General features: G+C 46.6%; 17 protein-coding genes and 6 long non-coding RNA genes across 52 annotated transcripts; 12 read left to right on the forward strand and 11 right to left on the reverse strand.

Annotated features, from left to right (window-relative positions):
• The first annotated feature begins 2,273 nt into the window (after positions 1-2,273).
• MXRA8 (matrix remodeling associated 8) lies at positions 2,274-29,441 on the forward strand. 3 transcript variants are annotated; one of them, XM_083803201.1, is made up of 14 exons: positions 2,274-2,389; positions 5,376-5,434; positions 6,230-6,360; positions 12,010-12,149; positions 12,523-12,600; positions 17,991-18,014; positions 18,428-18,736; positions 19,283-19,384; positions 20,654-21,112; positions 25,487-25,645; positions 26,663-26,693; positions 27,348-27,424; positions 28,095-28,172; positions 29,060-29,441. In XM_083803201.1, the coding sequence occupies exons 5-14, from the start codon at positions 12,552-12,554 to the stop codon at positions 29,083-29,085; spliced, it is 1,314 nt and encodes a 437-aa protein (XP_083659327.1). In that variant the 5' UTR covers positions 2,274-2,389; positions 5,376-5,434; positions 6,230-6,360; positions 12,010-12,149; positions 12,523-12,551; the 3' UTR covers positions 29,086-29,441. The 3 variants fall into 3 exon arrangements, with proteins under 3 accessions (XP_083659327.1, XP_083659328.1, XP_083659326.1); XM_083803202.1 differs by lacking the exons at positions 12,010-12,149; positions 12,523-12,600 and having other exon boundaries at positions 2,275-2,389; XM_083803200.1 differs by lacking the exons at positions 2,274-2,389; positions 5,376-5,434; positions 6,230-6,360; positions 12,010-12,149 and having other exon boundaries at positions 12,365-12,600.
• Positions 29,442-32,583: 3,142 nt separating this feature from the next.
• On the reverse strand, positions 32,584-41,624 carry LOC310883224. Its single transcript, XR_014573379.1, has 2 exons — positions 41,319-41,624; positions 32,584-40,577 (listed from the first exon to the last, which is right to left on the reverse strand). It is a non-coding gene; the product is annotated as an uncharacterized lncRNA (long non-coding RNA).
• A 158-nt stretch (positions 41,625-41,782) lies between these two features.
• On the forward strand, positions 41,783-125,481 carry DVL1 (dishevelled segment polarity protein 1). Of its 3 annotated transcripts, none has more exons than XM_083803189.1 (15): positions 41,783-42,290; positions 77,484-77,553; positions 84,769-84,890; positions 90,292-90,404; positions 100,608-100,746; positions 106,416-106,509; positions 107,547-107,616; positions 108,461-108,600; positions 108,919-108,995; positions 109,481-109,548; positions 111,109-111,258; positions 115,847-115,978; positions 116,190-116,357; positions 116,854-117,060; positions 120,806-125,481. In XM_083803189.1, the coding sequence occupies exons 1-15, from the start codon at positions 42,121-42,123 to the stop codon at positions 121,222-121,224; spliced, it is 2,139 nt and encodes a 712-aa protein (XP_083659315.1). In that variant the 5' UTR covers positions 41,783-42,120; the 3' UTR covers positions 121,225-125,481. The 3 variants fall into 3 exon arrangements, with proteins under 3 accessions (XP_083659315.1, XP_083659316.1, XP_083659317.1); XM_083803190.1 differs by having other exon boundaries at positions 111,109-111,186; XM_083803191.1 differs by lacking the exon at positions 120,806-125,481 and adding an exon at positions 118,332-120,794.
• Positions 124,254-136,252, reverse strand: TAS1R3 (taste 1 receptor member 3). The gene is made up of 6 exons (XM_083803216.1): positions 134,113-136,252; positions 133,479-133,779; positions 131,942-132,721; positions 131,509-131,712; positions 131,102-131,222; positions 124,254-130,524 (listed from the first exon to the last, which is right to left on the reverse strand). The coding sequence occupies exons 1-6, from the start codon at positions 134,388-134,390 to the stop codon at positions 129,599-129,601; spliced, it is 2,610 nt and encodes an 869-aa protein (XP_083659342.1). The 5' UTR covers positions 134,391-136,252; the 3' UTR covers positions 124,254-129,598.
• Positions 136,253-136,397: 145 nt separating this feature from the next.
• CPTP (ceramide-1-phosphate transfer protein) lies at positions 136,398-138,066 on the reverse strand. Its single transcript, XM_083803210.1, has 2 exons — positions 137,865-138,066; positions 136,398-137,788 (listed from the first exon to the last, which is right to left on the reverse strand). Exons 1-2 carry the CDS (start codon positions 137,984-137,986, stop codon positions 137,266-137,268), a joined length of 645 nt encoding a protein of 214 aa, XP_083659336.1. The 5' UTR covers positions 137,987-138,066; the 3' UTR covers positions 136,398-137,265.
• A 40-nt stretch (positions 138,067-138,106) lies between these two features.
• On the forward strand, positions 138,107-146,956 carry INTS11 (integrator complex subunit 11). Its single transcript, XM_083803196.1, has 17 exons — positions 138,107-138,349; positions 138,696-138,793; positions 139,359-139,432; positions 139,687-139,915; positions 140,033-140,131; positions 140,230-140,264; positions 140,970-141,108; positions 142,012-142,076; positions 142,623-142,812; positions 143,114-143,197; positions 143,303-143,392; positions 143,990-144,152; positions 144,327-144,434; positions 145,088-145,149; positions 145,237-145,379; positions 146,147-146,276; positions 146,775-146,956. Exons 1-17 carry the CDS (start codon positions 138,322-138,324, stop codon positions 146,838-146,840), a joined length of 1,803 nt encoding a protein of 600 aa, XP_083659322.1. The 5' UTR covers positions 138,107-138,321; the 3' UTR covers positions 146,841-146,956.
• A 419-nt stretch (positions 146,957-147,375) lies between these two features.
• LOC310883212 (lysophosphatidic acid receptor 6-like) lies at positions 147,376-150,430 on the reverse strand (the record flags this gene model as incomplete). Of its 2 annotated transcripts, XR_014573372.1 has the most annotated exons (3): positions 147,376-147,626; positions 148,124-148,604; positions 149,359-150,430. XR_014573372.1 is itself a non-coding variant. In XM_083803203.1 (2 exons), the coding sequence occupies one exon, from the start codon at positions 150,428-150,430 to the stop codon at positions 149,369-149,371; it is 1,062 nt and encodes a 353-aa protein (XP_083659329.1). In that variant the 3' UTR covers positions 147,376-148,604; positions 149,359-149,368. The 2 variants fall into 2 exon arrangements, 1 of the variants encoding a protein (XP_083659329.1); XM_083803203.1 differs by having other exon boundaries at positions 147,376-148,604.
• Positions 150,431-155,286: 4,856 nt separating this feature from the next.
• PUSL1 (pseudouridine synthase like 1) lies at positions 155,287-180,285 on the reverse strand. Of its 4 annotated transcripts, none has more exons than XM_083803205.1 (8): positions 180,081-180,277; positions 178,733-178,790; positions 173,353-173,540; positions 165,224-165,373; positions 163,864-164,037; positions 158,821-158,875; positions 155,758-155,920; positions 155,287-155,429 (listed from the first exon to the last, which is right to left on the reverse strand). In XM_083803205.1, exons 1-8 carry the CDS (start codon positions 180,137-180,139, stop codon positions 155,398-155,400), a joined length of 879 nt encoding a protein of 292 aa, XP_083659331.1. In that variant the 5' UTR covers positions 180,140-180,277; the 3' UTR covers positions 155,287-155,397. The 4 variants fall into 4 exon arrangements, 1 of the variants encoding a protein (XP_083659331.1); XR_014573374.1 differs by lacking the exon at positions 155,287-155,429 and adding an exon at positions 157,799-158,719 and having other exon boundaries at positions 155,781-155,920; XR_014573373.1 differs by lacking the exons at positions 155,287-155,429; positions 163,864-164,037; positions 165,224-165,373 and adding an exon at positions 157,799-158,719 and having other exon boundaries at positions 155,781-155,920; positions 180,081-180,285.
• Positions 180,286-181,760: 1,475 nt separating this feature from the next.
• Positions 181,761-263,708, forward strand: ACAP3 (ArfGAP with coiled-coil, ankyrin repeat and PH domains 3). Of its 5 annotated transcripts, XM_083803184.1 has the most exons (25): positions 181,761-181,962; positions 218,936-218,993; positions 222,449-222,568; positions 223,076-223,129; positions 232,328-232,386; positions 234,077-234,260; positions 235,473-235,517; positions 235,961-236,056; positions 236,410-236,484; positions 236,954-236,965; positions 245,245-245,357; positions 248,073-248,124; positions 248,563-248,663; positions 249,074-249,185; positions 249,530-249,738; positions 250,661-250,730; positions 250,841-250,935; positions 251,508-251,722; positions 252,434-252,538; positions 252,983-253,084; positions 255,822-255,914; positions 256,080-256,300; positions 256,464-256,573; positions 256,812-256,922; positions 257,021-263,708. In XM_083803184.1, the coding sequence occupies exons 1-25, from the start codon at positions 181,901-181,903 to the stop codon at positions 257,166-257,168; spliced, it is 2,622 nt and encodes an 873-aa protein (XP_083659310.1). In that variant the 5' UTR covers positions 181,761-181,900; the 3' UTR covers positions 257,169-263,708. The 5 variants fall into 5 exon arrangements, with proteins under 5 accessions (XP_083659310.1, XP_083659311.1, XP_083659312.1 ...); XM_083803185.1 differs by lacking the exons at positions 181,761-181,962; positions 236,954-236,965 and adding an exon at positions 183,008-183,370 and having other exon boundaries at positions 236,410-236,496; XM_083803186.1 differs by lacking the exons at positions 181,761-181,962; positions 236,954-236,965 and adding an exon at positions 183,008-183,370.
• SCNN1D (sodium channel epithelial 1 subunit delta) lies at positions 260,576-284,437 on the reverse strand. 3 transcript variants are annotated; one of them, XM_083803194.1, is made up of 13 exons: positions 283,318-284,437; positions 275,329-275,663; positions 274,243-274,495; positions 272,026-272,219; positions 270,766-270,869; positions 270,195-270,358; positions 269,585-269,683; positions 268,883-269,000; positions 268,642-268,720; positions 268,257-268,314; positions 267,433-267,488; positions 267,048-267,123; positions 260,576-266,795 (listed from the first exon to the last, which is right to left on the reverse strand). In XM_083803194.1, the coding sequence occupies exons 2-13, from the start codon at positions 275,646-275,648 to the stop codon at positions 266,382-266,384; spliced, it is 1,935 nt and encodes a 644-aa protein (XP_083659320.1). In that variant the 5' UTR covers positions 275,649-275,663; positions 283,318-284,437; the 3' UTR covers positions 260,576-266,381. The 3 variants fall into 3 exon arrangements, with proteins under 3 accessions (XP_083659320.1, XP_083659319.1, XP_083659321.1); XM_083803193.1 differs by lacking the exon at positions 283,318-284,437 and adding an exon at positions 282,157-283,311; XM_083803195.1 differs by lacking the exon at positions 283,318-284,437 and adding an exon at positions 278,852-280,368.
• Positions 273,805-290,533, forward strand: LOC310883223. Of its 2 annotated transcripts, XR_014573377.1 has the most exons (5): positions 273,805-274,130; positions 276,596-276,676; positions 284,556-284,612; positions 285,717-285,762; positions 286,924-290,533. It is a non-coding gene; the product is annotated as an uncharacterized lncRNA (long non-coding RNA). The 2 variants fall into 2 exon arrangements; XR_014573378.1 differs by lacking the exons at positions 284,556-284,612; positions 285,717-285,762; positions 286,924-290,533 and adding an exon at positions 280,952-281,393 and having other exon boundaries at positions 273,889-274,130.
• Positions 290,534-294,876: 4,343 nt separating this feature from the next.
• UBE2J2 (ubiquitin conjugating enzyme E2 J2) lies at positions 294,877-303,678 on the forward strand. Its single transcript, XM_083803208.1, has 7 exons — positions 294,877-295,121; positions 296,653-296,783; positions 297,008-297,048; positions 297,916-298,018; positions 298,129-298,267; positions 298,741-298,821; positions 300,331-303,678. The coding sequence occupies exons 2-7, from the start codon at positions 296,653-296,655 to the stop codon at positions 300,613-300,615; spliced, it is 780 nt and encodes a 259-aa protein (XP_083659334.1). The 5' UTR covers positions 294,877-295,121; the 3' UTR covers positions 300,616-303,678.
• A 2,957-nt stretch (positions 303,679-306,635) lies between these two features.
• C1QTNF12 (C1q and TNF related 12) lies at positions 306,636-333,355 on the forward strand. Of its 2 annotated transcripts, none has more exons than XM_083803207.1 (9): positions 306,636-307,455; positions 307,774-308,033; positions 319,922-320,041; positions 321,174-321,285; positions 321,538-321,719; positions 325,567-325,675; positions 326,192-326,282; positions 330,279-330,357; positions 330,961-333,355. In XM_083803207.1, exons 2-9 carry the CDS (start codon positions 307,863-307,865, stop codon positions 331,057-331,059), a joined length of 963 nt encoding a protein of 320 aa, XP_083659333.1. In that variant the 5' UTR covers positions 306,636-307,455; positions 307,774-307,862; the 3' UTR covers positions 331,060-333,355. The 2 variants fall into 2 exon arrangements, with proteins under 2 accessions (XP_083659333.1, XP_083659332.1); XM_083803206.1 differs by having other exon boundaries at positions 306,636-307,078.
• LOC310883225 lies at positions 330,957-336,903 on the reverse strand. Its single transcript, XR_014573380.1, has 2 exons — positions 336,558-336,903; positions 330,957-336,458 (listed from the first exon to the last, which is right to left on the reverse strand). It is a non-coding gene; the product is annotated as an uncharacterized lncRNA (long non-coding RNA).
• Positions 336,904-387,858: 50,955 nt separating this feature from the next.
• On the forward strand, positions 387,859-412,997 carry SDF4 (stromal cell derived factor 4). Of its 3 annotated transcripts, none has more exons than XM_083803078.1 (7): positions 387,859-388,005; positions 397,894-398,260; positions 405,453-405,589; positions 406,080-406,193; positions 408,775-408,933; positions 410,044-410,219; positions 411,228-412,997. In XM_083803078.1, the coding sequence occupies exons 1-7, from the start codon at positions 387,972-387,974 to the stop codon at positions 411,402-411,404; spliced, it is 1,164 nt and encodes a 387-aa protein (XP_083659204.1). In that variant the 5' UTR covers positions 387,859-387,971; the 3' UTR covers positions 411,405-412,997. The 3 variants fall into 3 exon arrangements, with proteins under 3 accessions (XP_083659204.1, XP_083659206.1, XP_083659205.1); XM_083803080.1 differs by lacking the exon at positions 387,859-388,005 and adding an exon at positions 396,450-396,571; XM_083803079.1 differs by lacking the exon at positions 387,859-388,005 and adding an exon at positions 396,884-397,048.
• B3GALT6 (beta-1,3-galactosyltransferase 6) lies at positions 391,185-396,439 on the reverse strand. The gene has a single exon (XM_083803081.1). The coding sequence runs from the start codon at positions 396,064-396,066 to the stop codon at positions 395,020-395,022; it is 1,047 nt and encodes a 348-aa protein (XP_083659207.1). The 5' UTR covers positions 396,067-396,439; the 3' UTR covers positions 391,185-395,019.
• A 148-nt stretch (positions 412,998-413,145) lies between the features above and the next one.
• TNFRSF4 (TNF receptor superfamily member 4) lies at positions 413,146-422,890 on the forward strand. Of its 4 annotated transcripts, XM_083803085.1 has the most exons (8): positions 413,146-415,047; positions 415,376-415,459; positions 417,905-418,027; positions 418,373-418,474; positions 418,882-418,948; positions 419,476-419,705; positions 419,870-419,995; positions 420,811-422,890. In XM_083803085.1, the coding sequence occupies exons 3-8, from the start codon at positions 417,913-417,915 to the stop codon at positions 420,879-420,881; spliced, it is 711 nt and encodes a 236-aa protein (XP_083659211.1). In that variant the 5' UTR covers positions 413,146-415,047; positions 415,376-415,459; positions 417,905-417,912; the 3' UTR covers positions 420,882-422,890. The 4 variants fall into 4 exon arrangements, with proteins under 4 accessions (XP_083659211.1, XP_083659208.1, XP_083659209.1 ...); XM_083803082.1 differs by having other exon boundaries at positions 413,146-415,459; XM_083803083.1 differs by having other exon boundaries at positions 413,146-415,459; positions 420,814-422,890.
• Positions 422,891-430,469: 7,579 nt separating this feature from the next.
• TNFRSF18 (TNF receptor superfamily member 18) lies at positions 430,470-436,949 on the forward strand. Its single transcript, XM_083803086.1, has 6 exons — positions 430,470-430,765; positions 432,369-432,500; positions 432,816-432,903; positions 433,406-433,491; positions 434,433-434,561; positions 434,758-436,949. Exons 1-6 carry the CDS (start codon positions 430,591-430,593, stop codon positions 434,907-434,909), a joined length of 762 nt encoding a protein of 253 aa, XP_083659212.1. The 5' UTR covers positions 430,470-430,590; the 3' UTR covers positions 434,910-436,949.
• A 2,022-nt stretch (positions 436,950-438,971) lies between these two features.
• On the reverse strand, positions 438,972-444,246 carry LOC310883169 (rho guanine nucleotide exchange factor 7-like). The gene is made up of 6 exons (XM_083803087.1): positions 443,512-444,246; positions 442,054-442,200; positions 441,307-441,393; positions 441,085-441,160; positions 440,436-440,512; positions 438,972-439,734 (listed from the first exon to the last, which is right to left on the reverse strand). Exons 1-6 carry the CDS (start codon positions 443,641-443,643, stop codon positions 439,660-439,662), a joined length of 594 nt encoding a protein of 197 aa, XP_083659213.1. The 5' UTR covers positions 443,644-444,246; the 3' UTR covers positions 438,972-439,659.
• A 1,357-nt stretch (positions 444,247-445,603) lies between these two features.
• Positions 445,604-478,017, reverse strand: TTLL10 (tubulin tyrosine ligase like 10). Its single transcript, XM_083803077.1, has 14 exons — positions 477,858-478,017; positions 461,485-461,650; positions 460,463-460,581; positions 459,609-459,729; positions 458,876-458,961; positions 458,481-458,652; positions 457,464-457,635; positions 455,916-456,056; positions 454,928-455,044; positions 450,591-450,684; positions 448,363-449,566; positions 447,750-447,848; positions 447,085-447,163; positions 445,604-446,554 (listed from the first exon to the last, which is right to left on the reverse strand). The coding sequence occupies exons 1-11, from the start codon at positions 477,880-477,882 to the stop codon at positions 449,268-449,270; spliced, it is 1,512 nt and encodes a 503-aa protein (XP_083659203.1). The 5' UTR covers positions 477,883-478,017; the 3' UTR covers positions 445,604-446,554; positions 447,085-447,163; positions 447,750-447,848; positions 448,363-449,267.
• Positions 450,550-452,190, forward strand: LOC310883172. The gene is made up of 3 exons (XR_014573352.1): positions 450,550-450,824; positions 451,730-452,005; positions 452,082-452,190. It is a non-coding gene; the product is annotated as an uncharacterized lncRNA (long non-coding RNA).
• Positions 457,511-464,432, forward strand: LOC310883173. The gene is made up of 3 exons (XR_014573353.1): positions 457,511-457,865; positions 459,279-459,402; positions 464,005-464,432. It is a non-coding gene; the product is annotated as an uncharacterized lncRNA (long non-coding RNA).
• A 166-nt stretch (positions 478,018-478,183) lies between the features above and the next one.
• LOC310883170 lies at positions 478,184-537,962 on the reverse strand. 9 transcript variants are annotated; one of them, XR_014573347.1, is made up of 7 exons: positions 527,354-531,252; positions 517,940-518,040; positions 517,261-517,516; positions 507,006-507,229; positions 504,268-504,374; positions 503,440-503,700; positions 491,956-500,939 (listed from the first exon to the last, which is right to left on the reverse strand). It is a non-coding gene; the product is annotated as an uncharacterized lncRNA (long non-coding RNA). The 9 variants fall into 9 exon arrangements; XR_014573343.1 differs by lacking the exons at positions 517,261-517,516; positions 517,940-518,040 and adding an exon at positions 478,184-479,879 and having other exon boundaries at positions 479,914-500,939; positions 527,354-531,235; XR_014573346.1 differs by lacking the exons at positions 517,261-517,516; positions 527,354-531,252 and adding an exon at positions 534,827-537,962.
• Positions 537,963-538,536: the final 574 nt, after the last annotated feature.

The following is a 538,536-nucleotide window of genomic DNA, read 5'->3' on the forward strand; positions in this document are numbered from 1 at the left end:
GGTCTGAATTTTATTTATCCTAGCCAAAGCATCACGCTGAACATTTAAGCAGACAATGTCCTCCCTTTTGGAAAGGGCAAAACCAAAACCCAGCGACGTGATGATGATGGAGGCTTCCAACAAACGTGTGGCAGAAATACCAGCCAGGTAGCGTGAGCAAATAATGGGCACTGGAAAACTTTAGAGTTTAGTTGTCTCCTTGACTTGGATAGTGAGGTTTCTCACTAGGGTAGGAATTAGATACGTTTTAAGGAGCCTTCTCTGGAAAATGCATTGTTTAGTTGCATCAGTATGAATTCCTGACGTTTTTCAGATGTTTCTGGACATAAAATAACTGCTCTTTCATCCACGCAAATGAATTCAATATAACTTAGGAACAGCGAGCAGTGAGATTTTTATCTAGCCATACTCAGCCTTCTGAGTGCACTGGAATTACACTAATTTTCACAGCTGAGAAACAGTCAGGCTTGGTTCGTCAGGCTGGGACCTGCTAGCCTGATGTTTGTGGATATCTGACATACAAAACCCCTTTCAGGGAGTGAATAGCACTTTGCTCCTGCTGTTACCTAACCGACTGAGGTTGCCCAGTTATTGCTGAGCAGAAGCAGTGTCTTCGCTCTGGTGAGCTAACACCAGTGTTAAATGGGACGCTGTCAAAACATTACCTAGGATAAATTGATGTATGTACCTTGGCTCCAGTAACTGACCTGGTCCTTTTCAAAACACGAAGCCAACTCTGTTTTAGTGGGTGTGAACCCCAGTCCCTGTCTTCCAAAGATAATAAAACATGTGTGTTTATTCTAGCTGAAAATCTGGCTGAAGTAATCTTACTGATCTTGCAAACAGCACCTGCGGATAAGTAAAACTGCATCTTTTCTTTTCACCATTCATGCTGTTCTGCTGTTGGCATTTCTGCTCAGACTGTGAAAACATCCTGGTTTGGGTTCGCTTGGGCCGAGGCTGGTCAGTTGCCCTCCAAAAATAACAGCGCTCTGTGCTTAACCTGCGGCCTTGAGTTTTGCAGAACTGAAATGGTTCTGCAGATCAGGTTTTACCATTCCTGCTGATTTAAAAAAATAAAATAATTCAATAACTGCAGCTCTTGTAGACATCTGAGCTAGCTTTAAGCAAACGGTGTGCTGGCTTTCCTGTAGAGGCGTCCCTTCTTGCTTGTCTTTCCCTGTAAAGGAAAACTGAAACAAGGAGTTCTGTGAGTCAGAGAATTGAAGAACATCGTCTGATACGGCACTTGTGTCAATTCCCTGAAATAAGACTGAGTTTTGTAGTCTTGCTCACTGCACGGTCACTAATGCATCGTCCCTGTGCTGTGCATATTCCCACAAAACTTGTAAGAGCTATACAACGATGAGACTTGTTCCCTACTCTCAAACGTAGCCAAGGCTGGCTGTTCCAAATAACAGGAGGAAGGAGGAGGTTGAATGGACAGTGGGATCGTGGAACCGCAAGTGCCTTGTTTCCTTAGGAAATGTGGCTAACATCTTGTATAAAATAAAAACATACCGTTAAATATTGGTCAAAAATAATTAATGGTTGTTTTTTCACTTGTTCGATAAGCAAGACTCAGAGCAGATCAGTGCTGTTGAGCTGAAGGAGCGTCCTTGCCTTTGGCGTGTCTAGGTCTGGAGAGGATTTGACGCTCTGGGAGCCTCTTAGCTGCTGCCACCTCTTCCGAGTCCCATAGCTGCTTGCAGAGTGGTTGGTGTTAAGACAAGTATGTTGAGTCCTGAGCAAGGAAACGGCACATCAGGTACAAATTCCAAACTATTATATATTTTTTCAGGTTTATTTGGAGGGAATTAACAGTTGATGGCAGGATGCTTATCACCAGCCAGTGAGGAATAGGTTAAATATGAAGAATAAGCAGTTAGAGAAGAGTGTGCCAAAATAAAAAATAGTAGAAGAGGCCACAACAGTTGGAGTCAGCAGTGTGACTGTGTGTCAGCAGCGCTACGTTACTCACCAGCTCTGCTCCCTGGGTGCTTTTGAGTAAGAGCCGTTTCCTCTCCTGACAAAGGGTTTTTGCTGCTCGAGGCAGCCGGTCAGCCCTTGGTGGGGCAGCCAGCTGGAGGCCGTTCAGCAGCAGAATCACCGGGTACATCCTGAAGTCAGGATCTCTGCTCGCTCACCCAGGCTTAGTAGGCCTTGGTTTGGCTTCCCTGCCCGTTCATATTGTTTCAGTTACTGCCCAGAAGATGCTGCTGCACACGATCTTTTCTATTGTTTTTTTTTTTTTTTTTTTAGGTCTGAGTGAGCATCCTCTGGAGAAACTCTCGGTGCCTGATCCTGCTGTCTGTCTGATGCGGGAGAATGACGTGTGTTATCAGCATCCTGCCGTCTGTAAGAGATGGTGCCGTAGGCCCATCGGAAGGTAGGACAGAGCTAAATGTGGCCTACTTTCTGATAGCATCGTCCATTCCTTGGGGAGAGGAAGAGTGTTGTAGCCCTTGGAAAGACAGGAAAGCCTTTCCCTCGCGAGTGATTTATGCAGAACCCTGGGACTGTGAAAAGGATGTAAGCAGAAAAAACCAATCTCATTATCTCCGCCTTGGGTGCAACACCTTTTCTGGGTGATTTCTAATTATGAAGTGGGGCTGGGGAGTAGAAAGGAGAGCAAATAAAAATATGTTTGTAGCTTTCAGAATAAGGACGGCTGAACTGAGCCGCTCACCTCTTTACTCCCTTATTCAAGTAAAACGTTGTTTCATGGAGCCAAGCAGTATCGGAGGAGCAGCCTTCTCCGCTGTGGTTCTGTCAGGAGCACCTCGTTATCTGTGACTGTTAAAGAGCCAAATTTCTCTAAATTGTAGGATTTATGTTTTCCTCACCTAAACCATTCCCCCTGGGCCTGTCTGTGGGAGTTAATTTTGACAGAACCGTCGTGCAGGGGTATTCTTCCATGACTCCTCAAGGGCTACTTGGAGAGCAGGCAGTTTTTGCAAGAAAAACCAGGCAGAGGTACGTGCTTTTGAACCATTTGTCATAAATCATGCTTTCCAGAGGATGCACTGACTTCAGAATGCTGCTGTTAATTTCTTTGTCGATGGCTTGCTACTCCCTGTTGGTGCTCACATTTAATGAGGAGGTAAAAAAAGCACCCTAGAGCTGTTGGCTGGTCTCACGGAAGGAAGGGACAGTGATGATGTTTATTAGAGTAATTAATCCTCAGAGACTAGAGAACATTGAAAGGTTCCACGTTATACCACTAGTTTAACTGGGATTATTGCATTATTTAAGATTTAATAAGAAAGGAGGCAGGAGCTTCTGAGCTTGAACATGTTTACTCTGTGACATTTGGCAAGATACTCAGAAAATTTCATTTCTCATTTTCCTTGCTTTGTAGAAGGGGGAGTAAAGCTCTTTTTCTTCCACAAAAGGGTGGTAGAAGGTTAATTCGAGTCATGTAGTGCAATACTCAGATCACTGGATAGAAGGAGCAGCATTGGTTCAAGCAGGTAGGTCTGCGTGCAGGGATATTCCCAGAACACCTGGTTTGTGGAGCAGCACCCTGCTGTCTTTAGGGAAAGGTACGGTTGCTGGGCTCCTCTTGGATCGATTGAGAGCAAGTACACAATTCACATGGAGTACCCTAAAAGTTGGCCAAACTCCATGTTTGTGTGCCTAAATTTGGCAGCAGGATTATACTGCCTTACGGAGAGCAACCTCCTTTCAGCCTATGTATTTTTATTTAAAACGAAATGGCCTGCAGAGCTGAGGTAAATAATACAACTCTCTGGGAAGCAACCTTCCAGCACCCTTTTCGGAGCCAACCTATTAATTTTTCCACTCTTTCCCAGTCATTTCTGATCTCAAAATAGGCTGCCGTGCCTGGAATTGCACTGCTTAATTATTCTAGGCGGGCACAGCAGCTGGGCTGCAATTAGTGTGGGGAACGGAGTTCTCTTTCAGAAGCTCACGGTCCCAAAATGCTGTTCCCATGCAGAGGGACTGAAAGATGTGGTTGGAGGCACAACGCTGGTGGTCAGAAAGGGGACGCAAAGCGGCATCTCTCAGCTAAAGGGCTCTTCCCTGAGCACTTTCAGAACTTTCTGGTTCTTCGTGGAACCAAGCAGCGCTGTGGGCTCGTGTCCGAAGCTTTTCTCGTGTTGTAGAAACCTGCATTGCTGTTGCGTGTGCAGGAGATGGCTGGAGAACTGCTCTGGAACAGGCTCCGTGCTCAGTCCTCTCCTCTAGCACTGTCGGTGCTGCTTGTGAGCGATCTCTGCTTTTCATTTGGTTCTGGCAGGGAAGCCTGGCAGGTTCCTGGTCAGGAGGCCGGGCAGAAACAGGGAGGTAGGCAGTAACGATGACCGAGTCAGAGCCTGGAAGCGTATGTGAATCTTCCTCCTTGCTTCAGAGAGCTTTTTAGTTTCATCCCTGGGCCTGCTGCTTGTACCTCCTTGGTAAAGGAGAGCAGAAGCACAGGGCTTCGTGGTGGTGTCTGTCACCAGCGGAGCCCGAGAGCACTGCAAAGTGGAGGCCTCGTCTTTACACAGGAGTGCTACTGAACTGGAAAACGGGACCCAGCTCTGCCTGGTGCCTCTTTTTCCTGAAATTTAGAAACTTCAGGAGCTTTATCTAGCTCGATAATGCACAGCGATGAGTATCAGCTAGGTGGCATGGCGCTTTTCTCAGCTGCTGCCTTCTCTCACTTGTCTGCAGACAAGCACACGAGCTGAGTGAAGGCTCGCAGCGGTGACCTGATCCCTCTGCCATTTCCTCCAGACTCCCAGTGCTGCCTGCCTTCGGCCAAATTGGACCAGCGCTGAGCGTCTGTCCCCTGGAGGGGGGCTCTGTGGTTTCAGGGCAGGTTTAAAAAAGTGAAGACTCTACAGAACCGCAGCTCCCATGGCAGTGAGTCAGTCCCGTGTCATAGGTTGGATATCCTCCGTCTCAGGCACTCGGTATTAAGAAGTTGATTCCTGGTGGGGGATCCAGAATTTTTGGGGGCTCTCGGATGCGAGTGATGGTTCGTCAGGGGCCCTGAAAAACTCCCTCTGCTTCCCAGCAGCACATGGTGGCTGGCTGCTGCTGTGAACCTTAGGGGAAGACGAACAGATGCATAGACATGCACAGGGCCAGCTCCTGAAGTTATGATGGATGGTAACTCCAAGTCAGATTTGCATATTTTTCCATCCCCTCAGGAACTTCATGGTTCATGTGATTTTGAGCTAATACCTACTCTTTTTTTTTGTGTTTTTCTTTTTTTTTTTTTAATTCTGTGTGTTGAAGGCACTGCAGGCTCCGAGAATAGGTTGGAAGATAGATAGGTTCCTCATATTAAAAAAATAAAATAAATCCCACTTGTGGTGTCGTGAAAAGGCCCAGCAGGTAGTAATGACTGCTCTTCTCCCTAGGGAATTAGAGCGCTGGAAAAATCTGAGAGGCGAGAGGGATGCCACAGGCCGTTCTAAAGGTAAAAATCATGGCTTTTTCCTAGTGCATTATGTCTCAGAGTTCTGTGCATCACCGAAGCTTTCCAGAGCTGAGAGTCAAGAAATTTTGTCTGACTGCCCTTCAGTCTGCGTCCTTGTCAGCCTTCTGTGCAGTGAGTCCCGAACGGTGCCAGGGTTTTCGAGGCTCCCTGGGAGGACAGAGGCAGCACAGTTTAGGGACTTAGGTACTAATGGGCTGACGTGCAGCTGCTCTGGGCTGTATTCCTAATCCTGCCACCGATGTGCTGCGTGAGCCTGGGTGAGTCATTTCCTTCTGTGTTGTACGTCTCGCTGCTGCTCCTGTCTGTTTAGACTACAAACTTTTCCTACGAGGAGCTGCCCGTGCTGTGCACCCAGCCTGCCCTGTGGTGCAATTGAAATGTGGTGACACGGATACAAAGACCTCGCAAAGATGGAATGAGGGGGTGGAAAAACATATACAGTGTCCTTCTAGGTTGACATTTTAGTTAAGGCAATCATGGCAAGCTACTTAAAATTGCTCTTTTTTTACTCAACTAAAACTAAATTATTTTTATAGAGAGCTGATTTGCCAGATTTCCCTTTTTACACGCTATGGTGTACGCCGATGACACTAAATTTAAGATGCTAAGAAAGCAGCAATTTACACCTGCTTTGTGATGTCAGTGAAGTTCTTCTTTGCATCTCTTTCTCTTTGCATCTCATTTCTCTTCTTTGCTTCCATTCCTGATTTGCCTGCTCGCTTGTTGGCTTTGACCATCATGAGATATAATAACATTGCTACCTGATGTCTGCAGGAGTTCTGTTCCTGTGGCTGGCCTGGGTGTAACATCGCAGCCCATCGTGACTGTCATCGAATGGAACTTCTGCAGCTTTGGTTGGAGGCACTGCTGCAGCGCAGGGGGCTGCAGATTAAACCCTGATGAAGGTTTGTGAACTCAAATGAGTTGAAAAGGCAGTAACAGAGGAGATGGAGGCTAGTACTCAGGTGCTCCCTTGAGTCTTTGCCTGCTGAGTTTGAGGGAGTTGTGCTCAAATACCATTTAAAAAATACAACTCAATGAAAATGTTAATCGATTGGGATTTAATTAACTTAAATCTTAGCCTAACTGCATCTGATTCAGGTGCTTATTTGGAACAACGTGAGATCTGATGCTGATTCAAAAGAACTGTTTTTACTGTCAAAAACACGTATTTTGACAGTTTTTTGACAGTGATTTTCACAGGCTATGAGTGGCACGATACATTTTATCAATACACAAATGTCTTCTGCACCAGAAAACCCATCTGGTGAAGCAGAGCTGTGCGAGATCAACAGAAAAGGCGAAGGCAGGGAGATTCTGACTGCATCCTCTTCTAATGAGAAGGATAAATAAGTTTTGCTCTTACCTAAAGCTCACTAGTGGTAGGATTAATGATCGGATAGGTCTTGAAATGTTTGTGGAACACTTTGCAAGGTTTTATGAGGAAGACACTTGGTGTAAACTGACGTAGGTCCATGGTAGTTAATAGAAGCTTGCTGGTTTATACCTGCTTGGGTATCTGCCTCTGATGGTTTTTGGGGCACATGAATCCGTTTGGCTTTTCTCCCCACATTGAACCCAGCTTTTTGGATTTTGTGTTGTGGCAGAATTGCCAAAACACATTTTTATCTTGGAAAAATAATCTTCAGTTTTCAGTCTGGAAAAAAAAAATAAAAATCTGTTGGTTTCCTGGGCAATTTCTCTGTTTTTGTAACTGGTTCCTATTAATGGTTTTGAGATGAATCCCAGGAATCTGAAGCTGACAGCTTTCCAGCAAAAAGGAGTGTTTAAATATAGTGCCATCCAAAGATGCTAGACGACAGGAACCACTGGGCTGTGGGGCCGCCTCACAGCCAAAGGTGCAGACAGAGCTCTCGGACCTGTTACCAGGACAGTAGTGCTGGAAGAGCACAAAAACACACGGATGCACGCAGACATTCGTCTCCTCAGTAAGAGCAGCCTGCCTGGATGCTGTAGCTTCACTCCTCCTCTGGGCAGGTCTCTGCCTGGCAAAGTGCGAAGCTCGGTGCCTTAAGCAGAAGATCGACCCCCTCTTAAGATTCCCTCTAACTAAATATCTTACATACCTGGCCAGTTTTTATCGCTGATGCGTATGCACACATCACATCGATGAATTCATGCTCCAGCACGTTTGGCACGTGGGGAAGGAAGGAGAGCTTCTCAGCTGGAGAGCTGAGACGGGCAGGAGAAGAGGAATCGCCTGCAAATGGCAGTCCTCACCAGCACTGTTCCTGCACAGCTCTGATTCTGCTTCGGCAGTGCTTGGGCGTAGCACAGCAGAGACTGCAACTGTGTGGTGGTTTTGTGGGCTTCGTCTTTCTCCTTGCTGGGAATGGGTTGTTCAAGGGGTGTTATTAAGTGAAATCGTTAGCTGTTGTCGTGATATGTGTACTTAGTAAAAGGGATGTTGGAGATCTGCCGTTCTTGTGCATTTGCCTCAGCTGTTGGTTTGGTGACTGCAGCCCAGGCTGGGGATAACAGCGGTCACCAGCGCAAGGAAACAAAGCAGAAAAACATCTGGCCAGCCCCTCGACTTGTCATCCCGAACAGGCTCTTCAGAGAAAGCAGATCAGGGGCTATAGCATTTACAGCTGGGGAACAGAGGGCAAACCTTGTGCTGCTGGGTCTGTGAGTTGCTGCGGGTTACATCACTGCAATAATGACAGGCTTCGCTCGACAGCCCTGTCATTGTGGTCGGCTTTCAGTTTTGCCCTTTTAGTTCACAGCTCTTGCTGCAAGTTGGATTATTCCAGCCTTGCTTATGGGATTCATTGCAGCTGAAAGATTTATTTTAATGAGAAAAGCTTCACAACCAAACGAAGCCTCCCGGGAAGTGCATCCCCTCTGGTAATTCATGTGGCTCTGTTGTGTTGCTCTTTTCCAGCAGCAGGCAGCTCTGACGGCTCCCCTGGCCTACACCAGGCCTTTCTTAGAAAGGGGGAGCGAATATGGAGGTGTATTTATCCTTGTTTCTGTTCCTGGGCAGAGCTGTTCTCTTTTTTCTTTGCACATCAGGCTTTGTACTATAATTTGTGTCCTTGTGTCAACAGAGCGTTAATCCTGGCATCCCTTTCCAATACGTTACATGGATTTATAGCTGTAAAAATGGGGTGGAAGTGGCTGCTTCCCCTCCTGCTTCCAAGTTTACTGGTTCTCAAAATGGTGATAAAAAGACAGAGGGGACCTCTTTGCATCAGGCCTTCTTCCCAGTCTGCTCGCTGCTCAGCCTTCTACGCCGATGGTCTTCAGTCCAGGAGGTCTCTCAGTGCAGCCTGCAGCCGTGGAAAACAAAAACGGTGAAATGGAAGAGATCTGGGAGAGCAAACTGCCTGCCAGACGTGGCTTGCTCACTACTGCTTGCCACAGGCCAATTAATCTCTCTGAGTCACCAGCATTTCTGGGTGAAATAGGGGTGAGTGTGGAATCAGGAGAGCCTTTCTCCCTGCTCGCCTGACCCGCGATGAGGCCGGCAGGTGCAGAGCTGGAAGCAAAGCCCCTTGTGCCGGTGCTGGGAGGGACCTTTCCTTGCACGGACGAAGCTGCTTTCTTTGGACAGGCTTTGTGGTTGGGGTAGGCGGCTGGCTGTGCCACAGTGGGCAGCTGGGGGATGCTTCTTGTTTTGAGAATCAATACCCAAAGCACCGCTGTGGAAGGGGAAAGGCTGACCAGGGTTCTGTAGCCTGCCCTCCGTGGAGAACGGAGCTGGGCATCCAGCACCGGCCTGGGCAAAGCGTGGTGCAGCTGCCTGGCCCAGCTCCCTCTGGCGTAGCAAGGCTCTGGGGCTGAGTAGACACCGCACAGAGCGACAGCGAGGAAAGGGCCAGGATCTGTGGAATGCCCTCCTGGGTCCCTTTCTTCCCCTCGGTGTGAACCCCAGAGAAGCTGTTCCTCTTCTCTTCCACAGGGCTGTTTTCTTCAGGAGGCTTCAGTGGGCTCAGCCTGAACTTGGCTTTCTTCAGTCAGGAAATAGCCAGTCCGTGACAGCAGCAACCACAGCGATCTGCAGCTAGCCCAGGGAGCAGGCGAGAGAAGCAGCCAGTAACCTCTGCAGCGCCAGAGCTGGAGGCAGAGAGGGGGGGAAGCAACCTGGAGCTGCACCCCGAAGGGCTCTGCCTGCGCCTGGGAGGAACCGGGGCGAGGAGAGGGTGCTGGGGCTGCCGCCTGCACCGCGGGGACAGCTTCTTGTCCCCCAGCCAGACGTTTTCCAGGCTTCTCTGATGACGCAGCTGGACAAAAGGCTGTCAGATTTGAGCCTCTTGCCTAGCTCCCTGGCCGGACAGAGGCAGCAGGGGAGGCTCCTTCATCCCCTCAACTTCTCTCTGAGCTGCTGAAGATCAGCGTAGTGTTTGCTGTGATCCCTGAGGGCCTGCCAGCAAGTTTTGATTCGGGGGACATGGAGCAGCAGGAGCCTTTGCTGCATGCAGCTGGTTGTGGAATCGGACTAATGCAAATATCCGAGGCTTGCAAAGACCAACCCGTGTTTTAGGTTAGGGCTGCAATTAGGCCGGCCGTGTGAGCATAGAGGCTATTGACACAGCTCGGCTGAAGTGTGGGAACTTGCGCTGAGTGGTTGTAGGTGTCTAATTACCCACAACTTCCCACTTAATATAACTACATAAATCACAGAGCTGAAGTTTGCAGTGTAATTTCACGGGGTTCTTTCTGAAGATGGTTTTCGAACGTTTCGCTGGCAGTTATCTGGGTCTGGTTTGGACAGCGTGAAGATATCCAGGGTTAACAGCAAGCTTTGTTCATGGTCAAATTATTTAATAATAATAGCTCAAATTTCTTGGAATTCCTTGGAAGCATCTGGTTCTGTCTGCTGCTGCAGAGAGGATCCTGCCCTCGATGAAGTTCTGGGCTATTTTCGTCTGGCTGTTTCCAGGGTTTGTCTTGCTGCAGGGTATTTAGATGTTGGTCGGGGTTTTGGTTGTAATTGTAATGCCCTCCTCTTTGCTGAAGCGCAGCCCCCTCTGGGTGGAGTAAATCTCTCTCTCCTGGTACACAGAAAAATGCCAGAAGGGAAAAATTCAAGTGGGGCAATTAAGTTTGTACCCACGGAGTGCCATGGGAGGGCCCTCGCTTTTAAGTTCTCATGTATCTGGCTCTGCTCTATAGACGGACATTCAAGAATGAGAAGTTAAATGCCCTTTCCCCCAAATTTTCCACTCGACGACTAACTTGATTGTATGGTTTAATCTGCTACACACTGCTAACCACAACCAACAGCGATTTAACAACAGAGCAAGAGCAAACAGAGAACTTCACCGTGTTTTGTTCCCTGACATATACCGACAGCCCCTACGCCATTTCCTTGGTTTCTGGTCATGCGATTTTCCTTCAGGTCTTGCATTAAAAGGCTCCTGCAGGCCAGTTTAGCCACCTGCACGGATTGGGTTGTTAGTCCTGCCCAGGGGAGGTGGAAATGTTCCTGGTGTAAAGCAGCATCCGAGCCTCTCCAACCCACCTCCCCCGGCACCTCGTGGGCCAGGGTGTTGAAAACCCCAACCCGGTGGCTTTACCAGCTTACCCTGCTGGAGGGCGCGCCACATTTCTGCACTGGGGTTGGGTTATTTCTTTAAAAGCTCAGACTTGGATTGATGTGGAAGAGAAATAAATGGCTGAACGCTTACAGAGGAGGAGGGTAAAGTGAACCTGTTCCAAGTGGCTCCTCCAGCAGCCTCGTGCAGCTCTTTCCACTACCTGCGAAGGTTGCTGCCCCCTTCAGTTAGGCTGGTAAAGCTTCAATCTTTTAATGGTGGCAGGAGGGGAGGATTTCACTAAAAGCTTGGTTAGCCCAGCAGCGGGGAGCCTGTCCCCGTGAGCGTTTTGCAGCACCTGAAGCGGCGATCCGCTACGCTGGACGGCCGATGACCGGTGCAAACCGAAGCGATCTGAACCTTAACTGGTCTGTGTGAGTGTACAGCGAAGGGGTGTATGTAGCCTTTCTTTTGTGAGCACTGTGTCCAGTTTTAGAATTTACTGCAGTTTTAGAATTTAGTCTTTGCTGTTTGGCACTGGTGGTGTTCAGTAACTGACCACCTTACTGCTCCTGCTCTTTGTGGGACGCTGAAGCGGCTTATAGAAACCCAGGCCAGGCTTTAGGAGCAGGCTAACGTACCAGTCTTTCCCCTGAGAAGAACGGCTGGTGAAAATTCAGTCATCGCTTGATGCTGTTGCTGCCCTGGCAGTGCTGTCAGGGCTGGTTTTATCTCACGGGTGTGCAGCGGGGATGAGCAGCGTTACTGCAAGGTGTTGGCTGCTTGCTGTGGTGCTGAGCAGGCACAGCTTGTTCAGTTCTGGTCTGAAGGCTTCGATACAGAAATCCGAAATTTGACCGAGCTTTCTCTGACAGGGAAACCTGTTCCCCACATCGCAGCAGGGGCTTTGGTTGTGTTCTAGGCTGCTCTGCCTGCACTGCCCTGAGCTCCCTGTACTCATTCAGGTCTTTGTCATTATTAGCCTCTCGCTAAGGTAGTTGCTCTTAAGCCCTTGCTTACAAATCACAGGACAGGGTAAACATTGTTTTCTAGGTTGTCTTCTGAGACTTGAACTTAAAGTAAAACCATATGAGGAAGCAAAGATCAAAAAACCACTGAAGGCAACAGAATAAATCCAGTCTCGAGCAGACAGCTGGACGAGCGTCAAACAAAGAGAGGAACAGCTGGATCAAGTAAAGTACAAGGAAAATTAGTTCCATCCCCGGGGGAGGGAGAAGGATTGTTTCGAGAGCTGTGTGGGACCAACTGTACCCGATAAAACTTTCACATCAAAGTCGGGGCAGATCAGAAGGTCCCAGAGGGAGGGGAAAAGAGGAGAGTGGGTGTTTGTAGTGACTGCAGGCAGAGTTAGGGGAGGGAAGGAGGTGGAGTGCGAGCCGGGTGGGGGGAGAGCAGAGAGGGGAGGTGGGGAGTCAGGAGTTGGAGGTGGAGTAACTCTGCAGAATGTGAGCCGCTGTCCACAGCTTTCTGGATGTAAATTGATGAGGTCATAGTGTTTTCCAGTTGTTAAAAAAAAAAAAAAAAGTCTTTAACTTGTTTTTCAAGAGAGACGGAAACACGGAGAAGCTGAAGAAATGGAGCAACTAGCAAAACTCCTCCTGTGGCAGCTTGTGCTTCAGCAAAGTAAGCTCCTAGCTGATAACACGGTGTCGCTTGGGTTTATTTCAGCTGCAGAGGACGGGGCTGGAGGTTTTGGACTGTTATCTTTGGGAGATTTTGTTCAGATTCCTGAGTTAGCTGGGTTCTGCTCTGTGAGGGGAGGGAATTATGGATTTCTCCTACTTTTTTCCTTTTTGAGAGGAAAGGAGGGAGACTGGAGAAATGCTTGGGGTTGTTTCAGTGCTACTTCATCCAGCGTTTGTGCAATTTACTTTTTCATGTCAGTTCCCTTCAGCAGATTCAAAGGCAGTAAGCTGAAATGAGAATGCTGTCAAGCTTGGCTAGTTACAGGTTGTTGTATGCTTCTGAAGGGGCAGAAACAGCTGGTACGTGTGTATGTGTGTTCAGGATGGAAGACAAAATGAATGCTATTTTTTGCCCTGTCAGCATAAGGACAGATACGAACTCACTTTAAGGTTAAGGTGCAGGGAAGAGACAAGGACAAGTGTGATGAGCGTACAGTAACAGAATGGCTTCTGCCTTTCCCTCTGCTACAACGTGCTGTAAAGGCTGCAAGAGGACCCAGTGTCCTTAATTGCAACAGCCCAGCAAATCCACCCTTGCAGCACGCTGGTCCCTAAGGAAGGCACCTGTCTGTGGGCAAGGACCAACTGCAGCTCCAGGAACGGCGTGGGAAGGCCTCGCTCGGAGGAGATGGAGGAAGATGAAGAGTTCTCGCTTCGGTCCCTCATTAATCTAGCTCCCACATCACCAAATCCTCTCTGGCTTTGATCCTCTCTGGCTTTGCAGTGCCTAAAGGCAAGGAATGGACATCACATGGGGCCAGTCATAAGGAAAGAAGGGTTAACGTGTCTCAGAAAACTAGTGGGGCGGTGGGGTAAGGAAGGAGGGAGGCCACGCGTTGTATTTCAGAAGCACCAACCAGTCCAGCTGCTCCCCGGCGCGGTTTGGCAAAGCTTTGGGAGCGCCTGGGGCAGGAATAGCAGGTTGGGCTGCTGCACAGCACTGGAGGGCTGCGGGGAGGCAGCAGTATCCCACCTAAGGATGGTCTGGTCTCACACAGGCGTTTTTGGGTGTATTTTGGAGACAGAACTGTCCGCACGCCAGGCAGCCACCGTGCTGAGTCCTGCCGTACCCACCCAGATCAGCTTAGCGTAATGGCAGAAGATGGGGAGGGGAGAGGGGAAGAAATCTGTGCCTTTTTTTGCTGAGATGCTCCCTCTCGGAGAAGAACCACACCCTCAAGCGTTAACGTCTTGCAGGGAGGAGCAGCGCAGCGTTTGGAATGGCTCTGCGAACTGCTCCGTGGGCCCGGAGCCAGCGTGAAGTACACAAACCAGCGAAGGGCTCACAAAGCTGAGCTAACATCTGAGCTCTCCGCGAGGAAGTTCGGGCAAATCTGCGAGTGGCCAGGATGCGATCGGTTTCTTGTACAGGCAGGAGACTTTTCCCTTCGTGCTGAGGCAGCACATTCTTGCTTCGTGCCAGCTCAGGGCACGTTCCTACCTGCAGCTGATGTTGGAACTGTTGGGGCTGGGGGGCGGCTAACGGCTCTCCAGTCCCAACATCCTTCTTGCAAGCGCTGTCCTCTGCCGTTGAGAAAGCTGCCCCAGCGAGCCTTTAAAAATAAACAAGCACAGAGACTTAGGTAAAAGTCCAAAGTCCAACAGCCATCGGATGGCTTTGTAGGGGAGGCCTTGTTTAAGTGAGAAGCCTGGTCCTGCAGTCCTCGGGCAGCTGGGGCAGGTGAGCAGAAGACATCGAGGCACGAGGCTGTGTTGCTCACCATCTCCCTCCCCTGCTTGTTTGGGTTGCAGCCAGGTGGTGCGGGCTACTGGGTTAAAATATTGGCTACTAGAATAGTGCTGGGCTCACGCGTTGCTGTCTCCTTGGGGTTACTGTGCCATAAGCCGTCAGGGCCTCGCAGACACCGTGTCAGCTCCCCGCAGGGGCAGGATGGAGCCACTGCCGTTCTCCAAAAGTATTTGGAAATGGCTCGGTAGCACAAGCTTCTGTTTTTGTGATAATTGTGAAACAGCTCTACAGAGACCTTTAAATCCTCTGCATAAGCAAGGGGATTTGTGGGAAAAAGAAGGAATCTGCCGCACAGATTTCCCGAAGAACGTGTCCTTTGTCTAGGCTTAGACCATCCCTCCTCACCCCTGGTGTGAAGGCATCCTTAATGCAGAATTCTCTTTATTGAAAAATAAGAAACGGAGACCAGGAGGTGGTAGGAAGGTGTGCGAAGAGGTAATGAGCTGAGCTTAGGCAAGCAGAGCATCAGCCTCGGAGACTTGTTTCAACCCCCATTCCTGGTGGGATGTGACATTCATGTCTCCGGGGAATTTTTAGTTTTTCTTTCCTGCCCACCACTACGATCTGGGCTCCGGGGATGCTCATTGTCTTGTAAGACACCGATCCCGGCAGCTTATCCCGCCTCTGCTGGCTTTGGTGGCCCAGCTCTTCCTGCGCCCAGCAGAAGCCCTGCCTGTTTCCGTGCCCCGTGGGGCGTTTGTGCCGCTTGGCGCTCAGGCTGCCGCTCTGGGTTTGCAGTTTCTGTTCTGGTGTTCTCCAGCATGGGACAGGAATGTGGTGGTTTCCTCAGCACGTGCTCCTGCCTCTGCCAGCAGCCTCTGGGAGCAGAAGAGCAGGGGTCCTGCTCAGGCAAGGATGCTTCTCTCTTTGAGCTGCTCCAAGGACAGAGCCTGGAGAGCTCCGACATGCAGCACGTCTCTCAGCGCCTGGGGCTTCTGCTTCTAGCTTGCCTGCGCTCTCTGCAGCCTAATTCTTTGCTATAAAGATGGCTGGGATTCAAGAAGTAAGAGCTGGCCCTGCTTTTTACAAGGGATTAGAAACCTGCAGGCTGCTTTCCTCTTCCTGTATTGTGGGACCAGCAGAATACCTCTGGGATCCTGCTGAGAGGCGTGCTGAGTCCGCACAGAACATGGCAGGGGATGAGTTTCTTCGTCTCCAGTGGGTTTATCACTCGGAGAGAGGGCAGAGTGATCATCCTCCACGTGGAATTTGAAATATTTTAAAATGAAAGTACGGTGAGTCCTGCCTTGCCGTCTGTTAAGGTGTTTGGTTCTAGTGCACAACGTGACAGTAGCCCTGGGCTGTCTTTGCGTGACCCAGCAAGTCAAAACAGCCTGGCAGAAGGCAGGCAGGGCGTCAGCGGATGCTTTTCCCTTCTCCTAAAAGGAAGCAATGCCCCTGGTCACCCAGGGGCAGACCTGGAGGGACCCTGGAGTTCCCCGGGGGTGGCACGGAGAGGGGCTGGGAGGTGCAGCAGGGCACCACCAAGGCCCAAACCCGGCGCTGGCCTTGGCCTGGGGCTGGGCCTGGCCGCCGAGCAGAGCACGCTGGAAGGCTTCGGTGGATGTCCCTGTCGGATGTGAGATTTACGGCGCTATGGCTGGGCTCCGTGTTTTTCCCATTAGCTTGCAAGAGGAAGGGAGCAAAGCGAACGCATTCCTGCTGCTCAGCCAGAGGAGCCTGCTTCTGCAGCACCAAACCACGTTAACGAGCGCTGAAGCGAGATCCCAGCCACGCTTCCTTACGCGCAGGTCACCTTGTGACACCTTGTGACACCTCGTGACACCACGTTGTTCCCTTGTCGCGCTGCAGATGCATGTCAGCACTGCCGGGTCCCCCTGCCACCGATGGGTGCTGAGGGCTGGCTGCTCCCGAGCCTCCCAAGAGCGACTCTGTTCACTCTAAAACTGGCTGACCGGCTCTGGGAGGAGGCTGGATTTTTTTTTTCTTTGTGATGCTGAGGCTGTAAGTGCAGGAGGTGTCTCTGAACTGGCAGTTCAGCAGGCAGTGCCGCTCGTTTCTGTTCTCTGCTGTCGCTGCCCGGTGTTTTGTGATAGGAAAAGGCAAAGAAGCGGAGTTTATTCCCAGCCCGGGCGTTGAGGGTGTGGTTAAAATAGCCCCGGTCTGGAGTTAATTTTTTCTTTTTTCAAATGAATAAATCCCAGGGCTGAAAATAATAATAATAAAAAAAAAGCAGCCTTTGTCAGGAGGGCATTGTGCCGCTGACATTAGCAGCACAAAACATCCAACTGTCCTGCTGGAGCCTACTTGGGCTTGGCTGGTCCGGGAGATAATGTTGTCGTTGTGCTGAGAGCCTGCTTCGTGCTCCCAAAGCGTGATGCCAGGAGACCTCCAGACCCCTCCTACACACCAAGCAGGAGGCGCTGGGCCGGAGAGATGCAGAAACAAAGACGTCAGTTAATGTCTCGCAAAGCTCTTCCTGCACAGATCTGCGTCACATGAGTTGGAGAGGATCGTGGTCGCTTCCAGAGCGTTACGTGGCCGGCTGTGCAGGGCAGGAATGGGAGCAGGAGAGGCTCCGGGGAGCCAGCCCGAGGCTGCCCAGCAGAGGACGGGCAGTCTCAGCACCCCGCAGGGTTACCAGTGCCCTCTGCCTTTGGGGAAGGACAGAACACTTCTCATCTTAGGGAACTCTTGCTCCCAGGCAAGTGCGTGTGTGTGCTGGTCAACACCAGGGACGTTGGAGGGGCAGGAAGGCCACTGGAGGCACCTTCTTTCTATTTTCTTGCTGAGCAGTGATGCGAGCCCAGCAAACGTGTTCCCAGAGCTAATCACAGCTCCAAGGCGGGGGCTGCTGCTGCCCATACAGATCTGTGCCCACTGGCAGGGGGTTGTGAGTGGGACAGGGTGGAAAACACTGCTGGGACTGCCTTGGAACGAGCACACAGGAAATGCTTCAACAAAAGCTGGTGGATGTTTTATTTTCTTGCTTAGCCTAAAATAAGGTCCAGTCCAGGGTAGGCGAAAGGAACGAGAAGGCGTAGACAGCCTGTGGGAACGTGCAGCTCAGGAATGCAGCCTGCAAGGGAAACTCTTCTCGTCCTGCTGTTTCTGCTGCTTCCCATGCAAGGGCGAGTATCAGATCCTCTGGTGTCGGTGCCTCCCACCCCCCTGCCCAGTCTTGCCTCCTTGGGTTCTCATTTTTTGTCCTACACAGAGCGTGTTAAATAGCAGAAGATGCCTTTCGGGCAGTTTCGGTGGGTGATGCACTGACATACCTTTGGTGTAGTGTTTGAATAGCAGGGTGGAAAAAACTCTGTAGCTATAGACGGTATGAAATAAGGACAGGGGCTGTACAAAATTCAGTTGCAGGCCGAGCATTTCCCTTGTTGCTCTTAAGCGCGAGTTTGTTGGATCAGGCGGTTGCTGTGAGAGCACAGTGTTTGCTGCAGCATGGGCCAAGCAAGATCTGAGCTCTGGGCTTAACTGTAACACTCATTAAGTAAGTATTAACAGAGAAGGGAGGGATGGATGGGACAGCAGAGGAGACAACTGCTGCTAGGAGTGCATTTGTGTCTTTCATTGTCAGTAACGCTCTTTTTTTTCTGCTTTGACAGGTTCTGTTGTTTATTTATATTCAGGTGAGTGACATCTCTGTAATCTGCCTGTTTTTTTGTCGTTGTGAGAAGAAATGAGGTGTTATGGAATCACGCACCCCCGATGGGCATTTCGTGGCTAACCTCCATAGGCAGCAACTGTGAACGAGTGTCTCTAAACATTGATATAAGTGGGGGTTAAGACTGAAAGGTAGGTAGGACACATCAAATTCAGGATCCTGATAACAGACATTGTTTTTGCTGAATGAAACCATCAGTTTTAAGTGTCTTTCTATTGTATTTTGTTCATGAGAGAGCTCTGTGTTGTCTTGAAAATTACTTTATTTTGAGTGGAAGGTGAGCAGAGATTCTAGGGCAGGACTGGATCTTACTCTAGCCCCTTCTTCACATGCTGTTAATCCAGAAACTGTTTTTCTTTCTTTGCTCCTGGCTCTCAGTCCCAGCCGATGCCTCCAACCCCAACAGCGTCGTAGTGTCCGTGCTGAACATCAGCGCCACGCTGGGCTCGCAGGCCGTCCTGCCCTGCAAGAGCTACCGCATGGTGTGGACCCAGGATCGCCTGAACGACCGCCAGCGCGTGGTGCACTGGGACGTGTACAGCACCTACTACGGGGACAACAAGATGGAGAGGCTCTGTGACATGTACTCGGCGGGGGATCAGCGTGTGTACAGCTCCTACAACCAAGGGAGGATCTTCATGCCGCAGAACGCTTTTACAGACGGCAACTTCTCTCTGGTGATCAAAGGTACTAAGCAGCATCTTTTCTCCCCGTGCTTTCTGCACAGCGGAGGATTCATCTAAGCTGACTTTGTGCTTTCCAGTGAAAATGGCTATTTTACAAAGCACTTTTCTGAAAGTAAAGATGAGCCTAATGAGGTTACGTGAATCACTGGCAATAGTGTTTTATTCCCCTTTGAACCAATCCCATTTTAAAAGGGAATCAATAACTCACTGTCTAAAAGTCCTGTGGGCTTCTTGTGGACCTTTGACTGTTTCAGCTCCATAAACCCAAGATTGTCATTCTTCCTATGCCTGCTCTTAGCTACACTTAAATTGGCTTCCTCTTTCCATCTGGCATCCTCTTTCCACACAAGAGCAAATAAACAGAACAAATTATTATGTTAGGTGAGATGGTTCTTCTGCTTAACCCTCTCTGGTGATAGGACTTTGTTCTAAGCTGTGTAACGGCCCCTGTGTGCATCCACACAAGCATTTGGGAAATGGCATAAATGACAAAAATGTTAGCTTAGCGTGAAATATTCATCTTCCCCTCTCTTCTCCGTTGCCCTAGACGTTGCAGAGAGTGACGGAGGCATATACTCGTGTAATCTCCACCACCACTACTGCCACTTGTACGAAACTGTGAAAATCCAACTGGATATCACCAAGAAAGGTGGGTGTGACGGACAGCTTGGTGCCCCTCTCTGCAAGGGGCAGGCTTTGGCAGCTGGAGTCTGGTGGGTGCCAGGACGCTGCCGAATTCCCAGTGGGGTTTGTGTGCTGATCCACAGAAGGCATTGGATGCTGTGCTGCTCATGTCAGAGAGGAGCAGTGTGGGTGAAGGGTTTTGTGATTCCTTCTCGTTGCAGGTTCAGGGCACAGGTGCCACAAGAGTCCTGCAGCGCACCAGGAGGCGGTGGTGCTCGCTGGGCTGTTCTCTGTTAGACTCCTCAAGTTTCGTTATTTTAGCCAACGTGTGTTTTTATGAACCTCCCTTCTTTCTTGGCCTCTGCCAAGCCCTGCAGAGAGGCTGTTAACTGTTTGCATTAGGCAGCCCAGCTAGCTAACTGTCCCGTTAGTGCTCCGGCAGTAAAACATCCTTAGTAACAATCCCTCATTAGTCAGGTTAGCCACAAACATCTGCCTTGTCACACGGGTCTGGGGAGCTTAGTCCTGAGAAGCTTGGAGTTAAAAAAAAAACCTCTTTGTGCACCACGCCTTGACTCCAGCTCTAAAAGCAAGCTTCTCAGGGCTGTTGGCAACTGCAGTGTGTGCCACCTACACTGCAGAAGCATCACTAATGTGTGATTTAAATCCACCTTTATGTAATGCACAAGTGAAGCCTCTGGGACTGGCTGTGCTGGGAAGCTGTTGGAGGGCTGAGTTTTCCAAGAGGCTGATGGGATAGGAGAGAAGTGTATTCCTTCTGCTGTTCTCACGGCTTCGATGCTGTAAGAACGCCCAGCCTGCCCTGCGAGCCCCAATCTGCTCATCCGTGTTTTTGTTCTTGAAAAGGAATAACAAAAGAATCAAATGCAAAACAGTGCTCCTTGAACTTCCCCGGTAATTAGGGCACTTGTGGCTAGGAAAGCATTTCCTGCTTGGAGGAGCAAGGCACGGCACATCGAAGATGAAGCCTGCTGAGGGAACGTGCTTCCTGCTGTGTGAAGCAGGAGGTGAGCCCTGTTAGGAGGAAAGGGAGGAGGTCCTGCATCATGCACCGACCTAGGGTGTGGAAGGTGCAGGTACATTTGTTTATTGACTGCTGAGGGGAGCGTGAATAAGGCACGCCACCCCGGTGGCGCTTCGGGGTCTTTGTAGGGGATGTGTTATAGGACTGCAGGGTCTGGGAGCGACCTCAGGCACGTCTGGGTGTCCTTAGGCACAGGGTGAGCGTGTAAACGTGCACGTACCAAGGCTCTACAACTTGTCCTCTCTGCAGCCAAAGCAGCAAAGGAGTACTGGGATGGGGAGAAGGCCGTGATCGTTGCCCTGGAAGGCAGCACGGTGATGCTTCCCTGCGTGAACAGGAACCACATCTGGACGGAGCGGCACAGCGAAGAGGAGCAGCAGGTGGTCCACTGGGACAGGCAGCCCCCGGGGGTTCCCCACGACCGCGCCGACCGCCTGATTGATCTGTACGCCTCCGGCGAGCGCCGCTCCTACGGCCCGCTCTTCATTCGTCAGAAGATGAACATCACTGACACGGCCTTCGCCCTGGGGGACTTCTCCCTCCGCATTTCAGAGCTGGAAAGCGCGGACGAGGGCACCTACTCCTGCCACCTGCACCACCACTACTGCGGCCTGCACGAGAGGAGGATCTACCAAGTCTTCGTGACAGAGCCGGTGAGGGAGAAGAAGGTGGTGAACCTCACAACCCACAACACTGCCCCGGCCCTCGGTAAGTGCCTTCTGGCAGCAGCCCTGACTGCAGGAGGGAGGGAGGGAGTGTGGTCAGGGCAAACGGTGCCCTGCAGAGGTACCGCAGACACCACGGCAGCGAAGGCGCAACTCAGAGCAACCCTGAGGTTTCCTGCATGAACCTTTCTGGTGTTCCTGCCCCTAAGGTCGGAGGAGTAGGTGAGCTCTTGCCTCCCTCACTGCTAGGGTACGGCTCCGGTGTGTAGGCCGGGGTGTTCCTGAGCTGTTTCCATTACCCCGGTGCACCTGGAGCTACAGGCTTAGAGATACGTGAGGATCCCTGGAGCTGTTTAACACGGAGCTGCGCCTAACGAGGAGGGTCCCACCCAGCGAGGAGGCTCCCACCCATCGGGGCTCATTACCCTGCCTGCCGAGCGGGACTGACGACATCTCCTGCTGCTTGCTCTGCTCCCAGGCAGCCTGCGCTGCTCTGCGAGGCTCGCGTGCCCTGAGGCAAGCAGGCTGTTTTTCTAGCAGGCTCCCTGTTCTGATTGCTTTTCTGAACCAGGAGAGGGTGTGGAGTAGGGGTCAGGTCTGCGCTGCCTCTGCCGCGACAACATGCTGCTGTTCGCGCTTCTCTCCCCGTCGCGCAGGGGTTTAGGCTGCGCCAGGTGCCAGGCTGCACGGAATCAACCACCAGGAATTTTCCTCCACCCTTCAGCTTTTTTTTTTTTTTCTTAACCCAATTTTCACATTTTCCACTGCAGTGAGTTATCATTTGACAGCCCGTCCAAACCCCCAGCTGTCACGCTTAGTTCAGGCAGAAGAAAAATCCCAAGTTTAATATTTTTTTTTAATCTTCTGGGTATAGTTCCTTATTAACATTTTAACGTACTCATTGTGGTTTAATATTTATTGGCTGCTCGATACAGAATTTCGACATGCTTCATACATTTTTAAACAGGTCCGTTCTTCTCCGGCAATTAGTTTTTTTCGTGTCACAGAAACCTAAACCTTCCCACTGGGACCGAGGCTGGTGTCCAGAAAACCAGGCGGTACCGAAGAGAGGTGGCCGTTGGGGCTGAGCTGGCGCAGAGGTCAGGACACACAAATACCAGTCTCCCTGCCCCTGGCTCTTTTGCTGCCCTCGAGTCCTATTTAGATCACGTTGTGCAGATGGAAACTACATCGTGTTTCCAGAGGTGCCCACCCAGGAGCCTGTTCCCCTCTCTCCTAGATGCCGTCCTCGTTGTTGCTGAGTTTTTACCTACTCGCTCGGGCGTTAGGCAGAACCTGCAAGTAATTCAGCCTGCCGGGGCTGTCTTAGTTTGGCAGTAATGCCCCGCTGCTGAAGGAACTGGCCTTCCTGAGAAAAGCCATTCCCACCCCCAAGAAGAACAGCCTTGGAAGAGCTTTGTCCCCTAGGGGCAGCGAACGCTCAGCTGGTCGGAGAGCACCACACACAAGAATGTGCTGAGTCGGTGGGAACGGGGAAGAGCGAAGACATTCAGGGAGCCGCGCTCAGCCCCGCTGCTGGTGAGCAGCCTGCTGGTACGTGCCCGGTTTGTGAGTAGCAGGAAGGGCTGAGGTGCTGCCCTTCTCCACAAAAAGCTGTGCAGGACTTCTCCGGGCTGTGACTTAAAGGCAAACTGAAACACCAGGAGATAACAAAAGCAAAACAGGGAGGGTTTTTTTTTTTTTTCAGCAAGCAGCTATAGCTTCTGGCGTAGCTCCAAGGCTCAGAGCCATTTCCAGACAGGAAATTTCATCCTGTTTTGAACTATAAACATGAGTTCAATTCTGTTCTCAGTCCCAGCAGAACAAATGTGTTGTGTGTGTACTAATTTAGTGCATTTTTTACTCCGCGTTTGCTTTGGAACAAGTGAGTGAAGAACAGCATCTCTTGCGTCTCTTGCTTATTGCTGGCCTATTCCCAGTCTTTGGTAGCCCTGAAAACAAAACGGGCCACATACCCAGCAGCTGCGAGCTCTTGGTGGAGCCCTCTCCATTTTTTTTTCCCCAGCAGAAGGATCTGCCCCTTGGCATTTTGGTAAAGTAATGTAAAGGCACCTCCGTTCCAACTATTTTGGGGCTAAGGAGGCCCAAAGTTTCTGCATCTCTGTTTCCACAGCTTGCCGTTGTAGCCACCTCTCTGATGTTGACTGAAGTCTCAGATCAGCTCCTGCCCTGCAGTACTGGGGGAAAGCAAAAAGCCAGGAAAAAGCCTTCAGGTCTGCTGCCTTCGGGCTCGATGGCTGCTCCAGGGGCTGCAGTCTCCGTAGGGCAGCTGCTGAAGACGCCCTTCGTGATGCAGGGGTTTGTGAAAGCAGAACCGTCCCTATACTGATTGCAGCTTTGCGGTTCTTTTTGGTATGGTATTTCTTAGCTGTGGTGAAAAACACATGCTCGTTTTCAGCAGTGGAGTCAGGAAACACAAACCATCCAGCAGTGCCAGCAGACGCTGCAGCAACCAGACCGGAGCAGCTGCTAAAACCTCCCCATTTTCCAGGAGTGCTGTTAGTATTAGCAAACAACCATTGCTGGTGTCAGACCGTGCCTCCGTCCGCGATCATTTTAGTTGATTTCACAGCGGGTGGGTTGTTTTTCAACGCTGCAAACAAGGTACTCGACCAACTGGAACCAGTCGCTGTGCCAGCAGCTCCCAAAATTTCATCCAGGGTTACTTTAATTGACCTACCTGCAGTGTCTGGGGAGCAAGCGCTCATTTACCTGCTGCCTGCTTTTCTAAAGCCGGAGCTGACCCAGACACCGTGATGAGCTTCCTAAGCCTTAACTGCTCTGGACCTATTATCTGAATCCTAATTTATATTTAGGCATTTTCTGATGCCCTGTGGCCTTGGGTTGCTCAAGCGTTTGATGAAGAGGTTTGCTGGTTAGCTTAATAAGCTGTTTGCCTCCCTGCTGTCATGGAGGGTGAGGCTGGACAGAATCAGCGCTCTTGGTGCTGAGTTTTTTGTGGGGAATATTGAATTTCTGGGCTCAGCCTATTTACAGTGCCGTGCCGATGGAAATGAGCAGTCTCTAACATTCCCAAACGGCCTCAAAAGGAAAACCAGCTGTTGAAATAATGATGAACTCGCTGGCTTAGCTCAGCTGCGACATTCCTGTTCCTGCTGATCAGCTCTGACCTTAACTGGTGCTGGAGATGTCACTGCGCTTAAGGAGGAACACCAGAACGCCGCTGGGGGAATCTGGCCCTGGTGGAATACAGAGAACGAGCTGGACACCGTCCCTGTGTGATAAGGAACCAGACTGCCCGTCTGACTCTCACCCCTGTGGCTTCTCAGTGCCCCATGATGAGATCAGCGCGTATTGGTGTCCCAGTCTCTGCGTGAGACAGGCTTAAGAGGAAGCAAGGGGTTGAAGGAAGCAGGAGCTTTGCTCTGACAGTGTCCTGGAGGTGCAGAGCGGGCAGGGAAAGGTGCCACCGGAGCTCTGGCCCTCCTGGTTTTGGCCCTGCTGCGAGCATCAAACCTCGTTAGCAAAGCAGGAAATCTGCTCTCAGCCTGCTGGTGTCAGGCTGCCTTTAGCCCAGGAACAGCCCCAGGTTATCACGGAGTAACAGTGAGCAGCGTTCGACCAGTGTTTGTAATTAAACACTGATATAGGCAGAAAGGAGGAGACGGAGCCCGGGTTGTCTGCGTTGACGTGGGGTGACTTGGAGGCCTGGGCCTGGGATCCTTGCGAGCAGAGAAGTCGCTTTCCCTTTCTGTGTGCAAAGCCTTGACCTATTTATTTGAGATCTACAAAAATGTTCCACGTAAAAGTTTTGAGTTACCCTTCCCTGCGCCGAGGAACTGAAAGGCTGCTGCACCCACCACTGGAATGGAATCTTGGCTTTTCTTTGCGGGTTTTTATTTTATTTATTTTATTGATTTTTTTTTCTTATTTGAAAAGGAAACTCATTCTTTGGCATTGGAAATTCCTCCCACTCTGTAAATTATAACCCTTGGCAGGGAGTGGCTGCTTCATACTTGAGCTGTCTGGAGCCGAGGCAGCGCGGTGCGTGTGTTGCAGGGGACCCGGCGCGGGGCTGCGTTACCCCGCGGGAGGCTCCGGGCTGCCTCCTGGGGCTTCTTTCTGACTTCAACTCCGCAGTGAAGGCGAGCAGCGTGCTGAGAGCCAGGCAGCAGCGCGGGGGTGTGCAGTGGCCACAGTTAATGCTTGGTACTCCAGGAAGTGTAACAGTTTTGCGATGAGCACAGACACCTTCCATCTGACAAAGGTGCAGCATGTTGGAAATTCAGCAGCCATTTGCTCGTTACCTCATTAAGTTGAGAAGCTTCTCACTGCCCGTGCTTTTTGGGTCCACATTTGCGTCCACCTGCAGTCGTGCTGTGCTGTGAATGCCAATTGCAATTATCATCCTGTTCTCCTTTTCCTCCGCCCCCAGATCCCAATGTTGTCAGGGGCCACAACGTGATAAACGTCATCATCCCCGAGAGCCGCATCCACTTCTTCCAGCAGCTGGGCTACGTCCTGGCGACGCTGCTGCTCTTCATCGTCCTCCTCATCATCGTCGTCCTCATCACCCGCAAGCGCCGGCAGAGAGGTAGGTGCTGGAGAAGATTGTCCCTGTGGTGCTTACGGGAGCGTCCTGTGGCAGGGCAGCTGATTCTGCAAACAGTTGCTGCGCAGCACAACGCTGAAGCCAGCGATCCTCTTCTGGAAACCCAGCACAGAGGAGAGAGAGTTTCTGCAGGTGCTGATGCCGAGAGAGATTCATTAGAGTGGGGTAAAAATGTCCAGCCCTTGATTCGCTGAGTTTTATTGAAGGTGGGATTTCTTTAGAGCTTACGTGCATCCCGTGGGGACTAAGATTTTTTCAAGTCCTTGCTGAACCCCCTGTACTGGGTGACTGTGTGTAATTAGATAAACGTACTCTGAGATCTTTTGGTCCACAGAAACAGTTTTGGATGCCACAAAAAAAGCAAATACCAGGGAATGTTTGTCTTCTTATGCCCTCTTTTGCAGTACCACATCTGTCCTTATTCACACGTTAGGGGTTAGCACCAACAGACAGTGGGCTGTCCCCGCTGACTAGAGTGGAGTTGATTTGCAAAGAGGGGACAGACTCCTGGCCCTGCTTTTTCTATAAAAAAGAGGAGCCCAAAATTATCATTCCTTGCTGGCTGGAGTGAGACAGGAGTCTGTTTAAATACCTGGCAAGTGGAAGGCAGAGGGAAACCGGTGTCTGCAGTGTGTGATGGAGGCAGGCCTGAGCAATTGGCTGGGGCTGGACAGGTGCAGCACCAGCACGCAGGAGATGACAGATAGGCTAAATATTTGTGTAATAAATGGCAGGTAAGAAATGAAAAATGGGGGTGGCTGTAGTTTCTCATGGCTGGCCATCCTCAGATTTGGGAAGACCATCAGAAAGCTGGTGAGTAAAGCAAAGGGGAGCTCCCTGGGGCAGGGGGACATGCATGAATTCTTGTGTGTTAGGGGGCTTGTGAAAACACTTCCTGTAAGCATCACAACAAAGGGCACTGTGAATAACTGCTGTGTGTTATTGTTATCAGTGGTATCTGGGAGTTGGTTGTTCATTTTATTTCTTCTTCCTGTTTAGGCTATGAATACAACGTGAAGAAATATGGAGAGTAAGTATAATTACAGGATCTACTATCTGTGGCTAGAATACATACTAATGAACTTAGTGGTCCCAAGCCTCTGCTGTCATTAAGATCCTAAAACAGCTGAGGATCTGGTTAGTAAGAATGCGGCCATGTAAAGCATAGACTGATACAGTTTAGTAGTTGGACATGGGCCAAGATAGTGTATCTGGGTCCCTTTATGTTTTATTATATATACTAAAGTGGAAGAAATGGGAAAGTTCCAGTTCAAATTGGCTCACCATCATTCTAGGCTCCAGACAAACTCACGGGGAAAAAAACCAACCAACTAGCCAAAGATCTTTTGGTGTCAGTAACAAAGACAGTAAAAGCAAAAGAGAGGAGAATCAGGTTCACTAGCGAGCAGGATGGTCTGCTGAAAGCTGTTTGTCATATTTTCTTCAAGGGAATCTTGCAGAAGCTGAAAAGCATGCTACAGAGATTACTGTGAAAATCACCTGTTCTTAATAAAGAATGAAATCTATAGTTTTTTCAGCTGTCCTCCAGCTGTGTAGCAAATAAACAATGTAGATTAAATTCTTTAAAGTAGCACTAGAAAGCAATTGTGAAAAAACGTAAAAGGAGAATAAAAATATTAAAGGATGTGGCAATAACTGATTTTCACTCTCATTCCTTTTTCAGGAAGGATGTAAATCTTAAAGAATTTACAGTCGACACGACAGATCTGACTCAGTACAGAAGTGAAGACATCAGGCTGGGTATGCATCGGCTAGCAGCCCTTCTCTAGATGAGGTCAAAACTTGTTGTAACTGAGGATTTCCTAAAGGTATTTAGGTGCCCATTTTATAGCGACTTAACCTCCTGATTTTAAAGGGCAGATTTATGAGGATCTCACCCCTAGAAAAGGTACAACCTTTAAAAGAACGAGCTGGCAAACTTCAGGTCCCAAGATACAGAATTGCTGTGTGTAAACGAGGTAGATATAAAAGCTGAAGTAAAGAACAGAGGATTTGCAGGGAGTGGGCTGCAAACCAGGACAGCACAGGTATAAAATTTGTGTGTGTGTGTCTCAAGGGAACTTTCCTCTGAGCAAATTCTTTAAATAACTGCATCAGTCACCTTCACATGACCTTGACCCAGATAATCCAGAGCTTGTTGTTACATAGCCGAAGAATCAGTGGTACCTATGAGGAGCAGGAAACTGAAGTGTGTGTAACTGATTAGTGCCAGGAAAAAAAATCAAAAACAGCTAAGTCGTAGCATGTTTCCTTCTCCTGCTGAGTAACTCCATGAGGTACTCCTAGAGATCTGGAGATGCTGGGTGTCGAGTACTTCAGGGAAGGGCTGATCCCATCTCCCTTGCCTATAAAACTTTGTTTTCGTTTAATGTTCTGATAGCTGTCTGAATTACACTCCTCCCTTACACAGATTACAAAAACAACATCCTGAAGGAGAAGGCTGAGCAAGCCAGAACCTTCCCAGCAAAGAACATCGACTTAGACAAAGGTAATAATGACCTGCTTCACCCTAATTGGTGGCTGTAGGAGCCTTTTGATGGGTTGAAGGAGGGAGGAACATAGTATAGCAGTAAGCTGACCAAGCCACAGTCAAACGAGGAATGGTAAACATCATGACAAATGAGAGCAGGAATGAGAAGCCAGTTCCCTTCCTATCCTTTCATCATGGAGCCACAAGATCCAAGTGGTGATTAGGTTTTTAAAAGCTTTTGGCATGGCACAAATAGATTTTTTTTTTTCTTTATTGGAAAAAGAATGCCTAGCAGGGTTGGAATAGCACATTCTTTATTACAGCCTCAGAGAAAGATGTATCTCAAAAAAGTACTGGCATTGTGTTTGTGAAGAAAACACTGTGCAGAAGAGTGTTCTGAGCTGAATTCGTTTATGGGCAATGGGCAGCCTTTTACTTCATCCAACAAAAGCAAACAGCTCTCTCTGTAGGAGCTGAATCTCATTTTGTTTATCCAGTCTTAATTCTGCGTGTTATCCCTCAGTTTTCAGGGTTGCACTTAAAACAAACAGCACTGGTAAGAAGGTTGTTAGGTTCTGTGACTGCTTTCATATCAATTCAGAACATAGTAAGTGTGACTGAAATGAGAGCAAGAAGGAAGTGGTCTAGAGAGCCCATGAGTTGCCTTAGACCTGCAGCTCTTGGTACAGTTCTGACAATATTTTGCCTACATTCTTCAGAAACAATCTGTGCAAGAATTTATATACCATAAATCTTACTGTGGGGTTTATGAAGAGGATAATGAGAGCATAGCTGACTGCAAATGGTCACCCGTCACTGTAGAGCTAAGTGCTTACACAGTGTGTTTCTGTGGATGCTTTGAGATTGCCATCAAGGTACTGACCTCCATTTCAATTTGCTTTCAGATTTCAGGAAGGAATACTGTAAATGAAGACGTTCCCAAGCTGCTGGCTGGACCAGAAGCTTCAATCAAAGATAGATAAATGGAAAAGAGATGCCTTTTCTTGATATCATGTCCCTCCAGTTACCATACATTTTTCATGTAGAGTTTCTCCCCAGTAAGCACAAGGGTATTTGCAAATGCTTCCCAAAAGAGTTAGACCATCTGTCTTGTGTGCACTTATGATGGGTTTTGGTTTACTTTTCTTCTTTTGTTCTCCCAGTCCTCCCTTCCCTTTTTCTTTCTGATATTATTGTTGTTTTTATGCATCAATGATTTTTATGGGCTGAATCAGCAGACCTTTTGCTTTGACGTTACTGCTTAAAATAAACCAACCTGCATCACTATTCTTGAGCCATCATTATGTCAGGCATTTTTCCGTGCAGTGCATTCATTAGAAAAGCAATAGCAAAGCCTGATTGTGATCTCTCGTATGCTGGTAGAAATCAGGAGAAACAATACTGTCACTTAGCACTTTACGCGTTCCAGGTGAAATAAAGAGACTAATTCAGCCCTTCACAAACGACAATGTAAATACCTCAATTTACGAATGGGGAAATGTCAATATCCTCATTTTATAGGGGAAAGGGAGGCACACAGATGTAGTTTCTTGCCACCAGGGTAGTGTTGGTATCAGCTCCAAAGAGCTCTAGAAGCCTAATTTTGTATTTCTCACTCTAAGCTTGTTTGTTGATTTGTTTTTGTTTCAGTGCAAACCAAATCAAATTTGGCACGAGCAGACACTTTCAGCTGAAGTTGATGGAGTTACAGTGCTGTAATGCCAGTGTCAGTTAGATCAGATCCAGAAATGATATGGAGAGGGCTAAACTCCTGTGTGGAATCTGGAGTGCGATTTTCCTGCAGTCCTGGGGTGGATCCTGCCCACACAGAGCTTGTGTGCACATCAGACCGAAGGTATGATCACAGCACAGGTAGACAGACCGATAAAAAGAATGGCTTCCCACGAGCCGACCGCGAGGAACAGGAGTAACAACACATTCCACCATAGCCCGTCAGGCACGTTCATGGGCCACAGTCCCCAAAGGGGAGCTGAGGAGGGATAAGAGTCCGTTCTTGTGAGTTTTGCCATCGTTTTGGGGAGCAGATGCCTGAGATAGTGGGGCTGTGGGCTCAAAGGGGAGCCCTACGTATGAGCAGGTGGGATGTCCAAAAATTTGCGAGTGAATAATTTAGTGTTAAAATCCAAGCGAGGTAAAGCATCAGGAACACCAGAAAATATTAACCACTCTACACAGCTACTCTGACTGCTTGGGATATGCTGCAGCACCGTTCCCAAACTGGGGCACAGGTGAAAATAAGGTGTTTCCTGCCTCTGTGGGCATGGTGGCAGTGGCTTGTGTTCCTGTGTAGGGGTGTAGGTGGCCAAGGATTGCCAGCCTCCCCTTTGGTGGTCTGAAGGGAATGGCAGAGGAAGGGATTGCGTGTGGGCTCGGTGAGTGAATGGAACTGGGGTAGGGTCTCCAGGACGTTGCGAGAGGTGGAAGTGTGAAGAGGAGCTTGTGTGGAGCTGCTGTGAGGGTGAGGTGTGGTTTTGGACTCGAAGCAGTGCTCTGCTTGCAGCTGGTATCCCACCAAGGATTTCTCCCTGGGGATGGGGAACACTGAGGTCTTTCCTTGGATCACCTCATCACCAGCAGAGGAGTGTGGTGCTGCCGAGTTGCAGCTACTTACGCTGAAGCTGAGCTTAGCCCCCTAGCTCTGCCAAAAGTGTGGGCGAGGCTTCCTACATAGCAGAAGAGCTATAATGTCTGTTCAGAAGCTAGGATGTGAGTACTGCGCACACGCTTTACAGGGGTGGGAAATGGACCGTGTCAATTTTTATAGACGTTCCTGTCTATAGGACTGTCTTAAAGGGCAAATTTAAGGGGACCCTTACTTTTAATGCCTTCAAATATTACAGAATCTTAATAATATGAAAATAGTACAAGTGGAGGTGAGCCTGTGCTACAGCTGTGCAGTTCCTGGTCTTCTTCCAGTTTGCACAGCCCTCCTGCTGTTCTCTAGACAATTTCCGTGAGTTCTGCCTCTCCCTTCACTTAAGACACACCTGTACGGAGGTGCTCAGGGTGGGCAGACCCACGACTGGTGGCGAGGAGGGCACGGACTCGGCCCAGGTCCCCGTTTGCCTGCCCTTCCCCCAGAGCAGACAGCTCTTCTGAGGTTGCCTTTGGCTGGACCTGACTGAAACCCAAGCTGCATTCCTGCAGGTGCGTAAGGCTGCGCTGGTTATTCCATCAGGGTGGCACAGTCTCAAGTAATTGCCATTAATGTCTTTCTCCCTCCCTTTCATGTCTGTGAGTCAAAGGTTGGAGATCTTTACTTGCCAGTTCAAATTGCCTAGCGTAGCTCACAGAGACACCAGCTCCAAGTGGGGTTACTCATAAACTCCAGAGGCATTTAAATATTTTATTTGACTGCTAGGCTGCAAAATAGCTTAGGGGGAGAGAAATTAATATGTTCTCTGAAACAAGCGCTAGGAAGAGCTTTATGAGTTCATCCTTGCTTTGATCACAAGCTCGAATCTGGGTAATGGTCGTATGTGCCAGGATAATCCTAGACTGACCAAAATAGGAGACCAATCTGAGATTACGGCTGTTTTTTCTTCAGGAGAGGCACATGTTGTGTGATCGGGCTGAGGATCATGACAGTGGTTTTCAAAAGCAGCCTGCCACATCTAGCGTGTAATTTACTAAGTTAAAATTCTGGCTGAAAGAGATCCAGGCATGACTGCTGGATAACCACTTGTGTGTTTTCAAACTGCTGGAAAAAAAGACAGAGAAAACCGAACGCTCAACTGCAGAGTTGTTTTTTTTACATGTGCCCTTTGTATTCCGCCAGTCGTTGGCATTGGCATGAAGTTTGTGTGGCTGATCCAGTGTCAGAACCTTGTAAGGGAGGCTGTATGCAGGGGAGGTCACTGAGAGAAGAAATCAGCTGTAAAGGATGGTTCTGCCTTAGAAGTGAAGAGCTTGTAAGGTAGAGGAAGCCTCCCCGTCAGTGTGCATTTGGCATTTTATTTGACTTTCATCTTGGAGCAGCGCAGCAGCGTTGGGTAAATTCTTGTGCAAGGAAGCCCTGCGTGCGCTAAGGGACACGTTTTGGTGGTGGGACTCGGTAGGTCAGGCTGGTGGTTGAACTTGATGATCCTGGAGGTGCTCTGCAACCTAAATGATTTTGTGATCTTGCACATGAAAATTAGAAGGCTGGACTTGCAATTAACCACTAGACAAGGGACAGGGCTCTTTTCTGTTCCCACTCTGCCGGAGACGCAGTGTGATTCTAGACGGGTTGGTTTTCTCTCTCCCATCTCTCATCTCAACCTTTCCCTCTCTAATATGGGACGTTAACGTGCCTCTCATGGAGAAACAACGTTTAAATATTTGTATAGTCCTTTGAGAATGATAAAGGTGTTTTACCTGAGTTATTCAAAGTAGTGTTCCACTGTACTCGTGGAACGTTGCATCTTGATGAACACCTTTCCCTGTCCCTTTGCAGGCTCTTGGCAGGCTTTGTTAACCCCTAATATTTCTTTCTTTTTCTTCCTTTTTTTTTTTTTTTTTTTAATACCAATTACTTCTCTGGCTCAGTGAAGGCAGAGAGTCGAAAGTCTCTTGTAGGGTTTTTGAATTTTAGGCACTGTAAGCCCTTGTTGTGGAACAAGGCAAGGGTGTACAGCAGTGACCTTAGAAGGGGTTGTGCTAAATGCCAGCTGGGCTCAGTCTGACTCAGTTCTTTGAAGGAAGAAATTTCAAAAAGCTTTCTTCATAAAGAAAATGGTCCTTTATTTTAGGTTTTATTTCAGTTTTGGGAATTGATATTTTTTGAGCCTTGCATTTTTGTATTTGGAGCAATTAAATTGTTACGGTTTTCTTATGATTTCCTTTATCTAGATAGGAAAACTGCAGTGCAGGTGTTTTTTTCACACCAGCGTTCGTGTTTGTTTTGGCTTTGCTACTCAATATGTCTTCTATAAACTTTGTTCATAAGCAACAAAATATGGTTTTTAATCACTGTAAGAAAGCTATAACCTATAATAATATTCTTTCCCTCTTTTATCATTATATGGTAATTTGCAGGAGAGAGTTCATGTATGCAAATTGTAGGCTTAGCTTAGCGAAGATGACATTGCCATGATCTTAATTGGACATAAATAGAAGGGATGCTTATCTGGAGGAAGGAAAATGAGTACAGATGAAAGAGTAAAGCACCTGCATGGGACCAGTGACTTGGAAAAATGAGCAGAAGTGTGGAGAGCCCATTCTGGAGAGTCTGGGGAAAAATATTGCTTTCCATGAGCCGATGAGGTTTTAATTGAAGAGTTGGGGAGTTTAATTGGAATGGAAGCTCATGCATTCGTGTAGCTGAACAGTCACTGTACAAATGCTTAAAGAATAGGCATTGTGTAAACCATGATTTTTTTGTAAGGTAAAATTAATTATACACCTGCCTCTTGGTAATTCAAAGTGGTGGTTTAAAGGGGGAATGTTTTTGTAAGTGGGAAGCTTCTGAGTGCCATGGGGTACCCTACAGGTGGGACCGGTAGGTGCAGTGCCCAGGGTGCCCGCAGCAGCGCCATACGTGACTTCACCGAGGGAAGCAAGTGGTGTTCCCTCCACTGTGATCCCAGTCACCGCGTTAGGCTCTACGTACAGCAGCCCTGTAGGAAAAGGCCTGAGAGTAGAGCAGCAGTTCGGAGAACCTGACACCCGCACCCCGTGTGTTCCAGGTGGGGAAGGCTGCTTTTGACTTCAGCCAGTCTCATCCTCTGGACTGAAGACAGTGTAGCTGGAAAATGCTTTTTCAGTTTAATTTCCTTCGAAATAAACGCAGCTCGTGCATTTAAGGCTGGTTCATAACACAAACCAACAAGTGCTAAGCAGGGGCACTCCGCAGATTTGTTCTATACCATGTTTGTGATACAAAGTGCTGCTGCACATGAGCCCTTTGAGGTTATTTGGCTGATACAAATAGAGGAAGCTCCAGTGCAATTTTGTATTTCTGGTACTTGGTGAAGATAAAGAGCCTATGACTGAGAAGCAGGGGGGAGTAGAAGTGAGGAAACAGTCACAAAATGTGATACGGGTTTGCCAGAAGAGATACAGAAGGCCACTGGCATAACAGGGTAAATAGAGCCCCTTCCTTTCTGCTTTGTGTGCACAATGCTTTCTCTCAAGACTGAGAGGAAGACTTGGTCCATAGAATTTATTTCATTCTTTATTGCCTCAGAATTAATTTCCATTATTACTGTTACTTAACTTCTGCCATTTATCATTGTTGTGTAACTCTCCTAACATTTAAGAAATAAAGGAGAATATAATAGAGTTTCAAGTTAAGGGTGATTTTATTTCTTTATGCTCTTTTGAGATGCTGTCTAAGCTATCACCAGCATTAGCTAATTCTTCCCAATAACATGTTTAATCTCAGAGCATCCTAGTGTTTGACAAAGTGCAGATCTGATACAGTAAGTTATTCCAGTGATTTCAGTATGGTTTCCACATGGGACATCATCATTTGACTTGGTCATGGGGCCCACAGACAAATTCTAGCTCTGCAAAAGCGTATAATGAACAGTTCTGCGGCTGTACATGGAGTTTAAACCATTTATCACGGAGCCGAAGGCTGGCAGCTCCCTCGTGGTACATAATTCTGCAGGACCAGAAGGGAAGATAACATATCCTGCTGGAATAGTTAACGGCACAGTTTTATGGTTCTCTCCCAGCCCAAATTCCTCTCCCTGCAGAACTAACACCTTGCGAAGTTCCTGCTGTGCTTTCTGTTCTTGGAGGGCTGCCACCCGCTGAGTACAATCCCAGCTGGTGTGACAGAGTTCTCCCAGGGACACCGGTGGAAACAACTTGTATTGCTGCGTGGATGGACAGTGCAGGTGCAAGAATCTGAAGGATCAAAGCAGGATATGAAAGAGAAAAGTGGCAAATGGAGATTATTGACTAGATTGGCTCTAGTAAAAGTATTATTTGCTCTCATACCTCGTTGGAATCATCCTACAGCCAGTCTCACGGCGTTTCATAGCATCTCTTCGCTAATGCTCTGTGATTAGGGTGAATCACGCTGCGATGGCTCCTTGTGCTTTCTCAGATAACTGGGGGGGGGGGAGAAAGAACAAAAAAAGTAAAAAACAAACAGAACCCCTAAAAAAAACAACAAACAGGTTAAAAGGGTTGAGAGCTGAAAGCAATGAGAAGAGGAGGGGAAGTAGTTCCTTCTGCTTGGGCTATTCAGTTGCTGAGAATGAATGACGAATTCTTGAGCAGGTGCAGTCAGGGGCCACATGCAATAAAGGTCTCATCCAAACGACCCTTCCTGGGACTGTTGTGGGACTTCGGTGGTCATGGTTATAACCTGTAAGTCAGATTCTTCACTGTGAGGGGAAGACAAGTGAGAGCTCCTGAAAAAAAGATACTTTGGGCAGAGTGAGATCATCCTGGAACTGGTGCCAGTCCCACTGGGAACATCTGACTCAACAGCATTTTTCTAAGATTTAAATTTACTTTTTCTTTTTTCCTTAAACACCACAGTTGAAGTAGAGCACCATGCCACAAAAAAAATAATAAAAAAATTCAAATTATCTTATGAGTGCTGGGAGCTGGAGATGGCAGCATTCTGCTGGATTGAGGTGACACACATTGGGTTGGATTTCTCTGTTTGTTCTTTGCTGCCGGAATAGGGAGCTTGAGTGGAGTTTTTCTGAGGTCTTCAAGAACAGAGATTCAGCGTTTGCAGGCCTGTTTATTTGTGACTGACTCCATGCACATACCAATGCATCGTTTCCTCCAGCATCTACACAGATCGGGGAGAAAAAGGCAAAAAAGGCAGCTGCAATTAGTCAGTTATTATGAAGAGTGAGGGCTTAGTGCATAGCCTTGGCTGCTCCTGGGTGTCGCTGATGCTCAAAGCCCTGTTCCTTTCTGCTGGGACGCTGGGTCTCTGCTGGCTGGCTCCAGGCCAGGCACCGTTGGGCATTTTGTTGCTGGGGCATCTTTTTACTTTTCTCTCTCTGTAGGCAATGGGGCTGATTTTCCAGGAAAGCAGCTGGGAACAAGGAAAAGCTCATTTAGCGACCGCAGGGCCTGCTCTGCAGACCACTGAAATTAAATATTTTCATTGTCTTCAACTTGTCTGAAATGAAATCCAGATTGTCCCCATTTCCTTTCTGCCTCCCGGTCTGGGGAGAGCCATACCAGTGGAGAGGGACTTGCTAGGCATTAACAGAGCACATTTCTGAGGGGAAGAAGAAACACTGGGGACCTGAGAGAAATAGGATAATGGTCTGAATAGCATTCCTAAGCAAAAATCTCCATTGTTCCTTAGAGGTCAAGTTTCTAAACACATGTTGCCCTCTGCACATCAGCTGCTCTGAAGACAAAGGTTGCAGGAAAAAAATCCCTCTTTTTAATGAAATAATAATAATAAAAGGCACTGCAGCTGTTAAGAAGAGGTAGGAGAACCAGAAGATGGTCAAGGAAAGAAAACATTGAGTCATGATGAGCAGGATCTGGGGTCAACCCTTAAACACACCGATGAGATGTGCTCTGCATGAAAACGTTTGGAAGTGCTTGGGGCTGACGAAAGGGTACGTGTGCAATAGTGACCGATTCTGCAGGATTGCAACTAGGAAGGCTCCAGAGAAGGTGTGGGAGCACTGAGCTTTCTAACCCATGGTGTTTTGTGTATGTGGGTCAGCAACACCCTTGGGTCTCTCATGGAAGGCGTCACTTCTTCCCTTCGCAGTCGCAGCTTTTTGTGCAGACACCAGAGGGTCTCATGAAAATTTCCCTCTGAAGCCCCAATCCACAGCAAACGTGATGGTGAAAGAGATGCTATCAAAAGCAGCTCGCTGTCACTCAGCGCTTTGATGTGCTCAATCTGTTGCCTTTTTCAATAACCCTTCACATCTTTGTAGCCTCATCTCCACTGTTGTGATTGTCGCTTTAAAGTTGTGTTCCAAGACAGAAGCACTAATGTTTCTGTAGCAAGAGCAGGGAGAGAGTTGTAAGACAGGCTGATGCTGTTCTGTGTGAGCACCTGATTTTCACTTGAGTTTTTCCTGATCCTGGGAGACCTCGAACAGACAGGAACATAATTTCATTCGGTCTGCTAATTCTTCCACCTCTATGGTCCACCCTAAAGGAACTGAGACGCATCAGACCTTCAGTAGCCATAACTGAATAGCCATCAATGGAACCAAGCTGGATGAAAAAGAAGGACTGAAGCTGGAGGAGATGCTCTTCATTCCTGTGAATCCCCAAAGTTATGTGCATCTGCTAACAATGTTGGTTTCCATTACAATCTTGTTTCTTTTTAGCCATCCCTGTAGAGCACCAACGCAAATGTTGTCCTCTGTTCTTCCTCTCCCCTAAGTACACTGTCCCTCATTCCTACAGACCTGGAGGGCAACATCCCTCCGTAACACACACGTTCCTTAGTAGAAGGAGTTCTTGGAAATGCTGCTGAAAATACTCACTGTCATTTCACTCCCTGATGTATTTGTATTTGAATCCACTGACAAGGAAAGCCCCGGGGAACTTTGCCCAGGAGGCTAGAGCAGATGCCATACTGCAAGTCTTTTGCCTCCCTCTAGTGGTTCCTGTCTTTATTTACTTGTAAATTGCATCAGGACCAAGCCCTGCGGTGACCTGACTGTACCCAAGACCGGATCCATGAGTAAACCGACTTGCGTCGCGTCCTGCTGATGTATACCGGGTTGGGAGCCAGCCTACAGCATCTTAATTTTAAGTGCCTCGGACCTGTTTGGTTGCGGTTTTATCTTTCTGCTTCTTTTTCTCTTTGAGTAGCATTTCTGTTTAGTTCTGATTTTGCATCCATGCTAGTTTTGCCTGTGTGAGTGGGTGTAGTGAGGTGGAATGCCTACCCCAAAAATGAAGAGTAGCTGTATAACTTGCCTTTTAAAATGTGCTGAAAGTCTTCATATAAGTGCTCAGAGTTTAAACAGGGAAATTTAGGATATCTGAGAAGAAGGAATAGGTTGGTGAACAATTCTTGTCTGGTTCATTCAGACAGCAACACACCCCTTCAGTAAGTTCAAAATCCATTTCCCCTTTTATTTTCAAACAGTGGTGACTTTGGAGAAATTACGGGGGGAATATGAAGATTACTGCTACTGATGGGACTCAACACTTTGGCAACCTGTATTTTGTGTCTCCAGGTCACTACTGTGATGCCAGTCTGGCAGGAATCTTCCCTGGCTAATGGGTGTCATCGGTTTAGGTCTGGATAAATCCGTCCTGCTGGCCTCCTTGCAGGTGCCACCAGTCCCACAGGGGGCGTGGACAGCTGGCAGTAAATGACGGGAAGCTTGCAGTGGTGCTCAGCGCGCTGATCGTGCTGTATTGCTGCAACAAAACAGAAGCCTTCATTTTCCAGGGCTGGCTATCCAAATCAACGTGACATTACAAATACTGTCTTCCAGGTGGTTAAAAAATACCCACGAAATCTCAGAGTGGCTCCGAGTCACAGCTTTGGCGAGTGTCGGAGTGCTCAGAGCTTTGCTTTCCTTTCTGTCCTATCTCTTTAAACAAATGCTTATTTGCCAAGCACCCAGGGTGTGATGAGTTTTTTGAATTCACTGAGACAAGCAACCACCATCGCTATAATTCAAAGGACAGCTTTTTAAAGAGGCTTGGTTATTCTCTGTGTGGTAATGAAGTGCACTGCTATATAAATGAAGAAAAGGGCGAGCAGCTTTTATGCCTCAGGACACTATCTGCTCCCTGCAGGGGTCAGCACGACTATTTGCTCTGTCACGGAGAGCACAGCAGTAATAGCAAGAGATTTTATGCCTTATATTTATTTTCCACTGAAGTGTTAAGCACTAAACTCTGCAAGAAGCAAGATATTAGCCCTGATGGGCCGGTGGTTTGCTAAGGTGGCGTATTCTGCATTCCTATGTACACTCGTTAATTGGATTAGCTTGTGGTTTGACTGTAACATGAAAGTGGGTTATCTCTTCTGTGCTTTATGGGGACCTGGAAAGCTTTTTGTGAGTCATAGATTCAGCCTCATCATGGCTGTTCCAAGGTAGTCATCCGACAATTATCCAACTCATTATATTTTCAGTTGTCAAAAGTGAAAGCAAAGCCAACAGAGCAAGAGGAGAGCTCTTTGCAGATTTAGTCTGTGTGTGGATACCACCTGGATCTCTGAGGAATTCAGGAGGTCATTAAGTATGAACTGAAAAGACCAAAGGGTTGGATGTTAATACTTTGCCTGGGTTTTGTACAGCAAAAACTACATAAAGCTCAGTATCTCAGAAAATATAGCTTGTACCAGAGCTGTCGTCTGGTCCTGCCAAAGGGAGCCTTTCCCATTCTTGCTCAGAGACTCTCGTGTGTGGTAGAAGTTGTCCATTCTTGACTTGAGAGAGTACCAAATTACTAGTTACATGATGAAGATTAAGGCCATACCTTTACTTTGCTGTTTATCATACCTTGTTTGATGATCGTACAGGCATTTAAGTTCAGCAGGGATGAGCATGAATGTCAGCAAATAAACAAATCACTAGAGTAGAAGAAATCCAGTGACTGCAATTTTGTAATTGCTGTACCAGAAATGATGGCAGATAGTTGATGTTTTGTTTTCTAAGTATTATTAAATCTCACTGAGTTGTGGATTAGCCATGCCTTTGGTAGAGAGGCTCACAGATCTGGTTCTGCATAGGAGGGTTCGGCTCTGGAGGCAATGTAGCAGTACTCTTGTATTGGTGTGCCATATGGATGTCTTATTTCTGGTCAGTATTTCTTAAAGGATTTTTGCATTGGCAGTCAACAGTGCCACCAACCTGTTTCGTTTTTTTTTCTTCCTTTATTATTCTCGATATGGATTCTTACAGCTTCCTTAATAAATGCTTTGTTAACTCTGTTTTTTGCTTTATCCAGATAATTCCACTATCCCCCATTACTGTAGGTAACAGAGTTGACAGTATACATTACAGCAATGCTGTGTTGATTATTTGAATCCAAACACCGTGTTCATTTTTTTAATGTTCACAATACATGCATTTCCACTTAAATAACTTTATAAACAGGAACACGGGAAATCAGGATGTTTCTTTGCTGATCTCCAAACCTTTAAGAGCATCACTTTGTTTTTGACAAGCATGGTCAGGAATAATTATACATCCAGAACAACAGGTGTAATGTGAGATACAGGGGAGAATTTGCAACAGTTTAAGGCAATGGGACACATCATTCTTGCTTGAAGTTGGTGAGAGCCAGGAACTGGTAGTGAATTAAGCATTCAGAAACTTGGAAATAATAGGCAGCAATAATGTTAACAGACCTTTTGGCACCTCCGATGCAATTGGCTCCTCTATTTTGTGCTGGCAGAAAACCATTCCAGTGCCACCGGTAATTCAATCACTGAGCTGTGATTTACCCCTTCACAGAAAGCAGCTGGATATTCTGAGAAGTGGATGTCCTCTTTCTCTGAAAGGGAAAAAGAGGGAATGTAATTAGCTTGGGATTTTCCTGAAAAAGTATTCTGTGATGAGCAGATTTCTTGAAACCTGAGCCTGCTGTTCTGAAATCTTCATTCCCTGGCTGTCATTTTTGGGGATTTTTAGAAAGAAAGGTCGACTCGTCCCAAACACATCAACTGCAAAACGTGGCTCTCAAAAGATTTTTCTCTGGACCACGTGCTCCAAAGCACATATATTTCACATAGCAGCAGTGAACGGTGACTCTTCTGCCGTTCTGTGAAATTTAGGAGATGATAGGTCTAAAGCTTGCTCTGTGCCAAGCACCTCAACGGGCTCTGTGCCCAACAGGCTTCTGTTGAAGCAGCTATTAAAAGCAATTTTTTTCTGGGCCACGAATCTGTCTCTGCTTTCTTATTAGCATAAGCTCCAGAGACGCCAACTGCACTGGAAAATTTTGTGATCTGCAGAGAATCCATGAGCTCATCGCTTAAACGGAACCCAGCTCGGCTCTGACGAAATGCAAAGGGCTGCTGGGGGGAGGGAGCCCAGCGTTTGAGATACCTGAACCGGGGGAGTCTGCCTGCCGTTACACTGCTCGAGTAGTGTCAGCCGCATAAATCTTTTCCATCTCTCATAAATGCAATGGGAAGAAGCCCATCACATCTTGTAAAGAGTGCTGAGTTAGAACGTAAAGCTTTAGTACTGAATGTATGTGTGGTAACATATATATATTTATGTGGTAACATACCTGACCTTTCGTGCTGCCATGTGGGTGATGGTACTGGCCACCTTGGCTAGGGGATGTACCTGGAAAGCATTTACTAACTCCTAGAGGCAAAAAATAAGGAAAGAGGTGTTTATATAGCCCTTGGGGGGCACTTATAGGGACACTATGTGCTTTTATGAGGCCAAAGGCCTTACACAGGGGCTCTCATGTCTGTGTGTCATACTCCAACAAATCACCACCAGCATCAAAAGTCCCCAAACTGTTACGTAGGCAGTTTGTATTCGGGAAAAAAAAATAAGGAGGGGAGAATAAAAACTATAAACAAAAAACCCCGCGAGGGCTTTCGTGGCCGTTCCCCTGAGGAGGGCTGAGGGGGGCGGCGAGCTGCCGGGGGGCGGCGTGCGAGAGCCGGGCTGCCCGCGGGCAGGAGAAGGAGAAGAAGGAGAAGGAGGAGGAAGAAGAAGAGGAAGAAGAAGAAGAAGAGGAGGAGGAAGAGGAGGAGGAAGGCGGCCTGCCCGCAGCCCCTCGCCCCCCGCCGCCCCCCGGCCCTCGCTTGCCCGGCGCGGCGAGCGGCGGCCGGCGGGGAGGATGCCGGCGGGGCGGGCGGCGGAGGGCTGCCGTTCCCGGCTCGGGCAGCTAGAGAGCAGTGCAGGGAGCCAAACCCCGGCCCCGGAGCTCGCAGCTCCCTTCCTGTCCGCGGGCTGCAGGCGCTGAGCGGAGCCGAGAGGCGGCGGGGCCCCCGGCCGGCTCCCCGCAGCCCTCCTCCTCCTCCTCCTCCTCCTCCTCCTCCTCCTCCTCCTCCTCCTCCTGCCGCCCTCTCCCCATGGCGGAGACTAAAATAATCTACCACATAGACGAAGAGGAAACCCCTTATCTGGTGAAGCTGCCCGTCCCTCCGGAAAAAGTCACTTTGGCCGATTTTAAAAATGTCCTCAGCAACCGGCCGGTGCACAGCTACAAATTCTTCTTCAAATCCATGGACCAGGATTTCGGGTGAGTGGGCAGCGAGGGGAAGGCCCGTGGGGTGTGTGTGCGTGTGTCGCGGCGCGTGTCGCGTGTCGCGACAGGCGATTTCTGCTCCGCCTTTCCTCCCTTTTCTCCCCTCGCCGCTGACAGCCGGGGCTTTAAACCTCCCTCTGGCCCCCGGGCTGGGGGAGAGGGAGCGAGCACCTGCTCGGGAGGGCGCCTCCTCTGCGGGGCTTCAGCTGGGGCCGGGGGGGGAGGATCCGAGCCCCGGCCGGGTTGGGTCTGGCCCGGCCCGGCCCGGCCCGGCCGCCCCATGCCGCGCACTGCGGCGCCCGCTCGGCGCTAGGCCCCGGGGGGGGGACGCGGCGGGTGCCGCCGCTAACATGGCGGCCCGGCCGGCCCGGCGCTGGGGTCGCCTCCTTCTCCTCCTCCTCCTCCTCCTCCTCCTCCTTCTCCTCCTCCTCGCCCTTCCTCAGCCCCACCGAGGCTCCGGCTTCTCCCCGCCCTGGCAGCCCGGCGCGGTGCCACCCAGCCGGGCCCGGCCCGCGGCCTCCCGGCGGGGCGAGGAGCTGAGGAGAGCCCGGCGGTGAGGGACGGAGCCCCCTGGAAGCGGCCCCGACCCCCCGAGACTGGCCTCGGGACTGGTTTTTGGGGGGGGTCCGGGGCTCCTTCACATCACCGTGGTCCCCACACGAGTGTGGGTTTGCGTGCCACCAGGCTTATCTATGGTCGTAATAAAATAAACCAATAAAGAGCCGTTTGACAGCTTGCCAGACAGTAACTTTCAAAAATGTATTAATCCCTTTGTAGTAAATTGCTTCTCTTTGTACTCACATCTGTCACTGGCAAGACAATTTTTACATATTTAAATGCCTTGCCAGTAGAAGAGAGCAGGTCCGTGGAATACTAATACGGACCTGACCCTAAAATAATCGCTGCGATTGAGGTGCCAACGTAGCGTTTGGTCAAATACATCATCATCCCGAGCGTCCCCTTACACGCCATGTAGACTTCTTCTTATCCATGAGACCTGGAGCCTTTCTGTTGTGTTTTATCCACGATGGAATGTGGATATTGTTTGTTGACATGGATTTCTTATGTGGCAATTTGTTAGTATTGGCATGCTGCTGGAGGAATGTTCATGCGTTGACTTGTTGTTGTTCGGGATTGTGAAAACACAGTTTGGGAAACAACTATACAAACTGTTTGTTTTCAAAATAAGGTCTTTGAAAATGTCTATTCATAAATTTTTCTCCTTCACCCTCAAGTGACAGGGACGCGTACCCTACAGCAGGCTTAGAAATTCTAGCTCTATGTTTTTGTGGTGCAGCCTCAATAAAGGGTGATGGATTTGTTGAGACAGCGTATGTGCTCGTTCCCACTGCTACAGACACTTGGTACGAGGAAGAACGTAACTGTGCCGAGGCATGCTGAATGTTCCGGGGGCATCTCTAAGACGTTTGGGCTGTTCTTGATCTTTGACCAGGTAGCAGAGTTTGTAATGTAAATCCTGTGACGGATTCTCTTGTTAGCCTCTAAACTGAAGGAAAAACGATTTGTTCTTGCCTTGTCACGGAAATGGAGATGGTGGAAGATAGAGCGCTGCAAATGGGTCATTAGGTTTAGGACGTGTAAATTCTGCTTCTCTTATTTAAACGGCGGTCTCGAATATGACTCCACGAACAAGTTTCTGATTGTGAGGAGGGTGACTGTGGCCTGTGCGCAGTCCAGATCTGCAGTCGGATAACGTGGAACCGAATGTGGACTGATTGGGTCGGAAACAGAAATTTGTAACCATTAGACTGAAAAAGGGTAAATTCTGGAGAAGACCTCGTAGGATGCTGGCAGGTGAACGAGTAACCATGGGGTAGGTGAAAGTGCGAGCCTGGTGGATGCTCTGTAAATTCATGTTGAGCTTGCCTGGTCATATAGATCATACCTAATTTTTATGTCCCTCGAAAGTACTAATGGACAAGCTTTGGGCAAGGGTGCACGGGTAGCAGTAACTGCAGGATGGAAGAAATTGGTAACCCAAACCATTTTTTTTCGATAGCACTGGGGGCTGTTACGGAAGTTGTATTACTGCTGGCCTTAGAAAAGGGATCACTGGAAGGGATACAGCAGCCTGTGGTACGTGGGAGGTCTCCCTTGTCATAAAAAGCTGTAAATAGGTATATCTGGTGAAATAAGAGCTAAAGGGAGTTATGGCTCTGCCTTACGCTGAGTCCTACCTAATAGGAACGTAACTCTGGTGCTGTTTGCGTACCTCACCTGGCATGTTACCTGCTAAATGTCTACATACAAACATTTGTAAATTCCGTCTGCGAGATTTGTGCGGGGCTTCATGGCTCACCATAGGAGTACAAGCTTCAAAAGAAAATTAGCCTCAGTGTGTGACCTTATATCACTATAAGATGTTCGCTAAGCTGTAAAAGTAAATAAAGCCCTGCTTTTTCTCCCCGAGCATTTATTCTGGCTGTCAGAGCTTCGCTATTTATTTGATTGTTTTCTCTAGCTTTAATCTTCTGATAGAGCCAAGACCTCCAACTGCTGATAATAGGTGGTCACCATCTGTTTTATTTTATTATTATTTGTATTTTTTATTAGAGCTATATTGCGTGAGCGGTACTTGCAGAGGTGAAAATTCCACGCTTGTCTTTTAAACCCTTTGCTGAAAGCCTCCAAAAGTTCAGCACGAACTTTACCAGTGGCTCTTTGGTGGCAGAGGTCCAGATCTAGGCAGAGTGGGTTGTAAGACAGGGGCCTATGCGTAAACCTCACTGACATACAAGCTTCTCCGACTAGCTTTTGGCTTCCAATAAAACTTTTACAGCTGAGCTACGAGCCACAATAAAATCGGATTTATAATAAAAAAGCTGATGCACTATTTCACCGCGCTGACAACAGCACAACCACATCGCAGTTCGTTCTCCTTCCATGGCTGTTGGATGTATTCAGGGTGTTCCTGGCATCTTTTACCTTTCCAGTGTTATAAAGCATCACCTTGTGATAGGCTTGTCTCTAATTCCCATGAAAAATAGCTTCTCTGTGCTCAGACTGAAGGTGCGATTGATAACCACGGCTCTTCTGAGTGCATCTTCACAAGTATTTTGATCAACTTTCAATTTATGCCACAATCCAGGTTAGAGAGAGCATGCCTGATTTTCCAGACAAATCACATGGACTTTAACACAACCCTGTCTTGTAGGTGTTTTTTTCTGAGCTGAATTCAGAGGTGCATGTGAATTTGCCTGGAAGTTTTCTGGGCAGGTACAGTGGCCGCTGTACGCTGACGGCTTCGTGAAGAGTCTGTGCGCTTGGTGGCACGTCAGAGAATGATTCCAGTAGCCAGAAGAGGTCTTCTTGGACTGAAGCTTTAGGTAGCAATTCTGGACACGGTCTGGACACTTGAGGAAAAAATGTGGTGATATGAATTGGAACAACCTCATTTCAGCTCTGTGTTTGTCCCTGCGTGCTCTCTGTTAGCAAGGACCATCTCCTTCTTCTGGCCTCCTGTTAGCTTGGGCAGCACTGGCGTGAGGACCTGCTCTGCATCTCCTCCGATGCGCGAAGCCTCTCTCGCTCCGTCCTGTCCACAGGCTCATGGTCTTTAGCTCACATCTTGCCAACCTCGGTATTTTGTTTTTGGAGGAGTAGCTCCCTGGAGGGTGGCTCTTGCAAGCTGTCAGTCAGATTTCTGTTCCTGTTTCACTTGTCAAGCGAACTTTTGTTCCTCTGTGACAATTACTCCTGAAAATCAGGGAATTAGAAGAAATCTAATATCAATCTTGGCTGTCTCAGCAAGCGTTAGTAGTAAATATGTTTTTTTTTTTCGTAATCTTGTCTACAAACTGACTTCCTGATCGTTGCGAATAGGTAATTACAGCTGCAGTTGCCACTAACCGTAAGAGAATTGTATATCTAATTTCTGCCTTATGTGCCTGCAAACGTCCTCCAAAGCAGCTTTTTTTTTTTTTTTTCAGTGTGTTCTGTAAATGGTGCTTAGACGTGGGCTACGGTAACGCGTGGGGTTTAAATGCGGCGTTGTGCCCTCCCCTGGTTCCTCGCCTTGCTCGGTGGCTGCGCGCGGCGATAATCTGGCACGCTGGCTGCTGCTTGGCAGGGCGGCTCGCAGAGCCCAATATGGAGCGAAAAGCACTTCTCGTGTTAGGAAAGCAAATGTTTTCCTGGAGAAGCGGAGCCTCCTCGAGAAGGCAGTGGTCGGGAACCGACGCGGCAATGCTGCACATGTTGTTGTAATTAAGGCCCGGCCTTTCCTGGATCCTGAAATAATGCAGTGAATAATGGCGTTCAGAAACAGTGGATGCGTTGAATTGTTTCCAGCCTCGAAAGACGGAGCTGCTTGCCATCGGACGGAGCTGGAGGTGCACCCAGAGCCCCATCAAGCTGTGCGGTGAACGCGGAGCAGTTGTGTGCTCGTGTACCTGTGCTGGGTTCCCGGCCTGCCTTCAGCTTTCCTTCTTGGAATGGGCCTGAGAAGAAAGCTGCAGGAGTGGTGAATTTCCTTCTGCCTTCGGTTACATTTTAATTTGCCGCTGTGCCTTGCAGCGTTAATATTTCACTATCAGCAAAGCCGTAGAAAATAGCTCTAATGTGGAACTTTCACCTCGATTTTCCTGGCAGCGTCCCTTTGATAGCAGACCGTCTTTCCGTGCCATCTCATTCCCAGTGGTGATTCCTGCACTGACTCTTGCTGGGATGGACCTGTCCACGTTCTGCAAGCCCAGGCTTCCCCGTGGCCTCTGTTTTGTGTAGGAATGATGTCATCTGTAGGATGCAGCCTGCTTAACTGTGCTCCCACTTGGACTCGACCCATGGAAGTGCTTTGTAGCTCTGTTTTCATTCCCATCGCCGGGAAGTTAAGCTGGGACATTACAGGACCGGGCTTGCTAGTGCGGTAGGATCTGCCAGCGCCGAAATTTAGAGAAGGGGCTGTTTGTGTTGCGTGGTTATGGACGGGGAGCTGTGTCATCAGCTGCCTTCGTTGCTCGCAGCGACTGATTCTTTCCTCTCCGGGGAGGAGAGCGGAGCTTACTTCCTACCGCTGAAACTGCTGGTTCTAAGGTTACAGCTGCGTGTCCTCGCGATGATGTATAATGCAATTTGGTTGATTCTTTGATGATTGAAAAATGACGGATAATGAATGCGGCTAAAAATAAGGCTATGGGTTGTGACGCCCGGGCTCTCATGACTGAAACTCTGACAGCTGCATAAACTGTGTGGGATCCAAATGATTCATAATGAATCCGTGTGACACATCCCATAATAGACGAGCTTATCTGTCTGCTCGTAAATATTTAGTATTTTCAGAGCTTTTCTTTATTGCACTGCAAGGCACTATCATTAACTCAAGAAATACAGGATTCTAAATGCCTGTTGTCCAGGCATTCCCAGGAGTTTTAACTCAGTTTTTTAGCTTTGAGATTTCATTCTGTGGTCGATGCAGGGTGCCACGACTCCAGCGTGAGACTCGAAGGAAGGACAGCTCCGTCTTAAAAGCGTGCTCCGTACCAAAGGAGGATGTCTGTTCTGCCATCCTCCTGGGTGAGGTTCAGGCCCTCATTCTTTCCGTTGTGCGGACTGATATTCTGTTCGTGATGCTTCTTCAGGGAGCACTTTGAGGAGTGGCTTTTTAGGCATTCCTTTGGTATCAGCAAAAGAACTTCCTTTTACACTGTACTTTTAGGTGCAGCTGTTTCTTGCACAGGAATTACTTTTCTTGGGACTCAGTGCATTGGAAATTAGCAAGCACTTGTGATTTGAAGCAGGAGGAATCCAGTTTGGGTTTGGAATTACCCTTAAAAGAGTCCGAGCTGAGAAGCAGGAGCCTGATCGAGCTATGTCTGGTTGTGGAGATCCAGAGCAGCTTAATCATTGGGAAGGCTTTTAGAGACAAGGCATTAAAAAACCCACCCATCTCAGCATATTTTTCATGGGGAGAAGTGAGGTAAGAGTTGCCTATTTATAGATGAGGCTTAGAAGGCTGCTGCTTGAAGTGCTGTTTGGACATGGGATGTGCATCACCTAGAAAAAGTTGCCTGACACGGCACATTCGCAGACCTCTGCTCTCGTGGAATTTAACGAGGAAAGCAGCTGTAAAAATCCCCCAGGCAAAGGAACATTGGACAAAAACGTGGAAGCCTTATCCCTGCCTGTTCTCCATCCATCCGATGCTGCAGCAGTTCCAGGCTCCGCGCTAGCAAAGCCCAGCCCTTGGGGCCGAGCCGTGTGCTTGGAGAGCTGTTGGCGTGCTCCTTCAGGGACAGGGCAGCACTCGGGGCACAAGTGTCTTACAGGTAGGGTTCTGCCTTTTGGATGGACTCTGCCGTGCTGTATAATAGCCAGGGCGTAGGTTTTTTGGAGGTTTATTTTTTGGTAGTTACTGCAGCAGGGAGTTTAACGAGGTGTTTTTGCTGGTGGTTTTTCCTCTCAAGACTAAAGAGCAGCACGAGCAGATGCCCACCTCCACAGCGGGTGACAGGATGGTATCGGAGGTCGGTAGGAGGTCAGGGAGGAGATCAGCCTTCTTAAAACAGAATAAAGCGAAGGCAAGTGGTTCACATTTCCATTAGTAAATACGGAGCCAGTGGCCTAACGTGCAGGGGGGGCACGCGCTAAAAATAGCGGGTTAGGAGAATGATTTTGGCAGCTCTGTGGCAGAGGGATCGCTACCTACAGGGCGGGTGTGTGGACAAGAACCGGACAGGGGATGTCGAGGTGAACGCGACGATCCAAGCTCTGTAAGAAGTTCCACGAAGGGAGAACCAACAAAGCTGGGCTTCCTGAAGATTCGTCCTGTCAGCATTAACCCTCTCTGCCTCCCCCATCCCTTATCTCATGGCTTTGTCAGTTCGTAGATGTTCGGAGGCATCTGAGGTACAGTTAGCCTGAAAAAAAGGCAGCAGTTTACTAGGACACGAGGTTAAAAAGGACCGGGGCTTCCACGGTAATGTACCAGATACGGGTTTGCAAATGCCTATGGCATATTTACTGAAAATATCTTTTGGATGGCAAGTGTGTTTGAACAGATGGAGCAACAAATGGGATCCTTTGAAAGAGGGTTTTTTTTTTTTTCCCCTGTGCCCTTTTTGGCCACGTTTGCTGGTCTGTAGGCTAGGAGGGAAGGATTGCATAATAGTCAAAGTTGTCTTAAGGTCACGCTCGGGCAGCTGCTCCGTGCGATGGAAAGAGGCACGGCTGACCGAGAAATGAACGCAAGGCACGTTACGGCCCGTGGCTCAGCTTTGTGACCCTCCTCCCCTGCTGCTGCCCGCTCTGCTTTGGGGCCAAGGCCGCGTGGCGAGGTAGGTGGCGGCTCTGCCTGGCACCGAGCCTGCTGAAGTCACCAAGCCTCAGCGTTTCGCTGAATTTCAGCCAGTTTCCACGTGGATTATTCTGTCCCGTGAGCAATGCTGGCGTGAACGTGAAGCTTGTGATGAGTGCGGTGGTAGGAGAATAAAGCTTTTTGATAAAGGCTTTCCTAAAAAAAAAATAATGTAAAAAAACAGGCGAAGAGGTTTTGTTCAGAAGATGCTGGGATTTTTCTTAGTCCTTTGAGACAGAACCGAGAACGGTGACTCTGACTTTACCATGCGGTGATGGGTCCTGGTTCCTTCCAGCTTTCGTGGCACTCGGCGTGGTCTCTTGCAGGTTTCGGTGCTGTAAGCATTGCAGAAGTCTTTGTCTGCTGTTCGTGGAGGAGCTCGGAAATAAAGGCCAAGTTTTAGCTTGATTCAACCAGCTAAATCTGTAGCAACGCTCTGAAAATGGGGATTTCTAAGACCAGGTACCTAGGGCTGAGTATCTGCATCAGCAGCAACCACGCGGAGGCTGTCAGGAGGAAGGAGGGCGCCTAGGGCCGGCGGGGACGGCTCATCAATACCTGCAGAAAGCCGCAGAGTGCTGTTACCGGTGGGAGAAAATGGGCGGCGCTGAACTGGAACTTGGGAAATAGAAAAGGAATGGCACCGAGCCACAGCTGTCGGCTTGGACTCGGCAGAGTGCTTGGGCTTGCCGAAATGCAGCGCTGAACTGGGGCCGGTGTTAGCCGCTTGCCTAATGAGAACAGGCTTTATTCTCCGAGGTTTTTCCCTTTTTTCTCTGCTGAAATTTATAAAGCTGTTTGTTTATAAAGAGGCTGTGCTTCCTACTGCGTGTATTCGTACAGCAGCCGGTGCTGTGGTGCTGTCCTGTTTGCTGACATCAGAAAGCACTATTGTAGTGCAAATAACAAAAATATGTACGGGAACACCAGGCTAACAGCCCCCAAAGCCCAGGCTTTGTAACCACACTGGGTTAGCTTACACATATTTTGCCAGGCTGATTCTGATAGCTGTCTACAGTACAAGTCACTGCTTATTTTAAAGTCCCTACTGTAATGTAATTTAAATACTTAAAACAACCACTTTTTCTGCTGGAACCTGAGGACTGCTCTGCTCCGAGGGTGGAGCGCGTTATATTTATTAAAAGCTAATGCTATGAAAACATGCTAAAGGGATACATCAGGTTTGGTCTGCTTCCTGTGGCTAGTGATCTGCAGTGGGACAAGTTAGAAAAACAAGTTTACTACTGTTCGTTTAATGAAACCCTCCCCGTACTGTGTGCACTTTTTTTTTTTCCTCTCTTTTTTTTCCTTCCAGTGCTCAGGCTTCGGCATACACCCAGCCTGTACGGCTGCTGGGAGCATTAACCATCTCGATAGGATTCAAGTTCGGCAACTTATCTGTGAACTTGCTAATGAAAATTGGCCTGTGAAGTGGCTTGAATTAAATGGGATTTATTAATAATGTTTTTTGAAAGATTATCACCATTCTGGACTGGCACAGGAGAATGAGCAGGCAGCCAGGCACCAGGAGGAGATCCACATTCAGCTCTTAGGAATCGACCATAAATAGCAACGAAATAGATTAAAATTTTGAATTCAGGAATTCATTTACGTGCAGTATTAAAACCTGTGAAGATTTCCATGGTAGAGTTGAGCTGAGTCCAGCAGGCTCCTTCCCCTTGAATTCTGCTTGCCTTCAAGCACATGTCTGGCATTTTGGAAAACAGCCTCGTGCGTGCTTGCATGTGAGATCGCACTTGAAGTGCAGGCTGAGAGGTGTTGCCGTGACTCTGTGCAACCTGAGCAACTACCCTTCTGATTAGTACCTCCAGAGGATCCGTCGGGAGCCCCAACCATTTATTTCGACTCTTGTGCCACAGCGCTAGGTGGAACGGCTGTCCGGGGGGTGTTTAGGAAACGCAGGTTGTGATTTTTCCATGTATGGCCTCACTGCTAGAATTCTCTTTCAGGAATCACGAGGGCTGTTTCAATTTAGAAGTCTTGATAATTAAAATTACTTCCTTTTTTTTTTTTTTTTTTTCCACAGCGGTTGGGGTTCCGGTGTATTTGGCTCATTAGCTGCGTTGTTGTTGTGCTTGATACGATCAACAGTAGACTTTCAGCCTTCATCTCTTTGTGAAATTCTTCCAAACGATGATTTTTTCCCCCCTTAAGTTCTGGCTAATTCTCACATTCTCTCTGTTTTACTGTAATTCTTTCATTGCAAATAAACGTTGAGTAAGAGCATCCAGCAGTGCCTTTATGCAGCTGATATTTGCCTTGAGAACGTGCTAGACCTCAGGTAACTCACAGTATTCTGTAGTCTCCCCATTGCACTGCCTTTAACGCTACTTGGTGCAATTTTAACATGTGTGGGGCGATTATTTTCGATTTCAGCAATGAGCTGTGTTTACAGCCTGGTCACCCGCCTTTGAAATGAGGAAGGTTGAAGCTTGTATTCCGAAGGAAGCATCTCCTTTTGTGGTGCATGACTTTTTCAGCTCGTGTTTGCAGCACGGCAAGCTTTTCTGATTTGAATTTACTTGAAGCTTCTGCAGCACAGAGGCGGATGTTTTCTCTCTGTGTTTATGGTAAGCTGAAAAGGAGCAGCATTATCCTTGAGACTTTGAGCAGCATAAGAGGTGTTGGTGTCCGGTTCTATCCAAAGTCAATTAAGATCAAATATCTTAAAGCCATTAAGCCCTGATCCCCTTTCTCAGCAGGCTCCTACCTCTCTTACCGTGCCCTACGTTACTGGAAGAGAACCCACCAGAATCAGCTGACGGCTCCAAATGACGGTGCTGCCTCACCCGATGCAGCCCTTCACACAGGTTATTACGCAGAGATTTCTGGGGTCTGTTTGGGAAGAAAGTCAGAGAGAGGAAGCTAAGTGGCAAGTACGAAACTTCCTGAGTAAAGTCAGGAGCTAGAAGAGTTTCGTTCCTATTTTCTGTCTTAGTGGGAGAAGGAAGATGGCTCGATCGCGATTTGAGTGACTTGAGCACCTATTTTGCGCGGACTGGAGGTAAAGCCAGCTTTGTTCTGTCTGCACCAGATGATCCTGAGGTCAGCGAGTAAGTTTGGAGGGTTTCTTTTGCTTTGACATCTGTACAAACCGGAGCAATGCTGAGCACCTCGTGCTGAAACGCCCGAGGAGAACCTGAGAAGGCACAAACAGCGATAGCGTCCTTTCAGCAACTGATGGCTGCAGATAGACTTAATTTGTCCTTTGTTCCTTGAAATCTAGCTTTGCCCTGCTCCTGACAGGGCTCAGCCTGTTGTATATGGAGCATGTGGTGCTGTTTCCCATCCTTTGTTTGAATGTTTTGGGTGGCTTGGCTGTACTGAATAATGGAGATGAGGTGAATGGCCTCTGGTGAAACAGGACACGGCACGGAATTGAAACACATCAATATTCCTCGGTCCTATAGTATTATTTTTTAAGCTTTCTTATGCCTCACAGTTTCTCCCAATTGGCTCTGTTGTTTGCATTCTTTTTGCTTTTTTTTTTTCTGTGCGGTTTACTAAAGCTGAAGTCTGTAAACTCCTGTATTGTACTGAGCAGAAAGCTTTCCTGGTGCAGTTCATTGGACAGTTACTTACAATATCCAGGATCATATCTTTTCTTTGGCTATGTTATTTCTGAAGAAAACAGCCTCATCTTTTGCTAAATGCCTGCTTTATGTGCTCTAATTGTGATATTACAGGATACCATTGGGGTAAGTAATTAAGATACTCTTGCGAGAAGGGATTCGTCTGTAAGTGAATCCTCTGCTCTGGTAGTCTTGAGTAAATGTCAGAGTCCTGCGGCCCTCGGTAGGCAGCATTTTGAAATCCCTCTCCATGTAGCTAATGAGAAAAACATACTTAGATTTGGTTTAAGCACAGCCATTTGTGAAGGATTTTGCAAGGTTGCAGTATGTGTGACCCCGGTTCCAGAGAACTGTTTTCAGAGCAGATACACTGAGTAGGTGGATTAGGAAAATGAAAAGGGGGAGGAAAGTTTTCTTGACAATCTCTAATATCAGTTTTACTGTTTGTTTAATCTGTGTTTGCTTTTATTCACTTGGCTGGGGTGCTGAATCTGGGCAGATGATTCAACTTGTCTGTTTTTCCTGTCCCAGCAGAGTGTGTTGTTTTTTCATAATCATGCAGGGTAGGTCTGGCTGCTTCCCGGGAAGTCAGAGGAGAACCAGTCCCCAGCAGCTCACCATTAATGTTCAGAAATGCGGTCTCGCTTGCTTATTCGAGAGTTTCAAGACAGGTTGTATGCCTCGTTTTTCTTTTGTTCAAAGGTTTAGCAGTGAATGCAGGCAGTGGTGCTTTTAAACGTGTCTGCGTTGTTTGTTCAGCTCACAAAGCCATTACAGCAATTAGAAGCCGGATGGTAATTGAATCAAAATATCTGTTGAAGAGCTTGTTGCTGATAATAAATTATTTGGAGTTGTAAAAACGTCCCTTCCCTGCAGAACAACACTCAGTCTCATCTTCCCTTCTCAAACCATATCCGTACCTTTTTCACTGACCCCGTGAAAAAACAGAACCGAGAAAGCCTGCTCTTAAAGCATGCTGTGTCGGCGTGCGTGTAAGCCCAGGGCTTTACCTCTGCGTGCTACGCCACCACGATACGTAGACTTTACTTTAGGTTAGCTTCAGACGTGCCCAGATCTTCTGCATGCTGCAGAACGGTGTTAGATGTAGTTCCTAACCAGCCTGTTGAAGTATTTCGGAAGATAATTTCTCATCATGAATCAACATTTCACCATGTTAAAGACAAATTCCTAAGAGGGATTCTCAAGGAAGGAGCATCTGGTGATAGTAACATGTTTTTTTTTTTCCTCTGAGTTCATGGCAGCTCCCACTGTTCTCTGGCCCTCTTTTACTTTGAGAGTACACAAGCACAAAAATGCCTCTCCTTACACACCCTCCAAAAATTGGCAGATGGATGAACCTCCTGGAGAAAAATATGAAGAGGCTGAGACTGCTCTCCAGATAACTCGTGAATTCAACGGCTGCATCCAGGTAGCTCCTGAGAAGACCCTTTTAGATATGAATTTTTTCTTGTTCTATGATAATAACCTCAAGGTGGAAGTTACCCCTTGGGCTGAAACTTTCATCGGTTTGTGAACAGATAACTGGCTTTTCCAGTGGAAATACAGTGTCATGTAAAAATGCATAGCCCTTTTGTTAGTCATCCTTGCTTCTACAGGGAGAAAGAGGTACCTGTAACCATCTGTGTGTCTGCAGGATGTTCTGGTCCGATTCCTTTGTCCTCTACGTGCGTGTTTGTGTGAGCACATAATACAGTGAAAATACACTCCCCTCTGAGCTGCAAAATGCTGAATGAGTCTCAGGAATATCATCGCTGAGGTGGAGGGCAGGGGGGTGTGGTGTGGGCATGCAGGTCCCTGGTCTTCCTCTGCCCTTCATCTCTGTTCAGTTTTTGGGCCAAGAGAAGATTTTAAGTGTGCATGCAACATAAAAGCTTTTATATATTTATATATATATATATTTTTTTTAGGCTGTGCTTTTCCCATCCAGTCACTGCTCGCTTTTTTAGAGAAGGACGTTTGGCTTGGCCTGCCGCTAGAATGGCGTTTTCTAGATCAATTAAGCACCAACTCATGGTTTAATGAGCACGTTGGGAAAGGGGGAGGATGTGCCCGGTGATTTTGCTGATGCTGCTCTGGGGTCCCAGTTCTCAGCGCAGACTACTGGAGGCTTGTCCTCCAATTTCTGCCGGGGACTGTAATCAGTTGAGACAAGCTGCTGAGCAAACACAGAGGAATTTACAGCGCTTGAGGAAGGAATGGCCTAAATATTTGCCCATGGTTGTGTTGTGGGTTATCTCCACGTTAAATGGAAGTCACTGAGATGGGGTTTGCTTGGGGGAATAATGATGGCTTTCGGTTGTTTCTGTGGCCTTGGTGAGATGAAGCGTTGTGAAAATCTCTGGGGAGGAAATTCCACCAAGGTTACAATGTGCCGCTAAGGATGGGAAGAAATCCAGCATTTCAGCTGTTGCGGTGAAACACCTGAGGGAATAAGAGAACCCCTTCACCTTAACAATTGCTACGTATCATTTGGGTATCAGATGCACTTTTGCCTCTTCCATCATTTGTGAAGGAGATGGCAACTCCTTCTTGCACAGTGCTCTGGCTCTTTCTTACCGTGTGGGTGAAGCGAGGAGCGACATTCTTGGCTTTGACAGCAGTGCAACCGGTGAAGACCATGCCTAGTCATGGGGGGATTTCTGATTTGGGTGGGAGTGTGTCTCTGCTGCAGGCAGAGGGTGGCTGCTCAGCTGCTCACCTGAATGGGAACATGGCTTTTAAGGGTTTTAAGGAACAAGTCTTTTTAGGATGGCGCTTTCACGGTGTTTGTGTGCAGTGGCTTTGCCTGTAAGATGGCCTTTTAACTCTGGGTTTGTGCCGTTCCATGTATTTACGCAGTGCGCCTTGATTAAAGCTGTGTTTTTTTCCATTTTTTTTTTCTGTCACAGCAACCTTGGCAGCCCGGGCAGCATCTTTGTACACGAGAATTAATTGACTGAGGTTCCTGCTGCTGTTAACATCGACGGCTTTGCACGTAGAGGCTTGGCATCGCGAGACCTCACTCTGCCGTCGGTGCAGACTTGGCTTTTGTTTGAAAGCTGCGTTTTGGTGCAGTTTTTGCATGCGAAAAGAAGCTTCACGGAGGTTGAGCATATATTCCTCTTAAAAACCTCTTTCCTCCTCAGTTGAGAAGTCAAGTTTTAATTCAGCTCTGTCTGTACTGGTGCATCCACAACGATTCTGTCTGGTATGAGTTGTGTGCATGCATCTTTCTGTGGAGGCTTGGAGAGCTCGAAGTGTTGTCTCCCTTTATGCCTGTCTCGCTGTGTCTCCTGGGATATATCACGTAATCTCTCTGTCCTACAGTATATGTTTATTTGATGAGGTTAATGTATTTTGGCACCAATTTAGAGATGGAAAATTTTACTTGAGAGGTGAGAAGAGTACAGCTGTCACCTCTTCTTGTTGTCTGTTGCAAAAATTTGCTCTGTCTCCTCTGTCCTGAGGGCAAGCTGGCTGATCTTCGGCAGACATTGAGTGCTTCAGCTGGTCTCCAATAGGAGGTAATGTTGGGAATGTTACTGAACTTCTTCATGTTTAACCAAAGAATTGAGGTTAGAATTGGGGTAAATGCTTTCTGGTTGGGAACTGTGAATATCTTTGCATCCGAAACGAGGAAAAAAAATGGGTGCTGGAGTAGAGAAGTGTCACGGGCCTGGTTGGGGTAGACATAGACCTAGATCTGGCCATTTCCCACTGCAGCAAATCCGTTCAGAGGGAAAGTTTTGAAGAGCTGCTCTGTGGCTGCTATTAAATCCACTTCCTCACTGACAGATGAAAAATATTATTAAGAAAATGCTCGAAGGCAAAGCTCTTTTCCCAAGCTGGTCTAGGGAATTAAGGGATAAGTATACGTCTAGGATCCATGAGATCTTCACCCTGCACGTGCACATGGGCTCCTGAAATCTTGGCTTCTAGACCAGTGCCCGGTTCCTTAGGTTCTGGTAATCCCACTCCTTGGAAAAGAGGAAGAGAGAAGTCCTCAGAAGTGCAGGTTGTCAGCTCAGCATTTAAACGTTGGCTTTCATAGAATCGTTAGGGTTGGAAAAGACCTCCGAGGTCATCTGGTCCAACCACCCCCCTACCACCAGTGTCACCCACTAAACCATGTCCCTAAGCACCACGTCCACCCCCAGGGACGGTGACTCCACCACCCCCTGGGCTACTGACCACTCCTTCTGGGAAGAAATGTCTCCTAATTTCCAACCTGAACCTCCCTTGGTACAACTCGAGGCCATTCCCTCTTGTCCAGATTGTCTTGCTGCTATGATTCCGTGATCCCAAAGAGTGCAATTTGGGGTGTGTCTGCAGAAGTCCGTACCTTGGCTTCCTGTAAGGGGGATTTTCTGAGGACACTGGGTGTTCGTGTTTGCTGTTTGGTGTGAACTGCCTACGAAGACTCGCTGTTCGGGGTAATTCGTCATTGTGCGCATCTCGTCGTGATTACCTAGGATAACAAAATTTGGCTACAGCTAATCTTACACTGAGAGGCAATTAGCAAATGCACAGTGTAGCTAATCTAATCAAACTTCTTTCATGTGCGCACGGGGGGGAGAAGTGACATTTCTTTCCCCTTCCTCTCCCACTTTGCTTTTTCTCTTCCTGATTACGGGTTCTGGCATCCTAGCTACGTCTGCTTTGTTGCTGATTATGTATTGTTTGAACTCGAGGGAATGTTATTCCTAACGAAGGCAGAGGTTGCTATTAGATACCTTATTGAAATGACAGCGTTCCCCCACGACAGCAAAATAAACAGTCATCATCCATCCTGACAGGTGTCCGAGGGCAGTCCTCGCCCACAAAATTGTGAACTAGCACGGTGCGACCAGAGCTAGGGGCTTGAGATACGACATTAGTTATTGGGATGCCTGCAGCGGAGCACTAATGGTCACCGATTTTGTAGAGCCACAGTGCCATTTGGCTCTACAGAAAATGGAAGTGGTGGCTTTGGTTTGCTTTTCAGGTACAGAAGGCCCCTTCGGTGCTGGTAACCCCTCTGCCGTTGGCAGGAGGGGATCAGAAAGGGACGGTGCTGTTATTTCTTTTTTACAACGACACCTTGCAGCTGTAGGGAAAGCTATGTGGCACGAAGAAAAATATTTTGATTCCACGCGTCCCTTGAATATTTCCTGTTAATTTCAATAGTAATTATCCAGATGATTAGGAAAGGAGGAGACAAAGAAGACATGCTGTTCCTGCACAGAGCTGGCAGCGCTGGAACAAATGGCGTGTGAATCTCTGGGTGTCAATCAGGGGCTCGAGCTTTTCCTAGCAGAAAGCCCCGACTTCTCTGCCTGCTGAGGACTTAGAAGCTGTGCAGCCCTGTAACTATATATTATATTTCCATAAATCCGTGTGCTGAGGGGCTCCATCCCCTGTTCTGGAGAGCTGCTAGGTTTGCATAATGCTGCTTTTTAGGGTATCTCAGATTTTGGAAGAAGCGTCCTATAGAAGTTGTTCAGCAATACATGTATGTATATTTTTAGCCTGCCTCTGCGTTTCTGAGTTCTGAGGTGTAGCAGTAGATCCATTTGGGAAATCCTCAGCGAGCGACTGCACAAATACTGTTGTTAGCTGCTGTCTTACTGTGGGGAACTGAGACAACAGCTTTCATCAGCTTTTAAAACCAAACATTCATTGCATAAAGTTGGAAAGGAACAGATAGATTTGAAAATTGTCTCGAAATAAGAGTTTTGTTATTTAAATCCCACTTGAAACCCGTGGTCTTTGAATGACTTCTCCTTCCCTCTGCAATGTGAGGAAAAGAACGGCCGCATGGTTAAGGCATTGGTTTGGGATTTGAGGTCCCATTTCCATTTTTATCTCTTCCAGCTACTCTGAATGTGACCTTGAGTAAGTGATCTAGCCCCTGATATTACAACCAGTTAAACTTGTGCCTGGCTTAATTTATGTACATGAGTTGTGCCTTTGGAGCAGACGGTAAACATAGTGAAATTACATGCCTAGGAATCTCGTAAACACCAGGTTTTATCCTTTGGGTTTCAGTTCCCATTTGCGAGAGCTTCTAAATCGCAGTAAGCTCCGGCTTGCTGCGAACTAACAAACCCCAGGCGTGTGCACTCAGGGAAGCGCAGCAGGGCAAACCCCAGTACCTGATCCGATGCCTTCCCTTCTGCTCTGCTGAGAGGCAGAGGCTTTCTCCCATCCCCGCCCATTGCTTTCTGGCAGTCGTTGCAACAGGAGCTCTTCGCAAGGATCGGCTTCAGGGATCGTTCCCCTTGTACCTGGGCAGTAATCCCGCTGAAATTACTATTGCAATGCAATTCATAAAATTATATAAATAAAAATAATCTGCCAATGCAGAAAGAATGGAGCTACTGAAGGAGTGGGTTTGCAAGGCTTTTGGGGGCTGCTCTTTAAATGTTTATTTCTACTTGTAGTTCATGACCTGTTTCAACTCTAGACCCAAACTGAAGATCTCGAAGGTCTTCCCAACCTTACTGGTTCTATGAAAGACCTGAAGAAAGGAGCAGTAAGTGGAACAAAACGAAACGAGCGCCGGGATGGGAAGGCAGTAAGGATGCCTGACATTTGTCCTTATTAGGCAAGAATTTGCACAGACGTGTCCGGCACTAATTACACCTTGCTCTTTCCGAGGAAGGAAGCTGCTCAGCGGTAGCAGGTGCTGGCAGGACCCGGGTGTCGCAGAGAACGCCAGTCCTCAGGAGCCTCTGGACCAGCCGCCTTGTTTCTAACCAGAGGTGCAAAGCTGTTGAATTGGAGGGAGAGGCTGGATTTCTGATGTCATGGGGACGTGTTGTCATTGCAGATTGTTGAGCAAGTGCAATGCTCGCAGACGTGCTCGACGAGTTCCTTATTTCAGCCTATGCAGAAATCCTCGCTGGCTTTAGTGGGACTAGAAGCTAATTCCGGAATGGGACAGAACGTGCCTTCCACAGAGCTTTGAGTATTTGGAATAAAGGTAAACCAAATAATGGCCTGAAAGCTTGTGTAAATGCGTAGCTGGAGCATTGTTAAGGGCTCTTTGGTATGTTATTTGTTTCCCGGTGTCTCTTGTGCGGTGTGTCTTGATCAACTGTGAGTCAGCAGAGTAGTTTCCAGAGCGGAGTGAGTTTATTTGTTGTCCTCAGTGCTAGTTCAAGTCTGGAGCTTGTGAGAATGATCTGCAGGGTAAATGGAAGTCCTGTTCCTCATGTGATACCAGATAGATGCATCTGAAGCGGAGCAATCAAACAGTTAATGCTAAAAAGCCTGCCTCCTCTGTCTTTCAAATTGTCCCAGCAGGGGTTGCATTTCATGGTTGACATTAGCCATGCTGTTCCAGAGCCTGCTTCTTTCACATCCCGCTTTTCATCCCCCCTCCCTCCTTACGTTTTTTTTTTTAAATACATCCCTTGTTCAATGTGGTTAATAAGCAAATTTGTCATCTGCTTATTTTTGTCTTTGCTAACACTCCCCCCCCCGCCGTTCAGCCCAAATTAACAGTAAGCCAGTGAATTGAAGATAATGCTACTGTGAATTATCCTTTGCTGCAGGGCAGCTTTGCATTTTTAGTGCCAAGCTGACTTCGGTTTGTGCGACTCAAAGCAGGCAGTGCAGGAGGAACTGGGATTTTCCTCGAGGCAGGAGGGGCTCCTGGGTGCTGCGGGGTAGGGACTGGGATTTAGGAGGCATCTCCTTGATGGGAACAGCTTTTTTGGGAACACCTTTGGCTGGTCTGGCTTCTCCTCGTCCGTCGAGTTGCCGGATGAATCGCACTTGCTCTTTATGCTTGAAAAAAGGCAGCAAGGTCTGGTCCAGGTGGGCAACACGATTCGTGGGGCACGATGTCAGCTCCTAGCAAGGAGGTGGTCCTTGCTCTGGAGAGCTTCCACTGCAGCTGAGCAAAAGGAAAGGAGCAAGGACAGGAATCACCGGAGGCTGGCACATGGAAGGGATTTTGTCATGTTCACCAGGAGCTTGTTGGCAGGACTGCGAATGGACATCTCATCTCCTGGTTTCTAGGCTTAAATTTTATCTGTGGGAGAGCTTTCCCAGGTCAGGTTTTTTTTTTGATATCCTACTGTACAATGCCAGCTTTCCTTCGAAGAACGGCTTGGTTGCAGGTTCTGCAGCTCGTGCTTTGTGCAGAGGCCTCAGCAGCACGCGTCTTGCAGCAGGGTTGGTCCGTCTCTGCTTTCAGCTCTGCATCGGCCGCTCTCAGCGCTACCGGGTGGTGACGGCAGGATCGGCCCCTCTGCTGGCAGCCAGGGAGAAAGGGAAGTGTAAGGGAGAGCCTGTTCCCTCCGCCTGGTGGCTAATTGGCTCCTGTTTACTGAGAGCTTTCTCAGACTGCCGTAATTAGCGTGGTGACACTGGTGTGAGAGGTCTGAGCACGTAATGAAGCGGTCGCAGGGAGTAAACGCTGCAGGTTTTTCACCCAGCGGGTAAAGAAGTTCCATTGCGCTGTTGTTTCCGTCGATAACTTGAGTTAGTTAGGAAGCCTTTCAGCTGGGTGAGGGCAGCCTAGAGAAGCAAGACCGGAGTGCAGCCCAACGTGTTTGGGAGCACGGGTAGGGTTAGTGTATTGTTCTTGTCCTGGGTAACATCCCAGTGATCTCTCTGGAGCAGTAAGGTTTTTGTAATTAACAGAATCTTGATGCACCAAACAGGAGCACATCCTCCCCTCGCGCACACGAGACGTCAAATTGTCAGAAAGGGGAAAAATCCGTTAAGGTGGAACATCTCAGCTTATAAAGCCAAACTCCTGCTTTTTGTCTTTGACTAAAATAAAAGAAAAACTAATAGGAAATTACAGGGACAGCGCCCAGGTCTGGGACCACGGCCTGGAATAGACTGGCTCCTAGAACAAATTCATGGCGTAATTACCTAGCCCAGCCTGGCAAACTAATTAAAGGTTGCTTCCAGTGATTGCTTCTGGACGTAATTGTTTGTGACCACCCTGGGTATATCACTCCCATTCCAATAAAAGGTGTTGCCTCAAATTAAGCAAAATGAGATCTTTCTTCCTTCTTAAAGTTATCAGAAGCTCGTGGCTCTCGTTGCTCCTTTCTCCTTTTCCCCCGGTGGCTTTTTGGAGCGATGGCAGCCGTGCTTTGTCTGGATTCCAGGCTCCGCAGTACACCAGTTCGGAACTGGGGCACCGTGAGCTCTCAGCAGCAGACGGAGTGTCACAACCAGAAGCTCTGTATGTTCCATTTCTTTGGAGCAGTGTCACAGAAATCAGGACGTGGCTTTGTAAGCGTACACAGATGGGACGAACACTTGTGAACTTGCGGGGCCTTCCATGAACGTAGTTCATGATGGGTTTCCCTTTTCCCCGTAAGTGTTGCCGAAAGAAACCCTCGTCAAACATCTGTACTTTGAGGCTTGCTTTGCACGGTCCACTCTGCTGATTTTCCAGATGGATGTTTAATAACTCCACAGAGAGCTAACGCCGAGCGTAAGTAGTTAGAAAAACCTGTAAAAACGCCATTAATAGGTGTTCCTTGACACTAGGGAAGGTGCTGCGATTGTGAGCCACGGCTTTGATACTTACTGATAGCGAAAGGAGCACGCTATGCAGAGAGGAAGGATATTAAGACGTTTCAGCTACGTTGGCTTATGTAAAGCTCTGCACAATTAATTGAATTTTATTGTATTTGTACAGAATTGCCAGCCTAAAGATATTTATAGGCACAATGATGAGTTTTGACAAATTATGTGAATGACTCTATGCTGACTGGCTCCCAGAACTAATTAAATCTGCGTGCAAAATAAAGCAGAGGGTTTCAGTGGCGTGCTGCTCGAGGACACCAGCTGAGCAGTGGCTGCAGCAACTGGAGCTGGCCTGGAGCTGGAGCAGAAAACTGCGGTGTCCCGAGCATCTGAAAGTCCGGGGGGGCTGCCAGTTAGTGCGGGCAGCTCTGGCAAAGCCACTGGGTCGAGCGTTGTTGTACAATGGTGGGTGATAATGCAGCGCAAGTTTTGGGTCTGAAAATGAGAAATCCTTTGCTGAACTGCAGGTAAACTTAAGGTTAGCAATGAACAGAAGTTGTGTTTGGTGACGAGACAAGGTGTGATTCATTTGTTCTTGTAGCAATGTCCTGCGGCTTCCTAGTGACCCTACCTGAATTTTGCTTGCTTGTGCTTCTTCCAAAAGGTGCTGTACAGCCCCCACGAGTGCCAGGACATGTGGGAACATCATCAGAGGTGCCACGGGCGGGCTGTAGTTCCTTCCTGGCCGTACAGGGATTCGGGGAGAAAGGCTTTGGGGAAATCTGGCCTGCTGCACCCTGCCTGGCGTCCAGGGGTGCTCGAGTGGGCGCGCTGCGAGCTTTTGGGCTCTTTTGGGCAGCGTTTGTGCAAGGTGGCTCTGCCGCTTTGCCCTGCTGGGCTCCTAGCAAACCAGGCTCGCTTTAGGAGGAACAGTTCTGCTGCAAGTTCAATCTGTTTCTCATCCATGCCGTCTCCTTTTAATAGCTCCTTTCTTTCTCCGTAGACTCCAGGGATTGCTAAGTAGGAAATTGGCCTCTGGTTGGTGGCAAACCATTGGCAATCACAGCAGTTCGAGGGCTGCTGCTCTGCCCGAGCCTGGCAGAAAGGGAGCAGAGATAGGACCCAGCTGGACGAGAAGGGGCAGATTACAAAACCGCCGGGATCGGGTCTCTCCTTATCTGGCCCCGCCAAGCAGCAGGATACGTGTCTCAATGAAATCCGAGCGAGGAAGTGGCCAAGTGGAGCTTTACTCTTGAGAGATGCTATCTGTATCCCTCGGCAGCAAGAGGGTTGGGGAGGCTCAAGAAGCTTTTCAAGTTTTATGGTGTGGGTTGGCCGAGTCGGAGCTGTTCAGCGGCTCTTTGCTCAGTTTGTAACGAAAGCAGCAATAAAATCAAGCTTCACAGCTTACCTGTCCCAGGGTTATCGTGTTGGTTGGCGTTGAGTCAATCACGAGTCTGACCTGTGGAAAACTGCTTTGACTTATGGACAGTGCTCAGCTGCCGTGTGTGATTCGGTGCTTGGGAGCGCTGCGGTGTGAATTTGGGCTCCTCTCCTTAGTCTGAACTCACTATGGCAGGCAGCCTGTGCTTCTGTAATAGGATTTGGAAGAAATCTTGTGGTCGTGCTTTGCGTCCAGCGCTAGGTGTTAGGCTGTATGGGTGCCTGTCCTCCGGGCTGGACAAATGAACCATTGAATCCAGAAGCCAACAGAGCGGCCAAGTGCACTTCCCCAGCAGGCTTCTCGGTGAAGCTTTTAAAATTAAGACCATAAAGGCAAGAGGGCCTTCTTGTTACGAACTGCAAAGGTGAATTTCCTGTGGGTGGGTATTTCGTGCGTTTTTATTTATTCTTGTTGTTCAGTTCCTGGTGAAATTCCGTGTTCATTGACTCGTCAGTGAGCTGCTCGTGGCTGCGGTGATTACCTGGCCCTGCGAAGCCCCCGTGTTCGTTGTCAGCCCTGCTCTGCCTCGTCCTACCTCCTGCTGGAAGAGGTGCAGCGAGCCTTTCATCTTGCGGTTCAGATGATAGTTTTCCCTGCAGAAGACATCTCATCCTGTATGGTGCCAGGCTAATGAGAGTCTCCTTTCCGTTTCAGAGGGCTTTAAGTGCTGCTTAAATAAATAAATAACAATAAAAAAAGTAATTGGGCCCTGTGTTTCCCCCCTTTCTTCCACGCTAATGCTCCGAGCTTTATTTACTGGTGAATTAAGACAGAGGTTCTGCTGGATTCTGTGTTCAAACCTCCAAGGGCTCATTTAGAAGTCAAATGTACTTGGGCAGGCTGCAAGGCAGGAGCCTGGATTTGTGCTTTCCCCACACCACCACCCCCCTGTTCCTAAGGGGAGACGGGACTTTGAGGGGGTGAGGACACGGACGGCTTGGTCTGGTGATGCGGCTTCCAAAATGCTTTCTCCACAGAGACCGTGCAGGCCCGGCGCTGGGTGGCCGAAATGGCTGAAGTGGCTGAAAGGGCCACCGAGTGGATTTTTTGTGGATTTCCTGTTCCTGAGTGTGCTGGAGGTGCTGGGACCCGCGCTGAGTTGATCCCGCGGTAGGCACACGGGTCGTGGGCTCCACCTTCCCGCCCTGGGCCTGCCGAAAGCCTGCCTCTGACCTGTCAGGGCCGTGACGTACAGCTCGGGAAGCTGCAGCGGTGCAGGCCGAGAGGCCTGATTAAAATAAACTAAACGATTTTCACCACATCAGTGACCAGAATTATGCCATTTAATTAAAATATGTCTAGACAAATAACCCAGGGGGAGAGAGATGCTATCTGCACGAAGTGTTTGAGGTTTCTGCAGAGGGACCGTACCCAACAAACCCATGACTAGCTGCTCTTCCCTCCCGAGTATCTGGAGCCTGGGAGTGCTGGAGCCTCGTGTGGATACCGTGGTTGTTCCTCGTGTAACCAGCTTGGCATTCGTTTCCTTGGGAGCAATTATTGTAAGCTGCCTGTAAGTAATATTTCTGTGCGGTATTGATGAGCACTTGTGGATATTTTTTTTAACCCAGCTTTATTATTATAATGAGCTGCTTCCACGAGAGCACAAAAGGAGCATGTCACAGCTGAATAAGGATTGATTCTTATCTCAGCTGCTCTCGTGGATGGTTTGGGTTTCCTGCGTTGTGCCGTGTGACAGCTGACACCTCTCTGTCACCGCTGTGTGGCACCTTGAGTGAAAATGAATTGAAGAGCTGTAATAAGAGCTCTGGAGTTGCTAGTGCATCCCGTGGTTACTCCGAACAGTAGGCATCGACTCTATTTGTCGCTGATCAGGAAGAAAGCTTTACTTTCTAAGGCTGTGTTTAACTTGTTTTTTTCTTGTTCTGAAGGGCTGGAAGTTGTTCTGACTCGAAAGGCAGGACACGTTGCCAAGCTGCCGATTCCCCTGCTGTCTTACTTTCAGAGGGTGATGTTTCTCCACGTAGTCAGTGGCCTCATCTGAAACGATAACAACCGGTGTCACCTTTTTAAGGGCAAGCATCGTGCTTGGTTTTTACCATGTGCTGGTGCCACTGGTGCCAGGGTAATTGCAGAGGAAGGCACGTGAAAGGGAGCGCTGGGCTTGGTGTGATAATGGCAGTGTTATCAGCGACAGCAATGGGATGGTGCTGAGCCAGAAGTAACGTGTTTCTGTACATGTATGTATACATTTTTTCTCTTTAGGACAGGCAATAGATTCGTAAGGTTACAAATATACCATGGTGGTAAGGCCTTTGAACATGGACTGCTCGTGATGGTGCTGGGGTTGTCCCGTCTGCGTCTTTCAGCTGCAGAGGAGCAGTGGCTGTGCTGCTGATCCCTCCTCTCCATGGCTGCAACGTGACGTATGTGAATGTCAGCCTTTCTGCTGGAAATGCCCGGTCCCAGCAGAGTGTACAGGCTGCAGATTTGTTGTTAAGCTTGCTGTGAAACAAGCTCTTAACTCGGGGCAGAAATAACTGCGGGGGCGCCTGGCCATTGTGGAGTGCATGCAGCCACGCACGGATAAGAGACAGCTGCTGTCGGGGGGCTCGGGATTTGCTGGCGATCAATATTTTGAATAAGAATAACGGGCTGTTGCTTGGAAGTCTTTTGGGATCCTGGGGAAGGGCTTTCACCACCACGGGCTGGTTATTGCCCTTTGACAGGCGATGGGTGGGACCAGCCCTGCGCTGGAGCTGGTGCGTGCTGTGAGGTTCTGCACTTCTGGCCTGAGGTCCGAGAGTAGTGGCTGCACAGTGATGCTTCCTGCATGCTGATCAATAAAAGTTAGGTTATCCCCGGACACTCTAGGGATGTTGCGAAGTCTGGGATATTCCTGGGGCTCCTTAATGATTCCCAGGGTGCTTTGAAATGGATGGAAGCAAAGCTAGAAGGGGCAGTTTGTGCTGAGAGGAGCCAGATTACCAAAATCTGTTTCCTTTGCGCAATAGCAAAGATTTTATTGGTAGTACGAGGCAGGTGGAGCGGCCGACAACCTTACACGTTGTGCAGCCTCTTGCCGCTCGTCAGCGGGGCTAAGAGCTGCTGATGAGCTGAAGGCGTCACGAGCTGTGCCGTCCCCTCTCAGCTTCAGAGCCGGCTGGGAGAAGGACACTCGGGGCGCGTCTGGGAACTGCAGCATCTCGGCGGATTTGGATGCAGCTCCCGGCGTGCAAGGTCGCGACCTGCCTTCAGCCTGCAGAGGCTCAGGTTTTCAACAGGCTGCATCCCCTCCTTGGCGCGGCGCGAGCGTCGGCCGTAAGCGCTATTTTGAGAGTTCCCTGCTCTGCAGTTTTGAAGATAATTGTACCCTGGGGAAAGCAAAATCCAAGCCAGCTGTTTCGGATGGGCACTCCACAACCAGCTCGCTGCTGGCAGCGGGCTGTCTTTAACGGTGTTTTTCCTAGGTTGTTTTCAAGAACTATTTAATTTTATAGGGGATTGTTAATAGTCTTTTATTGGTAACTGGGGCATTGGGCTGGCACTTGGAAGTCTGGGGTCAGTTCATAATTCTGCTGACCTGTCCCTTTGTATCATGACTTCCTTGTCTTTATGGCAGAGCTGATGACGTGTGCCTGTCATTTGGGGCAGCTGCAAGAAGAGATTCATTAACGCCAGTGAGATGGTAATGTAGTCACGAAAATCATTTATCAAATAATGTGAAGGGCGAGAAGGAAAAGGGAAATTGTAGAGAAGACTGAAGGCTGTCAGGGTGGCTAAGCTGCTTTGCTCGTCGTGCAGAGTTTGGTCAGTTCTCCCTCCGCAAAGGGTTTGGACCAGATGGTGCTGCTGCGTGCAGGGCTGATCCGGCTGCTTGAGAAGAAGAATCGGTTCCCCAGGCTCAGGGCTTGCGTGCTGCAGGGAAGGTGGGAGGTGAAGGGCAGCAGCCGCTGATGGAGAGCGCTGCCTCGTTGCAGCACCACTGGTTACAGCTCTTGGAAGTGTTTCCTTGTGACACAAGGAATAAATTGAAAACTCTACCCCCAAAACACAAGTAGAGGGCTGGACCAGCTTTATGCGTGCATATACGTACAGTGTGGCTGCTTGGATGGCATCTCTCTCTTCCTGCAGGTTGGGTTTCTCTTTTTGCCCGTACTTGCAGCCACGCAGCCCTGCTACAGCCCGGGGATGCAGGAGAACCTCGGTCTCATGAAGGTGGTGCTGGTGTGTTTTGTACTGCTTCTCGTTCCGTTGTGTGCCTTCAGATCAGCGCTTTCGGTATGCAATGAGGAGTGAAAGACAGATTATGGAGTCACGTTTGATGAGGCTTAAAAGATGTTGCACTACATCACCTCCTATTTACAATCTGCCAAAACAGTTGGCTTAAGGACTCTGAGGTTGTTTTCTCCTTTTATTTACAAGCTTTTTGTGAAAACTGACTTACAATGCCCTCTGTCCAGTTTAAGGTTGTCACTGAGGTTTTGTGTTTTTTGAATAGGTGTCGACACACATTTTTCTTTATTATCTTCAAATATATCCATATATAGTTAATGTACTTGAAGGCTAACAATGTGTTATTTTTTTGGCCATACATAAAGCGATGTTTTACAACGTGTAAGGGTGCTCAAAAACTAGTGTTCCCCAAGAGATTCTCAGCCCCAGATGTAACACAGCCCTGTGCAGCATCGTGTAGCGCTGAGGCAAAGCAGAGAGAGGTGGCGCGTCCTTGTTGCATCCCTGTACGCTGGTTGGAAAGAGCGGCAGAGGGGACCGTGGATGGCCAGGTATTTTGAGACACAAAAGAGGCTGCAAAGCTAAAACTGGGAGAAAGAGATGGAAGCAGTTGGTGGGGAGTAGAGGGAGCAGTGCAAATAACGTGTGTTATTTCTGCCAGGTGACCCCGGGGGCATTTCTGGCTCAGGAAAATCAGCCATGGTCCGTCTAAGCCAGGCCTTTACACTGGGCTGTCGTCTTCGCGGCCCCAAACGGAACCCGTGCAACGTGTCATCGTCCCTCCCGTGGCTCTCTCCCGGTCTGGCACGGCCCGCAGAACACAGGGAAGGGCTGAGCCGGGGTAATAGTGCCATCTCTTTTGTTCGGGGCGCTGCCACTCGCGCTCGCACATCCTTACCGCCGCCCGCTCCCTCGCCTGGCTGCTTTGTACCTAAGCAGTGGGAGCACCACCTCCGCTGGCTGCTGTGTGATGTTGTTTTCCGTTTCAAGCGGTGCTGTCAAAATTCCCATCTCTCGCCGAGCACCTTTTATTATTCACACCGCAAGAAGTTTTTGAAACAGGACGCGTGTTCCTCGATTCGTGATGCCCATTTAATATATATTTTTTTTTTTGCCTTTGCACGGTGAAATGAAAGCGGCTGGCTTCGTTCTTCTGCCTTGTGAGAGGTGCGCTGTGATTTGCACGTGTTTGCAGCACGTTGCTCGCTGTTCCTGCAGTGCTGTGGGGGATTATTTAAAAAAGAAGATTTTTTTTTTTAAGGCTGAAGACAATGTAACATTTATGTGGAAGGCTGTACGAAAAACTTCTTGAAATGTGGATTAACTACGGCCCAGAACTTTGATGAAAAATACTCTGAAGAATGACCCGGTCCTGTGGGGAGATGTGGGAGTTGTAAGCAGCTTAGAGGAATGTTTTCCAAGCTGTGCTGATGGTTCATGGCATGTTTTTGTGCAAGTGGCTTTCTGTGCCTCCGGATTTCTGTTTTCTTTTCTGTTGCGAGATCTGTAGGTGCAAGTCCCTCCGTGTTCAGGGCTAACTTGTGTCTGCTGGCTTAGCTAATGACGGGGCGGAGGATGGCACCGTGCAATCAGGTGCTGGAATCAAAATGGATTCGTTTCTGTAGGTATCAGCCTCTAATGGCAGAAGCGCTTGCGTTTTAGTGGGACTTGAACACCCTGAACACCTCCACCATGTGCTGCAGCACGACTTCTGTCCGCGTCCCTGCCTCCCTCTCAATCTCCAACTGCTTTTTTCTGGGTGATGTGCAGGGACCTGGCTTCGGGCAGGACTCTGGATTTCTCTAACCAGCCCTTGAGGCTTCCCACCACTCGATGATTTGTCTTAAATAGTCATCAAGGAACTTCTGAACGTGAAGGACCTTAATTTGGTTGTGGTAGGAGGGAACGCAGGAGGCCAAGTGGCCTCCTCGGGGTCCCACTGTGGGTCGGTGCCGGAGCGGAGCCTGCACAAATCTTTCTGCCCTTCAGGCCCAAAGCACCGCGATAAAGAGGGCAGCTTTGTGCTTGAAATGTGTCGGGCGAAGGGCAGATTCAGGCCGACTCCTAGATCATCCAGTAGCCCTTACTTCATTCAGTGGAGACTTTCCAAAGCATCTGTGCGAGGATGCAGGCTGATGAATAAATGATGCTTTGGAAGCTGCAGTTCTAGGCCCTGTTCCCTGACCTTGATTTCAATTCTGGTGCTAAGCTGTAAGAATCGGAAACCGAGCAGTTTCCCCAAGTTGGAGGTAAAGCCTTGCCATCTTCCTGGGCGCTCGGTACTTTCACAGCTGGCCTGCCCTGCTGGGAAGGGGGCTCTCAGCCCGGGGAGTCACGCACCCCTGGATTTTGGGGGGTGCTCATCAGAGAATGCTCTCCTGTGCCCTGCTGCTGGCCTGGCCGTGGTGCGTTTCCTTACACATTATATGGTTGCAGCCTCTCCCGGTCATGCTCTTTGCTAACGGCTGAATGCAGAGTCATGAGAAATTCGTTTTTAATTTTGCCCCTGTTTTTGTAGCCCTGTTTCTGAGCTGGAGCAGTGCCCCAGAGGTACAGACATCCTTTGCAAAAAGACAAGTTTCTTTCCACAGCCACTGAATTTCGCCCTGCTGTGTGTGCCGTGAGTACATCTGCACCACGTAGCTGCGACCCAGACCCTTGCGAGGTTTTTCAGCCTTAACCCTCCTCCTCTTCTGACATGGAGACACCCTGAGCTGACGAGTCAGTGTTTGGTACAGGACCTAAGCGCCAAAGGGTTGCCAGAATCCTGCAGCTCTCCCGAGATATGATGGATCACCCCTCCAGTTTCCCTGGAACTGATAAGAAGGAGCTTCGTGCGTGGCAGAAGGACAGAAGGTTGGCCTCGAGCTGGGCAGGCAGCCACAGGACCACGAGAGCTGACTTAACCCTGGCTTCGTGCAGGAGGGACGGCGAGTGTTGTAGTGTTTGGCAGAGGGTTTTGTTCCACGGCTGGGTGTGTCGTTCGTGCTATAGTTGTGAGTAGCGTGTTCATTTTTGATAGGTTTTGTGGGAGCTGGCATACAGAAGTGCACGTGCAGGAGGCGAAGAGCTCTCAGTGCCGTTTGTGAGTAGCAACCCAAAAAGGAGAGCGCTGATCCCGCTCTGTGGCGTTGCCAGCGGCCTCAGCTGAAGTTTTAATTCTGCATTAAGGGTTCAAACTGAAATGTTAATCGGCTTGAGCGAGCCTCTATTTTTAGAGCTGCAGCCTTGGATTCCAGTGGAGTAGTTGCAGTTTCATGTGATCAGAAGGGTGAGAGGGGTTTTTTTGGGCTTTTTTCTCAGCACCAGACAAAGTGTGCACGTCCGCTGTCTGCTGCTGGGCTTGCTGTGTGCGTTCTGCACTTTGCACTGTCCTTAAAGGAACTGCAGGCCTTTATTTATTTTCCTTAAGTCTTCTTAACAATGAAACCACGTTGGAAGCTGGGAGCTTCCAAAGGAAGAGTTGCTCTTGAGTGAGTTTAGGATCCAGGTGCGCCAAAGCAGTTAGCAGAATCCTACAAGTAGCTTCCCTTAGTACTGTAGCTTCCCTTAGTATTAACCGATTGCAGATGTGGGCTTCCGATTACTTACAGTTTTACTAACCTGAACAGCTCCTTTGGAAAAATGCTGTTCCATACGTGGGATCAAGTTGCTTGGAGATACTCAGAAATGGAATAGACACGGCCCTGGGCAACCGGACCTGCTTTGGGCAGGAGGTGGGACTAGCTGACCTCTGAATTTCTCTTCCAGCCTACAAGATTCTGTGACGCTATGAATCAAAACTAATGTCTGAATCATCTCTTTAACGCTCCTTTGCGGTGGCTGGAGTCATTGAGCGTACATACGGAACAAATGGCTTAATTACTTCACCTGCTCTCCAAGGATCTCCCAGCGAGTCGTGAAAAGAAGTGAACGAAGCTGCCCTCTTCCTGTCCTCATCTGGAGAGAAAGCAGGGAGCAAAAGTCACCCAGCCAATTCTGGGGCTTGTCTCCTGTCGGCGTGCGTGATGCAAGCAAAATGCAAGTGGGTGCAATAACTACCAGCCCCAGTGCTTAATAGCCTGTTGTCTGAATGCTTGCGAAGCAGAGAATCGTTGGAGGTTTGTGGGGTTTGGTTAGTGTGCTTACGGTGGAGTCAGCATTTATTGTGAGGCAGCAAGGAGCTGGGCAGGGGGATGAGAGCAAGGTTAAGCCTGAGCAACCTTTGGTGCTAGGGCTAAAATCCTCTGAAGAGGATAAGGCAGGGGCAGGATCCTGGGAGGGCGACAGGGGTGTAAACCTGTCCCAGGGACAGGTGGGGGATCAGCAGGGGATCGAGAGTGGGTCTGGTAAAGGCACAGGCACCTATTTGTGCAGGGGAGGGTGGGAGCAGCCTTGGAGGATCCAGACACAATTCCAGGAAGCGAGAGGAAGGAGGGGCTGCTACCAGCCGTGATTGTTTCATTTAGTAATTAGGGCTTAAATCTCCTCTAAGGCAAATAAAGCAGAGGATGTGAGCTGCTGAGAACTGCTCCCTCCTCCCCTTCCCCGCACATCCCCACCCTTTTTGTGCATTCCCTTTCTCGAGTGCGGGCTGTGTCCGTGTGGGATTTGACAGCGGGGAGCTCTCTGGTGGTGCAGAGCAGGTGCCTGGGGGCTCAGGAATCACAGAAGTGTAGGGGTTGGAAGGGACCTCCAGAGACCATCGGGTCCAAGCCCCCCACCAAAGCAGGTTCCCTATAGCAGGCTGCCCAGGGAGGCGTCCAGACGGACCTTGAATATCTCCAGAGAAGGAGACCCCACAACCTCCCTGGGCAGCCTGTCCCAGCGCTCCGTCACCCTCACCGGGAAGAAGTTCTTTCGCACGTTGGTGCGGAACTTCTGGGCTCCGTTTTGTGGCCATTGCCCCTTGTCCTGGCCCCACAGAGCACTGAAAAGAGGCTGGCCAAATCCCTCTGTCTGCCACACTTCAGGAATCGAGGTATTGATCAGTGAAAGGGGCTGCCCCTTTAGGGCCGATAATAATTTATAAAACAGTGATATTTGAAATGCGTGGCTGCTGCCACATTTGATGTTCTTGGCACTGCCCGTTGCTCCCCAGAGCAAGCTGGGAATTACAGCCTGTCGTTCTCTTGCCTCATAGCCCGGGGCTATATTTAGGAATTCAAGTTGCAACAGATCTGGAGTTGTTCCCCTCCGCTGCAGCAGCAGGCTTTGCCGGGGCAGAGTGCGTCCTGCTGGAAGTGGGGGCTGCTGTTCCTTCAGGAGCCGCTCCGTGCAATCTTGTAGGGATATCCTGACCGCCACTGGATGGGTCAGACTTAAAAAGCCCCCCAGGCCTTTCCCCTGGAGAGAACCCCACAACCACCGTGTTCTCGGTCCGTGACTTTTGCTGTTTCTTGAGCTTGATGCAAAGCTTCTGCATGAGGTTCCCGGGATGCAGTAAGTGGCATCTCCTGATTTCTTTAAAAAAAGGAGGTGCTGTCATTCAAAACACGCGGCTATCAAGATAAAATCATTGCAGCATCTTCATTCTCTGATCCCGGTGTTGGATCTTTGCTGGGTGCTCTCCCCAGGACTCTGAAACACAGAAGGGAAGGTCCGAGCTCAAGGCAGGGCGCTGGGGCTGGAGATCTGTGCAGTGCTGGAGTCCCCTGTCTGCATGCGGAGCTTGCAGCTCCAGAATTACAGGTCTGAGAGCTTCGGTGCCTTCCCAGAGGTTTTTAAAGCCCTGGATATCTGCTGGTTTCAGTGAAGTTACTCTTAATTGCCTCTTTAGAGTCTAGGTATGAATGAGTAAAAAATAACACTGACATTTGTGATCTGTTCCCTGATGCAAAAAGGTGAAGGCAGGACAGATGCGTTAGGGGTTAAATGATTTTTTCCCAGTGATAGGACCAGGGTGAAGCCTGATACTGACCTGCGAGCCTTGAACACTGCAAGTACACGTGGAGAGAGACAAGAACATTCTTTCCTACTTAAAAAGAAAAAAAAAAAAGTGAGAATACACGGATTGCGGTGGTGTTGTTTATCCCTACTTTTCCAGAAGTAAGCTGAAAAGAAGCCGTCCGTTTGCTCTCCTCTCTCCTCCCTCCTATTTGTTTTTTTTTTTTTTCCTTTCTCCTAACACGACACCGTTCCGTGCGCGGTCGGTTGCTTTGTGGCTGTTGCGGTTTTCTTACACGGCAACAAGAAAGACAAAAACATAAATAAAGGAAAATGTGGTTACGGAACCACAGCTTTTTACTGAGCTTGCCTAGGCTTCAGGTTGGCTTTTCTCAAGCGGAGAGATGTCAAAACCAAGATGTCCCTGGGCAGGGACTCGAGGGCAGAGGTCTGTTTCTGCTACCAGTCTGCTGTCCGGCTCCATGTGAGCTCATCTCCTCGGCTTTTCTGCTCCGAAAACTTGTCCAAAAGCTCCCCTGGTAGCTGGAGCCCGCAGGTAAATGGGAGGTTTGGGGTGTTCGAGGCAGCAGGACAGCCTCACACCTGGAGCACGCCTGCTCTTTTTAGGTGAGTGACTTCCCGAGCCACTTCTCCCCAGCATGGGGATTCATAAATCTGGGTTTCAGCCCTCCTTGGGCCCTTGCTTGCAGGATGAGAAGAAGCCCCACGTGTCCCGCTCGAAGGCAGGCAGCAGCAGCGGCGGCTGAGATGTCCGCACAGGGCTTCAGGCTTCAGTGCTTGCTGCGGGGGGCGTGCGGGGCCCTGGGGGCGTCCTGGGGCTGGGCTTAGAGCTTGCTCCAATTTGAGAAAATTGAGAAGATCGAGAAAAAGGCTTTAGAAAAGGCTTGTCCTTCAGGGCTGCTTTCGAGGCAGAAGTGATACTGGACTGGATGAGAGGAGGGATGGGAACGGAGCCCTGTGTGACGGTGACTCTGTGCCGATATTACAAAGGGTGATGTCTGTGCCCTGCGGAAGCCAAACGGGGAGCTGACTGCCCAACAACTCATCTCTTTCTCCTTGCCAGCTACCGAAGTGTTGTAACCAGCACCGTGCACCATTCCTGGCCTGCCTCGTGGGCCGGCATCGACACAAGGGAGCGAATCGGCCGTGGCACCGACCCGGAGCTGAGTCACCCTGCGCAGCTGGCCCCGAGCTCCCGTCTGGGTTTCTCAGCTGTGAGGCAAATGCGAAACGAAACGGCTGGGCTGTGACAATGAAGCAGCCCAGCTGTTTGACCGAGTCCCGGTGTCAGAATTTCCGAATTAGCCGCCTTCAGGAGTTCGGATTTGAAATGCAATAATAAAACACGCGTCGAAAGCAGCAGGCTGGTTCCTGAAACGGTGGCGCTCTTAAAATCTCCCCTTCTCGCGGTCTCTGCAGAAGCCTCCAGCAGCGTCTGCTTTTTCTCTAAACACAAAAACCACTTTCTGAGGGCTCCTGGCCTTGTATAATTGAGGGAAGTTTGTTAAGGAAGCTGATGCAAACGCAGGGTTTTCTTAATCTTAATCTCTGCAGCTTGAAGTGGGACCTCTCCAGCCTGAAGCAGCAGTCGGAAAAACCACGGCTTGAGGAGCCGTGCTGAGAGCTGACGTTTGTGATTGTTTCAGAGGCAGAAGCTGGCTCTGGGGGGCTTGCTGCGAAGGCAGCAGCTAATCACCGCCCGTAGCACCGAGGGTTTGAACCTGCTCTTTTCATCTGGCTGCTTCCAAAGGGTCTCCGTGCCCTGCACGGGATTTGGAGCCCGTGCAGGAGAGCTGTGGGCTCCCTTGGCCTCCAGCAAGATAGAGATCTCGCAGGCTGGAAACCTGATTGCTTCCTGAGAGGATGAGCGAGCAGTGAATTGCTGGAAGAATTCAGAATATCTCATTGCGGCTATAAATAGACCGCGTGGTTCTGCCTGGCTGAGGGACTGGAGGCGAGGTTGGTAAACGCGGGCCGTGCTGGTTACGGCGCTGGTTTGGAGAACGGGAGCGTCCGACGTAGCTTCAGCTGCTGAAGTGGAAGCTCGGAATTAAGGGGAATAAGACGGGAACGTCCCTGTTCCCTTGGTGGTTGGGTCGTCTGTACCTGGGGGGTCGGCCCCGGCCGTGACCAACCTCAGACCGTGGAACACGGCCAGTCCTGAGACAGTGACCACAGCAAGCGGCCTCAGAGGTGAAACCTTTATGAAAAACCTGGTGCTAGCAAGACAAATCTCTGATTTTATTGCCCTTAATTATAAGGGGTTGAGTTCAGGATTTGGGTTTCATAAGGACTAATCTGGGCTTGACCCAGTTTGGCTGATACTATTTTTTTTGGTATTCTTATGACTTTTATTGTTACAGCTCACGCAGCTGCTTCTCTGTGCCCCGCGTTTTTGGGTGGGCTGGAGAGTGCACGTCGGCAGCTACAGAGCTCATCACGTAACCCTTTTGGCTAGCATTTGTCAAACGTTTGCTTCTGTCTCTGTGAAGTTTTCTTGTTCCACTTGAGGGAAGCCTTCGGCAGAAGACAGGTGAATGCTGTGACTGCGGCCGCTGCAAGGAGCCAACCTGGAGCCTACCCCGTAGCAGCTGAATTAACGCTCCCAGTGCCTCGTTAGTGACTGCGGGCACCTTCTGTGGTGCACAGAGATACTGGCGTCGTGTCTGTTTGAAGAGGAGTGGGTAGCAGAGGGAGCTCAGTGCTTGACTGTGCCCATGGCAGGAGCCAGCTCAACGTTTGGGACCGTTCGGGAGCAGGAGCAGGAGGGGCGCACAAGGGTGGGGAGAGAGCTCGAGTTAGCAAAGGTGTCTGAGACGTTTGTGGCTGAGATGCTGCTCTGCTGGCCAGGAGATGAGGCTTCAGCTTGACCACAACGCCTTCAGTTCCTCGGGGCTGCGGTTTGGCTCCGGAGCCGCTCGGGGCTGGAGGCTGTCCTTGCCAGCAGAGGGGCCTTAAAGCGCGGGCTCTCAGCTCCGACACAGGGGCTGCTTAGCACAGTGCCCTTTTAATCGCCATCAGAGCTTAAAAGGGTGGAGAAAATGATTGAAGTTATTTTTGTGCCTTCCGATTTGGGGTGGTTATTTGGAAAGCTACCCGTCCACCCTTTATTTTTGCTTGCTTCCTTTGCTCTAATAGTGCCTTACCTGTTAAATACAGAAGACTTGCTGACACCAATGTTTAATAAAAATTTGCGTTTTTCCTGGACCATCTAAGAAACCCTTCGGATCCGATACCATGTCAAACTCCTGACTTTCTTCCTATCTTTTTTTCAGGGTGGTGAAGGAGGAGATCTCAGACGACAATGCAAGGCTGCCTTGCTTCAACGGAAGAGTGGTGTCCTGGGTACGTTGCTTCGGGTCTCTGTGTATGTATATGTCGTCTGACACAGCGGCAGGGTAGTTGGTACGTGGATCCCGATGGTCAGAAGCATCTTGCTTTCTAATGCACGAGCTTAACTTGAGCCCTCCTGTGTACCCCAACGTGTACCGAGTGTTAAGCACTTAGATTTTGTATTCAGTTGAGATCCTAAAAACCAGGAGACTGTTCTCCCTTCAGCCTGTACTCCCTTAAAAGGCAGTTGTCGCTGAGAAATGCATTCAGAGGAACAGCTACTGTTTTTTTTGTAGCACCTGCGTACCTTGTTTTTTTGCTTCTGTGCTCCAGCGATTTGACTCAGCAGCAACAGCTGACTAATAACGAGTAGCTCGTAGATCTGACCACGTATTGCCACCCAGCTAAGTACCTCGGTTGGAAAACCGATGAGTGTTTCAAACCGATTGTCATGCTGGTGTAAATGAACACAGGGGATCTGTCTGCCCGCCCCCACAAGGGAGGGGAGATCCCCACGTGCCGTGCCCCACGGAGGAGCAAATCAGGTGTCGGGAGGAATCTTCGTTCTCTGGAATAAAATAATTGGTATTAGGGAATAAAAGCAGCGTTTAATCAAATAAAAAAACAGGTCTTGTCTTGAGACCTGATGGTGTTGGTGGAGTCCCGTGGGAGGCAGTGCAAGGTTTGTTCTCCGTGAGGTTCTTGGCTGGTGGCCGCTGTCCTGCGGCAGCAGGGCATCCCGTGGTGCTGGCTTCTTCAAGTCGTTGCTGAGCACGCGTGCTCGTGGTACCAGGCCCTTTTTTCTTTAACCGAGGGGCTGGTGAAGGTTTGAGGAGCCCAGTGCTGCAGAACGTGCTGCTTCCAGGACGTGTGTGAGCTACAAACGCTGGTGGTGCTGGTTTTGTCTTCGGTCCAAGGGCTGCTGGGTGCGGTAGCGAGGTGTTCGCACTGTGTGGGAATGGGCTTTGTGTGTAATTAATCCCGAAAGCTCCATATAGAAAAAGGCCATGAAGTTATCATTTATGTCGCCGTAGTGTGAGCGCAGCATCTGGTTTAAAAGCAAAAGGATCGAAATGAAGCAGTGGCTCTTATCGAGGAGCAAACTGATCCCGAGAAGCCCTCGCCTCCTTCTCAGCGTGCAACACTTGGGCTGTATTTACTCCTCAGTGTCGTTCCCCTCCCGTTTCTTCCCCTTTCTCCCACGCTGTGACCTGAGGGGCACCAATGCAAACATCAGGCTGGTGCTCGGATCGCCTTCTGCGTGCCCGAGCCGGGTCTCTCTTCCCCCCAGCACACTCAGAGGCACGGCTCTGTTTGTTTTCGTCGGTGCGGGCTGGTTAGAGGCTGGGTCTTTTGCACTGGTGATTCAGCCCCCTGATGATCCAGCCCGAGCTCCTCTACCCGATGGTGGCGGCTCTTCTGCGCAGCAAAACAGGCCTCAGGTTGTTCCAACAAGGGACAGCGCTTCTGGAGTTTGAGGAAAAACAAACCCTAACCCCAAACTATTCCACATGAATAAGGATGTGGATTATTTCATTCTGTTTTACATCCCAATTGTTTAACTTCTTCCTCCTTCCTCCTCCCCTTCCAACCAAAAACCCGATGGGAGCCACAGCCCGAGGGCATTTGATCTCAAGTTGAGAGATGAATTCTTTTCCCAGATTCTTAAATAACATGAAATATGAAAATATATGCCTTTTTCTCTGTTTTCCGCCTGAAAAACAGGAGAGAATAAAGAACAGTAAAATCAGAACGAGGGGAAAATGTATGCAAGCGCCAAATGTTATGTTTCAATTCTGCGGTTGTTACTGTCTTAGGTTCAGAGAAACATTACAATTTCTGGAACGCATTTAAGGGTGAATTCAATTTTCTGATTGTGATTCCCATTCCGGGATAGGTTACTGGCTGCTTGCCAAATGCAGAGAAATGTGTAATCCTTGCTCCTAGGACTTGCACCTTGTCTCATATCTTTCCCCACCCATTCTTGTGTGAAATTCGGTCTGCTGCTATCTGGTTTTTATGTCGCAGGTTTGCTTGGAGGCTGCATCCAGGGTTGATGTCTGTGTTTCTTTCTCCTTGTGCCATGTGCATGTGCGTGGTGGGAGACGCAGCTGCTGCTCCAAAGACCTCAGCCTTCCATTTTCTTTGTATTTCTTGACTGTTTGCTATTTCCACCTTATAGGTAGGAACTGAGACACACAACTTTTCTGTGGTTTTTCTTTCTTTCCATGCAAGGTCATGTAGGAAGTCTTCTGCGGCTGACAGCAGCTCTCTCAGAGGCTGATGACTTAATCTTAAAATCTTCCTCCTTGTGCACAGGTAGTATGGATGGATAAACTGCTTCAAAAGGCTTCTCTTCCCTCCTTTTCCATCAGCTTGTTTCTAAATTTAAACGCGCACCCCAGTAGCAGGGATTCAGGTTGCAGCTCCCTTCTCAGAGCTCATTTGGAGCACCTTTTGCAGATGATGTTGACAAGAGCTTCTGTTCCCTCTGCTCAGCAGTCAGCTGAAACATCTGTGTCTGACCTGCATTACCAATCGCAAATTACTTTTTCCACGCTAAAACCCATAAAATCGTGGCGCTTATTTGCCTCTGTTTGCTGCTAATTATTGGGGGAATTTTATGTAAATCTTGCTGTAAGTTAATTGTTCGCAGTTTGGATCCCTTTCATATCCTATGCAGTGGAACTTAACAGTTAATTGCGTCCGTATATTTCAGGGCAAGCAAAGTTGGTTTTTACCTCTTGGAAAAAAAACACATTTTGGGCAGGGCTGCTTCCTTGTTCGGTTTCCAGCCCGAGGGACCTGAGCTTTCCTCGTCTTCCTTGCTAGAAAATGTGCAGCCATCGTGAAAGGATCCAAGCCGGTAGCAGACAGCTTGGATTCTTTCTCAAAGCCATCTGTGATAATTGTCATCCTCGCTGCAAATTGCTGCGATGTGTGTATGTATTTCACTTCCAGACAACATATTTAAAATCGGAACATGAGGCGCACCCGCTGCAGCTCAGCTCTCTCCTCCCCCTGGCTCCTCTCTGCACTGATGCAGTGACTGCTTTGAAGTTTACAAGATGACTGACGTTTGGAAATCTGAGTTTCATCTTTTTTAATAACATTTGAATCCTTCTATTTGTCATAGCTCGCAACTTTGATCTTGGTGTCATAGGCAGGACTGATTTTCATAGGGGAAAATGTTCAAGGGAGGATCTGCAAGTCTTCAGCTGCTGCTGACTTTTGCTGCCCTGGGAACTCGACGCACGCTTAGATCAGCACTGGGTTGGAGTCGCTGCTCCCAGGGAGACATCTGGACCTCCTCCCCAGTCCCCCTGTGTCCTGCTTGTTTTTCTTACACATTGTCCTTTTGATTTTGGGGTGGTTTTTTTGGATCACTGATTTGGGGTGGAGGGCTGCTGCTTACTAGGTTTATAGTTTGCCTTTTCGGTGGTGGACCGTTAAGATTCTCCAAAATACAGAGACTGTCGTTAGTTCTATGTCCCAGTCCTTCATCCAGTAGTTATTAGTTACAGCCTTCGCTGCTTCCTGGGCAAGATTTAGCAGCCACTATGACGGTGGGGCCTCGGCTGGAAAAGCAGCCAGCACTCAGGACGATGGAATGAACTGAATCGGCCGTCGCAATGAGTTCCACGCTTCCTTATTGACTGCCTCCATGTAAGCCGCACAGAAGACGTCCACATTTCCCTCCAAAGCGCAGTCCTTTGGCGTGCAGCTGGTGCACAGCCCGCAGGCGCGCTCCTGAGCAGCACGGCGTAGGCAAAGGAGCGCAATAAAATGCTACGGCCGGTCGGGGCTGCGGGGGGAAGCTCGGTGGGGGAAATACAGTTACCAGGGCTGGCTTCTGCCCAGGAGCTGGGGATAACGCCGCTTTTCTTGGGGAAACGCGGTGAGAAGCCTGGATGTGGCAGTCCCGGAGTGCGTTATCTTCTCCGTTCAAAGCGGTGTGACCTTGGAGCTTTTTATTCCTACCATAGCTCTCCAGAGGAAAGGACACAGCTTGTCCTAAAGCTGGTAGGATGCTTAATGCTCTACGGAGCATTTAATTTGTTGTAGGAAGAGTCGAGCACATACCTAATGCCGCCAAGCAGGGACGCGCGTGCAGCCAGGGCCGTTGCAGCGAGGTGAGTTCAGGGAAGGAGGCTGCACCCCCCAAATCCCTCCCCTTCTGCAGGCACCATCAGACTCTCATCAAATCCAAGGCATTTCGCAGTGTGCCTGGAAAGGGGCAGGGCTGCTACTTCGCTACGGAGGCTCCAGCTGAGTCCAGTTTCTGCTGGGCTTGGTGCTACGCTGCCTTTCTGATTGCTGGGGTGTTTGGGGAAAATCAGCTAGATAGTGCAATCTTAAGAATTGGGCTGCATGTCCTGTCTTCTACTGCATGTTTTCTTTTCTGGCACAACAAAAGCGTTCTTAATGCTCGTCGCAGTGTTTTTGTGAACGTGGTCTGCAGCCATCCAGATGTGCGTTTTTAGCCCAGTGCTGTTGAGCACAGCTCGGTGAGTCAGGAGCGAGGGCTCTGATGAAGGGCGAGTGCTCTGGCTGTCACCTGCCGTGGATCTGGACAGCCCGTGTTTGGTTTTAACAACTTAATTGCTTCCAGATCTCTCGCTTAAGTCTCTGAAGTCAGGTCCTCCTGCAGCACCTCCCAGATCCCGTTATCACGAGCAGGATCGCGTTGGGCAACCCACCTAACCCTTACGCTCCTGTTTGTTTTGGGTTTTCTTCGTTTGTTTGTTTGCTTTCATTCCTCGGGGGCAGATTTGCACCCCAAAGGATGCGTCTAAATCGCAGGCAGCGGATTCGGGTCTGAGGTGGGGTGTTTCCAGAGCGCAGCCAAAAGATGGGTTCCCTCTTCCCTTTGTGCTGCTGCTGGCACGGGGTGAGGCTGGCCGCCCGCTAATCCCGCTGCCGGTCGGTGAGGAGGGGGCACCCAACGCCTTGTCCCTGGGGAATCGCAGCCCGGCCTGGTCTGCAGGGATGGATGCGGTTTAGATTATGTGCAGATCTTGCCTACGCTCCGTTTCTTCGCTTCTTTTTATCCCCTGGTTTGATTTTGTTGCTGAAAGCACTTGCCCGGAGATTCCACATCTATGGCGTGTGCTCGTAGGAATAACGCACCAGTCCCCTCCTGTACCCTCCCCTCTCCTCCTCCATCCCCTTCTTTAACAGCTAGCGTCTGTCTGACGACCATGCTACAATCAGTCTTTGGTAAATTAACCGATCACAACCGGAATCCCTTGCACAGGGCTGGCTCTTCACGGCTAAAAAGGGAGGGAGGCCGAGCCCTCGCTGCCTCTTAGTCAAAGGTAATGATCTACGTCGGTCCTTGAGCATTTACTTAATTAAAGGCCTTATAATCATATTGTTCAGAGCGACTCGGCAAAGGGATTAGGTGGCTCAGGGGACGGTAATTGGATGTAAACCTTTTCACCTCCAGGCCACGAGTTCAGGGCTGACTTCTGGTGGCCGTGGACAGCGAGGGGAGCGTGTGGCCAGCGGGCTGTGAATGAATGAAGGAATCGCTTTTAGCCTCCTTTCTGCTTTGCAGGGTTTGTTCCCCCATTCTTACCGAAACATTCGACATATAGTGAGGGAAGGAACTAGATGAGGATGTGCAAAGTCTGCGTGTGCTTTCAGGACTCCTCCTGTGCGAGGCGAGCAAGTTGCTTCCTTCAGCCTCGATCTGTCCCCAGCGCAGCGGTGCCAGCGGCGCTGCTTCCCTGTCCTCGCCGCCTCCTTGCCCTCCTGTTTGAAGCCTGGGCAGCCCTCGGTGGCCTTTCCTGCACAGGCTTAATGCAACACTGATATTTAAACACTGATATTTTAAACGTTTTTAAACACTGATATTTAAAATTTAGTTTTCAGGTGGTGGAGTTCTGTTTTCACTTCAGGCCAAACCCTCGTGTTGGTCATCTGCCTTCACAATTTGGGTAGGAGAGGACAGCTTGTTAGGCTTTCTAATAACAGCAAACAAGCAACATTTCTAGGAGGTGAAGCTGCATTAGAAGTGGAACAGAATTACCCCATTTTGTTTGCAGAGAGAAGTTTAAAGGAGTCTAGGAGCAGTGCGCCTTGGTTGGTTTTCTGCGTTGATGCTTTATGCAGTGTTTGGTCCTTCCGCCCCAGGATTCACGTTTCATTTATGCACGTTAATTCTTCTGATCTACATTCCGCAAAATCGATAGTGTTCTGCCTTTCTGCGTTAGGAAACTGAGGCACAGATGCTGATTTTCGTATCAGAAATTTACTGAATTATTGGCAGCAAAAGTGTACATTCAGCTAGGAATTTTTTCCAGCATTAGTAGGATTTTGAGAAAATTGATGCAGAAAGCCACTTTCACCCAGGTGTGTAACAGGATCGTTCAACACAAAGCATCTCTAGCCTTTTTTTTTCGAAAAAAATTACAGAAAAGTAATAAATTAAGTGGATGGAGTCAGGTCTTACTAAAATGTAAGAGCCATTGTCAATCAGGTTATTATTATGAGCTCCAAATGAGGAGGGTGGGGATAGGGAGACAGACTCGTTCTTCTTTCTCTCGTCTATTTATCTGCTAATTAGAGATGTCACAAGAGGCCTGCTGACTGGAGATGGCCGTGCTGTCCTGCGTTTATTGGAAGTGAGACCGAGTCTAGAAAGCCTCTCGTGTGCCATGTCCGTCCCTCGGACCCAGTACCCAGCAGCCTCCCTCGTAGTAACTGAGGATGTTTTCAGGTCGTTGTGAGTTACCAGATTTTGAATTTTCCACATTCAAGGGTCCTTGTCTAAGAAGTCGTAGTACTGGGGCATCGTGCTGTCCAGTCTCAGGTTTGGGTTTTTATTTTTGTCAGGGCTAAACCGGGCTGAAAGCGCAGCATTGCAACGTGCGTGCATTTTGCAAGGAATGCTGACGATTTGCATGCTTAGGAAACTCCGAGGGTGCTGTAACGACAAGTGACATGCACACGTGCACTCCCTGCCCCGAGTGCTCGCTTGTTCCGAGAGGAGGAAAACCTCCGTGGTGTTCCCTGCGTATCCTGGCTGATGGAGTTCCCGTGCTGAGGCTGAATGTAGCCTGATTTTGTGGAAGATTGGCAGGAATCCGTCCAAGTAGGCACTGAGCACTTCCTTTCCTCTCTTAGATAATCACAGAGTGCACAGCAAAGCAGTGGCTGACCACCGGTCGGAGCGGAGAAACTCGTACAAATGTGTGTAATTCTCTTTTTCTCTCTTGACAGCTGGTCCTGGCTGAAAGCTCCCACTCCGACACAGGCTCGCAGTGCACCGAGAGCCACGCAGACCTTCCGCCTCCCATCGAGAGAACAGGTGGCATCGGAGACTCCCGGCCTCCGTCCTTCCAGTAAGAGCAAGTTGTCTTTTTTTCCTTATTTAAACCAAAAAAACACAGTTCCCGTCTGTTTCTTGCCCACATTCCTCCTTGCTTCTGCAAGCCGACCATTTATTGGTACTGTTAGGAAAATAGTGTACTTGGTAGAACTGAGGAGTTAAAAGGGAGGTGGGAAGAAAAGAAATCTGTCACTGTTGGAATGAAATATATATCCTACGTGTCTTCTGTGTTCCTAAACCTTACACACGCCGACCCCATACATTGCTAAACTTCAAGCAGTTCAAGTTCTGAATTTCACCACTTACCGTTATTTTAAAACGTGGTGAATGCGGAGAGAGACTTTGAACCGTGAATCAAGAAGCAGAAAATAATGTGAGCTGATGCACAGTGACTAAAAGTGATGGATATTCAAGCTTCCGCAAGGGCTGGTACAGCGCTGGAGCGCCCACATCAGAGCAGAAACCAACGTTCCTGTCTCCTGTGCTAGCTGCCAGAAAGCTCTGCTTATTTTTTTCTCCACGGATAACCAGATGGTGGTATTCTCTGAGGCTTTCGTGCATCTGTTGTAAATTTGGCGTTAATGTCCAGAAGCCCTCTTTCTGTATGTATAGTAAATAAATCTGCCCCATCTTTCCTACAGCATGAAAAGTGGCATTTGCTTAGCTAAACTGAGCTTTTGGGGCCTCTCTGGTCTTCGACTTGGCAGAGTTTCTCGTGCTCGTCACATCTGTGAGTGCTGACGCTCTCTTCTGAGCCCTTTTTGCTGCAGGGATCAGAGTGTCAGGCAGCCCTAGGATGTAGGGATTAACATCTGCTGCATTTTCCAGTCTTGGCTGGCACCTTGCGTTTTGCTCTGAATCGCTGACATGAACAAATAGCCAGAAGGATGGGCTGATGCAGGGAGCACAGCCCCGGTGCTAGCGTGGCAGTGGTTTGCATGTTTTGAGAAGGAAACCCAGCCTTGATGTGCCCGTTGTGACGTGTTTCCATTGCTTTCTGAGATACCTCGCGCCTGGAAGAGCCCTGAGTGTTCTCTGCGAGTCTTTTACAGATAAATGGTTTCTATGGGGGACAAGAAATCTTGACAAGAGAGAAATACAAACCCTGCCTGACACCGGGCTTTTTGCAAGGGTTTTACTGCCCTCGTGCGTCCAGGAATTGCTTTGTGTTGGCCAGGGAAGGCTTCAGCGAGTGGAGTCACATGGCTTGCAAGCATAAGTAGTTCTTTGTCTTCCTGACCTGTACCTAAAGGTAATAACTGCAAGATCTTTCTTAAAAAATAATTATATTGTAAGTCAGGCACAAAAGTGTGCTTGCGGAACCACACTGCTCGTAATCGTGTGTTTCAGAGCGGAGAAGTTTAAGCCGTGATGTGGTGCCCCTGCTGCACTCCAGCATCCTACAGTTCCCGGCGGTGTCGTCGTGCCGTCAGTAGGCACGCAGGGCTGCAGGTGATGGTGTCTGCACGTTACAAAGCAAACGTGGGAGGCCTCGGAGAGGTGAAGTAACTTACACAGGTCATGCTGAGTCAGGAGTAGCAGCACAGGAGGTCGTGTTTCCTGGCTTGTGTTCGTGTTCCCAGATGAACCGCCTTCCTTCTTTCTCTCTCCTCCACCCCTCCGTCTCTTCTCGTTTCAAAATGCAGTACAGAATCTGGCTTGTGGGTCGGCCTTCTGGTCGGAAACTTGTTCTCCCTTAATGCTCTTTTTGATTCTTCTCTTCACACTTGAATCTCTTAACATTTTGTAGTGTTTTCTGTTCTTGGGATTTGTCTTTCAGTCCAGAAGTGGGTCTAATGATGCCCTAACCTTATTTTCCTAGCACAGGGCAGAGTATTTCACTCGGTTATTTGGCATGAAGCCACTTCATTCTGTTTAGCTATTAGCATTTCATCTAAAACGACATCTATTCAAGATGTAAAGATTCCAAGGGATAATGAATTCCCTGGATTTCGAAGCGGTTTGTTTCTCTTGGATAAACTAAGTAGAGCTGCTCACATTTTTCATTATAAAGCGTGGTTTCCAGAGCTTGCATCATGACTGTAGTTCACTCCTTACTTACAAATCTTTGGCATTCTTCTAAACGCTGTATCTTGGGATTTTGGTGTGGTGATTCTGCAATAGTGTGTTTAGAGCCATTTCTGCACTCTGTGTGCTTGGAAAGTGTTTCCTGGTAAGAGATGAGTAGTGCAACCCTGTAACCTGCACAGCCCAAACCTGAGTATCGCTGTTTGTTCACCTATCACGTTCCTTTCTGAGAGAGACTTACCTTCCTGGCTCCTAAATCCCTGAGGGGTTTTTTAATGCAATTAAAAATAACAGATCTGTCATCTCCTGTCTTCCTTCTTCACTGATGATTGGGGCCTTATTTATATAAGAAGCCCCAGCCAAGCTAGGCGTTGTGTAACTGTACAAACAAAAATGTTCCTGGTCTACAAAGCCTACAAGAAATGGATGGGGCAGGCAGGCAGGCAGGCCATACCGTCCCAGGGAATGAGCTAATTACCAGATGCGAGGAGGTAATCTCAGCTAAGCTGTCTGACAGCACTGATACTTCGCTTCAGCATTGATTCAATGCAAAGAAAATTTACTTTTTCCCTCCCTGGTGAGGGTTCTGAAGCTCAGCCTGTATTTCGTGCTCCGCCACTTCTGCTCAGTGGTTGCCAAATCTGCGTTGGTCTGAATGGGTGAGGCTGCTCCTGGGTTAGTGGTGGAGGTGCAGGAGTGAGCTGAGCAGAGTGACCTCAGAGCTGCCCTACTGCCACTGCCACACAGCACTCGGGCTTGTGCACTGGAAATTGAAGTGAACTGAATTCACTCAGCAATGAGAGAGAAACGAGCCGGCTGCAAGGTTCTTTCTGGGCCCTTTGTTAGGCTGTACACCACCTTCTGTAAGCTGCTTTAGCCTGGGGAATGGTTTAGGGCTGGATAGTAACAGCAGTAGTCACGAGATGGTGCTGCTGAGATGGCCGGGAGCCTCGCAGGCTGGCTAGCACAGCTCCCAGCTCCCTTCTTTGTGTGCGATGCTGCCTTAGGAAATGGTCAGCCCCTTTCCCTTTCAGTTTTGCTGGCAGGAGAAAAGCAAAGGTACCTGTGACAGCACTGAAATACCTGCTCACATGTCGGTAGCCTCATCAGGGCTTAAAGCGTGCATTCAAATGTTTTCTTGACTAACAGCCTCTATTTCCTAACTGCTGTGGTGGGCATGTCAGTACATCTCATTCATACAAGGAAAGCGTGTGGGTGTGCAGTTGCAGAAGGCTTTTCAACAATCCTCTTCAATGCAATGCTGTGCACGTGTGCTCCCTCTGTTCCAGCTGATGTTCGCTGCTTGGGACGATCCCTCAGTGCGTGCCCAGCCGTCAGGGTGTGCAGTAAGGAAATGTCCAAGACTAGCCTTAGAGAAAAGACTCTTTGTCAGCACAGTGGTGTTCTGGTGGAGTGGCAAGGAAAGAGGGCAGGATCAGCAGCAGAAATATGTGCTAGCAGCAAACTTCTGGACTGAGGTTCTTGGTGAGAACATCCTTGTGCGAGGTCTCAGAGGTACTGTGCTCTGCTTTCATCAGTGAAGAAAGCCGCCAAGATTCATGTGAGTTCCCCGCGTGCTTTACACTGTTCCTGTGCCTGAGTAAAGAGGGTGCAATTTGTAGATACAAGCAAATAATTTGGGGGAAAGAAAAGTCTCTTGCCTAACCTCTTCTGGTTTCATGCTTAAGAGCAAAAATGAAGTACAGAAGCTCTTAATGAATTAGCGTGCTGCCCAAATCCCTTAATCTTTCATCTCAACTGTCACTCGGTTGACACATCGCAGCCGGCAGCAGGCCAGGACCTGAACCAGGAACCTCTGTCTGGTGCCACTGTCAGGCCCTGGAGACTCACCATATCCACTTGGCTTGGGCTCACGCGCTCCAGGAGTCACTTCTCGGTTTGGTGCCAATGTTCCTGCTTTCTTAGTTTCTAGAAACCGAGTTCAGAAAGGGCTGGGTTCTCACTCCGCCTGATGGGGGGAAAAGAAGTTGCGAGTCCTCAGGGTGTATGGTAGGAAGGCTCTTTTTTTAGCTCTTCCACAAAAAACCATGGGGCCAGTTGGTTAGATCCTGGGCGTCTGCATTAAATATGTGTGGCAGGGCATGCCTGGAGTTGTAGGAGCAATGTGTCGGTGACTGGTGCTTTGGTGGAAGTGTGCTGCTGGCCAGCGGGTGTGCACAAGGAGGACCTGTCGGGTGTAAATAACAGATGCGAGGGGCAGATGTGGTCGGGGACTGCTGTTCGGTGGGTGCTGCTTGCGGGAGAGAGAGGATGAGCATTAACAGCAACTTTTTAAGAGAAATCTTTCACAGCAGGGCGTCAGCCTATGTCAGATCCCAGTGGCCCTTCCCAGGGACTTAGGGTAAGCATTCTGCGGCACTGGCAGAGCTGTGGAGCTTTCAGACGGTTGAGAACATGAGGAAAGGGCCAGGGTCTCTCTGAGTGTTTCACAGACACGCACTTAATTATTTCGAGCTTTGCCATGACTTGCAAGACTTGAGCCTTCAAGGTCAGCGCTCTGTGTTAAACGTGGCTGCAGTAAGGTATGGCTTCTGCCCCTTGGCTGACAGCAAGCCGCGGGGGTAGCTCAGGTTATGGTCAGGGAAACAAGCCCGGGTGAGGTGAAAAAGCGCTTCAGGAAGTGTGCTGAAACACAGGCTTTGGTTTTAAAATATATATACGGATGTTGCAGAAAAGGCGACAGTTCACGGTCCCAGAGAATAAGCCCCTGGTAGAGCATGTCCTCTGCTGGAGGAGTTCATGCGTGTTTCCATGTGTTTCTTGGATTGTGATCTTTGGAATGCCCATGGGAGGATTTGAGAGATGCATAGGAACATGGGGGGGTTGGAGGCTGAGATGAGTTTTAGGGTTGGCAAGTTTTCTTCTTCCAAAAAACAGCGTTGTGAGTTTGTTCTTGTGTTAGGCAGGTATGCTGCAGGTTTGTGATATTAGAGCTGTCATCGTGGGACTGTGCTGAAATCCCATGTCCTGTGAGAGTAGCAGCAGCTAAAGCTGTTTTGTTGTTGTCCTCTCAGCGCCTGCTAAAATGATCCCTTTTCTTAGCCCACCAGCAGGCTTTTTTCCTATGGAAATTCCATGCAACAGTCCCGTGGCAGCTTTTTCAATGTTACAGTGATGCTTCCTGTGCAAATAGCACTGTGTCTCAGGGCGTGGGTATGGAACTGTCTGTTGAACTGTCTTGGGGGTGAACAGAGCAGTCTGGGGACCTTGTGCTGCAGCTGCCAAGGCAGCAGCTAATCCTCATGACAGTTTTCTGGCTTCTAAACCAGTATGCTCACAAATGCAACTGTTTTTATCAAAAAGAAATGAAAAAAAAAAAAGAAAAAAGATGACTCCACTGTTTCTTCCTATGTGTTTTCTAACAGCCCAAATGCTGCCAGCAGCCGGGATGGACTGGACAATGAAACAGGAACAGAGTCGGTTATTAGCCACCGGCGAGACAGACATCGACGGAGGAATAGAGAAGGGCATGAGGATGGTGAGTCCTATATCACTTTTCCCCTTTTTCTTTATTTTTTGTATGTTAAACTTTCAGAGCAGCAACTACTTCTGCATGGATACTGCAGAAGAGAAGTGTGTATACATTCCTGCATACTTTCAGGGACCATTATTATTATCTTAATGGAAGAATTTGATAATTGCTTTGAGACACTTTGAAGTTCAGCATTTTCAAAGAGGTCTGGATAACCTGCAGTCACGTGGCAGGGAGATTCTTCTTGACAATATACAGAACTTTCTGTAGTATTGGAAGACAATTAGCCTGGAGATGAATAACAACTTAGCCAGCGTGAGCTCTGTACCATCATGGCTAGACAGCCTTATTCAAGGCTGCTCACTTAAAGGAAGAACACAGCACCTGTAGGATGTGTTGGGAGTTGGAGGGGCTTAGTCTTAGTATTTTAGCATTGCGAGGTCTGAGCCCAAATCCTCTGAAATAATTTCTGTCGATTTCTCTAGGCTTGGATCAGCAGTAGTGTTTTTTGCTGGTATAACTACAGCACATTGGCTGAAGATCCCTTTTTTAAACGTATGTGCAGCCAAAGCGCACACATAAACTACAGAACTTCATCTCTTGCCTCTAGTCTGTACATCAAAGTAAGCTTGTTTGTTCATTTGTTGCCAGACAAGAATTTCCAGGCTTAATTAAGAATTAATAGATGCCACCCATTGAGTCTAAAACGGTCCAGAATATGGAATACTTGGGCCCAAGAGATGCCATCACAGCCTTTATTCACAGCTCCACCCACTGAAGTAATTGCCTCCAGTTAGAAAAGCAGAAGTCGCCTATATGCTGTGTGCTAGGAGCAGGTGTCTTTCTGCTCCTTTAACCCTTCCAGCCTGTAAGTGACTCAGGGTGAATGAAAATTACTCAAGTAGTGGGTGGAGCAGAGAGCTGTCGGCATGGTATTGACTGCAGATTCCTGTGGGAATCACAAAAAGAGGGAGAATCTTTTAATAGTGTTGTGGCAAAAGCTTGTTACTGGAAGAATGTTAAAAGGTGATTTTTTTTAACATTGGTTTGTTGCCTGCCTCCTTTCTCGCTTCCTCCCACTCTTCTTAGAAGTGCCTTTGTGAGCCTGATAAAAGGGAAGCGTAGCCAGACAGACTTCTTGGTCTCGTTTTTTCTTCCCTCTACCCCTGGTTGTTCTACCTCATTTTGCATTCCAGAAGAAGAGAAGGAAAGTGCCGGGATCCTCCCTAGGTTGTCTGCCTCCTTTTCTTTTTTTTTTCTTTTTTTTTTCATCTGTCTGTCTAAAATGCAGGATTTCTGGATATATTCCTGTACGCTTTGATCTCTCAGGTTCTGTAGCTCATTGCGCTGAAAAGAAAGCGACTCAGCCAAATGTCCCTGTGCAAGGATGCTCTTGTCTTGACCTCCTGTGCATTATGATTCCTGCGTGTTACGCTCAGTTCAGGCCTGGAATCTTACAGGAAAAATACGTCGAAGTTTCTGCAGAACGTGATTCCATTGTAGAATCAGGTTATGTCAATCTACCTCAAGAACATTGGCCACGTTTGCTATAGGCTGTCTCAGAAGTTGTTACGGTTAATTTCTAGCTCTCTGTGCAGGGTTTCTTTTTGTCAGAGGCTTAATCCTTCAAGGTGCTGAGTTACACTTGACATTGCCGATTGCCCTTCGTTCCTGCTCCGGCTCTTCTGTGCTCATTCAGGGTATGGCAGCGCGAAGCCCCGAGGGCTGCTCACCAAAGAGCTAAAAATACCCTCGTCTTCACGTCTGCCTACCTGTCTGAAGTGCATTATCCTTCGCCTTCGTGTGTGTCCCTCCCTCCCTTGCTAGCTTGATGTGGCCAGAGCACGTGTTGAAGGCTGCCTGTGGCTTCGGTGAGTGGCTCTGTGTTACTACAGCTGAAACCGGCTTCAGCTTCGGGAGAGGCAGCTGAGAGATCGCGCACCTCTCCGCTTGGTTTTGGAAGATGCTTCTGCTTTCTTCTGCTCCAGGGAACATCCCCTGGGCTTATCGATGTCTCTTTTTAACTGTGTGGGTCTCTGAGTGGAGAGGAGCTGCAAGGATCCCAGCTGGCTGGGTTTGTGAGGCTCTGGGCAAACAGTTTCTGCTCTACCTCAGTCCACGCGTGTGCTTTTTGGTCTCACAGTGAGACCTGCACACTGGGACTTCAGCCTATGCTCTTATTTACCAAAACTCATATTTCACACTAACTTACTCTGTGATAATTCTTGGTGCTGAAATAGGGGCCTGCATCTTCAGAGGGTTTGGGAAACCTTAACTGGTTACTAAATGGTCGTTGCCAACCCCTTAGGAGACAGATGGGTTGGAAAATTTGCCAGATTTACTGACGGTATGGTGTTTATGTTAGGTTTTTATCCCGCTCAAGCTAATATATGTTCTGCCATGGACACTTATGGCAGCAGAGCTGGTTGTTGGATGGCTGGGCTAGGGCCATAATGTTGATTGCTTTCATGGCATTGCTGTGGTACAGGAGTTCGTGGCTTCCAGCAGCCTGAAACTAGTGCATGCTTTTCCCTTCAGCTACAAATGGGATAAAATTTCCTCCTTTTCCTGTCAGTCTAAGCTGTGCTCAGGCAAGAACATGTCACTCAGTTATGCAAACATTACCTGTTCTCAGAACAATTTAAGCCTCTCATCTGAAGCAAGCTATCCATATGAGCTGAGTTTTGTTGGCATGCATAAAGCAAGGACAACTGCTGTATCATTTTGGTCCCATGAAATATATTTTTTAATGTCCATAATATTTCTGTGGTTGTAATAAGATTTTATTTAAAAACCAAAGCCAACCAGTGTGTTATTTTCAGTTGAAAGCACATCTCCAGAATGCATAGTTCAGCACTTGTATCCTGACTGCCACTTACATAAAATTAGAAGTGGGATACCCTTATCACAGAGAAGGAGTTTAAGGCCTCGTTATAACAAAGGTCATATGTAAGCAGAGTTTTTCTTTTTGTGAGTCTTCACGTCTTCTTTGCATGGAGCACAGTCGGATGTAAAATGGGGAAACAGCGATAGGAAAAGGGGGACAAAGGTGGGGGGGGGCAGCGAGGTTGTGACACCTGGTTCACAGCCAGTTTCGGGGGCAGGAGCTGCGTGCATCGCTTGTCGTTATGCAATAGTGGTAAATCCTCCTTTCCCTGCAGAAAGAAGGAAATGCAGTTTGTCTGTTTGATCTCGTCCTGTAGAGGCTTGCTGAAGTAACACCGAAATTACAGCTCTAATAATTCATAGAGAGGTAGGATGAGTGATCTTCATTGGGGCACTGCATTACTCACGGGTTTGTTCCAGGGCTATTAATTATGCAGAGTAGCCAAGACGTATGGACAGTGCTGTCAGCTACAGCACCATGTCGTGTTCCTAACTGAGCTCGTTATTGGTGTAAGGGGAAGGACAAACAATTCCCCATCCACTGCACAGCTCCGTCAGGAGTAGATAGAGTTCCTTCAGTGTGTTACTGGTAGCAAACCCACTTGTTCATCCCTTTTCTGTAAATTTCAGGAAATCGTTCTCTGCTAATGGGAACACAAACGGTTAATGAGGTCATATATGCAGAGCACACACTTATTCTTGTACATGGGTATTCAGTAAGGCTGGGGAAACAGTGAAGGATCAGCAAGCAGAGGTGTAATTTTTTTTCCAGTGAGTTGCCTACATTTTAATTTGCTGTATTATTCTCATTTTTCAAGCATGAGGTTTCTCCCCAAGAGTGCAAGAGGAGAGAGTTTTAGCTCTGATCCTACTGTTCTATTCGTAACGAGGTTAATAATGCAAACTAGCTGAGAAGGATGAGCTCTGTCAGGTGAGCATGGACAAAGTTACCCTGTGTGTGTGTGTATATATATATATATTTTAAAGCATAATGGTGATTAAGCTGTGGAGGCTACATGTGCAGAGAAGTGATTTTTTTTTTTTTGAGACAGTTTGTATCCAAAGGGGCTTTTGTCCAAGCTGGGAATATGTCTTTTCCTGATCACCTTTTGCATTCATTAGTAGCAAAACAATCCTTGGCATGAGCTTCAAATAAAATTAGGCTGAAAGGGCTGAGCTGTCAATATGTCAGGGCTCCACTTTCTCTCTTAAAACAACAAGAGTCCGTGTTGCTTTGGAAAGTTGACAACGCCCTATTAAGTGAAAGGAGCGTGAGGATCTTAATTAGGAACGTGGGAGGTCTGCCTGGCACATGCTCTGGGGACCCCTCACTGACTGGAACAAAGCTCCCCCGACCATTTCCTGAGGAGGAGTGGGAAAAGGGGCCGTGGAAGTTCTAATTAGGGAGGTAATTAAGGGACAAGTTTTCTTTGGCATTGGAGAATGTTTTACAGCTACTGCTCGTTTTTTTTTTTTAACAAGTCTGCAGATGTCAAGTGTCGACACTGGTGTTTCAACACCAAGTTTGCTGTGTGGTGAACTGAACTACTGTGCAGCCAGCTGAAAGACGCTGGGCAGGGACATGCGCTTTGGGAAGCTCCTGATGCGCGGATCCCCAAACATTTGGGAGGAGGAGCGGTTCCTGGTACAGTATGTGTGTACCATACCGTGGTAAAGGACTGCACCTACCAAACAGTTGCAATGGGAACTCGAACAGTGCTAGCTCAAAATAAGGATTTCTCAGCAGTTGTTTCTCCGTGAAGACTCTGCACAGATGGGGTTGCAAGTCTTCGTTAACAAAGTGCTAACATGTTTCACGTTAATAATTGGTAAAGACTCTCTGTATTGGCGAGGATCGGAAGCTCTGTTGTTTTTTATCTTAACTGTGAGCTTGGCTATGACTTCCTCCTGAAAACACTCTCACCTTTGTTCTGTGCAGGGTTACGGAGTCCTCTTTACAGCTTCCTTGAGCAGATGCTGCTCCACTGTTTCCCGCTTTCAAAGCTTGTTTGATTTTGTACTTTGATGTGCTTTTGTCCCTCAGGCAGGACCAACTTTGCTGTTGATAAAAGTCAGGGAGGACATACTTTAACCTCCTAGGCTATGCTTTATTCTAATCTCTGTGACACACTGAAAGGCTTTTGTCAGACAGTCTCAATGGACTCTGTCATCCCCTAATGAAGAAACAGGAGCAGGGGGTCAACAGGGCAGAAAGTCCCTGGTTATTAGTGGGACAGGCATTGAACCAGAGCAGAGAATGAGTCTTGTTTAGACTAAGGACGTGGATGCCTGGGAGTACTTTGTGAGTAAAACACACAATCATGGTTCATGAAAGTAGTTATTGAAGTATAATAACTGACCCTCACACCCCGAACAGCGTTGGCTAAATTAGAAAAAAACTTAGAAAAGGGATTTTTTTATTGGCTAGACAAATTTCAGAAACTTTATGGATTTAAATATGCACCTGAGTTATGCAGGAAAACTTTTCCTGTGAATTCAAGACTATCTGGTGCTGTTTGGGAGGTGTAAAACATTGAAACTGAAGTGTTTGCATACTGGTAAAGCCACTTTCATCTATTGGAGCTTTGTATAGGAGCTTTTCTATACAAGAAATTCTAGGTCAAACAGGAAATAGGTGAAGATGAACCCTTCTGTTTTGTTTCGTTGAACATTTAACAGAGAAGATACAGCTGGAAAAAGGAAACGGAAAAATGTAAACAGTACAGTGAAATCGTCTGATATAATGTATAAGCCAGGGGTGTTTTAGTTTGAATATCTAGAAGTATGGATGTTGTTCTCAACTATCAGTGCCCCTTCAGATGCGCAGAATGAGCCTAAAAGCCCTTCTCTTTACATCGCAGCTGTTCGCCCCTTCCAGTTCCAGCTGCATCCAGCTGTGCACTGGCTTTTAGGGAGGCAAGGGAGTGAGCCTTTTAGGGTGCTCAGGGAACAATTCCCTTCTATTTCTGGTTTGTAGCAGATGATAACGAGACGAGTCATAAACTGAAGTTTTAATTTACCCAGGCAGGCCAACACATTGCTAATCAGAAGCTTTTAAAGGTGTATGTTTATATTATGAATATATTTAATAATTATAATAACATAAGACTAATATAGTAAATTTATATTTGATAAAAGAAATCACTACAGGAAATTTAAGTGTTAAAGAGGGAAAAGGGAGGGAAGCTGTGTTTAGTTACAGGCCTTTTCTTTGAATCTCTGTAATGGGACGAGGTTTGGCTGCCTGGATGTGGCATCCAGGAAAGAGTTTGCACATCCAGATACTTGGGAACTGACACCTTGCTTCCTTCAGCCAAAAATTAGGGATTGAAAGTCCTTCAACATCTCATTCTGTTAGCAGTGTTTTGGCTGTTGCTTTTGCTGTTTGGAAAGGACTTAAAGGTACCAGTGAGCTTCTGCCGATGCAGTGTTCGGGTCTGACTGCAGCACTTCAGGTGCAGCCCTGCTGCCAGCCGCAAAATCACATTTCGGATCCAGTCATGGCAGGCAGACAAAATGCTTATGTTACTGCCATCATCCATCCAGCTCAGCCTGTCTGTGCCTTTCACTGTCTTTGTACCACTGCTTATGAGGACTGTGTGAAATGGTCTCATGGCTGCCTGCAGCTCCCTCACGAGGGGAGCGGAGGGGCAGGCGCTGAGCTCTGCTCTCTGGGGACAGCGACAGGACCCGAGGGAACGGCATGGAGCTGGGACAGGGGAGGGTCAGGCTGGGTGTTAGGAAAAGGTTCTGCACCCAGAGGGTGGCTGGGTACTTCAGCAGGCTCCCCAGGGCCTGAGCCTGACAGAGTTCAAGAAGTGTTTGGTCAGCGCTCTCAGACACATGGTTTGATTTTTGCGGGGTCCTGCGTGGAGCCAGGAGCTGGACTCGATGCTCCTTGTGGCTCCCTTCCAGCTGGGGATGTTCTATCATTCCACAATTGCTTCTGCTAGATGCAATTTGTCGCAAGCTACTCCAGGAGCAGCTGCAGCCTGCCCAAGCCCCAGAGGAATTCATCCCCCGCAGGGGCGTTTTGTCTCCGCGGGTGGTTTTCCAGCAGACCTCTGAACCGGCCGCCACTTGATAAGCGCCTGCATGGCGCTGAGGTGACCCCAGGCACCACCGCAGCGGCACCCCCACGGCCTGCTCCGCCGCCAGCGGCCGCCCTGAGGGAGATCGCCCACAGGGAGGGCGAGAGGTGGCTGCCATCAGGGGGGCCGTGAGGGCTGAGTGAGGAGCTGCAGGGCAGAAACGGGGCTGCTACTGCCCGAAAGCCTGAGGAAATGCTCTGACGGTGACGGGAGGATGAGAGCGTTGCTGTGCGTCTCTGTAGACGGGTCACGGTCTGAGGGAAAAACAGGGGAAAGAAGATCGCTTCGACGTTAGATGGGGATTTTCCTCAGGAGGAGAAGGTATGCTTTCAACCATATGAGGCTTTGCTTTTCCATATGAGGCATTTAAACTTCATGGAGTCCTGTTAAAAAGCACTGCTTCGTTCTTGCCTGAGCGAGAAAGCGATCTGTGACCCTAGGAGAGTCTGATCGTGTGGCGAAAACATCCCGGGTGAAGTTAGAGAGTTCTTAATCTCTGAAGAGCTTGGATCAAAACCTTGGAATAGTTTGGTAAATATGTTTTAAATTTAGCATCTGAGGCGCTGTGTAGTAATACCACACAGGAATGTTGAGACCGTTGTAGTATTAAACCTCACTGCCATTAATGAAGCTAAAAGCAAGCACTAATACCATCACCGTACATTTGTCTGAGTTCCCTGGGCTTGTGAGGAGCACCCGGTGAGACGGGCTGGCAGAAAGAGCCCAGGGAGAGGGCAGTGAAAAAGGTGTGTGACAAAATTGCAATATCCCTTGCAAGGACCATCCTTTTAAGTGTCCTGTCTTAATGAATTCGTGACGTACTGCATTTTATCTGTGTTTGTTCTGAAAACCCAGTCAAAGAATGTGAATGTCACAAGTGGTGTCACCAGCTGATGAGGCCACTGGAACGAGTCAGATGCTATCCAAACGCACAGCCCTGCGTGTCTCGCTGTAGGTATTCACATTCAGCTCAACTGAGTTCCTAAGCAGTCAGTGCCCTTATTTTGTGTGGCGAAACTGAGGTACTCAGTATAAAAATGACCTAATGCACGCTGGATCTAAACAAAACCTGAAAGTTTGGGTGGTTATTACTACATTTAGGGAGTTTATGTCCATATTAATGTATTGCAGCATTGGTAAGATCCCCAGATGGATGCTTCCCAGTCTCTTGAATTTGGATCCTGCCATATGGAACCCACTGCGGTGGAGCCTTCCCTGGGATTCATAGGCTGCAGCACTGCCTCCGTCCTTGACCTCTTGGGCACAACCTTTGCACAGAAACCTTTGCACAGAAATGGGACCTTGCATCTCTGTTGCCTGAGGCTCTCAGGACTGATGCTGGCATTCACTGCTGAGCGAATTTTGAGGCACACTTTGCAGCATTCCAGCCATGTGAGTCCTCAGAGTTAATAGTGCGTCCCTTGGGGACAGCCAGGCATTCAGACATACCCGATACACAGGCCATGGCATTGTTTCAGACTACAATTTTGGCGTTCTTTCCCTGACACAGGAAATGTGCAGGCTGAGGGGAACATAGCCATGGATGCCATTTCCACGCCCTGGCTCTCTTGGTATTCACAATTATTCTTTTGATGCTGGAAAATCCTCCTTAAGCACTAAGCATCATTTGCCTTAAATTTTTTCTGTTGCTTTAGTTGAAAAGCAAAAGAATGAAAATTCAGTGTTTTCACTGCCAGATGTAGATTATCTAGCAGAGCAACACTGGCCTACAGAGGTACTGCTATTTCACTGGAAGGTGATGTGCTAAAGAAAACACTTCGGGTGTTTGCACAGCCTGTTTGAGGCAGCATTCAGCTGGTTAAAAATACTGTCTGGTCTTAAAATTGTCCTCTGCGTGAAAATTCCCCCTTGAGAACTAACAAGTGTGGAACGTCAATGTGGCCCATTAATTTCTTCATAGTGGTGTGAACAGATCACGTTTATGTCTGGGATAAATTATTTGCCTGGTAGTGAATGAGGAAGGTGTTTGAGACTCCATATGAGACATGGGATCAGCAGTCCCAGTCCGACTGATAGGAACACAAGTCAGAGCACCAAGAGCTCTATTCCAGCTCCTATTTCTTAAAAGAAACGCTGATTAAAACAATACAATAGAGTCAGAAAGCTTATATGTGAGCCCGATGCTAGGCAGTCAGAGCTGGGTGACGGCTGAATTACTTTATTCCTCAGTGGCATAAATATAAATTTTGAATAAAGTTTGCTTAGAGGCAGCACGAGAATAGTCTTTTTAGGATGCTAGCAGGAAATAAATTCAGGTTTGGAGTTTGGAAGCTTCTTACTCATAGTGAAACACCAGACAGCAGGTGTCCAGTGGTTTGGAACATGGAAAACAAATCTCCTGTGCAAATCATCTGACTTACAGACAGAATTTCATCTACTGGATGTATTTGGCAATGGACTCTGAATTGCAAATTCAATAAAGCAGCAATCTGCTCACGGACAGTTAAGGACAAAAATTTCCTGATAAGGTGACCCACGAGGGGTGAGATGTGACACATTGAGGATGGCCTAGTTTGGACATCTGTGATGGAGACAGCACCGGCCATTTCCAGTGGGCCCTTGAGACAACCCCCTGCTGATGAGCAGAGGTGCCCCCCCATGCCCCGCTGCTGCATAAATAGAGAATAGTTTTGTGGAAAAAAAATACAAACATGCTGGCAACTTTCTTTCTGGGTTGCATGCCTGATAATGATCAAAGACAAATATAAATAAAGTATCTGTGATGATAGAAGCATGCTGCCTAAGAAGTTGTTCTGAAGTACCTTATGCACGTGGAATGGTTTCTGTGCTGCTTGGCATACTCATACCAAGCTCAAATTTTGTTGTCTGCTGCTTTTCCAGGATCTTTGTGTGTACCTTTCTTTTGACATCAAGTGCTCAAGGCCAATCTAATTCATTTTCTAGCACTATTAGTGTACTCGTTCGTGCCTGTTACTTCTGCCTTTATCTGTTTATGGCATGCCCACGAACTGAGCTATAAGCAAAGGAAAAAGTTAGGAAAAAGGAAGGTAGACAGGCAGGCCAGGGTGCTAGGTTTTCCAGCAGTTGAATGAAATCAGGTGCTGCAAAGAGCTTGGTTTCTGCATCAGGATCCTCCTGCAGAGTTGGCTGCAACTCACAGTATGACTTCAGTGCTACTCGCAGTGCCGTTCCGTTTCTTCCTTGCTCTTCCTCTTTGCCTGGTAATACTCCATTTATTTCCTTTTCACAGTCCCTCGGATCAATGGCCATCCCAAACTGGACAGACATCGCGAGCACCCTCCTGGTTATGACAGCTCTTCTACCATGATGAGTAGTGAGCTGGAATCCAGCAGCTTCATTGACTCCGATGATGATGACAACACGAGCAGGTAGGGCATTGCCATAGTGACTGAGCTCTTAAATACTGTTTGTGTCTGTTTCCCAGCCACTAGACCGTGTATCTGGGCCTTTCTGAACATGCTGACTGGCAAGATGAAAAGAGTTACGTATTTTTTTCCATTTTTTTTTAATTTAATTTTCCTGCTAGGTATGATTTGAGGACTGGTAATTCATCAGTAACATGTTGAATATAGTCACTGCTCCAAGAAAAAAAGCTAACTTACTGGGATCCCTATCCAAGCTGACAACAGGCACAGTTCCAATTAAGAGAAATGTTCTGTTCCTGTTACTTTTCTTCCCTTTTAATAGCAAGAACGATTACATTTTAAAATCAAAGCAATATGCAACTGTCTACCTATTTGTGAAGTAATGATGTGAGTATTTTAACAAAATACCTTCATCGTGGATTCCGAATAAGTATGTACTTAACTAAAGCAGAATTGTAAAGGAATTCCTATATAATTGCATAGTCTGAGATCTGTGAGCTGTAGAGGAATTCATCAAAGCTAATGCTATTGCAAAGGCAGGCTGTGATGCCACATATTTACGACTTCTTAATTATTTTTTTCTTTTCATGCAGACAAATAGTGTGGTGAATTATTCCTTGTATTTTTTTTCAAAAAAAAATCCTCTACATTTCAAGACATCCTTGTTAATTTTTAAAGAATACTTTTGTTCTTTAAAATGTTTATGGGCCGATAAATTTCTCAGAGTCAAAATATAAATTTTTAAAAGTGCAAAATCAATCAAAACTAAGGTTGTTCATTTGGCCTCAGTGACAGCATTCTCTCAACACTCCCCGTAGAGGTATTAAAGCATCCCATACAGCCAGATGGGCTATGAAAACCCCTTACAGATCTCTATGAACTTACGAACTGGTTACAGATCTCGTGGTTTTAACTACAGATGTCTGTGAACAAAAAAGTTGCAACACGATATTCTTAAAATTTTAGGTAGAAGGGAAATAGCAAAGAGCAACTAGTCCTGGAGATATTTAACCGTTTGCCTTGTTTACAAACAGCTGAGTGGCTTATTGAACTCAGTGGATCTACTTGGTCTTGCAGTTAGTCATGGCTTAAATACCCGTTGAGGAACAGCAGTTCCTTCAACCTCTGCTCCAAGGCTGGGTGTTCCAAAGGGTTGAAAGGGTAACTAAATGAATGTTTAAGATTTGCTTCAGAATTAGGTTTCAGAACTTATTTTGTAGTTACGGTGAAGTTGCCAACACTTGAAGACGCAGAAAGTCGGTTATCTGGATGCTTTGTAGTTCACGTGGATATTTATATGCATAAAGGGTTGGCAAGAGCAGTAATTAATGGGAACGCACTCCGAGCCTTCCCAAAGCCTTTAGGGCTTTTAACTCCCCCTATTTTGAAAAAAAGAAAAAAAGCAAAACACAAAACAGCACAAACCCAACAACAACCCTGCAGGTGATTTTGCTTTTTTATCAATAAATGAATCATTTCCGTGGCAGCAAGATACGCAGTGGGGCAGGGTTAGCACAGTCAGGGTGGCCACTGAAGTGTATCGTCCTAGACCCAGCTAAATCTTTCTGTCCGTATGGATAACGAAAAGCTTCCTGCGTCTGACCCGTGAAGAAAGAGACTCTTCGAAGCTGCTGCGGAGGCCTTTTCCTTTCTAGGCTAGGGCAGAAGCTCTTGGCACCCAGAATAGCTGCCAGGCCAGCTAGTCAGGAAGAGCAGCTAAATGGAATGCTCCGAGGTATGCTGTTGTGTTGCACCGATGATGTTCCCGAGCAGATGAGAGATTGTGCTGGCAGGGAGAAGTTTTCTTTAGAGGCAAATCCAGCCAAATAGAAAACCGAGCATGCTCCAGATCTGCTGGAGACACGGAGGCCTGGGGAAAACAAGGTTGAAGGGGGTAAGTTTGTTTACTAACAGCTGATGAACTTTAGGGTCAGGACCTGCGTTGTAAAGGAGGCTGTACACAGGGGAGGTCACTGAGAAATCAGCTGTGAAGGATGTTACTGCCTTAGAAGCACCGAGCTTGAGGATGCTTTTCTAATAGTGTGTGTTTGTCACTGTTGTGTTTTATTTTTATCTTGGAGCAGTGCAGCAGAGTGGGTGAAATTCTTGTCCAAGAAGCCCTGTGTGCACTAAGGGACATGTTTTGGTGGTGGGACTCAGGGCGATGGTTGGACTTCATGATCCTGAAGGTGCTCTCCAACCTAAACAGTTCTCTCATTCATTTTCTTAGAGAGAAAGAACAATTTTTTGTTTCATTGACTCAATTTATTCTCAGATATTACAGGACAATACAGCTCTTCACATTCCTTTTGCTTCTCTATGTTAAATTTCTACTTTTAAGCTGAGTTGTTTTTAACAAGATTTGTTTGACACATTTTACCTGTATGGCATGAGACATCCTACTTATAATACAGGCAAATCTCTTGTCAGAAATCCTCTAAGTATAGTGGCGGTTTAATTGTCTTCTCTAATTGTGGGAACAGAAACTGGGTGTTTTGATTAATCTTTTCTTTTGGGATGTAGGAAAAGAAACAAAATGTTTCTTCTTGAAAGGAATCATCCAAGGAACGTGATTGCAATAATTTTATTTCCTTTGTCGTCAGAATATGCAATAATTGAATGTTAGTCTTATTTGCAGGCACTAGGTGGTATTTTGAATACAGATTGATGTACGGAGCTTAAACTTTTCAGTCTCATTTCTGTCTTCTGTTAAGCAAATAAATGTCTAGCAAATGTGAAGTGTGAGGCAGGAGGATTATTGTCAGCAACTTGCAATTAGTGTTCTCGGTTCAATGTAACTAATGGAATTAACTGTGAAAAAATTTGATTGCATTTATTTCTCATTTAAGAGATTAAAGTTAGTTCTTTTAAAGCTGTATGGATAAACTTTTTAACAAGTTATTTTTTTTACATTTTTTCCTTTCTTTGGAATTGTTTTCAATAACCATAAGCAATAACCATTATTTCTGTTTTAAATCTTTCCTGTGGGACTTATTAGCCTTTGTGCTAGAAGTGTAGTTGGGGTTTTGGCCAGCTGGAGCAGGAAATTGGTGGTTATGATTCCAGATTTTTTGCATCCTTCTTTTTCGCAAAAGCTCAAATATACCTCCTCCTTCACTCATCAGTTTGTAGAAATCATTCAGCGAACCATTTGCTGAAACTCTTCTGTTCCTATCCCTTCCTATCCCTCATTTCCACAACGTGCTATCCAGATAAAACTCATCCTCTGGAAAGCAGAGGGAGAACTTTGCCACTGGGTGAATTTCGTGATCTCCTGCTGCGGGCAGGTGTGACTTTCAGTATAGGTTTTCTCTCCCTTTTCCTTCTCTACTCTGTGGAAATTGCAAACTTAGAATTGCCTTTTACAATAGGCAGTGTTAGCCAGAGGCGTTACCCCTTTCAGGAACACAGTAATGAGAAACTGGATAAATGAAAAGATGTGTATGAATTTTGATGAATCCTCTTTATCCACAGTAACCAGGAGAGGATGCCATTTTGAAAAAGTTGGGGACAGGCAGTGCTGCACGCTCCTTAGGTGACACCGCTGGGATAAACCCCACAAAATATGATACAGCAGTAGGCAAAATACGCATGTAAGCAACAAAAGCCAACTGCCTGACTGCTGTGAGTGACTCCGAAGTGTGCTTATAGTAGCCAGAAGGACAGATAAAATTTTATGGTTTTGTCCTTTCTGTTATGAGCTAGCCCAGCTGTTCCTGAAACGAGTGACAAGTCTTGCTGTGTTAGGGGAAAGCGCAGGGCTTTCGCCCTCCTGTCTGCAGGGGGAACGGAGTCTGCGAGCGGAGGGTTTGTTTGCAGGTGGGAGCACTGAATGCGTGCTCGGATCGGTGGAGGGCTGGCACTCCCATCTCTCGTACAGCCTTTGAAGACATCTTGGTGCCTGGCTTGTGTTCAGGCAGGAAAGCTCCCCCGGTCTCGTGACTCTTTGTTTTTTGCTGCCCTTCTCAAACAGCAAGCAGGTTCACTGGGATGAGGGCAGCACGCGTTGCCTTTCTTTAGATTCTCCATAATTGTTGTGTGCTGGAAAATTGTAGCTTAATCCTCCTGGTAACGAGATGATCTGGGAGAGAAGAGGAGGATAATGAAATCAGAGAGGAGCTAGGAAGAGGGAGAATATTGGTAGTAAAATATAAGGGGGTTTTATGTCAGTCTTTGCCAGTGCTTTCAAAAACAGTGGTGAATATTGAACAAGTCCGATTTTGGGAGCCCAGCATCTGAGAGACCTCTTTATTTTCCTCATCAGAAAGGCTAGGTCTTAGAAACCAGGTGCCGTGAGCTGTTTCCATGGATGGAGAATTATCAAATCTTTGATCTCTTTTGAAAATCCCACCTCTTGGCTCCTTACATTATTTTGCCTTGCTGGGAGGGGAAAAAGGAGTGTGAGGTTAGCATGCCTGAAATACTTTTGTGAACTCAAAGAGAACGTCAAGATATTCACGCCCTCCAAGCAGTCTGTAATACTCAGCTGAGCGTGTCTGACTAAAACATACGTACTTGATGCAAGCTGGGTTTCCCTGTGTGCTGGGGTTGTCATCTCAAGACAGCAAGCTCCTTTGTGAGGTTGCTGGTATCAGGTTTTGCTTGGGGTATTGTAGAGTTCCTGCATGCAGCTAGGACTTTGAAGGCAGGGACGTGGCGAGTGGGAAGAAGACTGGCACTGTTTCCTTTGTGCCAGTGCCAGTTCAATTACTTACGTTGTATAGGGTTGGATTTTTTAAATCTTGGTTCATGGTGGAGCGTTGCTTTGTCTCTTCTGCCATTCTTAACATCATAAACAGAGGAGGGAGGGATCTGTGGTGTTGCACCTCTGAAAGCCAGGCTTTGTTCCAGGCTTCTGAAATTAATTTGGGCAAATCCATTTATCTCATTCTGTGTCTCGATCCACTACCTGTAAAATGAGAATAATTAACTTCCCTAACTCACGGGGAGAGAGAGCTTAAGGATATATGCGTGGGATGTGATACATTTGGGTTCTACACATCTGAAAAACCTTGCAGGGGGGGAAAGAAGAGGACCTGCAAAGTGAAACATTCCCTATTCCTCTGTCACTAGTTGGAAGTAGCTGTTATCAAGGGCTACTTATTTCACCAAATTCAAGCCCCGGTGCCGTGTCCCTGTTAACAGGGTAGTCGGTGGCAGACGAAAACAGCACCGTGACAAGGCCAACATGAAACAGCATTAAGAGATTCTCCAGGCTGTCTGTTGAAATTAAAATCATTATTTAATGTGCACCTGTTCTTACGGTGTGCATTTTTCTTTGGGCATGAGGTCAGGACCACCACCGAAGTAGCAGAAGATGGCCACCTCTGTCCTTTGGCTGGTCAAATCAGGGCGATAGATGCCTGTTGCAATGCAGGTTGTATTCAGTCTTGCTGCCGGAAGGAAGAAAGCTGGGAAATTACACTCTCTAATCCTTGTGTAGTTTAGCTGGTAACTTCTCTGTGCTCCTAGGAAGAGGCTAAGATACAGCATGTGCTGGGATTGAGCAGCAGTTGGGCAGCAAGCAGAGCAATGCATCGTAAGCTGGCTGTTGGTGTCTGAATTATTTCTCTCTTCTGTGTTTGTGGGAATCTGCCTGTTTTTGGCAGGGGGCAGCGAATCGCAAATGGCTCAGCTTTACAGAGTTGACATTTGCTCTGAATTTCCCTCAGGTTGAGTAGCTCCACTGAGCAAAGCACTTCGTCGCGGCTCATACGGAAGCATAAACGCAGGAGGAGGAAACAAAGGATGCGGCAGATTGACAGGGTAAGGCTGGCATCATCATTTTCCAAGAAGGTGAACCATGATTTTGAGTGTAGCGTGTGAATTAGGAAGGGATTCAGAACAGATCTGTGCCCAGCTGAAGTCATTGGAAAGAATCGCTTTGGCTCCAGTCTACCCTGGACTAAATCTCTAAGGTTTGAAGCTTTGCAGCACTAGGTTCAAATTCTTTTTCTCCTCCCCCTTCCTCCTTTTACTGTGGTGTGGTCACGTTGCTTGTTGTCTCTTTCAAGCCCATCCTCTGCAGGACAACTTCCTTATGCTTCTGGCTGGTGTGGGCGAGGGGTTAATGCGAAGGTGTCTGCGGTCCTGTCCTAGACATCTGATGCACAAAGTGCTGAGGCGGGCACCCTGCTGAAAGGAGAAACCCAAGTTTATAGGAAATTTCAAATCTTTTCTTGTCCTTTCCTGTGCTAGTCCCATGATAACAGGACAAGGGTGATTTAAATGACAGTTCGTAAAGTAGTTGCTTCATTCTCCTATAAATATCAGTCTTTACAGATTAGAGAATGAGTATGTATGTATTTTATCACTAGAACTGGAGTAGTAGTGAGGAAAAAGTATTGTAGAAGACAAGATAAACACATGTTTATTTTCTTGGGGGGAGGAGGTATTTGCTCACTTTCTGAAGGATCGTGTGTTGCTCTCTCTTTAGGGAGGAGCCTGTGGACGTAATAATTCACACTACACTGGGCACTTAATGTTTGAATGTCTGCCTGTCAGTCATGTAGTCGGGATGCAGAAATGACTCAGTGTGAATTTCAGCTGAGAAACCTCAGTATAGGAACTTGCTTCATGTGTTTTGTAAAGAACCCTTTGCAGAAAGCGTGGATTGTGTTCAGATTTTTTTTCCTTACAGATTCTAAATGAAGAATAATTTTGAGGAGTCCATAGAGGTTTCTGGATGCCTTCCAGATGGAAACCTATTAATCAGTTCCCGATGAATTAGCCCTCAGTAGTTATTTTTATTGCCTTATTTTGAGCTATTTAAAACCTTGAGAATTTTCTGTTATATTTTGCAGTCATCCTCGTTCAGCAGCATCACTGATTCTACCATGTCCCTAAATATCATCACTGTCACACTCAACATGGGTAAGAGGACGAGCAGTGTTTTTTTATGATGAATTTCAAGTGATACGGATATATTTTGTCACGGTGCAGTAGCCTTTGGAGCACATAGAAAGTTGCTTGATTTGAAAGAACTCCAGTCAAACTAAAGGGAAGGGCAGCTGAAAGTTGCTAACTCTGTTGGGTGTGCCTGGGTTCCCAGTCCAGTACTGGATAATTGGGAGCTATTTGCACAAGCAGATCAGTTTTCTTCCCAAGAAGTCCAGGGAAGGAGCTGGAAATGTAGACCCAGGATACGGAGTTCTGCTTTTATTTCTAGGAACGGTAAGGGGTCAGATATTGCCCTTCTGTTCTTGCTCCTAACACTGAAGGTTTGCATTTCTGCAGCTCACAAGTTTTGTTGTTTAGCCAGTTAGAAAAGTGCAGGACTGTCAGTTCAGCACCTTTCAGTAGCATCAAATTTTTCCTTCCTCTTCTGAGGTGTGGAAAAACATTGCCTGATGCTGATCAGCTGCCTAATTTCTAAGTGTAGACACGTCTTTTCAATGTCGCTTCTCTTGCTAATTTTTTGAATGTAACTTTTCACTTTTTGTCTTGTAAGAAAAAATGATGGGTTTAGCAACTTTTCCCTGAATGTGCAAGAAAAAATGATGGGTTTAGCAACCTTTCCCTGACCATGCCAGGCAGACTTATCCCAGTAGGGCAAACTGAGGTATTGTAAATCAAACGCAGCCCAGCTGATGTGTTGAGAGAAAGCAATGAACTGATTTTTCAGGACTGAAGTAACCTGGTGTTAGCTCTTCAATATCATTTCAGTCACCTTGTTTGCTTTTCTTCCCCCCCCATCCTCCCCTTTTTGCCTGTATAGAAAAGTATAACTTCCTGGGAATCAGCATTGTAGGACAAAGCAATGACCGGGGTGATGGTGGCATATACATTGGCTCTATTATGAAAGGAGGGGCTGTGGCAGCAGACGGCCGAATTGAACCAGGAGACATGCTTCTGCAGGTTGGTCTGTGTCCAGAAATACGTGCTGCTCTCTTGTACGTTGGTGGCTTCAGCTCTGTCATCCCACCAGATCCATGGATTCAGTTAACCAGAATTCACCCATGCTCAGAGAAATGTGTCACAAAGACTGTTCTCACTTCAATGCATAAATCTTAGCGAACTCTGTTGGATAGTTGATGTTCTCTGAGAAGCAACATTTCTGCACCTGCTCAGGGGAATGGAAACAGTTAGAAGGCAAATAAATTTGGAAACAAATAACTAGAATGTCTTTCGGGTTCCTGTTGCTAAGCCTGACCTCTGCTTTTTGCAACATTTCAGGTGAATGATGTCAATTTTGAGAACATGAGCAATGACGATGCAGTACGGGTTTTACGGGAAATAGTCTCCAAGCCAGGGTGAGCATATTACAAAATCTCTCGCTACTTATACTCCGTATACAGTTATTGGTGTTGGGCAAACCTCACAAATCAACATTTTGATCTGAATAAGCAGCCAATGTGATTGCTGATTTCAACTCTGAACTTCTTAGTGTGAGTGATGGGTAGATGAGACTGGTTTCAACGTACCAGCCAAAACCAACACAAACTGGGAGTTGTCTGGTTTCAGTAGCACCATTTGTTTGTATGATGAGAGTTTTAATATCTCAGGAGCTGATCATTTAACAGATTTCACCAGTAGCGCTCATGATATATGGAAAAACAGAAACTGATCTGATACTAGTCTGTGCTGAAAATACTTGGACAAGCATCTCAAAAGCCTTCTCAGAATGTACCTGACAACTGTTTGATAGGACTAAGTTGGTTTGAGAGAATTCACTGTGGCAGTCACAACTTCTTTGGGAAAGTTGAGAGTCACCCTTACCTGTTTTCTTTATTCCCAGACCTATCAGCCTAACGGTAGCCAAATGTTGGGACCCTACTCCCAGGAGTTATTTCACCATCCCCAGGGGTGAGTACATATTTATGCTCCTTGCTGAGTTCCTGTGGAGCCAGCAAGGTCTAGAACATTTTTCAGCAATTTTGGCATCTGATTTCCTTTCCCTACAAGTTCCATGTTTCTAATTTGAAGTTTGAACGTGTTGCTTGGTTGCTTTTTGTGTTAGGAGGCAGGGGCTTAAGATAGCGTTTCTGAGGCTGCAGTGCCTGTATCCTTCTCAACTTAACCTTTTTATTGATAGAAGTTTGGGAGGAAAAATATACTTAGGTGTTAAAAAGCCTCATTTTGTCATGTATGCACTTGTAAGAAAGAATTTAAACGGAGTATTTTTAAAATCTGAGGCAAACAACGTTGTCTAATATGCATAGACACTCTTGAAAATTATCTAATTTGAAAATTCTGATTTAATAAATAGTTCAGTAGCTATAAAAGATCTGTGCTCTTGTGACAAACACAGCTGCCTCCTGCTAGTGAGTGCTGTGCTCAAGATACTGAAGCCAGCTTGTTGCCAGTCCTAAGATGCTGTGGATAGCATCAGCTATTGAAAGAATACAATAGACTCCTGCAGACTTACAGGAACTCACTTGGTGAAGTCTTCAGGAAAACCAGCATCAACAAAAGAAAAACCCACAAATCACATATTTCAGATTTGCTACAGGGAGAGCTTGTGTATCAGTTTGCCCTTTGTTTATTGAAGATATACCCATTGTGACCCGAGGCAAATAGCTGTCGTAGGGTAAATTGGTTGCATTAACGTGTGGGATATGTTGAAGAAGCACCCGCCATAAGCAGAGCTCTTGTTTATTATTTCTGGTTTTAAGAATTATCTTACAAGGCAATGGAACAACAGCTACTGTAATTCAGAAGAAAAGTAATCCAGGATAAGGGGAAAATTCAGTTTTGTTCCCAGCTTTAAAAATGTCTTGCTTTGTGCATGTTCTTAAGGTCTGGGTGTAATTTTCATTCCTCTCTGATTCCAGTCTCTTTGAATGCTCTTTTCTGTTTGTTTTGCAAGATTATTCCAGTCCTGGAAAATTTCGTTATGGCTCTTGAAAACACTGAGAGGGGAATTCCCTGATGCCTTATTTCTGCACATACAGAGCTCTAAAGTTACCATTCTATTTCACCTACAGTAGAAGATTCACCCTTTGAGTGGTTGTTTTGGGTCTAAAGCTCTTAGAAGTAGGCAGAGACCTTCCTGTCTGCTGGGGCAGAACACTCGGTAGTATTTCACATCGTAGCAAAATGAGAATCTCTCACTGTGCAGAATAACAGTGAAATATTATGACTGGACTGATAGCTTCTTTCCTACAAGTAAAAATATTTCCTGCATGGAAAAATACGACAGTTGCAGGAGCATGGCATGGTTACGTCCTGTGAGGCTGGTGCAGCAATTCCTAGATTAAACTTATTCTGCTGTCAAGGTGTTTTCTATTCCCTTCAGCTGGGGCTGTCTCTGTTGTGAGAACAGAACGGCAAGGACTTGGGCTTTCAAAAAACATTTGCTCTTACTAGGATTGTACTGTTTAATGCAAATCTGATTCCATTCGCCTTTTTCTCCCTGTTTTGCAGCTGAACCAGTGAGGCCAATTGACCCTGCGGCGTGGATCTCTCATACCACAGCCATGACGGGAGCGTACCCCCGTTACGGTATGAGCCCCTCCATGAGCATCACCACATCTACCAGCTCCTCACTAACAAGCTCAATTCCCGATTCGGAAAGTAAGTCACACTGCGGCCAGCACAGGGCAGGCGTCTTCTGCTCGGGGCCAGCAGTGCAGAGCTGTGTGCAAAAACGACCCCAGCCACGAGCACGATGAAAACGACAGCCGTCACAGAACTCTTGAATGCTTTTTTTTTTTTACATTTGTTGTTCTTAAGGGGAGCATAAAGCCTTTTTCGAAAGGTCAGAAGTTAATGCAGTGGTGTTTTGCCAGGGTTTACGTGCAGGGAGAGGTGGCTTCTGGTCCCTTTTAAAGTTACAAGTCAGGCCCCCAACTTTACCCCCTCAGATGAATGTGAGGGCTTCCTCCTTGCATTTGGCTGCTTTTTTAGAAATTTAAATAATTTGCTTCAGGTGAATGTCACTGGATAGCAATGTTAGCGTATCGTTTAGGAAATCTTCACTGATATTTACATAGCCTTCTTTTATACTTTTTTTATACTTTTAGGATTTATTGAACTGAGAAAAAACAAATGTCCCATGTGAAATTAAGGTTAGAGTTCAGCCTTCTCTCCTGGTTTGTCTGTCTGTGACAGTCTCCAAAATAGTCATATCCATGTAACCAACAAGTTGTCATGATTCCTTATCTTGGAAACTTTTGTTTAAAGAATATAAACTCTTCCTTTCTTTTACTTTCCCCTTGCTTTCTGATGTGAATGTGGGATAAAAGGTAGCATTTGGTTTGAAATGCGTGGCACTAAGGCAAGGCAAATAGATGAGGATCACGCATCCCTGAGAAAACTGTCCACTGAAATCCTAGTTTATATTTAAGTGTATGTGTTACGTGTTCGTACTTAAAACAGCTCTTAATCTTTGTTACTTGACAGGAAAGCACTGAGGCACTTTATACCTCAATAATATGGGTTTGTTTCCTGTAATATTAATATGGAAGAGTTTGTCTAGAGATGCAGCCTTTCTATCAGATTTTTCATCTCTAGCAAGGAAATTTGTTGTATTTGTTTATATATACATGCAAATCTTGAAGTGGCTTTAAACTTCTGAGGAGATTATCTCACTTGTGGAACAAAGCTCATTCAGTATGCATTCACTGAAAACCATCTAAATACTTGTATGTTTATCAAGAAAGGGATACTGAAGTGTTTGCCAGATCTGGAGTCTAAACTAGAAGGACTGAGTATTATTTTACATTTGGTAAGATTTTTTTCCAGAGAGAAAGGGAGGGTATCATTAAAAAGAACAAAAACCAAACCAAACAAAAAAACAACAACCCTTCAAATACTTTAAAGACCAGTGTGGTATTGATGATTAGGGACAGAATCTTTCCGGGACAAAGGCATGGCTGAAGCATGAAAGTTGCATTTGCAGGGCCCATTTAAGCCCTATCGGAGTACATAGGTGTCTGCCTCTTTTTCTCTTACTCTCTCTGTTATTTTACAAGGGGATTGCTCCTGGGATTATGCCTCACCATGAACTGAAAAGGGGGTTATCCTTTCTGTAGGTGTAGTAGTAGGCAGCACCACTGGAGGGAAAATACATCTGCAGTAGAAAGCAAGTGAACCACTTAGATGATGACTGCTTTACCTTGAGATGTGTTTTCAGCCTTACAGGTACTAAAGATTCCTGGAATCAAATGTATCTACTGACTGCTGTCAAACAAGAGTCTGTTACTCTATTTACATTCCTCTTGAAATATTCCTGTACTGTGTGCCTTGGTATATAGTAATGTGATTGGGAAGTGTGGAATGTAGACACCCTCTCAATCATACTTTTAAAATAAAGGTTATTTGGGAGCAGAACCATGTTTCTGGAGACAGCTTCTCATTTCTATGTCAGTGACTTTCCCGAATGCAAGAAATCGGGGAGTACCCCTGAGCTTTATTGTGACCTGTTTAACACTGCTTGCCTCGGTTCAGTCCTGTGAACCCCGCAGAGCACGGCAGGCAACACCTCAGGGCCCTAAGCACAGGGAGCACCTGTCCCCTGAAACCTTCTTGCCAGGAAAAACAAAGCTGGGGAAGAAGGGAGGAAGAGAGAAAGAGGGGGCAGAGAGAGAGAAAGAGGCTGTGCATTTGCATCTCGGGGAGCCTTGTGAACGATGGGGCCTTCTCACTTTTCAAGTTCCAGTTGAAAATTCTCTATTTCAGTTCCTCTGAGGGTAGAGTCACTGGTATTTGAAGCGAATCTAGTGTCTGTTCTACAGAATCTGGCTGTAGAAGTGGAAGCAGTGAATTAATGGAATCATCTTAGGCAAAGCTGTTTCATGGTTCCTCGTTTTAAGTGCTGTGAATGCCTGCTGCTTTACTCTGTTTATATAGCAAGGCCAGGATTGAATAATTCTAAATGGATTGAATAACTCTGCTTTTCTTCTGATTAGCATTCCTTTGTTCTCTGGCCTCTGGATCAAAAGTGAAATTCCGATATCTGAAGCATTTGCACAGCCACCATCAATCACATCAGTGCTAGTCATTAAAGTATCCAAGATTTTGTGCCATACAAATCACCGCCACACACTAGGAATTGCTCTGTTAACTCTTTTCTCAGGCACGTTCCTTCAAAAACAGGGATATCCGAGCCAAGGCAGACTGAGTTTTTTCACAGTAATTATTGCTTTAAGAAGCATCTTGTTCTCCAGCAGTGTTCTGGCTGATGCAGGAGAATGTTGTCTCACCGTGGTTTGTGAGTGTTGGACTCGGTACGTCAGTCAAGGCAAACCCTGGTCCTCGTTTGCTCTGCTAAAGATAGAACTTTCCAGCCCCAGTTGTGCTACTGCAGGATCCCTTCCTGCAAAGAAGTGCTGTTCCTTTCCAGGAGATTAACTTCAAGTGTTGCAGGGTTCCTTGAAAGTCCCGCTGTTTTGAATGAAGCCCACTGACATTGCTGGAAAGTGCTCTGTTTCTCTCGCATGGACTTTGAAGTCTCAGTCCAAAATCCTTTAAACTATTTCTGTTTAATAGCGTTCAGCCCGAGGCACTGTGAATTTCCTGGGACCTTTTGGTTTGGGCAGATGTGTACGAATAAGGATACAAACCAGGGGTGGTGTTACACGTGGTAGGACTTCATTTTCCTGGAGCATACACCTCTTTTCTTAACAGGATCTGCCAATGGGCAAAGACGCCACTTCAAATCAATAACCAAAGCCCTGAGAGAGAGTTTTGTCGTAGATCTGGTCCCCCTGGAAAGGAGTCTGTGCTGTTCCTCAGATTTTCACATACCTGTGCAGGCGGTCAGGTAGCCAGGCCCACAGTTGACTGACAAAGTTCAGACCAAAGTGGATGCATTTTTAGATACATCACAGAAATTTTCACATTTGGACAGCAGCTAGCAGGCTAGAAAACGTTGATGATTATTTGGCTAGTGTTGTTTGTTTGCAGATCGGTCTCCAAGAAAAAAAACGATTTATTGCTCCCCACATACTTGAGTATTGATCGAATATTGATTTTTTTTTTTCCAAATGAACACATTGCTTTTTGCCACTAACCAAACTAACTTAAAGCAAAAGCAAAATGTTAGCGTTTGTTCACTTGATAAGTATTGAAACTGCATGCATGGATGGCATGGGGTATTTTCATGCATATTAGCAGTGCATGTACCGAAGGAAGCATTTTCAGTTTTCATTGTTTCATGCTTATACCTGTTATCAATATTTTGACTTGCTGGAAAAGAGCAAACTTGGTTCCCTTGTGCTTTTGAAAGGTGGGTGATACGGGGAGCTGGGAGAAGGGAGGGAAGAAGGGTCCTGGATTCCTGTTGGAGAGTTTGAACTGCAAACACAGAGCACAAATGAATTTGCTAGGACTGAGAAGATGGGAGCAGGAAGGCGGGCTGAGTGCTGTATCCAGTGATAATAGGATATCTTACTATGTATAGAAAGGGTGATTGAATTCTACGTGGTTAGCACAAGGCTGGTAGACTCCTAGAGCCAGATTCAGTCCCCTGAGCTTTCGTTATTAGATGCCAGTTTCTCTCCATGTATAGGAGAAAGGAGTTTCTAAAGGAACTAGACTCCTAAGTCTAGTTTTACTATAAAAATCAGCCAGGAAGTTACGAAGCCTCCGGTAAGTCAGCTCTGCCCGTAAGAACGTGTGAAATATGAATGGAGCTGTGACAGCTGCTGAGGCAATGGGGAGCAGCATTTTATTTATTTATTTATTTTTAAGTGTTGTGCTGAAAAAATGCAGGGCAAAGTAATGCTTCTGTTGCGTTAAGTGACTTCATAGATCACAAGGCTGCCATCATCAGAATCCTGGAAAGTTTTATTTATTTATTTATTTATTAAGGAAACCTCTAGCCTCATCTTGATGATGGAAGCTTTCTTTTCTAATGTCAGTTCTCCCCAATTGCGCTGATGTCCAAACCTTAAAAAGATGAGTGGAGGCTGATATCCATGCTGAAGACATGGTCATCATCTTTCTCCCTGCAGAAGGGTATCATTCCTGACAATTCACAGTCTCTGAAGCATTGATAAAAGCTGTAATTTATGCCATCGATAGGGGTGCATTTGGGAACCTTTGTGTTTTTGCATCTGTTGGTCAACCTGTATCTTGAAATGTTTCATCCAGATTGGGAGCTGAGAAGTTCTTTTCAAGCCGTTCATTTCAAAGAAGCATGTAACCTTTTTGCTTTTAGAATTAGAAGAATCTCCCTTAACTGTGAAGAGTGACATGGCTACTATTGTCAAGGTTATGCAGCTACCAGACTCAGGCCTTGAAATCCGGGACAGGATGTGGTTAAAAATTACCATCTCCAATGCAGTGATAGGTAAGCAGATCAAGGGAATGCTGGGGATAAAAAAAACGGCTTTTTAGAAGTCAGCTGCAGAAGCTATGCAACCTTTTTTTTTTTTTAATCCTGTTATGACCTGTTTTTTAATCCTGTTCGAGTGAATTAGATAATGTGAAGATTAAAATTCAATAAAGATTAATTTGGTTTTGGATGTTCCTGGGTCTCCTCTTCCTTTTTGTCATTTTAGGAGCAGATGTGGTTGACTGGCTTTACACACATGTGGAAGGCTTCAAAGACCGGCGGGAGGCTAGAAAATACGCCAGCAGCATGTTAAAACACGGCTACCTCAGGCACACTGTGAACAAAATCACCTTCTCGGAGCAGTGCTATTATGTCTTTGGAGACCTCTGTGGCAGTAAGTTCACCGTCTGTGAAGGGCAGAGCTGCATGTGTGTCGTCTCTTCTGTGCTCTCAGGATGCACAGAGGAGTCCTGCAGGATTTCACAAGTGAACATTTCGGAACAAGCCATTGTTCTGAAGCTGCATGACAAGTGGTTGACATTTCTTGCTAGGCCAGCAAAGAGACCAGTTGAAAAAAGATGGGCTCATTGAATAGCGTGTTGCACTGGGGCTCAGGGAAGCTGGATTTATTTCTGGCGATGCCAGACTCCTGCTTGTCAGTCACGCTCAGTTTCCGATCCATAAAATGGGGATTATTCCTCCCTGACTTACAGAAATTCTGGGTGCTCAGTGGTAAATATTAATGTCTGCTCTACCATGTGTGATATTGTAAGTGAACTCTGGAGACTGAGTCCCTCGTAGGCACCCTAAGTGCTGTGCAAGCCATTAGTAACATTCAGGAATCAGCTGCTAGGGAGGAGCACAGTTTTCACCTTTTGTTTCTTTTCCAGATATGGCTGCACTGAACCTCAACAATGGTTCCAGCGGAGCCTCGGATCAAGATACCCTCGCTCCACTTCCACATCCTGCTGCTCCCTGGCCGTTAGGCCAAGGATACCCGTATCAGTATCCTCTGCCCCCTCCGTGTTTCCCACCAGCATACCAAGACCCAGGCTTTAGCTATGGTAGTGGCAGTGCAGGGAGCCAGCAAAGCGAAGGTAAGCTGGTTAATCTGGTGTGTATTTCTGCAGCTGCCATTATCCCTGACCATTTGCTTGACTTCCTTAGTATCGTTTGTGTTCCAGTCTTGTGGTTCTGTACGCTACTTGCATGGATTTGGTGTGACTGCACCTAATCAAAAGCGTTTGTGTATGTGGTGGGGTGGGTTAGCCTTTCAGCTCTGTATTCAAACTGCCAGCCATGTTTTAAGCGAGTCAGTGCTGCATCCTGTTTGTAGTTGTGCTGTAGTTCTGGACCCCATGCAAAGTGCCAACGGGGAGCAACCAACATTAATGACTCAGTTGTCCACCCTGTTAAAACAAATTAAAAATGAAAGTTTTGACCCTATTTAGAGGTCAGAGACATTACCAGTGGTGGGGGCTGCAGTTGCTAGATATGCCTAGAAATTAGGCCACTGGATTGCTGATGGAACAGGGATTAGAACCGTGGTGCTTTTGGCTTTTTGTTAAAATTCAGTATAATCATTCCTTTTGCTTGTGTAAGACAAGTGTGAGGTGGCCAGCCAGAAGGTTTACAGGGCTGAAACACTGCTCACAGGGAGGAGAGTCTATTTTAGAATACATGATAGGGGAAAAAAGATAATACTGCATGGATTAAAAACCTGACCTCCTCCTTTCCTGCTGTAGGATCATTTTGTTATTCATTTTTAAAACTTAGTAAGTAAAAATTATGTATTTTATGGCTGTACAGACAAGGCCCTACTGCTTTCTGCTTTTATGTTTTTTTAATCGCTTCCAAAGTGAATTTTGCTTTTGGAAATGCTGCCAGTAAAGAAAAGGTGAGGATTCCCTGCATTTTTATGATAAACATCCAGTAAACTTGGATGCAGCTTCTTCCTGATAGATTTTGCAAAATTGCACGGAAGAATTTCAGAACAGGAACTTGCTCACCGGATTTTAGCACTACTGCTTCTCACTTTATCTCAAAATAAGTGTCTGTGAGGACGCTCGCAGTGGTATCCAGAGATTTTAGAGCTGCAAGCTGATTGTGCTGGAAAGAATGTGGGCATTTGTTGTATTTTGGCAGCTGGTTCTGTGGGTAGCAGGCCATTAGATCTCTGCCGCTGGAATAGGAAAGGTATGGTATTTTATCCATGCGGCACGTGTTACTGGCAGAGACCTTACGAAAGGCACCAAGAGTGTTTCATTTTGAAGAATTTCAACTCCTTCCTTGTTCTTCATTTGGAAACTACACTGCTGTGTTGTTTCTTGTTTTGTAACTGTTATTCCCTTGTTTTGTTCTGAGCAAGCATTAGACTGAAGGATTCATAGAGGAATGGCTGACTCTAGGGGATTGGTAAGCTTCAAACGCCTCCATGATAATAATGACTTCACAGCATGATCATTTAGACTCTTGTGACCCAAATGTTTAGCTGTATTTTTTTCTTTTCTTTTCTTTTGAATTGCCTTGGACGCTCAGCCTGTCTCAATGCACAGTAGTCCGGTAGTGTGACGTTAGCATATCAAGCTGTCTGCCCCCTGTGTGACTGTGCTGCAGCAGCCACAGAGAGAATGGCATCAGATAGCTCACCGTCAGCCGAAATGAGAAAATCCCATCACCGGTCTCTTCACTGCCCTTCATTAAAATAAATAAATAAATCCTAGCTCCTAATTTATTAGCCTGATGTAATCCGTCCGGATTGGACATATCTGCCAGTGTCCTTCCAGTGCTGGTTTACTCAGACATTTGAGCACTGTCCAGATGTTTCAGGCAGGGACAAAGAGCTTTGGGACACAAGATTGCACTGGTCACTCTCAATATAGAGTTAGAATTGGGTTTCGTGTGTTCTTTCTTTTACGTGCAGTGTTATTTCATAGCTGAATTCACCTGTTGAATGAGGGTGCTGCTCCAGAGCCCCCAAAATGCCATGTTTCTGATATGAATGCGATGCATTTGCTGATACTTACAGACAAAAGACAAAGATTTGAGTCAATGGATAGAACGGGATGTGTTCTGGGAAGCAGCAGGTGAGGAGGAAGATCTAGCAAAGTTTTCTGTGAAGCTGCAGCTCTGTTCAAGGTTCTGTTCTAATTTAGGTTGCTGCTTATTTCGTCTGGGCCATACCATCTGACTCTGCTCATGGTACTCAGGGCTTAGGGTATTTCGAAAGTCACGAGCAGGCTTGCTGTTGGAAAAGCACTCATGTGAGGACCGGCTCCTCTGCAAAAGGTCGTTGCTGTCACCACAGTGTTTAGGACAAGGTCACATCCCTGTTCAGGTAGGCGCTCACCATATGAAAGGACAGCGAGAGATCATCCAGTGATGGCTGGAGTTTGTATCTGGCAGTAACAGAGGGAAGGCTGATGGCAGTGTATCGTGGCAGTGCTGAGCACAACTTTTCTCAGCACCTCAAATGCAGATTTTTAAAATTCATTTTAAAGTTCGCCCTCTAAGACAGGCCAGTCCCTGGCTGCCAAGAAGGTGACGTTGTTGTTAGATTGACTTTAGAATCAAGGACTAGGAGGACTTTTTGATTGTTCTGTGACGGGCTTTAAAGGCATGTCAGGGAGAGAGTGAACCTTAGCATGACCAGATGATAACAGCTATGCTGCTGGTTCTCAGACTGTTGTATTGTAGGTGGTTTCTCTTTTCTTTCTGTTTGCCCGCTCTAAGCATCAGCTGTGGCAGACAGAAGGTCATGAACATCTGTAGTGCAAGATTGGAGCAGCTCTGAATCAGTCTGGTTTTCCTATTTCAGTGGCCCTAGAGACTCGGTGGCTCATCCAGAGTCAAAAGCTGGTCCCGTATCCCACTGGCTGGGGATCCTTGCTGGCAAGACAACCTCGCACTAGGGGCTTTGGCTTAAGTCATTACCCAGTTCCAAAGGGCAGAAACTTAATGAGATATCACGTAGGGTTCTTTGTTCTGTTTTTAAAAGAATAATTAACTTGGGAACATCTCCTGACGTCTATCCTATCTCTGATGGTAACAGAGCATGACCTTCGACATTCATGTAAAATCAGTTCCACAGTTTAGTGAAACTTGTTTGTGGCAACAACTCAGCGTACGTGCCAGCAGCAGTCCTCTGGTTTTCTGAGTTGGTTTAGTGGCCTCTGCTGGGAATATCCTGCATGGTACTGATTCGTCGTAGAGCAGTTCAATAAATAACTGGTTTTCAGGAGCTCTCCAACAACAAAACACTGTGGTGATGAATTTTAGAAGGATCTATCTACTGAGACCAACAAAAGGACATCTGTTAGCCTCAGGTGATTTAGCCTCGAGTGAGCGTCTGCCCAGTGTGACCCACGGTGGTACAGGAGAAGTCAAAAGGAGTTTCCTTTAGAAAAACGTCTGCCAACAGAAGATAGCAAAGGCGCAGACAGTTCTAATTAGCTTAAACCTCGTTTGCTTGCGAGTCAGAACCTGAATGCCCGCTCCTTCCTTCCATTTTTGCTGCTGCCCTCTCTGTGGGCAGCGAGGCGGCGGCGGAGCGGGTGCCTTCAGCCCCTAGTTGTAAGGTAGCTGCTGCTTTCACTGTGCGAGCTCTGAAGGTGTCTACGTGTACCTGTGCATGGCACAACCTCGTCAGCTTCATTCTACCATTTGTCACCGCTAAATGCCATAAGCCACCGACAGCACGTTGAGGCCTGGTTTTGTTAGCATTGTCGCCATTCCAGCGGTCGTACCTGGTAGGAGCTGATGCTGGAGGGGGCAGTTGGAGCTGAGCTAACTCTGCTTTTCTGTGTGTCCTTCCCCCCCCCCCACCACTCTTGCGGGCTTTAGGAAGCAAAAGCAGCGGCTCGAACCGAAGCAACAGCGAGAACAGCAGGAGAGCTCTTGGCAGAGAGAAGGACCGCAAGTCGGCGGGCAGCGGCAGCGAGTCTGACCACACTGCCCGCAGCGGGGGTGGCGCCAGCGTCGTGCGTCGCGAGAGGCCCGTCAGCCAGCTCAGCCACCGGAGTCACGTCTCTGCCACCCACAGCGAGAGAAGCCACCACAGCCATCATTCTTACGGGCCTCCGGGAGTGCCACCCCTCTACAACCTCCCCAAGCTGGGCTCCAAAGTCTACGGGACGAGCGGCCCCCCCGGAGGGCCCCCTGTGAGAGAACTGAGCTCCGTGCCTCCGGAGCTGACGGGGAGCCGGCAGTCCTTCCAGAAGGCTATGGGCAACCCTTGTGAATTCTTTGTCGACATCATGTGAGAGAGGAAGTGCCTTCAGACTCTGCTCGGGGGAGGGCTGGGGTGGGTTGTTTTGGGGGTGGGTGGGAAATCTGGTCATTGTCGAACAGTCACCAGAAGAAACTTGGCTGTCTTGCATGTCACGCCTTCCTGGTTTGCAATTGTGTGTTGCAGAAAAACCAACAAAACAAACAAACAAAAAAAAAAAACAACAAAAAAAAGAGACAAAAACGATGAACGAAAAAAACCTCCTGGGATTGTTAAATATCAGCAAACTGATGGCATCTTTTTTTTTTTTTTTTTAATCCTTTTATTTTTCTTTCTTCCCCTCTTGTTTTTGATTGTGGTTGGCTGGTGTATATTCACATCTTAATGAGCTTTGGTAACTGTGGCACCTACTTTCAGTGCAATTAGTGTATCTTTTTGGCTGATTCAAGGACTATTATTTCACATAACTCCTGGATTTCCAGTAATGCATAGTAGCACTTTTATTTTCCTCTGCTTTTTGCCCTACAAGGAAAAAAAAAAAAAGAGATTGTTGGCTGGTAGCTGTGATACTGCCTCGTAACGCTGTTTCTTGGATGCATCAGTCAGCGAGCTAAGCAGCCGTGGCACCTGCGAGCGTGCAGACAACCCGTGCTTGGAAAGGAGCAGGCTCAAACCAGTTCCCAGCAGAAAGCAAAGTTGTGACTACCTTCTTCTACTGACTAGGGAGTATAAATCGATCTTCGTTTTTTCTTTAGATATTATCCTGTCCAGGAAGTGGTGGAGTCTTGCTGCTGTATGTGTTCCTCGTGCAAAACGTGTAATGTTATTTTCATTTAGTATCACGGTAGTGACTTTGTAGCTGCAGTCTGTTCCTGGGCATTTCCGTCACATCCCTGCTGACAGGTGTGTCTGTTTTTTCTGGTTATGATGCGCACTTGCTTACTGGTTTTACAAGTTGTTTCCACAGAAATAGGATGATTGCTGCTATGCAATTGTTAGTGTAGCTGCAGCTTTCCCTTGCTGAAAGGGATATTTCTATCAGAGACATAGGTAAATCCTGGCTCCCACTGGGACGTGGCTATTCATCTCGATCACCTCTTTTTCCATTCCTCATTTCTGAGCAGTGTCTTCCTCTTTTTTCCCCAGCTTAATCTCTGCTTTGAAATAGAAACCCAAATATACCTAATCCCGATTGCAGTGTGGCACAAAGGAAAATGTTCTAAGCAAAGCTGGGGGCTAGTTGTCAGCAGAGAGGCCAGAGGGTGTTTGGAGAGCAGCTCATAAATGGTACAGTGAGTGCATCGTATAGCTGACACGGAGTGGGACCTGAGCTAAAACTCCTGCTGGGGAGCTTTGGCTTAACTGCTGTTGTCTATCCCCAGGATTTCATGACCGTATATTCTTCGCTCTTAGGCTGTGGACACTTCGTAAGTGTGTCCAGGAACCTTCTCTGTTGTTTAAGAAGCTTTTTTAAAAGTATCTGAACGAGATGGTAAGAGCACACCCACACTCACTTAGAGGGGCTCATGTAATGGGAAATGGGTGTTAATCTGCAGCCACTCGGTGGCATTTGACCATGGGGCCATGCCTCAGTTAAATCCTTTGCTAGCTACCTGTTTCTGGCAGGCTTTAGGACAGGTGCTTTAAAATCGGTCTTTACTGTATATAAGCATTTTCTTCACTGATAAGAAGCTTCTTTGTTACGTTCCATGCTATATGGGGAGTGTGACTACCCAATATGAATGTTAAAAGAGAACGTGGCTTTCTCACTAAATACATGTAGTTCATGTTCCTTTGTCACCTTGAAAAATTACTCTTCAAATGCCATTTTTTATATTGTTCATTCTGATAGGTTTTTTGTCACTACTTCTTTTCTTACGACAGATCTGTGTGTAAACACATCCCTTATACAGAAGTCAAGCAACATTTACAAATGTCTGTGTTAATCAGAGACTTAAGTCTCACTTTCAAAAGGGAGCTAGGCATTTAGGAAGCTGTGTCACTCAGACTAGGTACCCGAACTACTGGGCTTCTGAACTACCTGAGTGCTTTTGGACTGCTTTCTTTCCAAAAATCTCCCCAAAACCTGTATAACGTTTCTGACAGTGGTGCTTTCTTCATAATCTATCTGATGGGCTAGTGTAGATTGCAGACCTGGTGATGACTTGTTCAAAAGAATGGCACTACCTGAAGCTTGACTGTGCAAGAGAATCCTTTCCTTTCCTTTCCTCCTCCCAGCAACACAGCAAAGACACTAACTAAATGGAGTAAACCATTTTGAAAGATCGACATTGAAAGCAATGAAATAAATCAGGGTAAAAAAAAATCTTTACTTCTGCTATGTCTCCAGGAGACACTGTGAAGGAGTCTGTGACTTTCCTGACAATCACTAGTGGTTCTACTTTTAAATCAATTTTAACTTTTCTGGTCTCTTATATATTATGATTTTTCTGGCCTGCTTTGTCTTAAGGCAGAACTTGCAGGACCAGAGGAAAAGACTGTCATTTTAATAAAATACTTCCGAAAGGGATAAAAACTGGGGGCTGAGCTTTTGCCCATGGAAGAAACGTGTTTAATTTCCTCATGTTTTTTCGAGAGTTGCAGTTTACACACTTGCTGGTGTTTTCTTTTTTTTGTCTTGTTGTTGTGCTGTTGGCAGAAACTGTTCTGCGTCTTGCTGGTCTTCGCTGCGATGTTGAACTGACGGTGTTATATACTTCTGTGTTTGTGGGTAACTCTGGAACGAGGCTGACAGTCCGGAACATGGGTGTGGGGAAGCATTCGTCTGCGGAGGAAACGAGGCTGCTAAATCCGCCTGAGTTAGCTTCACCCAAGACCAGGCATCCATTTCAGGCAAATAGGAATCGCTCTGAGCGTACTGCCGGGTTTGCGAGTTGGTTAGCACCGCAGAGCGCGTAGAGCCTGCTATTGACAGAGCGGTAGGAGAATGTAAATGACCATGTTGTGAACAGTGCAATACATAGTGGCCACTGCGTGGAAAAAAACAAAAAACTCCAGTGTTTCCCCCCCGTAGCGTACAGTGGAGGGGCTGGCTTGACTTACGGGAAAGTTGGGCCTGAACCATTGCTAGCACTTAATTTTCACAAGTGAATGAAGACAGAAGATTTCCCGAATCCCACCCTTGGCTTTCGATGCATGTGCATTTATCTTTGCAATAGCGGGGGGCTGGGGCCGAACTGTGCAAGTTTCTCTTACCGGGTACAGTACAACGTGCAGAAAGAAGTGCCGCTGGTGCCAACGAAGCTGCTTGCAGCAGGAAGTACTGTGCCAGGTGGAGGAAATTGTGAAGGCTGCAGTCCCGCGGAACCGTCTTTTTCTTTTATCAGGGCCTGAAATTTCTCTCAGATTTTAATTGTCAAGTAACTGGCACTGACTGGGCTCTAGAATGTATGGCCTACCCTTCCACCTACACTGAGAAGCGGTGGGTTTGTTATACGGGGCACTGAAACAACCTCACAACAGGAGCCTTAAATAGCTGACATTTTTCTAAAATTCTGGAAATGAGACCCCCAGCATCTGCCCGTGCCCTGCAGCTGGGCTTAATGTTCACGCATACCTGCCAACGGCTTTTAGCAAGGACTGACAGGTATGTTTGGAAGATCGTAGAAAACTTTGAGAAAATAGTTTGGGATGACGTCTCCTGTCCAAAGGAGGTAGTATCTGTGGGGGTTATGTACCCACCCGATGTATTAACTCTGAGGAGTAAGGGTTTTTCGGCAAATAGTCTTAAAAGCACTGCTATTGTCTTTTACCTCCCGTTAATAAATTTCCTTTTCAAAGGTAACAGTCCCCTTGACACTTTATCCAAAGGTATATTGGATGGCAAGCAATGATGCACAGACATTGACTTTTGATATTATTTTTGTTCTGTTCAAATGGGCAGTCCCATCTTGAGACTTGACAGCTCATGAGTTGATGTAATTGTTTTTGTTTTGCATTTAACTGGATTGTAATAAGATTGACTTAAAATTATTAATTCTAATCAGTGATTAGAAATACATGTAAAGAATTTTATGTACAGTAGAGGAACAAAGTTACATGATTTTAAATAATGAAAACCCAGACTATCACCTATTCTAGAATTGGTTCTACTCAAAGAGTGACCTCTTACTAGCATGGACTGCACTGTTCCTGTTAAATGTCTATTGCATAATTGAATTCTTTTTTGTAGATATTGTATTAAAACCCAAGTGTCTGTATAGTTAATATATAGCTGCTTATGTGTAAATGCTATTTTAAACACTAAAAAGCTTTTAATTTTATGTGATAACTGCAGTGTATGTCTTCAGTTCTTTGCACTACTGCACTATCTTTAATTCAAGAATGAATTATTGGTTCAATCTTACTCCTTTGTTTTTTTTTCCCCCTGCCCTCACTGAAGTTTCGTCCTCTCTGCAGAAGAAGGTTGCTCAGGAGCTAATGATAGGGAGCAGGATTCTGTGTTTTGATGGTGCTTCAGAAGTGCTGACAGTTCAGAGTATGACAGGAGCCCTGTAAACGTTCACAGCTAAACTGGGTCACAGACGATTGAAATGCAGAGGTCTTACTTTTAATGACATCTGACTGGAAATACAAGACCCTGCCATTCATCAGAGGTGCTGTAGCTTTGAGGTAATGACTAATACATCGGTGCAAAAGTAATGCTCTCATCATTAATTCCCCTTCCTCTTAATTACCGGGCTTTTCCCTCTCTCAGTTTGGCAGGAGTAGGTATACAGGAAAGGCTGCAGAAAGTTTGTGGAAGTAAAAGCGTCCTGTTGCAAAGAGGTGAGCTGGAACAAGTTTTTCTGCCTGCAAACCCAGGAGATGAATCTGCTGGTAGAACCCATCAGTGTATGCAGCTGGTTCATGTGAATATTCCCTTTCTTCTGGACTCTGCACGCAAACCGCAGCAGAGACAAGCTAGGATCGTTAGGACACTTCTTGCAGACTAACTGGTAAAGCTGAAACCATGGTGTATTCACAGCATAAGGACACTCGGCCTCCCTGTAAGGTCAGAGGGATTCACGTACAAAGAGCCACCACAGCTTGATGTGAGGCAGATTCCCTCTTTTTAGCTGGTAGAGATCCAGCTGATGGGAGAAGGTACAAAGTAGGAGACACCTATTACAAATGGCACAATTCTGCACCGGAGGTATATAAGAGCCTATGAGATGACCTTGCAGAATTTCCCATATTCTCCTTTCCAAGCCATGTTTGTTTGCATAGGACATAAAATGATCATTTTTCCAGTCAGGTGAATATTAAACGATCAGAATTTGCACATGCGCTTGCAGCCTGTTACTGCAGGGGCCTGATGGACTCCAGCTGACCTAGTCTGAATTGTCTGCAGGTGACTGGCACTGGCTGAACACTTTAATCAGGTACTTTTCCCACTTTCTCCCACTCCCCCCAAAAAAGGAAAAGAAAAATCTGGCTATTGTGGCTCTAGCTCTGCTGCCAGAAAGAGAAGCAGTAAAGGTAAATTTGGTTTTTTCTTCTTTATCTCTGGAATGATGATCAAAAGTTACTGCTGCTCTGCTACGAAATCGCAGCACTGAATTGAGGAATACTGCTGCGATCCTCAGGTGCTACAAGATGCTTATGAAGACTTGCTGTGGTCTCCAGACACAAGGACTTCCAGTCTCCAGGTCAGATTTTTACTCTCTTTAATAATGCTGAGGAATGGTTTTGTGCAATGTTTCACGTTTTTCAGGTACACCAGGAAAAAATTATGTGCAGGTAGCCACAGAAATATAGGACAGCTGGATTTGCAATGCACCAGTTTATTTTTTAAACTGAAAATATTCTCTGGTTTAGATTCATTTGCAAATTCTTTAATTGAGCTGAATTGATGAGTTACATTCTAATAACCCTTAATGGATAGCTGGAAAACTTTATGTCTAAAATGGGAAATTAAAGAGCAGTATGGTTGCTTGTCAAAGTGGATGGGGAAAAAAATCTTAGAGAAATTTTACTCTACTGTTTGGTAATAATGTCAATTAATGATAAATTTGTTCCATTTTCACTTCTTGTGGTTCATCACCTCTACACTGATGCAATTTATTGCAAAAGGGGTGTAGAATAAAGATTGTTTAAAGGATACAAAAACCCACCATGTACAGCCTTTACTAAAATACTGCGTTTTACTTTGAGAAAGCACTTGTTCTCGACTAGTTGCTTAACTTCAGTAACGTGAAATCATTTTTTTTTAACAATTGCATTAGAGACAATTGCACTTTTGCCAGGTTTATGAACAGGTAAGTATGGTAGCATCGGTTAAAGATGTTAGATTGAGTTGTATCCTTTGCTTTTGAACTGAAGTAGAGATGCTATCATCATTCCTCCTTGATATGGCATGATTGAATATAAATGTCTCTACTACTTCGCATTGAAACTTTAGGGAAAATAGCAGTAGAGTGATAGCTGCCACTTTTCTTGACTTTTCTGAGAAAGAAACTGACTGGGTAATATTTAATAATTATTGGCTGACAGTTGATAGTGCAGCATACATAACTAGACACCTCACATTACACCAGTGCACATGGCAACCTTCATGATAGATGAATGGATATAATAACTTGGTTATTACTGTGACCCTGTGTAGTCGAAGATATTGTCTGCCTTCTCTTGCTTAGTTTCTGCCATAGGAGCCTGCAGTGGGCTGGCTGGTTTCTCAACAGCCTCTTGGAAGTGTGGAGGTGGATTCACATTTATTACAAAGAGCGTAATGTGGAACACAGGGTTAGAATAAGGACTGAAAGTGCCAGACGTGCTCATCAGCTCTGAAAACATTTAAGAGTAATCGTGCTGTTGTGATTCTGTTAGGCAGGGTTAATGATCCAGCAACCCTGAGCACCAGCAGAGCAGACCCAGTTCATCAGATTGTGCCACCTGTGCATGCAGCTGCATCAAGTTACCTCTGGTATGTCCATAGCAATTACTTTGGAAAGACCTGGAAAGTCCAGCCTTCGGTAAAGCAAAGCAACAGCAAGAATTCTCCCACTGGTAGCAGCAGCAGCATAGCCTCTTTTGTCCTGGGTTTTAGTCCTTTTGATGATGTGGTCCCAGGAGTCTCAAACAACAACAGGAGAGGTAAAATACAGCAGGCGCGCCGAGGAGAGAGCAGGCCTTCCCCTCAGCTGGGTCAGGGTCTGCAGTTCTAAGGTGCTTGGCTGGAGACTTCAAGATTTGTGGTGATCCCTGAAGCTGCCGAGTCAGCTCTGTCACGCCGTAGGTGTTGCAGTGTTGATTTTGCAACGCCTTGGAGCTGGCAGGCTGGACCTGTAGGCCAGGGGAGTTTGCACACCTACAAGAACAGACAGGAATAACACCTGTATGTGAACCAGTCCTGCTGGCCTATAAAAGGTTTCAGTACAAACGTATTCGCCTAGCAGGAGGAAGGTGAGGCTTTATGCAATTTCCCTGTATTATAAAGTTCTTTACACCCTGTGCATGGGGCAGGAGGTCTAAAAAGCTCCAGATTATGTGATACTGGCAGATCCTTCATCTATTTCTTGTGTTGGCACTTATGTTGTCTATAGCTTTGGCTCTCGTGTATTTCTGAGGAGCAAGAGAAGGGAAGTGATGGGCGAGTCCTGCTGTCTCAAGCCTCTGCTCTCACAGGTTTCATTTTCTGGCACACACACGCTTCTGCAACACCTGTCATGCCCTGCTTCTGCGTTATCTGCACTCTTACAGCAGCTTGCTTCATCAGATCTGGAAACTTGGTCCCATGCTAGGACCAGCACAGAGCAGTTTTTCCTTTATGAGTATCTCTTGTCATGCCTTCTGAAACTATCGCTATTGCCTGTTGTAAATTTGCCTCTTGTAAATTTGATACTGAATGGGGCAAGCTGCTTGCCTTTCTGGATATGAGAATTCTCCTGCTGTTCAGGGAACTGGGGGCATGCTACATATGAGATATTTCTTATTACTTAAAGTGTTTGACTTATTTTGTCCCCTTTGCAAATGTCCCCCTGGGTAAGAAATGTTTCTTCCTGGTGATGTATGGCAGGAACTTTTTGCCATGATTTTGGATACTGTGATTTGCACTTCAGTGTGTCTTGTCCTGATTTCCATGTTCTTTGCAAACACACTAATGATATACAAATGAGTGAATTGGTATTTGAATAGGTAATATACTTTCCATATCACACGTACAGCTGCTCTTACGTCTCAGAATGGTTTCTACAGATTTTGTGACAAAGTCAAGAAAAGTCCAAAAGATTTTTTTTTTCCATAGTAAACATTACTTAACAGAAATTTAAACACGGATTTTGGAAGGTTTAGCTTTTTGTTTCACAATGACATTATGATGACTTACAATATGAAATTTAAACAGAACCATCTTGTTAAAGTATAGACAGCTCCTGTTGAGGCTGCAGTGGGTCTACTTTATTGTCTGTTCATTGAGAATCTCCCTCTGGCTCCTCTTTGATGGAATTCTGGAAATAATTCACTGTGTTCAAGTCAGGCTTGAGCAAGATGATGTAGCACTTAGGGATGTAGTAGGTCCCCAGGATACCCAGGCTGATCATCAGAATGGTGCCGATCTGAGTAACAGACCTGAGAACAGTCTTCAGGGTGGCAAAAATAGCGACGAAGAAGATCCAGATGATGAAGTAGGTTAGGAAGGCAAACGTGATCCCCCTGGCGACGTTGTACTTCTTGCCAGGAGTCTCCACCATGAAGGTGCACAGGAAGCAGACGATGGCCAAGCAGCCGTTGTAGCCGTGCATCAAGGCAAAGGCAAGCCAGGACCTGGTGTCGCACACCAGCAGAACCTCAGTGCGCAGCGACGTGTAGTCGGACACCAGGTGGTCAGGGCCCAGGTGGAGGTAGCAGAAACAGAGCAAGCACTCGGTGAGGAGGCACAAGGCAACGACGAGCCAGGCCCTCCTCTGCGTCACCCAGGGCAAGAAGGTGGGGGCCCAGCGAGGGAACTCGGTCAGAAGGGAGATCTCGAGGGACTTGGTGAAGAAGGTGGAGAAGCAGGCATTGAGGCACAGGGCGTAGACAATCTGCTGTGTCGTACAGAGGCTGTTACTGGGCTTCCCGATGTAGAGGCAGGAGCTGAGACACAGCAGCACGAGCGCGAACAAGGCGAGGAGGTTTCGATCGCCTCCAGCAGCCTGCACGACGGGCGTCTCGAGGTTCTTAAAAAACAGCACCGCTGTCAGACACGTCAGGCATAGGGTGATGGACGTCAGCGTCAGCAAGGCAACGGTGAGCGGCTCGTTCCAGAAGAGGTACCTCTCACTGCGGTCGTAACATCGCGTGCTCCGCACGGGGGACCACTGATGCTGTAGGCAGGGGGTGCAGGTGGAGCTGTCTGCAAAGTGGCAGTGAGAAGGTGATGGTCGTGTTGGAGTGCTGCTGCAGGCAGTCTGGGAGGAAGGCTCAGCTTTGCAGCTGTGTCGAGTGCTGCTTTGCCTACTTCCCCCCCTTCCCAAGTGGATTGGATCTCCAAAGCTTGTAGTTTTTCGATCTCCTTTTCCCTCTACTTCTCCACCCTCCCCACAAAAGGATCCACATATTTTTTGTCTTTGTTTCCTTTCCCCAAGAAGGATCACTAGCTTCCAAAAGGCCCCAGAATTTCATCATGTACTTTTCTGCTAGCTAAGACCCCAGAATTCATCATACCCCTCTCTCCTGTACCTCTGAGATAAAACATACACGTTGTCCTTACGTATCCTCTTTGGGATCAACAGAGGAAGGTCCCACACAGAAGACCTGTGGAGCAAGAGCAGGCAATGCACAGCAGAACAGAAGGGAGACAAATTCTGCCCTGGCAGTGTTTCCTGGAGGAGGAACCCACAACCGGCCCTGTTCAGCCCTGTGAACCTGTGTGACCTCAAGTGGTAGAAAGACATAATACAGGTAAAGTCAGTGCCATTCACAGACCTCACCTTCAGAGCTGCAGAAGGTGTTTTCTGGACAGTCCCTACAGTCGTAGCAGCAGAGGTGGAACCCTTTTATTTCTCTGATTTGTCCTGGTTTACACTCTCTAAAGCATTCCGATGTAGGCTCCTAGACAAAAGGGTAAATAAGTGTCAGCCAGGCACCTTCAGAAGTACCGTATCACCAAACAAATTAAAAGACTTTGGCTCTGCTTTGCTGGTGTCACATCTGTGTTTGAGTCCTAACCGGTGCTGGGAATACCTTTCCTACTTCGGCATAATGGAGATGGATTACGTGTTTGCAGGGGAGCAAGAGTAGCATGCAGGCTAGGAGCTCCTAGTTAACAGTTCTGATGAAGTGGCAAAAAAGTTTATTTCCTCTTGTTATTGATTGTGCTTTTGCCCACCCTCTTTACCTTTTGATCTGTAGTGTGAAAATGAATCTGGGACTTGTTGACGTACAAGGACTCTTCATAGTCTCCCACTGGCAGATGTGTAAGGGTGCCATTTTTCCAGTCCCATATTATAAGCTTGTAGCCAGGGTTTGTGCCATGGGATTCATCAAAGCTGAAACTCTGGCCATTCACCGTGAACGCGAAGGTATTCATGAAGTGCAGCAGCTGAGGAGAAAATGAAAATCGACAGTAGATATCAGTACAGCTGATATTTTTGCTTGGAGTATGATAATGCAGGAACCTAATTGCTGGCTGATAGCATTGTCCCTTACAGGGGCTGAGATTGCAGCTATCAGCCTTCCGGCAAATGTTTTGCCCCCTTGTCTGGCTGCGTGCAGCTCTGATGCATAAATTGGATGAAAAATTGCTCCTTGTCCCCCTGACCTTCACTCACCTGCCAAGATCTGATGGCTGCTTTGGGACATCCTTGGTGGGTGCAACCCAGCGCTCTGTGCAGCGCGTGAGCCACGCTGTGCACTGCAACGTGCACTGGTTGGATTTGGGAGCGGCTTAGTATGGGCGAGATGTCGTGCAGAGAGATGTGGTCACACTGTTTGCAGGACGTGCCCAGCACGCCAGAGGCCATGCGGTTGTAGAAATCTCTGGACTCCTGGCAAAATGCATCCTGCTGGACTGAGGTAAAGAGGTCAGCGACGTATTCCTGGAAGCCAGGGACTGTGCTTGCTTTCATAATAAAGCCTAAAACTGTTCCGATGCTCTGGATGTTTGAGGTGGAGGAAATTATGTCAGACAACAACCAGGCTTCCGTGCCAATCCAGACTTTTTTGCTTAGTCCCATCCTGATGCTCTGTTCCAGCAGGGCTTGTGCTGGCTGTATGAAGGCAAAAAGGACAATGATGTTGACTTTGGTCTTGTTGATGAGCTCAATTGTCTCTTTCAGTTGGACTTTAGCCTTGGGGTCTGCAGTGTCTGTAGGAATTAGCCCCTCGTAAGCAACGCAGATGCTGTGATTTCCAACTATGCGCAAGAAGTGCTCTTGGGCTCCTCGGCCATATTCATCATCGCTTCCAATGGTGGCAATCCAGTTCCATCCAAACTTGTTGAGCAGCAGGACCACAGCTTCCACCAACTTCTTGTCACTGGGAACGGTTCGGTAAAACGTCGGGTACAGCTCCTTGTTGCTGAGCTTCTCGCTGCTGGCGCGGTAGCTGACCTGCAAGTTAGAAGATCAGACAGAAAGCAAAACAAAGAGTAAAGCTGAGGAAAGCGTTCACAGTCCAGATCACTCTCCACCTTGCTCATTCATTCTCAGCACACTAGATTTTCAGAAAAGGTGGGTCAGGATTGTGGGAAGGAAGAATTTACCTAAAGGGATGGGTCCGTGTTGGCTGCATTTACCAAGAGAATCTGGCCCTGTTACCTGCCTCTGGTAGTGCTGTCATGCATGGCTGTCCCCTTCCACTGCCCTTTGTGTCCATCATCACAGCACTAGTCCTCGTCTATACTGATAACAGTAATTAGCTACTTCCAACGAAGAGTGACCCCCCAAGGATTCAGTCATACCTTAGCTCAGGGCTAATTTTACCTGACTGTTATGGCTCTCTTTGTTGTGGTAGCTGAGTGCTTACAGTCACAGATGTATTTTCCGGAGATCCTCCCAATTTACACTGGGAGCTCTGCTAATTATCATTATACCTGGATCACAGAGCAGTGAGTTACCCCTCTCTTCTCTGCAAAGTGAGACACTGAAGTGTGTTCCAGGAGGGGAGTTTATTGACCTACCCAAGATCACACAGGAAATCTATGGCAAAGGCTTGAATCTGCACTTCTAATGGCCCAGGTTCAAAGACAGACATTGTTGTTGGCTTAGATGATTTTTGAAGGTATCTTCTGACTGAACTATTGTATTCTATTCAATCCCTTCCCCACCAAAAAGAAGAATTCTTGTTTTTTCCAGAGAGTCTCTTTACCTGGGGGATCGAGAAAAAGCCGAATAGTTTGGCCGTCACCAGGCAGAGATCTGACTTATGCGGTCCAATGACAGCAGTCACGCGAGGCTGGTAGTTGGTGTAGTTGCACGCTACTCCGATGCCTGTTGTGCCGTTTCGGGTCACAAATAGCAAGCTGGGCTGTAAGGCTGCCAAGGGCTCAAAGCAGGTGTCATAAATGTCATAGCCCAGCTTTACTCCCGGCAGAAGTGACGTGGAGTTGTTGATCTGATCAATAGCAAACTTCATCCCGAGGGCCCATATTAGCCCATCTACAAATAACCTGCAAGAAGAGGAGACAGGGAATTACATGATCCACCAGTGCTGTTGTCGTGGTGGTCAGCTTATTCCGCATTCTCTGGCATTTTAGCATCCTGTCTGTAGTGTTGGCTCCATCTGAAGTTTGGCTGCATCAAGAAAACACAAGAACATTTTCCATTTCAGTCATAAATTGTCACGGTGATAGCACAGCACACCTTAGAGCTAATCTTTGTTTCCATCCCGCCTCTGACATTAGCCCGTGAGACCATCGAGTGCTATCCAAAGGACTACCTTTCTCTCCCCAGCCCAAGTGACCAAATTTAACACATACTAATGAAGCTAACGTTCCTCTTACCTTTCACACACAACTAGTGTGGGCTCTGATCGTGCCGTCAGGTTTATGGTGTCCATTCCAAAAGGGAACAAGCCTCCTATGATATAATCGCCAGGCCTTCTAAACTGAGTTGAGAGGCATGTGGGTTTGAGAGCTACTGCGTAACCAAAGCTCAATCCCAGGAGCAGGTAAGGGACCATTATTTGTCTATTTCGGAGAAAATGTTTCATGGAAGTGATAAAATGTGGGAGAGGGAATAAGGGCAGGGGATCTAGTCTCAGTAGGTCCTGGGAAATCATTTTAAATAGAACCCTGAGAGATGAAAATCACATGGAGAAATTTGTTTAGCAAACTGCGTTAGATGCGTAAGTCTATGCTCAGTGGGCAATAGTCAAATAGGCAGCAGTACCCAATGTGTGTCCTTGGTTGCAAACCGTTGGCCTAATCCTGCTTTCCTTTACTCATTGAGGGCCCTGTGTGATGCTAGAAAAACATGAGATATTTTCCCTTCCTCCTTCTCATCTCATTTTTGTTAGAAGACTGATCCCTACAGTGAGAACACTTACTTAAAATACAGGCTATCTACATACACTGTTGTGCATTCTCCCATCCACCTCGTCCCTTTTGACAGTATGGATCGCCTTGGAGGTCAGTAGAAGGGAAATAGCAGCAGCAGAACTTAAAACAATTATTGCTAGAAAGACAAGGAAGACATTAAATGCTGCTATTAAATACAGCTGTTTCTCCAGGGATCTGCCGGGTGCTTCTCTCCAGTTACAAATGCTCTTTCCTGTTCTGGACTGTTCATTCTCGCTAGGACCTGCTATCCCTCTACAATGCTTCAAGTTCCTGCTGTGGTACGAAATTTTTTCTCTGGTTTCCTAATTCTTATTTGAGCCTTTTAATCCATTAATTCCCCCCAGCAAGTGACACATGCTTTAACTCTCAATGGTTTTCAACTCAGTGAGAAAGCAAGCTCTTTCTTACTTAGGCTCTTTTCCCAACTTTGAAGTGACCTGCACTGAATGAATGTCACATAGTTTATTTTTAAATTAACTCCAGAATGATAGGTTGAGTTGCCTGAACTGTAGGGTAGTGGTAACTGTCTTACACAACAGTAATTTATATATATGTATTTTTAAGTTCAAGGTCACCTCATCATGGAAATTCTCAAATCTTCCTCAGGACACCACAAGAACTTAACAGGTGTGAACCATTCCTCGGCTGCCACTTTGGTGAGCTATTACTCATAGCTATCCTGCTATTTTCAGAACATATTTTCAGAAAATAGCAGGATATATATAGCAAAATGTTGTTGGCCAATCTAATTTTTCCTCACACTGAGCTGTGATGTTAACTTCAGTTTGCTGATGTAGGTACCAGTTCCCTAGCATAGTAATTTAAGTTGGTTCATCATTTGCATTTTTTCTGTCAAGTCTGCATTTTAGAAAGCAGGATACTTCTGAATTGAAAAGTTCAACTGAATTGAGAGTTCAGTTCACTGCAGTTTGATAACTTACATTTGTACTGTATCACAGAAGCAGCTTGTACCACAAGTGGTATTACTTTTGCTGCAAAGCTAGGATTTTTTCATGTATCTTAGAGAAGCAGGCACATTATCAAAAGCTAAGTGTATGTATGCATGTTTTGAGCAAATGACAGTTGTAGATATCTGTGTCTATGCTATACAGTTACGTTTGTATCAGCATTTTTTTTAAGGACACCCTACAGGTTTCCCTAACTTCTTAATGGAGTACTTAGGTATTAGCTTTAGTTACAGAACTTCATTTAAAAAGTTTCAAATAGAAATTCAACTGCATGGAGTGAAAAAAACCAAGCTGCTTGAAGAGTGTGAGTGTTGCATATAAGCAGTTATTTACTCCCCCACATATTTTCAGGTGAAATCAACTATGCTTACTGTGGGATAGGAGATTATGACAGACTATGGATTCAAGCTCCCTCTAGTGAATCTGCATATTGTTGCAGCTTTCAAATACAGCAGTTAATGTAAGTGAAGGAAGTGAAGGTGTGGTGGTGGTTTTTTACTTCTGGATGCGGCTGCATTAACGAAAGCAGACCGACTCTGAACTTGTGCAAAGTGCAGGACCTATTTTACTGAGTGTTGACTACCAAGGGCTATTTAAAAGCCTCCTGTCATTTAGAGATGGGAATTTCCTAGAGACACTGGGAAAATAAAATTTTCATTAGGCAACACCTTGTTTAAATGTGAGCATGCAGACTGATAAAATCTATATTTTACTTGAAGCACACTTAGCGCAAAATGATTGGCAATAAATGTACAACAGTTTTTCCCTGCTAAGAAAGTTTGATTCTTTAATTTCAAGTTCATTTCAAGTTCATTTTCAGTGTTAACTTTTATCTCACAAGAGGAATAGACGAGAATGAAAGTGACAGGGAAGAAAATGGAATTTTTCCACGTGGTCATACTATCATTTCTGCATTAAACCCACAAGAGATCAAACTTTTTTTCATTTGACACATAACATTATTTGACATAATTTAAGGCGTTTAATAAACTACACAGATGAAATACCAGCTCCATCTTTATCAGAAAGCAACGAAAGCCCAGCAAGAGGTATTTTGTAGTTTACAACATGGATCTGCTTCATTTTAATACATGGATTTGTCCTATGTAAACATGTAATCATTTTAAGGTGGTTTTAGCAGAGGGGGAATTTTCACAGCATAGCAACTAAACCTCCATTTAGGATGTGAGGTCACATGTAGTGTGAATGTGTTTGGATATTCCACGAGGAAGTTACACCAATAATTGTGAGAGCACCAAAGGCTGTAACTGCTCAGAGGCTGTTGGTTTAGCTTAAAAATAAATCAAAGCCCTGCATTCCAGCCTAGCTGGAGAGCTGAAGGTGAATCCAGGGAGAAAAGGGAACTCTCTCAAGCATGTGCATAGATGTTTTTTCCCCCTCCCTACAGAGCTGAGGCAATGATATATATACTTATGTATGTATTTCTTAGTGCGTTTTTGTCTTGTTATAACATGAGGCATCCTGAATAGCTTTGTCAGCTCCCTGTGGGAAGAGGAAAGGGAGGGTGACCGAGGGGCAGAGATTCTGATGCTTCTGTGCACAGGAAAACGCAGTTTTTATGTGGTTCATCTGTCGGGACGTGGCATTGCTGCTTAACCTCCTCCTGTCAAGGGAGGTTGAGCAGCTTGTGCTGGGCATAGAGCTCCTCGGTGATCCCGTAGACGCTGGAGATGTGGGGCAAGGCATCGCCCAGCATCACGACAGCTTCCTCGGGGGTGCCCACGTTCATGATCTCGAGGAAAGCGTTCCGCGAGGGCAGCGCGCAGAAGGCCACCGTGGCGGCCTTGCGAACGACCCAGGGGTGGTAGGTGGCCAGGGAGGCGTTGTAGGAGTCCGTGCAGATGGTGGACGTCTTGGAGTCCTCCTGGGCAGTCCTCAGCCCCTCCAGAAACAGCTGCAGCCACCGCAGGGCCCTGTGCAGGCGCAGCACGGTGCGGCAGCCCGAGTCGGGATGCTCCGACCGCCTTTGGAGGTCCACCAGCCCGCTGGCCAGCTCGTAGGCCACCATGGACTGCAGCGTGCGGTACTCCTCCTGCCTCTCCCCGCCGCAGTAACTCTCCATGATCTGTATTTTAGCCACGGCGTCCTTGGAGATGAAGGAGAAGATGGCGCCCAGGCTGTTGAGGAACCTGCCGGCGGAGAAAAAGAAACACGGGGGCATCAGCGAGCGGCTCCCCCCCCGGCCCTTCCCCGCGCCGCACTCACCGGACGAGCCCCCGCCAGCCGCGCAGGTAGGGGCCGAGCAGCACCTCCCGGCGCTCCGTCACGGCCGCCTGGAAGGCGCCCAGCACCTCCCTCAGGCTGAAGGCGCCCGCAGCCGCCGCCATTTTCTCGGCCGGGCGCTGCCGGCATGGGCTGGGCTCCGCCGGGCGTGCGCCGAGGCCCGGCCCTGTCCGGCCGCCCCCTGGTGAAGGAGCCGGGGGAGCTGCCCCGGTCGGGGCGGGACGAGGCTGGGTGATCCGCCTTCAATCCGCTCGTGCTTTCCGACTCTTTTTTTTTTTTTCCCTGTAGGATGAAGCCCGGCCCCCGCTTCAGCCTCCTGCGTGAAACGCGGTTGAAATGGCGGCCGTGAGGCTCGCTGCGGCTTCTCCGGGCTGCGGGGATCCCGTCGGAGTGTCCGCAGAATAATTCGTGCGTGGTTCGGGATCTAGAGGTGGTTAAAATGCCTGAAATAAAGGTCACGCCCTTGGGTAAGTCCAAACGAAAATAGGCCTGAAGTAGAAAAACTGAGAAACGCTGGGTGCTGTGCTTTCCTTAGGGAGGGAATCGGGCAATAGCATTTATAATTAGAAGTAACACGCCCTAGGCCGCTAGAGACACGGCCCTTTCAGTGCCTCTCCTAAGCTCAGGGCTAAGTCAGTTCCCATCAGCTTACCTGCTGACAGATCTGCTTGTTTGGAAGGAAGGCTGTAGTCCTTTTCCCACATCAGAAACGGGCAAGGGCTCTTGAACACTTTGCACAGACCTTTAAATGCTTGTCCTTTGAAGTGCCTAAACATTCCCAGAGGTGTCTGATTTGTCTTTCTTTTGGTCCAGGGGCTGGCCAGGATGTGGGGCGCAGCTGCATCCTCGTGTCTATTGCAGGGAAGAATGTTATGCTTGACTGTGGGATGCACATGGGCTACAACGATGATGTGAGTATGATGGGGAAGCCTGAATATTGTACAGGGAAACCTTCAGGGTGCCTGTCCTTGCCCAGCAGGTCTCCTGGTTTGTTGTCCTGCTCTATTCATTACTATTCGAATGTGGCCTGACTCATCTTACGTGATACGTAGGTAATGTTAGCAGGGTGTACGTTATTGGGCACATACATCAGCTGTTGCTGAGAATGAACAAGTGTCACCCCTTCAGAATCTTGCTTTCTTGTGCAAGAGGTACGTCACCTCGAGTATTCCTGGTATAGGAAGTTCCCCCATCCAGCCAACCCTTTTCTTTCCATGGGTTGTGGACTCTGAAGGAAAAAAAAAAATTAAACAAGCTGTGAATGTTCCATTTCTGGTGCTTTTGGTGTTCCCTGTGGGCAGGGTATCTAGCAGGTACACTAGTGTAGTTTCCGACCTATTGCAGTTTTGCCTTGAGATGGATTATAGCATGTGTTCAGTATTGCAGATGGTTTATACTATTGTTATGGTGAATTAATAACTCAGTATTAACTGACTTTGTTTAGTAGTGGATAACCTGCTTTTCATCTCTTTGCAGAGGCGTTTTCCTGACTTTTCTTACATCACTCAGAATGGAAGGCTGACTGACTTCCTAGACTGCGTGATCATCAGGTGAGAAAGCTTCCTTACCACAACTGAAATAGGAAACAGGAAAGTGTTTGTTGTTTTTTTTTGTTTTGTTTTTTTGTTTTTGTTTTTTTAAAAAAAAAGAGGGAAGAAACCCCAACATGTTGCAGTTCCATCGTTCATATTCTGGTCAGTTCCTCTGTGTTGTGCAGTGCTTTGAAATTCTGAAGCAAGATGTGAGAACCAGGCAAGCTAAATTCCTGTGTAATATTTCTTTTGTCCTTTCTGTCTTTTTGCAGCCACTTCCATTTGGACCATTGTGGAGCTTTGCCATACTTCAGTGAAATGGTCGGATACGATGGGCCCATTTATATGACACATCCCACTAAGGCCATCTGTCCTATCCTCCTGGAGGACTACAGGAAAATAACTGTAGATAAGAAGGGGGAAACTAACTTCTTCACTTCCCAAATGATTAAAGACTGTATGAAGAAAGTGGTTGCTGTGCATCTTCACCAGACAGTTCAGGTAAATGACCATTTCTGCATAGTCTTCGATCAGACCAACCAAATTGTTGTGGAAAGCAGAGTAATTTTATTTTTTAAAAAGTTTTTGTACTACTGCAGTGTTTGCTTGCTCATGCAGGTGGATGAGGAGTTGGAGATCAAGGCGTACTATGCAGGCCATGTGCTAGGAGCAGCCATGTTCCAGATTAAGGTTGGATGCGAGTCAGTTGTATACACCGTAAGTATGCACAACAGCACTTATGGACGCTCACATCTCCTTTTAACAGCCTGCCCTCTTAACTTGAGAATATAAATGGATCTCTCTTCTTTCATTAGGGTGATTACAACATGACACCAGACAGACATTTAGGGTAAGTAGGAAGCTGGGTTTCTATGAATTGTATCTCTTTCAGGCAGGACAGTTTAGCTTCTGTTAATACGTAGGGGCTTATCAGCACTGATTCTTCGTTCTTTGGTGGCAGACTGGAACTCTTAATGGTGTCTTTGCTGGAAAGATAAATGCAATTTTGAATTCTGAGAACGAACAGATTTAAATTGATTCCTCAGGATAGACCTTAATGTAATCTTCTTCTAGGTACTCATATTAATCCATTTTTAAGGCTGTGTAATAATTGGATTTAGGTGTTTGAAATACTTTATTGCTGTGGTATTCTCTAATGTGTTTACTGTTTAAGAAAGTGCCAGTCGCAAACTTTAACATTAATTTTATTTTTACTGGCATGTATGAGAGATTTTCATATTTGTGATATTTAGAATAATAATTTAATGAATTTAAAACAAATAATAGACTGGAAAATTGTTTTTCAAAATCTGGAGTTGGTGTCTATTCTGAGCTGTATTAATTTAAAGAAAGCATGGCCTGCAAAGAGAAGAGTCCTGGTGCTGCCATGGAACTCGGAGGTGACTTTGGGCAAGCCAATGCACATTGGTGTTCCTCTTTTCCTTTCTTCACATGCAGATAGCGACATTCTGTACCCGTATTGGAGACCTGCAGATGAGAAATGAGATGCTATCCCTTAATTTGATTGGCTTTTTAAAAAATCCTTTTGTTTTAGTGCTGCCTGGATTGATAAGTGTCGCCCAGATTTATTAATAACTGAATCCACCTATGCCACAACTATCAGAGACTCCAAACGTTGCAGAGAAAGAGACTTCTTGAAGAAAGTTCACGAGACCGTAGAAAGAGGAGGAAAGGTACAGCATTTTGATATAAGTGATGTGTTTTTTCTCGGTAAAGCTTGTAATCTCTGTAGCGCTGCGTAACTGTTAACCAACTCAGGCTTCTGCACATGACCAGAGCGAAAAACTGAAGTTTTTATATTTTTCCATCAGTAATTTAAAAGAGAGGGTATTAAACACTTAAACTGTGTCAAGAAGAAAACCAAACTGCATGAATAAGGCTGTAAGGGAAATGCTCTGCTTACAGTTTCCAGATATGGAGGATGAAGGCAAAATTAACTTTATTTGCCTCTTGTATCTGAAGCATCCTCTTAGTCATATAAACTAAGTAATTGAGAATGACAGTTCAAATTACTGCTTTTAAGCTTAATCAAAACTGATTTCCCGTGTAGTCAGTCAGGTCTGTCTGTTCAGTATTCTCCTTTGTGCTGTTCAGCATTACGCTGCCTGTTACCATAAAAGTCCTCCAAGTGCAATTAGCACAGAGTAAACGATGCTTCAGTGCCTTGCGTGTGGCTTTCAGTTGCCTGGCTGTTCTGTCTGGGTAAGCCTGTTCCAGCCTCGTGTGATTTGATGTGAACAACTTTAGCTAGTCACAAAGCACATGGAATGTATAATGAAAGCATTGCAGCATGGCTATGAGTTGTATCGGTCCCATTATTGTTTTAGAATTTCAGTCAGACTTTTCTGTTTCTCAGAGCTTAGCCCCCCGTCTTTGCTAACATAAAGAAAATTTCTGGGATTCGCTTTTTCATTGCCACCACATTTAGAGCATGCCTAGTAAAGGACGTTAAAAAAGTCATTTTAATCCCTCAGAAACTGCAAACAGGAATAGAAATTTGCAACACAGGAAAATTTTACTGATTTAAGTGTAGCTAATTCACTGCTTTCACAGACTAAATCATATCTCAATTGCAGGTTCTTATCCCAGTGTTTGCCCTTGGACGTGCCCAGGAGCTTTGCATTTTACTGGAAACTTTCTGGTGAGTGCAGTCTGTTCAGTGCATGTTCCCCTTTTGTGTCCTCACGTTGTGGTCCTGACAGGTTTCAATGATTCTTTCATATCTGTTTGGTACAAATATTCCCTTTAGTTTTCCTCCTCATGTTGGTCCACGGTGGTGGTTGCAGAATTCTTTCCATGTATCACTTATTTCCCTGTGCTTCTGACTCTAAGCAGTAATCTAAACTAGGATCATTCTCTACTCTGTCCCCAAACAGTCGTTACTAAGTGTCCTTTAAATAATTTGATTGCATCTTTACCACATTGTAAAACTTTTTATGGGAGAGGGAGAAGGGATGAACAAGTAAAGTATTAAACTTTCTTATAAGCATTGTGTGGAAGTGGGCTAAAGGTGACTCCACGGTAAGTTAATGCACAACGATACAGCATTGTCGTAATACTGACTTAGTTTGTTGGGAGTATGTTCTGTGCAGAAATCTTTGGAGGCTGTGTAGGTTTATTGACTTGAAGCATGAAGAGCCAGGATTCTAATTTGGTTCTCATGTATCTGGATCTCTTCTTTCTACAGGGAAAGAATGAATTTGAAGGCTCCGATTTATTTTTCCACGGGACTGACAGAGAAGGCTAACCATTATTACAAGCTCTTCATCACGTGGACTAATCAGAAAATTCGGAAAACATTTGTGCAGAGGAACATGTTCGAGTTCAAGCACATCAAAGCGTTTGATCGGGCCTTTGCAGATAACCCAGGACCTATGGTAGGTGGGCATTAACCAGGTGGTAGAGCAGACCTGTGGTGTCAGGGAGCTTTTTTTATACTGCTCCGTTCCTGGTTTAGGCAAACCAATCTACAAAAGCTAAGCATCTTCTGCCCCATTAATACAATAAAATAGCAAAAAGCTCTGTTGGAGCCTTGTTGTAGTAAGTGTGCTATAATGGGTATTAGTGAGTTCTCTCTGCAGTTCTAGGATATTTATATAAGTAATGTGTTCTTTTTTTATTTTTTTAAAAAAAGGGCAACTTTTCTGTGGTGATCCTTGACGCATCTTTGAATTCCAGGTTGTGTTTGCAACTCCTGGTATGCTTCATGCAGGACAATCCCTTCAGATCTTCAGGAAATGGGCAGGGAACGAAAAGAATATGGTAAGAAATTCAGTTTAATGCGTGATGTTTTGCATTAATGTCATATATAAGATGGTAAGAACAGAAACTTATATCAGCGTTATGTTTTTCTGGTTTCCTTCTCAGGTCATCATGCCGGGCTACTGTGTGCAGGGAACTGTGGGCCATAAGATTCTGAGTGGGCAGCGCAAGCTGGAAATGGAGGGAAGACAAATAGTAAGTTCTGCTTTCAAAGAGGAGGATCACTGGGGGAAGCTTTTAGGAACTTTAGGTGGTAGTTAGACACCAGATACTTGTAATGGGAACATGCCGCATGCAGCACTGGAAATACCTGAGTAACATTTTGATCAGAGTGGAACTAGGCTTTCTTCTCTTTGTCCCTCCTGCCATTTTATTGCTTCAGAATTCATTGGCCTCAAAACTTTGTCATGGGAGTATTTATAGCATTGCTTAATAAGTAGGCTTGGTTAGTCAGATAGATGGCAATGATACATTTTCATGCAGAAGGGGATTTTGAAACTGATCCCAAGTGTGCTTAAGTATTGATTTCTCTTGGCAAAAGTGCAACAAGTGTTGTGCTTTAAAACTCTGCAGTTTGGCTTTGTAATTTATTGAGAACTTTCCTGTACGGTATTCAGGCTGCTGATAAGCAGGTTTCTCTCCAACATCATTTCCCAGTGCAGGTGATCTGCTTCCTTCTTTAAAATAAATATGGAGAGGTCTGGGTCTGTTCGTGTGTGGTATACAAGCTGTAACAAGCCAAAGTGGTTGCTGATTGACAAAGCTTGTGCTTTCCACCTCCTTCTCTTGCAGCTGGAGGTAAAGATGCAGGTGGAGTACATGTCCTTCAGTGCCCATGCGGATGCCAAGGGAATAATGCAGCTGATTCGCCAGGCCGAGCCACGGAATGTTCTGCTGGTCCATGGTGAAGCAAAGAAAATGGAGTTTCTGAAGCAGAAAATAGAACAGGAATTTCGTACGTACAGCGTTGGTACTGAAAAGAGTAGAAAAAAGAATAATGAAAGCTTTAAATTCACATAATTAACTCAGTGGACCTCAGCACAGTTAGGAATAGTGCAATGTCCAGGACAGTCTGGGATGGGAAATGCTGCTGCAGCAGCCCTTCTGACACTGTTTGTTTATATTGCAGATGTCAGCTGTTACATGCCTGCAAACGGAGAGACCACGACAATATTCACCAATCCAAGCATTCCAGTAGACATATCCCTGGGACTCCTGAAGAGAGAAACAGCGATAGGTAACGCATTGTCAACCAGCAATTCCAGCTTTTGTGCCCTGCCACTGCATTGCAGTTTATTTGTGTAGTACCTGTGTTAGGTGGAACTGGTGTTGCAGGGCCATTTGGAGCCGTGGTAATTAACAGCAGCACTTCTTGTGTAAGAGCATTTTACCAGTGCTTGGTGGTTGAGAAGGGCTTTCGGGGAAATGAAGTGGCTGCTATGCTGTGCATGTATGTAAAAACACCCCAAAAAACAGCACAAAACTAATGCAACTGCCTTGTTTGCTATTCGTTGTCTGTTTGCTATGACAACAAAGTCCAGGTATGCTGTTACTAGCTAGGTCTGTGAAAACTGGAATTACTTTCATAAATCCACTGTAAGAAAATTCTTAAAAACTCTCCTATCAGGAATTGATATGTGAAGAGAGAAGCAGCTGACCTGTATTACTGGATGCTGTTTCTTACCTATCTGGAGCACTGACAGTGATTTAAGCACCGTGTGCTTTGTTTTAAGGGACAGGAGAATGAAGATGTGAAATCTTAGTCTGTGAATCTCAGCAGGGACTTGGAGATCTGATCCATTAAGTCCTAGAGCAGTCATCTTAAATGTGTGAGAAGTAAGCGCAAATGATTAACCCTGTTGTCTCTCTCTTCCATTGGCCTTGGTTTAGGGCTCTTACCAGATGTCAAGAAGCCAAAGCTAATGCATGGAACATTAATTATGAAGGATAACGTAAGTAACATGAACCACAGAAGAAAAATAAAAGCACAGCATGCACAGAGAGGTATCTTACAGTGGATTTGTGCTCCTCCTCTGCAGAGCTTCCGTCTGGTTTCTCCCGAGCAGGCTCTGAAGGAGCTGGGCCTTGCAGAACATCAGCTGCGTTTCACCTGCCGCGTTCACATTCAGGATCCACGGAAAGAACATGAGACGGTGCTTCGTGTATATAACCACCTCAAAGGGTAAGGCCCTTCTTCACTGTGCTTGGCTTTTTTTTTCCCCTAGGGACGAATTATTTTATCACCCTTAATACAGGCAGAATGAGCGTGTCCTCATTTCTGCCATTCCAGCTCAGCCACATAGAGTTAGGAGAAAGTATTTTGCAGCCCAGAAGACTTAACTGCTGTAGACCTCAGTCTGTTTAACAAATATAACCAGAACAGAGGTTACCAGTCAGTAGCAGAGGCTGGTAATCAGTGTATGCACTCACGGTCTTGGCCAAACCAGTGCCGTCCCCTGGAAATGTTTGTTCCTGTTGATTTGCTGCTGTCACTGCTGCTTGTCTAGCTGAACTTAGCACTGTTTGGAGTGAGACCATCAAGCACAGGATCAAGACACCTCGTGAAGATATTCAAAAGCTAGTACCAGATGAACCTTGTAAGCAGGTGTTTTGTTTTGCTTTGCTTTTCCTGCAGGCAGCTGGTCAGTTCCTTGAATATTCCTTTGCTCAGATGAACAGGGTCTTAGACTGGCGTTCGGTGTATGATGGAAGCCAGAAGTAAATTCTGTAGGAAACATCTGACCTCCTAATGATTAACATAAGCACCAAAATAAGCACGCTATGAATTAGCCCCTTCTGTCTTGTTTGGGCAGGGGGTGCTGCTCAGAGACACAGCCAAAAGCAGTAACAACATGCTGGTTTGGGGGATTCAAGACACCGGGGTGACCCATCCTTCAGCTTGTGTGCACGTCCCCGCCAAAATAAATCGTACCCCTTCTGTCTTACCAGGGTCCTGAAGGATTACTCAGTGCAGCATCTCCCTGACGGTTCGATAACAGTCGAGTCCATTCTTATCCAAGCTACTGCACACTCTGAGGATCAAGGAACCAAAGTTCTGCTCGTATCCTGGACGTACCAGGTAGGAATACCCACGAACACACCTTTAAAGCAACTCTGATTATTCCTGATGTCTTGCAGTCCAAACCTGGCCTACAGGGTAGGTTGCTACTGTAAAGGTAGTGCCATGCAGTGCGTGGGTGTGTGTTACAATGCAGGTATAAAACCTCAAACAACAGGCACAAAGCTAGCTAGCACAAATTTGTGGTAAGATTAAACATAGTAGTGTTTTCTTCACAAGTGTAATTTCTATCTCTGAATTTTAAGCGTTTTCAATGGTTCTTTGCTTTCAAGGAAAATTTATTCAGAAAAGAGCTCTCACAGAGGTTCTTTTTGACAAGGGGAGGTTTTACACTAAGTTTGAAAGACCACCCAGAAATGCATTTCTGTTTTCAAACACTGATTTTGCTGGGTCCAAGAGTTATTTTAGTCTATTTCTAGGCAGCAGAGTCTAATTGATTTTCCCAAATAGCAAAGAGTCAACTGGAAGATTTCTTTCATTCTGTTTTTTTTTCTTTAGGATGAAGAATTAGGCAGCTATCTCACATCCCTTCTCAAAAAGGGACTGCCACAGAGTACATCTTGAGCAACAGAGCAGCAGGCACGGTGGTGCTTCAGAGAAATCTAGATTTTATTTTGTTTACATTGTCAAATGTTTTTCTGGTTTTGTTTTAATAAAAGAATTACAGTGTTTGTCCATTAGCTGCAGTGAGTGTGTACAGTGTTCAGCAGTGCTGCAGTCCTCCCCCCTCGAAACCTGTCCTGGACACCGCTGCAGCCTCTTTCTGAGTCCTGAGGAACAAGCTTCGTGCTGCTTACACAGTAAGGTAAGAGATATTCAGCATTCTTTACTCCCACAGCTCATTTTCTTTAAAACCTCAGCAATGCTGCTCCCACTTTGAGCACACAAGTAAGTGGAAACAACAGCCATGCACTGACCTCGCTCCTGCACGCAACTAAATCCTGGACCGTGGCCGTAGGACAGAACAGCTCCCTTGTCTCAGGTTTGTGGTCAGGGAGTCCCTGACGTGCCGTAGAGGGTTATTATCAGAGACAGCCCTACACCGTGCTGATAAAGGAATAATGCAAACTCAGAGCTTGAGTAGGCCTGAGAGGTCACAAATGGAGCTTTCAGAGCTTCACAGCTAAAATGCAAAGCATAAGTTTAATGTAGATGAGTAGGGAGCCCTAAATGTGCTTTTTACCCATCAGCTTAACTTTCATTGAGGGAAGTATGAATAATAACGGCTGACAGGCCTTAAAGAAAGCTGCACCTCCTAGATGTAGTCTCTCATAAATTCTCTTCCTCTGCCAATACCATGAAATTCGTGCTTAGAGAACTTCCCTTAGTGCTGGGAAGTTCTTCCATAGCCTATAAATGGGACAAAAATAGCAGTCTCACAAGAAAGAGAGAAGATAATTTGTCATAATGCTCCCTTCAGAGGAGAGCCTCATCTTCATTTTACAAGTGCAAGGCTTTACTAGCAGTCTTACCAAGGCCTTGCCAAGCAGATGAATACAAAAATCATTATGGGCAATAGTTTAAAAGTCTGAGCAGGTTTTCTTGATATTTTAAAAAGTTCTCTGAGACAAGAGCAAAATCCAGAGAGGCAGAGGACTTGCTCTAGTTCAGTTGTTGCATTTAGCACATGCTGGGCAGCAGCTGACCTGTCAGTAATGGGGGGGGATCCGTGCGACCCAGGGCTCAAACTGCACGTAGCAATAAGCACAGCAAGCCAGCCTCAGCGTACAAGGTAATACTGCACACACAAAAGCCATCTGTGACAAGGCACTAACCCTGTTATAACATTACGCCATCAGAGACCACGATCCTTGATGCCATTCCGCCACACTAACCCTACTCCCTACCTCCTTCGAGGTCCGTGCCATTTCCCGATCCGCATCCAGCAGCACAGCATAAGTTGGGCGCCCCAGCCTGCGCAGTGGGCCAGGCCCATGTGCGACTTCTCAGCTGCGTTTTGCACAGCTGAAGTGAAATCCCGCCGTGGCATCGCCGAGGTTAAGCCCACAGCTGGCTGTTAAACAAGGCCCAGAACCATTTCCATTCCACTCCTATCTGCTCAGCAGTCTTGTGTGCCTGTAGGCCAGTAATGTATACATACTATATAAATGTCTGGGCATAGCAAGAGAAGGAACAGAACGGTGAGTCTGTATCTGTTACCAAAAATCACATCCGTTCAAGTAAACCATTGGCCGTTGAGCACGTTGGGCCAGGCCTATGGCTTTCTGGTGACTCTGATAACCCCCAGATGATGAATTCTTTCCAGTCATGGTAAAGTCTCATACTTCACAGGGTGGGAAACTTGCTGTTCTCTGAAGTTGTGTGATTCTGTTAATAAACAAGAAACGGAGAAATAGGTGAGATGTATCATTTCATGATACAACACAATCACTTAAGAAAAAAAGGAAAAAAAAAAAGTTTTGGCCAGAATTGCACAGCGTAAGGAGTTTGGCCAGCTCCTGGGTTAAGTTTCCTGATGGAGTTTGGGGAGAGAGGAGCCTGCTTACCAGGGGTCCTGCACAGGCTTAACTGCTAGATACTTGTCTAGTATCTTCTAAAATTGTGTGAAGAGAGGTCCTGCCTGACTCAACAGGCACGTGATGCTAGAACCCCCGTCCTCAACCACTCAGGAAGCCAATCAACTTATTCACAAGAAGGGAAGAAGAGGCCCTTATTTGGCTGTGGAATGTGGGCATTTGTGAACACAGCTGACTGCAGTGTGCAGCCAGGGAGAAATCACAGGATCCCTCCAAAAAAGGGAAAAGCCAAGGAGGACTGCAGGGACCCGCTCAGCTTTCAGGGTTAGCACCAAGCAGGAGGCTGGTTTCTTTTAAGTAACCCTTTCCCTGTGTTCTACCACCCCCAAAGTTAAACAAAAGGAGGCCCCCAACTCCAACGTACATGAACACAGTATGTCTTACCGCATGCAGTCTAGGACTACAGGCAAATACAGCTCTTCTGAGTGCTGTCCTAGCTGGCTAATAAAAACACAGCTGCTGGGCACTTCCCTCCAGTGCTGCCTTGACAGAATGGCAGGTTTCACAGACTTCAAAACAACTGGAAAGACAAATGCTGTACTTACTTTGAGTAGGTCAGTTGACTGCATTTCTGGGGTTTTTATTTCCCTGTGTCTGGTGCAGTTTATAAACGTAGGAGTACTCCCCGAGTTTCTGGTCGTAGATGGTGTACACCATTTTAGACCTGAATCTGAGCTTGAAGTTGAAGCACCAGCGCTTGCTAGAAGAGGTGAAGTAGTACAGGAACGGGTTGAGGCAGCAGTTGAAACTCACCAGGGCTAAGGTGACCCTCCGCATTTTGTAGATCAGGCTGGTGAGTGCCTCGTTCTGGATGACCTGGATTCTCATCAAGAAGTGGAGCAAATGGGTGAGGTGATACGGGAGGAAGCACAAAGTACAAATGAACAAGATGATGTAGATGGTCCTCAGCGCCTTCCTCTTGCGAATGCTGTGCTTGATCCGGGAGATCCTCCTCGCGATGAGGGGGTAGCAGATCAGAATAGTGGAAAACGGGATCACAAACCCAAAAACTAAGGCCAGGATGTTGTAAGGCACCATGCGGTGAGTCCAGCTGCTCGTCGCAAAGTTCTCAAAGCACGCGGTCACGTTCCCCACGCCCCTGTTGTGCAGGGGCCCGCCAAGGACGAGAGGCACCATGACGCTCACAGCCACCAGCCAGAGGACTGTGACCACCACCACGTAGTGGGTGGCTTTGATCTGGATGTACGTGAAGGGGTGCAGCACCGCAACGTACCGATCAATGCAAATGCAGGTGAAAAAGGCGATGCTTAGGCAGATGTTGATGTAGTACAACGTCCCCGTTACCCTACAAGCCACATCACCAAAGATCCAGTTGTTCCGATGCAGGTGGTAATTAATTTTAAAAGGCAGCACACAAACAAACAAGGTGTCTACCAGAGCTAGGTTAATCATGTATATGTAGGAAGGAGAAGTATGCTTTACTTTGCAAGAGAGGAGGTACAGAGCTAAGACGTTTTCTGTCAGTCCCAGCACGAACACAGTGCTGTAGATGACAACAAACAAGGGATACTGGAAGTCTGCTTCCAAGCTGAATTCAGAACTGCTGTTGTCAGCTGTCTCATTGGAGATTCTTCCACTCCAGGAAATATCTGCCATGATTTCTGCTGGAGAAGGGACGTAAGAATATCCAACACCAGATAAAAGTCTTAAGCCATCCCTTACCTCACGAGGTTCTTGAGTTTGAGGCTTTATTTCATCTCACATGGTTAAGAAATAACACTAATCAAAGCAGAGCTGTTAAGCCTGGGGAAATCTTGGTTTTAAGCATCTGTGCTTGGTGAAGTCAGATAGAAAGCGGTGTTGCTGAAATAAAGAATATTTTTAAAAAACATTAGCATTTGAAGCTTACAAAGCAGCCCAATTATTTACTGACATCTAAAATCAACAGAAGTTGGCAATACTGAATTAACAGAAGGGAGCCCCTAACAGACTAGTGTGTGTGTTGCCGATAGGATGCCTCTCCTCCAGGTCACTCACATTGCAAACCCGTGACCTCTACTCCAGCAGTACAGCTTTTTTCTGTCATATATTTAAAATAATCCGAGCAACTAATCAAGAGATAGACACCTTAATAGAAGCCTTTAAAGGGAGTGGAAAAAATTAATCCCAGCTACGATACACAAGAAATGGCTAAGGGTGAGCCACTGAAGACAGAAATACAAAGGTCGTTAGGTACTTTCCAAAGGAAATGCTGAAATCGCACTTCCTCCCAATACTTGTTTATGTAGTGTAGCCGAAAGCACCTGACATTATAACTGGAAGGTTAGAAAGGCAAAAAACAGTTTCACTTCAGGTAAGCAAACCTATGTATCTTCTTACATGGTCTTTCACTGAATAGAAAGGGATTTGCATACAAAGGAAAATTAATATAAAGCCAGGCATCTGCTAAGCCACCACATTAAGCACAGAACTTGGAGCAGCTTTTTTCTCAGTGTTGCCAGAGCAAAAGCCCCCGAACATCTACCTTTTATAGGTTCAAAGTAAAGTGTTGCAACTGGGGAAAGATAAGGCAGGGGCCTGTAAAATCATTAAAGGGGCAGGATGGGCAGAGGGGATGGACTGACTGCTTCTCACAAGACAAGGACAGCCCTAGGCATTATCAGCCAACAACTCCAGAACAAATAGGACTTTTTTTCCAACCAGCACATGCTTGCATTATGGAGATACGTCCCAAGATTCTCTAGAAGCCAGGCAAACGAGTTTTTGTATGCTTCGTACTGCCCAAGTGCTGGAAGATGGCAAGATCAGATTGCTAAAGGACCGCTTAAACCCAAATCCACTCGCATCCCCTGCGGCGTGGTTACACGGCCTTACGAAGAACTTGTTTGCACCGTGATACGACACTAATACTGTTTCCTTCAGCACCTGTACTCTCACTGAATCCCCTAAATAGGATCCTGCCTTGTGTTTCATGTGCTAGTCGGCAACTCTGATACCTCAGCTGCAGGGAAGTAACAGGGAAGCTTGTATAAAAACGCCTGTACCCACCCGTACCAACCCTACCTAGGTGCAGCCCATCACATAACAAGAACCCATTTGAGCTTAACTACACCAGAAGTCAGGAAAAGGGAAAGAAAGGGGGGGGGGGGGGGAAATCACTGACAAAATATTTCACAAGCTAAACAAGTAGGCACTGCATGACACCCCCCTGCACATCCGTCTGGCTGAAAATATTTTCAATGAGAGACCGCGTCACTTCTGTTAACCTCTAAGAGTACACATGCATTTTGCAGGCGTAGAGCCAATTTAATCCCTTACAGTAACGTACCACTTCCTTACCTACAATTTAAAAAGCAAGGAGTCTGACCAAATTCTAATGCCAGCTTTGCTTCACCTGAGCTAATTTATTTTTTTTCCTGTTTTACTTCTGGTATTTCTTCTAGACAACCAGAAAGCACCTCTGCTCCTGTACAAAGTTATTTGATTTACAGAAATACAGAAAAGCATACATGGAAGTTTACACTGGATTTTGAGTGCATTGCCTTCACTATTATTTTTATGAAAACAAAGTTTTTCTTCGCTTTGAACTCTGAGTCAAGTACAGGTTTTCTGATTTTGGCTTTAAAGTGCCACTGCCAAACAAACGGAAAGACAGAACTACCCCTGTATTGTGAGGCCAAACCCAACCAACCGAAAACAATTGGTAATACAACAACAAAAGGAAAAGAATACAAAGCACCCCTGATCATAACACTCAAGTATCAGTGATGGACACTAAAGAACTGATTCAGCATTCGAGTTTGTACAGACATTACCTACTGACTGTGCATTTTATGATGTTAAAATTAAATTCAATTAAATGTCTTCTGGATCGTTTTTAACAGTTGCTCTGGGATTTAGGGGGAAAAAAAAGAAGCAAAAACCACCGCCGTTCTTTGTGCTAACTGCAGAGCCAGCCAGTGACCACCACCTGCAGACTGCTGTCTGGACAGCTGAGCCTGGGTTGCTCGGTTAACCGGCTTTGATAAATAAGCCCATAAGCACAACAGGTTTTTATTGTAACCAAAAGATGGGAAACATTTGCAGAAAACTCGATAGCAGGCACTTTTGCACTGCAGCTTAACAAAATGCCGTGATACCTGAGCCTGCAGTAGGAGGTAGCTCGCCTAACACCTGAAATGGCAGCGGGTGCTGTCTGCTTCAGTCTTCTGCCCTGTAAAGTCTCACAGTAAATTTAATTGGAAAGGCAACTTACCAGAGCTCAGCTCAGGCCATCGTCTCTCGTGCAAAAGCTGTAGACGAGTGAAGTAGCTTCGCCAGAGCTGCAGCTGCAAGGTCACCGCGCAGCTCTTCGGTGTAATTTTAACACCGGAGCAAACTGCCCTGCAAGGCGCACGGCAGAGCTCTCCCGCATCGCTCTACAGAGAGAAACCACAGGAAGTGCAGATGAAAAGCCGTCACCGACATCCCAGGCAGACTTGTCCCTCGAGCAAGCGTTCCCTCACAGAGCTGGGCTGAGGGCGCAGCACGGGGCCAGCACTAGTGCGTGCTGTGGTTCTTTCTCTCCACGTATCTGCTGTGGGGGGACTGAGGGCCCAAAGCTGCCACCCAAAGCCACCCCGGTCACCTCCTGCCCCCCCCCCCCCGCAGCCTCCCCTGGAGCAGGTACCAGTGCTGCAGCCCAAGGGAGGCCCTGACACAGGCCTGTGGCTGCGCTCTCACTTCCCCTCGCAGGGAAGAAGAACGAGAGTTAGTTGCCATTCCCTTTCGGGCAAATTGGGTTCTGAAAATGTGGGCACACGTCAGGGTTTGGAGCAGCTGGGCAAGCTCCACTGCTTGCGGTGAAAAGCCCTGCGGCACGTTACACCGCCCCGACCCCTCGGTACTTGTCTGGCAAGACCTTACCAGAACGGGGACACCAGCAGCACGGCGGCCTCAGCTCTCCTCCGTGGCAGAGACCCAGGGTTTCCCAAAGATGCCAGAACTTCGGAGGATCAGTCCCTGAGCAAATAAATCAGCGAGGAGTCAGCACGCTCCACAGGAAGGGAGAGAGCGACCAAAGTCTCCTGCCTTTCCTTTCCACGCTGTCACAGGTAGGTCTGGCGAACCTGGCAGCAGAAGGAACGGGGAGGAAACGTGTCACTGCTCATCCGTGACACCTCGAAACGGCCTGTCCTCCCGTTCCGCAGCAGGACCGAGCACTGACCTCATCCCCACTGACGTAAGAGAGGCCAGAAGGACCGCTGCCTCCTGCCCTGCCCCACGTCATGCTCTTTGCCATGCCACTGCTGCATGGAAGCTCCACAATCTTTCGGGAGGTTATCAGCTTTGCTCCTTTATTTACCCGAGTGCAGAAGCCGGCATCACCTTGAATTACCACATACAGACATGTCCTCTTACCAGTAACAGGGCTGTCCGCTCTGACAAACTGCTCGGCTTTCTCTAGTTCTCCTTCTCCTCTCATGGACGAAGCAGAGACTAATTGTGGTGGTGCCAGGCATCCGAGCTGCGCATTGCTTCCACTGCAGGACTGTTTAAATCAGGTATCGTTTCTTCTGGAAACTTCACAAGTCAAGACTTTCATCCTCTTTCCTGTAACCCACCACTCTGAGTCATTTTATAACCAAAACAGGCAGAGATTCTGGTGTCATTCACGATTTAAAAAAAACCAACACATTACCCAATGCATATTTTGTTGCTTGGGCACAAAATAAAACCAAACACAGCAAAAGCAAAGAGCAAACAGACAGAAAAAGACACAGCCCACTCACAAACCTGCTCCCTCTGCCCCTGCCCTGCACTAGGCTCCACACCCCCTCAGCACGCTCTGCACCAGCTGGGGAAGACCCGAACGTGGCAACCAGCAAACGGAGCCCAGCGGCGCTCCGGCAGCCGCCTTCTGGCTACGGGGCCTCCGCTGCCTCGTGCTGCGTTCCACGATGGGGCCGACTCACTCCTACAACCGCTCCTGGCCTTCCAGCCCCGGCTGTGACTGTTACCCTCGGTTAGACAGCTCCGTTCCTGCTAAAGACAAAACAGGTTTTAGGTGACCTCTGAAGCCCGTCACATCCGAACCGCACAGACATGACTGTGACTGTACCAGGGCACTGTAAAAGCCGCTGTGGTTTGAGGAAAGAGTGACAGCTGAGGGGAGGAAACGGCTCGTACTTTCAGAGGCGGTTTCTGTAAGTCACTGCATGAAGTAGCAGCGCTTGTCCCTTCCACCGTGCCGCTCAGAGGCAGGGTTACAGAGGTGAGGGGCAGAAAGGAAACGCTACGTCCGCCTCCATTCTAAGCCCGTGTCCTTCCCACACACTCACCACAGAAGAAAACAAAAAACCAGAAACGAGCCCTGCTCCTTTTTCCATGTTTGAGAGCTGGGCCTGCACCAGAATTACAGGGGGAAAAAAAAAAAAAGAAAAAAGCAGTTATCTGAAAGCAGAACCGAGTTGTCCTTCCTTTCCCCTTGGCAGCCTCAGAGAGCGAGAACAAACGATGGCAGATGCCTGCAGTCACAGTCAGTGATGTTTATTGAGACAAGACCATGCGCTGCGTGCCCTGCAGACCTCAGTGCCACATCCCCACCAACAGTCCTCCGGGCACTGTTGTATCCGACAGAGCTCCTACTCTCCTGGGGCCCTTGTTGTGTGTAAATCTGAGGGAAAAAATAAACAAAAACCATTGATTTAGGGAAAAAGATGGCATAGAAAGCACTTTAAATCTGCGGTCTCTTCCTGCCTGGGCTCCCTCCCCGCTGGCACAGGCAGCTCCACCACCAGCACTGGTAGGAAGAGCACCGCTGGGAGATGTTTGGGGGGATGTGCAGGGAGATGGGGGACCGCAGGAAGGATCACTGCTACGACAAAGCAAGCAGCAGAGAAATGTGATGCCAGCCCCAGGGGGGACGGGGATGTTTCTGCTCGCTTTGGTGTTAGGCCTGACTCCCAAAAAGCCTCTGCCCGCCGTTCCCTGCCGTCACCCACCTGCTTCGTCATATTCCACGGATTTTAGGAAGAGTCCAGACGGCGGAGCCATGGCGTGCGGCGGAAAAGCCCGCGCATCTTTTACCTCCAGTAACTCCTTTATATGGTGAGGTGTCAGCTTTCCCTGGCCGACTGCAACTAGAGCCCCAACCATTCTTCGGACCTGGAAAAACGGAGAACGTGGCTGAGAAGGTTCCTCTGCTGGGGTTCCTCTGCTGTCCCCCCATCAGCAGCTGTTCCCAGTGCCATTGCTTTGCTCCAGATGGATGTTAAGGACGCACGAAGGATGCTTTGGGCCTTATTTCAGATGCCACTGACGGATCCCAATCATGGCACAGGCTCGCCGCCCATCAGGGTTCAGCCAGTCCAGGCTGCCGTTCTACACGCCTGGCATCCCGTACCCCCAGGGAACACCTGCAGTGCGTATTTCTTCAGAAGCACCACGCTCCCTAGTCCCTAAGCACGCCCCAGCAGCTGCGGCCACCCCGTGGGGGCGGATTGCTTTCCACTCTGAGCACGGATCGCACGGGCAGCTCGGGTCCTGCGCCGACGGGGGCGACACGACGCACGGCTGCTAAGCCTGCCTGCAGCGGGCACTGCCACAGCACCTTCTGGAGACCAAAGCTGGTGGCAGAAAAGGGAAACAACAGGCAAAATTACTCTGCTTGTTGTAATTCTTCCCTCCCTACAGCTGTGGGCATTACGAAGAATGGGATGAGGACCTGGAACACAACCTCCAGCTCCGCTGCTCTGCCCGGGAGGGAGGCTCGCTCTCATCGCACGTCGAAGAGAGCTGAGCAGGGGCCGGCTGGTTTCAGCGCCAGCAGCAGCACCCACACGCCCGGCTGAGGCAGGAAGCTCACACGTGCCTGCCGGGTTCACAGCGGGGTTCACAGGTTCCTGACACACACGTAACTCTTTCCAGGTGGGGGGGACTACGGAGGGGCCTGTTTCTCTCTCAGAAAGCCAAAAACGTAAAAGGAAAAAAAAACCAAGCCGAGTGAGGCAGCCCACCGGACGCCCCCCAAGTCATCGCGGTGGGGTTCTGAACGCCTCCGCATGTCCCAGCTTCCCTTCCCCCCCTCCACGCTCAGCAGTTCCAAGCCTTGGGTAAGCACAAACTTCACACCCAGCGCTCACCTGCTGCCTGCACGCCCCTCTCATTTCGGCACTCTCTTGGCTAAAAACCACCCCTCGAAGAGTTTCTGTGCCGGGACTCACGCCTGCCAGTGCCACCCGCGCACCAGATGCTCGCTGCCCGTGACTGGCTCTGTCACAGCCCCGTGTGCTGTTCACCCCTTCCGTGAACCAAAGGGATTTGTCCGAGGGCAGAGTCCTGACCGCTGCTCACCTCCTCGTGCCTCCAGCAGAACACGTCCCCGCTTGTGCAGGCACGATCAGTCATCTGGCCGGAGTAAACGTTCACTCTACTTATGGCCTTTCAAGGAGGAAAGAGAAAGCACACCACCTTCTCTCTCCAAAGGCTTAAGTGCAGCGCTGTGGTGAAGCACCAGCCCAAGCGTCCTACCCATCAGCATTTACCAAAGGACAAACCAAGGTCCACTAAGCAACCTGATCAGGCTCATCCCCAGCAAAAAGGAAGGTCCAAACAGCAAGGATGTCTTACCCAAAGGCAGGCACAGTCTCTCCCTACCTGCTCCAGTCTTAAACTGCACGATGTTGTGCCAAGAGCCCACCTCCGGGCCATTCTGGCGGCACGGGGAAGCAGCAGAGATCCCTGACGTGTGTTATTTTACCTACCCCTCACTAGAGGTCATTGCAAGCCGTGCCTTTAGCTTTGATGTCTCAGTTAGCTGGTGTAAACGCAGACTAATGGCAGGCAGCTGCAATGACCACGGGCTTGGCGTATCCCTGCGAGCAGGGAAAAGCAATACGTACAGCTTCTGAGGCTCTTTAACCCTTTTCTTTTACAGAAGCATCCGGATGGCACTCCGTAAGGCAGCAGCTGTACACCCAGCCTCGTACCCGCCCTGTGACGGAGTGCAGAAGCAGATGCTCAGGTGCAAGAGGGTGAGCTCACCAAGCACAGCCTGTTCCTGCTCCCCCGACAGGCTGCCAGCTGGCACCAAGGCTGCTGCTGTGCTCACAGAGGGCATCAGGCTCCGTGTTACTGGTAGCTGTTTCCTTCTGCACAACATCGCGAAGCAGCATTTCCAGTCTCAGGCACTAAATGGGTCACCAGCATTTTCTCCTTGTCACAAGAGCATCTGATGAAGCAAATCCCTGCAGTACACCAAGCCTTCTCGAGCATGTTGTCGTTCCTCCCCTGCTCAGATCCAGACACCCACTGTCAGAGAGCCCACAGAGCATTGCTTGGCACAGGATAAAAACGAACTGGGTTTGTCAAAACAGAATAAAAAATAACTGCTCGCCGTTCCCACAAAACACCCCCTCTCTCCTCCAAAAACAAGTCCTCTCTTGCCTGCTCTGTCTCCAGAGTGTGACCGTGGCCAGGCCAGGCAGGCAGAACAGCCAGCTCCCGATCCAGGAGGCTGCGGGGAGAGCCGTCTCCCCTGAGGACAGCAGCAAAAACCCCACTGGAGCTATTTCAAAGGAAACCCAGCGGAGGCTAGTCAGCGTGACAGAGGGAAAGATCCTGCAGCCGTGCCTGCGTAGCTGCAGCAGGTCTTCCAGCTCTCCTTTGTGCAACGCCGAGAATTGCTTCATGCTCCGAAGCCAGAAAGTAAAAATTCCAGGCGGTCTTCGCTGGGCCCGGTGCCATGCGGCAGAGCAGGAACATATGGCTCTTGGTTTTACCACTCAGCCTGCAAGGACGGAGGTTGTGGAAAACAAAACTTTCCATCCTCCCACGTGGTTCTGTGACTTCGGTCGTTTCAGACACAGGCCTGAGATGTTCTGGTTCTGCTGGGTCAAACAGCGAACGCGGAGCCTCGCCTCTCTGAGGCCAGGTCCCTGTATGGCATGAAGCCCTGCGATGACACTAAACAGGGATGTGACATTAAAATCTGACCAAGGTACAGCGAGAGCGATCCTGTGGATCTTGGAGGCAAAGCGTGTGCCAAACACAGAGCTGAACAGTACCTGCCGGTAAAGAAACGATTTGCTCCTGAACTTCAACTCCCAAAACTCCAGTCCCCTAAAGGAAGAAACAAAAACAAGTGTTGAAAGTCACATCTCAAACGTGAGACCTTCTCACGGGAAAAGTACAAACCACAGCTGAATGCAAGTGAGCAGAATGAGTAAGAAGCTGAGATCTTCCAGGCCTACTTCAAAGATCAGCCAGGAACCTGCGAAACCAAGTGCGGGCAGCTTCCTTTGCAGAAGTCAACAGCAGAACCAAGCTGCAATTGCAAACAGCCAGCAACTCGATGCACAACTCTTCCAACCCAAATGCCGCTGGGCGTCTTTGCTGGGGACAACTGCGTAGGTCAGTTACGGCTGAAATGGAAAAAAAAAATCATTGTTCTGTAAGGGAGAAGTAACAATAATGAGAAATAAAGGAGACAGAAACCTTTGTCAGAGAAGGAACAGTGCAAGCGGATGAGAAAAGCAGACTTGCTGTCCCAAGAGTGAAGAGGGCCACGCGAAGCAGGCGCTGCACGGCGCCAGAGGCAGTCATTCGTTTCCTCAGGCTCACTCCTGCCCCGCTGGGACCGCCAGGAGTCAGCTGCTGCAGGCAAAGCTGCCCCCCAGGGACAGGCTGCCGCATACCCCAAGGCAGGCAGGATGACCCCAAGGCCCTACCACCCCAAAACTTCGACTCCCAACAACCCTGCACGTGGCAGAGGCCCGTCTTTGCTCAACACTGCTCCGCGTGGGAAGAGAAGCTTTGACAGAAGCACGGCGACACATTCAGGGCCCCGGATGCTTTGCCATTCGCTCTGGGCACAAATAACGCTTCCTTCACCCGAATTTCGAGCATTTAAAGGGGGAGTTTAACAGCAGCAAGTGATGGCTTAGTGCCACCACTAAGCTGCACCGAAGCTCCCCGCGATAAAAAATAATCAGTTTAAACTAACAGGATTTGGAACAAAAGGCAGTTATCAATAAGAACACCTCCAGGATGGAAAAGGAGATTAAGGAGCAACAATTCAGCTACAAATCCGAAGCCTTCAGATGGAGGAGAAACTGGGAAGCACGACTTCTGTTCCAGCATTTGAAGGCCCAGCCTGCCAGACGGGCCCTCGGGCTGCTGCAAAACACCTCCCTGCGAGGACTCTCGAGGCCAACGAGTCCAACGCCTCGCTGACGTTTGCATCCCCTGCCAAACCTGCACGAGTTGCTTTCTAAAAACGTTGTGGTTTTGCTGATGTCCCAGCACCAGCCCTAAAACTAAACCCAGCGCAACCCCATTCTCAGGAGCAGTCCTGCAGGGAAGAAGCTGTGCGCACATCCCCTTCCTTCAGACAAAAAAACCTGATACAGGCATTAGGCAGCCACGCGGGAGCATCCCCACAGGTCAGATGTACCAACAGAGCCCCGAAACGAGCAGCTTTGCATTTCAGAACCTGCACCCCCAGACTGCCACGCTAGCAGGCAATATCAGAAGTCACCTGGATCAAAGTACAATAAAATAACAACAAAAGCTAAATTAACTAACAGCTTTTAAGCACTCCTTATATCCCCCAGCATTCCTAAAACAAAAAGAGACAAGTTTACCTTGTGCGATAGAGAACAGCAACCACCTACACCCACGATCTCGCCTCTCCTCCTCGCAGTGAGCCCAGTACCTGCACCACGGGGCTACAAAGATTGGGAACAGCTGGGGGACGAGCACAGCCACAAGGCATTTGCCTGGGGGGTTCACAAGGACAGGCTGGGCTTACAAGGGACACCTGGGCACCACGGAAGGGGCTGCCCATGGCCTGGGAGGGGAGAGAGCTCTGTGAAGGTCAGGAGGAAGATGGAGTGGGGACAACAAGATTCACGGGCATCAGAGCAGGGCTGGCAGGAAGAGAAATTGTGGAATTGTCACTGCAGGGAGCGGCCACACGCCGTTTTCTCAGGATTCACAGATAAATCGCTGCTTTTCGCCCTGCCTGCTGTGTGTGTTGGCAAATGCAAAGGCAGCTTCTGCCCCCGGATCCCTCTTCATGTCGGGAAATGACAATGCTCTGTCACCTACGTGCAGTTTTCTCTCCCTCCAGCGCGATGTACGTGGCACACGGACACGTGCGGCGCGAGGCACGTGCACAAAGACCCAGTGCATGGAGGTCACGGCGCTGCTCGGCTCTAACGAGGCACAAGAGGCAGTTTTTCCAAAGAGGGGCAAAGCCCCCCCCCCAAACTGCATGCACGGCCTCTAGCCAGGATTCTCCTCGCTTGCTGGCCTTGACAGGACACACCAAGCTGTGAAAGACAGCTCGAGGTACTCAGGAAAAACACCACGTAGGCTTTGAAAGAGAACACGGGATTTTTCTTTAAGAGGGAAACTTTCTTTTCCTTGTCAATCTCGCCGATAATTCTGCTTCCCAGCCAAACTTCTGGCTGCCTTTTCCACTTGGCAGCAGAAGGCAGCACCTTGCGATGAATAATACATGCTCAGCTCGAAAACAGGTGACAGCAGTCACTGCCCAGGAACGGGGCTAAGTCTCCGAACACATCCTTAGCATTCAAAGGCATTCTGTAGGGCAGGAACACCGACTCCACTTCCACTGTTGCTGAGCAACTGCGTTTGACGGAAGGAATCATTTTAACAGTTAGCCTTTTACGCGGACAAGCGGCCAATTCAGAAGATTGGTTTAAGTTCAGAAAGGAAGGGAAGAATGGGAATGAAAAGCTGCATTATTTCGCTAGGAGACCGTGCTTTATCCTTCTGTGGATTCTTCCCTCCGAAGCAGAAAATAAAGCTCCGCAGATTAGACTTTGAAAAAAAATCTATTTATAAGCTTTTAATGCTATCAGAGCCTTTCACTGCGGGGACGGTTCGTTCTGCTCCTGCAGGGAGAAATACACGTGCGCCTCGGGCATATTTGCTGTCTTACTTGCAGAGTGGGCAGAGGCAAACTCCAAGCTCCACGGCTGCGCCCGTCCCCACAGGGAGTGTTTTACAGATCAGAAGGAACTAGGACACTGTAAAAAACCCAAAGCCAACCAAGCAAAACCACCCGCCCAGCCTGCCGCAAACCCACTAACCCCGGATCGTTTTTCTCTAGGTCAGAAAGCTGTTTTATATTATTTAATAACTCCTTTATAATGCTTTGTTAATTAAGTGCTATTTAAACACGTTGAAACGAGGCTTCTCGAAGCCACCCCCGTCAGCCTAAACATTCGTTAAATCAATCGATATCGACACTTTTATAAAAACGGCTTGTTACAAAACACAAGCGTGGCTGCGTGTGTCACCAAGCAAAAATATCCTATCAGCAACAGCTTTGCTGCTTTTCATCCGATTTTTAGGGTTGCTTTCTCTCTCGTGAGTTGTTTTTGGCCTTGTGTGGGATGGATTTATGCAGCAAGTTATGCAAGGAGTGGCAAATTCCCTTTTTTTTTACATTAAAATCGAAGACATAAAAAAGCTGATCTGTGCCAAATCTCATTGATTGGATTGACAACAGCAGGTCTGGACTGGGGAGGTAACCTGGCCCTTAGGCACTCAGAGGTGGCCTTGATGAGACTTAACGACTTAATTTACTTAATACTTACCTTGTTTTCATGTTAGCTCAGGTCTCTGCCACTCACACCGCTTCTCATCACACGGGACAAGATGAGCCTGGGGGCGAAGCCCTTGGCTGTTACTCGTGCCCCTAGGTACGACCACCCCGGAGGGAGGGAGGCCACGTTCCCCATCCGGCAGCGGCAACCCAATAACGAGCAGCAGGAGTGCAGCCAGGTGACGGCCCCCATTTTCCCCCCCCTTTTCTTGTGGGGACAGTGCTGCAAGGAGGCAGGAAGGAAGCGCTGCAGCTGGTGCTGGCTGCCCGTGTCCGTGTGCCTGCGCAGCAGGGAGCACCGGCGGGGAGCTGCACCCAACTGGGTGCCTCTTCATAACGCGGCTGTGTACTGCGAGGCACCAACAGCGAGCAGGGAAAGCAGCAATCGGACAAAATGCCTTTTTCTTCCTGACCCTGAATAGGGAGACTGGGAGGAACTGAAAGACTCAGAGCATACAGATCTCTCTGTTTTTGCAGCTCCCTTTTGGGTTTTGTCCCACGCTACTGCTGGCAAAACACGCCACTGGAAGACAAGAGCGGGCTATTTGCAAACTGCAGCGAGGCCCAGCTGAAGCTTGAAGCACGGCACTCACTGCTGCAGGCGGCTCAGGAGGTATTCAAATATAACGGAGGGAAAACTATGAAGAAAAGGGTTTTCTACTCAGAAACAAGGCAAACGTGGTTTGGAGACAAACAATAGCAACTTTTGCTCTCAAGCTGAAGCACGACAGCCACACTTCTCTGAAAGAAAGAGGCACGGGAGCAGGGGCCATGCTCGGATGCTAAGTACCCGTGATCTTCCTGGGAAAAAAACTTCAGTTTCTGCTAGAGGGAGAGAAGACATCCAGCCACTTCATTTCAATACTTGCAAGACCTGGTCCTGAAAGAACCTGACACGCAACAATCTGTTGTTTATGTATTGACTGAGGAATATCGGGTTTTCCTTCATCAACATCCCCTGGGAAGGAGGCAGGAGTTGCTGGTGTGATCTGAGTGGATCTGCAGAGCTACAGCAGTGACCTAGGTGTTAGGCGGTGGTTTTTTTTTTCCTCCTATTTGCAGCCTGTAGGCAAAGCTAGGATAGAAGCAGGAAAAAAAAAATCCCGTCCCCTGGCAGGGCTGGCCTTTAGCAACCAAAACGAGTGTAAATGCCGGAAGCACCTCCTAGGATCGCTCTGTGCCAGGCTCCGTACATCAGTTTACACCACCCTGCCTTACTGCACAAACAACCGGACCAGCTCCCCCCCCCTCAGGCCTGTTCAGCTTTCTCCATGAGGACATCGGGCAGGAGAAGGAAAGAAATGTCCTTTCCATACCGTCACCAGGCAGAGCCCTGCTGCCACCACCCAGGGCTGGGAAGGCGATGCAGGAGGAGGAGGAGGAGGTCAGTTCTCAACGCAAAGCTGGAAAGCAGCTTTTCGGACAAAGCAAGCGCTAGCTGATCAGAGCAGCTCCCCAGCTAGGCTCTCACCTGGATTCGTAGTGGTGAGCCAGGAAACCAGAAGAGGGTTGGATTTCTGCCTGGACGATGGTTCTGATCGGAGACTGAAAGGGTGTTTCAGAGTTCAGTGAGCGAAAAGTGCTGAAGTCGTGGGTTCCCAGCAGGAACCGTGCCGCATCCTGCATGGCAGGCACGTCCAGGTAGCTGAAATTAAACACGCAGAGCAAAAAGAGAGGAGCATTACGTGGGACCAAGTATGTTGTGAGCTTCAAAGTCTAATTAATTGATGAGAGGCTTAACCCTAGCATGCAGATTTAACATTGCAGAACTAGGGAAACGCATTTTGCAAGACAAGTTTCTCCTGGAACAGCCCAAACCACAAAGCAAGATGCCAAATGACCGGAGGTCTGATGGCGTTCAAAACCCCAGGCTAGGTCAGGGGTCGGCAGGCACAGTCTTCTTCACAAACCTTTATCCTGCTGTGCTGCAGGATCTTAATTAAATTCAATAACAACTGAATTAAAAATAGCTCTGTCCAAACTGTTGGTTAGAGTGGAGGACAAGAGAACCAAAATCCTTTGCAGTATCTCATAAACTCAAAAAGATGTTGCCAGGTGAGAAAATGTCAAACACTGTGATGTTTTTCCAAACCTTTGAAAAGATGAAATTAGGAAATAACAGGAATGGAATGGGTGTGCAAACTGGACATGAATGAAACTAGGATGTTGTGAAAACCTCCCGTTTTCTTGAACGTGTATTTATCTCAGTACAACCTCATCTAAAGGACAATTACAAATTTTCTTCTGGGGTTTGTTTGTTATTTCCTTACCCGCTGTTTATCATGTCCTAAGTGTTTTTAAATGGCACTGAACTTGTTTTTCTTCCCTTCCATATACAAGCACTAATTTGTTATGACTCAGTGGCTACTCCACGAGCCCAGATGAACGCTGAGCCAGACACACCGGTTTGTTATCGTAGGGCTGCTCAGAGTCATGGGCTCTCACTTACTATTCAAACACACAAGCACCCAGATTGGGAAGCAGAAAGCTGGCTTACGTGCAGCCGTCACCAGAAACAGGCCAAGAATTAGAAAAAAAACCAACAAGGACTCTCAGCTTTCATTGCTGCCTGCCTTCTGGGACTCGACCCCAGACTCCGAGCACTTCAGCAGTGCTAAGCACGGTAATGGCAGGCACAACGAAGAGCTGACAGCACGATCAAAAAGAGCTCTAAGTCCCAGGTCTCACCGCACGTAACTCAGCGCGGTTCCGCTGATTTCAACAGAGGATTCTTTCCAGTGTGAACTGGGGGGTCTGGTCTTACACATGGACATCACCTCCTCCCCAAATGCTGAGGCAGCTGCCCGGGGAGGGTTTCTGGAGACACTTACCCCCCCAGAGGAGCCCAGCACAGGTCCCTTTCGAACACGGGTATTTCAGACCAGTGAGCACAGCCCAACAGCAGCCGGTAAATGTAGGTTCTTGACAGCGCCGAGAAGCGCGCGTGGAAGTCACTGGTTACTCGATAGGCACTCAAAATGCTGGTAGAAAATAAGAGAATGGGATAGGCAGAAACGTCATGACATAGACAGAAACGTCATGCACCGATGCGCACACTTTTGCTGGTCTCCACACGTATGGAATTAAGACACGCAGTGGATGCTTTGAGAAACTGCACTTACAAGACACCAAATATCCTGCTCTCCCGCCAGTCAGTAGCTGACCGCTAACCAAGAAGTGCAAGCGTAGGCTGCCACAGGTGTCTGCCAACACCGTGCCCTTCTAACACACTTTGGCAGCTACTGAAATAAATGCTGGCATGCCGTGGTAGTCTTCTTTACAGGAGACGCTGCTGCTGTTGTAAACCCACACGCTTCCTAGCGATCTCGCTGGTGTGACTCCGAGCATCCTGGCCCGAACTTCCAGCCAATACCCAAGTTCAGCTGCCAACAGCTTTCCCTCCCCTGAATGTCACGTTCGGGTTCCTGTTCTCGGGGGTGGCAGGGCGAGGCACCGCTGAGGGGGCTGCGTTATTCCCCCCCAGGTAGGTGCTGAAGGCACACGTGTGTGTGCACGCTCTTCGAAACGTTCATACGCATGCACAAATGCGAATCGCTTGGGGGAAAGTTCTCCCAAAAACAAACAAGCAGGGCAATGTCTGAGGTTTCCCAAGATCCTCACGATGAAATGTATCTCACATACGGAGAATGTTATGCTGTGCTACACCACGACCACAGCAGGTCATGAGCTTTGCAGTGGCTGTTCCAAATGTCAAGTGTGTATTCCACAAGAACCCCTACCAATTTTTTGGTATCCCCACTATGCTAGAAGAACAGAGAAAATAGCAATTAATCCTCTTTGTACCAAAGCAGCTGTGGAAATAATTCCCTTTGGACTTTTCATCCACTACCTTCCCTACTAGGCCAACCAAAACAGAAGGAGAGGGGTCTCCTTAAAGCCCTGTAAGAAAACATCTCCGTGCCTGTGGCCCTCACCCAGCTATGCTCACAGCCTAACATTTTTCCAAAGATTTGACTGCCTTAATGCACAGCCATAAAGGGAATTTCTACGCCGAATTTGACAGGCGAAGAAATGCTTACTCTGTCCCTGCTCCAGGCTGGCAAGCTAGAAACTAATTAATGCAGCATCATTCCCAAGCTGCTGAGCTCTTCCAGACCTATTTGCTTGGCTCAGAACTGCCCTAGTGCAGCTGCGAAGCACTGACTCAAAGGACAGGCAGTGTGTTTGTGCCTGCCTTCAAAAGACTACTTACCATAACAGTAATATTTCCAAAGCCCTCTGAGTCTAGCCCTCAAGTCTCCAGGACAGCATCAACTTAGCTGGAAGAGAAGCTTTGTAGATGATAAAACCAGATGTCCCAGCCACAGCTACCACCAAGAAATGTCTCTTCCCTCTCCAAATTCACTTCCTTTCAGCTGTCTCCCTCTGACCTTCCTGCCTCTTTCTGCCCTGGCACACGGGGAGTTCCCGACAACCCTGTCCCACAGAAGAGGCATTTTAACACATGCTCCCTTGGCATTTCAGCATTTGTTGATAGTCCTCTGGCTCACAGACCATTATTCATTCAAGGAAAACTGGGGAGGGCTGAGATCACGTGAGCTGTATTCCATCCAGATGCTTCAGCATCTTCCTGGGGGCAAAAAAGCAGCGCACACTTAGAGCACATTTCAACCCCGGTTTTGCTAGAGAGAGAGGTAGAAGGGAGTCAAATAGTTTTAAGCTTTTCTTTGTGACAAGGATGTTCATGCCCTGAGAGGTGACAGAAAACAGCCACCTTCCTGTTTTGCTTGTCAAACCCACCACAAAAGCACACCAACGGACATCGGGCTGGAACCACTCCTGCTGGCAATTGATCCAGTCCTATAAGATACGTGGGTAAGAGGAAATACGAAGTCAAGCAGCCTTAACAAGCCCATAAGAGAGAACTTACAGCCCGGGTACTCTTGTGTTTCTCACTCATGAATCCCTTTCTTGGTGCAAGTGGCTGTCTGCAAACGCTAAAACACAACGGGACATCCCAGGGCTTCCTCTGCATTTCCCGTTGGCCTTGCTGCACCCAGGAGAAGGGCTGGCATCGCTCTCGGTGGTGCACAACACCTGGATTCACAGGACTTGGAAAGCACTAAAGCCCACAACACAGCCATTAGTGAGTTACCCCCTCGCAAGGATATGCCCAAGCCTTTTGCAGAGCCGTGGCCCCACACACAAGCAGGAACTTCCCAGCAGCAGACACCTGCACGCCCAAAGCAGCACACCCTGTGCTCCCTCTTAGGGCAGCCTCACAGCTCGCTGTAGCAGATGGAAATAGTTGAAACTAGGTCACTTCCCTCCTGCCTCCCCCCCACAACCTCCAAGACAAACAGGACTTTGCTGCAGCAGCGAAAAGAAAGGAGCATCTCCCCCCCCCCCCCCCAGGTCTGCAAAGAGCAGAATGCCGCAGGCAGGAGAGCTCCTGGGGACCCTCACACTTCACACGTGCAGGAGATGGCTTTGGGGAATGGTTCTGTCTGCTCGCCTTCCAGCGACTCCGGGCAGTTAATCCAAGGAGCTTGCAAGGCTGCTGGACTCCCCTTTATAAGCAACTGGGAGAAATTGCCTGGTTTCCCTAAGCCAACACCGCTATTAGCATCGAGCGGGGACAGCTCGGTAGCCAGAAGGAGGGTACAAAGGTTGTCAGAGGGGAAAACACCCTCCTGTCTGGCAAGGGAGAAAGCAGAGCTTCCCTGCACCTCCCCCAGAGTGCTACAACTGATCTGAAGATGTCAGCAGCAGGTTTTGCTGGAGTTATTTTCCCTTAGCCCAGCGTCGCGGCTCTCACCGTACTGCTGGGAGCGTACGGCGAGGAGCCTCCATCTCAACGGGATGCTCTCTCTGCAGCTGCTGCTTTAGAGGATGCCTCTCGTGAGAAGGCATCTGCTCTCCTGCCGCGTGCCCTCCTCCTTTTGGAGCTCGCTCGATGGAGAAGAAGGGATCCAAGGCAGACAAAAAAAATTGATACCATTTGGGAGCAAGCAACAGACAAACCTATTTATTTGCTTTCAAAAGGCTGGTGCTTCAGGGATTCCTGCCAGCCTAAGTGCCTCTGGCTCATACCCCTTGACTGCAGCGCCTCAGACCACAGAAGAAGAAATGAAAGCTGAGCTGCAGGCCTGCACACAGATTTGCAATAACAAGTCCACTGCCATAAACTCCCAGAAGAAATGCAAACTACATCCTCCAGGCCTGTAATGGAGTTTGAACCTAGGACCTCCAGCCCCCTCTAAACACAGTAATATAATTAAGTATTCCATTTATTTTCCTCTGTCTACATGTCTCCACAAGCGTTTCATCTCCCTTGAGCTTCTCGTGTTAACGCTTATGTGATTTTTATTAAATAAACGTCCTTTTATACCCTCTGATAGAGTGCTTCCTTCAGAAAAACCCATTTATGCTCACGATTCCTCACTGCAGGCATCCTTTCCTGACTCTCCTAGCAGACGCAGTTGCTACCATTGGCTCTTTCAAGCTGGGAGTGTTTTTCCAGTATTTATTCCACCCATTCTTCAAACATTCCACGTTTCAGGCCTTGTTAACATCTCAATTTTTGCAAGGCTGCTGGTAAATAAACACTGTTAGCATTCTTCAGCTTTTTGACAGAGCCTACATTTCAGAAGGGTCTGAAGGCAAAAAACAAAAACAAACAACCAAAGACATCTAAGGAGAAACACCAACTTGTTAAATCCAGAGGTGTCCTCCAGCAGGACATCCTTCCCTCTCCTCTGACAACAGAAAGTGTCAATTTGCAGGAGGTGGGGGGAATCCCAGCTCTGCCTTGCTGCCACCCAGACAGTTTTTAAGGTGTACTTCCAAAACTGGAACCAGAACAGAAGGTGTGAATCTGCTGTACTGCTCCCTCCTGCCTAGGTGATAGCAAAGTCCTCCTCAGGCCGCCCCACCTGCGGACGACGCTCTGATCTTTGTGGACAGGAGCCTTTCAAATACGCTACACAGATCGAAAGGCAGATCAGCTGATAGGAGAGGCCCGTCGTGCAGCGAAGCTCCAAAGCAGGTCATTATTGCTGACGATACAGCCGGCCAGCTTGGAATCTGGTTTCCCTTCCAAGCTCTATCGACACTAATGAGTTCTCACCAAGATGTCTCTCTCCATCACCCCCTGCCTGCAACCACATAAAAGTGCTGAGCTTTCTACCCGGCGTTAGGAGAGAATTCTTCCTGGCAGAGTACTACTTACAGAGGGAGGGGCTGGCTGCTGCATGCACTTAGACTCATGCCCGTCACCAAGCTCCTTAATGGAAAGCAGCTGAACCATTTTTAGGAGGTTCAGCCCAAGGGAGGAGGGAGAAGTTAGAGCCGCCTGCACCCCGATAACCTCAGACTGCCTTCCTGATAGGGACAGTCCTGGATTTATCAGAAGACACCACCTCTTGGCACGTACCTGCCAGGTGTTAGCTCTTCCCGTCTGTGAGATCCCACCGCTGCCTCCTTTTGCGGATGCTAGCTAAAAAATTCTCTTCAACAGCAGCCCTACACACGTGCCGTGGTCTGGTAGGACGAGAAGGTTCGAGGATGTGACAAGCCACAAGCTACAAGCCTAAATTCAGGGGAGAGGGGCTGAGATTCTGCAGCTGGTGACACAGAACAGACTATGGCAATGGTACCCTCTGGCTGGAAAATCAGCCAGCTTTGACTCCCAAACAACTGTTTGAGTGTTTTAAGGAAGGTAATCAAGACTGTGACCTACTTCAGGTTCCTTCTTATTGCTAGGGCATCCATAAAGCGTTCAACTCCCAGGGGGTTCAAATGCTGACCTAGTTTTCAGTCTGAGCAAAAATAATAACCAAAACCTCACGTAAGTCAAATTCTGTTTCAGAATCTTTTTTTTTTAATAGACACCGCAGTCTGAAAAGAATTCATCTCCAGCTCTCCTACACAGCAGCTGCATTAAACTCTTTGTATATGTGTCAAAGGTGAAAGCTGTCAAGGGATAGTACCTCCTAGGCATCACTTAAACATGCAGCTTGGCTAGCATGTGAGAGAGAGACTTGCTTGGCAATTCCTGCAAGTGAGAGGCCAGAACATAAATCTGTCTGTCTGAATGGATGGACAAACCATCAAAGTTGAAAAAGGCGTTTACTCATCCCAAGAAGTGTGACACCTCCAAATCGGCAGTGTAGTTCAAACACAGCCCTGTGTTTTCTTTCGTATCATTCATGTTCCTTTGTATTCTGTCAAAATTTTCCTTTTTTTTTTTTGTCCTCACAAAGCAAGGGAATCTAGCTGCTACTTCAAGAGGCCAGCGAAGTTAACTAGGCTTGTAGGTGTAGGACTGTCAAGTGGTGAGGTCCTTACGCTGCTCCCAAAACCCTTTCTGAAGGGGTTTAAGAGGAGCGGGAAGTATTTGGGGGAAAAGTTCAGTTAAAGCAAGAACAACAAAGAAACACCCAGCCATCAACAGGAATTACGTGCCTCCCGTAACAAGGCCTTTACAGCGCCTTCCTCCCCTCCTTCCTGAGCTCGGATTCCAAGGATTTTACTTACAATTCCCCTTTACCCTCCGATGGCTCCGCTGGTGCTTGTTCAGGGGTGAAGGAACGCAGCTGGCTCCGAGACAGCTGCTGCAGCTTCTGCTCCTGTCACCCTGAGCTGAGAGCCCCCAGAGAAGAGGTCCCACTTTTAAATAAATGCAAGGCACCACTGCCATACACCTCCAGAAATCCTGCAGGAACGCGGTGCAAGGCTCAGTCCTCGGCACTGCTTTGGCACAGGCAAGCAGAGGGCACCAAGGTGGGATCTTGTAATAAGTCACCGCTATCTCACGCACTCGTGACCATCAGCATACGTTGGAATTCGTTCCCTGGAGTTCAGATGCCCTCCAGACATGGCACAGCAGAAGTCTGGAGGTGGGGGATAAGCACTGCTTAGCACTGCTGATGCAGACGCAGCATTTCTGCAACCTAACTGGAGCCTGCCCGACGCGGCAGTGCCGTGGGTACCTCGGGGGATGCTGCAACGTCTCACTGCTGTCACGTCCGTGGGCCAGCTGCCTACCTCTGGCAGGCAATCCGATTCACTGCTTCCAAAAGTAGAGGCACACGCCTTGCAGAGGTGCCTGAACACCCACCTGAGCAGTCAAGGTTAGAGAAGACTGCAACCTGGGATAGCTTTCCTCAGGCTCCTACCTTAGATGAAGGTTTGAATGCTTGCCAGCCAGTCCATCTCACTCTTTACTTTACACAGAGTGGGGGACACACATGGAGGACCTCCTGGGGGAAAAGAAACGTCATCATTCATCTCTCCTTCCCTCAGATCCCAGATTGTTTGAGTGCCTGCACACCTAGAGCTGGGTTCCCTGTTCCACAGGCCATGGAGAACTGGAACCCTCCCTTGCAAAACGAAGGACAGATGCAAGTCTGATGTCAGCCCTCAAATCCCAGGCCTTGCTGTGTCGGCATTTGGGTCAGGCCCCGTTTCACAAAGAGGAGATTAGAAAATAAAGCAGGCTGGGTGAAGTGCGAAGGGGGAGGGTGCTTCGTAGTCATGCCGCTACTCTTACAACAATCCCATCACTGGGGTGGGGAGGGATTTGCTTTTTTGTCCTGGGTTCTTGCTCTGGCACGGGGAATTTGTCTCCGTAATCTTCCTTTACGTTGATGGCACCAGAGTGCAGTAACGTGAAACAGAGCAGCCAGGTCCTCTGAGTAATCACCACCTGGCATCTTGCATCAAGGTTCTGCTGCTCACCCAAATATTCCCTATAAAACACCCATTTTCTTGTACAACACACTGAAGTGCTTTGCCACGCTCCTCGTAAGGGACGGTCTATGCCTTGAACAGTTTTCAGTTCATGCAAATAAGACAAAGCAGCACAAGAAAAAGCAGAGAGCTGCAAAGCAGCTGCTGGTAAATGGCATGTTGATCCTACAGCACCAGCCCAGATTTGGTTTTTAGCCTAAAAACCCCAATATTCCATTCGATTTACACTTTAACCATAAAAACGCACCCGTGCTTGGGGAAGAACACAGCAACTGTTTGGCAGCTGACAGAGAAACTGCACAACAGCTTGGAAAGGAAAGCAAAGAAAATTAAATTCAATCCACCTTCTGAAAAAGTCACAAGGCACAGCGATTGCTTATCTAATTGATGCAAGTTCCTGGCAAAAACTGCTGATTTTCTGCCTTTGAGGGTGGGCATTTAGACCCGGGTCTCATGCAGAATAAGTCCACTCTGAGATTTTGCAAGAAGTAATAACTCCAACAGAAAGAAAGAAGAAAAGAAAATAGGAAAAAAGAACGGCAGCTGTTCTGTTCTCTGCCAATTGTTGTACCAACCCCCTTACTACATTCACACACAGCTCTCCCTCGTCATTTACAGCTGGGTACAGGGTAAGGACTGTTTATCTATCCCATTGAGCAAAACCAATCCAATTTTGTTACAAAAATATTAAACTGGAGCTTGTCATGCAACTTCTTTAAATCATGTCATGTGGTAGCTGTGGTCTAGCTGGGAAGAAAAGAAGTTGATGTCGATGGAGGAGCGGGCTGCTAACACTAAAAGCAATTTTGTCTGTTTTTCATCTTTTTGCACAGATAGGAGTCAGATGTGATACTGCAGCCAAGCTTTTGTTAGGTGCTGGTTCAATAAGCAAAGAAAATGAGGGAGTTTGGGGAATAAAGCGTCACTGAAAGTTAACGTATCTGGCTCACGGAAAATGAGAGTCATCCCCGTGGGTTCACTACTCACATGGTGACCCTGGTCTCTCACAGGATTTTTTGTTTTAGTGGTGCCAGCACAGATGATCTCCTAAGAGCAACAGTACAACAGCACTCGTCTTGAATGTACAAGGGGTCTGGCAGCAGCAGAGAGACGTGCACGGGAGTGATTTGCCAACACACAAAACAGGAAAAAATGTATCTTGTGAGTGAAGATGGGAGATGACTGCTGCATTCCCCTCTTCTCCAGCAAGGGTGAAATAAAAGGTTTTGACTTGCCACCAACTCACCGGATTGGTTCGGGCTTCAGGCAGTGATTTAGACCACGGATGAGCTCTCTCTCTCGAAAAGCTGGCTTCCCAGGCGCCCGCTGGATGTCGAGGTGAGCAGTGTTGCAGAGTGCATGAACGCCACTGTCTGTTCGGCTGGAGATGTGGAACTTGATGGGAACAACGGGTTTCAGGTTCTGTGCTGCCTTCTGCAAGTCAACGTGAGACAAACCCATGAACAGGAGAAGCAGTGCCCTCCTCCTTGCTAACCACAGTCCTTGGTATCCCCATATCCCTTGCTTTATATCATTAGGTGAGTAGAAAAGAGGGCGGAGTTACCCATTTAACACCCAGACACAACCCCTGCGATTCACTGCTGAGAACTGCACTCAAACTCCATCAGCAGCAGGCACAATCAGCTCGGTGCACGCTCCTGGAAAGCTGCAGAACTCGAGCCCTAAAGGGACAGAACCAACACACGGGGATGGCAGAGCGCCATCACAGCCAAGAGTCCTGCCGGAGCGCAGGCTGCGTCCTTTGCTTCCAGAGGAGGCCAGAAAGGTGTAATAAAACAGTGCAGCTATTGCTGCAGGCAGGATTTCTTTTCCACCCCCGACAGGAGCAGGGCTACAGGAGGCAACACGCTTCCATTAGCTGTTACGAGTGGAGGAGGAGCCAGGGACCAGACGAGAAGCAGCACAGCACTGATGTAACGCGTTTATTAGTCCCACTGAGATATATAAATGGATCTAAGAATCAAGGCACGGCTCTCATAAAACACACCAGCAGTGGAGGAGCAGACGCTGAGCCATCCCGGCAGGTGTAAATAACCACAGGACAACCACACACCACCAGCGGTCACAAGCTGGAGCTTCCTGATATTCCCTTCTTCCGCAGTCCTTAAGAGAGTGTCTTCTAATCAAGACGATCAGAAAATGCACACAAAATGGAGGGACAGATGCTAACACAGTTAATTAGATGCTAATTATTTCAGGGTCTTCCCAGACAGGTCTACGTTTAGCAAAGGCAGGGTGGGTTTTGGTGAGGGGCAAAGGCAAACTCTGGTGGGTCAGAAGCCTTGGGACTGCAGTAACTTCCTCAAACAACGTTAAAACCACAGCAGGTCTTCCACACAGCAAGGTTGGAAAGTAGGTTACCAGAGCTGCAAAATAGTTTTTGTCTTTGTGACGACAGGCCCTGAGACAGAAAACCCGATGTAATTTATTAGGGTCTATGAATGAAGCGCATCTGCAAGACTGGGGAAAAATAAATAAATAAATAAAAACACAAAGAAAAGCAGAAAAGCAGATGAATGGCTAGAAATTTCCTGCTCTCCCATCTCCCCTCCCGAGCAGTGAACCCAGCAGTGGTCTTTATTAGATTTCAATTTGGTACCAAGAGTCAATAAAGCTTGAATTGCTGACTCACAAATGCCTTCCAGATTCCTACGACTGGAGCAGACAGGATTCTGGGCTCTCAGAAACACACCATTAAAAGGCACAGGGAGGCGAGGAAAAACGTAACTGAGCGGCAGAGGAAGGCCTGGGAAACAGAACAGAAATGACCCTAGCCTCTTCCCCTTCCTAATCCTTCTATTTGGAGTTCACATGTGGTTACAATTAGCAATGAAAATCTTTATTTATCACCCTTAAGCAGAGAGAAGCAGACAGAAATCAAATAGTTTTCTGCAGCAGACCTTGGCCTGTGCCTCAGCAATTTGTCTTAAAGCAGAAGCTGCTTTTAAGAGCAAAGTTTCTGCAAAGATGTGTTTGGGTTTTGCAGACTCCTCTTCCCCCGGCCTTGCCTCCCCCTCCTTTCCTGCCAGGCGTGAAAGTGCCAGCGGGAAGAGAGCTGAGGGGAGGCAGAGGAAGAGAGAAGAGGAGAGAACATCCTCCTTTTTTCTTGCTACGGCCTCGGGGAAGTTTGGATGCAGCACTTTGGATCCCCGCACCGCATCCAATTTCAAGCACTGCATCTGGACAGAGCTGGATAACAGGAACACGGAAAGGTCTGGATCTCTTCTCTGCCTGCGAGGGTTAAGCATTTTTGGAGAGCAGACTGGGGAGGAAGAGGAGATTGCAGGCTTGGAGGTGAATCTGGTTGCCTCCCCGCCCCGGCCACGGAACCCACAGAGGCGTAGGACTGAACGGCAGCTCCAAGGTGGGGTGTTTTCACAGCCGCCCTTCTGCTGCACGCTTTTCTCCTTACAGAGAGAAATAATCTCCCTACAGAGAGAACTTCTGAACTTCTTCACAGGCAATTCACTACTGATCCCTTCGCCTATGCGTACGTCTGCTCTCTGTGCCATCCAGACGGCCTGGGCGCCTATAGGCAGCTGGTACCGTCCTCTGCTGGCTCCTACATACCCTTATCTGTTCACGTAACCCACGCTGATCTGCAAAAAGGAGATGTGTTATTTACATTTAGTAAGTGCCTGAATGGCAACCAGGTTTTCCTGCCCTTAAAAAAAAAAATAAAATGCCTAAACCAAGCAGGCCTGTCATCTGAGGAACTCGAAAATTCCTGCTGCTAATTCAGGCCCCTGCCCTGCTGGGCATCCTCTCTGGATCCCAGCGGGGGAAGCTGAAGCAGAAGTTAAGCAATTTACCCGCAGGTGCCCAGCTGAAAAGCAGCAGAGGAGATGTAGGAATCAAGGAGCTGGGTTCTCCTCTTGTGTTCTCAACATTCGCAGGTCTCTGCTCCCTTCTTTAGGCCAGACAGCACGCAAGTGTCCTCCTCTTCAGCAGGTGCTTGGTTACAGGCACTGAAATCTCGGCTGGGCACCTGCTGAGCTGGATCGCCCCCACTTCCATCCTGCCTTTACTTCCTGAGCCGTAGCTGTTCCAGACAACCATATTCCTGGGGTGGCAACAAGCGTCCCTGGGCGTCCCTCTGCACCTGTACTAGCCTGCACAGCGGTGATGCAGGGGAAAGCGTTACTTGCATTTAGCAGGTCTGTTCTGCTAGCCAGCTTCATTCACTAAGCGCTTCCACATTTTGAATCCCACTGAAATTTCCATTGTCGTGTGCCAGAACGATACGAATCCACATTCCAGATTGCTATTATTATTCACAGCTCTGTTCTCTTCTCCCCCTGTACGAATGCTGGAGAGGGGAGATGAAGAACAGGCCTGTAAACGTACACCGGCGATGGCTGGGAAGCAAAAGTTCATCCACTTCTCTCCCTGAAGGCTAAATAAAAAAATGCTCAAGATGCTCAGCCACCAAAGACCCCTGCAGAGCATCTGGGAACCACAAAAGGAACCTGACAGATCAATCGAGGATGGGCGTGCTCAAGAGAAAAAACGTGCATTAGGGGTATTTTGGAAAAATAACTGTCTATTGCTCTTTCCCGGCAGCTGGATTGCTTATTGGTTTCATCGGTGGAAGACATCCACGGTGGTTTTACTTGCACAGACACAAGGAATTACATTGCATTGCCAGGGATGCTGCACAATTTATAAGTTGCTGGGTTCTAATAAATAATAATGTGCAAGCTTCTGGTTGCAAGTCATCGCAGCCCTGCTGACTCAATGGGTGCTATGTCAACTGAAACTAATTAAGAATCTAATTCATTCTCAGAGGAAGAGAGAAACGTAGTGAAAGCCAAGAAGAAAAGGCTGAGAAAGTGGCTCCTGCTGGAAGGAAAGGTTTCCAAAGCAATCTCCCATGCTGCTGGAATTATTATACAAACAGGCAATGAAGGTAACACTTCTGAGTCAATTTTCCTTTCTTTCCTCCTCCTTTTTTCTTAACCGAGAGAGGGAAGTTGTACCGAAGCTGCTTTGCATAGCACAGAGTTCATCTGTGTTCTCTTTCTCCCCCTTTTCCTTCCATGAGGAATAATATCTGGACTTGGCACAAGGCTGCTGGCCAAAGCAGTGCTTCATGTGGGAAGATTAGTTTTGGGCAGCATTCACCAGCACAATGGGAAACAGCACGCTCAGGAGATGCTTCAAACCAAACACAAAAAGGAACTTCATTCTGTAGATCCGAGCAGGCCTCGCATACGGCGCCTGTGAGCACAAGTAGCAGCTGCCCACTTCAGCAAAAGGTGCTGCACGGGAGATTTTCCTCTCCAGGAGGGGCATCTGTAAGAACTGAGACTAGAGCATGGAGTCTTGCAGCATGTATACGTCCCTCCTTATTGCAGGGGGACAAATCACAGGTCTCAAACATCCTGATCTGGGAAAGCAAGGTCTGGAATTCTGCTTTGGACCCACCACAAGCAAGCTGGGCTTGCAAGTATTTCAAGTCAAATATATTGTCTCCAAATATATTTGTCTGCAAAGCCTGCCTCAGAGAGATATTAAAAAGCTCCTTCAGACCTCCGCATGTCCTGTATGATACAGACACGGTGACAAAGGGTTACAGACAGGCCTCCAGATCAGCCACAGCTCAGCAGCTCTACCTTGGCACTTGGAGGACTGCAGTACACCCTCACAAACCAGTCCTTTCTACTTCTAATGACACCAGCTGTTGATCCGCACAGTCTACACTTCACAGGTTATTTGCTTGCCTGTAATGGCAAACGAAACAAATGTCTGAATGTACATAGAACGGAATAAGGATCTCATTACAGATTTAATCTTGCCCTTCCCTTCAGTTGCCTTCCTGGCTTTGGAAACAAGTGTTATGAAGTTCAAGGCTGCACAGAAATGGAGGAAGGAAGATAAATTCCTGCAGGCCCCAGAAGTTTTCTATTAAACTTGCTTTAAGACATCTCATGTGGTTCTAATAGACACAGCCCTGCTCAGCAGTGCCCAGCATCAATACCACCACATGAAAGCAAAGCACATATCCCAGAACTGGCCAGCAAAACGCTGATACTGTGAAAAGACAACACCAAATAAGTTTATCTTTTTCTTCTTCTTCTTCTTTTTTTTTTTCTTCCCCTTTAATCACCCATCCTACCCATTCGCTTGTTAAAACAAAGTGACTTGGATAATGCAAAACAACTGCTGGGCTCACCCAAAGTCCGGCGCCTGGGGCTGAGACGCTGGATGGTTCAGAGGATTAGATAAATGAGATAGAAAGTCCTTTGGGGCTCTTCTTTCAAGATCTGCACAATATTTATACACTTTCTCCACAATGGTCTCAGGCAAGGAGCCATTCAAATACATCCTGAGAACTCCTCTTCAAACTATTAACTCATCACACTTTCCTTCTGTGGGCTGCTTGGCAAGGCGAAGCAAGAACAGTCACCCAGTAAACTGAGGCACAGCATGGAGCACTGCTCCAGTTTGTGACCACAGAGTCTGGCTGGTAATGAGAACAAATCATGAAAATGTTGGCTATTAATACACAGGCAGGGCCTGGCCTGCCAAACGTTGCCCCAGACTCGACCTGGGCAAAACCATTAAGTTTCATTTTAATGACAATATGATTAGCAAGGACGTACCTCCAAATAGTTCTGGACTCCAATCCCTGACTGGTTAACTGAAGTTTCCATGACCCCACTGCAGAGTAAAACAAATACAATAGTTATTGATACGTATCGCGACCCTGCATTTTCTACCCCATGTCTTAACACAGAGTCCACCAACACACCCAGAAGTTAATGCTGGGCACTCATTATCAAATTGTTTGCTGCTGAGCGACCTCGACCTTTTTACACAGCTTGCAGGGACAAAACACTTTGAAAAATGGACATGAAAACCGAAGCAATGGTGGCATTCTGGAAAGACGACTGGAAACAAAAATCATCCTTCCAATGCCACCTCCTGAACTGGTCCTTCAGACGGGCAATGTTGGGATGGGAAGATGAGGCAGCCAAATTCCACTAGAAAAGGGTTTGCAGGTAAAGATTTTTCAGGGCCTGATTTGGATGCCACTTACAGGACCCTTTCTTGCAGGCCCTGCGGATGTGAAGGCCGCGAAGACGACTTGTGATGAGCTTCCTTCGCTGTTCCAGGAGTCACAGCCACTCACAAAAAGCACCGAAGCACAGAGAGATGTCCTGAGGCCAAACTCGGCCTACCTGCAACCACGCAGGGTAATTTAGGCCAGTGCCCACAACGAGACAAACTCTGCTGTGCAAAAGAAGTGTGGGTTTTGGCTTATGGTGGTGTTATTCTGGAAAACCCTCATGCAGATAGGCACGATTCCACAAGCTGGGGCTGCAATAATTCTCCCACACACTCTTTTTTATGTAAACAAGCCTAACTACGGATGTGGGATGTTTAAGGCCTGGGGAAAGGCAGTCCCAGCTTCCTTTCCGCACCACGGCTCGTTCCACCTGCATCTCCAGGGCAGCGCGGGCAACCACCCCGTCCACAGCTACCCACACCGCCGGCCCTCCCAAACCACACTGCAGGAAATGTAATTACCTGCACTCCCACCGACTTATATCCACGTTCACCTTCCTCTCTGCCCTTTCACATTTTCCCTTTGCCCATTTTCTGCTTTTCCTGTCCAAAATACCCTCTAATATTTATCTGTAGCAGTAGTAAAGCACAGCCCAATCCCCTGCCCATGCTCACCGACTTGGCACGTGTAGCAGCTCTACTCTAAACCACTGTACCCCCCCGCAAATCTCTGCACTCCCCCAAACACCCTCTGTGCTCCCCCAAACCCGTGCACTCCTTTTACTTTTTTTTTCTTTTTCTTTTTCTTTTTCTTTTTCTTTTTCTTTTTCTTTTTCTTTTTCTTTTTTTTCCTCAGTCGCCTCCCTGCAGCCTCCCCATGCCCACCCGGGGCTCCCCCAGCACCGTCTCACGTGCAGCACACAGGGCAGCTCCCGCACCTACCTATATTTAGTGCCAAAGTATTGAAAGAACACTAAATAGCGCGTTTTGGGAGAAACCATCCTCGCTGCGCTACCGGAGAAGCTCTCCCACCGCTCCCGGCTCCGGGGGGGGGGGCCGCCGCAGCACCGAGGCGACCCCGGGGCCTCCCCGGCGCCCTGCCCGGCCTCGCTGCCCCTCCTCGGCCGGCTTCCCCCCGGCAGGCCCGCCCAGCACCGCCCGCTTCCGCCACCGGGGCCTTCGGGGAACGGCCCCGGGCCTCGCTGAGGCCCCGGAGCAGCTCGAAAGCGGCCGAGGGGCCGGGGGAAGGCGGCCGGGGCTCGGCAACGCTCCGCCGCCGGGGCCCGGCGCCGCCTCAGCGAGGCCCAGGCTGCGCCGAAAGGCGGCCGCCATCACAGGGCGCTGCAGCCCCGTGTCCCCGCTGCAGCGTTCGCCTGGAGGGAAATTCAGTCCCTGAGCGGCCTCCCCAGGAGCCCAGGCAGTGATGGTGAGGGAATAAACCCTCGGAAATCCTCCTCCTCGGCTGCTCAGCTGCTCTCCAGCTTTTACAGAGCGACTGTCTTCTCATAAGTGGCTGCATTTGCCTTAGCGTTCACTGTTAGAAACCTTCTGAGAGAACTTCTTTTATTTATTTGCTTCTTTTTTAGAATCCTTCTGAGAGAACTTCTTTTATTTATTTGCTTCTTTTTTAGAAACCTTCTGAGAGAACTTTTATTTATTTGTCTCATTTTTGTCAGCTGATGATGGAAGCTGATCCCTTGGGGCTATTCCCAAGCATAGATCGAGGGGTTTTGGTCACCCCAGGAGTCAGTAAAGCATGTCAAAAAATTAAGACTCAAAGTGCCAGAGCAGGAATAGCCCCCACAGAAAAATGAAAGGCTTATGGGGCAAGAAGCGTATAAGGTGAGGCCTGGGGTACAGGCAGCACTTAACTGTGGTGAGTGGTCCTCAATACTCTCCTTTCCTGCATTATTTTTTGTGTGGGGGATTGTTGACTCCAAGGCTCTGATGTTCTGAACCCACCCTGTGTGAAACTGTTCCCGAATCTGCCAATATCTGTGTCAAAGTCCCCATAAAAAACAGATGCAGACTTTTCGGGCAGGCCTGCGTTCGTCTTTTTCAGCGTGCCTATGAAAAGATGTGTTCAGGCTACCATCGCTGCGGGTAAATAACAGCTACAGCGACAAAAATAGGGTAAGACAGTGATAAACAGAGGCTGCAGATGTTCCTTGTGACTGTTTTTGTTATTTTAAAATCTTTATTCATCTTTATAAAATACTGAAGTGCGATATCTGTGTGTACAATAAATACCCTAGCAGTATAAACAAAGAGCAAAGCAGCGTAACAGAAAAATCCCTGGCACCTCGCACAAATCTGCGATCTGTTTTGAATGGAAAAATCCAACGAGCTTTCAGTTCGCACAATGGCATCCAGACTCCATTGTAACGAAACTGATGAATCTCAGCTTTGAAGAGGATGGCAATTTCCAATCCCCGAGCTTGTGCGTGCATACACGGGCAGAAACATCCCCATGCCTTCGTCTGTGCTGGAAGAGCCAGAGAAAATAAAAAATGTATTGACCGGACGTTTATGGAACAAGGTAAAGCAGAGGCCACAAGAGGTCACCTTGCCCATTCTGGACGGAGCTGATGGGCCGAGCTGATGCCTTCTGTGCTCCTCAGAGCCCTCCAGCTTGTGTTAAACAATGTCAGACGTTTATTCGCACACCAATACTCCGGACTGGGGCTGGCAAATCAAGCAGGTCTGGGAGCTCAGACAGGAACGAGAGCCTGGCCTAGAGGTGAATCTTAGCTGCAGTCTGTATGGAAATGGCACTGAGCATCTTCCTTCATCTGGTTTCATCATGGCTCTGCCCGTGGCTGAGGTAAGGCCTCAATGTGACATTTTGTGACAGATTCAGATGCGCCTGGCCCTAGTGTTCATTTCACTTCTGGTTTTAGTTCAGGTCCATATTACACAGAAGGCATTTTCATAAAACATGGGGATTTGCACTCTGGGGACTTCCCAGTCTTAAACTCGTGCAAGACTTGCAGTGACTGGTGCAGTTTATGCTGTTCTCTGCGCGGTGCTTGATGGGTGGAGGATCCAAACTAAGCCCATTGTAATTAGTCTCATTTATCCATGCCAAATTACATTGCCATGTCCTGCAGCAAATGTGATCTGTTCCCATGGACCCACAAGCCCAGATGTTGTGTGATTACATTGGCTTCGGCGGAGTTACTGCAGATTTCCTGCATGGCTGATGGCAGCAGCAAATCCACTGTGTGCAGAAAATTAAAAACTAGATTAAGCTGTAACAGGATTGGTGCCAATCCTTTTGACACTACTGGTACGGGATTGCTGCGTGCATCCTATACAGGTCAATCTGTTTCCTCAGCACCCACAACGTGGTGGCAAACCCTATGTGCAGGCGAGGGGCTGCACCTCCGGCTGGCTGTTAAGTTTTCTACTAGTTTTCTGCCTATTTGGTCCTTTGGAGATCCCCAGTATCCGTTTGTAGTCCCAAGCTAGGGAAAAAAAATCAAGGAAACCTTGAAAAAAATAGAAAGACTTGTACCTTGTATGGTCTTTAGCTGAGAAAACGGTCCCTTTGGTAGCTTGTATTTTAAATAGGGGGCTTTCTTGAGATTCAGCAGAATGTTTTTTTTTAAAAATCAAGATCATTCTGGCCAGAAATTATTTTTAACCACTGAATTAGCACGAGTCGGTGGCCGGCGGTAGGACCCGAGGGAGCGGGCTTGCAGCTGCCGCAGGGGAGGCTCGGGCTGGGTGTCAGGCACCGATTCTTCACCCAGAGGGTGGCCCAAGAGGGTGCCCAGGGACATGGGCAAGCCCTGAGCCTGCTGGACTTGGCGAAGGGCTCCAACCCTTTCGGGTTGGGATTCTGGGGGGGGGGGGGGCGCTTTAGAGGGGAGAAACCAAGGGTTTGGCAGCCGGGCGCTGCGCAACCCCCCCAGAACCGGGCAACCCCCCCCCCCCCCCAAAAAAACTGGGCAACCCCCCGGAGCTGGCCAAACCCCCCCCCCCCGAAGCTGACCAAACCCCCGGAGGTGAGCAAAGCCCCCCGGGAGCTTTGCAAAAGAAGCCCGGCACCGGCTGAGGAGCTTTGCCCGGAGCCCCCCGCCCGGCCCTTCCCGGTGGCGGCGGGGGGGCGGGCGCTGAGCCGCGCCTTGCTGCGCCGCCGCCGGGCGATGCGCTTCCTCCGCTGAGCTCCGAGCAGCCAGGATGACGGTGGAGTTTGAGGAGTGCATCAAGGACTCGCCCCGGTTCCGGTAAGCCCGGGGAAAAAGGGGGGGGTGGTGGAGGGGGAGAAAGCGGCGTTGCCCCAGGAATTTTTTTTTTTGGAGGGGGGGGGGGGGGGACCCCCAGCGCTCGGCGCTCCGGGATGCGGAGCCGCAGCTGGGGCCGCTTCGAGGAGTGGGTTGCTGCCGGGGGACAGCGCTGGGGAGCTCGGCTGGAGGAGTCTCCCCCCCCTGGGAGCACCCAGGGAGCACCCAGGGAGCACCCGGCGAGCACCCGGCGAGCGCCCGAGGAGCGCCCGGGGAGCCGGCGCCGAGACCCGCGGACATTTTCCGAGCGCTCCCATCCCCAGCTCTCGGAGGGCTGGGGGGGGGGGGGGGGTTAGCGGTCTTGGAGGAGGAATCCGGGCTCTGACAACACAAAGACTCGAGCTTGGCGGTGCTGCGTTTAAATCGGGTGGTTGCACCGATGCCCCCGGCTGCAGAGGAGCCTCCGCGGCCTGGGTGCAGATGCCAGGAGCATCCTGGCGAGGTGTCCTGGCATGGGGCAGGAGGATGTCCGGGTGCTAGAAAGGGGGGAGCTGGCAGCTTCCACGGCCGGCGATCTCCCGCTGCTTTCCATACCGTGCTTGGATGGGGACAGAAGGAAAGAGACAATAGCCCGCACAAGCAAGTTGCTTGGACGTGTGGGCAGGGGCGAGAGTTGCCAAGGGAGCTCCCCTCTCAGCAGACGTGTCTCGTTGCACCTTCTCTGAACGGTTTTGTTTATTAAACGGAAGGTTTTGCATTTTCCTCCCGGTGCGTTTAAAAATAATTTCCTGGAATGCGAGCTCCGTACAAAAGGCTGCGGTGGCCTGGTGCCGTGGCTGCTCCGAACAATTGCCGTTCTCTGCAGGCGTGTGCGTGGCTGCGTGCAGCTGCAGGTAACGCAAATACCTGGGCAAGTGCTGCTCGTGGGGCGAATTTACCCCGGCTATGGGGATCTGCGGGGCTGGGGGAAGGGTCCTCCCCGCATTTTGATTCTAATTGCATGGTGAGATCCTGCTCTTGCTTGCTCCAGAGCTGTTTCTGAAGGTGTAAAGGACAGTACCGTGTGAGGTGACGGGCTGGTCTTATTTAGGTGTCCTGGGAGCTTTTGATTGGGAAAAAGTTAGATGCACGGATAGGTTTGCAGGAGGTACGAAGCTCCGTCTTTAAACCTGTGCTCGCTTAGCATCAATTAAGATTTATTCCCTTTTTTTTTTTTTAACTGTCATTTTACCCCATTGTGCTGCCGAGCATGTGAACTGCTCGGTGGCATCCTTCCAGCGCGGTGACTTCACTGTCCAGATGTCTCGTTCCACATGGCAGTGACCCTTTTCCCGGTGACGTCAGGGTTGATTGATATGTTTATTTATTTATTTTGCCTTTGGTGCGTGTGGGCTCCGGGCCAAGTTTCTTAGTATGCAGGCAGCATCATTCTGCTCTGTCTGCTCCAACCATAAAAACAAAACAGCCCTCAGAGCACTCTGCTGGACCTCTATCAAAAGCCAGTTATTTAAGCACGGAATTATGAACTATTTCCCCAATGGCTAGACACAGTCTGCCTGCTAAAGGGAGAACAAGAGATTAGGCTGGAGAAGTAAGCCTGTGCGTTTCAGGAGGGCTGCAATACGTATAGCAGGGGAATTTGTAACCGCTACCACTTGAAACAGTGACAAAGTACTGACATTTGCGGGCCTATAGCAAAACCAAAACCAAAATACAGTTCTTCAGACTTTCTCAAGGGGTTTTAGGCTCCTCCAAGGAGTTTAGTCTCCTCGTGTACTTTTCTTCCTCCCAACTCTTTAATTAGTTCTTGTGTTACAATTATTCGTTGATGGTACAAGAGAGCCCTTAGCTGTGTGTCAGGGACGGGCTTTCTTCCTAGCGCGGGGCAGAGATGCCTAGTAATGCATCCCTAAAAGCTTGCAACTATCGAAAACTAAAATACCATGCAAAATGAGCGACATATAAAAGTATAGATAAAAATGAGGCGAGAGAAGGTAGCACATCGCCCACCTCCTCAGCACAGACTGACAGCAGCAGGTAATGTGACCTGCCCCTTGCCAGGGGAAGGCTCTGGGGAAGCGGCAAGAACTGACACAGGTTTCCCATCGCGGTCCTCAGCCAGGAGAGTTTGTGTCGTGGTTTGCAAGAGCCTCGTTCCCCTCAGTGCTGAGCCCTGGGGATGATCGGATTGTTGTACAGAGGAGAAAGAAAAAAACCACCAAACAATTACATAGGCATGAACACACACTGTATCAGGCATCCCATAATAAGGCTACCAAACTAGTCTACTTTAGCAATCGGATCCAGTCGCACGTCAAAATAGTGAAAGCAGCGGTCGACACGCAGCGATCCGTCCCAGCCTCCTGCTTCGGAGGGACCAGTTGCTACAAAGAAAACTTTTATTTTCCATCCCTTCCGTGCGTGCAGCTCGGCAGGCTGGCAGCGAACCTTACTTCTGTGGGGCATCTTGTAGAGACACGCAGATTCTGTTCCAGTAAACAAATGTGAGTACCTTGAAAGACCAGTTCTAGCACATTTGAATGCAACCCGTAGATGCCGTGGCTTTCATCTCCCCGACCCGCAGAGCCCTCTGGTTAGCTAGCAGTAGCCTGGGAAATCTAGGAACCCATTTCTGCCTGGCTCCAGTGGTCGGGGCGATGCAGCGACGACCCCATTGCTGCCCGGCCCCGCGTTGACCCGATTTGCCGCGCTACGATGAGCACACTTGGCTCCCCCGTGCGAAATGGATGTCCTTGGGCAACGTCCCGAGGTGTACCCCCAGCTTCGTCCCCTCCTCGCTCCGAGAAGCTGCTCGTGGTGCTCAGGGACAGGCAGGGACATCAACGCCCGACCCGGGTGTCAGCAACACTCGGGAGGATGAGGGTGGAGGAGGAACAAATCGCAGGGGTCGGGCCTGGCTGCAGCGCTCTGCGGGTAGGAAACCCCAAATGTCTCTGTGGTAATTCCCACGGGGGAGGGAAATAAGCGGTTATGTCCTTACCTAGCGCTGCTGGTGCCGTCGCCGTTGCTATTAATTAACCCTATTAATTGCTGAAAGGTCAGGGTTCCCTGCTGGACGTCCCTGAGGACGCTGTGTGTTGGGGGATCCAGCAGGCTCTGTGTGCTCTCAGCTGCTGGCGTCTTCTCGTGAGGACCTCCTGTGGCTGCCACCACCCAAGGGGACAGCCAGCAGCAGCAGCACCCCCCGTGCATCCAGCCGGGCCACCGAGGGACCCGCGTGCCTCTTGGAAGGGACAGAAAACCTGCCACTGAGGCAGAAGCTCCACCAGAGCAGGTCCTTGCCCTGTCCGAGGGCGCTGCCTGCACGACCCTGTGGCGCTCATTGGGCAAAGGGAAATTCAGGCAAGGAATTCCAGCTCCTTGAAAGGTGCAAGGCAAGAAATTGCCGCTTGCCAGAGGAAAAGAAAGTGAAAAAAGCAAGTACCTTGAGAAAATACTTTCTAACTCCCACCAGGGTGTTTCAAACAGAACGGGAAGAATTAAAAGCACTTATTCAAACTGTTCTTGCTAGGTCTGATAACAGATTGAGGTAGAGGAGTTTAAAGCTGGTGTAACCAGTTTTAACGCGTCCGTGCTGTGTGAGCATGTGTTAGTGAAGGCCTCTGCAGAAAGATCTTCATAGCTTGTGTGATTTTTGGCTGGTGTTAATTGCCTCTGCACACCACTGACGTGCCGTTTGATGTCAGCCAGACTTACTAGCTGAAGTCACCTAAAAGCAAATTGAAATCACACCCAGAGTGGCCACAGGAAGACTTCCTCTGTTTAACTAAACCAGGTTAACAAAAAGAGCACAGGCATTGATTGGGAATTGTTTTTCGTTACACAAGGCTCCTTATGTAAGCAAGATCCCTGCTGCCGATTGCAGTCGCAAGAAGATACGCCCACAGAGAGCTTCTCTTTGAATCGGAGCCTAATGAGTACAATTACCATCACTTGCTGCTTTACTTGCACGAGAGAGAAGATACTATCGCAAAAGCAGCAAGGCATTATCTGTATCAATCATGACTCCTGCCCTTATCTGTTTATTCCATTTCTCACTCTTTAGCACTGCACTTCTAAAGTCACAGGGTCTGAAGTACGCGAAGGGGAGAGTCAAAGCAGAGGTGTCGCCGTCGGGTTGCTTCCTCTTGCAGCCGTGAGATGCTCACCCTGTTTCAGCCGTCCGTCCTGTCCGTCCAGCCCCCAGATGTCTGTGCCTCAGCCTGGTGCCTTCCGCTCGCAGTGAGGCTTCGTGTCCCCTCCTGCCTTGCAGCCTCGCTTACTCAGCATCGTTCCAAAGTGAGCCCAGGCCTCAAATGGGACCATTACTGGAGTTGTACTGGGGGATGCTTTATGGCAGGGTCCGTCCCCAGTCTAGCAGGGCGGCTCGTCCCTCCACGCGTGGTTTTGTCGCCGCGTGCACTTGTTGTGCCATACTAAGGCTGTGGTTGTGGTGGCATCACCCCAAAAAGCCTGCTTGCTGAATGATTCTGCGCTGCATTTCAGCCGTGGCAGCTTCACAGCAGATCACAGCAGGGCCCTCGCATGGTGCAGGGCTTTTTTCCCCCGGAGGTGCTAACATATGGAAGCAAAAATCCCTTAATTTGAGGCTCCCTGACATCACAGCTCCCTTGGGAATCCTGAAGTGCTAAGGAAAAGCTGCAGTCCAGCCTGCGTTAGTGCGGGCAGATCTGAAGGTGGTAATTCATTTATTCAGTCATTGTCAGGGAGAATCCCCAAGTAGCAGAGAATCGCCTGGGCGAGAACTCAATTGAGATCTCTGGGTTGGCGTCCTAAATGGTATTTCATGCCAGATTTTTGGCAAGCAGTTTCCTGAGTAGCTTTGACCTGTGAACTGCACGAGCGGAGTATCCCAAAGGGCCGAGGGTCTGAAGCTAGAACCCCCCGGCTTCCTCCCAACGCTCCAAATCAGCAAGGGAATTTTTTGGTGTGGTTGCCAGGATAAAATTGGCGGAAGACAGAAGCCGGGAGTTTGCAGTGGATAGCATTAAACGCTGAAATGCGGTGTCTGAGCCTGCTCATGGGAGATGAAGCTCGCAAGTTTCGTGGTGTAGCACGTAGACAAGGGGAATTTTGGTATTCCATAGTTTGGCAAATTGTTAGCTTAATAACCCCCGTGGAGCATGCTTTGCTGTGTGACTGTGTATGTACCTAGTGAGGACGTTTGCAAACTGAAATGCTCCTGGTTGTCTGACAGATCAGCGTGGGAGCTGGAAGTCGCTTTCCTTTTCAGTAGCTGTTCCTCCCCGTGTCCTTCTGCTGGCTGGGATGCGTGTGGCTTGCGGGGAAATGAAAATCACCTCTTCAGTCACTCTTCTGACATTTTTCTCTCTCCCCGGCTCTCCTTCTGGTTGCCGTGAGATAAGTGTAAGGAGAAAGCTCTTCACTCGGAGTGATCCCAGAAGTTTTGCTGGGTGTAAGCTTCGTCTCTCACATGCTAAGTATGGTTTTGCCTCCTGGGATGGCCAAAAGCCACCAAGAAAGCCAAGGTCAGAGTTTCACCAGCTGCTAGTTGTCTAGCTGTAATAAGGAACGTAAGAGGGCTGCAAGTTGGTTGGCAAAGCTTGCTAAAGGGGGTAAAAACAAAAGAGCAATAACCCTGTGGTGGAAGAGGGTAATTAGACCCAGAGGTAATGCGGCGGAGAGATGCTGATGCTAGCTAATCTGTGCTGTTGAGATGATCTGTGGGAGAGCCATCCCTTCTTGCTCGCGGAGTGCCACATGCCTCAGTAGCTGAGCTTTGCTGGTCGCCTTGGCACCACGCAGCGCCTCCGGCTTCCAGTCCCGGTCCTCGAAGGACTGCCGCGTGGCGGCGTGAGCACACCCAGGGTAAGAGTTCAGCGAACCACTGCTTGCGGTAGCCTCGTTCACGTGGGCTCTCAGCAGGCTCCTGCTGAAACGAGTGTCACTGCACAGCCGGCGAGCTGCGCAGCCTAGGGATAGCTCCGCGGCCTTTGCCACGCACACCGATGAAACTCGGGAAGCTGGAGGTGATGGGAAGCAATGGTGTAGAGTCTGCCCACCCTCGTGCAGATACATGGAGCTGTTGACAGAGCCGGTTTCCCCGCCAGCTTGCGTCTTCCTGTAGCCTTTGTAGAGTAAGACAGTGTTAATTGCTGCACCTCGAGGTGCCTGAAATGGCTGACCACGTAACGCCTCGACGCTAAGCCTCCGAAATTGCCCTGTTCTCCAGGGGCGGTGGGAGAGCAGAGGTGGGGAAGGAAGAATGAAAATCAAGCCCAAGAGCTTTGCAATCCCAAGCTCTTCTGAGCAGGCGGCGGTCTCTTTAAAACCTAGTTTCATAACACTGAAATTTCAGCCACAGTATTAATTTTTTTGCAGCAGGAAAGCCAATGCAACCATGAGGTTTTCTGGCTTCCCAGCACTGGCTTTGCTTAAAAAAAGCAGACTGCTGCTGGCTTTGGGAGTCCAGTTAGCTGGGAGAAAGAAAAGAGCCCTAGAAACAGCCCTGCAGTCCACATTTGGTTGAATTTTGGGGACAGGTCGGATATCCCTGGAGCAAGAGTTCCTGCTTGCTTGCAGCTCTCCTGTACCTCACAGGGCTGTGTTCTGATTTCAGACATCTGTAGAGATTCTTGGCTCCTGTTCCCCAAGTGTTTGGTGCACGCACAGGTTGCTAGCTCCTCCCGTAATGAACGTGGTTCCTGTCTTCTGTAAAGCTTGTTTCAAAACGGGGTGGAGAAAAAGCAGGAAAAAAAGAAGGCAGATTCAGCTCGGTGCTGACTCCACGCCGTGCAAACTTCTCCTGTGCGGGAAGGAAGAGGAAGCACGAGCTCTTTGACCACCAACTGCAGACTTGGAGGGAGAGGGGGAAGCAGGCATCCTGGCCAGCACAGGAGGTTGGGGTTTTTACCTGCCAGTAGCTCTCTAATTGCTTCTTCCTCTTCTTTGAGGCACTGCCGAGCCTGCTCTGTTAAGATCTTGGAAGCAAGTCCAGAAGTTTGAGCTACAGCACTCCCCGTATGTTGGAGCACTGGGGAACTGTGTCTCGGTCCCAGGCCAAGGGGATGGAGGCCACGGCTTAACCACAGCCCCAGGAGATGTGTATCTGCGTGGAGGTGAATTGTGTACGCAGCAGCTGGAGCGTGAGCTGCCAGCCCCGCTCCCTGGAGGACCCCAGAGGGCTGGGAGCAGGGCTGGGATGCTGAATAATTATTCCCGTGGACTGGGAGGGCGGAGGCTGATTTCCTGCAGCCCCACCGCGTCCATTCCTAGCTGCAGGCCAGGCTGGCCCTCGGCCCAGGAGGAGCTGCCCACAACTGCAGGCACAGCTCCCATCGTGGCCGGCCCTGGGAAAAGTGTCGTGCGTAATGTTCTGCCCATTGTGCGGGCTGCTGGCAGGGAGGGAAAAGGGTTCCTGCTTCTACTACAGCGTCAGAAAAAGGGAAGGGTCTGCTGGAGCCCGTGCTCCTTCAGGAGGCCCAGCGAAGGCTCTTTTCGTGTCTGTTTTGTGCGCTTGAGGGTCACTCGGAACTGATAATCCCCGATCTATTTTGCAATGGCAGCCAGGTGGCGGGGAAACTGGCTCTGCCGCTAGTCCCGTGCGTATGAGCGGAGCCCAGGCACGCAGGCATCTGCCCTGACAAACCAGGTGAGCCAACGCCAGCGCAGGTCAAAGAAGCAGTGAGTAAGCCGCACATGTTGCTGCAGGAGCCGATCGCTCCTCTGAGCCACGGCTCCCAAACGAAGAAAACAAGGCACGGTAATTGCCCCAACCTCGTGGCAAAGCGCTCCAGCCTTGTTGCGTGGCGGGGCGCACGGCGAGGCGTACCGGGGAGGGTTTGTTTTACAGCAACCCACCTGCAGGACTTGTTATTTTTGCGTCTTGCGGTCTCCTTTGGCCTCTCAGTTTGCAGAGGAGGGAATTCAGCTCAGGGCCCTTGACGTCTAAGAAGGGAGAAAGGAAAAAAAACAGCGGGAAGGTTGGATGTGCTCTCACAGCCCATCCCAACTGGACACAAGGTTAGCCGAGCGCAGCGTGTACATCTACATCAGCGTGCCCCCAAAATTGCATTCTTGTCTTGCTTTACCCTATCTGTGAAGACGTTTGCAGGGGAAGCGTGCTTTGCTTATGTGCCAGCTCCCTGTCGGGAGGCCGAGAGCATTCTGGTGCTCCGCTGCAGCGAGCCATCACTCAATTTACTGGGGACTAACCCCCACACGTGGTCCCTGAGAGTAACTGTTGTGCTGCAGGACTTTGCCGGACGTAGCGTGGTCTGTGAGCGGGGGAGCGGCGCAGAGGCAAAGCAGCATATTCGTTACGGGGGATTAAAGGCGTGATGTCAGGGTTCATGGGTGGCACATCCCCGAGTGGAGTGCTCATTCATTCCTTAAATAAGCACAGAGTGGCACAGTCTAAACAGATTATATAACATCAGGGAGTGAGATAATCCCTCCTCTGCATACCCGCTCTGCTTCGTCACACTACAGCGAGGCTGAATAAGTTCCCTACCCTTTATTAACAGCAACAGCTCGTGCGAACACGTGTGTGAGTGCACATGTGCACGTGCAGCGTTTCCAGGGGTTGGGTGCATCGATACGAGGATATTTTACGGGGGTAAAATTTAGCTGAATGGCCGACACGTCCGTGCATTCGGATCCATGCAGAGACAAATATATAGCTTGTAGTCCTTTGTCAGCATCCGAGCAGCTGTGCCAGTCTTTATTTAACACCGCACAGAGGAGACAGACATATGGTTCTGTCTGCTGAATCGCCGAACGTCGTCGGGCCGAAAATACAGTTCCCTACATATGCAGATCTTACAGATATATATAGCGGCAGGGAAGCGCATCTCCATGGGCACAGGGAGCAGCTGAAAGGGATCTATCAGAGCTCTTAGGACAAAGAAAAGTTATGCAAGCGTACACCCTCGTGGCTTGCTTCGAGGCCCTTTTATGCCCACGCACGTGAGAAGAACACCCGCGGAACATCACCGCGGTCCTGCTGCGTTTGCAGGGCCGGGGTAAGGTAGGATCCCCCGTAACTCCTTGCAGGACGTGGCTGTCGAAGCCTGCCCGTTGCTGTTCCCTCTCCCTTCCAGCATCCCCGAAACAATGCAGTTTCCCACAGCTCGGTTTCTTTTCAGAACATCGCCCCTTTGTCCTCCCGGCTAAACCCAGATTTTGGCAGGAAATGTGGATTTGTCCCCACCCCGCGACCTCGCCCCAGGATGTAGGAAACGGCCGCAGGGACGGCGCTGACACAGCAGGAGGCCCCTTCCCCTTCCCCTTCCCTTTCCCCTTCCCCTTCCCACACCCTTCCCAGCTCCCCTCCTTGCATGGGCTGCAGGCTGCCCTTGTTTCGGAGCCCGACACCGGAGGGGAGAAGGCAGCAAGCTGAATTTGGAGAGCGACACCTGCCTGAAGTGCTCACAGGGCGTCATGAAACCAGTTCGGCCAGGCGGAGCTGGGGAGCTGGGACTCATGCTGGCTCTTGATGTCCCACTGACTCATCCGAATGCGGAGATAACGCACAAAGAAGCCACGGGACGGCGGCAGACAAGTCGACAGCACCGAGACGCTGGACGGCTCTAAGCTGATACATCGTGTATGGTGGTGGCTGGGAAAAGGCTCCTCTCAGGACCCAAGCTGCTGTAGCCTCTGGGCTCATCTTTAATCTTCGCTTGTGTTCACCGCAATTATTCCTGCTTTAATATTGCAGCCTGGGTCAGAGGCGCCAGCGCAGCCGGGACGCGTGGAGGTGGGGGCAAGCAAGCCCCTACCCTCTGCAGAAGGAGGTTAATGGCTAATGTTTTGCATTCCGTAATGTCACCGGAATTGATCGCAGAAAAGCAACCCTGGTACTTCCCCGCTCTCTGCACGGGTCGGTAACACGGACGTACCCATTTCCCCCAAGGCAGTGGGAAAAACGGGCTTTCGTGCGCTGCAGTGCACAGGCGTGCAGGTTGTGCTGAAGTGCAGACACCAGAGCGTCCCGGGGTGGAGCTGAAGAGAGCTGGCTGCACGCAGGGAGAGGGAAGCTGCTGGGAGTGAAGGTTGGCTTAAAAATAAACCGGGAAAGCGTCAGTAAAATGGCAGCTTCTGTCTCACCCAGGGGAGATGGGCGTTGGGGAAGCGCCCTTTGAAAAGGTGCCTGGCCTCTCCCCGTGCTTCTTGTGCTCCACGCTTCTCTACCTGCAGTTCTGAGCTCTGTGGGATGAGACGAGATGTGTAAGGTGAAACCAAGAAGGGTTTGAGGTTTCTAGCTAGATTTTCAGTCCCCACGGTGGGAAAGGACGGAGGACGGGTATCTGTGAGTCCTACAGGGCTGCACGCTGTTGTTCTGACCCTTGACTTCGTGCCTCAATCCTTTTTCTGCTGCTGGGGCCTGGACCCTACAATGCCAACTTTGTTCTCCCTTGCCAGGACCACATGATCCAGCACAGAGAACCTATTAATTTTTGCTCCAAGCAGCATTGGTCCCCATTTCCTGCCTGATGGTTCCCTCCACCCCCAACACTTGGGTTTTTTGTGTGGGCTGGGGAATTTCCTCCTTGTAACTGTCTTATCTCCGGGGCATGGCCCAAGACAGCATCGGGTACGCACCAGGACAACAAAATTCTCCCTGCAAGGATGATTTGTTAGCTGAAACACGATGGACGTGGGACTGTGCATGGGGAGCTGATAAGCAGTCTGCAGCTGGTGAAAGTCCTGCCGTCAGGAAACATTTGGCACTGCTGGGAGGGCGCGAGCAGCACCCAGCTCTCCAGGGGCTGAGGACCCTCCCTCGGTGCCCCCAGCACTTCTGCTGCCAGCCAGGGCGAGACCTCTGGTGCCTTTGGAGGCAGCAGCACAGGAAAAGCCTTTCAGGCAGGGACAAAGGGAGCGGAGAGGTTGGGGAGCTCCTTGGAGAGCCAAGGCCCAGGGGAGGGGGAGAGAAAAGGAACAGGGAGCGTTCGGCGCTGAAGGAGATGCCTGCTGGGGGGCTGAGCTGAGCTGCCGACCGGGGCAAGTCTCAGCAAAGCCTGCGGGACCTCGTCCAGCCCTGGTGGGAATCGGATGCCGCTGGGTTCGTTCTGGGAGAAGGCAGACTCGTTTATAGTAGTTTTTTGATAAATCCATTTTGCTTTTAAAGGAAAGCTAAGGTGCTGTCCTGGGGAGAGGCATGCCTGTGTAGTGCTTCTTTCTTCGTCTCAGGAAGAAATATTCCCGTATGCAGCCATCGCGCTGCAGTTTCCATATTGTCGCTGCAAAAGCTTAATCCATGCAGGTGGAAATGTTTCCTGATGGGCATACAAGGCACTGCTGCTCTGAAGTCACTCGGCAAGCTGAATCGAAGTGTGAGGACAGAAACCATCCCTCATGGGGAAGTGCAAATGACCGACCTGACGAAATCTTGAGGGTGGACGATGCTTGGTCATCAGCATGCCTGGTCCTGGGCACGCGTCTCACTCGGGTCCTTCTTTGTGGAGCTTGCCAGATGGATCAACTAGCTCGAGAGGCTCCAATAAGGCAAGTTACCTCTCCTGCTTCCTGCTCTTGACAAACACAGCTGGCCAGGTCAGCACAAAGCCAGAGCCAGAAATGCGTGTTGAGGAGAAGCCATCTGCCTGCACGGTCCGGTTGGCCTGCCAGGCGTGGTGTGGTGCCTGCTGCCTCAGCCTGCTTGCCCCTGAGGAGCTTCTGGATATTCCCTTCTCCAGCACTCAAAGTCCTCGCTTGCGTGCTCTATCTGGGTGACGTTCCAGGATCAGAAGTGCTCCGTGTGACGCTCTCAGAGGCCTGGAGAGCGCTGGACTGCAGGAGGGCAGCTGCCCGTGCAGATTGCAGTGCAGAGAATTGTCTCCCTTCCTGTAGTTTTCTTAAAGTGTGTTAGAGACATGGTGCTACGATCTAGTGCACGCTGAAGAAAAAGAACATTCACCAGTTTTGCAGCCGACATCTTCTGCAAAACAAATATTCAGAACAGAAAGGTAGAGATCCTTCAGTCTGCCGGCCAGAAGAATTGCTAGCTGTCAGCTGAAATGGTGCTGAGCTCTGATCAGCAAGAATAACAAAGCTTCAAAACAGAGATCCTCACGTAACTACCACAGAGCAGCTTCCACCTGTGGATTCTTCCGTGTTTGGGGTATTTCTTCTTCCATTCATGCCTGGTGAGAGCTCTTCAGTGACTAAATAAGGAGGAGGGAGGATGCTGCAGAGGGAGTTCGAAGTGGGCACTAAAAATGACCTGTGCCTCTGCTTGGCTGCCTCTTACATGGCCTCTAGTCATCCCTGGGATGTGCACCTGTCGTGCTTGGTGGAAACTGGCCAGGGAGTGCTCAGGTTCTCTGAAAATGAACAGAATTTTGTAGCATGAGCTTAATGCAGCTTCGATGCCTCGCTTCAGAGTGGAAGTTGGCAAGGTGTGCGACAGGATGTGCCAGGTCTGAGCTGGAAGTAATTCCTGTGTTTGTTTTTGTAAGAGGGGATGAGGGGAAGGTACTTACCTGTCTCGATGCAGCCACACAGCTTCCTTTGTAACCTACAGAGGCTCAGGACGGAGGTGTACGATAATAAGCCAAGTTAACTGAGCTGCCCTGGCAGCCAGATGTTCTCTCCTACTGAACACATCATCATCAGTTGCTTTGCCAATTCATCAGCACAGTGCTCGGGGCTGCTCGTTCCACGCGGCGAGTCCATCACTCGGAGGTGCTCAGCTCAGCATCAGCTGCACAACGACTTCTAACGGACCGGAGGGGACAGGGACAACGTTGAACGAGAGATGTCCCGACTGCTTTGGCAAGCAGAGAACCCCCTTCGCCTGTAGGATGGTGGCTTTTTTTTTTTTTTTATTTACTGTCAGCCTGTGGAACCCCGGAGAAGTAGCTGTTCCTCGTGGGTTTTACCAGAGGTCGCGCAGACATCTGCGTGCTGCTGGGCTGAAACCCCCAAAAGGGCAGCGTAGACAAGAGGCGCTGCCCCAGGGAGGTAGTCTGGTTCAGGGCTGTTTCCTGACCTCATCCTCACCAGGTCCGCTTTCTGATGGGGTTTTCCCTTCCATGCCCCAAACCAGCAGTATTGTGAGAAGGGTGCTGTGACGTTGCAGGGCCGCTTCCCTTTGGTTTCAACATTTCAGAAGCCGCTCAAGTGCTATGGGCAGAAGTAGGAAACGGTCTGCTGCAACGGCAGCCAGTATTGCCCCCCCGGGGTGGAACGACCAGTGGTGAGCAGTAAACTGCCGCCTGCACTGCGTTTCCTCTCTGCTTCGTGTCTGCCTTCTCATCTGCAGATCGGGCACGGCTCGACGGGGAAAATCCAGATGCTCGAGCGAGAGACCCAGATGCTCGAGGTGCTGTTGTCTCCTCGAACGTTTCGCCGTGGGTTACAAAAGAGAAGGAAGCTGAGGGGGAAACCTATTATCATGAGATACATTACATAAGGAGTGTATTAAAGGAGCTAAGGAGAGATTTCATCTTTAAGCCATTAAATCCTAGAGTAATTTAGGTTGGAAGAGACCTCTGGAGGTCATCTAATCTAATGCCCTTCTCAGAGCAGGTCCAACAGACCGTGCTGCTTAGTGCCTTGGTTCTACAGGAGCTCAGACCAGCTGCCAGAAAGCAGTGATTCAGTGAATGGAAAAGTACTCAATAAGCTCAGATACCTTCCTAAATACTGAGGCATTTTGGTAATCTGAACGTAAAGGAGAAGCAACGCTGGAAGAAGCCTGTCCTTGTGTATATGTAGCAGAGTGCATAAAAGCCACGTGTGTCTTTGTCTGGCTCTTGAAGACAGACAATGCCAGTTTTGGCTAAATATTAATGTACTAATTTCAAGTTTGCAGAGCACTGTGCAACCAAAATATGAAGTCTTATTCATCTTGCTTCAAAACTCTGTCTAAACATACACCTCCAGCCGCTCTGCAGGAGGGTAAGAGCCATAAACTGACATTTAGCATGTTTCAGATGAAGAATGGGATGCTTTTATAGTTGTGCAAAACATGTGCAAAACATTATGAGCATTGTTACCAAAGCTAGAGCTAAGCTAAGCGTAGGCACAGAACCTCGTCGCCCATGAGAAGACGTGCTGGAAACTGTTTGAAGGGATTGGATATCCACATCTAGCCTCCTTGAAAAGACAACAAAATAAAACACCGAATACCAGGAAAATGTCTTACATAAATGTAAATCAAAGGAGGGCTTCGACAACAGAGGGTTGGCAGCAGAAGTGCAGGAAAGCAGCGCATTCATCATTTCTCTGGCATATTCGCATGTCAAAGGCAAGCCACAGAAAATACTGGTGGGTTCGGTGCTGTGTGTTGGGTAATGACCCGTTGCCCTTCTTTAACACCCTGCGCTCAAGAGCATCAAACAGATCCCCAGCCGCCACCAAACGCCCAAGCTGGGAAGTAATTAAGGTACAAATTCCCCTTTGGTTTAGAAATGAAGACACAAACTGAAAGACAGTTGTACAGCGCTCGTTCAGCACGAACGATTTGTGTTACTGAGAGACGAATTGTTTATACTGGTGGGACCAAACGTGTTATCCTTGGGTCCTTTGCAACCTGCCGGAGGTCATGCAGAGCCACACTCTATCCGTCCCAAATCCCGCCTATCAGTGCTGGGAGCAGCACCTAGAAATATGGGCTGTGAGCCGCCCACCACCCCGCTTACCAGACAGAGCAAACCTTCCAAGATCGGGGAGCGAACCAAGCTCGAAATGTTCGTGAAAAATTCCGCACCGCGCTCCAAACCAGAACAGAAGTGTCACGCCCGCTTGAGATGAGACAGCACTCTTAATATCAATGCCAAGATTTTCAGGGAATACCAGATGAGTCAGAAATTAAATCCTCCCCAAATCAAAATGAACGTAATCAATGAATATTTGATCGTTTTTCCACCTGTGTATAATGCCAGCTACTCACGGGGAGGCAGAACTCACTGAGGACTGGCAGTTTTCTCACGTTAAAGCCATCCCATTCCCCACACGAGAATGAAGCCATTCTCTGCTGCAGTTGCCCTGAACATAGCAATGCGTAAAGGGTCACGACTGAGCACATGTAAATGTACATCACCATCTTCACTAGATCTTTTTTTTTACTTTGCAGGAGGTTTGTAGCAAGAAAACTGCAGAGAAGACTGTACAAAGAAGTTTAGACTAATAGCAAAAGCTTTAAGTGAGGGCTCGGCTCTGGCTCTCCGCTGTGTTTATTTGCAAGTAATATTTATGTTCACCAGCAAGCAAAATCAGGAATTTGGGATGCTGTGACTGTATGGTTTTCAAGTGCAGGGCTGAAAAATGCTTACAGTGAGCTGTTGTTGTCTGTGCTCCCCATCTGACTCTGATGGGAACTGTCTGCGTGAGCACTGCCTGCCCCGACGTCCCCCCCTACCAGCGGGTGATTTGTGCTCACATCCCAGTGAAAACCAGATCTGAGCAAGCTGTTTTTCGTGTCTTAATGCACTTTCCATGTTTTAATTGTCTGCTTGGAGGTTCTTGTAGCATTTGAAAGCTGGGCTGAGACCACCTCGGGCTGCTCTTCTCCGCGGACCAGCAGGCTGGTGGCATGTGCTGGCTGCAGGAGCTCACTCTTAGCAAAGGGGTACAACAAACCCCATCGTGCAGCAAGGAGCTCGGAGTCGAGTCGGCTTCTTGTAGTTCTTCAGCAGAAAGGAGCTGGAGTTGGTGGATTTGATGACAAGTTCAAGTGTTCGAGCAGACGTCGAGCCCAAAAAGGCAAAGAATTTTTTTCAGTGGAGCCTTTGGGTAAACCAAGTGAGAGTAAAGCAAGGAGGAGAGAGACGAGGATCCTGCATCTCGTAAGCATCTCAGTTTCACTTACATCAGCACAGCTTCTGCTGCCCTACCTCTGTTTTTTAGTGTAGAAAACTCTCTCCTGCTCCCGGGATCAAAAAGCATTGCCATGGCCTTCCACATCTGCATCATGCTTAGAGCCATCTGCAGAGAGATTTTACTCAAGATTAGAAATACAGCTTATTCCATTATCCTGGAACAAAAATAGGAGACTCAACCCGCTAAACACAGCCCTTCTCTTGCCATTTTCTCCATTAAGCAATTGGTACAGTTTATCCCGAAGACAGATGCATTTTAACGATGAACAAAATCCCCTCTGCGCTCCTCAGTTCACAAGAGTGACAGCAAACAAATTGCTATTTACAAAACATAACACGAGCCTCAGATAAGGTAATAAAAGCAATTCCGTTCGTTTAAAATGACTTAAATGTGAGTGGCTTGCATAATCTGTTTTTACCTAGGTTCCTCTCACTTGTTCAAGGCACAGCTTAAACCTCAGCCTGAGCCAGCAATTTCCACAGGAAGATCTGCAGGGCTGCAGGAAATGAACCCCTCTGGTTCACCAAAGAAGGAAGCAAGAGGAAGAACACAGCTAGCGTGTGGCAGGAGCTGGCGATCTGAGAGCAAAATAGCTGCAGGCTGCACAGAAATGGTTAAAGGAACAGGTAGCAGACAGCACCGCTGCTCCCGTGAGTACACGTGGATCAGGCTGGAGCGCGGAATTAGCATCACACTCACTATAAATAGATTTATCTGGGCCAGAGGCAGTCTCGGCCTTTTTGGCCAGAACCACGAGTCACCTTTAAACGAAGCAGATCCTGGCTGCGTTCAGCCTTCAAGGCGCATCAGCCTCGACCACAACCGAGGGCTGGTGGGAGGAGAATAGAGCGGGTCCTATCACGAAGCCGGGGACACTTCCCAGGCAATTTGCTTCCCGTGACCTGGCTGCCGACCAGGTCGCTCGGTGAGGATGCAGAGCTGTAGCAGGCTCTTTGCAAAACTAAACCGAACCAACCACAGTTTCCTGTGTCATCCAAAGTCCCACAACAAGCGAGCAAAGGACACCAGGGCTGCATTGTTTCACTGTGCTTAGCAGGGTTTTTTTTTCTCGTTTCACTGCCAGGAGAGTCTCTTCTTGCCCTGAGGGGCAAACAGCAGCAGTGTGGTCCTGCTCCCAGCAGAGCTGGGCTTCTTGGAGACCAACAACCATCGTGCTCGTGTCCCTGCAGGTCGCAGTGGCTTTGCACAGTCATTCTGGACCACCCCAGACTGCAAGCACCGGCAGATAAAGCAAGCAGTGCCTCCCAGACCGAGTGCTACCCGCTCACTGCCCTCCAAACACCGGCTCTTCTCAGCCTTTTCTCCCAGCCCACGGCTCCCCTTTAGGGTTACTCTTGGCAGGGTTTAGCCCTCTCCTGGTAAAAGGTTTTTATTTATTATTATGCAACTACAGAAGAGGCAACAGAGGGGTTGGAAAGCAATGGAGAATATAGATACGGACGTATGTATGTATTCCTTGAAGGAGGGGAAGAGCTTTAGGTGCCCTGACCCTCAATTTCCCCTCGGTCCCGTGCCTTGGAGCAGCCAAGGTGGAGACGTGGGTTAGTGCTCGCTTTGGGGCCGCTTTGACAGGTTCCCCGCTCCCTTTCCCCAGCCCCTCGGCCCATCCTAGTGTCTGGCCTTTTGCAAGTTCTCTCTGGATGTTATGCTTTCCTTCTGATTTATGGTTTCCTGTGGGCTCGGAGGAATGCGAGGCAGGAGCAGCGTTCTGCTTTGTCACTTGTGAGCAGAAAGGGAAACGGAGATTAGCAGCAACAGGTCTTGGGTTTCGTGGAGGTTTGCAGGCTGACGGCAGAGCTTCGGGAAGGAGCAGAGCTACCCCGTGGTGGTGGGCCAGAGGCTGGCTGCCTTGCTCGAGCGGAGAGGGCAGCGAGCCCCAGAGCAGGCTGAACTCATTGCAGCCATTGTCCTCATTCAGCAAGAGCACAGACCCGGGTCTGTGCCGTCAAACACAAAGAGCAGCCATCCCTTTCTCGGTCCAGATGATTTTTATTTGAGATAGTCTGAATGTGCAGAAACCCTCCGCGAAATAGAGCAAAGGCCACAGCAAAGACTTGGCAAGCAAGCAGCGCGAACCTTCCCTTCTGCAGCAGATCTGAGAATAAACGAGTCACCGCACAAAGGGAGCCTTAGAAATGCAAAGATAAAGAACACAGAAACCAGGATACCGAGTGTTATTACTGCATATCCTCCAGGAACACGTGGTGTTTTCGTAGCGCCGTTGGCTCATCCCGGTGTCTGAGGTGGAGTCAAAAGCCCCGGTGGAGCATTAGCTGGTGAGGTGAGATGGTTCGGGGTATGAAGTGCCGGGTTTGAGCCCCTTTGGTTCGGGGTTGGATGGAAGGCCGAACGAAATGCCTTTTTGGTCGGTCGGTGTGTCACAGTCACCAGGTTTGACGAGGTTTTTGTCGGTTGTTTTCCAAGTCAGGCCTGTGTGATCTCAGGGATCGAGAATTCAGGGCTGTGGCTTGGCCTTGACTCAGCCTCAAATGAAAGCCAGGCACTCCTCCCCACGTGAACTCTGTCTCCTTGGCCTGCCTCTGGCCAGGACATCTCATCCAGGACCCCACATTCTCGCCGTGATGTACCCCTGCGTGTCAGACCCGTTGGGCTCCCTGCCTTTTGAGGCAGTGTGGGGAACGCTTCCACGTGGGGATCTTCGTAGGCTCCTCCACGAGCTGTCTGTAGGTCGGGGTCTCTGACCACAGCCTGCCTGCTCTCAGAGGCCGCAGACCCCTTCCTCTCTACCACTCGCCATGCAAAGCGCGCCGTGTCTGTCTGAACAGCACCCTTGGCCTGGCAGATCCCCGTCGGACGCCCGCGAGGGTTGGGTCTGCAGGCGGATACCCAGCAGCTGCCTCCTGCCAGCAGCCCCGGGCTGCCTGGCCGAAGGGACGGCGTGCTTTCATCCCTGGTGCTCAGCGAAGTGGGAGCAGCGGTGGGTCAAGGTGTGCCACCCCTGGGTGCAGGATTAGTGCCAACACCGGCTGGAGGGGTTTGGCTCCTGCTGTTACTATATGGGCGGAGAAGAATGGTCAGCAAGGACGTGCAAGCGTCTAGTTTAATGCAATCTCCTTTCCACAGCTAGCCTAATGCATTGCTGTCCTCTGACTGTATGGAGGGGCTGACAGTTCCTCCCAGGATTTCTCCACCTTTTCTCCTGTTTCCTTATTACAGGCCCGAATCCAGATGTGGTAGGTGCAAGGTAGGCAGGGAATGGGTTTCTTCCCAGCGTTGCCTGAATCATTTTGCCACCCTGTGTGTGCAAGCTCATTGTTGGGTCCATTATGTACCAGCTGCATGCTTGAGAACATCTGGCTTCCTTCCCAAATTCCGGTCTCGTGGCAAGACATACTACTTCCAGCTTGCTTTTGTTGTTCACCTTTTGTTTCTTTACAGAGATTTTGAAGTATCTGGCAGGCAGTGCAGAGTGCTGAGGGATCAGGAGGATTCATTCTGTCGTTGGTTTGGGCATTGTGCTTTTGGTTTGACTTCCTTGGGTCACATTACTTCTCCCGTGCCTCAGTTTCCTTCTCTTTACCTGCCTTACCTACTTAAATTCACTGGAGGTATGGCAGCCTCTTTTCTGTGACACTGTATAACCTCAAATATGTAGGGGTTTCAGTATGCTTGGAGAATGCAGATGCTGCTGCAAGTAGTGCCAACTAGAGTGTCCTTCTCTTCCCTCGCTTTGCAGTGGGTGTGTCATCTGTGTGTGTTTTGTAAGCATTAACTAGTAGCCAAGATGCGTACAGAAAAACATAGCCCTTGGCTTGACTAGTCATGTAAAGATATTAATAACCACGCACACAAAGGAAATGATTAAGGAATAGGCAGGGTTCCTAATTGAATGCTTCTTCCCCATTCAGGGGAGGAAGGGTGTGAAATCTTTCTTGTGCTTGCCAGCTCCTGTTACAGGAATCAGTCGCTAGCCCCGTTTGTGCGACAGGTTCGTCTGCAATGCAGAGCCAGTTCTCGGGGCAGGGCTGGGCTTTCTTTGGAGCCCCGCGAGGAGCTAGGAGTGCAGGTCTGCAGGACTTCCTGCAATTTTTCCCCAATTTTTATTTCAGAACCGGAACGGGCTGAAAAATCGATCAAAGAAATTCCAAATGTGATATGAAATTCCAAAGTCTTTTTTTTTTTTTTCATTTGAAAACCGTCACTCCATTTCCAGCTGGGTTCAGATCGTGTTGTGGAACTTGAGAGACAAAAGAGCTGGATTGCGAAGGAGTGGAGGCAGAAAAGGTCGGTGCATCTCTTCCCTCCAGGATGGGACTATTCCTGGTCTCAACACCGGCCCACGAAATGCCTCACTCTGATAAATCAGCACTTTGTAATGCTAAGGTGTTCTTTCAGAAAAGACGTTTTTCTCCAGAAAACTCCCAGGCAGCTCTACGTTTAATGTAAGGCTTCAGGAAGGCGGCGGTGCAGCGCGTTAACTCTTGGCCCTACTGATTGCATAAGCAACGCAGCCGGCAGGCTTTGATGTGCGATCCCTCCTACGCAGCCCTGAACAGGAGAACCTGCTTCGCAGGGAAAGGAAGCGTTTGGTAACACATCAGCTATATCCAGAGCTTTTCAGACATTTCTTCAGCCTTTCCTGCTGATTATTGCCACGCCGAATGATCACACCTTGTAAATGAGGACTGACAGAGTTCTTCCTACAATCTTTCCTGGTTAGGGAATTAATTAGGGGGTGAACAGCACCGACGGACTCCAGGCTCGTGGTCACGTCTCTGTCCTCACATTGAGGTCAGGGTGTTTAAAGAATTTGAGAAGGTTGAGTTAAACCAAGTTAAGCAGCGTCGGACCAAAGGAGAGGATTTGGATTTGCCATCGGGTATCGGTGTGACTCCCAGGGGTCCTGCGGTGGTCCTTAAACTCCAGGCCAGGTTCTGGTTGTGTTTACGCTGGTGGAAGCTTGCTGAATTTATTGGGCTGGTATAAATGAGAGGGTTTGGGCAAGTGGGGGTGGAAGTGAATGTCCTAAAAGAAAGCCAGAACATTCACAAAAACAAGTCTCATTCAGCCCTGAGTTTGCTTTGTGGTTTCCTTGTGAATCAGAGAAGAAAAAGGGAGTGGGAGGAGGGGAGCGAAAAGATATTCAGAACCCAGTCCAAAAGCAACCCCACGCCCCCCGGCCAATATCTCTCGTGTAGGACATTTGTTTCTTCTGGCAATAGGAGGAAACCTTTCCAGACATTGTCCTCCGAGAACCGTTTGGTCTTTGCAGTTCAAAAGGCAGGCACACGTAAATACGTACGCACGGAGAGTGAGCAAGAAGGAGGAACAGCAGTTACCCTAGCACAAGGGGCAGGTTTCGCTTTTCGGCCCTAAGAGCTCACGCTGTGCCCCATAACAGTTTGATTTTGTGGAGCCCTTCATGCTCTGCAGGGCATTAACGGCAGCAAGCACCGGACCCCTTCAGTCCGTTCCTGCAGTTGCCCCGATTTCTCTGGCGATGGAGGCGGCGATGAGGGCTCACTTCCTAATGCTTTGGGGCCGCACGTGTATCCCCGAGTCCCAAAACTGCCGGATAAGCAGAGCAATAGTTTTCTTGCCTGTCTTCACACATCGGTACCAACATGTCTGGAAAAGCAGCTGTCGTCCAGCAGTGGTTTTAAGGCGTATGTGCTCTTAGGAGGTGGGCTGAGACCTTCGTGGCCTCTCCATCCAGCACGCTGTCGTGCATCGAGCAACGACCCATTAGTGCCGTGCGAAGGGGCAGGGGCGCAGCCCGCTTCAGCAGCCGTGGAAGGGAGCTCATCAGCCAACACAAAGGCACCTCGCAACGGCAGCCTGCCCCTCGCCCCGGGACCTGCGGCACGGCTTGTTTTAAACCGTGCTGCGTGTGCGAACCTCTCAATGGGATTATTTGGGAGGCCGCGCTAATGAAGGGATTATCCGCCGACAGCGGTCGGTGCTCTCCGAGAACGGGACACCGCTCCTGCTGCGGCTTGGGGGGGGGATTCGGGGACGGCGACCCCAGCACGAGGGTGGGTTTGGCTGGAGCCCTGCCTGCCGCGGGGCTGTGGCGCGTGCCCTTGTGGCTGTGCTGGCATCCAAGCCCCGATTTGAAATACGGGCGCTTTGGGGTGATTTGGGGCTCAGGAGGGGACGTGGCCTCGCACGAACGGCGCCGGGCGGCGCAAAGCGAGGCCTGGGCGAGGAGTAGGCCGGCGAGGCTCAGCCTCGGCGCGGGCTGGGGACATCGCGGGGAGCTGGGGGAGAATAGCTCCTGTGTGCTCCTCTGCCCCGGGCTTGGTCGGAACAAGGGCCAAAGTGTGCGTGGTGCTCGCGCTTGGGGTTCAGGGGGATATCTGTCACTGCCTCTGCAGCGAAGGGACGCCTGCCGCTGGCGGATCGTGGTGTTTGAGTTCCTCCGTGCGGCTCTCTTGCCGCAGTCCCTCTTTCTCTCTCTTATCAAGCGCTTCCGAGCCTGGTGAGGGACAAGGAGGCTGCAGAGCCAGGAGCGTGGTCCAGCAGAACGGGGAACGGGGAGCAAGACCCTGACCCTGAGAGCAGCCCAGAGCCCCTCTCTCCTGCTGCCTTGCCCTTCCCCTGGCTCGCCGGCCCTCCCCGTGGCTTTGCAGCCCCAGGTCTGAGGCGAGCAGGCTCGGCATCTCCTGCCAGGCTGCGTGTGCCTGTGCCTGTGGGTGGGAGCCTGGATATTGAGGAGCAACACCAAGTTTGCTCCGCAGCAATAGCCGTGATAGACTAAACAAAATCTTGCACACATCTGCAGGCCAGCTATTTCTGGGTCGAGGCAGAAGGCTCGTGCAGCGTAGCAGCATCCATCTAACATCTGTCAGTGGTGTTTTTTTTTTTTCCCAAAACAATTTTTCTGTGAAGTTCTAGCAAATTGTGAGCCCCGAGTCTACCTGCCACCCAGACAGTCACCAACGAGGTGCAAGGCTGCGTTATTTTGCGTAGAACAGATTTGTTTTTCTAACCAAAAACTTGTTTGATCCCTGCTGATATCAGAAGATTTTCCCCTCTGGTCTTACGAACATCACATAGATCAGTGACAAGGTGTCTGACCTTCGTTTCCAGCCTCTAATTGATCGTTTGCGCGGGCAAACATTCAACGTGTGATTCAATGTCTCAATTTACGAGGCAGACATTTAACAGTGGGTTCTGCGATTCATCACCCACCTCCGACCAGTACGTGTGCTGCTCGTACATCTGTCCGGCCCCGCCGGCTTACCGGTGAGGATGGTGGGTGTGGGTGGGGTGATGCCGCCGTGCCTTGTGCCTCGCCCAACTCATCTGCTTTCACCTGCTGCCCAAATTCACCCCTCACGCCACGGCACTCGTCCCCTTGTGTTGCTGAGAGCTGGGCGTTGGCAATTCATTTCTGATAGTCAAGTTTTAGCTTCACGCGATGGCACGGGGCTCAAGGAAACTCAAGGGCTGGTTCCAGCGAAAGCCCGGTAGCCAGGGGCAAAGGAAAAGGATTTTGTGTTTCGTATCTGAAGATACGCCGTGTGGGCGTATTTTAAAGCACGTGTGTGGACATATTATGAAGCACAGCGGACGTGTTTTTATTTAGAGGAGGTTAGCAACCTGCCCCTTGACCCGCCGTGTCTCTGGCAGCAAGCCCTTTCCTCACTTGGTCTCGGCCAGCCTGGGGTGCTCGGCTGGGACGAAGACGCTCGCTTAGTGCCTGGCGTTTGTGGTGGTTTGCAGGTGTGCACACCTCCTGTGCTCTGCACCAAACTGCTCTTTAATGCCAGCCTACAAGAAGCTGTGAGCGCTCACATGCCCAGCTTAGAGGCACCCCAGCCCTTTCATCTCCCCGTCGGGGACAGCAAGGCACCCCCGGGATCAAGCAGAGCTGCCCGGAGCATTTCCTCCCCAGTTTAACTCCTTGCCGGGCGTATCTCCGGATCTGGTTCGACCTACTGGCCGTACCAGCACAACTGGCTGCACAAAGGCATTTCTCCGCTCCTGCAAACTGCTCCAGCTGACCGAGTTGGGCAGAGCACGCGCTCAGCGCTCGGCACCCGCCTGAACTCCCATTGAGTTTGGCGGGGGTGAGAGACAGCTCTAAAACCAAGCCTCTGCCTGAGGGCTTTGCATACGCGTGACCTTTAAATCGGAGCTGGGTCACATTTGGCCTCCGAGCCCCGGTCAGTGGAGGCCCTGATGTTACCCCACCTCGGGGGCTTGCTCGTGGACAGCTATTGCCGCTTGGCTCCCTTTTGGGGCAGACCAGAGCTGCGAACCCTGGTTTCTCGGGAGCTGTGGAAGAAGACAAGCACGTAAGGGAGGCAGCGGTACCCGCAGGCCAGCACGTTAGTGAGTCCACGCACTGAATCTCGCACCTTGATGCTTGCTGTGACTCCCTCAAGCCGGTAAGATGTCCCTGGTGTGTGCTCGAGCAGGGTTTTGTACCTAGTCCGTCACAAATTGTACCTGGGAAGCTTATTGTTTGCCACTTCTGATAAATTCCCCAGACTGCAGAGGTTCAACGCAAAAGGGCGGCAGAGGAGAGTGGGCAGAGCGAAGGGGGGGAGACGCTCACGTGTGGCACCGCAGCTCCTTCCTGTCCTACACCCCTGCGGGTGTGCGGGGTGAGCAACCACAGCTCCTGCTCCGAAGGGCAGCTCTGGCCTTTTAAAGCAAAGGAGAAAGGTTTTTTTTTTAGGGCTAAAACCACAAGAAAATAAGAGTTAATTCCTGCAGAGCTTCTAGTTCTTAGTTTGGAGGGAGCAGCTCCCATCTCCGTGACCTTCCCACTCCTCCTGCGTTAGTCCCTGCGCTGCGTGGAGGCCCGCGTGCGCGTGGCGCTACCGCCAGGGCGACGAGGCTCAGGACATCTGCGTGCGTGCCTCCAAGGACCCTGGGGGGTCATTTTTTTTTTAAGAGACGATGCTTTTGTTTCGGCTTCAGCCTGGGCTGACTCTCATGCAATTTCTGGTTGCAGGGAGCACGGTGACATGCACGCACATCCCACTTCCCCTCCCGCCCTGAAAATACTGCCGGTCCGGCTTCGCGAGTCAGCAGGGTTCAGGCCCCTCAGTGACTCTGCCTGAGGCTTCCAGCTGCCTAGGGAGCACGGGAGACCCAGATTATTTTCTGTAGCCCCGTAAGGGGCAGGCAGGAGCTGTTTTTTCCTCTCCTCCACTGAGAATCGAACCGATGTGCTACGGGAGTTTCTCTTTTACCTGCGGACAGGTCTCTGTTGACACCACGAGATTGGTCTTTGCCACCCTGTGCAGTGAACCCCACGCTCACCCTATACCTTGCAAGCAACGCTGCCCTTTCCTAGGTGGAAACCGAAGTGCTGTCAGGTGTCTCAGACCTCATCCCGCATGGAGCAAACAACCTGCTTTCACTCGAGCAGCAGACCTCAGTTTGGGGTGGAATAAGAGAGAACAATCTTTGGTCTAGCCTCGCTGACACTACGAAACACAGAGTGGCAGTGGGAAGGGGCCGGCTCTGAAGCTAAAGTTAGCTATCAATTCTCGTGTGAATGCTGCTGACTTAAAAGGCAGAGAGCAAAAGCATCACATGTGCCTGTTTCCAGCGTAATTACTCAAAATCTAGGTCAGCGTTTGCACTGTAGCAAGCATTTATGCTTGGAAAGGCTATTGACTTGTCATCGCTGGGGGTGTGTTAATAAATCTCCGGCAAATGTTATCAGCGATCTGTTCACAGCATCTTTGATCTGAAGGTCTTTGAGCGCAGCTGTCATTAAGGGAAGCTCCTTGTGCAGCTTGGTGGAAGCAGCTCCATTTTCCAAACGGGGAGAGCAAGGGAGGGAGCGAGTGATTTCTGTTGAGAGGGCTGAGTCACTGCCGGAGGTAAGGATGCGACCCAGGAGCGCCGGCTCCCCGGCTCCTGCTCCCAGTCTGCAGACAGCTCTCTGCCCAGCCTCCTCACACCCACCCTCGTGCCGTGATCTTCCCAGGCATGCAGCTCCAGCTGCAGGAAGACCTCTCTGTGGCGCTGTAAGGGCAGCAGTGGTGCAGGTGGCACAGCACCAGGTCAACATTTACGTGGCCTTCGGGCGAGTGCTGCAGCCAGCAGGGCCGGCAGGAGCTCCCTCCCCGCTGCGCACAGGGGCAGGGAGGTCGCAGGGAGGGACAAGGGGATGAATAACAAGGGGACCAGGGAACAAGCTGCGTTGCCCAAGCATCTGAAGCACCCCAGGAAGCAAATGAGGCTGCTCAGAAGCTTGATAAGGATGGGTAAGAGCAGTAGCAGCAGGCTCAGAGGCTGATGGAGGAGCATTTCCCTTAATGTCACTTTCTCCGGATCCAAACCACCACCAGGAGAAACAGAAACCCCCCCAGGGATGAGAAAGATGGGATTTGCACTGCCTCCATCCTGCTGCTGAACGCAGTTTTACCGTTGATCCGCAGGACATGAACATTTTCCTTTGGAAGTTGCTGCTCTGAAATAGAAGTTAAGCGTTTCTGAAGTCACTGGTCTTCCACCCAGCAGAGTTTTGTCAAGACTTTCTCCTGATCTTGCAGAAGGAAAGAAAATAGACTCTGAGGGCCGAGGGACTGGACGTCAGCCGCGTTGGTTCCTCTCTGGAAGGAAAGAGGGACTGGTGAGACAGCTGAGGACAGCGCTGTCCGTGTGCTGAGACCGAACCGTGCACGTCAGCTCCTTTCCGCCATCTGAAACCCAGGCAGCAACCGGAGGGTAACACATTGGGTCCGACTCCCAGATGCACGCAGAGCTTTCAGTTACCCAGGCTGCTCCTCCTGGGCTCCCCCTCATCAGCGCCAGGTGTTTAGAAGAGGATGACTGCAGGTGTGGAAGAGTAAGAGCTGGGGATTGGCACGCGTGGGGTTGGTGGGAGAGGCTGGTTTGATTAGGAATTGGTATGCAACGGAGCTGGAAAGCCGTGTGGCTGCTCATTTTGAAATGCAGAGCACGACAGGGCTGTGCCTGGCCCACATGTACCCAGCTGGGGCCGAGGGCTGGTTTGGAGAGCTAACGGAGAAGAAGCAAGGAGAAGCAGATGGCAGCAGCGCTCGCCAGCCCGGCCATCAGCCGCCGAGCCTCTAAAGCCTCAGGTGCAACTTAATCCCAAATTATCGCTCCTTGGCTCCAGGCACCCCACTGCTGTGTGTGTAACTGGGGGAGGGCCGAGCCCTTTGTGCGCTGGTGCTGGGTGTAGCGGTAACCACGCTGTCCTGTAGACAAAGCTGTTTCCTCCTGTTCCTCCTGGCCCTTTTGGCTTCACTCCTATCCATCCCCGTCCCAGGTCTAGGCTGACTTCCCACAGGAGTCCGGTTTGAGACTGGGCCCGGCACTCAGCGGGCACTGTGCTCATTTGCCTTGTGGCGTTCAGCAAGATGAGCCCCCTTTCCGTGCCTCGATGTTCCCGGCTAAGCCATAAGGTGTGTGTGCAGCATCTGAGGCTCCGTTTGTGTCTGCGGAGAGCTGTTGGGTCAGGACGGGCCGGCACTGCTGGAGCACTCGATCTCACCCAGGGCAGCTCGGCAGCCCCTGCAGAGACCCCTCTGGGAGGTGCTCCGGCAGCATCGTGCTCGTCGATCCCTCACCTAGAGGAAACATCTCACCTCAAGGAAACATCTCACCTAGACGAAGCACCTCACCTAGAAGCATCATCTCACCGAGACGAAGCACCTCACCTAGACTCTCCTCCCTCTCCAGCCCCCGCTCCAGCAGAGGTAGGACGCTGCGCTGCCATTTAACGCCACTACCCACTCCCAGTGCTCCGTGCTCCTTGCCTCTCCCACATTTCCTGCATACTCCGCTCAGTTCCCTGAGAAACTTCGGCTCCTCTTAGCTATCTCGCAACCGGTCCCACGCTATTTCCAGGAGCAAATGCACAAAGCCGTGCAAATGGAGCTTGCATTTTGCGCTGGAAGCCGTGCAGTTGCAGGGTTCCTATGGATACAGTCACCGTGGAGCTGTTGCCATGGTGCTGTCTGCTCCCACTGACGGAGAGATGCAAAATATTATTCTTTTTTGGAAGCAAGGCGGAAGAGCAGTAGGTACCAGAGGGCACAGAAGCACGGAAGCTTTCCGAGAGGTATTTAAAGAGGCTAATAATAACTCGGTGTTAGAGCTTGGCCAGCTCTGCTGTCTGTCTTTGTCAGGTTCCTTATTTTTTCTTTTCTGCATCTTAAGGTAACGGCCAGCAAAGGGAAGCAAGAGCGACACACTCGCTGCAGGGTCAACCCCAGCAGCATTTCACCATGCAGCACTGCCCTTCTTGCAAAAAATAAATAAATCCAAGGAGTGCCCACCAGTAAGAAGTGCGTGGCTTTTACCTCACCTCAGTTTAAACCTCCAGAACTAAGGCTTGCAAGAAGACAAGGATGTGGAGGTGGAACTCAAAATCCCATCTTCTCCTGCAGGCCCCCTTTCCTTGGAGGCACACGCTCAGCTTATTTTAAGCTCTAGAAGAAAGTCAGTGCTCCTCTGGAGGGAAGCTTGGCAGCTGTTGGTGACCCTGCCAGGCTGCTGATGGTCCTGGAAGAAGGAGTCGAAGGAGAAGGGCTTGTGGCTGTGCCAGCCGTCCTCATCTAGGTAGGGGCAGAGCTAATCCCATCAAGGCAAACACCGCTTTCCCTGCATTTCAGGGAGAACCCAGTCAGATTTAATAAATAATAACAGCCGCTCTGCACACCTGCAGCTCCTGGCTCTGAGCATTTTGCCACCGCGATGCAATTAATCCTCCAAACGCTCCTGTGAGGGAGGGAAGGATTCGTTTCTCGGCCTCTGAATAGCGATATCGGGGCGTGGAGGCAGTGACAAGGGGCCTCCAATGATGCTGGGGCCATCGGGAAGAGCATCGAGGAGTTCCCCTTGCCTGTCCCGAGCTCTGGAGAGCCTGTGTCGAGCATCACCAGGTGACACACAGCGTAGGGCCCGCAGCAGCCTGATTTAGAACTACATTAGCTATTTTCCCTGTCTCGAGAGTCCTTTTTGTTGTGCACACACACGCAGGCGAGGTGGGTTTCTAGGAGTTACCGAGCCCTCGTGGCCCACTCAGCACGCGGATCAGACGTGATCGGGGTGTGAGAGCGCTGCTTTGGGCACAGGGCGGCTGCCTCGTGTGCGGCTCGTCGCGGGCAGGAGAGCTTTGATGCTGAAGAAGCGGTCGAGGGATGCAGCTTTGAGGGAGGGTTTTACTCAGAGCAGCACAGAGGGCTTGTAAAGGAGGGGGGACACCGTGTAGCAGGGAGATGGATCGCGTATACGAGTCACCGATTGGCCTGAGTTAGTGTTGGTATAAAAATTCAGCTTTCTACGGACAGTGAGTGAGCCAGCCTTTGTAACTCAACGTGCCTCGGGGACAAAGGAGCCCGCTGCTTAATGTAACCACCGGCAATCTGGTCACTGCCTGCGCTGTGTTTGCCTGAGCCTCCATGCTGAAAAAAAAATCTTGTCCTTATTTTCTTCTGCCTCAGTTTCCCTGCCAGCAAAGGGAGGAAAGCCAAACGCCCTTCCCAAGGGAAGAGAAGGGTTGTAATTAAGTCGACTTTGTGAGAAGCTCTGACAGCCGCAAGTAGAAGCAGTTGCTGTTATAGCAGCTAATAAGTCGCAATTACATTTTGTGTTCTTTTGGATCTCTTCTTCACGTAGTTGCCAGAGGTAACGGAGCCCTTTTAAGTCATTTTATTGCTTTTAATGCCGGCTTTGGTGCTGGGTTGCTGCTGTCCTTGCCTTCCGTTAGCACACGCGTGGTTGTGTCAGAGCTGACAAAACCCAGCAGAACCGTGGCCGAGGAAACTGTGACTGTTGTTCCACCACGAAGAAAAAGAAGTGTCAAAAACGCAGGCAGGCCTCGCCGAGAAACGCGAGCTGATCCCTTCATGCCTCCACCGCTTGGCAACGCGGGTTTATTTAATCCCGAGCTTTGTTAATCCACGGCGTGCCTGCGTGGTGCTGCAGCCAGTGCCTCACCCGAGGATCCCCCGAGCTTCCCAAACACGAGGGAGTCACTGGGTGCTCGCAGCGTCACCGCGATGCAGACGTGTATTAATTTAGCAATGGGGAAGCCAAGGGCTGGCTTAGGTGGCAGTTAATAATAAGAACAGAGTCGTCAGGCCTGCTGATTGCTCCCGTCATCACAAACCATCCCCTCTATAAGCCTATTTGTAAGCAGAGTCAGAAGCAAACGGTGAGTAACGATAACCTAACTCCAAGGGGGCCTGTGGTTCACCTGTTGGAGCCAACGTCCCTCTCTCCAGATGTCATTTCCCCTCCGCTTTTGTCCCTCATCCCCTGCCAGCCCTGTTCTAACTGCATCTGAGCACGGCTTAAAAATCCCAGCTCACTTCTTGGATGCGGGCGGTAATTCTCCTGGTGCTTGGGCTGTCTGCTGAGCGCTGGCAGGACCACAGGAGGGGAAAGGCAGATGGCTTCTTGCCACGGGCCCTGTTCTCTAGCCGTACAGGTTTATTATTACTCTTATTATTGTTATTTTGCATCCCTTTCCCCAGGGGATGTCCAAATGCTTCTGGGAAGATATTTGTCGCCTACAAATCGCGCTTCTGAACGGCTTCTCTAAAACACAAAGAAAAATTCCCAATGGAAACCCCTCAGGACGGCGGGGAATCGCTGCTTTCTCCGAGCAAGGAAACTCGAGCCTCGTCCCCGCAGCTGGAAGGGCTGCGCTTTGCGCTCAACAGCTAGCAGAGGAGGTCGCGGGTGGTTTTCTCTTCCCGCATGACGGAAATAGCCCAGGGCCTGGAAAAGCATTAGCAGGAAGAGCGCGGCATCGGGAAGCACGAAGGGCACATGGCCAAGAGATGACTGCACAGCTTTTAGCTGCCCAGTAATGGGGACGTTGCTTTTTTTTGGGGGGTGGGCGAAGGGATTCGGCTCCCTCTGTTCGAGTCACTCGGTTTCCTGGCCGCATGGCTCCGCGTGAGCGAGGGAGCCCAAATCTGAGCATCCCCGAGCGCACACAACACTCCGGCTGCTGCCGAGCCTGGGGTCCTCTGCTTGTGCGGGAAGCCAGGCGTGCTGTGGACGTGGAAGCGCGGGGTTTCAGCCACCCACCCTGCCTCTCCATCGCCCTCCCGCATTCCCTGGGACGGAGCGGTGGAGCTTGGCAGCGAGGGAGGGTGCCGGGGTGGCATTGCTCATCCCCGCGGAGTTAGTCCAGGTTCTCGGCTTGCTTGTGTGACTGAAGAGCCTTTTACCTCTGACACGCTGGTGGAAGTGGGTGAATTCAAGTCGGAAAGCAGTCGTGCTGAAACCTATTATTTCTCCAGGAAGGCGTGACCGACGGGCGCTGGCACCGTGTCTGTGGGCAGGGTGAGGACATTTGGAACCCCAGAAGCCCAGGGGCGGACTTAGGCACGTTGTGACCTCGAAGGATGGGAAATCAGGTGGCCGAGGATCTGATAGTACGTCTTTGCCCAAGCTTTGTCCTTCCACAGAGCACCATGCCAGGCCTGCCAGGAGGGCTCTGTCACCACTGCTTTAGCTCATCTCCAGCGTGCTTGCAGCGTGCTGGAATAGCACAGATCACAACGAAGGTGTCTGGCGTGAGTGCACGTGGTCCTGGGCAGGGACTGCGGTGAGTTTGTGTGCAAGGGAGCCAGACCTGTTACTTGTGAAGATTTTGCTCCCTGGTTTCTCACAAAGAAAGGTCCCCAGCCGAGGAGACGAGGCGTACCAGAGAGGACACTGCAGGGTAGGAACTGGGCTCTTGGTTGAGGACTGAGACCCCTTTGTCTTGCACGTAACAGCTTATCTAATGTGAATGTGTGGCCGCACTACGCCTAACCACAGCTCTGCCTCACAATTCATCTCTCCAAGGTCTTCGTTCCCCCCACGTAGCTGGAAGGATGGCCAACTGTTCCCCCTTGCCTCCTGTGATGCATCTGGAACTCCGTCAGAGTCCTGGAGCTGAACAGACCCTGAGATCACTGTCCTTGAAATCAACCACTCGGGACCTTTTATGTCAAGTCTGCACAGCAAACACAAAGCTCGAGTTTCATGGTCTCCCAGCCACGGCCAACTGCGTTCATACCTTAGTGGATTCCAGACCCAAAATTTCTTCCTCCTCCACACAGAGGCCAAATATATCAACTCCTTTTCTTAGGGCACGATAAAAATGGGGAGTAAATTATAGATGCTCTCTCCACCTTCTGGCAGGGAACATGCTGCTAGGCTGCCTCGCTATATTAGCTTCTCGCTGATGTCTGCAGATTGAACAATGGCTGCTGTTGCTTTCCTGGAAAGAAAAGCAACCCCAGAAAACCCGTCTCTCTCTCTCTCTTCCTCTCTTTTTTGCTGGTTATTATGTCCAGCTATAAGAAGCAAGAAGAAACCGAGTGGAAAAATTGAATCTGGCAGTAAGAGGGTGATGCATGAAGGCACACGACTTCCAAACCCAGAGAACAAAAATAGCTGAAAAAAAAAAAAAAGCCTGAAAGGAGCTCTTTAATTATTCCATTTCTTTCTAAAGCTTTGCCCCTGGCACAGCCAAGCTGCCGTTCCTATAGGGCAACCATATGTGTAGCAATAAAGCTCGGGCACCGCATTGTCAGAGAGAAGGGAGCTTCTTTTTTGGCCGTGCTTTCAAAGAGCTGGTAGCGGATCGATTGTGGCCAGAGCCCTGGGCGCGGGGAGGGCACGAGGGGGGCTGTGCTCCCGTAAGGAGCCACCAGGGTTTCATTTTCGGTCCAGCTGATGCGAGGGTGGGCGGTCAGCTCCCCGCCAGGGGTCTGGAGGCTGCTCCCGGGGAGCTGCTCGGGGAGGAGCTCGGGAGAAGTGCTGGGGAAAAGCAGAGGGTTTGGTTTTTTTCCCCGCTTACTTTTTCAGTCTGCATACACATACTAAAATACCCTTTTCTGAACCGTTAAAGGGGCTTTACATTAAGATCAGCTTCTTAATTATTTTTTTGGGGGCCGGCCCCTTGCTGCCCAGTGGCCTGGGGACCAACTGCGTACAGAACGACTGGGAAATGGAAGAGAGGGAGGCCAGATCAGGTGAGCTGCGACCCAGGAGGGGAACAGACCATGACATTTCTGTGGAGCTGAAGCGTGCTCTGAAGGCATCGATCCGTTGTCTGACCCTTCTGGTAGTTTGCAAAGTCCCTTTCGGGACTGGTCGGGCAGACAGCGGGGGCGATGCTGTGGGCTGGAGGTGGGTCTGCATTCGTGACTTTCCATAGTGTGCTTAGCACATAACTTCTTCCCTGAGCGTCCCCGGTGGAACGGAGAGGTGTGTGCAGACGGCAAAGGCTGGCATTACGGTGTCATCCCAAGACAGAGCTCGTGCTTAAAAAAATGAAGTGGAGGAAACGAAGCAGCTGCACTTTACTTGGTGTTTCTGCTGCTATCACAGAAAATTGCACTTGTAAAGCCACAGCAAGCGGTTCCCTCCCTTTGCACAAGCGCACCTGCGAGCCCTGCGGCTGCAAAGGGCCATTTTCAACCTGCAGGTTCTCGCTGTCTCACCTGCTCTGCGCTTTTTTCTTGCCAGCCTCCTCAGAGGTCCAGCAGAAGGCCAGGGGTCAGCTCCCGGACAGCCCCGCTGTATCAGTGCAGCTTCAGGGACCCGTGGCTGGGGCTGGGGAAGGTGTAACAAATGCTCCGTGAAGTGCTCAGCAGGTAGCGGGCTTTGTAAGTACGTCTCACGGCGCAGCAGGAAGCAGAGGAGCCGATCGTAGGCAGCAGCTGCATTTCTTGCATCCGGTAGTTTTGAATGAAAGCAGATCCCAAGCTGTCCTCTGTAATACGCGGCGGGGATTAATAACCTCGTGTGCTTCCGCTGGATTTGGTGCTTGGCTCGGGCTGCGACGTAGCGAGCATCACTCGGCGAGATGAATCCAGGGCTCCTGGATGCGGGGAGCGGAGCCACATCCTTTCCTCGCGCAGCTTTGGCAGGGCTTCGGCGTTCTCGCTGAGGTATCTTGCGGGTAATTTCGGAGCAGCGCACCTCCCCGCTCTCCGCTTCGGCCTCCCCTGTGGAAAGAAGGGAGGCTCTGCCCTCGTGTGTTACCACGTGCGTGCCACGCGAGGCGTGCAGGGAGCGCAGTGCCCATGGCCGTGTGACATCGGCGGGCCTTGGCTGTCACTCATCAGCGCGCGATGCGAGATGTCCCGGTCAGCTCGCTGCTCACAAGGCACATGAAGCCCTGGAGGGTGCTCGTGGGTAGAAGAGCTGCTCTCTCACGCGCCCTTTATCTGAAAATGCCGAAGATCTCATGGGTGCTAGGGAAGGAGCTGACAACACCCAGCCTTCCGCCCCCACTCCAGTCCTGCGCGGGGACAGGCTCGCTCCTCGGTCCCACCCGGATTACTCGGGACTGTAGGAAGTGTTGGCTGCCTCGGAGCCGACAGATGGGGACTGCGCTCACCTGCAGAAGGTATTAGAAACGTTTTCTATTGAGGAATGCTTGGGATGGATGTTACGGAGTGTGCCGTGCGGGTCTGGTTAGCTGTAAGCTTGGTAAGGGACGTGCAGGTACCGTGCTGCTGGCCTGAACTCTCCCTCAGCTTGGAGTTTCCACTTAGGGGTTTTTTTTTCCCCCAGCTTTGTGACCTTTGGGGCTTTCTTCTCAAATTTATTCTCCTTTCTCTTGGAAGCACATCCCTTAGTGAGGGCAGTCACTGCCTTCCTCACTCCCTTACTGACTGCAGGCACCACCAGGCACGGGGTTCCTGTGTACTCCAGCGGCTCCTCGGGACTTTTGCTGTTCCCTTTGGTGCGTGAGCATCCTGTCCTTCCGCTGCGCTGGCAGCGTCGATTCACGTGGCCCTCAATCGCCTCCCTCCCCTCTCTCTTCTTTCACCTGGCAAATGCTCGGCGCCGGATTTTTTCAAAGCCCGAGCGTGAGATTTCGGGAACCACCATTTAAAATTCCGAGCCCGCAAGCTTCAGAAGCTGCTCGCGGTGGAATTTGCCTCGTGTATCCTTGGTGCACGGGGGCGGCGCGAGGCTCACAGCGCTGCCGGCTGTGTGGTTACAGCAAGAGCTGCCCAAGCCTCGGCGCGGCTCAGCAGCGAGCGGCTCTGCGAGGGAGCGCTCCGGGGTTCGCAGCGCTGGATGCCGGCCTCAGAGAAACTCGTTCCGTACCGCACGGCTCAGGCTGGGAATGGTTTTTGGAAATGGCTGAAGTCATGTTGGCGTTTCACTCGGGGAGGGAGGCGCGGTGACCTCTGCGGCTGGATCCCACCAGCCTCTTACGGTCACATCTGTCCAGTGACGCGGAAAGAAAACCGAGCGGATAATCGCGGGGCAGATTTATCCGGACGCGACCAGAGAGCCACGTGTGGGAGAGGGACTTGGGGTGTTCAATGACAGCAGGGCCGAGAGGGGTTTCTGCTCGGGTGGCGGCTCCTGAGGCTCAAGGGACAAAACTCGCCGGGTGGCTGCACTTGAGGCACAATCGCAGCCCAGAAAATCCGTTTCGGTGGTAGGGAGGGAAGCAGTTTGGGCCTGCCAACTAACAGTGCCTGCAGGATCAGAACAAGACTATTGCAGCACACCCGAACGGCCCCGTGACGCTGGCAGAAGATAGCATCGTCTCCATCCCTTTGGTCAGCCCCGAGGAATTCATTCTCCGCCAGGTGGGATCCTGCTTCCTAGAAGTAAGTCCCGAGCTTATGGAGCGGCAGGAAAAACCGAAGTGGGACGTGTGAACCCCTCCTCCCGTCACCCACCAACACTCATACCTCAGGCCCTCGGATCTTTCCTTTTCTGGGACGCCTTGGCTTCTCTCCCAGTCGTTACAAGCAACCGATTAATTATTTCTTTTTGCTGCTCTCGTTGCAGGGCGACCATCGATGAAGTGGAAACAGATGTGGTGGAGATAGAAGCGAAGCTTGACAAGGTAAGGTGGAGCACGTTGGTTTGAAGTGGGGCTGATGGGTTCCTGCTTGGGAATATGGCCCCACCGGCCCCTGAAAAGGGAACCCAACACAGGCTGCCGGGAAACTGATGTGAAATACACTGAGCTTGCGCACAGGACCATGTCTCCCTCTACTGACTGGCACCTGTCAGGGCTCCTTCGTGATAGCCAAAGCTGTCGGGACAGGAGGTCCAGACTTGGGCTCCTGATGCTGCTTGGTGGCCTTCCCTGCTATTAACAGAGAAAAAAAAACGGCCTTGTCTTGAAGTGGGAGCTGTTACTGTAGAGCCCAACCCTTCGTTTTATTACAATATCGCTGCACCTTGCAGGGTATGATTAGACCTTAATCCTGGCCTCTGAAATCCCATCCTGGTTTCCTGGCCTCGTCGCCCTCCTTGAGAGCGTTATTACCCTCCTTTCCCTGCCTCCTTTTCTAGCCCATCGTGCCCCAGAGCTGGCTTGTTGCCGTGTAACTGTGCATCTGTAATTGTGGCTTGCAGATAACAAAAGGGCATTGCACTGAAATGTTAATTACAGATTCTCTGAAGGTGGGGTGTGCTCGGCGTTCATCTTCTGGCTGCTGGGATTGGCATTCATGGCGAGGGACGCAGTGAGGGTGGATCCTGCAGACGTTGCAGGGACCTGGGCAAAGGCTGTCCCTTGCTTCTAAGGCCTTGAGGACGAGGGGACAGCAGGGCAGGGAGTGCTGAGGTGGCGTGGATCGGAGTCGGAGGCTTTTTGGTGGCTCCTCCACCCCCGCTCGTCCTGACATCTGAGACATCGGCCAAGTTGTTTCTCAATGAGAACAGAGAAATGAAGGGGAGGAGCCAGAAGAGCTGTTGGCTTTCTCTCTGTGAGATTTCCCAAAGCTAGCAAGGGAGAAAAATCCCGTGTCTGATAGAAAAACGGGCTTTGTCGAAGTCACAAGCCCTAGGCAAACCCGTGTCCTATAAAACCTATTTACTACTTCAGCTGCTAGAAATAGGCACGAGCTAACTAGTCTCACTGATGAAGGCTGCAAAGGGATTTAGGCTGTCTGTTTTCCTCTGTGACAAGCCCGAGGCTCTAAGGACGAAGCATGGGGAAGCACAACGTGCTCTGATTGAAGCACGACTGCCGTCAGCACCCCCGAGGTCGGGCACTTGGGGTGCCAGGGGCCAGCCTGGGGCGAGGAGAGCAGGCTGCGGGCACAGGAGCTGTGCGGGGCTCTCCGCTCTGGGCTGCTCGGTGCTTTGCTGCCGATCGATTTGAGCTCCTTCGGGTGAGGGCTGCGTTAAAGCAACAGACAGGTGCGATTTTGGTCTTCCCCTGACAGCGGCTACGGTGGTATCGTGGTCGTGCAAAGCGGGTGGACGTGCCCTTCTGGTCGTTCGCATCGTTCCCCTGTCGGCTGCAGAGACGAGCAGGCGGAAGGCCTGGGAGCAGGGCGAGCGAGGCTGGAGTTTGTATCTGAAAAGCCGCTGGAGTTCAAATTCGTTTCTCTGAGAGTGACTTCAGACAAGGTTCGGTCATCCCCACTGATAATCCCTCAGCCCTGGCCGGGCCAGGTCCCCTCCTGCGCGCCCGCTGGGTGCGTGCCCGGGGCAGCCCCCGTGGGGCTTGGCGGGGATGCTGCTCGTTGGTGCCCCGGGAGAGCAGCGAACTGCGAGGACCTACCCCGCTTCTCTGCCTTCTGCTGGGCCTCTAGCACGTAGTTTATAAATGATCGGCCTTTTAGCACCTGTTTAAAATGCAGGTAAAGGGCAGCGTAACCGACTCATCAAAGGGAACACCAAGTATCTGGGCCGGGTGCTGTTTCAAAGAGATTTCCTTCATTTTCTCCCATCTGCAAAGCCGTCACTGCGCCCCTTGGGAGGCTAAGGGAATAGAATGCTGATCAGCGCAGGGAGAAATAAAAAATCCAGCTCTTAAGATTTTTTACTGCGCTTTCTGAACTTCCTGTGCTTTTTTTTTTTTTGAGATTTCACTACTTTGCAGCCACAGGCAGAAAGGGAGATTTCCAATAACGTCCAGACACGGCTGCTTTCTTCCCTCAGCTAGAGTGACTTCAGGTTTTCCTGCCACTGTCACAGACGCGCTTCCTACCAACGCTGCCCAAGCTCTCTGACGTTCCAGGAGTTTTTCGAGGGCTAGGAAATGCGATTGCAAAGTGTGCTTGTGCTGAATGGCCTTCAGCTACCAGTAACACAGCCTTGGCCACAAGTGGTTGCACAGAGGTATTGTAGAAACCGCCACGTTGCAGAATAAGCTGGATTTCCTTTCCAGAGGATCTGTCCAAACCCCTAGTGTCCATCTGGGCTCCAGATGTGACAGGAGCTGTGTCTATTCGCCCTCCTCCTCTGGGCTTGGATGGGATAGTGCGAGTCTGCTGGCTGCCAGAGCTCTTCTGTCAAACTGCGTGGACAGGGGAGCCTGCGAGTGTGAAAGAGCGAGGTCTGCACACCCTGCGTGTACGCAGCCGTACCCTGTGTGGCTTTGTGTGTGTTTATATATCCAGTTAAATCCTTGCAGAACTGCAGGGAGAGGCAAACAGGCTTGTTCTGCAATGCACGTGTATAAAATGTGACTCAGCACACACCCCAGAGCCTGGTGGCTGCACAAAAAGAGCACCGAGCCCACATCAGTTCACCCGTTGCCAGCAAGGCAAACTTGAGCGCTCCTCACTGCCAGCCCGGGGTGAGGCTGGCTGGCAGGGGGGGATTTCTAAAGCCATTGATCCCTGCTAAGATTAACATCCCTAAAAGCTCCTGGATTGTGAGAATGGAAAGCTTCAGTTCCAAGTGTTGGTCGTTGTCAGTAGCTAAAGTTTTTCACTTAGTTAAAAAGCCTGGAACCGTGATGATTTAAAAAAATGCTCTGTGGCCATCCTTAAGTTGCAAGTCTCCTGGGCCTTTGGTTTATAGATTTCTCTTGTTTCACTTAACCTTTTACAAGGAGCTTTGGGTGAATGATACGCCAAAAGCCACGATGCCGCAGCCTTTCCAGCCGGTTCCAGGCCTGCAGAGGTAGTTTGCTGTGGCCGGGATGTCTGGGAATGTTCCCGGCAGCTGTTAAATTATCGCAAGTTAATCAGGGCTCCCTGGAGATGTATGCCCGCGCTGCAGCAAACCTCTTCCAAAATGAGGAAGCTGCCCCATTTTGTTCCAGGGAGCTTCGCTGGGGTCATAACACGGGTGGCGATGGGAACCGGAGCGCGTGGCTTGCTTACTGCTGTTAACACCATGTTCCTGAGGACACGGCCCCTTCCAGGGCTGTCTGACAGCACGACGTACCCTGAGAAGTGAGGTGTGCATCCCCATTTCTGCCCCGTGCAGTCGGGGTAGCTCGTGTAGCCACAGCAGTAACCCGAGCAGCATCCTGCCCTGAAGGTCTTGCACCACGAAGCCCAGCCTGGCTGCAGTTTGTGTCATCTGCCTCTCTGCTCTCTCCTCGTGCAGCTGGTGAAGCTATGCAGTGGGATGATTGAAGCAGGCAAGGCCTACATCACCACAAACAAGCACTTTGTCAGCGGAGTCCGGGACTTGTCGCAGCAGTGCAAGAAGGATGAAATGATTTCGGTAAGTCGTCCTGCGGGACGGAGGATGGGACACAGCGAGGGCTGGGGAGCATTGAGCTTCGGGGTGCTGTGCATGGACTGTATGTCCAAGACCTTTGTACTATTTAAATAGCCATTTAGCATGAGATTTTGTATTTGGGGGAAAGCGGAGACCCTCTGTGCAGTGTTGAGGATCAGAGTGACATTCATCATCTGCAGGGAGAGCTGGACTTTTAAGAAGCCACAGTGCTGGCAAAGTAATCGCAATCTGGGTCAGTAAGCATAGGTTATTTAGGAAGCACAGGTAACCAGCCTGCGGAAGAAACAACTGGCGTGGTGGTTCGAGCACTAACCTGGAAGGGACGGGGAGCCTGTGGCTTCCATGCCAGATGTTTATTGGAACACCTTGCCAAGTGACGGAGCGGCTCTTCAGCGGCTTCATGCGAGTCCCTCACAGCCCACTGAGCCCCTGGGGATGCAGGGCAGCTGCTCCTATTCACTGCCAGTTCTCGTTACCTTTCTTTTGCAGGAGTGCCTCGACAAATTCGGAGACAGTCTGCAGGAAATGATCAACTACCACATGGTAAGTCACCGCTTCCTCTTATCTCTTTGTGTGCTGATGGCAGCCTCTCACCCCAGGCCCTGACTAGCTGTCTCCTGCGGTTGGCTTACTTGGCGCTGCACAAAGGTGGGATCCGTGAAGGCAGTGTCTGCCAGGGTCCTGTCCCTGCACGTTGGGTAGCCAAGAGAGCTGCAAAGGGCTGTGAGATGTTGTCTCTTGCAGCGGCGTTGAATGGGATGAGCTGTGAGCCTGTTAGAGCTCAGGGGTGATCAACGCTGGCGCATCCTGTGCTCTAGGAAACTGAGTTTCCACGGGCTTGCAGAGCAGGTGCCACGTAATGAGAGGACACGTGCAGCTTTGCACGGGTGCCTTTTGGTTCATTTCAGATCAAGGATGTGCAGCCAGTATATAGAGAGATGAGGCCGGAGCCCCCTTCATCGAAGGAAAGTGCAAGCTCACAAAGTCCTGCAGTGCAGATGACTTGTTCTTTGTGGATAGCACAAGGATTTGTAATGAGGCAGGGTCCTGAGGAGCTCTGGTAACTCAGGGTTTCAGCTACGAACAGCTTGCACGCACAGCCTGCTTGCTGCAGGTGTGGAACACGCCCTGGAGCCTGGCGTTCAGCTCTGTGTCACTTGGACACCGGCAAGGCTGGGAATGGGTTGGAACTGAAGGACTGCTTTGTTAGCTGATACTGTGAGCAGGCGTGGGGAGCTGGGTACAGCTCCGTGCTTAAGGACAGCACAGGACATATTAATGCCACGGTAAAATGAAAGGAAGGAAACGTCCAGACAATGGCTGAGTTACAATCTGCCCCCCCAAACATCCAGCCGTGGCATCTGTAATCCTGGTGGAAGAGGAAGGTTCTTCATCCGTGGTGGCTCCATGCCAGAACCACAGCGTTTAAGGCTGTAACTCGCTCAGAATTTAAAGCACAGGTGCTTTAAAGCAAAGGAAGCTTCAGGGTGCCAGCACTGGACTGACCCACTTGCACGCCACGATAGCCCTGTCGCAGGGCATTAGGCGCGGTGCTTGCGTTTGGGAGGCAGGCTAACCCCGCGCAGCTGGAGGAGAAGCTGCATCAAGTCCACGGAATTATTTCGTGAAGCAGGTGGGAAGACTGTCTCCTAGTGAAAAATGACGGGGAAAAAGAGGTGCTGCACACGCGGCTCTCTGAGGACTGTCAGCAGTTGGGAACAAACAGCTGCCCTGCAGTGCTGGTGGGGAGGAGAGGTCGAATAAACCAGAGTGAGCATCAGCAAAAAGGGGCGGTTATGTCCAAGCAGAGGAAGTCAAACCCTGCTTCTCTGATGCTGCTAAATTTCCCTCTGAAGAGGTAAGGCCTTTCCACCAGGGAGGACGTGAGCCCCCCAGCCTTTACCCCTCCGTTCCCGGGATCGTTTTGCGGCTGCACTGCCGGGGGCTGGCTGAGGGGTGTGCGCAGCCCAGCCTGGAGGCAGCAGCCCCAGCCGGCAGGCTCTGGATGCCGACCGCTGCCTGCAGACTCCCCTGCGCCAGCTGCACGGCTTCCCCTGGATCCCCGCTCGCTGCCAAGAGTGGCACTTTGGGGATTGCTCTTGCCTCAGCCAACTAAGAAGCAGAAGGACTCTTCCCGGGGCTGCCAAATCCCCAGCTGATGCGGCGTAAACCTTCCCGTGCACCCCACCCTGGTCCGCAGGGGTGAGCTCCCCGCTGCAAGCGAGTCAGGGGCTGTAAAAGGCGATATTTCCCTGCCACCAGCTGCAGGGATAAGGGGAAACATGCTTCAGCCCTCCCTCCCCCCGGCCTTTGGAGAGCATCCTCCTCCCCTGGCTGCGCGGCAGTGTGGGTCCCTCTCCAGGAAATGGCTTTGGAGTGACTGCTGCATCTTCCGCCCTCTCGGCCTCCGGCTGCTCAATTAGCAGGGTTATTTTTAGTGCCTTCTGCCGTCTCCTTTGTGTGTGTGCGTGCATGCGTGTGTGTGTGTGTGTCTTGGCTCATCCGTGTCTGAGGAGCTCAGCTATGAAGCAGTTGTCAGTGCTTAATCTAGGCATGTGGCCAGGGCAGTATGTACAACTGGAACAAGTTAAAAAGAAGGGAAAATGTCCCAAAAAATCGGTTGAAAAAAAAAGCTTGTTCTATAATTTTATTGCTAGAGCACTGGGCCAGGAGACATCCTGCTTCTAGTTCAGCAAAATCCAAGCATAAAACCCTCTTGAGTGCAGCAGATGAACACACAGAGCATTTCCACCTTTCTTTTAATGCACAAAGAGGAGAAACATCAAAGCAGCCTTTGGAGACAAACGACAGAAGAGCGAGTTGAGTTCAGAGGAGCTGGAGTCGGTGTCCTGTGCCTTTTTGTGCTCTTAGCCACGTCGAGGCACGTGCAGGAATTAGAAAGCTCAGCTGAGCTGTTGTACCTTTGGGCCTCAGTTTCCGTACGTGCAAAAAGCATTTCAGGTGCTTGCCTGCCCCTCAGGAGCTGCTGGGAGGACACGCAGAGGCTCTGCTAACGCGTGCCAGGGAAATATCAGGATTGTCGAAGGTGAAGCGACACCTCCGGTAGTGGGTTTTTTGCCCCAAAAATAAAAAGGCGTGAAGACAAGGAGAGCAGGCAGACGGAGGGTGAAGAGGACGGGTTTAATCCTGAGATTAGAGGAGCTGGGATTCAGGGTGTGCTCAGCCACACGACAGGAGCTGACACGGCGCAGAAACTCCCCTGCACCCGCCGCCAGGCACGGTCCTTGCAGCACGGGGCCCAGCCGAGCTGCTGAAGGATGCAGGAACACCCCCCCCCCCGCCAGGAGAGCTTCCCCACGTGGGCTGGAGGTGCACGATCCGTGACAGGGAACGCGTTCCCAGCTACCTCGGTGAGCTGTTCGAGCAGTGGGTGGCAGACCGGGGTGCCAGAGCCTCGCAGCACCGTTCCCGCACGGCTCGCCGGAGCCAGCCCTGTCCTTTTTCAGGAGCCTGAGCGGCATGAGCTGGAATTTTGCTCGAGGGCCTGAGGTCTCCCACGTGAGCCCTCCTCCTCGCTACATACCACGCCGCAGTCAATAAATTCTGACTGTGCCTTGCCAAGCTCTTCTGTGCTGGAAAAGCTTCTTGCTTGTCTACAGACAGATGCTGCGCTCGCAGCTCCAAAACCTGCGTGTTTGTGCGCTTGCCTCCTTCTTCCTTATCACCCTCCCCAAAACACAAAACGGGTTGAAAAGCTTTAGCGATCTGCCAGCCGATTACCTGTGAGAAAACAGCTTTCCCTCTTTTTACAGAGTTTGATGAACGTAATTAAGTGCCTGAGTATAACAAGATCTCCCCGTAGGTAAAGCAGCATGAAATTGCCACCAGGTCCAGAGCAATACCTTATAATTCTGGGCTACTGGGCTTCCATTTTGAGGCCAGGAGCGGGTGTTTGTATTTACAGCAGTGCAGAAACCCATGGGGGTTTTCACCCCATTGCCAAAAACGGTTAAACCATGGACTTGGAGTGGATCGGCGCTTGCTGCCCGGATTAGATCAGAGATACCCAACAAGCGGGTAGTTCGAAGCTGTCAGCACCCACCTGGAGGAGCTGAGGAAGGGGAGGCCGCGGGTTATGCACGGGCAGGAGCGTGGGGCTGCACCGAAGCGTGCCTCTGCCCGAGAGAGGGAGCTCTGCCAGCAGCCCATCACCCTGCACGTGCCTTGGAAGGAAATAGCGGGGTCCGCAGCGCAGCCTCGGCACGTTGCACATCAGGTCAGCCCTGTCGGAATGGCTTTCCCTGGGGAGGTGAGACCCGATGTGAAATGGGATGGCGTGAGGGTTCTTACTGCTAATTACTGGCTGCTGTTACGTGGGGGAAGGAGCAGGGGGCTGTGTGCTGGTGAGTCGGAGGATTTCCTACTCACGTGCTTGGGTTGAAAGCACCTCGGGGCAGAAAGGAACTGTGGCAGGTGTCCCTGGGTGTTGTTTTGCCTTCCTTCTGGGGGCACGTTTCCTTCCTGAGGGTCACCTGGCTATTTACACTGGAAAAATTCCTTTCTGTTTCGGGAACGTGGGACCCCCGCAATGCCATCGGTTTATTCTCTTTTTCTTTACTTAGGAGTTTCTGTGGAGTCTTTTGTACTCAAGGCAGCCCTCTGTAGCCTGTGGAGAAGGGAGGAGATGTTTGCTGGATTCCTCTGGACTAGCTTGTCCTAGGGAATTCCTAGGGGCAGCCCAAGCCCAGGGGAAGGGCCTGAGTCACCAGAACCAGTGAGAAAGATTTACTGAGGGAATCGCTGCCAGGGTTGCAGGCAGACATGGAAGGAGCCTCCCGAAAGGGATACTCCCGGTGACATTTCCATTCACAAGAGCAGTTTCATTCCATGAAGCCTCTTGGGCCATTTCAAGGCCTTGCAAAAGCATCTCGGGGCATTCTGTGTTAATATTCCACATTCCGAAGTAGCATTAGTATCAGAGGCATGAAATAATGCGGCTAACTGCACTTACATGGCCCGCTGCTGGATAACCAGACCGCGTAGGACACGGGAGCCGTGTTGGGGAAGGGGTTATGTCTTGCTGCTAGGGCTGGTTAAAAAAGGTGGAAAAATAGGGGAAAAAAATGAACTTTTCACTGAAAAAAAAGTCAGTAAAAATCAAAACAGAGAAAATCCTTGAGCAGCTCCCACCTACAAAGCCTCCCTCCCGTTAATCTCTCCGGCAGCAGGGCTCTGCCAGCCTGCCTCCGCGCCTGCTTGCTGACAGCCCTCCCTGTCTGCGCTTCCTTTCTGCTCCTTCCCGTGCGCTTCCCTCTCTCTGTCTGATCAGCAAGATAAGAAAAGCAAAAGGAGGTGGGTGAAAATGTTGTGAGATGGCTCCGGCTGAGCCCCTTAAGCGCAGCTTCAGCAGCACCAGGTTATTTTCTAGCTCAGAAGGTGCGATGTGAACGCTGCCCTCACCAGTACTGCTCCGGGCAGCCTCACCGAGACCTGAGCATCCCTGCCTGCCCCAAACCGCCGCAGCCACGGCACGGGGATCCTCCAGCAGGAGCAGGAGCAGCTCGCAGGGGGGATTTGGCTGTGCTGGGCGAGCCAGGAGGCGTTTCCTGGCGAGGAGAAGAAAAGCCACCCAGGCTGCGATGAGTCAGGGAGGCAGGGGTGGGTGTGGAGGGTAGCGGGGGAGTTTGGGGGAAGGAAGAGGGAAGTGAAAGCAGAGTGCTCCCGGGCTGCCCGGAGCTGGGAGAGCACCACCTGCACTTTCTGCTAACACTTGGGAAGGATCCGGGTACATCCAGGTACCCCAGCGAGGGATGTCATTTGGGGATGCAGAATCTCTGGCAAGGGGAGGTGCTTTTTGTCATCTCGGGGCTTCGCAGTAGTTGCCGTGATGTCCCCAGTGACGTTGCACTAGTCCTAAAGCCATAAGTGACCTGCAACCCCTTGAAGCTCCGTACCAGCGCTGGATCCTGGCTTTCAGAAAGAGTTAAGTTTTTGTAAGTTTCTGCAGTATCTTAGGACCTCCGCTTTCTAGCTCGGAGAAGGGAGAAGCAGCCTTGATAATATGTGAAAGGCAGAAACAAACTTCCTTTGAATTGAAGCACAAACTTGGAACTTTTAAGCTTTTTGTGAGGGAGACTCAGCTTTAGCTAGGTTCAGAAGTTGGGCTCAGGCTGTGCTGACATCCCGCAGGCGTGACGGAGGTAGTGTTGGTGGCTTGTTTTCCAGAGCACGAGTCCTCAAGTGAGCTGTGTTACAGAGGCACCACAGGTGGAAGTTATTCATGGGTGGCATTTATCTGGCGTGCCATCGCTCGGGAGGTGTACGACCAGCCAGACAGGGATAAAAGGCACTCAAGCATCCCTTGGCAGACAGAGGATGCTCAAAATCTGCCTGGCCCTCCTGCCCTGTAGGTTACTACATTCAGCTGCTAGAGCTACGATGAAAGAGAATTAAACTATGGGAATATGAAATCAGGGGAAAATGTACATGTCGTCGCTGAGCTTTATTCAGGCAGCTGCAGTGGTGTTTACATGCTTTTTCCAGAGCTCTCTCAGGCACACCCTGGACTCAGGACAGACCAAGTAAGCACCTGGGTCCTGGAAAACCTCTGTGCAGTTCTTCAGCAGGCTAGGTGGTGGAAGAGAAGAGGACGTTCCCCCAGCAGCAGAGCATGCAACCTCTTTAAGCTATTCCCACTGGAGTCAATAGGAGCAGCACCAAATCCGGATGGTTGGAGGCTGTTGTAAAGATAATGGGTGATCAGCTTCTGCGGCATGGGGTCACGTTCGTTCCCCAGGAGCTGCTCAGAGACAGACGACAACCACAGCCCCCTACACAACCTCCTGAGCTCTGCCAGCCTGGCCACGGCTGCCAGCCCTCACTTGCACACTGCAGTGCCCCCATTTTGCGGGACACTTTTGTGTCAGCATCCCTGAGACAGACAGAAGGATCAGGCTCTGATTCCCAGGCCACCAGCCAGCCAGCACCCGGTGAACTGAAACACGGATCAGGCCCCAGACTGTTTGTGGAGTGCTGGTGTCAGAAGGAGGCCTCCGGACTGGCCGCGAGGGAGAGAGATGCAGAATGTGACTCACCCGGTTCATTACCCCTGCTGCTGGGCTGGTGAATTGGTGGAGCTGGAGGAGAGAGCTGCCTTTGTCCCTAGGTCAGGCAGCTGCAAAGGAAGCTCCACACCCTCCATCTGATCACCCAGGGCCGGTTTCTGCAGGAAAATAGCCGGTTCTCTGCAGGATCCTGATCTCATCTGGGGCTGTGGCTCTTGGTGCTCTAACGGGCCTTGATGGCCCTGCCCAGCCTCACCTGGAGCCTTCCCCCACACCCTCTGCCCATAGCCCCAGCTGCTCCATATAAATTCAGCCCTGGGTTTTCACCCCCTGGTTTGAGCTCTTCTGCAGGAACACAGGTTTTCAGCGTGCCCATACCTAGCTGTGGAGCCTGGTGATCTTCATCCCAACCCGCAGCATAAATTTCTGCTGTGATGCTGCCTCGTCACCATGGAGCTGTCTGGTAACTGCTGGGCCTGATCCTGATATAGGGGCTGACTTCCCAGCTTAGCCTTGGACCTGCTGCTTATGCTTCTCTTTGGCAATTCTCACCATAAATGCATTGCTTTCTTCTCTACTGAAGCCCCATCCCCTTGTGCAGCTGTGATGTCCTGCTTCAGGGGTGTACGTGCTGAGAGAAGCAGCCCCCAGGCAGGTGCTCCTATGTTCTTTTTTTGGGGGATAAGAAATTCCTCCTCCCTCTGCAAATACGGGATTTCTCATCCCCTTGCCTCAGAAGCTCACGCTGGGGGAGTGCAATGCAAGACCCGGCCCCTCGCTGCTGGGTGAGAGCTGTGTTAACTCCCCTCTTCCGTGCTGACCCTGCCCGAGCCCAGATGTGCGTGAGTCACGGGCTGGACTTCTCGTGTCTTGGTGGAAGCTGCGAGAGAGGGTGGGGTGGTTTTTGGTCTGGAAAATCTTAACCCAAAGGATTTGTTCCAAGTGTGTCTGGGAAAGGAGAATCGGCCAAGGAACGGTTTTATATTTGAAATTCTAGGTCTTAAAGCCCCATCCATTTTGCATTGGAAATCAGATGGAGGGACCTGCTTGCAGATATTCCCCTGGTGAAATCAAGGAAGCGATAAGGGTGGTGCTGGTACCGCAGGGTGCTTCTTTCCCTGGTCACCCTGGTGGAAAGCAGTGACGGCAGCTCTCCAGCTGGAGGTGCGGTGGAGGCCAGGTGGCTTTCCTGCAGCTTGCCCGTTCCTGTGCGGTGTCACGGGTTAGAGGGAAGCGTTGCGGATGCACAAACGGCACTCGGGGAAGCTGCTCCATGGGAAACGTTGCAGGCCAAGGGCTCTTGGAGCGCTTTCTGGGAGGGCAAATGGATGCCAAGAGGAGGGAATAATTTACGCTGGCAAAAACGCAAAACTGGGTGGTCTTCGGGTTTTCTTTCTTTCCCCCCTTGCCTTGCATCTGTTCGTATTTAGAGGCCGTTCCTGGCTGTTTATGCTCAGCTAGTCCTGGCGTGTTTCTTGCTTTGTCCTTGGCTGCAGCGCTGCACGGAACGAATCTGCGTGAGGCTCCGCAGCCGCTGAGACCTCTCAGTGCCGTGCTTTCTGTTGGGGTGGTACACCTGGACAGCATCGGAAGCATGCCTTGCTCGTCTCCTGATGGGAGGTGTGAGGTGGGAGGGCATCCGTGTACGAAGGAATAAATCTGTGTGTTTTTGTAAGGTCCTGGTGTCGTGGGCAGAGCACTGCTCAGGCTGAGAGCATGGACCGTGCTCCAGTGGGTGAAGGCAGGGAAAAAAAGCCCTTCCCCAAGGAAACCATCACAGTTCCTCAAAGTACAGAATAAGGATGGACAGAACCATCCTCCTGATGCCTCCGAGGGACGGAGGGCATTAGGGCTTTGGTCAATTAAGGAGAGGAAGCGAGGCCAAATGCTGGGTCGGGAAGTGCTGTTCCTTTCAGGAGAAAGGCGCAATCGTCGCTGTGTGGCCTAGGTTCAGCTGGCTGCCCAGGACACGATGCGAAGTTGGAGCAACCGAGCCAGGGTTACTCATGCCAAGCAGCTGTAATGCCAGGACCCAGCACGGACGTTTCAGGGCTTCGTTCAGCTTTTGGCCAGTGCCCAGGTCTCGCGCTCCTGGTGGGGGAATGAAACGGGGTCCCTGTCCCCTCTTTGTGGGCCACTCTTGCTAGCTGCAGCCTGGCCAAAGGCTTCTCCGTGTAACCCTGGGTTGCTGTGCCCTCTGTGGCAGAGCTGTTGTGTGGTCTGGGAGCCTGTCCCTCTGTTCCCAATTAGCCAGAACGCCGTGCGTCCCGAGCCCTGCCTGAAATGGGGAGTTACTTGTGGCCAGCAGAGAGCTGGGTGGGAGGGAGCGGAGCAGACCCCGCTGTTGTGGCTTCTAACGGGGGAACATCCCTTGAAGGTGGGCAGGGCTGGAGATGGTATGGGCAGAGGGTGTAGAGAAATGGTCCTGTGGTTTTTTTTTGGTGAGGGGTAGACAAAGTTTAAAAGATTTGTAGGAACTAACCCTTTTTATGCTTGGACTTCTTATACTTGGACTTCTTACCCATGTTTGTCAGCATGTGGTTTGATGGACCTTCAGAGGTTGTTCCTGTCTCCTTCCCAGGGCAGCGTAGCCTTGGGGTGACAGTGCCCTCCTCTGGCAAATTCAGAAATCTGGGACTTGGGAGAGACTTCAAAACGGACTGAAGGCGGCTGCTCCTACAAACACTCAATTTTCCTGTTTTTTCTTTTTTTTTAGATCCTGTTTGACCAGGCTCAGAGGTCTGTCCGGCAGCAGCTGCACAACTTTGTGAAAGAGTGAGTATGTGTCCTATCTTGGACCTAGCTTGGTCTTCAGCTTCTTTTGCACCTCTCCTGCGTGCACTGGAGAGAACACAACCTCTGCACAGCTACCGGAGGCTCTGCTTGGGGCAAAAGAGACACGGATGGGCAGAGTAAAGGACCTGTTTGTGGGATGGTTGTTGCTGTCATCTCGCTATGTTATAATTTGGTTGCTCTGTTGTCAGCCAGATGTATTTATCCTGTTCCCAAGTCCTATTTAAAGCAGGACGTGAAGGATACTTGCAGATCAGAGCAGCATCCCAAAGTCTGGCGGAATTCATCTGCAGAGCCCACCTCTGTTTCCCCTCACTGAGCCTAGAGGTCGAACACCTCCCAGAGCTCAGATCTGTGCAGAGCAGCGCCAGCTCTGCATCTGTTATCTTAAGTTAAATGCAGAATTTTCTCTGTGGCTTAACCCAGTGCGTGCTCCCAGTTTGGATGGGGACGGTCTGGACCTTTGATCGAGCCTCAGCAGGCTTTCCTTGCTGTCGCTGCGTTAAACGCTTCCTCTGAGAGCATCTTCTCCCCAGGGCAGGTGCCACGTGCAGCGTGGGATCCCGAATCAGCTGAATGTAGGTCAGAGGCAGCCCAGGCCTCCAGCTAAGCAGGAGCTGGTTTCCATGGGAACTGGGAACTGACCGAATCCCTCACAGCTGGCTGGTTTGGTGCAGGGGGGCCCCCAGCGGACCCCCCCCATTCCCCATCCCCATCTTCTTCCCTAGCACTCACCCCACCCCCACTTTCTCTATAATCATTTGTCTGATGAGCTCAGATTTAATCTCCTTAAGGCTGGTGGTCAGAAGGGGGAATTTCACCTTCAGTTTGGGGCTGTCATCCTTTTAGCATCTTCGCAACTTACTTTTTCCCCACCTGTACCCCTGAGCGTCTGCACTTGCAGGCCCTGGTGCCTGGATCTCCGCACTGCTCCTGCCCTTGGCTGGGGAAATAATTTTGACACCTGGAATCATTTTGGTGGGAATAAAGGAACAATGGGAAATGTTTCCTTGTGGGCTGATTCGTAAATATGAAATATTGTTTAATAATATTTGCATATAATATATAACAATATATAAATATATGTATTGTTATATATAGTATGCAAATATTATTAAATGAGCCTAGTAAACAAGGGGAAAAGGAAAAGTCAAATGTCTGGAATTAGTCAGACAAGACAGAATCGGTTAGAGATGCACATGAATGGCCTGGTTGCCCTTGTTGAATGCCCTGTCCTGAATTTGAAAAGTAGCTGGGTTCATTCTCTTTCACGTCGTGAAATAGGAAGTTGCTACAGGCAGGCTCTGAAATGTTCTGCTCACTGCTTATTCCGAGGGCAGTCGTGGACTGTCTGTAGGGCTGGATGTGGTCTTGCCTGGTTTTCTGGGTGCTGTCCTTGGAGGATTTCCTTAAAGGTTTGAAGGCAGCATGGAAAGCCCAGTGTCTTTCCTTGCCAAGTTTCTCTGAAGACAGTCTAGAATTAGTCTGGAGTCAGTCCAGCTGGACGCAGTGGCACTTGGTGGGGTGGGTTAACGTGCCAATGACTCTTGAAGCAAGATCTCCGAGTGATCGCAGTGAACCTGGCCTCACCTCTCCCTGCTCTGCTGTGCCAGCAGTGTTCTGGCTGCTCTCTAACAATGATTCCCACCATCTCCACTTCTTTGGGTTCCAGTGACGTCCGGAAGTTCAAGGAAACCAAGAAGCAGTTTGACAAGGTACGAGAAGACATGGAGATTTCGCTGGTAAAGAATGCCCAGGCACCTCGGCACAAGCCCCACGAAGTAGAGGAGGCGACGGGCACCCTGACCATAACCAGAAAGTGCTTTCGGCACCTGGCCCTGGACTACGTGTTGCAGGTTGGTGTCTGCCCGTGGCTCCGTCTGCGCCTCTCAGTGCAGAACAGGACCTCACAGGCAAACTGCTAAATCAGCTGTAGGGAATGAAGAAATTGACAGGTGGTGGGGGACAAAAAGGGTCTTACATCTGCATTCAGAAGGGTTTGGGGTTGCTAATTCATTGGACATTTTGCCCTCTGTCCTCAGGGGCCAGGGAGTCTATGGGACTGGTGTGTGAGGGCGTGTGAAGCCGCCAAGGTTTGCTCCGGTTGCAGGCACTGGTGTAGTTGTCTATGAACAGGGTGCAGATCACTTCTGGAGGTCTCTTCCAACCTATATTATGCTACGAGTCAGTGCTGAAATGTGTTTATATATGTTTCTGCCTTTGCATGGCACTGACCTGACTCCACAGGTGTATGTTCTCCTTCCTAAAAATGCTACAGCATAGATGGGAAGGGAAATCTCAATCGCTTTTCAGTAAGAGAAGTTAAACATACTGCCTTAGACTGAATTCCTCTTCCCAGTGGGAGATTTGCTGCATCTGAAATGGTGAAGGATTTTCTCTGTATCATTCACAGGCTTCGTGTCAGGTCTGTCCTTCCAGGCAGTGGGTGTATTAAGCAGCCAAACTGTGTTAATATTGATCCATGTGTGTCTCCAGTAGCTGTCACTCCTGCAGCACCAACCAGAGACCATCTGCCAACATGCTCTGTCTGATCATGAGGCAGTGCCTGATGGCACATACGCTCTGACAGTCAGCCCAGGCACTTTTGTCTGAAAAATGGGTGTGGAAAGGGTGTGCACACAGAGAACGTAGGCCCACCACAATTTCATGGCTGGTTCCACGATAGTTATTGGAAAAGCCCATAGTACTACAGCGCTACCTCTCAGCCTGCTAAGGGAAATCAAAGCAGTGTTCTGGTAGATTAAACATCTCCATGAGATACCAAATTGCACTCTGGGGTCACTGGTTTCAGCCTGTGTACAGCCATGGGTCTAGCAGTAACCTCAGTCAGTAGGAGCCTCCATCAGAAAATGTCTCTGCTCTTTTATTCTTTTTATTCCACCTGGAACTTTCAAGAACTGCCTTTTCAGGAGCTAATTTTCTGTAACTGTACTGGAATAGTTGGGTTTGCTGCTAGGGGTACTGCAACAAGTTGTTCCTGCTTAAATCCCCGTGTTGGACTGCCTAATGCTGCTGATGCTGAGAGTCTTATCTTGATCCCTTCGCAGATCAACGTCCTGCAGGCCAAGAAGAAGTTTGAAATCCTGGATGCGGTAAGGACTCTGTTTTCTGTGGCTGCTTGCAGTGTCTCAGGGAAAGGCAGCCCTCTCCATTCCGGGTTGCACGGGTCAGCATCCCATCTCCTTGGTCTGCCATGGAGATGCTGTCTGGGGCAGTTTTGGGGGCTGCAGGCATGCTAACAAGAGGGGAGAGTGAAGGAGCAGAGCAGAATTCCCCAGGCCAGAACTGGAGGGGACTTTCAGGGGGGAAGGATGCTGCTTTTAGTGCTTTGTGCTCAGAACATGTGGAAGCGTGGCCTTGTGGAACGATTTCTGAGGGGAAGAAAGAGGGAGAGTCACCTAATGGGTAGGCTGCTTTAGGAAAGGAAAGTGTTAGAGCTGTGCCTTGAGGGGCTTTTTTAATGGAAAATAAAGGATAAAGACACTTCACGCTGTTCCAGAGCCTGTTCTGACCTTGCTTTTGTTCCTCTCTCCAGATGCTGTCCTTCATGCACGCCCAGTACACCTTCTTCCAGCAGGGCTACAGTCTTCTCCATGAACTGGACCCCTATATGAAGAAGCTTGCCACAGAGGTGAGAGACAGGGAACTGTGGCTGAATCAGTCTATTTCCTCCCCTCTGCCCTGAGAGGATGTCCTCATTCCCATTCAGCTACTGGACCTGGTAATTGGGGAGTGTGGTCAGAGCATCACGCGAAGCCGTGTGCCTGTCTGAGCTGCGCCCTGGGCTGAGCACTACGGTTAGCAGCCGACAGCTGCAGTTACTTGCAGCGCGCACCCAAACGAAGCCCAGCACAGTTTTCTCCTCTTGTGGGGACTTACATCATGGGGAGGGTTGGTGTAACGCTAGAGCAGGGAAGCAGAAATGGATTCATCAGCTTATAAATCTCCTTCCTGAATTCCTGGTGTTCTCCTCCCCACCTTTAGCTCGACCAGCTGGTGATTGATTCTGCGGTGGAGAAGAGGGAGATGGAGCATAAGCACGCGCTGATACAGCAGAGGGTGAGTCCTGCGGCTGAGTCCTGGCCAGAGTCCCTCCTAAATCTCCCAGGAGATGAATGCACGGCTGCATTCCTTCGGCACACACGGACAGGGCTTGCTGCAGGGCCCTTTCTTCATTCACAGCGAAGCTCACGCTGCACCGAAGTGATGTGGAGGGTTGTGGGAGAGCGGGGGCAGGACTCGGCACTGCTTCTGGGAGAGGAGCATGCTGCAGTGAACTTTTGTGCAAGTCTGCTCCTAACTGCTTGCTAGGTGATTCACCTGCTATAACTGGGGATAACCACCATGATCTGGCAAGCTGCTAGGATCTATTGTCAGACAAGTCTTAGCTTTCAGAAGAGAGGTAGCTTTGGCTAATGTGAGCTCTGATTTTCCAGACCATTCATCCATGCAATGATCCCAAATCCTTGTAGTAACATTAACTTTCTTATTTTCCTTCTCTTAATGGGTTGCTGACCTGTCCGTGCAGACCCTCCTGCAGGTGAGTACCACATATTTCCTTCTTCCGGCACCTTCATTTTTCAGAATTAGCACTTTGTCTCTCTGGATATTTACAAAGTCCTGCCTTTGAAACAAAAAAAAAAAAAAGAAACCTTGCAACAAGTTTAGTGCTGTAACATAAACACTAGAAATGTGATTTTTTTAAAGCCCAGTTTCAAGTGAATTTGGTTTCATTCTCATCAAAGTTGTTTTCAATCCTGTGCTGAAATAATATTTCAGTTTCCTCTATTCTCTGTGATGGTCAGTCTTCACTCAGAGCAGTGGCAGCAGTGCTTGGCTGGCATATTTTTGGCAATATTTTTGGTGCTTAGGAGCCTTTGAAGACCATGGGTCTGGTGGGAGGAAAATTGGCGGTATGGGCTTCTAACTGAGGTCAGTGGTGGACTTTCAACACATACACATTTGTAAAAATACAAAATTATGGCCCCCAGCCCACAGAGCACTGCGCAGGGGGCCGTTGTGTCCTGTGTGGGTGGGAAGGGTTTGACTTGTGGTGGATGGCTTACCAGTGTGCGATGCTTTCGGTGCTGTGCATTTGCTTTCTCCCACGTGTGCTCTCCGGTCCATTAGACAGCATCATGTAACATAACCTCTGCAGGGAGAGATGGGCTGCAGCAGCTTTTCCGTTCGAGTCTGTTTAAAAGCTGTCCCACAGGAGATGACAGCAGCAATGCCGGGGAAGCCAAGCCATCCTCGGGGAATACAAAAATGCTTGCCAAGGCGTTGATGGCTTGTTGTCATTTTCAGACCTGGAGCTTAAGCCCTACCAGGGTTTTAACTCTCAAAGATTCCTTTAGCAGTGAAATAAGAGCCAGAGAGCTAGAGCAAAGCCAAAGAATGGAGGAAGGATCAAGCTGCCTGTAGATAGCTGACAGGATGAATTAAAACCTGGCTTGTTACTGGGACGATGTATGTATAGGGCAGGTACTTGCGTGGATCGATACTTCTCAACAGGAGGAAAGCAACTGGCCATTTTTTTTCCTTCTAATGCTCTCTCAAAAATGTCATAACGCATGAAATGGAAACGTAACTGGATTTGAAAGTTAATGACAGGCATTCCCTGTGAATCGTCCTGCGCGTGTGCTCCCTGCGGTTAAGTGCTCCAAGGGAGGGGAAAACCCATCTGTGAACTCTCTGTTCCCCTGGGGACTCTGCAGGAGTGATGACTTCATTCGAGGGACTGCGGACGGTCCCTCTAGTGCCGTGCATTTCAGTTAAATCTCTTTCCACTGCGTGGCTTTGAATGGGCTAGCAGGGAACGAAGCAGGGGTCAGGCTCCAAGAGGGAGAAAGAGCAATTATTTTTCATCAAGATACGTATGCATAGAACTGTGGTTCCATGTGTGCATGGGCTTGCAAGCGAGCTGAACGCCCCCACTGCAGTTTAGGGTTTAAAGCTTCCTGCCTGGGCGTGTTTTGAGGCTGCTTTTTGGCTGCACTGGTGTCGCTCCTCACCGCGGAAAATGGCACTCTGCGTCTGCTGAGCATCTCGCCATCTCCAAAGGGAGCACAGCATGCGTCGGAATGCATGTCTGCCTGCTCAGCCCGTCCAAACCCAGGGATATCCTCTGGTCTTTGGGAAAAAATAAATTGGGATTTAGTAGCACTTAACTATAGAGGAGTGGGGGAAACATCTTTATTTAATCAAACCAGTGGCTTCCTGAACAGCCTGCCATGGTACAGCAGAATGGGAGGGAATCCAGTGTAAAAAATAGTTTGGAGTGTTCCTTGGGATCTGATGGCAGGGTCTTTCACATTGATTTATGTTAGGGTAGCTTTGTGAGGGCAGCCTTCTAAGAGCCAAGTTCCTAACAAAGTGGTCTCTTATTCTTTTAATAATTAAAAAAAAATGATAGGAGGGAAACTCAGCATCAATCTCGACTATTTTCTTTGATACCAGAATTCAGGTGCCTTTTCTTATGCCTCCCTCTCCCCCACCTTCCTGCATGGAGCATCTGCCTCCTTTTGTGTCAATTCCTAGGGCAGCTATCACTTCTAGCTGTCATTTTAACTGCTGCCCTCTCTGCCTTTCCAGCTCCGAAGCCTTAAAGAGCTCCATTTGCAGCTTCACACTGCATATCAAAATAACGCTCCCTTGTACAAAAAGGGTGCCAATGAAACTAGCGAAAGGATGAGTCTATTTTTATGGACTACAATAAATATTTGAGTTATCCTTCTGTTGTGCAAAGAGAAGAGAGGCTTAATGTGACGGGTAGGGGTGCCTCTCTCCTGTGTGTATGGGCTGCTTGTGTGAAAGGAGTGCTTTATGGAAGACATTTGTGCAAAAGGCTGCAGAGAGAGTCTTGTTGCTTCCCAAATTTCTTGTGCATTGAGATGAACTGTGTTAAACCACACACGTAATGCGTTTGTTTGCACGTGGGCTCAGTTGCTTCAGATGGATGCACAAAGGCACGTGGGCTGGTCCAGGTTGTACCACTTAGGCGAAACACTCACCACTGGAGCGCAAGCCTGGGAAGTTTTTTTCCAGTGGGAAATGGGGAAAGAAATGGTAACACTTAAACAAAACTGCCGGTGTCTGGAAGTGGAAGAACACAGGGCTGTGCAGAAGCTGCTTTGCTTTGGTCCAGAGGAGTGGAGAAAGCAATTGTGCTTCTGCTGCCTGTTTGCATGGCAAGGGAGGAAGGAGTGCCAAGGCAGAGCTCTCTGCCTCATTTAGCCCAGCTGGTAAATAACAACCCGGGGGCCATATGGCACTTCAACGCCCCGAGTTCATGGCTGCAGTGGAGCAGGGGTGGAATTGCTGGCCAAAGGGTGGCCTTTTCCCAGGAGCAGACCCTGCTGAAGGCAGATGAGCGCGTTAAGGTCAGGGGACAGTCGGTGAGCATCTCCCTGTCAAGCCTGCTCTGTGCTGCCTGGCTTCTCCCACTCCCTGCTGTGCCTCCCTGACAGCTGTATGGTAATTAGCCCTTGCTCTAAGCTGATTGACTGTGAATAGGAGGCATGGGGAGGGGGCAAGCAGGTGCTCCCCAGGGGCCAGCAAGCTTCCTTCGCCCGGTGCCCCTTGCTTTGACAGGAGCCAGCGGCAGAGCTTGCAGCCTCCCAAAAAGGAGTAGGAGGGGTAAAGGAGAAGGGGCTGAAAAAGAAATCCCTCCTTCCCTGCCAGCCCACAGTGCTTAGCAGAGATGCTACTCTAGAGAGCGAACAGAGAGAGAGAGAGGACAGAGCTGCTCCCTGCAGAACCTCCCTGGCAGCTGGCATCATGAAGATTTTCAGCAGGCTTGAATACCTCCTGGTAAGGAGACGGTTCCTACAGGGTCGGTTCTTGGGGAGAAAGTTTAGGGGGCGCTTTGCCTTGGGGGAGCAAGGACGGTGCCCATAGGACTGTGCTCGCTGATGCGACCCAAAAGCAAGCACAGCTTTATTACTGCAGGAGAGCAAACGTGTTTGGTTTTGTCTGTGGGATGGAAAAGGGCAGGGCACGGATCTCTGAGCATCATCTGCTGGCAAGCTGCAGAGCAGGGGGATCATTTGGCATTAGGGAGCTCAAGAAACAAAAGGTCTGTAAATGGGATTTTGCTGGAATGAACAAAAGCTGTGCAGAATGGGAATGCATGTGGGGGAGCCCTCCTTCAAATTCCATCTGCTTCGAAGGGTGCCTTGGGCTGTACAGTATATACACAGGGGTAAAAATAGCCAGATAGAGAGGCTTGAAATACAGTCACGCACCAGAAGAGAACAGAATGTGCGTGCACCAGGGTTTGTGTCGAAGGGGGTGTGTGCCTCCCTGGGGAATGTGAATTTTCCTCTGAATTATGTTCTGCTCAGAATCGGAGCCAAACTAGTCACGCAGCTTCTCGCTTACCTCGGGAGAAGCTCTTTTCTGTGCTCGGGTGTACATAACGGTAAATGGTGAGCATCACTGGTTACTTACCAAGTGAAGGAAAGCACTTTTGGGTAAAGCCTTTGAAGCCTTTGTCTTCTCTGAAGGCGAGCATTTATCACGTGTGCTGTCTGCTATCTTAAATGGTATTGATAGGAAATAAAGTCATGTGGAGTTCTGGTGGAAGCCGTGTTTCTCTGAATATCTTAAACTGTACTGGGATGATCCACTGGTCGTGATTGCCTAGTTTTGAGTGTTTCTGTATCACTAAAAGTCAAAACGTACAGAGAAGTGCAGTCACGATGTGCACGTTGAAGTGGTACAGTGACGTGCTAATGCTGCGGCTCCCCAGGGAGGGCCGCTGCCATAAGAAATATATTTTAAAGGACTGTAAGGGAGTCAGTGTTTCAAGGAAAGGTTCTCTCTGTTCTCAGCTAGGTGTTGTGCCCTTTGGGACAGGAACGAACCTGCGCCAGGTGGGCAGAAAAAAAGACCATCCTGCTTCAGCAGGTGCCTCTGAGGCAGGGCTCCTTGCCTGGCAAACGTCCCCCTACCAAAAATATCCGGGGGGATGAGGGGCATCTTCGCCCCCCGTGGTAAGGCTGCTCACTGAAGCTGTATTTAGTTTGGCCAGGCGTCTCTCTGCGTGAAGCGCTGGCTCCCCAGGAGCAAGTGGCAGAGCTTGGCTGGCCTCTGCGGTGCGGGCAGTCCCGTGCATGCTGCGTGCAGATGGACGGGGGAGTTTGTAACCGAGGGGGGCAGGAGATGCCCTCTAAATAGGGTTTTCTGTTTTTCTTTCCTGGATCCGTTTGTGTCTGTGCTTGTGTTGGGTTTTTCCTTTCGTTTGCTGGTTCGAGTGCCCCCCTTAATTCCTTTTTCACATCCCTACGGACGTGTCTCTTGGAATTTGTTACTTCATTGTCGCTTCGGCAGCAGTCGGTGTGCTCCCATGGAAACCATTGTGGCATCCTTTCTAAAAGAATATCAGGTCCCGGGCAGCCATGTGTGCAACCTCAGGGTGACGGGGCCGGCGAGGCCAGGCCGGTGCGATTTACTGGAAGTAGAAGACACGGGGAAGCAGATGATGGCAGAGATTCGGTTTCTTATTTTGGAAGACAAGGGATTTATTTAACCAATGTGTGATCCAACGTGTCGCTGCTGTTCCTAATTGTGTGCACAGTTGTAACCCAAGCCATTCAGACCCCAGTCCTAGGAAGCCTTTTCCATGTCGAGCGTTTTTCGTACAGCAGAGACAATGAGGTGCTAATTGCAGGCTGAATAAACGGGTCCAAACTCGTTGAGAGCAGACTTTCCTGTTCCATGTACACAGCAAAAATGGGGAGAAATTGGTAAAAGGTGGTCTATGAAAATCATGTGTTAGTGTCACATGTAGCAGGAAAGGGAAAGGGGGCACAAGAAAAAGCTTTTCCTGTGTGCCCTTACCCTGCTTGTTGGGCCTTTTAAAGTGAGGTTTGAATCCAGAAGGTTACTGTCTGTTGTGGAATGGGTGACACGTTCCTTCACCAGCAGCTCCCAGACACAGCTGCCTGGCTTGAGAGGTTGGGAAGTTTCTCCTTCCCAGTTCTACCTGGAGCCAGAGAGCCCCTGATGCTCTTATCCCATGCGAGGAGGGCTCACAGACTCGCTGATGGCGCGGCCGGCTGCGTGCTTGGCAGGAGTAGCGTCACTCAGCTGCGACTGACTTATTTCCCAGATCTAACGAGATTAAAATCTTTTTGTCGATGGACAGAACAGACTCGGGGACATCAATGGCAGGTCTGCCAGGATTCGTTGTCACAGCTGTCTGCGTCCAGCTGTGGCCACACCACCATGCATTTCATCGCCGTGGGCAGGATGATCTCAGGCAGCTTTCTGAGCTGGGATCTGTGTGCTCATGCTTAGCTCCTCTGCTAGAAATTTGCCCTCTTCCCAATGGCCGTGGTAGCAATGTTCTCTGTATGAACTACCTCCTAGGAATCTGTTGTGGAAGGACATAGTTTAAGCTCATTTTAGCGTGCTGAGACTTGGACAATTACGGTTGTGCAATTTGAGTGGCGGGCACCTTAAACCATCCTGAGTCCTGCCATGGTTTTACCTCGTGGCTATATGAGCCATTTCTGCACCTTTTGCTTTCAGTCTTTGCCTGGCTGAGAAAGCAAAACCAATACTGACTGGGGACAATTGCTGGATTTACTTTTCTCCTCCCCTTTTCCTTTAGTTTGTCCTTCACTACATAAGCTTGTAGCAAAGACCTCAGCAGAGTGCAATGGAGTGGAGCAAGCTGCCCCTGAGGATCGGCCCGGGGGATGCCCAGGGACAAGAGGCAGGCTGCTCCTTATTCCTCAGCTCTCCCTTGATTTGAGCCTACTTCACAAATCCAGCTTACGGGTCCGGCGGGCATCCTGCCCTCAGCTGCCCTGCAGTGGCTGTGTTGACCTCAGTGGAGTTGCTGAGGAATTACACCAGCAGAAACACGTGCAGAATTTGGCCTGGGGACGTTTCCTAACCAACGAGGAGGAGGGAGAGAAATAGCATCCAAGTAATGCAAGCACGAGTCAATCTTTCTAGCAACGTGCTGCTAGGTTTGGGCACCATCCAGATAGCTCTGGCTCCTACGAGCTGTGTATGTGCTTGGTGTTTTTGTGTTAATTCCTTCTAAAACTGGGTTTGGTGCAGGTCAGAGTTCTCTCACAGGTAAGGAACGCCTCCACGTGCCTTCGGCTCCTCTGCTTCAGCCCTTCGGTCTGTAGAGGGGTGTAACACAATGCAGGCTCCACGAGGTTAAACGCACACCTGGCTTGACTCCGCTGACTTTCAGTGGATTTACTCTGACGCATGAGGCCCATCTGTTCCTCCTGCTCTCATCAGCAAACATCCTCCTTACACCACGCAGCACCGTTACATAAGGGCAGCTGAAATCACGGGGTTGTGTTTAGACCCTTGCCCCTGGTTTTACCCCTTCCACCAGGTGTCATTTCTAAGAAGCCCTTGGCATGGCTTTTGTGCTGTGTGTTTCCCGACGAAGCCCTTATTTTGGGGTATTTGCATGATTTATCGTAGACCCGTGCAGATTCTCACCAAATTTATAAAGTCTCACTTTGGAGCAGCTCTATGGAAATCACGCACTCAAATGGCCACAGGTTAGAGGAAAATTTCCTCTAGCCTTTGTTTGCAATACGAACATGAAAGGCGTCTGTGGAAGAGACCCCCCGTGGGAATCGCCCCCTTACAGCACGAAAATTTGGGGCAGGGCAGGCTCATTTAATTGGGTGCCTTCCAGCCGCGTTCCCGGTGCTAATTGGGCATCATGCTGTCTTTCCGAGGAATGACTCAGACCTGTCCCATTACATCCCCTCCTTCTGTATCAGTGTTATTCTTCTGATGACACCTCCCGGGCGAGCTGGCATCTCCGAACGTGAAAATAACTCATCCTAATGAGGGTGAAGTGCGCGTTGCCAAGCGACACAGCATCGCCAGGGTCTTCATCTGCGGAGCTCGAAGGCACTTAGGTTAATGGGGCTGCTCTTCGCTGTGCTGTTGGGTCTTGGAACCGAGCGGCACAGGGAAAAATATTTGCACTCGAGAGAAAGGGAAGGGTGGGTGGAATGCGTCAGTAGAGGGAAATCGGTGGGTGAAGAGAAACGCGCCTTCGCTCCCCAGGTTAGGGGAAAGTCAGGTTTCATGACCTGGTTTCTCTGGGGAAGGAGGCAGCTTGCTGCCCAGGGAGAGTAATCCCGTGTTCTGCGGGAGCAGCTGCTGTGCTCTCCGCTCCGTGTCTTGCTCGCCAGCTGTCAGAGTCCGTGAGGGCTGTGGTGGATCAGTGCCAGCCCTGACAAATCGGCTCTGGCTGGTAGCATACCGGAGAGAATCGTGTGAGTGCAGGTTGGAGATGGCATATGATGATAGCTAATGAAAACGGAATCGATCAGTCTTTCTTACCCTCTGGAAACCATCGTGCTGGCTTGCCTTGTGCGAGAAGGTTGGGTTTGCTCTGTTCCTGGCCCCCTGCAGAGCAGAGGTAAGGCAGCAGCACTGCGGAGTTGCGTGGCCAGGTGAAAAGCACCTCCATCACCTTACTTCCCATTGCAGGCTGCCCCGATCGTTGGGGACTTTTAATCCTCCCAATTGTAAGCTACCTGCCTTTCTACGTGCCAGCTACCAGGGTGGGAAACACAGCAGGCATACTGCATTCTCCAAGCAATAGGGACGGATAAGCTTAGTGCAATGAGGACAATTCCTGACTGCTATTCAAGGCTGCAGCCCACTAAGGCAAAGGGATGTGCTGTGAGAGACAGCCCTGCCTGAACGTCAGGATCTTGCCATAGGTGCTTTCTTCCTCTTTATGCTTTTATTAGGCTTGTCTCCATCTTGGTCCTGCAGGGCGTAGCCACGTTAGAGTCTGTCTCTTTCTATTTGCAGGACTTCTCCTACGATGACTCAAAGGTGGAGTTTAACGTCGACGCCCCAAATGGAGTGGTAATGGAAGGCTACCTCTTCAAGAGAGCTAGCAATGCGTTCAAAACATGGAATCGGTGAGTAATAACTCATAGCCCATCTGATACCTGGGCCAAGACTCTGAAGACAGCTAATACCATAGGAAAGCTAAATTCGTAACAATTCAGAGAAATATCTAACAGCAGGACGTTTCCGGTTTTCAAGAGCCACAAGTATCAAATCTGTCAGTTGTGGGAGGGGGAGGTACGTGAGAGTGCGAACATCAGCTGCGCTGCTGGGAGCTGAGGTGGCTTTTTGTGCACTGACCCTGCTCTTAATTGCTTATAAATATTTCATTTGATAGATCACCGGGAATGCCAGTCTCATATGGCTCCTTCGGTAGTTAGGAGTCTCTACAGCTGCCAGAGACCTTGGGAAAGTGGAAGCAAAGGGTTCATGTTCTTGCCTTGTTCGATATTTGTGTGTTTAGTGTCCCTTGAGAGCGTCATTGGGTTTCATGTTTGGTTGTGCAACAGGATTTAAACCCTTCCAGTGAGTTTCTAATGCAAGAAATCAATGCCTTTTTGGCCCACATTTCCTCCTCTCACTTAACAGAGAAATGATATAATATTATGAGATCCTGTACTTGGCTGTGGGATACACTCAGAGTATATGCCACAGCAGGCTTGAAATATGCTCTCATTAGGCTTTGGAATAAATAAACACTGAGTGATTCAGTGAACAGTCTGCGGGGTGCACACAAACTGCCTGTGTTTGCACAGAGAAAAGATCTGAAATTACTGGAGATCTCAGAGTCAGCTAGATCAGTGAGTCCTCTCTGAGGCTTGCCCTAGTGCTAAGGAGAGTCCAGTCAAATTTAGCAGAATGGTTTTTGCCTCTCAGGCTCTTATCCCCTGACATTTCAGCGCTAAGCTTGCAGTTGGAAGATCCAGAAACTACAACAGCAGCTCTGGCCCAGTGCATCATCTGTTTGATTTCAGTGCTTACCTGGAAGGCATTGCGGATGAAATCTTAGCAGCCTTTTAGGATTTCCCTGTTTGCTGTTTCATAAGCAGACTACAGCCTCTGTCCCTAGACATGCATGGTTGCTTTCATGGCACGCCACGTGTCTGTGCAGAGGAGAAGGTCATTCCGGAGTGTGTCAGGTTCATGTCACGACCTGTACATCGAGAGCTTGGTTCTTGTGAAAGAGAAAAACGGTTCCAGCAGCTCTCTTCTCCACCTGGCTGTGAATTCAAGGGGCACACCATCGGGCATTTACCCTGGAGGGAACGTGATCCTCAGAGGCTTCCAAATTTTCCTGATGTCTGAAGTAAAGCTGGTGTCAAGGGCTCCAGGTTTTCCCAGGCCGCCAAATCCGAGCTATCCTCCCCCATATCCTCCTACATCCTAGTGATACACAGCCTGCATCCTCCCCACGGCCTCCTCCGTCCCACCCACTCTTAGCCACATCTTCTGGCGTCTCAGCAACTCACAGCTCCTGGCGCTTACTCATCGCCCTCCTGCTGTCACTCCACCACTTACCGGTGCTGCCTCCCCCTCGTGAGCAGGGGGCAGGCAGAAAACAACAAAATCCACAGTTCAGCTGAGGTTAGGAGGCAGCACCAGGCAGCAACGTGTGCCCGGGGGTGGCAGAACAGGAGCAGGATCAGAACCACGAGAAGCTTTCCCCTCTGCTTTGTGTGACAGCAGCATTGCTCCTGGAGCAATCGTTACAGATCGTTACTGTCACAGCAGCTCAGAGATGCAGAACCACATGAGCTCATCAAACGGGGCTCCCACGTAGGTGGGATGGCCTCCAGTTACCTGTATTTTCCCATTTCTCCGCAGACATGTCAAGTCCTTTATTGCTGTTGCCTTTTATCTCCCTCTTTAATGTTTCAGCAGTGACGAAAGAAAGAGAATCCTGTCTCATCTCATTTTCCTAGGGAACCCAGTTCCTTTGCAAAACGGGCATGATACAGGCTCAAATGACAGCCTGCTGCAAGCTCTTTGACTCTTTGTACTCAGATGTTCCTTCCTGAGGTCTGGTGGTGGTGGCCATAGTTTTCATTGTCCTCTGGGATGATGATCAGGTTGCTAAACCTTAGGCTGTATTTTGGGGTGAGGAAATGGCTTGGGGGGGGGGGGTTGGATTTAGCACTGGAGATTAAGACATCAGGGACTTACCCCTGATATCAGCATCACATGGACCTTCTCTCACTTATATTTTAGTGGAAAGCTGGCCCTAAGGAGGCAGACTCCCTCCCAACACACGTGTCCTTACTCTAGCCAGAGCAAACAGGAGCTTTGGCATTCAGTTTGGCCTCCTGTAGTCTGTTGTGGCTACTGAGAACTCAGCCTGGTGGACAGCGTATTCTGTATAAACAGCAAGGTGTGCAGCCTTTTCAATAAACACCGGGTATGCCAGGTCCATCCAGCCCCAGCAGCGGAACGTGTCCAACAGGCACAGCATTTACTGCCTGCACCAGGGCCACTGTGCACACACAGACTTCTTGCCCCAGTCATCTTAGGCAGCAGTATGGACTGCCCTATTCCTTCCCTTCCTTCCTCCTTCACATACACTGCCATATCTAGGGCACAGCATCTCGATGCCAGGAGTCATTCCCTAAGGCTGTAGATCCTTTGTTTATTCCCTGAGGGAAGGCGCTGGAGAAGCAAGAGTTTATGACGTTAGTTTTCAGCTTCTTTGAATAAATTAGACTCAAATGCAGAGATCTTGTTCTGCCGCAGAACAAACCACCTGTCTAGAGCTCTGCCGTTCATTCGCTGTGTTGTCTGTCTTCCTTCAGGAGGTGGTTCTCCATCCAAAACAGCCAGCTGGTGTACCAGAAAAAGCTAAAGGTCAGTGAGGCTTTCCCAGGTGACCCTGCTAGATTGGTCACCTTGTGTCCTGCTTCGCTGGGGACTTCTACACCGTGGTGGGGAGGGTGGGGTTGGCTTGGAGGGACCGCAAGCCCATTCAGGCACTATTACGCTCCAGAGTTAGACGGTGCTGAGAACTAAGTGGCAGCAGGTGGTGTTTGCAGCGGTCTAAATATCCCTGATCAGCGGAGGAAGGTGATGTCCCCAGTCAGCTGGCCTCTGCGTGCACTTGTTGTCCCAATCTTTGGTGCTGTGCAGCCCCTTCCTATTGCCCAGGAGTTTTCCCTTGGTGGGCTGGCTTGTTTTTTTCTGGACCCAGCATATGGTAACCAGAAGGGTTTGGGGAGGAGCTTTCTGAAAAGCCCAGTTCTGACAGATTCAGGGAGCTGACAAAGCCGCCTGTTCTCACCCTTTCAGGATGTCCTCACAGTAGTGGTGGAAGACCTGCGGCTCTGTACTGTCAAGCCGTGTGAAGACATAGAGAGGAGGTTTTGCTTTGAGGTCGTCTCACCTACCAAGTAAGTTTGGTGGATTCCCTAAGTCACCCTTATGGCAGCTGGGGTGTGCGTGGAACTGCAAGAGATTCGCTTTGAGCAGGTGCTGCCCTGCGTTATTCAGTGTTGGCTGGGATGCTCCAGAGTCCTCATGAAGCTTATCAGATACCAGCATAAGCCAGATGTAGGGCACACAGGCCTAATGTATATATACACTGTGAAACTGGCAATGCTCAGCTTTCCAAAACTGCCTGGAGATTTTGAAGTGGGAGCAACTCTGACAGTGCGAGCTTGTAGGATTAATTTTTGCCACTGTGTCTGCCAAACCAAGGTGCTTGCCCCCATTGGAAAGGTTATGCTGTGGGTGAAGCAGGACAGTTTTGACCAAAACACACGCTCTTTTTGTTCTTCCAACTCTTTTCTTTCTCTTGCAGGAGCTGCATGTTGCAGGCTGACTCGGAGAAGCTGCGTCAGGCCTGGATTCAGGCTGTTCAAGCCAGCATTGCTTCTGCATACCGGGAGAGTCCTGACAGCTACTACATTGAAGTGAGTGAGGCGTCAAGGAAGGTCCCTACTGGTGTGTCAGGGCCATAGCAGCAGGCTTTTGGGCTGTGACAGGTCCAGTGTGGGTGAGCGAACGTTTGGACCAAGGCAGCAAGCTGCTGGCTGTCCTAACTGAAAGGCGACATGATAACGAGCCACATTCCCAGAGCAGGGATGGAGTGAAGCACTGTCTTGTAGCAATAAGAGATTAATGAGGCTTTATCCTTTCGTTTCCTGGACAAGCACTAGCTCATTTCCCTTCAGATAATGCGTCCTCTCAACGCCTCTGCAATGGAAAGCTCTGATTCCTTCCTTGCAGATCCTAGACCCCTTTTTGTTCCCTGCAGAGACTGGACCGGACTGCTTCCCCATCAACCAGCAGCATTGATTCCGCTACCGACTCGCGGGAGCGCAACGTGAAAGGGGAGACCATCTTGCAGAGGGTGCAGAGCATCCCTGGGAATGACCAGTGCTGTGACTGTGGTCAGCCAGATCCCCGCTGGGCCAGCATCAACCTGGGCATCCTGCTGTGCATCGAGTGCTCTGGTATCCACAGGTACCGTGCACGTGTGTGCTCTGTGCTGCCAGCCAGGGCCGTAGATTGCAAGCTCCTAGAAAAAAGGTGGAGCATGGGTTGCAACTGAATAATGTTGGTACAGATGGATTCAAAGATAGTTGCTTGCTGCAGTACTTGTGTGCAGGTACATCTCTGTGTGTATCCAAGCTCTGTGCTTCCCACACAGCTGCTGTAGTTGAGGTTGGCAGCCCACGTAGCAAAAGTGCAGAGTCTAGCTCAAAGTACACCAGGAAACAGCCTGAATAATTTGGCTGTAGTGATATTTAGCACTTGTTTGCAAAACACTTCACAGACTTCAGCTAATTAAGTTCACACAGCTTTAGAAGGCAGAAAAAGGATTAATTTACACAGTCCAGTTTTAGCACTTGTGAAAAAATGAGCTGTTGAAACAGGAAGCCTGGCTGTTTTTTCCTGCTGTACTGGATTTATGTTATAGAGCTGAGAAATTAACTGCCGCTCTCTCTCATTCTTCACTTTCCATACGTGGCAATTCAACCTGTTTCCTGAGCGTAAAATGACAGATAGCTGCACCCGTGAGCGCACACATCCCCGAGCAATGCCTCTGCCAGCAAACTGACCTGCAGTACCTTGGCTCCTATCAGTAGCTCACACTAGTGAGCCATCAGACACACTGGTAGTGTGCACCTCAAGTAGGGAAACCCTTCTCATTAGGGATATAAAGACAAGGAGAGTGAAATAGAATGATTCAGAGATAAACGGAACAGAAGAATAGCTTTTAATGTGAATAATGTTGTGGCAGGGGATTTTTATATCAAGCTTTTGTGTTATAGTTATGTCTGTGTAGATGAATGCATAGGAATTGGATTGATTTTGCTCATCTTATGATACATAATCTGTTTTGAGGAATGTAACCATTTTGGTTTTCTTTTTGGATAAACAGGAGTCTGGGCGTTCATTGCTCCAAAGTCCGATCTCTCACGCTGGACTCCTGGGAGCCAGAGTTACTGAAAGTGAGTGTTGGCTTTTAACACCAAGAGTTGGACAAATGGTGGGCGTGGAGGGACTCTTGGTGGCAGAACTCCTCACCAGAAGATTTCATTCCCTCCCTGTTGTATTGCAGCTGATGTGTGAGCTGGGGAACAGCACCATGAATCAGATTTACGAGGCGCAGTGTGAAGAGTTGGGACTTAAGAAACCGACAGCAGGGAGCTCCAGGTGAGTCTGAGCGCATGCCCTGGTCCTTACAGCCCCGTGGGAAGGTATCCACCTACACCGACCCCTCAGCTCTGCCCTGAGCTCTCTGGAAAGCCAGACTGAGTGGGGCTGACATTCAGTGAGGGCCCAAACTCCCTTCCTCCTGGTGCAGATGGCTTGGGCAAGGCTGGACACCTCAGCCTGTTCCCTCTGCAGCTGGCCTGAGCTTGACTCTCAGAAAGGTCAGTGTGGTGTTACCAGCCAGCAGCCTGCCGAAACATCCTTCGACCAGGGTTTGCTGGGTGTACACCTGCTGAGACCTTACAAATACACGTAACTGAAGCACGTGGCGTGGGCTGGGGCTGAACATCCCTTTCCACTCAGCCACATGCTGCGTTCCGCAGTTATGCTGTGAAAATTTTGAAATATTTTTAGATTTTAGAAGACTTGCCTGCTTCATCCAGGCCTCGCTGGCTTTTAGGACTCAAATCCAGGTTGAGAAAATGACCCATAGCAGCCTTATCCCCTTGTGGCTGTTTGCTTTAGGTGAATCTTGTGACCCTGTGCACAGCTTTATGCTGTTCTTCTCTTAGGCAGGACAAGGAAGCCTGGATCAAGGTGAAGTATGTGGAGAAGAAATTCCTGAAGAAGCTGCCAAATGGGGAGGCTCTGGCAGAGAACGAGCGGAAACCTCGACGCTGGTGTGTGAAGAAGTGCCAGAGGCACAACAGCGCCACGAAAGCACCCACAGCTCGTAGGAAGTACCGCCACGAAGCAGGCAACGCATCGCCAGCCATGCTGTCGTCAGGTGGGAACTTCCCTGCCCCAGACAGAGCTGTGTTGGCCTGTTCACCACCCTGTGTAGGTATGGGCACTGCTGCCATAACACATGGCCCTGCACCTCTGGGGTCTGCAGCCTGCCGGAGGTATAAGCAAAATGCTGTTGCACAAACCTTGATGCAGATCTTCAGAGCCATTTCCTAACACTTTCCACGTGTTTGAGGAGGTTCTTCTGGCTAACAGAAGAGATCTTTCAAGGCCAGGTTGGATGGGGCTTTGGGCAACCTGAACTGATGGAAGGTACCCTGCCCATGGCAGGGGGATTGAAAATAGATGATTTTTAAGGTCCTTTCCAAAAACAAGCCATGCTATGGTTCTATGATCTTTTATATCTGGGTGATCTAGCAACTTCTAAGCTGTCTTTGCCTTCCTTTGTATTCCAACTTCCTGCTTTTTAACAAAAGAAAAAAGCAAATCCTTTTAATTTTGCCTTCCTGGTCTGTAATGGAGGCCACGTTTATGAAGGCTTCTGGCTGCTCAGAAAGCTCTGGTATGACTTGGTCTGCAGTGTTACCACCAGCTATGGTGGTTGTGTTTTGATGGTGTATGTGAGCATGGTTATGGCACTGAAAAATTCTGGGGTATGCAAGTTCAGTCCGTGTAAATACAGCTGTGGAACTCTGCATTTGTTCATCTGCATGTTATTAACTATGCACTTCAAAATCGCTCCGTAAAACAGCAGCCACGCTGGAGAGGAAGTTCCGTCGAGATTCCCTCTTCTGCCCTGATGAACTGGACTCTCTCTTCTCCTACTTCGACACTGGTGCTGGCTCTGGCCCACGCAGTAAGTACAAAGAAAGAAAAAGTGTCCCTGCTTCTGGCACACCTTACCTCCCAGCTGTTCTAGGGCGTGTGCATTGCACCAGACTTGAGGCAAGGTATCGGCCTCACTGGAGAGGCAGACGGCTGACCAAATCACACACATTGGGTAAATGTCTCAGAAGAGCGATGGGGAGTTACTTGCACCAACTCCAACCCATCACTCTTTTTATTGCACTCGTTATTTTAATATCCTGTCAGTCAGTCCCTGGTGTTTGCATTCTGGTGGATGGGATTTTTTTCCCCACATCTTTTACTCCCAGACTGTGCATTCCATCGTCTTTTTCTGGTTTGAGTTTCGGCTTTTACTTTTTTTTTTCCTTTTTTTTAGCAAGCGTTACTGCGGACAATTTTTCTTTTTGTGTTTGTGACGATGAACTCCCCTCATATTCCGTCCACCTTCCTCTAGGTGCCAGCCACATCTCTATGCAGCATCCGCTAACAGGTGGCCCATGGAGTGGCAGTGGCATTGGTCCCGGTGGGAGCGGTACGCCGTTCCTCCTGGACGGAGGTAAGGTGACGCTCTGGCAGCTAGCAGCAAAAGAGACGCCCAAATTTTACTTGTTCCAAACCAAACATCAGAGGCAGTTATGTATTTTCTTGCAGCCAAACAACTGGAGCACGTAAATGATGTGGGGAAGGCAGGCTGGCAGGCGTTTGAAAGGCTAAAAAGCATCGTGAGGTTTCCTGCAGTCAAGTTGCTGCATCTGAAAGGAACAGCTCTCTTGGATGAGATGAAGGATCCAAGCCTGCACATGTGGGCAGCACATGGCAAATAGGATTTAAGAGGTGTTTACCTCAAATGCCCTGCATTTATCACAGACCAAGAGCATGGCTTGTTGTTATACTCAGATGAGGGATAGTAACTTTTTAAAACAACTCAGCCACTTACGTTATTCAGAAGCTCATACGATAGTTTAAGGTCCTGTGTCAGCCCAGCAGAAAATCGCAGCCTTTTGTGCAAGTGAATTTTACCTCTTGAAGTCGATGAAACAGGTGCTTTAGTGCCTGTCTGAATCAGCGCCTTAAAGGCTGTCCCAGTTTCAAGGAATTCAGCATTATTAGTCAAGCAGAAACAATAGTTTGAATGTAGAACTGCAGAGTTCAGCAGCCTTATCTGGGTCCTGTGGAAGAAAATCGGAGCTTTATCACTGATTCAGTGGGAGCAGAACTGGCAATTTGACATATCAACATTCATGTGCTATGAGCCAGATCCTCCCTTCTTGCTTTGTAAATCTAGTGTAGTGCCCTGTAACTCATTGGAGTCGCTCTTCACTCGTGCTGGTATAATGGAAAGCATGGGTCTCACCAAAGATTGTTTGCTATCTACAAAAAGAAAGCAATAATTTTCCCAAGAGCAAATCCAAAAAAGACAGGCATGATATGTGCTGCTTTAAGCCTTTCCTGAGAGCTGCATTCACCAAGTCAAGAAGTTCCCAAGTCCAATCCGTACACCTAATCTGGTGATTATTCACTGCTTGTAAAAGCTGTTTCAAAACTGGACAGTCTCCAAAAATTCCTTAGTGAATGAATCTGAATTACAGAAGGCATAAGTCCAGAAAAATCCATCAAATTCATGTGACAGGAGTTTCTTTGCCGCTTGATCCGTGGCCAAGGGACTCTGTCTTGAGTCTGGTCTCTAGTTTCTTGTGTAGTTCTGCCAAGCAGCTTTGTACAGATCAGTGATGTTGAAAGCTTTTGCCCAGTAATTAACTGGGACAGGAACATGTGTTTGTCCATGGCATGAGCAAATATACTTGCAGGGTAAAGGCTGTCCGCTCGTCTGCATCCAAGCCTGGCTCTGGATGATGCTATTGCCATTAGTTTTATGAACGTTTTTTTTTAATGTCAGAAGAGAATTTGGGCTCCTTTTTGGAGGTGATTAGGACGCCTCGTGTACCCTGAGTGTGAGTGCATGATGAGATAATCAACGGTGGATTGACAGTAATTAACACACCACTCCAAACACTTGTTCGTTCTTTTAAACAAGTAGGAGATCAGAAGGCACAGCTTCCTGAGGCATGCTAAGGAAATTACTCATTGCTCTATGCAAAACATAGCAGTTACTTTGAAAAACAGCCTATAGTTAATTGTCAATCAGTGTAATAATGACACCACACAAAGAGCACTAACAAAATATTGGAGGTTGCAGATTCAGCCACCAGCCTGTTCTTGTGTGGGGGTGGATACCCAGAAGGTGGAAGTGTAGATCTGATTACAAAAGTGGATCTACACTAATGCATTGTATAAGAATCTGGCCCCAAACGTTTGTTATGAATTGACTGAGATTATTTTTCCTTCAGTGTTTTTTTCCACCAGTTTTTACCAAAAATGGCATACTTCTGAAAGGATTTTGCTTAAAGGTAGGAGCAGTGACTGGCAGCAGGATGTAGAGCCCAGCCAGTGTTCCCAAGGGACAGGGCATCCCTCACGATGAAGGTGATGTCCCAAAGCCTTCTGCAGGGGCACTGCCAACACTGCTTTTTCCTTCCCTTCTGTCATTTTCTGGATTGCTGTGGATCCAAATTGTAGAAGGTACAAAGTTGCTCAGCCGCTGACACAGTGTGTCCTTGCACAAGTTGTCTCCTGTCTTCTGACTCCACTTACATGTAATCAGCTGCCCTGTAACGTTCACCAGGGAAGGTGGGAAGCACCATAGGGTGGAGAAAGGGTGAATAAGTGAATGGATGCTTTAAGAGTTTGGCTTGAAATAAACATTGTTGATATTATTTGGCCCATTCGTGGTCAATAATCTACTACAAGGGCAATGCATTTTGCAAATGCCCCGGTGACAACTGAAAAACTTTGGAGAAAGCTCAGATGAGAGTGGAAATTAAGATTCTTAGTGGTAAAAGCAGAGGGGTGTCTCTATTTGCTAACGACACTGCGTAACCTGCTGCAAAGCTGTCTCTGCTGCTGCTCTGCTCCAGTCTACGTCACGGCGACCCTCATGGATTGCAGCAAGTGCTGTCCTCAGCAGCCCAAAGTGCCATGGCAATGTTGGAGTATCCCTGCATGAAGGGCAGCGTGGGGACACGGACACCATAAGGCTTTGCAGTTTTTCCTTGGGCAGTTTTACTGAGTGGGGCTAAGTGGGGTAGCAGTCCCCTCTCCCTTGCCAGCAGCGCCCGGTGCAATGTGTGTGTGACGTTCTGCGCAGCCCTTTTCCCCCGTGGTCTCAGCTGTGCCTGGTACCGGAGTGCCTGGGTATTAAAATGGCCTTGGTTTGTCTTCTGTTGGCCCTGCAGGTCTGAGCAGTGACAGCGGGCTTGGGGGAAGCACGGACGGCAGCACGGATATCCTGGTGTTTGGCTCCGTGGTGGACAGCGTGACGGAGGAAGGTGGGTGTCATGCAGAGGTTGGTGACGGAAGTGGTGTGGGGAGCAGCTAGACCTGAGGCAGGAGGGATGGCCAGGACTGTTTGGTGCCAAAAGCAACAGGAAACACAGCAAATTGGAAATGCCAAGCTTTTGGGTCATGTTTCTCCATCCCTTTCTCCCTCTCAGAGTGCGAGGTGTCGGAGGAGTCAAGCGGTGAAGCAGAGATTGAGCAGGAGGCATCAGATTTGGAGGACCTGCGGGAGCTGCATCCTGGCTTGTTGGTCTACAAGGCGGCACAAGCCCGAAACCTGCCACTCATGGCAGAAGCCCTGGCTCATGGTGCTGAGGTCAACTGGGTGAACGATGAAGATGAAAACAAAACTCCTCTGATTCAAGCCGTGATGGGGGTATGTTGTGCTTGTGGCTGGGGGGCTGTGTTTGGTAATGGGAGGCCTTGACTCCAGTTTGGAGTACGCTGACAGTAGGCAGCTCACAGGCTGGTACGTGCTCGTGCATCCTCTCGGTACTGCGGGCTGAATTTACAAATAAAATTCCTCTTTACTTTGCCAGGGCTCCTTGATAGCCTGTGAATTCCTGCTGCAGAACGGGGCAGATGTTAACCAAAGAGACAGCCGAGGCCGGGCTCCCTTGCACCATGCCACGTACCTGGGGCACACTGGGTAAGTCCTTTGCGTGCCGACTTGCTCCGTCACCCTGGGCTGGAGCTTCAGGGTTGCCACAAAGTCATGGGGTGGGCAGGGGAGCTGGGTTTGGGGTGGATTTCCATCCCAAACAGCAGTTCAGAGGGGGAATCTGCCCATGCAAGAGCTGTGACTGTCTGTGGGGGGACTGTGCTCTGTGCCCACTCTGGCATGGAGGTAGGATTTCTGCTGACGGCCGTTTCTTTCCTTTCTGCAGCCAGGTCTGCTTGTTCCTCAAGCGAGGGGCGAACCAGCATGCAGTGGACAGCGACGGGCAGGACCCGCTAAGTATCGCAGTCCAGGCGGCCAACGCAGACATCGTTACCTTGTAAGTGCAGCACGGCCCCTCCTGCAGGTGGGAACGCTGCCTGCAAATAGCAGAAAGTAAGCAAAACCTCTCTCCCTTTGCTTTCTGTTTTGCTCTAGGCTGCGTTTGGCTCGGATGAATGAGGAAATGCGAGAAGCAGAGGGCCCCTTTGGACAACCAGGTCAATATCCCAGCAACAGCCCTACTGAGCTCCAGTACAGGAAGTGTATACAAGAGTTCATCAGCCTTAACATAGATGAGTGTTAGTGACAACTCCCCCACCTCCCCTTTGCAGTCTTGAAGTGGGGCCGGATTTCTGGAAGCCCCGAGAGCCCCATCCTTGGTATATTGGTGTTTCTTGCAGATTGGTCTGTTTTTGATGCCTGCGCATATAGGTTGAGATGCGTGCAGGAAGGAAAAGGGATCTTTCCTGCTAGCATAAAGTTCTCATGCTTGACTACTGGATGGTTGATTTTCGTGTAGGAGATTCTTAGGGCATAACCACAGACCATGGCGTGTGAACTCGAGTGTGTGAAAAGTATGGGAGAAGAGTTTAGCATTAAACAAAACAAAACAAAAAAAAAAAAGAAAAAAAAGAAAGAAGAAAAGGAAACCCTCTATCACCAGGAGAAGCCCGCCAACAATAGGGTCAGACGAACCTCTCGTGTCTCTGTTTCGGTGCAGTCACCACGCGCTGAATTCTCGTCTGAACAGTTTGGAAGGGATTCTGACGGGGAGCCCTCTCCTGGCAGTGCGACCAGCAGCCTGCTCTCTCCTGGGACTCTGCAGCATCTGGGAGCTGCTGGGGCCAGTTTAGAAAAACTCAAATGCGACCTCTAAGTCGGGAACAGGCTGTTTCGTGGGGCAGGTGCTTCGCTGCACGGCAGAAGGGGTAGAATTGAGAGCCATGGCTACCCACCTCACTTGCTCTCAGGACTATTACCAGCCACGCTCCCCTTTTTTTTGGCCTTGGTGGTTAGCTGGTCAAAGCCATAGCTCACCTGCTTCCTGGGCCGGGGTGCACTCTGCCCATGGTATGAAGCAGCAATGCTAACTTTTTTGAGGCTGGGAGAAGCTTGTCGCTGGCGATGGGCTTTTCTGTCAGGGAAGAAAAGCCAAGTCCAACTGCCACTGCCAAGCTGGCTGGCTGCACGATGCCGTTTGGTTTGGTTTGTTTCCTGGTCACCGTATTTCTGACTCAGTGTCTCTGTGAAGGAGACTTCTACCTGCATGTGTATCCCCTGTGCTCACCCCGCATGCTGAAGCATGTGAGCAGGGCATCTCAGCAGCTGGCCCGGGGACTTCTGCGTTTCCCAGTTCCAATGACCAGCAGGACCTTCTTTTTTTTCTTTCCTTTTCCTGGTATTATTCTTTGCTGGAGTGGGGGAATGTGTTTCTACTCAGAGCACTTTGTTGCTGGTGTTTATGGTCTGTTACGGGGGTCATGCTACAGTAGCCCTGCAGAGATGGTGCAGCCAGGTGCTCCTATCTCAGGTGGTGGGCTCACCGAGCGTGCGTACCTCTGCCAGATCCTCCTCTGGCTGGGAACTTGGACGCCAAGCTGAGACGTGCTCCTGCAAGAGCCGCTTCAGAACGCTCTCAAACTGCTGTTGGCATCAGAATTTTTCAGGACTCGTGGGCGGCAGCCCACAGCTGGTATTCAGTCTGCCTGGGCACCTCGGCTGCTGGCTCTGGGGTTGGGCCACTGTGCCTTACAGATAGTGCTGGGATCCTGAAGGGGGATCCCTGAAGGGGTCAGGATCTCACGAGGAACACAAATGCCAGGCAGAGTTCCCCATCCTCCTGCATTACATCAGCAGTGATACGCAATCATACTATTTTTCATCCACTCTTTGACTTCCTTTCTTCGTAAACTGGCTGGTGTCTTGCTGCAGCCCTTGGGGGGGGTCAAACCTTTGCAGGTTTATTTCTATCCTCAGATACCAGAAGAACCCAGCTCCTCGCTTGAGATAGTGCCCTCAGGCTGGTCCAGCAGTGCTCGGAGTGCACCCGTGTGTCTGCAAGTGGAACAAAAAAGAAGCTCCCCTTAGGCTCTGGTAGTTGTCCCCTCGGTTCAAGGGAGCGTCCCTGCTGCCCTCGGGAAGTGCTGCCCCACATCCTGCTGCACACAGATCACCATTTTCTGTCTCTGCAGTCTGGGGCTTGAATTCCATCTTTCTCTTGTGGCTTTCTTGTTCCCGTTCTCTCTTGAAGCTGCGGGATGCCCGGTGCCAAGTTCTGAGCTCAGTTCCAGTTGTCTGTTGTGAGCCCGAAATAGTCCCAGTGACCGTGTTGGAACTGATGCAGCTCAGTGGCGGTGCAGAATCCGGTCCCAGGGCCTTTCTTTCTTCCCTAAGCCATAAACAATCTCCTTCCACCAATCTTTAAAGAATTAATGAGCTTGGCCCCCCTCAGCCTGTTTACCCCTGGCAACGCCTTTCGCTGCATCTTCTCCATCGTTCCACCCCTCCTGCCTCGAGGACCAGGCTCTGTACCTGTACCCAGCACACAGACTGGCTTTGTCCTTTCTCAGCTGCTCAATGCCTGGTCTGAAACTTTCATCCTTAACCAGGCAATGCTCCCTCTGCCCTCTGTGAGTTGGGGCTGTAGGATGTGCCCTTACCTGCCCTCTGCCAAGTGTTTGCGGGGTCTGGGCCGTGTTCTGATCAGCCGTGACACCCTCAGGAGTGATGCAGGACAAAGCGGCGCGGCATAAACCGCTGGGGTGTCTGTATCCTTTGTTCACGGGGGGATTTCTCTGGGAGCGGGGACCACGCTCCGATCGTGGCTGACTCGGGCATGTGCCCCTCGGGGTGATGCCAAATGCAGGTGGACGTGTGCTGTTGCTGCAGTGCCGCTACATCATCTCCCTCAGCTCGCATTTAATATGCCCAGGGTTAAATCTTTCTACCTGATACCCGTGTGAGGGTAGAGCCAGCATCGCTGCCCGTCAGTGTTCTTGCGCAGGATTACCGAACGTTACCGCTTCACATTCTCCTGGAGCTTCATCTTTCCTTTGCGCTGGTTCTCTTCCTGGTCCAAGTCACCCCAAGTTTACAGGGGCTCCCCCTCGGAGCAGTGGTGCCTTTCGCTTGTGTCACTGCCTTGTTGGACGCCCTCGTGAGCTCAGCCTGCTTGCTCTGCAGCCGGTGGCTGGCGGAGCCCTTCAGCAGGGCAGCACTGTGCTCGTGGTTAGATCACCCCGTGGCATCCAGATCAGTGCTCGAGTGCTCGGTACAGGACAGGGACCAGTATGCGGACAAGAACCGTCTTTTCTGCCTGGGTCAGGAACTGGGAGACCCTCTGTAATGAATTCTCTTGAAAATCCCAGCCCATTTTATGCTTACTGCATCTGATGAGATGTTTGTCAGAGCTGATGTGGTTCCCCTCAAGCTGTGGCCTTTTCCAGAAGGCCACGCTGAATCTTCCAGGCATCTTCCAGGGTACTTCAGAGATCGGGGAAGCGGAACAGATGTCTCACCACCACCACGGTCCTACTCCGTTAAGGAACTTCAGCATGATCGTCATCTAGCAACGTTTGCCACATGCACAGCAACTTAAAACACCCCAGTTGGTTTTCCGGCTTCTTAGGAGAAGCTAGGAATAGGCCTGATCCTTTCTGTAAGCCGAGGAGGACTTGAGACGTGGCTTCCACTTTGGGTCATTTTATTTCACAGTCGGCATGAGTGACTCATGAGAACAAAACAGGAACCGGGTACAGTTAGGTCCAGTGAAGCTCAGACTTACTGCTGAAGTACATGAAGTTAAAGCGTGTGTAAATACTGATGCAAAAAGCAGTGTCTTGCAAGACAATTTATTTAACATGTATTGGTACTTTATTTAGATTCAATGTATAAAGCAACTTTGTGCACTTTTCCTACATACAGTATTGGGGGGTTTTATGTTCTTTTGTTATGGATTTTGTGCTGTCTTTTTTAATCAGTGGAATTGTTAAGTATTTAATTTATTATTGATGTGCCCAGAGGACTAGTGCAATTTTTATTCAATACAGTTTGTCTGTATTTAATGTCAGGATTTTTTTGTAGCATTGTTAGGGAATATTTTTCAAAACCTGCCTTTTTTTTCCCCGCAGCTCTCCTCTTCCCCCTTCCTCACCCCCCTTTTCTCTTCTATTTTCATTATACAGATGACGAGGCATGAAATGCCTCTAGTTTGTAATATAATCAACCACTTTAGTACATCCTGCAGTTTCTAAACAAAAAAGGTTCTCCAGGAAAAAATGCTAAGGAGGCACTTCTCACTGGTTTGTGTTTGATTTATTAGGTCGGGGTGTGTGTGTGTGCGTGCCTAGAGCTTTGGAGGGGGGAGCGAGGAAGTTGTACATAAAGTTTGTTTTCAGCAAAATAAATGGCCAACTGGGCTACAGGGAAGGCTAGATCTGAACACTCTTTTTTTTTTTTCTCCGAGTACAGCTGTATTTGTGTTGTACAATCTTGTTTGAAATTGAGAATGCCAAAACTCCTCTTCTCATCCTTTCTTTTCAAAGCGTGCATATGTTGTAACTGTGACAGTAACTTGGCTGCAACCGCAGATAACGTGAGAGGCTTTGCCTTTGTCTCGAAAGCAACATGCCAGGCAAATGGACCCAAACCATTGCCCCAGCCCTGCAGATTCTGTCATCCTTTGAGTTTTTGAGACCTGGGTGAATATTCACATACCTGTACTCGTTTTTTGTAAGTTGACCCAAACCCTGTAACCGAGTGCCTGGACAGGTAGTCTGGGTTTGAGTCTTAGAGGCACCTGTCTCTGATTCCCCATGGGACAACTTCAAGTTGCTGGCAAGTTGAAATGATCCCCCCCGTGCCCTCAAGGGATGCCTTGGGTGTTTTTAATGTTGCGGTCTCAGAGATGCTCTCTGCGCTGTGAAACTCTGAGCAGTCTTGAGGAAAAACACGGAATTGGAAGAACTGGTGTCAAACCCTTTTGTTTAAAGACAAGCTGAGACTGTGATCAGCATAAAGTAGATCGGTAACATCTCAGATCAGCACAAATGGCCATTATTTATGCAAGAGAAAACCAGGACCTCCCAAAGAAATGCACTGATAACTGACGGTGCAGCAGCCCTAACGCAGCTGTCCTCTGCTGCTGCTGCTGGGCTGCCCCGACCCTGCTCCTCTCTTCTCACTGCCCGAGCATTATTGCTTTCAACCAAAGACAAAACAGAGTGAACGGATTCAGTGTGATATTAAACACTTGGTTTGCTGATGACAAACGTCGGTGTGAGTGTGCCTGCGTGCGAGAGCATTTGGTGCTGTTGCGTGGAGAAGGGTGGGCACGGAGGGACCGAGCAGAAGGGAGAGTGGGAGTTTGAAAGAACTTTATTATTTTTTTTTGAGATTCCAAAATATACAGTGCTGTTTCCATAGGAATGTGATTCATATCGCAGTCTGCCTGCTGGCTCCTCTGCCTTGTAGGGAAATTGGACTGGGGTACGTACCTAGCACGTGTTAGTGGGAGGAAAGGGCAGGCAAATAGTTATGGGGAGGGAAAGAGGGGCAGAGGTGGGAGCCACGACGGTTTCCAGGGCACGAGGAGGACCTTGTGTGTTCCTAGTGCGGGAGCCGAGATGGCTGGAGAGGCTGGCTGAAGCAGGAGCATCCCTCCACAAACATCCTGGCTCACGGTGACGGCCGTGGCGGAGCACATTCAGTTTGTGTGTCCTCCTGCTCCGCTCGCTGACATGCTGGAAGCGGCCAGGTGCTTGCCTTCAGCTTGTCAGTGGAGCTGTAGGCCTGTCTCAGTCACTTCCATCCATCCCGTCCCTCCATCAGCACGGGAATATTAGAGTGGATTCCCCATCCTGGGAGCCCTCGGTGTGATGCCTGGGGCTGCTGGATCACAGAGGGCGAGCGAGCCTTTCTGACGGCAGGGCGACACAGCCTGGGCTGGAAGCCTTTGGGACGAGACAGCCCAACCAGCCTCTTGCTGGCCAAGGCTCCCGTACCTTCCTATCTAAACAGCACGGAGAGAAAAGTTCTTCAGCCAAGTAAAAGCTGCTACGTGTGGTTGATAACACGGCTCCAATACACGCCGAGTGGCTGGGCTGCTGCACCAGGGGCTGGCACTTGCTGTAAATACGCTATAACCTATTAACCTCCTTCACTTGCCTGCTTTCAGTACAACTTTGTAACACGTTTTATAATTCCCCCTTTCCCTACACAGCCTGTACTGACTGTAACTATGGAACCAGATATTCTGTATGTTATTACCTTTGTACAATTTTAAAACTGTTGCTGTGGTGTCTGCCTTTTTTTCCTCGCTTCTCTTCTATTGTCTCTGGAAACACTGTTAATAAAAATCTAGATGAACTCTTTCCCTCCTCTTTCTCTGGCTTTATTTATTTATGTACAGTTTCTTGCCTTGTTGCCCGTATTAACTGGACCTAGAACACCAACTCTTTTAACCCGTTTTCTTTTTCCACTGCAACCCACAGCTTGGATCTTATGTCAGTGAAGAGAATGCCGCGTAACTGCTCTGCTTTTTGTTGGGTTTCTGCGACGCTGTCTTGTGATAATGTGATTTCAGGGTGCTTGGGAAGGAGACGGGGAAGGTGACAGGCTCACATCACCCCTCATTCATGTCTCTTCAGAGTACCTGAGTCAGTCGCTGCTCGCTGTGTTACGAGCTCTGCTGCTGACTGCCCTGTAAAAGGAGACCTTGCACTAGATGAAAAATCTCCGTGTTCTGCACGTGGACCGCTCGTTCCCCTGTATCACTGCAATCCTTCCCCCTGGGTTTCTCTCATCTCATGTGCCTGTGGCAGAAAAATAAAAAGAAAAGAAAGAGTGGCCTGGCCTCATGATTTCTATCATACTTAGCATGGAAAACAGGTACGGAATAAAGAAGCGATGTAAAAACCTCTTGTTTTCCTGTGGAGGGAGAAGCAGATCCCTATAAATAGAAATTAATGGATCACGGTAGGCTCGTGAACTCGATGAAGGACTTAAATAGGAAGGATACCTTGAATCCAGGAGCACTACAGTCATTTAAGGCACTTATGGAAGGAGAGCTGCATGGTCTTGCAGCAAAATTATAAGCACAGGGTTTCGGAAAGGCTTGGCCCACTGCCTGCCCTGTTGCTCTCTCCCTTTGCCATCCTTTTTTCTTACTGCATTTCTATTCCATGTCTAAAGTGGACGCTGTATGAGGATACAAGCCTCACAAGGATAAATACGCTGAAGACTGAAATGCAATTACAGAAGTCCAGAGCTACAAAAGACTGCCTTTCTCCTTCTTTACTGACTGTGGATTAAATGCTTAAGTATCTTCAAAAATCCAGGGCTAATACTTCACCCAGTAGCAGGATTCGTATAATTGGAGTTAGATCTTGAGTGCTGCCGTGTGCTAGGAGAGAGGAGTCTTAGTGAGCCTTTACAGCGGCAATTTTCTCCTCTTAATTCGAGCAAAAGAGCTTTCCTTCCCCAGAAAGGGGGCACGCAGGAATCTGCTTTGCTTAGGGAGGTGGCGGGGGAGCGGAAGGAATCAGAAGGCCCGGGTTGGCCAAGTTGGATGGGTGGCAGGCACAAAACTGGGCCTTTCCTGAGCATTGCTGTGTCTGAAAATCAACAGGCCCTGGTTACAGCCTGGATGGTGATAACAGCCCGCATCAGAAGCCTGAAGGGAGTTGTTCTCAAGGCCCTTTGGGCCTGCACTTTCCATATGCTGAACGAGACCGCCCTCACGTCCCGCAGTGCCCGCCCAGGAGCTGGGGGGGACACCGGCGTAGGGAAGGGGTCCCTCACCCGCAGAGGGACCCGTCCTCTCGTCCTGCAGCAAGGACACGGCTGCAGAAACGCTTTCTGCATCGCTGCGCCGATGACAGATGCCGTGCCTCGGAGCTATGTGGCTCCAAGCAGCCCTGGGCCATGCTCCCGCAGGCCGTGTCCGCTGGCAGCCAGAGGCACAGGAGATCTCTGTGAGAGCCTCCAGGCGGCCGCACCGCTGGAGCTGAATGCCTGGGATCTCTGGATCTCTCCCTTATCTTGTCCCCTGCGGCTACAGGGGTTCATCTCCAGGTAAAAATGAGCTCAGAAACTGTGGCAGAAATTGTCCTAGAACATCGGGCAGCGAATGTACGAGCACAGATGTCACTAATGGGATGCGGGTGCCAAATTATCTCTGGAATTGCAGGGTAAATCTGAAACCTTCCCTGCATCAAGGGAGGTTTGGTCACAGAGCCACGGCTGGGACACCTGAACCCTTTGCCTTCCCCGGGGCTTTGGGCTGGGCCTTGCATCAGCTGTCCACGGAGAGCTATTATTACCTGGTAGTGCCCTTCAGCGGGTGGGTGTTTTGTTCCAGGACAGCGGGACTGCTGTTGTACCGGCCCCAAACAGGAGCTGGGAGGTTTGCCTGCCAGAAGAGAAGCCGAAGACGACGAGTAAATCCCCTCACGTCAGCCCTGGCTTCTCCAGAAAGCCAGCACCAAGCCTGCTGGCCCCAGTCACAGGACACTGCGCTGTGGCACAACGGAAGACTGTCACATTTCAGAGCAGCAAAACCAAAATCAAACTAAATCTCCAGTCATGGTTTGTATTCAGAGCACTTTATTATGTAAAAAAAAAAAAAGGTTACAAAACAAAGCTCGTTGATTTCTTGTCAATTCTTGTCTTCTGCAGAAAGTCACAACAAGATTATAACAGACTAAAACGCTTCTGTGCAAATATCATCAAAAATAAATATGTTATTTTATGTACACATAAGTTACTGTCAAATATTAACATTAAAACAGCTCTGTTTATAAATTGGCTGCAGTAAAAATGCAGCATTGTTTTGATCTTCTAAATAATTCAGATGCTTCTTCTGTGACAGAAAAAAGTCATCGACCCCGTTTCTTCTAATTCCCCTCCTCTAAGACAGTGAGTCTCGCTTGAAATAATCTGGGCTCAGTCTAAAAGCATTCTGTGCATGGTGCTCAAGATGCAACAGCAGTAGGACAAGGATAGAGGCGTCTTGAACGCAAAGCTGTGATCAGAGCAGGCTCTTGTTACTGCAGCCTCTGCCATCCTCAAGGCACTGCTGGCTGATAGGAGTGCACATTCATTTGCCTCCGCTGGAAATCTCTCCATTAGAAGGCAGGCTGACTTTTCTCTTGTGTATATTTGTGAAATGCAGATGGGCCTGTCTAATGCCACAGGCTGATTTCCTCATAAGGGTTTAAAAGTTAGAAGCTATGAATAGGCTTTTACGAGGACAGGACGACTGCCCAGAGAGCAGAAGTGAAGTTCTCCCCTCCCCAGATACTCATTAAGAACAAAAGAACATCGCATGATGCCCGTCTCCAGGACACAGGGATGGTTTAATAACGAACCCGTAGCAGCTGGAGGATTCCTAAGCTCCCAGTGTGGTGTTTAGGTGCTCACAGATGGTGGATCCAGAGCATTTCTGTTTGCAGCCTTTCTGATGGCACCTGAGCACTGGGGGAGCTCCACGTCTCCCACTCCTCTGGGCACACAAGCCTTAGTGATTTAGCTCCGTTTCCAAAGAGCTGTCCTTCATATATCTAAATCCATTGAGCACCACATCTGGGTTGCTCTCTGGCATTTCCACCTTGCTGGAGAGTGGGTGAAGATGCAGGTCACTGTCGCTGTCCATGGCAATAGTCACTCCAGAAGGGTGAGTATGAGCAGGATCGGCCCCTTTTCCAGCGTCTTCTTGCACAACACGGTAGTTTTCTAGGGTCAAGCTCATGTTAGGGATGGAAGGAGTGCGAGCTACTTCTAACGTCTTCCTTGACCTGACCCTCTGGTAGCAGAAGAGGAGAGACAAGACCAGTGTATCTATGAGCAGCTCAAACATTTCCACTACAGACAACACTGAGGATCCAAACCAGAGACTCCATTGGCTTCCCATGCTGGACAGAAGCAAATTATCCTGTGGAAAGAATCAAAAGACTGCATTTACCAAACATGAAATTATTGCATGTTACCAGCAGATCCGTCAGCTATTTGTCATCTGGGGAGTTGTTTTGTGTGACTGTGTAAACTGTTAAATTTTCAAGTTTATTCCTCAAGAAGAAATCCCACCCCATCCTGGGGGCTGTAAATAATCCTCCCTCCAGCCATACACAGCACACCATAATTAATGAGAGGTAAAAATGTTTTGAGCTGATCTAGTTCAACCTACTGAGAGTAAAGGAGACTCGTTCACAGACTGGTAGTAGAGATGCTTGTAGAAGATTGTCACCTTGGCGATGTCCTTCCTGCGTTGGAGAAAAAGAGCAGTCAGCAAGGTGCCCACACCTAACTAAGTTAGTTAGTGGGCTAAGTTAATTAGTGGGCTAATTGTAAGTTTCCCCACTTGCTCAACCTTTACTTCTGAGTTTAATATGAGCTTGAAAAACTAGGTTAGAAAAAGTTTACAGAAGTGACTGTCTTACAGTATTTAGAGGAAAGATGGGACATTTATTGGAGGAACCTGTGCATTTTTCTCTTGACCTCCCTTTCCAGAGTTCTCTAAGGATGAAGATAATCCATAGTTTTAACAAGAATACCTTTTCTCAGTAACTAACCTGTTGCTAGTAGAGTTATATCCATTCTGATGCCTTAGAGCTTGGCGGACCCAGTCCTGCAACAGATATACGTATGTTATTGGCAATCCTGTCTTCTGAATTTTGGTAGGTTTAATATTTTGTAAAGGTAGATTTCATAAGCAGTAAAATGGGTATTGCTAATAACAAAAAAGGATGTAGTTAATTGGTTAATGGCATATGGTAGTAGCTGTCAAGTAATAGATATTTATATTTGCCAGACAGAACGGGGATACACACTGGTATTTTAGGTGTATATAATATTTTGATTCTTAAATTTTGCCTTTAATGGCAACCCCACTAAATCACTTCCTTTTTACAATGTATTTGTTGCACTTACATCTAATTGTAATCTATTTCACATGAATTAATTATCTGGTCATACAGCCTGAAAGCCCATTTAGCATTAGAGCATAAGAAATGGCAAGAGGTCATCTATTGACTCACAGAGTTTCCATTGCAGCCTGCAGGATCTCACAAACAGCAATGTGTGACTATACCACAACACCCACTGGAAGCAGAAAGTCCTTATCACCATTTTGGAGGTGGGAACTCGGGCAGTGAGCTGGATTGTTTCAGGTCACAGGGAAATTTGGATCAGAACTGGAGCTGAATTTGCCTCTCCAGAATTTTAGCCTGGCATCTCAACTATGGAGGCATTACACTGTGCTCGGGTTTTGGACTACTTTACTTTATTTGCCTCTTCCATTGCTGCTGCCCAGGTCTTTGTTTTCATCCTTAATGTTCCCACAAACATACTAGATACAGTTTCACCTCTAAACTCAGCCATTGTGTGCATGGATTACCTGAGACTTTGCTGATGGCCATTTAGCTGTCCCAGCAGACACCTTGTACAGTGATTCCCTGTTAAGATAAAAATGGAGTTTATAATCACTACAACTCTTGGCATTGAAAAGTGAAGGAGTTCAACAAGCCAACTGCTTGCCCAAAGCAGAACTGCTAGGGGCTGCTCTTGAGAACCTTGCAAAAAAACTTTGTAAATCAGCTCAGAAAATAAAACCAGAGGTTGGCTGAGAACTGTTTGGATTGGGAAGAAAACTAGAAACAGTTTGAAAATCCTGGAACTCCTCTTTGATGTGGTCAAAACCAAGGTATTTGATATTTTGCTTTAAAATGATCTCTTTTTGTTTTGAATGCTGGCACTTATTGTGCTCTGCTCTTGTGACCTACCGGCAAGGCTTGGGGCACTGGTCGAAACAATTCAGGTGATGATTTCTGAGCCTGTTGTAAAGCTGGTAAAAGCAGTGACCTGGTGGAAAAAATGAGAGAAACACACTCAGACACTTCCTCAGGAAATGGAAGGCATCTACAAAGTAGAAGGGCAGCAATCTAAGGAGCAGTGTAACCAGTGACTGTGCCAGAAGAGGCGTTCCCTGCTGGCAAGGACAGGACAGAAATGTTTTGCTCTTACCCCACGCAGGTTGCTTGTTGTAGTTACAGTACTCAGCACCAGGAGGCAGTGGGTAGTAGTAATAGCCACAGCCACATTTTCGAACCATTATGTGCTGAAAGCAGGAATGCAGACAAGCCTGGAAAAAAAAAAAAGACGTAAAAGCTTGGATAAGACAGAAATTCCCAAGTGCCCAAAACTTCAGACCATACTGTGCAGCTGCTAGAAGGAGACGTACAGATTTCATGATTGCAAAAAGATGCCAGCCATTACTTGAGCAAGCTGAGGCAAAAGGTCTTCATTTTTCACTCCACGACTTTCCTTCTGAGAACATCATTGAACTCAGTGAGACAGATCACTTTGTGATTATGTCCGGTAACATCTCATTTAAACAGCCCAAGCATCCAGATCCAGGAGCAACTAGTTACAAAACCAAAAACCTGATGGTAGAAGAATGTCCTACCAGGAGAGCCTTGGCTGGCTCACTGCCTCATCTCCCTTGTGCCACAAAGAGGGGAGAGCCCCAGTATCTCCTGCTCAGTGAAACACATTCCCAGTTCTAACACCAAGTTTGTGAGCTACTTTTGGATGGCATAAATCACTATTATCTCCAGCAGCGATCCTACTGATTTCTAAAAGCTCTTTGGAGAGTAAGGTATAGATTTTTTTGCTATTTATCCACTCTGAATAAGCTGGGGCCTCAGCCAGCCACTCTGACAATACCTGCAGGGTGTAGGAGTTGTTGTACAGGAGTTTAACATTCACATCACTGCCATCAGTCGTGCATTTCCCATAATTGCCACCCAGGCGATTCACCTCATCCTGTGGACACAGAAAAGAGGCCTGAGTGATTAGAAGCTTTAATTGGCCCTAGCCATTACCATATAAACTTAACTGTACGGAGCACCATATACATAAAGGACAGAAAGTATGGTTATATACACATATATATTTGGTCAGTCAGTATGGCTCAGCTGACGAGCAGTAACTCATCACATCAGCATATCCCAATCACTTTTGGATGTTTGTTCTCATCCTTATAGGCACACGCAGTCGCGTGTGGAGGTACACTGAGGTGTAGGAGCCTCAGTGTAAAAACAAATCAGACCCCAATGTACCGAGGACCAAAAGGTCACTTGTACAGTTGAAATAATTTTCTTTTACCTATGGGAACCTGAGCACAGTGAAGAGAGAAAAATGGGCTTGCATGCAGAGTCGAGAAGTGAACACCAGAGCCCCACAAGGCCATTGTGTGAGTCAGTCAGAGTTCAGCTCCTCGCAACTTTCTGCCATCGGAAGGAAAAGAAATAATGCTCTTGAGCAAGCGACTAACCTGCTGAATGCCTATGGTGGTTGCAATGCCTGGTCTGATGTCAAAGCCTTCGTGCTCAAGGAATGGTGTCTGATTGTGGTTGTGTATCATCACTTTCACACCTGCTACTGTAGACAGGAGTGGGATGTGATCCTTCTGCTCTGCTCTCAGGATAAGGGAAAGTCCTGTAAGCCACAGAAAAGGGAAGCTTACAACAACTTCTTTGGGGTTGAAATAGGAACGTCAGCATGTCTTGAATTCTCAGCACTGATGAAATTGCTCTTAGCTCACAGAAGAGGCACTGGTTTTCCCTAGAGACCTGGTGAATGGTCGGGTAGCTATTGCACCAGCCTACTCCAAAACTGCAATAATATTCTGCCTGAAACCTGGAACGGTATTCTGCTTCCTATGGTTATGTAACTAGCTGATACGGCCATCATATACATGTGGCTAGTGAAGCAAGCAAATACAGCACATAATTTGTGCTACCAGACTAGAAGAGAGGGCTATATTTTTAGAAGACAGATATTTAATCCATAGCCAAGTTACATTCACTTTACCTCTTCTTCCCACCCTTTGTCAAATAACATACCATAAGGAATTCCTGGTTTTGTTGCTGTCCAAAAGGAGTCCGTTCCCTTGCTGTTAAAAGTATAGCAGCTTCCAAAGACTGGGTGGTGAAAGTGAACATAGTCACTGAAACCAAGAGAGATTTTGATAGGTTTTAATTACAAGTGTAACAACACCTCTACTTCTACAAAGCATGTGTTTTGTGTATGGGGGGTGTGTGTAGCTACATGGGTGCCTATGGGAAAGAGTTGCTAATTCACCAGAAACAAGGAAAAAATTATCTGCTCAGAGATTCACTGCTTGCAGGTTACAGCCAGAGTGGCAAATACAGGAGTCAAATTCAGAGTTCTGACTTGTGTTTCCTTCTACCAACCACATTCAGTTGTTTCCTGCCTGTCCCAGAATCCAGGCAGGCTGAAGCATGAGACCAATTCTGTGTTCTGATCACAGAATCACAGAACGGTTTGGGTGGGAAGGGACCTTAAAGATCGTCTAATTCCAAACCCCCTGCCATGGGCAGGGACACCTCCCACCAGACCAGGTTGCTCAAAGCCCCATCCAACCTCGCCTGAAACACTCCCAGGGATGGGGCATCCAATCACTAAGAGAAAGAGCTTCCCTCTCCTTGTATACTTAAAAATTACAGCACTTAGGGTCATGATGAACTTCCCGGGCCAAGGCAACCATAGGCATGAAGGAATTAGAAACTACAACTTTGCTTTTGTGCTGGGCCGCAGGCCCACTTTGCCTCAAGGCACAAAAGGGTGCAGAAAGACCATCTGACCCTGTTGGCATTACCTGAGTCCTCCTGGCATAAAGGTTAAGAGCAATCCTTGTGCTCAAGGGCCGAGCCACATGGTAAGAGCAATGAGAGCCTTATTCTTCCCCTTCTCTCCCCACTTTTCATTGTTCCAGTAAAAACAGGCCCCGCTTTTATGCTCCTTTCCACCCATGCAGGCAATCATTCATTATTTATCATCCGATACAGTCAGCACATCCTTGCACCAGTGAAGTCTCAGTTCCTGCTGAATTTCCCTTAGGCTTTTTTGACAGCCTAATACACTCACTGCCAATCACAGAGGTAACTCATGGGGGAACGCCAGTTTCTAGGTTCCTAGCTCTGTGCTTTGATCACGAGAGGCGGCTCTGTCTTTGAGTCAGGTCTCCACCAAGAGCTGAGTCTGGCAGTTTGCCACGAGATGCGATGCCTCACCCTACAGGCTCAGTTTCAAGTCCTTGAGTTTTGCTGAAATCCCAATCAGCACCTCAGGAAGCAACATACCTGGGCCTGCAGGGCTCCCCATCATACTGGCAGGAGTAGACCATATCTTCTATTTGTTCCTCGTGATCAGAGATGTTGATTATAACCGGCAGCTGGGACATGATATTGATGTAGTGAAACCTGTACCATTCAAGAATTGCATCCATCCCAGATGAGTAGGCCTTGTAAAAGCAGTTCCCACCCGTGGCATTGCACTGGGAAAAAGAAGAGAGCAGCCACTCAGCATAACTAGGCCATGACAGCTTGAAGGTGACAGAGATCAGGGGGCAAAGGAAATACCACATACAAGGACATGGGGAACCTATATTCTTCCAGAAAATGAAGTGTCTGAGCACTTTAGCTATGTGATAAGCACCTTCTTTCCCTGAGACTAGATTAGGTGTGCTTCTTTATCTCAGTGGTATCGGTGGGGAAAAGAGACAGGAGATGAGAGCAGAGAAGCAAACTCAAGTACGTTGAAAGAAAGAAGGAGAGGGGTGGTAGGAATTCTTTACAACCCATGAATCATGGACCAAGTCCTGAGACGCTTTCTTTGTTCTTACTCAGGCCTTAGACAGGTTGTCCTGGTTCCAGTTAGGACAGAGTTAAGTAGCTCATAGTAGCTGGTAGGGTGCTATGTTTTGGATTAGGATGAGAAGAGCGCTGATAACATGCTGATGTTTTAATTGTTGCAGAGCAGTGTTTACACCAGGCCAAGGACTTTTCGGCTTCTTGCTCTGTCCTGCCAGCGAGCAGGCTGGGGGTGCAGCAGGAGCTGGGAGGGGACAGACCCAGGACAGCTGACCCAAACTGGCCAAAGGGGTATTCCATACCATCTGACGTCATGCTAAACAATATATAGGGGTGGCTGGCCGGGGTGGGGGGGCCGGCTGCTCGGGAATAGGCTGGGCATCGGTCAGCGGGTGGTGAGCAATTGCATTGTGCATCACTTGTTTTCTTACACATTATTATTGTTAATACTATTACCATTATCACTATTATTATTATTATTGTTATTATTATTATTTTCCTGTCTTAATAAACCGTCTTTATCTCAACTCACAGGCTTCACTTTCCCGTTTCTCTCCCCCCATCCCAGAGAGGGAGGGGGGAGGGTGAGCGAACGGCTGTGTGGTGTTTAGCTGCCAGCCGGGTTAAACCACAACACAGGTGAACACCCACAGGTTCTGGTGAAAGTGTGCTTGGTGAAGGACCTCAGGAGAGGGCAGGGCGATAATCATCAGGCAAAAATTGCTGGCCTTTCAAGCCACATCAATTTCTCTCTCAGAGCTGTTGCTCTTAGGTCTATGCTAATTCTGTTCATGAGTTGAAGGAGTTGAAGCACTCACATTATTCTCCAAAGTAACAAATACCCATTTGTGGTATTCATTGTCTTGATTATTTATTGTCATCTCTTGTCTTGTCTGTGACAATTCTAGTACCCCAGTACCACAGCATTTAGACGCTGAGGAAATTCTCGTTGTTTTAGATGGGCTCTTCATTCTCTGTTATTTCCGGGCTCACCTGCTAAGTGTAGATGTTTTGTATAATTTTAGAAAGGGGTACAATGATTCCCACAGCCTATTGCTGCCTTTCTCTACCAAATTCATTACTGCCAGAAGGACTTTACAGGTGGGTGAGTTGTGTAAGGCCACTGAAGTTTTTATTGCTTCACTTGACAAGAACCATGGCAATCAGCACAAAATGATGATGATATGGGGATGGACTCCTCCTCAAATATCCTCCAAGCTGTCATTACACAGCACTAAAACTACCTATTTTTTTCACTGACTTGTTGAATGTACCTGGTGAGATCTCTGTCAGGGCCCTGAGTGTCCCTATAGGCTTTAATGGCCCTGAGCAGCCTCACCTGGGGCCTCCACCTGGGGCCAGGAGCCCATTTAAGCTCAGCTTGGGGCCTTCAGCTCTTCTTTGGGGGATGCTGTAGGACTGCTGGTCTCCACTGAGGCCACAGCTACGTCCCTGCCTCACCATGGGCCCTGTTGACCCAGACCCTGGCCTGTGGACAAGCCTCCTGACCTCAAACCTGCCTCATCACTGGGATCTCAGCCATGAGCTGGATTTTGGTTGAAGCTGGCCATCATCTTTGTGCTCTCCTTGCTCAGGTAGGGTGCGATGGGGCCCTATAAGAGATATCCCTGCCCTGCTGGCCTTGGGTTCCCTCGAAATCTGCCATGTCTGGGAACAGGTTCATATCTTCAAAAGACACACGCTTACCAGCCTGAAGCCCACGTGGGACTGCCTCTTTCCTGTCTTATTGTTGAGCTCAGATGTTCTCAGTAGTGAGAAGTTTTGGCTCAGTTTGAAGCTGGATCTGCTGAGGTTGCCTGTGCTTGACAGGTCTCTCATGCGGATGTTTTTCTCGTTCATGTGGAACATGCCGGCTGTTGTGTTGATGCCGTATAGAAAAGCAATAGATTCCTCTGCCATGCGATCCAGCTGAACCAAGTGTTCACTGACCAGTTCAAACCTGTGAGGACCAGAAATATTTGCTATGTGTGAATATCTCTGCTTCTCTGAGACAAAAGCACTTTATGTACCTCATAGTAACTATAAAAGGCTATTCTCCTGGTCTCTGCAGACCTTGATGTCTGGCTGAGAAAAGGTAGCGATTGCGCTGCTGTGCTTAGCATGCCTAATTTCATTGAGTTAATTTATTAGGCACTCCAGCAGCTGCATTTCCAGTTGCTGGGTCCTCCACTGAAAACCTCAGAGTTTGCTGTCATGCAACATCAGCTGCACAAACAGGCCCTCCTGTCAGCCAATTACTTAATTGTTTCTGAGGAAATTACACAATTCCTTCACTATGTAATTTAAAACCTCTTGATAAGTTGCCACTACTGTGTGAGCCTTGTTTGACAAACATACTTGTAAAGACTTCCACGGAAGTTTCCTTAAAGTCCTTCGTCTGAACAAAAAAAGAAGCAGAGTCAGCATTAGTGTGCATCGCTCCAGTGATCTGTGACTTATCTATGAATAAATACACGCAGTAACCATGTATTTTGGGGAAGGACTATTTTTATCAGAGCACGAAATCAGTTAGCACTTGAACCAGGTGTCGAGGCAGAGTTCTCCTGATCCTGAATCAGTGCATCAGATAAACTGCTAGGTACTGTTGCCCAATTCCAAACAAGATCTGGTCTGAAAACCAGTTTGGAAATAAATCCCTCTGCATCTCATGGGGCCTTCCTACTGCCCACCCTGCTTGGATTGGCAGCAAAGCTCCTCCAGGCTTCAGTCAGTCACCTTCTAGACCCTTGTAGCTAAAGACAGGGTTATAGCCAAGGGGAAAAAACGGGTTACCTGTATGGGTCCAGATTGCAGATAGTGATTGCTGGAAACATCTGGGGCTCTGAATGCATGGACATGGTCAGGACAACCGGGTAGGCCCAGTACTGGCTGAACATAAGTGCAAATTGCCAGTACAACATGCCGAAGCTGGCGAGTAAAAGCAGAGTCCAAAAAGCTGTTTTCATCTTGTTGCTGTCCGAGCACACGAGGCGGATGGTGCCATGGATTGTGGTGTTCTTGCAGAAGAACTCAAACATGTCCTTGAAGGAATCATAAAACTCGATCAAGCCCTCTTTTCTCTCTTCCTCCTCTCTCGCCACTTCCTGCTCCATCCTTTAAGTCTGTTTCTGTTCAGTAAGAAGGAAAGAAAAAAAATCGTATTAGCTTGTGAGAAAGACCACGGTTGATCTGTGGACCCGTTCAAACAGGGTGTTGAATGAGTTTGTTATTAGCAAAAGCTGAAAATAGCTATGAGCTGGCCTCTATCCCTCTTCACAGAGTTTGAACACCAGGGAGTAGCAAAAATCAAATGTTCTGCATGCTGCTGCTTAAGTACCTTCAAGTGATTTTATCACGCACGCTATGACATCTCTGTTACTGTGGATATGCAAAGTTAATGTGACTAATACCCAAGGTGCTGAGAAGTCTTCAGCCAAAGGCGTGTGTAGCTTGCTTCTTTCTAAGAATACTGAGGAATTATTAATTCTGAAACACTGTACCACCATTTATTAATAGACATGCAACTAATTCATTAATATGAGTAAATTTCTGGTGAAACGTGCTGGGCTATGAAGCTTGAAATAGTCTCAGAATGAGCAGTATGGCTTCATCCTTATGTCAGGGTATCAAAGGATAAATCCAGCTTTCAAGTGTATGGAAGGGAGAAATTAGGATCGGTTTTGAACTATTGCATGGTCTGACATTCTGTAGAGTGGAAGTGAATGGGATTAATGTCTGTCATTCCTGAAATACAGCCACTTCCGAGATGAAATATAGTATGTATTTCATAGTTCAGATGAGTACAATCAGATCTTCAGGAAAGGAAGTGGAGGGAAACTCCTCAGTTGAAACCACAGAGGGAATTAACCAAATTGAGGTGTGGATAAAGCATTGCAGCTCCTACTTAAAATTAAATGCTCTTGGGTTGTTTCTGAAGACCACAGTAACATTAATTACTGCTATTAGAAATTTTGCCACTTATCTCTTACATAAATACTTTCTTTCAAGAATCTACAAATCTCTTTATAAAGGGGGTCTTATCCTTATCTCTGATTTACAGATGTGAAAATGAAGAACAGAAATTGAACATCATCCAGGAGTGGCATAACTGGAAATCAAAATCCACATCTGCTGCCTCACGGTAAGTAAAAAGTCTGTTATGCTACGCTAGATTATCTCAGAATTTCTGCTGATGAAAGTGAATGTTATTTATGCTCATGTGCTTTAGTCAGCACGGACTGATGGAATCTTCCCAGGTTTCAGTACCGGCTTGGACATAGGATTTATGTTGACATACTTCCACTTAGTGAACATGACATCAAGTCCTGTAATATGTGAGTTTCCAACATGACAGCGCTCTATGAATCACCCTGCCTATTATGCTATTAAGAGAAGTTTTTGCTGATTGCAACACTTCACTCCAACCTTAACTCCAAATAACAATCTGTTAAGTACACTAACAGTTTGAAGTCAAGAAATGAGCACACAAATAACTAAAGCGTTGTTCAAAGTGGGCTCTGCAATAATGAAACAAACACTCAAGACCCAAGGTCTCAGTGAAGGGTCTGAAGTGTTTGGGGTTGTCTCAGCCTGAGGAGCCAGTGAGGGTACCCCGGATCTGCTGATAAACGCTGGTGCCCTGACCTTCAGTGCCAACGGAGACTACATGTCTCCGTGTCGAAACATGGCTTTGTCTCAAAGGTTCTCGTACTAGGATGCTTCAAATGAAATACCATCTTAAGGAGACATAAGCTGTTAAGACAGTCTCTTCAGTGTACCTTCCATGTCAGAAGATTAGGAATAATTATGAAATAGTGAATAGCACTTCAGAAAGCTGTACATCAGATCAGCTTTATGACAAATAGCACACAAGCGTATTATCTGACGAGGAAACCCTGCTTATTCCCAGTTATTTTCCCCAAAGACCGTGACAGATCCGTGTTTGTATTTTCTGAGATATCATTTAACAATAATAACACGATTCACTCAAGGGCATTTGCATCTGCTGTATGTGTTAAAATTAATCATGACAAATTATTTTTCAATTTTCTTAACATATTCACTTTTGAACAAATACAGAAACCTCAAAGTGATATATATATATATATATAAGACATGAACAATTAAAAGAATGCGTTATAAAGAACTGAAGTGGGAGATGAGAAATTATAAAGAACTGAAGTGGGAGATGAGAAATTCCACTTTTGTTACAAGGAAATACTGTTGTTTTTTTTTTTTTGCATTGTGCTGATGTGGTTGATCTGCTATTCGTAGACATGTAGACTACGCAGAGCCATAGCTTTGAGCCACTGGTTACAAATTTTATCAGCCAGCCTTAGAGCTGAAGGTTTCCATCTCAGTACTTCTTTGGTCAAAAGGATTATCTGTGGCAAATTAGAAACGAATCCATGGTAGTCTTGCAACCACTAATGGCTACACATTTTTCTGTTAGATTAAATTTTTAGGCTAAATTATGCATTCAACCTTTATCTTATTCAATCTTTTCTTTCTCATTTTATTTGGATAAAAATAAATGAAAACAAGTCTACGGTGTATTTTAAGAAATATATTGGATGAGCCCTTAAATATTTACAGTGGTTTAAGATGGAAATGAAAACTCTGAGACTAAAATGGGAAAATGAAATTTGTTACTGTAAAAATCTTACTACAGCTAGCCTTGCTCTAATGAGAAAAAAATAAAGGTAGTATTTACCAAAAGTGAATGATCAAAAAGTGTTTGACAGATTCTATGTATAATTTGGAATCTAACAAAAATCTGTAAGCTTTCAAACCGTGGCTAACAGAGGCAGTCCAGTTCCTAGAAATTCTGATTTGGCTCTTGAGGCTACAGCTAGCTAGTTCATACCATTTGAAAACATTCTTAAAGTAGCTAAAATGGAAACGTATATGGCAATGCAAAATAACAGAGCGAGTCTTTCAAAATGCATGTGTACAGGCAACAGAACATCCTCTCTCCACTGGTTTCCCAGGCCAGCCTACCACTAATTCATCTACCATAGCAATTGCAGTCAAGGACTTAACAAAACAGTGAACGGTTGCCTGTCTTGTCTGTGGTAAGAGCCTGGAGAGAGGCTGCAGGTTATAGAGCCTGTGGAAGTGAGAAAGCAAGGGCAGACGGATGTATGTTCGTCTGTTATCACAGCAACGTAATGCTCAGCACATTAAACACCTACACACATCGTGTAGTCAAACATTTAACCTTGTATATATCTGCATCTACAAATCAATCATACATCTATACGGAAATACACAGTAAAACAACGAAGTCCAAATTTCAAAAACATCTGTACTGTACCTTGGCAGGAACTCTATGTTTTAGAGTAGGCACTAAGCTCGGCCTTCAGTTTTTTCCTGGACAGCAGACAAGTCTCGGTCCCAAGCTTTGGCTGCCTTTTCTAACTGAAGATATGCTGGAGCTGTCCAGCCTATATGGATCAAATTGATGACATCAAAAGGGGCAGGTCTTAAAAAACAAATCATGGGAATTATTCAAAGCATGATCCGGGGAATAATAGGAAGTGAATGAACTGGACAAACAAGTTAACATTAAGGTTACACTTGAGTTAAGGTTGGTATGACTGGGGGGGATGGGGGTGTTCCTTTTTTTCAATGGCCAGAATAGTTTTTTGGCCATAATTTCTATAAATATCTAGTGAAGTAGTCACGGGAGCTGGAAGGTTCTTCCTGCTCTGAGCTTCCCTATCAAGGAATTAGCTTTCTGCCTTCTTTCCATTGTTTCCGGAGGCTTGCATGATCACTAGTAATTGAAGCCATTAGGGTTTCTATATGTGTGCTTCAGGAATTACATACCTAGGTGTAATCTGAAATGATCGGCTACTTGGTCTGTGTAAGGCGCGTGTGGCACTGGATTTCTTCCTGCTTCTCCAAAACTATTGCTCACCTGCAGTGGGTTTTCCCATATTTGTTAAAAACTCAGCTCTTTGGATGGTGGGACTTGAATGGACTCAATTTGAGCATCAGCCATGATACTTGATTTAAACCAGAACACTTTTGTAATACTGCTTAGTTAAGACTTGTAAAAGTCTTTAGCGTAAGTAATGCAAAATTATTTGGTATTCTGAAACTGCTAAAACAAACAAAAAAACACCTTGATTTACTTGCATAATTAATACTGACATCTGTCCAGCTGGAAGATGGCTCTGCATTGGTTTTGCAAGAAGCTTGTTATAAAATATCAAATTCTCTGGATACGGATAATGTTTAGAGCTTCAAATCTGACCAGCAGAGCTTCTGCCTGCCTTTCAAAATCACCTAGTAAATGGGTTTTCTGTTACATTGGAAATTGTGAAATACTTTTAGCTGCGAAATAAAAGATCATTGAAATTTCTTGCGAAATTCAATTCAAAAAGGGAGATGAGGATCAGGAAAAACTGAGAAAATACTCTTCTGATTTTGATTAATTTAAATCCTTTTATGGTCCTTTGAGCCAATGTTTTACATTTTTAACAATTGTTTTGTGCTGGGTTCTATTTTAGAAAACCAAAACATTAAGAACATTCATCTCAATTTTAAGAGAATGTTCTAAAAGAATTCAACAGCTGCTATTAATGTTTTTACCCTCTTTGGTACTAAAAAGAAATTTCACAAAACCATTTGGAAAATGTTTTAAATTTTGAAGCCAGTATTTTAGGGTGTATAAAGCAAACTTGAAATTTAAAAAAAAAATTCATTTGGCTCTTAAATCAACAGCTACAATAGAGCCACTTGTCACTGATCGATGAAGCCGTTAAATTCTTGTTAAAAATCTCTGAACACTGAAAACTTACTTCTGTCATCTTCATTTATTCGTCCCCCACCCTTCTTTCTCTCTTCATTTTATATTGTGTAATAGCAGAAGGCAACAATAAATCCTTGACAATGAAATTATTGCACAATGAACACACAAGGCAAATTCTGTTGCTTCATTATGGCTGCAGGCCTCAGTGTAGGGATTGTCTGGCCGTACATCGGAACAGTACCTTCTGAGCAAGCCATGAGATTTTCCTGCAGGAAATGAAGAACTGGATGTGCAGACACGGCTGTCCCTCGAGCAAGAGGCCCTTTCTGTTTGCCCTCACTCATTTGTCATCCCATGCCCTGAACTGTGGGGAGAAGGGAAGAAAACTCTTGGGCTGGTTCAAAGGCGGTGTTTCTATCCAAAATCCAGAAATAGATTCTGTAAATAACACTCGCGACACAGTCCTTTATTGCTGCAGAAAAATACTATGCTGTAATTACTTCCAGTGGGCCAGAAAATCTGTCGGTGCTTGTATGCTGTAAGAGGGAAGGAGTACACGTGTTGTGTGCCCCCCTGCCAGGCTGGGCTTTGTTCAAGGTGTTAAGGCAACTGCCCACCTCCATGCTCCCAACCCTTGTTTCTGCACCCATCTCTTAGACTGCTGAAAGAGGAATGAAAATGAGACCGCGCAGAAGGAGCCGTTGAATACATGCCTATCTCCGTATCAGCACCCGCTTGGAGTAACACAAGAGGTACAAAGAATGTCCTGCAGGCAGAGAGATGAGACTGCAGCTATTTCACATGGGCAGGGGAGATATTCAGTGAACTGATGTTCCTTTTGGAATGGACTTAGGCATCTGAGGAAATCTGCATTTGGACAATATCTTTTTCATTTTTGAATATCTCCTGATAGCTGGTGCATGTGGAACTTTTGTTCTCTGTAGAGTAAACCCCTCTTATTGTCCATGTTAGATACAAGCAGATTAGCAGTGCAGCTAGCAGCCAGCATGCAGAGCATTTGGGGGGCACTGCCCCTTACTAGACTTGCTGTTACAGGCCGGAGTTGTTAAAAAATAATAATAAAATCCCAGAGATTAAACAGAAAAGTGTAGTGATGATCTCTAGCTTGAGTCCCTCCTGCTGTGTCAGGCTGGCCCTCCAGAGCTCAGATAGCATTGTCCACCCTCACTTTAAATGTCTAAAACAAGAGGTGCCACAGCGTCTGGACTTGTAAGAGCAAGGAGCTGCAGCGAGGTCTGAGCACACGGGTATGAATGCTTCCAACCACAGAAATTACACCCCCTGACCTCCCAAGGTACATTCCTGTGACCCTGAAGCTTAGAGAAGCCAACCTGGAGCTGTCCTCCCATAGGAACCAGAGGACGCTCCAACAGCTCAGTCACGGAGACTTCCCCAGTTGGCTGAAAGCTGCTTGTGCTGAGAGGCATAACACAAATCAGCACACTGAAATGATCCATCCGCACCCCCGGCTCCTAGCAGCTCTCCTTGCTGCCACACCATGCTGTAAACTTCACTGTAATTTGCTGTCCACTAACTGCACAAACCGTCCTTCAGTTATTAACTTTCTCCCTTGCTGCACTTGTTTCATATTATTGTGCTCTCTCACACTCAGGTGTTTCATTACTTTCTGTTCTTATTCCTGAACTCGTCTGTGTCTGGCAGAGGTTCCCACTGCTTTCCCTGCCCCACTCCTCGGCCTGAGCTGGGCGAAGCCGCCCATGGCACCCGCGTCCTCCGGGAGCAGGAGGGTGACGGAGCAGATCCTGCACCCTCCTGCCTCCAGCAGGCTTTGTAAGTCTAAAGTTCATCTTGATTTTTTTAGAGAATCAGGCTTTACTCACGTCACTTGTTCCTGCATGGGTGGTGTTTGATATCCTGGACTGCTCCAGGTACTCTCTCAAGCCATCTTCCCACATTTTCCCTCATTGCAGAGGACACAGCATACCAACCCAGCTTTCCCCGCTCTGGGATCAGTGTGACTTGCCTCCTCCTGTTTTGTGGAAACTCCCTCAGAAGGCTTTCTTCATGGCCACTGGACGAGCCAGTCTATTCCTCCTCCCACTCACAGGCGGACAAACTCCTGTGGGCAACTCTAGCAGAAGGAAACTCCCAGCATTTCCTCCTTGTCTTCTTGGTTGGCTGCGCCGCGTATGGGCTTGAGCTGGCATGCACTGGGCTCTGCCTCCTGCGTTTGCTCCTGGCTCTTCCTAGTCAGAAGCACGTTGTCTTCCTTTCTGGACACAAAATTGTTCTGTGCTGCCCCCCTGGATAAAGGAGCAGTGCTCAGAGATATGGGAGCGCTGACAGCTTGTCCAGCCCTACGCAAGAGGCAGAACAATGGCAGTCCCTGCCCTGGAGAGCTTTTGAATATTGCTTAATGTCTCCTGATCCTGCCCCGAATGTTCCCATACTGACCCTGTTTTTCAGATGCCTTCCTCACCTCCGGGTATTTCAACTGAACCTCTCTGTTCACCAAAATCTCTTCAGAGAACCCCAACGTTCATTGTTTTACCTGTGTGATGCTTTGAGCAGTGGCTGAGGGGATCTATATCTCGAAACCACAGGGAGCTCTGCCTGCAGGAACAGAATAGTATTGGTGTACCTCAGCTTCCCTTCTGCGCTGGTTTGCATCCAGCCAAGGCAGCGTCAAGTGCTGCAGAGGCTGCCAAACCTGCTCAAGGCAGTAGGTGAGTGCTCCTTAACCTGTGCTGAGCTCCCCGGTGCTCCGGTTTTGTCACCAGCAGCGCCTGAGTTAGCAAGGCTAAAGCTAGCTGGAACATCCCTGCAAAACCCAGAAGTCAGAGCAGCGAGCACATGCGTGTTCTGCTAGTCACCAGCCATTTAAATGTTCCCTAATTACACCCCTCGTTATGAAAAGGCCCCGCGTAAACTCTGCTTTTCATTAAGCCTCCACCAGAGGCGCTTACAGTCAAAAATGCAGCTTCAGTAGCAAAATCCTGCTCGCTTCCAGTATGACCAAGCATTCATTTCCACTCACTCACCTGTCTGAGTAAGACGTCTGTAGATGCTCCTGTCATCCCTCTGGGAGAGTACCTGCTCTTGCTTTTCCTTCCTGTTCTCTGCTCTCCTTGTTCTTTACTCACAGGCCTTCAGAGATGCTGTCCCACCTGTTGGGACCTGCCTACCCCTCAGCCATTTCAGAGGTTGACAGGCTGGTGAATTCCTGCTTGCCGGTGGACTTTTTATCCTCCTCCAGCTCAGACACAGTATCTGTAGGAATGCCGAGGCAATTAGGACTGGCAGAGGCTGTAGGACATCAGTAAGAACTTGTTCTGTGGACATGAGAGATGCAGCCGCCTTGCAATCACCGACCCCGTATCTCCATCACACCTGAACGCCAAATCTCCCTGAGCAGTTGTCCAAGCTCCTGGAGAAGGTGGCAGATGGTACCTCTGGCTCCCGTCTTCTGGGAATGGGAATGCAGATCTCCCCCAGCGGTCCCTATTCCTCTCGGTACCGAGGAGAGAGGCTGCAATACAATGTGTTAGCGGTTCCCCGGGGGTTATTCCATCCGGCAAGTTCAGGGTTTCCCACTGGGAGCTGGAAGAGATGTCGACAAGAAGAAGAGGCACCACAGTATGGCAGCTAGGAAGGAGGGGAATGAAGAAACTTGGAACAATCTGCGCAAGGGCAAAACAGTCATTAGCAAATCAGTAACTGAAACTAGCTATTACATAAGTGGCTGTGGCAGCTGTCATACCTCTGCAGATGGATGCTTTTGGGTTAAATACTGTATTTTCCAGGAGCAGCCTCCGAGGGATTCCTTCAGCCTCCTAAAGAACAGGTCTGGCTGTGCCTGAGAGTTGTTGCAATGTCATAGAGCTGGTGCCCCAGTGGCAAACGTACAAACTTTTTACAAACAGGCTACGGGCACTGAAAACTTTAAAAAGCTCAGTAACAACCCTCCGAATTCAGGCACGCCCCCAGGAGGCATTATGGATGAAGAGAAAACCCAGCTTTAAAAACCAGATCATTTTCTAACCTTACAATGATGCCAAAAGCAACACAAAATTCTAGATTAATGTAAAGGTTACGTAGATGACTTATTTTTGATTCACTGAGACTCGCAGAAGATGGGGTGAGCCGTGAATGTCCTGCACCCTGGCTCTGTTTGCTGTCATGCTTAGGGTGTGCTTATTCATATGGAAAGCACTGTATTTAACTGGTAAGCCTGAAGATTTGCTATTAATCATTTGTTTTTCATTTTTTTCATGCTCAGGAAAGCTTTACCTGCCAATCAAGGAGTAGAAATGCTGCCACGTGACTCTCACAGCCCGTACGTAACCGTGAGTAATGCGGAGCGAACAGTCCACCTGAACAGCCCAAATACTCCTGGTCTGACCTGTCTGGTCAGTGCTAACAGAAAACCTCCAGAGAAGTCCACAGACAGCCCCCAAAAGTCAGACCAGGAGTCTTTTGTAACCAAAATGAGCTAAACTGGCACGGAGTTTACCCCCAGCAGCTCTGTACAAAACCCACATAAAGGCAGAAGCCCCCAAATGCTTCACAACCATTTGTTCAAAAATCAAGTCCTCGTGGAGGCTCCTTGCTTGCCAAGGGTGTTTTGTCCAGTCTCCAGCATGTTTTCAGAAAATAATATTGATAATAATAAAACAAATGCAACAAGAAGTTATTTATTTCTCTAACTACCAGGACTGCAAAAAATAATGGCCATGAAGATGTCACTCCACCCACAGACAAGGGCAGAGTCTGCCGCAGCACGACAAAGAAATACTGATTTGAAAGCCTTAAACTCTTGAACTTTTCTCTTCTCTGGGCAGTCGTGGGCAAATCTTTTTGCCTCTTCGGTTGCCTCACCTCTGAAACAGACGTAATGACACTTGGCAGCATTGTTTAGAGCGCTAATTGGTGTTTGTATAAAGCTTTGGTGATGTAAGCTGCCATGTAAGCACGGGGATGACTATTGCTTTGATACTGCTTGTTAATTGCAACAGGATGGGTAGTAGTCATGCTGGAGTATTTAAACATGTTTTTTAAGATGTATTCCTAGATCTCATCCAGTGTTTTAAGAGAATCTTTACTTCTGCATTAGACAAAAGGCCAACAAAATCTTTGTGCATTTAGTGGTCCTGCAGACATTTTCTGAAAATGTGCAAGGGGTGCTCCCTGCATCAGACCCCATATCTCTGGGCCTTTAGCTTCCAGCCTCATTGAATGAGCTCCGTGCAGTGCTCGTTGCTTAATACACTTTCTTCTCACTTCATCAGTGAGAAAGATCGAGATCCAGAGATTATCTTCACTTCTAGACCCATTTGTAGCACAGAGATCTACAGATCAAGAACAGAAGTGAATGTACATCATGTGGGCTTATCTCCTTTACGTAATAATTTTTTCTCAAATTCTCTCTCCCCTTTGACAGACAATCATTCACTCATCGCACAAGGACTGACAGTGAGGCCAACAATGTAAGTAATGCCTTTTTTATTACTTTATTTTGAAAAGCGTCTTAAGATAAAATACCCTGATTCTCCTCATTACCTCTGGCACTTTTGACTGGAGTCTTCCAGCAGGTTTCGGCAGCAAGTATCAGCTTCATATTCTGTTCCATCAATAGTCTAAACATTGACTTGATAGAACAGCCGTTACCTGTGAAACACTGTTTGAGACATTCCCTGCTTCCCTATGCCCCGCTTTGCTACTGCAGTTAGGTCAGTTCTTTGTTCAAGAATATCATACGCTATATATATCTGTTACACATGAAATACAACGTTGGACTACAAAGAGGGTGAGATTGTATTTTTTGCTGTTATGATGAACAAGGGCAGGTTAACTTTGATCTGTCACAGACTTCAGAATATGCCCTGAGCACCCCCCAAGGGAAGACTCCCTAGGACACGTTGTCATGAATATTTAGTGTAGACTGTGAGAAGGGATGACATTCTGTTATCCTGTGTGCTACAGGAAATCGTGCTGCCTTGCTATCTTATTTCTGATAATGCCTTACGTATACTTATTTTTAAGTTGCCCTGAGTCTATGCTGGCAGACATAAATCCTAAGCACAGTTTGTATCAGCAGCTCCAAAGAGCTTCCCTCCTCTTCAGAGATGTCTTCTTACAACACTGCAGCATCTACCAAAGCTTACATCGATAAGTGAGCTGTTTATCTACACTGAATTGGCTTTACCACGTTTACCAGGTGGTCTGTGCTGCTTAGCAAGCTGTACAAAGCAGGGGACACTTCCTCATTAAAAGGCCCAACTGCACTGGAGGCAATTCCTCTAGGTCAAGGCAGAGGCATATCTGCTGAAGAAATGTAGCAAATCAAAACATTCAATGAGGCTCGTTATGTGTCTAAAGAGGAAAAAAAAAAAAACCACTGGCAGCTCATCCAGAATTCTTCCTGTAGGAGTAAATTACTATTTTAAATGAGTAAGGAAAAATGTTTAGACACAAAAACTTGCTATGAAATTCCAAACCATCTCTGAAGAATGGTTATCTGTACAGGTTACCTGACTTTAAAGGAAGTTCAGCAGTAATGAAACCACAGCCATTATAATGGCTTTGGAAGGCATACATCCATCTTGCAAGGTAATAGCTTAATAACATAATTCTAATTCTAATACTAGGCATGCTGTGCTTTGGATACAAAGAGCAATGCAATCATACAAATGTCAAATGCCAAAGAGGAGCACGCGGAAGCAGTGAAAGGCTCGGAGTGAAAGTGATGAACAGTAAGGAGAAACTGGTATGTCGTAGTGTTTGTCTGTGTGTCTGCAGGTGATGTCATTAGAAGGCCACGCATATGGCCACTGATAGCTCTGTGCCAATTACCGTTTGGGAAGCACAGGACAGGGAGGTAAATGGGAACAGAATCCTGGTGATGGAACTCCTTATCAGGGGAATAAACAAGGAAGAGGACTGACCTTTCCACATTCTGACTCAGAAACATGCCAGAATTATTTTTTAAGTACAAATAATTCCATGACAGTCATCAGGAAGGAGGTCACTCCTGGCCTTAGCCAGGCAGGAGAGGAAATCAAAAGGAAAAAAAAGCTCTGGGTTCAGCAAGTTTATCGGGGATTCCAACAGTGGTGCTCAGGCTAAATTGCTTGTTATTTTATTTGGGTCAGCTAAGGCCATCTGATTGCCTGCTGCCTCTCAAATTTAGTCTGTAGAAAATGAAGTAAAACCCAACAGAAGTATGATGCCTGGAAATATTCATCTGACCTATAAATGAACAACGTTGATCATTATCATAACAGCAGTGATTATGGAAAACAAAGATTATGATTCACATTTGGCACTTGCTGATGCAGAACCTTTAATCCAGACAGCTCGAAATGGGTGACACTCACCGAATGAATAAGCATGCATGCTTCCACTAAAGGCAGATAAATAAATTTAGCCTTTCTTTGTAGAAGAAAAATGGAGCTTCAAAGTAATAGAACAATTGCCACATGATCAACAATGAATCAGTGATACCCAGGAACCATCACAGCCCTTATCTGAAACTCAAGATAATTATCCATGTTGAAGTTATTTATGGACAAGTTATCAGTTCCCTGTCAAAAGAAAATGATGGGGATCAGTTTCCTAGGGAATCAAAAGATTCTGGCAATTCTACAAAATGATAGTCTAGCAGATGATAATACACTATACTTCTGTAACACTATGAAGCAAAATGCACTAACTATAGTGACAAAACCTTCACTGAAGGAAAGTTACCCCTTTTTAACCAAGGAATTACCTGTAGCTAAAATAAATAGGACAACTTCATTCAGTAAACGCCAGTATGGTAGTTAAAGCAATAAAATCCCTCAGAGGACAAAGAACTAAAATAAGAAAAACAAATAACACTCAACACCTCTAAATTGCCTTTGGACCAAAGATTAAGAGTGTCAACTTGGCAGCAGTTAATGAGGAAGCCAAACCAAAAACCCTACAGACATAATTCCTTCCATCAATGAAGTGGAACCACATTTAGATGGGACAGCAGCAAGATGTTTTGATGCAAATGACATTGGTCATAGCTTAGACCTGGAAGTGAGGCATCTCATATGCACTTGAAATTAGAGGGGAATTCAGGAAGGCAGAATGCAATTACTTGAACGGAGTCTGGCCAAGACATTTGCATTAACATCCTGTACTCTTACAAGAAAGACCTGATGGATCCTTGGTGAAGGATATCTGTTGGTTTAAATGCAAGCTCAGATTGTGCAAAACACGATAGGTTAGTGCTTTGTTACAGATATGACCTGGCATAGTGATTTAGTTTCTCAATATCATAGTTCCCATCTGCACACGGGTAGTTACAACTGCAGTTGGAGTTGATGGAGTGATGAAGACTCACTTTAGGTTGAACAGCAAATATCCTCTGCCTTTAACAGGGCTCAGAATTCCAAATTTATTTTGTGAAAGCCAAAAAAAAAAAAAAAGACTTGTAAAACTTTTGCATTACCCAAGAAAGAAGAAAGACACTTTAAAAAAGTCAAGATTAAGTACAGTTCAGCAATATTAATTAGTGCTTAAACAGTACAAACCCAAAATTCTGAGGCCCTTCAGATGACAGTGTCTGGAGCACAGATTTTACCTGGCATAAGTGAAAAATGGGTTCCCCAGAATTCCAGAGCCCCCTGCAACTGTGCCTCATCCTTGGCAATGAGATCCAACTGACAATAGCCATGCTCAGAAGTAGTGCTCCCACCCTGAAGAGATGTCTCTGGGGCTTCCTGGCCCAGTTACTCATGGGATGAACTCTTTGAGGTGATTGTTCAGGTCCTGCTTCTTCCTTAACAACACCCTAAAGATTTATTCTTTCCTTCCGCGTGACTTTGCAAAAGGTCAGCTCCATGCCCGACCTTTTTCTTGCAGCCCGTTCAGACCGAGGTTGCCACAATCCCCTTTTCTCTAAGGCTCTTGAGTGTTTTTCCCCATTTTTTCCTCTTATTCTGCAGTCCATCCAGGCTCCCTGCCTCTCTGCCCAATCCCACACCTCTCCTGCTTGGACATACGACTCCTGAGCTGCCTTCTTCACCAATCCCTGTGACTTTGGCTTGCTCTGAATCTTGGCCCTACCCTTTGCTATGGAGCAACCTGCCAGGGTCTGCCCAGCACCTTCTGTTCCCTGAGGCCCCCTGTCCTGGGAGGTATGAGAGGCCACCACACCCTTCCAGTGATTCACTGGGCAATGATTTCTTTAATGCATCTCGTGCCGGTAGGCAGTAAGGTCTTCACGGTGGTTAGCAAGCTCTGCCTGTGTAGATCTAAAATGCTTACCTGGTGTCAGCAGTGGCTTTAGACAGCAAATGAAATGCATAGATCTGGGGTGTCACTGTCATACAAGTAAGGGGACTCATTACATGCACGTGTAAGGTAAAAAAGTACATTATAACTGACTGATCTTTCAGTTCCGCGGGCTATAGAGAGGCCAAAACCAGTAAAGGGCCTGGGTGGGTTGTTCTTTGTGTTCAGGACAGAAGTAAAGGCTCCTGGCTTTTTCCCTGCTCAACCAAAGAGACCTATCTTGGTTTTCTGAAGCAGCAGTGGGTTCAATGGTCAACCCTTGTGGTATCTAAAGGAAAAAGCTGCCCACTGAGTACATATGAGTTATGCAGTTAGGTCCTCTCCTGACCCCACTGCAATATATCTGTTGGTAACAGGCCTTGGGGAAACTGCTTCTCCGTGGATATAGCAAACATCTTTCTGGGACACTAGACTTTTTGTCTCATCAGCATCCTCAGTTCAGAGCAGCCTTGAGACATGGCTGTTGTTCCAAGCCTTCTCTGTCTTCGTAGACAATCTGAACGGAGAGAGGCTCAGCAGCCTCAGCGTTGCCACATTTACTGCGCAAGATTGCATTTGAGTACATGTGAACACTAACCAACCCTCACTACATTCCTCTGGGTGCCTTTTCTTTTTCAAATTATTTCTTCATCCACCAAGGTCAGCCTCCAAATACTCATTTGACTGCGTGATGTACTCATTTGTCTGCAAGCATGCAGTAGTGCACAATGTACTTTCATTTGAAGGAGAAAATGAGGCAAAGGACTTAATCTCTGCAGTCCTACAAGGTTAATGTTCTAGTACAAATGACCACGCAAGATGCAGGGTGACAGGAATCAAAACCAGGACTGAAGCAATTTGCTTCAGGTCACACAGCTCAGTGATGAAACACCATTGGAACTGAAATCTTTCTTCCCACAGCTGTATTTCTTCTTCTGGAACGTGATTAGCTAGTAAAGCAGAAAGTTTCTACTGTAAATGTGGATCTTAAAGGAGCACTTAAAGTGGTTTAAGAAACAGGTCTGGAAGAAGGAAAGGAACAGGACATTTTAGAATCCTCTATGGTCATTCTTCATTCTTGTGTCTGTGGTGGTTTGGGCTGAGCTTCGTTAGCATTTGCTCCAAGCTGGTGGCAGAAGAAGATGATGACAATTTCAGATAGGTGTGGTGTCTTTTTTTTTTTTTTGTGAATTTCCATGTTTATATGAGATTCAGAAATGTCAGAAGTTTCCTTTTTTCACACAGAAGAGTTTGCTTTATTCATCATTTACTTGTACTTTTAAATAAGTGCTTTATCAGCGCTTTATGGGTGCACTTTGAATTCTACGTTTAATGTCATCTACTAGAGATGATTCTTTTACACCTATTTCCAGAAAATTGGTATAAAGTGATATGGGGGCTTGGTGGTGGTGGTATGGTAATTATTTTCATTACTTATTCAACTGCTCAGAAATCATCTGAAGACAGCAGCTCCTCAAAATTCTGCAATTCAAAATTGTTCAGCCTTGTAACTTTCCTGGGGAATGTTCTAAATCCACCATCATACACACACACGCACACACACATTATTGTGAGGAAAAATAGCTCTGCCAATGTGAGACAGGACAAGAAAGTGAAGCCTAGAGAGCCTGCATGCCCAAAGGCACCCATGAACAGAACAAAGATCAGTACTCTGAATTCTGACTCCTGTTATTTCTATCTGACCTGAAAATTTGCAATGCTTTTCTTCTGATTACAACAAAAGGAATCTTTTCTGCAGCGAGAAAATCAGACAGCTCCATATTTTAAAAGACTAATGCAAGAGGTCTGTTCTTTCTCTCAGAAACTTCAATCAGTTGCCATGTCAATGCATGGCAAGGGGGGAAGTGGGAATAGCATTAATCTGATCTACAAATTGACACTAACAAAAAAAAGACCCCTGACAGAAGATTCAGATGGTAACAAGTTAAAAACATATTTTGAACAACAATTTGTTCTGAAGTTGCAGCAGTCTCTGAAAGTCCGTATCTGGCTGCTACAACACCAGGAACTACAAATCCAATAGTCCTGGCTGGACGCATCCCACCCCTGACCCATCTAGACTTGGGCCCTTGAAGACATCAGTAGGTATTAAGAGATAATCTATCACAAACATATGAAGACATTTTCATGTCCTTTAAGAGCCCATGCGATCTTGCTTGATTCCAACCTTCACGAGATAGTGTATTTCTACAAAAATACAAATACATGGTATTTTCTATCAACAATCTCAATTTGACTTAATCGCTTTCAAAGTTAATTTAGCAGTATATACTTAATCGGTGTGCTTATTGATTTAAAAACAGAATCTTGGAACGGTATTTTAAACCTGACTTTCCCAGCCCAGGTTTAAAATATGCCTTCAAGACATGACGGCAGTGCACCAAAGCTGCTTTGCAGAAATTCTAGGATGTGATTCATTTGCATTTTCGAAAACAACTGGGAAGAAAGAATGAAACTACTCTGAGAGAGAAGTCTCATTCTACGCTATCATTAGTGTTGAGAATAACATACCAGGCAGATGAATGGAATGTTAATGACAACAGACTTATGTATGAAATACTTTTGGGCTGGGAAACATTAGAGAGAATGACAGAGAAATAAACACATCATTTCAAATCCCCCAGCATCCTGGGGCCTTTCTTACAGTCTTCAGGTTCATGTTTCTCACATCTCTAGACTTAAATGACTTAGTAGGAGTTCTAGTGAAAACTTAAAAAAAGATAAAATGGTGTGGCAGATGGGGAAAAAAAAAAAAAATAGGTGATTATCTCCAGGTCAGAAGGTATAAAGCTAGGTACATATTATGCTGAATGAGTTGCCATAGGGAATTTATTAGGTTGAATGTGCTTAGGCTAATACTGTATTCTAATAATACCTTGCAATTATACAGCGTTTTTCATCTTTAATAGTTTATAATAGAGTTCCTTCTGTTCTTCAAAAACCTTCAAACATTTGTAAACTGTGAGCTCAGATTAGATATAACAATGAGTTATTGTAAGAAATTAAAACAAAGCAGATCAAATATTACCTCATTTGAAGCAAGATGTTTTTTTCATGAAGCATTTCAGGGTACCAAAATCAAGTTCAAAGAAAAGGATACAGTCTGATAAACTTAACTAAAAGACTCCCAGAAAGTTTTGACAAGGCCATAGGTGGGACATGTGAATGCTTTGAGTATAAAATAATTGGTTTATTGTGGATGGAGTATGAGCTAATCACGGAACATACTATACAGTTCAAATGAAACTACTGTGAAATTAAATTTTTGTTTCCTCTCAGCAAACAGAAAATACTTTTCCTTGGTCAGTTTCTCTCTTCATGATTTCAGATTTTTTATTTTTATTTTTTTCCCTAAAGGTCTCTTTTCCTACTTGTGGAAAAAATATTTGTTCTTGATGTTTGATGTTTAAATAACAAGAATTGCTACATCTCTGTGTGTGGCCCTGTGTGTCCATACACCATTCCAGTTTGCTGCACGATTGTAGCTGTCTCTGGGGTCTAATATAACAGTCACTTGGCACAACAACTCTGTCTCAATGCTTAGAAAATAAATGAAAACCAAGTATTCCCACTAAACAAGGACAGATATGCTCAAGTGAGATATTTCACGAGGACATAATATTTTGCAATCCCCAGTCTGTAGAAACAAAGTGAAGTTTAACAGGTATAGATGGTTCCAAATTTGGTTTTCAGCCACCAGTACTGACATCACAGCCATTTGTTTGTATTTTTCCTTCTTGCTGTTGACTAACCTCCACACACCCATATGCAGAGTGCAACTCTAGAAAACAGCATATGCCACTCACGCAATAAAAAGAAGTAAGAGCTTAAAAAAGTGTGGGCTACCACTGCCCTCTGTTGGGTACAGATGAGAAATTCTCAAGTACAGAGAACTGGAAACTCCAGTTATTATCCATGTGGAAGATGCCTGCATCTCCTGGAACATAAGGAAAAATTCTGGCTTTTATTGCAATCACGGGGTTTTGCCTATGAATTCCCTTTCAGAAACATTATCCGAGTATCAAATTTCAAAAGCCTTGAAAGAAAAGCAGTGGAGTGAGCAGAAAATCCCTCTACATTGAGATACAATTCATAGGTTATTTTTATTTGCATGGAGATTTTTGTGTGTGAACAAATACGATAGGAATTACAAGTATTCCAATTCCATATATCTGAAACTCAGTTTTGAGCTGGATTCAAATCACTGCTGTTAAAATGTTTAATTTTTTTAACCATCAAATCTGACAGAATCCCTTAAGGGAAGGGCAGCGTGTGGTTGTGCTGGACAGTGAGCTACGTAGGGGCTGAAGACCCAGAAGAGCTCTGCATTCACTTCAGTGGAGCAAGACTTTTGTGTTTACACAGGAGATGACCTGGATGTGTGATCCTAAATTAACAAAGAGGTAATACCCATTCAGTTTTTATCACATTTGGCCTAACTATAAAGGAATCATTTCTTTTGCTCTTCTTAAACGTTATTGAGGCAACGTGCTTAAGTATGATATAAAACATTTTGCTCTGTTTTTATGGGGCCATTGGTAGAATCTTGGAACAGAAATATTGGCTGCGTACTGACTGGCCGCTAATGAGTTGGCACTTATACATTTGAGGGATTTAAAGAAGATTCAAATAGTAAAGATACTAAAGAGGAGTCAGGCACAGGAACGGGTTGCTCAGGGAGGTGGTGGAGTCACTGTCCCTGGGGGGTGTTTAAGGAAAGGTTGGATGTGGTACTTAGGGACACGGTTTAGTGGAGTGATAGTGGTGCTAAGGGGACAGTTGGACCAGAAGATCTTGGGGGGCTTTTCCAACCTTCATGATTCTAGGATTCTATGATTTGGGAGACACGTGGCATAACACGTGCAGAACTAACAGGGAAGAAGTGAGTTCACATTTATCCGTTTTGAGAATTTAAAGAAGATTCAGGAGACGTGTGGCACAACACAGCTAGAACAAAGAAAAAAAGTCGAGGCAACCCCGAATTTCCTCCCAAATACAATTTCATGTGAAGCTACGGGGGCTCAGTGGCCACGTCAAAATATACTGCAGTGCTTTTGCCACAATTCTTTTCCCTGCAGTCAACTTTCATGACCGCTTATAGGTGCTTTTTTGACTGTGGAGGGGCCGTGAGAGAACCGGCAAGGCAAGGCAGAGCCCAACACCTCCCTGCCTGCGGCCCCACCGCCGCCATGACGGGGCCGCCCCCTGGGGCGGGAGGGGGGGCTGAGGGTAGCCAGCCGCCCGGACGTGACGCCCATTCGCCCCGGAAGCAGGGCGGCTCCTTCCCGGAAGCGGCCGGCAGCACTGCGCCGGGCCGCCATCTTGGCTGGGAGCCGCGGTCTCGCCGCAGCGGGAGGCGCGGGGGTCGCGGCCCTGCCCGGCCCCTCCTGGCCCCTCCTGGCCCCTCCTGCCCGGCCCTGCCCTGCCCTGCCCTGCCCGCCGCCCCCCAGCCGCTCCCGGCCTCCCTCGCTTGGCCGCTGGGCCTTCCGGGCGCTGGAGGGGGTTGCTGTAGCGAGGAGAGGTGAGTGGGGCCTGAGGGGGGCCCGGCTGCCCCCTGTCCTGTCACTGTCCCCGGCCCTCACCCCTTGTCCCCGGCCCTCGCCCCCTGCCCGGCCCGGAGCTGGGCCGCGGGGTCTGTGGGAAGCACGCTGAGGGCAGCCCGGGGGTTCTCCGCTTGTCCCCTTCCTCCTCCTCCTCTTCCTCGGGGAAATCTCTGGCTGCTGTAAATGTTCCTGTTCAGTTTGACGTTTTAAATGTAAATATTCTTTTAGATAAGTCCCCGAGGGGTATCAAAACCTCGATAACTCTGCATCAGACTAGAAGGTTTCAGTGTGTTTTCTTGCAGTCTGTAGTGAGGGGCTCTGTTGCAAGGCTTCAGAACAATTTTTTTCCTTGAATTTAAAAATATGAAATAAATCCTGTTTTAAAACATGACTTCTTTAGAGAAGAATTAATATTTTGATTTAAAGATACGTGACTTAAAAGCATGTGCAACTTCTTTCAAGAAAAACTGCCATGTGTTTAAATGGTGTACAGTGATTTTACCAAAAATGGGTTAAATGGGGTTGTTTTGAGGAGGGTCTGCGTATTTGACCACGTGTAGTTATTGCTGGTGACATAAATATCACTTCTCAATAAATGTATTTGGTTATTTGCTTGAAGTGAAGGAATAGAAAGGTTCAAAGGCATTTCACATACTTTTGGAGTCAAATGCTGCTATCACGTGAGCATTGTCTTATCTCTTTATGCAAGCTGTTTGTAAAATCTTTCTTTCATTTTCATCTGAATTTCCAAGTGGAAAACTAAGTAACTTGTTCGACTTTTCTGAGGGAAAGTGAGCTAAATGGCAGTTAATAATTGCCGTGTGTTCTGTAGATGCCCTGTAAGGGGTAATGCTTTCTTTGTCTTGAAAGCAGCGTGGAGTTTGCATTCTTCACACCGACTTGTCTGATTTTGGATGAGGTCTTTGTCTGGAAGAGAATAATCTGTCTCTGAAGTTCCCTTCTGTAAATTTAACTGAATCCTCAGCAGGCAGCAGGTTTAACTTAAAATTCCTCACCCCAAAGCCATTAATGTAATTACGGAGTTTTCTTGTTTGTTATTATTTTAAATAACTGGATGTGGTAGAAAGAGAGCAAACGAATTTAAACCATGAACAAATTTACATAATAGATATTCAAACTAAATTGGGAAATGAATTACTCCAAAGGATTAAGCACTTCTAAAAAAATTATCTTAATAGCGCATGGTCAGCCTAAGCGCAGAAATGGTTATTAACAGTGCACGTGTATTCTGTAGCACAGCTTGTTCTCTTGATAGCAGTTTGCTGCTTATACACTTAACGCAGCAGTCTCCTGGACGGCGTATCTTCCAGTTTGGATGATGTATGGAGTCTTCTGGGAGTGTGTTAATTGGTTAAGCTGCTCCTTAAAAGTTATGGTAATTATATTTAAAAATACTCTGTAGATTTTGCAGAAATATGGAGCTTCAGTGAAGCATGATAGCTCTACACCTGTTAAGATTGTGTTTATGTATTTTTTTTTGAAAACTAGATGAGCAACAACAGTAATAAGAGAGCACCAACGACAGCAACACAGAGACTAAAACAAGACTACCTTCGAATTAAGAAAGATCCAGTGCCTTATATATGTGCAGAACCCCTCCCATCTAATATCCTTGAATGGTAAGAACTAGAACGAACTGCTCGCACACTTGTGGAGAGAACAAGACTTTCCAGGTCGTCAAGTCTGACTCCCTTACTCCTCCAGATTGTATGGGAATCTTGGTTTTGGGAGGTGGCACGTGAAAAATGTTTTGCTGAAGTGATACAGGTCTTCGTTTCTCTAGAGAACTGGATGGCTGATTGTACAATGGCTCTCACCTTGCTTTAATTTCCTTTTGTCTTAGGCACTATGTTGTCCGGGGACCCGAAATGACTCCCTATGAAGGTAAAAGCAGCTAGTGAAAACACGCGTGTAGTTTACGTCGTGATTGGCATGTTTGAGTAATTGCATGGCTGTTTTGAATGGGCAAAGTATACCTACAGTTAATAGCTCTAAAACTGTAAATATAGTTTCAAAGCTGTCTGTGACATGCATGAAATGTTGTTGAAAAGAGTTGGGGGTGCAACTGACTGTTAATTTTTCAGTTGTTGAGGATGATAGCAAAACCATGTTTATGTTAAATTGAAGGGAGAGAAGTTTCTGTTAAGTAATTGCTAAGGTCTTGGAGCAGATAGCTTGCGTTAGATGTCATGACAGTCAAAATAATTTTAAAAAATCCTAAGAAATAAAACACAAAAATGGATTTTTTGGAGTATGACTTAATTATCTGCTACCATATAAGCAGCTCTTCCTGAACTGAGGCTTGTATTCTCTATGAATTTTTCTAGAGAAATTGGGGAACAAAAAAGCTGCATTAATTTGCTGTAGTCACAGCATCTTCTGCAGCCTTTTGCAAAATGCTTTTAAAAGTCAGATTCTTCATGGGGCTTCACTTGCAGTTAGTTGTGTTTGTGGGAAGCTGATGCATTTATATTGTATTAAATACACTTGGGCGGATATTCCTTAAACATATTAGGGACCTGAAAAGAGAAAATACTGATTGTGATATGGATGTCAGGGAATAGCCTCCAAAGTAAATTTACTGCAGGTGTGGATCGTTATTCCCGTGTTCTAGAGGCACAGGATAATAAACTTGATCTCTAGTGAGAGGGGGTGAAGGAGTAAGGTAAAGGGTTGTATTTGGCCCAGTGTGAGTAGCTTAGGACTTCATCTTCATGCAAAATAAGTAATTCATCTCTTTATGTAATGCAGGTGGCTATTATCATGGGAAACTAATATTCCCCAGAGAATTTCCTTTTAAACCTCCTAGTATTTATATGATTACACCTAATGGAAGGTTTAAGTGTAATACAAGGTAAGGATTTTCTTCTAACACTTAAGCAATTAACACCATTTTAGCAATATGTATAACGTGCAATGATTTTAATGGCAAAAATAAACACATTCTGTCTTATATTTTTGAAGGTTATGTCTTTCAATCACTGATTTCCACCCTGATACATGGAATCCAGCTTGGTCAGTCTCAACGATCTTGACGGGCCTTCTTAGTTTTATGGTGGAGAAGGGCCCCACACTGGGCAGCATAGAGACTTCAGAGTTCACAGTAAGCTCCAGATTGCGTCATGTACCTTCTGCCAGTTGAGGGAATGTTGAACGTGACCTTGAAGTTAACACAACAGCGATAGCTGATGTTTTGATATCTATGAAAGAAATATATTGTGGGCTACTACACGTGACGGGCAGTCAGGTTTAGGAAGTGTGAGGACGGGGAGGGTTTTGAAGAAAAAATGAAGTCCTTTTTGCTAAAAAGCATGCTTTAAATTTTCCGTTAGAAATATCTGCCAAGCAAGCACACCAGTACAGAACACTAAGCCCGTAAAGTGAAGGCATGAGAATGCAGGTTGAGTTTAGAAATGTCTGTTATAGTGAATAATATTGACAGGTATAAAGTTGTAAATGTTAGAAACTAGATGGCTAGGGGTTTGCAACATTCTTATGGGAGGTAACCAGATGCAGCATTAAAGTGTGTTAACTTTGCTTGTATGGTACAGCTGGTAACTCTTGTTTCCTCCACAGAAAAGACAACTTGCTGCACAAAGCTTAGCATTTAATTTAAAAGATAAAGTCTTCTGTGAGCTCTTCCCTGAAGTGGTGGAGGTAAGGGAATTCATTCCTGCAGTAATTTGTTTTTCTGTAGTTTTCAACTTCTGTGTAGATCTGTAAACTAGTTGTGTAGGACTTTTCCAAGACCCTGGCTACTTTTGTCAACCTTGGAAACCTTTTAAAAGGCACTTTTACAGCGTGTAAAAATTAAAAACTTGAATCTTGACATGGAACTGTTTTGCTATTGCACAAAGATCCATTGTGTAGAGAATTAAAGAAATGTATTTAGGATTGGTATCATAACCTTGACTGAGCTCCAGACGCAGCAGATACGGTTGTGTTCCCAATATTTTAGAATTATATACTCTGTTGAATTGAGGTAGAACTAATCTTTGTGTATCTGGACTTGGTCCATCATTGTCCTAGATTTTTTTTTAATACACCTTTAAGATCAGAGGTCATTACATTCTTCCTGCTTAACTTCTGAGAATGAGTGACATCTTATCAGGATGCGTATCTTCCTTGTACAACACTAACCCTCTGGGTATATTGATCAGTTTATATCTTCAGGTACAGGTAACAACTGAAGTGTGTAGGAAAAAGTACTGCACTTCATTCACACCTTTTGGATTCACTGTTTCCACTCATAGTTCTTGGTTTTAAAAGGTCTTATCTGTTAAGAATGAAGGGTGCTCCTTTGTTCTCTCCTGTCTTAAGATGATTCCTTCATGTAACTTCTTAGTGAGGGAATTCAGTTCTTTCAGCCTCCTGTTGAGACGTTGAGAGTTAACTTTCTGGATACCGTATGAAGGGAACAGGTCCTGTGAGAGACTGTTTCATGAGTCCAGCATTAAACTATGAGAATGCTGATGCACGTTGGCATTTGGAATTCCGAGTATAAAATGTGTTATGTCAGGCAAGCTGTATTGTGTGGTACAAATTCTGTCAAACAGCAAGTCTTAATTATTGCACAAAGAATACATATTGTAAAAAGGATGGAAAAGATGTAGAAGACCCCTTTTCTTAAGTGGGGGAGAGATGTGTTTTTGTTAAAGATACCTGAGGTCATGTTTTGGTAGAACCTAAATCATCAGAAAGATCGGATTTTTTATTTTTTTAATGTGACATTAATAGGTAACTGCTGTTCCAAGTACAGGCAGATTTTTAACATATAATACTTACAGTCTTAATTTTACTAAGCCTCTACGATTTCCTTCTTCAATTTTTGAGAATCTTGTGTTCAAAATAAGCTGGACATGCAAGACTACAGATGCAAGAATTTCTCTTTTCTGAAAAAAGCTTCTAGCAAATGTGCAGGTGGACTAAAAATAAACTTGGACAAATGATCGCTAGCGTCAATTACTGAAGTAGGTCATTTTGGAGGAAGTTGAGGAGACTGTACAAGTGTAATGCAGTTAATTTAGCTTGAAAGATCTACAATATAAGGAAATGTACCATATCCTTTTCTTAAAGTTATGTAAGAACTTGTCTTCTGAAATCTGTTCAAAACACCCAAAAGTTTCACTACTTTAACTTGCAGACTTTTTTTTTTTTTCCCTCCAGGAGATTAAACAAAAACAGAAAGCACAAGAAGAGCTCAACAACAGACCTCCATCCCTCCCTTTACCAGATGTTGTCCCTGACGGGGAAGCACACTATGGTCAGAATGGAATACCCCTTCTTAACGGGCATGTTCCGCTGGCACCTGCCAATCATCCAGGCCTCCAGCAGGCTAATCGTAACCATGGACTCTTAGGTGGAGCTTTGGCGAACTTGTTTGTTATAGTTGGTTTCGCAGCCTTTGCCTACACAGTCAAGTATGTACTGAGAAGCATAGCGCAAGAATGAGGAGAATAAAAGAAATCCAAGACCAAATTAGAGGTAGTTGCAGAGTGAGTGGGACTCTTTGGGCATCTGACTTTTGACACTGGGATAAACATTTGTGTTACCAAGTTGCAGGTAAAACCTTGGTTGGCTCATGGGTTCTCTTTGGGAAATGGAGTACGTTCAGTTAGTCAGAAAACTAAAAGAAGTTCTGCTCACAGATCCTGTTGTCAAGTCAAAGCATTATTGATGAAACACTAACATTTCTAGTGCTTTGATTTTTCTAGCACTTCTCCATCTGTTATTTGAGATTTGAAAATCTTAAGCAAATAAGGCTTTTTACTTCATTGAACAATTTTTAAAATTTAACACTTGATGCATATCATTTTAGTTTTGTTAGCAAAGAGTCTGTACAGGATGCGAAATGAGTCAAGTGGAGAAAACACGGACTTGGTAAGGATTTGGTTAATGTGAACATTGACTCCAGAAGATGGCTGGTTTCTTTTTTTTTAATAGAACGGACATCATTGCATATCTAGTCAGTAGTGATTAGATGAGTGGGAAAATAACACCGTGTGTGTTAAATTTGTTGTCTAAATTATCACAATGTAATTGAAGGTTTTATTTGGGCTACAAGAAGTGCAGTTGTCAGACTCTAGGAACGAATAGCCAGAAAAAGCGTTTGAATCAGTCTTTAGTGGGAATACAGATATCCAGTACTGTTTTGTATTTGTTCACTTAGGGATTTCCATTCTGGGAGGTATTTTAAAACTGTAATACTTTGTTTTGATCACAAGGTGCCACTGTTGAAAAAAAAATAATAAAAATGCACAGACCAATGGAGAGCTGATTGTGTATTGAGAAAATCTCTGGAATTCCTGGGTAAATGAAGTAAACCTAGCCCTTGTGAAGTTACAAAGTCAAATGTGTCTGAATAACAAATGAGCTTCTTCAGCACCAGCTGAATTAGTCTGAAGTGTCATTAGCTGGAGTAAACCCTTCACATTAGTTCTGCTTGCTTACTTGAAAATTGGCCAAAAAAAGGCAAAACAAACAAAAAACCCACAAAGCCCAAACCCTACTAATTTATCTGAGTTTCTAGAAGCTTTTGGCTTGTAGATCCAAGTTCCTCTCTGTTCCCCTTCAGATGATTGCAATATTGATGTTTGTTCTTGAGAATACAGGGTTGTGCGTAAACACTGAAGCTGCAAGTGTAGTTTGAAAGTCTGAAGTTACTTTTTCAACTCAGTTTGCCTTTTTTTTTTCTTTCCTGCTTAGTTTTATCTAAGTGCTTTGGTTTATTAGAGGCAAACATACTGTGCCTTTAAAAATTGGCAGTGATGTCTAGTCATCTGGGAAGAGTGCACTCACTGTTCATGGTACAACGAACTGTCAAAGGTGATAGGGTAAAAAGCTCTGCCTCTAACCGTGTAGTCTTCTAGATATTGTGAAGAGCCCAATAAATATTACCTCATGTATTTAAGAATTTTTGAAACTTTCATTTTCCCTTTCAGACTTGTTCTCTCTCTGCTTCTCCTTGGTATCTTGAACTGTAAGCAAAAACATATGGTAAACCCATGAGCCATGCAGCTTAGAGCATCAATAAATGTGACCAATTCTCTGCAATAGGTAGGAATTATCAAAGCTAGCAGAACAGCTTTATACTAAAGAAATCTTAAAGCAGATCTTACTGAGGTAAGGAAGGGAAGGAGAGGATGGAATGTGGAAAAGGTTGATTTTTAAAATGTATTTATAAATCTTTGATTTTGTGGTTTTACCAAATCTTATTTATAACTATTCTTTAATTTGCCTCTTGTATGTGCTTAATCAGCTCTTGTTAAAAGAGAAGCACCAATTGTATGTGTCTGTAGAAACAATAACGTTCTGTCAGTCTGGGGGTGTGCTGTGAAGGAAGGGGGAATGTCATGTCTTTCCTGTAGTGATAGGACTTTCAAGACGGCTTGTTGGAGTGATATTTTTTTTTCTCTCAAAGCATACGGACCTTTAGCTGAGGCTGTTCTGTCTCATAGATCTTAGTATCAAACATGTTTGTGTTCTCACAATGCCTTTTTTTAACCGTTGACGTCGCCTACAGACAAAAGCTTATAAATGGTTATCTATGTTTATCTTATGGAAGGTCTTTTTGTCCACGTAACTGAAGACAAAGGCAAGGAGACCTCGGGCATGGTGTCTTTGCATCTTTTGTGAAATGTACTTAGCCAAGGTAAAAGAACTAGCAAAATGAGAGATGTTGATTTCTTACAACACAGCTTATTATGCGGCAAGAAGTTGGCCTTAAACTACACCTGAGCATCTGAAGGTGGGTCTCTTTAATAAGTGCCACAATTGGAAACAAAAACTTTGGTCAAACCCTGGAGATGCTGCATTTTTTATGAGAATTGGCCGTATTTAAAAACAACTACAGAAAACCCAAACCTTACCTTCCAAATGCAGTTTCTCTTCAGTACCCTGGATTCAGAGAGAGACTTGACAGTTCCTAGCTTTCAACAAATGGCACCCAGTAGCTGACTGACCCCTTGCACCTATGGCTTTACAAGATTTCAATACATGTCCTTGCTCCTTGCCTTTGGTAACAGAAGATTTATTCCCTTTTGTGTAGTTTATGATGTTTTGTGTTTTTTTTTAAAGCGTTTATAATAGTATGCAGTATCTGATCTTTTTGTTACCAAAGTCAGTAGATGGAGTACACCATTCTTTGCCATGCAAAAATGTTACCATGCCCTGAAGCAGTGCATTACTTAATATAATGAAACTAAAAGCTGTCCCTCAGTATATGACACCAGGACAAATGTCTGGCCCTTCACTTTCATGCTGCAATTTCATAGATTTCTGTAAGATTGTTCTACACAGACGATAGGGACTTTTTGCAACTTGAATCGTAAGACATCTCAATGGTAGCCTTTAAAGATCTCATGACTAAAAATCCTGGATTTGTGTGTAGTCTTAACTTCTTTCCCCCCTCAAGATTTCAAGGTCACAGAAATTACCTCACTTCAAGCATGTACTGAGGAGTAGAAATGACTGCATTGTAAAGTTGTTTGTTCATAATAAACATTCATGACAAAATGTGAAGTTTCTGTGGGACTGTTTTTGGCAAAGGGATCATTTGAAGAATCTAACTGGATATATGTGGAATAGGAAGTAAAGACTGTGGTAAAACTGCTTCTCCCCTACCTCCAGATTCTTTTCCTCATGTTAGTTTTTGGAACCCCTTGTATCTGTAGTAAAACACGTACAAAAAGACCTACAGGTAGCAACTTCTTTTTGCTCTTGTGTTTGGTAGTGCAGTTCCTATGCAGATAGATATTTGTCCTATAATACATCACAGCTGTCACTGAAGTGCTGTACCTGTTTTCAGAAGCTACTCTGAGGTGTGTAGGAGCTACTCTTTAAAATGCTGTTCCACAGTTTTTTTATTGTTGCCCCACAGAAGCTAGATCTTTCTTTTTAAAGTAGAAAAAGCATGTTTTCAGTGGAAAGATCACGTGCACACAGGCAGACACACACAAAAGGGGGGCTATTGAAAGTAAAGCACTCGTTTTATGTTATCAAAAAGACTTTTGTGGGGCACGTTTTCTGGGCAACAAGTGAGCACGATTTGTTAGGGTTTATTAGGATCTTTTTATTTGTGGAAAATGCCTTGCACCAGCAACCTCATTTCACACTTGTTAACTCTGAAGAACCCACAAGAAATGTTGAGTACTACTGACTTGTCTTTTCTAGCCACTTGTCATTTCCACGGCTTTGCCACAAGATGGGGCAATAATTCCATCTTCGTCTTGAGTAAGAGGCGGCTGGATGGCTGAGACCAAGTGTGCTTGGTGGGGTGGGCAATGAAAGAGCCAAAGGAAGAGCTGAAACAGCATCCAGTCAGCTCAGCACGAGTATTTTTGCAGAAGGCAACTGAAGTGACCATGAGCTCTTGGTCTTTCAATCCAAACTGCTCTTTTGTCTGCCGTTGTATTCAGGTTTGTTCTAACAGCTGTTGTATATTACCCCAATCGACAGCTTGAGTTTATAACAGGTTAGCGTTGGGAAGCCAAGTTTATATCTAAGGGATCTATCATAGGAGTACTCTAGACTTTATCTGCTTATCAAGCAGCTGTGTGTGTCGATGAATGGTAATGTGCCTACTACTGCATTGCCTTAAAAAAAAATCTCTGCACCAAGGCGTAGGCATTGTTCCTTATCTACAATGGGCAGTTCAGGGAAAATCCCAGCTTTTGCCTTTTGGATATTATTCTTAGCATAGTTAGGGAAGGTGGAACTATTTTGAGTAAAAGGCAAATTGCATAAGTAGAGATTGAAAGCTCTAGTCACAAGTTTCTTGCCTGACTATTCGGTTTCCTTTCCAGCTTTACACACAGTTCATACGGTGTTTACAAATTGTACTTGGGTTGTTGCATGCAGACGTAATGTGGCTTCTTGTAATACTTTCCTTATTTCTAATCTTTCCTCATGTAGAATTGGTGTTGTTGCATTCTTAACTATTCCAGTTATTGTTGCAATGGGTCGGAGAGGAAACTACTTTCAGTCCGTTTGAGATCTTTGGTTTGCTATTAAGCGCAACATCAGCCTATTTTATTTATTTATTTATTTTTTTGCAAACAGATTGAATACTGTTCCAGGTGTTCACGCATGGGTAAGACTCAGGTGCTTTGGAACTGTTGCAGCCGAGATGAAAGAACAAGCAGCAAGGCGTGCGATTTTCTACAAATAATACAAAAGCTGTAGCGAAGGTTGGAGGAGAGGTAACAACTGTGCTGACACTTGTTGCAGCCCTAAACGGAGAAAATTATACAGGCAGGAACTGGTGAGTTAATTTGTCCCTGTGGACCACTTCGCCTTGTGCTTAAAAATGTTAGGATTCACTTCCCCCAAACCTGAGGATATAGTCTTGGCATTTGGCTCTTGGGATGAGAAAGGGGATGTTGCAGGCAGACAGATGCAGCCTGTACCAGCAGACCGAAAAAGCGATTACCCCATTCCAGCCTTGAATGTCATTTCTTGCCATGGTGTGTGGATCTGTCAGGCTGTTTAGCTGCAATATGACAGATTGTCCTATTAATGTGTCATCAAGTGCACTTTTACAAATTCATGGCTTGTCTACAACTAACCTGAAAAAAGAGGCTTAAGTATGAGAAGGCGCCAAAGAAAGTTAAATATTATTAACAAATAAAGTCTGCCACGTAGTTTTAATGGAATGTGAGCTGGTTGGGGGAGGGGAGATATGCTGTTAACTATTTAGCTTCTCTGCAACTCCCTTTTTGCTCTCACTTTCCCAAACTCCATTTCTCTCCCTGAAAAGGTGCTTTAAAAAAATCTTGACTTTTAAGAGTTCTTGATTTTGTACTCTGATTGTTCGTGCCTCAGTTTCCCTGAGACAGGTAACAGAGATTGCAGAGTTGATGCTCTCGATCCACCCTGCCTGCCTTTAAAGTCCAATGACATACTGTACTGGCATTACCTGGATTACAGAAAACATGGTAAGGAGATTGTTAAAGCGAGCCTGTTGCTTGCTGACTGCGTAAGGGACTTCAAATTTTTATCATTCTTGGACTTTTTTTGTGGTACAAGCTCAGATACATTTTGTAGAGAGAACTGGAAGATTTGTTCCTGGTGGTAGGCAACTGGCAAAGATTAGCAGACTGTCCAAATGCTTTAACATCTCTGTTACGCAATGTTTGTAGGAGATTTGTATCCTTTGGTTTTCTGTTCTTTTTAATAATGAGCCCGCCCTCCAGTGAATAAATCAGAAAGCCCCCACTGAGCCAGCCTCTAATGAGAGCTGGGGGAAAACGTGTGAAGCAGCTAACCCGAGTAGAAAGCAAGAGGTCTGATGTATGGATGTGTGTTGCGATGCTGAGTGCTTATTCCAAGCCACATATTTTTAGCACTACCACACACTCGTGTACAGTTTTACAAACTTCCCAGAAAAATGGTGATTTCTCTGAGATAATGAAGGGGAGGTACAGAATAGGGCTGAGGGGAGGGAGGAGGGAACGGGCATTGATTTAAATCTGCCTGGCACACAGGCCAGCTCCACTTATCAGTGAGTCTAATAGGAATGTGAAGAGAATAGGCTTGACAGCTCATTAGAATGTGATCCCTCCTCCTTTTTTTTCTTTTTTTTTTTCCCCTTTCTTCAAGTTGATGGAAACTCGTTCAGGAAAGAAGTACTTATTTGCTGAGGTAAAGCAAAAGCTGAGGAGGGTTTTGCCAGCTTTCAGCTGGGGAAAGGAGCAGCGAGAAAAATCAGGCGTTATCTACACTAAGAGGTACCTGAAATCTTGCCTGGTGTGAGGGGAGACGAGGATGGAAAAGACAAGTTTCTACATCCTGACAGCTGTTTGCGACATCGGGACTTGCTGCTCATCGTCTCATTAAAGAAAAGTGAAGATAAACCCAACTAAAGAGGGAGAGAAACTAGTGTTGGGAAAACTTTTTCTGCTCCTAATGGACCTAGGTACATCCACAGTTTTTTATTTCTCCCTGTTTTAACTTTTACGATATATGAAAAATTGCTTTTCTCCTTAGAAGGCTGAGCTGTGATGCTTTCAGCCTGGTCAGAAGAGCAGTGGCTGTAGCAACCTTGGGTTACAGTTTCGCAGCGTCTTGAAAGGAAAGGATGAGGACTTGTCACTGAGAAAAGGGAGGTATCCTTCAAGGGAGGATGGATGGACCGTATTCGAGCCTGCTTTGAACTGAGCACAACACTTTAAATGACAGAAAGTGAAATCTGTTGAAGAGGAACAACCTAACAACCCCCCTAATGAGTTTGCGTTGTCAGCTCCGGCCTGAGCAACTGTTGCCCTGAGCAATTTGACTTCTCTGGGTTTCATAGTTGAGTGCATTTTAATCGAGTCTGAAGACTTATTGGGTGGGTGGGTGGGGGGGGGATGACACTTCAAGGTGGGTGGCAGGACTTTCCAGAGCCCCTTGTATTTATGTAAGCTTCAAGAGGCTGAATGGACTTACCTCTTTCTTCGAGTGAATCCAGATTTTCAGACAAGTTTATCTGTACCATTTCAATGCGTCCTGCTTGAACAGAGATCTCTCCAGCCACCAGCACACCCATGCATGCTGCTCGTTTGACATTGCATAGACCAGAGGATCATCTTTAATAGTTCTAACCTTTTTATTTATTTATTTATTTTTTAGAGAGAAGTCTGTGTCTATTCCTATTATTGGTGGTGAAGGTTTTTGAGCTTGGAGAGTGCCCTCCTTGACTTGGCCACTCCCTCTTCAAAATGAAGGGGTGCACCTGGGTATTTGTGGCAACTTTACTCTGTCAGCAGTTTTGCCTCTTCAGAGTTATGGCAGCAAAGAAAGAGAGAAAGATGAAGAAAGAACCTAATCAGTATACAGAGCCCTTCAATGCTACCCTGTCAAACAGTGAAGAACTGCATGGGCATCCCAAGGTAGGTGTTTTTCTGTTGTCAGTGCTTGGTGCAACTCTTTTTTGGCAGTAATGTGATGCTGGTTCCTTTTTTCATTGATTGAAGCAGTCTCACCAAAACATCTTTGATTTTTCAAAGAGCGTTCTCTCTTTTGCCTTTGCATGATTTATTTCCTAGCTTACTGAAGCAATGACTGGAATACAATTTATAAAGATAATTTTAGAATATGCATGACTGAAGTTCCAGTCCCCTGGTAGCTGATTTGGTATGAAGGCACGAGCATTAAAAAAAAAAAAAAGAAAAAAGAAAAAGTGGGCTATCTCAGTACAATAACGATACTGGAATATTAATACATCTCTTGCAAACAAATCTGCTCTCTGGAACATTGTATGAAAACTGGCTTAGGCAAATCCAACAATTCAAACACCTGAGTATGTCTGAGGTTTTTCTGCACCATGCATTCCACCAGAGAGATTGGTGATTTAAAATTACAGATGAGAAAATATTTGGTCTATTCACATGATCTGTTTCAGACGATTTTGGCTGTTTCAGGAAAGGATTCGGGATGGGGCTAATCGTGCATGAGTGACAAGTGTAAGGCTGCGTATGAAAAATGAATGGCTGCAGCTGACAAATTGCTAGGCTTGGTGAGTGAGTTCTGAAGGGCAGGATCCTTGCAGCTATGTGTTTGAGGGAATCACCCCAGGCTGAAAGAGGCAATTTCTAGTCAGAGACCTCAGAATCTTTTACGATCAAAATTTGCATAGAAAGCTTGGGAGTAGGAGAGGAGTTCAGGAAATTAAAAGCAGGTCCTGGGAGTAGGAGCAGGATGAAACGGGAGACTACAGCGCTGAGAAAGGAGGGAGTGTCCCCTATCACACAGCCCTTTTCCACTCTCTCCCACTCGCACAAAAATGTCCCTTGTTTCAAATGGAGGTGACCTCTAAAACATGACTTTGATCACATGCATTAGGGATGGCAGTCACTATAGCAATAGAGGAACAACCTGTCAAAAATTGGGGCATGGCAGAGGGGGCGCGTTAGAACAATTGGGCTGACATTCTAAATATCCTCTTCAGTGCTATTGTGAGAGTAATTGGTTAAGGTTGGGCAAGTCTGGGAAACAGTCCTCTGTATGAAAAAGCTGGCTGCTGCACTTAAAGTGATCATTAGGGGACTGCAAGCAGCATTTCTTCAGCTTATTTTTGTTTATTGCAGGGCTTTGTCAGGACAGGTTGTATACATGCTAAATTCTTGAGGTGCTTATATTCAATCACTTCCTTTCACTTTCTCTAGAACTGCTTCGTCCTCCTTGTGCCAGATAGATAGCTGGAGCAACTACATTTCAGCCTGTTTTGGAATTAATTTCTCTTGATGTGAAACGTATTGGACCACAATCAGAATATTTTCTGATTGCAAAAGCCGGCAGAAACCGGTCCTGGTTTATTCTGATACAGTCACACATCCATTACTGCTAGAAGAAACGCGGCACCCATTCAGAGGCTAGTGGGCGTTCATTAAAACAGACAGTGTTTGAAAGCTGTAGTTTCTGTGTTGAAATATTTTGCTTTAAAATACCCATGACAAAGGTTTGGCTGCTGCAAGAGCTGGAGAGTTCAGTGAAGGCAGATTCTGCTTAATAAGGATGGGACCAAACCAAATCGTTGATGTAAATGCTCGTGAACTCTGCTTGATACGCGCTCCAACATTTTGCAACACGAACTTTTCTTCTTGGAATCTCTCTAAGGTTGAAGCCCAGGCTCCAGTTAAGCAATGCTTCTAAATGTTGTGGGCGTCCATGCTGTAATCTATATAGCACCTGCCAAAGCTAGGGGATTCTTTTACATACATTATAAACGCAAATAAAGAATCGCTGCTGTTTCTGGGGTAAATGAGAGTTGCTGTTCACAGCCAGACATCCCAGTCTGCGGTCACTAAGTGCTGTAGGGCAAACAGGACCTGGATTTTTAAGGCTGGTCTGTGGGGTTATTCATGCTGAACAAACTGTGAGCTTTGTGCGTATGCCTCTGGACTAGACTCTCAAAATTGAAAACAGCGGGTCTTGGGATCACCAAAAGCTTTAGAAGCTAAAGTGTAAAAATACAGTACTTCAGAAATCAGCATGGTTTTGCCTCTCTGTTGGAAGGCTCTATCCAACCACTGCGCACGTTGCTGGTTGAGACAGTTTCTTACAGCTGTACCATGTAAAATTCAGCAGTGAGATACAATTGTACCATGTACAGGTGTCTTGGTGCAGCTAGGAATAAATATTCATTAGGTAAAATGCCTAATTCTGTAATGCGATTGGATCACTAATTCTTCCGTTAAATCTCTGTTAATAACCTTGGATTTATCAGGTTACTTTTCAAAACTTTTAAAAAGGATTCTCTTCTCTTCCCTTTGCTGTACTGCCTCAAACCCATGTGTTAGTCAATGTTAAGGTAAAGTGACCAGCCCCTCATTTTGGGTTCAGAACAACTGGCTGTTGACAGAAAACAGCTTAAATGCCCTTATAAACAAAGTACCAGGTGTGAAAGATGACTAGCCAGAAATTAGCGGTTTGTAAATCACCAGTAAATTCCTACCTTATGGTGAGCAGTGACTGACAGACTTTGAAGAGGCAATTGGGCTCTTCAGGTAGTTGTAGTGACGGTGAAATTCAACAGCAGTATAGAGAACTGCCTTATTTTTCTGCAGTTTTCAAATGTAGCATTTTTTTTTTCTTCTGAAGTGTCTCCTTTCCTGTTAATTGGATGGCGAATTAGTAAAGTAACAGCAAAGCTTTCCTTGCCTAACCTACTAAGCTAAAGAGAAGTTGAAAGCTCTGTGGCAGACTGATCTCTGAGCCTTGCTGAGCAGTTCTGCTTAGTAAAAGGATGCCCTGCGCAGGGACGTGGAACAACATCAGTATCTTATTTCATTTCTCTGCACTACATAACAGGAAAGATGGAATTTTTTTTGGCCTTGTACAGTAAAAAATTAAGGCTGTGTTTACCTTGGAAGACTCTGTGGCCAGCTGGTAGATTTGTCAAAGCAGGAGCAGGGAATGAAATATTACATGAGAGCAGCGATTTTTACTCATACTGTTAAAAAGGTAGGTTTGTTTTCCTTCAAACTGACCAAAAGATTTTGGAACAGATTTATCTTGGGTATTGTTTTTAAATCAGAGCTGAGAAAGCTCCCCTTTAACAGTGACAGTACGCGACTTGTGGTGAAACCTCTGCCTAAAAGAGGGAGACAAATCTCAGTTCTGATAAACCTGGTACATCTAAGGGAAATAGTAAAAGTATTTTTAAAAAATCTCCAGTTTTATCTTCGCTGTCAATGAGATGTGCTTGCAAAGCACATGAGTGTTTTTCTGTGGCACAGATGGACTAAGACCATGAGGGATGGATGCAGAAGTTTTTTTCTAATGTATCTTCTTAATTTGACAGGGAGTGGCGGGGTACCTGCAGCTGCCAGGCTTGTGATCCCCTTTCCAGGCGTGGGTCTTGTGTTGCAAGAAGAAGAGGCGTTAAATTACCAGTGCTTCAGCAGTAGTAGATGGTCCAGTGGGGTTATAAGGCTGACCCTGATCAGGAGTTACTGTTTGATTCCTCTCTGGTGTGGTTTTGAAGTGATAGCTTGCAGGGTCACAGTGCTCTGTTGTGTGCCCAAACTGTCTTAATATTTTTTTAAGCCCCAGCTATCTTGTGGATAGGCTGAATAATGGCAGTACGCGTGCTGATGCTTTCAGATGGAGAAAAGATCCGTTTCCTTATTCTCAATAGTTCCTCTTCTTAGGGATTGACAAGTTGTACCTGACTGTAGCTAGGTTCTTGTTTCCAGGAGTTAAATCTCTCTATGGAGCTAGCTCAGGTAAGGCTCAGCACAAAGTCGTTTTTTTCTTGCTTGGTCTATTGTTCTCTTCTGTCTCATTAAATGTCCTCTGAGGACAGCCAGCTGCCCAATTTCCATCTAAACTAACTGGCATGGGATTTTATCAGTAGCACTGAAAACTGTCTAGACGATTTTCACACTTGTGGCTTGTTAATATTAATGGCGCTGGGCTAGGCATTGCGGGATGGAGGCTAGTAAGTATTTGCTTTTTTTGGCATCCAGGTAACATACTGTGTGCGTGAGCAACCCTGGTAACTGGAGTGGCCATCTGGAATATCACTTATTGGGTGGAATACAGGGAAATCAACTGTACCCTTCAGCCAATGCAGTTTTCAGTGCTCTGCCCTGTAGTACTCTCATAGACAAATTGATGGAGTTCAGATTAGATAAGTGGACTGAAAACTGGCTGAACTGCATGGCTCACAGGGTTGTGACGAATGCCATGAAGTCTGGCTCGAGGCCTGTTAGTAGTGGTTTAAGTATCCTGGCGGTTGATACCGGGGCCAGTGCTGTTTGACATCTTCATTAATGACCTGGATACTAGGGAAGATTGCACCCTTGGCAAGTGCAAAGCTGGGAGGAGGGGTTGATGGACCAAATGGTTGTGAGAGTAGCCAGAGGAAGCTCAGCAGCACAGAGGGATGGGCCAGGAGGGTTCTCAAGAATTTCGGTGAATGGAAGCGCAAAGTTCTGCACTTGTGGAGTGCAGTACACACCGGTATGCCTTGGGGGCCAGTTGGCTGGAAAGCAACTTTTCAGAAAAGTGCCTGGGGGTCCTGGTGGACAACAGGTTGATCATGGAGCAGCAACGTGCATTAGCAGCAAAAAAGGTCAACAGCCTCCTGGTCTGCGTTAGGAAGGGCATTGCCAGCAGATTAAGGAAGGTGGATGTTTCCCTCCGAGGGGAAACCTAAACACTGGGAAGACATCTAGAGTACCAGTTGTGGTCCTGGACATGCTAAAGTGATGGCAGCAAAGGGCCGTGAAGATGGTGAAAGGTTTGGAGCATCCATTGTATGAGGAGAGGCTCAGAGAGCTGGGAATATTCAGCCTAGGGAAGAGGAGGCTCAAAGGGATCTTATCAATATGCATATATACCTAAGTAGGGGGAATAAAAAAGATGGAGCCAGAGCTCAGTGAAAGGAAAAGAGGCAATGGAAAAAAGGCAAAAGGAAATTCCACTTAAACATGGGGGGGGAAGGCATTTTATTATGAGGGTGATCAAACACTGGAAAAAAAAACACACAGAGAGGCTGTGGAGTCTCCAACCTTGGAGATGTGCAAAACCTGATTGCACCTTGTCCCAGATAACCTGCTGTGGTTCACCTGCTGGGAGCCTGGGAGCTCAAAAAGGCTGCCTGTAGATGTCCCTGCTAACTTCAGCTGTTCTGTGAGCTGCTTGTAGAGGTGGTTCAGTTAAGTGTCAGAAAAGCATGATCTTAATTTGGGGGAAAAACTTATTGACTCAGCTGTCCTAATGAAATTTCAGGGATGATATGAGGTCAATGGGATTTCAAAGGAATTTCTGCAAGAAATGATGTAATATTTTTAGTTTCGTTACCCGCTACGTAGGTAAAGGGTCCTTGAAATATTACTTCCTCTGGAAAGCACCACTCTGAGGCACTCCAAAGCATAGGGGAAGAATTCTCAACCCTCTGTACAGGTTCCTTTTACAATCTGGTCTTTTCTTGGCTGTCTCCCAGTAAGGTAGTACCTTGGAATGAAGTCCGCTGTCTTGAAATCTGGTAAGACCATGGTTTTCAGGCAGAAAACTGATGATCTCGAGGCTCATTCTAGTTTAAGGCTGCTTAGGAAGTGAATAATTCAAGCCTGTTGCTTATGATGTAAGAGGAAAAGAAAGCTGAGGGTGAGTTCAGTTCTATTAAACTGTTCCTTGCTATCTTAAAAGCTTTTTTATTTTTTTGTCTAGAGGTAAATTTAAAGAGTTTACTTTCAATATGTTTAAAGTTTTCTCAGGAAAGTAATTCCAAGCAGGTGCTGAGGTTCCCTTCCCCAGGTGGGCCTGTTAGCTCATGTGATGTGCAACTGCTCTTCTCAAGGCAGATGTTCCAGTGGGAAACAAGAAATGTCCCGTTCCTTGCAGAGGACCCTGTTCAGCCTAGGACGGGAGCTGAAAACTGCCTCTAAGACTGATGGAAGGAAGGTTGGATCTTGAGTGCGAACACCAGAGCTTTTGTCTTTTGGATCAGAGACATGACTTCTGGAGTTGCAGAAGGCTGAAACGATTCTTCTGTCTCTGTCAGATGTCTCGGGCTAGGTCTGCCGGGTTTATTAATCTCTCTGAATTATTTCTTTGGGGCCTTTTGCTTCCAGCTGAGAACAGCAGCTGGTTCAATGACGTTGCACAGATTGCATTCCTCCTCTGCACAGAGATTTCAGTCACAGCCTGAAGTGTGTGACTGCGTGTGTAATGGAGAGCATTTGTGGGCCTGACAAGTGTTAAAGCCCTGTGAGAGCACGGGAGGGACTAGGCTGTGACCTGTCTGTAGGAAGAGATGTTTCCTCTCAAGGTACAACAAATATCATCCTTCCCAGCACCTCTGTGGCCCAGGTAAAATAACACTGGATTTGTGCATCACACGTGGAAATAACGCAGCATTTGGGCTTGTTTCTCTTAGCTGTTTGTGATATTTTTAAAGTTCATTATCGGCATAGATAGTCCTACATCAGATGTGCTTTGATGTGCTAGATGCATCGTGCTATGCCTCTTCTATCAGCGCTCTTCGGGTCCTTACCTTTTTGTGGTGTCCCTAAAGAAAGAAGGAACTTTTGTGCATTCGGAGGTGGCACGGATGAACGCTGCCATCCGGCTAACAGGGAAACAAACGCGGTCATCATCTCTCCCAGAGCAGCTCTTGCTCCCATGAGCTGTTCCCTCAGGTTCATTACATTCGTTATGGGTGTGAGCACTGAGGGCAGATCGTGTTTAAATGGAGAGGAGGAGCTTTTTGTGATAGCCATTTAGAGGAATGAAGAATAATTTTTCAGTGACCAAACACAGTGGGAATTTAGATAGGAATTCCAGTAGGGATTTGGCTCCGATACCAAACCTAACACTTCAGCTCTAGGAAAAATTCTTGAGAGATCTGTAAAAACCACAAGTGGTCAGGACCTTGGTTTTACATCTCATTAATAACCAAGAGTGTGCATAACCATGAGTTATTAGCAGCTGACACGGGATTTTTTCATGCTTAAAAAAGTGATCTGTCACTTTTTAACCAGTTCCAAATAAAATACACTACTGAAGTAAATCACTTGCTGCTAATTTCATAATGAAGCTGGCAATACTCTCACTAGTGTAAATCAGGCATAACAACACAGAGATTTATGGATTAAGATAATTGAAATGCTGAGTCAGGTCCGTTTTGTGTCTGGCAACTGCTTAATTATTAAGCAAAGAATTTCTAAATGTAATTCCATCACAGATAAACAACTACATTGACAATTCTTTGAGCAAACTTTCAGGGCAGTAACTTCAGACGTGAAGACAGGACCGGAATGGTTGGGTGTATGTCCTTGGAGGCGCATCTCTCACTGCAGATGGAAAGGATGCTGTCCTCTCACAAAAGTATCAACTTTTCTTGCTTTCTTTCCATCTTTAACCACTCTGAAAAAGGGTTATGTGTTCTTGACAACACTTTGAAATGCTTTTTGGATGTACAGACTTGCTCAGTCTTGCTCGTAGTGTTTTCTTTTATTCACCCAAACTCTGAAACTACGTTAGTCCATTTCGCTTTGGTTTTTAGCAGAGGTGCAGACTGGATCCCGGTATCCTTGAATTTTAGGAAAGTTCAGATACAGTTCAGAAATTTCTCAGGATCCGAACTCTGCTACTTGACTGTAGATCCCTACTAGTAGTTTCTTCCATGCTGGCTGAATCTTAGCCAGAGGCTGTGTGTGTTTCTGGGCAGTGCACGCTGTTCTGGGAGTTAAAGCCAGAAAGAACCACAGGTTCTGCTTGTGTACGGCAGCCTAAATTACAGCTCAACTCCTCTTTTATTGTGAGAGAGGGAGGAGAGAGGAGGCTAAGCTCATGCTGGTGTCATAACGCTGGTTCCGAAGTGCTGGGTGCTGTTGTATTCGGATTCCAAAGCAACGTTAAGAGACCTGATTGAAAGTTCATTAAAAATTGCTGGCAGGGCTTCTGTTGTTCTTGGAGGCACCGTTTCAAGCGGTGAGGACTGAGCCTGATTCCAGTGTAGTTAACATGAGAATTCCTCCTGACTCCTGCAAGTTAGCTTTGCTCTGTAAACAGCACCCCAGGAGGGACAAGTCCCCTTTGCTGGGATTCCAAGGCTGTTCTCAGTCCTGACTGATACCTGAGTTGGCTGCAAGGTCTCTCTGGCTGCTGGAGGCTGCCGCTGCCAAGAAAAATAGAGGCTTGCATGCTTATTGCTGGGATTGCTCATGCATGCCATAGTAATTAAATAATAATACCACAAGGATGGAACATTCATTTTAACTGTCAATCATCCTTGCGCTGGAGAAACTGGGGAGTGCCATGGCTGTCTTCTAGAGGGATTTGTAATTTAAGCAGGCCACTGGAGAGGTGTTGTTTTTTTGTTTGTTTTTTCTTTTTCTTTCCTTTTTTTTTTAAACTTCAGGAGTCTTTCTTTCTCCTTTATTTTTCTGGGATGTGTCATCTGGCTTTCTTTTTCTCCCTGACAAGATGTCTGCTCTGGGCTGTTTCTTCACAGCTGGAACTCCAGAAGGGCTGAGGACATCTGTTTGTCTTCACAATTAATGGTCAGACTCTGCCCATGACTGCTGGCTTCTGCTCCCAGCTGGCATGTTTCCCCATTTGCTCTGGACAGGGGGTTTATGCCTGTCTTGTAGCCTGGTGGGATATTTGAATAGTCTTGTATCCATCAGCAGCAAACGCCTCATTCTGGTTCCTAAGACTCTGGTCTTGCTTTGCTCTGGAGATTGTACTTCTGAGTTCCTGCCGCACGAGCTAGCTCTTCTTGAAGAACAAACTGATTTTATTTTCCTTTTCTCTGCAACCCAGCTGTTGTTTCGCTGGCTCCTGTTAGAGCACTGGGGGAATACTCCATCCTGCCTGAGCTGGGTGTTGCTATTAATAAGTTACTTCCTTCTCTTTTGTGAAATGCACAGCAGCCTTACCACAGACCTGTCAGTCCCAGTCGCTGGGGGGAAAAATGCATCTGCTTCCTTTGGGCAAACAGCACAGGTAGGCTTTTACCTGCTTATGTATTTATGAGCTTTTTAAGCTTAAGTGCTCATAAACCCAGTCCTCTATAGGTGTGAATTCACCTGTACGGTGATGCTGCATGCGTGTGCTTTCAGATGCTGTGAGGTAGAAAAAATTGGCAACTCCTATCAGAAACCTTTAAATTTCTATCAACCTCTGGTAAATATAAATCATCTTTGTTGTAGAAGTAAGTTGTACCTCCTGTGCTGTTCTAAGGATATTTCAAGGTTTGTGAACGCTTGTCTGTGGACTTGAGGTTTGCATGTTGGGAAAGATGGAGAGGTTTGCCTCAAAGGACCTTCTCAGCCTGTCTTTGCTCAACTGCAGATTTTTGCAAAGCATGAGGAGGAAACTGATAAAATAATCAAGTTTTAGAGAGGTGTGACTAACTTTAGAATAACTGTGATTTTCTACGGTGCTCCATTTCCATTAATTTCCAATGGACTTTCGGAAAGTTACTGGAACAGCGAAAAGTCCTGCGTGCTGTAAGTAAACATGACAAATAATTTAGCTAAAACAACTTTATGGAATGCCTTGACAAAACATGATCAGCACCTGATTATAAATGTGGTTATAAGCATTAAAAAGCTGTTGAAGACTAATTTGTGTGTAGAAATAATGAACTGGATTGTGTCAGTAATTTGGTGTGCTCTTGTTTGAGACACACACTAAATCTGAGCACGCTGGGGAGTGTTTAACCATAACTCTGATTAATTTCAGTGGAATACATGATCAATATGGCAAAATGATTTGGGATACCCTTGCTTTGGCTTAGCGCACAGATGCCAGCTATTCTTGTTGGCAGCTATCTATTTGTAGGGTGGATAACTGGACTTCCCACACGGAGCAATTCAATAGGAATTGATCTCTCTGTGGGTCATGTCTGAGCAGTAAATCACCCAAGATTATCTGAACAGAGAAGACAGAACTGGGTTCCTAGAGTTTCTGAGATGTTTAACAAATACCTTTGCTCAGCTCACAATGCATCTGTGACTTCTGTGGAGCTGTTCACGCTCTGCTGCTTTGTAAATGATCTGGTGACCCAAGCTGTTTGAAATAAATAGTTGTGATCACATCAGCTCCGAATCTACGGACAAGTGCCTTGTACTATGCTCATGTGCCTGGCTGCGTGCCAGAGAGAGCTTTCCAGGCTCTGCATCAGCTTAGGAGCACCAACATTCCTCGTGACCTCCAGCTGGAGCTCCAGCAGGCTTCTGAGGTTTCGTTTCATATTTATTCTGCATAGATTTTTCATAGCAGATCACACGGACTGTGCTCTCTTCTCTTCAAAATGGACTTGCCCTGGTATTTCTAGCCAAAATTTTCAATCCTCTGTCCGATTCCTGTTGGTTTTGAAAAGAGGTCACTGTTGCTATTAGGGCCACTGAGTGTAGAGCAGTAATGTTTGAGCTGTGGCAGAACTATGTCTGCTGCTGTGAGATTAGCAGGAGCTTAATACCCAAGGGCAAACAAATACTTTGAGATCTGGGAAGTACACTCTTGACTGACTTTGCTTCTATGCTTTTTCCACACCCATCTTGTTTTCTTCCTCCTGAACAGTGATAGATCAATCCTGATTTATTTAAACTTGTAGTGGTCTAGAAATCATTTTTGATATCGTTATTCAACCCACCCCTGCCTTGTATTGCTTTTCTGCTGGAAAGTTACGATCTTCTTCTCTGTCTTTTTCATAATGGGTATGAAAACCTAAGCACGATTCGTGAAACTTTGGGAGGGCTTGTGCTTTCATCCTCACTGTGATGGACATCTGAGAGGCTGATGTGCCGACAGCCTGGAACCCCGTAGTCAATGGTTAATTGGTCTTGACAAGAACTTGGCAGGTGTTGGTAAGCAATGATTTCTGGTGCCTTTTTAATTTAGAGTTCGTTCCCAGCCCAAGGGAAAAACAACAGGTATGGCCATTTGAGTATTTACTCCTGGTCCTGTATGAGAGCTGAGTACTGGGTACTAGGGAGTCCAGTAGGAAGTGGACCCAAATTCCTAACAACAGAGCCTCTTCATTGTCCAAACTTCGTTCAGAAGGGATCCAGAACTGGGCACTGTCATGTCGAACTTCTCTAACTGATTTCTATGATTGTGATACAGTTGCAGACCATAGGAAGGGGCAATTTGCAAATGCACATCTATTTTGTGGTCAGACATGGGCTTTATTTTTATTGTGAAATGCTTTTATTTAGTTTTTCCCGTGTGCACATTTGTCATCCCACTAGCCTTTGATTTGAAAGCCACGGAGCACTTCAAGGTTTCCTGTATATTTTAATCTCCCTTTATCTCTCAATAGATCCAACTGATAAATATCAGATGCCAGCGGTGAACAATCTCTGGCATATGTGCAAGTTTTCTGTGGCATGTATTAGGACTGGCAGAGGGCTGAGCCTCGGTAGTTTGAGAAAGGTCCCCGAGGCACGCTGGCTCCCAGCTCTTGGCTCTTTCTGATCCCTTCAGTAAAGGGGGGAGCTGGGACACCCTGCAGGAGGTCACATATTAAGTTACGAGAAAGGATTTTTATTTATTATTTTTTGTGATGTTCCTGTAAATGATGAGAAAGTGTCATGGTTTTGGATAATATCAGATTGAATTACTTGCTACAGAAGTGGGATAAAATGGAATTTTACAGTGGACCCTAAGCCTTCAACGTCCTCCCAAATGCAGTATGTTTGGATCAAGGATTTGGTTCAGGTAGCAGATGGCTGGTCTGGAAACTTTCTATTCTCTGAGTTCACGTAGTGGCCAAAGAGATGCAATGTCATCAGTGCTTGCTTTTGTTTCTCTTTAGATCCTAGAATCTCCAGACCCGAGAATCACAGATCCACGGCGGACCTGGATCTCCTTTGTTCACCGCCCAGATGATGGCAACACCTCTAAAAGGAGATGCAAAGGGAAAGACAAGAAATTAGTAGGTTATTTCTAGATTGACATCAGCTAACAAACGTGCACCATGGCTTCCCTTCCCACTCTGTTACACAAGGTGTTTTGTATGTTCCAGCTTTTGCTTTCCCACCCTGGAGTGCTGTGTTTTCAGTTGTGTTAAATTTTCCAAAGTATTTTGGAGAAGCTTGGGACAATAAGCGTATATGCTTTGTAAGATAAGTGTCTGTGAATTCCATTGTCAGCACTCATTTTTGTTTAAACCAGCTGTTTCTTGGGCTGAGACTTTCTTGTGTTTTTTTTTCTGCTCAGTAGAAATAAAATTAACATTTTTCTTCTACAACTAGATAAAGCGCAAGCAGCTTAAAGGACACATTAATCAAGGCATGGAAAAATCATTTATTGCAAATCAGTGAATTACTGATCACCTGCTGAGTGATTGTGTGCACTCTTCATCTGCTGCTTAGACAATACAGAATGTTTTTTATGACTTCCTTTTACTTCTCAGTGAGCTTATAGGCTGCTTCCATGTGGGTTTGCTGCTGTTTAGTTGATTAAGTAGGAGCTCCCAGAGAACAATACACATTGAAACAGCATTGATAACACCGTTTCATTATCCTGCTACCAGCTTAAAGCTCTGATGTGTGTAGCTAACCTTTCCAGGTGTTTTAAATAAACTGTTTAATTTTTTCAGGGCTCTACTGTCACACCAAACGTTCATGTATGTGATCATTATGTCTGAGCAATATATGTTCATGTAAAATGTGGCCAGATGGCTGTTTGAGTTAGCAGAATAAGGCAGAGTAAGAAGCAGCTTAAGTTACTTTGCTGCTTCTTTATCTTCTATTACCAAACTCAGTCTTGTGCCTGCTGTGCTTCACACTGTTTATATGTGCTTGACGAACCAGTTAGTGTTTACCTGAGCAAAGTTTATCCTCCCTCATAAATACGTGAGTAAATTCCCAGTGCTGGAATTCACTGCTGGCTCGAGAGTCAGTTTAAGATTTACTGCATCAGGCTTGGAGTTGAACTGATATCAGTGGGGGTTGCTCACGTGGCTGACAGCCTTGTAGAACTGGCTCGTGGCTGGAAGAATTTTCAGTCTGCCAGTGCAATTGCCTGGTTCTAATTCTCATGTTTTACTTTGGTTACTTCCTTAGCGTGGCCTTGTTGGGCCCCCAGGACCTCCTGGCCCTCAGGGACCTCCAGGAGCACCTGGTGCTGAAGTCACCCGGGAAGTCCTTCTGCAGGAGTTTAAGGAGATATTAAAAGGTAAAGAATGTGAGAGCTTTGAGCTTCCTTCAATTCCTTTTGCGAAGCACCATGGCAAATAAAAAACTGGCTTTGCAATGTTTACCCTAAAGCATTTCCCCACCTGACAATCAAAAGTTTGGAAAAGTGTTTCCTCAATGCTCCTTAGTTCAAGTTCATGAGTAGAGCATAGAGGAGAAATCTAATCACACAGCTGATGGCTTCATAGAACAGGTGCTTAAACTAAGCCTTTTTTTCTCTTTTTGTCCTCAGAAGCCATTGAGCGTCGGGCATCCCTTGCTATTTCAGCCCATCCTAGCCAGCTGCCTCCGCTCCTGCTCTCCTTGGAGGAAGTTTCACCCCACAGACGTGTGGAGGAGGCATTCCACTGCAAGCTAAAAGGACAAGTCGTCGTAGATAAGAAGACCCTGGTAGAACTTCAGAACTTCCAGTCGGTGAGAAGGGATTAGAGACTGAACCTGTGCAACTCCACAACAGCCACCGTGCGTAGATCAGCTATAGATCCCCTAGTCTGCGAAGCTGCTAGGTGGCTCTGTAGATAAAGGTGTTTCCTGAAAGGGAAGGCTGATCCCACAAACTCGTCTCAGGATTGGATGCTGTGAATATCGCACTACCTTTTTATGTAATTGACATAAGTTGGACCTTATACAGTGATTTCAGTCCTAAAGCTCAGCTGCAGTAGGATGGACAGTTGGCTTTGAGTTGTCTTCTTCCTTGCCAGAGGAAGAGGGGCAGACTTTCTTTCTGTCTTGCATCCCAGCTGAGTCTCATGACAGTTCTCACTGAAGTTCTAACAGGTCTGTGCAAGAGAGGGCTGTCTTACAGGTCTAAACAGTCAGTTTCTATTTCAGTTAATGATAGAGAAAGACCAGTCCACATTTGGCATTCATCTGAAGGATGTGGTTTTTTTTCGGTGCAAACCCTGTTTTATTCCAGAGTAATCTTTGGATGTAGAAAAATGTCAGAAGCAGACAGCAGTCATTGGTTATAGATTTGTAAGCCCAAGTAAGGGCCATCATTTTGTTAGATGAGTCAGTCTTGATGCTAAAATTCTTTAGATATTGTCTAATGGAAGACAAAAAATGTTACCTATATAATTTTATTATAGTCATATTAAAATTACAAGCACACCGTCGTGGGATGCTGTAAGTCACTATAAGCAAGCTCTTGAATTTGATGGTATTAAACCTTCTGCTAACCATTTCTGAACCAGTTGCAAATAAGACCTGAATCTGAAGTATAAATGCTAGTCAAAATAATAGCTAAAAACTGTCTATGCAGTAAGGTGCTGAGCTTTCATCCCAGCTATGCTAAGTCCCATCTCTGCAGAATCCTGTCCAGCAGATCCTTTTCTATGGAGTAGTTCTGCTGCTAGGACTTCACAGCTGCAGGACTAGAGGCAGTGGTTATGTTCTGGATAGGGTGCTTTCCTGGATCTTTCCCAAATACACTTGTGGAAGCCTGGTTTGACAGCACTGTGGGTGCTGGCACAGAGGCAAGATTGTACTTGAAGTGTAGGCAGGGCTAGAGAGATCTGCTGCCTCATTAATTAGGAGGGAAAATGTGAATAAAGACATCTCAGCAATCAGCGCGTAGGCTGATGCTTCCCATGCTTTGTTATCGTATGCCTAGCTTGTTTCTAATTGCTTCTGGCCCTGAAGCTGATGTGGGAGGGCTGGCAGGCCTCTGGATGCCAGCCTTTCATTTCAGCTTTGGGACAAGAAGTGTCTGGTTTTAGCTTGTGTTCTGATATAGGGGAATTTAACAGGGAGGGAGACGGTGGCTGCTCCTGCAAAGATGAAAACATTGTCTTTAGACAGTCTAAGGGGGAGAGAGAATTCCCCTCCCTCCCCCCTGTCAGTTTAATGGTGTGAAGAAGCCAGCGGCTTGATACTTCCCAGTGAGATGATAGGGAATGAATATAATTCCTGGTTTTGGAACTTATCCAAAGCATTTTGAGATATGTGGAAATGACCGTGGGCTGAGAAAGGGACTGGTACTCCTATTCTTTGTCATTTGAATGCGGTGTTTCTGTCACTCTGACCTTGAGTATTCAGAGAGCATATAATGGTTTTCTCATCTTCCCATGCTAAATTTCCTCCAAGAGTGTTCATCCCCTCTCTTCTTTGTCTTACAATGTCCTTGGTATTTGGAATTAAATGTAGTACTCCTTCCGCCACACCTCTGCTTCCTGTATCTCAGGCTTTGGAGTTTCTGACAAATTACCTCTTTTTCGTAGAAAGAAAATGGCAAGAACTGAAGTAACTATAGCCTCTGACAGGCCATGGAAGTGGGATTAATGTGGGGCCCAGGAATATCACTGGAGCTGGATCATTCAAGGTTAAGGTGGCCCATGTGTTCATTCTGGAAGATCCCAGGAGGAGTCCTGGTGTCTCTAGTGCCTTGAGATCAAGTTAAATGTCTGCCTTTAGTAGCTGAACTTCATTACTGCTTTGGGAGAGCCCCCATGCGTTATTGTTGCTGTGCAGGCTTGGGTTATCCATTATTTAATAACAGATAAGTCAATACATTGCTTTCTTTATCACTGAGTCTTTATCACTGAGGAGCTAAGCTGGCAGCTCACATCTCAGTTCTCTGCGCATGGTTCCTACTTTCCACCAGGAAGGAAGCCATGGAATGTATGGGGGAGGCATGGGGATAAAAGAGGGACTGAGGAAGAGAAGGTGATCTTGGTTTGTAGAAAGTGGACACCAACTTGTTTGCTTTTGGTCTGCTTATTGAAATAACTGGTGTACAAATAGTTTCTCAGATGTAAATCCCTGCAGTGCTGGAAGCAGCTAGGTGAGTATGCTGCTGTGAGACAGTAAATGCAACAGGGAACTCTAATTGGCATGAGGTTTAATGGAATATTTTTGCCCAGAGAAACCTCTCCCTTCTCAGAACCAACCCTTTGCATTGTCTATTTCTATGAGCAAAAGAATAACAAAGCCACAGAAGGCATGAAGAAACAGGAATGCTTTATCAGTGATAATTTACTGGTGCCTAAAATTGCCTTCCATGCCCATCCAGTGGTTTTGGAATTAGGTTGCTGATTCTGCTAATAGCTGTAACAAGAAAGGAATGAATTAACAATGCAGAACAGTTTTGAACATACAGGGCTTGGATCTGCACTTCCAGTGATGTAAATTAAAAATAGCATTACTGAAAGTGATTGCACAGCGATGGCATAAGAGTGGAATCAATCTCATTCCACAGTCTTTGCTGCTAGGTTAGCTGTTAGATCCTCTGTGCCTCCACACATAGAGGAAACTTGCTTCCTTTTTGTGTGTGTTTGTGTGTATCTGTTCACAGGCACACACCAGTGCACATTGATAAATGTAGATACGTTTGTAAAACATTTCCAGTTAGGTTCTGTGGAATTTAAGTCTAGGTCTGGATCTTGCTAAATAGGGACTGAGAATTACTCTGTGAGCCTTGCTTGGGATTTTGCAGGTTAGTCATTTCCTTCTACCATGCAGTAACTCTCTACACAGGCACCACCTGACCCAAACTTTTGCAGCCTTTTACTTGCTTTCAGAGAGAAAGCAGCTAAGCAGGTTTTCCTTTTCTTTTTCTTTTCTTTTCTTTTATTTTTTTTTAAGTATAACAACACCTGTAGCAACATCGCTGTGAATTCCAGCACTGTCTTTCAGACCCCTCTCTCTACCTAGCATTGGAAAGTACTCAAATTTTGGCTTATTGAGTTCTGTTGAGATTGCCCTGTTAGGCATTCATGCATGTATTAGGGATATAGCAGCGTGTGTGTCTCACAAAGGCAGGTTTGAACTGCTCTTCTGTCCCTCGGGACCAACGCAGGACAAATCTCTCAGAACAGCATCCATGGGAATGGATTTACACTGCACAGAATGCCCTTGCGGTGGAAGCAGAGTCTGACTAATGTGCTTTCTTGGCCCATTGAAGCCACTCTTGCTTCTCCCCAGCTCTAGCCAAATTCATATCAGACAGGCCAAAACTAACAATAAACATTTCTTGCAGAGTTTATTTTAGTCTAAGTCAGATAATCTGCTGTGAGTTTGACTTAAGACTGCTCCCTTGCCATAAGGAGAATCTGCATGCTGTTTCCCTAGGTTTTTTGCCTGATCGGTAGAATCCAAGGCTGGAAGAGAATGAAACTAAATATGGAATCTGTAAGAATATGAACAGTTTTTCTTTAATAGTGTCAGAGCTGTCTGACTTCTACCTGAAGTGGCTGGAGAGCCGTGATTATTTCCTCTGTACCTGTACTTGGGGACTTGCTCAATGTCTGCTCTTATTTTACAGCCTCTGGCCAAAGGAGCTTTTCTCCGGGGGACAGGATTAAATCTGTCAACGGGACGTTTCACAGCACCTGTGTCTGGGATCTACCAGTTCTCAGCCAACGTCCACATCGGTGAGTGCTGTCCACAGAAGCCTTCCCTGTACCGCTTGAGAAATGCAGGAGGGAGTCCTGGAGAACTCGATCTCTGGTGGGTCTTGTCTGATTCGAAGCATGTGCAATGGCAGCCCTTTGCAGTGAGCTCTCCCTTTGGTACACCATGACCCAAAACGCTGGCCTTAGGGCTGGGTGATCTCACAGCAGGCTGCTCCATGCAAACCAAACAAGTCAACACTCCTTAGGGAGGGTGAGCTTAGGCACCAAATATATTTATGTGCAGAGTGTGTGGCTTCCATAAAAGACATTGGAAAAAATAAGTGTGATGATATAGAACTGAATCAAGACATTTTTGACTCTAGCTTGTCACCAATGCTTTTGTTTGGTTGTTTAATCATTTGGTGATGAAGCAACTAGAAGGGTGCTTTCCTAAGAAGCCGCAATATTACTGGAATCTCTTTCGAGCCAAACGCTGGGAAGTGATTTTCTGCTGCATTCCAAAAGTGGTTATATTTGTTTCTCTGCCTTCGCCAGATCATAGTGAATTAAAGAGTAAAGTCCAGCTCCGAGCCAGAGATAATGTCCGAGTGTTGATCTGCATTGAATCTCTCTGCCACCGATACACGTGAGTTACTGCAGTGCTGTCCGGGCAATTATTTTTCTCAGATGGGCTGATGTTTCAACCGGTTGTGGAAATCAGGTTCATCAACAGTGAATTTTATATCAAAAGTGCTTGTAGAACTTCTCTGAAGAGATGGATTCCATGTAGCCCTTAGGCTTTGTGGTTTTTTTTCCTGTTTTTTAACGTTTCAGTGGATGGTGTCAGGTACTCTAAATAGCAGAATAAATATTACATATGTTGAGAGAATTGTGAGTGAAGCGGGCTGAAACTGGATGTAGCTAAAGGTGCTGAGTGCTCAGCTATCATCATAAACACAAGGAGTGAGAGAAACACTTTTGTGCCGGAGGTTGTTAGCTCAGTTTTACAATTTCACCTGCCTCCTGAATGCAATGCGCACCATCTCGCTAGCGTTGCCATGGAAGTGTTGGGGTGATGAGAAAAAAGGAGTAGGTGGAAAATAGAGGTGGATGGTTCCTGAGGCAGAAAGAGCAGGGCTTCCCCAAAGGTCTGTCATACCATCTTGCAGCCCCTAGCTGCCTCACGGAGCTTGCTCAGACATCCGAGCTGAATTTTCCTCTGTTGGGATTCATTTGGTAAACCTCTGCTAAACAAAGGCTTTTGTTAGGCTGTGGCAACGTTGAGTGCTGCTCCTCATGCAAAGGGCCATGCCGTAAGCATGCTGTCGGCTGCTGTTTGCTGGCTTTGTCATCCTTTCAGCTGTAGCACATAGGTGCCCTGTGTCTCAGGGGGCCAGCTTGCCGAGGATGTTGAGCTTGGCGTGCTTTGCTTGGAGGAAGGCGGCTGGTGAACCCCTGGGCTGGGCTGAAATGCACCCAGCAGAGGGCAGTGCTGCTTGGGTAGAGTGGTCACTGCCTGGATCTGTGGCTGGAGCTTTGTCACTGGAGGAAAATCGCCTCTGCAGGGCTTGCAGAAGGTCTGCCCTGCCTGCAGCTCTTCCAGTGCAGCTGTAGCAACACCCTTGCAATAGCACCACTGAAATACATCCATAAAATGACTCCACAGGTGCAGCTTAAAACCCACGAAACCATAAGTTTGCTGCTGGGCTGGCTCCTTCAGCCCTCACCTTCCCCATTCCATAACTCAAAGCGCTGTAAATAGGACTGACCTCTCCACCGGCATTTCAGTTTAGGGGCTTTACTGGAGGATGAATTTGACGTGAAGCCTCATACAATAAATACCAGCTCTCTTAGGTTTCTTTGGCCTGTGGAAAAGACGTGATTGGCGTCAGAGTAGCCATTAGTAACTAGGGTAACAAGGAGCTGCGTGCCCATTGACCTGATGGGAAGTCAAGGAGCTTGTTGACTAGAGCACCTGGCACCTATTCAGCCTTGTAGACTGTTTTATAACAGTCTTTTATGATTGCAGCACTTAGCTGAGGCAGTGACAGACTGGTTGCAGCCTTGCACTTGTGAGGAGTCCTTTAGATCTTGTTAAGAACGGACATGGGCCTGATCTTGACATCTGGAATGTCTGATGACACTGAGTGATTTCAGAGACTCCAGGCTTTTATTCTCAGGGGTGGAACAGGTAGGAACAACAGGGCAGAACGTTACTGCCCTTTTTGCCAGTAGCTCTCACAAATCTTCACTTACAAAATCATATAGAAAATCTAAATTCCATTCTCAAGTGTCACCGGGCTTCTGATTTCTCCACGGTTTTAGAGGTAGAAAAAGCAAAGTGAGGTAACTGAAAGTAATGACCTGAATACAGGTAAAATTTGAGTGTCATTCTTTAGCCATCTGTGGAGAGCGTGCTAATGGAAAAGGCTCTCCTTATGTGTTCATCCAAAAATTATTTTTAGAATAATTCTTAAACCCATATCTAACTACTTACAAATATAAATCTGATTTATAGAACCTATGAGGCCGTTGCATCTTGGCTTGGGACTTGTTTGCTTTAAAGCACTGCTGTTTTAGAGCCTGAAGCACTTAGGAAATCATTGTCACTCTGTGCCCTTTCAAGAGGGAAAGACAGATAAATCATTTTGAAAAATAAACGAAGGTGCCAGTGGTGAGTTTTAATGATTCCACAAATTCCCAGCTGATTTAATTAAGGCATCTGAGAAAGAACAAAGTGTGTTTTTTTTTTTTTTTTCTCTGTAAGGCTCACTTCTGTTTGCAAGGACAGTGTTTCTTTCTCCCCTCTGTTGTCCATTCAGCCAACCAGTAACATTACTTAAGAATGGATGTCAGCCTCTGATTGCAACATGACTTTAGTCTTGTTTACTTGTTCTGGTAAATGCAGGCACGAGAATTACCTAACAGGAAGCTTCTGTGTGGATCGTGGAAGCTACCAGGACTTTCACATTGCAGGTCGTTGAGCTGAAAGCTCCTAGCAAGGTCTTCGGGTACTATCTGGGATATGTGAACAACCTCTTTGTCACATACAGCCTAGGCATGTTTATTGGGATGTTTTTGGGATTAACTTGCCACGTGAAGAATTTATAGTTACGCTCTCCAAAGAGCAATGACAATAAAAACTTTTTTTCTTAGTCAGAACTGACCCAGCTGTTAATGGTTTAGATAAAACTCTCTGAAGTCTGACTCAGTTTTCATCAGTTGTCCAAGCCTGCAATTTACTGTCGGTTGTCCTGCAAGGCTGTCCTGAGCTGAGTGAGCTGGACAGCAGTGGGAATAAAGTGGGACCAGCACCGGCTCTATGGGAGACATCTCTCCCTCCTCTAGTGGGTGAGAGTGTGACTGGTCTGTGGGATGGAAGGAGGATGGGTGGAGGGATGGGAACCTGTCTGGACAGACACTCTGCTGGCACAGGCTGAGCTGCTACCCGTACTTGTGGAATTTCCTGGGGATGTCTACGTACACAGTCATTCATTTTAGGGAGCTGAAAGAGCCCTGAGGGCTTTCGGCTGAGAGAGATGGAAACTGAGAGGCACGGAGACAGTTGGAGTAGAAGAGATTAATGGTGGGAAGTTCCCACCCAAGTTAGGCTTTTGGCAGGATATGACACACAGACTGAGCTCTTCAATCAAGGTGGTGCCAAGTGGCTTGCTCTCTCAGGGCCAAATTGCCCCTACCTTTTGTGCACATTATTTCCTTGCAAGGGGGCTGGAAACAGCACGTTTGCACTTGCTAGGTTTCGTCACCACCCCTTCATGGAAAAAAGGGAGGGAGGGGGGTTGGTTTGCTTGGAAAAACAACTGGATCTGCTAGCACTGGCTAGGCAGATTTTGGAAAAGCCAGGCAGGCATGGAGCTCTGTGCTTTCATATTGCTTTGAGGAATGGTTCTCCAGAAACTGAGGATGCCACAGAGTGGCTCTCCTACGTGTTACTGCTGCAAGGAATAAGGTGGGAATAACATGATATTAGAAAAGAACAGTGATGGGGGGTGATCTGGAGCTCTCCCACAAACTTAAATTGAATCACACGATTTTTTTTAGCTTGTATGTGATCCCTGATCTACATGGCCTCCCAAAAATAGCTTTCAGCTGCAGAGTATGTTTTTTTTTCTTGCACAGACAGCCTACATGTATTGTTATGGTGAAATAGGCCTTTCACACCTTGAAAATGAACTGTAATGTATAGCTAGCTCTTTGCAGAATAACAGGAGTATAAACTGTTGTGGTGGTCAACAGACTGTGGGATAGCTGGCACGTAGATGGATCTAACGGACATGTTCAGCTTCTGTTCCAGGGTGAGAGTTAGAGACCACAGGGTCTTGAGAAAGGCCTTAGTGAGAGGAGGTGGCTCCCTCTTTCTGCCTGCAGCTGAATTTTGCATCCACAACCCTGTGTACGCTGTGGGTCTTCCGTAAGTTACTGCAGTGAGGACAGAGTTCTGCTGTTCTTCTTCCAAGGCCGATTTCAGCTAGAACCAAGGCCACCTGTTTAGTACAGATGGACACTGGCACACCAGGTCCTCTTTCTAGGGAGGCTGTGAGACTGTTGCTGTTCCACATACAGCTGTGTTGTGACTGCCTCAGGTGCTTAACCTGTTTATTTTTCTTTCTCTGCTGTTTAGGTCTTTGGAAGTCATTGCTGGTTTGGAAAGTAACAGCAAAATCTTCACGGTCTACGTGCATGGCTTACTGCAGCTGCAGGTAGGTCTTTGCAGACTGGGAGGCACAGTTACAGTTTGCTGGGCAGGATGCGGAGTTATTCACTGGCAAGGCTGAATTCTCACCAGGAGGTGGGAAAGCTGTTAACCTTCTTTTTAAGGTTAATGAAGTTATAGTCACCCCAGGTATGTCATTTAGAGAATCTGTGACAGGAACAGGAGCAAAGAACACATGTTGCACATTCTGATCTTAAGTCACGGAGGTAGCCTTGTCTCTAAGAAATGACTTAATGAAAACAAATGTTTTTCTTTCTCAAGTCTCCTCCTGTATTGTCAAGGTGGCAGTCATATTTCCCATTTCATAGAAGCGAATCTGAAGTGCAGATGGCTATGTGACTGTGATCACTGAAGAAGACACTGGTGCAGTAAGGATCTGGTTAAGTAACGAGCTTAAAACAGTTTCACTGCAGCAGGTTTCTTCCAAGTCAAAGCCTTCGTGCTGCAGTGAAGATGTTGGGCCAGATCCTGTTCCCAGGAGCCACAGAAAACAGCAGGAAACTTCTAGGCTTAGTTCATGGCACTGAAATGCTTTTCTCCTTTTACACTGGGATGAAATGTCAGATTTTCCCTCTCATTCTCTCTGCAGGCTGGCCAGTACACCTCCATATTTGTGGACAACAGCGCTGGAGCTCCCATCACCATTCAGAATGGATCGGATTTCATGGGCATGCTAATGGGCGCATAACATCATCTGCAGCACTGGGTCAGGGAAGGATACAAGCGAGAGCCTTGCAGCATATATTTGACTGAAGAAACCTTTACTTAGACTCTTGAAGACTGCTTCATGTAACTGTTGGCAACTTTAAACGAGCAAAGAGCCTTTCCTTTTGCAGATACTTCAGCTTGCTTTCAGAGGCTACTGCTTTTCAAGGTCCACAGCGGTTCATTCATCATAAAAAAATACACTTTTATAATTCAGAAACAAACTGTAATATTTAATTTGTGCTTCACCAGACGCTCACTGAGCAATACACTGAGATATGGCATTTGTTACATTATAACTTTGTTTCACAAAATAACACTTGTAATCAGCACGTCTTTGGGATTGATTGAGGGGTGTTTAAGTTGGTAAATGAAGGATTGAGGGGGAAGTAAAATAGTGACTATATTCAGTGTGCTGTGGAGGAAGGAGACAAGAATTTGTCAACAAAACTGTTTTTCATACAACTGTAAATGGTATAGGCCCTCTCATGTCCAAACTTAGATATATTTGACAAGTAGCATGTTGAATTCTCAAACAATGCCTGCTCCAGAGATGGGAATCCAAAGTCTGAACTGTTTAATTGTGGTTCTCTCTACCTAGGTATTTCTTTGATGTTATTGATGAAGCCAAATACCTCGCTGCCTGCGCAGTTTTGTTTTTAAGAAAAAGTGAGGCCGATGGCACCAGTTCTAGCGTGAACTCCCTCAGTCATGTTCTTATGTTTTAGTAAGATATATATTTGGCTTTGGACTGCATCACATACACAGCGTCTTCTCAGATGCCATATATTCATTTTCAAATGTATCAAATGCATTACGACAGTTGTCCAAAGGCTGGCACAGACAGTGAGGACAGCAGCCTCAAATCAGATATGTCACCTGTTTGGTGCTTTTTTGACTATGGTGAAATAAAGAAAACACAGGACAAGGCTTACTTCCATCAGATGGCATGGGTAAAATGGAGTCTGAGCTCTGCTTGTTTGTTGGAAGTGCTGTCAAAGACTGTCCAAAAGCCAACCTGCAGGCAGTGAATATGTTCTGGATTTCCACAAATCTGTTTGCGAATGTAAGCATGTGAGATTGAGCCCCCAAAGCTGCTTTGAAAATAGCCTCAGGCTATAAACTTTTTAAAAAGTGAATGGGTGTTGTCATTTCAGTGGGTTAGTGTGTTAACCTAAAAAATTGTGATAAAAAAAAACAAAACTACTCATTTAACGTACCTCTATAGCTTTCCCCTTCAACAGAGACTTGGCCCTTTTATTGGTGCAACTTAACTAAGGAAATGGTTGTATAGCAGCATCATAAATAATGTTAGCAAGGTCCAAAATGGAGTCCAGATACTTGTTTTGGAGCACTTGCAGTGAAAGGAAGATACCAGTTGTATAACATTGCAGTTTTTTATGATCAGTTACAACATCTTCATGCAATGAAAACAAAGACTGCTGGGGACAGAAAGTATGAACAAATGTCATCTGTTGCTGGGTCTGTTGTTCAGGCTGATCAATATACGATGTTTCTACAAGCTCCAGGAACACTGCTGTAGCAAAGATGTCTTATTTCAAGAGCTGTGGAAAAATCTGCCCTATAATAGATATGTCTGAGGCTCTTTATCTCCATTCTAAATACCTAAAGATTGATCTTAAAAGGAGGGCTAAATGGTATTTTTCATTCGCTGAGAATGTATTAAAATACCTAAGGGAAGAGTAAGTAGAGAGTATGTGGAACAATCTGTTAGTGCTGTTTCAGGTATACATAGGTAAATTCCTCTTTTCTAGTCAAAAGAATGCAATTGTTCTAACTGGACATGTGAATGAGATATTAACTCTTGCTATACAATACGTGCCAGCAATTCCTGTGGATTTATTTTAGTACACTGTTGTGTACTGGTTGTTCCCCTGGTGTAGGGGAATCCACAGCTACTGAAAGACAGCAAATTGCCACAGTAGTGATTTTTGGGGCTTCACAATAACCCACATGCATATCACTGAACCGTATCAACAAAGACGGGTTGTTTGCACTGGGTTTTGATGGAGTAGGTGTAGTCAGGACAAATGGCCTATATCCCAGCATGTATTACTATCCTGTACTTCCTACTGCGTGAATATTTGTAATAAATTGGGCTGTTACTTGCATGACTTGCAGCGACGTAATCACCAAGTGTTGTGACATTCAATGTATGTTGTTATACCTATGGGTTTTTTGAGCAAAGTCTCACTGTTCTTGGTAAATCAGAGTTAAAATATTTATTTTGTTGTAGAACTAAAAAATGTTTATCAGAACTCGTTTTGGGATGTGTGACTTATTTTTTTTCCCTGTTTGTTGCGTTTTACTCCTGTGAATTGTTCCGCCTTTATGTATGTATGGAGTGCTGTCCTGGCAGGTGTTTCCCCAGTGTGCCAGAAGCTAAATGTGTAATCACAGTGCCCTGAGGAACGCACAGCCTAAACAGTGATGGCTTAAATCTCCCTTGGTAGGAGTGATTTGCTTCTGGTCACTGTCAGAGAGAGAAGTAAACCTCCAGCTGTGGTCTCTCTTCATATTCTCCTCCATCTCTGGTCTCTCTCCATGTTCTGTAAGCCACATTGCCTTTTTCATTTAACCAGTAGAGACTGTTTGGGTCGGACTCAGTCTCATAGCCTAGGGGAAAAGAAAAATTAGAGGGAAACTGACACTGTCTCTTGAGCTTTTCCTGAGTCCACTGCCACCAGCAGGAAGCTTGTGGGGTTTTCATCAACTCTTTTTATCCTCAAAATAAAAATCCTGAAGGTTCTTGCTTAAGGGGATCAAGAAGGGTTGTCTGTTGGCTACAAGTTGAGCCCTGGATGCCACCAGGCTGCCATTCTCTTCCATCCCCAGGCTTCGGCCAGCAGTGTGAGCATGAGGCCATCTCTCCACCTTTGAGATGGGGCAGAACGCACTGAAACAGCCAGCAGCAAGCTGAGGCTGGCCTCCAGCATCGAGGTGCAAGCGTACAAAACTGATAACTAATGTGGGCACGGCCTCCTGCTGGGCCGTGGCTGACACAAACGCTCTGCAAGGCTTCCGAGCTCTTTGGAGGCTGAGGAGATTAATGGTGTGAGAAGCGAGGTTTCAATGCTTCTCTGTTTGTAGTCATAAAATTTATAGTCCACGAAAACACAAGAACTCGGGAGGACTAAGTTCAGTATGAAGGAGTTGTTTGTAACAAAATTAAAGCCCGTGTGCTTGAGCCTATGGTTTAATGGCCAAGTGAGCTAATCCCACCCAAGGAGAATGGCAATTTGTGCAAGGGGGCAGAAATCTGAGATGCACACAGATTAAATGGCCACTTAATGCCCATTGAGATGATGACATCTTCAGCCTGGCCTTGGCATGTGAGACCCGTGAAGAGTCCGTCTGAGAAGAAGCTTGGTTTGGACCACTGAAGGAGGAGGGTCAGGAAGACTTCTGTATTTCCCATTAACAAATGCTGCTCCTAGCCCAGCATGGCGTATTACTAGGACTGCATTACATGGCTGAAAGTTGTGCTAGTCTAAGATAGGCTTTAGCCAAAAACTATTTTCTCCTAAATAATCTGTAACTGCATTCAAAGAACATTTTAAAAATACATACATGTTATATATACATATATATTTCAATATATATATTTATTTTTCATTTACATTTCTAAGAATTTTAGTGTTTCAGGGAAACGAGGTAAGGAAAAGCACACCTGCATTACTGGAACAAGTTTCTTTCTTGCCCTCATCTCTGAGTTGTTCACAGAAATATTTGCCACGCAATCACCTTTGGAAAGCTTCAAGCATTAGTAACTTGTACTTGCACTCAGAACTTTGTCCAGGTACTTACAAGCTAGTTCAGGAACATTTTCAGGAAGGTTGCAGTGACGTGGATGAGTTAACGCTTCCTACATCTTTGCTGTCTTCACCGTGTACTTGCTCACTCTTCCTCCCGGCCCCTTTGCACCAGGCTGTGCACCCTGCGTGCAGTTTGGATCCAAAGCCAGTGCAAGCCAGCGTGGTTTTGCTGGAGTCAGTGCTCTGTGCTGCGTTCACTATCCAGGGTTCTGACATCTCCTGTGTGGATTTTCCCTACCTGAGAGCTTTTGCTTGCGAGATACTGACCCTGAGCCTGGTGTTCCTGGCCCGTATGACTCTCCGAGCTCCATATTCCCGTTGGATGCTGCATTGCTGTGGTCACCACACATCCCTCTTACATGGGCTGCAATGTAAACAGACTGCTTCACGGCTTAGCTTATATTTCAGGAACAATAAACCCAGCCATCCTAGGATGAGCATGGACTGCTAATTTCAATGTCTATAAAAGTGATTATCTTCACTCATAATTCCTTATTCTAAACAGTCTGGCTAAAAGTTTCCAGCTTCAGGCTAAAGTTACTTGCTTAGTGAGATGGTAAATATAACCTCATGCTGCTGGGACGTGTCTCTGCCCCTGGCTTAAGTGTTGAGGTTAGACGGTATTGCTAGCAGGCTTTTTTAGCTCCCTTTGTGTTGGGTGCCCTCACAAAACCTGCTGCCAGCTGCAGTTTCTGAGCCTGATGGAGAACCCACTGAGGCCGGGGGAAAAATCTGGTTAAAGCTCAAGTGATTCATCCCAGAAAACAGGCGTTTGGGTCTAGTTCGGGGGTTAACACCAGGATTGCCTTTCAGGTGTGTTTCTGCTGGTGTGGCTGCTTAAACTTTGTCCTGTGAGCTACACGGACAAGGACAGCTGGGTTGTCCCAGCTCTGCAATTGCCACTGCTCTTGCGTGGGCTGCCTCCGAAGGGCACGGTGCTGTGCAGGATCAGCCCTTCCCACGTGGAACCTGCAGGGAATTTTATTTAATTCACACAGGGCCTTGGACAGGCTGTGCTGGAGTTAGGAGCTGAGAAAAGCCACCACTGTAACCCCAGGGTCGTCCAGCCTGCGGCCCCATGCTTTCATCTACAGACAAGTAAACGCGACCGTCCAGACACCAGCATCCAGCCTGTGAATATTTTCCCTGGCTGGGAGCTGACAGGTTACGAGGTTTTAAGTTCTATTCGAATTTCCAGTTTTGTAAATGATCCCCACGCCACGCTCCAGACTGACTCCAGGGGTATTTACGTTGGATTAGCAGCAGGTTGCCTGCCTCTCCTCACGGGGTAGAAGAAGGCCCGGCAGATGTAAACTCCCCTTGAATGGCGGGCTATTAACCTTCAAGCAAGATGATGAGTTTGTCATATAAAACTCTTGCTATAAATAGGCGCAGGTTATAAATCAGGCCTGGGGACGGTGATGAAATCCAACAGCACCAGAGAGCCTCCCCAAGCCTCTTCTCTGAGAGGAGCCTGCACCCGGAACGGCCGACTGGTCTTGAAGGAAAACTCGAGGGGAATTTTAAAACTGCTCTGATTTGGTGACTGTAGGGGAAATAAAAATGAATAAATAAATAAATAAAAGGCAGAATAAAATTAGCCCTCTATGGGTGTTAATACTACGTAATATTTTAGAACTAATACTTCAGCATTGCAACTGCAGTCAAAGAGAAAGCCATAGCAGCATGCTCCAAAAACCTTCATCTGCCACGTTTCCATAGAAAATTTGGAAGCTGCTGACTGTAAAAATTGAGCTTGTCTGTGCAAAGAGAGTACCAAACTCATCAGTTACACAGCTGATTCTTGTTCGGTGACTTTCCTTAATGCTCAAGTCGGGCTGGTATCAGTGAAGAGTAAGAGAACATGAGATTAGGGTTTCAGGTGCACTGAATCTGGTCCGGGATAGCCAATTTCCTGCAGGTTCCTTGGACCCACCATTCTCCTGCTGGGTAGCCAGTGGGAAGGGACAGGCAGCTGTTTGTACCTGCAGTGCTGGTGAGTAGGTGTTGGCTGCGTGTGGGATGGAGGATTTGCACCTAGCTGGTGAGGGTATTTTGGGGGGGGGGGGCACTGTAACGTGGGCTTTGAACACCTGGATGTGAACAGGGAAGGTACCAGAGTGCAGGGCTGGGGAGGTGGGACTGGATTCCAGAGGACTGGAATTAAATACAGAACAGCGAGCCCAGCCTGCCTGCCTTGTGTCTTCTTCATAAACCACTATGTGCATAAAGATCATGCCACAACCACCCAAGGAACAGCTTTCTTGTACCTACACCAAACTTCCCTGCGTAGGCCTGTGGTCCTGTAACTGCCTAGGCAAATAAATCTGCGTAGAGGGCAAGGGTGGAAGGAACTGCTGTGAAATATCTTTATTCTTGGTTATATATTCAGTTGATCAACTCCTGGGGAGGCTCCAAATGGAGATAAGAATGGAAATATCAGCTTGAAAGCTCCGCAGCGATGCAGCGGCAGCTCCAGAGCTGCGTTGGTGCTTTTGTGTGGCTGTCTCTGCAGGAGGCCCCTTCTGCACTGTGTCAGCGCAGCTCAGACGTCCCCACACACAGTGCTAACGTGCCTGGAAATGTTTTCCCTAGCATTAGGACTTCTGAGAAATACTTGCCACACTGATGAAAAACAAGAGAGAAACCTGGCATCGCGTGGAGAACAGCATCTTGTGTTTCCATAAAGCTTTCTTCCAGGTTTTCAGGCCCTAACTCTTAAATCCAGAAATTGCATTTAAGATACTTGCTTCTTCATTAGATCTGCTCTGTACTCTGGTTCATAACTGCTGCTTGTTTTTGCCTTCTTTTTGGCAAAGAAATCGTTGTTTGCTGTTTGTTTGGTGTAAACACTGAAGCCAGTGAAGAGACAAGCATGCAAACAGCGTTTGTTTCTCTTCTGCCTGCTGCTTGTCCTCCCTCTAGCTGGGGCTGCCTTGCAGAGCACTGGAAGAGCAGCTGGGCTCTGGGAAGGAGTCTCAGCCGTGGTGCTTTCAGGCTTCAGAAAATGGGAGAACACTGTTCAATGTAGCTCTAGCTGCAAGAGAAGAGAGCTGGGCCAACTTAAACGGGCTGAAAACAGTCCTTGAATTATCTCAGGCGTCTCCTTTGATGGGACGTTGAATGTTTGCTGTGTGTGTTGTGCTTGGAGTCTAACAAAGATTTACAGAATGAAGCTGTTTGTTTGTTTCCTTTAAATCAAAGGTCTCGAGGGCTGCTGTAATTATCAAACCCTATTTTTTTTATTTTTTTTTTCCCAGCAAAGGGCACGGGGAGTTGCCAGTAATCTATAAAACAGCAATGACAGTCAATCTGGGGGAAATGATCTCAAGCATTATAAATATCTCCTACCAGGTTTGGGTTTTAAAGTTTTATGAAGTGATAGAGATTCTGGGGATGTTTTTACAAGAGACTGGAGAGCGAGCAGTAGGGCAGCTCGCAGGGGTAGCTGCGTTATGTGCTGCCTGCGGGGCTGGACGCTGGCTGGAGCTCTCTGAAGCCCTGGGTGTTGCACCCTCAGGGGATGTGTGCTTGCCTGCAGGAGCAGATATGTCTCGGAGCATGAGATTGGAAAGCCTGGGTGCGGTTTCTGGCACTCTCTCTGACCTGCTTGTTGGCCTTGAGAAAGGGAAGACACTAAAAATGAGGAGCCTATCTCAGCTGGCAGCTCTTTAGGAAAGTGGCTTCGGTGGATTCCTGCACCCCATGTGTTGGGACCATGCAAAGTTAATGAGTGCTCGTGTTCTGGAGCTCACTTAGGTTGCCCTTAGGTATTGTTTGGTAGCCCTGTATGCCAACAGGAATGCTCTCTCTGTGAAGAGCAGTGGTGCTTTATGAGCTTGATTAACTCCTGCTAACATTGCCACAAATTGTGAATCAGCTCCCCGCTGCAGAGGATGTGGCACTAAAGGGATATAGGGCTTGTGCACGAGGGCACTGGCATCGAGGGATCACGTCTGCCTCCCACTCAGGGAAGGAGTCATCAGCCTTCCTGAAACCTTCTGCTGAAAATCAAATGGAAACTTCCCCCGGAGCAGGGGGAGCGCCCATTCCGGAACCTTTCTGGGTAACGTCTGGATAACTTCCATTGTCTGGGCTGTTTTTCCCCCCTTTTCTTGCTGCCGGAGGTGTTCCTCAGTTGGAGGTGAGGAAACGCTGACCTCAGAGGATGGTGTTTCCAGTTTCAACCACAGGCAGGAGCTACTGGAAATATCACCCCTTTCAAGATTCCAGCCCTGCTCTGCTGTTTTCTGTGGTTTGCATAAATCCCAATGGCTGGATCCTCACCTGGGCTGCGCCAGCATCGTTCCCCTACGGTTTAGGGGGCTGTGCTGGTTCCTGTAGCTGTGGATGCCCAGGTAGACTGAAATACTTCCCGACTGCTTGTTGCTGGATCCTAACCTTGTCATTACCTTAACGGCAGAGAATCCGTAACTGGAATTTCAGACTTCTACCTCTTTGATCTCCTTCTCACTCCCTTGTGTTGTCATGATTAATGACAGACTATTTGAAAAATGCTGCGGTGTCTGACTAATGCAATCTGAGGGGTGGGCAGAGTTCCTTATTTCCTCCTGTTGCAGACCTGTTAAGTGACTGGAGAAGAGTTTATTTTCCGCTTCACTTTGTCAGAGCTTTTGAGTGCCTGGGGCAAGGAGGGGGTTAATATTCCCTGCTGTGTTAAAAGTAGCTTTTTTTTCTTTTTTTAATCAATTAACCACCTATCTTTCCTGGTCCAAAAAAGAAACAAAAGTATGTGTGACATCCAAATTCTGCACATAAAAATCCCATTTTATAATAATAAAATGTATCGAGTTACTTATCTGGAGGCTGTTTGTCTTGCAGTAAGATACTTGCATCAGTTAGCGAGTGCCTCCACGGCTCTCTGCATCCCGTGGCTCGCCCTGACCAAGGATAGTCTGTGAACCGCCAGCAATGGGTGACAAAAGTCCTTGATGGCGAGTGGGAGCAATGCTGCATGAGCAGCCAAGGACCTCCGGGATCTGGAGATGCAGGAAGAAAGGCACTGGTAGTCTGCACACCAACAAAAGCCCCAAGGAAAATGTAACCCCTTTGGTGTTTTCTTATGTCTTCAGCGCGCTGGTCTTCTGGATGTTGAGCTGCTGCTGGCATTTGTCAGTGAGGTTTGTTCCGAGAGAGAGAGAAGTGGAGCTGGCTAACTTCCTAAGAGCTTGTTCCATGTCCCTGTGGACCTTGCAGTCCTGCAAAAGCAGAAGGGTGCTCTGGCGGTGAGAGGGCAGGCTGTGTTGGCACCACTTGTTGCTGAGCCTCAGGTGTGAACCAAAACATGACTGCTTGCTGGGAGTGAAAACGCCCAGCCTGGTATTTCTGTTGCTGTAGTGCCCGTCTCAGCAATGCCCAGTTAGTGCCAGAAACAAGTAACCACTTCTGATGGGGCTGCTCGGTGATACCTAGGGAAAAATTTCACTCAGGCTTTTTGGGAAGGTCTTTTCTGTGCCGAGGGCCGTAGAGAGCACTCAGAATGCATTCCTTGGTGTCCCCTGGATCCCTGCACCCGGACGAGTGTCCCTGTCTCTGGAAGGGTCACTGCCACGGAGCCCTGGGCAGCAGCTGGAGCAGGCTGAGAAGCCAGGAGAGGTGGGCCAGGAAGCAAACTGCAGCCAGGCTGGCTCCCGCAGGCTGGTATTTGTGCAATTGGTCTGTACTGACATATTTACTCTTCCTTTTAGAGCAAAGTGCCAGGTAAAGAGGGAGAGGACGTCAGACAGCAGTGCTAGACATCTCAGGGCTGGATCTCCAGCCATTGCCCCTTGCCTCACTAGGGCTCAATGGGCTACATTCTTCTTTCTTTTCCCCCCTGATTTAGACAAATAGGAGCTGGAGCCTTAAGGTATATTAGAGAGTGATAGGGATCTGGCTGATAATACATTCTGGGCTGCGCGTGAGGAAGCCATTAGCTTAAATCAGGATGGACAGGATCTGATAACGGGGAGGTGGATGAGGGGGAGAGGGGCTGTGGCTGTGCCAGGCGACAGCGCTGATGCTCACCTTCTCCATCAGCCGCAGCAACTGGGGCTGAGCCTCAGACCTGCAGGGTGATGCTGGGGGAAAAGGGGATGCAGGTGGGGATGTCAAACAGCGGGAGCTGCTTGCTGGGTGCACGTGGCTGCCACGATCCATGTCCTTTCCCACCCAGCACCGAACCCTGGGTCAGCTCCTTCCCATCCCGCACAGCCACAAGCAGAAGTGTGTGCGCACAGCCCCTGCAACGTGGAAGCTCACCAGGCTTGTTCATGCTTGAGTTGTCAGTGGAGGCTAATTAAAAAGCATGATCTCACTTAATGAGTGTGAGGATTTTTCGCTCCGTGTTTCAAGACACCTTTAGGCACTGTCAGATGCGGCCAGGCGGCAGGCTCTGACTTCATCGCGATGCCTTCTTCCTCCTCAGGAGGAAAAGGAGGCAGTGACCAGTGTCTTTGCCCTAAGCCTAATGCAAGAGAGGTCCAAAACCTGAAGATCTCCCTGGCAGTTTGTCCTTGCGGCTTCTGGAGAACAGACAGGACCGAAGCCTGCTGTGCTGCAGTGGAAAATGCCTGGAATACCTGTCCAGAGACCTCAGTCCTCCTCTCATGCTTGCTCTTGCTTACCTCACCCTCTCTTTCCAAGCCACCGTTAATGATGTTAAATCTCTCTAGATGCTTTTGTTGTTGTTTTTGCTCCAAGCAACGAAAGCTAGTAAGAGCTGGGAATTCCTCTTCAAGGCCTGATGAACTCAAGCCACGTGAAAACACCATCCAAAATCAGTCCCCCTCTGCACGCCATCAAGCTGCAGCCCTTCGAACCAGCGTGCTGGGTGCCTGTGCCCGAAGCCCCTCGTTCCCCAGGGATGCCCGTGGGTCTGCTGCCTCTCCTCGTGCGGGTCTGCTGCCGGAGAAGGGAGGTCAGCTGCTGCCCGTTGCATGCGGCAGAAGCTGGGCTTGAGGATTGTGTTTCCAGTCCTCGGGGCTTGGAAGCCACCCGCTGTGGTGCTCATCTCCAGGAGGGGCCGTGCCAGACGAGCTCTGTCTCCGCTGGACCACTGACACCAGCTTCCTCCCTCCAGCTGGCCCGGCTCAGCCCAGCCTTGGTCGTGTTTCCCCCCTCTCCTCTCATGCCCAGTGGAGTCACGCAGGCATTTTGGGCCATAGGAATGTGCTGTTTTGACTCTGCAAACTCGGTGGGAGCATTTGCTAAAGAGACGCACTGTAGTTGTATCGGGCCCAAAAGGAGGAGGTGGGGGGGGAATGGAAAAAATTACTGCTTCCAGCTGCGGCCAGGTTCCTGCTTGCCGTGTCCTCGTGCTGCTAGCAGCCTTGCCCAGGGACTGCTCCACGCAACTTAATGACCTTAATGAAGCTGCAGCGAGTGGCACAGAGCTGATGCTCGTGTTGAGAGCCCCTTGGTTTGTGTCACAGGCCCTGGATGCTGAGGATCCAGCAGTTCTCCTGTTGCACGAGTGGCAGAGCTGTGACCTCGGCGGAGCCGTGCTAGCTTGCCTTGTGCATGGACTTGTTTCACGCTGTGGGCTCCAGTCTTGTCTTGGAGATTTAGTAACAGACTTCCGCACCTCCCTGCATTAAAAACTCAGTCTTTTCCTGTGAATAACCCTGGGAGGCAGGATGCCTGAGGTCACCCGTTTGGTGATTTCAATCAGGCCATCTTGCCTCTTTCTAGGTGGTTGGTTACTGCCTTTTTGTCACAAACGTCTTTGAAGGTATTCATATACCTCATGAGAAAAGGAGGACAGGAGAGAGAAAACAGGATCCAGCCTTCAGAGCCTAGAATGCCGCCTTTAAAACTTCCCACACGTGAAAATCTGAGCAACACACAGCCGGAAAGCAGTGAGAATGCACACAGGAGTTGGTTGGAAATGCTGCGGAGCTCAGGACAAGGCCGTGCTCTGCGTATTTCCCTTATCTCCTTCCCCAGGGGCTCCCTCTGGTCCTTTCTGCTGTGATGGGTGGTAGCCAGGAGTGAGACTGGCTGGCTATAGGAAAGGGATGGAGATGGATGGGTAGAGGCAGCAGGGAAATCACCTCTCAGTGTCTAAATTACTGGTGACCCAGGAAGGCTCCGGATTGCCCTGAGAAAACACGTGTAAAGTGATCCCTCCTGCCAAATCTCCTTTGAGGCTTTGCTAGAGGAGGCTGTGGGTAGGGAAAGAAAGCAAAGATCCCGCATCTGATCTTCTGCTTCCGAGCCTGGTTTTACTGAGCGGTGCTTTATTTTCCTGGGGGGGTGCCTGATGGCTTCCTGCAAATGCATCCCCCCCAGAAAGAAACAGCCTAAATTTCTCCCACCGGCCACTTCTCATGGATTATCTGATGTGGTGAGCACTCTGTTGTGATGCAGAGAAGGCTCTGGAGAGAGGAGCGAAGGGAATGATGATGTGCAGGGAAAGCCCCTTGGCTTATCTTGGAGAAGTAACCCCACAGGAGGCTGTTCCTATTTCTTCCATTTGTAATTAAAGTGAGGGAAACCCCAGGCCTCTAAAGAAGAGAATAAATGCGTGGTGGTTTTTTCCCTGCTCTGACAGAGTTGGGAACAGGCACAAAGAGGGACATGGGACCCCTTTTGCCAGAGTGCCTGCAGCAGGAGCTGGCTGGGGAGGTGCACGGGGGGAACGGGAAGGATGCCGCAGGATGCGGCTGGTGATTGTACCAGAACCCAAGCGCTGCAGTGAGCCACATGCTGGAGTGACTTGCCACGAACGCTTGCCCGTGAGTCTTTGTCAAATCTGGCTGTCTAAGCAGGAGGAGTGCTTTCTTCTTCCCTGCTGTCACCCCCCTGGCTGCCTTAGGTTGTCGAAGTCATGCTAGAGAGCACAAGCATAAAAGAAACCTCAGTCGAGCCCCGTGGTTACAGCGCTGCGGCCCAGGACACTGCATGCCGTGGCTGTTCATTCTTCTGGGTTGTTTAACTGCTGCTCCTGACAGCAGATTGGTTTTAAACAGCTTCTAGCCAGAAGAAAACAGTGTGCGATGCCGAATCTCCTGCGGTGAGACAGGAATGACGCTCCTTCTCCTTGCATTGTGTTTCTCATTTTGATGTTTTAGCATCTTTTCTGCATATGTCTGGTTCATTGCTTTTAATAGAGTTAAGTGCAGTTGTCAGAAACTATTATTAAACTAAGCTCAGTGTTGCCTACGTTTTGGGTGCCTTTGCAAAGCATTCAGAAAATTCAGCTGCACGTGAAGACCCACCAAAGGTGGGAATAACCCCTCCTGGAGGTGAGCAGTCCCAAATCTGCATGGCTGAGAGCTCAGGAGCAACACAACTCAAGCCCCCAGGAGCCACTGGGTGTATTTCCAGAAGGGCTCCCACGAGCAAAGCACGACGGGCTCTGGCTGCCTTGAGAAAAGCAACCCCAGTGTAGATAAGCAGAGCCATTTTTGTAGTAAGGAGGATTAGCAAGGTTAATTTTAATCATAAACCCACATCAGCAGCCAAGACTTGAAATGTTCCTGCCCAGAAAGGAAAACTGCAGAAGAAACAATGAGGATAACTCTGCCCCAGGTGACCAGATGGGAAAAGACTCTGAAATCTTCTGCATTTACTTACCACTGCTTTTTGTTGCCAGTGGAAGCTGCCTTGAACAGTCAATGAAGGGAGAGCTGCCTATTCACTGACAGATTTGCAGATTTATATTTCATTATGTAGCTGCCACAAAAGGCTCCCCATTCCTGCAAATAATTAACTGCCTGGCACTTCTCAGGGCCTTCAATTACACACCTGCAAAAGTATTTGCCTGATCAGGACCTCAGAGAAGAGAATCAATAAAGAAACAAGTTTAATGCAGTTTTTAAATAATCAGTTTGGTGTTATTTCTCTGCTGCCTTACCCATAAAGGTGAAGCCTTTATACTCTAATGAGCACTACCTTCATTTCAGCCCAGCCTTATAGCCTGAACATATTTGCTTTGGGTAGAAACTGCGGAGGCCAAGGGGGTGAGCCTTTGAAAAAATCAAGTTAATTTAATTCTGGCTGCTTCTGGCTTCAATGGACTCCAATAAAAACAGGAGTCTGATTTCTTAAGCACCTTACTTTAAAAGCTCGTGCTACTCTCAAAAGGCATAGTAGGCTAATATTATGATGCTAAGGGCTGGCTGAAATGGCTCCCACAGACCAAATTTTCTCGAGGATCTTTGTAGCTCCTTACACGTCTCCTGAGCAGAGAACAAGTCTTATTCTTTCAGCTTTCAGAGATGTTTTCAGCATCTGTCAGAGCACAGGGTGCTGTGGAAGGCAGTCGGAGGGAACAGCACTCCCAGGGCAAAACTGGAGAAGCAGAGACCTCCTCCTGCAGGTCCGTAAGCTGGTCTGACCCTTGCCAAGCACGTGCGTAGCTCTCTGCCAGGTCTGCACGAGAAGCCTAAACACTGGGAAATATTTATGTTGCTAAATGACTTGTGTTAATAGTGTTACATTGAGATGGTGCCTCTCTGAAGCAACTGCAAAAGAAAAACCAAGCGGGCAAATGAGTATGTTGTGTTATCAGTAATATTGTGTATTATTTGATCCTATTACATCAATATTATATGAAAATAACCTGATGCTGGGCTATTGATTTCTGCTTTGTAGTGGGAGTGGTGGCTTGCCAGGCTGCTAGCTACTGGTGGAAGGAAGAAATGGGTTCTGGATGCTCAAGACTGATGCTGAAAGATCAAGACAGAAGCCAGGCTGCATCCCCACTGCCCTTTGTTGGTTACCCTTGGGCAGCGCGTGTGCAGCGAGCTGCTGGAGCTTCTCAAAGGGGCTTCTCAAACCACCCTTGTGAAGGTATAAGCAATAACCCAGAGTATAACAGGGGAGATTCAAGACCAGAAAATGCAAGTTGTCCAACTCTATTTTCTGTGAGCGGATTTGTTAACACCAGACCTTCAGGTATTGTTTGGTGCTGCTTGACTTCTAGGGCTGTGACTCTGCTGATCTGCCCCTCTGAGGATCCCGGCTGAAAGAAGGTGTAATGCTGGAGAGAGGGAAGGAGGGATCACATGGAGCGTGTGTCAGGAGAGTGGAAAAAAAGGAGTCTCTTTTCCAAACCAACATCATTAAAGAAAAAAAGCAAATCACATAGTCTGCAAGGAAGCCCTTGAGGACAAAGATGGGAACAGAGTTGGGCAATGCAACAAATAGACCATTTTTCATCACAATCTCATAACTGCTGTCTTGTTCCCAGTCTGCTCTTATGACAGACTTTGCAATACCCACTGGGGACTCTTCTAGGACACAGTGCTGTGAGCCAGAACATCATTTTAGCATTATACCAGGGAAACTATGCTAGGCAAACTGGAGCCACGGAGTCAGGTTTGGATCCAAAGTACTTTTTTTTTTTTTTTTTCCTTTTGGCTCCAGAAGCCCAGAGCAAAGAATGTAAATTGGCTTTGCAGAAGTATGTCAATTTTGGTGCCAAAGTTTCATTTGATATCATCTCTGTCTGGCACCTACACAGCAGGTGCTTCCCGAGATGACCTGAGGCACGCAGGCACAACGCGAGCACCGGGTCGTGCGTCTTGCACGAGGCTACGTGCCGCTGCCTCCTTGCAGCCATGGAGGCTGTCTCCTGACACCGTGCCCCCAGCCACAGCTACAAATGGATTTTGCAGGAAGGCTGGCTGCTCCAGCCTCCTCCACCGCTACCCAAACCAACGCGCTGCCTCACAATCCATCACGCGAGTGATAAGCCTCCAGTGCTCGCTGTGAGTCATCTCTACAAACTCTGTGCTGAGTCCTGCGGAGGCTGAGCAAGCTATTTGCTTGAGAAAAAAGTGCTCGGAGGAGTTTAGGATGCAGACCTAGCCCCTTGAGGGAAGCAGTCCCCTTCTCCTTTGGCTACCGGGTTTGTACCTCGGTCTCTGCTAGCTCTCGGCCACAGGAGGTGTTCAGATGCCCATCTGAATAGCGAGCAGGAATCAGGTGAAACAGGCAAACCTTCTGCAGTACTTGGGTTTGTGGCCAAGAAAAAGGACAGATCTTGGAATGAGAGCAGTTTGGAGTGTCATCCATGGCCCAGGGAAGGGCAGGAGCATCTAAATGCTTACACGGTTTTGTAGCGAGACAATACTCTTAGTATCCTCTTGTCCATCCATCAGCCATGTCAGATTCGACACGCTGAGTTGGGAAGGTAGGGATGGGATGGGACTCAGACCAGCTAAAGCCAGCCTGCCTCTGTGGATGTTTTTCTAGTCTGGAATTGTTTAAATCCACTGGGATTTAGGCTGAGCCAGGATCAAACCGCTGAGTGCCTCAAACCCCCACAGAGTTTTCAAGGTGAAAAAGGACTTTCTATCAGATTCCCAGCTAAAGGAGTGCGTTCCTACCCTGTCCTTAATTGTTAACATTTGAGAGAGTCAATTAAATTGTTTTCATGATGGAGCAAGGATCTTTCCTCTCTCCTGCACTTCCAAGGTCACGTTTGGTAGCAAACTCCCATGGAAAGATTGCAAAAAATTCCTTGCTGGAAGATATGATTAAACAAAAGTCTTTTGGTGAATTAACAGGCAGATCGCTAATCGGACTTAACCTCTCTGAGCTAATGCTTGCTGACGGGCGATTGTTTCAATTAATCCAAGGCGACAGTAACTGACAGCCTTTTGAGGGAAAGGCTGCTCTGTCCAAACAGGAGATGTCCTCTAAAGTACCTTTGCAAATAAAGCTGTAAAAAGGAGGTTTAAACAAGAGGAAGGTATCTTGTGTAAGGCACCTCCTTATACCCTCAGTACTCTGCACAGTTTGCTCTGCTCTTCCATCCCCAAATCTCCTGGAGTGTCTCAGCTTTGTACCTGCTCCGCATTTCCACCTGAACACACCTTTCCTCTCCTGGTTAGAGAGGAAAATCTGCCCCGTCCCTGCCGTGGGTGCCTGAACTCGTGGGGGATCAGGCCAACCTGCCTCCTGCTTACAGGTAAAATGTGCTCTCGTTCGGTGCCTCGGAATTGTAATGTGAGATGTGATGGAAAGGAATGGTGATATAATATTGGAAGAATGTTTCTTTTAGCTAGAAGCAATTTTTCCTGGGCTTTGTTTTGTTTTAAGCAGACACAGCCCTGAGTGAAACCTTTTAATGTGATGTGGAGCAGTGTGGAGAATTAGTCATTTAGACTGAAAAAAGCAGGACGTAGCTTGGCAGAAAGCAGTGAGGACGGCGTGGCTAAAGCTGCAGGATTTACAAGGAGACAGGTGAACTGTCCCGCTGCAGTAACGTTTGGCTGGAGAAATTTGCAAGGAAGCAGCATCACAGTTATCCCTAGCACGCACACAACAGTTACATGGGGTTTGGTGATGCCAGGAGGAAGCAGAATAAAAGTGCCTCACTCTCAGTAAGTTAATTACCGGGTGCTGGATAAAAATGCACTTAGCCATGCTGGGTGGGAGACTGTTTACAGGGTAGGTACAAAGCCAGGAGCTGCAGAAAGAGAGGAAAGAGTTGAGAGAGAGGAGACGGAGCTGCGTAAGGAGACTGAGGGCCTGGTGTTCGACCCATGGGATTCGCAGGGGGAGCAGGGGAAGGAGGCGGTGTTCCTTGCCTTAGCTCCTGTGCCTTTCCCCTCGAGTCTTTTGGGACGCGTCCTCCAACACGCCCCTGGCTTCTCCTCCCTCGCAGCCAGACAAATTGGGCCTCGCCGAGCGTCCTCCCCCAGGTGCCCGGGCGCCAGGCCGTCAGCGCGGCGGTGGCGGAGGAGGCCGCAGACAGGGAGGCTGCTGGCGCTGAGTGACAGCGCTGGCCTCCCGCCAGCGGGACAGCAGGCCGGGCCGCGGCGGCGACCCGCGGCCTTTCGCAAACGAGGTGCCCAATTAACCGCTCTCCTCCGCTCAGGGATGAGTTATTCCTCCTCCGGAAACACAAACGTGTGTCGTGGAGGGGCCTTGGGGTGCTGCTCCTTGGGTCTCTCCATGGCGTTGCTGGAGGACGGTGTTATGGCTCGGCGGGTCTCCTGGGGATTTAATAGCAGGCTTCTCTGAGTAAGACCAGGTATCCTAATTAGCCTGTTGATCCTAAGGATGTGCTGTGGCCTGACCGTTTGCCTTCCTGTGATGAGTGACCAAATGATTCTGATCAGTGCTGACAGCCGCAGCGAGTTAGTGACCCATGGGGATGCTGCTTTTAGCCCTGGTTTTGCGGCAGGCGACATTCACTCCCTCTGCCATTTATTTTACCCTCCCTCCCCCTTTCTTTTTTAATTGCCAGGCAATTTGGACCAAAAAAAAAAGAAAAAGGCCTGGGCTCTCTGCCTGGCAAAACTATCCTTTCCATCACAGAAACTGAGCTTGAGCTGCAAAATAGTTTGCTATATTCTGCACCCAAACTCACCATGGATTAGCATCCTTCTCTGAGGGCTCAGCTGTCGGTAGCTGCTGGTACAGGCTGTCCTTACCTGCTCTTGGGGCATCCAACAGCAATACTGGGCTGTGGATAACTGTAGGGGATACCAGAAAATGAAGTTCCCGGTCTAATACACCACAGCCCCCAGAAATCAGCCTCTTGGTTACTGATTTTCAAGCCACTGTGGAGCACCTATTCTGTGTCAGAGCAGGGTCCTGCTCGTAATCCTCAGAGAAGCAGGTTCAGAACTGAAAAGGGAGTTTTGTAAGGGTAAAGCCCAAGGACCAGGGATGTGCTCTTGATGGTTCATGCTGCAGCACTCCTGCTGTCCGAGCAGCACTGATCCCGTGCAGAATGGGTGCTCTGAGACTTGGTTTTCCTTTCCCAAGGAGAGCAGCTGATTCAGTAATGCAGTGATATGCTTTGGTACTGGAGCACGGTGATGGAACTGGAGCCTTGCAGCAGAAATTGGTTGAACTGGTTATAAGTAAAAAATAACTTTTTGGATAGTAGCCCACAACTGAGGGTTCCCAAAATACTCCAGAAACTGTTGCATTTGTCAGTCAGGTTCATATGTCAGACTTCTATGGTGAGTTCAGAGAATGGAGGACCAGAACTTCATGTGGAGTCACCACAAGCAGAGGAATAGATGTTACTTCTCCTCTTTGTGAGAGGGTGGTTTCTTTTTCTCCAAGCACACACTGGTTTTCTTGCTGTCGCCAGCTTGTGCTCTTTTCTCACTTTGATCTTCAGATCAAAGAGCAGAGGGGCATGGGAGGTGGAGGGGACGGGCAAGGGTGGGGGGCAGGTTGGTCACAGAACATTACATTTCCTAACAAGCAACCCAGAAAGGGGAAAAAAAAAAAAAAAAGATAAAGGAGAAGTGGAAAGCAAATATATAAGCTGAGTGGGAAGAGTCAAGATGTTCTAGAGACAACTATACTTGTGTGGCGTGCCTGTCCAGACCAAACCATGGGGCCCAACATGGGCACAGGGCTGGTGCTGGCTCCAGTCTGAGTGCGGAGCCTCCCAGACCCATCTGCTTGCACCCAGAGCACCACGCAGAAGGGTTTAGGTCCCACACAAGTCTGCTGCTGCCCCCAGCACAAGCAGCACCCATCCCAGTGCGAGGCACCAGTCCTGGATGGATGCTGAAGGCAAGCTCTGTGTCCCTGCTGGGAAATAACATGGAGAATAGAGCTGGCCGAAGTGCCAGCTGGTTTTTCAGTCAGTGATGATGCACGGTAGCTGGATGACAAAAAGTGCTGGGAAAGGCAGCTAAGGCTCCAAAAGAGGCTGTGCCCAGTTGCTTCACGAGGAGTAATTCCCCCTCTGTTTTTCTTACTGGAAGAATATTGCCCTGGAGGAGGTGGGAGCTTTACACTGATGGAGTGGCTCCCGCCAGGCTGGAGCTCCCAGCCCACCTTTTCTCCCTGATGTAACTGTCCCTGTTCCTTTGGGTCTGGCAGTTGGATGGGCAGAGGATGATGTGCTCTCCTGGCTTTAGCAGGTAAGGCTTATTCTCAGGAACGAAGCCTTAGAAGGAGATAAACGGGATCACCTCTCCCTGTTTCAAACCTCTCTTTGATGTGGACCGGCTTTCAGGTGACGGCCCATAGAATCGAAGTGAACAGATGAGCTGTGTGGTTGTGAAACAGAGATATTTTTTTAAAAAGAATTGCTTAGAAATATTGTTTATTGTTTCATTGTCTCTACTAAAGACAGTGCCTTTCCAACCCTGGCTGTGGGCACAGAGCCAGGACATATCATGAATTACAATAATAAAAATAATTTTCACTAGGAGGGTTGGCTCCCTTCAGATCGTGCAGCTCCCTCCCTCTCCTCTCTGGTAAATAGCTTTAATACCCCGCAGGCGCCAAATCACTTGACCTAGGTTAGCCTGTGAACTGGGATGCTTTCTGCTCGGCTGAGTGGGCCGGAGCCGGGATTTTTCCTCCCATTCTCTGGCTGTCAATCCAGGTAATAGTCAAAGCCTTATCTGAAATGCATTAGACTTTCAGCGAATTGTCTGGGCTCCGGGCCCTGGGTGCTGAAGGCACTCGTGCGTGTGATGTGTACGAAGAGGCGAGACGGTAGCTTTTAACACCCCTTGCCTCATCTCTCCTCTTGGCTGGGGTTCAGCAAATCTCCGCAGTCTGCCAGCACGAGACGTATCCCTCCGGGTTCAAGTATGTAGGCAGTGGTAACTGATCGGCGACGAGACGCTTCTCCGAGGCGCTCGGCACCCAGTTTTGAGGCTATTTTGCCTAATATAGGAAAGTTGTGTTAGAGATGTGGATGGTTTCCACAGGAGAGAGAAAAGCAAGGAAAAAGGAGAGGGCATGAGAAGGGTCTGAGGGGGAGGATTTTGAGAGATGTTTAGGGGTCTGAAGAAGTCTACTTTGGAAATGTTCTCAGCTGGAGGGTGGATATGAGGCTTCATTCAAAATTAAGACCAGAAATCAGACCTTTCATTTCACCTCCCTGCATAAAAGAGACAAAGCTTTACCTTCTTATACCTGCAGGCAGACATGGCTCGAGCTTGGGCTGGAGTGGCTGCTCCAGAGAGGCACCTTGTCCTCAGCTGCCCACCTGGGGGGGGTTCTGCTCCCCTGGTAGCTGCTTCCAAAAAGCTTTCAGCTGACGAACATGGAGAGTAAATATCTAAGCAGATGTCAGAGTATGATGGGTGCATCTCTTTTGCGTTCACTGTCACGACCCTTCTTCTGTGGAGTTAAGGGGGAAACACTTGTCAGTAGTCCCAGTAGTTTTTATTTGTGATTTTCAAAGGTTGCTTTGCTTAAAAAAAAATGTGCTGAACACCTTCAGAGCTATTTAATTTATTATTATTGTTATTATTATTTTAATTTTAAAAAGTGTTCCAGGGAAGAACAGAGAAGGCAAAAATTGCCTGTCCCGTTGTGTTCTTCCACAGTCAGCCTCCAAGAGCTCTGAGACTTTTTTGATACTTTGAGTACGGACAGAGTGTAGGATTATGTATTAAAGAAGCTGAAACCTGCTGCCCAGCTTCCTAGCTCTGTCTATTAGACAATAAATAACTAATGCTGTATTTTTAAGAGTGTAAATTTCAATTTGAAAGCACAATTTTCCTTTGAAATGGCACCTAGTGAATCTGTACTTGAACAATTTTCCCTCATGGCTATCTGCAGTACCATGTTTGTGATTCCTGAGGGGAAGATGTGATCAAGCCTGATGCTGCTGACACTTCAAACGCTTCCATGTCCACTTCACCACAGCGATGAACGCCCCCTACTTTCCAGCCCTTCTGCTTTCTCCAAAGGGTGAAGATGCTGAGCAGCTCCCCGGACACGAGCAGCACCGGGCAGGGCAAGGCCAGCTCAGGGAGAGCAGAAGCAGCAGCAGAGCATGTTCCTCATCCCACTCTTGCACCGAGAGGATGACCCAATATTCAAGGCCTATTACTTCCATGGCCTCTCTGCTGATGGGAGAGGAAACTGGTTACAAGGGTGGTCTTTCGGCACCGTGTAGAAATCAGTTAATGCTCAGCGTACCATTTCCAGATAACCATTGAACAAACATGAGTAAATTCAAGAACCTCTCACTCCTCTGTGCTAGAGGGAACAGACATTTCTAATGCTATTGAAGGCTTTGTGAGGCAAGGTCTGTCATTTTCTACATTTTTGCACAATGTCTAGCAAAAATAGGCTGACTGTAATGCAAATAATGCTGTTATTAGTGGGTCAGCCTCGACGACTAGGAAGCCATGATTCACAGATGTGTAACAATTGTAGTTGGCAAAAGGGAATGAAATGGGGTAAAAGGAAAACACATCAGAATGTCAATGCAGCAGGATCGGGGCCAGTTCAATATATGTGGTTTGGGCAGCAAATTCCTAATTTGCAATGGCATACAGAGGAACTTTATAGGAATTTAGAGGTTTGTCACTTGAATCCCATTTCAGCCTTCTGGAAAATGCTGTAAAGAAGCTGTCAACATTGTTTGTGCCTTTTTCTCACCATATTAAAACAAAATCTACAGGAACACAGAGGATCAAGATGAGCTGATTGCTTCCCTGCACCATCTCCTGTTCAGACATCTTCCTCCCAGCCAGAACCTATGGAGATCTTACAGAAAATCTGCTATGAGAGCAGCATGAAGATATTCCTGCTGGTATTCCACAGGTACAAACACCTCTCTGCATGGAGAGCTAGAGCTTTTTGTCATGCTATCAAAATGGACCTGGTATATATATATATACATATATATATTTTTTTTTGTATTAGTAAGTAGGCACTTAGCTGCAAGGAGCAATGTTCTAAAGAGATCCAAAAGTGTGGGGGGCAGTTATCCTGCAATTATTTTTATGCCATGGTTTAAGAACTGGAAGATGTGATAAATTCTGCCCAAGTCGTGATGGGATTATTTGTCTAATGTTAACGTGTTTGACCCTCTCAAATGCACAGAGGATGTCTTTGCCCAGTTAACCAAGATGGTACAAGCTGCATTAGTTCTCTTCTAGAGAACTTGGAAGGCATGGGAATTGTAGTGTGAGCCTGAAATAAATGTAGCCCTTAGCCCGAACAAGGCTGGAAAGGCACGCCACTGGGAGGACTTGTATGGTGCTGCAGTTTTTGGGTGGTGGAATAGTTCAGTAGCGGATGCCACGGGGCTGGGGATGAGAGCCAGCTTGCCTTTCCCACTTCCCCTTCCTCTGTTTTGTTTTGTTTTTCCTTTCAGATTCTAATGATCCTCATCAGAGCTTATTAACCACTTAACTGTAATCCTGTTGGAATGTCTCTGCCTCCAGAGCTACTCTTCTTACCAGCTAGGAGATCTGAGACAAATCACTCATTTATTCACGGGCTTTAGGTATCCAGTGATAGGAACGGCAGTGAGAAAGCTGCAGGGAGCTGTGACACTTCTGGGGCATGCCCAAGCCAGCAAGGGAAGCTGGAGGCATGGGGTGTTTGTAAGCAGGATGTGACAACAGGCATGGTCAGTGCTGCCTACAGTGGGATTTGCATGGGTGAGTCTTTTAATTTAAGTCTTTTGCAGAAAGGTTCTCAGCAGGAGAAACAGAGGGACTCTATGTTGTGATGGGAGAATCCACATCCTTGACATGAACTGGAGATTCCTTCCAGGGAATCTTTCTTTCCCATCGTCCATTCTTCTTAGCTCTTTGCTCTCACGCATTGCCCAGCCTCAGAAGGGCAAAGCAAGTGATCAAAAGGAGCTGGAGCATCTGAGCAGAGGCTGTATTGCTGTCCCACTGCTGGGAGGACACGGTCTTGTCACACTCCTGCAGCTGGCCAAAGCTAAAGGAGCTAGAGTACTGCCTGTGTGACTTTTGCAGCAGGTTTATTTACTCTGTTTTCACACCTACCTTGGCAGTGGTGAGGTAATCTGAGGGAAGCGTGGGGAGAATAATGCTTTAGCACATAACGAACATGTTTTCCTCCAGTTTTGACCCTTGCTCCCACCATCAAATACTCCCTCGTCCTCCTGAAAAGAGTAGATGAACTGTCTGCAGGCACTGAATAAGCAGGGGAGGTTGGTTCTGACATTTGTAAGGAGAAACCGTTGTGGTAATGTTGCTTGGAAAGCTGCTGTGCGAGGCTGGCCAGCAAAAGAACCTTTAGGGTTGGAGAAAGAGGGAGAAAACAGGAAAAGTCGGAGTTTCACAATGTCTGTGCTGAAAGAAACAAGAGGCCAGGTCAGCAAGTCCGAGGCCTTGACTGGAAATCCAGAAGCAGGACTAATTTATGGTTTGCTAGGTAATCTTTATGGAATTCCAGGAGTGAGAAGCCATTCACTGACCCGTTCCGAGACTGCTTCTTGTCCCTGGGCTTGGCCAGGAAGGAAGTCGGAGCCCTTGCGCTCACAGTGATCTTGCCCGGGGGCCAGGGCTGCGATCCAGGCCACAACCACATCCTGGCCTCCCAGCCTGGGCAATCACCATCATGCGCTCGCCCCACAGCTCGCCGGCAGCGGGTGCAGCCTCACCTCAGCAGGGCACCAGGAGAGGGTGCACGGCGGGATGCTGAGGGTGCTGGTTTGGGTGTGCTGGAGCACCTGGGGTGCTGGCAGAGATGCCCACCAGAAGCTTGTCGAAGCCTCGCCGGCGTGATGCCTGGTTAGACCCAGTGCTGTTCACCCCAGGGATAGCTGCTCTGCGTTTTTTGAATCCATAACAATGTGGAAGCTTGTGCTCTTAGGCTTTTCCAGGCATAACCTGGGTTTGAAATCCCTTCTGTCAGGCTGAAATATGTATTGTTGCTCTATAGGATACAATCTTGATTAGGTTGAAAGGATTCTTTATAAGACTTCATCTTGGCTCTCCTTAAATCCCTTAGGATGGCTTCCCTGCTCCTTTATCCTTCGCCCTGTTCGTTTGAGCAAGTGCATGCAGTGATGCTGCACCATCCAACCTCAGATTAGTATCCCACGGAGGTGGATGTGCTACAAATAAAATAGGAACCTTTCACAGCTCCTCTACAGTGAATGCCCAGCCTGATTCTTTATTCTTATGTCCTACAGCAAAGCCATGCACTTGGGGCACTGGCTACTGGGGTGCAAAGTCAGGTTCTGCCCCTACCAGGCTGGAACCATCTTCTGACTTCTGTGTATACTCTATTTTTTGGGTGTTTTTAGAAGAATTCCACACATTGTCAGTAGATGGAAAGTGTGCAGGAAAACATGAAACATGCAGTACAAATGGATGCAATCCCCGAATGGGAAGAAGAGTGACAATTCTGGGGAACAACTAGGAAGGAAAATCAAAGCTGCTGGTGACTCTTCAAGTGATCAGAATTGTGACATACCTATGAATTATGTCAGTATTTGTTAACAGGCTTACTGGAGCCAAGTCTCTTGCCTTCCTGTGCTGGATTTGGTTTTAGCAGGGCTTCAGAGGAGACACTTGCCTTCTACACACTCTTGTTTATCTGCTGGTAAAATAAGGAGAGGAAAAAAGGGTTTCATTTATTCTGTAGAGGTGAGACCCTAAAGATAAACTGGTGCAAATCTTCACAGTCCTCAGAGGGCTAAAACAAAAGAAAAACCTCCTTCACATGGTGAGCTCCCTGTTCACAGCCCCTTCTTTCTTTGGAAGCCTGCTGCTGCCCCTTGCTGCAAGACAGAGAGAGACCTTAAAGGCATGGGTGAGAGCACAGCTCTTGCTCAGACTGCAAATCTTCCAAAGGATTAGGGTTTTACTTCAAATAGAGGAATGTAAATGTGTCTGGCTCCATAGCGGCTGGAAATTTCTCGCTGGAGCCAATGTTGGGCCATACTTGGCGGTGACAAGACGTTTGTTTGCCCACCCTGGTTGGACTACAGCTCTCGGGCTGGAAAATGTTAAAATGGGCTGTGCGTGCTTTTGGTGTCATAAAGCAGAGCCGGGTGGGGGAGGGCTTAGGGGAGGAACTGGATATAGGTGATTATTCTGCAGCACTCGCAGTTGTGTGTGCTAGGGATGGCAAGCTGGGGGAAGAAGCTGGGTTCGTTTAGTCTGACTGCAAGGCTGGGAGCTTGAGCTCATCTATTTTTTTCCCCTTTATTTTTTTTTTCCCTTCTAGTTATCACTGTTTCCTGGCATTTTGTCCGCTTGCAGATTCATGAAGGTATTTGGGGGTCTAAATCTGGGGACTTGGCATTTAGATGCCTTCGTGCTTTCAAGCTCTTTGCAGATGAAGAAAGGTATCCTGCAAGTGAGCAAGCAGAAAGAGAAAAGTCAGCAAAAAAAACCAAGCAAATTGTCCTGCATTTAACAGAGGTGAGCAGCATCAGGCACAGCACCAGCGCCCCTGTGTATGCTGCTAGTGGAGCTTAGGGAAAGATGTGAGCACCCATCAGATGTGCTGCACGCACAAGGAGTTTGACAGACCTGGGCGCCTGCTCACATGTCTGGGGTGGCTGTTAGCAGCACCGTGTTAGCACAGCGCTCTTGTGTAGGGCAGCAGGGTAAAAAGGCTTTGAATGTCTCCTAGGTCACCACGAAGGAGGCCGTACCTGCCAAGGAGGATTGAGATTCTCTGAATGTCCTTTGGTGTCTCCATGGGGTGTGTTTTGCTGCTGTACAGTGGGGTCAGAAGATGACAGATCCATATGGGGTAGGCAGTTTTTTTTACCTCTGTGCTACCTGCAGTACAAATCTCCAATAAAGACAGCCCCTCTCTGCAGGACCGGAGGGCAGAAATGAGCAGCATGCTTGGATTTCTTCTCTTGATGTCAGCAATAATCAGAAACCGCCTTTTGCCAGAGCTCTGTTCGGAAATCTAATGTCTATATCGAGGTTATGGCAGTTGTGAAACAAGCCGGGCTTTGCTTCAGAGCAGCACAATTTAAAAAGGGCATGAGACAAACAGGCCTGAAATTAATGCTTAGGGAAAATAATAGTGGGGCAAATGTAGCCAGCTTCCAAGTGTAGAATGTCTGATGTTTTAAAGACTAACAAAAAATTGACAGAAGGAGTCTGTTCAGTGATAGGGTCCAGCCTTCCCTCCTGCCCTGCTCTTTGGGCAGGAGAAGGGCATCACAGCACAAACAGAGGACCAGGGACTGAAAGGTGCAGGTTCAGCCTGTGTGCCTGGCTGACTTCAGGCATGCTATTTTTTTCTATTATTCCATGAGAGTCTTTTGAATACAATGGGAAGAATAACGGTGCCTTCTTCAGTTTTTTTGTGTAGATGAAATGCTTTGATCTCCATAAAGGACTAGCTGCTCATGGTAGGTGATGGGAAGCCTAAGAGGGCCAAGAGATACTTGGCATTGATCAGCAGAGTTTTTCTGTGTTATCCCGTTTTGGCCAGTGCTCCCTTGGAGCTAGACATCCTTCTTAACTCAGTTGGAAATAAGATGTTATGTTTCCCCATGGCTTCCAGGTTCAAGTCATCAGTGGTAATTTAGAGCCCTGAGAGCTTTTGTGTTTGATCGTCCCCTCTACGATGAGCAATGGGAGATACAAGTTACTGCTCTAGTCCTTAACAAGGAGAAAATCATTCTCTGTAATGGATAAACTTACCAGAAATATGTGTATGCAGCTGATAAAGTGATCATGTAAAAATAAAAATGCCAGGCTGCGTGAGACAAATGTACTGAATTCAATGGGTGAGATGGATCCAAGGTGCTGTAGGAAACCATGGAGAAACAACTGGTTAAGGATGTGAATCAGGGATGGATCTGTGGTCATTATCTATTTAAGTCCTTCATCTTTAATGGGACTTGAAGCAGATCTTCTGAAGCCGGTGCTCAATAGGATTGTAGATGCTGATGGACTGCTGGCTGGCTTTTTCCCTTTACCATCCTAAAGCAGACTGAAGTGGTGGAATGATATTCCAAAAACTGAGATCTGTATTTCACACTGACAAGTGCTCACCTCAGTGAATTTACGTTTTCAGGGGCTACAAAAACAGTATCAGGTCTCCATCCAGGAGACAGAGATGAGGTGCATTTGGCCAGAGTGAAAGAAAACAAGAAGGCAAAGGTGGTGTAGTCACTGTCAAATTGGGAAAGGACTTTATAGGGCTGGACAACGGATGGAGGAGGTACAGGGAACAGTGTTGTCTGTAACAGGGCAAGCTGAGTGAGAAATGTTTCGGCAGGGTGTGACGTTGTCCTTTCTCCTCAGAGCTGGAGTGGCTGTAAAAGAGGCTCAGTCCTCATTTCAGCAGTCACCTTAGCCACCTTCATCCTAAACCAATTTCCTACACATCCCTGCCCATCAGGCAGCAAGAAATGGGGTAGAACTGCATGCATGAGATATTTATTTAGAAATAAATCAAGAAAACTTTATCCCAAGCTGCGTCTCCTTTCCCTGTTTTCTGAGAGCTTTGGGGTGAAGTTCTTATTTGCCTCGTTGTCTTTCCAGCAGATCTCTTCCCCTCGCTCACAGCAAACACCAAAGCATCTTTCTCTCCTGACCCTTACTGTCCTTTCCAAAGAAATATGTTCAGTCAGGGGTTTTGACAGGCTCAGTGCTTTAGCCCTCAACGGCAGTTTGTATTTACATAAGTGGAACACTAATATTTACTTAAGATTATGCTGTATTTTTCACGACTGAAGGGAAGATTATGCTGCGTGCTTTTTATATTTCGGAGGTGGGGAAGTGGAATGGTCCCATGGCTTGCCTAGAGGACCAGAGACTTGTTCTGCTTTGCATTAAGTACGAAAATTAGAGCAGATGGGTGACTGGGACCAGAAACAACGCTGTCCAAAAGCAGTGGAAAAGCATGTTGTTGTGATTTCTCAGGAGAAGCAGCACAAATCAGCTAAACAAAGTTGTATACAGCCAGAGAGAACCTGTGCCTAGCCTGCTGCTCCCTGCATCAGGCACCACAGCTTACTGAGGTTTGCTTACTTTGTGCGAAACATCACCAGCCAAATCCAGTCCTGGTGACAGTTCCCTGACGTGGGGATCAAATGCAGCTGTATCCTTGCTGACCCCAAGGATGGGAAATAACTCCACTGACTTCAGCCAGTGCTGATTTATACCAAATGAATATCTGATTACATACTAAGGAATACAAATATCTTAATATTTATATTCTGTCAGTATCTGAGAGTTTATATTCAATAACAATATATTTGTTATCTACTGATATATAATTGTAATAAAGCAACAGCAAAAAAAGAGCTGGACAAATATTAGAACAGTAAGGACTTGCAACTCAGAGGCAAACATCTTTAACCCAAACATCACCAATAAGTGCAATGTTTTGAATGAACTGGTAGCAAGCATTCCTTCCCAAAGTTAAAGTCTGTTTTTAAATCTACTCAGGATCACTTTAATATTTGTATAATCTAAGAGATGAAATTCCCATGTACTGAAAGACACAGAAATAATTTTGTTCCAGGCAATCTGATGGTGAGCCTGCAGCTCTGCACTCAGCAATTCTGTCGCACAGGCGACAGCTACCTAGGCATGGTCCTGCTTGAGCTCCACCTGTGCCTCTTCTGCAGAAGTTAATGCTCTCTTTTAAGACTGAAATACATGGGAAACTGCTGTGAAATGGGTTGGAGTTTGGCGCCTTGCATCTCTCAGCATCTGGGCCTTGGTTCTTCACCTCAAACCGTCCTGAGCGTGGGCCGTATGTCACTTGCTGGCACAGGATGAGGCTGTTGCAAGAGGCCTGTCCGTGTGTGCTAGGGAGCCAAAACAATATGATGCTTCCAATCTGTCCTAAAGCACGAGCTCTTTTAATTGTTCCCCCCATCCGGCAGGCGGAACTGGCACCAGCACAGACAACTGCTCTGCAGGTCTCACCAGCCGGCGGGCTGGACCTTCCAGATTTAGCCTTGGCATCTGCGAGTTTAACTGCAGGCACCAGGAAATCTGCTGGCAGCAAGAGGAGAGGGAGGCTGGGCGTCTGTCCCTTCAGGAGAGAGGCCCCCGGTGTCGTTCCATGTGCAGGATTTTCCTTGCCCACACAAATACACTAATGGCATTACCACCAGGTATTTAAGCAGCCCATGAAAATGGTTGGGAAGAGACTAGGGATGGGAAAGCCCAGGCTGGTGTGTTTCTCTGGAGACCACACACGTGCTGTATTTATGAACCAAAGAAACAAAAACGAAGTTGTCTCCCTTAAAAAAAAAAAAAATAATAATAATAATACCTGACTAACAGAACTGTGTGGTCTGGCAGTGGCTCCCTATCCTTTGCTTAACTTACTAGAGAAACAAACACAACCTTCTTTAATTTTTATCACTTTGCTCATATTTCTCTCCTGTTTAAGCCTTTGAGAGAAATCCTGGGAGTAAGCCTTCAAAAGAAGCAGTGCCTTGTGACTAGCGGTTGCAGGAGTCCAGGTTCAAGAAGGGCTGATTGCGGAAAGTATACGGCCAGCCAGCCTGAATTGTTTCTTCTGACAGTGGATTGAATTCCTCCAGCGTGTCTTTCACCTCCCTAGGGCATCAGTTTGCGGTGTGGTTATGGGTGCTGCATTTAGCTAACTTCCCCCTGGCAATCTCCAACAGGAAAAACCCCGTGATTTTAAAAGGCCAGCACACAGAGCATTAAGGTACTCACCAGCCTTTATCAAAGTCTGTGGGACAAATGAAAAATTGGCTCCTCTACCTTGTTCCAGCAGCCCTGAGGCTTCAGCAGTTTGGGTGCATTTGAAGCTGAGGAAAGAAAAGTCCCAGGTTTGTGGTGGTTTTGGTCCTGCTTCCCCACGGGCCAGCCTCCAGGGCACCTACATTGGCTTTTCATCTGGGGAAAGCAGGTACCCATACCTGCTGCTTTTCAGTTTTAATTGTATGTTAGTATTTTCAAAGGAGGCCTTTAGGACAGACCTGGTTTATACTTCTCCTAAGGGATGGTCGCTTCCTTCCCCTAGTATGGGGAGAGAAACCGAGAGGTAGTGCCACTGCAGCATTGCTCAGGTGCCGGGTGACAACTGCAGGTTTTGTCTTCGCTGACCTTTGCATCGATCTCTGCTCCATCACTTAATTAGCCCCATCCAGAATACATTAAGCAAACAGCGTCTGTCTGCCTGCCCACCCTTTTGGCATGTTCCCATCCGAGTAGTGGTAAGCCCCGAAATATTGGGTGCTGGCCAACAGAGCCCTAGCAATCCCCACTTGGCATCCTTATTAACGAACGCTCCTTCCAGCAGCTCGAGCTTTGTTGTTGCCCGTGCTTTTCTTTTGGGTTTGTTTCCACAGGCGGGGTGCATCTTTGCAAATAAGGTGTGTGATCTCTCCAGCTTCACCCCGTGGGGTGAAAGCCAGGCTTAAGGTCATCTTAAAGTGCCTGGTACGCCTCCTGCCAAGCTGCCTTTTCTCGGTGCTTGGGCAGTAGCAAAACAGTTTCCCCAGCTCGGCATCGGATGCTGGGAGGATTCATCCCTGGGCTCTGTCAGAGCTTCAGAGGGACAATCATTAATGTATCTATGTTTTTTTATTGGCCTTGGTCAGCTTTTGCAAGGGTGGTTTTAATTAGCTCTGCTCAGCTATTAAGCACCTGTCCAAAGCCTGCCTGGCTGCAGAAAAGCAAGTTAAATGATTTGGGAAGGTCTGCGCAGTGCCAGCCAACTCTCTGCTCACAAAATGAGCTTCTTGGGCCAGCACTGGCACTTCTATAAAGGAAAGCTGGTCCCTTTGAGGCCCGGGTCTATCTGCTTTTATCACTCTGCAGACTCTTGGGTCCAGCTCCCTGGCATTCACTTGTTTGATGCTTCCCCAGACAACTGATTTGGGCTCAGGAGAAGGGAAGTTCTTTTCTCAGAACATCTGCAGACAAACAACTGCAGCTACACCGAGAAGGCTAAGCATGTTTACAGCTTGGGTTTTCAAGAAGCTCCCCCAAATCTGGAGGCTTTTCTGATCTGAGCTGTATGTGTCTGTGAAAATAAACTAGAAAGCTCGTGAAAGCAAGAAGGCTTCCTGCAATATATCCAGTATTCCTCCTTCTATTCCATCTGTTAAATACCTCGGGAAGAACGTTTCCAGAGCTCAGTATCTGTATGTGCAATGGCATGAGAGAGGAGCAGTGGTGGTTGTAACCTCGTTACTTTAAACTGCTTCTTTTTCCTGCCCTTCATCCTTCCCTCTCCCTCTTCCATCATGGGAAAAGAGGACTGTGCTCTCAGGGCCCTCCTTGTGGCAGAATCAGACTTGTAGCCAGTTCCAGATTCTTCCGAAGCCCTTTGAATTCCGTGATTTGATACCTGTGAGAACTTCCTAGCTTTATCAGTTTAAAATATTTCTGCGTGGGTTTCAATTTGTGCTGTTTGCATTGAGGGAAGATTTAATACCAAAAATAAAATGAAGAAAGGCTTGACAGCTTAGAGCATTTTCCATGGAGATATGGGCTCAAGCTGCCCTTAAGCAGAGGGAATTTGGCTTGGGGTTGGTTTCCAAGCTGCTGCAAATTTGCTAGCCCTTTTTTTTCTGCCCTGTTAGAAACCACCCTTAGTTGCACCCTAATGTACAGTAATGTACAGAGCCATTGAGAAGAATTTTAAACCCTCTGTAGCTGGCCTGTTCCACCGCATCAGTACAATTTCTCTTGCAGGCTATATGAGTAAAGAGGTGATAAATTATTTACCTGTCCTCAGGAAGAGCAGCCCTCTCACAGGAAAGCAATGCTCCCAAATTTTGGCTGTTGTTAATACACTTGGATCTCCAAGTCAAATGGTATTTGAGCAAGAGAAGGTCTCAGTACGTCACAAATAGATGCTCCACTTCATCTTTCTGTCTCCTGACGGGATGTGGGCAGCACATCAGCAGGAGGCATTGCTTTATGACTATGATTGCTGCAGGCAATTAAACAAGGTATGGAAGATACTTATCTGTAGGTGGTAATATGGTTTCTTTATGATTTGGAGGGACTGACGTCTTGGGTTTTGTTTTTGTTTTTGAACTTGCTGTTATTATTTGAAAGGAATTGTACATTTATGTATGCTTCATAAAGCTGATGATTTTTAAGAAAAAATTAATGAATATTTCCAAAGTATTTTATTCTGTTTTCTTTAAGAAAAAATAGAGATAAGAACAAGAGTGAAAACCTCTTCCTTTGGAGTCTCTGTAGCTCAAACACATCAATGTTTTGCTTGTGTATAAAAGATGTATAGTTCTATTTTGTTGCTGTTTCTACAGACATCACAAAAATGTGACTGCAACGGACCTCCAGAGGTCAGTCGGTCCATCCTGCTGCTCTCAGCCCTGCTGAGATGAAGGGACATGCTGTTTCACTACAGGGCTGAAGAACCATGAAGCATATCTCTAACTCTGAGCCTTTTGCAAACTGGGTAGCCACATTAACTCATGAGCTGTGCCTGCTGCTGCATTATTAAAGGCACGAGCAGCACTACCATTGTGCTGCAAGAAGTCATGTAGGCATCCTGAGCCTTTCACTAGCAATCTGACTAACATGGATAGCTTCTTGTTCACTCCTTTTCTCACCTTCCCGGGAAGCTTGTCAGAGGCAGAGCTGGAAACGGAGCTTAGTACGCTTTAGACCCACCCTCTTGCGCTTTCGAGGATAAATTCTCTTGCTTATCTTGCATTGCAATTCCTTGTGTCTGTTGAGTCAGATACAAACACTGAGCTGAAAATTTTGCTTGGGATGTCAGGCACCATCGGGGTGACAGGAGAAGAAGAGAGAAAGTGAGATGATTCTTTGGAGACTGCCTGGGGCCAGCAGCAATTCCCAGCGAAATGAGATTAAGAGTGCACAGAGACAGTGTCATGTTTGGCCCATGGCTCTTGATTCCTCGAGTGCTGAAGTCAAACTGCCAGAAATCTGATAGTCTGGAATGTGCAGTAAAATAAATATTTCCTCATAGGTATTTCTTTTGTCTGGGGGTTACTAGTCAGGTTGACAGGCCTACAACCAGCTCCCTGCTTCGGGTGCGCTCAGGCTCTGACTGCACCTCTTCTGAAACAGATTTTGTGGCTCAATCCTTGCCTAACCAACTCAATCCTTGCCTAACCAGAAAGGATGAGAGTGATGGAACTTGTGCTGGTCAGGGCAGAGTGTAGACCATCGTCTGTGATGGATGGGGTCATTGCAGAATCACAAAGAGGTTGGAAGGGTCTCCAGAGGTTTTTGGTCCAACCACAACACAGAGGGCCAACTTCTGCTTTACACAAAATACAGCTCACCAACCAATAAAAGTAATAGATAAGGACACTTTCACTTTTTTGATTCAAAAGCAATTTATTACAGCCTGTAGCTCCCATTTGGTGAGAAGAATATGTCACTTAGTGTAATAGACACACATGCAGCAAAGGCAAGACTGTAGGCTACAGTGTTTAAGTCCATTACTGGACAATTCTTTGGGATGTGTTTCTGTTCTGGTAGCATGAGTTAACTGATGTAAAACTGATGGTTTAATTTTTGGCCTGTGGCTGTGGATTCTGTGAGCAGTACCATCCTTAACTGAACTTTAAGCTTAATTTCCACTCCTCTCTCTCCCTTTTGATATTACCAAATGACCACATAAGACTTTTCTGCTTTTGTTCTGCTGGATGCTCTAACAACTTTGTAGTCATTCCTGATTGCATGTTGAATATATGCAGCCTTCTGCTTCAGGCTGTCACTCAGGCTGAAGGACTGTCAAATTTAGCTAGCAGCATTTGAGGACTTATGGATCCTGATGGGCAGTTCCGATGCTTTCCAGCCCACGCAGTGACATGTGTGCAGTCAATTTAGTGTTCAGTCCGAGTTCCTCTATTCACATTCCCACCGCTAAATGAAATGCATGTTCTCCGTTGATGGCCTTGATTGGGATTTCTTCAAGGGAATGGATTTGTTGAAATACGAGGTTTTCAGATCTGTGAGAAGAGAGCCACTCACAACCTCTGCAGTGTTTTTGGAAAGGATCCACTTGGCACTGTCCTCCAAGTGGTGGAATGAGCGTGTCGCAGCTTTCATTTTCCAGAAATATTTCATGATTGGCAAAGGAGACTGACTGGTGGATCTTGCTAAACAAATCTGGGTATGAAATCCCCATGCATCTTGCAGGCTTGGGCCCTGCACCAAGATGTCCTGACCAAGCAGTCATACTGAAAAGTTGCACTGGGATGTGTAGAAGGCCTGCAAACCAACAAAATGGGGAAAATAGGCAAATGTAGTGGTGTACTATAGCAGGAACTGTATCGTGTGTGTAATGTATGGCCTCCACAGCTGTCTCTGTGCTGATTAGCTCTGCTGTGATTAGTGCTTGATAAGATCAGGAGGAATCAATCTCAGGTCCATGTGTGTTGCTTTGTGCCTTCCAACAGTGTTGCTGATGCACCCCGTGCAGGCAAGATCTCTTGGTTAGTTGAATTTGCAGTGTTTTTTTTTTTCACTGTTTTTCATAATCAGTGCTCTGAACTCTGTGATATTTGTGAATGTTAGCAAGTGCTTAATTCTGAAGAGCACAAATTCCAGAAACAAGTTGGTTTATAAAACAAAGAGGCCAGCTCTGCTTGGAAGCCTTTGATTTGGTTTATATTCAAGGATCCAAAGTATAGAAAAATGTCCTGCATTCCTAGAGCTCCGTTCACAACAAAGAAATGCTCAATGTGAGGAGAACGTATATATTTGTAATGTAGTATCTGAAATCCCTGGCCACAGCTGAGAGTTGGCCCTTTGCTAAGGTCCAGCTACGTGCCCAGGTGCGTTATTGGCTCAGGACTCCTCATCTTGCAGGATGGAGCCTTAAAGGAAGGAAAAGAAGGGATAACTGTCTGGGGAATTTCATTGATGTATGCATAATTAATGCAAATGAAGGGAAAAATGAAACATTTTGTGTCTGTAATAGAGCCCAGTGGATCCAAAGCAGATCCTGCTGTGCTGGGTGCTTCCCAGACATCTCCACACTGGTTCTTGATGGAGGGGACTTGTGACATGGGGTAGATGCAATTTTTATGGCAGTCTCTGTCCTGTCACATGGGACAGGGGTTATTTTTTTCTTGGTGATACTATGCTGGAGCCGTGAACTGCCACAAGGAGGACCACTATTTAAGTAAAGTGTTTTGTATTTGTCCCAGCTCTTGGTCTAAATGTGGAAGTCTTTTTCAAGCCATTCCTGCTTCTTTTGGGAATTGAATTTGGAGCTGGAAGAGGTCTCAGATTGCCAATGTGAGACGAGAGCAGACAAACCTGCTGCAGCATAGGCTGGCTGGTTTTGAAGGTGGGGATGCAGCACCGACCACAGCAGCAAATAGCACAGAAAGGAATCCATCCTTCCATCCTCGTAAAAGCTTGCTGGAGGAGGCACTCTGCTCGGGCTTAGCCTTTCAGTCTAGTAGCATATCAGACCTGGGTTCAACCCTTCTACTCTTTTAAGTGATCAAGTCACATTGTTTCCTTCTACATGGTTTCCTGATTTCTGAGCTATGAATAGCCCTCACTTCATGATGTGCTTTGAGATCTTAGGGGAAAAAATACTGTAGAAGCGTCTGCAGTTCTTTTAAAGTGAGGATGGAGTATAGCTAATCAACTGCTAGAGGGGATAACTCTTACCACCATTCTTCTGGTAGTAATTTCCAGCTTTCATGAACTCAACCCAAGTTGGATTTAGGGCTAACAGAGCTAGGGCTGGAGTCAAACCAGGTCAGAGCCAAAGCTACAAGCCAGCAAATGCTATTTTGGAAGCTTGTGTGCTGAAGTGTGCTTGTGCCTCTGCCCATGAGTTTGCATGCTGCTTGTGTGGTTCTGTGGTGGCCTGAGTTATGACTTCAGAAAGGACAGAGAATAAGTAGCTGAGAATGAATAGTGTTATTTTTCCACAGCTCATTAAATCTCTAATAAGTGACTTGCTGTGTTGCTTTTGGGAGGATGTTCTGTGGTTGCTGAGGAAAAGATGGCTAATGTGTTTATTTGTATGTTGCAGTTTGGAAAATTGCTTAAGTTGTATTTCTTTCTGTTTCAGTCAGGGCCTCGGTTGGAGCTGACTGTATAGAGCTCGCCAAAGCTGCTGAAAGGGGAAGCAGGCAGCAGGGGAAAAGGGCTTTTCCCCTCTGTTATCTCGAGTACAATCCCCACTTCGCCTCGCACCGCATTGCTCATACTTCACCCAAGAGTGCCTCATCCTTGTCTTCTGGCAGGGAAAGTGGGAGAGAAATGACCTGGTTGTGCTGAAGCCGGCTTCCCTGACGTGTGTTTTCTGGCAGAACTGCTTGACTCCCTTTCTGATAGGATTGCTACCTTCATGCTGGTGAGAGGGGACTCCTGTCACGGGGCGGTCACTGCATGGGTATCGTTGGACTCAATGCTCATGGTTGGACTTGGTCTTGAAAGCCTCCGACCTGAATGAGTCATGGTCACAGAATGGAAAAGCACTAGAAATGCTGTCAGGGTTGCTGTTTTGTGCTGAAGTTAATGCAGAGGTGTGCTATTCCTGCTATTCTCGTGCACATCCAGATACCTTAGCCAGCATCCCTGCTCTCAGTAAAGCTGGGTCTAATCCCTATACAGGCTGAGGGAAAACTTGCTCAGGATACCATGGGTGCCCTTGGTAGGTTCTGGGGAGTGCCAACACTTAAATTGTTACCTGCCCTGGGAATACCACGCCCAGGACCGCTTGCACTTTCAGGAGTACATGGGGATTTCCTAGAAAATTTGGGAGAGGAACCCTTGCCAGGTTACTCTGGTGTGGGGCCAGCAGGTCTGCTGCCCATCTGGCTGCCCCGGGGCTGCTGGAGGAAAAATGGGGTCTCTCTACGGAAGGTGCTGTGGTGGCATGGCAGCTACTGTCCTTGTCGGCTGGATTTTGTTTCCACGCCACCTCCTGTGGTGGGTGGAAGCCCTGAGCAGCAGAGTTCATCGCCTTGCTGTCTGCTCAGGATGACTAATGTTTACTCGCCTGCCTTTAATCCCCGGTGCCTTTCTATGGGCTTGGGCCAACAGCAGGGCAGGAGCTGGAGTTACAGAGAGGCTGGAGAGCACCGAGACAACACAATACAAGACTTTTCACTCTCAGTAAAAAGCCCTGTCTCATTTGCTCAAATCAGAGTCAATGGATTAGATTTAGAAGACGTTATTGTGGTGTTTTACAGTCCACAGCAGCTCGGTGGGCCGGTAGCTCTATAAGTGGGTCTCTGCAGTTGAGAATAAACTGGATGAGAGGAAGTCCTATACATGCTATGTAGACTACTGTATATAGCACAGTGACTACACTACTAGGCCATACCTGCAACCACTGCAAAGCTGGATTTTTCCAGGAGTAAGCGAGATATCTGTCAAGGATTACTTTGCTGCTGCTGCATTGCATCCCCTTGTAAATGCATTTCTTAGCAGAGACAACATCTTTCACTGGAAACAACAGCCCATGATATTATTGAAGGCAAACTTCAACTCTAGACCTCAGCAGGGGGTGGTGCTGAAATGGGGGAGCTGTGCCCAGCGGTGGCACCACTGTGGCTGTGCTGCTGAGGGGCCTGGGGCCTGCCAGGCCAGCTGTCACCGTGCCAGGAGCCCCACACAGAGCATAAGGCTGGTTGTTTATTAATTTCTCCAGTGTGTGTTTGGGTAAACGACACGGTTTGTGTGCCTGAAACACCCATAGCCAGACGTGATGCTTCACCCCAGCCCTTGTGGGGATTTGGGACGGTGAGCAAGTTGCTGAGGTCTTGTAATGAAGGGGCTTTACACAGGTTGTTCAGTGGAAGAAACCAAGACCACATCTCTCTTTCCCAGGACAATCCCAGAGATACAAAGCTGCTTTGCGTATCCTCACAGCCTTCAGTTTTGCTCTCTCCTTACTTCTCCTGGCTCCACGCATCCCGACATGGGTGGCATACCCAGTCCAAGAAGACTACGCTTTCCTGTTAGATTATTCTTGGCAGTCTGTAGGTTCTTTATAACTGGTTCTCTGAGAGAGCTGAGAAAGATCAACACACACTATGTCATTTTGTCTGTGAGGCAGGAGGCAATGGGGGGACGGTCGAGAAAAGGGGGAGAGCAGCTGACCTGTGGAAACTGAGGTCTGGTGTCAGCCTGCCTTGGGGAGCGTGTCAGCCAGAGAATTAAGGCTTAGAACAGCACAGCCCGGTGTGGGGCTGCTGGAGTCACTGGGGTTGTGCTACTTCATGGCTAATCTCAGCTAATGCAATTTTTGAGGAAGGTACAAGTTGAAGCAATTGCTGTGGACTCTAAGACTCGCACAGGAGCAAATACAATGTGTTTGTGCTGCAAGAACGGGACTGCAGGTCATGCTGCACTGCCTCTAAAACCGTGTAGGTAAGGCACTGATGCCAGTGTAGAGGTTAAATCCTGTAGCTAATCCCTTCAGCACACTCCCTGCTTTTACACAGTAAGAGAGAAAGCCAGCCCAGTGCTTTCTCCAGCAGCATCCATGGCATATAAAAGCACAATTCTTTCCCCCTGCTCAGGTATTATCCAAGTCACACCCTTGCCCAGTGAAATTTAAGAGTTCTAAGTATGCAAAGCAGTTCCACAGCACACACGATTCTGCTGGGAAAATCACAGGCTACCTCCAGAAACACACAAAAAAACCAAGCAGTCTACTTCTGTGACACTTTCCTTTCCAAAATATTCCACAGATGTGAGTTCTTACCCCACAGCAGCAAGGTTGGTCCCCCAGTTTTGCAGAGAGGGAAGCTAAGCTATTGAGTGGGTCAAATGATGTAACTGAGACGGCCGTCAGTAGAGTTGCTGTCTTCTGATCCTCAGCCTTTCTGCATCCTGTGTTTGAGCAGGCACACAAGCTGACTTCTTGGCAGCATCAGGCGATGTATGAAATCAGCCTTCTACTGTCAACTTCTCCAATATTTCATGGCATAATGAAGCTAATTGACTCGGTAGACCTGCAATTTCACACATAACAACTCACACATTACTAAGCAAACAACAGTAATTCAGGAACCGCAGTTCTCACAAGATGAGATCATGTCCATTTCATTTCTAACACAGCATTTCTGTTCTGTATTGGCCTGACACCTAGGTGAAAAACCATCTACTTGTTTTACGCCATTTTAACAAAGAGCTGGGAATAACCAGTGCTGAGTTTGTAAGGGAAGGTTTTCAAGAGCAAGGGGTTTAGCCCTAAAACTTAAATTTGGACCAAAAACATGTGCAGCATATTAAGAATTGTCCACGATACACAAAGATTGGGCACAAGGCCTAGAAAACAGTTCCATCTTCAAAGCAGAATTGATGTGGAGTTAACATAGTGCTAACAACTCTAATATCATAAGAAACTGGTTTTTCAAAAAGTTCCAAATTCTGGAAGCATGTGATGATGTAGGACATTCAATGTTCGTTTAAAACACAAATATGTTCCATGTAGTTGGTTGAAACTGTGAACTTCCACTCTCAGAAGCTGTATAGAAAGAAGCCAGAATGTTTAAGTCCTAAAAGTCTGTTGATTTAAGATACTTTGCGGGCAGTGTAGGAACTATATAATTAGTAGTTGAACCACTGCCAGGATGTGAGTACTTCTCAGGCAGAAGGCTGCTAACATGGGGTGTACACCTGACTGTCACAGCTGGAGGGGTCCAGGCGAAGAGTGGTGGTAAAAGTGGTAAAAACTGAGAGTTTCTCTACTCTGCATGGGGAAATGCAACAGAGAGACATCCAAATTAGCACAAAACAGTTCTGGAAGCAGGATATTCAGAGGAGATAATGACACAAGAGAGGAGTATGAAGTTGCCACCATCTTCATCTGGGACATAGCAATTAAATTTGTAGGTGCACCTAGACATCTTATTGCAAAGAAAACTGTGATTTGCAAAGTAAAAAGGTGACTTTGGTCCATCCCGTGGATCCAGGAAATAGCTGTAGGTGCACTCAGAGGCTGGATCCAAAAAAAAAAATAATCATTTGATTCTTCAAATTTCTTAACCTTTGAGCAAGATAGACACACCTCCACACACCTCCATCTTTTTGTGCAGCAGATCAGCCTGGGTCCTGGAGGGCACCCACCACCAATTGCTGCAGCACAGAAGAGGAATGATATCTCATTGCACAAAAATGCGACCATCAACTAGCTGACCATGGCCTGAACATCCAGGTAAAATAGTTACGTGCTATCACAGCTATCTGAGTTCATGCACCCAAGGTGACAAACTGCCCAGCAGGCATCATGTAGTGCCCTGTATGACCTCGGAGGCTGCCTCCTAGAATAACTTGCTTCTGATCAGCTGTGACATGACGCCTTGTTTCTGTCTTGTTTTTCAGGGCTTGCACCAGATCAGCTTTCTGACAGGCCAACGAAAACTGGGTGATAGAACAGAGAGCTGCAAGTTTGTCCGAGGAATTAAGTTTTCCAGCACATGAGGGAGCTTGATGGTGTTTACCATCAGGAGATGATTGGAGGCCAGTTGGACACAAGGAGTTCAGTGTCACAAGATGATGGAGAACTGAGCACCATTTATGGAGACTCTGAAAGGAATAAACAGGAAAGCAAACGTCAGAGAGGGAAGGAATTTGCCTTCAAATGGATGGCCTCCAAGGGCATCTGCTCACAGTCTAACCACGATAATGATTTATTGTCTGCTTTGGGCTGACTTTAACCTCACTTGACTGCCAAATGCAGAGTATAGGCCTGCCTTGCCCTGGGGAGCTCACAGTACAAAATACAGACTCACAGGAGAGATGACAAGTGGGGAACAAGCATAGGAAAGGAGATGATTTTGCCAGGTATGGGTTTTGTCAGCACTGGAAGGAATCTTGCTCTCTTCAAACCAAAAGTGGCTTGTAAACTGATACTTGGTGGTCTTCAGCAAGTTATAAGCAAATTGCTCTCAAGTTCAAATGAGTGGGATCATGCAGAAGGCTTCATCCCTCCATCCTTGTGGACTTAAAACCACATTTAAAGGTAGAGAGTGCCACTTTCTTGAGCTGTTACTGTGGGGAATTTGGGCATTAAAAATAATTCATTAATGTACTATGACTGCTGTCTAAGTTGTATTTTCTCCCATATACGTGGCCATATCAGCAGTGAAAAATCACCTGTTGTGCACCCATGCACCATGTGAGCACTTCTGACAGGTACTTGGGTACTTTCTTGGAAGGGAAATGTGGCAGAACACGGTTATTGGAAACGTATTTCTGACTTCTTATTTCACTCAGTGTTTATTGCCATAGACTTCTTTCTAATGGGGAGACAGAATTTTGCAGAAATGACTGAGTAATAGGACAAGCCATGCAGTGAACTGATGTCTTGAGTTCTACAAATAAGAAAAGAACTCATGTTTTTACCATATATATTGTAATGTACTGAAGTAAATGTAGTAGCCAACTAGTATATCATGCTTAAAAGCATAGAGAAGAGCTAGAAAAGGTCCAGAAAAGACCAAGGGGTGTATAAAGAAGGGCTGAATGGACTATGACTATTATGCTTGGAAGAGAAAAAACAAGGATTAATGAGGGGGGACAATAATAGTCTATAAAATCACATAAAGCAGTGAAGAGGAATAAGGTAGACGCATTTTCTTGTAATATGTGGCAAAAGAGTATGCAGACCCCAGTACTTGACTATTTCCCTGCTTTGTCATGTGTTGACAAGAGGATTTCAGAAATGCAGCCAACACCCTCAGAGAACAGAGTGGGAGAAGCACGTAAGCCTGGCTTTGCCCAAAGTGAATCAAGATGATATTCATTCCAGGAAATTTGTTTTCCTTCACTGGAGAATTTAATTAGCCATGGAAGGAACTCTAATTACGCTTAAGAAAAAAATATTGGGATACATGTGACTGAGAGCCAGTCATTTTCTATTGTTTCGAAAGTAAACAGTGGAGGCTTAGGCAATTTTTAGATCATCCGAGTTACAAAGAAAATAACGAAGATGCATAAAGTGGATTCAAACATTTTTAAAAAGGCAACAAAGTATTTCCCATGAGCATAGTGCCTGCATCCCCTAGTAAGTATACGCTTGCTAGCCAAACTCCAGCCTCGCCTTGTTTGAAAGAAACTGTGATGAGATCTATCCTACACTGGTGATTTCCTTCGGAACAGCCCTCAGCAACATCGGTCAAACCTTTACTTTGAATCTCTTTTAATTTGAAAAGCAGGTGTTGCTTGGCTAGCAAACAGACCAGACACACAAAATAGGTAGGCAGTGGAAATATGTTGGAGGGGATGGCTTGCTACACAATTAAGATGCTTATTTCAGGTCTTTATGATGAGATTATTAAGCAGTTACTTTAAAAAGAAAAATCAAAGCCTGGGTTCCTCATTCATTTTCCTGGCCTCACAAGAGACTTGCTCCATTGCATACTATAAGCCTTCAAAAATTAAGACTTGAGACCCCAGAATTCTGATGTTGCTTCAATAATATATGACAACATTCATGGTAATAGCGTAAGATCCAACAACCATGCCCAGGGCGAGTCACTTTGCTCTGCAATGCCTTGGTGTTTTCTTCTGTGACTGAAGCAGAAGAAATCCTTACTTGCCTCACAGATGTGCATATGAGGCTTAATGAGGCTTGATTAATGTTATCAAAGCACTTTGAGATCTTTGATAGGATAAGAAGCTTCCCAAATGCCAAACAGTGCTCTTTCCAGATGAGTTAGGTCTAACTCAATCCCTGTGAGAGCACACAGATGGTATTTCCCTCGGTAATATTGTTGAATTTTGGCTATGAGGAGAGCTCTTTGGTTCTTGGCTACAGAGTTGTGTAAGACAAACATCCTGAGGCTGGTGACCATCTGGAAGGCTCTGATTAGTGGTAACATCTGCCTTTAGTCTCTGGACACCAGATGGCAGAAAACAACTTAGTGTACTGTCCTGGGAGAATTCTGGGGTTTCATCTAACCCAGGCAATCTCTTTTTCTACTAAGAGTTAAAGCAACATTTCTAAGTATATCGCTCTGCAGCGTATGCTACAGGGTCCTGCAAATGCCTGTGATATCATCCAAGGTGGACATAGTACCTGAGACATGGACCCTAAGGGAAACACTGCATGATCAGGGGGTAGTCCAGTACCAGAAGGTATTCTCCGTGAGGTCTGGATCATCATCTTTTTGCACAGAGCACTACAATATAGTGCAAAGAGAAGGTATAAGGGACAATAAATTCACTGGCAGCAGTGAAACACGTCTATAAATGTGCTAACATTGCAGGAGATGAACATCTACTCAGGCATCATTTTTCTTCATCTTCCTGAGTTTCCAGCTAGAGCTTTATAAAGTGATGGCTGTGTTAACATCTGGAGCGAGAGAACATTCGAAAAGCTCTGATGAGTGAAGAGCAAAGAACGTTGTTTAACAAATATGCTGGCTTTTTTGAACAGATAAAAAATAAATTGGAGTGGATGGGGAAAGTCAAGGTTTAGGTAGAAGGCAAAGGAGCTGAGGACCTATGTAAGTAGACAAATGATGTTGAACTCAGGTGTTGGTCTTGTTGTCCTGGATACATTATGGTTTATTTTACGTTCTATATTCCTGCTGGATTCCTTTTTTTCTTTCTTTTTAAATTAATTAATTTATTTTTATTATATCCATATGGCCGTATGTCAGCAAGAGGTAAAGTGATTTCTGTCCTAGGCTTAGGCTTGCCAGGTGATGTACTACTTATAGCCTCCTTAACGTCTTGTTTTAGTGTGCAAGTAGATTTATATTGTGAAGCAGTGTTGACAGTGCCCAACTTCTCTGGGTTTTTGAGAGAGCTATTACTGATAGCCGGAGAGCAGAGCTTGGCTTCCATCAGGGGCTTCAAATAGCGTGGGTAGGTGTGCGTGGGGCAGCGGGGGCTTCATACACACCTGACTGTACCGGTGTGCTCAGACAGCCCAGGGCTTTGGCCCCTGCCCATCTGCTACCTCGTAATAGCAATTAAAAATTGCATCCAACCCTTCCTGTTTATGGCTTCTCACGCCGACCAGCTGTCTCTTTTGGGGAGTAGATTTCTTCCTAGCTTGAAGTGACTTGTTATGAATTTCTGGGCTGTTTCTTGACCTGAAGTTTTGCTCATTTGTTTGAAGTCTGTTCAGACTGAGGAGCTAAACTGTTGCTGAAAAGAGAAAAGCTTTGCTGGCTTCTTCAAATGCTCCTTTAAAACCCTGCTTAGCAGAGATGCTTAAATCTTAGTGGTTGTTTAGGTGCCACCTTCCATTACTGGGCTTTGGATCAATTAAATGGCCAGCTCTGTTAACGATCAGCTCCTTTGGGTCTGACCTTTCAGAAGTAGGTGAGAATAAATGCAAAGAGAAACCTCTGGGGTCTGTTGCAAGTGGGGCCGTGGGGTGGCAGGGTTGTGTGTTAGTGCAGTTTGCAGTTCTCAGATCAGGCCAACATGGCTGGAGGTTTTCCAGGCTCAGAAAATTGATGCTTTAAAACAGACTGGATGGGAGCTGACCACCCACCCTCGCTATGCTTTATTTATACAGGGACGGTAATCCGGATCGCCTCAGCAAGGATATGTGGATAGATACGTGTACTGGCCTCTGCCTGTGCTTAGTTAACCTCTTTGTGGCCATTGCTGCAGCAAGTCCTGCAACTTGGCTTTGGAAACCTGGGGGAATGAGGCAATGCTGAGAGAAGGGAGAACTGAGACAGACGTGGAGGTATTGTTCTGTTTGGTGTGGGAGCCTGAGCTGGGGGTGTTAGGACATTCTGCTTGGGCTTTCTTCCCTCTCGTCTTCACTGCCCAGCTTTCTTGCATGACCCTGTGCTCTTCTGCATCATTTTTTGCAACTTATCTTGGGAGCTGTAAGACACAGAAGGGCTTTTTGTTGACAGCTGTGCCCCGATGTTCTTCTGTGCCAGGCCAGGAGCCTCAGTGGCAGATGATGATATCATTTCAAGGGGAAGGTTCATGACTAACACCCCCTTCCAGTGATGCTCACGTGAGTTATCAAACATTTTAAATGCCAAAGTAATACCAATAACAACTCATTTAACGATTAATAGTCCTTAAAAAAATAAAATAAATTAAAATTCTGAAACATGACAATTACTTTTCAAATCCTGGGTTTATCTTTTATTCCAAGCATATTATAAGCTGCCTTTGAAAGCGAGAGGAATTTTGCCCGAGGCTGACAGCAGCCTGGTCAGAGGAAAGCTGGTGCCTGCACCACCAGCAGAATGCCATCACCTGTGGGGACTGCAGCAACAGAAGCACGGCTGGCTGATTCCCATGTGGAAAAGAATGGGGATTTTAAGTAAGAGCAGAAACAGAGGAAAAACTCTTGCTGTTGCAACAGGCACCATGGGCTCTGAGCTGCTGGTACTCCCTTGCCTTCAGAATTTTAGGGAGAGGTGGAGGCAGCAATTAAATCCTGAAAAGAGGGTTGATAACTAAATTTTGGTTCCACCTTGTGCAGGCTCCCTTCCAAGGGAGGCATTTTTTCCACCTGGAGAGTGATGTGCCTGATGCTATTATCACTGCTGCTAATACTTTTTGGCACGTATGCTGGAAAAGGATGCGTACTGCTTATCATAGGAAGATTGTTTGGGGAAGAGTTTTAGGGGGGAGCTTTAATTCCTCCAAATCCACTCCCCAGATTCCCACGGGTTTGGTTTTGTCATGCACATCAGCTACATCCAGAGCAGTCTGGAGCTGGCACTGTTCTGGGTGACCCGTCCTGCTCGGGGTGTTCCCTATCAGTCAGAGCTAACGAAGCCGTTTCCGAATCGGTTGTGTTGCCTGAGTGGTTTGGGTTCTGCTTGTCTTCAGCCAGGAACACTTCCCCTTCTGTGCATAAGCCTGAAAAATGGAGACTACTGGAAGTGAGCTGGGAGCACAAGGGGATCCCCATGATAACTGCACCTCAGAAGAAACCTTGAGGCCAAAGATGGTCACCAGCTCCAGTGCTTGGCAAAAATCTCACCATCTGAGAATGCTGTTGGGAATTCTCCTTCCATATGAAGACAGCAAGCCTTCATATCTCTGCACTTGGACTCCAGAGTGTGTTTGAACGTGACCCCAAACTTTGAATCCAACCTCAGAACCAGTCTGGCTCTCGGTCAAGAGGAGCATTTTTGCAGCCAATTCCTGCTCAGTTCCGTGACCTACATCCAGTTCTCAGCAACCTTGGAGTGAGATCTGAAGTAACACCATGGACGCTGGGAGTCCGACCCCAGGTATACACGGCAGAGCCTGAAATCAGAATTTGACTCAGCTCCTCGGTGTTTATCTCAATCCCTCCTTTTTGAAAAGCCTTTCTGCCCCTACCTTCTGGAGGCTCATCAGAGGGTGTCTTTGCAAACAGAATTTATGTACTGTGGCCAGATTTAAGCCTCAGTATTCTTTATTCCCTCGCATTTGCTTATGAGCTGGAACTTCGGCAGGCTGTGATGAGGGAACTTGCTCCCAATTAAAAACACGCCAGTGCCCTCTTACGTGAGAAGCATGCACTGCTGGCTGCCGGGGATGTCCTGCAAGACTTTCTGGGGTCCTCTTTCTCTTCAAGGCCTGGTTGTTCTCAGTCCTTGTTCAGTGCTCACATTCCTCTTTGTCTCTGATGCTCTGAAATGAGAAGAGTTAATTCCTGTGCTCGCTGCAGAGATGACTTCTGGCAGATCCCGGCTCAGCTAGGCCAGTGCTTGAAGTGCAGAGCAGTTCTGCAGTTTGAGAGGGATGTAGAGTAAAACTGCACGAAAAGTTGCTTTTTCTGTTTCCTGACTCACTGAGAATTTAGGAAAGAATACTTACTTTGAGTTGAGCCAAAGCAACAGGAGAAAATTAAACATGCTGTTTTAGGTTAGGGTTCTTCCCCATTTTTTAATTAAGATTCAGTAGATAGACTCCCGAATGGAATGCCGCTTCGAACTGAAAGACCAAAACACGCTATTTTGCAAATAAATTAACATTTTGCACTTTAAAGACAGAGATTTTCATCCTGATTTCTAGAGCAAGGGGATGAATTCACAACAGGCAATTTCAGCAGATACAAATCGGCCTCGTTCGGTGCGGACAACGTTTTGCCAGCAAAGGCCTGCAGTTCAGTGCAAAGGCAGGGTGGGCTGGGGTCAGAAGCACCGGGCAAGCAGAAAAACAACCCTGGGGAGATGAGCAAGTCAGAGTACGTCAGGATATTGAGACAATGAACCAAGTTGTGTGTTCTTGGGAACTGGTTGCAGCCCTCCAAGGTGGCTCGGCGTGGGCAGCAAAGCGGTTCCTTAAGTGAGAAATGTTGTGCTGATATAAGCTATGGGTAGGAATGACAGCAGTCTGTCCAACGAAGGGGAAATTTTTGCTTTCCCCTCCTGGAGTCCATTCAGCAGTGGTAAGCAGGCCATTTGCAGAGTTTGCCTTAAATTTGCTGAGCCCTTGCAGCTTTACTGCACTCTTGCTCCGTCCCCACCTTGGAAGCAATGACCTGGTCCTGCTCTCTGCTTTCTGCCTCCATCCCTTCTGCCTCCATCCCTTCTCTTCATCAACACCGTGGGTTCTTCTGCGGGTGGGCAGATTTTATCTTCTCCTCTCCTTGACTATAACTCTTGCAGCTCCAACGCGGCAGAAAAAGTGGTGGTTCTCATGTTGTGTGTGGTTGGCGTGTTTGTTTGGTTTTGTTTGTTTGTTTTTCTTTTGTGGGTTTTTAAAAAAGTGGCTCGCGCACATCTCTGTTATTCCATCTTTCCTCTGCGAGCCCATGTCCTTGTGCAGAACGTGCTGCTACAGAGCTGGGGACTCAAAACCACAGATGAGAGTAGGAAATGAATGTATAAATCAGAGCATTACCACGGCGCCCGCTAGCAGTGCCATACCAGACAGAGGACACTGCCTGTCGTTGTCTCATCCATAAACCCCTTTGGAAGGGGTTTGGATTACCATTTGCCATTTTGGCTTGGCCCCTGGCTCCACCTCTGCAGAAAGCTTGGCTGAGCGGCACTGCAGAATCTGAGAGGGAGAAAGCCCAGTAGGTTTGATGGCTGCAAGACGATACTCTTCCCTGCTCTCTTTCTGTTGTTTTACAGCTCCTCCAAGTAAGAAGTACACAGGAGAAAAAATCAATTGGTTTCATTTAATATAGTGGGGTTTCTAAACAATCAGGCAGGCTGCAAAGCGGATCAATCACTTTGGCTTCTTGACAGAGGAAATACTAAATCAGATATTGATCCACTCCCCCAGCACCCAAACTCCCTGTGCTAACAAATTATTTCTCATCAAAGATAGCCCACTGGACCAAGTACGCTCACACTTGCAAAATCAATTTTCATCTCGCATACGGAGTGACAAGTTTCCTTTTATTCCTGATTAAGAAATTTCATGCATCTCCAGTGGGCTTTGGCTTGGCTAGGAGAGCCCCATGTGTCAGCTGCAGTGAGTGGAGCAAGCATGGCATGAGTTTGCCTAAATGGCCCACGATCTAATGGTCTGTGAAGCCTCTGGCACCCAGAAGCAGTGAGTTCAGATCCGTGCTGGGCCAGTACAAGAGCACTGGGCAGCCACTGGGAACAGAGCGAGTGCGCTCAGGCCAGCCTGCAAACAGCAAACATGCCCAGTCCAAAAACTGCTTCATGACTGGGAAATTTTCTTGCTTGCTGGTGGCCTTGGCAAAGCTGCCCTGTTTTGGATGGGCTGTAAGGAGCAGATTATGTCAGCTTTCTTGCAAGGGGCCCCTGCTGGCCCTATGCGGAGAAAAGGGCACGTAGCAAGAGCTTTGTTAAAGGGTGCTGTGTCCCAGTGCATTGCTGGGAACAGGAACAGAGGAGAGAAAGCAAACAGCGTCTGCTCCTCTGCCTGTGCCCTGAGCCAGCAGGACACAAGGTGCTCGGGCCCCTGCGAACAAGAGCGATGGGTTGCAGCGTGCAGAGATGCTAAGCCTCAGAGACGCTGCAGGATCAGGCCTAGGCTGACCTAGGATGCAATGCCCTGCTCTGTGATGGATGTCCCAGCCCTCTGTGGGTTGGGCTCAGATAGAACATTGCTGTAACTTCGTCTTTGTCGGTTTAATTTTCTAATAACATATTTAACCGAGCAATGCAGCCAGACTGGAGCCATAACCCAGAACAGCAGTTGGCATGAAAAACTCTACTGTATTTCTGACACTAGGGTCTTTTATAGCCAGGGTATGATGGTTTCAGCACCAGTGCAATTGCAAGCAAGTATTAAATATCCCAATTAGCGCAATTCACAGTTATCGACAACACTGTTTTCTTTCCAACATTCCCCAAGGACAAGAAAATGCTCTGTGCAAATCTGAAAGCTTTGGAAAGAGGAGGCATTCACCAGTGGGGTGCTGCAGCCTTCACCGTGGGGAGCTTCAGAGCTGATTTAGGGCTGGGCAGAAGCAACACATTGGCTTTGTTAGGCAGCCAAGGGAAAATAGAGTCAATGGCCCTAATCCCCTATCTGAGAGGGGCATGCGTAGCAACAGGTACTGAAACTAACGGCATTTATTGGAGTCTCAAACAACAGAGAGAAGTGAGAAGGCAGGAAGCCTGAAGGAGAGATTCACCTAGCAGGTCTGCATCGCTTCAGCATCTGCACAAGTCTCCAAACACAGGCATTTAGTTCGCATTTCCACCTGCTTTGCGAAGGCAGAAATGAGAAGAGGAAAGTCTTTGTAGTCATGAAATGTTCAAGGGAGAATCGTAATATTGAAACAATGCCTCCAGGTTAGACTGTGAGTCCAGGTGGGTGTCTGGCTGTGCACTTGAGGTTCGTGTCCCTGCCAAAGCTGCACTTTGTGACTGCTCCCCATGCAGTTACGTAAAAACGTTGTTTGCCCAAGCCCATTTCACTGGTTTGTTCTAGATCTGTGGAGCAAAAGAAGCAATAAGTTTCCTCCCATTTCCTTCCCTCTAGCCTGGTTACCTAACTTCATTCGCTGTAAGGGCATGAGCCTCCAAACGCAGGTGCGTGCACTCAGTAAGTACACAATGCTGGTGCAATGCAGGATGGACTTCCAGGGATCAATGATTACAAAATGATCATTTTATCCTAAATTCTATATATTTTGCTTGTTTTCTTCTTCTTCTTGCTCTGTAAAGCCAGAGAGGGAAACTACACAGCTACAGAAAGATGTTGGATTTGAAGAGTTAAAAGATGACAGTTAAAAAAAAAGCCAACACATAACTGCCTTTTAAATAAACATAAGTGTTACTGATCTAGTTGTTTATGACTCTGTGTTCCAGCCCATTTCTCTGACAAAAGCCAAGTGAAATTAGTGTTCGATGCCTGAAGAGAAATGGAAAGCCATAGGCCTCACATGAAAGGGGAAGCCGGGAAGTAAACAAACTCTGATTGCATGGAAGGGGTTGCGTGTTTGCTTAGAAAGAAATCAGTGAATCACAGGTTGTTTGCAGTCAGGAGAGGGAAGAACAATTCAAGGAACGGGTACGTGGGGACACTTCAAGAGCCCGGTGCTGCTGCAGAGATGCCACGGCAGCCTGGGGGCCTGAGCGGGACCAGAGAAATGTGGCTCTGCTCCTTGATTTTGCTCCTGAAGGCAAGGTCAGCCAGTCCCTTACGGTCTGTGACCCTTTGTGGCTGGGATTCTGACCCTGAGTTCAGCCTTGTGGCTACGAGGTGCTCCCGGACAGTTGGCTTGTGTCAAGGCAGAAGGTGCGTGGGTCTGAGGGATGCTGTAGGGTTGTCATCGGGGCCTTCTCGTGCCTCAGCTCCCTTCTGACTCCATCACACCAAGCTTTCTGATAGAGGTACAACCAGGGTGGGTAAAGCCTGGGAAGTTCTCTGGTAAAGGGAGTCCTAGCCAGTGTCTGAACTAAATGAAGTGACTCCCTTCAGCTCCCAGTCCTCATAGAACTGACCTAACGTTTCTTGTAGGCCCATCTACCGGGACAGGACCTTCCAGATAGCTTTGCATCTGTTTTGTAATGCCTCTGAGCTTTTTTTTCTTTTTTTTTTTTTTTCCTTCAACTCTGAGTAATCCTACATCCAACTGCTGCCCGCCCAGCCTCGCACAACTGAAGAATCTGCAGCTACCTCCAACCTGCTTCTGGCTTATGCCTGCTCTTTTGCTGGGGGTTCTCCCCAGGCCATGAAGAGCTCCTTGGTCAACGTGAACCCTACCCTGAATGTGGAAGGGGAATGCAGTGGGAGGAAAGGAAATTAAGGCCTTTGATCTCTTATTTCATCTGCAAGGCATTGCGAGCCAAATGCTTTTGAATAAACAAGCTGTCAGAGGTAGGGAGTGAACAGATCCACATGGACTGGGTGGGGTGCTCTCGGCACAAGCCAATGTGGAACTGATGTAAAGCAAGTGATGGGATGTCTCCCAAGCATTCCCCTGCCTGGTGATGTAATCTCGCATTTGTCATGTGCCCTGGCCAAGGCTGATCCCTGTGCATGCCAAGGATGAGTGGAGGCAGACTTGCTGTCAATCCTAGGATGGGTTGGAGGAGCCCTCAGGAGATTTCTAGTCCATCCTGCTGCTCAAAGCAGAGCCAGCGTTGAGGGCAGACCAGGCTACTCACGGCTTTATTGCTTGGGTTTTGGAAGCCTCCATAGATGGAGGCTGCACGAACTCTCTGGGCAAGCTGTTCTAGTACTTGACTGTTGGCATGGTGAAAAAAATAATCTCTAAATCCTGTCTGAACTGCTCTTATTTCAACTTATGCGCATTATCTCTCAACCTCCTGCTGTATACCAGTGTGAAGGGCCTGGCTCTATCTTCCTGATGACCTCTCACGGGTATTGGAAGCTCGCTATTAGGCCTCCCAAACCTTTCTTCTCCAGCCTAAACAAGCCTAATGCCCTGGGGCCCAGACGATGTGCTTCTCTGTGCCTCGTGTTTGGAAAGAGGCAGCTGAAAGCGTGCCCCACTGCTGTGGTAGTGCAGGGAGTGCGTCCTGGTGTTCTTGGATGGTCCTGGGATCCTTCTCCTCCACTCTCCACCCTGCCATCCCTCTGCTGAGAACATGCAAACTTCACCCCTGCTTGTCTCACTGCTCCTCGGTGTAGCCCACCTGGGACTCCAGCCTGGGACCACAGCCTTTCTTTACGCAGGCATTGCCCACTTCTTGGGCAGAAGAAGTGCAACCTCTGGGCTAAATTTGGCTCTTTTGTTGTGCCCTGCTGACTTTCAAAAGCAAATGGAACAGAGATCTGTTGGTGGTGCACTGTAATGAGGATAAAGTTCCTCCTGTCACAGCTGGAATTAAAATCAAGGTCATTTTACCCCTTCAGGCTCCTCCTTTTCATCTCAGTCCTTCCCCAAACAAGCATCTATCTCTTCTTTAGTGACCCCAGCACTTAGGACAACTGGGACAGGACAGCCCTGCCTAGTGGCTAGTTCCACCCAGTTGCAATATTTATGTATTTCTCGCTGTCTCTTGCTCTTTGAGACCCTGCAGCTTCTTGATGACTGCATTTCATTTGTCTCAGGTTTTAGAATTTATTTCGGTGCCTCCAGTCCTGATGTCTGAGATTGGCTGAAAATAGTAACTCAGTCTGATCTTATCTGCAGCTATTACAGACTTCAATTGTACCCTCCCGGGACTATCCGTTACTCCTAAGAAATTAGATCTTGGTTATTGTTTTCTTACCCCTTTCCCTGTCCTCATAAACCTTCCAGCTATGGGTTTTGCTTTGTTGAAGCTTTTCAGGAGCCAGATTGGCTTTTTATAAAGTGTAAGATAATCACATACTTCCCCAGATCCCGCCATGCCTGGGTGCCGAAGGTCTTTGATAGCTTTGCTTCACAATGCCCTTGGAAGAGATAATGTTATTATCTGCTCGCTGCGAGAGAAGCTGAGGCACAGGGTGGTTATTGCTTTCATTTTAAGAACTATTTCCACTGGGTTCTGTTGGAATAATAGATGCACAGCACATCGAGAGCTCAGTGCATTGCAGACCATGGTTTGGCAGGGCTGCCCTTGGTTACAGACTAATCTGGTGGTCGGCTCCATGAGTCCTGACTATAATGAGCAGGCTGTCCTTCTTCGAAATAATAAAGTGACCAGCACAGCAGGCTGCATTAACCAATGTCCAGCCCCAATATCTCACTGCCCCAGCACGCAGGAGTAGACCTGGCTTTGCACTTGCAGAAGGAGGGCTCCAGGCGTGACTGCATCTGGGTTAAGGAGCTGGCTACCCTGACCATTTAAACCTGATGGGTTGGAGAGCAGGCTGTCCTCTCACACCCACCACCCTGAAAAGCTCTGCAGAATAGTATGCCAGCAGGCAAGTCAGAAAGAGAAAGATAAAAGCCAACCAACCACCATACCAGCCAGGAGTCCCTATGAAACCAGGGGTTAAGAATGGTAAGGAAAACCAGAATTCCTGTAACTTCCCTAACTTCTTGTGCACGGCACCCCAGAACTGGGAAATGCCCTGCATGGCAGAAGATTTCCCCTACTTTACAGCCAAGCTCAGCCAGGTTTGCTTTTAGGAAGGGTCACACTGCACTGTTCAGAGAGAAGCTACTTGATAAGGAACTCTCTGAGACTAGCTGCAGATTAGGGCAGAGCGAGCTGAAAAAAACTGCACGTGAGTGGACAGAGTGTAAATATCTGAGGAACTACAAAAGAGACAGAAATGAATCTAAGTCTGGTTTAGCTCCTGGCCTCCCTCATCTTAGCAGAGCCAGGGATTCGGGCCTGGAGCTCAGTGTGACACAGTTGTATGGGTGTTTTCCAGAGCACAGAACATTTGTTTTATTGAGGTCAAGGCATGGAAAGAAAGACAAATTTATTAGACAAGATAAAATCAGAAAGATTAGACCCAAACCTCCAATTCTTAGCACCTCAATTGCTGGTATGTTTGCAATCAAGATCTACTATCTCTGGCTTGAGTCTTTCCCTAAAGTAAATATATAAAGTAAATATTTGTAACTCTTGTGGCTAGGATCTGTTCTGGATAAATGTTTTTGCAGCGTCTTGTGCTACAATGCTTCAAAGCCAACTGGAGCCATTTGGCACCATCCCAAATCAATTGATCACGAGCAACAACAACAACCTTCCCCTTTATTTAAAAAACGCGATGTTATTAATTTTCCAGCCCCCGCTGTTGTTTAAGTACGGTGCACTTTGCACTGGAGGGACTTTGTGCGGGGCTCCTCCACTTACCCAGCACTTCAGATTTCAGTACCGCACATCAGCCTGCTGCCTGGAAAATAAACAGATGCTGTAACAGGACTCACATTCCCTGGGTCTTGGCTGTCAAGCCAAGTGGGGAATTGCAGGGACCAGCAGAAGGTGGGGCTTGGGGCCATAAATGAGGAGGTGTCCATCAGCCTCGCTGCCAGCTTGCGAGAGCACGCTGCCCTGCTGGGCAGAGGCGATCGCCTCGGCGTCTCCAGAAATCAGGAGTGATCAGCACACAGTGGGCAGCAGGGGGTGGATGTGCGGGCTTGTGGCTTTCTGAGTTTTCATCAAAACATGAATCAGTGTCTAGATTTTTCCACATTTTTTTTTCCATGTCTTCATTGAAACCAATATTAAAAAAAAAGAAAAGAAAGAGAGAGAGAGAGAAAGAGAAGAGGAAGAGAGGATGTGGAAAGTATGGGTGAAGTTTGGATTTTAAGCAATGTTTGTGAGTTGGGTATAAAAGCATAAGGCTACGAGAGCTCCACAACAGTGCTGGAACTGAACTGCTCCATACCCCCCAAGACATAAATAAGTATTTCTGGGCTCTGAAACCCTGGATGATCCAACACCAGGCTATGCTGGGGGAGAATCCCACCATAGCTGCACTTGGCTTTGTGTCCTCATGCTCGAGACACTGGAGCTGACATGTCTAAGCAGGAGCTCAGGCATGCCAGGAGATGGGACCCGACTGTCAGAGCTGCTCAGTACTTCCCTACAAGCGGGGCATTGCTTTACTGAGTGGGTGCTGCTCACAACTAACAAGGAATTTGGAATCTGCCTCAGAATAAATGTTTATTTCCCCTGCAATAACACTTAGGTATTGGGAACTCATTCCTTAACCCCACTTTTCCCAAATTCTTTTAACACTCCTTATATTCCAGCACCAAATGCCAGGTGAATGTTTTAATTAAATATAATGAGTAATTATTTCCTTATTCCAGGAAAGACTCACCTGAGAAGCTCCTAGATTCAATCAGTGCATTGATATTTTTTAATATGTCTCATTTCTACATAGCCTTTAATCAAAACAAAAGTTCAGGAACAAATCATGCGTTTTTGCAACTGAGTTCTTCTTTGAATATCTTGGAGGAGGGCTTCCTTCAACAAAATGAAATCTGACATCTCAAATCAATTGCATTCTTAGCTGATGAAACCCACAAAATCTATTTCTTGATGAAGACACAGGAAAACTGGATTGAAAAGGGAGGGGGATGTGCTGGGGGGTTGGGTTGTCTTGGCTTTTGATATAAAAAGTGCCCACCTGATTGAAAAGCTCTTTCTCTTTTACCTGCCAACCCTCTCTCCAACAATGACAAAATCCTTTGATGTTGAATTTTTGGACAGTTAACCACAAACATACACAGACACACACACACAGATCATCCAAAGAAGAGGCACCGTTATCTTTCCAAAATCCCAAGTCATCATAGCTCCCAAAAGGTGCCTAAACTTCACCGTCTTATCGACCAAGATGTGGCAAGTCATAATTTTTAGTTAATTTGCTTTCTCCATTTTAGGAGGCTTTGTGAGCTTCTACAAAGGTATGCCTTGAAAACCTGGGAGTGCATTATCGACCATTAATTTCATGGAATGATATTTTGGCTCCATCTTCAATAATTCTTTTACAAATCCATTTCTAAATTGGCAAACGTTTTTCCTTTTCTCCCCAGTCATCCATTTGAGTCTGTGTTAAACAGCAGATACAAGAGGACATAGCTAGGTTTTAGTCACAAACAACTGCCCTTCCACACAGCTTAGGCTCCTGCTTTGTTTCTGTTTTATTTTTATTTTTTTAACTGAGGAACCCATCCCATTTTCTGCTCTGAAGGCACATGGTGACATCTAGTGACTGAACTGTATAGGGCAAGCAAGCAACAGAACCGAGGGATTCCAAATAGATCATGCTTCTTCGAAGTTCTGACTCAATAACAAATTTAACAATTATTTGGAATTGTTTATGAAAAATGGGAAAGTTTTATTTTATTTTTTCTTGTGGCAAAGACGCAAAAAGAAGCAAGTGCATTACATATTTGTGAAAGATTTTAGGTTTGGAGAAAATGTATTTAAAAACAATCAGAATACACATTCAATTGCGTCAGGGAAAAATAGACAATATCCACCTGGGGATGTCCCTTTAAAATAGTTGGGTCTAATCCTCATCTGTAGCTTGTTAGTTGCGTCCCAGCTGTCAGAAATAATGTGAGGACCAACCAGCCTTTTTAAAAGCAACCAGAAGAGCTCTGTGGGTTTTTTACTGGTGTTGTTTTGTTTGTTTTTTGTTTGTTTTTGTTTGGTGGTGATAATAGGCATCAGCCTGTGGGGACAGCATGGGGTTAAATGGCTCCTGATTTGCAAGACCTCCTGGATAAAGGTAAGGCAGAGAAATGGAAAGGATTGTTGTGGTGGGCAGGCTGATGGTCTTCAGGCAGTGTCCCTCTAGAGAGAGATGCCCTCTGGTGAAAGAGGGTGGGTTTGGGTTCAGAGGAGCCACGGCGTGTTGTTTGCCTATCCTGGAGTCCTGTGCTGTGAGAAAATTTCATGCACTTCTCTGAAACCATGTTTTGAATATTTGGTGTTGTGCATTAGCTGTGTTCAGCTGGCACGACAAACGCCGCCCTATCTTGTTTGTTTCTATCCTGCTACGTGAGGATCTGCTTTGGAGTGAACAACCCCAGCACTCGACAAAAAGCCACCTGAAGGGCTGGTTTTCTAGGTGTCGGGGCTGACAGCCCCCACTGTAACTCGTTAGCAATCTGCTAAGTGTGCCTAGATATCCACAGGGGAAGTCAGTGATGGAAACCGAGCTGACCACAACACCAAGCCACGCTTAAACGGCCTGGTTCTGCTGGCACAAGCAGGATGGACATCTGATGGATTTGTAGGGTTCTGGCAAGTTTCCTTTTGAAGGGAAGAACTCATGACTAGCTCCTTGTGTGTAAGATTTAGTTGGCTTTCTCTTCAGTAAGGAGGCAGCAGCGTTCGGGACAAACCACGAGGTCGACGGCCCCAGCGACCAGTTTCTAGTTCCTAATCTGTTGCAGGCCTCCTGTGTGGTCTGGGACGAGTCACCTCAGCCCTGAGCTGGCTTGTTTTCCTTGTGGAAATGAAACCCTGTGTGTCCTTGGACTCTGATTGTCTCTGTGTTTTTCTGTAATACATATATTCTATTTTTAGGCAGCTTTCTTGGTTATTGGCAGAAATCCTAACGTATATCTTGTTTGGTTGATGACCTGGGCAGTCTGTTTTGAATTAGTTCCCTTGACTTGCATTATTTGTCAGTCTTCTCTTCCTTATGTTCACTTCAACAGCAATTTGATCGCTTGTGTTGGAACTAAAACATCTAACATCATGCAGCAAAGTAACTCCTCATCTTAGCTTTAAGGCTTTGCAGTTGTGCCTTTATTTACTTTAGGTTGTTTGGCCTTGGAATGATTTCTGAGCTAGCTTTCTTTGGAGTTGGATGACTGAGTTTGAAACAAGACTTTGAGCAATGAGATCTTGCTGTGTCCCAGAAAAAATGCTTTAAAGGCAGGGTGGCTAGGTCCTGAGTAGAGCAAATACTGCGTAATTCATGGTGCCTCCCAGCAAATTTAGTTTAAAAAAAAAAAAAAAAAACTCAACCCACTTGATCCCAGTTTCCTCAGTAACTTTTAGGAATTGATAGAGACTGATAATCAAGGATCATTCATTTTCTATGACTCCAGGCACCAAGTGGGCTGAATAAATAGCACAGAGAAGGAGAATAAACATATCTGCCCTGACCCTGCATTGAGATCAAAAGCTCGCTTCCTTCTTCTTGCACAGATGTGGCTGTGTTTGCTACCTGAGAAGCAGCAGCAGGGCTACTGATGACATGAGCTCTCAGTTGTGTTTCTGAAGTATGTTTTCTGTGCTTCTCAGTGCAGTGGTGGAGCAAGGATGAAGGGTGTCGTATTGCCTTGTCCGTGGGGCATGCTGGCACTGCAGGGCTGAACACAACTTGACTTCCATTAGGAATGTCTCTATCAGTCCTGTGCTCTGTTTTCTTTCTTTTTGTAACTGGGAAACCTCTGAGGTAGAGGAATAAGATTTTTCCACTATTTATTTATTTTAGTTTTAGCTAAGAGTAGGTCTGGGCACTTTGTGGCTGCAGTGTTTTCCTGGATATGATCATTGTGCTGGGTAGTGTGCAATACTGAAGTCAAGTTTCATTATCCCTTCTTGATGATACATAAATTGCTTTTTGTCCAAACGTAGATTAAACCCTAGTTTGTATTGTAAATTCAAAGCTGAGTACAGATTAAATTGGGAGGAGAAAGCAGCATTACTGGGGTCAGGGCCTTTGAAATGTTGCTGCATCTGATTCAGTGTAGGATGGGACAATTTTATTGTGGTAGCCCAGAAAAAAAGGGGAAACCAAAGTGTATGACAAGCCAGAATGAAACAGCTCTCCCATTGACTTGTCTGAAATAATTGCCAGCATGCAGAGAAGGGAATCTATTAGATATTAGACCAGTATCCCTCCCATGGTTAGAGCAGAACCGATGAAGTTGAGTTGCTTCTTTAGTTGCACATGCCAGTATCAACTATATTAAATCCTTTGGCTTTTTCAGTGTCTTGCATATAACCAGAAAGCAGCTTTTCTTTGTATTGTAATATGCTACAGGGTGTCATCTCTTAAGGTTATGGTCTTCAATGGAAAATTGCTGTCAGCTCTCTGGTCAGAATGTACTTGATTATAAACACCTCCAAGATAAAAACTTAATTGGAAACTGAAGAACTACTAGTGAGAGCCAGGACACTCCTGATTGAAATACATCTTACTCAGTCATCTTGTGCTTCTAAGCTGAGCAAGGTTGGTTTACTTAGCTAAAACCAGGTGTTTCTTTGGGATAGAGCCCAAAGTCTGCTTCCAAGGTTTTGGCAGAAAAAGAAGCGGGAATACACTCAAACAGACTAGCTAATTGATCAGAAGTTAGTGCTACTTAAACTGCTTGAAGTGTTGAAATTACTTGAGCAAATCTTATATTGAAAGTACTATCCAGTTTTTTATTAGTGTTGCTAGTTTTGTTTTGTCTTGTGGTTTGTTTATTGTTTGTTTAACATAAAACAGGACCACAGGCAGTGGTGTTTCCTGATGCCTAACTGCCTGGACTATTTCTTAGCTAAGTCTAGGATCAAGCCATTCTTAGCTGGAGAAACCTTCTTCCTGACTGCATTGCAGTTTGTCATGTCCCTGTATTACTACCAATGTAAAGCTAAAATGAAGAGAGAATTGTTTTTATATAGTCTGCTTAGTGGGCTGCAGCATGCATGTACAACCCAGCAGCTTTTCTCCTAGGTCACTACTTCAGTAAACACAACTTCTTTGTGCTGATACAGTACCTTGTCATGAGGGACTGAAGACGGAAAAAGGATCCTGGCATGCTTACCAGTTGTCATTTCTGACAATAAGTGAAGTGTTTGTGTGCAATTGCTTAAGGCAGAGCCAATCCTCTCTGTCTTTCAGACAGTGGCATAATAAAACAACCACACTTTGACCTTATCTAAAACAGAACAAGCAATCACCTCTACAGCAAAAAGTCCTTTTTTTATTAAAAATCAGCACACAGATCCTTTGGCCAATAATGGCAGATGTGGAAAGACATAAATACCTATACAATATACTTACACAATTACCAAATGTTTTCATCACAGACAGCTTCAGGTTTCTAGCAGTTTACTCCCTATATAAATGCTGAGCAAATAAACAGTGCCACACCCTACCCCCAAATGGCAAAGTTATGTAGCTGCAAAAAAAAAAGTGCAATTTCATTCAATTGTTTAAAATATACTCGGCACAGTACCCCACGCTTATTCTGTTTCATAAAGGCACACTTATGTAGTATCCTTCAGCTTCACGTAGCTTATAAGTAACAGACCGATCCATTTCTGTTTTAGTAGACATTACCTAAATAGTCTGTCGTAGAAAGTAGTAACTGGCATATTATGTTGGCATAAAGCAGGTCCAGTTCCAGGGTAAAAGCATTTCTTGCACAGGTACATGTAGCAACAGATCTGAGTCTTGCAGGCAGTGTGATGTAAATTAAATACAGAGCAGTACAGGTGGTGACAGTTTGTCAAGCATACAGCGATACCGAGAACATACTTCAACTCTGATGCTGGAGCTGAACAGAAACTAATAGAAATGCAAATCTTAATCACCTTCCCATGCTGCTGGGCTTTTAATAAAATCTACAAAGCTAACACTGAATAGAGATCCCTGCCCCCCAGAACACTATTGTTAACAGATATGGAATACAAATTCAAATGCTCAAAATGAGGTATTTCAACTACAGAAAATGTAACGTTTGTCAAAAGTAGGACATGTAGAACTGTATTTGAGCTGACTTCACATGAACAAAGCGAGACATTCGGAAAAGTGTTCAGCTACAGGAATAGTGTTAGAAGTTTGGTTTTCTTTGTTTTTAAATTGAAATTTTATTTTTGTGGAAGTGTCCAGTTAATTGGGATTAATATCTATGCAATATATTTGCAGTACGGGTGTCTACTAAGAAAACTAAAACCATACACCAAAGAGACAAGAACCTCTCAAGTCTGCCACGTTATTTTGTTTTGCAGCTAGAACAACACATGAGCAACCTTAAAGAGAAAAGGGTATAATGAAGTTGTGTTAGACACAGACATCAGGTACATAAGAGGGGTGATATCAAGTATGTAAGAGTGGTCACCATCATTCCTCAGCTTCATCTTGCAAGTGTGCAGGCAGAGCACCTCGGCAGGCAAAGGGTTATGCTGCTGTCGAGAGAGGTACTAAGCCAAGTACTTCTCCTTCCTGACACCTGTGTAAGAAACAGCTCAGGAGAATTTCATAACTCTTAAGTGTTTGTATGCATCACGTTTTCCATGTGCCAAAGATTGGATGGAGATCCAACACTTCTCCTTCATTGAAAATTGACCCCTGTGGAAATTGTTGGGGGGCAGGTAAGGGGAGTCACAGCCAGCAATGTAAACACCTCCCGTGAACACGGTGACTGGTAGGAACGGACGAGCAGCACTCTCGCTAGGCTGAGAGACACGCAGCAGACTTTTCACCTGCACTTTGGATCCCAGTACTTTAAATAATGGCTTGCACACCAACAAATTCAAGCACTGCTTGATACACAATTCTCATGGACGTTGAAGTACTTCCTTAAACAAATTTAAAATATGACACTTAACTACCTTACTTTTCCTATACATAATACATTTTCAATATTTATAAATACTCACATTACAAGCATTTAATCACATATATACACACAATACTAGTTTACCCCAAATAACAAGTAGATATTTTTAAAATGCAAAAACCAATTTAAATCTCCTGTCATCTTGTTAAATATGAAATCCTTGTTTTGGAATGACACACCTTGCTGAAAAGCACATCTGCCTATCTGCCAATACATGGACATGCATTAGAATGGACACATGCTACAAATAACTTATTTTCAGGATCTTAATTTGTTTTAGAATGAAGTCAAGGATTCAGGTTTTCAAAATGGAGAATTATCATCCTTGGCAAAAGACTCTTCTTAATCCTCAATAATTCAATCAAAACAAGAGAAGAATAACAAAATAACATACTTAGTTCCTTTGGTATGAACTGCTAACTTGCTGATTTAGGAAACAAAACTAGAGATACTGGCACCATTTTTTTTCCCATTTGTGCCTTCCTGCAGGTGAGAAGAGGCTCCAGCCAAGGCAGATGAGGAAATGATAGGAATTCCATGAAAGTGCAGTGTGCAACAAACAGTAAAACTGATCATTAAGAACGTACTGTCCAGGCATAAAAGTAAAAACTCTGGTTGTACTGTGAAAGATTTGTAGCTGACAAAGGGTATTGGAACTCAGTAGCTCTGTACTAATACTGGAAAAAAATACCTGTGTATTAGAGTATCTGCCATGCAAGTGTTTGAATTACAGTCTCACCTAAAAGTTTGAGGGTAAATAAAACAGTGAAATCGTATAAGGGATCTGTTCTACAGCCAAAAATGTCCTGTCTGCATTTACTGTTCAATACCGTACCTGATGCTGACAATTCCGTCAGCACTAGAATTATTTGTAGTGTAGACAGAACTAAAGGGAATAATCCCATTTACTGACATACCATTTGAGCAATTACTTAGACCTTCTGTAATATTCTTTGCTCTACTATGAGGTACTACTGGGGAGAAGGAGAGAATGTCACTGTTGGGAAATTGTTCTCCTTAGAGTGCCATGCAGCTCTTAAAACAGGAGAAAAGGTGGTCTTCAAACACCAAGGTTGTCTTAAATTTGGGGGGGGGGATCACCCTTCCTTTAAATGATAATCAGGGCAACCTACTTCTCTCTTGAGCACATATCAAGTCTACTTTCTTATCTGTGCTAGACATTTTAGGACAATCTTGCTTGAATTTTAAATACTCTCCACCAATCGAATCCTGCTAATTTACATTTTACAGAAGTAATCTAAAAATACAAATCTGAAGTCTATGACATCTGACTGTGTAGTAGTCCGTAGGATTATTTACTGTTGGGGGGGAATGTTTCTTCATACACAATGTGTCTGGACAAAAAGCTAAGAACAACACCTATGCCTAACAACTGAAGGCTTGCTTTGTAGTGTAACTATTTGGCCAAAAATAAGATAATTTGCTCTTATCTGCCAAAAACCATAACTCACCCACCTTTTTAAATACAGACTTACTCTGTAGCTGCCAGATAATTTACGTACATGATGTCTTGAAAACAACAGAAAGCTTAGAGACAAGTTACAGGTCTAATAATTCCATTCTGGTAAATCAGAGCACTCTCCGAAGACCTGACTTTCTCCCTCCCCTACTGTGAATATCTGATGCAAAATTGTTCTCTTTACTTCAATGCTTGTGTCAATAACCAGCCACCTGTTCCCACTGGCAACAGCAACTGATTTGCGGCCCCATTAGAATCTTCAAACCTTGCCAAACTGACACTTGTTTCTTGCCAAGAAATAAACAGCAGATGTTAGTTTCACAATCTTACAGATAATGTGAAGGCCTGTCATGATCTTTAGCAAATATATGTTCAAATGTAAAAATCTTCCAGCAGCTTTTGATCCAAGTTATCTACCCCCAATTTTCGGTATTATCCATATTTGCAACCTATTATTTGCCTTCAATCCTGTAATACAAGCCTTTCCAGGTTTTTGCCATTTCTGTTTTATAAACATTTTTACATCATGCCACATCAGTAGCTCTTGGAAATTCAGGGTTTCATTGATAGTGACATAATGAATCGTGCGAAATCTTTTCAGTAATTTTTAAGCCCTAGTTACTGGGATTCTCCCCACGTAATGGTAACCAAGCTCAGAGTCCATTAACAATCTGCTTTTTATTTCCTCAGACTTTCACGGGATGCCATCCTTCCTTTGGCAACACTGTGAAGGTGGCACTCCCCAGTCATACATGTACGAAAGCCTGAGCTTAACCTCCTCCTTACAGAGCTTCCCTTCTTTAGCCAGGGTCTGGTGCTTTTCCAGCATGTCCTCAATGCTTTGCTTATGCGTTACTATGTACTTATTGTTGCAACCCCGTGACTTATATTCAGTGTCAAAACGAGGGTCGTGCACTCTCTTCACATCAATGGGAGCCAGCCAAACCCCCAGGGAGACATCTTCGCTCTGCCACATGTTCAGGTAGTCTCTGCTGAGCCGCAAATAGTGCACCAGGTCTGCAGAAAGCACGTAACCACCACCCAGGGCATACGGTAGATAGTAGTCACAGAGCACCCAGGCGCTCTCTTTCCACTTGCCACCAGATTTCACTCGACCCCGGCCAGAAAAGAAGCCCCAGTAGAGGCGACGCGGCTCCTTGGCTCTCAGCTCTTCCACAAGTACATCCAAGCGTACAAAGGTATCATCATCGGCCTTCAGGGCAAACTGGAAGTCAAGGTGCAGATCCAGCCAGATGTACATGGCCAGGACTTTAGCAGTCAGGTTCTCATAGGAATCGCGCAGCTCCGGTAAAAGAAGAAGGTCCCTGTGACGGCTTTGCTCTAGCTCCAGGCTACGAAGCTCCTCAGCCCCGAGCCCGCTGGTGCCAATGACAAAGCGGCTCCAGACGTCGTCATGAGAAGGGCGGCCGGCCACTGAGAGCCACGTGCTGCGGATGATGCTGCGGCGCTCGGTGTACTTGGGCCCGCTGGTGATGAGCACGGCCAGGAACGCCGTCTCCTGAGGGGATGGCGGCGGTGGCGGCGGGGCTGCGGGTGGCTGTGCCCCCCTAGCCCCCCGAGGCGGTGGAGGCTGGTTGTGGGGGAGCCCTCGGGGGGCTGGCAGCGGCCGCAGCCCCTCGGAGGTGCACTTGGCCAGGTAGAGCAGGACCACGGCGAAGAGCGAGAGGCCGCCCAGGCCCAGGGCCGTCTTGTGGCGGCACAGCAGGCGCAGCAGCTTCATGGCGGTGGGGCAAGCGGACCCCGGCTGCAGCCCTCCTCTGTCCCCGTCTCTTCTCCGAGAGAGGACAGCCTTCCTCCGGGAACCCTCACCGCGCTTCGCCTGCCCTCGGAGGTGGCTTCATGGCTCCTTCCTGCCTCTTATTTTTTTCTTCCCCTTCTCCTCCGGGGAGGAGCTGCCCCAACCCTGCCTACCTGCTGAGCCCCCGGTGTGGGCAGCACCCTCCACTCCGCTCCGCTCGCCGCCTGCCGTGTGGAGGCCGGGGCGGGAGGCGGAGCCGCGCCTACGCCGCCTCACGGCGCCCGGCGGCCGCCATCTTGCGAGCGCCATCTTCCTGCGGCCGCCATCTTGCGGCCGCCATCTTGCAGCAGGGCAGGTGAGGCCGGGGCGCCGCCATTTTGGGGGCGGGCACGGAGGGCCAGGAGGTGCTGAGGTGGTCAGGGCAGGGGCAGGCGTCGCCGGAAAATCCGTACAAAAGGCATTGTTTTTAACAGTTCCTGAACGAAAGGTGAACGACGAGCACAAAGTTAGGGGTGTTACTGTGGCTAGGATAAAGGAGCTGGCAGGGAACTAGCAAAAAAAAATTCGTTCACGCTTGGAGGGGAAAATCTACTATTATTAATTACTAATTATAAATTAAGGGAAAGAAAAGCGAAGGAGGAACTATGCTCGCTGCCCCACGCTAACGTTCAGCAGCGGGGGGGGCTTAGCCCTGAGGGGAAATGGTGGCGGGGAGCTTTGCGGGGGGGGCGGGTGGTCTCCTCTTGCCCTACTCCAAGATGGCCGCTCCCCCTTCGCCACGCACGCCCTGCGCCTGACGCACTTCCTCCGCGGCGCTCGTCCGGCACGGTCGCTTCTGTCCGCCCGGGGCCGCGGGGTGGGAGCGGGCCCGGGGGGGCCGCAGGGAGCCGGGGGCGCCCTGAGGAGCCGGGTCGGGGCCGGAGGGAGCCGGGCCGGGCATGAGGAGCCGCCGCAGCCCGCACAGGTACCGGGGCTGCGGGCTGGGCCCCGGCGGATGGGGTGGTGAGGCCGCCGGTGGCCTCCCTGCAGCCGCCCCCCCCACAGTCGTGAGGGGGCCTTGTGGGGTGGGTGGGTGGTCGGCGTCCTCCTTTCCCGCAGCTCTGTGAGGGTTTTGTGCTCCCAGACGCCGTGCCGGGGTTCTTCTCCCTTCCCCTGAGGCCTGTGAGCTCGGAGGTGGCGGAGGTTTTCACCCAGCAGCAAGCAGGTCGTGAAAAGGTGCTGCGGGTGGTGCTTTTCCGGCTGCTCTGCGTTCCCAGCTACCCTTAGAACCATAAAATCATTCAGGTTGGAAAAAACCTCTATAATCTTCATGCAGTGGAGCTTGTCATCCCCTCGGTCATTTCTTCCCCAAAACGCCTTGATGATGATCACCTTTCTAAAGGTTTGGTGTGCTGCTGTGCCCGTTTCTGCTGTTTGACAGTGTTAGGGGTGTTGCCACAGCCGGGCTGTGGCTGCCCACACAGGCAGGTGAGTGGTTTGCGCTCTGAGCTGGCCCCTTGCTGAGTGCTTGGGTTTTAGGCCTCCGGTCACCACCACCTGCTGTAACACCCGAAAATGGTTTTCAGAGCAGAGCTAGGCTGTGTACAGGATGTTACCTTCTAAAGTCTTCTGGTAGAGGTTAAAGTTGTACAGAGTGAAAAATGACAAGCTCAATTTCTCGTTCTGTACATTTTATTTAACAGGGATCTTTATTCTTTCATTGCAAATACCCGTGTTTATGTAGATTCATCTGAATTTTAGGAGACTTTATTAGTGACATAATGTTCTACAGTTTTGAATTTGCTTATGCTTTCCCCTTTTTGTTTTTAGGTCATTTAATCCATTCACGGTTATTTAATTGGCCAATATCTGGAGTAAAAAAGGACAAAATGATGTCAAGGCAGGCCTTCCTCTGCAGTTTGGGATCTCTGTATTTGTCCCTTCTGTTTGTATTTCTTCTAATGGATGTTTATGCAAGGCCTGCAAATAACTCAGCCCTCAAAGAAAAGGCAGCTGACAGTAAAGATGAGAATGAGATCTTGCCCCCAGATCACTTGAATGGGGTCAAAATGGAGATGGATGGACATCTTAACAAAGAATTTCATCAAGAAGTTTTTCTGGGTAAAGAGATGGAAGAGTTTGAGGAAGATTCGGAACCCAGAAAAAATAGGAAGAAGCTCATGGCCATCTTTTCAAAGTAAGTTGCATACACTGCCAAGAGAAGTGCAGCCTTTTTCTGATCTTCAGAGTAAAATTAATAAATTTTTATTTAATACTAAAAAAAAATTGTCGTGGGGGGAAGCATCGTTCTGTGAGCAGTGTGCTTGCCTTGTTAGGATTGTAACGTACCTGTACCAAATGTTTTTAGAAGCAAGAACGTGTTGGCAGTCGGAATCAGTATTCAGGATTGGTGCTGTCATCTAGTAAAACTTATGACAAAGCACGTTGTATCTGTGTGACAATGCCTGTGTAGCTTATTAGGGTCAGAAAAGGTAACAGTACTTTTCCGTAGTGTGTTGGGTTTACGTGGCAAGGTTTTTGATAGCGGGGGGCTGCAGGGGTGGTCTCTGTGGGCAGCTGCTGGGCTCTGCTCCATGTCAGAGAGGAGCTGGCTCCAAAAGGGACCCGCTGCTGGCCAGAGACGAGCCATGAGCAACTGTTGTGCCTCTGGGAGAGCAGATTTAAGAAAGGGGAGGGGGGGAACTGCTGCGCAACAACTGCTGGGGGAGCAAGGAGTGAGAACCAGCCCTCCAGCCCCCAAGGTGAGTGCAGCAGGAGGCAGGAGGTGCTCCAGGCATGCAGCAGCAGTTCCCCTGCGGCCTGGGGACAGGCCCCTGGTGGAGCAGGCTGTCCCCCTGCAGCCCACGGGTCCCACATGGAGCAGATCTCCATGCTGCAGCCCGTGGAGGAGCCCCCGGTGGAGCAGGTGGATGTGGCCTGGAGGAGGCCGCGGCCCATGGAGAGCCCCCGCAGGAGCAGTTTGGGAAGGATGGCATCCCGTGGGAGCAACCCCACGTGTCCTTATCTCAACCTGTGAGCCTTTTTTTTTTCCAGCATACTTTCTTCTCACCCTCTCCTTTTGAGAGGGGGAGGGAGAGAGCAGTTCTGGTGAAGTTCAGCTGCCCAGCAGGGTGAAACCACAAACCACCACACCTAGGTTCCCATCTCAGTGAACCTGTGAACAGTGAAACCATGTTTCTAACTTAGATTAGAATTAGTAAGATAAGGTTTCCTTACTGGTAGGATGCCTATGCAATTAATTGGAAAAGTAGGATTTTGTTCCATCAATAAGCTCTATTGCTTTGCCGTAAGTTTGGTTTCAGTTGCCATTCTAAGTTTCTTTTTTCTCATTTGGGCTTATATTCCCTTTGGATTTTGTTCTTATTTCTCTTGTGGCTTCTGCTAATTACTGCAGAGGAGAAAACACTGAAAAAGATGCAGTAGGGAAGCCAGAAGGGGAAAAGAGACAGAGACAATGGCGTAAGATGGCGGTAAACAAACTATAATAATTGCTTTCTGTTCATAAAACTTTCTGCTGGATGCTAAGTGTTTAAAATGTGAGTGTCTGGAAATACATGAAATTAAAAATAATTGTCTAACTGCATATATCAAGAATTCAGAAGTTGACATGAGAACAGAAAGGGTTCAATTTTTTTGTAGCATTTTTGAAAACTCGATATAGCTGTTTATTAGGTGTAAAAAATTAACTTTTAGGCATTAAAACTTTTCCTTTTGTAAAGCACTTGTGTTAGAAAAGGTTTGCGTCAGCTAATGCAACTTCAGTAGGTAATCAGTTGGAGGTCAGTAAACAATAAAAATGAAAACCAACGTGTACTTGTAGACACTAGATGGCAGAGTTGGCTTTATTTGCATTTTTGCCATTGAGGATTAATTTTACTAGAACAGTTCGGATTACGCTGGTGCTGTTACTGGTGGTGTGGGGACGTGCGTATATGTGAGATGAAGTGAGGAGGCTTAGCAAAGCTTTTTTTTTTGCTAACTTTTCATTAGTGGGGAAAAAAATACCAGTAATAACACTTCTTTTTTTCCTGATGTTCTCCTGAGTGAAGGCAGCTAAAGCCAACAGGACAACCAGAGTGCCTTTTACATTTAGAGTACTATTACTTACTATGTTGATATTCAGACCACTGACTTTATTGGTAGGATGCACAAATAGCTCTTACTTGGGGCTGGAAGAACAAGTGGCGTTTTGTAGTTCTGTTTCAGTTCCTGTAGTCACTCTTTACTGGCATTAATTGTCTACCAAACCGGTTTGTTGCAAGTTAATCCATCCAAATGTAAATATGAGGATTGTGGTGAGAAGATTACATTTTCTTTATTGCCGTATATGTGTTTAGTGGAAACGTTTATTTGGTGGTTAGTATATCTCGTTCACAATCGCAAACTCTGTTCGTTTCTGCCTGTTTTGCTATGAAGGAGGTTGTTTTAGGCAGCTTAAAGCAATTGGATTAGAGATCAACTTCAGTCAGATCTTTAAAATTACATTCTATTAGGTGATCACATTAGAAATGCCTAAATGCGTTCTGAGGAACTTGGTTGTTTCCTAGACATTCTCTTAAAGGCTGAGTGAAGAGAGAAATACTACGAGCTTCTGAGAAAAGCTAGTATCTCACAGGTGTCCAGATGCTGCGGAAGTATTTTCTTTCAAGGCATAAAGAAAGCCTGCACCGTTTTTTTGTTAATGAAAGCAGAGGTTCTGTGGTGTGTCAGGATGCTCTAAAGTACTCAGTTCAAAGCATAAACCCTTGTCTAAGGGGTTAGTGAAAATAAAGGTGAAACGTGGAAGAAAAGCTTCCTGAATGATGTTTTTCTAGTTCTTACATGTGACTGAAAGAGCAAGTGGCGTTTCAGAATTCTGTATTTCAGTTTCTTTCGTTGCCCTTTACTGGCCTTGCTTGTCTGCCAAAGTGGTTTCTTACAAGTCAGTCCATATTTCCACTTCATCCTGTGAAACTGGGGCATGGTGCAGAAATCCTGAGCACATCTTGTTAGTCTTAGCCAAGGGTAAGCGATCAGGTACCTTTGGGCAAAGCAGATCTATGAGAAGTTCTTAAGTGACATGCTTCTCTTTCATCCACATCCAAACTGGAATTTTTAAAAAAGTGGGGGAGCTGAAGTCTGCAGTTAAATTAGCTGTGGATCTATAGATGATTCTCTTGCAGTGTGCTGTAGTTTAGCGTGTGTAGGTAGGTGTTGATGGGAGGGAAGGAGGAGGAAGGATGTTGAAAGCAATTGACTGTACTTACGGGGATGTTGATTTCACTAAATCGATGGCATTGGGTACTAGAATTCAGTTTTGGTGAGGTTTTAAGGGAAAGTTGTCTGGTAAATTGACTCACGTCTCTTCTGTACTAAGTACATCAATTCAAACTGATAGATTCATCAGTTTTGTTCAGTAATGTGACGTAAGTGGCTTTCTGTCAGGATGTCTGTGGTGATTGAGTTCCCTTGGTGAGTTTGAAAGTTGAGTACCCTTCTAGGATTTGCATTTTGCTGATGTTTTCAGTGACTTACAGGCAGCCCATAGTTGTGGTTTAAAAACGAAAATCTTTGTGTTAGCCAAGTGCCTTACTGTGAATTTGTCAGGTCAGAGCCTTAGCTACGTCTTCTGTCAACTATTACCATGCATAGATACTTTCTAATTTTTTTTTCCTCATTTAAAATTAATGGATTTATCCTTTGCTAAAGCAAAACTCCTTCTGAAACCCACAATGCCTCTAAGTATAGCTCTCTTGAAATTTACAGCTGTGACCTTTTGCTTGTGTTCAGACCACATGTACAGAATGGTTTTGGCAAGATCCATATCCCTCTTCCCCATGCCCCCTTTCTTAGTTTCAGGTTTGTCTCAGCTTAACAGAGTTCTCATTTCTACCGGTCTGCCTCCCGTCCGTGACGGGAAGATGGTGCTAATGCTGGCCGATGTTGGACAAGAAGCAGGTAGAATTAAAAAAAAAAAAGGGGGGGGGGGGGGGAGAGAAGGGATGTTTTAAGCTTTGTTTTGGAATCTCCAGGTTAGATCTTGGATTTATGTTGTTCAGTTAAGAGAGAGTAACGTGAGTACCTTGACTTATATTTTCCTAACGTGTACATTCAAAAATGCGTCTGATTACTTCTGTGTATCTCTTACGATTTAAGTAATGCCTTGCTTTGAATTCTGGTTAAAAAAATATTTTTTTGTCTGCTTTTCTTTATTTGGATGAATCAGAAGCCAACTCTAACTTTGTAAGTACTTGGTGATCAAGGAAATCTTTTATCTGTAGTCCTTTAGGTAAGAACACTGCCACCTTACAGCCACACGCACACCCGATACATCAAGCAACATTGCAGTGTTGTCATTTAGGTACCTGAAGACATGAATCTGAAAATCCGAGTGGCCAGCTGTTTATTGATAATACTTTCAGACCTTTTGAAAGATGGCCACAGAAGTCTGATTTTTAATGGCTTGTGGCTGAGAAACAGGGCTGAAATGTCTAAAAGCTGTTCTTCCAGGCTTAACATCTATCTTCAGTGCAGCCATTACTACAGGGCTTTAAGGAAAGTTTTACAATTATCCTATCAAATGGAATATTCACAATACCTTAGAGTAAGAAACAAGTTAATGTTTAGTCTGTGAATAGATAACAAAGCTTGAATAGTCACAGATGTGTTAACATTGAATTTAGTATTATTAGAATCTGATATGTCTGATACACATACTACTGAAATATATTAATATTAATGGTAGTTATCACATTGCATAAACTGTTTGGGCTGTAGTTTATCTGTAATTTTCCTTGGGAAGAGGCAGATGAACAGTAAGGTAAGTTTCTCTGTAGTCTTTGTTTCTGAGTTCAAAGTTGTGCTAACAGTAGTCCCTGCTGTATAGAAACTTTTTCTGTCAAGTCAGGAAATAGTACGCTATAGACCTAAGTTTCTGCAAATTAGAGGTGGCACGCTCTAGCTGAAAACTTGATAATGCTTCTTGTAGAAGAAGTACGACCAATATTATTATTATTATTATTATTATTATTTTGGAGCTGGTATATCATGATGTTTTGAGAAATTGTCGCGAAACTTCTCAACACAGATTACGGAGGAAGATTTGAGCAAAGTTGTCATCTGTGCTGATGATCTTGCTTGGATTCAGATTGTTTTAACTTAAATTATTTCTTGCCAGTTCTTGTTCTTTGGTAATTTCTGAAAGACTCCATAACAACATACTAATGTTCACGAATATGTTTAGAGTGCTCAGGCATGTCTGCCTCAGAGAAGTGGTTCCCCATCAGCTGGTTATCAAATTGGTTCTCCATGACTTGCAGGCATTAGGTTTGGAAACACAATTATCTAAGCTCTTCATTATTCGTGGAAATGTTTTTGGTAGCCTGTTCTGAGTGAGATGGTTACCTAAGGAAACATGGACAGTCTTTTTTTCTTTTTTTATTCCCTTAGATGTAAGCTTGCTAGAGGACCATATCGTATGTTTTACACAACTGTAAACGTTCCTCTCAAAAGCAGCCGTGCTGTTTATGGACACTGAATGGATTTTATCTCGCCTTATATAAGGGATGCCTGTTTGTTCATGAAAATCTGAGTCACTGGAGACTTCTTGTGAACTATGGTAGCAGAACAAAGGTGTATGTTCATGAACTAGAAGAGCAATGAATGGGATGTTTGTTACCTTAGTTTCAATGTGATTTAAATGGAAAGTACAGTTTGGAAGCAGTCAGTTTGATAGCTTTAACCTAAAGAAATTAGAATGTAAATGTTGAGGGGGGGAAAAAGGCTTTGTTTTCTCCTTTTTGATAGTACCTACTGCATTTCAAAACCCCCATCTATTTACCTGGTAAGTGCAAGGTGGTGCAAGTGCAATGTGACCGTTGTACTGGTCTTGCTATTTACTGAAAAGTTGCTAACGCTGAGTCAGTGCATGTATATATATGTAGAAAGATGTGGTTACAGTATTTAAAAACACCAACACTGCACTTAATAGTTCTATGTCTTATATGATCAAACGCTAGAGTTATTTGTCTTCAGCTTTTAACATTTAGATGACATTTAAATGCAAATCACACTTAATAACCTGACTTTCAGTGATAACACTTCAGTAGTGCTAAGACTGATTCAAACAGATAAAGTCAGTCGTTTTTTTAATTGAACAACAGTGCTTGTGGTGTGTTTTAAATATAATCTTGCCTATTACATGTTACTAATGTCTTTCCATTTTTAAATATTACATCTTTAATAAATACTTCATATGCTAAAAACGTTTAGAGTGGCAGGTTATTACTATTTTTTTGTTACTTGTATTTGTTCAATTGTAACTCTTTTATTCTTTTTAATGAAGTAAGCATTAATGGAATTGTTTGTTTGGCAGTCTGTCTTGATAAAGCAGTATTGGTAGTGCATGAATGAGAACGAGAACAGTGGAGGTTGGACATCTACTGACAATTTAGCCAGTGAGGCAGAAAAAGTATACAAGTGTTTCCCAACAAGTCTGTAAGTGTTGTTCAAATACACTGTGTGCAGGCATGTATTTTTACAAAACACAGTGAGCCTAATAACTGTAAAAATAATGGGAACAACTAAATGTGCTCTTTTAAGAATTAAAATCTATCACCTGTAGTGTGTTACCAGAGATCAAGGGATCGTAGAGGAAGCTTGACTTCCGCTCCCCTGCCTTGCTTACAAGTAGCAGAAAGTATTAAATAGTTGGAAAGTCCTTGCACTGAGGATATTCACCTTATATTTTCATTGTTTTTGATGCTTGCAACAATTGTGATGTGAGCTAGGCACACACAGAGGCAGCTTGTCAGTAAACATCAGAGATATTAGAAAATCAAGGGAAAAAGGACCTGGAAAGGTAAATTGAGAGGGACTTACTGGTTTGGGAGAATGATAGGGAAGAAATTCTTCCAAGTAGTGACAGTCTGCAGCAGCTGGCCATTGACAATTCTGAACCATTAGGAAGTGAGCTAGTATGGAATGAGCAACGTCTTTGTAGTTTTCTCTACTTTAAAAACGTGTTCAAAAATAGAATATCAAAATGAGTTAACTTACAGCAAAGTGAAGTAGGGCTGAATGTTTTTGAACTAGGTAGTTACCTCGATGTTCCTGATTTGAGAAAGATGGGTGTGAAAAACAAGGAAACTTTATACCCTGCATGCTTAAATCCAGAGTGTATACAGTCATGTGTTTAATTATGAAACCATTTGTTAACTTGCTGCTTGTTTAATGTTCAAAGAATCTGCAAGTTCTCAGACATGGTTATAAATATACTACTTTTTATAGCAACCTAGGTTTGTTATTGTTGAATGATTGGGTTAGAATTCACAAATACTCCCCCAAATCAAACAACAAAAAAAAAAACCTTGTCTACTATTCCTCCATAGGGTGGATATAAATAATGATAAAAAGATAGGTGCTAAAGAGATGCAGCGCTGGATCATGGAAAAGACGGATGAACATTTCCAGGAAGCTGTGGAGGAGAATAAAATGCATTTCCGAGCTGTGGACCCTGATGGTGATGGTAAGATAGAATGTTTCCTCCATCTCCTGATGACATCCGAAGTCAGCTGCTAGCTGGCAAACTGACAGGCTGCTCGTTTGATGTGCTGTGCTAAAATCCTAGTTGCTTTGGACTGCATGTGATCCTTTGCCTTTCAAGAGTTTTGATCCATACAGAAGACAACAGAGCAAAGAAGTAATGTGTTTATCAACACTCTAGTTCTCTGACTGCTATCTTATTTCTGTTGAATTCATAGGAAATCCTAATTGGCTCCCTCAGGGATGAGGTGAGGATCGTGACATAAATAGGTTATTTTCACAAGGCTTATCTGCTGTAAGGAAACATGAAAGTGAATTGGGTGTTAGCTGTCATGTTGCCATTCATAAAGCTTAGTGTAGTGGTTATAGTGCCAAACCAAAAGATTTTAGCACATGCCATTTTAAGAAATGAGACCAAAAGTTCACCATTTAACGATATAATGTCATGTCTGAGATGCAGTTCTCTCTTACAGGCCATGTGTCCTGGGATGAATATAAAATCAAATTCTTGGCAAGTAAGGGATTTAATGAAAAAGAGATAGCAGAGAAGATCAGAAACAATGAAGAGCTGAAAATAGATGAAGAAAGTAAGTGGAGACTGTTGTTGGTGAATGTTTTTCTTCTACTCTCCTAAATCCTGAATGTTAACTGTTCTTAATGTGAGATGAATGTTTTAGCTGCTCTGCTGCCTCTATGCAAACATAAAATGTGTAAGTCATAAGACAGAAATACTTCAGTTCATTTTAACTCAATTCTGCACGGTCAACACTCTGGATAGAGGTGTATATACTAAAAATCTTTGTTCCTTTTTTGTTACTCTCTATTTGAATAGTTACTCATGTTTAATGCTCTGCTAAAAGGTGTTAACCTGTGTTATCTGTGGACCATTCTCTTGTTAACTGGGGTACCAGGTCTCCCGTTGCTCCAAATGAAAGGAAGCTGGGCGTACTTGACTTCTGAAATTGAGGAGGGGCATGTGTACTATCAAACCGTGTTGTGGTTAAATAGGTGTGTGCTCAGGCACTGCGAAGAATGCTAGAAAATAGCAGAAGGTTGCCTAACAATTGTTTCGTGTTTCATCTAAGCTCTCTATTGAGAGATTCTTTAGGTTAGTGAGATTAATCATTTCTTCCTTATTACTTTTGAAACTTTCATTTGAATTTGACTTGTTATAAACATGGTAATGCTTAACAGAGTAACCTTCCCCCCCACTACCCATCTAAATGCATTTACTGTTAAGTAAAACGTGAAGCCTTAGCCTTTCCTTGCAGGAATTAGTCATTTAAAAATGGGTTATATTTTCCATTTATCAAAAAGCAACTAAAATGCAAATGGGCCTTTTGAATTTTATGGCGGGGAAAACACCTGTGCAGCATGTTCTATGGCAGTGTGGTTAACTACAGTTTACAGGAATGCTCATCAGATAAAAGATTTGCTGAATAAGGAAAGCGTGTGCATAACTTTTCTACCTAGGTAACAAGCCACCTTGTTTGGGAAAACCAAATTAGTTATCTACCGCTTCCTGAGGATGATAGGCAAAACTTATTTTCATATGCCAGTGTTGTGCAAAAGCTTTTTGGTTTTTGTTTAATTGTCTGCATAATAGAATAATAGAAGCAGATGATGATCTCTAGCATGCTACACTTTGGAAGCCAAGTCAAAACTGGGGACACAACTTTATATTTAGTTTATTAATATTTTATTTATTTATATTTAATTTATATTTACCTTAGGCAGATAACTAGTTTTGAACTGATGACTGATATTTGAGTTTTGTTTAGGTCTAAAAAGGAAGGCAGGAAAAGGGAGGCTGTCCGTTTTATAATATTTGGAGTTGGCTACACCATGATTTGATTATTCTGTTCTAACTGGGGTTTTAAATAATTCAAATTTAACATTCACAAATGTACCTTCAGATTCATATTAAGACTCCGAAGGATGTCTGTATTCTTCACCAAAAAAAAACCAACATTCAGTGAAGACTTAAATCTTAATTGCAGCTATAATTTCAAAAATGCAGATACTGCCTTTGCTGCTTCTTTTTCTTATAACTCATGCAACCAAAAGCATGTTGGAGATATTCAAGACGCTTTATTGTGCGATGATTGTAGTCTTTCAGAGTGTTTTTAAAACTTGTGAAATGCAAATGCTTCATATTCATGTTTGTTAGTATATTTTGCAGATAGGGTGTGCCACAGGCTGTATTTTTCTTCCAGTTTGTCATTTAGAAAATGCCTACACCAGAAAAAGAATGCTCTGTACAGGTATTTTTTTCCTGTTTGGTTATGTTCAGGACCACTGGTTGCATGTCCTGTTCATGCTGTGTGTAGCAGGGTGGTTTTTCAACAAGTCAGTGGCATAGTTTTAGCGGAAACTCATCTTCAAATTATGATTCTCGGTTGAGCTTAGGAAAATCTCACTTAGAAAGTGCTTGTTGACATGATGTAAGATGAAATAGGTGGAAATGTAAAGTGATTGCTGCTGATGATGTCTGTTCGTACTTGCATTTGTTTTTTTGTAGCAAAAAAAAATTCTCTTTATTATAGTAACAATTAAAGCATGTATGGTTTAGGTCTGAAATCTGATTGCATTTTGATACAGAATAGACAAGGTAACTAAAAGGAGTAATAAGTACTCATATCCTGAAGTGACTGGAAACTAAAATACATTTCTTGGTGCTTACTTAACGTTTCCAAACTTTCTTCTGTAGCACTGCCTTCTTATGTGTCTCATAGTTGTAAACAATCAAATTTTTAGGCTGAAATACTGGATGCTGTTTCTGAGTCAAAGGATATAGGTTTTCTGGGTAGGAGATTCTTTTGGATTCTGAACCTTTGACAGGGTAAAAGAAGAAAGGGGGAGCAGGGCAGTGCAGAAGTCTTCTTAGTGTTCCTTGTCACTTCCTACGTTGAAATTTTGATTCAGGTGTAGCTAAGTATTTTCTTCTCCTAATTTCAGCTCAGTGGTTTGGTTAAAGGATCTTTCCTAGTGTTGCAGCAGTAACTTGTCCAAACTAATTATGTTTTGTCTCCCTTTAGCATCCTAGAAGTTCAACTGTATAATAACTGGCTCATAGGTCATCCTTGTTTAAACAATTGAGTAATAGGGGAAGGTGTATTTTAAAAACTGTCTACCTTAAACATAACTGTTTTAATCTTAAATTTCTAGCACAGGAAGTTTTAGATAACCTGAAGGATCGATGGTACCAAGCTGACAACCCACCTCCTGATATGTTGTTGAATGAGGAAGAGTTCTTGTCCTTTCTTCACCCAGAGCACAGTAGGGGAATGCTGAAGTTCATGGTCAAAGAAATCATCCGAGATTTGGGTATGCCATTTTAAAAGATGTTTTCTTCAGAGTTGTTTACTTGCAAACTGTTTTGTTGGGTAGATGTTAGATTATTGGACTGCCGTGGCTCAATCTGAAATTTTGGCACGTTTTGTTTGCTCTGTTTTACACATTCTAATATGACATGTTAAGAAAAACATGCTGTAAGCACAAATATTGGTATATCCATGGAGTTGTCTGTGCATTGAGACTAAATTCAGTCTCTGCTTGTTGAAGAACAGCACAGCACTATATGTTACGAAGGTATTCTGAGTACTTCTTACAGAGCTGATCAGCTGCCACTGGTTCACACTCAAGTGCTACTGCATCATAGGGTCTCTAGCAATAGTAAAAAAAAAAAAAGGTTTGAATATTAAAATACTCTAAAATATATCAGTGTGAGTGTTTAATGAGGTATTAATTACTTTGTACTTCTGCAGTGTAGCAACCATGTAAGAATTGACATACACTTAAGAAAACGGAAATAGTTGAGGTTTCTAAGAAAAAAGTATTTTTTAAAAATTCATAAGTATTGTCAACAAATGTTTTTTTCTGTTGAGTGAATAGTTATGCATATTCAAAATTGCTAGAAAAAAAAAGAAAACAGTGAACTTCAACTTTGCTAGTAGTTAGCTTAATAAATATGAAGAGTTTCCAGTGATGCTTAAGTGTTATGTGAACAGACAAAACAATTCCAGTACACGGTCCTTTATGAATATTAATTTACTTGAATGCTGATATAAGGGGAGACTGCACACAGCTGTCAGAAACTTTCTGTTGCAGCAGATGTAGGGTGGAAGAAAAAAAACAGCACGGCAACATCAATAAAATAAATAAATGTCCAGCCTGTCAGCTGATATGTCTTCCAGGCCCAGCAGAGTTCTTTGTTTTTTGTATATTGACAGGTATGGTTTTTAACACCGAATGGGTACCATAACAGTTTTCTCCTAACCAAGCTGTAAGTAGTAGCTCCTATTCTCTGCTGTAGTCAGGACTGTGGACTGCTGAAACCAGACCAGCTGTGCTAGTGACAACTCTCATGTGAAGGAATATCTCATTTTCATGGACGTTAAGCAAATACTTTTCAGTTTCCATGTACTTCTGTTGTAGATCAAGACGGAGATAAGAAACTTACCCTTTCAGAGTTCATTTCATTGCCTGTTGGTACTGTAGAGAACCAGCAAGCTCAAGACATTGATGACGATTGGGTAAAAGACAGAAGGAAGGAATTTGAGGAGGTCATTGACGCAAACCATGATGGTATTGTCACAATGGAAGAGCTGGAGGTGAGTCTCCATCAAACAGTTCTAGTTTTTAAAATCAATAGGTGGTTTTTAAGTACAGGATTGAGACCGCTTCAGAGAATATGAAGTCCCGAAATATTTGAATTAACAGTACAGGATGTGTGTACTGTTTTGGATTATAGTATTGTGCAACAGTGCTTGGAGTAGGATGTCGTACTGCCCTTTCTCGGAGAAGGTGGAGTTTACCTAGCGTAGCTATTATTCATAGGTATGCATTTAGGGTTTTTTGTCACACAGACACTTGCATGGATATGTAGTGCATGAAAGCGAGTCACAGATTTCATTAGGTGCACTGGTGAATGAGAGAATGAGTCATACTTCCACTTACAAAACAAGTAATTGGCAAACTGTATTCATTTAAAAAAATCAAACAGGCAAAGTGAACAAACCTTGGGGCCCCAGTAGCTTAGAAAATAGCAGAGAGCTCTATCTTTCAGAGTGTTTTTTGTAAGTAACGTTTTAAAGTGTGGTTTCTAGATTGTGGCCCTTTTAGGCTTCTGTTTGCAGAAGGAAGGATTCAATGCTTAATTTTTGAGACTTCCAACCTGGGTGGTTTAAAATGGAACAAGAAAGTTCTCGATTGAACATCCTCCAAAAAGGTTATGTCCAGAAACAAGAAAATACATGAGGTGCAGAAAGACACTGTGCTGATTTTAATTTTGAATTTATATTTCTTCACAAATTACCAGGTTTGATGATGGGTTTATTTTGTAACCAAAATGTCAAAAATGTTTGTGGGCACTGGTGCGAACTGAGAAAATTTGTATTTGTTAGAATGGACAAGGAAGCAGTGAATGGAAAAATAGCGAGGAGGGGGATGTAAGCCTGAACCAAAGATGTGCTAACGCTTTTTTCTGTGACTTACATTTGCTTTGGGGTGGCTTATGTTGTTCTCATAATTGTTGAAGTTTACATGGAGCCAGGGTGCATGGTCCTGGTGTGTGGAAACGTGTTCTTGGTTATTGAAAATGACTGATTTTCTTGTCCTAGGAATATATGGATCCTATGAATGAATACAATGCCCTAAATGAAGCGAAGCAAATGATAGCAGTAGCAGATGAAAATCAAAACCACCACTTAGAGCTGGAGGAGATCCTAAAATACAGTGAATACTTCACAGGCAGCAAACTTATGGACTATGCACGTAATGTCCATGAGGAGTTCTGACCCTGATCGCTTTTCCAGAGTTCTGAAGCACTTTCCTGCTTTCAAAATAAAAATAAAGGAATAAAAACCAACACTCACAAAGAGACAGAAAATTTCCTTGCTGCTATCTGTGGTTATATGCGTACAGTGCATTGTACTAGACTAAAAAAACTTCCGTCCATATAGAAGATCTACAGCTTTGCCTTCGGTATGTTTAAAAAGAAAAAAAGTTGGTTAAATAATGAGGCAGGTACTGGACTGTGTTGGCTCACCCTGTTTTGTACAGTTAATCCAGCTGAAGTTTCAGCTGCTTTTTGCTAATTGTATTTGGTGGAGGTATCTTAAATATTTAACTTTTCTTGTTGCCCTCTTAGCTGCCGATCCATGGAAATCACAAGTAACACTGAAAGATGTTGGCTTTTGTAAAGGGGATTGTGGCTCAGATACGTGTGTTCTGGCCTCTTGAGGATATCCATACATAGACTGATTGGAAATACTTTTGTTTTGCTCAGCAAATTATACATTTGTATTTTGTTTATGGTCATATCCATTTCAGAATGTTTTAGTTATGGAAATCAGTAAATTGTATCAGGTTGCTGCTGCCCGGACTGTTCTTGCTGTGTGTGTTTTTTTTTCCAGTCATGCTCAGTTCTTTTACTGTCCCACTGCTCTGTGTAGTCAATACACATTTAATGGTTTATGTAATCAGTATCAGTGGGTTCCTTGTTTTTTGTCATTGTTTGTGTCTCAGGAGTTCAGTTCTTACTGGATTTTACTTCGCTTAACGCTGTTATTAACTTGCTATATCCGATAAGTGCTGTTCTCTTACCTATCTCCAGTAACTGTTACAGGTATTCAAGTCAGGAGAAAAAAGATGATAGCCATATTCCTGAGATTCCTAATTCAGCTGTGATAATTTGGCTAATCTTCCAGGTTTTTTTCTTAAGGCATCTCAACCCAGCTGTGCGTTGTTGGGAATATAACGCAAGTTCTCCTTCTGTCACTGAATGTTTTTTAAGAGCTGTGGGGAAGAACTTATTTTAAATACTACAGAGAAACTCGTCCGCATCTACTTTAAAAAGAAAGCTGGTGACAGGATTTGTAACTGCACTGTGAATGTGGGAGAACTTGAGATTGCTTAGGTCTTAAAAAAGGAAAAATAAAAGATCTCACAATGAGACAATGGGGGAGGTTTCTGTGTAGACTTCAGATGCTGCACGGAACAGTGGGGTTCACCTAGGTGTATGATTCCTACTTAACTACAGTTTATTGTTGAAACTGGTATAGTTACTTGTTTCTGTGCAGATTTTCTTTCAAAAATTCTTTATTGATGCTGAATGGTAAGGCTGGGGGAAATACAGGCTTCGCTTTTTGAGTTGCTTCTGTTAGAGCAACGTGCAGTCAGCATTTGAGAAGCTTTTTAATCAGTCTATTTTTGGGTAGTCTCTGAAAGCATCATGCAACGCAAAGGTCATATCCACTGTCTAAATAGAAAACTTATTTTTCTCTAGTTCTATCTTTACTGTAAAAACCCCTCTTTCTGAGGGGTTGCCTGAAAAGTCCAAGATAGATGTTATATTCGATTAAATTTATTCTCTTAATATAATGTAAATATAAGTATGGCTGTCTTTCTGTTTCAGTATTCACTTTTTTTGTTGTTAAATGGCTTGTATCAGTCTTTTTATATGCACATAAATAATTTTCTTTGTGCTTTGGAAAAGTTGTTGATTTTAGGTTTCTCAGTGAATGGGAAAAAATGGAACTCTTCAGAGGACAGACATCAAAATATGATTTGAAAGAACTGTAAGAAACGGCTAAATTCAGGTGATAATCTTGTGTTGAAAGGAGTTTGGGCAGACTGATCTGGGAAGTTGGCCACATTAGCCAGTCCCCACTGTCTTCCACACTTACTTATTCCCCACATGTACCTGATTGCAGAGTCTATGGAAATTCAGAACAAAATCCCCTGTCTAAAAATGTTCAATAAAAGCAGGACAGGGTCTTATTTTTGACGCACAGCATGGCTCAGGCTCACCACTCTGAAACTCTTCCTGCTGCCACTGAAGCAGCTGCCTCTAGGCTGCTTTCTGGGAACAGTCTGGTGTGCATTGTCCCCATGGCAATGTCAAACAGCATCTGGGAGAGGTTCATTGGCATTGCCAAAAACCCAGCCGAGGAGTGTAGTAAATGCCAGGGTTATGTGGTTATGCCATGTTTTATTTACTTGCATAATATTGGCCACATAAAGGACTCTGGCAAAACCAAGCCTGGTAATGCTTAAGGATGCTATACGTAAAAGTTGAACTGAAAGTTTGTGCACTGACTGCTTTCATTAATGTGTATTTCATTTGTATTAAAGCATCCTTAAAAAAAACATCCTTAAAAAGAACCTCAGTGTTTCGTCATTGCTGCTCTAGCATTTGGAGAGTTTTCACTTTAAATGTATGTAGCAAATTTTAAACTATACCTTGCTTCTGAATATCATGAGAGTTTGTTTTCAGTTTCCTACTGAATAATAATTGACTTACTGAACAAGTAAAGTCTGCTGCTGTTTGTGTAAGAATACTTTTTAAAAGTCTGGCTGGATGCTGTTGAGGGAATAACAGAGTCATGAGGCGTAAAGCCACTTAAATATCGAGTGTGATCCTACACTTGGAAGAGATTTGGATATTTCCTGCATGCAGATTCTGAGCGTGAAGGTGGTGAAGTTTAGCTGGTCTGGTTTACGTGTTCTGTCGGCTCTGCTCCCTTTTGGAAGGAACGGCTTTAAGGTATGACTTCTTTCCCATAATGATTGTTTTCCAAAACGTTTGGAAAATAGGAGAAGTAGAAAACCAGTTAGTGTTCTGCCTTACTTTTCTATCTTCCCTCCCACTCTTAAACAGTCTTGCAGTAACTGAAGAAAGAAATGAGAAGCAGCAGTCTGGCTAAAACATGCCAGCTGTATTGCTGCGCAGTCCTTCCAGGTACTGCAGGCTAATTGGGCATCCAAGTGTGCTTCTGTTCCAATGAAGTCTTTACGTTTACATGTAAACTGACAGCAGATCCACTTTGGTAAGTCTGGATGTGTTTAATGTGAATAAACCATCTGATTACTGTAGGACGTCTTTTTTTTATTTGGGCTTTTACAATAAGGATTGCTGAAATCTCTTGGCATTGGAAGAGTTTTCAGTTTGGATCCTGGGTCAATAACATCAGACTAGTAAAATTCTGGTAGCGAATCTGGATAACTAAACCTATTAATTCTAGCGTGATCACCTTTTGGTCTATTCCACGTGCTTGGGTCAGGTGAGGGTTGGACTGCAGTGCTACTGTGCTGCGCCCCAACCTTGCTGTGTTATTGCTGGTTTGTACAGCAGGAGGGAGTTGCATTCAGGGGGTTTGCTTCCATACAATCAAATAGGCATCAAAAATAGCTGGTTGTTTTTATGCAGCAATAAAAGTCACGGCTTTACTGTCCCAGCGAGACCAAGGGTCGAGAATCCATCGGCACCTCACCTTTTAAGGAGTAAGGCTGTGTGGGCTATGTTTCATTTCACATGTGCCTCAGATCTGTAAGGGTTTTCAGCTGTTACCTCGGCATTGCTTTAATTTTCCTCCCTACGAGAACAAGGACCACCTAGTTCTCCTGACATCCAAACCACGTACGTGACACTGCTGAGAGGTACGTACCAGGCCAGAGGTGCTCTCTTTTAAGGCAAAGTCTTTTCATAACACTATTCAGCATGCTGTCTTTCTATCTCTGAGTATTTCAGTTACGAACTGCAAAAAATAAGCTTGCCAAGGGGTGGGAAGAAGTATGGGGGCGGGGAGCACTTGCTGGGAAATTCCCAGCAACCGACATATGAATTTGTTCTGGTCGCCAGCAGTTTGCTGTCATCTCTTCCAAGAGTTTGCTGCAGTCAGAATTTGGTGGGGAAAGCAGGGCTGCATTATGGTGGCTGTAGCTTTTTCCTTGCGTTATTTTACCATTTTGTTCTTGCTGCTGGCAGTCGTTTTTACCTGTTGCTTGGGGTTGCAGTGCAAAGAACATCAATATCCCTTTGGTGAAAAATGCTGCAAGTACTGTGCTCCTGGTAAGTGATTTTCCCTATATATTTGTTGTAATTGTTTGATATAATATCTATCAGTTAATAACCCAAAAGGGGTGGGAAATAGCTTGATGAAAATATTCAGGTTAGGAAGCATAACATGGAAAAAAAAAAAGCATTTGATGAGCACTTATCACTCTAGACTGACAGATTATTTCTGTAACATACTAAATTTAGGGATTCTCTTCTTTGAGACATTTCTTTTGTGTGGTCTGAGTTTCCTACTGTGTCAGCCTCATACACTTTCATTGTGGGAGCGTTATCTGAGAAAAGAGGCTATCATTTATGTTACTTTTTACCTATTAAAAAGACATTCAACCCAGAAATCTTGTGTAATAACAGAAAAATTCAAGTAATTGCTATAGATATTTTGTAAGCTTTTATTAGCAAGGCTTACGCTACTTAAGACAAGGTGTTTTTTAAGGAAAAAGATAAAACTAATTAAAAGTGAGTTACAGATATTAGGCACACAACTTTTGTTGGTCTGTGAAGAAATTCCACATTTATTTATTTTTGCCCAGTGAAGGGAAGTAAGAGTCTGATTCACAGATCTAGATTAGCAAAGCATGACTTGACAAGATCTGTTTCTCCTTTTTATAAAAAAAGAGTATAAATTTTAGATTTTGGATGTCTTTTGGATGTCTGGATGTCTTTTCCGCATCCAAATATCATTGAAAACGATGCTGAGAAGCAAAAATGCAAACTAGCAAACCTCAAACACTATAATAGTTGGGTTTCATTAAAGTAATGGTTGTGATGCAGTGTAACCACAATTAACAGGTAATTTTGCTGTTCAAGGGGCAATCAATATTGACTGTAGTAAAAGTGTACATTCACACCCCTGGAAGGTGTTCAGATCACATCTGTAAGTGCAGTTTCAACTTCAAATCTTGCATGAGGCTTTATGTGCCTCTTCCACAGTAGTTGCTTTCTCTTTTTATAATTCTCTACTACATAAAATTGATGCTGTGTGAACGGATGCAGAAGAAATTGAATGTAGTATTATCTTCAAAGATGCTGATGGGGATAAATCCCCATTCAACCTGAAATCTAAGACTTGAGGCAGTTGCATTATTCTCAAAACTGTTAAAATCTGAACGTTTCTCAATTCAGGTTAAGGAAATGCATGCTTGTATGCAGACACAGATAATCCTTTATATTTAAATTTTGTTGCTTCTTATTCTGAAAGAGCTCTTACCAGTTTTTTTGCTTTGTTAGCTAATCTGCTGATCACGGGGAAATTCCTACATTTCTTCCTCATCATGTAGGTGGTGAAAATGGAGAAATGAATTATATATACTGTGGTTGCTCAGAATCTCCTGTTCTTTGCCACTGACAACACTCAATAAAATACAGAGGAAAATCAGAGTGAGCAAGAGGCTTGGTGCTCATTGTTCACCTATGAAATGGAAAGAGCAGGACCAAAATGAAAGAATTATAGGAGAATAAGGACTAATTAAGGATAATATTTAGCTTCAGCTGTAAAACCCTAGTCATTAAAGCTGTTACTGCAGCCTGTGCTGTGTGGAGAGAAGCCAGTGAGATTGAAGGAACGTGTCTGACTCCTTTTCAGAGGCTGGTTGTTAACTTGCTGTTTCAATTTGGACAAGTAGTTTTGCTCACAGATCCTGGTGCATAAATCAGTTCTTCCATGAGTGTGCTGTGTGTCATATGGGTTAGTATCTGGATGCAAACGTTCAGAGCTGGGGCTCTAAATGCAATGTGTGATGCATGTATGCTGTTGGGAGTAGTAGGAAATGCCCGCCTTACATCTTGTTCTGTCTAGCTGTAAATAAAATGGAGCTGGTAGCGTTCGCTGATGGATGGTAATGCAGATGTAAATCAAAGCACAAAGCCATTCATTCATGCCTAATGGGCTTTCAGGATGCCAACAGAAAGATACATACAAACATATGTTCTCGAATGCTTCACTATTGAATTGCCTTGAAACCTAAACAGTCTGTCATCATATTATCTGTTCCGGATTACTTTGACTTGAACTGCATGATATATCTAATAAGGGAAGGCAAGATCTGTCGCAAAGCCACTGTATTACATAGATAACAGACCTACTACCATGATAAAAACTGCTTTTTTTTTCCTCATTGACATTGGCTGCAAACCCTGATAGCTAAACCATGTGAAGTAGCAGTCTGGAGAAGTGATGCATGGAACGTGCTGGGATACTAGGAATGCTTCAGGGACCTTGACTCTTAGCAAGTCAGCAGGCCTTTATAGCCTGCTTAATTTACAGGGATGCTATGGGACAAATTTCTTAGGGATTCTGGCATATCTAAAGCTGCTGAATGTTTCAGTCAGAGTTGTAAGTGGAACTGTGATTTTCTGGGCACTTCTTGTTCTAGTGTGTAAAAATGAAGAGGATTTCCTTCTGATAACAGTCAGTTGCTCTTCCTGTGTGGCCTTTTTTAGGTGAAAGAATGAGAGGTCGCTGTACAGCAACAACAGACACAGTCTGCGCCCCTTGTCAAAACGAATACTTCAGTACTGAGTACAACCACAACTTCTGCAAGAGCTGTACAATCTGCAAAACGAGTAAGTCGGTTGTACAGCTGTCAGTCCTCAATAGGAAGCTGAGAGGGAACAGTCTTTGTGTGCTTTCCTTAAAGGCTGATCTCATGCAGCCTGTCTCCTGAGAAAACCGAGCCCAAAGACTTTCTGGGTTATCATTTCAATAGCTGGTATCTCCTGGTTGATACTAACGATAGAGCCTTCAAAGGGAAGCGGGCTTATGCTGCCTGAAAATTCGTTTTTCAAGAATTACTGCTAAGCTTTGCAGAGTGTTTCTACACACAGTTGATAGGCACTGAGTGATTAATTTGTGCTTTCTAATCTCTTCTCTCCCTTGTCTAATCTCTTGTCTCCCTTTATTGTCCCTAGCAAAGGGGAGCGTGGAAGTGAAGAAGTGTGAGAAGACTTCTGACAGAGTTTGCAGGTGTATAGCTGGTTACATGCCAGATGTCAGATATCCCCTGGGGAGTGGTAAGTTGGGGACATACTATTTTCTAGCCTCTTGCTTCTGGTTCAGATGAGACAGTTGCCATTTCTAGTACAAAAGCTGTTGTCATTTATCTCAATGGTATCTCCAAGCAAGTGTTTATAGCAGTTGTGCAAACTGCTACTGCATAACTTGAGCTGTCAAAAATCTCAATGCTCTCCTCATTAATATGCATAATTAGCCTGTAGAGAAGACAGGAAACCTTGCTAGCTGCAGACTAAAATGAACCACTGGGCATGCCATGCTACTTCTGACTCAACATAGCCTATGGTTTCTGTAGGCTGCGTGCATTTTGTTGGGTCTGTTTTAGAAGCTGTTAGCATAACTACTGCTGAGCTACTACTATACAGTTACATTGCTAACTGAACTCAAATTCTGCCTTTTTTTTCAGTATGCTTACCATGTCCTGAAGGGTTTTATTCCACAGGGGGAAATGGAAGCTGTCGACCTTGGACCAAGTATGTATCACTGAGCCCAACACATTCAGAGCAATGTTTTGGGTTTACCTTTGTAGCCACTGATGCCCAAGTTATGATGTGTAGAATAAACAAGCAGTAAATGCAGTGAAACCACATTGCTGATTACTCCCAAGACACCAGCACAGTTTCTGTGCACTGATTTGAGGCATCTGTCTCCTTTCTGTCCTTTCTATCTTCACCTATGGCAACAGCAGTATTCTCAGCTTTTTTTATATTTAAAAATCTGGAGATGTCTGTAGCAAAAAGTTCCCTTGCCAAACGCACCTGTACTTCAAGGCTACTATATGCACAGATGCTAACAAAAATAGAACTTCAGTTTTTCTGGTAATAACTTGGATTAGTTTAATTGTTCCTTATGTATCTGTAGAACCTAGGAAAGGTGAAGCCTGAGTTTGTATTGATAGAACGTGGATCACAGTGTTCACTCTATTGTTCCATGGAGGTGGCTAATAAAGTCGTTACTGCAACTATGTGAAGAACTACACTAATTTATTTTACATCTGTAGCTGCAGCAGTGTTGGGAAAACAACTCTTCGAGCAGGAACAAAAACAGATGATGCTGTTTGCAGCAGCCATGTGACACAGTCAACTCCTCAGAGTGCAACACCTGCTTTGGATCTTTCTACTGCCAACCACAGGAATAACACATCGCCTACAGTGCTCTCACCTTCCAAATCCAGTGTGATCCCTTCTGTTATTTGCTCGGATGCGAACAGCCCCACAGAGACTAACTGGGGTAAGGAGACAGAATGACCAGTCTAGTCTCTCTATTTGAGAGCTAGTTGTTCATTTTCACTTGAAACTGATCTCATCACAAATGAAATGAGTCTTTCTCATGGAAATTCCAGCTAGAATCATAAATCTTTTGTTAGTATATTCTTTTTATATTTTTTTTACCAGGATCTCTATCACTTATCCTTATTTGTCTGATATTACTTATGGTGTCTGGAATGTCCATCTTCCTGTTGATTATCCAAGCAGCCAAAAAAACGACCAAGAGGAGGCCTTATAGGAGCAACCATCAGAGTGAGTATCTTGTTAGGCAGAAAAATATATAGGAAAGAGGATAATCAGGGACGAATAGTTGCACTTTGATTGTTTCCATCATAATGAAATCTACCTGGCATTAACCACAGATGACATTGTGCTACTCAGCCAATGTTCACTCCTCTTCTTAGTCCTGGTGCACTGGAGGTCATAGTATCTCAAGGTTGCAGTGTTATAGAGCAGAGATTCCTCTGCCTGTTGCTGTGTGGAAGGATTGAGTTTCTAGAATGTGCTGCTGGAAACGACGTGAAATTATTCCTGTACAGCTCTTGATGTGAATCATTAGAACAGTGTATCATTAACTAATGGACTTGATTTGTAGTCTTCTTTTTCTCTCATTTTTATCTCCTATCTTCTTTTCCCCTTAATCCCTCAAAAAAAAAAAGCAATGAATTTGTGCATGGAATTCTATTCAGTACAGAGAGGATCCAGAAGCAAGAATCTTTAAGAGTATAGTGTACACTTTTTTGCCCACAAAGAAGTGAATTGTCTTGAAGTGTCTCCTGCAAACACAGGAAAGGTTTGACTGAGAAGAACCAAGCTTTCTGTTTGGAATTTAGTGGTAGCTTGGCTCTTGATTCAGCCCACAGCTGCCTCATGTTCCATTCATGGAGCAGTGGTATAGTTTATTTTCGGTGTTCCTTGTGCTTGGTCTTTCCTTGCACTGGCTGTGGAAAGTCAAGCAGCAACCAAAAGTCACTCATAGGTGCCTAGTTGTCCGTGAACCTAAGAAAATCCCTGAGTTTCCTTTGCCTTTTGCTCTGTACGTTATTTTTTGTGCGTGTGTCTTTCAGAAGAAAGGAGCTTTCGAATTCCTGTCCAGGAAGAACAAATCGACTCCAATTCCAGTCTCATCAAAAACTGACTTGACGTTGCGTTACTGTTTCCTGCATTTCTGAGCCGATCAATCGTAACAACTAACGTGACACAACTTTCAGCGGCTATCTGTGTGGATGTATGTAGTTGTTTAATTGCACTTCCAGTCCTTTGGGACTCCTTGAGTCGTCCCTTTGGCATTAGGACCCATGGGAGTAGCTGCTCTCAAATCATGACTCTTCCTATTAGGCAGATCCTGTGCACAGCATCCCTGGTACTGGGCCTGAGTTGATACAGTCCTCTGTGCGTTTCTAGCCACTTGTCTTTGGGCTGCAGAAGGTGTTTGCTCAATGATTAGCTCTTACAGCTTTGTAAACTTACATACAGGGAAAATTAAAAGACCTGCTTTATAATTAGGTTTATATCTTGCCCTACAATTTTGAGGTGCTGAGCAGGGTGTGTCTCTTCTCTCAGTGGAGCCATTTCGAGGGTTTCAGTTGGGCTCCCAAAGGAGCTCTCTTCATTTTAGGTGGAGAATCTCCATGGATGGACCTAGCCAGCTTCCTTTGTGCTTCCATTTTGTTTTTCCTTTTTTTTTCCTTAGTCAAAATAAGTGGCATATGTCAACTGTGCCTCCAGAGACGGTTGTCACAGCTGCTAATTCTGGTGCTGGCTTTTAAGCAACAGTTAAGAGATGGCTGTTCAGTGCCATTTCTTTCGGGCAGACCCATTGAGAAAATGTCACGTTAACATTGAGCAGCATCCCCACAGGCCAACAAATGGAATTATTCACCGTCATTGAGTAGCTCCAGATCTCCAAGTGTTTGGAAATCTCTGAGATCTTCATTGGTGTGGAAAGTAGAATCCATGTACTCACTGCCAGAATGCAAAGGGAATTGTAATTTCTGATTAGAACATTATTAGTGAAAACTAATTCAGAGCGGGGGAAAATAGAGTACAACCTGTCTGCATTATAGACTTTAGTAGTTGCTGTATAAAACTGTTTTATCTATAAGCTTTGTGCATACAACATGCTCTGTGCTGCTTCTTGGTGGATGTTCTCTTGTGCTGAATATCCTGGTGTGTCTGTCCCCAGCAAGGCTGCTTCAGTCAAGCTTGAAGAGTAAAATAGCTTAGTTTGAACCACTTCTGTGGGAGTTGATTGCTTGCTTTGAAGTAACGCCGTGGACGGAGAAACCCACAAGCAAGTTTGTTTCCAGGTGGTCTGGATTTGGGGAAAACCTTTTTATGTCCTAAGTTTAGTAGCATGTACATGGACACTTAAGAGTTTTTCTGCTGATGAATGCTAACTTTGTGGTGATAACTCCCTAGATGTTGCCTCTTGATAAGAGGCAAGCTGAACTTTTAACACAGTGTTGACCATATGGGCCTTCAAGAGTTGCATTTTTGCAAAGATATGTGAAGATCATGAAACAGTGGATACGTGCCTAAACTATGCTCTGACTGTTCGTATGGATGCTCACTTCTGCATACTGTCAGTGGAACCTGCCTCAGAACTGAAGAAGTTTTCTTCACGTGGTCTGTTCACAGTTAAAATACACCTGGTTGTTTGCATACTGTTTGAAATTAATTTTACTTCTGTAATGTTTTTTTCGCGAGTTAATCGATGTGTCTTTTTAAAGAACCTTGAAATTTTAGATAACAAATTCAAAGCCTAATGTCTGAGAGACAAGTAAGTGTTATTTTCAGTAACTTTTGATGTAATTTAAATATCTCGGTGTAAAAGTTTGAGAAGGGAATTTGAAAGTTATATCATTCAGAAGTGTTTTCACTTCAAATACTCCTTAGTAGGTAACTCATTATATATTTTATATACACAGTACCAAAGCATATGGCAAAATATGCAGCATGGAAATGTATTCAAGAATACAACTGGTTGTCTAGAAACATGTTTTTAAACATGTTTCATTATATGTTATACATATGGTGGACTTAGTGGCTTCCTATTTTGAAGTGCATATACAATGTATATAAATATTTGTATTATATATGAGGTATAGTACTGACTTTTTCAAATAAATTGTAGTAGTGGCTAGATGTGCATGTTTGATGTGTATGATTGGGGAGTACAAAGAAGCCAATGGTATTACTCCAGTGTGGGAGCTTAAGATGAGCATTAACTTTTCAGAAGGTTCCTGTATTGGAGCATTTGACTCTTAAAAAATTATTTCAATTGTCAGGGGCCCTCTGAAGACTTCTAGTTCTTTTGTTAAAGTCATGTGGGGGCCTTTTAGACTACTCTGTTCATCCTGACCTGGCGTGACATCTTGTCATTTTACAAGCATGGTGGAGGGTGTTCGTTAATTGCTAATTAAACTTATACTCAGCTGTTGCACCATCATAGCCACTGACTGCAGTGGGTGTAGCCTGAGCCCATGGACCCTGACCTTTCCTGAGACTGCCAATGAGAGGAATTCCCTAATTGTGCTAATTGTGACAAAGAAGAGGTGTGGGAGCTTGTTCTCTGCTGTCTGGGCTGAAGTATATCAAAATTTTTGAATAGCTTAGATTTGGCCACAGTGACCTAGCTGCAAGAATAGAGATACCTGCTTTGCTTTAAGTGTAATTCTCACAAAAAGCTGGATCACCAAATGGGCAAACCTATGGCTTAGCAGGCTTTAAGTTGACACGCTGTCTGGGTGAGCTGAGCGAGCGGTGCAGTATCGTGCTTTGTGAATTGTGCCCGGTAGCAGTTCCGACCTGAGCTGCTGGGAGGTTCGAGACGATAAGGCTCAGCCCTTTCAACAAAAGTTATGAATGTAGAGGTCTTTGAAAGCGTGTTGTGGTCTAGATGCTGTCATCTTGCTGTGAATTGGGCGGTGGAGTACAATGGATGAATCTGGGAAATGGATTCCAGAGAGCATGCGGCCAGTTCTCAGAAACAATGCTTATCAGGTTTGTAGCCTGCCCTTCCGAGGCAATACTGCTCGTACCACGTTTCCACATAACTGAGCACGGTGCAGATAAGCGATGAGCTATCTGAGGCTGTGGGGGTAATGATGGCAACGCAGCCCACAGGAACAAATGAGGTGCTGATGGAGGTGCTGCTGTGGCAGCAGAGAGACGCTGTGGTGTGGGCTCACCAGCTGCTTCCACGAATCTTTCTTGTTTTCTGCCCTCCGGCTGAGCTGCACAGGAAGATGCTTGAGTGCTCTATGTTGTTGTGCCCTCCTACAGCCTTCTGTCCGGGAGATTTCCTGGAAAACGGGGGCTGGGCTGTTCCCTCTGGCGGAAGAACAGAATGGTGGTGGCCCTGGAAGCGCACAGCCAAGCGAGGGCAGCTGAGCACGAGTTGAATTTGCTTATCAACGTGGGAAAGTGGAGAGAATCCAGCGGGCCTTGTGGCTTTGTGGCTTGTGTGCATCAGCAAGTCTGTGCTGCTGGCTTTTATAGTGACATGTGACTGTGAGCCTGTCCGTGCTGCTGTAGGACTTCTGTATCCAACCCCTGTGCCGACGACCTATAATCCTTTTTGCAGTTATACCACGGTAATGTTTAATGCTTATGTTTATGATATGATTTTTTTGAGTATTTGGGTGTTGGTAGAGTGGTTTGATAAACTGATGTAGCTACTTTGCTCTAAATAAAGGGATAACGTTTAAAATTTATGCTCAGTCTTGTTGCTTTCCTGTCAAAAACCTGCTTGGGTTTTTCATTCCAGAATGAAAACCATGGAACAAACAAGCTCTAAAACCCCCAGTTAAAAATAGGCAGAACCTCTTGAACACCTTGGTGCTGCTTTCAGCCTACATTTGTCTTCCTACGTGCTAGAAATGAAACTTTCCCTTCTCAAAGATACGGGCTGTGTCACAGAGTAAGTTCCTGTTTTTCAGCCATTCAGATTTCCCCCTTTTCAGGCACTCGAGTGACACGGGCGGAGTTGTGCTGCTTCATCTAAGCTGATGAAGATAAGGCTATACCAGATTTTTTTTTTCTGGTATAACACAATTAAGTGCCTTTTTTTAACTTAAAAAAGCCATAAGCCTCTCTTTCTGATTGCAAAGATACCAATTTCTTTTATTATGCAAACAACTGTAAGCTCTGGTTTTAGCGTGAACTATAGTGGCAGAGTAGTTGAAGTTTTATGATTTGTAAGATAAATGCGTCTTAGACACCACAGAGCCCTGGCTCAGGAATTCATTTAAGCACATGTAAGACTTTCTGCATCAATATTGTCACTAAAATTTGACCTCTTCGTTGTTTTAAGAACCATCTATAAAAAAGGCTATAATTTTGTACTTGAGAATAAAGCCAATTTTTCCATGAATAATTTAACTTTTTAACTGCACTAGCCATGACTTACAGGGTGTGGGATCAGCATGTTATATTATTTGTTTGGAATTGCTTCGCTCCACAGATGGAGATTGTTATGGGACTGCTGCAAAAAACCTTTTGAAAAACAAATTTCTCCTTTGTCTTTTTTTTTTCCCCTCCTAAAATACATGACAAGTGCCTACTATTATGGCTACTGCAGCTCCTATGTCATGCATTTTCTCTTCCTCACCACCTTCTCCTCTGACCTGGAAGTACACCAGAATGACTCAGGTTTGCCATGAGAAACTTCAGAAAGGTCACATCTGCTGATAACACAGTGGCAAGCTGAAGAGGAAACGCACAGCTTAATAACGTCAGTGACTTGAGTTTCTAGCCTCTGTCTGGTTTCATAAAGTTTCCCTTTATGAAATGTCAATGTTTTTACTACCCAGCCTGTGCTCCTCCGTTTTTGGGGAGTTGCCACTGCTGGTGGCCAGGCAGTGTAAGTAACACACAGAGGTGCTGTGTGTGTGCTGCAGGCTACTTAGAGCTACTTAGAGCTGCTCAAAGGAAGGATCCAGTCTTTGTAAAGCCCCTGTTTGTTTTTTTTTTCAGGGTGAGAAGAATTTATCTTGCCTAGAGAACCCACACGTGGCACTATGTGAACCGCTTCTGCTTTTGCTACATTGCTTGACTCCTGCAACCCCAGCTTTATCTGGTGCAGGTTTGCAGGGCAGTAATTCTCCCCATGGGCCAAAAGAGGGCAGACCTTAAACAGGCACAGCAAATACCCCAGGCTCTTCAAGCCCCCATGGTAGCCAGTCCCATTCACTCCAAAATCCCAAAGAGTGAAAGGAACACGTAACAATTTTGTCTTCTAGTTTCCAGCTGCAACCAGATCACTGCTCTGTCAGTTGTCAAAGGGTATCTTGCTGGAGATCTGCTGTCCCTGTCTCCATCGTGGTACCAGGCTCGTGTGCTCGCTGCTGCCCTGGCTGCTCCTCCAAGCTTCCCGCAGCCCACCAGAGCTGCTGCTCTGCTGCAGGTACAAGAAGTCACATCACCTCATGTGAGCTACTCTTCCTACCACTGTCATGCCCCAGCAAAGGGATCTATAATACAGACTGACGTTTGCTTTCCAACAATATAGACAAATTCTGTACAATGGTATGAATCCTTTAGTCAGCAATGGAGTTTTCTACAGCGGGAGAGAAAGAGCTTATGAGGTACAGCTTACAAGGCAATTTCTACCTTGGTCTAACATACAGTCATTCAGAAATTACATAGACTTCATATGAATAACCTCTTACTTGTAGAAGTGCATGGCTTGCTGCTTTAATCACCCATTATAAGAAATCAGCAAAATCTCAATGTCAGGAAACAAAAAACTCTCCCTGACTTACCATTGACAGCACCAAGTCCAAGCAGTGTCTGTAAAGCCACAGGCCTTGCAAGAATTAATTACGTTTGAGAAGCGGTTACACTATTGTCATTTGTTGTTGTTGTTCTTCCCAAAAGGTAATTTGAACAGTCAGCAAACCAGTGCCTCCAATGACCTCAAACAAAATGAAAACTGTAAAATGAGTCACCTGGCAGCGTGTGTAACACTCATCTCGTGGCGAGATATTAAGGTGGGTGAAACTAGAACTCACAGCCAGCTATGAAATTAATCTTGGAAATGAGTGCCCTGGAGAGGTGCAAATTGCCAAATTGTGTGCTTCAGCAGGTGGAAGAATCCCCTGGTTCTTCCTTCAAATCTCATCCCTGAGCACCCCTCCTAGTGTTGTGCATGCAGGTCATGGTAGCACAGAGGAGGGAGAAGGGGCTGGGGGATCTGTAGTAGCTTTTCTTCTGTTCCACCACTGTGTTCACCTGTGTTCACCTATGCCCTGAACCGATAGCTAGGTATTGGCATGTTCCTTGGGAGACTGGAGCGTGAGATGAGTCACTGCACTTGGGATCTATGATAACATTTGTTTCTGTGTCTCTCTCCTTTGCTGAAGGGAGGAAAGGAAACCCATCTTCCCTGGGTCTCCTGCTGCATTGAGGCCTCACTCTCAGAAGCGAGGTTCATTTTTGGAGGCAGTCACACAAGATTAAGACCCCTTCCTCCAAGACTGAGAAACTAGAGCCTGACATTACAGAGACCATTCGGTCCAAACTCCGCAGACTTGTACTGGATGCTCCTGGATTTGGATGCTCCTTTGTACTGACAGCTGCAGACTCTGGACCAAGAGGCCTTTCTGAACATCTCAGCCCCTAGCTTCATCTCTTTGCCTGTTCTAGACTGTGCCATGTCCTTCTGTTGCATGCAAAGGAGAAAGTATGGTATAAGTGCTCAGCCAACCCTGAAAATTGCATTACTTCCTATGGCCTATTAACCCTTGGGATTATAATTTTGAACACAGGTCAAGTGGATTGACAGAACCTCTGCTCGTGTAGGAAGTCGAAAAATGTAAGGATTACTGTTTTCTGAAGTGTTTAGTTTTAGTCAAACTTTGTTATAGTTAATTTTGTAGCTCCTGCTTAATACAGCCACCAAACTGGTGAAGAGGAGATGAGAAAACTGCTGCTTATTGCTGGGTGAAATGGGCATTTGTTCTACCAGTAGGTGCAGAGCCTGCTGAGAACCCGGCCGGGTCAGGCAGCAGGATGGGACCCGGGCCCTGGCGGTAATGTCATGCAAAACACACAGGGCTGAGCAAGAAAGGGTTGGCAGATGAAATGTCACTACCTCAGAGACAGGTAAGATTAGCTTTAGAAAATCCCCAGAGATTTTGCAGCCAGATAGTTGTGTTGCCTCTGAAAGGTCACTGCTGACTCAAGTGGTTTAGTCTTGGCATGTGCTATTGTCTGTTATCTGACCGTCATGTCCTATCATCTGGCGGTGTCTGCACATGACTGTAGCGCTTCGACAAGAACAAAAACATGTAGAGACCAGTTCAGAAAGCACCAACATTCCCAAACATAGAGGGAAACGAGTGATCTGTTCCCAAACATAGGGGGAAAATCGGTTCCTAGTCTGACAAACACTTCCCAGCAGGTGAGACCAGCAGTGTTTTTGAGACTTGGACAAGGCCTTGCAGAGCCAAGACAAGTTCTGGGCCGAATGGGGAAGGTGTACCCCTTCCTGTCCCACTTTTTACACCTCGTAAGGGGATTTAGAAGGTGCTGGTGCTGAGTTTCCACACTGCACCAACCTCCCTTTGCTGGGGAAGGGGCATAGGGTAGGAGAAGGTGTGAGGCTGAGTTTGGTAGCAAGCTGTTTACGAGGGCAGCAGCAGTGCTTGCTATCGAGGCCTGTATGGGTGCTCTGTCCCCATTTTGGCTGCAGCCACAGCAGGGCTTAGTGTCCCCTAGGTATTCCTTGCCCTGTTGTGCAAGGAGGAGCATTTTCAATGGTATTGCAGTCAAAAAACCCTGGGATGAACATAAATGTTGCCGTTTTGAAACACATTCTCTTTATTCTCAACCTCTTCTTACAAGAGGATAATAAAAATCTCCTCAGAGTTGGTCAGGGCCTGCGCGCAGTTCAGACGTGGTCATCACGGATCGGTCTGCAGAGCATATTGCTGCAGGGTCTGGTGCTTTTGCCTAACACCCTGCCTTCATCATCAGACTCAGCAGGGTCTTAAAATCCTCCTACAACCCTCTCGCTCTTCAGGGGGCTGCTGATTGCACCGCGCTTTATGTAGAAGGGAAGCACTCCGTAGCCTTTCCTGTGGAGCCCAGGCCTTGTGGTTTTGCTGTTTTCAAGAGCTGGTGATCGGAACCCTGTGGTGGGGCTCCGGGCCCAAAAAGGGTGGCCAGTGGCTTCCAGCCCTCGGTGGCCAGCCGGGAAGCAGCAGTAGCCCTCCGCTTGTCTCTGGGTTTCCTCCATGCTGTGACAACTGTGAGGAGCAGCGTGTGACGGAAGGGAAGGGGATCTCCTGTGTGGTAGGTGTACAAAGAAGGAGGCTTGTGTTTTCAGAAACTTAGCTGCTGGCCTTCTAGGGGCATTTTGTGGGGAAAACAAACCGCAGAGACTTGTGCCTTTAGCCTGCTTGCAGCTAGCTTGGATGCAAGCTTTTCGCAGCAAGGTTTCACCTAGCACATTTAGCAGTACAAGAGGTTTTGCAGCATATGTTTTTAAAACTAGAAGGGTCTGTTGTGTACCAAATTTATCCAATTGCTTCCAGCTCCTGATAGGAACACAGGTAAATAGTTGCCTGACCAAGGACTAAGTGAGGGGTGTGATAACTGACCTTTTCTTTGAGATCTGTGGATGAATCTTCAGGAGGAAGGAATAGAACACAGCAAAGTCTGGGATCTGTCTGCAAAATTTGTTTAGGCTTCATAGGCTGCGTATTAAACTAAGGAAATAACGCAGCAAGCGTCAAATGCCAAGGCATGGCATTTTCCACATGCACTCATCTCTCTTCACAGGTCTGACTCTCCCTTGCCTTGACCTATGTGTCATCACATGCAGTGTGGAAAAGAATCCGTTAAGAGCTGCTTCTGTGTCTGAATTCATCTGCTCAGATGAGAATTAGGTTGGATTTTAAACGTTATCTTCGCCGTGCACACATAAAAGTAACCACAAGCTGCACGGATAGAAGCAAACACTAGGGTACAGTTGAAATGCAAGAGGGCAAAGAAAAACAGAATAAAAATAATAAAAAAAGCTTATGGTTAGCTGCTAAACAAAGCAGTGGTTGAAGTGTGTGTCTGTGTTTGCATAGGAAAAGACTGTGGAATTGAAATCCAGCAGCAGGTCATGATTACAGGCGGCATGGCTGTGCCTGTGTGTAATTTTGGTGTAATTTCGCTGAGGAGCTGTCTTTTGCTACCTGTATCCCAGGGAACTGGGGGCAGAGGAGCTTCACGGGTCCCTAGAGGGGTCCCTAGAGGGCCTTGTGGGGCTGGTCTCGGTTTTGGTACCAGGGCTGACCTTGCAGCAGCATTATTTTTGTTGGTTTCATGGTATCTATATCGAGTTATATCAGCTCTGGAAAATAATTCAGGAGTCTGCTGCTCCAGATTGTGAGGAAGTTGAAATCAGTGAACAGAATCAGAAAATCTGTGTGGGTGAATGGAGTTACAATACACTGCACATCTGATAGTTAAATCCTTGAGGGTTTCTAAAGGAGCTGTAAGTCAGAATGAAATAGTCTGAGAGAACTGCAGTTCACACCCGGATTTAATAATTTGCATTAATTGTCCATTGTATATCAACTTGTAAAATCCATTGATGCTACATCTTGCTCCTAAACAGCTGCTCTCTTAATGGAGCCACTGGTGCATCATTGCTTAGCCCTGTAAGCATCTAATGGTGTAAAATAAAAAATTTTCCCCGCCCCTAAAGGGACAGGAACAGGAAGAGCACAGCCGCAACTACAAAAAGCCTGCTGCCTTCCCCCAGTGTCAGGGGAAGGAGGACTTCTGCAGGGCAAGCCCTGATACCAGCCCACCTTAGCACGCTTTGGGGTTGCATAGCTTGAGACATGCCTGAACAGAAAAGTGAATTTGGGCCCCTCAAGACTCAGATTTGCTTGCTGCTGGTGCTGTGCCTGTGCCAATGGACAGAGCAAACTCTGGCAACACCATGCCAGGGGAGCGAGATGAGAGTGGTCAGTAAGGGCGTAAAGAAATGCTGCCCTAAATGCGTCTCAAGCACAGGTAAGGGAATGATGTGTCCTTTGTCTTTCTGCTTTTCGTTAGTGATTTATGTCAGCCAGGGTATTGCAGTGTGGGGAGCAGGTGCATGTGTAAATGTATCTTGAGTAGCTGTGTATGCAAAACAAAACCACAAGGGCTTCCCTCCTGTCTGCCTGAATTCAAGATGTGCCTTCGTGTCAGGGTGGACTCCTGTTTCAGGTTGGTTATATGTCTATGCTTGTTCTGTAGCGAGAAAGGGAGAGTTAGTTTTCTGGGGGTTGGCCTTGCTCACTTGGGAAAAAATGTTCACTTAACTCCTGAGCCCTTGCTCCCTTCAGACAGGGTCTCAGGGCATTGTCTGTCTCGTTCAGACCTTGGAGGGAATGCAGGGCGTGATGCTCTCTGTTGCCTTTTGTGGTTTTGAGAGTGGGAAGATCCCATTTCATTCCCTCCATCCCTCTGACGTACGCTTGTCCAAGAAATAAATGCCCAGAAAAAGTCTCAGATGATTTTTAGTTTCCACAGCCTCGTCTAACCTGTATTCTTGCCTGACCTTAGGGTGGTGATGCGATGGTAGTGAATTCTCACTTGTCTGTGACTTTGAGTCAAACGAAGACGCTGGAGGTGGAGGAGGCTGGCTGCAGGGGTGACGGGGTGACATCCCTGTGCCTGCTAGGCTGAAAGACAGAACTGGTGACTCTGATGGCCTCTTCCATGGTCCCAGCAACAATCACAGTGTTCTCATCTAGTGCTGTCCAAAACAGCAGCCAGAGCTCAATAGCAGGGACCATTCAGCTGTTTGCATGTCCTACAGTGAAGAATGCACCTTTCGCTTCTGTCTGTCCTAAAATAGGGTCCCATGGCCTCCATGTGGTACAGCGGAGGGTTTGTGTGCAGGAGGCACCGTATCCATTTCACCATGATGAGTAGGACGGTGGTGGTGAGCTGGTGGTGACCATGGAGAAGTGAAACGAGGCAGTGCCTGTAGGGTGAGGGAGGGATCCCCACTGCTCTATGGGCTGCCTCTGTTCAGCAGCTGGAGGATTGCTTGATCCACGTTTTATGTTCCAGTCTCTATGAGAAAGGCTAAAATGGACTGGAAGGCAGCTCCCTCTCATTTAGCACTTGCCAGAAGTACTGTGGAGACCCCACAGCATTCCCCTTCCCACTGAGATCAGGTCAGTCAGCACGAGGTAGAAGAGTCGTTGCTTGGTGAGATCAACTCCAGACTCATCTACTAGTAATACACAGAGAGAAGCATCCCAAAGCTATTTTTTTTTTTGCTGCCCTTGTTATGTTTTGAAGACCAATAAGAGGAGACCAGCAATGCAGCAATGAGCAGAGGAAGATGTGGGCAGCATCCTGGTGGCCCTGTACATTCCATCATCAATCGCAGGAAATAATCTTTGCTTGATCTTTGCCACTAACTGTGGGTTTTTAAGCATTTCTCTCTCTATTCTTTTTCCTTTAAGGTCACAAAACTTCCTAGTTGAATAGCATTTTTCCTCTAACTGGTAAAAGAACTGCTTGATAGTGATGGGATCAGTCTGCCAGTAGGACTGATGGTGAAACCCATTTCTGGCCTCAGTTGCAAAGGCCTAACTTCTTTCTTTCTTCTTGACAGGCAACAAGCCATGTGCAGAAATTGAGGACACGGACTGCAGATGTCCTCAGGGATACAGCTGTGCTAATCGGGTCTGCGACTCCTGTCAAAAACTGCCTGAATGTGCAGAAGGCGAGGAGGTGGTTAAGTATGGTAAATAAACAAAACAGGCTCTAAAAGGCAGAAGTCAATATAAGGAGCTTGCTGACGGTTCTGTTCACTTACTATAATCCCCTCTTGGGAAGGCTTGCAATGCAAGGGAGGAAAACGGCATTTATACCACGGCCTCAGCAGGTAACACCCATAGGTTTGCAAAAATGCAGAACTGGCAAGAGCTGCTTACGTATTTCTCCAGGGGGGTGATTCATACTACAGAAAGAGTGTAGAGGAAACACATCATCCTCTAATAACCCCCATCTTCTAGTAAAGGCACTGACCACTGTTAATTCCTGTTCTCTTCTCTTATAGGCATTATTGACTACTCATTTAAATGTAAACCATGTGAGATAGGAACCTATTCTAATGTTAAGAATAGCTGGTGCCAAAACTGGACTGAGTACGTATTTATTGATACTTTTCTTCTTTGGTAATATACATGATACATTTATCAAATGATAAATATTTAAACTGGAAAATTGAATCAAAGGCAAGGTCACCAATGGGGTTAGATTATTAGAATGATTAGTTTTTTAGATTCAGCAAGAGACATTTCTCTCTTCTCTGGCTTTTTAAGTAGTCTGTCTGAAAGCAAGACTTAAAACAAACTGTGATGTATTCATCCTGCTTTCAAGTCCAGCACAAACTGATGCAAAATTATACCAAATGTGGATATCACTTGTAACAAAGACTCAAAAAATGTGCACGTTAATAATTGTAATCGAGTGTTATTTTCTTGGGGAACAGCCCTAATTTTACCTGCACTGCTATAAAACGGAACAAAGGAAACAAGCTGCGGAAAGACTGGAGGGAGGGAAGAAAGGGAGATGAGAAAAAAAGCTGGGGAGGAATGAAGGAAAAGGCCAGGACAATTCTAAACATGACTCTCTTTCTTCTTTTAGTTGTGAAAGTTCTGGGTTTCTAACAATGAAGCGAGGCAACAGGACACACAATGTTGTGTGTGGCTTCCCTGTTAATTTGGAGCAAGGTACCTTCTCACGCTGCTTTGTTTCCTTGGGCCTCTACCTGATCTCTGCACGTCTTTAGTTGTGGATTTGCTGCAATGTTACCATCCAGAGCTTGCTATCAGTCAAGATGGCTTTGAAAATGGCTGTTGTGTTTCGTGCAATATTAATACAGGTAGAATCTTTTACCCAGGCAGAGAGTCCAACACTGTCAGCAATAAAGAGAGGAGCCCAGCAAATGTCCTTGAACAAAGCACACAGTTTGCAAACCATCCGTTTTCCATTGAACTTGCTGTTTTGCTAGATTTTCTCAGGAAGACAATAGCTTGGTAGGTCACCCTCTTCCTTTACAAGTATTCGTTTAGTCCACGACACCCACAGCTGAAACCGCGTGTCTCTTCATGGATCTAATTGCACAGGAATGATTGAGTATCAAAGAGAGCAGGTTGCACTGCTCCTGCCTCTGCCTCCCCTTTGCCCCTATGGGGCAGTGGCACCTTTCAGATCTGGGCCCTTCGTTGAGAGAAATTGGTAGTTGTGCTGAGACAAACTGCAAAAAGGTGCTGCTTTTAACCTCCATGAGGCTGACACAAATGCGAAAATTTGGCTTGCTGTAGTGCTTTTCAAGAAAGCACTGAAGCCAAATCCATGAAAAGAGCAAAGCAGAGTAGACAGATCAAATGATAGCACTGCTTTTTGCATGAATGCCTCTTTACCCACAGATGGCGATACTGGCACTCTTGACTGGGAGCACCTCGGTTTTATTGCAAATAATCTGCACTGGTTTTATGCCAGGCTTATCCATTGCCACAGAAAGAGGAAATCAACCTTAAGATTTCCTTGGAAGCACTGCCTTTCCTTTGCCAATTGTATATGATGATTTCTTTATATATTTATTATTATATTTATTATAATATGATTTCTTAATCTTTATTCAATGTATTTATTGCATCTCGTGTTACAGATGACTCTATGTATACCACCATCCTGGCCATATTTACTGCAGTGGCTGTATTTGTTCTCATCTTGCTGACCTTCTTCTTGCATTTCTGCATTTGGTCACTGAAGAAAGAAAAATACCACGTGGTTGACAGTAAGTGCACCTTTGTGGGCTTCCCTGGGGCTTTTCAGTGGAGAACAACGTGTCCATTGCTCCAGACTCAGAATGGAGTACGTTAAGTCGAATAAATAGAGTACGAACTGATTTGCTGTATGATTTGGTGGCTCTGTGTAGGGAAAGGTCTTGTGAAGACATGCGTGTGCAGTGCTTTTGCTTATTCTCACTGCAGATGTGGAACATAACTTCTCTAGGCTGCTGCTGGCTCCACAACCACCACACCACCGGGAGGAGACTTACAGCTGCCAGTTTCCAGAAGAAGAACATGGCGACAAAACACCAGAAGAAAAGACTGGCTATTTCCACCCCCAGAGTCCGCACTGAAAACAGATAAATTGCGAAGTGCCATGAGAATGAGGAACTGAGCTCAGCTTTCAAAAAAAATAAGAATTAAAAAAAAAAAGGGAGGGACTGGGTGCATAAAGCATCATTATGTACATAGCAATAAGGAACGGGCTTGGGGGAGTTTTGCTTTGTTTCTTCTCAACAAAACTCGTGTTTAGAAACAAAGGAGCTGCTTAAGTCAGTCTGACATTCAATTCAGCTGCATTGCTTTAGGCGGTTTTCCTGAGTTGTGGGTTGCTTTTTTGTTGTTATTTGGTTGTTTTTCATGCTCTTTTTAATATTGTTTGGGACAAGAGACCCTTCTTGTTATTATTCCACTTTGCATCTTCTGCACATGTCTGTGCGGTGCTCCTCCAGCCTGACTGGTGCCTGGCAGGCCGGTGTCCTGCCATCAGTCCCTCCAGGGCTGCAGGAGGTATGGAAATACCTGTGCCGAGCAGCCAGAACTACTACTCTTCTTTGGGCAGGCTTTGCATTCCTGCCAAGTCGCCCTTTTAGTTGGGCAGCAAAGGGCCTTTACTTTTAATCCATGAACTACTCTGCTCTCCTACCACAACAGCACCTGCTGGCCAGTCTCGGTGCACAGAGGTGCCCAGCTGAGGCTGCTGTGGCCACGTTCTTTGTGTTTGCAGGGACTTTTCTATGCAAGCTCTGTCATCCCTTCCAGAAAAACTGGAAGAAGAAGGGGGTGACATTTATCCATGTTCTCCTCCACAACTCAGCTATCTTTGGTACCTGGAATGCTGAATTAAATACAAGAGATTTCAGAAAGACTCAAGGATCATGCAATCTAGAGAAAGACACGGGACTTAACGTGCTCTTCTCACCTGGTTTATAGAGCAGGAAAAGATGGATGTCTTAATTAATACATCTGGATGTGGAAAACAGAGAGAAGCCAACCACTTGTTCCTGATGCTTTTTCTTCCCACTCCAGAAGAAAAGGAACCAGGTCTTCTGCTGATGTGTACCAGCATAGCTTCAATGACTTGATCATCAGCTGAAAGATATTTCCCTTAATGAACGTTGAACAATGCAGGATTTTTTATTAAGGTTTCCTCAAGTTTCATAGGGCTCTGACATGGTTAGAAGTTGTCCTTTTGCCTCAATTTAAAGGGGGAGTGTTTCAGTTGGTTGGTTTCTGTCAGTTGGCACTGATTTCAGATAAGAATCCAGTCTGTGGCTTCAGCTAATTGAAATGTTTTTCTCATTTTTTATATAATTATATATTTCTCATTTTTTTAATAATATTATATACTTATTGTTGTGTAATTGGATTGCAATTATAGGTACAAAGCCCTGGATGTCTTCTGATTTGGCTTTCTGGAGAAAGCTGCTTGGAGCAGATTCTTATGACTAAACCAACTCTGGGCAAAAATGAGTTTTGAGTCAGCCTTCGTGTAAAAGTGTAAAAATATCCCACCCTCCACTCATTCCATCACAGTTCCAGTTTCAATCTTACAGCTTCCCTGTTACTGCATTTTGTACCACTAACATCCCTATAGTTTAGCTTCCCCATCATATAAGATGGAAACACTGATAATTCTCAACCTCAGAAACATGTTGTGAGACATAATTGGTATTTTCAATGTATTTTTGCCTTCTCTCATCCTGTTGCTTTTAATTCTTGTGTTTCTGATAAATTTTCCTGTAGGTATCCCTATGTGAAATTCATTTCAAATGTGTTTTCTTCCATTGCTTTGAGAAATATGCAGATTCTTAACGGAGGTGAACTGGGGATTCATCCAGGGAAGGGTGTCAAGCATTGGACTGGATGAAATAGGGTAACTTAGCTTAAAGTATAAGACTGGCTCTGCCTTGTAAGCAGGTACACTGTGGGATTTAATATACTCAGAAACCTAAACACCTGCTGGTAAAGACCGTTCTTACTGCTCCTTCTGTGTTGGCCATGTTTACTCTCTGCTCTATATTGGTCTTTCATTTTTTAATGTAATGTGTTTTTCATTGAGATTTCTGATTGTGACCTTTTGTAAAGGCAAAATAAACTTGACAATTAATTAAGTGCCTGCGTGACATGATTCAGCAAATTGAAAAGAAAACCTTTTAATCTTTAGGTTGTCTCAGCGTTCTTGAGAGCAATTAAGTTTTACTTTTCCTGTCTTAGAGTACTTTGGCTGTTTCAGCAATATACCTCCAAACTTTTCTGTTGTATTTCAGACGGGTGCACTTGCATTTTTTCCCCTTTTTAAGTAAGCGGCTTAACGTTTCCTGGCTGGTGGTAAGCCAGCGTTTCAGCTACGCTCTACCAAAGAAGCAGGAAACCCTGGCTGACACTTTTTTCCATTCCTCACAGCGGCAGAGAAACAGCAACATTTTGGGGGGGAAAAAAAAAATCAAGAGGTTTTGAATCTCTTACTATTTGGGAGATGAAAGATGTGTCTAGTGGAAGTCTGTGCCTCTGGCAACAGGTTGGGCAAATCTTGTGAGGTGTGCAAGACTTTCTGGGCTGTGGGTGTTGAATAGCCAACAATGCTGCCAGTTAATACTGAAACATGATGAACAGAGCCATATTATTCACTGGAAATTTGCAGAGTGGCCTCTCAGGTTTCTATATGCCTACCTTGAAGAACAGCTCTACTTCCTAATTACCTAACCACCTGACTTTAGGGCTGTTTATTGATGGGAAGAGCAACCAATTTCCTGACTTCTTAAAGCTGAGATTCAGAGGGAAAAACCCAACGTGTGAATCATTTAAGCCTTGGAGCGTTTCAGTAAAAGCGCCGTACTTTGCATCAAAGCAAATGAAAGCTATCAGCTCAGACTAGTCAGCTGCCAAGGAAACACTAGCTTTCGGTTTCCATTCAGGCAGAACCATAGCTTTATTTTATCAGGGCACAGTTACAGCATTTCTGCAACATTTGAATTAATTCATGGCTGAATTTTCAGCTCAAATGCCAGAGCTTATAGTTTTTCCTAGTTCCAGTTAGAACTTCAGCTTGATCTCTGTGTATGGGCTGTAGGTTAAAAAGAAGCTACTCCCTCAAATCATTAACATCCAGTGAAATGTCTATAATTTTTTTTTTTCTTGAATCTACAGTTCTTCAGGACTTGTAAATGTTAAAGAAACTTCACCATGTGAAAATAAAAAAAGTTTTAAACTTTGATTACAGAGAAGTTTGATACTTAGAAGTGGCTTGCTACTCATAATCAGATAAAGACCTTCCCACACAGCTTTAGGAAATGCAGGGTAGCAGTTAGGAGAATAAGGTAATACCCCGTTTTGTAGTCATCTGCTTAATCTCAAACTGCTCTGTATTACACATACAGGCTCAAAAATATTTGATTATAAACGATGATCAGAGGTGTTTTGGGCCCCGTTGATTTCTGGGGATTTCTTCATATTTTAGCTGCACAAAAAAAAAAAAGTGAAAAAGCAACATGATAAAAGAATTGCCTGAGGTATGGAAACAGCCCTTCTCATACTAGATCTTTTGCTCAAACCAAGTCCCTAAGGCTTTGTGCAGGCAGTGTTTTGTTGTGCTACCATGTCTGCCTGTGTTTTCTGCAAATTATTAGGGTTTTGAAACTGGAGAAGGTAAAAAAATAATATATATTTTCACGGGACTTCCTGTTGTTGTTATTGTTGTTTAGAAAAAAAGTCCCCTTTCTCAGGGAAAGTGAAATTAAGCAATTGTGTGATTATATACTTGCTTTTCTGAATAACTTTTGAATTTATTGCCCAGGTTCAGCTCAACCTGGCAGAGGCTGGGAAAGCTTCAGGGAAAGAGAGTCATAATTTATTTTGCTCATGGACATACTTTTGTGGGATTTTTTTCTAAAACTGTTGATATATTTATTTTTTTTTTACAGTATACCCAGCTTTCCATTTTCTTGTTTTACAGGTGGCCAGCATAGGCTTCATAGACGAAAACTTGGGATAAAACAGGGACCGTGGGACCACACTAAGCCTGTTCAGGTGACTGCGGACGACCTGGATGCAACCTGGATGATTGCCCTGCAGGTAACCGAGGATTTGTGTGTGTCATGAAATGCTTGATTGTTCTGGTTTGCAGCAACGCTTCGTTTTCAGTGCTACGTTTATGTTGAGTGTAACAATGATTCTTAAGGTGTTATAAATCCAAAAGAAAATATTTTGAAAGCATCAGAATGAATAGATTTGATTCAACCTGGAGGGGTTTGGGTTGTTTCTCTTGGAGGGCAGAAGACAGTAAAGGGATTACGGGGACACATTCTTGATGTAGGCAAGGAAGAAAAGCTATTGGAAAGGGGCTGTTTACCATGAAGAATTGCACTGTGCCTGCCATTTCAAAGGAAGGCAATGGCTTTCCAAACCAATGGCTACCTAAATGAGGATGGAAAGGTTTTTTTAAACGTGACTGCTTTTTTCTACGCACAGTTTAGGCTCAGGATTATGGGTTTTATTTGTAGTATTTACACAGTATTTTACAGTGTTTCTTTTTTTCCCAAGAAGAATCAAGCAATAAATATAGGAAGCAAATTGAGAAAGATTTCTCTGTAAGGCATACGTACAGCTGAGGTCAGAGCAACAGGGACCCACACAGATTGCAATGGTCCATTCAAAACAGCAGCCTGTGCAGAGTAATTCATGTGCAGATCCTTATTCACCTCTCGGTCTGAAAGAAGCTTGGTTTCCAGTTTCCAATCCATTCTTACTCATTCGTGCAGCTTCTTCACTTTCTGTTGGGATCATATTCAACATACCTTCTTCCTGTCAGTGCCTGCTGATGTCCTAGTGATGCTGCCAGGATTTCTTAGGGATGCTTGGTGGTGGCTGGAGTGACAGAGAGTCAAGGTTTTTCTCCGGCTGGAAAATAGAATATATTTTTAGCACGTGGATATACTATTTTAACGTATGAATATTTTCTTGGCAGAGAGTATTCCCATGCTGTTTTAGTATTATTGGCCAAGAATTTACACCCTAGACAAACACAGGCATGCTCAATGAAAGAATAACCATATTGATTAATAAATACTCTGGGCCCGGCATCTTTTCAACTTTTAAGACATCCGCTCCTGATGCACCTTCCTCTCCGCCGTGCCCAGATGTGGTTACCCACTGTGCAGGGTGTACTCTGAAAGCTACAAACATGGGTGTTTTAGGAGGTGGTGTGACTTTTAACACACCTCTGAAACTTCACGAAACAGCCCCTTGCCCTCAGCACTTCTGCTTATTTCACTATGTAATTTCCACTGAAATCTGTGCAAATCAGGTGCTCAGGTATCAGTCTTTCACTCCTGGAGTAGGTAAAGTAGTTTTTTTTTGCATGAGAGGGCCCAAATTCAGTTCCTGCAGAAAGAATTGATTTTTTTTTTTTTTTTAAAGAAAAACACATTGATATTTACTGGCCTACTGTATGAGACTTATCAGGAGAAAGATGGGCTTGAAGACAACTCTATACTCTTTTGTGGAAAAGGAAAAGAAAATTTAGGAATGAATCTATGTATAACTGGGAAAATTCCAGCTCGATAAGAGAGATTGCTGCAGTAAAGTTCTCTGAAAAATACCTTCTGTAGGTGGAAGAGGAATTTTTCATAATCCTCTGCTGTGGAACAGGTGATAAGGATTGGTTCAGTCAGGCTTCCTGCAAGACATTAGCAGGGAGCAGTTTGGTGATGGAAAAGTGTGCAAAGTTTGCCATGACACATGCGTGAGCCCGGAGCAAGGAAAGCCACAGGGACTGTCCCCACACGAGGTTAGCACCCTCTCCCTACAGCCAGCCTCTGGCTTTCAGCTTGATTTTGCTTTTAACCACAGGAAGGCTGCGCTGCCCCGTGATGGAAGCGATAGCGGACTGGGACTGGGCTGACTGTTGAACCGAGCAGGGAAGCACAGAAAGCTATTAAGACTTAGCAGCCAGCAACATAAGAAACCCCTAAAGAGCATCTCTTTGATCGCCTTAGATTGCAACTAGAAATGAAATCTGATTTTAACTAGATACTGTCTCTTGTGGTAGATTCAAACGTCCTGGCTGTGAAAGGGATTCTGTACTGAATCTGCGGGGCATTGGAAGGCTCTTTGTTTCTTATTAAAGCAGTTTTTTTTCCTGCCAGAAACTGCTGCTGCAAAGGGGTCCTGCAAGCCTGAGCTACTCTGTGCAACTGGATGCACTTGCAGGAAGAGAAATTCCCAAATGATCTATCCTCAATTACATACCTGTAATTTCAAACTGTAACCTCCCCAGCACAGTGGATTTCTCCTTTGCCTGGATTCCAGTCAGGGGGAGTTTTCCCTTCAAAAAAGAAAAGGAAAACATTGCTTTTCTTCAGGCTTTCCCCTTTTCTCCTCGCTATTCATTTTCACCACCCAAAGCTGCTCACCAGATCCAGCTTCTCTTAGTTCTTTACTTATTTGACCATTTGTACTGTTTCTTGTTACCTCGTAGGTGATTGCAGTTCTCTCCTTATCCACAGAGAGGAAAAGCAGGTCTTCTGGAAACAGGAGCAGCAGTCTTTCCTTAGAGTCCTGTAGAAAAGAGGCACTTTAGAGACAGCAGAAATGTTCAGTAACTTCTGCTCAGTGGGTATGTCTCAGCCAAAGGCAGAATATGAAGGCTAATGGCTGTGGCAACACGAAAAACTTGGAGCTGTCTGCAGTGCCCGTGCCAGCCACGCATGCTGTTCTTTGCATTTCTTATTCAGCTTGGATATTCATTGCTTAGAAAGCTGGTAGGATACCCCAAGACGGATAGATGGATGACTTGTTGGTGTTGTTGTTAAGAATAGGTTAGGCCCATATCTGCAATGGAATATTTAGAAAATGTTGATCTTCCTGTGTAATAGGAAGGGGGTGAACGCTCCCTCCCAGCATCTTTGGAGGCTGAGTGCAACTGTCTGGACACATTCTCAGAAGTTGCTTTCAGGGGAAGAAAAGAAAAACCCACTGCATTTCCTTTTGTCTCTTTAACACTGTAGGATTTTGACATAATTATCCTCATGCTACCTTTTCTGTAGCATAATGACACACATGAGCAATAGTCATTAAAACTGCAACACATGTTTTGGGGAAATACACATTATAGCCCCCGCCCCCCTTTTTTTTTAAACAACTGTTCCATGTGAGCCTGAAGGTACACTGATTTTAATCTGTTCAAAGCCACCCACGTATCCGAGCAGTATACGTTACCCCTGTGCAGCCAGTAGCCACTTGCACCATGGTCAAATACTGGATCCTTCCCAGATGCTGAATTGGTTTTCCTTCCCATTTCAGAATGGTGTTGCACAAGAGATGTCTCATCAGCTCCTTTTTCTTCCACTGTTCATCACATGGCACCTTTATTTTTTTATTTTTTTGGGGACAGAGCAAAAGGTCATAAAACTGAAGGTATGAAGTTTTTCACGGTTAAAGTGTGGTGAAAAAAGGTAATTAGAGGATATGCTTGGAAACTGGGACACCTCTGATGACGTTCCTAGTTTGCTGCAGTTTTCTGCCAACTTGTGTGCTGTAGTTTCACGAGCACCAGCTGAGACAACAAAACAGCTTTAGATATTAAAGGGAAAAATCTCATTTTCCTTCTCCCCCTCACAAGAGGTTGTTTAGGATGTTGGTTTGATTTGAGTGGGAATGTCATGGTAATTCTAAGCACTTGGGGCTTGGCATTCAAGTCCTTTTATTAGGGGATTATTTTTTTACTTTTTAGGGATGTTTTACTTTTCCTCCAAAGTAGTGCTGTCCAGCAAACAGGAGAGTGGGGATCAAGGTGTGCTCGTGGTATTCATGTCTGCGCTCAGCCCTGGATGCGTTTCTGCAGTCTGTAATGAATCCTTAGAGCAAGACCACCTGGGCTAACTCCTGCAAAGTTAGCTGGTATCCACTAGCTACAAAAAATATGTGACCTGTAGGGAGCATCAGACATCAGCAGCTCTTGATGGGTGCTCTGGGTAGCACAAAACTGAGGACAGTGAGACACGACTAAGGTACAGGGTTGCCCTAGAGTTTACACCATGCTAGACATCAAGGGCAGCTGGGTGGATGTGTAACGAAAGGGAAACCTTAAGCACACTGACAGTGAATAGCACTAGGGAGGGGGGAAATAGGAGCAGGCTGTCCAGCTGACTCTTACCTTTTAGGAATCTGGGGACACAATGACATGAGCAGAAGCTTTGGGAGGATTCACTGCATTGCTGTGTCTGAGTGCCCTAAGCCCCAGCGGTAGGAGTGTTTTCAGTGTCAGTGTAATCCTGCCATCTTGTGACTCTTGTGGATGTTGCAGTGTGTTTTGTAAGCTTACGTATTTTTAAGTTGGAGCGACAGCAGGTATCAAAGAGCAAGTCTTTATTTTGTGGCTGTAACTAATGGGAAATTTAAATTTTTTTAGTAGTGTAACAGTTCCATCCCATGAAGAAAAGCAATCAGTAATTTGTCTAAAACCTCTCGTGAGCACAGCGCATGAGCTTAGCGATAAAGCAATGATGGGAGCAAGTTTACTTCAGCGTAGAAAGTATCTACAGCACCTTCAGGTAAACCTGCTGCTCAGTTCCAGCCTGTCTCCTAAAGATCCCCCCAAACCCTATCCATTTTCAGAGCTGCCACCGTTTTCTGTTTCCGTGCCATTTTCTTTACACCTCTTCTCCTCTGACTTACCAGGAAAGAGATGTTATTGATGGGACTGATGGGGCAGTTGGCATTTGCCATCTTGATTTGGTGCTGGAGGTGTCGAATCCACATGTCAAAATCAGCTGAATTCTGGCAGCAAATGAGCCGGGATTCGATCATGGACCCTGCGCAGAGACACACACATGGCCTGGGCCTGAGGAAGGGTGGTTGCGATCTGCCTTTGGGCCCAGTGGGTGAATTTTGCCTCCCCCGTGCCACAGAGCATCTCTGTAGGCAGACTCCACCTGCACTTTGGCATCTCGTGGTGGAACATGCTCATGTCTGGCCTTTGTTGCTGTTGGTGGCAGATACTGAGCTGGCGCTGGGACAATTGGATAGCTACCTGTCCAAAGACATCCTCATTTGCCTCCTGTTTAGTTTAGGTAGAAAATTAGAGTAAAGGGGAATGTATACCTTATATTGCCTTTCCTCTGAGGAATGCTAGTTACGGCATTTTGAGTGCAAAGTTGCGCAGCAGTTGTGTTCACCCGTAAAAACTGAGACTCCAAATTCCTTCCATCTATATGTCCCGCCCCTCTTGGCAATATAGCAGGTGCTGCATGTGGGAGCCCAGTCCAGCAAGGCACATTCTCCAGGAGGAATATCTTCTTCAGTAATCATCCACCTGGCTGCATAGCCCCCTTATCTTGTGCCCACATAGACCACCAGTCCTTGAAGCCCAGAGCAGGGGTATCACTGCTCTGCGACTACCCCAGGCCCCTCCAGGAATTGCCCAACAGGCTTACCAGAAATCTCAAACGTGTAGCTGATGGCACTCACAATCTGCCTCAGGTGCATCCCAGCAAGAGGAAGGAGCCCCTGGTATGGTGAGGAACGATGTTAGGGGTCAGCTGGTAAGAATAATTTCTCTGTCCCACTGCAGTCCCTCTGACACACGGCAGATTGCTTTTCTGCAGGCCGGCTAAAGAATTTCCTAGCTTTTCAGCCTTTCACCTTAAGTAAGTCTGGGACAGATGATGTTCAGCTTGTTGTCTGGAGACATAGGAAATCGGAGTTTTTATTCCTGTTTCCCTACTCATAAAATGACTGTCCTCCTTCATAAAATGCTCTGAGCTACAGGGGTGAGCTTCGCCAATAGACCAAGACCGGTGCTGAAAAGCAGTTTGTATGAGCTAGACACAATTTCATCTGCCTTGCAGCCTCCCCCTCTTTACCACCTGCCCCACGCCCCATAGCCATGCCAGAAGAGGACATTCACATTAAGGACAAAGGGGCCTCTCTGCATTTCGGATCCTGTATTTCGTACAGTGATGACTTCTTTTCTGTGTCCTCCTCTTACTCCACCCATGGAGCTGATGGAGGGACTTTGATTTTTATCACCTCCAGTGTGATACAGCTCAAGGATCTTTCTGTAGTGAGGAAGTTTCTTAATTTGGCTCTTTTTTTTCTCACTTTTGGGAGCCACAGACATGTATGAGAGCCATCAGGAGACGTTGCTGTGCTGAGGGCAGCTCTCCTGGACGTGTCTCCTTGGTGCACTGTGCCTGCCCCCTCCTACACCTTCCCTATAACTCTCTCTCTCCTGTCACCTCCTGTTCTTGTCGCCTTCTTCGGATGCCTTCTGGCTGATGCCTCAGCTCACTGGTAGGGAGCTGCAGTCCCTGGGTAAACCAGGGACGTGATAAGCGGCCGGCTAAAATTACAGAATATAATATAAATAGAAAGCGGCACTTCTTTTTCAATCCCTGGTGCGGCCTGTTCAAAATAAGCTGAAAAAACATGGTGAATCGTGAGCTACTGTGCTAGAAAATATGCTAAAGCCCCAGTAAAATCAGTGAAGTGTCCCTGTCTTGGCTGGTGGGGTCAGGATATCTTTGCTCCATCTTGAGCCTTGCTCTTGGCAGGGCATCGAGGGGTTAGCACTCTTTTTGCCATGCACATGCTAGAGCTACGAGCAAGGAGATACTTAGGAAATCTGGAATATGAGCGTAGATACACAGACACAAAGGGATTCTTATGCTTTACCTCGTAAACAAATGTCTTCTTTGTGTGATCCACGGAAAGAATCAGCAAGTGTAAGGAGGCCAGCACAACGTAGCGCTCACACATCTCCTGTTGAAATAAGATCAGTTACATCTTTCCTCTACAACATTTCAGTTTCCTAAAAGGAAATTACATCTCTCCAAACCTCTTCACCTCCCCTTGCTGCCTGACAGGTGTCCGTGCTCAGGAGCTCTGCAGTGTTTAACTGCTGGGCTCTCTGGCACCCGGTCACAGTTTGGCCGAAGCTTTACGTCACTAATTTGTCATTTTTCATCGTCTTGCCTCGAGGTGCTCTCTGAGAATTGGCAAACCAGACCATGGCATTCCTGAGAGACAGCGAGGTTTTGCTGTGTGCATGCAGTCAGATAAACAGGGCTGTGTGGCTAGAGAGGCGTGAGTCCATGGCAGAGCTAGAACAGGTCTCGGTTCCTCCTGACTTCGTCACCACCACAGCAGTGACTGTCACAGTCTGATGGTTTCACCACTTGCCACTAGCACCCGTGGAGATGGCTTGATCGTCACATGGACTAATTTGAAACCGTAGTGACCTTATCTCTTTGGGGAAAAGCGTAAAAGAAACCTCTGACAAAAAAAAAAAGGACGTTTTTGTCAGAATGAATTATAAAAAAAGTCATGCTGCTCAAGGAAGCGGCTGTGAAATCCTTTCAGCTCTTGCTGGCGCTGGTGAAAAAAAAGTTAAACTTATTGGCATTAATTCCAGGGAAAAAAAAGGTCAAGACAAATTGTGGCTTGGGTGTTGCACTGAGATTTGACAGTAGTTTGGACAGGGCCTGTGAAATCCAAATTTAGCCAATCTTTTCTTTCTCAAGGCAAAAATCCCCTGCGTATTACCCTGTGGTTGTGGTGCAAGGATGATTACCTCCATGTGGTAACTCCTCAGAAAAACCCGGGAGGACCAAACAATTTCCCCGAGAGAGTGGATGTTCGTCCCTTCCCAGCCAGTGATGGGCTGGGTGATCAACAAGTGCAGCAGTTCCTCCCGTGTTCTTCCCCACAGTGCTTCTGCCTGGGAAAAAGCAAAAGCAACAAGCGCTTCTTGTAATCTTACCAGGAATATCCTGAAAAGTGAGACAATTAGAGGTGGGAAAATTGAAACTAGAGTCAAGTGATGCTGATATATAACTAACTAGCTAAAAGAGAGGGAGGGGGTGTGCTTTTTCTGCCCAGACCATGGGAGATTGGGATGTTGACTTGTATGTGTGAATTTGCATAGATCTCTTCTTCTCTCTCTGGGCATGTTCTCAGCAATGGTGATAAAACATGGTCCCAGGAAAAATTCCCCAGCTGACTTGTGCTGACAAACTTTCATGCATGTGGAGTCGTAGAAAACAAGCTGGAAAACTGTGCGTGGGCCTCAAAACAGACAGGACTGCTGATTATTTGCTTTCAAAACAAAGGGAATGTTACAGCATCTGGCACTTTACTGTAACACAGGACACTGCATCAGGATAAAGCCGTGGTGGGTGAGATAAACGGGGCTCTGATTTCTTCCTTGGTTCTGCATATGAATCTTTGCTTGCGTGACCCTGCTCATACCTCTTCTGTCTCCGTGGGGGTTGCAGGGTCCTTAGGCTGGAGGGATCCCTCGCTCTGGCCGTCTGAGATGGACCACTTTCTGAAATGGAAGAGAAGATGGAAAGGCATAGAAAGGTACTTGCAAGTGTTGTTTAAAAGAGAGAGAGAGGGATTTGTGCTCAGTCAGCAGACCGATTTATGGATTTCTGACGTAATTTTTGTGTATGCTAAAATGTTCTATTTTAGACTTGAGGACTGGCTGGTAACAGCTCAGTGAACTCTAGGGGAAAATGCAGTAGATGCAGAATCAGAAAGCAGGCATGTCAAGGAATAACAAAGCGGAACCTTTGGGAAAGATAATGCTGAAGGCCCCCTCACATTAAACAGAAACTATGGCCTAAATTCATCAGAGCACTTAGACTCCTGGTTTTCTGCTGGCTTTGTGTGGGAAGGATGATGAAGGCACTCTCAGTGTGCCTGCCTGGATGGGCAAGGGAAGAACGACCCCGTTTCCTGGCTTCTGGTGAAATTATGGAAGGAAATGTAGCTCAGCACTTGGCCTGGAGTACAGAACACTTAGGTGGTATGATAACAGTCCTCACAGATGTAAAAGACCACCAGAAAGAGGAGGGGATTTATTTTTTTCCTTCTGTTTGTGGTAGATAAGGTAGAGACAATGGCCTTACCTGCATTAGAGGTTAGCTACTGGGGAGAAACCATGGCTTGCCTGGGACACTGCCGAACCTTCATCACTCGAGGTGTTCAAGGACAGGCTAGACAAGCATCTGCCAAGCAAGATTTGGGAAGAGCTGAGGCTGCTCCAGAGGAGGGAGCAGGGCTAAGGGCCTCCTGAGCTTCCTCAGGCCTCCAGCTGCCTCCGGCGTGTGACACCGAGTGAAACCTTCTGTTTCCGATGAGACGAGAGCAGTGCTCGCCAGAGCCCCAGGGCTTGGCTGTGGTTGTTGCACAAGCAGAAAGAGCGTTACATCCCTGGCAGGGGGGAATATCCCCACCTGCAGGTTCTCAAATGCCGACCCTCTACCTTAAGAGACTGTGACACCTAAGGGGACCTTAAGGAGAAGTAGGCAGGCTCTAGTTAGAAGTCCTTGACATTTAGCGTTACTGTAAATACTATCTAGAAAAGGGGAAGAAGCAAAAGCTCTTTTTTTTTTTTTGCTTGTATTTATTTATTTTTTTAAGGGAGCCATTTGGCAAGCCAACACAGACATCAGATTTCAGTTGTCAGCACCTTTCTGTTTGATGGTTGTCACTTCTCACACCCCCAAAACTGCTTCCTACCTGGTCCTGCCTGTCTTCAATAGCTCCACCTCGTCCTGGCTTGCTCCTGCAGACCCAGCCTGCCTGGCACTCAGGCTGCAGCATCCCATCCTCGGTCACTGGCTCCCCCGTCCCCAGGTGCTGGCTTCAACGTGATGCTGGCAGTCAGAGGATCGCATGAATGTGCTTGAATGGCATCAGTCAGAGTAACGACAGGAGGGGAAGGAAGCACGCATGCACCCTTCCACTTGCTGCTCATTTACATTCTCCTTGTGTTAGCAGCAGCAGCATCTGAGATGTGAAAGCATTTCCTGTTGGTTTTAAACCTCTCGCCCCCCTCCTTGTCTCCTTGGTCCCCCAAGCGTCACTGCTTCCTGCTGAGATGATGGCCTTGATGTGATAAGCATGTGCTGCTCTGTGGTTGTCACCTCAACCAAATGAAAAACGAAAGAGACTCTTAATATAACACGGTTAAATGTGCAAGGCACAGCTGGGGAGGGAGGGAGTTATGGGACCAGTGGGGGGGGTTCTGCTGTTGAGCCCTGGCTTTAGTCTTCGCAGCTGATCTCCCTGCCTTTCTGGAGAATGACTTTGTAAAAAGCTTGGCCGGTTTCTGGCTTGCACCTGTGAGATCAACATTGTTTTTAAAAGGGATGGTTGTTAATGTGGTAGCGGTGGTCTCATTTTCTGTAATTTTTCTGTAGTTTCTGGCTGGCTGCTTTCTGCAGAAGAACGAAACGTATCATTGCTGGTGTTCCAGTTCACACCTTCTCTTTATACCAGCTGAAAAAAAAAGAGCAGGACACGCACAGCACATAGAAGTTTAGCTTTTATTTGCTTTTTATGTTTGAAGTTGTCAAAACCCTCTTGCTCTGTAGTGGCTCAGCGTGTTTATCCACGGTGGTCGAAGAGCTGCACGTGTTAGGTTAGGAGACGGTTTGTTGGCAAGTCTTTTTAGGCAACAAGGCAACTTTTCTTTTGGAGCAACCGAGTTTTTTGGAAGAGGCGTCCATCCCTTTGGTGGGGCTGTGCCCAAAGTAGCTGGCACTGTCCGTGTGTGGCCGCAGGTACCGTCCCATGCACAGCCTGGGTCTGAGCTTCAGGAGTTGCTTCTGGCCGAGGTCCGCGGCATCCTCGTTGTAGAGCAGCACGAAGTGGCAGCGTGTCTCCAAAGGCAGCACGCTCCGGCCTTTCAGGCACTTGTTGAAGATCTCGAGAACCAGATCTGGAAGAGAAGCCTCAGTTACGAGGTGGTCTGAGCACCCCGGGGGCGACGTGCACCCGAGCTCATCGTGTCTGCCCACGAGGCAGCTGCGCACGATGCAGCTGTGTGTGTGGGCCAGGGGGGAAGTGGTTTCCAGCCTGTGATCTGTGGCCTCCGTGGATTATTAAGACAATGAAAATAAGAAAATAAAGACACAGCCCCCATGCTTTTCTTGCATTCGCTTCAGCCCCACTGGCAAAACTTTAGGAAAATGGTAGGGAAAATATTATATAGCTGTTGACAGTGCAATACAGAATATGAATAACCCCCCAGAATAAATGGAGATATGTACAGCAAGGTAACTGTATTTATGAACGAAAGCATGAGTAGACTGTCACCAATACTTGTCATGCAGAGAGAGATGCTCCCTTTACTGCTTCTCTTTATGCATACGGTGCTATCACCAAAAACCAGGGGCAAAAGGGACCTTGAGGGGCCTCCTGGTGCACCCCTCCAGGCAGGACCACTTGTAGTTAAGGTACATCGGGCTGCATAAGGGTTTCTTCTGTTTTCGTACAGTTCATGTAACAGTTGTCAGCCGAATTGGTGAGGCACAGTGGGAGAGCTACAGCTGCACTGAGCACTGCTGCGGCTGTGTAAGGCACGTTGCACAAACTGACCTCAGTTCTGTGCATGCAGAGCAACAAGCATGGAGAAAATGTGCAGGTGCACCTACAGGGTCACGTATGAAGAGTTAGTCTTTTGTACATATATATATAAGAAAGCATTTCTAAAAGTAATTATAACAACAAAAATTAGCCACTTATTTCTTTCTAATGGAAGCATGGCTAATGAGAGCTTAGATTTTCTGGGTCTGCACCGTGTAGAAATTTCAGTGCTTTCCATATGACAAGCACTCAGCAGCAAGATATCTTTATTCCAAGGCTATTTCGCAGCTACAACTGATATCAACAAGGATCTCCTCTGACAAGCAGCAGAGTGATATCATTATCTGCTCAGGCCACCCTGTGATTTCCTCGCTTACCAAGACTCTCGTAGAGCACAGCGGGGATGATGTCTCTCAGGACTTTGCAGTCGGTGTGCAATGCGGGGTTTGCGTTCATCTCCAGAAGCCAGACCTAGGAAAGATGAACGTCAATCAGGAAAGCGGGCTGGATCCACTCAGAGTCACAGCAATGCCATTTTACTGACTTAGCGAATGCCTGGAGATGTAAGAATACAAATAAATCCCAACAAGATCTCCTGGCACAAAGTGCAGGTAAGACAGCATTTTCAGAAGGACTTGAATTCAATTTTGCATACATTTTGTTACTTGGGAACAACACTACATATTTTTTGTGTTTCCAGCTGATAGTCTTTAGATTAAACTCCTGCTCTATAGGCGTGCAGGGGCACCGTGTCTCTTAACATACTAATTTCTGTAGTGGTTTTGAGTTGAGTTTTTTGAGTCATGTGAAAGTTACAAGGAATCTAGGAATCGTGTTTTGATTTGGGGTGGAAATGGGGTCAGAACCAAGCAAACGGCACTGAGTTCTCAATCAGCGCTTGGACTTGATTTCCTGGGTAAGCTTTGGTTTTAGGTAAAAGCCACAGAAGATACTCATTTTGTATATCTACACAAGTTTCATCTCTATTTCCCTTTGACATGGCAAAGTATGCAGCTCCTAGCTGCCGCATGTGATGGTCCAGTTACAAGTCTATGTGAAACCAAACAGTTGACTTGAATGTAATTCTGTTTACTATTTCTTTTCCCTGCCATGAAAGAAACTCATCTGTTCACTTCCTGCCTTCGCCATATGGTGCTGCATCTTGTATAGAGGACGTATAGGAATTACTTGATTTATTTTTTCAGGAAGGATATTTAATCATGCAACAGCCCCAGGCTGTTTTAATTGAATTTTTAAAACATATATTCTCTTTTTTTTTTCCTTTTTTTTTTTTCTTTTTTTTTTTTTTTTTCCCTAAAGCAGCAATGAGTGTGTCTGCAAGTAGCTGTGAATGTGGGTGGTAGATTTTGGCAACGTGATAGCTTTCACTTTGGCACTTTGTTTTTGCTGAGAATAAAATACAACAATAATTTTCGCTTCTTTGAAATACTGTATTGGAACAAATGAAAAGACTGATAAGTGAGGGTGGTGAAATGTCTTGTGTTTTTTTTTCCAGAGGGGAACTGGGACAGCCGCTCAAAAATAACCTGCTCTGCAGATGCCAACAGAGGGCACCTACGTTACATTCATTTTTCTTGGCAAACTTTCTTCTGAGTAAATTTCCTTTTTCCTATTAAAAGTTCATAAGGTTTTCTGCTGACAGACAAACTCAATGAACCTTTATAATTGCCTTGACTAGGTTTTGGTTCCCTCTCCTTCAAAACAAACAAAACTTATGAGCAGGAGGAAGTGTTCGCATCTATCAGACTGCGCATCTTTTACATTGTGCTACGTAAGTGTTTCACAGGTTTTTAAAAATGCTTTCAACAACCAGGACAGGTTAAGAAATGCTTTTTGTTTTATTTTAGGGAAAGCAGAGAGAATAAAGCCAAGATCCAGCATATCCATGTGACTACCTGCAATGTTCATGGGGAGCTGTGTACTGTTAAAACACCTGAGCCCCCTCCCTGCATCTGGTATGCAGGTGCCTTGCTTCAAATTTAATAGCAAACACATGGCAAAGGAACCAAATGTAGAACATATGCTCTTGACCTCCTAACCGTACTTTATCCTTTTTCTTTAGGCTTTCCAAGTGACGAGAGCAATATTGGTGCTTGGGCAAGCGGTGCTGCTCTGGATGCTTCTGGTGGTGATGAGGTTCCCGCTCCCTGGAGCCCGCCAGCACAACTGCACTTCAAGACATCACAGGGAGGCTTAAAAGCTTTAAATAGTAGAATTTTTCCGTAGGCCCTCAAGCAGCATGCCGGCTGCAGCCTCTAAGCGCATTGCACCGGGATCTGAGGTCTCACTCCTTGTTCTTTGTGTAGGGCCAGATGCAGCATGAGCAGTTCCTGCAGAGGTTGGCTGGAACGTGCTCAGAGCCCCAAGCTATCCGCAGCAGGGCTGCCTTGTTCTGCGTTCCTCTAGCAGCAGGTGTCCTGGGGGCCTGACCTCTGGCTGGAGCTTTAAGCAGCACAGAAATGCCAGTCGGAAACAGGAATAAAATAACTTCTGCGCCTTGTGTGGAGTGGGCACATCCAGCTCTGCAGCATCCTTGTGGTCCTGGGGCGAATGAAAAGCGGTGTCGTTCCAAGCCAAGGGACCAGCCCTTCTTTAGCAAGGGATTTGAGAGTTATCTTTGTTTTCTGTACATCTATCACAAATTGGCAAATGGCTTATCTATATTCTGTCTGTTCTCTCGTGATGGATAGCTGAATCCCTTTATGGCTGATGAAAAATTTACACATCTTATCTTCCCAGCATTTCTTTGGAGAAGCCCTTTCGCACTGCTGATGCAATGCTTTCTGAAAACAGGTTCCTTGGGCATTTAAATGACAGTGTCCAAAGCTGTGTAGTTGTATAGGGGCTTGGGCATTTATAATACAAAACAAGGAAGCTCAAAAAAAAAAAAAAAAAAGAGAGAGAGAGAAAGAGAAAGAAACGGTAACAGTAAAACCACATCCATCACTTTTTCTCTCCTCTTCAAAGTACTTTGTTCTTCTCAGCCTTCATACGAACATGCAAAGCTCTACAGAAAGCTGTGGTTTCTCTGCAGGCCCAGCTTTCATGATTTGTGCTTCTGGGAACTCTGAGGCAGGAAAGCACTTTCCAAGGACTGGGCCAGGATGCTGCAGAGTCTTCAAGAATTATTAGGAGTGATGCTGGGGGCATTTGTATGTCAGATAAGGAAGAAGGAAGAGCGTGAGGAGCTCTAGGACAGAACACAAGACCACGTTAAATCAATGTAAAGCAAATTCTGCACATGTCCTCAAATAGGATGCCAGGGAGCATACGGCTGTTGTGTATTACAGGTGGAGAGGGCAGGATGTCAGACCAGGAATTGTAATGGTAACCCACAGAGGACTGAGAATTCGCTGCACAGAGCAGTGTTAAAAAATAAAAATGTTGGTTTATTGCTCCCCAGTGGAACATGGACGAAGCTATGCTTAAATAAATGCCTACATTTCCACTTTACCCACTCTCAAATGCATGTTCCAGGTTCCAACTGACTCCATCACCACTAAGCATCCAGAAATCCTCCTCATTCTTACTGATAGTACTTGTCAAGAAACATATTTTATTTATCTCTCCCTATGTAAAACGCATGGGGATGTAATGATCTTTAAATACTCAAGTTTTTAACTAGCCAGGTAGGGACTGCCACAATAGAGTGACACTGGATCTTCTATTCTACTTAAAGTTTACACAGCCGGGACTTTGCATGCCAACATTGCAAAAGACAATTGCCTCTGAAATTCGAGAAGCACCACTTTCTGTGTCTTTCCCATTTATTCCTCTTTGCCATTGACTTCCCGGACAAAGGAGGCTATTGTCTGGGCGCTGCATACATTAATTCCATTCTTTCATAGGGTTTGCTGTTCCCACTGCCCTTTGCTGGAATATGTTTGAGTTCCTTTCTGCTTTAGCAACAGCAGAATCTGCCAGATGGCTTTCTGTTATGTTTAGATCAGGTGGGTTTTGAAGGCCTGCCTGCTCTGAAAGCAGCTCAGTCACTGTATTTAGCATTTCCCTTTCTTCTGGCTTTTCTTGCCTGACTTTCATTCACTCTTCACGAGCTTGAGCTGTAATTCTAGCAGGTTTTATAGACTCGGCGGGCTAACCTATTGCTAAATGCTAAACCCACAATGAACGTGGAGGTGCTGATGCTGACATGGAATCGATAATGACTGATTCTGCCGTGTGCCGAAGGCGAGTCCTTTCCTGGATACTCAGCTCGTGTAAATCAGTATACTGCACGTGACATTAGCGGCATTACAAAATCATTTATGCTGGCTGATTGCCTGTCATGTTTGGTTTCTGGAGAGAGAAACAACCTGAGCGGGCATTAAAATTCCAATATGTTTGCTATCAACTGAGTGGACATCACAATGCCCGTGCTTCTCAATGTGAACTCCGCTTTACCAAGAAAATTCTGCACAGAGCAGTTTCTGCTGCAGTAAATATTTTTCTTCCCCTCCTGAGCTGTTAATGCCAGCGTTTCTCTGTGCAGTAGATGTTCAGGCTGTATAGGCGCCATGTCTTGATGCTGGACAATGGAATTGGGAAAAAAAAAATAAATCCTGCACTTCACAGCTGGCTGAATGTCTGCTCTATTTAATTCCTAGTGCCAGAGCCTTTGTCAACCATTCTATGCTGCTGGCATTAGACACCTGGCCAATATCATACTTAGTATTTGGCAATATTTTAGTCATACCTTGAAGTTTTCATCGATTAAAAAGTCGCAGCCAATGAGGTCAAAGTAGCCCAGTTTGCGATCCAGTTTGTGCTTGGCCGCCAGGAAGCACTGCAACATGATCTGCTGCATCCTCTTCTGAAAGACAGGGAGCGGGGATAACTGATCAGTCAACGCCAAGGGCACGGGAGTGACTGCAAATCGCTGCTGTCCTCCCGGTTTAGGGACATTTTTTCTTCCCCTGCCTCTAGCAGCGCTCGTCTCTAGACTTGGAAGGCTGCTGTGTGTTAATACTCTATGCCCGTCCACTTTGAGTTGATGAAGTCCCCTCTTTAAATTGTTTCTCCAGAAATTGGTTCCTGTAGGGATGTCAGCCCTTGTCCCTTACTCAGAATGAGCTGTTTGTGCAATTTTTAGTGATGATCTTTAGCGATGCATCGCTAGACTCAGGCTGATGAGATGATGTCTCATGAACTCAGATAATTTCTTTGCTGTGTTTCCTCTGTGAGACAGGAAGATGGTAAGAAATCAAGGCAGCTGAGTCTTTCATCTCTCCTCCGTGAGAGAGCTCAGGCCCTGATATGCTTTTCATGTGGCAAAATTGTGTCAAAAGTGAAGAGAGAGACCAAGCCAGACAGGGAGGAGACCACTGTAAGTGTAGTCCCTTTGCAGGCTAATAGGTCTCTCTGGTGTGTACCTTGGTTTTCAGCGCAGGACCACAGCACTGGGTGAGGAATGTGAAGGACAGAATTGCATTTTTATGCCAGGATGTACATTCACGCTCTCCTTAACAGCAGTTTACCCATTTTATTAACCACTAAAATTAAACTCTATGTGTCTTGACTTCTGTGTTTATCATCTGCAGGCAAATGGTTACCATGGGACCATCAATACCTCCTCGCTCGGTGCATCTGTTTCCTTAGGGACTCCACTGAATTGAAGGTTTTCCTCCCTCCTCCAGTCACCCTAATTAGGCAGACTCTCACACCATACACTCGCTTGCACTCACAGTAAACACGGTGAGAACCCAGTCCTTGGGGAGGCCGTCGGTTTTCGTGAACTTCTCATTAACGTAGCTGTTGAAGTGCTCCATCCGCCAAACCGTCTCGTCTTTCAGCTGGCTGTACAGGGAGTTCTTCTTCTGCATGTACTGCGAGGCGGGGGACAGAGCAAGGGGAGGGTTAGGTTTCTGGCAGACATCAAAGCACCCCGAGTTTTTCCAAGGATCTGGAGGTGGGAAGAACCCCAGGATCACGTTATTGACGTGGAGGGAAGACAGCCCCTCACCAGCAGATCTAAATCTGAGCAAGTACACTGGGAGTCACTTATAGCACTGCCCCAGAGACGTGCCTGACACATGGACAGCACGGAGACAGCTATCCAAGCTCTCTGTCAAAGCAGTGTTTTCTCTGTGTGCATGTATGATGTATCTGGATCAGTGCTTGGCAGATGGGCAGAGGTGTTTTCAAACCATAGTCATGATATTCTTTGGACTAAGCCTGGTTCCAAACGATTCCTCTCTTCCACTGTCTCATTAACCCCTAGGTCAGCTGGAGCTTATCACTCCTGGGGTAGGAGGGGAACAAGGGCAGAATCAACTGTGACTTGAAGCCTGGCCTTTTACCAGCTGCTCCTGCAAATTTTGTTTCCCTCCTCCCAGCAGGAACCTAGGTAATTTATGTTCTGCTAATAAACACCTGTCCTTTGTTTAATATCGCTTGTGCCATGGGATCCTACCCAAGCACCTGAATTCCCGTGTGGATAGCTCTCTACCTGAGCAAACAAACTATTCCAGGAAAACAAGCGGCATACTGATAACAGCATATATTGCAGGAAGCAGCTATAATCTGCTGTCCTGAACTGTGCTCCTGCAGGAACTGTAAAACTCCAACAAGAACTGAAGTGGGCTTCTCTCATAGCTCCCTAATGCATATTTTGCCCATTTTCAGAACACAGGGAGAGGGGCTTTAAAAGCTGACTGTTTTCTCCCTTCCAATTCTTTTCATTCTCTTCCACCAAGGTCAGTCCTAACTACTGAAGTGGCTCATATGAAGGAAAAAAAAGCTCAGGTAGTTTTAAATAAGAAAGGCTTTTATTTCGTATGGCAAGAGGTGGGATGGGAATATGTGCCAAAGCAGTCTTGGTGCGTAAATCTCATTTGAGAAGCCAAGGTGGAGATTTAAGAATGATGGCTCTTGGAGATCACATCTGCATCTTACATCATTATGATTATCACATTAAGCACAGCAAAATCCTTTAAGATCAGCAAAATCCTTAGCCAAGACTAAGGCTCATTTGTGCTAGGTAGCCACAAAGGCTTCTTCTCTACAGATATATGGGAGAAAAATGTCAGGAGGACGATGTCCAGGGAAAGAAATTGTCAGCATAAGCAGAAAATTGGTCCATGGCAGAGAGTACTACTTCTGTTCAGCCTCCATTTCATGGGTGCACAGCTTTTGCATGCACGAGGCATATTTTCAGCCTTTCAAGGCTTTTTCTGCTTCCCTTCTCTGTAGTCCCTCCTCCCCTTCTTCTGAGCTAAATGCACGTGGTTTACCTGGTTGGTGAGATGAACGGTCAGATCGTCAGACATGGCGTCGTAATTGGTGCAGGTCAGGCGGACATAACCCTGGGCAAAAAACAACACGTAGGGTGCAGTGCAGGCAATGAGGAGGTAAGACCGGACATCGAACTTCTTCCCTTCCAGGAGCAGAGGCTGGTGGATGTACCTGTGAGGCCATTGCAAGACATGTCACCAACAGGCAGCCGTAATGCACAGCAGTTCAAACCTCACCCCAAACCCCACTGCCAGTTCATTTTACACCGCAGAACAAAGATGTTTGTTCGTCCTTGTTTCAACATTCCTTAAGGTGAGTGGCAGCAGAGGGCGCTCAGAAGAGAGGCCAGAAGTGCTAGGAATGGATTCTGGAGGAACAGAAGCCGTGCTGAGTCTCAGAAGGTAATTAAAGATTTACTAATATTTACTGGAGAATACAGAAATTTTGTCTGAACACAAAGAACCCTTCATGAAGCACCCTTGCTTTTATTGCCAGTCTGATGTCATCTGGGAATTGTTTCCTTTTATCATCAAAGCTTGCTGGATGCCCACACAAATACCAAGAATATGCTGTTAAAACAATTAGTGCTAGCAAACAGTTTTCAAAGGTGCATGGAGTCTCGTTATTCACAGCCTAAGCCAGTTCCTTGCTATTAGAAATCAAGATGAGCACTGAGGTAGGGTAGCTTAAACTAGTCCCTAGTTTAAATAACTTCATGCAAGGCTTTTGTCATGTACAGAAAGGTAGCACCTGGCCTTTTGAAGCCCTGCTTAAATTTTCAGACAAAGGCAAGCTCTTTCTGATGGCAAAGATCTGCCTTAAAATGACTGAAGTGCAGATGCAAGATGGACTAACCAGAGGAACAGCCTCTCTCCCACAAAATGAAATCCCGTATGTCGATGGGAAGACGTGGTATAAATATATTAAACACCTACGGAACAAAATAATGCACTGGGGCTAGTATGGCTTGATTAAGCACACTGCTCACACGTGGATTCCCGGGCTTCGATCTCTACCTTTGCACTATTCTCGCCTGGGGAGCCCTGCACTGCACCCTCTTGCTGGGCAGGTCTCTCTCTGAGCTGTGGAGCTTGGCTTGAAGGGTGTTGGCAGCAGCGGGATTTTTAAGGAGGAAAATTCCTCGACCTTGGTTAGAGCAGCTTGGTTTGCAGATCCAAATCTGTTCTTCTGCAGAGAGAACGAGTCTGTTATAGCGACCTGAGGGGTGTGAAACACCGGTATGCCAGTTCGTGGGCTCTGAAAACTGCTCGCTTCAGCGAGTGTGTGTATCTGCACACACACAAACATCACTGACGGACATCAGTGGTTATTACTGTGGCTACATTAACGAACTTCTTAGAGGAACACATAGCTATTTAAACTGGTTGCTACCATGATGAAGACAATTCACCTTTGCAAATCTCAAAAAAGGCATTTCTCTCATCTTTTAAGTCCAGGCGAAAAGATTCTGGGAAGAATTCTTCCATCTTCAGTAACCTATGGGAAAATCAAATACAAGTTGAAAACCCTATCCAACATGTTCATTCCGTGGTTACTTTCTGCAAGGATACTTGCAAGACACTTGAGGCTTTTTTCCTTCTTTGCAGACATTTTTTTTTTTCTTGAGCTACCTCATCCCATACACTTTCAAGAATATATTTTAACCTTAAGACTTTCTCCATACACTCATTTCTTTTGAAAACTGAGATGGCTGCAGGTAACCATGGTATAGGATTGCTTTTTTTTTTTTTTTTTTATGGATATGTCAAAAATAGAGGACCAGAGATAGCAATAAACTGCTTTTATATTTACAGTGTCTCTGCCACAAGAGGTTGTGACCTTTCCAGTAGGAGAACACACCCAAAAGAGGGGAATTATTGCAACCACTATCTTTGGAGACCTGGCCTTTGTATAACTCCAGATATTTCAATCTTTAATGTAGGTACTTTGGAGGAGGGGAGATGGGAGGATTAGGGGGGAGGGTGGGGAGGATGATTTTTCTGGACAATAAGGAAAATAAAACACCATATACTTTGTGTCCTGTACTTTTATGCATCCAGAAGAAACTGTTCCTTTGTTTATGTGCACTCACTTTTGCTTGGCATAAGATTTTGCTCAAGGTTCAACTAAGTGAGAGTTCTTACTTGGAATTAGAGCTCCTGCCAACCTTTTTCATCACCCGCTCTTGCTCTCTCAGGCAGGATAAAAGCCCTATCTTACTGGTGAGGACTCTGTTGTTGGGAATCTGGTAGAGAAGCTGTTCACCTGTATGAGGAAAAAGAAAAAAAAAAAAGCTTGTTCTCATTGTCCCATGCAGGAGAACGTGGAGGATGAAGCTGACCTGGTCGCTGCTGACTCTCACTACTGGTGGGAGAGGTGGCTGGGCCCTGGGAAGTCAGGATGCACTGATGGGACCGAGGGTAGAGAGCAGCTCAAAAAGCTGAACGTCAGCACGGCAGAGCTGTTTGGCTTTTAGGGACTCTCCTCTCCCTAGAGATATCCAGGCCTGGGGTGTATGGGGTGACCCATCTTGAGCTCTGCTGCTCTTTCTACACACGCACCGTTCCTTTTCTCTGCTCGCCTGGAAAAGGCCGTGTGGCTGCCCCTCGACGTGGGGCACTCTCTGCATGCAGAGCTTTGCGAGGTGCCAGAGCAGGCTGCTCGCTGCTCCGGTGCTGCAGGGCAGCCTCGGCCCCACTGCTGCCTGCGGGCTCGAATCCACGGAGGGAGGGCCGCCTTTCAGAAGTGATTATGACGCTTTGTGTTTAATTCATTTCAATGGTATCTTTTCTCCCAAAGCTGCTCTCTTGTCTAAAACCCTTTCTTTAATCACCATGGCAATCCAGCTCCGATATCCCCGCCGAGGTCTGCCAACGAGTTGAGGTTACCTGCTTCTCCTACCCCGCAGGTGACCTCCTCCGCCCCGGGAGTCACAAGTCCAGCATGCTCAAGTTTTTCCCACTGCCCTCTCCCACTCAAGACCCAGTGGCACCTCTACCTTCTTTGAAATGGTAATAGGTCTCTCGGCACTTGATCTCACACCATTTCAGCGCGTAATCCTGTCTTCTGTTGTCATAGATACGCTGCCAGCCTCTGCGCTGGCAATAGATGCTCACACTGCGCATGGAAGACAAAATAGCAAAGTAGCCTCCCTTCCAGTAACAAAGACTTGCTTAGCTCCTGTCCCTTGAACTCCTTATAGTTTTCCCTGGGAGCCTGACCTAACACCCCCAGGAGCCCCTGGGTGGGGGATAAGGTGGGAAACATTAATTAGGACGGCTGCAAGTGGGCCTGTATGCTAAGGACGTTGTGATTCTGCAGCACTAATGAGAACTTGCACCACTTCAGCAGGGTTATTTCAATTAGGATGCGCGAGGTACCCGTGGCATAGGAATGATTTGCTTTGCGGTCCAGTCTTAGTAAGGCACCTCTCTGCCGAGCAGCACAAGGAGAGATGACAAGTAGCAATAGAAAAAGCTGTCTGTAGTCAAAGCTATGGAAATGCAGCAAGGAGCGTGCTGTTTACAGCAGCCATTCTGTGCTGCTTGCTGCTGACAACGTCTAGAGAAGAGTGTCAGTACACTGGAAAGGAAAAGATGAAACTTCTGATCCGACAATTTTCCTTGGGTAGAAATCTCTTCTTATTTTTTTGCTTGTTTTGCATTTAGCACAACAGAATGTTGATCAACAACAGTGGTGCCTAGCTCTGGTGATGATGCTAGCAGATCTGCTACGTGGAGTATCTAAGTGATTTTTGTTCAGCCCAAACAGAGAAACTTTCATTAAATAAACAGAAGTATTTAGTTTCTTTGCATAGAGATAGCAGTTAGCTATTTTACCACAGCTATTCTTCCAGTAGGTACTTTCCATTCGAATTATTTTTAAACCATTGCTCGTGTGTGTCACTCCAAAAAGACACCAAATAAAAAGGAAGTGATTTGATGCTAATAGCTGATGTTGCGTGCTTTCATGTATTGTCACAGTATTCTTCATATGAATCTGCTGAGAGGACCTACTTACAGTCCAGCTCCATTGGATCCACTGATATAAAAATAAGGTCCTGGTCCCTTTGGCACCTCTCGTATCGCTTCTTCTGGCTGTATTTCTCGAGGGCATGCCTTACCACATATTCTGGTCTCGTGAGGCTTGGCTTCATCAAGCTCCAGTTCAGAGGTGGTAGAAATAGCTGCAAAAATGAAAATTGAGAAACTTCAGATGATCTGGGATCTTCTCCATAAAATGCACATGTAAAAAGGCAGCTGCTACAGAATAAAATACTGTAAGGGATCACTTAAATTGACTTTATAGCCATAGCTGGGGCAGTCTTAATTCAGAAATTATTGCGAACGTAACCTGATGGTGCAATCAGGTGGTATATTAGGTGGAAAACTGCCATAAACTGAGCAGAAATCAGCTATAGGAAAGCCTTACAGACTGCCAGGTCTTGGAGTGGGGGGCAAAAAAAGAAGGGCAAGAAAAGCCTTCCGAAAAGTGATAGCCATACATTGTACATTGAAACAGATTTCTTTAATTTTTTAAAGCCAACAGGAATTTTGACGAGCCCAGGATGTGACAGCTCTGAGGTCCCCGACAGGCAGCCACAAAGTGGAATGGCATACGTGAATTGTGGTGACACTGACTGAAGGGGTGGGAATGAAAAACACCCTGCTTCAAATTGGAAACTAATCATGTCAGAGCTTGCCATGGTTCTGTTGCTTATTCTCAGCTCCCAGGGCTCAGAAGCTGATGAATATGTGGGACATAATCATTTTTTCGATACGAAGTTAATGGGATCTGCCTAATCTGTAAAGTGCTGCTGTGTCATTTCTGGAGGAGAGTGAGAGTGCTTGTATCTGGCTTTAGAAGTGGTGAAAAGCTTTGACTTGCTGCCCTTCTAGGAATGATAAACCAGGCTGAAAATGTCAGTTGCAGATATTGCTCTTTAAATTTTTTTTCCTGTATAATACACAGCAAATGAACAGCTTATGACTACTTGTATAACTCACATTTGGGTTACTGAGGCCCAGATCACTGGCCAGACATCTACGAAAAACATTTAAAGGCCTAACACTTCCAGGGGCTGAGAAGCTATGCCTCCATTTTCTCTTGCATGTGCACAAAACCTTTGGGAGCAGTAGAGCCTGGGAATAGACAAAAAAGTCTCCTCCACCCTAGTGCTGCTCCCCCTGGAACGGGGCGGTAGCAGGGAAGGAGGGAGCAGGAAGCCAGCAGATGACAAGACGGGAGTTATCTACCCTTTGGACTGCTCTTTTATCATTTTCTGTATTACATCCCGTGATTGTTTGAGTAAAACCTACTAACTCAGTGACAAATCTCCTTTAAAGCGGAGCAAAGGTATTGGGCGTTGCTATCGCCCATGTTTTACAAGCGTTTCTTTTATGTCTTCTTTGAGCTCTGCTATGAATGGAGTGCACCAGGTGCAGCCCATGCAGTTTCCCACCAGGCTCACACACGTGGCTCAGTTTATTTTGGAATACACAAAGTCTATTGCAAACTCTTTGAGGCAGGACCCACTTGAAATTTCTGCTTCTACTGGCCACCAAGGGGCTCTGACAGTAAAAGCCCTTAGCGTTGCAAACTACAGCATTCTCCATGCTATTATACTATTATTATGCTAAGTGTCAGGCCAATTAAGTGGCATGCAGGAGAGCAGCACAGCTCAGCTGCTTGCGGCACGTGGAAGGTTGTGCCTCCCCGCCAGCTGCTGGCATCTTTCACCCGAGGTTGTTGCCCTCCTTAGCACCGTGGGGTACCGTGCTGCTCTTGCTATTCGTTAAGATGGGAATGTGAATATTTATTTATCTATTTTTAACATTTAATTGCTTGGTCACACCTTCCGTATGAGCTTACGTCTCTTTTAGCATCCCTCTCCTTGCTTGGATTACTAGGAGATCACCTGGTTTAAGCAGTCCCATTTATCCTGGGACGCGGGCACACGAGCTATCCTGCAGCGACCGCAGTGCTCCAGGATGCTCCTCCATCAGTCTGCACACGTTCGTGTCTCTCCCTCTCTAATCTTTATATAGAGTCCCAGGGGATGGGAGCCTTTTATCTTCTTTGCTGTCTAATTATAATGTCCCGGTGTTAAAGACAAACTTCCAGTTCATTGAATCTGTTGATAGGTATTATTTTAGCATCCCTTCAGCCTTCATCTGCATGTTTTGCACCTTCAGACAGCTAATTGCTAGCAAGGTAAGTAGAGCCAGGCATACAGGGGGCATTCCTAGTGCCTGGCCCTGTCCATTTCACCTCGGGCTGCATGCCCAATCAGCACAGTAAAGCTACATCTAATCATCATCTAATCATCATCGGACAAGCACTACCCTAAAGCTTTCCTTTTTATTAAAAAGGTGTTCATTTGGGAAAAAAAAAAAAAGCGTATTTTTACTGCCAATGCATGGAATTCAATTCAACAACAAATACATCAGAAAAACAATAATATTGTTTTAGTCATTGTAAAATTTATGGTATTACAGCCAAATTATCTCTTAATAAAAAATCTTTATTTTTTTTTTTTAGATGAACTGTTTGATACTGGATGGGTTGTGTTTTTTTTTTTTTCTTCATGTTTTCAACAAAGCAATTACAAGGTAAGCATAAAATATTTTAATTTCACTAATGTTTGCCAGCCAATATTAATAATTTCAGTCTTGATTTATTTTAGAAGCAAAGCGACTGATTTACATTCACAGGGTTTATCTGCAAAGGTATAAATTATGTGCAGTATGCCTGCAATCATGCCACGGGTTAGTGGCCAGCACATTAGTTGGTGTAAGAAGGTGCAGCTCACTTCATATTGGTATCAGCCCAGACCCTGGGCACAGGATTTGGCACAATTAATAGAACCAGGGGTGCAAGAATCACCTCTGCCAGCTGATAAGGCCCGAGCACGTTGCTGGTTCCTTCCCTGTACTGCAGGGCTGGTGTTCTTCTGCCTCTTGGGGGGCACGGAGGCCATCTCGGGGCCCAGTCTGCAGAAGGAAAGATCGTGGTCAGCCCCTTGGCCAGCGCCACCGGGGGTCTGGGACGGCTGCAAGGGGCCCTCTCCTTATTCCTATATGCAGTAGCGTCTAGTTTCTATGTACAGCTTCTGGTGGGGGGCGGGGGCAGATTTCCAAGTCACGTCTGGAGGACAGGCCTCAAACATTCACTCCAAACGCCATAAAACAGATGAAAATGGCTGTTGAGCTTATAGCTGGGCGCTGCTGCCATTAGATGACACGAAGAGGTTTCAGCATCTTACTGATAAACTGCTCCGTGCCGTATCTCCGCCGAGATTAGAGAGGCATTCTGCACAGCTACGACTTTTTGCCTTTCAGCCCCTTCCCTCCAGGCCGACACGGTGTTTTTTGTTAACAAAAAATAGTGGGAATTCTAACCTTTGCTTGGCAGTTTCTAAATGCTTTTGGAGAGCTTTAACTCCCTGTCCTTCCTTCAGTTGGGAGAACTTGCACTTGGCTTCTAGACAGGCCACGAACAGCTCCTAAAGTAAAAAAACGTCCCATGGTGGAGCAGGTTCGTGCTCCGGAAGAGTGCAGGCTGCCTTCTTTCATTGACTGAGGGGCGGTGGAGCCGCGGCAGCGAGCGGCGGCTCAGAAACCCAACCTGCTGCCGCCCCGCGGAGCTCGAGATGCCATCGCGGAGGTCCAGGCAGCCTTCGGCACTCCGACCACGGGCCGAGCTCCTAGCAACAGCTGCCTGGCTACTGCCGGTAACCACACCGAGGGTTCTGGCTCTAAAAACGCGCCAGGATTTCCACAAACACATGTGGTTTCACATAAAGGCGTCCAACGGCAGAGCTGCTGAGCAAATCGGCGCGGGTGGCGGAGCAGAGCTGTGTGACGGAGCCAGCAAAGCCAGCTCTGCTCCCGAGCGGCTGCTGCCCGGCACGCTTGTGCTCGGTCCTCTGTGGCTCTCCTCGATCTTCTGAAGGTCTTCAGGCTTCACTCTTCTTGTGCCACCTCCAGACAGCAAACTGGGGAGGCTGGTTTCATCCTCCCCACTGCGCAACCACCGATAGGACAAGGGGTTAAATACCAGAATATATAGACTTTAAATATCAGAATATATAGACTTTAAATACCAGAATATATAGACTTTAAATACCAGAATATATATACTTCATCCATAATGTGGCTTTCCTGGCAGTTCACGTAGCTCAGCACTTTGTTGGACAGAGTACTGGAGTCGGTCCAGTACTGGGGGAAAGAGTTGCTAACGGGGTAAAATTAGTGCTCTAAATCCTCCTGCTCCTTTAGAGGCAAATCTTTCTGCAAGCTCCTGAAGAGCATCTCAGAGGCCAAAAGCGAAATGCTGAATGCGGCAGCCCTCTAGAGCCAGCCAAATCCTCCGCGTGCCAAAGGCGAGGGTGCTGCATTGCCAATGATTGGCATCATCCTGCAGTGGCACCCGGTGCTGGTGGGACTGGGCAAGGGGCTCAGCCCCAGCCAGAGGGAATCCTGCCCATCAGACCTCCCGGGACGTGGGCAGAGCAAGCTGAGGCATAAAAGACCTAAATTCAAACATCCGTAAAAAAATAAACAAAAATAAAATAGATACAAAAATACGTAATGTGAATTAACTGACGAATACAGAGATTTCTCCTGGAATTAGGTTATTGATTCCCTTGTAAAGTTTTACTGTGCCACTGAGCTACTGCTGAGCTGAGCCTACAATAATGAGGGATTAATTGGATGTAAAGGAAAAGAAAGGGAAGGCAAGAGGAGAATTCCCCACTTCACCCCAAACCTCATAAATTCCTACGTGTGAGTCAATGAGTCTGAGGGTGCTGGGACAACTGTGGGAAAGGAGCAACTCCATGGTTTTGGGTCCTTCCCCAAAATAAAATCCTAACCAAGCAGAGTGCATCCATTGCTAGTTTTGTGATGAAATGAACCATTATATGACTTTGGCAAATTACTGTTTCTACAGGAGTCTCTCCCCACTACCCCCTTTTTTTTTTTTTTTTTTTTAATATTGAACTGTCAATTGTCTGAATGCAGTGAAAAGTGGCTAACACAATGGGACCTTGATTTTTTTCTAGCAGCTGTTGTGTGCTACCAAACTAGCAATAATGAAGGGTTTTGACACTTAACAGAGCCTCGGTCAATAATATAAAGATAGAAAGGCCTATTTAAGTAGCCTTAAATTCCTCTCTAAATACAGATTTTTCTGTCCTTCAGATGTAGGAGCAAAAAAATAGCTTTTTGTGTGACCTCGGCTAGGTATGCAGGAAGAGTTGGGTCATCTCCAAGGTTAACACCAGAAGATAAAGCCTGGAAAGGTCTGCATTTACTGCCAGGCTTTCACACTTTCGTTTGCAGGCACAGCAGCTCAGTTACTGGTCTGCACGGAGAACTTCGGCCACGTCTGCCTGCAGCACCTGAGCTGCTGAAATCTGCTCTGCGAGGAGGGGGAGCCCCGGCCATGGAGCAGCTCCTCATGATTGAGCCCGCAGGGAGGAAGAGTGAAAATCCAGCTAAAAAAAATTAAAAAAAAAAAAATATATATTATATGTATTGAAATTTCTCATGTAGTAACAGCCCCTCTGACCCAAAAAAAGCAGGGATGGGAAAAGCTGCTGGCAGGTGGGATTTGGCACGGCTTCCATCCCGCTCCGCGTTGGCCCAGCATCCTCCAACGTGGACGTGCCAAGGCAGCATGAATACGCTGGCACTCCTCCCCGGTGTCACAGTGACCTTCAGGAACATTCTCCGCCTGTTCCGCACAATGCCCCAATTAGCTCCAACAGCTCCTGCAGCGCAGGGCAGGATCCTGTCCTCGCCTTACCTTCCACCTTCCTGGATTACCTCTGGTGGCCAACCCGGGCTTAATCTCCCTGGTCACACCGAGAGAGAGAACAGCGTGGGGTGGGAGGGCGGCCGTGTTGCAATCTGCACCACGGCAAATACTTTCAGTAAACGTTACACCCTCTAGGAAATGTTGCCTAATTGCAGAAGGGGAGCGGCCGACAGTTAGGGAGCAAAACGTGGGCTGCCTCGGTTTTCCTCTGAGCGCGGCGCAAGGAAAGGGGAGAGTCATTACCAGAAATGGTTCAAGTATTTATTTCTGCTATGTCTTTTGTGATCCTAACACAGGCGATTTTACATGGACTTTGGACACCTGGTTTCCTCCCTGTTTCTGTTTGAATATATATACATATATATATAAATAATGTGCATTCATTACCAGAAAAGATTTAATTTTTTATTTGTACTATGTATTTTCTAATCCTAACACAGGTGATTTTACATGTACTTTGGTCACCTGGTTTCCTGCCTGTTTCTTTTTGAATATATATATATATATAATGTGCTAACCTTGTAATTCTAAGAAGGCTGTGACTTCTTTGGAAGGGACGTCCATTCCCCTTCCACCCACCTGCAGGAATGTAACACAGCGAGGCCTCCGAAATCTGCTGAGTTTTATAGAACTTGCCCAATAGGCTTAAAAGTCATTAGAGTAAGAAATAACAGCCCGAGTGATTGTATAATCCTTATTATGCTGGAAAACCAGGCCCAAAAAATACCGTGCAATAGAAAAGAATGCGTGCTGCCAGCACAAGCAGTTATAGATATGCTAAGACAGCACATGTTTAATTCAAGGTGGTTCTTCTGCCGAAGGGTTTCTGTGACATGATTTGCTGCACAAACAACATTTGAGTCATCTGTTTCGGGAATCACACAGTGGGGCAGCTTGCTGCTGCGTTTTGTCTGTTTAGTGTGTAAAGGCGGGTTGTTTCGGTGCGATCGGCCCATTTGCATTCCACGTTTCCCATCCTGTGGGAACCATATGAGGTTCAAGTATAAGGAGCTAGTCCCTTGGCTATGAAATATATCAAGATTTGTATAAGAAATATTTCTACTATAGTAGATACGATAATACGGTTATACAGATACAATGATAAGGTTATATTTCTTTTCCAAAATTCTCATGAAATCCAAGCTACAAAAGCAAGGTGTGTGGTACTAAGACAAAATTTAAACCCGGTAAAAATTAGAATACTAAATGGGAGAAAATTCCTTTGAAAAATAAATGTTCTGTGTCATTTTTTATGCTGAACCTCAAGGCAAACCACTGAGCCTTGCCCTTCACCAACCAGGAACAGAGAGCTCACAGCCCATGGCCCTAGCACATGCAGCAGGGCTCGGAGGGGCTGCATCTTCCTCCGTAACCAAATTATTTCCCAGAGCAGGTGACAGAAGGAAGCGAGGTGCAAGAACACAAGGCAGTGTTTTCTTGCTGGAGAAAACAATTGGACTGCCTGCAGAACACGTTACTGTAGGAGTATCATGCTTTTTGGTGCTTCTTGCTATAAATCAATGCAACTTGAGGATGGAAAACTACCGGTGGTTGGTGAGCAAAGCCTTGGCAGCTCTCCCCCCCCGGATCCTGAGCATCACGGTGCTCGGGGAGCAGGGTTTTCCCACTGGCAAGCTGCTGAGCCGCAGCGAGCGCTGGGGGCTGGAGCCCCGGCCGTGGGTTTCCACCCTCCTGCCGTGGGAGCGGGCGTTATCTGGCCGATCTCCTGCATTCAGAGATGCCTGGGGAGTGACTCATGTGCTGCCGCCTGTGCTCCCCGTGCCCTTTTCCACCGCGAACTGGAGGGTCAGAACGGCGTGTCGCTCACAAAACAATGTTTTAGTAATGCTGGGCGGCTGCTCTCCCCCACCCCGGCACACAAAATAATTCCCAAACTACCTGCGGAGCCGAGACGAGGTCAAGCCCTTTTTTTTTCTTTTTTGTTCCCTTTACTCAGTTTTGCATTGCTTTTTCCTAGCAATAATGGTGTTTTTTCACAGAATGTGCTTTTCCAAGGGGCTACAAGACCATCAGGGAGGGGGAAGCCCACCTAGGCAGGGCTCGTGGGGCCACGGGCAGGTATTTTCTTGTGTGCAGCAGTGCTGTTGGGTCAGAAAGCATGAACTGCCCTTGGTTCTGCAAGAAATCCACTGTGAGAGTTGGGAAACTCACTCTTCCATATTTTTGTTTCTTAACCTATATGATGGGGGAAAAAAAAGTATTTAAGTATTGTGGAATTGAACAATAATTGGTAGTTATAAAGTACTTGGATATGCTTATTAAATAATGCATCCTAGTGCCTCCCACCTTAAATAAAGTTGCAGGCATGGCTTGTGTCCATCGTAAGGTATCGCAGGGCCGGAGGAGGAGCAAGAGGAGGCAGCTGCCTGCCCCTGCTCCCACCTCTCACTGCACAGCAGGCATGCGGGCCCCAGACTCGTGGAAATTAATGATTAAGCCCAGACCGAAATCCTGAAACAAAGCCGTGGAGTTAGAAGACAAATCCGCCGGGTTCAGACCCGAAATCCAAGCTTTCTGTCTGGCTGCTGAGGTTGTTTTGTTCCGAGGCCAAGCCAAACCACCTCATCACACCTGCATCGTCGGAGGGCAAATCCTCCACACCGGGCTTTCTCTAGCCAGCTTTATCATGGCGTTAGACTTAATGGGCTTGAGTCTTTTCCAGGCTAATTCTGTGACTCTGTAGCAGGACCAGTTTTCAGCCCTGCTGAGCACCTGCAGCCCTGCTCGGGGTCAGGCTTTTGGCCTGAAGTCCAGGGAACTCTGCAAAAACTTCCACGGTTTTCAGCTGGCCTTGTATCAGCGTTTTGAGGAAACTGGGACTATTTCTTGGAAAATGCTCCCCCCCACACACACACTTTGTTGTTGCCGCTCTGTTTTTGTAGGGAGCCCTTCCTGGTGTTTTGCTCTCGTTCCGCTTCGGGGCTGCCACCTAGGGAGGGCCGAGGCGCTGGAGTAACGTTACGTGCTGCCCAAGGTGTGGCGGTGGCAGAAAGAAAGGCGAGGAAGGAAGAAAGCAAACAGCTCTCGTACGTGACTTTGGTCACTTAACGGGGGAGGACGGGGTGACAAGCAGCTCTCCTCTCCCACGAACAGACCAAGGGCTCCACCTGAGCACGTTTTGGCCGTTTACCTCCTGCCACCTCAGCAGCCTTCCTTCTCCCACCCATGGGAGCGTGAAGCGCAGCCCGCCCGTGTAGCTCATCCCCGACAATGGAAAGTGCTTTGGAGCACCAAAGGCAGGGGCAGTGGGTTGGAAAAAGCGAGGAGAGTTTCTCAGCCAGGAGGAGCGGTGACCCCACGGGCTGAGCTGAGTGCTGTGATGTCCCCCACATCACAGGAGCTGGCCCACCCCACAACCAGGACCTGCACTGCCTCAAGAAAAATAGAACCAGCAGGAAAAGTGTCATACTCCCTGCCTGTGTTTGCTTTTGTTTTTCTATGCTATTTCTAAAAATACTCTCTCCTTTTCTGAGCTCCTTCCCTTCCCTCCTGTTCCCCTGGCTTTTACCATTTGAAGAAGTGACCTGTTCTCAGCATCCAGGGAAGATCCTGTGATAATGCCGTGGTCTCCAGGCTTGGCAGCTCCTTTGTACGAGGACCCCATTGCATTTTTTTTTTTCCAGTTGGCAGTGCCGTGATGGCTCTTTGCTGCTGCAGGTGCTTTGCAGCAAGTGGCATGGGAAATGCTGAGCTTCAAGAGCACCGAAACCCACTCCTGTCGGAGCTGTCTCCGTGCAACAGATGGCCTTGTGGAGAACAAAGCAGAGGGCCATTTACAACGAGGAGGAGTGTGCCTTGGCGAGCGCAGGATGTTTGCTCTGCAGCTCGGGGGAACCAGCTGGTGATGATGCAGGACCTCGGCGCTTGGTGCCCATGGGAAAGCGGTGGTGCCAGGCTGCGTGCAAGCCCTGTGCATGTTTGTTTCTCTCTAACAAAAGCAGGAATGCTTCAGGCAGGAGGAGCAGCTCTCTTTCCTGCTCGCAGGGCTCTGCTAACACATCTGCTTTCTGCTCCGCACCATTGCTGAGGCTGTCCCAGCAAGCCAGCACCTCAGTGTTACAGCAAAGCAGTGCCGACCTGCCAGCCTCCATCCTCTGCCTTCCCCCAGACTCTGCCTTCCCCTCATCCACGTGCATTTAATCTTTCTGCTGCCTATCTCCCAGAAACGCCAAATCAGCCACCGAAAGCCCCGGGGCTTGGTGCCATTGCTATGAGACAGGGACATGAGCTTTTGTGCCTGTGCTACACCATGTAGCCCAATAAAGTCCAGCCCTTTACCTCCCACCTGCTTGCCCATGTCATATTGTGCCAGAGTCAAAACCAGGAAGCAACGCAAGGCGATAAGTTACGAAAACCAGCAAGGAGCTGGAGGAACCAGTTACAGGAGAACTATGCTGGTTTACTGCCAGGATGGCCAACGTGCAGAATTCCTAGGAAATTCAATAAGGGCATGGGGAGGAGAGAATGAAAAAGAGTGGTTTGTTTATTTATTTTATTTTATTTTATTTATTTTATTTTATTTTATTTTATTTTATTTTATTTTATTTTATTTTATTTATTTTATTTTATTTTATTATTTTGTTTTATTTTATTTTATTTTTTTATTTTTATTTCTTTTTATTTTTTATTTTATTTTATTAATTTAATTTAATTTAATTTAATTTAATTTAATTTAATTTTATTTATTTTATTTTTATTTATTTAATGTATTTATTTAGGAATAAACTCCTGTCAAGGTGTAACTTTTGCCTGTTGTCAGAGCAGAGGGTCACCATCTATTGGAAGTCTCCTCCGCTGGCCTTTCCTTGCCCTGCTCACTCGATTTATGCAGTCAAACTCCAGAGGAAGGGTACGGGTACGATGCCATCTCGTTACGGGCTGAAGCCATGATAAAACAACCTGGGCTGATTCACTAGCAGTGTGATGCAGGCTCTCAAATCATTTGTGGCATCCTCAAAGCTGGCGTCGGGCACCCAAATCCCATAGAATCCCAGTTTGATTTGGGCACTTGGCTGCCTGGACTTTCCCAAAAAATGCTGTCTGAGAACTTCCTGCTCCACAGCATTACCTGCTGCGGTGTTTTCTTTGGGCTCACACCGCTTTGGGACGCTCTCGTCGCTCGACGTGCAAACCCTTTTTCAGCACCAGACTGCTGTTGGCTGCGTGTCGTCCCGGTTATTCCTCTCTTGCGAGCTCTTCAATCCCTGACAGGGCCCCATCTGTTGCCGCGAGTTACTCCCGAGTGTGCCTCACACCATCAGCCAGGGCCAAATTTTGATGCCTGTTGTCAGTCGTGATTTGCATAAGCCACCAGGACCGTCCCACGGAGCCATGCTATTTATATTTTCTCACTGAGCAGCCCAGCAAACCTGAGCATTTATTTGGCAGGGCCAGCCTTTTTGTGGACTGCTCAGAGTGCCTCCTAACAGCTCCAGGTGGTTCCCTTGCAACTTGGCTTCCGTGTAGAGATGCTCAGTTAGCACCCATCAACTCAGCTCCGTCTCATCCAGGATTTAATTACCACTGAAAACATAAAACACCTCCAAAATTGTTTATAAAAAGCACATTTCTGGAATCCTGAGGTCCTGGCCGGGAACACGGCTCAGCTCAGAAGCCACGAGCAGCTTCAGGGTGAGCAACGTGCATGGTTTTATCCCACCCTGCTGTGTGCAGAAGTTCCTGAAGATGGGATATTAATTAGCAAGGAATGGGAGACTGCTCAGCCCCGCCATGGCCATGCCTAAAACTTCTCAGCTCTGATTATGGCAGAATTGCAATTAAAAAAATCTAAGTGTTAAATGCAGGCTGTGCCTAATTCCTTTTTTTTGGCCATACTTCTGTAGTCAGCCCAAATTCTCCGTAGTCTTTCGCTGTGTTAAAGCAACTGCTTTGTTCCCAAGCAGTTCTGGAACAGCCCTGATTTCAGGCCCTGCTCCGAGGGGATAAAAGCCAAAGACGAGGCAGCAGCGCCGAGCTGCACGTTTTTAATGCGTCCTACTTTGCTTTCCCTCTATTTGAGGCCTTTCCGAGGCTCTGCGAGTGGTTATTAAAAGGATAGGCTCCCAGTCATCAAATAGCAGATAGTGAATAATGAGTTAGGCTCCCGCTCAGAAACCCAAACGGGTTTGTTTAAAGTGGTGTTTGGTATGCAAATAAAATTAGCAATCCAAATGAGGCTGGTTCTCCCCAGAGTGTTTGCTCAGCCTCTCCCTGGCTTTGGCTCCCAATTGCAGGGGCCGAGGAAATGGTTTAACGTAGTCCATTAAGTGGTTTGCCTTTGGACACCGAGATTAAAAGGGTACCTTTATCAAATATCGGGCCCTTTGGTTCTCCCAGACCCACCCTGGGGCGTTTTGCTGGCCCAGGGCAGCGGCACAAACTTGAACTTGGAAGTGTGATGCCACGTACTTTTAAAGCAAGTTCAGGGTATTTGGGAAAAATTAAACGCTTTGAAAAAGGCAGGTAGTTTGATAAAAGTATATATTATTCGTTAAGCAACTTCTCCCATACTTAAATCCACTTCTGTTGAGTAAAACAACCAAACGACGTGTTCTCTGCGGTCTGAATGTCTTGAACTTTGCTCTTGAATCCGTTTGGGTTGTAACAGTTGTGCCAGGAGGTGCCTGTTAAATTTACTGCCCTGGGAGCTGGCTCCACCTACCTTGCCGAAAATAAACTGACAAAAGAATATGAAAAGAGCTTCTCCTCAGCAGCAGTTTCCTAAGGGGGCAAAGTATTGTGTTTTCAACACCACCTAAGTATCCGAATAGCCAAATACAGTGAATTTCGGGCTGAGATTCTGGAGCTGTAAATGCCCCTACCACACTGAGAACGAGCCTTGGTGGTGTTTGTGCTTTCGTCAGCCTTCAGGTTGATAGGAGCTGTTTTTAACGTACTGAACTTTTTATTGCTCCATGATGAGTCATAAAGAATTTAGAAGGGTTCAAGCTGTTTTTCCGGTTAGATGTTTTGATTCATACAAAATACTAGGAAAACTGAATGCTTTTCCTTTGCCTTTGCTCAGCTACATGTTAGAATTTCCTTTTTTATTTTTGCTCGGTTTTAAAATTCTTGATTGTAGGCAAGGAAAGGAGATGCTGAACTTTCTTTTAAACCCATACATGGCTGTGGCAGTACGTTAAACATTAATCTTAGTAAGTTAAAGCCATATGAGAAGCCTGAATACTTGGAGTCTACAACAAAGTCTCTTGGTTATTTTCTTCTGCAATTGTCTGGACAAGTTATTTTGTGTGTGTGCCTGAGCCTTCCCAATTTAACATGCAGGTAACACACAGCACTTTGATTGCAATGTGTGCAAGGAGTGTGGGGGAGAAGGGCACGTTGGTCTCGTGAGATGGAGGGTGCAGCATTAATGGACTGTGACATTATACTACAGCAGTATGACAGCAAACAAAGCCAGTTCTGAAGCCTTATGTGATGACGAGCAGCGTTAAAGCATCAACAGTTCCCCTTGTATAATGGGAGGCAAGCAAACAGGAGATGGTTGAGGGATATGTTCAGTAAAATGATGTCCCCAGCCTCATGCTGGGCTTGATCATGTAAAGGCGTAAGGCGCTGTTGCCTGATGATGGAGTATGGATTCACATATGGTGTGTAAAACGTAGCTCAACAGACCCCAAGGACCTTTTTTTGTATTCCAGAGCACAAGCTGGAGGCTGGTAAAAGGATATTTCATTTAAATTTAATTTCAGGAGAACCTGTGATCACCTTAGAATGCTAAGCATATCCAAGTGAGGGCTTTGGGGTTTTGGAGGAACCAGTAAGGCTGAAAAAAATAATTTCTACAGTCTTAAGGGCAGTATTTGTCACTGTTTTTCAAAATTTTTAGTATGAAAGTATTTTAAGTCTAAGATTAATACAAGGAAAGCAGGCAGAAATGAAAGTTAAACTTTTTTTCTCCAATATAATATTTGGCTTACAAAGCTTTTTTTTTTTTTTTTTTTTTAAATACACTGGTCTCCAAGGCAAGTATTAAGAAGTTGTGCCCTTACCTAGAAACCAGAGACAGCACTGAGTACACTATTTCAAATTTATTTAGCATTTTAAGTATTGCTGAGGATATCATGAGGACCTGGAAGATCCACTTGCCTTGCTCTTATGATTACTCCTCAAGCATCAAAGTGGAGACTGTGCTGAGGAGCTGGCAACATCCCCACGCCGAGCTGGTCTGCACCATGAGGTGCACAAGTTTCTGCTCTTGGACAGCATTTACTGGATTAAATTCATGCATTTGGGAATATTCTTTAGTTTAAACACACAGAAATCTGCATTGTTTCAAAATAAATTCAACACAGAGCTGGGTTGAGATTCAACTGTTTTATTAAACACACAATTAAAATGCTTAAAATTTATAACAAGCTCTAAAGCAGCGAAGCAGCAAGTTTAATATGTAAGATATACACATGCATTTCTACAGCCTGTGAAACCATCTTTCCTACTTAAATCTTTGTGTTTATCCACACATGATAAAATACAGTGACAGTAAATATTCGTCATCATAATTACAGTAATTGGTAAAAGAATACGTGAATGCAATATTAAAGACTACAGTCATACCTTTGGTCTCTGTAAGAATGTTTTATACATACCTACCCTTTAAAATTGACTACACAGGACATTGGACTGGATTTTTTTTTTATTTCCAACTTACCCAAGAAGACATTTTATTAAAAGGGAGGTAGTTCTTGTTTTTACTTCTTTTAAAAATAACTAGCAAAGGGCAGTGCTGCTGCAAGGTCAGATTTATTTCATTTCGAGGAACACCTTGACTCCAAAAACCCACTTGAACATCATGGTGAGCATCTCATGCAGAGAGAAACAGAAACAGGGAAACTTCCAAGAAGAAACTCCAGCTTCTGTGAAATACAAAAGTGTTGGGCAAGGAGAGGCACAAAGAGAAAAGGGAGAAAGGAGTTCAACAGCTGAAGTTCAGGTATAGCACAATTAAATGTATAAAATTGACGGGACACCGCAGTATACCAGAGGAAGTAGCACCCTTCCATGAAAGAATTGTGCTGTGGAAAGGGATGTTGCTTGTACCCTGCAAAATGAGACTTGCCAGCGTGACTCACTTCAAGCAGGACCCAGATAGCATCTTCACCGCCTGAGCGGTTTGGGGCAAGGAGATTTCCTAACTGGGAAATTCCTGGCAATGCAGTGAGGCTGCGCTGTCCTAGCTCCTGAGCCTCGGGGCACAGGGTGCTCACCAGGTGAGGCCGGGAACACGTCCTGCAAACCACGGTGCTGGATGCACAAAAAATCCGACAGCACAAGAAATCCAACAGCTGGCACAGCTCATTGCTGCTTCTCACTACGGGAGGACAAATTTAAGCTGGTAGACGCATGCGGGGAATCAGAGCACTTCTCAGGAAGTCCACCTTCGTTATTGCATAATTAACTACGTCCCAAACAGGTTTGCTGAGCTGAGGGCTTTTCAGACCCTTTTATTTTATGACACTTTACAAAGTACTTTTCTATCAGGGTAGAAATGAAATAGCCTTTATCTGAAGTCGCAGTGTAGTAACAGGACATACTAATCTATTGTTAAGTTTTGCTCATTTAACAAATTATTTCCCAACAGAAGCAGCTGCTTTAACCGATAGAAAAATCAGATGGCAAAATGGCCCAAATTTACCCGGAGAAATTCCCTCTGTCTCAAACAGCAACAACAAAAAAACCTTCACCATGTTTTCTTTGTTGAGTAGAGGAATAACTCTGTAGGATGAAGGGTAAGATTCAGAAACTATCAGCTTCCTGCACTGTGGAGCTTGGGAGGTTTCTGCCTTTCATCCATGCTTGCTCTTTGGGCTAAACATTGCCAGGGCAATGGACTTATTTCTATGAAGTCCTTCTCAGATCTACTGGGTTGTTACAACTGTGCCCATCAAACTTCAAATAAATCTGATAATGGGTCCAAAAGTCACTAACGTACAGCTAGCGAGTTCAGAAGCCTAGTTTCTTAGGGAAACAAGTTAAAAAACCATACCCTGACCTACCTATGAGTTACGGACATGCACCCTTGTGCTCCCTTGACTTCCCATCTCCCTGTCCCTGTGCGTGCATTGCAGAACACCTCGGGTGTCACCGAGGCAGGCACAGGACCACTGCACTTGGAGGAGCTTTCAGCACAAGCCCGGACTCCATCGAGAAGGCCCAGGCACCAAACTTCACTGCTTCTTCTGAAAAAGGCAAGATTTTGTTCTCCACGTTTCCGTCAAGACGAAGATTTTTGCCGATGCGATTGACGGCATTACCAGACAGTATTAGACAAAACTAGCTAGATCTAACTTTGCCTGGTAAGACAGCAATCAGCAGGCACTCAGGCTAGAGGAAACCACCAACAGTAAAGCAATTTTTTCAGATCCAGGACTAAAATGATAGGAAGGGGAAAGGCTGAGAGCCTCTCCCATAGGCATCGGTAACCAATAAATATTTACCTTACAGGCAGCATAAGCACGAAAACACGACCGTTTCCAGTTCACTGGCATGAGGGATAAATAAAAATATTGTAAGGAACTTGCTTCACTTACCAAGGGCTCTGTCCTGCGCATCCATGTTGCTACGAATTTGCTCACCATGCCCATCTCGTGCAGCTCCGACAGCCGTAGCACAGCGGGGTGCAGACGCACATGTTTCAGCTGCACCCTAAAGGGCTGTGCCCTCGTTGGTATTAAAACTCCCAGACAAAATTAGGCCTAATGAAGACCAGGTCTTATTTCTAGGATGGTAGGATCAGTACTGCCTGTGGAATTGCTCTCCTGTGAAACTGAGTTAAGTGAGATGAAAATTGGTAGAAGGGGAGGGAGGAAAAGATATTGAGGCCGAGGGGATTTCTCTGGGTTACTCCTGGCTCCCATGACTCACTGTCTCTCTCTCAGATAACACTGAACGGACACTTTCCTAGGCATAAATCACCATGGGGGAGGGCTGGGGAATTTCCCTGGTTCCATTTCTTTTTTTTTTCTTTTTTCTTTTTTTTTTTCCTTAAGGTGACATCCCTGTGCATGCCATGGATGGCCAGTTAGTTATCTACTTTTTTATTATTTATTTATTCAACTCCATCCAAGCTTAGTACCCATATTTTGTTTTAAGAAGAGAAGATGGATGGGGGGTGGGTGCGCGCTCCAATTCATCTCATTTAAATGCTTGTTAAAAGCCAATTTGCAGAGTCACTCAAATTTCACACCATTTCCTCAATCCCTTGCGAACCAGTTAATAAGTAACACGGAGGCTAATCACCAAAGAACTCTCCTCTGCTCCTTCCTTCCCTCTCCTGCTTTACTGAGGGCTACAACCTGCAAGGGCAAACACAAAACCGAGCTTGCTCCAGGCAACCAAGGGAGTTAAAGCAGCCGCTTTAAGGGAACAGGCACTGGTTCATTTTTCTACAATTCCTGTATTGCACAGCAGTTCTGGCAAGGCATCAGACACCCGGCCTACTGGAAAGGGTTGAAAAAAAAAACACGTAGAAATTCCCAGTGACACAGGCAGAGCGCAGAATTTGCTTGCATGGTGCTGGGCTGCTGTACCCAGTTTATTTGGGAGGGAGGGGATGAACACCACGTGGAGGATGAAGAAAATGCGTTGGTGCTGTGGTTCAAACTCAGACCAGTCCCGGGAATCTGTGTAAAGATCTGGGGCAAGGATTGTGTGCACCATTGCCTTATGTTTCTTACAGAAAGGAGCTGAAAACCAAGGGGTACAACGCTGAAGAACCCAGTACAAGGCCTGTGCACCACCCCACCCCAAGGCAGATCCCCAAGAACCCCAAAATTTTATGCACTAATGCAGGCAGTATGAACACCCCTTGTGTAAGGGTGAATCTCAGCTTGTACAGGGGCTTGTTAATGAGTTCTACACAAATTCTTGTTCTCTGGAAGCAGACCATGCCCAAGTCTTCATCTGGATTTGTGTGAAGCCAAAATTATCGATTTGTTAACTCCACTGCTCTAGATCATCTTGTAAAGGGACTCAGTGCTTTAAATGTGGGATGGAACTGGGAAACATACATAAGGTTCAGAAAGCTCCAGAATTTGGGAGCTTTCCTCTCTAAAGCCGACAGAGCTGGCCTGTTCGGTCCTTTACTAGTGAAGGCAGTGCCCCTCACTCACACACTTTCTCCTCTATCACCCCAAAAAAATTGTTTATACCTGACCTCTGTGCTATCTGAGGGAGCACCAGCTTCTAAGCAACACCTCATCCATTCCCCCACTCACTGCAGCAATGTATTTCCACGTGAGCTGCTCCAGTCAGAATAAATTCTTGTGAGGCCAAAGCTCTTCGTGTTCCTCTGATGGGTTAGGTAGAGCAGGGCGAGCACTCAGTAGTTGTTCCTTGCCTGGGTTAAATTGCTTTGTTTCTTAATGGAATGATTAGCGTGATTAACCCACCAGCTGCAAGCACTGCCTGCAACAGGACAGGTTATAGGGTTGGAAGTTCAGGGGCCATTCAACCATGGAGGTAATTGAACTGTAATTGGGAAGAACGACCTTTGCAGCCAGCATCCTGCCCGCACCACCTCTCACAGGCGAGCTACAAGCAAATCTTTCAGCCTCCTGGCCTTTTCAGCCTCCTGGCCTTTTCAGCCTCCTGGCCTAGAGCTGTGCAAACACATCACGGCTCCAACCCCACTGTTGGGAGAGAAGATTGCAGCACTGTGCCTCTGTGGAGACGTGAATTTTGTGTGCTAGAGCCGACATATCCTGTCACACCTCCTCCACAGCAATAACAAGGCTTAACAGCATCTAACGGAGTGATTTCCAGCAGCTCTGTGGTTGGAAGTATTTATGATTGCAGCTACATCTAAAAATACTCATTAGTACAATAGCCAACGTCCTTACCCTGTTGTCCAAATGTTCCACTTTGGCCTAAATTGTGGCACAATGTCTTTCTGTGAGAGCTCCTCCTGATGCATGTTGTTGTTTGGTTCACCCTTTAAACATCGTTACCAGACAGTGTTAGAGTAGATCCAAGAAATCCAGCACTGTCTAGTAAGATGCCCACAGAGGACCATGGTCTGTCCAGCAGCTGGAGAAATGGAGCAGCTATTAATGATTCCACATTCTTCGGGATGTCAGTGGTCCATGAAAACTAATGGAAATGGCTTGAGAAAGATTGCCTTGCATCACTGAGCGTGTAAGTAATTTACCAGGTAGGTGGTGGACAGAAGGAAGACACTGGGTACTAAAAGATAACGTGAAAATCACGGCGGATTTCAGAAGACAAAGTTGATAATAGAAGGTTGATTTACTTAAGATCTAAAATAGAAACACAAGGTTAAGTTCCATTTCAACACAGCGTAAAAGCAGGAAGATTTCCTTTGTTTTGTTTCTCTCTTTCCTCATTCTGTCCTCCCTTTTGAATCACAAAAGTACCAGCAGCTTCAAGTCTTTCCAATCAATTAAAAGGACAAACTGAAAACTGGCATACAAATAAAACAGTGCTAAGAAGGGCACAAAAAGTGACAAAGATGGCCTAGCATTTAATACAGGTCATTGCTTTTAGAACAAATACTTTATTGTACTGCTTGGGTTTAAGGGATACAGACAAATTTAAATCTTAAATCAAAGTCACAGGAGGCTTAGGTGTGCAGCTGTTGGTAATGTAATTAAGCGTACTGAATGGTAACGATAAAGATGCAGGGTCGCTGTCTGCTTTATTATTTTTTTTTTCCTAAAAGGAGGGGAAGCTTGCTGTAGCACATCATGCAACAGAGAAGGTCGAAATCTAGCCCAGTTCTCAGCCTGAAGGGGTCCCTTACCTGAGAGCTCTGTGCCACTGTAAGGATGCTGGATTTCTGGCTGTCTCTGACCCTCTGCACACGCAGGAGATGGGTACCAGGATTTGCTCAGCTCCCTTCCCTGGCCCCTTGGTTGCTAGCTGTACCTCTCGAGGTACTATCGTGCAGTAGCAGGAGAGCTCTGCTCTGAGCTGCTCTGCATAGGCACTGTTCTGCTTCATGCAATATTTATCATAGCCCTAAGACACTTTGTGGATCCAGCACAGTATTTCACGGGGCATATGCAAGCTTTGTATAAGACTCAACAGTAACACAACTCAGCTCATCCAGGCTACACGTCCATGATTTTTATTTTTTTTTTTTAAACTTCTGACCAGGTTTCAAGGACCAGCCAGCCTTCACGTGAGGAATTAAACACTGCAGTACAGTGTGTGCCAGTAAGAGACCCTGGGTGGGAAGGGGGGCTGCTGCTGTGCCCTGGAGTGCTTCACACCTGCCAGGTACACTGAAACACCTGCCCATAACGCCCAGGCCGATAAAAGCATCTATCAGCAACAATAACCTTTCTTGGTGATAGCCATTATACAGCACCTCTAGTATCTGATAACTGGAGGAGTTAAACTTCCTGGATTGCTTTAATTCTCAGAAAAGAACAAAAAGCATCTGTGAACCACTGAAGACAACATTCTCACACTAAGTCCTTCCAGGCTGAGCTAGCTTTTTCCAAGTAACTTTAACCAGTATCACTGATTTATGGAAAGAAACCTCACAGAGTAAGAATCAAGTCCATTGTACCTTAAAGCATATTGTAGTGGCCATCCACTAAAATAATGACTACAATCGGGGAAGGGAAGTTAAGTGTCCCCCGCTCTCTCACCAAAAAGTAATAAATGGAAATAAAAACATATTTATTTTATTTTAATACAGATAACGTATACCTTATTTAAAATTTCAAGGTTTTAAAATAAATGGCTTTGCTATTAGAACATCTTGCTGGAGGACAGAAGTCTAGAGGAACTGATGTGAAAAGGAAGGAGTAAGTTACCATAGCAAAGCTGAAAAAGTAAATTCCACTTTCGATTTCAGGTGTTTGTTTCTTCAATTTTCTTATACTTAGGTGAGAAGAACATTTTGATTTTGAGAGAAAATTATGAGCTAGAAAACTCAAATGTTAAATTTCAGTAAAATGTTTACTTTCATTCTCTTGAAAGCTACTATAACTTGAAAGTAAATAGAAAGAATCTATTTGGAAAAGAGTACTTGCATTCGTCTTTGCTACAAAACTTAACATTTTCATTTGAATGTGTTCTTATCATTGCAGCATCAAACATATGCTATCCTTTATATTCTGCATGATTTTCTATTTACAAGCTCATTCTAAAATTATTTCATAATTCTACAGTAAGGACAAGATTTTCATATATTTGCTTTTATCCTTTATTCTAGAACATGAAACATTTCATTATAAATTTAATCATGCTTGGGGAGGCTCGACAGTCAATCAAGCATGGATTTCTCTACTGGCCACTAACCTCTGCTTGCAAATTTGCTGTTGAGCTTTTCCACGTTGTACACGAAACACCATAATCATCATTACCAGGCAGTATTAGAAAAACAGAAAACATCCAATGCTGCCCAGTAAGATGGTAATGGCATCTCAGGATCATGGTCTACAAGCAGTAGATATAGAACAAGCAAGAAAGCCTCATCATTTGGAGAAGGAAAAAGAGGAGGGGGGAAAAAACACCACCTGCAGCTGTCCCTCCTTTGTGGTTTCAACAATTATCAAATACTATTCATGTGGGAGAGGAGGATGCAACTACATTCTGAAAAATTATCCCAAAAGTACTCGTACAGGTCACGATACACACAGGTCCTGCCTCTTCCCACCATCCCCTGCCTCCCCACGCACACCTTCAGAGCTGTCACTTACCAAGGAGAGTCCTCATTTCTATTTACACCTACTGGAACACACTCACCAGCAGAAAACTGTAACAAGATGGTATTTGAGGTATGGGCAATTACAGCCAACCTTATGCCCTACCTGGTAATGTCAAATGAAAATGGGGGGGAATGCAAAATCCAGGAAGCAATGCAAGCCTTAGGCATATGACTCTTACCTTTCTTCTGGTACCTCCAACCATTTAAGCTTTATCTACGCTTTTATTAAGCAATTAAAGTTTGCTGATCCTTTCAGTCATATTTTAATCAGGTTTATTTTTTTTGCACAGTTGTTACAAAGAAGGAATGAGTGTTTAAACAGAGGGCTTGGATCCTCTCATTGTACACAATATTTTTGTACGTGTAGATTTTTATGATATTGAAGCATTACATTAAAAAACACACCTAATCCTCCAAAAAAGCTCTGCAGCACCTAAATGCATGACTACAGTTTCTTCAGCACAAAGAGGCTCAGTGTTGACATTTAATACCCTTACGAAGTCAGAACTGGTAACCTGACAAACACACCTTCCATTGCATTCCAAAACCTGCTGGAAATCTCCATTTCCACCCACAGCGTGGGTACAGGACGGGGTTTGTCATTCCCTCCCTCTGCCCATTTCCTTCTTTACCTGCACAGCTGCTAGGTTTCTCAGCCAAAACCACACCAGGGTGGTTCGTGATGGGGTGCAACAACAAAATGACCTCCAACATGCAGGGAGGCAAGAGGTGCAGCTGAAAGCAGGGGAAGAGATGTTTTAGTTTGGTTCCAGATAACTCCAAGTCAAAAAAGCTACATTCCTGAACAAAGGGAGCTTGTGTTTTAATTTACAACAGCAAAAACAACCCTTACTGCTTGTATAAAGACTTCTAAACTGCAGTAAGGTGAAAGCTATTCTCAAACTCTCAGCTGCACAGCAACTGTTTGAACAGCAGGACTGCATTCAGTAGAAAGGTGGAAAAAATAAAGTGAAAAACAGCTGGAGAGAAATGTGATGAAATGATAAATGAAGCTGTTGTTGCAACTAGAATCCCACTGGTTTAAGATGTTCAACTGTCATGTCATTCTCTACATTACCCAATATTTTAGATTAGTCACTATACTGTACAACACCTCCTCAAGATTCACTTAAGAGCAATTCCAGTCAAATTCCGGTGCCAACAAGTCACATTACAAGAGCTCTTCCATGAGGCTACCCCACACAGCTTTTCAAGTCTTGTACTGTGTGCCATGCCCTTGCATTGGCATTTGAACAAAAATACACATGTGATTCCCCCTTCTGTTTCAGAAGGCCAACTTATGAACAGCTAAATAGATCACTGAAAAAAAAAACAACATAGGGGTGGAGGAAGGGTTGGGGTTGCTTTTACATTTTGTGGTGGTGTTAACAAGAAGACACTGAACACCACCAGTCCCTTGCTAGTAGGTAAGTGTCAAGAAAGATAAAGCTTCCCGAGGCAGCTAACAAAAAGACATGCTCCACTTCACCATTACAACAGAAAGCGTCTTTTCTACATCAATAACATCAAATGAAGGAAGTCAACAAGAAGAAATAAACAATAGGTCTTTGTCTACAGTAGCATACATGTTAGTTAGAATAGCAAGAATGTAGGATTTCCATGCAAAAAAACTCAGGTTGTGTTAACAGATCAGGTTGATATGTATCAAAACTGTGCTTGTTTAATATTAGATCAATAGTTTTCTTGACTGACCACAGTTTATAAAAAATTACATGATACTTAGTTATAATTAGGGAGAAAACGTTGAATTGCATCGATTTCATAAACTCCTCAGGGAGGGAAGGTGATGGACACATGTTAAGTGGCTCGGGTCAAACCTAAAGGTCCTAATGAATAAAACCAGACCTTCAACAGAAAAGGTCATCCAGAAGAGCAGAATCACAGGCCAGAATCTCAACCGACTGCACATTGAGAGGTTGTCACTGTGGATGAAACTTAGTCCGCTGAATGTGTGCTATCATGTAATATGTGAGCGTGGGATCACAAATTTGATTTCACCCATCTAGTTCTGCCCTCAGAAACCACATGGAATTGCCTTTGCTGCTGTGTGGATGGAGTTTGCCAGAGCTTCCTACAACTGGAGGTGCACAGGAAATGTTTTTCTCTGTTGAACATGGAATAGAAAACACCTGAGATGTCAGTGCTCATAGAGAACACAGAGATTTATCTTTTTTAAGATGTCCTCTTCAAGCTGTAACAGAGCCTTTGCTTAATCTTTACATTTTACACCACGGTAACCTTGGAAAGCTGCCAGGAAACTGTGTTGCCACTTAAAAATAGTGACAGCAAAGGGAGAAATGCATAAACATTTTACATTAGCATGCAAGCGCCCAGCCATTGCCCCACCTTCTCCTGAGATGAGATGGAGGACGCTGCGTGTGTCACAGACCGGTGTCACCGCTCGGGTGAGACGGGAGGTTGTGAAACCTGCGTCCTTGCCTATTTTCTGAGCTCAGCTGGAAAAGGTGCTGAGCCACCCCATCTAGCCTTGGATCAGACTACGTGCCCCTTAGCAGCCCCACCTAGCATTTCGGATGCCATCTCAAAGACGCCATAAGGAGAGTTCAAGGCAATCACCATTTCATTTACGATGCTCTGGGAATCAACCCAGCAGGAAAAGACGGCATGATCCTGCTGTTTTCTGATGGTGCAGGAATATTTCAGCCTGATCCAAAACACCTTCATCTGTGGCCCAGCTAGAAGGTAGCATCTCTTGCTTTCATGAGCACAAGAGCAAAACTGCACGAGAAATATACCCTAAGCTAACAATTCACTGCTCCTGGGCTCAGTGGATCTTTCTCAAAGCCCATTTCTTACTACTGAAACCATTCAACAATCTCAGAGATGTTATATGGACCAAGACACATGTTCAAGCCAGAAAGCATACACATAATGTCATGAACTAATGCTTCAGAGGTATAAAATCCAAATCTTGCCAAGAGATTCAACGGTACACATCTTTCTGTATCCAGAATGTACAAATCAGTGCCAGTGGCATTATATCAGCTCTCACATCTCTCCCACCCAGAAGAGGTGGAAAACATCTAAAATGAAGATATTTCAGTGGCACAGGAAAGCCTTGCTTCTTTCCGCAATAGGTGTACACAAAGGGAAAAGGCAGAAGGGAAAGTAAATACGTTTTTTTTTTTCAGGACTTTTTCCTTTAAAGACTCTTTCACCCTCCTGACTTTGACATATTTCCTGATAGAAAAATACCTTGGATGTGTTCAGTGCAGAAGAACCAAGGCACGGGAAGGGTGCAATGACCATGCTGAACCAGCACAAAACAGCAGTCGGATGTGGCAACCCTCAGCCCAGGTGTCCAGGCACTTTTCCGAGGACCCAAAGAGAAACACGGGTGCCCACCTGCCTTTAAAGCTCTGCCATTTCTCACCCTCCCTTCTGCAATTGCGAACAAAAGGCTAAGAAATCCATGACGGGGTGTGCTGCTACAGTCTGCCTGTTCCTAAAGAAATGAAATTGGATCGAGCAATTCCCTTCATACACGCTGAAAGACATAAAAAAAAAGTACCAGTCTTGATTAAATTCACCATGGAAGGGCGAAAGGCCTCAGTCCTATTTCTCCTTTTAGCAATGGAAAAAAGATGTTTTTAATTAAAATCCTTTTGACATACCAGGCCCTCTGCTAACACGTTTTACTAACCATTCACAGCACGTCAGGAATGGCAGCCTGGAGCAGGATTCGACTCTCAGTGTATTATTATGAAGGGACAATAGTATAATATTATACAACCAGAGGTTGGAGCAGACCTGCCAAGTCATCCAGCCCTTCCTGCACGCTTCCTTCGCTTCTGGTCTCTGACAGAACTGCTCTCAAGAGAGTCCTGTGCTTGGGTGAGGCCCTAGATTGGGCTTCTGAAAGACCTTGCATTAAACGGGTGTTTTGTAATGTCCTCCAAATCAGTTTTGAGTGAAAACAGGGACTCTGTTGGTGCAGATTGTACCAAGAGAGTATGTTGTTGGCACACCAAGTCAACCCAGCACTTGCAAAGGAGTTGAAACTCCTTCTCAAAGGAGTATCAGAACCATACATCAGTGCTACACTGACTTCCTCATCAGACTCCTCCTAGGGCCTTGTCCTATATTGACTTACACCAGAAAGAAACACCTGAAGATTAAGCCAAGGAGGAGAATGTAGTTAAACAAACAAAAATTCTGCAGCTCCGCACGGGTTTCCTGTATAAGCTGGTACATGGTAACACGCTAAGATGACTACTACAAAGGCACGTATTTCTTAGCTGCATAATGTAGTTCTAACACACAACCCTCATTCCTTGCTCCTGTGTTAATCATTATTCAACCAGACAATGGCTGGTAAATTTTCTGTTCAAAATTTCATATCATTTGTGGCCTACCCCTCAGCACTGTGCAATGAAAATGGCGTTTTCTGCGGGGAGGAAAAAAAAAGAAAGAAAGAAAAAAAATCTATCATTGTAGCAAACAAAAACGGCGAAACGGTTTCCAGGAAGACATAAAATCTTACAGTGTACTTTCTGGAACTGTTTTAGAGCTAATCCACTGAATGAATAATAATCTGTTTGGTTTGCCTAACTGCTGTCAATAATGGAATACAGAAAATAGAAAGAGCCTTTGTGTTATCTTCTGCACAACACTACATCTGTTTAACTTTTCCTCCTTAGTACCATAGGCGATGCTTCATATACAAAACAAATTTTAGAAGTGAATAATAGAAAAAAAAAATCAAAGGAAATTCATACTTTGTAAAAAATGAGGTGATTTTTTTTTCTGTTGGCAGCCAAAGGGCCAACACCAAACCTAATATCAATTAGTATGAGTTCAGAAAATGATTTTTATAAAAAGTAGCTTAAATGTTTACATGCAATTTTGTGTGATATTTTGATCTTCACTTCATCATGTGCAACCCTGTGCACAGGATGGAAAGAACCTTCATAATTCTTTCTTATTACTGCAAGAGCTACCAAAAATTGGCCATGGTTTGAATGTTTTGCTGAGCGTTCCCTAAGGAGGTTACTCGGAGTCACAGGCAATGCTGTACAATCAGCACACCCAGCCACCTGCTCTAGCCAACACAATGCTTGCAACGACAAATTCTCAGACACAGAAGCCCCCAAAAAGGCATGGGCCACCTTTCAAACGAGTTATGGGTCTCACTAACCGGCATGGTCTGCACGAAGACAAGTCAAATGGAAGCATTCACTTCTAAAGCCCACATTTCCCAGATGAACCCTCATTTCACACCAAATCATAACCCTGGATCTCTCTCTTTTTTAATACTAAGTCCAACATGTTTATTTCAGTCTGGTTCACCGAATAAAAATAGTTTGTTAGAAACCGATAGCCTGCTTATTCCTCACTTGACTAATAAACTAACAATCTTCAGCTCCTATTTTTCTTGTCTGTTTGGAGTGAGACATTTATTATCTACCAAGCACAAAAATTATTAATATTTACCCCCTCTCCCCCCCCCCAAAAAAAAGGTTGTAAGCTATGGCACCAGCTTGCTGCTTACATTCCCGCTGCCAGTGAAACAAACAATTCATGCCCACCAGAGGCCTGAGAGTTTCGAGAATTTCTTGTTCCACAGAAGACTGCACTTGCTTTTAGTACACACAACACAAGCGTGGTGACAGCACGAAATTAAATGCTTTGTCTCGAGAGAATAGCACTATGTTATTATGTCAAAAGCTGGACAAATCTAAGATGCATCATAAAAGATAAATCTCCAAGCCAATTAATCTAGCATATATCTAATAAATTGAGAAATAAATCCTTTTCACCTTCCTCCTACTCCCCAAGATAGTGTTTTCCAGGTGGGCCTGCAAACAAGGGGAAACTGCAATTCAGTCAGACACAGGATCTTTCAAAAGATCAAGGAGAGAAGGAACGAAAAAGACTGGAGCAGAAGGGAAACATGGAAGAAGGTGCTTGTAGCCTTACCGTTGTGAAACACCCAGGCGCAAAACACAAAGTAAAGAAACAGAATTAAAAAAAAAAAAGGCAAAAAACACCACCAAAACAACAACAACAAAATAAATAAATTAATAAATAACAACAACCAAAAAGAACAAAAAAACAAGCCACCACCAAAAACCCCAAGCGCCCCATCTCATTTTTCCGAGTCCTCAATGGTGTGCTTTCTCTGCCTATGCGGTACCCATGAAATATAAAACCACCCTAATGGTCACCCAGGTTACCAACTTCATTTAGTTAATCATCACCACTATTACCAATGTTCAGGCCTTGAGAAAAAAGGAAAGAATGACTGAAGAGGAGTGGAAAACAAGGAACTCAAATGAACTCCACCCCTTTTTTTTTTTTTCTTTAAACATGGTGAGTAATGAGCTCTGTACCTATATTACCTTTCTTTCTCCTCCCCTCTTCTACTTCTTACCGCCTCCCCCACCCGCTTCTCAAGTAGGCAAAGTTCCCCCAGCCTTAAAACAATCGGGTATCAATTAATGGGGTATCAGATATGCCAGGGGGGACACGGAGGTGCCCGGCTTTGCCCAGGCAGCTGCAGGTCTGGAAAGGAATGCAGCTCCAGTGGGGGGAAAAATAACTTGTTGGTTAACCTGCAGGGTGAGCCTTAATCAATAGGCACGGCCCGATGAAAAGAACAAAGCATGTGAAACTTAAGCCTTTATATCTCGGAGCTCCATCAGATAAAAGCTGTACCTGGAGTTGGAAAGGACAGCCAGGCTTAGCTGCAAGCTTAAAAGCATCAGTGCAAACCAAGTCCTGTTTCTGGAGTTCGGATGGCTTATTGATCGGGATTACTTCTGCCACCACCGAAGACTGGAAAAAAAAAAAAAGTAAGCCCCTAAAACAGACTTATCTGACTCTAATGACAGAGCCATTAAAAAAAAAAACAAAACTAATTAAAGTGAAATGTGCATCCCGACTGTGAAATGTGATTTCCTCGGGCCACTTTCCCCTGCCCAAAATATGGTAAGAACATTCTAATTAACTTGTTTTGCAAACAAAATGTCTAACAAATTAACATCTGATTGCACTCATATTTTATGTCCAATTTACATTTTTGTAATTTGAAATCTCATTACATGCCTTTTTTTTTTTTTAATTAGGAATGTAGAAAATAAGCACTTCAGCTTTTCTCCCTTTTTTTTCCCTCCAACTAAGTACACTAAGAAAACCCTATTTCTTAGACGAGCAAACATTCACACAAAAGGGGAAACCTAGGAGGGTTTTTAAAGTTTAATGAATGTCATATTGAAGCAATTTTCAAACACTATCATTAACTGGTATATCGTAACTGAAGTATATTTTAATGTGCCCTTTCATTCATTTCAATTCTGATTAAATTAAAATCTTTGTTCCACGGAGGATTTTTTTTTTTTCCTTTCTAGAATAAAGAAGTTTTACTCCATTTTTATCAGTAAAACTGTGTCAGTGGGTCAGCTTCAGGACCCACACTCCTCTGAACTCATTCCCTGCATGGACCAACATTGCCCTTGGTGCTAACGGGCAGGCTCCAGACCAAAAGAACTGAACCCCTGCTCTGTTGGGAACACCAAATAGCATCACTGTATCAGGCATCTGGTGCTTGATGCTGGTCATCGCCAGATCTCGGCAACTTTTATAAGATGCCAGACTTGGAAGCTGTAATTTTTAGCTTTCCTGAAATGTACTAAAATAACCAGGATTGGGTTCATGATTACACCACGGCTAGTAATTTAATTTTTCTGAGAAATCTTCACCACGATCACTGCTTGCTGGGCAGAATGGGAAGAGGAGACAGAATTTGGTATTTAGTTAACAGTTTCCAAAATCCTGGCATTCCTATGGTTTCCTACAAGTCTGTAACATTTTGGTTGTTTAATTTCAGTTGCCCATATGCCAAACAGTGTCTTTAAACAGCTCAATTTCTCACTTAGTAATGACCAATGATTCAATAATTAAAATCATTGATTTTGAGAGCCCTTTAGACACCCACAGGCAAAGGTGCGTGCAAAAGTTTTCCATGTAACACCTCCAGCTCTGTGTAGGCACCGAAGTTCAGACACCCACATCTGCAAGCTGCAATGCAAGTTAAATTAAAAAAGGGATCAAAGCCAATTAAAAAGACTGAGGCCAGTACAAAATTTGCAAAGTAAAAATTAAATGGATAAAACCTCCTAGCTAGCTATTTGTGTACCGACGGAACAGCACGCCATTTTTCAACAGTAATGCTGTTCTCTAAGATTCACGCAAGTGCAAAGTAATCTTCTGTTACAGAGGAGTGTAAAACAAAGCAAAAGCGTCTTTAAATCATAATTCTTTCAAGGAAAAAGTTAAGTCATCTGAATTTAAATACCTGCAATTACAGGGAGAAAATATACGTAAAAATAAAAATGAAGAATTAACTGCACTGGAAAAGAGGGGTACATAATTTAGCAGTATTTCACGCGATCCTGACAAAATTTTTCAGAAACAAGCCATTAAAGCTCTTCCTGAAATCAGCTAGATCACATAGCATTTAAATCAGGGCAAGCTCGAGCTCCCTGGTTCTGAGAAGCCAGATCCCCTGGCGTTATTTCGGCCCAGCTCGGTGCCTCGCAGAACTTTCTCGAAGGCTGTTTTACCAAAGGGGTGGAGGGAACGAGTGAGCAAACATTTTCTGCTGACTGCAAAGTGTCTGCAAAGCCAGCCCAGAGCCTCTTCCTGAAGCCGGGTAGATGCATTATACAAGAAGCCTGCTTGCTTACAAAACACCTCTTACTCCTCCATCCAAATTTACCACGTCAACAGCATCACCCTCCAGCTGCCGACCCGAGCGGAGAAGCCGAGAAGGGGCTTTTTGGGTACCTCGACTCGATCTGCCCATCTGAGAAAGCGGCGCAGCGACTGCCTCCAGCCCGCTGCTAGACTTCAACACTTCAAAAACGCAGCAAACCACTTTGTTTTGTCTTCTGCCTCTTTGGTGTCCAAGCAGGCAGCGCAAGTAAAGGCTAGTCGCAGCTGGCACTGCTCCCTCCGCAGCGAGAGCGAACTAGCGCGAGAACGGGGAGAAGACTTAATTATGCTCGTTTTGTCAGGCACACACACACACAAAAGCCTCAGGTAAGAAAAGAATAAACAAAACGAACCCAAAATGGCTCCTCCGTGCCATGAGCGGAAACCGATGACTGAAGCAGAACGAGATCTCCCCTTCCACCTGAACAACATCGGCGGCTGAAAAGTTCCCAATCAATTTCCTTCACTTCCAGCACAGCAGCTGAGGAATTAATTCTGGCTCCAAAGTAGCAGAAGTAATGAGCGTATGTCTAAAACTAGAGGGTTGGGCATTTTGCAAATGTAATAAAATACATTAAAATGCCAGTTAATTTAAAAACTAACTGAAAAGTGGCAATCGCAACAAAGAAATTGAAAAGGAACCTATAGCATGTTGCATTTTGAAGGGTCACTGTTAGCAGTACCCAACTAGGTGCTTGTTGAAATGCAACAATTCTCTTTGCATAGATCTCTTAAAATTTACACTAATCTCGTTTCAGTCGCCATAAAACTTCTCCGAAGGTGTCTTTTTTTCCAAGCTCTCCACGACACCTCAGTGAAACTGGCTTTCCCCCATGGCTCCCTCCTATTCAGTTTCTTGGTTCTGCTCCTACCTGCCCTGACTGGTTTTGCTGGTTGGAAAATGAACGTTCGAATTCATGCGCCGCTTCCCCCTCCCCCAGAACTGAGCAGACAAAACCTGATCCCTACAACAAAACCCTCTTTAATCTACCTGGGGAGAAAAGGAGGAAGAGAAAAGAGGACAGAGCCCTAAAAAAAAAGTGAAGTTGAAAGGAGAATTTCGATGAACGTAGGCATGAAAGGCATCAAAGAAGTCATGCTGCATGCTAGGCAGATCATTTTTACCACAGCACCTGGACTCTAAGGCTTACCAGGACCATGAACACACACACATTCAAGTAACTTCAGCGTGGAAGCACAACCACCTTTTCCCAAACCAAGCTCATCAGCCTTCGAGAGGTAACAAAAAGGACGCAATGACCGTCAGGAGAGCGCACGCCAGGGTTTCCATCGCCTGATCTTTCCGTGTCCTGGAAAAGACGAACTCGGAGCGAGAGGCATTCGCAGCGAGATTCACACGAAACGAAGGAAGACAAAAAAAAATAATTTTAAAAATAAAATACAACCGTACCTGAAAAAAACAACACTTCTAAATCGTATCAGACTATTGAAATAAAATTTAAAAATAAAAAATAAAATAAAAAAAAGAAAGCAAAGGATGAAACCACGCATGGCTTTCTTCGCAGCCCAGAGCGCTGTTGCTTGTTTAAGCTGGAATTGAGAAGAGACGGCGAGTGTCTACGGGCTCGTCTTACATGTAGTCCTTCACCCCTCCCTGCGCAGGTGCATTCCTCGCGTCCAACCAATCTCATGGCCTCTAGCTATTAACAGGTGTGTCCTCCGCTCGGGGAGCGGCCGAGCCGGGCCGACTGGCGTGCTGCAGCCCTGCTTTGCACACACTGGCCTCTCCGGGGGCACGCGGGTCTCCACACTGCTGCCGTGAACAAAGATTCAACTATTTATCGAGTTCACGCTTGGATTTGGCGGTGCTGCTCCAAAATATGTCTCACACCCCTTCTAGACACCCCTAAGATGTGTGGGAGAAGAACAGAGGTCTACCGGCACCCAAGGGTTCAGGAGGAAGTGGCATTCAATATTGCTGAGATGGCTCAAATGTTTTAGAAACCAACTAATTTTCAGTCGATCAGAATATGACACCCATTGAATTAGAAATCAGATTATTCAGCTGGAACCCTCCTAGGTCACCCAATTTGCAATGGAATAGCGATTACATGGATGGGCTGATGATCGCTTTCCCAAACAAGGGCGACCTAAGGCACAGATGCGAGGACTTGCTGAAGGACTTGCACGTAATTTTGCTGGTAAATTCACAAGAGTTGATAATTTTATTTTTTTGAAATCTTAAGAGCAGCTTGAATCCCATCACCATCTAGTCTTGACATCCAAAATAATTTCAGAAACTGATAAAAAGTCCAGCCACAACTCAAGTCCACTGATACACAAGCTAGTAAGAGCAGAGGCCTACGACTGGATTCCTACATCCAGTCACAGGCACCGTGACTGAAATTACAAAAACCACAGCACACGTCAGCTCAGACCTCTGTGGTATTTACTCCTAGTTTAGCCAGGTAGAAATTCCATTCTCAATGCTGACAAAAGGTCCTGTTTAGGCTACAATCAACAGAGCCATACTTTCCTTTCCCTGTACAAAATGCTTCTGGGATGCTGACAAGTGGAATCTCTTCCATGATAACCTTGTTTTGAAAGTGTTGAAGGATGTAGGAAAGGGGTTGATACAGAACCACTGTTCACTCCTCACTATGATTAATAAATGCACTTAAAACAAAGCCAGACTGTGGCTTTCTTTACACTAATTTCAGCCCTTTTCAAGGAAGTTTTCAGCGAATTCTCAGCAGTGTCAGGAAAAAAGAAAAACAAGTGAAATGTTTTCTTCTTGTTATGAAGGAAATGCACTCACATTTCCCATGAAAGATGTAGCTAATGAAACAACAAATTATCATGTTAATTAGCCCAACTGGCAGAAGAATTCCCCTAAGACACAACTTATCCCCACAGCTAACTCCAGAGAAACCTTGGAAACCTTTAGTTGCAAAAGACTGATTTCTCCTGCAAGGTGTTATACGATTTGCAGTTTGATTATACTCTCGGCTGTGCTTCAGAGCAAGCTGGCTTTCTCCTTTTCTTCTCCCACTTGCTGGAGCTGTCGCTTCAAGACACATGTTTTTGACTGGGACAAATCTAGCCCACAGCATTTTGGAGAAGAAACTTATGCCTGCAGCATCCCAATCTGCATTTGCGTACCCTCAAAGGAATTTAAAAGTCAAAGTTAATAAATAGCTTTCCAAATACAGGATTTCAGTGTCCAGTTCTTTGGCCGGCAGTTAGCGCAGATAGCATCTATAATCCATAGGAAGCTACCAACCTCCTAAAAACATATCCCAACGGGATACATGTTCCATGACATGGGGCAGGGGTGTGTGGAGGCACGTCTCAGTGCTTGTTAACATGCGTGATGCTGGAGTGACATTGGCCACGACACAGGTGGTAAAATCCTGGTGCCAGAGCCCTACATGTCTCAAAAGATTTGTTCACTTTGATCTTTTCAGTTGTCTTGACAGCGATTCAACACCCAAATTAATAAAACTAGCACAAATCTGTCAGCATATGCTGCAACACCATCCTGTATGGCAATATAGATACAGCCTACTTCCACATTGGGCCATCTGGACACTTAAAACATTTATTTGAGATTTTAACCTATGTGAGCATCAGAGTTTTAGATTATTATCTTAGCTGGCACACAAGCAGACATATTTTCTCCAGCATCAGGAAATGGCCAGTACGTGACTTAGGTACATGAATTATATCAGTATATATAAATTACCCCCCTTACTGCACAAGCCTCCCCCTCCTTTTGTAAACAGCATCAACATCTCCATCCTGACGGAGTTACAGCCCAGGACCCACCCCCATTCTGATTTTTTTTTTTTCCAATGACCTATCTGAGCCACCCCTAGGTTTGAGCAATGGTCTTTATTCTCCACGTAGCACCAGTCCAAGAGACTGGATCCTTAGGAACTCCCCACAACTGCTCTTTTCTGCCTCCTGTTCACTTGTAGCTGGCTTCTAGATGGCCTTGACCAGGCAACAGAGAACTGAGTTTTGTGATGGAATAATGCAACCGTATCTTTCCGCAGAAAAAGACAAGAAGTGACTGCAAATGAACCTCTCTGTTATCACAACAAGAAATTACTTATTATCTGCAATAAACTGCACTCTGGCCTTGGTTAGTACACAAGGGCCATTTGTTTGCAAACGAAGACTATTTACATATGACATACTTGCTTGATGGTAACGCTAAACACGTCTCTGTCATCTCAGTCCTATCTGTACGTGGCTGTTGTACCTTGTTGCAAGCACACTAGAAGCTTCAGATCAGGAAGACTTATCCAGCATCTGTAATGAGAGAGTTATGCTAATTTTGTTTACAAAATTCTTTGACATCTCTAAAAGATCCCCCTTGAAAACCCCACATATGGTAATGCAACTGACCACTGATCCATCTGTGGAACGAGTCTGGGCTTAGTGTCTTGGATATCTTTCAGCCCATCTGCGCTGTCTGCACACCTTACAAAAGTCATGATGTTAGCTTCAACATATCTGTAAAGAATGTTGTTTTATATCGGAGGAATTGAACCAGAGAGACTAAGAAAACTGAAGTGGCTTGCTTGAGATAACAGAGAAAAATCTGTTGTAGAGCCAGAACATCCAAGCTGTTATGTTCCAGCCCCTGCTTTGATTTCTCATACCTTTCTATTTCAGCCGGTATAACTATAGACAGCCAGTGGCCTATGCTGCCACATAAGACTGTGAAATTAAAAACAATTTTCACTTATATTCTTCAAAAGTTGTTTAACAGCCTGTTTAGATCAGAGATAGTCCTGTGTCAGCTGGACTCAGAAGTGCCCAAGTTCTCAATAAATGATTTATCGCATTAAGCAGAACCAGCATTTCGTGGCATACATATAATGCAGCAGAGGACTAAGCCATACAGGACCTACTGGTGCTTTATAATGAGCCTCTCATGTTCTCTTCTAATGCAGCAATAGTAAACGAGTCTTTTCCCCTGTACGCTGAGGTGAGGCTTCTCAAGGGCTTTATGATCTTTGAAAGCCAAGCTGCTGAGAGATTTCCATCATTCCATGGGCCAGGAAACTAGCTCGGCAGCAGGTACCCCGTGTCAGACTCCGACAGATTCAAATGCAGGTCCAAAACTTCTACACAGATAAATTAACTAATTTGGAGCTTGTGCAAATAGCATTTTCCCCAAGTCTCCAGTCCATACGTGCAAAACCCTTTCTTTGTGCTCCAGGGATGCAAATGCTCCTCCTGCTCTTATAAGCTTGACCCTATCACACCAGTAATAACCAACACGCCAGATAACAACACTGGACTGGAAAAACACTTGTCCACTTTTTATTTGTAACAAGAGATATAAACTATCCTTGAAATAAGATTTAATTCCTGGCACACTGCAATGATGTATTTATGCTGAAGGTGTTGGTTCTGTACTTTATAAATCTCCATGAAGTACACCAGAGAAGACCTTATTACATATTTTTCATCTTTAACAAGATTGACGTGCAGCTTATTACACCTACTACTGCAACATCCATTTCTGTTGTTATCAGAACAAATGGGCTACATCTGGGCCACGAGCACTTGACAGCAAACCAAATCCTCACATTAATAATTCCTCCTCAGGTAAATGCAGATAAGCTGAAGCACACAGGAATCTTGCCCCAAAAAACCACCCCAATTACGTGTAATTCTACACCACAGGATGTCACTGACACCAAAAGTTTGGTAGGAAGCAAATGCTCAGATAGATGAAAACACACCAACACTGCCTATAGAAGCACGCCCATGGTTTTAGATGGGATAAAGAAAGAAAGGAGGCAAATGCTCCTTGCCACACAGTTCAAACGTAGCATTTATTGTGTCAAAAATAAACATCTCCCATCACCAAACTATCTCACAGCCATTCCTCTTAGCAGTTCGTGTATCTTTTTTCAGTAAGTTCCTATTATGTAGTTCTGGAAATCAGGCTGCCAAGCACGTTGGACTTCTGATCCAATATTACAGCTCTTTTGTTCCTAGCACAGCTCTGCACCGAGGGGTCACGCTGGGGCAGATCCATAAAGGTGCTCACTCCTTTCATCTGCGGGCTGCAGACAGCAGTATCGCTTCCTGCATCACCTCCACCTCTTTCATCTTCGTACCTGCGCTCAGCAGCCCATTGCACAATGTACAGAGCTACAGGCGTGAGATTAAATGCGTGGCATCCCCAACCCGTGTTTGTTTGTGCAGCAAGCGCTCAGCAGCGCTCCCCAGCCCAGCGCCAGGGACGACTGCAGCAGCACACCTTGCTAGAATTACCGAGTTCTGTGCAGATGGGCGAGTCCACTAAACGGGAGGCTGATACGTGAAACCCAACTGCGTTTGTGAGAGCAAAGTTCAGTGCAAGGCACCACCTGTCAGGTCAGGAATAGGAGTCATAGCAGGAGTAACCTTCCATGTCTTAACAAGTTAAGCAAGCAAAGGAGGAGGGGAGTAGCGTATTGCTCTTTACAGCCTTCGGAGAGGTACAATAACCTGGAGGGACAGCTTGCATGCAATCAAACACTCTGCAGCTAAAACACGTTTTGCCAGTGGTGCTGTGTAAGGTCACGGGTACGTTTCACTGTTTCTTTACTGCTCTGAAGATGACAGAAGTGGTAGGCAGGCAAGTCAGGCTAACGCGTGTTTATTTGAACAGGGAAAGAAAGTTTTATGATCTTACAAGCCTTGCCTTCTGTTTTTCCCTTTTTTGCAAACATACTAACTTAGAGCCAAACATCCAATCTGACAGACTTAAATTACGCTTCCATAGGGCACAAGCTGGTGAACAAGGGATAGGTACGGTACCCTCCCTACCCTACCTTGCACACACATACAAAAACCCTTTAACCTGGCACTGAAGAGAGCCCCAGGAGAGGCCAGGGGCCCTTCCTTTAATCACTGCACAGCAGCCTTCAAGGGGCCTCGTCTGCGGCGTTGTGGTGGGTATCCCTGGTATAACCAGTTTGTTAACAGCCAGCAGAAGCGTTCCTGCTGCAATCAAAGCAAACAGAGCTAAAACACGAGCCTAATGACAGAACACTTCAAACGATGCAGAGCCCAAGTTGTGAATGAAATGCAGCTCACAGAGCCAGGCCATGGAGCTGAGCCTCGAATAAGAGGTGTCTAGCCTTTTTGTTCACTTTTTCAATGCTCTTTGATCCAATACATTATTTTTGAGAATCCAACTTATAAAAACTTCCTCAAAGCCTGGCTTGCAGAGACGCCAAGCAGCAAAACCCACCCAAGTCAATGAGAAGCCCCGGATTCCCTTCTTCACCACCAGAATGTCAATCCCATATCTACGCTAAAGTCTATACTGTACTCATCAGTGAGTCCCAATCAACCTCATCTTTCCCCCAGGGAAACTGAAGGGAGCCCCTGAGCTCCTGCACAAGGATCTGAACATTTCTGCCTTTCCTTCTGGCAGGGTTGCCTGCCACTCCTCGCTGCCTATTATCAAGTGCAGCAACTCAGCACCTGGGTTTGCCTGGACTCCCATCTGCCTGCTCCCCATTTGGCCACAGTTGAATGAAAAGAAAAAGAAAGAAAGAAAGAAAAAAAAAGGAGTGAAAACAAAGTCTTTCATCTTCATAGCAGCAAGATTTCAGATCTAAAGAGCTGGGGCTCTCAGCTGCTTTAAATTGAGGGTTATGGCTGCCAACTGCCAATCTGAAGCTGCATATTAGCTTTCATCCAATCCTGCGTTGTTCAGGCCGTAGCTTTTCTTGCCCTTTGTTTCCTCTCGGATCAGTTAAGTGGAAGCAGGTGTTTTCCTGCCCTGCTAATCTCTAGTACATTCAGACAGGCCCAGCAACTGCTCCCGTGTCCCAGACAGGTAAATGGAGCTTGGTGGTCGCGTTAATGGCTCCGCAGAGCAGCCCTGACAAATGTTCCCCCCTTTGCATGCAGTTTCATTTCACATTCTCTCCCTCATCGCACTTCATCTCTATACAGACCTTTGTTCTTCAAATGTGGATTTCTAAAACCAAGTGAGATGTTGAGCTGCTTTGGAAAGCTCTGATAGTTAATCAATCCGTGGAACGACCACGAGCACAAAGCCCGTGCTCACAGCTGAGCAGAAGCACTGCTTCTTTCAGAGCTGTGCAGCTTTAGCGTGTGGGCATGATTCATGCTGGGTGTTGGATTTTAAGGGCCCAACATGCTTTGGTGTCTGGCGTGAACCAAATCCTTGTGCTCAGAGCTGCTGGAAGATGAGCATAGCTGGTGGTAAGGGCAGTTAGGCTGGTACCAGACCACAGGCTGGCCAAGTCACCATGAAACAGAGCTGTAACAGGGCTGCTGGGTTAGCAGGGTCAAGGCTGTCATGAACCTGCAAGAGGTCATGCAGACATAACCCCAGTACCACAGCCTAAACACAGGCAATAGCTGAGAATCCCACACTATTTTGCTGGAATGATTGACCAACTTCTTCAACCGCTATAGCATCTATTATAGGTAAAGAAAGGCAGGCTGAGGGAAAAGCCAATTAGCTAAGATCACACAAGGAAGAAGAATGGCTTACATACATTTATCTCCACGTGCCCGTCAAGAATTAGCAGCAGCAGCTAAGCTTTCCCAGCTGACACAGTCCAGCAAAGAACCTCTGAACATTGATCTAGTTTTCTTCTCCTCGCCCACAAACCGTATCTTTTCATTAGGGCAAGCAGTATTCCTTTTCCCTTCAGACCAGCTTAATCTGTAATCAGGAACCTATTGGGCAACCAAGTGGCACTGTCAACATCTCTGCCCAGGCACAGATGGTTTCAATTCTGATGTAGGCTTGCCGGTTCAGACGGCAGTCACCAACGGAGCAGCTCTTTCCTAATTGCATCGCGTGACAGTGCAAATACAGCCCTGACTTCACCACTGCCTCGTGCCAGGGGTGAGCGCTACCAGGAGCGGCAGCACCCTCCTCCTGCTCGTGCCTCCCCAGCACAGCCCGTGGTGTGGGGCCGATGGCATGCAGGCATCTGAATCACCAGCCCACGGCACGGCTCCGTGAGTAAGCGTCTCCCTCCCATCGCACTTCCACGGCGTGTTGTAACAGCTTTGCATCTACCTGCTTTCTCGAAACCCTGCACTTGGCAAGCTGACGAAGCCACGGAGGAAAAACGACCCAGCAGCATAATCGCCAAATCCACAGCACGATGCCAAGCTTCGTGATGATCCTTAAATGTGATCCTCCGTAAACCTACAAATGACATGAAAGAAAGGAAACGGTTAATGGCACAGTTCGCTGCAGCCCAATTTTAACGTTTCTATATTAAGTAAATAAAGTTAACATAAAATTCGGGTCAGGAACTATTTGTTCAGGGTCAGGTGACTTCAACTCGGCTAATCAGGGAGACACACCTTGCCTTTTGAACAATCTTCCACATGAGATCTGTAGTTAAAAACAGGTTTGCTGCAGATCAAGTCAGTGAATTGCAGCACAAATACCCACAAAAACTAGAACAATGGGCATAATTTTCACTCCCTAGAGCATGCAAGCTCCAGATTATAGCAAAAGCAGGCACACAGCAAGCAGAGGGAACAGAATCTTACAACTCAGAAACAACTTACAAGACCCAGAACATACCATAAAAGACCCTAAAAAGCAATACACTGTTTAGATCAGAGGAAAAAAATCCACCCATCTGAAAGCTTGCTTACTTCAGACCACGTTGGCTATACTATTACATTCAAACCCTGCTCGCATTGAGGACAGCAGGAATTTTGCCATCAGCTTCAGGAAAGCACCTTTAGGCCAGCTGGGTTAGCCAACTTCGGTACAACTTGGGCTGGCCGCTTTCGTCCCAGTAAACTTAACTTTGGTACGCAGCCATGGCATTGCTTAATCCTTCATAGCCCTTTTTTTTTTTTTTTTAATCTTTCCCACAGAGTTAAAAGCCTCGTTGAGCCTTCCTAGAATTCCTAGCACCACACACAGCAGCTCTCTCCCCTCGGTTTGGAGCAAGGTAGATCTGTAAGCGCAGTACCCTGGCAGCTGACCACTTCTGCCTCTGGGATTGCGTTGTTTTCCTAGATATTGCACCATTAAACTTTCAAAGCCTGTGCCTTCTTAGAGGAAGAGACACCATTTGGACTGATGCAGCATATCCATGCCGAGACTTGACTTCAGCCTTGCTCACCTCCTTTCCCTAGGACAGAGAATATAGTCTACCACATTCTGCTCCACTGACAGGCCCACCTTTGTTCAATCCGCTCACAGAAATAACTCATTTTGTCTACAGTTATTCATATTTCCTTAGCATGTGGTGCTTTTCTCCTTCCAAGGTTATCCATAAGACATTGCCCACCTCACATCCATCATTCCCGTGTAAGTTCAGCTCTATCGTAACAAAAGCAGCAGGGTGCACAGAGGAGGTCACCCGCCCATTCTGGTATTGATATATGACCATAATTATACACACACGCATATATGAGCAACTTGAGCTTTTCTACTCCTTCCATTCATTTTTTGCTGATGTTGATATAGCCTATTGGTTTGGAAACTGGGGTAGGACAAATACTCAGACGAGCCGTATCTCAGCATCAAAAGCTCTACTGAGCTATAAGCATACTGTTGGAACAACTGAGACAGGTACTTGAAGATCTATCAAGCTTGATTCTGAGCTCTTTTCCCAATTCAGATAGTCCTGGATAAGCAAATGTCCTGGATACAGTTAAGCCTTGGTTCACACCCACAACAGAGGCAACTGAAATTGGAAATAAGCACTTCCTGATGTATTTTCTTCTTGTAAATATTTAGAAGCAAACTGGGAGTAAAAATTGACGGATCAGGTCCTTAAGGATTATCTCAAAGCTGCTGCTCTGTGTTGCCAGAATGGCACAGACTTTGGCTGCGCTGCTTTTGCACGGGGTGGCCGTGCACCATGGAAAGCACACGCCGGCAAACACTGCTGGCCGTGCCTGCCCGGCTGGCCGTTTATTTTCCAGTGCCGCAGCTAGAAGAGGCAGAAACCAGTCGCATTACCTGGCAGACACACACCTCCTTTCTGTGCTTGCAAAAAAGAAGCAACTAAAATGATTTCAAAGCTCTGAAGTTTTACCGATGATAAAATGATGAGGCAAAAGAAATGAAAACTGCTCTGATTTCTGGCTTACTGCATGCAACCATCGCCTCTGACATACAAATCCATGCGGTGCTGAGCAAACATACTGCCTTCATGAGCAGCTTTAAAAATCTTGTTTCCTGGTATTTTTTTTTTCACACGAGTCTGATACAACGGCCTGTTGTTTAAAGCAACAGACCGCCGTGTAGCAAAAACAGATCTAACACCCTGATTAACCTCTTGTTTTGAGCAGCAAAGATCAGCTGCATTTAGCACTGACTGCTAAGAAGCGCTTCAGAATTTGGAAAAAAAAGAAACAAACAACCTGCTTTACCTTATTGGACATGCAATGCTACTGTTTTATTTTGTGCAAATTATTGCTCTGGGTTGGGCTGAATATGCACATCGATTATTTGATTACCAGCCTTGGGCGAAGACAGGTGCCTCCGTGCTGAGCTGGGGGTTGTATGCTGCGGGCGGAAAGGCTCTCTGCCTAAGTTAGCTTTGGCTGAGCCCTCCAGTCTGTAAAAACAGGCCTAATTCGAGCCTCCAGACTTTTGTTGAGCCAGGACAGAGTTTTCCTAGCACCAGCGTCCCTCCTCATCTTCGGGCTGGGCCAGGAGCTGCAGCACTCACCTGCCTTGTGGCTCAGGTACAGCGTCCCCCCACGAAAAATCCAGCGCGTGTCCGTGGCAGGTCCACGTTCATTTTCTCAGCTGAAAGAGCAGACAAAAAGCTGCCGAGTCGCCACCTCTCCCAGGCAGAAAGGGAACCCCCGGAGCAGTGCAGAGAGCCTGGCCTTTGAAACGGAGGCTTCATGGCAGAGACGGGAGGATGTAACGCAGCGATTCATAAAAAAACAACCGACTAGTACCACCCGCAGCAGCCCAAAAGCATCTGTAAAAATTAGGTTACTTAATGAGCTTTGCCAATCTCTAAACAACATTAGTCTATGAATATGCAGCACAGAGACAATGTCTGGAAGGGTCAGCCATGGGTCGCCGTACTCTGAGCAGCATTTTGCTCGGAGGAACGCGCGTCTGTTAGACCCGAGAGCACCCCACAGCCCTGCTCCTGCTCAGGGCAGCTCGGCTCAGCTTCGCAGCACGCAGTCACCTGCTTGTGGGCTCAGGAGACCCAGCAGAGTTTGGGCCCGAATTGTTCCGAAGGTCGCACACAACTCCAGCCTGAAGTTGCCGCATAGCTTTTACATTCGTGTGACAAAGGAATAGGTTTTACGGCGTGAATATTTGGGAACATCAAGCTGTTTTGGGGCAGGTGACTAAACTTCCAACAGTTTGTCAAGAATCTGATGTGAATTTCAGTCTGAACCTGTCTTTAATATGAAAATGAAGTTCAGGGAGCACCTAATCTCCCCACAGCAATCCATCTTTTCAGTTGAATGCATCCCTTCCGTCTACAGCAACCAGAGACACGCTCATGTGGTGCCACTTGTGCCTTTACCTGGTGGAGCGATGGTCCCATCCTGCTCCATGAAATGAGGTCACGGCACCCCTTCCTGCACCTCTCTCTTGTATTTGAATGCAGGAGTCAGGGTGTGCCGGAGCCACCTGCTTGGAAACAAACGTCAGGGATTACTCATTCAAATCACAAGCAGCAAGGATGTGGGTGGCGGTAAGCACACAACTGCAGAGGAGCCACCAGGCCTGTACAGAGCCTCATTACCACCTCATAAAGTACAACATGCATGCAAATGACAAGGTGTCAGCATTACCTCATGCCAACAAACTGGGGCACCCCAACCACAGCTAGCAAAGCTTTGAGCTCTGCTTTTATTTTTTTTTTTTATTTTCAGGGGGTGACAGCAAAGCATCGGATGCCTGTAGGTGCACAAGCCCACGGTACGGGCGGCTGACCCTTGCTGATAGGAGCGACACGTGCACGCATCCGGCAATTAACACCCTTGCTCTTATGAAATGCAAAGCGTCTTGGGTTCTCAGGAGCTCCGGGGAATAAAAGTTCTCGGCGTCTCGGCTTTGCTGCTGGCACGGGCAGAGGTCTCCCACCAGCAGGGCTCAGGGGGGCTGACCCAGCCATGGCTGCAGACGTGCAGCCTCCATGGCAAACCAGTGCTCGGCCAGAAACCCTCAGCATCGCCCTGCCTTGCCGGGGCCGCCGGCAGCGACATCACGCTTTCCTTTGTAGACTTGGTTTACATGTAGGAGGATTATTTCCGTTGGGATTGTTTCAACCCTAACCAACTGTTCGGCTATTAAATTTAAAGCAGCTTTCCTATAATCTGTGATACTTGCACCTGTTTACCTGCCGCTGTCCACATTGCTGGCAACCGCACCTGTTTCAGCAGATACAGTGGGCTTAGGTAAGTCCGGCTGATTTTGGAATACTGCAAGAGAGGAACACTGTTCACTGGATGCATCCCCCAGGGATGGGACAGGACAGGGAACAGGTATCCAAGCACGCCACGGTGCCTGCAAGCACTCACATCGTTTGCAGCAACACATGGGAGCTGTTGGAAAGGTTGGTGCCGGGGCCTGAGTGACTATAGGGTGATGTGAGCAGATACAAAAGGAAGGTGGCCGTGATGGAGCTTCCTTCCTGCCATCCCATCCCTTTTTTTGCAAGTGTACTGGAAAGTGCTGAGGCCCTTGCTGGAATTCAGACATCTACATTTGTAATAAAAATACTTTGGCTTCCCTAGACGAGCTCAAACCATTTCACAAACAGCAGACAGAACAGTCACATACCTGAGAGAAAAAGGGGCTGAAAGACGACGTGAACGTGGTGCTTTGTTAGGTCTTAGGGCGAAGAGATGGCAGCAAAGAGAAAGTTTAAGGAGACACATGGAAGGGCTGCCAGTTATTTCTTCCTATCCCAGATATTTTAAAAATAGTGAGGATACCATTCTCATTCTGATTTGTCATGCAGAACTGAAGTAAATTCACCCAACTCAAGCAATTTACATCAGCGTAATCTGATCAGACTTAGATGCATGTAAAGTAGTATTAGGGAGAGTAAAATACATAATCCAAACTACAATAGCCGATCTGATCAAATGCCCACCCTAAAATGTGGAGTAACGCCAAAAAAATTGAATGCGTGGTCAATTATGTTAAGAATTTATCCTTGACACCAACCTGCCTGCTGACTTCGAGCAGTGTTAGCAAGGCAGTGACACGACAGGACAAACACACGACCTGATACGGTGCCTTTTAGATCTGTTTTACACAGCTTTAAGGTGATGAGTGCATCATCAGGGCAAGAAGTACCAAGGGTTGTCCTCAGAGGGATGGTTAAAAAAAAAAAAAAAGGACTAGAAAGAAAACCACAATTGTAGATACAAACATGCTATGCAGGGAAAACAGAAGATGCCAAGACTATGAGCAGTTTCTGAGGCCCTTACAAAAGCACACTGATTAAAGCAAGACTTCAAAAACTGACACGCTAATAGCAGTTCTTGCTCTACAGACATTTATACTTGGTGAGCAGCTCCTCCTGCTTTGTCTCCCCGCGTGAAGAGGGGAGGATGCCTAAGAAAAAAGCACATGGTACAGCTTCCCCAGCACTGCAGATCCATGCGAACTTCTGGAAACTTAGCAGCCAACATCTGAGCAAACTGGCATTTGAAAAACCAGAGATCAACTTTGCATGGATAATTCAAATGAGGAAACCAACCAGCGCTTCGCTGACTGCACGCATTTGAATGCCAAATAATAGGACAATAAAAACACAAACTAACTAGCCTAACCTGGTAGATCCTGGGAAATTATAAAGGAAAAAATACTGCAGGTCATCACCAGTGACTCAGCAATAGGACCTTGATGCACAGTGACCCTTCTACAGGGTCTTACTTGAGTGTTTAATGGTGAAGTTGGTTAGAAAAAAAGGTTTCTTTGTGTTTAATCAAATTCTGTGCTTCAGAAGTGATGGTTCTCTTTCCTGCTCCAAGTGGGGAATATGTGCTTGTACCTAACTGTAGGGTCTCTACCCACTGAGACTTAATATCCCATCATTTCTCTGGTCATCGAGAACTTGATAAGACCTGGGAAAATTATTAGCAAAGAGGAGGCTGCAGCTACATCTCTGCAGACCTTTGAGAAACGCACGCTGCCATGCTGAAGACCATATTTACTGTCCAGACAAGGCAGTAATCCCCTAAGTAGGGCTTCTGGCATAGCCAAAATGCACCCGGGATACCAGGAGACGTTGTCCTGAGCACACACCTGGTGGTTTCGTATGCCATCAGGCAGCACGGCGTGCTCCATGCGTGCCCGGGCAGGCGAGAGCTGCTGGTGGGAGGCACATGGAGCTGGGCACGCTGCGCTCCCGGCTGCTCCCCGCGCACCTCTCCTCCTGATAGCTCGGGAATCCATCTGGATGGAGAGCTCAAGTCCTTCTGGTCTTCCTGGAAAGCCATGGGCAACTCCAGTATCTTGGCTGTATCTTCCTGGAAAAAAAAAAAAAAATATCTGGTCAGGGAAAAATCAAACACTCGGTAGGTACAAGGAATCATGAAGAAATAAGAACCATCTGTCCGGGTGGTCTATGCATGGCTAGAGCCAAAGCGTCTATTAAAGTAAATAACAAGGATTATTTTTTATGTTAGGTTAATAAGAGCAATAAGCATCTAAAATGAAGCTCCAACAAGCTGGAGGTCTAGTTAATTTTACAAATTGCATGTTCAGTACCAGAGATGCGCTTAGCAAAAGCTGCACAATAGGAGACCGGTGCTGATTTTTCTTTCCCATTAAAACAATTTATTATTGTAAGGGAAATGGTATCTCAGTTCTATAAACCTCAAAACGCCAGCTTGCCCCAAAGACATTGCACTTAAGGAAAACCTGACCTACTTTTCTTGTGACTTGGACTTGTCATTCTAGGACTCTGAAACATGGCTATTTGGAAGAGGAGCTGTCTTTAGACCTACATAGTAGCCTTGGTTCTAGACTCCACTGGAAGCCTTCTGTACTGTCGTGGAAATTGCTGCAGGAACTAGAATGATTGTCTGTCTGCCAACACGGAAAATCCCTTCAGGAAGGAGTATCTCCTGGTAGGTAGCGCTGCCACAATTCTTTAGCACTGGGACACTCCAAAAAGGTCTAAACATCACATTTCTCTACACCAACCTCCTCCAAGTGGTAGCTATTTAGAAAAAGAAATGCATCGAAAGTCTCCAAATCTGTAGCTAAAGAAAAAAAAAATGAAAGTGACAAAATTATCCGTAGCCCTAATTTAAATCTAAGAAAAATGAGTCTGCCCACCCATAAAATGAATAAAAATTAAAATCTAGCTAGTTCATGTGATTGTTGGCAGGGAACATGAAAGCTTGAGATGAAAAATGCTGCAGCAGCACAGAGCACTGTCATTTTACAGGGAGCTTCATTTGACAACACCATCGGGGGAAGGGGCAGGGGAAAAAAGAAAAAAAAAGAAGCTTTCCACAAAGCAAAAAGGAGGCAAACTGTGCCTTTGTGACAGCTGGCCTCATCAGCGGCATTACATTCAGAAAGGAGGCAGGTATTATTCAAGAGACAGCAGTGCAGGACTGGCAGGAGATCAGTAGTCAGCACAGGAAATGTTTTTTTGAAAAAATCCTAATTACGGCTCTTCTCTCCCAGTCTATCCTGTGCTGCACTGTAATTACAGGAACAAAGCTGCAAAGGGGGCTGTTTCTCAAGGAAGAAGTTGTGATACAGACACACGAGCAAAATCCAAAATGTGTTTACAGACGGTGGGAGCTGTGCCCACACAATCGAAGCTGAGAGAAGAGAGACAAAACCAGACAAATAAAGAAGCAGGAAAGATACAGTGACATCCTGTATCTCTTTCTCCATGGTAGCTGTTTTTGCTTTTTTTGGACATTTTTAAACTGTACATAGCTCATTTTTCTCTCTACGTCGGAGGGAACAGAAGGGACAGAGGCATGAGAAGGAGAATACAAGCCACTCCATCACTCCTTAAGCACGTCTTCTTGTGCCAGCTGAAGTCTAAACATACTGAGGTTGATGCATGTATTTAAGCACACCTTTTATTATGTCTAACTCCAATGACGGGTAGGATTCGGACAGGTTTCACATTACGGACATGAAAGAATACTGAACGCCCCCAGGAATAAAGCACAGAGGACCTTGGTGCTGCACAAATCCTTCGCAGCATCCTTCCTCAAAGCCATATTATAGAACACGGAGCACCCCATCCAGACATCACCCCTCACAGCCCTTCCAAATTTACATCTACAGGACATCATATACATGAAACCTGACTCAGCATGGGAATCACAGACATGAGACCTGACTCAGGATGTTTCCCAGTGGCCACCATACAGGTCATTTTCAAATTGCCCCCAGATATCCATTCTACAAGGCTTCCCTTCCCATGACCCATCCAGATTTCTGCATCTTGCTGGGCTCAAAAAGTTGTGTAAAGCCCCAGTCCCCATTTCCCACTCCTAGCAACACTGCTCCTGTGCCTGACTTCACCTGCAATAATTGGTCTCTGAAGGACAAGAAATGGCAGCGACTTGTGCTGGGTTGCAAGGTGTGGGAATGGAGGAAATTAACACCGACTCTTTTTTCCATCCCAGTGAATAACGTGATTACTGGGGAGGGAGAGGAGGAGGGGAGAAGGGCTGAGCCTTACATCAGCTGTCAGATGGGGTTTAATCTTTTTTTTTTTTCTTTTAAAGCAAGCAGATGGGGCGACCATTACTTTCACAGCCTGCCCCACGCAAACATATATCACAGCAGCTTCTGCCAATAAAAGAGGTAAATAAAGTGTTTCTTAAGTCATCAGCACTCTCGTGTAAAAACAACAACAACAAAAAATATAGGCAAAAAGTAGGGAGTGGTATAACCCCAAATGATGCCAGCGTGCTGAAACAGGATGTTCTGGACATTAGCTGCACAGGTCAATAAAACAGCAGAACCGAAGCAATCAGTCACAACGCATCTTTTTTTCCACCTGTCAAATAATTACCGCTTCCTCCTCATTTTGAGTCTCATTGATTGAGGTACAAACAACCTTCCTTATGCTGCTGCTTGCTCAGAGCTGAGCTTTTCTTACGAGAACCACTTGAGAAGCCAGGGTTATCGATGCAGCCTCTTATTTTCCTGACAACAAGCTGCAGCAGGCACACAACTGTATGGGACCAGCTTTGCTACCTGGTGTAGCTACAGAACCCCATCAAGCTTTCAGAAGCAGCTAGACTCGTTGCCTTAACTTGTCTTTAGTATCCCTATACCAGTAAGTACAGCAGCGGACAGGGCATTTCCATCCTGAGAAGTTTTTTTTGGGGGAAAATCTTTTATAGTAAGAGCAACCAAAGTCAGCTGATAGCAAACAGAGAGATAGCAAGCGCTGCTTGGAAACTCCCCATTTTCTAGTGATCCCGTAGATACTCCACAGGGAGCAAGCCAGAACACAGAGATGCAAAACCCTCTAAACGCAAGTGTTTAGATTACTATTTCCTGGAGGGAAAAAAAAGGGGAAGGGATTAATTTCATGAATGTTGTCTTTCTTGTGAACCACTCACCAAAACTGCTCCCAAACCCTTCATGGTCAGTCCTGCCCTTGCTTGCAAGAGGACTCGATTCAAGACTGTCTTTGTTTCCTGCCATTTCATTCACACATTATACCCAAACCACTGCCAGTGCATGAACATGTGCAAACATCAGCCTCTGGTTGAAGCTGGTGTTTCATAGCCTGTAGGCTTTTACTCTGTACTTAGAGTTCAGCCCATGCAAGTATCAATTAAATAAACTATGCCAGTAGTCTCACTGTTCAGGGCAACTTCTTATTTCTACACGTAATGAAAGGTGTGTTCACAAAAGCGGAGTATTTAAGGTTAATAGTTTTTGTCATTTCTTATAAACATTATCATATTTCCCAGAATACAAGTGCATCCATTGAGTGCATTTTCCCTTCTGTCTTAATTAGATCAGAGCAGGCACAAAACCAGGGATAGCAATGGTATCCAAAACACATTATTATTAGTACTGCAATGGTACTGAAACTCTAGACATTCCCTAGCCAGGAAAAAATAAATAAATAAATTCAGGCACGTAGAATAGGATCAATCAGTTCACAGGCCAGGTGAAGATACATATTCAGTTTTTAATCTACATTTTCATTAGTTGCCAAGTTGGTAAAGCAGGTAGCATGAGCAAATGCCACAGCAAACATGCTCACAGCAAACATTGTGAGTCTTCTAGTCTTCTAAAGGTGCGAGGAAATTAAATCCTGAAACATCTGACAGATGACCGAACAGGAAAAAAATGTAAGGGAGAAAAGCCATTGGCAGTTAACCGAAGGGAAGAAGGTTTGTGTCCAGATTTTGTGGTTTAAAACACCATGGTTAAGGCCAGTGATTTCTAAAAATACTTCATTTGATTTCCTGAAGCCAAGAATTTGGGGCCAGTAGACCAAGGGACATTTCAGTCCAGTTCTGAAAAAAAAAAGAAAAAAAAAATCCAACACTGATGTATTTCTAGATAATTTTCTATTCTGTTCATTTCCTGTGTTTCTTCTTTAATTTGGTGACATCCATGGTGCTCAACCGTTACGTCCTTACAACATCATTCAGGTTTACTTGGGATGAAAAAGGCTTGCCTTAAAACTGCTATTTTTCCTGCAGGAAATGACTCCTCTGGACGAAAGGTCAGGTGCTCCTGCCCTTAAATTACACCGTATCTGTCAGACGGACAGACTTGAAGTGGTTGAGGTGAGGTTTGCCCTCTGCAAGTCCAGACAGACCCTGCGCCACTGAGCCTGTTCGGTGTGAACCCAAGGGAAGTGAGAGGGGAAAAAAACTTCCCATTCCTTCCTTTGACCAGTTAGGATCGCCTACCTAACCACACAAGACAACCTACGCTGTGCAAATGGGAGAGATTTTCACTGGACCTAGCGGGAATGGTAATGTTTTGGTGCCATCCAGCAGATATTTAGGAGCTATAGTTCAAGCGCAGTCCTTAACTCTGAATTTCCTGCTTTCCTTTCCAACGCCGAACAAAGCAACCTCTATATAAAAGCTGCCTCACGCACGGGGAAGCAGCCAGTTAGAACATGCCTTTTTTCCCTCTTGGCACCCTCCGAGGTACCCCTATGGAAAGGGCACGGGAGCACCGTTCCCAGGCGCGCCGCTGGGTGCTCTGAGTCACCCCTACAGCGAGCAGGAAGGGTGTTGGCGGCCAGGAAGCTCCCTGGGTGAGGCACTGCCAAACGCGGCCGTACCTAGAGAAACTTGGCGTGGCCTCGCTTAGCTCCGTGCCTGTGCTGTTCCTCCTCCTGTCCTACTGCTAGCCGAAAACTGTTTGTTAACGGCAGGAGCTACTGAGCGAATCGAAGGCGGAGATTTTAAAGCTGAGCACCAAGAGACAGCTACTTGCATTCAGAGAGTAGAGGGAGCATTACGATGAAAAGTGTTGCAATAAAAAGAACGAAGGCTATAAGCAAAACCAACTTTTTCCACCCAGGTGGACAAAATCAGTCAGTTTTCCCCACATATTTTATGATTTCCAGCATAACTACTTCCAGTTTTAAACCTGGACGCACTGGCACAGCCCTTGTAGACCTGATGGGACATTGGTGTAAGAAACTAACTTAGTTTCCAATTTCCCCGTGACTTCCCACGCTACAATTTTTCTCCTACATTTTCAGGATCATGCAAGCATCTGCTTACCTTTTTTTTTTGGCAGCCTGGCTTACACAGAACGCCTCCTACTAGCATTACCCACCTGCCTCCCTCTCTTCCATCCCATGCTGTGCAGACGTGGAAAAGTGCAGCACCGATTAAGGATAACGATCTCAGCCATCGCAATTTGGACACAGCAGGTGACGAAAAGTTCCTCCAAACAATGCTGGAGATTACTATGAACGTCTCTTTGTCTTAGGTCACCGTACTTAGGTCACCGTACTTCACACCTGCTCTGGCACAAGGCCAATGTCAAAGCAGACCAAGCATTACAAACATGGGGCACTTAGCCTTAATGCTCTGGGCCCTGGCATTTGCAGGCTAAACGTGAACATGTGTCTTCATATCTTAAGAACTGATACGAATACATCAGCACAGTAAGTAGATCCAATGAAACTCAGCCATAAAACTCAAACATAACTAGGGGTTGTGGACAAGATTTCTTATTAGTTTATTTTCCTATATATACGTGTGTATATACATATAAATATATAGCCAACCACTATTCAAGGATCTCCAGATTACAGAACCAGATGCTCTTATGCTACTTGACACCTAAATAAAGCCCCACCCCTGAAGCACCTGCTAATCAAGCATTTGGGATTTACTGCAGAATTGATGTAAAGTCACCTCCAGCCCACAAGTTTGGAGATAAGCTTTCCCTGGCACGGGTGCTGATGGACAACTTTCAGATTTAGCGTAGCCCAAAATTGTCTGCATTGGTGGAAACAGGCAACCGCCCACTGAGGAACGCTTCTGCGTAAAACCTCAGCAGATGCGTGTTTGCATAAGTAGGCTAAACCCAAAGGAAAGATTCTGGTTTTTCTGCTGATATACGTAGTTATACCCTGCTGTCTGCAGCGCAGGGATCTCTGAGGAAGTATCTTAATTGAACTCGGAGATAAAGAGCAGTCTAGAATGAAAATTGCCACATTTTGAGGGCACAGAAAGATTTAAGGGAAGAAAAAATTCCATAGGTGATGTTCTTCCACCACTACGTCAAGTTTCTTCAAGCTCAAAACCTCAGAAGTCTGGGATATGTGTCTTCTCTTGCTTGCAGTATTTAAGCCCTGGATGACAGCGGTTTTATTCATTGATTTGCTTAACACTGATGTGAATGGTGCTTACAAACACTCCTCCTGTCTGTGTATCAGATTAGGATTACTTGGAATAGTGCTCTCTCACTTGTGAGTAAATTAGTTAGAGCGTTAATGACTGAAACTAGATCTCTCTCTATGGCCTCTTCATTGCTTAATCTGAGATGTCTTGGCCTTGATAATTGTTAATTACCAACTATCAAATGGAAAATGTGACTAGTGTGTTATTAAACTTTTGCTAGCTTTGACAAGCTGTTTGACAAAGCCAAGGAACTTTTAAACTGGCTTTCTCAAAATTAATCATTGTGCATCTTAAAAAACGGTAGTAAGATATAGGAAAAATCCTCCAGGAAGATCCAGTGCCAACATGAACAAAACCCCAGGTGTTGGCCTAAAGATTTTCTTTTTCTTTTCCCTGGAATTCCTCAGGACCAGTGGCCTCCAGGACACCTGGAGCAGCCTTGCAGATGATGTACAAGTATTCCTTTGTGCATTCCTCACACCTCACCTGCCCTGGAAACGCCTCGACTCCACTGGTCATAAAGGATCTTGCAAAATGCCTGACAGTGAAAGGCGTCAATGGCTTCAACAGGCTGCTGGGGTGGTGATTTGAGTTCATCCCATCCAGGATAAGGGGCTAGGTGGCCTCTCAAGGTCCTTCTGTCCTTTTCATCACCGAACCCATGGCCTTCCGATCATTTTCCCCAACTGCTTGCAAGAGCTTAGTGCAGCAGTGGACTTGACCCTTTCAAGAAAAGAATCTATCATTTGTAAGGGGCGTTTTGCTTGCTGTATTTTGCTGTGTTAGCTGATGGCAACGTATAAATGAGAAATAATGCTGCTGTTGAATGAATTTGCCAAGAGCTATCACTCATCATGCCACTTACTACCCCACAATTCTTTTGCTGCTTACAGCAACATGCCACGAAAAAAACCAAATGCAATTCAACGTTGTGCAGCATGCAGAATTCCCACTGTAACAGAAGCTGTAAATGGGGTCGCCAAGGGGACCGCATCTTTCTCTGGCTGTTTCATTTGTAATGCACTGGGATTATTATGTTTTATTTGTAAAGCAATCCTTTCCTTAAGGGTTGTGCTGCAAGATTATTAAAACAGCACGGAATACATAATTTTCTCTTTCACCGCCTCACCTGATTCTTTGTCATCTTAGAAGAAACAAAAGGAAGAAGGATCAATAAAACATAACTCATTCTGTTCTTTCTTTTTAAAGAATTGCTAATAGTTTTCACTAAGAGGAAAATGATCCCCATAACACAGTTTCAGTGTATTTTTTTTAGAAGACAAGATATATTCTCACGTTCCTTATTCTTAAAATTGTATATCCATTGAAAAAGCTGGCGTATGCTTCTTTAAAGAAATCTGTTATCCCAATAATGTTACACCACTTTTTTTTTTTTAAGTGCTTAAGAAAAATGAAAATTAGTTCTTAAAACAATTTATTCTTCACTTTATTTGCATTCTTCCGGAAGGGCTAAAGACTTATTTATACCAGATAGAAGGGTTTTGCTAGGTTCAAAACCCCCTCCTTCTAACCCAAAGCTTATTGACAAAAACAAAATGAAGCTTCGAGTGACAGATGAGCTAATCTGCAGTTCAGAGCTGCAGGAGAGTACTTTATTCTATTAATCATTTGAGGCATGACTGATTACAGCTCACTGCGGTTGAATTCACTATCTTTTTTTAATGGATCAGATATTCAAACTTGATGTGACTATAGCCAAGACAGCCAGGTCAGCAGCTTGGCATATTCCCTATGGCGGCCCTAAGCCTATTCAGCTGATGTCTGCCTATAGGTGATGCTGTTTCTTTTGCTCTGGAGAAGCAGCACAGTAAACAGTTTGTTAACAGCTAAGTTTGCTAAAAACAAATGTAGGCTGGGACTTTCATCTGCCCCATGGCAGAGCTGATCTGAGTCTTCTGGAAGGACGGGCAGAAGGAATATAATACGAGATGAGAAAGTTGTTTGTCTTTGAGTATAAGAGACGGCTTCTGTTAAAGGAGACGAAGATTGGCACGTAGCTGCCATTCTCCTGCAGCTGGACTCCCACCTGGCACTAACATTTGTGGAGAAGAGGAAGCAAGCACATGACTAAATATCCTACTACACTTATCAGATAAAAGCTGCAGAAAGACATCAGCACATAACATATAAAATGGTGTTCCAACAGAGCTCCCTCTCCTGCCTTCAGTGCAGCTGCCATCACCAAGTACGTAAGCCTGTTTTAGTATTATTTAAGGCTTTCCTTATCACAGCGGTCCGAGGTCAGATGGTGTGAAGTCATTGGAATCCACATCATTTAACTTACTGTAATTTTGGAACAGCTGCTTCTCCAGTGGCCTTGAATTACTTTGAATATGCTAGCCTCATTTGGACCTTCATTACGCTCCCACTAGCGAGGGGAAGAGATGTTTGCTTCAGCATAAGAAATCAGTGTGTTGCAACAGCAATTGACTTTGATTTGTTCCCATGTTGCACTATAGCCAAAATCGGTGCTGTGTACTGTAAGAAAATCATTCAGCTGAGCCATTTGTACCAAGATGAACTTGTCCCTTAATTAAATCTGTATCTGGAAGGCAGAAAACATCTCTCAACAAGCCATAAGGAAGCTGTGCAGGAAACTGTTCCAAGAGGCTCACAGCATCAGACCTATAGAGCTGTCCTTGTTCGCTAGGAATGGCTGAAGACAATTTTATATATATATTTCTGGAAGGATTTGAGGTCAGATGTTGACTTGGATTGTCTGAGTCCACATGCTTCAAGCAGGAAAGACAAGCCCATTCAAGTTAATGCCTGAAGTTAGAGCATAGGAGACAGCATTTCCCCATGTACCCCAAGATCTGAATCCTTCCAAAACAAGGAAAGCTGGGGGAGGAGGAGGGGAGAAAGACTGAAAGCAGAGAAAGATATGCAGACTTTCTGTCTGCACTAATGCTTGTCTTTTAGCTGTAGATCTTGGGATTAAAAAAGACTCAGTCTCTGAATTCAGACCATAATATTGAAAAATGTACCTTGGAACACCTAAATTCTTTTCTTATAGCATCTATGATTTCAGTAGATGCTAGAAAGCTACATACCTTTGAGGACGGCTGCCCTAAGGCATAAAATCATTATGGCACATGTTTAGGAACTGAGCTCTCCTTCAAATAAATGGATGTAAACACTGAAATGCCTTCAAATTTGGCATATGGGCTTTGATCACTTCTACAAATAGAAATCTAGTTTCTAAATCACCTGGACACTTGAAAATTAGACTGGAACATGAACTTGATTGATGATGATGTTTTCAACTTGCTGATTCAAATGGCTACTCTAGATGAAAAAGGAATTTCTGCTTGCAGAAAATAGGAGGGAAGAGCTTGGAGAAAAGGGCCATAAAACAAATTAACACGGGGCCTCCAGGCATTGGCTCAAAACATTTCATTCCTTAGAGATGAGGTACCTTGGGGGAAACAGAAGCAGCAAAACAAATGACAAATGGAAGCCAAGGGATGCAAATGATGAAACGAAAAAGAATGCTGTAAAAAAGTTAGGCAGTATTTAATGTACAAAACAAAACCCCAGCCCTCATCTACTTCTCTGTGCAGAGCTAGCCTGGTAGAGAAGTCCTTCTAAGCATTCATACTGGAAATAAATGTTTTTACCTGCTTCAAGAATGTACGCTTAGCTTTTACCTTTGTATGGTGCTTGATGTTCTTTCTCTATTTCCCTTTTTACAGATGACTATATCCAGTGGGGATGCTGTCACCAGAAAGGGGCCCCGGCAGCCTCGACACTGCCATCATTTGCTGCTCCTGTGCTCTGTTGGGGCATTAAGTCCTCGCAGGATGGAAAAGGCCCAGGGCCAATTAAAATGGTGGGAGGGATGGGCAGTTAACAGCAAGCCCTCAGCCACAGGAGGAAGTATCAGGTGACAATATTGTGAATCACCTACAAAAAAATGTAGATCCCTGGCAAAAAAATTAAATAGGAAGTCCCCCAACAACATGCAATGAGTTTGAGAGGTTTGAGCACATGAAGAGCTCTGGGGAGCATCGCTTTATTGAGGGCTACCCAAAACCAGATTTCCTGAAGCAAAGCGGAGTTGTGCAGGGTTGGTTGCATCACCCTGAGTGCCTCTGTAATTCATTAACACGCAGCTTATCGTGCTGCCCTAACGCCAGGCAGCATGCTCTCCCGCAGCACCCACCAGGCTGCAGGAAGCCAGCAGTGGTCCTGGCCTAAAGCATCCCACCAGCACCTCTGGGGCTCCGCTCGGTGACCCTGTGTGCAAAACTTAGCCCCATAGACAAGGTGCTTCCTAAACTAGTGGTGTGCAAAGGAGTTCTTAAAATGCTTCTTTGTAGGACTGACCTGCTCCCAGAGCTTGCTGAAGAGCTTCCAAAAGCAAATCACTTCTGCACCCACTCTCGTGGAAAGCTGCACAGCCCTCCAGAACAACCAATTCCCAGATTCTGGAGAGCAAGATAGAAACAGAGATCGATCCTTCTGCTTGCAGTAATAGCTCAAAATGATTTGCTCAGTTTCTTTCTGAAGCAGAAGACAAAACTCTTGCAACAGGACACCAGTTAGTGGTCTTCCCCCTGCTCTGGTAGGACTGAAAGCAATGCTGGGGCCCAGCTGGATTTTGGTGAGGATTTGGACAAAAAGAGCAAGAGTTTCTATGTCAGACCACGCAAGGCTGCATGCTATCTTTATTTTTAAGGGGGACAGCAGGAGGAGAGGGAAAGGTAACAGGAAGAAAGATGCGTGACTTGTAATTGAATTCTCTGTGGCTCAATCTTACATCAAATAGTTTGTGCTGCTTTTGTTTGTTTGGAACACCCTGAGGATTTGTGCCACTACGTTCAGACTATTTTCCAGAAATATTTAAATATTTAAACAAATATTGCTGTTTACACCTTCATTTGCAAATAAAAATCAAAATGACAGTAATTCAAGGCAGGAAGCTGTGATTCAAGTCAAGGCTACACTATTCAAATCCCATTTTGGTTATGAAATGCTGATCACTGAGCCTAGATTAGTTCTGATGGAAGCTGTTGATATTCTGTTGGCATTTTTTCCACACACTGTCTTTGTTTCAGGGACACCTGACAGGATATTACTGTTTAGTTATGCAAAGCGTGCCCTTATTTCCAATGCTCAGCATTAGAGTCACTGATTTCTTCAATGACTTCTCAAAGCAAAGCTAGAGAAATATGTTCACAGGAAGATAACTAAAACGCATTGAATTCCAGTCCTTTCATTGAAGGTAAAAGTTAATCTCTTTGCCCTGTGAGTTCAAGACTGACCAAATGTAATAAATGACTTTTAAAGCAAGGAGTTAAATATTGCAGAACCTGAAAGCTGGGGCTATGCTATACCCCCTGTACACATTTAGCTCTGCACTTATGGCATTGGTATTAAGGTTTTAGAGTATTCTTTCCCTCCTGAAGGAAAGCCTTTTGCTGTTAGTGCTCTTGGGTCCAAGAGGGGAAGAAGCTAATCCATCTCAGGGACCAGTGCTCCAGCATCCACTGCAGCTGGGGAAATTCAACATTGTTACCCCAACTGGTCCAAAGCATGCCAAGCACCCTCCTCAGCCAGACCCTTCACCCCAAGGACTCTGGCTTCCTGATCCAGTAAATTGCTCCGTGCTCGTGCTTTACAGGTCCTGACCCCTCTCCTGCTGGCATACCACTGCTGGTGGATTCCGATGGCCCTACACAACGGCACTACGAGAGCAAAAGTAGCCAAGCACCTGGCCCCACTCTCTACCTGCACATGGGAAAGTAAACCTCGGTAAGCCAGGTGCTGTTAACCCCGCTGCTGCAACAAATTGCAGCAAAGGGAGTGATTTACTAACCAAAAAAATCTTCAGCTCCCACCTACTCCTTCAGCATCACGACCAGGGAAATGCCCAGAGCACCGCATCCTGAAGGGGGCTGGGAGGAGAAGGCTGGAGCCCACTGGAGCCCACGCCATGGGAAGCGGTTTGGGTCTGCTTCACGACCTGCTCCCAGCAGCTCAGGAGTTAACCGACTGTAGGCGCCTGCACCTTTTATTTGCCTTGGATTTGCACCAAGTTTGAGTCATCACGTTCAAACACAGGGGAGGAGGGAAAAAAAAAAGAAAAGTGCATTTCATATTCCAAAAAGGGCATTCCCATACCAGGACACTTCAGTTGTTACCAGGAAAAGGAGCCTTTTTGAAATAAGGTGGGTGTAAGCATGTCTCCTCCTCCGAAGGAAAACCAGGATCTGTTCAGAGCACTACACCCAGCTCAGATGCTCTGGGGTCCAAATAAGCCAGGACCTCCAGGTACATTATGTCACGTCTGCCTTTATAGAGATTTAGCTTTGCTGCAGCTCCATTAAGCTCATGCTGTAGGTGGGACTGAGGGCTTTTATAGTAGCAGACTATCAAAGGAACGCAAGGAATGCAGGGTGTAAACAGATTAGATCTTTTTCCCCCCCCTCTTATAGAAAGACCTTGATTTTCTTCCCTTTCCTCTAAGGCTTTACAAATTTAAATGAAACACTGAAGCATGCATGTTACTCAAGTGCACCCTGTCCCTAGTCCAGGATTCAAAGCCAACAATTCACAGGTTTTTCCTGTTTAATCAGGGGTTGTGCAGGAACTTAACCAAGCTTTGGAACCGGATCCACTGGCAGTTTGGGTTGAACTGGAAAAAAAATTGACCTACAGCACATTAACCCCTCACTTTGCTGTTTCACCCCTTTTGAAGCATTTGTCCTACAATTACCGATGATATCCACTGGCCACGTCTCCACTGAAAGCATTTACTATCTTAATTGTTTACAGCTTGCTGTACTGGATAAATAATAACAAGGACCAAGGGTTAGGCTTGCATCCAGAGTCAGTCTGGATAATCCCAGGAACCTTTCTCACCTGATGCTAAAGCAGCTGACATCTCACCTGGGCTCTATGAACTATTTCACTAATGATTCAAAAGACAGCCTTATGAAAGCTGAAGCCCGAGCAGAAAAGGGATACATGAATTACTAAAGGATGATTTACACTCCTCTGTTTCCCATCTGTACTGGATACCTTTCATTGCTTGATACGAGGTTTGCATTCAAATGTTTCGCCGCCCTTCCTGAATCAGTATTGCAAAAGTTTTGGCCATTCACCTGCTATGTGTGGGATTTCAAATTTTTTATATTGCAATTTTCACCAGTCTTTTGACAAGATGGCCGTGTCTGTCAAGGAGAAACGGAGGAATAGCACACGATAAACGCAACATCTGTTCCTCAGACTCAGGGACGTGCCTGAAGTTCAGCAGGAGGAGGCAGAGCTACTTCGGACACGCAGCAGAGCCCTTTCACTGAGCTCAACTAAGACACGGGAAGAAGAGGGCAGATGTGTTTTATTAAGGACAGCAGAAGTAATGCTAACATGATGAAGACATCCCAGCAAACCTGTAGCCAGGTGGAAAACTGGATGTTAAATTTCCTGGCGTGACTGACCAGAGCAGTGATGAATTAGTAGATCTGGAGAGGCAGGAGCAGGAAGAGAGATTGTTTTAAAACAGAACTGGCTGGAGATCATATTCAGTAAGCACAGAAAGACTGCATCTTTAGTATTTGAAGACTCTGGGACAAAACTTAGAAAAAAGACATCACAGGGGCATTCACACAATGATGACCACTGAAAAAAACTGTTTCCTGTCATTACCAAATGCGTGGCTTGTAGTACAACAACTCCCATTCTGCTAAACTTTCCTTACGTGTTTTGTAAGGACGGCTTCAGCCTCAGCTCCAGCAGGGAAGCACAGTGTGACAAAGACTGGAAAGGCACTCTTCAGCCTTTCCTTCTGTGCTTTTGCCTTTTTATTGCATATAGCTTTCCTAGCTAATTGATCCAAACGTTCAACCTGAGGCTGATTACAGCATCCGCTGTACAAAAAAAAAAAAAGCAATGCTACAAGAGCTGAGGTAGGTGGCCAATGAGTGAATAAGTCTGACATGATTAACTCCTCTGAAAGCCTAACCCACTAAGATCATTAGCGCATACATTCAAAGCAAAACAATTGCCTGGAAAAATCAAACATGCACCTAATGAGTTAGAATATTTACAGAAATCTAGGGAATTATAATGGTAGCAAAATCAAAAGGTTTCGTCTGAAGGACTTCATTATCATCATTTTTGAACTCTGTTCGTGCTGCTCATTTGCACATTCGACAGCACTTCACGTTAAGTAGTGAATCGGTATTAACGAACAGCCCATCCTGGGCAGGGCAAGGAGGTTAAGCACTGATTTCTTTACAGATTAGCTGCGAAGAAGCCTTCCTCATCGGATTGTCTCCACAAGGCCTGCAGAACACCTCTCCCCATTAGAGCAGCTAGCAAAAAAAAAAAAAAAAGGAAAATGCATATTTTCCCATTTCAGCTATAAATCTAAAAAAAAAAAATATATGCTGTACTCATAGGTTTGAGCCAAACCTGATTTCCCTGTATGCTGATGAGAAAGGACAAAGATCATCCCTATTATTATCGTGGGCTGGAAGGAATCAATAAGGTGCTTCTACTACCTTGTTTAGTTGAACTTTTTTTTTCCAACTAACAAACACACCTGGTTCAAAACAGTCTGACAAGAGACAAAGCAGTTGTCTGGGGGCTTTTCAACACCATCGGATGTTGTAACAAACCTACGGTGTATTTTCCCTTAAGGTGGTTTTGCTCCTTCCACCGAAAGCTGCACCAAAAAGCAATCCCAAAGGTAGAGGAGTAATTACATGACGAAGTCCTTGCATAACCCAGTCCTGCTGCTAGGTCCAAACCTAAAAACAGGCACTAAGGTGGGGAAAAGATGCCTTTAGACCATTTATTTGCGCAGTTCCCTAAATGCAAACACTGCAGAGTTCAGGCGAGTCACTGCAATCTATCGGGAGGGTTAGTCCCACCGGGATGATGCAAGAGCCACCTCGATGCTGTAAGCTCAGACAGGCTGCAGGTCTGTGCCACCAGGAAGAAGAATTCGGGTGAGCTAATGCTTCGGATTGCACATCCCTGCCATGAATCATCGGAGATCGAGATCAGCGATTCCCACAGTCCCACTTCTCCCTAGTTCTGATCGTCCCTCGTCTAGAAAACAGAGCACCCCCCTCAACCCACATGACTTGAAAACTGGGAAGAATTTACTGTAAGGAGCTATCACATCAACAGAGCACCGCACTCGTATCATAGGCGGGCTGCTCGAAGGTCAGATCAATAGATAGAAAACTGAGAGCTTAAAACTTCTGATGCCACCTACAATTCCTGGGAAAAGGAAGTTAGGCCCAACTGGCAGCGCATGCAAACTTAATTCCAGAAAAAAAAACTATATAACTACTTAGTTTCATAATACCACGCTTGTTTGTGAAACAGGAAGCACGCAACATGCATGCTATTTATATTTTTCTGTATCCCAGGTCTTACATTAATGGAAAGCCCCTATATATGCTCCAGGCTTGCCCCTTATATTACAGCTTTTATCATTCTTGTCCTTTGCAGTGTCCTTGTCTTTCAAGGACAGAGCATAAGAAGATGAACTTATTTGTTGGTGTTTTGAATTCAAAATTCCTTTAAAAGGCTGATGAGATCTTGGAAAAAAATGGATAATATGCTGGCAGACAGGTGCTCGTAGATAGGGAAGGATATGGAATTTATTTGTAAGTGCAAACACCGTCCTATTATATCTAATCACATCTCAGAAGCAAAAATGCCCTTACATCTCACTCCTTACTGTAGTCTTCGGTTTTATAAGCTCAAAGTAATATTTGCTTTTAATTACTAGGGTGCAGACCAGAGTCATTTTGTATGCTGTTGCAGTATTTTACAAAATAGGCACTTCTAAGTGGATAAAGTGCTCCATAGTGGAACTTCTAATGCTTTTCTTTCTGGACATTCACTTTCATTTGATTTCTATTTGCCTTTTTTTTTTTTTTTTGATGGTTAGATTAAGCTGATGAGGAGTTTCACAGCGTTACCTTTCATAAGATACATTCCCCTCTCTTTTCACAGAGCATCTGTCACAGTTGTGTTGCCTGGAAGAGGCCGGTATCAGCTTAAAATAACCACACACGCTCTTTCCAAGCACGGTTCCTCTGTTCTGAAGCCTTGTTTCTACCTGCTGGGTGGTGTTTCCCAAAATAAGGAACCAAAATACAGTCCAGGCATAGGAGGGAATGCATAGGAACATTTTCCTTGGGAAGGCAGAGAGACTGCTGGTAGCAGCTTTAATGGGTAGCTGTTACACGTAATTAAAGGCAGAGGGGCTTCGTACATGGATTTGCATTGGCCAAGAAGCGAAGTTACAACTATTCCACCTGCTTTAGGTGCAACTGGAGAAACTCTCCGGGTTGCAAACATGGAAAGCAGCAGGGCAGGGGCAGGGCAGGAGGCCAGGGGCAGGTTTCGCACAGGGGCTGCTGACTCACAGCACACACACGCCCGGGCTATTGGCTGCCCACTGGAAATAGCAAAGACACCAGTGAGTTATCAACTAGGGCGGAGGAATGTCTGACAGACAGCAGAGGAGGTTTTTAAGGCGGTTTCCTGCCTAGTTTCATTAACCCCTGCAGGACAAGTGGCAAGGATGCGTCTGCATACCCTGCCACCGCAGCACAAGGACGGGTCAGGGTGTTTTACGGGTCAGGATGTTTTGTAGCATGTCAAGTCTCTCCCACCGCCCCTTGGCTTGTCAACATCAGCTGGCAGTAGCCATAGCAGGAGCCTTTTCTGACCTCCAGACTGTGCTCCAGCTAGCAGTTGAGGATCAGGAGATCCTGTCCCCAGCCCCAGGCTGGCTGCTTAACTGTGGTCCCTGATGCTGGCCTCCATGGGCCCAGAACCACGTTTGTTGCCTTTAAGCTTAGACACAGCTTTAGGTGTTGACGTTACACTCTTCTGGATCCATTCGACGTACCATTTTGCTTCCCCGGCAGGATTAACCCTCAGGAAAGCTGATCTCCCTTCCTCAATTCTGGCAGGAAGTGTCAGCCTTGCAAAGGCTCAGCAGTGCTTTGTGCTCCGTCTGAGCTTCTTGTTCCCCCTCAGGCCCTACTTTTGATTACTTTTAGGTATCCATCGAGCACCCAGATCGGAGCCCAAAGTCAGTAGAAAGGCTGTCAGCGAGCTCCGAGGGTGCTAAGTGAGGCTGAGGCTGCATTATGCTCAGGTTGGGTATAATTACAACACGAATAACAAGATTTTCTATTTTTGTACGGGCGTTGATGCAGGAGGCAGTGCTGTGGTTCCAGTCCCTATCAGCATACATTAATTCTCCTGTTATTGTTCAATCAGTATACCAAATCATCTTGTTATATGCTGGTAGGAGGCAGTATATAAGGTAGCGTAGCACAGATCTCATTCTGAGCTACACAAACATCTCCAAAACCACTGAGTCTCACAACGCCTTTGCAGAATATGCAATATTACGATGTAGATCATATCGCAGCAAGGATCCCTGTGGACAAGGCAGCATGCTCACCTGAACGCAGAGAGGAGCAATAAATTGCTGCCTGTGTCGGCAGACCTGGAGACATGCAGCTCACAAGGCACACGCTGCCAAAAGTCGGTTTATATTCACGTATCCCAAATTCTGCTCCCCAGCAACAGGAAACAGATGTGTCTTGGGGGTTTATAGCACTGAGATTCCATCACGGGGAATGACACAATATTATCAGCACTGTTTCAGGTTGAGTGTTTAACTGCCTGAATTCAGTCCCGTGCCAGTCCAACAGGAAGGGAAAAGGAGCCCCCCGTGCACGCCCCAGCAGCTGCTCAGCGAGGTCAGAAAGCTACTGAAGTGTGGTTTCTCCCAAGAAAACATTTTGCCATTCTTTTGAAATGCGTTCTCATTTCACCTGTCTCTGCTCTATAAATCATTAGCAAAAGTTATCCTCTTTGCTTGAGCCAAAATGAAAAAAAAACACAAAAAGCATTTTTTGTTAGAAAAGAGATAGCAGATATTCATCAAAATCCTGATCCAAATTCCAGGGAAGCCGATAAGAGGTTTCCTGTTGTCCTCTATGTGCTTTTAGGAAATTTTAATTACATATAGCCTAGACTGCTATACATACACATCCATAAACATATATACACACACATTTATATATAGCCTAGAATCCTAGGGGGTGATTTTTATCTCGAGAGGTGATAACCTCATTAGGGCAAAGTGAAGCTTTATCCCCTGCATCTGGCTCTGGCCCCAGACATCCAAAGGTGCCCGGTGTCACAGCGCATCCCTGATGTGTGGCTTTCATCACTGCCACCCCAGTTCAGCTGAAGGCCATGGCACTGAGAAAAAGGTCACCACGCTCGAGGGCAGCTTGGGGCACAGCCTGCCTAGCAATGATGTTAGGAATTAGGAAGCAGCAGCACAGGGCCAGATGCACAGGAGCATTAGGAAAGAATGAAAATGAAGAAAATCCTACAAGTCCTGCACACTGTTTTTATATGTCCTCCTTTTCAGGATAAAGGCATGCAATCACTAGCAATAAGCAGACGGTTGTTCAGGAGCCCTGGCCCTGTTGATGCTTCCACGGTGCCTGTTCCCTGTCGTGGGACAAAAGGAAGCTTCCCTGCCAGCGTAAGTAAAAGGCACCGCAATAAGAAGGGTGCTATCAGCCTATTCAATAAATCTCAGAAAAGTCCATACAATTTTTACAGGTGTGCACAGATCCCAAAGTGGAGGGGACAGACACTTGGTTGCCTGAAAATCCCCCACTGAAATAGGTGGCAGCTGCTCCTGCAGCATTCTCCAGGCCACCTGGAGGTGACCTTAGGGCTTTGTTTTTTTTCAAGTCACCCTGAATGCTTGGCACCATGTCAGCAGGGGCTGTAAATTATTCTTGCTACGTTCCTTTAGGTAGTCTCATTTTAAGCCTAATCACACATTGTCTCCTGCACTCTGCTATAGTATTAATCTGAATTTGCAACTCACAGTATCTGGTTTTGCTCAGATTTTCTTTCCTTTCTATAAAAGAATAATTTCCTTCCCCTATGGAGGTTGGACATTCATAGACATAAGAAAGCTTCCAAAAAAATATGAGAAGCGTACCTAGTTACTTAGTTTTCAGACAGCAGGCTGGAAATACTCCTGCAGCTTAACCTTTGCATGCATTTTAATTTTTTGCCCAGAAACAGTACCCCTCCATGTAGCCTTTTTCTTTGCTGAGCATTCATCAGAAAACGCAAATTTGATATTAGACGTACTTTTGGCAAAAGATTCTCTGCAAATCTCTTTGCACCAGAACTGCCCAGCAGTGGAAATGTTGTACCACTGCTAGCACTGGTACAACAGGTCCCAGATCCCCCTGGAAAGGAGGCAGGTTTCACAGGGTGGCCGGTGACCGCAGCAATAAGCCAGCACTGGAAGTTCACCTCACCAAGTAAACAGCCCAGATCCCCACGTTTAAAAAAAAAAAAATTAGAAACCAAGCCTTTTTTTTATTGCACTGGTAATTTCTCTCCTGTTTCTCAAGCAACCGTGTCTGAGCATTTTCAGAAGTGATCAGAAAGCTAGGAAGTAACTTGCAGCTGGATCTTTTAACACACAAAGGTCAGCAACAAGAATCACCCCGCTACTACTCACAGCCTCCAGAAGTCACCTTGGACCGGAGGAACTGCTGCCATTCAGCGTCATTTCAGTCGACCCCAGTGCCTGAAAGTTCAGTTATTTTTACCCTTTTGTTCCTAACCCACTTTCAAAACTCCCTCAGAAGACTGCAAACCACAATCATAATAATCCCTTGAGAAAACTTGATAAAGTCTATCACTTACTTGCTCTCTCCTGTTGTTCTTGTCATTTAAATGCAAAAAAAAAAACACCAGCAAACTTCATTCAGCCTGGGTCACATCAAGAAAAAAAAGTCAAGTCAAATCTCAACTCTAGGTTCACACAGTACCTTATTAAGCAAAGGAAAAACAAGGTGGGAGATGAACACCCCAGCGGGCTCTCGGAGGAGCAGATTTATTCCCAGTGCTTTGCAGTGCCTGTTATCTCCGCCTTGGCTAAGCAAGAGAATGCTGGTGAAAATCTTTGCCTGGTACAGTACGGAGCCTCTGTTTCACAGGCCAGGAATTTTACATTGAATAATTTTTAACTTCAGCTCGGGGAGGCAAAACAGGGTCTCGTACATTCTGTCTGCTCGCTCGGGCTTTATTTATTTATTTAGCAGGAACAAGAGCTCCTAATTTTCAGGGGAGGTAGGGAACGGGGACACGCACCAACCCCTGGACTACCCCGTCGTGGGGGGCGAAGGGGGACGAGGTTAGGGCAAAGTTGGTGAACTTTTCTGGGAAAACAAAGAGAGACACACGGTTGAGAGGCTGTTTCCTTCAAGAACTGCAGACTATGATTTCCCAATTCACTTCTTTTTTTCCTCAAAAATAATTTTACTGATCTGTAGCGAATACCACCTAATCCACTCAGAACTGCTAAAACAACAGCAGTTAGCAATATCGTTGATTAGATTTGCTATTTGTCTTGCTTTACCTCCGCAGAGGGCCTGCTGAGATTCAGGCCCCGCCGTGCCAGGCGTGTTATCAGGACGAACTAGGAGGGTCTACCTTAAGTCACGGAATAAATATTCAAAAGTCTGGGGCAAGAAACAAAGAAACAAGTCACCTCAGCTCTGCCAGAAGTTATACATCAAACCAGTGGGAGAACTGGAAGTAGGCCTGGTTCCCTGAATAGTAAGACATTTAAAGATCGGGTTTACAAGTGGACCCACATGCAAAACCCTCTGCGGGATGTGTTCTTCAAAACCCTGTGTAGCTGCTGAGGTTCCAGGCCATGAATCGATGGCATTTCCTTGGGTTAACAGACATCAGTTCTCACAACAAAGCCCAGTACAGAAGCCGCCTCCTCTCCTGCAGGAGGACGCACACACAGACACACTAAACCTTAGACCTGGAAACGTCCCACTCTAAATTCCTCTGCCCTTGCATAAGGCACCGCATTATACCCAGTTATATATTGTTATACCCAGGTTTGATCGTTTTTCTTCAGCACAGGGTAGCAGCTGCCCTCTTCCACCCTGCAAGCTGTGGAATTAGTAATAGCGCTGCTGAGCACCTGCACAATTACAGCTCCATTAAAACAGACATTTAAAGTTGCTGTCTCTGTTGATTACATGTTGTTGGACCAGAAAAATCAGTCAAAGGCTCTGGGCTGGTCGGGAAGCAGAGAAACAAAATTCCCTGGTTTGTTCCCACCTTGCTTTCTGTTCCAAACGTGTCTAATTCAGTACGCTGAAGGGTCTGTCCTCATCCACGAGCAGGAAGGAGCCAGATATAGCATAGCCAGACACATTTCAGAGGAGAGGGAAACACATTCTCTTAAAAGAAATTGTCAACACTCAACTCACAGCACCGTTTCTGTAGCCTATTGTCACACACATCATTTATTGCACAACACAGTTGAGCAAACACCTGTCTGGGGTGCACAAACAGCCGTGCGTGCAGTTATAACAGACCGATGCATTTCCTTGTTTACCTGCACCACAAGCAAAAAAACAAAGCAAGAACATGGATGAAAAAAATGTGGAACCTTCCAGGTGGATGACGAAGCAGGTCTGGAAAAGGGATTGTTCGAGACATGTGGATATTGGATGTGCTGCAGATGATGCAACTTGCAGCTCTTGTGTTTGCAGGGGTGGTGGAAGGGCTGGCTTCTGAACCCAGGCATGGGCTTACCTTTTCCAGCAAAGAGTGGAAGCAACAGGAGGCGTCATGCAACTCTCAAACGCCTCAGAAGACTCCTTGAGGCTCACAAAGATATTGGTAGTATTGTTTTCAAGCCACTTGGCACCACCGTTACAGATAAATAACATGCAGAAATTGGATTTGACCAAGGCACAAAGAAAACAGAAAAGTTTAAAAAAATATTTTCCATCTCAAATACAGCAGAAGCATCAAAACATGAACCTATAGAGAGTTTTCACACCGTTTATTTTTTTTTATGTTAGTATTGAAGCGTGACTTCAAAGACACTCTCACCTGCAAGCACAGGCAAATGCTCACAGTTACGCTGAATGAAAACTGCGACGATTTACTGTTTAAATCCTGAAACAATAAACTTCCCCAAATTCAACTTCCTGATAGCCATTAAAAATTTGCATCAACTGGAAATAAAAAGCCTGCTGGGGAAGGGCTGAAAGACCGGCTGGCCTGTTTTTCAGGCAGACAAACAGCAGCGTGAATAACGCCGTGCATCAGCTGAAACAAAAAACCTCCAGGACAGCCGGGACTGACGCTGCTGAAAGCAAACCCACTCACGCCCAGCTCGGGACACCTCGGTGGCACGCACACAGGTGTTTCTCCAGCTGCCCATAGCAATGGGGAACTATCGCTGAGCATCATCCACCGCCGGGGGTTCAAAGCCGTGGTTTGTTTCCCACCCTGGCCGGGGATGTAGGAAGCACAAGGTGTTTGTCCTTTGTGGATGCAGAAGACACGGAGGTATTTCAAATTGTGCTTACAGGGTTAATTAGAGGAGCTTACTCTCTTTTACTCTCTTGCTCCAGAACACCGGCAGAAAAGGGATATTTACTCTGGAAAAAGCAGCTAAATCAGGTTTTTCTGCAGGCAGCTTCCACCTCCCTGCCCGCAGCGGGGCAAGAGGCGCAGCCCGGGGGCAATGCTTGGCCACCACCTCCTCCTGCAGGGCTCAGCCATGAGTCCTGGCAGTCCTGGGGCTGCTGGAAACCCCAGGGGGAACAAACAGCCCCAGCACAGGTTGCTTAAGCCTGTAGGTTCCTCACGCTGAGCCGAGTTCCCATTAACCACTGGCTTTGTGCAGCATAGCTTATTCGTTATGTGTACTTCCTCGGTTTCTGCCTTCGTCTTAAATGCTTTCACGTGCCAGCAAAGCAGAGGAGAAATGCCTAACTTAGTCATGGGCAGGCTGAATCACAGGCCTACCTGTTGTAGGCAGCCCAGGAGTTTTTGTGTAGTGCAGGACGAGGGGAGGAAGTCCTCACTTCACACAAAATTAATGCCCGGAATTAACAATAACCTTGCACGCTTCAAGAAACGATTGATGTGGAAGGCAGCTGGCAACGTCCTCCTCCTCCAAGTGCATGCTAAAGCCTCCCGAGTACCTCAAGAAAAATCTTTCCCCGTGTCACCAGAGAGCCTCACAGCGCTGTATTTGTACAGCACTGCTGCTTCCAAGGCAAACAGACACCACCGAACTGCAGCAGCCAGCCCGTATTGAGATGCATCAATAAAATGTGATTTATAGCAATGTCACAGGAACGTTTTGTACTTATCATGCTCAAGATAAGATAGGAGGCATTGAGAAAGGCTCATTAAAGCACAGCCTGGCAGCCAGCACATTAACGAACTTGCTTTTCAAAGCTTATTAGCAAAGAGGCAACCGTATAAACGAACAGCTTGCAGGAGTAGGTGTGCGTTGGGAGAGGAGGATTAACCTGCGGATGGCGATTATATGGAAGTGTTGGTTACAACATAACTTCTGTGTTCAAGGAGTCCACTTCTTTTATGACCCTCAAATATTCAAAAGCTCCTATGAGGATGCAGAGCTCATTGGGCTCCACCCAGCCATATCTATTTCTAGTTCAAAGTTTGATGGGAGTTATTTCAGAGACAGATTTTGTTTGTTTATTTTTTCCTGTAGAAGTGCCCTGAAGTAGTACCTGTGTCTCTCAGGAGGGCACGAACACGGTATGGAAGCAGCACCCAAGTTAATTGGGTATTTTCAGCCTACGGAAGAGAAGGCAGTGGGACCAAACAGCCAGCTGAAAGGCGGCAGGTCCCCGGAGAACTGGCCAGCACTGGGAGTCACTGGGACACACATACAGCACTGACCAGTGATGGGGGCAGGCGTGACACCAGTAAGAGGAGGGATTGCCTTGGCTGCAGCCCCGGTGGAGGAGTCCTTTTTTTCTTACCCCAACACTAGCTAATGCTGCAAGCCAGAGCTTAAAGAGCCAGCCTTGCAGCAGGAGAAACGTTTGATTTCTCTTGCTGAGATGATTCTCTTTTGCAGCAGAGCACGCTGTGGCTGCAAAAGGAAAAGGAAAAAAGGAGGAGAGGGGAAGACGGAGCCACCAAGGTTTGTTCCGGAGCAGAACAAAGGGAAGCACAGACATCTGGCTGGGAAGATGCATCCAGCACAGCTTAGTCTTCTCCAAAGAGGTCACCACTTTTCGTAGCCACCTCCATTTTAACAGACTGCTACTTCTTGTTTCCTCTTCAGCTGCACACTAGATTTCGTAGCAAAAGTGCTCATCAAGGCTGACAGTCGTGTGCATTACAGCGCAGACTGTCTCACCAGAGACATCTGAAACCCACAGAGCCTGCTCGCCATCACAACGTGCCAAAGACACTTTTAGGCTGCAAACGATACAGGACTTGGAGCTCTGCAAAGCAGCAGCCCCACATTTAGTCCAGTTCCACCTACAGCTACGTGAAGGATTACTGTAAGCAGTCAGCGAAGGTAAATACAGCTGCAGCTCCACATCAATTTACTCCAAAAGCAATGTGATATTCCATGTGAATCAGGAAAAAAATGGTAATTAACTGCTAAAACATTCCCCAAAATTGATGGGGAGAGGAGCAAGGAAGGGAAACAGCTCATGTCTCCCATGCATTTCTCTGGGAGACCTAATTTAAACAAATAGCCCCCAAATCTGAATCCCACAAGGTTAGTTCCTCATGGATGAGGGTGCTGTATTTCTCACTGAACACACGAGTATTGCTGCATCCATCTATTTATCACCCATTTTTATCAGCAACTATACATGTAAATACCTGTCTGGTGTGAAAAATACATGAAGAGCGAACCTATGGCTTAAAAATATTTTGCCTTCTCCAGCTCCATCAGCACTCAGCTAGGGACACATCCAGCAGGAAGCAGGCAGAGACCCTCATCCCATCCAAATCCCCCCAAACTGCCCCCACGTAAGCATAAAGACCATGCAACTGCTGCAGGAATCACAGACCTTTATCTGAAGAGAATAACAAGAATAGTCTCCTTCTAACTTTACTACCTAGCCACACTCAGTGTGTTTGCCCAAAATATTTGTCCTTTACCAGCAAAGCAGAAGGAATGCACGCCGTACTAGCTGATCAAATAATGCAGCTCCTGCAATCTGCTCACACGTCTCTCTACCAGCTTCTATTTTTGCATTCCCTCTCAAGACTCATTAATATCCAGTGAAATAAAAGCATCTTTGGAACAGATAACATCACCAAAGAGAACAGTATGGGAAAGGTAACACATTTTCTGCTGTCTTTGATGCTATTATAGGAGAGGAAATCCAGGCCTATATTTTCAGAATTATTAGACCACGTCAATTAACTTGCCAAATATGAAATACCGTTAAAAAAAAGAACTTGATCTGAAGAGAATTTTAACTATTTTGGAGCATGGAGCCTCATACCCCTCAGGGGTAGGTGACCTCAAGCCTTCAGCTCCACCTACCCTCAAGTATGCGAGCCCTCAGCCTCAGAGCCCCCTCTATCACCACCAACAAAACATGGAGTTAAATCCTTGAGGTTTGGGACATTCACTTGTAAATTGCTTCACTTTCATCCCTTTGCCCTCTGACTTCTGCCCCTTCAGCCTTTTCCCTCCCTTCACGAGCCATCCTTATCATTGCCTTCCTATTTTTGAGCGTGCATTAAGATAAGGCAAACAGATAAGTCACCTCTCCCACACAGGTTTACTTGCATAATCTGATAATTTACTCCAATTAGAGCACAAAATACTTCGGTCTCTCCATCCTGTTTAACCCAATTTGTAAAGTAAATATTTGCCCGGTGGTAGCTCCCATTGCCCAGACCATAGGGATGGCACACAAAAGACACCAGAAAACAGATCGTTCTTCATCTTGCTTTAATCTGAGGGTGGTCTGCAGACGTAAAAGCATTGCAGAAGTTATCACAAGAGAAATTAAAGCACAGGAGCAGCTTACCTAAGGATATTGGGAATTCCCCCATGGGAAATCTTAAGAATCAAGGCCAGGTGTCTTCTAAGAAGACACATCCCAATAAAAGTTCTTTTTTTTTGGTACGATGACAAAGTACATATAGAAATTTTGGTATGTCAGGGGACACAGGTTGTCACCTGTTGCATTTTGATGAGAACAGTACCAATATTTAGTTCCTAATACCTTGACCGTAAAATGCGTTTTACACAGGCTGCTCTCCCTCTCCTTCCCAAAATCCTGAAATCCTGAAACTGCTGCAGTACATCCTGCCTATCAGCCTCTCACATATTTATATTTATCTGCTGAAGATGAAAGAACCGCAAGAGAGACCACTGTTGCCAGCGGAGCTTTTACAATAATGAACACAGAGAAGCAATATTAAAAAAAAAATTAAAAACTACAGCAGACACAAACCTGAAAATAATCCTAGACATAAATACCCCTGAGCTTTAAGTGATTTCATGTTTGGAGCAGAACATCTTAGCAAAGAGCAGCCCATTCCTGATGATGATGGCACTCCCTGCTGGCCCACCCATCCCAGTGTCATTAACTGAAGGCCAAGGAGCTGGGCTCTTCTCCAAGGAGCCTGCCTCTCCTCCACTGCTTTTCAATACCAGCTTGCACATCTGCTCTCCAGGTCAAAGCACAGTCAATAACACCTACCGATTTGCAATTATTGGCTTCCTGCTTCTCAGAACAGGAACATCCATGGCACTAAAACATTTTTGGAGCATGTTCTATCACAGAAGTAGGGGGAACCAGAGAAAAAAAAAATGCATGAGAGTTCTCATTCAAACACAGACTTGAACTCAACCACACAACTTTAATATCCGTTACTTTCCAGAAAGTTCACATGAGAAAGTTGAAGACAGAAAATGAGTTAATTACAAGTAGCAAAGAATCAGCATTTCTTATAAATGAGACAGGCTGAGCAGATATGAAAGCTAAAATAGGAGGCTTCAATCTTTTTACTAAGATAAATGACCCCAATATGTTAGCTTAGCACTTCAGCACGTTCACAGGTGAACTGGTTGGCAGAGACCAACTTTTCCCTTCTTCCCAGTGTGTGCTGAACAAAATCCTTCAGAAGCTTATGGGGGACAGGAAGAAGACCAAGAACTACCTTCTTTTATTATAGCCATTTAAAAACATGATTCCTTTTGAAAAGAAACAACACATGGGTGATTTTTTTAAGCAAATGGCACTCCTATGGCCAAAACCATCCCTAAGGGTGCAATTTTGGGGTCAGAAAGAGAAAGGTAGTGCTCCATACAAAAGACAAGAGAATAGCTACCTGAAGACCCATTTTCCACTCACTGTTCTCCATGGACTTTGCAAGACCTTGGGCTTTCTCGTTGTGCTAGTAGGAGATGGCCTGGGTGCTAAACACCCTGCCCAGGGCCAGCCCCTCCAGCTTTAGCATTATTAATAGTTGCTGACACCTGGTGGTGAGGTTTACAAGCCTCAGGTTTGCAAGCCAGCAAGACACCACCTAGCCCAGCCTTCTTCTGGGTCTGTTCCTCATTTCCTCACCTGTAGGCAGCAGAATTTAATGGAAAATGGAAGCATCTTTAGAGGTTCTTATAAAAAACATCTGCGGACTGATGGGATACAGATCTGTTACCAGAAAATACTGCAGATTTAAATAATTATGAGTGCTTTAGGAGTCATGTTGAACTCCAGTGTGGCCCTTTCCATTACTGTGTTTGCAGTGGAGAGGTATTGTGATCTCCCCGACTGCTTTATCAGTTGCTTTGGATTTACTATGTAAGCTGAGTTTGTCTCAGCTCCACCGGTGAAGTCAACATAAGCAATTTGTTTTACAATACAGCAACCTGGGGCACTCGGGTCCTTTCAGTGGATGCACAGATATCTCAGCATCTCACATTAGAAATGGTACGTGTTTAGGTGATGAAGTTACGATGCAAGCCAATTGGCCAAATTTACAGAGCGTAGGAGTGCAGGACTTTCAAAAGTCAAACCTGACACCGTGAAGGAGTTGAAGATACTGTGTTGTTAACTTCTCTGACACCTCAGGAACAAACCTTACACAGAAGCCACTTGGGACAGGGGAAAAATATCCTCCTCTGCCTGCAACAGCAGACAAAGACTCATGTTTAACCAAAGTGCTTAGGGAAATAGAGGCAACTCCAGACAAAACATCTTTTAAGAGGCTTTAAAGTCCATTTTATGTCTGCTTACAAATGGGAGGACTCATTATGAATGCATGTGAAGTGATTAGTAAACATCCATATCTATTAAGCATAAAGGCAAAAAATCCAGACCAAAATAACTGTAAAAACTGCTCCCTTTGCTCCTTTATGTTATTGGAGCTAATCATCTGCTGAAACTCAATCTTGGCTCTTTAAATTAGCATATGGTGGGGAAACAAGAGTGAAAAGCAAAATGTTTATGCCCAGCTTTATATGCAGAGAAGGCTTTGTTTGATCAGAGCAGAGAGGTTGCAAGATGTAAACATAGTAATTAAGGCACTCATTCTAATTGCAGGCAGTTAATTGTACTGTATACTGCATAATTGAACCACCCCACACGCCACAAGAACTACAAGCCCTACATTACTGCAGCCTCCTGACAGTCGCTGGAGTTTACTTGGGGAGAGGTGTTAATCCCTCACCTGCTCATTAGTGCTCCTTCTAGGGATGCCCTGCATCCACATCAGCTTTTTCGTTCTCGTTCAGCTCTAACTGCTATCCTCATCAGTATTAGAACTGGACTCTAAACTTCACTGGGCGGTTTCTGCTTTGTGTTGGTGTTGAATAGGTAGCAGTCATTATAAAGGCTGGGTAGTGAGAAACTCCCCTTTTGTTTAGAAAAATCCCATTTTCCACAGCAAAGCATGCTCAGAAAATATATATATTTTTTCTTCCAAATGCACTTTTTTGTTTTGTTTGCAGTTTAATTTGGTGCATTTCATGTCACTTAGGGTGATTTGTTTTCATCCCCATTCTGTGCTGGATAAAAAGTCGGTTCTAGCAACTCCTCCGTGACTTGCTTGTGTTCGCTGTGTTTGATTGACCTCTTGTCCTGGTGGGCAGATGCTCTAACCACATGAAAACGCAGGCTCATAAGCTAAAACACACATTCATATGGGTATGCTTACACTGTTACCAACCATACTTTCAGGGCTCTGCCAAAATTCAGAAGCCTTCAAGCCAACGCCGTTACTGAGAGTCGAAATTTGTTTAAAAACAAAATCAACATTGGAAATAATGAAGGATCCCTCGGAGAGCAGCTCAGACCACTCGTCTCCCTTTTGGTTGGGGGATGAGATAAAGCACTCTCCCTACTGAATCTGAAGTGGGAATGTAGATAATTCATGAAATTACATGCTCTGTTCATCTTAATCACTGTTCAGCTCTGAGTCTCTTGAAGGGATATTTACCTGGAGAACCAGATTACCTCTTGCTGCGTTATCTGAGGGCAGCATATGCTTTGAATTAGATTTTCAAATATTATCTCCCCACTTGTCCTCTTTGTTATGTTTTCCGATTCAGAATTTTTCATGAAGCAGGAGATTTTTGGCAGGTTGCAAACTAAAATTAAATGTGATGGTAGGGCTTTTTCTTTCCTCATTCAACATAAAGCCCTTCTCCTATCATCACAACAGATAATGAGATTCTATTTTTCACTCTCCCTCTTAATCAGAAATAAATTTCCTCACTGAAATTGTATTAGAGAATGAGGAAATAATCTCTAATGAAAAAATAAGGCAGCCACCATTATTTTAGGTGGTGTACATATTCAAAATTATTCACAACCAAGCCAATTAAAATGTCAAATACTTGCACTGTACTGATTCCCGATCTTCAATAAAAAATGCAGCTCAGAGACAGCTTCTCGGGAAGATTGGATTCTTTTTGATGTTTAATAGCGTGTGCCTTGCCATTTCACTGCTGTGAGGTGCTACAACATGCAAAGAATCAGCTCTTCAGCTCTGGAGTGGCAGCTGGCACCTTCCAAACCAAAAGCTTGGTTCCCTCTCTCCTTTTTTTCTTGGAAACTCCTTCTTCACTGGCAAAACTCCATCAACTCCTTCGACCTTACAGGAGAAAACAAGCAATGAAATTTTGGCCGTAACCACAAAAGGACAGCGTGCAGACGGGTTCAACATCCATCCCGCAAATGTGTCATTTCGTGAGATTATGCCGGGCACCACAAGGTGTCACTCCCATCCCACCTACTGTCCCGGGGTGCTGCTGCAGGAGTCACCTCTTAGGGGAGACGATCAAAATTTGGATGACGAGCTGCTTTTTAGGGAATGGTGGTCCGGAACATGAAGTAAAGGGTCATAGTTTTACTGGATGATTGATTCGCCAATGCTTTCTGAACCAAGTGTGGCATGAAATTTTTGACTGCCATCAGAAGTACGTTAAACTTTGTCATATCCCCACCAAAAAAAAAAAAAAAACAAAAAACAAAAAAAAACCACAATATTGGAAGTTTTCGGTAGTATTATTTATTAAAAAGAAGAAAAATGACGTTATAGAAACATGGAAACCTGAGCTTCCAGAAAAAGCTTCGAAGTTTCACATATCCAACAAATGTTACAATGCAAATAAACATAAAGGAGCATAGAAGGAAGGTGCTATGCTGCACTGCTTCCTCTCAAGTAGCCTCTGCTAGGAAAGTTTGATTTGTTCCTCCAAAGAAGGATACATTAAGATTGTACAGTTTGCACTAATGGGTGAAAACTGGTGAAGCTGCCTGGTTCTTTGAGAGGAAAGCCCTCTGACAGCTAATCTATGCCAATTACAAGAGACTCCTGCAGAAGATTACCCGGAAGGTATTTTTTTAAGCAAGATACATTGGGCAATCACCCAGGCAAGAAGCTGGGAAAAGGAAAAAAATCCCTTTCAGCTCGAGGCATGAGGGGGCCTCAGGACCCCCTGCCAACCCTTGCCCAGAGCCTCCAGCGGTGGGAGCAGAGCAGCACCCTCTTTTCTTCTCTGCTTCTGTGCAATTTCCTTCCTATCACAGCCTCCT

This window comes from Anser anser (genome assembly GCF_964211835.1).
Source record: "Anser anser genome assembly, chromosome: 17".
Taxonomy (NCBI): Eukaryota; Metazoa; Chordata; class Aves; order Anseriformes; family Anatidae; genus Anser; species Anser anser.

What these genes read in the sequence shown, in the direction of transcription:
- UBE2J2 (XM_083803208.1), top strand. Translation starts at nt 296,653, where the DNA reads ATGAGCAACAACAGTAATAAGAGAGCACCAACGACAGCAACACAGAGA. An exon ending in CCATCTAATATCCTTGAATG is followed by an intron (nt 296,784 to 297,007) that starts GTAAGAACTAGA and finishes CTTTTGTCTTAG; the next exon opens with GCACTATGTTGTCCGGGGAC. An exon ending in TAGAGACTTCAGAGTTCACA is followed by an intron (nt 298,268 to 298,740) that starts GTAAGCTCCAGA and finishes TTTCCTCCACAG; the next exon opens with AAAAGACAACTTGCTGCACA.
- DVL1 (XM_083803189.1), top strand. Translation starts at nt 42,121, where the DNA reads ATGGCGGAGACTAAAATAATCTACCACATAGACGAAGAGGAAACCCCT. An exon ending in CATCTCCAATGCAGTGATAG is followed by an intron (nt 115,979 to 116,189) that starts GTAAGCAGATCA and finishes TTGTCATTTTAG; the next exon opens with GAGCAGATGTGGTTGACTGG. An exon ending in CTTTGGAGACCTCTGTGGCA is followed by an intron (nt 116,358 to 116,853) that starts GTAAGTTCACCG and finishes TTTCTTTTCCAG; the next exon opens with ATATGGCTGCACTGAACCTC.
- LOC310883169 (XM_083803087.1), bottom strand. Translation starts at nt 443,643, where the DNA reads ATGATCGAATCCCGGCTCATTTGCTGCCAGAATTCAGCTGATTTTGAC. An exon ending in GAACTGCAATCACCTACGAG is followed by an intron (nt 441,161 to 441,306) that starts GTAACAAGAAAC and finishes TCTTTTTTGAAG; the next exon opens with GGAAAACTCCCCCTGACTGG. An exon ending in TCCTCTTCCACCTACAGAAG is followed by an intron (nt 439,735 to 440,435) that starts GTATTTTTCAGA and finishes TCTATTTTCCAG; the next exon opens with CCGGAGAAAAACCTTGACTC.
- ACAP3 (XM_083803184.1), top strand. Translation starts at nt 181,901, where the DNA reads ATGGAAATGGCACTGAGCATCTTCCTTCATCTGGTTTCATCATGGCTC. An exon ending in AAATGATCAACTACCACATG is followed by an intron (nt 223,130 to 232,327) that starts GTAAGTCACCGC and finishes CTTTTTTTTTAG; the next exon opens with ATCCTGTTTGACCAGGCTCA. An exon ending in CTGACAGCTACTACATTGAA is followed by an intron (nt 249,186 to 249,529) that starts GTGAGTGAGGCG and finishes TGTTCCCTGCAG; the next exon opens with AGACTGGACCGGACTGCTTC.
- C1QTNF12 (XM_083803207.1), top strand. Translation starts at nt 307,863, where the DNA reads ATGAAGGGGTGCACCTGGGTATTTGTGGCAACTTTACTCTGTCAGCAG. An exon ending in AACTGCATGGGCATCCCAAG is followed by an intron (nt 308,034 to 319,921) that starts GTAGGTGTTTTT and finishes GTTTCTCTTTAG; the next exon opens with ATCCTAGAATCTCCAGACCC. An exon ending in AACTTCAGAACTTCCAGTCG is followed by an intron (nt 321,720 to 325,566) that starts GTGAGAAGGGAT and finishes CTTATTTTACAG; the next exon opens with CCTCTGGCCAAAGGAGCTTT.
- SDF4 (XM_083803078.1), top strand. Translation starts at nt 387,972, where the DNA reads ATGGCTCCTGATTTGCAAGACCTCCTGGATAAAG. An exon ending in CTCATGGCCATCTTTTCAAA is followed by an intron (nt 398,261 to 405,452) that starts GTAAGTTGCATA and finishes ATTCCTCCATAG; the next exon opens with GGTGGATATAAATAATGATA. An exon ending in TGTGGACCCTGATGGTGATG is followed by an intron (nt 405,590 to 406,079) that starts GTAAGATAGAAT and finishes TCTCTCTTACAG; the next exon opens with GCCATGTGTCCTGGGATGAA.
- B3GALT6 (XM_083803081.1), bottom strand. Translation starts at nt 396,066, where the DNA reads ATGAAGCTGCTGCGCCTGCTGTGCCGCCACAAGACGGCCCTGGGCCTG.
- INTS11 (XM_083803196.1), top strand. Translation starts at nt 138,322, where the DNA reads ATGCCTGAAATAAAGGTCACGCCCTTGG. An exon ending in ACATGGGCTACAACGATGAT is followed by an intron (nt 138,794 to 139,358) that starts GTGAGTATGATG and finishes ATCTCTTTGCAG; the next exon opens with AGGCGTTTTCCTGACTTTTC. An exon ending in CAGGGAACGAAAAGAATATG is followed by an intron (nt 143,198 to 143,302) that starts GTAAGAAATTCA and finishes TTTCCTTCTCAG; the next exon opens with GTCATCATGCCGGGCTACTG.
- TNFRSF4 (XM_083803082.1), top strand. Translation starts at nt 415,183, where the DNA reads ATGGGGGCGGGGAGCACTTGCTGGGAAATTCCCAGCAACCGACATATG. An exon ending in CAGATATCCCCTGGGGAGTG is followed by an intron (nt 418,475 to 418,881) that starts GTAAGTTGGGGA and finishes CTTTTTTTTCAG; the next exon opens with TATGCTTACCATGTCCTGAA. An exon ending in AGCTGTCGACCTTGGACCAA is followed by an intron (nt 418,949 to 419,475) that starts GTATGTATCACT and finishes TTACATCTGTAG; the next exon opens with CTGCAGCAGTGTTGGGAAAA.
- TTLL10 (XM_083803077.1), bottom strand. Translation starts at nt 477,882, where the DNA reads ATGGATGCGCAGGACAGAGCCCTTG. An exon ending in GGCAGGAGCTCTAATTCCAA is followed by an intron (nt 458,962 to 459,608) that starts GTAAGAACTCTC and finishes ATTTTCCCATAG; the next exon opens with GTTACTGAAGATGGAAGAAT. An exon ending in CTTTTTTGAGATTTGCAAAG is followed by an intron (nt 458,653 to 458,875) that starts GTGAATTGTCTT and finishes TTCTCTCTGCAG; the next exon opens with AAGAACAGATTTGGATCTGC.
- CPTP (XM_083803210.1), bottom strand. Translation starts at nt 137,986, where the DNA reads ATGGCGGCGGCTGCGGGCGCCTTCAGCCTGAGGGAGGTGCTGGGCGCC. An exon ending in GGCTGGCGGGGGCTCGTCCG is followed by an intron (nt 137,789 to 137,864) that starts GTGAGTGCGGCG and finishes CTCCGCCGGCAG; the next exon opens with GTTCCTCAACAGCCTGGGCG.
- SCNN1D (XM_083803194.1), bottom strand. Translation starts at nt 275,648, where the DNA reads ATGGAGCAGGAAGTGGCGAGAGAGGAGGAAGAGAGAAAAGAGGGCTTG. An exon ending in TGCAATCTGGACCCATACAG is followed by an intron (nt 274,496 to 275,328) that starts GTAACCCGTTTT and finishes TGGTCCTCACAG; the next exon opens with GTTTGAACTGGTCAGTGAAC. An exon ending in GGCCATCAGCAAAGTCTCAG is followed by an intron (nt 267,489 to 268,256) that starts GTAATCCATGCA and finishes TATCTGTTGCAG; the next exon opens with GACTGGGTCCGCCAAGCTCT.
- TAS1R3 (XM_083803216.1), bottom strand. Translation starts at nt 134,390, where the DNA reads ATGATTTCCCAGGACCTACTGAGACTAGATCCCCTGCCCTTATTCCCT. An exon ending in ACACTAGTTGTGTGTGAAAG is followed by an intron (nt 133,780 to 134,112) that starts GTAAGAGGAACG and finishes CTCTTCTTGCAG; the next exon opens with GTTATTTGTAGATGGGCTAA. An exon ending in GCTTTTTCTCGATCCCCCAG is followed by an intron (nt 132,722 to 133,478) that starts GTAAAGAGACTC and finishes TCTAACTTGCAG; the next exon opens with GTCAGCTACCGCGCCAGCAG.
- PUSL1 (XM_083803205.1), bottom strand. Translation starts at nt 180,139, where the DNA reads ATGGTTTCTCCCAAAACGCGCTATTTAGTGTTCTTTCAATACTTTGGC. An exon ending in CTGAAGCCCGAACCAATCCG is followed by an intron (nt 165,374 to 173,352) that starts GTGAGTTGGTGG and finishes ATTTTCTACCAG; the next exon opens with CATTTTGAGTGCCTATCGAG. An exon ending in TGCTGGGCTCCTCTGGGGGG is followed by an intron (nt 164,038 to 165,223) that starts GTAAGTGTCTCC and finishes GTTTAATTTCAG; the next exon opens with CTACCTGGACGTGCCTGCCA.
- MXRA8 (XM_083803201.1), top strand. Translation starts at nt 12,552, where the DNA reads ATGGAGCAACTAGCAAAACTCCTCCTGTGGCAGCTTGTGCTTCAGCAA. An exon ending in GCAGCTTGTGCTTCAGCAAA is followed by an intron (nt 12,601 to 17,990) that starts GTAAGCTCCTAG and finishes CTGCTTTGACAG; the next exon opens with GTTCTGTTGTTTATTTATAT. An exon ending in AAGTGAAGACATCAGGCTGG is followed by an intron (nt 27,425 to 28,094) that starts GTATGCATCGGC and finishes TCCCTTACACAG; the next exon opens with ATTACAAAAACAACATCCTG.
- TNFRSF18 (XM_083803086.1), top strand. Translation starts at nt 430,591, where the DNA reads ATGCCTGAACAGAAAAGTGAATTTGGGCCCCTCAAGACTCAGATTTGC. An exon ending in TAAATGCGTCTCAAGCACAG is followed by an intron (nt 430,766 to 432,368) that starts GTAAGGGAATGA and finishes TCTTCTTGACAG; the next exon opens with GCAACAAGCCATGTGCAGAA. An exon ending in AAAATACCACGTGGTTGACA is followed by an intron (nt 434,562 to 434,757) that starts GTAAGTGCACCT and finishes TTCTCACTGCAG; the next exon opens with ATGTGGAACATAACTTCTCT.